This window comes from Arvicola amphibius, chromosome 17 (assembly GCF_903992535.2).
Source record: "Arvicola amphibius chromosome 17, mArvAmp1.2, whole genome shotgun sequence".
NCBI lineage: Eukaryota > Metazoa > Chordata > Mammalia > Rodentia > Cricetidae > Arvicola > Arvicola amphibius.
The window spans coordinates 28,992,372-29,459,143 of NC_052063.2; the positions used below are offsets into that span (position 1 = coordinate 28,992,372).

General features: G+C 42.0%; 4 protein-coding genes and 1 long non-coding RNA gene across 7 annotated transcripts; 2 read left to right on the plus strand and 3 right to left on the minus strand.

Moving 5' to 3' along the window:
• The first annotated feature begins 29,225 nt into the window (after window positions 1–29,225).
• Window positions 29,226–263,292, plus strand: Ptprr (protein tyrosine phosphatase receptor type R). The gene is made up of 14 exons (XM_038314810.1): window positions 29,226–29,283; window positions 45,051–45,346; window positions 157,127–157,240; window positions 160,656–160,811; window positions 167,728–167,838; window positions 178,217–178,485; window positions 218,756–218,942; window positions 221,769–221,853; window positions 228,053–228,132; window positions 228,929–229,066; window positions 240,246–240,356; window positions 241,841–241,998; window positions 245,228–245,341; window positions 263,056–263,292. The coding sequence occupies exons 1-14, from the start codon at window positions 29,226–29,228 to the stop codon at window positions 263,147–263,149; spliced, it is 1,971 nt and encodes a 656-aa protein (XP_038170738.1). The 3' UTR covers window positions 263,150–263,292.
• On the minus strand, window positions 113,994–115,091 carry LOC119803464 (transcription initiation factor TFIID subunit 7-like). The gene has a single exon (XM_038314811.1). The coding sequence runs from the start codon at window positions 115,089–115,091 to the stop codon at window positions 113,994–113,996; it is 1,098 nt and encodes a 365-aa protein (XP_038170739.1).
• A 1,606-nt stretch (window positions 263,293–264,898) lies between the features above and the next one.
• On the plus strand, window positions 264,899–383,679 carry Ptprb (protein tyrosine phosphatase receptor type B). 2 transcript variants are annotated; one of them, XM_038314945.1, is made up of 34 exons: window positions 264,899–265,004; window positions 266,431–266,826; window positions 274,494–274,747; window positions 293,401–293,674; window positions 306,796–307,074; window positions 307,992–308,249; window positions 308,984–309,247; window positions 310,981–311,250; window positions 314,281–314,541; window positions 326,340–326,606; window positions 329,859–330,122; window positions 334,621–334,884; window positions 335,997–336,260; window positions 337,111–337,374; window positions 337,792–338,061; window positions 340,319–340,582; window positions 342,256–342,519; window positions 343,947–344,228; window positions 345,522–345,800; window positions 346,328–346,477; window positions 349,243–349,486; window positions 353,888–353,994; window positions 357,051–357,150; window positions 358,153–358,236; window positions 358,361–358,378; window positions 358,491–358,572; window positions 359,112–359,202; window positions 359,970–360,046; window positions 361,948–362,082; window positions 363,870–363,992; window positions 364,414–364,577; window positions 368,957–369,092; window positions 375,068–375,188; window positions 378,124–383,679. In XM_038314945.1, the coding sequence occupies exons 1-34, from the start codon at window positions 264,950–264,952 to the stop codon at window positions 378,144–378,146; spliced, it is 6,648 nt and encodes a 2,215-aa protein (XP_038170873.1). In that variant the 5' UTR covers window positions 264,899–264,949; the 3' UTR covers window positions 378,147–383,679. The 2 variants fall into 2 exon arrangements, with proteins under 2 accessions (XP_038170873.1, XP_038170874.1); XM_038314946.1 differs by lacking the exons at window positions 264,899–265,004; window positions 266,431–266,826; window positions 274,494–274,747 and adding an exon at window positions 292,777–293,004.
• LOC119803560 lies at window positions 356,607–365,429 on the minus strand. Of its 2 annotated transcripts, XR_005283672.1 has the most exons (4): window positions 364,275–365,429; window positions 363,070–363,250; window positions 357,046–357,132; window positions 356,607–356,746 (listed from the first exon to the last, which is right to left on the minus strand). It is a non-coding gene; the product is annotated as an uncharacterized LOC119803560 (long non-coding RNA). The 2 variants fall into 2 exon arrangements; XR_005283673.1 differs by lacking the exons at window positions 363,070–363,250; window positions 364,275–365,429 and adding an exon at window positions 358,607–359,286.
• A 25,161-nt stretch (window positions 383,680–408,840) lies between the features above and the next one.
• Window positions 408,841–462,110, minus strand: Kcnmb4 (potassium calcium-activated channel subfamily M regulatory beta subunit 4). Its single transcript, XM_038315144.1, has 3 exons — window positions 461,775–462,110; window positions 437,063–437,190; window positions 408,841–409,009 (listed from the first exon to the last, which is right to left on the minus strand). The coding sequence occupies exons 1-3, from the start codon at window positions 462,108–462,110 to the stop codon at window positions 408,841–408,843; spliced, it is 633 nt and encodes a 210-aa protein (XP_038171072.1).
• Window positions 462,111–466,772: the final 4,662 nt, after the last annotated feature.

The following is a 466,772-nucleotide window of genomic DNA, read 5'->3' on the forward strand; positions in this document are numbered from 1 at the left end:
CAGGGCACTCTGGGACAGCAGTCTTCTCTGTTTAGGCTATGATCTCTCTTCAACTAATAAAAACTAAACCTCTCCTGGTGTTTCCTGACCCCCAAACTTATCTGCATAGCAGGCTATGTGTGACAATTCAACATCCTGCAAGATCATAATTTTCGCATGAAATCAGAACTCAAATCCCAGGCTGGAGTCATCAAGACAACCCCCTCAGAGGCACTGTTTATGCCATAAGTAAGATTTTAAGATCACCCAAAGTATGCTCACGCAGAGTACACTTTCTTTTCTGTTTATTTTTTTAAACTCAACCTGAATGACCTTTCTGTTTTGCAGGACGGTGTTTAAGGTGTTTTGGTAAGAGGACACGGTTGTCGAGGCCACTCCCTGATAGCTCTCTTCCGCTAGTGCTTGCACTGTGCATGTTGGCATGGCCGTCCTGCAGAAGTTGTTTTTCTTTGTCGCATGCAGCCTTGGTGGCACTTTAAGCTTTCTGCCTAGTGACCCCCATATGACATTCCTTTCCCGTACTCCAAAATTATCCCTGAAGTTTTCAAGAGCTCACATTCTCCAAATAGAAAGCTAGCGGGCTTCATCATTTTTGTTTGTTCAGGTATTTTCGACGACTGACAAAAGCGGACATTATGTAACTAGTTTCTTCCTATAGATGCTACTATTAAACAGTAAGATGTTTTCCCATTTGAAAACTCCATACATTCAAAGGATATTGAAGTGGTGAATAGCAGCTATAAACTATATAATTAAAAGTATAGGTACAACAATTTAAAATATAACGTGTGTATATATACACACATGTACATCTATCTATTTATCTATCCATCTATCTATCTATTATCTATCTATCTATCATCTATCTATCTATCTATCTATCTATCTATCTATCATCTATCTACCTATCTATCTATTATCTATCTATCATCTATCTATCTATCTATCTATCTATCATTTATCTATCTATCATCTATTTTTATACAAGGCCTCATTATGTCACCCTAGGTGACCCAGAATTCAATATGTAGATGAGGTTGGCCTCAAACTCACAGAGATCTACTCTACTTGCTTCTGCTTCCCCAGTGTCAGGATTCTCTCTCTCTCTCTCTCTCTCTCTCTCTCTCTCTCTCTCTCTCTCTCTCTCTCTCTCTCTCTCTCTCTCTCTCTCTCTCTCTCTCTCTCCTCTCCCTGTGTGTGTGTGTGTGTGTGTGTGTGTGTGTTTGCTAGGGATCAAATCAAATCCAGGGCCTTGCACATGACTGAAAATGTAACACCTAAAACATGGTTGAAGGAACTGAAGAGATTGTTCAGTAAAGGGTAGAGCCTTTACTGCACCATCGTGAGGACCTGAGTTCAGAACCCAGGACCCACCTAAAAACCTGGGTGTGGCCGGCACAATGAGAGGTAGAAACTAGAGAATAACTGGGAATTGTTGGTTGTCAGCCTAATTCCAAATTCAGTGCGAGACATACTGTGGTATCTGTACAAGTGCGCGCACGCACGTGCACACACACACACACACACACACTGACACACACATACACTGACAAACACAGTATCTTAGGGCTTCTTTTGCTATTATAAAACACTGATAAAAGAAAGTTAGAGAAGAAAGGGTTTACTCCGTTTCACAACTCCCATGTTACACTCCATATGAGAGAAGTCAGGGCAGAGACTCAAGGCAGGAACCTGGGGACAAAGCCTCGGAATCCAAAGCCATGGAAGAATATTACATACTGGTTTGCTCCTCATGACTTGTTCAGTTTTCTTATACAACCTAGGACCACCTGCCAAGGGTGGCATTGACCACAGTGTCTGAACCCTAACACATCTATTGTTAATCAAGAAAATGCCACATAGAGTTGCCAACAAGATAATATGGTGTGGACATTGTCTCAGTTTAAGTTCCTTTTGCCATTTAACCGTAGCTTGTGCCAAACTGACAAATATCAAAACAACAAAATTCCATTCAGTAAAGTGGGTATATACCACATATCTATATACACATACATATTTACACACACACACACATACACAAAGAGAGAGAGAGAGAGACAGAGAGAATGGTCAAAGATAAATATTCTCTTCTCTATTGCTTGCAAAGCACAAATCATCCCAGAAAAGATACAATATCTGTAATTTAGAGCAATATGCTTCCCATTTTACTAGGTGGTGTTCAATGGAAGTAATTGTAGTAAGCCAAGGCATATTCCTGTTGTCTCTAAGTCTCTTTCTGTTCTGAAGCACACAACACTTTAATTATCACTTAGTTTTATGCCATGGGGGTCTTCACTTCACTAAGTTAAACAGTGGCTCAATCTGTTGTGGTCAAACTTACAATTAGAATCCACAGCAGCAAAAGACCTTTGAATAATCTTTTAAATAAGTATAAATGGATGAATAAAGATCCATTGCACAGTGAAGCAAGTCATAAGGTGGGAGTTTGTCTTGTTGTGTGACTTGTAACGCCACTGTCAACACCCTGTGCTTCTGATCTCAGAGAGCAAATGAAACTGGAGGACAGGTGGAGTCATTTATTTGTAAGAATGATATTTGTGAGCTGGGCGGTGGTGGCGCACACCTTTAATCCCAGCACTCGGGAGGCGAAGGCAGACGGATCTCTGTGAGTTCGAGGCCAGCCTGGTAGACAAGAACTAGTTCCAGGACAGGCTCCAAAACCACAGAAAAACTCTGTCTCGAAAAACCAAAAAAAAAAAAAAAAAAAAAGAATTATATTTATGTCATGTGTTGTAACAGAAGTTCTCAACGTCAACTAAAAATCCTCAATATTTTCTGTGCTCTCAGTTGTTGATATTTATGTGAAAATGTAATCCATGTGCTTTATATAACATCTATATAGTGGAGGCTGTAATCCTAGATGATTTTTCATTTGGATAAGGTAGATTGTTCCATTCAAATGGAGATTTTTGGCAAAAGCTCATAGCCCAATAAAGAAAATAAACAACTCAACCAACATCTCTTTCTTCTTAACAGCATTTTCAATATCTTCAACCAGAGAAATTCTATATACAACGATCATAATTACAATCATGGACTTTGACGATGTGTTATTAATCTCAGTTTCTCTGTTCTTGAAAGACAGTTATTAAGAAGGATCAAAAATAAAGTAAGATTCAGATAAGTAGGCAAGGTCATAAAGGTTATATTTTGATCAACTGATCTGGATAATTTATTGGGAGTGATTAGAATTTCAGCTAATCTGGATTTTGAATTCGGAGAACCATTCTCATGATACTGAACCAGTTGGTCATTTTTCTTTAAAACCAGACTTCCTGAGGGGACTCTGATGTTAGCACAGTTAACTGCACACTAGTTGAAAGGTTTTCCTCCATACTATAATCAAGATGGCCGTGAATGTTTCTTACACTTGTTAGCCCCTTATATATTTTATGAATTCCAAGTCAAATAAAATTTACTATTAAATTTTGTTTAAAGAAAATTTATTAAATCTTAAGGAGACTGAGAAAAGCTATCAAAGTTCATGCAAGTCGAGTTAAATATTTGCATGAAAATGAATACATTCGCAAGAAGAGAGAAAAATAAGTCATAAGATTTCTGGAATGGAAACTATACCCGGCTTCAAACAGAAAAGTGTTAAACCCCTGGAGGTTAGCCCTGTAACCATAAAACAGCTAAGGGAGTATTTAGTAAATAACGAGAAGGCCTATAACAGTAATACAGTACAATAGGGCTTTCTAGATTAACCATTCACAAAATAATAAAAGTGTGGAGACAAGAAAGAAAATGGTAACAATCTATGTAATAGAAGCAGAAGGGGTGTTTGGAGGGAGGAACAGATCAGCATGAGTGGGTTGCTGGATGGGGAGGAGAGTGAGAGAGGAAGAAGCTACAAAGGATGTATGAGAATGTTATAATAACTCTTATCATTTTGTATGCCCATTTAAAAGGCTGATGCCACTACTAATATTAATAATAAAGTTGCTATTCAGTGAAGGAACATACATGTGATAAAATAATGAATATCAAGCAGTCGCTGCTGTTTTAACACTCAAACAAAAATGAGAGACAGTGAAGAACGCTTTCAGAAAAAGAATCAATGAATGTCAAATACATTACTCTGTATGGCTTATCCATTTTGATTTTTTTATTAATGCCTATGAAGAACAACATTGACAACATTGCTGATTAACTGGCTCATATGAAGATTGGGGACTGAAAACTGCTCCAGTCATGTGTCCAAAACACTGAAAAAGAATCCGCTGGGCTGCAGTGGATGGTGTGAGGGATGCTGAGATTTCACTGCAATCTCCAAGAGAAGTCAGCAAGGTGTATCGTTAAAAGACATGTCAACTTCTTTCTTTTTTATTTTTAATATTTTTATTTAATGTTTTCAACTTGTAGTATAATTATTTATTTTCTTCCAAGTGCTCTCTTTTAACAATAACTGTAATGTAAGAGAAGGATAATAAAAAAAAATCCTTCTCTGATACTTTCTTCTGCTTTCTGGGAAGTTGCTTCAGAACTAGGCAGCAAACTTACCTGATGTTTGTTGTACAAATTATACAAAGAGCTTGAATGAATCCTCATCTAACCAATGGACAAGTTGAGAGTACTCCATTTCTGCTGCTCTGTCAGAGAACAGGGCATGCCGTGGCTGGCTCACAAGTCCTCAGCAATGAGCAATAGAGGAATATAAGACACTGCACAAACACTGTGGGGCCCTACACACTGCAATGACTACTCTAACAACAACACATCCTAGGGCAGTTATGGAATTTAACTGAAATATTGTAGTAGGAGGCAGTTTGTTCATTTCCCGGCCACCCCGACTCAAAATAATCACTCAGAAACTATATTATTTACAATATTGTTTGGCCAATAGCTTAAGTGTATTTCTGGCTAACTCTTATATCTAAGTTTTTTTATTTACCTAGAGTATTATGTAAAAAAAAATAAAGAAAAAAACAGGCAGACATTTTCTGTAATTGCCTAGCAAAATGAATAATCATTTGGAACAGAAATTTGTTTCAATGAAATTCAAATTTTGAGTAAGTATTCATTGTTCCTGAATACACTGAATATAAGAGCAAACCATGGCAGTGTTGAAAAGGGTTGCTATTGTAGCTTACATCTGTAGAGAGGATTCTCAGAATACACTATTTGTCCAACAGCACTGCCAAAGGATTGGAGTGGGCTCTACAGAATGGATGGCAATGACTTGCTGCCCCATGGTCGAGCAACTCCAGTGTCTTTGCATCAGCTGCTGCTTTCTTACCAAGCAAGAGGACTCCCTAAAGCCGTGATCCCACAGGGATCGCAGTCCCCATAATGCTGGACTCAGGCAGATAATGAAATGAGGTGGGTAAAAGGGTCATGAATCCTTAGAGACCTAAATCCAGTAATGAACAAAACCAGGTGCTGGTATCCTTTATACAGTAGAGCTCTACGAGTGAGTCCCATTGTGCACCTCAATGGACTGTATTGCCAGAAGCACAAGGGAAAGCTAACCTTTAAATAGTAGCTCTGGGGCTCCGGGACAAAATGCTGTATTAAGGCAGACTTACGAGAGGCTCAGTAATTTCACAATGGAAAATACAATCCCTTGGATAAAAAGCAGATTCCCAATATAACAGATGATCAAATAATGAAAACTTGATAGGGGAGAAGGAAATTCTCCAGATAACTAAACAATAATATTTCAATGAATGTTTCAGGAACCTCGGAAGTTCAGTTCACCTTTGATGAAACTCGTGTCACTAGCGAGAAATATGAGTGTGACGGTGGGCAGGTCCAAGGGGAAAGTAGTCACCTGAATATTAGAAGGCATGTAGTCAGGACCCATAAAAGATAATTGTACCTAGACAACAAAGAGGACCCTAAGAGAGACATACATGGATCTAATCTATATGGGAAGTAGAAAAAGACAAGATGTCCTGAGTACGTTGGGAGCATGACTTAGCTGTGATATAGTTAAAAGCTTTCAGAATGTTTCCCTAAGCTGCACAGCTTGTTTCTTCTGTCGTTCACATTCTCCCTAACAAATGTACGGCAGCTCTGAGAAGAAAGGTGTTCTAGGATTAAATCTAGAATAAAAGTGAGGAGAAGAGATTCTCATTAATGGAGACACAAACTCTACATAAAATTTATTTACTTTGCCTCCATCTGGGAAGACATTTATACATGGTTAACATATTTACTCGTTTTTATTATTGCACTCAACAAGTATTAATGGACTTCTTGTCATATGCCTGGATATACTATATAATACTCATACAAGAAGTTTCGTCTTTGCACAGTACTTAAAGCTGAGGACGTATATCTAACGACGATAGAAACTCTGATATACCATATAATAGCACATCATCCTTTTCGCAGGAAAAGGGTGTGGCATGGTCTCATATAGAACCTTTGGATTCAGTCATTTTGTTGGTTTCTCCCCACAGCAGGAAGAGGGCTGAACCAGATGATCCATCTCTATCTTTTCTTTCAGCCCTCAATGTTCCACACTTATGGTTAGACATCTACAACCGATCTTTACATTTTCCTGAAAGGCCATTCTAAACTGTAGAAGAGATTTGTTCTAGTGGTTGAATCACCAAACCCCTCTCTCTTTCCCCGTGTTTTTAAAGGTGTGGTTTTATTCTAAATTTGATGCTTGTGTCATGATTATTTTTAAGTTACCTGTCAGTTGTGAAATTAAAGATAAGAAAGGTATGAAATTGTGGGTCTAACACAGCTTATGTGGCTTTCAAGGTGAGGGCTAGGGGAGTTGGACTAGAAAGGTTTCATTTCGTGTTACTTCAGAATGAACCTAAGTCTGGGTTCTACAATGGCTTTGTTATGTAGCAACATACAAAAACATGAGATTAAATTTTTGACTGTTTATTTTATGTGTTTTAGAGCTTGATTTTGTATAAGTATTTTCACCACATGTATATAATGCCTGTAGAAGCAAGAAGAGGGCATTGGATCCCTGGAACTTGAGTTACAGATGTCTGTGAACCATCATAGGGCGCTAGGAACCAAACCCACATCCTATGCAAGAGCAACGCATACTTTTAACCACTGAAACATCTCTCCAGCACCAAGATAGGTTTTTTTAAGTTTATGGTTTTGTTATACTTATTGCATGATAAGGATCCTAAAAGATTATCTGCAATAGAGAGATTAATGGCTATTAGGTGACTCATACCACTTAGGCACACACGTAAAGAGATGAACAGCAAATGGCTGCACGCCTTGTTGAGAACCTACTGCATGCCAGATAAATGTCCTACCAATCACTTTGACCAATCACTTGCTGTTAAGGATTGCCAGTGTGCTTAAGCTTTCCATTATGGTTTTCCTGCTGTCCACACAGCTTGTTCAGATCTATACCCTTGTGCCCTGCTGCATTCCGCACTTCTCTGTCAAGTTCTCATGTTCCCCCTTTGGCTGTCTATCTTGGCTTCTAACGCTTGGCTCAAGAATCGATAGTTAGTTGTAGATGAAAATTCCTGGCTCAAAATTCCCCGGTTGTTTTCCTTGAGAGATAATTCTGGAGTTTAATCTGATGACACAAAGCATAGATAAAGGACACTGCTGACACCTGCTACTGCCCTGCAATACACAGTAGATGGCTAAACTAATTCACAGGTGGTGAATGAACGTTAATACAGTCCCCCCCCTCCATAATCATCCAAAGCAAGCTAGGCGTCAGGCATACCTGAATGACTTTGATTCCAGTGTAGCCATGTTTCCTGGGTACCTTTATCCCTTCCTGCCTGCTACAATGTGGTATGCAGGGAGGCATCCCTTGCCATCTCCCAAATACCCCGGGCATTCTTCTATTTCTGGACCTTTGTGTATTGGAGTGTATTGGACCTTCTTCTGATTCCGTAGAATTCCCATGTGACCTTCAAGGTCAGCTCCGTGGTTTCTTTCTCCCAAAACTCAGACGTTCAAGCATATGGCACCTGTTGAATCCTGCCTGTGGCCCCATGTTTGTCAATTCACCCTCCAATAATCACTTTACAGCCTTCATCTGTTTCTCGGGTGTTTGTGGTATTCCAGTGGGTTCTCAGGCAGCATCTCATCTGTCTCTTAGTCTTTTGTTCTAAGGACAGAGCCTGGAATAAAGTGCACGTCGCATTAGGTGCAGCCTGAGTGTGCAATTACATTTGTAATGAGGACTATCTAACAGTTAACGTTCACATTCTTACAACTGTTCTAGGGTAGGAGTCGGGTCTGAAATTATTTCACCTTTTCCACTTACAGTATTAATTTTTTCAGCTACTACTTGCTTTTCATGGGCTTTTGTTAAATTAAATTCTTTAAATTTTTCCCTTATGGTGCTTCAGAATTTTCCTTTGTCATGAGTATTTGTCTGTCCTAGTAGGATAAAAGGATTAATTTTTAAATTCATGCTTAAATATGGGTAATAATGTGCAAAGGACCCCAGCACTGCATCTTAACACAATTTTAATTATTCACAATTATGTGTATGCCTAGTGTATGGTTTTGGGCATTTGCCCGTGGAAGTCAAAAGAGGTCATCAGATCTACTGTACCTGGAGTTACAGGCTGTGCTCAGTACAGGAGCCAAAGTCAAGCTCTCCACAAGAATACTGCATTTTCCTAACTGCTGAAATCTCTCTCCAGCCTCTTGAATATCTCTTCATGTTTTTATTGGAATTCTTTAAATTCAGCAAAATCCATTGCAGCTAGGGATTTATAACCTACTCCTGAAATAAGCCATTTTTATACTTATTTGCAGTTTCTCCAGTTTGTTCATGTGGCAAAATTTGGGAAGATGATATATATGGATGTACTGCACATTCTTCCTTAAAGGAGGAGAGGGAGCCAAAGAAAAGTGATGGCTCCCCAACTAGAAATGCTTCTGGCTTTTGCAGAGGATCAGAGTTCATCTCCCAGAACTAATGTCCATCCTCAGAGAATCCTGCACTCTGTTCTGGCCTCCATAGGCTCCAGATGAACACAAGTGTGCACACACACATAGGCACACCACACACACACGCATGCGCAACCACACAATCACACACAAACACACACGAATCTTTAACAACCTTTTATAAAGAAGAAGCAGGCATCTGGGTGGTGGTGGCACATGCCTTTAATCCCAGCACTTGGGAGGCAGAGTTAGGAGGATCTCTGTGGGTTCGAGGCCAACCTGGTCTACAAGAGTGAGTTCTAGGAGAAGGAGAAGGAGGAGAATGAGAAGAAGAAGAAGAGGAAGAGGAAGAGGAAGAGGAAGAGGAGGAGGAGGAGAGGAGGAAGAGGAAGAGGAAGAAGAAGAAGAAGAAGAAGAAGAAGAAGAAGAAGAAGAAGAAGAAGAACAAGAAGAAGAACAAGAAGAAGAAGAAGAAGAAGAACAAGAAGAACAAGAAGAAGAACAAGAAGAAGAACAAGAAGAAGAAGGTGGCTTACTAGACAAACAGCCTGCTAGTGACAGTTTAGGCAGCTATAACACTGAATATGAAACTTCTTTCTTGGGAAAGAAGTTCATAATAACTGAAATTGCTGTTTATACCTCTGTATTTGTTGTGAAAAACTGGACTGGAATCATAATTTTCACAGCAATCTGGAGTACCATTCTGTGAACCACAGTTTCTCACCTGGTAATAGGTAGCTTGCATATTTCAGAGTTTGTGATTATGTTAAATATTGAAAATTGTTTTTTAAATTATTTTATAGATTTTATGTATTTATCCACAAACCAAATAGCAACAGTAATTTTTTATTTATAAATAAAGTTAATGAATATCTTCTAGCGGGTCTTGCGGTTTTTCAATAACGACTTTTTCTCACCAATGATTTCTGTGATACCTGTGGGTAGAGGGCAAACCTAATTCAAAAGTGGTGAGTGAATGTTAATCTAATTCCCTAAAAATAATTGCAGCCCAAATACAGCAAGAACGGTTCAGAGAATTTATATCTTACACATTTCCCTCAATAACACTAGCTATTTCCACTTTACAGGAAGAAAAGTAAGGCTATAGAGGAAAAATATCTTACTTCATTCCTCTTAACGTGTCTGTTTTCCCTCCATTAATCTCTTGATTGGCTTTCAATTCTCCAACGAGAGTACTGCAGTAGACAGAGTATGCCGTTCCTATGAAAACTCTTTATAATGCTAGTGTGATTGTCAGAAAGCTTTCACCGTGCTCCTGTCTTTGGTGGGGAGTGAGTGTTTAGCATTTGCAGTATAAAAATGAAACAGAAGGAGATGGGGAAATGGCTAGTAGTTAAGAGCACTGGCTGTTCTTGCATAGGACCAGAGTTAAGTTCCCAACACCCATGCTGTGATTCACAGCAGTCTGCAATGCCGGTTGCAGGGGATTCCATGCCCACTTATGATCTGCATGGGCATCACGCATACCCATGGTACACATACTACGTGCATGCGTGCTAATAAAAACATTTATATACAAAAAATAAAAATAAATTTCTTCATGAAAATTAAACTGGAATATCTCTAGCAATGGCTTGTTATGACAAGGATTCTTCAGTGAAAGAATGGTCTTCCCAGTTCCCGGTTCCGCGTGGTCACATTTCGTGTTCTAGATTCATCACTAATGGGATACTGACAGGAGTGGTTTTGTTCTAACTTGAGGCTTGAGAGAAAAACTGGTTTATAGGAGATATTGATTGAAACCCAATTCATGAAATATTATATTGTGTTCCTTAGAGAGAGAAATGGAGTTCTCTGAATTTACAGTCACTAGAGAGAGCTTTATTGATGACTGGGATTCTGAATATCATTTAGATAAATCATCAAGTTCTATACAGATCCGTCACATAATTTGAGATGCTGTTCAGCACAATGAGGCCTAGCAATCAATGAATGGATTGTGCCTATCAACATAGGCTGTTCTTCATCTATGACAGACAGAATATGCGAGGTAGATTCACATTAATTTTTAATAAGATCCGCAAATAACATCCCTTTGGGGCACAGGAAAAAAAAAACAAAGCAAGGCGGAGCATTTACACTAAAATACATTAAAAACCAACATCAAATATACATCAAAATGCATATCAAAGTACTCACAAGTCTTGTCCAAATGGCCATACCCAAGAGCATCGATTTGCTTAAAGTGTGTCTCTAGGAGAGTGCACCTGCCACGGACCGCTCACCATCTGTGGCTTTCCATTAGCACTCAGCCAGCATGGCCCCTTTCACAAGTGTACCTCCACACGCCTGTCCTCTGCTTCCCCAGCGTGAGCGGAAAAATCACCGTTGTGAACAAACGCTCCTATCCCTTCTCTGTCCTACAGTGAATTATTATTAATAGCATTCCTTGTTGTTTAAGAACTGGCTTACACAAAGTCTTACCAGGTCTGTGTGAGAAGTGGGTTCTAGATGAAGGCAAGGGAGACTACGTAAGAGCAGTAAGGAGCAAAGTGGTGTTTGGGTAATGGCGCTAGACATTTTCCACCTCTCTCGCGTTTTGTTAGAGTGAGGGCTTGATGTTGTCTTATGAGAGGTGGTCTCTCTATCATTTCTCCTTTGTGTGGTGGGAAGGCATGTGTGTGTACAGAACACACCCTGTATTTTACATGGGTTGCTGGGGATCCAAAGTTAGGTACTCATGATTGCACAAGCATTTTACCCACTGAGCCATCTTCCCACTCCTTCTCTTATCTTTTAAAATATTGGTATTCAACCTCGACAGTCCAAATCATTTCTATTTATTCTTCAAACATTGCTAATGGGCTGTCAGATTCATTTGGATGTCTTATCTTCCATCTTTACATACTGACTTACATTTTACCTTTTGTTTTGTGATTCATACATAAACCTATGTACTGAATAACTTCACTGAACAGTATCTCTATCTCTATCTCTATCTCTATATCTATATCTATCTATCTATATATATTTTAATGGGTCCACACCTTCTGTTCTCTTTCTCTTAATTGAAAGTCTACATAGCTGGAACATGGAAATTCTTGTTGACTTACTTAGCTAGTACACATTCCTCATCAAACCCATCACCAAATCTTGCCAACTTTATCTTCTAGTTGTTTCTAGAATGTGTTCTCTCCTATTTTCTGACATCTTTACCTATAGTGAGCCTACTTATACTGTACAATTCCCATAGCCCTCTAACTCTTTTCTCTTACTCTAGTATTATTCCAATGACCCAACAAATTCTTCAGTGAGATGGTCTCCTACAACATATATAAGATAATGTCTGTAGTCCTTAAAACACTTGGACATTCGCCATTAAATTAAGCTCCTTATGGTGGCATATAGATGCATTTATGTCCCAGCAATCCACCTCTAATCTCTCAGTCTTTTATTTCTATGACCTGGTAGCAGGGACCTCTACCCACCAAGCCATCTCAGTAGTTCCAATCTTAATATGTTGTCAAGAGCAGCTCCTCTCTGTTCACAAAATACTAAGTAATATGTCTATATTATCCTTATTATTTACACATTGTACCATCTTATTCACCAATGTAAGCTCATTTGATTCTTTTTTAAAAAGATTTATTTATTTATTATGTATACAACATTCTGCCTCGATGTATGCCCGTACGCCAGAGGAGGGCACCAGATCTCAGTACAGATGGTTGTCAGCCACTATTTGGTTTCTGGGAATTGAACTCAGGACCTCCGGAAGAGCAGCCAGTGCTCTTAACCTCTGAGCCATCTCTCCAGCCCCTCATTTGATTCTTTTATTCCCCTCTTCTGTTCACTGTTTCACTAGCCCTTGTAACATGAGGGGGCCTGCTTGTTGAGGTTTCTGTCTCACCTGGTACCCCACAGCTGGCAAGCCCCAAAGAAAATCACACAGAGATGTCTATAAGTAATAAAGCTGATTGGCCCATTAGCTCTAGCCTCTCACTGGCTAACTCTCACATCTTGATTAACCCATTTTTCTGACCTATGTTAGCCATGTGGCTCAGTACCTTTTTCAGTGGGGCAGATCACATCCTGCTGCTTTGGTGGTCTGGGCAGGAGTGGGGGGAATCAACTTCCTCCTTCCCAGAATTCTCCTGTTCTCCTTGCATCATTTCTACTTTCTGTTTGGTTTTCCTGACTTTACTTCCTGCCTGGCCAATCAGTGTTTATTTAAAACATAATTGACAGAATACTGACAATTCTCCTGCACCACTTCCCCCTCTTAAAAAAAAAGGAAAATACCCATAGGTATAGTATTCCAGGCTACTTCCATATGGTTGGGGGTGCTGATAATCTTATGGGGACCTAAAGAAAATTTAGAGTTATGATCAAGTTCTGACTGAAGTATCCTGTGAGTCCTGATCATCTCAGACAGCAGTCTTGAACCAGTTCTGGATGAAGAACTCAGACATCTGGGCCATCTATTCCAGCCAGAGATTTCTCAGGTGGTCTTCTTTGATCAAAGCTGATTTTTCTTAACTCTGAATAAATCCACAGCCTCTCATTTTCTGTGGAAACAAAAGCAAAATCTCTTCTCCAAAGTAATATACTTTTTGACTTTAATTTTGAAGCCAAGGTATTTTCAAAATACCTATCTTGTATTAATTCTGCAGCATTTATAAGCAAGTATCTTTTAGCAGCTGTTGCTCCTTCCTCAGCATTCAAACAATTCAAAGAGAGCATAATAACATACAGTATCAAGGTTTTCTATGTATTTTCCATCTTTACATGGCTTTATTTTAACCTCTATTTCTTTTATTTTTACTTTTGCTTTTTGAGACAGGTTCTCTGTATATCTTTGTCCTGGAATAACTCTGTAGATCAGGCTGTCCTTGAACTCACAGAGATCTGTCTGTCTCTGCCTCCCAGGCAAATCCTATCAGTGCGCACCACCACAACCGGCTACTTTCTCCCTTTCTCTCTCTCTCTCTCTCTCTCTCTCTCTCTCTCTCTCTATTTCTTTCTCTTTCTTTCTTTCTTTCTTTCTTTCTTTCTTTTTTCTCTGAGAACTTTAACCTTTAACCTGTATATATTTTTAACACACTGTAAATCATTTAGAGGTTTTCTTCCTCTTTGAATCTCTCTTTACTGTATATCTCTCTTTTTCTGAACACATGGGTCTTTAATTTGCTAAGGAATATGGAGAAGTTTTTTGCCATAACTCTATGGCATTTTAAGGTCCTTGCCAGGAAGCAAGCTGCAGCAGTGTATCCATTGGGATCACCTGCTTGAAAGAGCCAGAGTTTTCCCTGACAGGACAGCCCAGAAAGCCTGAATTTTAAAACAGCTCAGCTTTTTTCCTGCTATGACTGAAAACTGAAATGCTTTACTGTAGTCTTTCCCAAGCTTTTTCAGGCTTTGTGTGGATGCAATTATCCTCATGGGCACCATTTAGTAACATGATCAGGGTCTGTTTGTTGGGGTTTCTGTCCTGCCCCATACCCCACAACTGTTTAGCCCCAAAGAAAATCACACAGAGATGTCTATAAGTAATAAAGCTGATTGGCCCATTAGCTCTAGCCTCTCACTGGCTAACTCTCCCATCTTGATTAACCCATTTTTCTGACCTATGTTAGCCATGTGGCTCAGTACCTTTTTCAGTGGGGCAGATCACATCCTGCTGCTTTGGTGGTCTAGGCAGGAATGGGGGGGGGGATCAACTTCCTCCTTCCCAGAATTCTCCTGTTCTCCTTGCATCATTTCTACTTCCTGTTTGGTTTTCCTGCCTATACTTCCTGCCTGGCCAATCAGCGTTTATTTAAAACATGATTGACAGAATACAGACAATTCTCCTGCACCAAGCCCTCAATATTTAGCAAATGCTTAATAAATGTTTCTGCATCTGTAATGGGAGCTCATTAGTGTCACAATGGATACATAAGATATGACATGCAATTGAGGCTTCTAATAATTATATTAATACTTTATTATCAAATTTAAAAGGTGATTAGAGGATTCATTTCTGATGCTTACTGAGTTAAGACACAAAAGAAGGGTAAAAACTGATTCCCATCTCTAAGTAGTTATTATTGCCATCAGGCATGTGAGGTTTGATTTCATGTGTTATTGTTTTTGTGTTATTGTTTTGTAAGATATACATATACTACATTTCAAGCATTGGTACTACATGTATAATTGGAAGGCATTTATCAGTGTCTATGGTATAACAGACATTAGGATTAGTTGTTGAATATTTTGATAGGCAACAAGACATAATCCTTTCTCCAAGGAGTTTATAGACAAGTATGGGAGGAAGCAGAGAAGGAGTCAGTACTTACACGAGAGATCAAAGAGTGTTTTGTGTGCTGGGTACTGTGCAAGGCACCATGATGAACATGGATGAATGGCTGGAGCTTCCTTTCAAGAACTCATACAGTAATAATTATGATGAATGGCACATTCACTGTGCATGAAAACAGTGGGAAAGAAGAGAATATGCGTGTGAGTTGAGAAGTTAAAAATATTTCATCCAAGATACGGAAACTATGTTTGATATTGAAAACTGATTCACCAGATAAAATCAATAATTGATCTGATTAGGTAGCATGCAATTGTAATTGCATTGCAGTGGATTTTCTATCTCTTCCCTTTTATCCTGAAGGACAAACAATTTTGTTACACCCTAGTTATGACAACAGTTGTTTCATTTTGCTGGGAGTCAGGTTTCATAAATCTGGCACCCTGGTGCCAGCCTCCTGACATAGGTGCTAGTGTATCAACTGCATCACCTTTCTCCTGATACTAGGCTGTTCCTGGGGTGTGACTTTCTAGAACGTGGTAAAGCCTGACACCAGAAAAATCTCTAAGAACCAAACATGTCAGGTCATTTTGGATACTTTCTTTCTATCAGTAACAATAACATTTGAATCTGCTTGCAACCAACAAAGCCAAAAGCCTTTCCAGGCCTAGATTAGACAGCCCTAAAGATTTACTTGGGCAATAGGGAGGTCCTGAATTCGATCCCAGCAGCCCATAAATGGAGTAAAATCGTAGCATTCACGAGGGAGGAATAGGGATCAAAAGTTCAAGGTCTTGGTTAATTCTCTGTCTCCTCCCTCTGCTGTCCCCGTCTCTTCTTTCACAACCCTGCTAAAATTTGCATCCTTAGAACACCCATTCTCTGTTTTCATGCCATCTACCCTCTGCTAGCTCCCTTCCCTTACAGCACCCCCGCAAAGGTGCCATTTTCTAGTCTCCTTACTTCTACATGCCCTCAAAATTAAAAATACATGTCTAAAGATTTGCCGCTAAGATCCACATAGGAGAAAGAACATGTGACAGTTATCTTTCTGGGTTTAGGTTACCTTGTTTTATCCATTTAACTGCAAGTTTCAAGATTTCGTTTTTCTTTATAGCTTAATCAAAATGAAGAATATATAAAGAGCATAAACTTATTCCTTTGTAAGCTGACCAAAATATGTGATGGGGGAGGGAGAAGGAGAGGGACAGGAACAGGGAGAGCAACAGAGAATGGGAGAGGGTGGGAGAGAAGGAGAGGGAAAGAGAGATCAAAGCAGAGGCGGGCGTGTCTATGTAATGCTGATCCTGAAAGCTAAGGGTTATTAAACAGAAACTCCAGTACCAGGTGTGAAATGTTCCCTTACGGTTATTGGTTTCAAAGGCCTGAAAACAATAGAGGTTCTTGCCATTCCTCTTGGTTGCATACTAGAGCTAACTGATACTGCAAGGTATAGAGCAATCATGCTGGAAACCTGTTCCTGATGGCTACCTTTCAGAGTACCAGAAGATGCTTAAACCCAAGACAGATACTATGTCAGCCTTGATCAGAGAAGCCTCTTGGCAATGAATGGTGCTGAATGTAGAGATGAAAGGCTGCTCAGTGTGCTGGGAGTAAGTGCCAGGTGGGAACATAGCCCATTTATGAAACTGCTGGAAGGTTAAGAAATAATTACATAATGGGGGTGATTGGTGAGAGTGGTGTAGTGGTTTGAATAGGAATGGCTTCCGTAGGTTCATATATTTGAATTAGTCAGCGCTACTTGATAGGGATTAGGAAGTGTGGCCTTGGTGGAGTAGGTGTAGCCTTGTTGGAGGAAGTGCATCACTGGGGTGAGCTTCAGGGTTTCGGAAGCTCAAGGCCCAGTGTCACTCTCTTCCTGATCCCTGTGGATCTGGAGGTAGAACTCTCAGCTCTCTCTCCGGCACCATGTCTTCCTGCTTTTCGCTATAATGATAATGGACTGAATCTCTGAAACTGTAAGCAAGCCCCCAACTAAATGATTTCCTTCATAATAGTTGCTGTGGCCAATGTGTCTCTTCACAACAATACAACAGTGGCTAAGACGGGGGTCTGGTGATAGAAAGACGGTAAGAGCTGGGAGATTGGAAGAGGAGTTATGCAATGCTGTCTTCTGGCATGCCACACCCCCAAAACGCATAACCTCACAGCAGCTGTGGCTTCTGCAACTGGCCCATACGAGACTGGGCCTATCAATAGTCAATGATGAATTGGGAAGAGGTTCATGGGGTTCTAACCATCCCTGTTGAACTATTGGCTACTGGTGAATTCTGGGAGAGAGGCAGTCATTGACTTCAATTATGTATCCACCTAGTTCCAATGGATGAGTGTAAAAAAAAAAGACATGGAAGGTACTTGTAAGGGAGGGGAAATAGTAGGGATAGGAGAGAGATTAGAGAAGGTGGGATTATAGAATTTAAAATGCACTTTCTTTGTATAAAACTTTCAAAGAGTTTCAGTAAAAGTTGTGTAAAAAAGAATTCTGAGGTCATAGTTGACTTCACAGGTATTCTAAGCTTAGCCTGGGCTGCATGAGACCTTGTCTCAAAGCAAACAAACAAAAAGAAATATCACAGTTGCTTTTTACTGAAAGCTTTTTTAAAATAATTTCAGTGTTAGTCGACTGAATTATTCAGGGATAATAGAAACAGAGAACAAGGACTCCTTGTCCACCTACTGAATTTAGCCACCATTCTTTAAAGTAGGCAGGGGCTTATTGAAACATATACTTTCAGGTAACTTTTGATTTGATAGCAGTCGGGGAAGACCCAGACTCTCTGATGTCTTGTCTGTCTGGTTTGTCACTTTAGTGTGTTTCCTTTTCATAAAAGGAAGATTCCACTAGCACTAAGACTGCTACATTGGAAATACTTTAGTTTCTGTCTTCTGTACACATCTTCAAGTGTTTTAAAGGTTTGAGTGGACAGTACTTCCAAGCATTTCCTTGTTTTCTTAAAGCAGACCATTTTAATCGAGGAGTAACTCTACAGAATAAGAATCATCTCTAGAAAACTTGGTTGGCTAACACTATGATACATACGCTGTGCTAGGCAACAATTTAAAATAGGTCTATGAGCAATCTGAAATGACATGAAAATATGTTCCTACAGAACTATTGGGTGAAAACATTGCTTTCAAATTTATAATATGATGCCAGTAATTTAAAAATAATGCTAAGTATATGCACATGCATGCAAAGATAAATATACTGCAAGAGTCTGAATCTTGGAAAAAGAAGTGTACCAAAATGTGAACTGTGTTTATCACCAGTGGATAGAATCCATAAGCACATTCTATTTTGTTTCCCTATTGTCTTTTCAAATAATGAAGACATAAATTTCCTTTGAAATTTAGAACGGGCAACTTCAGAGTGAAGAGGATAATTTAGATGAATAAATTTCAGAACAGCATGCCAGTCTTACTTCCTAGAAACAGAGAGGTAAAGTTTGACTTCTATATACTTTATTTTTGGCTGATTCAAAAATAGTTAAATGTGATTTTATGTCTAATTTTGTAACAGAATTTGGTTTTGAAAGAAGCTCATTTTCCCATCTCTGTGATCACTGCTTTTGTCACAGACCTAATATAAAATGTGACTTTAATTTAAATTGTGAAGCCAAATAGAGACTAGATTTCTTGCTTTCTTTTCTAAAACAGTGTACTTCTAAGATTAGAGGTTCCAGATGACTCTCTTGCAAGAGAGATGGTTTATATTTTCTCTCCATTTGTACTAACAGCAAAGGAGTAGTTTGGTTGGTACCTACCACATGGAATTAAATGCAGAAAGACTTGACTGAAAAATAAAATGAAAGTACCGTCTCTCATTTCCCTAAATGAGAATCAAAGTTATGTTTGAATTATGTTAAAACAACAACAAAAGCAGCTAGGAACCTTGCAAACTCATCACTCTCCAGTGTTGGGACAATACCTAAATACTGTGATGTGGTTTGTCAAGGAGGCGCGCACACACACACACACACACACACACACACACACACACACAGAGAGAGAGAGAGAGAGTCTCTTACACACACAGAGAGACTTTCTCTTTCTCTCTCTCTCTCTCTCTCTCTCTCTCACACACACACACACACACACACACACACAAGCTTTCTAGGCAATTTTGCTTTCATATCCTGATTAGATTTCTCATTCGCAATACATTGGGTTGACTTGTTTTTATGGAGGTAGCTCATATAACTTTTTCTTTCTTTTTCCCTAACTCCCAATACTGGGGATTGACTCTACAGCCTTACATATGCTTGCCAAACTCTCTGCCACTGATCTGCATCACCAGCCCCCCTCCAAGTTTCTTCTCATTAAAAAATGTGTATGTGTCTGGGAGCTTGTGTACCTTTGGGCATGCATGTGGACATTTCTTGGGAATGCTAATCATCTTTGGGAGAGGGTTTCTCATTGCCCTGAAGCTTGCCTATATCTGCTTGTTCTCTGGCTTTCTAGCACTGGGATTACAAGCATGCATGCTGCCATGCCTGGATTCTTCCAGGGTTCTGAGGACCAATGATGATCTTTACATTTGCACAACATAACCAACAGGGGCGTCGCCTACATCCCCTGCCCCACCTCTAGGTTTCTTGAGAGGAACAAAGTATCACAGTGTGTCCCCACATTTGAAAATTAAAAATATTTTATATCCAAAACATTAGTGAGGAGTAAAATCTTGAGTTAGTGTATTAGTTGGTCAGAAGTAGCTCTCATCTCTTCTTAACTTGTTTTTTATTCTTACACTTATGTTATAATTTGAAATCAGTGGAGCTTGAATTAATGGAATTTTTAATGGGGAAAATGTCCATTTGGTTTGACTTGGCATTTTAGCATCTGTATTTCTTTATATTTTAGACAGACAGATAGATAGATGATAGATAGATGGATAGATAGATGATAGATGATAGATAGATGGATAGATAGATGATAGATAGATGATAGATGATAGATAGATAGATAGATAGATGATAGATAGATAGATAGATAGATAGATAGATAGATAGATAGATAGATGATAGATAGATAGATGATAGATAGATAGATAGATAGATAGATGATAGATAGATAGATGATAGATAGATAGATAGATAGATAGATAGATAGATAGATAGACAGACAGACAGATAGAGATGGACAGATGGACTCCCAGATGTACAATGTGGTTCTTTCTGGATTGAATAAGAAATCCATGGAACAGCAGTGGCCTGTATTGCAGCTGTCTCATCTTTGGAGAAGTTCAAGCACCCACTGGTTCCTTCACCATCTACTTCTAGTATCTGTTTAGTTTGCACTTTCCCTGTGTCTCCAGGTAAAATATCTACTTAATTCTGCCAACTCTTCATATTTATAGGATTTCTCTCATCCAAACCCTGACCCCCAGGTCCTTCCAATTTAACCTCTATTTTAACCTTTTCTCACAAAGGATACTAATAATCAACACACTAAAGAAATTCATATATTTTCTATATTTTCTGTTAAACAGCTATTTATTTTACTTAGAATACAAGCTCCTCGAAGAGTAGTATTTTTGTGCATTTTGTTGATAAATATTCCACAGTGACTAAAAGACTTTCTGGCTTATAATAAGTACTCAATATAGATTATTATTCTTATTCTTTAAAATGAAATGGTGTACAAATGGAATGGCAGCAGACTATTCTGCTGTTTTAAAATATAAGTGATGCATCATATCCTACTGCAGCTGAAAACCATATTTCCTGGTCTATTTGCTGAATACTAAGAGCATCCCAGAACACAGTTGTTTCTTTTACCCCTAGTATATTTTTCCTTTGGAGACTAAACTACTGCCTCAGGCTTTCAAGTGCTAGGGTGGCAGGCATGAGTTGCATGCCAGATAGAACTCTTGGTTTTTAATCAATAAATAAAAAATTATGCCCACACAGAGAATAGTAGTTAATTGTTTGAGTGTGTTAGAGGCCATGTAACATTCAATGGGCATTTTTAGTAGAATTTTTTTTCTAACTCACCATTCCATGTCATAGAAATATACATGTTCTAATGTTTATCTTGAAAATGTCTCTACTCAGTCCTATAGACTAACAAACTGCATCACTCACTACTGTATCTATCTGTAAGACTCAAGGAAAGGAAAAATATGAGAAAGAAAAGGGAATAGACCTGCAGCTTAGTAGCAAAACATACGCAGTTAGTAAGAGCGGCACAGAGTCTGCCATCCAGGGGCCATCTTTCAGATCATCTGGTCGTTGTGTAGAGAAACAAAGCAATTGAATGGGGCTTGATTGATGGGTCGACTGCTCATAACCTGTATCCCACTGTACTACTTAAATATTCTTAAATTCCCAGTAGCTCCAAAGTGGCCTAATGGAAGGAGGTTTAAAAGAATAGTGTAGAGTATGTGTTTAGATCTTCCAAAGTAGCTAGTCTAAGCACTATTGGAAGGCTCTGTGCTGGTCAGAATGATGGATGGCGTAAGTGCAGTTTGATTAATGTCTTGGGATGGACAGAGAGCTAATACAGGAGAGTCAGTGGTTCGTAAATAAATCTTTTACTGACATCTTGGATGAATCTGGCCTTTCCAGTGACAGGACAATGTGTTGGCACTAAGGGACAGGTCTATGGGAAGCTTTGAAGTAAAATTTAATGATGAAATAATAATGAAATCAACACTATATCCTGTAATAGTTTGTATCTTATTAAGCAGAATTATTCATATATACATTTATAGTAAAAAAAATATTGGTCTTATTTTAAGAACTTCGTTTCTTAGAATACATACTTTTGTGTATATCAAATGCCTCAAGTACATAAATCTCAACAAAACAAGAGCCAAGTTACATTATAAGCTAACATTGTGTTTTTCTGTATTGAAGTCTATTTCTTCGAAGAGCGAAAAAAAACATACTTTTAACCTAAGTATTTTCTATCTTATACTGTGGAGATTCTTGTGATCCGTTTTAGTTAACTATTATTTTATGAATTGAAGATGATCCCAGCAATTTTTAGCTTTTAGTTTTGATTGGCATTTATTGTCAATATTAATGAGCTCTGTGCAGTGTTCCAGCACATTCATAGTGTGCACTGGTCAAATGCAGACTCCCTTCTTCCCATTTAATCCCCTTCCCTATGTCATTCTCAGTCCCCCGTAATCTGTATTCATGAGTCAGGTTCAATTTTTTTAAGCCTCCACATTATGAGAATGAACACGGGGGAACCGAGTTTCCATGTCTGGCTTATTTAACTTAATGTCTTCTAGTTCCACGTATTTGCTGTGAATGATAGATTTCATTCTTTTTGGCTGAAGAATAGTAGCAAGCTCTGTCATTAAACAGAGAATCAATAAAGCACAGCCAGTACCAGCACGGAAGCAGAGTTCCAAGACTTGAGCTCAAAAGCCAATTTGCCTTTTGTTAGACAAATAAATGGTACCAGCAAACCCACTAACCTAGATGGGCCTAAGTTGTTACCTCCATTCCAAAACTAAACACTCACAGAGCTCTTGTAAGAGGTCAATGTAGTAATTTATATTTGCTGAATTTTAGTGGGCTTCTTCACCTATTCTCTAGGCAGAGGGTAGATGGCTCTTCCTTGCTACAGTTGGAGAGATAATTTTAAATTAGCAGCAAATTGATAAATTTAAACATATACTCTTCTGTTGTGAATTTCCAGGTCATGCCTTTTCATCCTGAGCTGTTCTACTCTGAACCTATGTTGTTCGGTTCTTTACCTGGAAAACTACTTCCTTTGCCTCTCATGAAAGGTGTCTCTCAAACAAAAGAAGATGAACTTTGAAATTGATAGAGAAGTTCTATGAAGGACAGGGGTAGGCACACCCAGCATAAGTTTCAGTGAGGAACTGGTCACTGTTAGCTATAGATTCCATACTTGGTAGCAAGTCCCTTGCATCTCTTTAGCTATTTCATGTCCCTTCCCCTGGTACCCACAATCCCTTAGTGTTTCTCTTCATGTGGAATAGCGGTATAGCTGATGAGCTTCCTAAACCCAGTTAGTTTCCTGTTCTCTGCTGACGCTTTTCTATCTGCTTCACATCTTCACCTCTGTCCGCATCCTCTACAGATGAGATCGGGTGCATTCAGGGTGGTATGGCTGTAGACCCCCATCCTCTACAGAAGAAATCACTTATTCCATTCGACTATAAGCAAGTGCTGACAGTTTCTTCGGAGCATTATTTTATTTGCAATCAGTCTTTAGGGCATTGCTAGGGCAAGTGTTGGCTACCACAAGCGGTGGTTCATTCTCCTGGAGACAATTTCCCATGGAACATTCTAAAAGCAGAGTATTACTGATGGTTAAGGACAGCATCTCCTGCCCTGTCATTGATCACCTACCTAATTCTAGTGAACACCAACCTCTGAACACGTAAGTGTGAATATGAACATGTATGTACATGTGTATTCTGTGAGATAGTTTATCAGAATAGTCTGGTATTACAATTTTTTAATGTGATCCATGTAAAGGCACATATTGCCAAAGCAGGGATTCAGAAACACACCAGGTTCCATGGCAGCACATGACCACAAACAATGCCTCAATTGGCAATAAATAATAAAATAAATAAATATCTGGATTTTTGCTAGTGTAACATTTTACTTTTGAGCTGATTATTATGAAAGTTCAAATTGGCGATACATTAGTTAGCACAGAGCTTGCCATGTAGAAAACCTTTAATAAATGTTGGCCATAATCATATTCAAATAATAGAAGACTAAACAATAGAAAACCTAGTTAATAAATAGGACTCAGTCATTTCAAGCTTCCTAAAGAGGTGACTTCAGAGGATGATTTCAACCACATACAGGCTGGTTAATGTGGAAGCTCATCATGTCAAATTTTTTAAAATTTATTTTATACATATGAGTACTCTGTCCCTGCATGTATATCTTTATGTCAGAAGGCAGCATCAAATCCCACTTTTCAACGGTTGTGAGCCACCATGTGGGTGTTGGGAACTGAACTCAGGACCTCTCTGGGAGAGCCGCAAGTGCTCTTAACCGCTGAATTATAGCTACCTTTTAAAAACATGAAGTAGTTTTTCCAGACTTCTTCTTTAAAGGATGAAAGCAACTCAGTGGTACCAGAACAGAGATAAAGAAATGCAGCCCCCGTGGACACACAGAATATTTCTAAAAGACTTCATACGTGGACTTTTTTATTTACCAGAGGCCCATGTAAGATTTGAAATTAGTCATTTCAAAGGAAAAAAAATATCAAGGTAAATCATATCTGTTGTAAATAGACTGAGGTCACTTCCTCCAAGCCCCATTCCTATTAACTATTTAATTCATTTTTGGCTGTTTACTTCATATCCATGTGATCAGTTCACTGGAAGCATATTATTAATAGATCAATTCATCTACTCATATAAAATCATTGATGCTTTTGTAATAAGAAAGATATTTTTACTTTATAGGTTGTAGGAAGTCTTACAGCCAGTGATTACCCGCCCACAAGGGCGTGGCCTCTTCTACTATTTATGCCAATGTTAAGCATGAGTCAGGCCTCTTTTCTGGCTGCAGGATTCTGTTTCTGATCTCCATTCAAGCAGAGGATTCTGATTTGTGAGTCTACCCCTAAATAAATGTCTATTTCTCAATTCTTTTAAGTGTCCTTCTTCATTACTGATTTACTAAAGGAATACAGCAATAAAATGCTTCCTGGCAATATTCTACTGTACCCATAGATCGTAGTCTCGCTCGGCCATCATCAGAGAAGCTTCCTCTTACAGTAGAGTGGATCAGATGCAGAGACCCACAGTTGTCAATGTGCAAACAGTGAGAGACTTTGGAGCACTCAGTTCTAAATGGGATGTCTCCATTAAATCCCTTCCATCAGGGCTTGCATGTAGAAGAGCAGGCAGAAAGATTGTAAGACCCAGAAGGGATGGATGCCACCAAGGAAACAGTGTCTTCTAGACACCACAGGATTGCCACACATACGAACTCACATAGATTGTGGCAGCATGAACAGGGCCTGTGGAGATTCAAACCAAACCTGCCCCACCACTGAGAGGGGAAAGCAGGCAAGAGCTCTCCTCCCTAACCAAGAAACTTCTCTGACTCATAACTGGTGGCAAAACAAAAATTATTTTTTTTCTCAGTGGCATCTCATTGGATGCACACTTAAGCGTAGCCCATATCCAAAAGAAGATGACTGGCATTTCTATAACTTTTATTCATATTGTTTTGTTTGTGCTTTTTTTGTTTTTTTTTTGTTATCTTACTGACCTTTTGCTTGTATATTTTGTTTCCTGACTTTGTGTTATTATGGGTGTGTGTGTGTGTGTGCGTGTGTGTGTGAATGTATGTGTGTGACTTTTGTACTTTCTCTTTTCTTTTTCGCTTGTTTCTTTTTTTATTTTCCTGTTAGATTTCTAAAGAGAGACAGAGAGAAGATGTGGAGTTGAATAGGTGGGGAGATAGGGAGGAGATGAGGAAGGGAAAGCACAATCAGGATGTATTTTAGGGAAGAATTATTTTAAATTAGAAGTTTGGCTTACTTTAGTCATATAGATGCCTGACAGAAGAGGACATTAGACTGCCTGGAGTGAAAATTACCGGTGGTTGTGAGCTACCCAAAGTGGATTCTGGGACACTCTCAACTGATGGGCCATCTTCTTGTACTTTTTCTTTCTTTTTTTGAGTAAAGTAACGTGAATAGCCAGGTATCAGAATAACAGCTCCGTCAAGGCTATTTTTACCCTGCTGAACTACTCTAGTCAAATTGGACATTTTTTCACATTAAAGAGATTTTCATGTGATTTTTCATTCAGCTACCTGTAGCCCTGGGCAAAGTACATAGCCAGCAGGCTGCTTGCTGGCAAAGTCATAACCAATTACATTGATTGAAAATTTAAATTACTCCAAAATAAAGGTTGGAATTGTCTATGGAAAAGCAAAATATTCTGGGCATTGCTGCAGCATTGTCTCATTACCGTAGCAATGCCATCTTTCTAGAGACTTAGGTAAGTCTGAAAATTATTTTAGAGGGGGAAAATATTAGGGCAGCCCACGTTCTGCAAGTACCACGAAGTTATTTCCCTTCTGAGACTATCCAAGCAACAGCTCTCATACCAGAAGTTATAGCTAAGAAAGATTCTATTCCTCGTACCTCCAAGCTCAGGTACATAGTGTATCTGGGAGGTAGATAAGTCAGCAAGAATTACAGCCAGGCTACTCCCAGTTTGGGAGCTTCTCATCTGGATGACTTTCACTGTTTTTGAACATGGATGCTGTGTGAGGCGTTATTCTGGGCAGCTGGGATACACAAAGTGAGTAAATCTGTCAAAAGTCCCTGTCACTGTAAAGGTTACACCCTAGGGCCCAAGAAGGAGTGTGGGTGAGAGAATACAAGCACGTCTCTGGGTATATCAGCAAGTTCTACGGTAAAGGGATACATAGAAAAAGTGACTCTGGGGTAAAGGGGAAAGACAGTTTGAGTAGAACTCTAGTCAGCAGAAATGGAGACCACCATACCCCCAGGAGTAAGTGGATCAGTTGCAAGCGCAATGCTTCCCATCTCTCTATTTTTAGGAGAGAAAGCCTGGTAAGGTATAAAAACTACATGTCATCATCTCGCTCTGCCTATTGGAGTGCAATCCCTGGCCTCATCTCTCAGAGCTGGGGCTAAAATAAATTATAAAAGAAATAGATGGTATCCCCTGAGCACTCAGATCCCATGAGGTCCTGCCTAATTTAGGCTCTGTTAGTTCTGTTGGCTATCTTCTTTCCCAATAGCTGTCTTCATCTTCAGGGGATGGAGGAAGAGAGCCCTGAATGAGACACACAGTTCAGTTCAATGAGCACTTTTTACTACCTCTTATTTGGCTAGCACGATTTTATACAATTTACGTTAAAGCAAAATTCAGAGGTTCTCAGTTGATGAAATGTGTGCCACAGATAAAGGAACTATCTGAAAGAAAAATACATGACAGTGCTCATTAATCAGGGGAGAGGAAAAACACTGAAACATTGTAATCTCAGGTTAGCCCAGAGCTTGCTGACAATAACAACAACAACAATGTAGTGTGAAGCGGCGGGGCTGTGTCCCGCCACCCGGCCCCCGGCTAGCTTTACACCCGAAATAATTACACGGAAACTGTATTCATTTAAACACTGCCTGGCCCATAGTTTCAGCCTCTTATTGGTTAATTCTCACATCTTCCTTTAACCCATATTTAGTAATCTGGGTAGCACCACGAGGTGTGGCTTACCAGGAGAGATCTTAACCTGCGTCCATCTCGGAGAGGAGCAGCATGGAGACTCACTATGGCGACTGCCTGAAGCGTCTCCCCCTCTTTCCCAGAATTCTGTTCTGTCTACTCCACCTACCTAATTTTCTGTTCTCTTAAAGGGCCAAGGCAGTTTTCTTTATTAATTAACCAATGAAAGTAATATAGACAGATAACTCTCCTCCATCACAACAACAACAAAAGAACAAGTTAGACCTCTGTAAGCTCTGCTGATGCAGTGGTCCAAAGTGGGGTCCATTAACTAAAAGGCAGAATCCAGACCCATGAACAGAAGCACACAGTCCTGAAATCACATAGGGAAGGGAGCCAGGCTGAGGGATATTTTGGCTTAGAGTAGTAACCACTTGATTAATAAGAATCTCCACCCTACCGATACAGATAAAGAAATTAAAAGCACACACATTCTGCAGCTTGCGGTGGCCTCGCTAAAGACACAGTTGGATCAGATATGGCTAATAGATGAAAAGATAAAAAGGCTGGACTGGCTTGCTCAGCCAGAGGACCCAGGTCCTATTCCCAGCTCACAACCATTGATAATTCCAATTCTAGGCTTCTGGCAAACCTCTTCTTACCTCCAAGAGTATGAGGCACAGGTGTGGTGAACAGACATGCATACATTCAAAGTACCCATATACATACATATGTGTGTGTGTGTTATGTATGTGTGTATAGTAATTAACTTAGGTTCCATCACATTACGTATATTATATATCACACATGAAATATATCATATATGATAATTTTATGAAAATAATTAACTTAGGTTCATCATAGTGTATAGATTACATTTATATGTAACATATAATAAATATGTGTATATTTGTATATAACATGTATACAATTGTATATATTACATTATTTCCATAATCAACAAAGACCATCTCTTTCCTTCAATTTTCATGGACATACTTCCCAACCGGGTAAGTATGACCGCCCTGCTTCCAGCCACTACAATCACAGACTTGAAGCTTGAATCTCCTGGAAGTACAAGGGTTGAGGGAAAGAAGCATCAGGAAAGCTAATGGACAAGAAGGGGGCGCTCTCAGAATACCCATACACTGCAGGCTTGCCCAAGCAGGCCAGAACTCGCTGCTGGTCTTTGCTCCTGTGGGGTAGAGGCAAACTGCGAAGCTGGTCAGCCTGCAAAGAGTCCCAACAGTGATCTAAGTCCACGGGTAAATCTAGCGCCAGGAAAGGACCCAGATGGGTGGCTCCCTCCATCTCCCTCTTTGGTTTCTGTAATCACGGCCCCGCCTCTCCCCGCCCCAGTTCACTCCTCCCCACGCCCAGATTTTGGAGGGACCCAGGTCGCTAAAGCTCGCCTCGAGCCCAACCCTCCTCCCGGTGGAGCTTGCACCCCCTCCAGCCTCAGCTAAGACCCGGAGAGGTGGAATTTCGATTTGAAACTCCTGAGCCAGGGCTGGAGCTGGGCATGCTCAGTACCGCTGCGCGTCGGGCTGCTGCTAGCTGCACTGGCAGCAGAGGTGCTGCCTGGCTCCGAGACTGGCTGTGGAGTCCACCCCACTGTCACAGCCGGCTGCGGGCTTCCAGAAGGCCAAGCTCTCGTCTCCTTTGAGTGCCTTGCCCCCGCCCGCCTCGAGTCCCCATCACCCGCAGCATCCTGCCCACCCCTTAGGGAGGTGAAGCCAGTGCTGGGCTCTGTCGGCGGAGCCACACACGGTTCTGCAAACCCCAGCCGAGGACCCTTTCGTCGGATGCCTGGGATCAGAGGACTCTTGGCAGTGGTCCTCTCAAATAGCACTTTGCTTGGAGTGGGGTCGCGGTGGAGTTTCTCCTCCGCCCCTTAATGCACACACTATGAGGAGAGCAGTCGGTTTCCCGGCGCTGTGCCTGCTTCTTAATCTTCACGCTGCAGGTAAGGGCTTGCGGAGCTCAGAGCTGGAGCTGAGGATAAGATGAGAAGCATGCTTAAGGACTCCCGGGGAAGCTTGCTTAGCAGAGGAAGGTTTGGGATAGCATCTGAGGGGTGAGAGAGTGCACCTGTTGGAAGGCTGGCAGGACCTGAAAACTTATGCTAAAATCAGCACTTCAGTTTTACCTTGCATGACTAAGAGTGAACATCTTTAAAATTTGAATATAGGTTTGTTTTCCCCCTCCATCCAGCTCCCCTGCTTGTGCTTCTAGGCTTTGCACTTGGTTGCACAGTTTGCCGGAGAGAGAAGAGGCATCCTACTGGATGGAGCCTTCTCTACTGCAGCAGCTACATCTGTAAGGTTCCACGGTTTAGTGAACGAACACTCACAGGGATGCCCTGGCTGTAACCTGATGGACCACATCTCTGCCCCTAACAGCCAAATACATGGTTTATTAACAGCGCTGCTCCAGTCTGTTTTGGCTCCTGCTCTTGTCACTCGAATTTTCTGAACCAATAAGAGTCAAGAAAGGTTCCAAACGGGAGCCTCTTCTCTCTTTCAGCACCATGGTCAGTATCCGCAGTCAGTAAAGATAAACCCAGCCACACTCAGAAACCAAGCTAGGGCTTATCACTGTCTCCATAGAATGAGACAGGGAGAGAATGCAACCAAATAAAAATAGATTCGATACGAGAAACGATATCAGGTCTAGGGAGGCAAGCCAGATAAAGTGCCTCGGGATTTTATATTCAGTGTCACCTGGCACCTCTAATACAGTGAACAGGCACGCTGGACTGCACTCTGTATGATTTTCACACACACACACACACACACACACACACGCACGCACGCACGCACGCACGCACACACACACACACACACACACACCAAAATAAAACAAGCCAGAGATATTTTAGGGACCCTGCTATGACAGCAGTTGCCCATGCAATATCCCTGTAGCTTTTCTTGGAGATTGGTTCTCATCCGTTCATACACATTTATTTCTCTAAGTACATTGAGTGGGAGTGTATTATATTACTGTGTCCATAGGCACAAAACATGGCCGTGAGACAGTAATCCTTATGATAGTTCTTTAAAAGAGTGGGTGCTGTTTTTCCATATTTGCAATAGCGGGAATAAAACATAGTACTTTCTTATCCTAGCTATTGCTTAAATGCACAGTGAATTTAGAAGCAAACGATGTATAGGAATAATAAGACTATAATTAAGTATGCATGTTAATTATTATAATTACAACATTACATTGTAGAGTTTTAGGTGGTTCTCCAGTGTCTTGAAAATCAGTGGGAGAAAAAGCTATAACTTGGTTATTAAATTATTTGGAAACAACTATAATGAATCACTTCATTGCCATATACAATTACTTAATGTTAAAATATAGGCTGAAAAGCATACATGCTGTTCTTGTTTTCCATCCCACAGTATTTAATGGCACCACTGACAGAAATAATCACTGCCAAAAAAGTTTTCATTGCTATCAAGTTAAGTCATTAATTATCTGATAAAAACATCAGTGTAGTTATTTTTGATAATTATATATAAAGAAATGTTGAGGATTGTAATGTATGCATCTTAGGTAGTTATAAACATAAAGTTATAAATAGACTTGATGTTAAGTGTGCAGAAAATATTACTAATTTGTTATAGATGAATCCTAAGGATAAGGAAAATAGAGGACTTTTTTTTTGTCAGAGGGGAGACCTAGAAATCTGCATTCCCTGGTGATACCTGCCGCTTTGCCTAGGGGGTGTTGCCAAAGTCAAAGCAAAACACTCTGGCTTTTGTTTTCTTAATTTGCAGAAAGACTAAAATAAGATCAGACAATTTTAGCTTCCTAACGCAACAAGTGAACTGCTATAGATTTCAGTTGCAGTACGCTACATATAAATTAATTGTTTAACACGGTGCTTTGGAATGGTGTTTTGTCAAGACAGATTGCAAGTCTGATATGGTAGTTGTCTTGCTGGTTTCATTTTGGATTCAATTTAATTTCAAACAGCAATTTGTGGGTCACAAGCTGTCATCAGATTAAAATGCATCACGGTTACCTAATAATACTATTTGGGCTTTTTCATTAGAACTCAGATAAACACAGATTCCTTGATCTATGCTCCCATCGAATTAAGTAATAAGAAAATAAGTGGCTAGGAGAACAAAGATCAAGGAGCCTCTAAGCCTTTTACTTGTTGAATGTCCGAGTTTATCTCTTATGAAGAGCCACACTCCCAGGTCTGAGGCTGGCTTTACAAAGGAAGGCAGTAACATTTGTACATTTTAGCCTCCAGACTGAAAAGCTAATTGATCCTTATCACTTATGCCCAGGCCACCAGCAACCACTTAATGGTGGCACAAATGATGGTGTCTAAGAATGCTCTAGAAATGGGGTAAATTAAATAATGGGATGGGGTGTAAGTATTCTCAACTGTACTGGGAATTGTTGCCTGGGGCATGGCCATGTCTTTAATGATAAGGCTGCAACTCACTTTCAACATGAGTGTTATCTCCAATTACTTGGCATGGCTGCCTATGGTGTGGTGACCCTGAGACCTGTCAGTATCAATAGGGGGTAAAAATCATGATCTGTTTGTAATGTCTGTATGAAGGGAGTACAGTGTGCAATGCAGTTGTCATTCCTGGGTAAGATAAGCCAAAGGAGCTGCAAAGCTCATAGCTCGATAGAGAAGTTGAATGTCATATGGCAGCTAATTGCCACAGATCTTAGAAAACAACTTTACTTATGGTCCATCCAGTTGCTCATCCTACAGGCAAGAATAACAAGATACAGTAGTGTCAACTGACAACATAGTCTAGAACAAGGGAAAAAAAAAAAACAGGTTTCCAGATCTATTACTGCATAGACCATGGAAATCAAGTTCCTAATACAGCTAAGAAGACTTCCATCCTATCCCATCAGCCAGTTTCTACCATTCATGAAGCACACAAAGATGCCATCATTTCTGTCATCATAAAATAAGGGCTGGAAACTCAGGCGAAAGCAGATCTAATAGAACAGGACACTAGCAAGTCAGTGGTGACAAATCCTTTTTCCTTGCCTGCCCTTATTCTTCACACCTTCTGGGATCCAGTGTCACAAATATATTCCAGTTGAGAAGCCCACATTATATACATGCTAGAGGCAACGAAAAGCCATGCCAATGATGAAATTGCTTAGAGAAGAATTGTGTGGAAGATCCACCGACAGCTTGTTTACTTCATTACTCCCTCTCATCCTTGGCCCCATGAGTCATATTCCAATTGAGGAGATTATGTTAATGTGGTAGTATTTTCAAAGCCAAGGAGTAACTTTCTCTCTCCAGATAGCCTTAAAGTTATCATCTAAAAGCTTTCCCAGCTGAACGCTGTGATAAGGAAAAGGTGACTTCAACCCATGACACTGCCCTCGACATTGGAAAAAGTGACCTCAGATTTCCCCCTTGTGCTTCCCGAATTACACACACTTCTTCAGTCTCAAATGTACCCTTTGACTTCCAGAGAACTACTTAGCAAATTTATCTAGTCTTCCAAAAGGTCAGAGTTCCTGTCATGGAGTCATAAGGATCTAGGAAGTCATTTGCGAAGTCGCATGCTCAAGAACAACAGCAGACTACCAAGAAAATAATGTAAGATACTTTCTGATTTTATAGTGCCCCTTGGTAGTTGAAAATCAAAGATTTCCCAAACCCAACACAGTCCTTACAATTCCCCGGACCTGCTGGATTTTCTTCTTCCATTGTCTTTCACATATACCCCCCCCCCATTAATTTCTTCTTTTTTACCAATCTCTGGTCACATTGGTCTTCTTCTTTCTAGAAAATTTCAGGCATGTATGTATCTTGCATTTTTTTTTTTACTTTGTCAAAGAAAGTAGTTTCATGGCTTACCCTATCAATGATTTTAGATTTTGGTCTTTACCAAAATGTTACCTTTGTAGTGGCAATCTCTCTTCTGAGGGTCCTTCATATTCCCCTCTCTTAGACTGATATCATCCCTTCCTCAATTTTCTTCCCAGAGCTCATACCATCTAACATAAATATACTTTTCTTGTTGGTTTTGTTTATTGTGTTCCCCTTCCCCACATGAAAATGTAAGTCCTTGAGGGTTATTTGTCTATTTTGTTTTGGCTGTATCTATCAGAGATCATGTAATGTCTAGTACCTAGAGTGTTGTGTGGCAAGACTTTTCCTGGGGAGATGAAACACACACATATCTACTCATCTCAGATAGGGATCCAATGACAGACCAAAGCCCAATTTGGTGAACCAATGAGGTTTTTTTGGGGGGGGTTACTTACAGTAATATGGGTGAGGATTTACTTACAGGAGAAGAAATGACTCAAAGACAGTTGTATGCATCACCAAAGACCACCCTGGCATAGATGACAACTGAAAACATCTGGGAACCTGGAGCATACTGCACTGTAGTGTGAAGCGGCAGGGCTGCGTCCCGCCACCCGCCGCCGGCTAGCTTTACCCAAAATAATTACACAGAAACTGTATTCTTTTAAACACTGCCTGGCCCATTATCTGTAGCCTCTTATTGGCTAATTCTCACATCTTGCTTTAACCCATATTTAGTAATCTGGGTAGCACCACGAGTTGTGGCTTACCAGGAGAGATCTTAACCTGCGTCCATCTCGGAGAGCAGCAGCATGGAGACTCCCTATGGAGACTGCCTGAAGCGTCTCCCCAACTCTACTTCCTTGTTCCCACAATTCTGTTCTGTCTACTCCACCTACCTAATTTTCTGTTCTTAAAGGGCCAAGGCAGTTTTCTTTATTAATAATGAAAGTAACACATAGACACTCCTCCATCACTTCCCCTTTTTCTGTTTAAACAAAAAAGAAAGGCTTCAACTTTAACATAGCAAAATTACATATAACAGTTATCAAGCAAGTATTACAGTTACAATATTTAAATCTATTTTATCTTTTATCATAACTAAGGAAATCTATAACTATCTATTTATTCTTCAACTCCATCAAAGACTCCAGAAGGATATAATATTACCTAAGTAAACAAGTCATATGCAACTTTCAAACTCTAGAAATGACAGAGACAACTGGCTGCCTGGACAGTCACCCAAAGTTCTTCTGTACCGTTGGGGCATCCATCTTCGGCCTTCAGGCCCATAGTGTCCAGCAGACATTTCCATGAAGCAGGAAATTTCAAAGACAGTTCAGTCACTTTCTGCTGTGTCCTGCAGAATGTCTCGAAAACTCTTTCATGAATCAGGAACCCCGAAAGACCATCTCACCTTTAGGCAAGTTCAGCAGTCCTCTCTCTGCGGGTTCTTTGTGTCCAGTTTATGCAACAGTCCAGGCAAGAGCAGTTTCTTGCCCAAATGGCTAACAAACTCCATAAGTAGCCTCTTCGATGCCCATCTTCCTCTCGAAGTAGATTGGTGCTGCCAGGAGCAGACGTGTCTCATTGTCATGAAAAACCCTAAGTTATTAAAACATTAAATGCCATATTCTGCAGTCTTTGAAAGATATGAAGAATGCCTATCTGAAATATATCTATGCACATCTAGAAAATGACTAACATGACTACAAGCTTGACTATTAATCGATGATTATCCATTAACAACCTATATTTCCTAATTATACATTACATTCTTTAAAATGAACTACAATCACAATAGCTTAATCAAAATCAGAAATACATATACATATATTTTGTGAATTATGAAATGGTCACTTAAAAAGATCATAAGATCACACATCAAAATTCCATTCATATCACTGTTACTATCCATTATCCATTTTATATCCATGGATGATATAGTTTCAGATAAGTTTATTGTTACATCTGCTGAAATATATTTTGTGAAGTCAAATTCAAAAGAGAGAGAGAAAACCCAATTTCCTCTCAAAAGGAGATTTTGAAAGATCCAAGTGCTTGCAAATGTTGGCACACTCAGAATGTCATTGATGTTTCCCAGTAGTTTTGCAAAAGAAAAAATTACAATAAGCTATTTTAAAATCAAAGTTTCAAATGCTTATACCCCATACAATGTTACTGGAAGTGCCTATTACAGTAATGATATTTGCCACAGAAAGACAATTAGCTAATTCGTAGTATGAACATCATCTAAATAATTTTTGCTCATAATGACTGTTTAGACTTTCTTCACAATCAAATCTCATTTCATTTTGATATACGAAGATCGTGATAGTCATTAAAAATGCAGCTGCACAGGCCAGCAGCAAAGCAAAACTAATCATTTATACCAAACAACCCTAGATCAATATGTCTGGTTGCACTGAGGCGAATGTCCAGTTCAACTGGATGTAAATTATGTTTTTCTCAGTATAACTCCACAACAATGTCCATTTCCTGACTTAAGTAAGAGAAAATGGTTTGAGACAATTTTAAAGCACTGGACATTCCTTGGAAAGAAGTGCTTATCAAACAGGAAGAACAACCCAGAATCATTCACTGGCCCAACATCGATATATACAAAAAGAACAAGAGCCAGTGGCTAATTTGCCATGTTAATGATCCAGTTCTTGATGAGGACAGAACAGAGCATGATCCCGTGTGTATAAGTGGTCAGTTTCCATCATTGGGTAACTTTATCTGATAAAGTTGTGTTGTGGGGTGGGCCAAATACAATAAAATGGTTTGAAAGGTTTTTATTTATTGACTAATTGATTGACTTCAAAATTCATCAAAGAGCACTACCTTAGCTTATTGGCATTCATTTCAGGTGACCAAGTGCATAGGATATGGTGGACTAGAAGTGTTAGCCTGGTGTTTTACCAAACATTCCTCCAATTTCCAGTTGTGAGAAAAAAAAGAGTGGGCAGGGATCTCTGAGAGCTCAACTAGGCCCTCCCTCCTCTCTTAGTGGGTGTTTATATCTGTATTTTTATTAAGAAAAGATTTTAATTTCTATGTTTTCTGGTTCTTTCATTATTGATTGGTGTGTGTGTGTGTGTGTGTGTGTGTGTGTGTATGTGTGTTGCAGTGTGGGTATGAACATCAGAGAACAACTTGTGAGACTTGGATCCCTCCTAGCACGTAGGTCTGATGGAAGGAACTCAGGTCTTCAGGCTTGGTAGCAAGAGTTCCTACCCACTAAACCATCACTCCATCCCTGTTTAAAAATAACTCTTCACCTGCTATGAACACTATTCTTAAAACAGATACTATGTTTTAAAATTGGATCCCAGCATCCTAGGCAACCAGAGGATTCTGCTATAGAAACAATGAGTTACTCTGTATGCTATTCTAAAGAAAATATTTTTTAAAGCCAACAAGACAGTTCTTAATCACTATAACTATCTACAAATAGTGGCATTTAATTATTTCTGTAACAATGAGCATATATACAATTTAGATTTATTATTTCATCACTCAGTGTATACCCATGGAACTTAATCAGGAATTTCTTTCAGAAATGGGAAAAGGTTCCCATTTCTCACGCTAGCCATATGGAAAGTTTTCTGTCTTCTGGCTTCCTCAGAGAGGGCAGATTTTGGTCTTCGTGTAACACCTTTTTAGAATTTAACACATTCCTGTCAGCCTCCCCTTCAAGCAATGAACTCAGTTTCTTCAATGGCTGGGAGACAGCCGACTCTGTCTGAGCTGATAGAAATTGTTCCTCTTCCAAAAAAGTCTGAGGTTTCTCAGTCTTCCTGACTTATTCCAGTTGTCATTGCCCCAAATGGTTCTGCTATTGTATTGTGTTCCCCTCTGTAACAGACATGTATTCAGTGAAAAATAACTCTATTTGAAACTGAGCAATACTCAAGAAACATGAGGGGAACCTTCTGTAATGATTTTGCCACCAACACAGCACACAGTGATTTTCCTGCAATGGATGTCAGAGTTTCTCACTTCACTCCTTCACTTTCAATGGATGAGAACGTTAGGAAGAAGCAGGGGTCGCTCAGTGTTTTTATACTGGTATGGAAGCAGGGACAGGAATTGCTTTCTTTCTCCACCCTAATTGAATGCTTAGAAAATGTGGGAGTGATTGTATCAGAGGATGCATAGGAAGAGTCTACAGTTGCTTTAACTGAAGTCATCCCTTAAGGTAGGGCTCTGGTCCTTATCGAAACAGAGAATAGATCCAGTTCTACCCAAATAGACATTGCTCGGCTGCTGTTGTTTTAAATGTTAATGTAGATGAATGGGATACATCACTAGTTAGACCCATGGAACGTTTAGCAGCCCATCACCTCCCGAGACTGTGTTTTCACATCGTGGGAGTAAGTACCTATACATTAGAGTGCTGGGAAACTAGTCCTCAATGAGCATTTCTTTCTATTTTAAACCTGTTGGGTCCTGTGTGAATTTGCAACTTTAATAAATGTGATTTTATCATCTTCCAGAAATACTGGTTTTATTTTTACTTTTGTAGCAATAGAGTTGGTCTTTAAGGACAAATATTGTCATCAAATTGTCTGGTGTCAAGATATAGAATAAATGTGTATACACATGGAATTATATCCATGTGCATAGATACGTCACTAGAGCATAAAAAGATGCACAAACAGAATTCAACAAAACTAGTTTGACGTGCATGCACAGTCATTATGGACTCTTTCAACGTGTCTGCATAATCTCTCATTATGATAAACTGGAGTGAGCATGACTTGGGCTTTGAGATGTCATTCTAACTGACCTTGACCATCATGTCTTGGGAAGTTATAACATGTAAGTTTCAGTGCTAATAATATGCCTATTTTTAACAGAAGATTGACATTGTAGCGATGTTTGGGGCAATCATTCCCAATATAATTACAAACGACTGAAGATTTTTTTCTAATATTTTTCTTTTTGCATTCCAGGCTTTAACTTCTTGAACTGGTTGCTTCCAAAAGTGCCAAGAAGTCATTTTTTTATATGCATGGAAAAGCATTTTCAGAGAAAAATCAAGAGCAAACTAAATCTGTCTAAATGAATTCCAATTTTTATTTAAATCCATTTATAGTTTGCTTATGGATACATGTTTTTATGTAGACATTTACAAGAAAAGCTCCTGGTAGCTATTCATTTCTCTCTCCTCTTTAGAGAAGAAAGGGCTAGTAATGTTTAAAACACAATTGTCGGATAGCCCAGTGACCTCTATTGAGTGTTCCTTTTAGGGAAGGGTGTTTCAAGAATGTTGCTTCATACTTTTTTCCTGTCGTAAGTCAGCCTCATAAAATTTGCAGTGCAAAGATTCATTCTGAGGGGTGTTCAAAAGGCGGCTCTACCTTCCATGTCTAGGAACAGCCTACTTTGAATTTGAAATAACACATGGCAATGTCCTCAGGCTTACCCATGTAATTGTGTGCATCTCTCTCTTTCATTTGTGAAAGATCTCTTCACATGTTATTAGGGTCATATCCAGAAGGTAATTTCAATCCTGTAATTTTATGACTAGCAAAGTTCATTGGTTATTCTCATGCAAATGTTGCTTTTTATAACAAAAGTACTCTTATTTTAAATGCAGATGTGTGGCTTTAAAAAGCCATTTCCTAACCGGTTATTCTATGAGAAACACTGCATCGCTCACAGGTAGCAAAAACTGTCACTGAGCCATCAACATAGAAAACATGCTTGCACATATCTGGGGTGAAATTTCCCATTCTTTGTTCTGTTAAACCTCCAGCATTTTTCCTATGTTCACTCATTTGTGAAGTGGCTTCTTCCCGCTTTGCAAACAGAAAACAGAAGCATCAACAGCTAATTCCTCAGCCTCCACCACAAAACTAAAGGGTCTGTGAACTTGTCTATCTCTTGAACACCTTATAGTAATGCTTTACTCTGAGCAAATGCTCACCCCATGCCTATTGCAGGAAGGCCACTTGTTTGTCCCTGCTGCCCAGAATCAAAATAACCACACAGAAAGTGTATTAATTAAATCGCTGCTTGACACATTAGCTCTAACTTCTTATTGGCTAGCTCTTACATCTTAATTTAACCCATCTCCATTAATCTGTGCATCACCATGAGTTTATGGCCTACCAGCAAAGTTCCAGCATCTCTACCTCCTGCCCTGAATCCATGGCGTCTCCTGACACTGCCCTTCTTCCTCCCAGCATTCAGTTCCATCCTCCCCACCTACCTAAGTTCTGTTATATCAACAGACCAAGGCAGTTTCTTTATTCATTAATGCAAATCACAGCACACAGAGGGGAATCCCACATCACACGCCATAATTAGATCATATCTCCTCCTACCTCCCAGTAGAGCACCCCATGCCTGTACATTGGGTCATATCTCCTCCTATCTTCCTTCGGAACACAGCTTCTCATTCTTTCTTCCCTTACCCAGATCCCACACGCTAATAATCATAGATTTATTCTTCATCACTACAGAGTCTTTTCTCTTGAGAATGTCAATTAAATGGAAGACACAATGATGTTTTGACACTTTCAGTGTAAAGCCTTTCATATTTATTCATGCCATGCAGATCAATGATTCATTCATTTTTATGAATGAGTGAGACTTCTTTGTACAGATCACCATAGTTTATTTATTAACCACTTGGAGGCTGTTTGAGTTATTTCCATTAAGAGTAATCATAAACAGAGTTGAGACAAAAATTCAAAAATATTTTGTGTGACTATAAGGGTGATTTATCCAGGATTTCTTTAGGGTGAGTATGCAGAGACAGGAACTTGCTGTTTCATATGTAAGTACATGTTGAATTTTATAAAATCTGCCAAAATCCTTCCCAGAGTGCCTCTGTCTGTTTTCTTTCCCACCATTAAGGTCTGAAGCTTCCTTTTATTCTTGATTCTTTCCAGTACTGAATGTTGCTAGCAATTTTCACTTTAGAATTTCTAAAATTTAGTTCACATCATAGCTTTAAATATGCATTCATTAATGACTACTAAGTTTGAACATACTTTCATTCACTTATTAACAATTTATGCATCTCTTTCATGTATGTCAGGTCTTTAATCCCATTTTGACATTAGCTTTTCTGCCAACTGATGAATTTTGAGATGACTAGTTCACTGTCAGCTGTGTGGCTCAAAATCACTTCCTCCCAATCTGTAGATAGTTTTTTCCAGCTTTCTAGCAGTGTCTTTCTCATAGCAAAAAATTTAATGTCAAATTTGTCAATTTTAATTTGTATTTTATTTTAAATTATGTGCATGTCTATGTGGGTATTTTTGTATGTGGGTGCAGCTTTCCCTGAAACTCAGAGGCAACAGATTTCCCTGGGAGGTGAAATTACAGGTGGTTGTAAGTCGCCCTAAATGAATGTTATCAACTGAACAACTGAATTTCTCTGCAAAAAGAGGCCATTCTTTCAACTGTTGAGCCCACTCTGCTGCCTCATCATTGTATTATATTAATATTTATTGTATTATTATATTATTTATTTTTTAGTCTCCTCTCCCCCCCTCTCTCTTTCTCTCTGAGGATGTAAATGTGTAGGTCAAAGAATAACTAATTAGCTTGTGGAAATCGGTGCTCTCTTTCCTCCATGTGGGTTCCAGGAATTGAACTCAGGTCAAAAGCTTGGCAGCAGGTACTTGACCCAGTGAGATGTCTCACCAACTCCATACAGAGTTTTCATTTATTGTACGTGAATTCAGTATTATCTTCCCAAATTCTTGGTCTAAACTTATATACAGTTCTTTTTTTGTTTTCTTCTAAAACTTGGGTGATCACATATCTTTAGGCTTGTGAAATTTATGAATTACATTTTGTATAAAATGTGAAGTTTAGGTAAAAGTATATGGTGTATAGGTGTAGCCTAACCCCAGCCTCTGGCAACCATTACTCTACTTTCTATGTCTATGAGCTTAGCTATTTATATTCCAGAAATGATATCTTGAAGCACACACGCCCTGATTATTTTACTACATCATATAATGTCCTCCAGCCTCCACCATGTTGCTACAAATAACCAGATCTCCTTTTTATTAAAAAAGATTTATTTATTTATTAAGTTACAGAGTTCTGCCTGCATTTATGCCTGCATGCCAAAAGAGGGCACCAGATCTCATTACAGATGGTTATGAGATACCACGTGGCTGCTGGGAATTGAACTCATGACCACTAGAAAAGCAGTCAATGCTCTTAACCTCTGAACCATCTCTCCTGACCCAGGTTTCCTTCTAAATGCCGGACAAATAGTGTTATATTATGTAAATGCTGTAGTTTTTCTTCATCTCACTTATTGGTAGACACTTGGGCTGATTCTATATTTTGGATGTAGAGCTTAACCCTACAATGGTTGTAACAATGCCAATATCTCTTCAGTAGCTCATTTCAATTGTTCAGTTGTCTTCTCCAAAGTGGCATTGGTGATAGAGAAGTTCTTGCTTAAATGCTGAAAGGAAACCATGTCACTGCTTAGCTGGACATTTCTATCTGTAATGTTTGATGGCTTCCTTTTCTCCATCCTCTCCACACGGATAAAAGCAATCCTAAGCAGGGATAGAGTGATACATCATTTCAGTTTGCTTTTCCTGATGATTGCTGATGCCAAAACTGTCTTCATCTTCCTGCCACTCATCTGGATGTCTCCTTTAGAGAAATAGTTGTTGAGGTTCATGGCTTTTCTTGGGGGCAGGGCAACTGTTTTCTTGCCTTCAAGTTTTCCAAGTTTCTTATTTGTTTTGGATGCTAACTCTTCCTAGGGTCCAGTGTGCTCCCAAAGGTCCTTAGTTAGAAACTTAAATCCATTGCAACAGTGTTGAGGGGTGAGACCTTTAGGAGCTGATTATATCATGACAGCTCTCCCACAATGAATGCATGAATGCCGTTATCTCAGGGGTGAATTCCATCCAGTGAGCCCTCTCTGTCCTTCTCACCCCTCACCATGGGATAATGCAGAAGGTAGAGTCTTTCTCAAGACAGGGCAAATGGGAGAGAGGAGGAAGATGAAAGGTACCGCAGTGCTATTCTGTAGATGGAGCGGTGGGGCTAGCTTTACACCTGAAATAATTACACACGGAAACTGTATTCTTTTAAACACTGCCTGGCCCATTAGTTTCAGCCTCTTATTGGTTAATTCTCACATCTTGCTTTAACCCATATTTAGTAATCTGTGTAGCACCACGAGGTGGTCGCTTACCAGGAGAGATCTTAACCTGTGTCTGTCTTGGAGAGAAGAAGCATGGCAACTGCCTATGGCGACTGCCTGAAGCAGTCTGCCTTACTCTCCCAGAATTCTGTTCTGTCTACTCTGCCTACCTAATTTTCTGTCCTATTAAAGGGCCAAGGCAGTTTCTTTATTAACCAATGAAATTAACACATAGACACTCCTCCATCACTATTCTAGACTTGTAAGATGTTTCTATGTACAGCTAATACTTGGAGCTAGTGTCTCTTTCTTCTGTGTCCTGGTATCCTCTGTGTACTGGCTGGTGATGAATAAAAGTAGACGTGAGTTGTACACAGAGGATCTACGTTATAATGTGCCCGACAGTTTTGTTCCTCTTGCTCCCTTGTTCCCGTTCACTTTTCATATCCCTCAGACTGTTTTGCGCATTGTCCCCAAGTCTTCCAGTTCTGTGAAGTATAAAAAGGATACACTCAGACTTCCAACCTGCCATGCCCTTTTAAGTTCTCTGAGATAATTTGATGTTTGATCTTTTATATGGTCTAGTTGTAACACACTTGGATGTAGACCCAGGAGTAGGTACACAGTAGTGCTAACCTGTATAGCCATAATGGACATAATGAAGGTATGGAATCTGCCTTGATATGGATTAAATATAAATGAATATAAATGAGTGAATAAGGGAACATGGCACACAAAGGCAATAGAGCTTTATTCAGCCACACACACAAAAATAGGCAAAGTCATGTCGTTTGCAGGAGTTCAGATAGAAACCAGTGTCATCATGCTAGGTGAAAAAAAGCCAAATTCATCCACGACTAATCTAGCTACACTTAAGTCCAGGTTCCATGACCAGTAGATGGCCAACACAATTGAACTCAGAGATATTTTCAATTTTTTTGTTTCATAATTTGTCTGTGCTTTTTTTTCTCTTACAGGTCTTTACTTATATATTATGTTTTCCAGTTTTGTGTTTTGTAGGAGTTTTTTTGGCAAATGTTTGTGTGTGTGTCTACATTTATTTGTGTTTCTTATGCTTTTTCTTTGGCTCTTCTTTTTTTTCTGTTTGGTTGTTTTGTCCTATTCTGGTTTGTTCTTATTTTTCTTATTATTTTTTTAGATATCTATTTGCTTTCTAATGAGAGCAAACAGAAAAAGAATATATCTGGTCATGGTTCTTATAGCAGCAATATAAAGCAAAACAAGAGTCTAGGCAATGCCCTCACTTTGTAAGTTATTGTTTTGCCTTGCTCGCCTTTTCAGACAAGCTATACCTCACTATGTAGCTCAGAATAAACTGACACTTGGACATCCTCACATGTTCTGGCCCTGGTCATCATTAGTTTTCCCAAAGCATGCTTAGGCTGTGTGTTCATTAACCAGCTAACACTTTTTACTTTGGTATACGATATCTATATATTACTATGGTCATTGACTGACAGGATCAGTGGTTATTAAATTAAAAGAATATTTGTCTAATAGGAGAAATAGTTAATGTACTTGCTAGCATTTAGGCTCGATTGCTATAACTAAAACATTTAAAATAAAAACGAGGCAGGCGGATCTCTGTGAGTTCGAGACCAGCCTGGTCTACAAGAGCTAGCTCCAGGACAGGCTCTAAAGCTGCAGAGAAACCCTGTCTCGAAAAACCAAAAAAAAAAAAAAAAAAAAAAAAAAACCAGCTATAATAAGATAGAAAATTGTTTCTCTACTACATGGAGTCTGAGTAGAAATTAAGAGGTAGCCATTTCGTTCTCCTTTTACCAGACAGCTGAATTCTTCTTTGCCATTGCTCCTTAACACATGGTTTCTAGATCATGATCCCACTTCATCAACAATATATAGATAAGTCATTACCAAAGCTGAAAGCAAAGTTGTATATATTTCTCTTCACATTAATATTTAATCATCTACAAATGGAAATATATTTTCAAGTAGTATTTAGTGAAGAGAAAGGCAGAGCAATGTATATAATTTAACAGTATGGTGAGTAATGGTGCTATCAGACAATTAAAAATTATTGCCATGAGCATACTCAGATTTCTGCCTGAACCTATTCTGCTAAAAAAAAACATGGGATAAAAATTTTGTGCATTAATAATTTATATAAAAATAATATATAACATAATTATGTATATATGGTTATTGGAAAAATAAGAGAAAGCTCAAAAACAATATAGATGCTTAGCATTTGAGGAGCAGACAGGTCATCCAGATAGACAAATCTACACAATGTTGTAGGAGAACATAAAAGAAGGAAGGGACACTGTGGAGTTGCCTCGGTTAGTAAAATACTTGCTGCTCAAGAATAAGGAGCTGAATTTAGATTCCTGACACACCCCTAAGGAGTCAGGAGTGGATGGCATGCCTATAATCATAACTCTAGAGGGACAGAGGCAGGAAGACCCCTGATGTTTGCTGGTCTACCAGTCTCACTGAATTGGTCAGTTTAGGTTCAGTGAGAGATTCTGTCTCAAAAGATGTGGTGAGGAGCTATAGAGGAAGGTACCCAATGTTAACCTTTGACATCCACAGGTACATGCACTTACGTGAATACACACACACACACACACACACACGCACATGCACACGCACATGTGCGCACACGCGCGCACGCGCGCGCGCACACACACACATACACATACATGCATACCCCCAAAACATAGCTAGTCTACATGTTTTTCTGGATAAGATCTTTTATTTTCTTTCTGACTCTTATATCTTGTAGGATGTTCTTCAGGAAATAATGATCACTTCTTGGCTATTCGTCAAAAGAAGAGTTGGAAGCCGGTGTTCATTTATCGCCATTCACAAGATATTGAGAAGAGCCTGGATATAGCTCAAGAGGCATATAAACATAGCTACCATTCCCCTTCTGAAGTTCAAATAAGCAAACGTCACCAAATTGTCAACTCAGCATTTCCTAGACCTGCATATGACCCGTCTCTTAATCTGTTGGCTGCGTCTGGTCAAGATCTTGAAATAGAAAATCTCCCAATTCCGGCAGCAAATGTAATTGTGATGGTAAGTACCAAATTAGCCAGTGTCGCATTGATGCTGATCTTGATGTTGAAAATAATGTTGAGATTGGTGTTAACACTGGAACTCTTGTTCCTTTCTGTGGCTGACATTAAAAGAAAAGACTCACTGTGAATATTTAGCATGGGTCTTAATAATTATTTACCATAGCATTTCTCATTTTCTCTCATTTCTTCTTTGCTGCTTATTATTTCCTTCCCCCCATGAAATTAGAAAATTTCTCTCTGCCCTATGCTCACAGCCTAATGTATAGTGCATAACAAATGTTAGCTGAGAACTAAAGATCATTTTAGGAAGCTACAGTTACAGTAGACCGTATCCTCTACAGAGCCTTCTGCCCTCTATAAGATAATCTTAAAAGATAGCCCTATTACCAGCTCATGAAAATAAATAGCACTCACCAAAGATTCTCTTGACCCTTGACTCAAGTTGTAACAAAAGAACAAACAACTAAAGAGCAAGTGCTTGTAGGGAGATTAATGAGTAGTGTTCTGTTGCTAAAGTAAATAATAATGATTGGAAGGCAGTGATCTATAATAATATTCCTAATATCACTGGACGAACATCAACATTTACATGATACAATAATCCTAGTAGACTAGATAACCTAGCCAGAGTTTTTCAATTTGTGGAAGTATTATATGAAAATTTATTCTGAGGTTAAATCTCTTTTTATACTGTATACTCTCTCATACTAGTGTTATCTATGTTAAAACTGTAACACTTAGAAGTTGAAGTAGGAGGATTACAATGAGCTCAAAGTCAGCCTGGGTTACATAGCCAAAAACTCTCAAAATAGTTGATGGCTATACACAATGGACATGAATTGACATACCGTATTATATTTGGAATTGACTTAAATCCTAATTTTAAAACTCTGACAGAAGCAAAACTCCTTCAAATCTGCAACTAAACGTTATTAAATTTCTGTTAAATTTCACGTAATTTGACTCTGGGAGCCGACATAAGCCTATGAAATTGTCTACACTGTGACAACTCCCACTCACAACATTATTAAATTTAACATGATCTTATTTCTTTTCTTTACTTTTACATAATATATATAGTAACCTTTTTTCAGCGTTAGTCGTCAAAGATCCATGCATTGGTGTTTTCAAAGTGTACTGAGTTTTTATGTGACCCAACTCTCACTTATAATATCTAGAAAAAGAGATAAATGAGACAGGCTTTGATCTGGCTTGAGAAATATCTGGGGGAAAGATGCCAGTAATAAAAATGACTAATAACAGAAATCACAAAAATGAGAACATAAAGAAGAAGTTTTAATGCAGGTTGCTTGGGATCCTGTAAGACTTGCATGACTATCAGATGTGTAGAGGGTGAGAGTCACGTACCCTGTATGCTGAGAATGAGCGATGTTAATGGTTCTGTACCTGGAAATGCCCATCTAATGCTCTTGATTACTATAACCCAATATTTATCAATGCTTAAGTTACTATGAAGAACAGTTAAAGAAGCTTGATCTGTTTTTTAATGTTATGTACTGTCTAGCTAATTTTATATTATAGACAACAAAAAACACAAATTATGAATTCTGCCAGGTCAGTTCTCTTAGAGAGATTTAAGAAGCCAGGCTTTGTCTCATGATGATACAGATTGAGTCCTAGCAACATTGATTGCCAGAACCATTTGTGTAAAACTCTTACACTATTTATGCACATGGTAATTTCCAAGGAAACTGCAGAGTTGAGGTTATTTTCATATAAATCAATAATATTCAGCTTCTTCAAAAGCAGAGCATGACATACACGTAAAAATGAGCAAGTCTGAGGGACATTCTTTACAGAAAAACATTTCAAGAATAAAGCATAAATAATGCAAAAAATATTTAGCAGTTTAATGATCTTGGTGAGACAGTTTTGTGTTGTGTGTATAAGATTTACATCTATGTATGTATGTTTAAAACACATCTAAATTGACATAGATACACTGTATGCATATACTGATCTGAACTTTCTTGCTTAGGGAGCATTTCAGTATCACTGATGAATTATTGTGGGGTTTGATATGTGTAATTGAGCAGTACTAATAAGTAGCAGTCCCTTTAACTGAGTGAATAATTGAAATATTTTTATTGAAATGTTAAAAGCTGTATACTAAACCTCTAAAATTTATATATAACTTCTAAGAATTGCCAGTCAGATGACAAGAATTCTTATCCTCCAATATTTATTGAGTGTTCGTCTTTCTTTTTCGAGACAGAGTTTTTCTACATTATACTATCTTTGTAGACCAGGCTAGCCTTGGACTCACAGAGCTCCACCTGCCTCTGCCTCCTGAGTGCTGGGATTAAAGCCGTGAGTCATCACTGCCAGGCTTTATTGTGTGCCCTTATTTCTGATGGCACTGATAATCAGGCTTAGACTGAGAAGTTTAAGCATGGGCCCCCCTTTAGATTTCTAATTAGTACCACAAAGAATTTCTTAAGATATTTGTCCACAAATATTTTTTTTTCCTATTTTATCTTTCTTCTGTAATTGAGAAAATCTATAGTTTGTTTGTTCTGTGGAAAAGATAACACAATGGATGTGTTTATCCTAAAAATGCTAATTATGTTCCAGAAACTCAGAGAAGATGCTGTTTTTTGCACAAATACAATATAGAGGGAAGATGAATGGCCCCAAGTCACTGCTGATGTACGACGTAGTCTTTCGCAAAATGTGCATTAGAAGTTCCATGACTCTTATCACTGGATCCTCAGGATGCTTGTCAGTCCACTGGGCTGCATATCAGGAAGAAGGGACCCCAGAAGCATGAGTGCAGGTAGTGGGATGGAGTTAGGTTTAGGCTTTTCCAGCTAGGTGTATGTTATTGAATGGAAAGTAGTTTGACCTGGCCAAAAGCCTGAGAAAATTGGGAGCGAGTCCCTCTTTGGAACGCACGGATGTGGGCTATTATGGCACCAGTGTAAAGAGTTACGGGTAGGGAGACTGCAGCCTATTTCACAGGGTAGGCATGATGTAAGGGAAAAGAAAGAAGGTAGGGAAGCAATGGAGGAAGAGGAGGTAGAAAAAGGAGGAAGAAAGGTATGTGGGGAGAATTTCCATAATACACAAGACGGTAGTAAATCTCTGGAAGCCAAAATGGTCTCTGAGATTTCTAGAATGCTGTAATTTCTTTCTCAGACAACACTTCCCAAGACCAGCACTCAGCAAGACTTTCTACTCTTTTCTTAAATATATCTTGATTGTTCTTTGGAAATTTCACACACACACACACACACACACACAAACACATATACTGTATGTGTGTGTATGTATACATATATGTATGTATGTATACATATATATGTATGTATGTATGTATGTATGTATATCTTGACTTTGTCTACTCATACTTTCTTTTCAATTTCCCTATGGATACCTCCCCCAAAACATTCTCCTGACAATTCTTGTCTGTGTTTTCTATTTTCATTTTCAATTTTTAGCCCACTGAGTCCAATTAGGGGTGCCCATGTTCACATGGCTGTGAAGGCATCCACTAGGGCATGGGTTACCTACAGTGGCCATTCCCCAAAGACACGTGGCTCTCCCTCCCTCTAGAAACCATCAGCTCTTGAAGTGAGGTCCTCAGTGCTGTCACCACCATCACTATGTGTGACTTTTTAACTGGCCTGCTGCGTAGTGTGGGTCCTGTGTGTAAAGTAACTCCAGCTGCTGTGGGTTCATTGTGCAACAACCAAGACAAATCCAAAAGATGAAATTCCTCAATACTCCTTTTGATATCCCTGGATCCTTTGTGGAGGGTGACAGGTTGATATCTGTGACTAAACACTATCAGTCACTTATCCTCAGCACTTTGAAAAGTTAAAAAATTTTATTGTTTTAGTTTTTGGATTTTTTTTTTTTCTGCTAAGGAGATTTCCCCCATTTAGTGTAATCTTGATTACAGGCATGCCATTTGAAACCTTTGTTATGCTGAGATATGTTTCTTATATTCCAAGTTTTTTTAGGTCTTTTAATATGAAAGGACGCTGCATTTTGTCAAAGGCCTTTTGTTTCTGTTGAGACTACTAAGTGATTTCTGTCCTTGAGTCCAGTTACATAATTTATAACAATTACTGATTAACATATATTGAACCATCCCACATCTCTGGAATGCACTTAGCTTGATCATGGTAAGTGGCATTTTTAATGTGTTCCTGAATTTGGTTTGCAAGTATTTTGTTGAAAAAAAATTGCTTTTAAATGCATCAAGGAAATTGTGGCTTTCTTTTTTGTCGTGTCTTTATGTGCTGTACGACCATTGTTACAAATACTCTTTTAAGAAATTTAAGTTACAGAATTTCTGAGAAGTTTGGATAACTGGCTTTCATGGACATCTGGACCCTGTGATTTGAGCCCCACCTCTGCTCATTCTTATTCAGACCCACTTGCAAAGCTTATCTTGTAAAGAAATCCTTGGGTGTGATTTATAGGCTTTGAAACTATCATTATGGCTTTACTACAAGGAATAAATTTTGTAATGTTTACCATGTTGTATGACATGGAAAATAATTCTATATTTTTCAATGGACAAATTGACTTAATCACAATTTTATACCTGTACAGTGAACATTCCAGAAGATAGGTTTGATGTCTGTACTGGCTGAAATTCTTCTATGTCAAGAAAGATGTATTACTTATAAATATTTTCTTCCAATTGACAAATAATCCAACACAAACTAATATTATGTAATGGTTCAAGTACAAATATTTTTGTAGGACATCACACTTTATGTATGGTTGAATCCAGGGCTGAAGGGATGGGATGAATGCCCAGCCCACTCTTCCCTGGAGTAGCCTATGCACAGAATGATTATCTTCTTTCTTTTAAATAGCTTAAGCTGTATCCCTGCAGACTCATACTTAGGCAAGTGAAATGTCTCACAGCTTTCAATAGTACCTTGGGTTTCTTCTGATCTTGAAGAATTTGACACCAGATGATGATAATGAACTCATCACATCACCTCAACCCATAGATAGACTCTACTCCCAGGGCTTTCCCTAAAAGCCTAGAAGCCACATATGGGAGGGGATGGTGCTTGTGATAAAATGTGAACATACACCACAAATAGTTCAGTGTGTGGTAACATAGATAATATGGATTTCTATTTTCATTGTTTCTCTCATTTTTGATATTATAATGTAGTTACATCATTCCCCTTCCTTTTTTTTGTCCATCCTTAAATCCTTCCATGTACCCCTCCTTGCTCTCTTTCAAATTCATGGCCACACTTTTGTTAATGAAATTTGTGTGTGTGTGTGTGTGTGTGTGTGTGTGTGTGTGTGTTCCTAAACACATAAATGCAACCTTCTCAGTCTATATACTGTCCTTGTATGCATGTATGTGTTTTTAGGGCGGACCATATGGTGTTTGATAACGGGTTGCTCTGCTCCTCCCCAGGGAAGACTATTTCCCCTCCCATAATTCCTTCATTTTCTGTAGTTGTTTGTGTAGGGTTTGCTCTGCTCCTCCCCAGGGAAGACTATTTCCCCTCCCATAATTCCTTCATTTCCTGTAGTTGTTTGTGTAGGGTTTGTTGTAAGAGGAGCGGCAGGCTGCGTCCCGCCACCTGGCTAGCTTAACCCCCCTAAATAACCACACGGAAACTGTATTAATCAAAACACTGCCTGGCCTATTATTTCTAGCCTCATATTGGCTAACTCTCTAATCTTAATTAACCCATTTCTAATAATCTGTATGTCACCACAAGTTCGTGGCTTACCAGGAAAGATTAAGCATGTCTGACCTGGCAGCTTCATGGTGGGCAGCTCTCCCTGCCTTCTTTCTGTTCTGTCTACTCTACCTATCTAAGCTGCTGCCCTATAAAAAGGCCAAGGCAATTTTCTTTATTCAACCAATGAAAGCAGCACATAGAAAGAAGACCCTCCTACACCAAGGACTGATGCCTCAGGGACTTTCTTCTGTCCACATTGACATGTTAGTATGTCAATTATTGTTGCCTTTGTTCAGCTCATATACAAGTAGTCACGTTGGTGGGACATTATGGATGGAGCTTTTGACACTCCTAGAAGACACAATTCTACAACAAATTCCCCAGTACTCTGGCTCTGACAATCTTTGTCAATGTTCCCTAAGCCTTAAGTGCAGGATTTTTATGAACTCACAGAGTACCCTGAAGAAACACTGAAAGCAGACAGACTCAGAACTTTAGTCCCAGGGAAGATTTCTACACAAGACTGCTGCTGACAAAGGTCACCCTGAAAGCTCGGGAACAATTCTCATAGAGAGAATAAATCCACTCTGATGTAGGAATAAGGTAAGGGGTTGAGAATGTGTGCCAACGTCAGGTCTATTTGCTAATGAAAAGGGCTGTGTTTTAGCTTAACCTGTTAAGACTGTTACATTATATACCACCAACGGTGCACTTTTGTGAAACTTCCTCTAGCCTATATATTTCATGATGTCAAATAAATTTAGGGTTGGTAGCAACAGGGCTCAGGGAGTAGGGGAAACAAAGATTAGGACTTGTTCCTGAGCTGAGGGTAGGGAAATCTGTGAAAAAGTTTGATCCAAATACAGGACCTACATGTATCTGGGACAAATGGGATCCTAGAACTGAAAGCAGTGAGCATGTGCCTCCACCCCTCACCCAGAAGCTATCTCCAATTGAAAACCTGGCAAATGAAAACTGGGTTTTCTCCAAAGGAGTCTTACTTGGGAAACAAACTAAACTTAAGGATAGGCCTCATGTCCAGCAGCAGATGACCAGCAGAAATCAAACCCAGCTGCATTTTTGGTGGCTCCTTGCCTTGTAATATTAGGTATTCAGGACTGTTCCTTTTTTAAAAAAATCTTATTTTTATTAGTATTTTTCTTTTATTTGTTTCTTCTCTCTTCTTGCCATATTATGCACACACACACACACACACACACACACACACACACTTGTATATATACAAGTTTAGTGTTTTTATGGGATTCCTGAGTGTGGAAATAAGTGAATGAAATGAGTGGATCCTGTGCCTTCTTTTGGGCTCTTTTCCTTCTGTTTGTTTTCTTCTATTCCAATGTGTTTGTTAGTTTTTGCCTTATCTTATTATTTTTTTTATCATCCCTTAAAAGCCTGTTTGTTTTCTAATGAGACAGAAAGGGGGTGGATCAGGATTAGAGATGGATGGCGTGGGGAAGAATTGGCAGGAATAGAGGAAGGGAGGAAACATAATCAGGATAAAAATTTGTCTTTCATGAGACAAAAACCTATTTCCAATAGAAAGAAAGAATGATGTAATTATTACCTAATTGAGACAGCAAAACTGTAGCAATAATAAAAGTATTGTCATTGTCCTCCAGTTTAGCCCTTTTCCTCTTTCCCTTATGCTGCTGTAACATCCTGGTGATAGTAGTCACTAAACATTCACCCTTCAGTCATTAGATTGTGCCACATTCACACACATACATGCACCACCCTCATACACACACACACACACACACACACACACACACACCTGCCAATGAGTTCTATCACTAGTGAAATAAAGTTCAAGCATATTGCCATGACTGGTCTCATATGACCTGGGGTCCTTGATTTCCTAAGCTCAGCCCACCAAGTCTGTAGTTTGGGGAAGGATCCCAGGAATCTGTGAATTCAAGCATTTTGGGGATTCCGGTAACTTGGGGTAGCTGGGAAGTATCACATGCCATGACACTCATGCCTGGGTCTCTGTGTTCCTCTCTCCCTCTGTACAAACTGCTCTGGTATTCTTTCTGCCCTTTTGCAAACCTGCTTCTAGGTCAGGAGCTCGGTCTTTGGTAGTCTCCCTGCTAGAAAGCATTTTCTGAAAATATTGGTCTAGGATAAAGTAGAAAATCAATAAAAGCGTTCAATTTCATGCATGACAAATATCAGCATGCAGTTCTTATGGGCAGTGAGGTTAAGGGTGACTTTTAAAGTCACATCTTTTATCTTTGTCATAAATTTCTGCTAATTTATCTTATTATGTAAATTTTTAACAGACATCTTGGATCATTTTTAGGTACAAGAAAGGTATGAAAGAAGTTAAAAACTCAGACCATATCTCATTATTAAGAAGAGAAACTATCATATCTTTGTGAGAATGTTGCAAATTATTTTATTTAAAATAAAAGCTTCCAATGATACCCTTCTCTACTTTCCTGCATAACTTTTATTTTATAGTATCTCCTGACCATCTAGGTAATACTTTTTATGTCACTTAATTCTGCAACCAAAACGTGTCTTCTAAAATGTTGGATTTTTCTATCTCATTCCTTCCATATCTCCAGCGTCTATTCAAGTAACTGGCCCATAGTAGGGGCTTAAACATTGACTAGTGGATGAAAAGTGAACTGGTAACAAAAGGTGAACAATTCGAAAGGTTGTAAGTAAATCATTTTATAAAGAAAATAAGATCATTTTAGTACTTAAACACCAGCCACCACAGGCTTTTTAAATGTATTTTATTACACATATGTGCACATGTCAGGGGCAAGCATGCCGCAGCAGGCCTCTGGAGGACAAAGGATAACCTTGTGGCTCTGGTCCTTTCCTTCCACCTTTATATGGCTTCAGGGAAGAAGATCAGGAGCCCAGAGATGCAGGGCAATAGCTTTCTCTACTGAGTTACTTCAATGGCTCCTTCAACATGTGGTCCTCTTTTGGTTTTTCTCCCCACTTCAAGTAGAAGCTAAGACCATCAACCCTCCCCTTTTTAATATCTGTAACAGCTGAAAAGATGAATGCAAAATAAGTGTTTGAGGGACTGCTTAGCTCATTTCCAGAATTCATGGCTACTGGACTAGATCCACAGAGGACGAAAAACAAAACACTGTCAGATTTTAGTTTTGAAAAGGTCTAGAAATAGAAATTCGCTTCAGAAATGTGGTTCAACATTTGCTCTTAGTCTAATGTCAAGGCTTTCTTAATTAAATTTAATTTTAATTTCTTAATTAAATTAAATTTTAAGCTCTTACATAACCATCTCCATCTTGATCCCAAATCTTTGCATTTTGTAAAGCTGTCTGCTCACATATCCACAGATATTACTATATCCTTCCAGAACAGTCTCAAAGGAGAGAGCTCCATCCTCAGGCTTGACATCCTGATAGTCACACTGTCACCGTCTGTTGCTTTTTTCCATTTCTGACTACTAAAGCGGCAAGGAGGATCTGGAACAATTTTTGAAAATGTTCGATGCTAAGCTCCGGCAATGATGTGAGCACACTGGACTCCTCACTGCATCTGCTTGCTTTGGATCATACAAACTCAATATTAGGATGACTGACGTCTTGGGAGAGTTGCTGTAATCGTTTATCACACAAAAGAGAAAGCTCGCTCTCTAACTGTTCTGACTTATGGACTGAGAATAAATTCACAATATGTTGTCCCAGTTACAAAAAGTGAATGTGTGTGTGTGTGTGTGTGTGTGTGTGTGTGTGTGTCTGTGTGTATGTGTATTGTGTTCATGAAGGTATGGAATATTTAGAAAACAAAGAAAGATGATTAAAAAATTTCTAAAGATTTAAAAATTATTCTCACACAGATAGAGATGAATATACATATTTTCATACATATAAATTATTTTAATACATTTATGACATCTGATATATAAAATTTGGGAATTTTGCTTAATATCATAGGTGCTTTTCTAAGTCATCGTTTCTGACAGCTGATGAAAAAGTCCATGATTGCATTACTTTCTCATTTCTTATGACAAAACACATGGCAAAAACTAGTAAGGAAAGATTTAACTTTATGTCAAATAAAGGCTGGAGAGTTAATTACGGTGGGGGAGTCCTCGGGATGGAATATGAAGCAACCACCCCATTACACACACTAGCAGGAGGCAGAGAGGGAGGAATGCCCTTTGCTCCGCATTTTTTCTTCTTTGGATTCCCTCCAGAACCCCAACCCATGGAATGATGCCACTCACCTTCATGGAGAGTCTTTCCTTTTCAGTTACCCCTTTTTGGAAGTGTGTTTCCATGGTGATTTTAAATCCAGCCAAATTGGCAGTGAAGGTTAAACATCAGAGTTGTATAGTAGCATTTAATGCACCGACATTCCCAACATATTCTGACTTAAATCAGATACCCCCCAAAAGGAATAATAGAAATGAAATGTATGATTAATATAGAGCTCTCTCCATATAAACTGTTAAGTCCTTATTGTGCATATCTGATGAGCTTATGTGAGGGAAGGGTACAAGGTGGTAAAAACACAATAAATAGTAACAACATAACTACGTACCTACACTCTCACATGCAAAACAGATTGAAATACTAGATACTGGGTAATGCAACTGAGATTCAAACTAACAGCAAACTAATCTAGGACCTTGAGCTCCTAGACCTTGGGGGATATAAAGCATCCTTGGCCCAGGAGTTCAGGAGAAGATTTTAGAAAATTATGACGGACATTTTCCAACCGTCTTCCTAGTCGCTATAGAAAAGTAGGGTGTTGTCAAGAGGCAAGCTCTCTTACAAAGGCAAGACTGACTTCTCGACCTTTTTATGCATTGCTTCCCTCCAACGTGCCTAACATAATCAGGGCGGATCTTCTGGTTATGTTTTACCCTGTAGTGTTGTTGATGCTCTAGGGACTATGAGACGCTAGATGATGGAAGATCAGCAGGCACAGAGGGATTTAAGGCGTGGGTTCTAATCACATTACCTCGTGTATTTATTATTATTTTGTTATAACAACTGATGCAGTTTAGTGAGTCTGGAGCCCAGCAATAATAGAGAAAGGCACTTGTCCTAAAGGAAATACCTGCCAGGAGGAGCAGACCGATGTGGAAATTGAATAGAAAAGCTTTTAGATGGGCTCTCTTCACTTTCTCCTATGATGGGAAACAATCAGATTTTAATTTAATTATTAAATTTTGTAAAGAAAGATGTTGATGTCAGTGGTCAAATGACAGAGCAAAGCCATCAAGCCAAGGTGAGGAATATTGGTGACAGAATTATCTTTATAAACCAGACACCATAACCAGCCCCCTACTCAAAGCTGTCACAAAGCCATGACAATTGCCGGGTACTTCAGAAAAGAGGGTGGGCATGGGCACATACTTGACAATCCCATATCTAGAAAGACAGAGGCAAAGAAGGAAAAAGAAATAATGAAAGGAAATAAGAAACCAGAAGAGGGAAAAAAAAGAAAATAATAGAGAAAGGTTGAATATGTTTACTTACCAATTTCCTATGAACTAAGAAGAAAAATTATTTCTTGGATTATTTATATAAATTACTTTCAAATCATTTGGTTCTTTTCGCTGCTGAATCTACCTATTGGGTCAGAATGGCTTCAGACATAAAAATAAAATATGTCCTTTGTCATTTATGATTGCCTTTTCATACAAGCGATTAGCAGTAATCTTAAAATTGAGATATTTTCCACATGTTTGTTTTTTGAAAGATGAAAGTCTAATTCAGTCAGCGTTCCTATCCCATGTTGTTTCTTTCTTTATTCAACTGCCACAATTTGACTTTTTAAAATCAGAAAAAGGAGAGGAGAGGCCAAGTCCATGCTTTCAATCTAGCCTACATTTCACAAGTCCATTTGAACTGCTACAATGGGACACAAAAGAAGAACTTCAAATAGAGAAAGGACGGAACAAAGCGTTCTCCTGCGCAGAATAGGTCAAATGTTCACGGGCAGAGTTCATGATTACAAAAATCCACTCTGCAAAAAGAATTCCAGAGTCAACTGATAAGAATTCCAGATCTCTGAGCTTATATATCAGCACTGTATGGCTGTGGGTGTCCTGGACCATGTGCGTTAGACATAATCAAGCAATTATGCAGAACAGATTAGGGATTTGAGTATATTGGGGTATCTCTAGTCCACAGAATTCTCTAACTCTTCAGTGCCCAATTTCCAACCTAGAGAAGATGCACTATTCAGGGTTTTTTTTTTTCTTTCCTTCATGAAAACATGAACTGGTATTGGTGTGTTCACTCCAGAAGTTCAGGGTGTTTCTTTGCATTTTAAACCATTTACTTGATCTCTTTCTCTTTTTAAAGATGCTCCGTGTTTTAAAAACTGAGTGCTAGATAGTGAATAGCACAATCTAAACTTGCATGAGCTGCTAGGCAAGGCTTTGGATTTAAGTTTTCAAAAACAGCAATCATTTGTTACAGGCAAATGAATAAAGAATTTTTCATGTGTTACCAGGATTGATATCATCTATATCTTAAGAATAGTATTTATGAAATAAAACCTGTAGCTACCTAAGTGATGAAAACAGACAAGTAAAAGATGATATATGTCTGGTAAGAAACATAAAATAAGTCATGGGGACTGGAGACTCATAAGTTGTATCTGCAACAGAATTGCAAAAGTTTGAGCCAGGCAGTGGGAGGGAGGCCGAGGCAGTAGAACCTCTGAGTTTGAGTCCAGCCTGGTGTACAGATTGAGTTTAGGACAGCCAGCACTACACAGAGAAATCCTGTCCTGAAGAACAAATGAAAGAAAAAAAGAAAAAAAAATTACAAAGGTTTGAATGGAGACCCAAACCAGGCTCCTTGAAAGATTCATTAAAAATAATACCAAATGCCTCGCCAAATGCACTTCAGAGATACAGTAGCAAACCATGTAAACAAGAGTGTTGAAGCTCTGTTCCCTGAGGGCGATGGGGAAACAGACAATCAAATGCAAGCAAATGAGATGAAAAATCTCTGCTGGTGCTATGGAGAAAACAAGACAAAGCAATAGGCCGGGAGAGAGTGGTGGGGATTGTGTTATGTCGGGTAATGAGAGTTTCTGTTGAATATTCAAGGATGTTTAGGGATTGAATCCAGGTGCAACTGCTCAACAGAAGCATGTGGTAGGCTAGCTTTGGAGTCAGCAGAACTGTTTGTATCCGGCCTCACTAATTATTCCTTTCAGTGACTTGCTTAACATCTTGATTTTAGTTTCTCTATTTGTGAACAGAAAAAAAAAAAAAGGTACTAACAAAAGTCAGCTCTTTCTCTCAACTGCTGAGGAGCAAAGCATGACCTGCAACATTTTTAAGACATAATTATAAGGTAACGGGTGGTTCAAGAGAAATACAAATGTTGAGATAGAAAAAACCTATTTTTCCACTGTGGCGTATAATGCTGGTCAACCACTAACAAATGTAGGAAACTTTACGGGTGCCTGATTTATTCTGTGAACCAACCTTATCCTTGGCTGGATGTTTTCTTTTCTTCAATCATTGACTTCTAATTCAATTTCTTCATTTCCTGGCTTTTTAGTCAATTTCATTTTGTATTACATATGCCTATGAATCACTTGTAACATGTTCTGTCTAAACAAAAAAAAAATCATCACAACAAAACAGCAATCAGGATGGAAAGTTGAGTGTGAATTTCACCCGACACAAAAACTTTCACAAGGCCGGGCGGTGGTGGCACACGCCTTTAATCCCAGCACTCGGGAGGCAGAGGCAGACGGATCTCTGTGAGTTCGAGACCAGCCTGGTCTACAAGAGCTAGTTCCAGGACAGGCTCCAAAGCCACAGAGAAACTCTGTCATGAAAAACCAAAAAAAAAAAAAAACAACTTTCACAAGGAGAACCTGTTACTCACTGGAGACAAAAAAAAATAAAAAATAGAAAATAAAAAAATATCAGAGAAAACTCACATAGATAATAATATGTTCAGCTTATGGCTCAGCAAGCTTCAGCTTCAACCCAGTTCCAAAGTCAGGATGGATCTTCATGGCCAATGTAAGCAACTTGAAACAGTCGAAACAGACCAAGTTAAAAACAGATTCTGAGTAAAGGTGCATATTCTGCTATGTTTTACCTTTGGGAGGAAGGGCAATCAATGAACTATGCCCAACCTCTGATCCTTCCTTTTTACCTGGGAATTATAGTGTCTGCCCTAGGTGCCTAATTTGAGTCTTCCTGGGATCAGTGTAATCTCCAAAGCATAAAAGACCGTGATAATGGTGACTGTCACAGTTGTGATGGTGGTGATGGTGAAGGCACTCACAGTGGTGATGATAATAATCCAGTGGTCCTCGGCCTTCCTGATGCTGCAACCCCAAAGGGGTCACAACCCACAGGCTGACGACGGATTGACAGCCAATCGGTAGAACTCTTGAAAGACATGTAGGTGAAAATTCAGTTCTGCAATGGGAACAAATGGTTGAGAACACATTGTTGTTCATGTCCGTGAGATGTCCTTTACACTATAGTTTAAGTAATTCACAGACCCATACATGGTGGTGGCCTGATCAAAACCTGGCTCGTAGTCATGTCTCATTGCTCCATCTCCCATGGTCATGCTCCTGTCTGCTCACCACAGTTCCTCTGAAGCTGGACACCTCTCTTTATAGTAGTTTTGTGAAGACGGACGCTAAAGGAAATTCCATACTAGCTGAGAACTGAGTATAGTAAGGGGCAAACTGAAGTAGTTATCTCTTTCACCAAAAGTCTACAAAGACGCTGGAGTTATTGTCTCTTTTAAAAAAAAAATTGCTGATCATGGAAATAAAAATTCTGCCTGTTGCTTATATCTGCTCTCCTCTGGCTGTGGGAAAAGAAAAAAAAACCAAGCCCATTCAAGTGCATCAGCCACTCAGCTATCCATCTTCTCTTCATGAAAAGTGCTTATTTTCATCTTGTCTACTGAGCTGATTATATTTTTCTTGACGCTTTAGAGAAGTTCTCTGTTTATTAAAGCATAATTCCCACAATTCCTTTCATCTGCCATGTAGATTGCAGGTGCTTCTTCCTAGGCTATTATTTCTTTGTTTATGTTTTCTTTTGCCAGGCAGAATTTTAATATTTTTATGCTTAGATTTTTTTATTTGTCTTCTTTTGAAAATTGTTCCTTCTGTGTCCTTTTGCCATTGCCTTCTTATAAGGCCAAATTAACTGTTCCACTTCTTTATTGTTAGCTTCTTTACACATGCATAAATTTATGCACACATGGTCCTACCTCAGTGAAAAATTATTTCACTTTGTTGCAGTCTTGTTTTGTTTTTTTTTTTTGTTTGTTTGTTTGCTTTGCTTTGAGACAGATCGCAGTATGTCATCTTGGCTGGCCTGGAACTCTCTATGTAGACCAGGTTGGCCTTCAGTTCATGAATATGCACCTAAGTGCTGAAATTAAAGGAATGTGCTATTGTTCAGATTTGTTTATCTGTTTCCATTCCTTCTCCCTGGTGTCTTCACCATTTCATCCTTTTCTGTTGAGCATCATATTTCCTGGACACTAAGAAATTAATATGCATTATATGCTTTATAATTTTTTCAGATGAACTAATCATACAACTATGTACATACATCACAATAAAAAATAAAATATAGTACACGTCCTTATAAAGAGATTTTTTTGTCCGTTGGTATGCCACAAAAATGCCAAAATATTATGTACTATTCTCTGTACCTTTTTCCTTTCTGTCTCAATAATTTCTTCAGGAAAACCTTTCCTAACTAATGATTATGATTCTATGTGATTGTTTTTGTGTAAAAGGTGCTAGGAATTGTGCCTAAGACCTTGAGTGTGCTAAGCCAGCATTCTGTCTCCAGCCACCTCTTCAGCCATATAATTGATATTTTAAATGATACATGCCTTCTATAGTATGATTATAACATTACTTATTTAAACATTCATCTTTAATTCGTAATTCAAATCATTGCTACCTTAGTTTTGAGTCCTATGAAGAATGCTTTAAACATCTTTGATCCTATATTGCTGTACTGGGGTGTTTTCATTTCTATGTAAAAGATTCTCAGAAATGAGGTTTCTGAGTTGAAGTAACATATAACTTTACTTTTTTTTTTCCAAAAGTTAACAGTAATTTGCATTTCTACCAATAAGTACTAGCCAGCAGTAGCATTTTTCAGTGTATGTGTGTATGTGTGCTTGTGCATGTGTGTTTGTGTGTGTGTGTGTGTGTGTGTGTGTGTGTGTGTGTGTACGACTGATAGGTCTACATTCATACAATATTTCCTAGTTTCTTGAAGAAGCTTCTAAGAACAACTTACCCCTTCTAGAAGATTCTAGATCATTGTGATATGTCTATTAACTTTGTATGTTTCCTGACCCCTTTCTAAATATCTCAATGTCATTGTTTGTGTTTCAGACTCCAATTACCTATTCCTTTCTGCTTTACATTACTTAGTTACATATAACATGTATGTGAAGTTGGGACTTAAAATCTAAAGGATGATATCTGTATAAAAGATTTAAATGTTAGTCAATATGATTTTTAATGAAAAGTCAAAAGAGTACAATTTATGATAGTTTCAGTTTTGAAGGGAGATTTGCTTTCCGAGGGTATTCCTAACTAATAAGGGTCGGTTAAAAGAGTTCGATTCTAAACACTATTGCCAAACCACCCCGAGCATTAATAGCCTTAGAAACCATTTATCACACAGGAGGGAAACCTTTTAACCTAATTAGAAAAGGGAGTGGCGATCTTCATTATGACATACTGATGGACTCTCAGTGTTTGTTCCATGCCACATTCTCTCTGCCTACATCTTGCTACTCTGTCCTGACAATTAGAGTGTCATAAACACTGGTACCTGGGAGCATCGACTTTCTGTCTTCTTTCCTTTTACCTGCACCCCTGAGATGTTCACATGATAAAATCTGTAGATAGACAAATGGCCCCGGAAGATGATAGTGGATTGGCCTACAGAAAGATAGTTAATGTGATGCTGGTACTCCTAAACCCAGCTCTCCTGGAACTACAAAGCCAATCCCCATATTGAGAAAAACCCTCCGGTCTTTAGTAATTTTTTCTTTATTGATTTTTGACTACTTTTATTTTTCTTTTTAATTATACAAAGATGGATTTCGGATGGATCTTGATCTTGTTGCCAGCTCCACTAGAGATGAAAATATTCTAATGAAAATAGATTTAAGAATTCTGATCCCTGTTCATGTCTTTCTCGTTCCAAGTTACACCACTGATACCTCAATTTCCCAGGCATTTTGATTGGCATAAAGGATTTAACAGCAACTGCCATTGTGGTTTCAGAATGAAAGGTTGCCCACAGCTGCACGCATTTGCCACAGTTGGTTGGTCCCTAGCAGGTGACATTGTTTTTGAAGGCTATGGAGTCTTTGTTTATGGGCCCTCATTGACAAGAGTGGACCACTTAGCATCAGATTTTGAGCAGTTCCGGTTCTGACCTGATTTCCCTGCTTCCTGTCTGCAAATGAGATGTGAGGAGCCCCACGGTGTGCTCCTTCCCTCCACGAACTCCTCCATGCTTTCTGTGCTGTGAGGAGTTTTCGTTTAGTCAAAACTTCAGAAACCACAAGCTGACATAAACCTTTTTACCATTAATTTATTCCTCAAGTACTTTGCTATAGTGGCAATAAAAGTCACTCACCCAGTGAGGAACGGTAAGAAGAAAGGAGTCTCAAAGCTCTATTCTACATCATTTAAAACTGGCAATCAGTTATTTTGCCACAATGGAATTTTCACAATTCCTAGATATCGAACTAGTGGTCATGGAAGGTGGCCACTTTTCTAGATTATGAAAAGGCCGTTTGCTTTGGCAACATGCCCTTTTGATACTGGGTTAGGGTGCACATTGCTACACTGGAGGAAGCAGAGATTCTGAACCTTATTCTACAAGAACAAATGTGGTTTTGTCTACTTTTTCCTATGGCAATAAAGAGTGCTAAACTAGATAAAGTAGGCCTGGAGAATTATCTAAGCAGCCTAAATTAGGTCAGGGGCCAATGAGACTCTAGAATCTGTAATAGGCATGGAGGACACCAATGGACAAGCTAAAGTGAACAGGAACAAAAAAAAAAAAAACAAGTCCTCAACCCTACACGGAGAATAGGCAATTAAAGAGAGCTGGGAGCTAGAGAGCTAGTCCTCCCCAGGAAAGAGCACATCAATTGATTGCACTATGATAGATGCTCAGCCCTGAAAATATGCATAGAAGCAACATTATATAGCGTGACCGTGTTATATTTAGTAATGTATATGTATATATTTCTATACACACAATAACAATGACAAAAGAAGTCATGAATTTAAAGGGGAGTGGGGATGAGTACATTGGAAGGTTTTGAGGGAGCAAAGAAATGGGATAAATATTTTAATTATAATCCCAACAATAAGAAATAAGACATGGACTCTTCAGAGATGAGACTGGGAGCAACAGCAGGTTGTTGCACTGAAACTTAGGAAGATGAACTTCTTCAACTTCCACCCTGAGGGGCAGTTTGCTGCTGGTGGGTTTCTTACCATTCTTCTGAAGGAGTTACACCCCCAGTTACTGAGCTGAAGACAGATGTGGATGACCATGGTGGTTTGTTTGCCCTCAAGGCACAACCTTGCAGTGTGCTGCAGGCCCGGTCACTAGCAGTTCTTTCTTGGTTCACTGAGTATCTTGTCTGGATTCTGAAATCATTTATTGTTGTATCAGCTTAGCAGATTCCATATTCTACTAAACAACTGTATCCCATGTTTGGTTCATTCCAAATATGTTTATGTCAATTGTTGTTGTTGTTTTTTAAAGGATGAATTCTCTGAATTCATGCTGCTTTAGAAATTCTTGGTTCAAGTGATATAATTCTGCTGCGAATACCCAGGTGGAAATAGTCACTGATGGTCTTTGTACAAAGCCCCCACTCCGTGCTGCTGCGTGACAGGCATACAGTGAGCAACCTTCCTTAACAAACACTCACAACAGCGAGCATGTTGGTTGTCAGGGTGGCTTCAGGATGTCAGGGCTTTCTAGCAACTGCTCATCTTTCTGACATTCAGGCACAGAAGGCTGTACTATAAGCCTGGCATTGCCACGGTGTCAGCAACAGCTGCCCTGCTCTCTCACTGACTTTGAGGAAATAGAGCGCAGAGTGAAGGCTTGAAGATTTTTGTTGTTTGTTCCCTGCTAATTTGTAAAGCTTTGTAGGGAATGGTTTTGTGATAACTACGGAGCTATAAAATCTATCAAATAAAGGGTAACAGTAAAGGAATGAGAAAAACAATTTTATTTATTGGAACTCTGCTTCTCATCACTTACTATATGAAAGTTCTAAGCCCTCATCTTTAAGCTCTGCCTGGTACTATTACACTGTTCCCCTCCTTTTCTGCAAAGGGTTCGTTTCAGAAATCCTAATAGACACCCTAAACTCAGGTGCTACTGGCCCTTAAATATACTGTTTTATCTTATACACGCCTACCTATGAAAAACTAAATTAAGAACAATAAGGGATTGGTATTCATCGCTAATAAAATAGAAGAATTAGAACAATATACTTCCATGAAATTCTGTATTGCTCTCTATCTATCTACCTATCTGTCTTTCTATCATCTATCTATCTATCCATCATCTATCTTTTTGTATTGTGATGATACAATGCCTACACGGTCAGGTGAAGTGAGATGAATGACATTCGCATCACGACGCAACACCAGAGTACATGTATATACAGGTTGCTTAGTGACAAGCACCATGAGTCTGTGAGAATGTAATGATGAATTAAGAAGCAGTGTGTAGATCACAGACTTGGGTGAAAATGGATGATTCAGGTCTGAGACAGAATGGGAAAGAACGGCATGATGGTTGACCATACTGTGAAGAACAGCACACAGTTTAAAACCCTGAAACTGTTTATTTCTTAAACTTTCCATTTAGTATTTTTTAATAATTTTTCTTATTTCTTAGAGAATGCCATGCAATGAATTTTGAACATATTTATGCCCCATCACTCTCTCAACCCTCCCATCCTTTCTTACTCAATTTTGTGATTACTTTTTTCTTTGAGGTTATTCTTATTTTAATTTTGAGATTATAATATCATTACAACATTCCACCCTTCCCTCTCCTCCCCTCCAACCTTCCCAGACGCCTCTCCTTGCTCTCTTTACCTTAATGGCTCCTTTTTCATTAATTGTTATCTCATGCACACATGTATATACATATATATTCATAAATAGAACCTGCTCAGTCTGTATAATGATACTCATACTTTGTTCTTTTTTCCCCCTTTTCCTATAAAGTCTAGTTTGTGGTGCCTACATAGTCTCAGGATTAGTGGCTGCTCTGATATGAAGTCAGCCTGCCAGAGTCCACATTATTAATAGCAAAAAACTTGAGTCTCTGAATCCCAGCAGCCAGCAAATGCTAATATTGCCTTGGCTAGTGGTGGTATTAAATATGTACCCTCCTGCCGGGTGGTGGTGGCGCACACCTTTAATCCCAGCACTCGGGAGGCAGAGGCAGGCGGATCTCTGTGAGTTCGAGGCCAGCCTAGTCTACAAGAGCTAGTTCCAGGACAGGCTCTAAAAAAGCTGCAGAGAAACCCTGTCTCGAAAAACCAAAAAAAAAAAAAAAAAAAAAAAAGAAATATGTACCCTCCTGTCATATATGCTGAGATTTTTTTTCTTTTTTTTTAAATTTAGTTTTCATTTTACACACCAACTTCAGTAGCCCCTCCCTTCCCTTCCCCCCTTCCCCCCATCTTCTTCCCTTCCCATCCCCCCATCCATTCCTCAGAGGATTAAGGTCATTCTTGGGGAGTCAACAAGGTCTGACACACCAACTTGAGGCAAGACCAAGCCCCTCCCTTCATATCAGTGCTGAGCAAGGTATCCCACCATAGGGAATGAGCTCCCAAAAGCCAGTTCATGCACCTGGGATAAGGTCTGGTGCCACTGCCAACCCCTGCCCCCACAGATCAAGATACATAACTGTCACCCACATGTCTAGTTTAGTCCCACGCAGGTTCCCCAGCTGTCAGTCTATAGTCTGTGAGCTCCCATTATCTCGGGTCAGCTGTCTCTGTGGTTTTGCCCATCATGATCTTGACACAGCCCTCCCCACCCCCCGCCACGCTTGTTCATATGATCCCTCCTCCCTCTCTTCAGCTGAACTCCAGGAGCTCAGACCAGCCGTGTTGGGGTTTTGTCTGCCTGGCATTTGTGCAGATCTTGTACATTCCTTACAACTGCTGTGAGTTCCTCTGCTGTATTGTGTCCGAGAAACACTATTTTCCTGAAGTCATCCACCACCTCTGCCTCTTACAATCTTTCCACCCCGCCTTCCACAAACACCCCTGAGCCTTGGGATGAGATTCGCCATGGGGAAGTGAAGTTGGAAAGCAAAACCACAGATTAAACGGGGCTCTGTAGATGGTGGTATCCAACCTCAGGTGACTTGTCGTGCAGAAAGCATTTTCATTGATTTTGAAGTTGCTGTTCTTTCTGCCGTGTTGCCCAGCATCTCCTATCACAAGTAGATATAATATTATATCTGGTCAAGGACAGACGTGAACAAAAGTGAGAGATTGTTTTCCTTATGAGGTCACATTAGAAGGACCTTCTAATGCACAGTAGTTTCCCTTGGTGGTGAGGAGTTCTTAAATGCATGTCCTGCGCCTGATGGTAAAGCCCCTTCACTGATTCTTCCTGCAGCCTTCTCCCTGGATCAAAAGAGGATGCCCAAGTCTTACTATATTGGTTATAAGAAAAGAAAAAACCAGAGATATGGTAGCTTAAAACCAACAAAAGGCATAATCTCATCCTTTTAGAAGGCAGATGTACAAAAGCCACAGATCTAAGTTAGGATTTCTATGGAGCTTTTTTTTTTCCTGGATGTTCTAGGGAGGAAACTGTTTTCTTTCTCAACTGGATATGTAATGATCCTCTTCATTGGCTACCAAATCTTTTGCATCTGAAATTGACCTCATTTTGTGATTTCATTCAACCCACACAGGCAATTTGGGATAATGGCCATTTCAAGAGACTTCACTTATGCTCGTTGACTAAGTATATTTAAGGGTTCCAAGGTTTAAGATGCAGATATCTTTTGGTTGAGTCTCTTTCTCAGCCTATATGACTGCGAACCCTATTGATAATGGTCCCCTTCTTTGGACATCTTACCACTTCCCCATCATCTCTCAGAACAAAGGAACTGGAGCCCTCCTGTGAGTCTCCTCCACGAGAGGGTGCACCAAAACCACTCTACACTTTTTGCCCTCAGAGACAGTTGGCAACCCAACAGATTCCAACCTGAGTAGACGCGTGCAGCCGAGAGATATTTTGACAAAACTTACGTTTACATGTGTTGAAATTTTCTTTTTAATTTTTCAAGTGTATTGTTTGATGGTGAGAGCTGGCATCGCTGTGCCTGCTACTCGCCTGGCTTCACAGCTGCAGCTCCCTCCCGAGCATGTGTGCCCTCCCATGCACTCACACCAGTTGCTGCCCCTCTCCACAAATGAGTATACCTGACCTTGTTTACCTCGTTGTACTTTAAATGGCTGCAGGGGTTACAAAAAAACTACTCAAAGTTGCATCATGAACATGTATAACAGAGACTACTTGCTCAGGTAATTTCATTGGGAATAATAATGGATTATTATTATTGGATGTCAGAAAACTTTGTGTTGATCCTCAGACATCCTTTCAAAGCAGAAAATGCAGTATAGCACTCAGCAACATCCTAACACTTAGAGGTTAGCTAAAGCTTCCTGGTGGGTATTTTCTTTCCAGCCCAACTCCCAGCTTTTGATTCACCAATATGTTGGTCAGATACCCCTAATTATTGTTTCTTTATTCTTTCTGCTTTCTTTCAGGACATATTTCCTACCCCAAGGGAGAAAGAGATTCTCTCCTCAGAACTGTCTCACATCCATCGCTTAAAGTTCAGGATCTGTTTTATTCCAAATAAAGACCCCTTTTTTTATCCTTATGTCTGCAGTCAGACACCAGCTGTCACAGTCAGAGATTGATAAATATTCCATGGATGAATAAGTGATAGTAATGACGGTTGCATTTATAATGACATCCGACATTTATAAGAACCCAGCTATAAATGAACCCTGCATCTTTAATGCACTTAGTAAGAGTAATCTTAATAAAAACAATTTTAGCATAGATGTCTGTCTTTCCAGAGACACTAGAGAAACAACCATGTTGATTATGTGGTGTGGTTGGTTGTGATTAGGATCCTCTGTTCTATTCAGGAAAAAAAAAAGCCTGAGTCAAATACACCTTAGACTTTGCTGATTAGGACCTTAGAGTATGGCCTGTTACAAAGAGCATTCCCAGGAAACAAGCTCAGCCTCCTTGGGGCTCTTCCCTCTGAGACCTAAGCCAAGAGGAATGGTACCTATCAAGATGGTAGTGGACGCTTAGACAGACTGGTTATGTCAGACATTAGGAACCAGCTGCCATTCTGGCCACATACTAGAAGAAAGGCAAAGAAAAATAGAGCTCAGGAGTTGGGGGGAGAACTAACATTTCCAAGCTGCAACTGACACAAGGTATGGCCATTATTGATGCCAATGAAACCACCTTTCCTGTGTATGCACAAGATCTTTTCTCATCTGCCTTGGACTAAGAGAGGCTCTTAGGTGCATATATATATATATATATATATATATATATATATATATGTAAAATATTTGCTTGGAACATGGCTTTAACTCAAGATTGTAGTGTGACTGTGAAATTCAATGAAGGGAGGCTATGGGGCAGCAGTGCTATAAGAGATCATCAAAGGGAGCCGAGGGCTGAGCATCAGCATTGCAGATCCCAGCAAGTTACTCTGAACAGAATCTGGACTCAAACATTTTCAACTTTGGACAATTTTCATGTGAAAGTCCCTGAGTCCTTAGCTTCTAAACAGCAAAAAACACTATAAAAATACCTGAAAATAGCTTATTCAGTTATGCATTAAGGCAAAGCGATAGATCTTGGTTCACTGAAATGCCTGGGCTGCAATGGATGCCATTAAACAAAAATAAACTATTAAAGTTTAATTGAGCATTTTAGGAATCAGTTTCCTAAATTTGAATGAAGGAAGGTTTAGTTTCAGAATATGTTTCCCAGAATAGCTACCTTTGAAGTGGCTATAATCTTTATAAAATAACTTCAACATTAATTTTTCACAAATTAAAAAGCATGCTAGAGAATTAAAGCAGAATAATAGATGGAACATTACATAAAAGTAGGGCAGTCATAAATGATTTATGACTTCCTTGTTCATTGGGACTTGGCTTTTTGAATCTTAATTGAAAACTGCTATGGTTAGATTGTTGAAAAAAAGTAAATTGGTTATTCTGACAGCAGACAACTTTCATTAGGGAGTTAATTAATTTTAGGAGGCTGAGAGCCTCATACTAAACATACTTAGTCATGTTTAGACGTGGGACTTTATTTAATTACGGTCTTCTGGTCAATGCATATTGCTTTATTGCTTTTTTTCATCTTGATCAACATTATTTAGACATGGTGTAGCTGTTGTTGACTACTATAAAGGCAAAAGTTAAGCCTCTAGTAGGGTACAGGACAATTGGAATAAGAAGCCATACACTACCCCATCTTCAACATCATCTTCAACATCAGTTCAGTTCTTATGTCTGATGTATGCTTTGTTGTGTGTTTACTGATGCATCAGTGCCCTGAGAAGTGCGGAAATTTTGTACATCATATATGAGCAGCTTGTACAACATACAAATTAATTGATCTTTACCTTGTATTGATAAATTAAGCAATAGCTGTAATGGCTGCTACATTTTTGTTATTCCTTATTTCTTTAAAATTTTGTCCTTTGAGCTCACTAAACACCTTAGTTCTTTACTTCAGTAAAAATGAGCAAACCTACAGTCTTGACTTCAATGGACAACCATGTAAAAGAAGCATTATCACTGTCATTTTGCACAGTTAGAAGTTATATTGGCTTAGGAAAATAGTAGGGTCCCCTTTCAGGTCTATGATCTCTTTAGCCATGAGTGGGTGATTATGCTAATAGTACCAAGCATGAATTCTCTCCTATTGAATGGACCATAAGTGCAATTAGACCACCGGCATACCACTCTTGCATCATTGGGGAAATTTAGCAGGTCTGGTCATTGTGTGGTTCATGAGTTTTACAGAAGGGTAGGACTACCAATTGACCCTCTCCCTTGGAAGCTCACATAACATCTTCTGTACATACGTGTGTGGTGTGTGTGTGTGTGTGTGTGTGTGTGTGTACATATATATTACTGGATACAAACACATACATAAAAACAATAAAGAGACCAAGAATTTGGGAGAGAGGAGCATGGGAGGAGGTTGTAACTTTTTCCAGATGCTGTGAGAGATTTAGAGAGATGACTGTCAGTGAAGTACTTGCCTCACAATCAGGAAAACCAAGTTCATATCGCAAACACAAAAAAGCCAGGCATAGGAACAAGTGCCTAAAACCTTAGCACTGGGGAGGTGGATTCCTGAGGGTTGATGACCGGGTTCCCTTGCTGGTTAGACTTAGCAAACTCAAAGTTCAGTGGAAGACTTTACCAAAAGTAAGGTGTAAAGTCATGAAGGAAGACAACTAACGTCAGCTTTTAACCTTCATGCATGTGTGTGCACACACACATGCACACATGAGCACATATACACACACATACACTAGCACATAAAAATGCATAAACCATACACACAGCTACACACATACACACATGCACACACATACATGAGCACATAAAAATATACCAAGCACACACACATACACACATGAGCACATACATGCACACAAGCACACACACACACACACACACGAGCATTCAGGGAGAATTCGCCTAACCCCGTGCCTGTTTTTGCATGTTGGTTCACCTTGCTCCGGACACCATGAAGAGTTGTTTTACTCTGTCACTAATCATAGATTTTTTTTTTTTGTCAAGCCATATGTGGTTTTGTGTGGGAAAAGAGAGGTCTGGTTATGAGCAGCTCTGACATATTTGCTTAGTCCCCTCCCCTCTTGCCCGATGTCATTCTGTTGATAATTCCTTCTTAAATGAGCATGACCGTCTGAGGTTCACTCCACCCTGGGGTTAAGCTGTGGTTTGATTTTGAAATCCAAATTCTGTTCCCTAAGAACTAGATTAGAGGAGTAGTAGCCAATTATGGCCACCTGTTTGTGTCCACGGTGCTATTGTTGGAAATGGCACAGAAAAATAGCAACAAAAAGATTGATGGCCCTTTAACAAACTCGTGATTCCCATAGGCAGGTAGCTATAATTTGTAAAGTAAGAAAATGTGCATTTGCTTACCTAAACCCAGTACTATTCAAAGGTTCCCGTGTGTTCCTGTTGCCCTCATTGAAACCAAAAACACAGCCCCATGACTGAGATCAACCCCAGTCGTTCCAGAAGGCTTTGGGAAATTTGCATGGATGCCACTGGAATTAAATATCCATAAGGGGACTTGGAACCGTAAAGCTCAACCTTCTCGGGGCTTTATAGATTTCACAATACGACTAGTGACCTCTGCACAGGCATATTCTACTTTACTCATGTCAGGGAGTTTCTCAAGCTCAGCTTCATGGCCACCATATCATGAACACTTGGGAATGTGAGCATCAGATGCATATCAATTCTAGGGATGGAAACAGCCACATGTGAAACGAATTTTAATAGATAACCATGGCAAAGAAATGGTTCATGCATAACATTAACAAATGCTTTTGAGACTGTGAGAGTACTGTGTCTGTGAGTCTTCTTCTTCTTCTTCTTCTTCTTCTTCTTCTTCTTCTTCTTCTTCTTCTTCTTCTCCTTCTCCTTCTCCTTCTCCTTCTCCTCCTCCTCCCCCTCCCCCTCCTCTCCCCCTCCCCTCCCCCTCCTCTCCCCCTTCCCCTCCTCTCCCCCTCCTCTCCCCCTTCCCTTCCTCTCCCTCTCCCCTTCCCCTCCCCTCCCCTCCCCCTCCTCTCCCCTCCCCGTCCTCCTCCTCCCCCTCCCCCTCCTCTCCCCCTCCCCTCCCCCTCCTCTCCCCCTTCCTCTCCTCTCCCCCTCCCCTCCCCCTCCTCTCCCCCTTCCCTTCCTCTCCCTCTCCCCTCCCCCTCCCCTCCCCTCCCCTCCCCCTCCTCTCCCCTCCTCCTCCTCCTCCTCCTCCTCTTCCTCCTCCTCCTTCTTTTCTCCTTCTCATTTTCCTTCTCCTTCTCCTTCTCCTTCTCCAGCATTTCTTGCCGTGTAGGTGACTCACATCTCATCCTGCCAGACCAAGGGAAGTGGCTTCTATACAGGTTCTTCCCTACCACTGGTTTACATTAGCCTTGCCTTGATGTAAGTCTGATACACAAGCACCCCTTCGCTTATGCAACAAGTATTTATTCAGCATTTTGCTTGCCCGTCACTGCCTTAATTCTAGAGACTCCAAACAAGATGTCCTTGGTCTCTTTCATCAAGTGGAGAAAGCTGGCCCGTAAACAAATACATAAATCCTACTTTAAGCACACAGTTCTAGAAAGCAATTAAAGTGGCAAGAATAAAATTATAACAAAGCAAAGGGATGGAGGAATTCGTGTAGACCTCTCCTACACAAACTGACAGGGGAGAGGGTTCTGCTGATCATGCTTATGCAGAACACCAAGTAGGGACACAACGTCCACCACACTGCCACCATAATATTTAGCTACTTTGTCCCATGTGTTTTATTTTTGTTGGCTGGCCTGTATTATATATTCTATATGAAAACACTGAATCTTTTATTTATTTATGTGATTCTTTGAAATGTTCCATAGAACGAGTCTTACAGTCTCTGACCGATAGATCAAACGTGGTTGTAAGTTTTGCCTATGTAACTGTGAGCACACATAGATAAGGAAGCTGCATACAGAGGTGGCACAGGTCACGGAGTATCCACTTAAAGTGCAACTCCTAGTGTCACTTTCGTCACTTGACTGGCCATCTGTAAGTAGACATCTATTCATTAAGGCTGACCTTCTGTGACACGCTCACCTTTTGAAGTCCTCAGCACCCTTCGGCTTATCCTCTCTTGACAGGGTCTCTGAACTCTCAACTTGGTCTGTACCAAATAATCAAGCGCTGCAGAATTTCACTTTGAGAACTATCTCTGAGTCGATCTATTCATGCACGATTGTCATTACCATCAAATCTTCAAAATGTGCTCAGGGAGCATGTTCACTACTTAGGAATTCATTTCTTAAATCTGATTGATATGTTTCTCTCAGTAATAAAAGTATACTCGCATTTCCACACTAACAGCAAAACCTCTCCTTTAGGTGTATATCAGTGATTATCAACCCTGACTGTATACTAACATCTCCCTGGGGTCCTCGAAGAGAATATCAATTCTCAGGCAAAATTCAGGTCAAAAGAGGTACTGGTGATTTCTTAAAACCCCTCTGCTGATTACTGCCCACAAGTAGAGTTAACGGACATTGGCTTGTGCAATCCTCTATCTCATTCTTACGATTTCCCATGCAGCCAGTTACTTCCATTAAATCTCAAAGACTTTATAAACATCCAGTGAAGAGTTGAGACTTTTAGATGAGTAAAAAAAGTAAAGATTAAATACCCCAGCACAAAGACTGCTGCCTCCACCAGACTATACCATTTATTGACATAATGATGCTACAAGTGCTACAAGGAGATATGGAATACTACAAGGAAAAGCTCAAAAGTGAAGCATAGGCAGGCTGATTTCAAAAGTCTATAAAGTATGTATCTAGAAAGGTAGGTGATTAGCAGTACTCAGCTGTGTATATAGATGATGTCTCCAAGACATGACTAAATGTTAAGAGATGTATTGGAGGAAAGTTCAGCTAAAGAAAAGGAAGAGGAGAAGCCGGGGTATGTGGGAATAATCACTGGATGTTGGTGCTTATTGGACACTTACAAAGGGGAGAGGAAAAGAAGAAAAAGTCATAAGGGAGAGCCCCACCCTGCACAGCAGCCAGGTGGGTGGGGACGCAAAGAGCAAAGATCATCCCTGTGTGGAGGCCACACTGGGCAGGGATTCTCAGCTCTATGGCCCCTGCTATGCTATTTATTAGTTACTTCACTTAGAGCAATAGCCTAAAAACTGACGTCCCTCTCAGCGGGATTTCTTCTTCTTTTTTTTTTTTTTTTTTTTTTTTTGAGACAGGGTTTCTCTGCAGCTTTAGAGCCTGTCCTGGAGCTAGCTCTTGTAGACCAGGCTGGTCTCGAACTCACAGAGATCTGCCTGCCTCTGCCTCCCGAGTGCTGAGATTAAAGGCGTGCGCCACCACCGCCCGGCTCTCAGCGGGATTTCTGGTCATTCATTCACTCATTGCTGTGCTAGTCCTTGGGGGGCCTAGCAAGGAGTGACCACAAACCCCGAGAAATGCCCCACACCTTGAGAAATGCACCTTGAGAAATGCCCCCAGCTTCTAGCTTTTGCATGTTCCTCTTCTTCGCTCCTTTCCATTTTGAAATCTATTATCTCCTTGGAGTAAATCTTCCTAGGCTTATCACACTTTCCCAGACAATCTCACAAGTATCACACTTTCCAGACAGTCTAGCAACTATCCAGTCATAGTCATTGAATACTAGTTTCAAAAGTTTCAATGTCTTACCTATTTTATGGTAATTTTATTGTTAACCAACACTGACTCTATTTGGTCATCAAATAGACTAAGATGGTGCTGTTTCTGACTCCAGGATTATTTACATGACTTTATAAATTCTCTCATTGGCCTTTAAAGTCAGATATCTTGAAATGAGAGTCTGTGCTCATGTTATTCTTTCTCAGTCCCCATTGACCCACTGTGAATGGACCCACTTCTGCCTGGCCAAACAAGAAGTCTTATAAAGGCCACAAAAGCCTAAATGACAACCCAGTAAGTGTTTATCTCTTGTGTAACCTTTGTGACTCTAGTTGCCACCCCATCCCTCTGTCCGTCTTCTTCCCTTTCCTTTGACCTTCCTCCCTCCTTCCTGCTCTCTCCTTATTTTCTGAGTCTGATCAAGTGCCACCCTAATCCTAATCATTGTCCCCTTAGCCACAACAACTGCAAGAGCACTGATAAGGGACAATGATTAGTGATTTCCTGCTTTGCTTGAAGCAATAACCTTCGAAGTTACCACAATAGCTCTCAATGTGATCTGTTTGCTGACCGTGTTTGTGTGTGTGTTTGTGTGTGTAAGAGATTTGAATCCAGGAACTTATATATGCAAAACAGTCACTCTACCACTGAGCCACATCCCCAGTCATTTTGTTATCACTGAAGTTTTATTCTTGCAGGCAAACTATTCACACCACTGGCACCTCTTTCGTCATTCCTCATCAAATACTACTTACCAGGCCACTCTGAAAATGTCTCACCCCTGAGAACATGATCAACCTTACCCTCACCCAGTCTTGGTTTTGGCCCCTGTATTCATTTTTATCTGAATGGTTTCCTCGAGAGAATATACTGTGTTTATTATAATCTGCTCTTGGTCTATACTGCTGCATTGATAACATGCCTGTTTATTCCTCATATGCCAGGTATGCCCCCTCAGTTTTTATAGTTTCCATATGCCTTCGTCACTCTCATTAGCCATTAGTGGTGCCCTGCTGTTGTTGGCATCCTGTCTGTCACCGCCAATGACACTAATTAGAAGAGGTGGATGTTAGATCTTTTAATTAGTTTGTTTCCAGAACCTGGTACAATAACTGACACTTAAGGGCCTGATAATATTTGAACGCCAATGGCCATGAATGACTTCAAAGATCTGAGTCTTGAAGAATTTAAAAAAAAAAAAAGTGTATGCCATCTGATATCACCATTGTTCTGTGACCAATTCTAGGAAAGACTGCTTGACAGTGGACACCCTGTATTCTGACTCTTCCAGTCTTTCTTCCCTTCCTTAGCAACGTTCCCTGAGCCAGGGAAGCTGTGATGGAGATGTAACTATTGTGGCTGGGCTTCCACAATCTCCTGATCTCTGCCCTGCGTTCAGTTGTGGTTTTCTGGGAAGGTCTCCATTTCCTGTAAGGAGAAGTGGACCTGATGAGGGGGCAGTAGTTATACTTATCTGTGGACATAAAGGATAAAATTTAGAATATAGTAAAGACTTATGTTGGTCTACTGTAAGGAGGTTGCTAGTTAGTCCAGGCTGGTCAGCAGCTCAGACCTGAAATAATCACACAGAAACCATAATATTTAAATCACTGGTAGGCCCATTAGCTTTAGATTCTTATTTGCTAACTCTTACATCTTAGTTTAACCCATATCCATTAATCTGTGCATCACCATGAGGTTGTGGCTTACCAGCAAAGTTTTGGCATGTCTGTCTCCGCTGGCAGCTCCATGGCTTGTCCCTGACTCCACCTCCTTTCTCCCAGCATTCAGTTTAGTTTTCCCTGCCTACCTCTATTCCCTGCACAGGCCCAAGAGAGTTTCTTTATCAACCAATGGAATTCACAGCATACAGAGGGGAATCTCACATCAGTCTATCAAAATGGTAGTGGTAAATTCTAAGGTCCATAACCTCAGTAGCCCTTGGAAGCTGGTTAAGTAATATGAAGGGGGAACTTTTCATGGGGTCCTACCCCTAGACGAAGAACTATAGGCTACTAATGACTACTTGGAGAAGAAGAATTACCCTCTCCTTGGGGTGAGCCCTTATTGTCTGTCCAGTGCAGAGTGGTCAGCCTTGAAGCCACATACCCACAAATAACAAAAATGAACTCAGTGGGTTGTATTTATATATTTTTGTGTATACACATACATACACACACATATATACACATATATAAAAGTAATAATAAAACAGGTTATCAACCTATAGGAGGGATTCGAGGCAAAGCAGTTGGGAGGTGCCAGTGGGTAGAAAGGGAGGGGGAAAGATACAATTCTATTTCAATAAAATCATATTTGAACATTTTTTTACTTAAAAATGTTTGGACTCCATTGTAAAGTGTTGCTTGAAAGGAGAAAAAAAAATTAGGCAGTAAAATGTGCTGCTGCCTATGAGTAAAATCTTTCCTGTTTACCAAACTGCATGAATTTCACTCTATTATAAGCAACTTCAGGAGACTGTCTACAACTACCTGTAATGATACCAGCTGCACGAAAGAGAAAAGAAGCCAGCAGCTCCGCTGTAAGCAGAGTTTGGAAGACGCACAAGTATGTTGTGCTGAGACTCAAAACACCGTGTGGGAGTGTGTGTCTCAAACTGTCAACAAGCTTTGTTGTTCCTTAACTCGGAATTGGTCTGAAAACACTGAAAATGAGACCTGTAGTCATTCAGGACCTCGAAGTTTCTAAGGAGCTTCACGTTGTGTTTTATTCAGGACTCAAATCATGAGAACAAGGTAGCCCAGACAAAAATGAGTCTGTTTATATGAACAGCTTATTCTCTGAGATGCTATGAGGCTTGCCAGAGTCTGGCGGTTGCCACGTGCTATGGAGAAAGCTGGGATGTAGGAAGATGTCTGCTAATTCATATTTGCTATCTCCCTCTTCTCTCCCCGCATAACGTGAGAACTATGGGACGCTCGTCACTCCCAAAGGCCAGTTTGCACGGTCACTCCTTGTGATTCCAAAGTCTCCAGTGAGCATGAGCTCATGGATGCTGGAGGAGTTGTCCACTTTCCAAATGCTTTCCACATCAGCTCTCCTGAAGTCTCCAACCGGGTTAGAGCTGTCAGTTCTAGCCACTGGTGCCAGTAACCCTTTGGCTTAAGTAATGATTATTAATCTGTGAGTATCTGAGCTCCATGCGGGCAGGTCGGTGATCTTATGGTTCTACCTTTCAAGAGTTGAAACAAAGCCGGGCGGTGGTGGCTCACGCCTTTAATCCCAGCACTCGGGAGGCAGAGGCAGGCGGATCTCTGTGAGTTCGAGGCCAGCCTGGTCTACAAGAGCTAGTTCCAGGACAGGCTCTAAAAAAGCTGCAGAGAAACCCTGTCTCAAAAAACCAAAAAAAAAAAAAAAAAAAGAGTTCAAACAAAAAAACTTACTTATTATTTTTTAATTTTTCAAAGGTAGCTAGAGTATTTACGGCACAATTCATAGAAGAATCCTCTCAGGCCTTGTTTCCCTACCCGACGGTCAATTCAAGAGCAGCTGTGTGTTGCTTGGATTTCAAAGAGTTCTTAAATGACAGGAGAAATTGAAATTTTTCAGGCAGGATGTGCACTGTTTAGTTTGAGGGCAGCCTCAGCATGTCTTCTGTTTTCTGTTAGTAGTTTGGGGAAGGTATTCCAGTTTGCAACCACTGTAAACTCGAAGGAAGCGCGCTGTCTATGTAACCAACTCTAGGTTTAAAATGTTACAAATGGAGACTCATCTAATACTTACCATGGAGCACGTGGATAACTCATAAGGGCACCATCTCCTCATCGTCCTTTTAGAAATGAGGAAATTGGGGGGGGGGGGGCTAAGTGTTCAGTGATGTGACCCCTCGGACACAATGAGTGCAGAGGTAAACCGGGAGTCCAGATGCAGACACAATGGATCCGGAGCCACGTTCTAGTCTCTGGTTCCTAAAAGACAATGTCGGCTTTATGTGACCTGTACAAGAAAACCAAAAATAAGCCAGTGGCCAATAGGTATCAGCGTCAGTCAAAGAATTAAATCTAAATAAAAAAGAGAGATGGAGAAACTTTGAATAGAATGCAACGTCTGCATCGAACCTGCATCTCTGGGCACGCTAACCACTGTGAGAACCTAATGAAGATGTGCCTGGTTCCAGGTAGGAAGCTGAAAAAGGACCATGCCATGGGGTGACTACGTTATACATACTAAATGTACTCATGTATCTCCGTGGTAGTTGAATGTTGTCAAAATATAGACGAGTGTGTGATGTTGACAGGACTTTGCTCTACAGCGCTCCTATCAGCAATACAGCTCCTTTATGTTGTCCTTAATATCACCCAGCGTCACACAGGAATTGAATGTAAACTCCTCCAGAGAACACTAAATGTTAACCTGTGTACTTCCATGTGATCATAGGACTGGAAGAGATGGAAGAGTAATTCTGTTCCTGGGAGCTATGGAATGAAGCTACTTGGAACATATACAACTGTAGAAAGAAACAGAAAAGATTCAGATGGCCAGAGCTTCATAGAACACTGTTCTAACCATGATAACAGCAATGTGATGTTTTAGCTACTGGATTCCTAGAGATCTACTGAGGTGTGTTAATGAACTTGTCATACATAGTCATACAGATTACACAGAATCATCCGTTTGTGCTCATGATTTCTGCACTCATGGTTTCAGAAAAACAACCATTGAATGAAAAGATCCAGAAAATGGAGTTTATGCCTATACTGCACATGTGCAGACTTTTTCCTTGTCTTTATCCCCTAAGTAATGAAACTTTGCAACTATTTATAAGACGTTTTTATTTTATCAATTATTTTAAAATATCCATGATTTAAAGGAGATGGCAGGAGCTGTAATTGTCACAAGAAAACATTGCTCACTTTTTAAAAAATTGTTTTTATTGAGCTATATATTTTTCTCTGCTCCCCTCTGTTTTTCTCCCCTCCCCTTCTACCCTCTCTCATAGTGCCCATGCTCCCAATTTACTCAGGAGAGCTTGTCTTTTCTACTTCTCATGTAGATTAGATCCATGTATGTCTCTCTTAGGGTCCTCATTGATATCATTGTTCTTTGGGACTTTGAATTGTAGGCTGTTTTTTTTTCTTTGATTTATGTCTAAAAGCCACTTATGAGTGAGTACATATTATATTTGTCTTTCTGAGTCTGAATTACCTCACTCAATATGATGTTTTCTAGCTCTGTCCATTTTCCTTCAAATTTCAAGATATCATTATTTTTTTCCTACTGTGTAGTACTCCATTGTGTAAATGTACCACATTTTCCTTATCCATTCTTCAGTTGAGGGGCATTTAGGTTGTTTCCAGGTACTGGCTATGACAAACAATGCTGCTATGAATATAGTTGATCACATGTCCTTGTGGCACGATTGAGCATCCTTTGGGTATATCCCCAAAGGCAGTATTGTTAGGTCTCGAGATAGGATGCTTCCTAATTTTCTGTGAAATAGTTACTTTGGTTTCGAAAGTAACTGTACTAGTTTGCATGTCCACCAGCAATGGAGGAGTGTTTCTTTTACCCCACATCCTCTCCAGCATAAGCTATCATCAGTGTTTTTGATCTTGGCAATTCTAACAGGTGTAACATGGAATCTCAGAGTTGTTTTGATTTGCATTTCTCTGATGGCTAAGGATGTTGAGCATTTCCTTAAGTGTCTTTCAACCATTTTATATTCATCTATTGAGAGTTCTCTGTTTAGATCTGTACCCCATTTTTTGGTATTATTTGGTTTTTTATGATCAATTTCTTGAGTTCTTTGTTATATTTTGGAGATCAGTCATTTGCCCGATGTGGGGTTGGTGGAGATATTTTCCCATTATGTAGGCTGCCATTTTGTCTTGTTGACTATGTACTTTGTTTTACATAAGCTTCTCAGTTTCAGGAGGTCCCAGTTATTAATTGTTTCTCTCAGTGTCTGAGGTTATACTTAGGAACTGGTCTCCTGTGCCAACGTGTTCAAATGTACTTCCCACTTTCTCTTCTATGGGATTCAGTCTTATGTTGAGGTCTTTGATCCATTTGGACTTGACTTTTGTACATGGGGATAGATATGGATCTATTTTCATTCTTCTATATATTGACCAGCAGTTATACTAGCATCATTTGTTGAATATGCTTTCTTTTTCCATTTTTTTGCTTCTTTGTCAAAAATTGGGTGTTCATGGGTGTGTGGTTTAATACACAGGTCTTTGATTTGGTTCCATTGTCCTGATTTTTTTTTATTTGCCAATACCAGGCTGTTTTCAGTACTGTAGCTCTGTAATAGAGTTTGAAGTTAGGGATTGTGATGTCTCCAGAAGTTCCTTTATTGTCTTCAATAATGTAGCAGGATATAAGAATAACTCGAAAAAAAAAAAAAACAGTAGCCCTCCTTTACACAGATGATTAATGGGCTGAGAAAAAAAATCAGAAAAATGTCACCCTTCACGATAGCCACCAATAACATAAAATATCTTGGAGAAACTCTAACCAAGCAAGTGGAAGACCTGTATGACAAGAACTTTAAAACTTTGAAGAAGGAAAATGAAGAAGGCACCAGAAAATGGAAAGATCTCCCATGCTCTTGGGTGGGTAGAAATAGTAAAAATGGCAATCTTACCAAAAGCAAACTACAGATTCAATGAAATACCCATCAAAATCCCAGCAAAATTCTTCACAGACCTCAAAAGACCAATAACCAACTTCATATGGAAAAGCAAAAACCCAGGATAGCCATTACTTACTTTTGTGTGGACAATTTGAGCATTTCAAATATTGATGTTCATAGAAGATCCTGGAAACAACCCCATGGGTACCAAAGAATAATAGCAGATCTAAAATAAAATATGTGGTTTATGATATTTAGGGAGTAAAGGATAGAAATATCCCTACCACTTGAATTTATGTCTTTTATCTTTCCCACATGTTAAGGTATAGAAAATACTTTTATAAATGCATTTGAACAGCTTTCCCATTTCTTATTGTGGCATGGCTAGCTAAGATGGATCTGTTAGCTAGCCTAGGTCTAAACTGTCCATGAAAATTTAGAATCGAAGAGGACAAGTACAAAGCATGAGCAGAAAAGACTAGAGTTCAGTACATTGTCTCATGTCTATAGTACTCACTCATGGAAGCTGAGGCAAGAGCATTGTCATGAGTTTGGGAACTATACAGCGGTTTTTCAGAGTAGGCCAGGTTGCAGTATGAGACCTTGTCTCAGAGAGACAAAGCAAAACTGAGTTAAATTCAGGATGCTGTTTCATATCGGGCCACAGATGAAGGCTGAGTAAAAACAGCAGGACAGACAGAGCCACAGGCCATCCAGGGCATATGGCCAGGCAAGCAGCCAAGGCACTCTCAACTCATGCCTGAATGTCAGAGCTTTGGAGTCAAGTCCGTAGTCTTATTTGCCTTCTGTTTAGATGCATGCCCTTGTTTGTATGTTTAGCCAGAATATCCAGTGGCTAAGAGCTAGATTCTATGGTTGCCTTGCTTACCTTTGAGCTTCGATTTTCCACTCCCACCATGTGACGACAAGGGCATTTAATCACTGAATGTCTCAGCTGTGAGTTTGGCAATTATAGCAGAACCTTCTCATAGGGAGTGTGTGAGGGTCGCGGGAGTTAATACATGAAAAACATTAGCATAGTAATTGTGGCAAGCGCACAGACACTTATTACTCTCATTATTAATCGTCTCTGCTGTGCTCCTGTTCCCTCTCTATAAAATGAGGAGTCACAACACTCACCTCAGAGGGTTGTGGAAAGAAATAAATAAGAAAATCTCTTAGCACCCGAGTGGTAGTCATGAGTATTATTGGGTACATTCAGAGAAAACTAAGAATTTATCATGATGACAGACTTCTTTGGGATGCACTAAGATGCCGTCTATTTATCACAGAGTATATATACAGAGGCCGGCATCCGATGGGAGCACCGCTCTGAATCTGTTAGGTTGCACAAAAATGTCAGAAAATTTAAGAGCATGCAGAAGGAGGAAATATAAAGTTCTAGTTCCATCTGTGCTTTGTGTGGAAACAGCCCAGTGGCCCAGAGAGCCAAGGCCATTTCCATGACGTTACAGACCCAGCGTGTTCCATGGTGCATCCTTGAAGTCCATCCCTTGTCTTCCCAGTCTTCTATGTATGCTAAAGCTGCCGCTTCTATATTCTCATGCGCTCCTGCTTCCTAAGGGACTGGTTTACACTTCAAAAAGTATCCTGAGCCTTAACTTCAGTGCAGAACCATTCTGTCTTGAGAGGCAGCCCTTTTGCAATTTGCTGAGTACCCAGTACTTAATGACACGAGGCTAGCAATGAAGAATTTTGCCAGGTAATGATGCCACTTTTTAATATACTTTTAATAGTGCTGGGATTGAGGCCAAAGCCTTGCGCATGCTCAGTAAGCACTCTATCAACAGAACTTTTAATGTCTGCTTTCTCTCATGTAGGTTTACTTTTGTAATCCTTCTTCACGATTCTTTCCTTATTATTCACGCTCTTCATATATCATTTATAAAACATTGAATTCATATTGGCTCTTAATTTAACTTTTGCTGAATGAAGAGTTTGGGTGACTGATTTGTCCTAATTCTGGCAACTCATTTTGATGCCTGATTCATTTTTCAAGTCCCTTACTGGGTCCTACCCTTCCCTTTTTCCAGTGGCTTAGGACTTGGACTTGAATTTGTAAGGCATCTAGTCAAATTAGGTGAATTCCATTTCCAGCGAACTTTGCCTCTCCCTTTCCCCTCATCAGACCCCACACGTACACTGCTGGTCTACCCTTGAATACATTCTCTTTTTCTATCACCGGACTTTATTAGAACAACAGATTTTTAAGCCTTCTCAGTACAATGATACTGAATGTTAGCAATCAGAAGCAAAATATTTGAGAAACCGATGCAGATAAAGTGAAAAGTAAAATTGAAAAATCAAAGCATTAATATTCTGATTTAATTTCCTCAGTTGCCTTTCTTGTCCTCTATTCTGCACGTAATAATTAAATTGTTTTTATTCCTAGATGTGCTTTCTAAAATGTTTTTATTTATTCTTTGAGAAATTCAGAGAAGTCTACAATAGATACAAAATATATACAATCATTCCCATCCTCATTCCCCCCTCCAATGCCTCTCAGACATTCTCCCTTTTCTCCTGCCAACTCGTATATGTGTATGTATATGTATGTGTATGTATATGTATGTGTATGTATATGTGTGTGTATGTGTGTATGTATATGTATGTGTATGTATATGTATGTGTATGTATATGTATGTGTATGTATATGTGTGTATGTGTGTATGTATATGTATGTGTATGTGTATGTGTATGTATATGTATGTATATTCCTCTGATATGTATTCATCTGTTTCCAGCTGGCACTACTGTTATCCAATGGTCATGGGGCCCCCACTAGAACATAATCAACCTACCAGTGGCCACAATCCCATCCCAAAATGAATGTTCCCCCCGCCCCCGCCACCATTAATTACCAACAGCTCCCTGGTTAGAGGAATGGCTTCCTGAGCTCTCCCTGATTCATGCTGAAATTCTGGCAGATTTGATTTTGTGCAGGTCATATGCAAGCAGCCACGGCTGCTGTGAGGTCATGGGTGCAACAACCATTCCATGCCCCAGAGACAAACATTTCAAGAGAGTCTTCCTGTTCCTCCCGCTCTTATGATCTTTCTTCCCCATCTTCAGCTTCTTCCACACACAGGATGGATTTGTGCCTGGTACTGTTCGCTTAATCAAAAGCCCTTGACTTGGGAGATCATAGGCCAGTTGGGGGGGATCAACAATAGCTATCTTGCTCAACTGCCATGTTGTCAGATTGCTTTCTGCATATTTATGTTTTTGCCTGTAGATTGGAACTGCTCTCAACCTTGGTCAGAGGACCTTCGCTTTTTGTAATGAGCAATGATTAATGCCGAGACTCACAATTTGTCAGGGTATTGAAAAGGTATGGCTGTGAGTGAACATTCCCCAGTGGACATTGATGTTAACACTGCCTGCTAGAGTAAATGAACATGATAGATGGACATTTATGCAGTTCAACCAAAAATTAAAATTAATGTTCTTTGCAATCATCATAGGCATATTTTGGCCTTTCAAGGAAACAAAAAAATCCTTTTATGATTAGAGTATCTTGAATACAATTAAATATCAATATTAAACAGTAACATTAGGGAGTATTGTGGACTAGTTTTTTTCCCAAAATAACTTATACATATTAATGCTTCAAATCTTCACAAACTCAAAAAGGAGGTTCACATAGTCTCTCTCTCTCTGTGTCTCTCTGTCTCTCTGTCTCTCTGTCTCTCTCTCTCTCTCTCTCTCTCTCTCTCTCTCTCTCTTTCTCTCTTTTTCTTCAAATTTAGGATGTAAAGGAACTGAACTGGGGAGATACCTCAGTCTATACAATGCCTGCTACACAAGCATACAGATCTAAGTTTGTGCCCCCAAAACAAAGCCAGATATGGCAGTGTGCACCCAAAGTCCCAGTGCAGAGGGAGAGAGTCATATAGAGACCTGGAAGCTGGCAGACCAGTCAGTCCAACTCCGAGAACTCCAGGTTCAGAGTGTGCTGCCTCAAAAAAATAAAGTGGAGATCAATCTCTGACTCTCCATGTTTGTGCACACATGTCCATAAAGCCCTCACACAAGTGCCTGTGCACACATGTGTACACGCAGAGAACGAAGAAGTGCCAACGGGTTAACATAACAGTTAAACATATTGTCTGAAGCTATCTAGTAACGAGGTGGGGGAAAGACTGGCTGCTTCCAAGGCTCTACTCTACCTTCTACTAATGCAGCTCGTGTTTCTGTATGTGACGTTAGACCCTTTCCTGGTAGGCTCCTCCTGGTTTCCTCATCTTCTCCTAAGTCACCAGGATATCCATGTTCATCCTCACTATTACTTGTGTATCTGAATGTCTTATCAGAGGTTCTTTATTAGAATCAAGATAAATGAGGAAGTTAGGAAGAAATCTCTGGAACCAGATACCAACTGAGTTCAAATACTGTCTTAGCCTTTAACCAGCCCTGTTCTGTTGCATGAATTACTGAACTGACTTCCCTTCTTTTAAACCATAGGTTATTTTCCCCTCAAAATCTCACTTCACAGGATGGTCGTGAGAATAATCCAAATGACTTATTTATAAAGTATTTAGAGTAATATTTTAAATTAGGATTCCCACCTGTATTACTCAGACTTCTCCAGAGGAACAGGGCCAATAGAATGAATATCTAATAAGAGAGGATTCATCAGATTGGCTTATATCCCATGGTCAGGGGAGTCTTGCAATGACTGACTTCACAGTGGAGAATCTGAGGACTGAGTAGTTGCTCAGTCCATAAGACAGGACGCCCCAGAAGTCCTAATCTGATGCTGGAGCCCTGGAGCGTTTATGGAGAGCCACTGGCATTACTGAAAGATGAAGAACGCTGGGCGCTGATATCAGTGAAGGGTAACAGCAGTGAGCAAAAGTAGTGGATGCACTCACCAGCAAGGGGCAAAGGAAAGCAGTCAAAAGGCAAGAGCTTTACCTGTGGCCCTCCTCACGATGGCCAACCACTGGAAGGTACCACCCACCTGGGGAGAACCATTGCTTCTCAGTTAATCTTTCTAAAGAACACCCGTACAGATCAACCCAGAGGTGATTCTAGAACCAGTCAAGAATCTGTCTTATTATTTATGAAGCTACAAATTTCATAAATTGTATGAAAACATAAATTTCATAAATTATATAAAAATATAAATCGAATGGATTATATGAAAATACAAATTGAATGGATTATATGAAATAAGCTTCATAAGGCATATGAAATTTATAAATTATAAATTTCACAAATATATTATTCACTATAAATAAGATACAAATAAGAGGGATTGGAATGAAGTAAAAATGTGAAAGACAGTAATCAAAAAGCTGGTCAATTTTTAGCTTATTCATGCATCAATAGAGTTTGTGGTAAAGTTGCATTTTGTGATAGAGAAACAGCATCTGAGTTGTTAGTGTCTAGTGGAGAGAAGGAAGGGCCTTACAGACGACCTTTGCATGACAGCAGCCTGGCACTGAGCCATCACATGGTAGAGGGGCATATATTAACTTTGTTTCTAAAAAAAAAAAAAAAAAAAAATTAGAGGAGCACAGAACATCTCTCAGTTAACAAAGAAGAAGGAAATTACTCCCAGCTAAGACGGGTTTGAAGGGCTTCATTTGCCAAGTCTTTAAATGCCTACAAGATGCTGTGTGCAGGAGACAAAGAATGAAATCCTAGCCATGCTCTCACGCTGCTGCCTCGAGCATCCACCTGTGGTTTAGATATGGATATTGATTCTGTGAAAGCATCACTTTGAGTTAGGCTGTTATCTTGGTAAAGCCGAATTCAATTTACTCCAGGCAAGCTGAACGGAAAGCGGTTGCTACATTGTTCGTTCTGGAAATAAATACAAAATTGCTTCTTTTCCGTGTTGCTATTTTTAAATACGTGAGTGTGAATTAGATTCAACTAGAACAGGGGGGAAGAATGAGTATTTGGGTAAAGACTCAAATAAAACCATTGTAGTTACTGTTCAGGTGGCTGACTGCTGTGTCCTCTACAGGATGGTTTAATGGAAGAGAACACATACTAGCTGGTAACAGAGAAAGGCATATGCCTATGCTCTACAAGAAAGAGCAGATTTATCTTCAGAGGTTAAAGCACTCATTAATTATGTGAGAAGGGGCCAGATGGAACAATTATCCTATCAGATCCCATGATCATGAATAATACTTTCTCATTTTCAGCTACACAGCTTCATATGTTCAAAGATTTTTCCCTCTCTTAGGAAAACCATTGGGGATGCTAAACATATCTAAAATTAGAATATGGAGTTAAAGCCCCATTTCCTTTTTCTTCTTTTGTCCACCAGGTGTCTCTCTTCTCAAACTTTGTGTTAACTACACAAACAAGTGCCACGCTGTGTGTTAGAATGGGACAGGGTGTAGGGGCAATTAAGCAAAGGAACCTGGTAGATGAGTTGAAAAAAATTCCAGGCAATCCCAACTTGTATTTTGGCAACAGAAAGTGACAAAACCCAACAGCTCCGTCTAAATGCCCTCCAGGCTTGGGTCAGGCAACCTTGCTCACTCCGTGGCTGCTTGGCTTGTTAATAACTCCCACCACTGGGCAAGAGAGTTTCTGCCAAGGCAATAAATCTATTTCTAATCAGTTTGAATACTGGAAAACTGTCACTTCACGCAAACGTGTCCCTTATACTTGTTACACACCGTCTGAAATGTCTACTTCTGAAGAGTATGTAACTCAGACCCAACACATTGGTTTCAAATGACGGCCATCTATGTAATTCAACAACTGCTAACTCCATCTGTGTATGGTGGTATTTAAATCTAAGCAGGATGCATTTCCAAAGTCCTATAAATTGAATTACTTAGAGTCAAAAGTATATTTTCATATAAACACAAATTTTTAAATGGTGATTTGCGTTGTGAGCGAAATCAAATAATTCTTTAAATTTTATTTTCATTTTCTTTTCCAAGACAGGGTTTGCTCTGTGTAGCAGTCCTGACTGCCCCAGAACTCACTTTGTAGAGCAGGCTGTCCTTGAACTCACAGAGACCCGCCTGCCTCTGTCTCCCAAGTGCTGGGATTAAAGGCTGTGCCACCACTGCCTGCCCAGCTCAAACAATTCTTTAAATCATACTTTAAATGATTCCTTCAAGGTTTCAAACATTTACACTATGTGTCTTAGTCTTATCCATTCTCCCCTATCTTACCTCCCTCCAGCTCTGTCTTGTGACCCTCTTACCCCCTCTCCCTCCCAATTCCATGCCTCTTTTGTTGTTGCTATTATAATTAATAACTCCCCAAGTCCCATTAGTGTTCTCTGTACATCTAATGGGATAGATTCATGACCATCCGCTGGGTATGGCAACCTAACAGCGGCCATGCCCCCAGATTTTTAACGTAACGTATATCAGAATAGATTGCTCAGAAATTATCTATATTAAATAAGTATTTCTGAAAGAACTAATACTTCCCGATAAATTTTATTTAATTTTATTGGCTGCACGTGGCTGAGAAGACATGACACAGGATCTTTAGACAGTTATCTGCCAAGCTTCAAATCAGAATGCAAGTCTCCATCGTATTCTCTGCCTTGCTGTTCGGGAGCAGCAGTAAATAATGTGAATTATACATACTTTCCTCTACTCAAATCCTTTTGGAGTAACCAAAGAGCACTCAAAGTGCATTTCTATCTTTACATCACCACCTAATCCTCTAATCTTACCATTAACAGCTTCATGTCCATTCATCGGAATGAACACAGGTAAGTATATAAATATTCAGAGGGAGGAATACTAAGTGAATGAAATTTTGTCACCGAACTGGGTAATTTTTGCAAATGGTGATTACTTAGAATCAGTACCGTTGTCTACATACAAACTTATTATGTTTTATTTGTAGAGTTGGTGTTTGGTTTTGGCCTTAGTGAATGCACATCTGAGCTTTAAGTTACTTTTAAAGGCATTCATTCAATTCCATAGACTGTAAGAGTATGGGTACTTTTAAGTGTAATAGGCGATGATTCTGTCCATATGGAACAGCATTTTCTTTAGAACCTTGGGGAAGGGAGATAGAGATGGATGAGAGAATGCAAGGAGAGACAGCTGGAATTCAGCATATCTGAGAGATGGTATGGAAACCAAGTGCAGTGGAAACCTTTTAAAATATATGAAGGCATTGTTAATGAAGCCTCCAAATCATATGGGGGAGGGGAGCTGGGTCAAGGCCCATTGCTTGAAACTGATACCTGACACTGCTCAGGTGATCAAGACCCAGAGACCCAGGGTAAAATCAAATGCTACTGATCTTAAAAAAAAAATCAAAAGTAGTTTTAAAATGTCTTCTAATGATATTCTGTTATAGTCATATATCAAGCATCATCAGATAAGCTTCTGTTGGCTTTTAGAGAGAACAAGGGTTGAGGATTAGACCAAACGTCTTGATTATGGTTGTAATTTGAAGGTAGCTTTAACGTAATGGCAATGTATAATGATGAGCAAACAGTGGATGATCAGGAGCTCCCACCTAGACAGAGGGCTAAGTACGTCATTTGAATTATACTTAGGTTCACAGTGTTCCCGCGATGTAGACACTCTTAGTATGCTACACTGAGGTCTCTTGCCAAAACTTTTATACTTAGCATCCAAGTTCCTGCGTCAAATATGGATTTCCAACCTCCCTCAAAGCAGGGAAGGAAACTCATGCATCCGGTACACAGGCTTCCAACAGTTCGAGGAAAATAATATATCTCTAAGAATTAGCCTTAATAGGTTACTTGTAGAGTTTTAGTTACAGGGTTTTACAATATACTCACAGCCGCTGTGAGTGAGGTGTCTGAATAATTTAGCAAAGATTCTATGCCAAAAATTCACAAGGTAAGATAGGATGGCATATGAGAAAAGACACAAGGGCAGGGAAACGAGCTAGGAGAAGCAGAGGGAATTGTGGAGAACTGAAGAAGAGGCAGATGCCAATCTCAGTTCATTCGAGCTGCAATAACAAAATACACACACACACACACGCACGCACACACACACACACACACACACACACACACAAGCTACTGGATCCATTTAGTGTTGCTTATCTGTACATATGCCCAGTGTTGACCACTGGACACCCCTTCATCAAAGAAGTTTCTTTTTGATGGATGGAGACTATCAGAGAGAACCACAGCTGACCAAAATTCGTAATCAGTGACTATGGGGTGCTTAACCCCAACTGTTACATATGGAACCCAAGCCCTATACCTAAAGCTCGAGGGAAATTTCAGAAGGGTGAAAAAATAGGAAGAGCCAGAGGCCCAGATCACCGGCAGCTAGAAATTCCCCCCTTGAAATCTCAACAATATGGCTGCCAGAGTAGGACTCGCTCGCTTAACAGCAGCAGCAGGGGACAGGCCACTGTGGACAGGGGAGGTCCGCGTGGTGGCACCTACAGGTAAAGTGCCACAACAAAGGGAAAAGAGTTTCCTCCAGGGACAAGTTCTCTCTCTCTCTCTCTCTCTCTCTCTCTCTCTCTCTCTCTCTCTCTCTCTCTCTCTCTCTCTTTCTCTTTTGGCTGAGTCATCTCTTTTTATTTTTTTATTTTCTTAAAAAACCATCTTCTTCTCTTTTCTCATTTTACATGCCAATCCCAGTTTCCACTCACTCCCCTCCTCCTGTTCCCTCCACCTTGCCCCCTCCCATCTCCCATCCACTCTGCAGAGAGGGTTAGGCACATTGCTTTGAGGCAGGACCAAGGCCCTCCCCACTATATCTAGGCTGAGATAGCTAACCCTCTGAAGAGAACAGGTTCCAAAAAGCCAGTACAATCAGTAGCAATAAATCCTGGTCTCACTGCCAGTGACCCTCAGTCTGCCTTAGCCAGACAATTGTCACCTACATTCAGAGGGCCTAGGTTGGTCCTATGCTGGTTCCACTGTCAGGCCAGATTTGGTGGGCTTCCATTAGGCCAGGTAAACTGTTTCAGTGGGTATCCCCATCATGGTCTTGACCTTTGCTCATAGTCTCACTCCTCCCTCTCTTCAACTAACTTTGTGAGCTCAGTCCAGTGCTCCACTGATGGTATCTGCCTCTGCTTCCATCAGTTGCTGGATGAAGATTCTATGATGACATTTAAGATAGTCATCAATCTGATTACAGGGCAAGGCCAGTTCAGGTACCTTCTCCACAAATGCTTAGGGCTTTAGTTGGAGTCATCTTTGTGGATTCCTGGGGATTTTTCTAGTGCCAGGTTTCTTGCTAGCCCCATAATGGCTCCCTCAATCAAGATATCTCTTTTCCTTGCTCTCATCTCTGTCCTCCCTCCATCTTGACCATCCCATTCTCTCAAGTTCTCATCCCTCTCCCTCTCCTTCTCCCCTTTTGCCCTCCCTTCTCTCCTTAGCCCTATGCTCCTAATTTTCACATCTTTTAATATAATACTTTAATTAATTCTTTGAGAATCTCCTACAATGTATTTTTATTATATTGCACCCCGTGCTCCCTAATTCCTCCCAGGCTCTAACAGGCCAATTATACTCCTTTTATATTTTTTCTACTCATAAAATGTAGTCTATGTACTTTATTTGATAATTTGTATTTTCATGACACATCTAGTTCAGTACTGGGCCTTTACTACATATAGACAGCCTATTGACCTTTTATTTTCTATAAACATTTGCTTGCTGGTAACTCTTTCTACCACAATCAATTAAAATATATTGTAATTTCTTAAGGATGAAACAGAAAAATCAACCCAAACTATCATAAAAGTGAAATCCAAATAACATTATAAACTTATGTGGATGCCCTAAAATGCAATCATCAGTTGGCCAGTGGAATTCAGTTATAGCAAGGTAAACTAGGAAAGACATACTTTAGCACTTGACTTACACACATAACTGTAACTACATTCTGTGTACAGATGCACTTGGCTAGAGTTCGCTGGGGGTTGTGTGTATGCATATAAACCACACTCAAAATTCACCACCTTTAATCTTCATCTTTCATTCCTTTAAAATGGAATGAGAACAAAAAGGCCCAATATGAGTACAGAATGCTTCCACAATTTCATATTTTTTTCTAGTCTATTACAATAATTTGGCAAGATTCAGGAGGCAGAATTTAAGTCTCAAACACTTTCAAGTATGTAATTGACTTAACGACCTAGTTTTGAAAGTTCCCATTAGTCATCCTACATAAAAGTTCTTAAATTACATCAATTATAGTAATAAACATATTCAGCATAAACAGGTTTGGAAATCTATCCCACTAACTTTTAGTAATGAGACAAGGCATTGCAGGATCACACAAACCAACATGAATTCACTGAACAAGCTCCAAGTTTTCCTGCATGTGTGTTACACAACTATGATGTTCAATAAAGAGAAAATAATTATAGAGTTGTATTAAGAGCTGTGTTCCTACTATGTTCTCATTATTTTATTAGGTCTTCACATTCATCATGAGTAGAGTTTAGTTTTAAAAACCAATTGAGCCATAACCACAGATCCCAGGATCAATGTACCTAATCTAAACATGACTGTCTATGATAAGGATAATGATGCACCTCTGGAGATAGCTATGTTTTAATTCTTTGGAATCTGGGACAGTGTCACCTGGAATTGAAAGGAAGAAATAAGGCTACAGATAAGGCACACATTCCTCATCAGCTGGCCCTGCACTGAATATATCTTGCTGGGCCTCTGGACTTGGTGTATTTATAGCAGACTCTAAAAGTGGGAAAGGGAGAATGCAGAGGAAGTCAGAGTGATACAAAGGAGGAATGAGACCACAAAATAAGGAACACAGAAGCTTCTAGAAGCTGGAGTAGCTCAAGAAGTAGATTTTCCCTCAAAATCTATAGAAAGGAGCATAGAGTAGATGACACCATGGTTTTAGAAGTGAGACCCACTTCAAAATGCTGACACAGAACTATGAGGCAATTTGTGTTTATTAAGCATATAAGTTGTATAATTTGTTAAAACAGTAATAAAATACAAAACTCTTGGGGAAAGAGTATATATGGATTCATCGTTTGGGGATCTCTGTTTGATTCATTAAAATTAACTTAGTGTTTTAAATGTCTGTACCATAGTCACGTATATGAGGAATAGTCAAGTCAACCAGACTATACTAATACTTTGACAAAGCATAGGTGTGGGTGTTTTATTTCAACTGACTACAGCAATACAGTCTGTAATTCCAACTTTTCGACACCACAACATGACATTGCCATCTACATATGTGTTGGGCTGCATTCATAACTACCCTGGGACACATGCAGTCCATAAGCCAAAAGTTGAATGCACTTGACTTAAATTTATCGATGGTGTGTTGGAAACCTCTATGACTTGTATACAGAAAGACATAGGGAATAAAGAGGAAAAATGGGACCTCGTTGGAATATTAATTCCGTGGCTTTACTTCCTTTTCCTACGAAAAGATGGCCTGGTAGGCGTACTACATAGGCAGGGTAGTTCTGACCCACTAGTTCATTCAGAGCCTTATACTCACTTTCTGATATCCCATAATGCTTCTGAATATAACTCACATGGGCATGAATGCATGGTGAATCTACAGACCATGGGTGAGGTGATAATTAATCTTGTGAACTTCATAAAAATTAGAATCGTTGTGGAAACGTTGTCTCTTAGAGATTATTAGCTTTAGGGAACGTGGTGAGGCTGGATGTGGGGAATACTTAGCTTTATATACATAAAGAACTAGAACAATCTCACTAGCCAGGTCAGACTTATCCCTGGCCTTTGTGTTTGTGTTGTCTCTGATTCCATTCCATCCTCTTGTGTCTGTGGTGTATATCTGCGCTGTGTCGGGGCAATGCCATGCTTACACCAGTTGGTTTCTAGCTGTCTACCTCTGCCATATTCTGCTTTAAGTGGTCATCTTCCTACCCAGTGATGTGATCTGGATTTTCACATGCTCCTCCAGGATTTTTCTCTTCTACTCTCAAGTAATATCAGCTAATGATTTGTGACAAGAATTATCTTCATGCTAACAGCTGCCAAGCTTTTATTTCTTGACAAAGCACAGTAGGGAAGAGTGGTGTCCGTGGTTTTGTGTTTCTGGATTACTCCCTTTTAGAGTAGATCAAGAATGTGGTAAGTAGCTAGTGGTGTACTTAAACAAATTAGATTACTTTTGGAGCAAACCCATGTTAGTCCATATGCACTTTCGTGAAAACATCAGTTAATGTGGTGATACGGGTTGGTCTTGCAGGATGTCAGCTTCACTGATTGCTATCCTTGACGATGTTAAAAGACATTATTGGCTCTTGGAAATTTTTGTTTTATACGTGAATCCCAAAAATGTGAGATTGAGACAAGAAGCATTACAAAGGCGATAACTTTCTCTGAAATGACAAAAAGTGTTGAATTTGTGACAGGAAAATCGTTATGCCAACACGAGGGGTATCTATTTCCTGTCATACTAACTGTTCAGAGCTTATGAAGGCAGCTAAGTGGCTTTAGCAGCAAAAACTATAAAAAAAAAAGCCCAGAAATGTCTAGAGATTATACAGTCTAGCATTCACTTTCAGACTGAGAGCCATATCCAGAAGAGTGAGAGAACTGTCAGCTGGGAAGCCAAATCTGGAAGCAAACATGAGTGTCCACTATGGTACACAGTATCATCATTTCCTCCTGGGCCTCCACCTATAGCCACATTTCACTTCATTCCCCCCTCCTTTTTAAGTATCCTCCTTATAGGTGTGTCCTGGCACATCATCCTCCCATCAACTGGTGTTCAGAATACTATGTTCTATTTGCTTTAGACATTTCGGATTAAATATTTTAAAAGCAGGTCTTTATTTCTTTAGAGGAGAGTCTATTGAGAGTATGTAGCAGGTATCATATGTGTGTGTCTATGTATATATACTCAGTTAGATAAATGTTTAAGAAAACATTCATTCTTCATGCAACTTAAAACTTATATGATTGAGCCGGGTGGCGGTGGCGCACGCCTTTAATCCCAGCACTCGGGAGGCAGAGGCAGGCGGATCTCTGTGAGTTCGAGGCCAGCCTGGTCTACAAGAGCTAGTTCTAGGACAGGCTCCAAAGCTACAGAGAAACCCTGTCTCGAAAAACCAAAAAAACAAAAAAAAAACAAAAAAAAAACTTATATGATTGAGATTGGAATTGTAAAAAAGTAGGCTCATTGAAAATGTTTGCATTGTAGGTATACGACTGAGAAACACAAACTGGCCTAAGAGATCAAGATAAATCCACCTGATGAAGGAACTGATGATTTAGGATCTGAAAAACGAGTAAGAATTAGCACGGTAGATAGTGGAAATGGGAGAGGGCTCAAGGTGGAACGACAGCGTTGTGATGGCCGATCTTGACTATTTAGGAAGACTGCATTGCGGTGGCTAATCTTACATCAACCAACTTGATACATCTGGGAAGAGGGGATCTCAGCTGAGGGATTGTCTCCATTAGATCAGCATTTGGTCTGTCTGTGGAGCATTATACAGGAGAGCCCAGCCTGTGGGTAGTAAGTATATCATGAGGCAGGTGGACCTGGGCTATATCTATAAAGCTAGCTGAGCAAATCAGAAGAAGTAATCCAGTAAGCAGCCTTCTTCCCAGGTTTCTGCCTCAAGTCCCTGCCTTGTCTTCTCTCTACATGTAAATGTACCCTGTAAAATAAAATGACACCCCTCTCAAGTTGGCTTTCATCATGGTGTGTATCATAGCAACAGAAAACAAATGAGAACAAGCATGTACTAAGGTTCTGAGGCATAGGGAAGCATGTGTCTTCAAAGTGTGGGCTGAAGATATTAAAGGTGATTGAAGAGAGCCAAGAGAAGGAGCCCACAGATCCGGAAGGCTGAGCTGCATGGGGTGTTGCTGATCATGGCTGAGTTTTTGACTTTATTCTAAGCCATTTTCACTGTGACCCAGCAGAGGCTGGCTCAGGACAACCAGTGTAGTTCAAAAAGCATTTAAATAGGAGAGAAAAGACACTCACCTCAACTTTAAGAGCACAAATAGAAAGAAGAGAAGGGAATAGATGTGGGGAGAACTTTGTAAACAGAGATGGGACTTTATTAACCAGAATGCCTCTTGCAAAAAGTACTAGCTGAGATTACTGGACAGCTGATTTAATTAAATGAGTGTGTCAGAGAGAGAAAAAGGAAACTATCCGGGCTCACTTGACCCATTTATATTTATGAATAAACATCAATTTAATTAAATTACATATTCACTATGCCATTCATATGAGGAAATTTAAAGGAAAATGAAAATTAGGGCTTTACTTTTCTAACACGGAGGCCAAACATTAGAAGTTTCATTTCTGGTTGGCTTCCAGAGAAATGTCGTCAGAGAGGTAACCACATACTCACTGAATTACTCAGTCTCCAATCAGTGTTTTCTGCATAAATTGGGGAGCTTGGCAAATAGTTTATCAGTGAGTCCCCAAATCACTCCTTTCTCCCGGCTTAGCGGGTATTTGGGCAGCCTCTTGTTCTGCTTGAATGCTTTCGGTTACCAGCTAAACAGCAGGCCCAGCCATGAGCGATGACACTATCACACCATAGGTGAGCATCTAGCAGTCATTGTCCATTAGTTCCAAGTTACTCCATTTTAATTATGAATAACCGGTGGCTTATTGTCTCAAGTAGCACTTTGTAATTGTCAATTGTCATTTATGTCGCTCCCTTTTGATCACAAAAACTGTGATCTCTGAAAGAAAGAATGATCAGAAATCAAAGACTCTTAACTCCTCTTGAGTCTTTTTCCCCCTCACATCACCGTTCAGTCTGGTAAATTATAAGACATGCTTTCTCAGGGTAGAAGGGAGCAAGGATCATCGTCTTATGGATTATCAAATCCATTTTGGAGCGGTGAAATACCCTCCTTAAGTGAAACAGCAGAACAAGAGCAGGTAGGCACAACCATGCCTGCCAATGAAAATCCATAATCCCAAATATTCAGGAGACCGAGACAAGAGAACCACAAGTTCAAGGCCTGCCTCAGAAGCTGAGTGGGACCCTGACTCACAGTAAAGGCCAAAGGGCGGGAGGTGGAAGCAGAGTTCTTGGCCAGCCCTGCATCAGAATCTAGGACCAGTCCTCAGGACTAAAAACAAGAAATGAAAAAGTATAATATTAAACCCATTTCTGATGGAGAGTTAATAGTCTCCTCATCAAGTTGCCTCTGCAATGAATCATAGGCATGTTGTTTGACCGTACTGCTGCTCTGAGTGCCAATGACTTGCAGTAAGAGACACTAGAAAGATACTTTCTAGGTAGAATTGCAACGGATCGACATGCTCGGTAAACAGCATGTGAAATATTTAAGAGTAACAGTGAGATTTTCCTCCTCCAAGATTTAGTAGTGAAATAATTAACACTAGGGTTACATAAGCAAAATGTGAATGAATTTCTCTTTATGTTTCAAAAACACTTGTGATCACCATGTTCTAAGGCCCATCGAGGGACTCTGGTAGCAAACGTAGCAAGTAACTGCAATGTTAAAGCGACATTTCTTAGTGAAATTTTGAAGCCCCAGAGAGCCATTATCGGAGTCAAGAGGCTGGTCTCTGTTCCCTACACTGTGTCCTGCTGACTCGGCCATTAACAACTGCCTGACTCTGGAAAGCCCGCTGATGGAGTCCAAGCCAGAATTATTGTGTGCCCTTTTCCAAGTAGGAGAAATGCCTAACTGCTGTTGCTCTTTGACAAAAAATAAATTGCATAGGAAGAAATGAGTTGGCCTAGAAAAAATGGCAAAGTTCTATACTATAGTCAATGCACACACCTAGGGTACTCCAGGAACCATTATAGAGGCACACGTAGTTCTTGCAGGGGTCTTTCGTCAATTGCCACATGCAGGTGATCCTGCCACCTACCAGCTTAGCTATTCAAATAGTGCACAGCATGGATGAGGACTGCTTAGTTTTGTTCCATGTATGGAGGCTGCTGGTGGGGTTGAAAGTCCCTTGGGGTGTGCAGTGACATGGAGATTAAACACTATGCCTTTAGCAGTCCAATAAGCCATCTCTTCTCTCCCTTAGAAATGGTCCATCTCCAGCACCTGTTCTGAGCTGCTTCTCCTCTCTGCACCCTTCCCAAGACTGCATCATCTTTACACATATATGTCCCGAGATGTTGTCTCTAGCTAACTACCAGAATGCTTCTCAAAAAAGTAAAAGGCAGGACTCCACCTTCCTCCACCTGTCAGCCCAGCCTGTACGGCTAGAGTCAATAAGCCGCTGGAGTCACAGGCCACACAGTTTTCCAGCTTAGGGACCTTAGAGACCGGGATGACAACTTCCTGCTCTTCCTTCTCCTCACTATCACACGGGCTCCACCCCTACATCCTGTCTACTGCCCTTCCACCTTGCCTTTACGTTTCCATCTCTCCTACACCTCCACCTGTGCTGTCCTTGCGTGTCCCGAAGACGGTGGTGGCACACTCCTGCCCCAACCCACCTTCTTCCCCCACCTTCTTATCAATCGAATGTAAGCGGGACTCTGACCCTACCATATCAGCGTGGAGCCTTAAATGAAGTCACACCACATGCTGGTAATAACCAGGGGACTCTCCAGTCCCGTGTCTTGTTTTTCCCCGTGTTCACACCCCACTCTGACAGAGTCAGTGATTTGTATGTCTCCAAAGGAATCTTATTTTCTCAAGTTCCTTCTGCCTGGAATCTCTTTTCTCCAAAATACCTTAAACTTTGATGTAATTTTTTAAATCTGAATTTTGTACAATTAAAAAAAAAACGACTTTTGAACCATCAGTGCAAAACACAGCACTTCTTCCCAAAGAAATGATAGGTCTTTATTCTGACCCAAATGTTAATGACTGTGATCCTGGAACCTAGAATCAGGTAATCCTGAATTACCTGCACCACTGTAGAAATGGCGACACGTACTCTACCACAGGATAAAGAGAGGATATAAGTTAGTACATGTGCTGAATACGCTACCAGGGACACCAGGAAGGCAGTTTACAGTGACGACTCCCTTCTTTAAGTCTAGATGCTCTCTGCTGGCTTTTGTTCTGGTTTACAGAAGCCAGTGATAAGATAAGCCTATCTATTACCAAGGTTGTAAGTCCGAAGGATGTTAGGTCAAATAAAGAGACGGGTGATAACTGGATATTGGTGCAGGGGGTAGGGGTGAGGGGAAATAAAGATAGCCCGAGACAATCCAGCTGGGAACTAAGCACATTCTTTCCTATTGGGTTACATTCTAAGCTCTCTTTTTCCTTCTTAAATCTGGGCACAAAACCCACTAAGTTGCCAGATTGTCCTTTAACTCCATAGCCCAGGCATTCCTTAAACTTGCCACCCTCCTACCTCAGCCTCCCTCCCAGATAGTTTTGGCTCTTGATTTGGGACATTCGAACTCCATACAGTAACAGTGTTCTAGTCTATTGATCTGCGGAGTCGTCAAGGCAGTCAGACATTCCTGGGGGAACCTCAGCTTGTAGAACTCCCCTTGGAAAGCCAGGTCTTAGTAGCTTCCTGGCTGCGTTTTCTCAAAGAAGCATGCGGCTGCAGCTTCAGGGCAGCAAACCCCTGCAGGCAAGATGCTGACCCTCCATTTGCCAACATCACTTGGGTGTTAATGTTGACATTTGAACTTGCAGCCTCTGATGCACAGAAGTGCTATGTAAGAAAACCCCCTGCTGATGAATTGCAGAATGCCCGGCATGTATGCGGGAGCCTGAATTAGTGATGATACCTCAGTGAACGAGGAATCTTGCTCCATTCTTCTGAACTATTCCAGGTATTCGGAGCAACAGATCTGGCAGGATGCAGTTCTATTTATATAGGTCTTAGAGGAGAACTCTTAAAGGCAGGAGGGATTTTGTTCCAGGAGGCGAACATTAAAACTGAATACAGTGTTAAGCAGTCAGCTCCCAGCTTTCACATAATTAGGGTGCTCCAAGAAGAAGCCCCGGTTTAAGTGGCAAGCTCTGCACTGGCAGATTTCCTGACCTTAAGACTATAAGCTATCTAGGAGCGACGAGGGTGAGTCAGTGGCTAGAAATATGACTGGAGACTTTCTTCCGAAATGAGGAAGCTGCCTGCGGCAACATGCAGGTAAGCCAAAGGGCAAGCCTGAAATGACAGCTTGCCTTCTGTCCTCCTGGGCTGGCTCTTCCAGAACACCAGCCAGAGGGGAAATGGCAGCCGGGTGTGCAGGCTGCTCTGTTTTGTAGCATGTGTCATAACAGAACACTTCAGGCCGAAGGAAGCCAGGAGCTGCACAGCTGGCGAGAGAGCCTGGTGCCTTGATTGCCTCTGATTATGTCTTCTTCTCCACCTGCAGGCTCAGCACATCCCCCCCCCCCCTCCGCACTTTCCTTGGCTGCCCTGGTTCTTGTTTACTGAGAATCACAAAATGGCTATCTGAAGAGCTTAATTGGGTCTTTGATGACTGTGACTATCAGTAAACTGAGAGTACTGGGTTCAAAAGAGCGAGGCAACATGTTCGGATGAATAGGCAATAAAACGCTTTTAACCTTGCTCCTACCACCACATTCCCAAACGAAAATGAGCACTTAATACAGTCACTAGTCATTGCTTAGAACCCGGTGTGGCGAGTTTCAAAGTGTGGGTTTCTTGGTACAGGCCTCCGCTCACGGAAGTCATGCATGAACTCAAACAAGTCACGTGCCCTCTCTAGTTCAGTTGTTTAGTAACAGGGACTTCTTTTTCATTTTGGATTGCTGTGGCTATATAAAGAACGAACATAAGAAGTTCTCAAGAGTGACTAGCAGTAGGCTATCTATCTCAACATTAGATAAGTCAGTGTACGAAACCCTGCTGGGCCCCCTCCATCCAATGGTGAACAACATGGATAAGGTCCTTACCATCATGGAACATGAACTGGTGTCTGGCTAGAGGTATTCCATAGCTACTTTTGCTTCCGGCTACGTCATTGAAATGCACAAAGCAAACCAATGATCCCCGTGGGTAACCTCCACACTATCTTAGACCCTGTGTCCGTGGCATCATTCTTGGTATAGAGAACATAGGGGTTTTTGATAAATTTCAAGTGAAAAAAAAAATACCAGAGAAGCAGAGAAGCTAGCTTCCATGTTCAGTTCCTAAGCTACCATGGATGTACCTACGCCTTGGTTACAGACAGAGCATCATCTAGAGTTTGAATAAATGCAGAAGGCTAATCACATTCTTCCAAGGAAAAATTGCATGAAGGACTTTGTTCATAGCATGTGTGAAGATGATACATAGTGAGAAACAAGCCTGACTCGGGCAAAAGTAAGTCTTGGAAGCTGGCACGGGTAACATGCTTTCTGCCATCACTTAGCCTCACCGTTGTAGAAATGTACAAAGATTTTTATATGTATATGTATACATATACAGTATATATATATATATTGTCATCCAGTACATATACATAATCCAGTAGATATATGATCCAGTATATATATATAATCCAGTGTGTATATATATGTATATATACATAATCCAGCATATATATGTGTGTGCATACAGTCAGTGTGTAATTCTTTCCATTTGAGAATACGGTATTTATGTTCTTATCCTATTCTAAGTAAGTGAATAAATTTTTTTTATAAATAAGTGGAAAGAAAAGAAAAAAAGCTACTTATCCATAATCTTTGAATTATATGAGCTCATATAAAAACCACCTAAGAATAGAGACGTGTTGTTCAGATAAAGTAATACTAATCAGTTGAAGTTCGAAAGATTAGAATTATAAATTAAAAAATGGAGGTTCTCAGAGATGAAAGGGGCCAATGAACGGGGAGCAAAGATGAGGCAGTAAGAGGGCTTAGTAATGCCTTTCCCGTGCTGAGAGCCAGTTGCCTCTTGACTCATAGTCTTATTGTGTACCTGTGCAGTGTGTGGTTACCACAGGAGATAAGACTCACCTTTGTTCAGTTAATGTCATAACCACACCCATTCATAAGTTCAAACCCGGTCCTCACTGTGATGGTATGCAGATGGGGGACTTCTGTAGCCATTGAGGCTGTGAAATCAGAGTCACTATGAATGGAATTGGTGTCCTTGTCAGGAAGGTTCTGCGGGGTTCCCTTGCACTTTCTGCTACATGGAGGTTACAGCCCACTCTCTATGAACCAGGAGGTGGTATGATAATTTGTTGTATTAACCCCAGCAGCAAAGACAGGCGCCTTCTCTTTATTAGGTCCCCATGTATGTTACATCAAACTATATTTTGAGGTCTAGATAGACATGGACCTTGCCCTTCTGCAACTTGCATTCTGGGGCAGGAAATTTAAAATCTACAACTAAACACTTGAATGAGATAATGACGTTATTATAAGTATCTTAAAGGTGGCATTAGAGGGACTACATCTGGACAATGCTAGTTTAGGAAGAAGAAGGGGACAAGGGAAGGCATACTAAGAAGCTTGAATGGAAGTCAGAGCCATGAGAAGCTTATCATGGAGAGGTTCAAGCAGAGAATTTTATATTGGGGGCTGAGGGAGTGGCAAAGACCCTAAGGTGTAACAGGAAGGCCACTCATTCGTTCAGGCCACCCAGAACGAAAATAATCACACAGAAACTGTATTAATTAAATCACTGCTTGACCCACTGCTAGCTTCTTATTGGCTAACTCTTATATATTAATTTAATCCATTTCTATTAATGTGTATATCACCACATGACTGTGACTTACCCACTTCTCTCTGACTCTGCTGTCTTTCTCCTAGCATAGAGCCTAGCTTTTCCCGCCTAGTTCTGTTCTGCCCTTGCTATAGGCTCAAAGCAGTTTTTTATGCATTAACCAATAAAAGCAACACATAGACAACACATAGACAGAAGGACCTCCCACACCACTAAGGCAGGAATAAGTCTGGAGTACCTGAAAGAGAAGGGAGGATTGTATTGTTGTAAGGCAGGATTCCGGTGTAGAGAATGTAGGTTTCAGAGCCCGCAGGGCCTTGTGGATGCTAGCAAGATTTGGAGGTTTCCTCCTGCAGCAGACAAGTCAGTGAAGAGCATTAGGCAAGAGATCAGTGTGAGCTACCACAAAGGACTAAAGGATTCAGGAGCTGTAATCACTCCTATTCCTATTTACGACATCAATTTGCATTTTCCAACCAAAATCAAGGCATATGACTGACAAGTCTGAGTGCCCTTAGACATTGCAAAATGGAACTATTGCAAGGGAAATGTGGGGTGAATGTTCCTTCTGCTTCTAATTGCATCCGGCTTAGCTGGATATATATGGTTTGCAGAAAGCATCTTCTAAGAGTTATTAGAAATCTAAAGGAGCTTGGAGCAGAGGTGCTGGAAGCAGGAGGCGGAATAGGGCTCATTAGCACAAGTTGTGCTACACCAGCTTCTGCTCTGGAGTGTGAGCTGAGTGTGAATGCCCTGTCTTCCCACCTTCTTCTCACCTCTCCCATTAACACGGTCCATTTGCACCTCACTCCTCTCTCTCGCCTTATTAGCACGGTTCCATTTCCAGATCAATTGAGGGAAAGGTGTTATGAACAATCTCTCAAATGGCTACAATTTCCCTTCTTTCTCTTCCCTCTCTCCCCCTCCCCCACCCCTTCTCTCTCCTCATTTTCTAGCAAAGCTTCACCCACGATTTCATAAAGTTGCTGATAAAAACATATTTAAAATCCTTAATGATAGTTTCCATAAAAGAAGAAAGTTAATGTATTTAGATAAAGTAATATGTTCTTTTCTTTTTAAATTACTTTATAAATAATTCCATTCAGAATTTCCACTTCTTCCCCTCCTCCCACTTCCCTCCCACTTCCCCACTCACCCTCCTCCTTCCCCCTCCAGTCCTAAGAGAGGGCAGGATATCCTGCCCTGTGGGAAGTCCAAGGCCCCCCCATATTCTTTTCTTTCTTCCTTTTTTCACAAGATTTTTTTTGACATAACATCTCCCTATGTAAATAAAACCAAACTATCCTGGAATTCAGAGATCTGCCTGCCTCTGCTTCTCTAGCGCAGGGTTCAGAAGTATGCAGTTCCATAGATCCAGGAGGTCAATGCCAGACCAAGAGATACAGTCTTAAAAAAACTTTAAAATATTAAAATAAGGAATATTCAAATGTTTCCAACTCCAAAAACAATAAGCATGATAAATACCGATTGCGACGCAGCAGCCACTGTTCTGAGTGGTTATTTTATATCCAGTTTCTTCCACTAGTTGCGTAAGGATTTTTTTCTGTACTGGGCACAGTGTTAAGATGTCAAGGGATGCAAGGACTGTTAAGGACAGGATCCTACCCTCTAGAAGAGAGCATCCAATGGGAGCATAGAACCAGAGAAACTGTGCATGAGGGGGTCTTTGCAGAGGGAATGCATTTCTTCAGTAGGACACAAAAATGAGTGGGGTGTAACACCAACACAGCTTTGGGAAGGCATAATGAGATTTAAGGACAGACTAGCCAACACTATACCTAAACGCTGTATGGTCAACTTCTGCCTCTTTTCTCCCTTAGCACTAACCCCACATTGGGGAAGATCCATGGTTGTTTGTACTGTGTAGTTTCCTGGTGGTCATTTAATGGGTGCAATTCATATTGCAGCAAGGCAGTCGTGGGAACTGATTAGTGCCCAAGCTCTCTGGATTGCAATTCTATCTCCGTCACTGTCTAGGAGAATTTGAGCAATCACCTCACATTTTTACTAAGTTTATTTGATTCATTGTAAACTAGAGTAAAAATTCTGCCCACCTACTGGAGCTATGAAGAGGGATATAGACAAAAGGGTTGAATAGTCCAGGAGAACCTCCGAAAACCAAATGATGTCAGCAATCACTGATTCCCTAAATTCATGGTCACATTGGTTCTAATAGAATAGTGTGTTTTCTTTTTGGTCTCACACATATGCTCCCTGGTCAAGTCCCTGCCTAATATTTGCAAACAAACCCTTGCTCTCCGGCACGGGGTTAGGAAACTAGACAGACCCTGCACCTAACATCACCAGCCACATTGTGTTTCCCCAAGGACCAGCTGACTGCTGAGGCCAGGGCTGCTCAAGAGAACCTCAACCCATTTGTAAACCAAGTATTGTCTAGCCCTTGCACAAACACACATGGATAGTGTTTTCACAGGAATGGGTGTTCTAAGATAACAGATAACTATGTTTCAAAACCTTCATAGTACATTTGGGGCTACCCTTTTAAAAGAAAAATGGAGTTTCTAAAATTTAATGTTTAATGAACCTTTCTGAAGCTCTTACAGGCATTATGGTAGAAATCACTGGTTACTCCAGTTCAACCAAATACTTGTTGAAAAACTACTATATTTTAAGCCCTGGGGCACAAAGAGTTAATAAGACACAGAAGCTGCAGGAAAGGCTTCTCATTAATTACATCAATAATTACAATCCTGTGAGGAATGCTTACAAAGGAAAGGACACCATGAGGCCTCCAAAATGCATCCAGAGGCTCTTCCCTGTGCGAACTTCCAGTCTGCAGCAGAGAATCAACCCAGGCATTTCATGACCGCCAGCTGAGGAAAGAGTGTTTCACCTACCTCCTTCCCCTCGCCTCCTCTGCTGCTTTCCTCTCCACAGAGCCCTGCCAGCTACCAATGTGACCACTTCATAGCAAACTCACACATGGAGGACCTCAGGGGGCTCATGACCTTAAGAGTATTGAACCGGGCTGGAGAGATGGCTCAGTGGTTAAGAGCATTGCCTGCTCTTCCAAAGGTTCTGAGTTCAGTTCCCGGCAACCACATGGTGGCTCACAACCATCTGTAATGAGGTCTGGTGCCCTCTTCTGGCCTGCAGACATACACACAGAAAGAATATTGTATACATAATAAATAAAATTAACATTTAAAAAAAAGAGTATTGAACCCCACACTATGTAGGGAAGAAACTGGAGTTCTAAACAGAGAGAATTCTAAGTGAGACATGCTAAGCAGCAAGAAGCCTAATTGGTGCAAGCTGGAAAACCTGTGGTAATATTAAGCGTGAGGCAAGATAGAAATATAGAGGAAGAGCTGATCATTTAACCTCTGGTTCTGAGTTTGATGCCAAATAGTTTTCCCTGCTAGCCGCTGCTCTCTGTGGGGCACAGGATCAGAAGGGCTGCTGGCTGGCTTGACTGAAGTCGATTGATACGGACAGTGGGATCCAGGTATCCAGACCACTGACCTTGACTGTTCTGTCCTGCCGTGGGCAAAATGTCCTCCAGCGTATCCTACATTGTTTCTTTCATTGTTACAGTTGTATTTAGGGAAATAAAATCATGTATGATAACAATACTAGATTATAGCAGTAGTTCTATGTTCCATTCTGTCTCAAGCTTAACTAAAAGATGATCCAAAAGTTCCCAAGAGTCAGGTATGATGGATACCTGTAATCCCAGCACTTGGGAGGCAGAAGCAAAGTCATCAGAGTCTGAGGTCATTCTCTGCTATGCAGTGAGTTTGAGGCCAGTTTGTAAGCTATATGAGACCTTGTTCTAAAGGTAAAGGGAGTGTGAGGGACTTCTAAGGAATTACATCATATTTTCTATGATTTAACAGAAGGAAAGAAATTGTATGTGTGTGCGCATGCTCACGCAGGCTTTTTGTTGCTAGAGGGGAACACAAAGGGAGTTTAAGAGAAAAGAATGTCCGCAAATGTTTGGTTTTACTTGTTTTCTGAACTGAGCTTTAGGGAAATATCCAAAGATTAAACACATGCACACATACACACACACACACACACACACACACACACGCACGCTTAATGCTAAAATATCAAATTTACAGTCTTTATCAGCCTTCCCAGTGCTTAGATTCCAGACATAGGCTTCCACACCAGGCAGACCCAGGGCAGTACGTGTATTAACACGAAACTCCCCAGGACTGGTGGATTAGAAGATGAGAGGTCACTTCAGTCAGAGGCACAAAAAGCCTCTGCCTTTTGAAACTGGTCAAAAGAGCAAGAGCATTTGAAAATGCTTTCTTTGGGGGAACATTTATTGGAAATCCTGCCTTCCCAGCCACAGATGGGTCCAATTAGTTTCCTTCCTCTATATTCATCCAGTTCCTGTCTGGAAGGTGGGAGGGGCTATTTATATCTGTGTGAACTGGGAGGAAGGAGGCCTCCACAGCTTGCCATCTAACTGCGTGTAGAATTTTGGCACCTTTTACTTGGCCATTGGCAGCTTCACAACATGGTGTCTGGTACAAGAGACATAAAATTATGAATAAACCAATAATTGTCCCAGCTTCTACAGAGCAGGACACGTGTTTTTCATGAACATTAAAATCCAGTTTTTTGAATTTGAGAGAGAATTAAGCTGGGGTTCTGACATTAATTTCCACTTGTCTTCCTCTTGGCAGAATATGTTGTTTTTTTCTGTCATAGGGAAACATTAACTCCTTTCTGCATGTTTTGCAAACATAACTCGTTTTTTTAAAAATAGAAACCTTTGCTGTCGTTACCATACATTTGTATGGATTCCAGTTGATAATTCCAGTAGGCTTATGTTTTCAGTAATTTTCTGTGTTCTCTATTTGAGGGTTATGCTAAAAGATTCAGATGTTAAATACAACCTTGGCTTGTTTATCTTGTAGTTCTTGGACACCACAGTCTTACATACATTGGTGCTCAATAACACTTATTTTAAAAAGCAACTTCCCTAGAACTCTAGGGTTGATTCCTGCTATTAGAGTTTGAAATCCTGCACATTATTCACAGAAGACAGACATGTCAATATCTACTTGCCTCCCCCCTTACTCTCCCTCTTGGCATAGGCTCCAGGCATACTGCCTTTGCAGCTGGCTTTCAGTATGTCAAACTTACTGTTTCACATCAAGTTATTAGAAGTAATGACCATTTTAAACATATTTTGCATTTATTTGAGCAATTTAGACAAGTGTATCTCTTAATATACTTTTTCCTTAAAGGACACAATCCTGTATGGAGAACGGCCTGGTAGTTTCCCTATCCACTGACATTTATTTACTTCGGAAAGTTAAGTAGAGAACCTTGTGACGCCTGTAGAAACTGTGAGGATTTCATTTAGGACAACTGATAGATCAACGTCAACCCTAAGAACAACAAAATTTATAGACAATAAGTAGAATGATAGGATAGAAAATGGCAAAGACAGGACATCAAGATGGGGTGTCTGTTGCAGTATCACGACACCGACTTGCCAGGATCCTTGTTGAAGGCAGACTGTATGTAGTGGTTTGAATGAAAACAGTCCCCATTGGTTCATAGCAAGTGTCACTCACTACTAGGAGGTGGAAGTGTGTCACTGGGGGTGGGATGCTAGTTTTCAGAAGCTTAAGCCAGGCCCAGTCACTCATTCACTCTTTTCTGCTGCCTGCCAATCCAGATGTAGAACTCTCAGCTCTTTCTTCAGTACCACATCTGCCTGCATGCCACCATGCTTCCCACCATGACAGAATGGACTAAATCTCTGAATTGTAAGCTAGCCCCAATTAAATGTTTGGTCATGGTGTCTCTTCACACAATAGAAACTCTAACTAAAATACAGACTAAATATGTAGATAGCAGGGTAGAAGAACTTGATCAATACAGAAGGTGACTAGATACCCAAGGAGGAGGATCTTATCAAATTAACATTACAGAGTTCATGTTAAACTTTGGCTTTCCAGGATGAAAACAACACCCAAACAGGAAATCTAGCTGAAAGAGCGCTCAGAAGAACCTAACCAGTTTGGTCAAGAAAAAAATCAAGCTGATATTGACCAGGAAGCTTCCTCCATGATGGTTAGCCTTTATGGCACCAAGAGGTACGATGCAGGCTAATGGTAGAAAAAGGCCAGTAAGTCTTACCTAGCTGTAAACCCTGTGAGCTACAATAATGACTGAAAGGTTACTCTAATTATTCTTTATCAAAAAAGTACAGGAGTCAGATATTGGGGTAAAAACCTGAAAGATCAGAGAAGCAGAGAAGCCACCAGCCTTCCTTACCTGCTCCATTCCTTCCTTCAAACAGAGCACATGATCCCATTTTCCCCAACTTACTACTTCCTCTCCTATCTGTCCTCAGTCTTGCAAAACCTTTGTGGTTAATTTTGGTTGAATAGTAGCTAACTCTGCCCTCTGACTCTAAGCAAGTTTTATTTGTCAAAACATGACCAAAATATCACAAATTTCCTCCCTTTTGTCTTAAAAAAAAGAAAGAAAAAGAAAAGGTGCTGTGGGACAATGGTCTTGTACCCTGTCACTTATATTGTATTGTTTTAATAAAATGCTGATTGGCCAGTAGCCAGGTAGGAAGTAGAGGTGGGGCAACCAGCAGGAAGTAGAGGCAGGGAGATGAGAACAGGAGAATTCTTCAAAGTGGAAGGAGTCAGTCTACAGTTGACATAGAGGAAGCCAGACACAGAGGAACAAAATGAGAACACCTCACTGATAAAAGGTACCAAGCCACATGGCTAACATAGACCAGAACAATGGGCTAATTTAAGATGTAAGAAAGAATTAATAAGAGGCCTTAGCTACTAGTCCAACCAGTTTATAATTAATGTAGATCTCTGTGTGTTTCTTTGGGATGGAATGGCTGCAGGACTGGGTGGGACAGAAATATCTGTCAACAACTGTTGGCATGACAAGACATGTTCATGGGTAGAACAATGTCACAAGTGTTATAGGGGTAACCAACTACTTTCTGATTGGATTGAAGACCTGTTCCACAAGGAAACACCTAATACTGTGAATCTGGCCAGTATCTGTGATAGGGGAGTTCACAGGCCCCATAGATTAACCTATTACTACTATTACTTTGATAAAGGGACAAATCAATATTTCTATACCCATAGAGTCTCACAGCTCTTAAACCTCATCAGAGAAATTTCTCACAACTGGCCAAAGCACACAGAATAAGTGTCTGTGGATTCCTCACCACAAATCTTACCTATCAGTTATCTATTACAACCTCTCTCCAAAAGGCTCAGGAACCATCAAAGAAGAGGTTCAGAAAGAATGTAAGAACCAGACATTGAGGGGAATCAATGTGAAACCATGAGAGAACCACTGGTCCTCATGAACTCAGATGTAGTTTCCTACATAAGACTTGTACAAGATCAGGCCAGTCAAAATTTTAGCTTAGAAGTGTGTGTGTGGCAGGTGGGGAGGGCATTTACAAGCCCCTAACACTAGCTGAGGAGCCATTGACAATTGATGTATTCTGGAGGAGGGAATGACAGTTTTCTTTAAGGGTGTGGTCCCTGGTAGGTCAACTATGCTCCTGTGGAAGGCTCCACACCCAGGGGCATGTGGACAGTACACATTAGATGCAGTGAGCTATAAAACACATACACACATGGAGTTGAGAGAGAATGCATATGGAAGAAGTGGGAGGTGAATATGATCAAAATAGGGATAAAATTCTCAAAAAAATTAAAAAACATTTTTAAAAGAATATTCCTTCTCAGTGTTCAGTTTCCTAAGTTTAATGAGCGCTGCTGTGTCCCACAATAACAAAATGAACTGGTTTCTAGTGGTGACTAAAAGCAGGTCATCAATCTGGTTTAAATTCTTAGTGTCAACCAGTGTTGTTGAAACATATTAAAAAATTCCTCTATAAAGTCATAAATACAGCCAGCTTGACTCTCTTAAAAGATTTAAATGGTATGGAGTAAATTTTTAATATTATTAACCCCAGACACAAGTATCTATTTAAAATTGTTAGTTAAATAATTAAAAAGTAATCAGGGCTTATAGTTCATACTTGCAATCCCAGCACTTGGGAGGCTGAGATTTTTATGAGTTCAACAATGTCAGCTTGAGCTGCATACCAAATCTAAGCCCTCCTGGGTAAAAGAACACACACACACACACACACACACACACACACACACACACACACACACACCAAAACCAAAAGAAAATCAAAAAATTCATAAAAAACAAAAACAGACACTTTAACAAAATAGAAGTTTGTTTATATTCCACAAACTTAGATTACCCTAACCCTAATTAGGGGATTTCTCTTCATAGATACATTTTATGCTTAATTAAAAAAATATCTTTAACTAGTCCCGCAATGCAGGCAGTGTACATGCTTTTATTTGACTATTAGCATCACTATACTAACATGAATGACCGACAGTAAACCAGAAAGAGCTAATGAGTGCTCTGGAAAATCTCTATATTTTGTTTATTCCAGGGCTCCACAGTTTTCCATACCATCTCTTAACTGTGCCTCTCCTCCAAGTGCCTTTTAGGAATTCTCTCCTAGAGATCATATACAGAACCAAATAAATATGTTCTCCCCACAAAATAAGGACAATATTTGCATCTTACAAGATGCTCAGATTCTGTAACAGTAATCTCGGGCAAGGTAAAACAAATATAAGATTGAAATGACACTTTTTGAACAATTGAAATTTCCCAGCAACCCCCCAATCTTAGCTCACTGGCATGGCTAAGCTAATGTGACTCAACTTGGTATCCTAAACATACTTTAAAAAATAAATAAGAGGAGATGGAAGAGCTCGGTTGTTTAAAGTATGCACTGTTGTTGAAGAGGAGCCTAGTTCTCTTCCCTACATCTGTCAGGCAGCTCACAATCACCTGTAGCTCCAGCTCCCGGTGGATCTGATGCCTTTGGCTTCTCAGGCACTTGTACTTGTGTGCTTATAGCCACACATAGACATGTAATTAAAATTAAAAATATAAGAAAACTGTATATACATAATTTGACTAGTACGATCAATGACATTACCTGCAAACTTCTTGAAATTAGGATTCGTATTTCTTCACTGTATGTGTCCAATACAAACATACCTCACTAAGTATCTATTTGTAGAATCAAATCAAGTATAAGATTAAATAAATATCTTTTCTCATTAAAAAGTAGAGAAAAGACAACCTAAAACTCATGCTTCAGGCATAATCCCAGCACTAAGAAGGCTGAACTTGTGAGTTTGAGGTCAGACTAGAGATTGATACTGTCTTTTTAAAGTTTTTTTTTAAGTTGTCTTTGACCTACCATAGTTTATAACACTGACTGTTGAGGCAGTTTTAATTTCCTTTACCTTTTCTGAAAAGAAATTTATGTGTGCTGGATGTATGTGATGCCGGCTCTCACGTGTGTGAGATGTGTGTCTATGTGCAGGATTGGAAGCCAGAGAAGAATGACTAGTGTCCTGCTCTCTCAACCTTATCCTTGAGGCAAGAGTTCAAGCAGGTTTTCAGCTAAGCCCCTGAGTGCTCGAGTAACCGATCCACCTCCTTGATTTGAATTTGCGTCTTCATGCTTGTTCAGGAAGGGCTTTTATATGCACTGTGCCATCTCTCCAGCCCCCAGTAATTATTTTAATATGAATTCCTTTTATGTTATTCACCATCTGTTACTTCTGAGGTGATTTCATATAGAATCTTGATAAAATATTTCATAAGATGAAATGAAAGCTGCGAACCAACTATAACTTAAAATCACTTTAAAATAGTAATTCCTTGCCAGGTAATAGTGGCGTATGCCTTTAATCCCAGAACCTGCACCCAGAAGGCAGAGGCAGGCGGATCTCAGGGAGTTCAAGGCCAGCTTATTCTACAAGAGCTAGTTCCAGGACAGTCCGTGTTGTTATACAGAGAAACCCTGTCTCGAAAACCAAATAAACAAACAAATAAAAAAATATAAATTTCTAAATCTTAACCCCCATTTTCCACCTTTCCAGATTATCAATTTTTTCTATAATTTTTTTCAAATACCCTCCAAATTTCTTAAAAGTATGAGAGTAAATAGTTTGCCTTTTATTGGTATTCTGCAATGTCCCTTTTTCTCCCTCCCTCCTCACACCTTTTTCCTCCCTCTCCTACTTCTCTCTCACCTATTTCTTGATGAACTGGTGTGTATGTGTCTATGTGTGTGTGTTTCCAATATATGTCAATGTCCCAACACAAATTTACATTCTAGGAGAGGGAAAAGTGAGTACATCATTAAGTCCAGAGAACTATAAATAGAGTGACACAGTAACACTTGTGTGTAATAAATACTGCTGACAAATGAAATGTACCCATCCCGTTTCTTAGAGGATATACTGTATGAAGCACTGGTGTTTCCTAAAATTGGCATTTTGAACTGGCATTTTCTGTGGAGTCACTGTGTTTTCTCAGCCTTCTGAGCATTACTATGTAGAAAAATAATACAACAGTCTAGTGATTCTTTTATTTCCATTAGAAAGAATTTATTTTTTGCTTAAAGAATACATACTAAGTTCTAAAACAACACTGGCAAACAGCCCAGAATTGGTAAGGAAGTCTTCACAGACATTACAGGTATCTGGCTTTTCCTAATCTTTTCTAGTAAGGTTAGGATGGAGAAACTTAGAATAAGGCTAACACCTATGTTGCAACTGCACATTAATCAGTTGCACACAAACACACACACATTCCCTGAGCAGGAAAGTAGTCTTTACTTCAACAGAATCTAGTGTTCTTTAAGACAGATCTATATAAACCAGTGTATCCTGGAAGCTGCTATGTAGCCCAGGTTGGCCTTGAATTTATGAATCAACTTCTCATGTGCTGAGATTACAGGTGTGGGCTACCAGACCTATAAATTTCTTTCTATGTTGTAGCAAACATTTGAACAGTTTAAACATATACAAACTAGCTATAGGGCCTAACGAGCTAGACTTTATTAAACATGGCTAAATGATCTGAGAGAATCATAACAGAGAAAACATTGAGTTCTCAAATTAACCGAGAAGTAAAGCCCCATAATCAATTGGGGCCCTTTATCAAATTTTTATACTGCCCTTTTCTATATGAGTGTGTTCTCGAATCACTTCAATTAGCAAAACGTTCAAAGGGAAAAAAAACCTGTTAATTCAAGATAAAGTAACTGGAGGGAAATACAGTTTCACCAAGTCTTCGGTCTAGATGATAGAGTCTTCTTACTTCTTCAAAAAATATTTCAGTTGTTCCTGCAGAAAAACGATCTGCTCAAGCTTCTGCTTCTCCTGCAACTTGAGCTGTCCTAGCACAGACTGGAAATGACTCTTGAGGGTCAGGTTTTCCAATTTTCTGAGAAGATATTTCTGTCTTTGTGCTTTGCCCTGAATCTCTTGGAGCTTCTTCTCCTTGTGATGAATCAGCTTCTGAATTCCCAAAATTATTGAACTATGGTCTTCCTTAGCTTTGCACAAGCTAAACTCAATAAACTTGGCTTGTAGCTCCCTTTCCAGATCCTCTTCATAATTATCTTCTTCCTCCTCTTCATCCTCCTCCTCGTCTTCTTCCTCCTCTTCTTCCTCATCATGCCCTTCTTGATCATCATCGTGATGGCTAGAATCAAGGAATGTGTGCTGAGGTACAGCACATTCTGATGAGACAGGACCACTTATTGCAGTGGGGTCAGGAAGCCCTGGGACACAAGTTTGACTTTGGACTGCTGTGATTTCATCATCAACGATTTCCCATCGGCTGCTGATGGCTTCAGCATCTGAACAGAGCAGTCTCTTTACTTCCTTTTCCACGTCTTTAGAATCAATGGCGCCACTACCACCTTCTTCACTCTGCTTCATATCGGGGAGCTTCCTTGCTGGCTTCCGAAACCGTTTCTTTCTGACATTCTTGAGTGGTGGGGTGATGCCATGCTTCCAAATACATTTTTTCTCGGTTTCCCCTTCGTTTCCCATTGCTCGGGCACCGGCAGAAGGGACGGGCTCTTGGGGAGAAGAGCGGGGATCGCTGTCGGCACTGCACAGAAGCATCTGGGAAATATCCGCTGTCTGATAGAAGGTCTTCCGATCGTGAGTTTTCAGGCTACCGATAACACAAGGCAAATCAACAACTCTGGCCGAGAGCGACACGTTATCCACCTGAACGACGGCACGCCGGCAATCAGGAGATAAGTCGATCTTCAGTTTCTCTCTCGTGGCAGCACTGCCAGAACGGATGATTTCCCGGAGAGCTGACGCGTGTTCCGGGGGCAGGCGCAGGATGAACTGGCTCTCGAGCTCGTGAGGATGTTCGTCCTGGTGTTCACTCATCTCGGCTCTCGGGCCTGGGCGAGGCTGGGAGTCCTGGGAGGGATGAGAGAGGCTTCTGCTAGGGTCTGTTTCTACAGCGAGGACAAGGCCTCAGGGCCTCTGTCCTAGGTAGGGAGTCTGTCCCTGTCCTAGGCAGGGAGTCTCTCCCAGGCAGGGAGTCTGTCCCAGGCTGGGAGTCTGTCCTAGGCAAGGAGTCTGTCCCAGGCAGGGAGTCTGTCCCAGGCAGGGCGTCTGTCCCCAGCAGGGAGGCTCCCCCAGACCCCAGCTCACAGGCCGCTGGCCTCCAATGGCTGCCTCGCGCCTCTGCAGGCCTCGGAGGCCCTACTGGTGCCTACTGGATTCTGCCCGCTCCCACCGTCTCAAGGTCCTCCCTGGGCCTCAGGACGCCCCCCAAACCTCTCTGTGCCTCCCCGGTCCTCCTAGGTCCTCTGCGATGGCCACGGTCGCCCCAGGCCTCCACGGGCCTCTGGCTGCTGCTCACCCGACAGCCTCGAAGCCGCTCCCGCTTCTGCACCTGAACGCAACTGACTTCGAAAAAAAAACGGTCCCTCGGGCCTGGCAGAAGGGCATGCGCGATAGGCACTTCCGGTCAGGAGCCCAACGACCCTCCTCGAGGAAAGCAGGAAGTGGTTGAAGGATTTCGGTCTTCTGGTTGCTCAGGGTGTTTGCATGTATGGCTGTCTCGGGTTTTGTTGTTTTTCACTGCCTACGATTAAAGTTCCGTGAGGACGGAGCATGTGCTACTGGAATCTTCGCCATTGCAACAGAAGTCCTCCCCCCCCCACACACACACTCAGCCCATCTTTTATTTCTAGTCATTTGTTTATTCATTTATTTTTATTTATTTATTGGTTTTTAGAGGCAGGGTTTCTCTGTGTAGCCCTAGCTGCCCTGGAACTACCTCAAATAGACCACGCTGGCCTCACACTCACAGAGATCCACCTGCCTCTGCCTCCCGAGTTCTGGATTAAAGGTGCCAGCGCCTGGCAAATGTTTAGTCTTTTAGAGAGGGCAGGAGGATCTGGCCTCAACACTACACATGTCCCAGTCTAAACAGCAACCGGTTATTCCAAAAGCCAGAAACATGGGATGGGGGTGGGGACCGTTCTTAAACAAATACCTCACTGAGGTATGAGTTATAAATGCCAACCTGAAAATTGTATTTAAAACTTGGAACCATTTGCTAGTAACTGTCGACACAGCACAATGACTTTTTACCCCTAAACAACCTAGTGTTGGATCACAAAAACGAGAATACAGAATTCCCTTTTCATCGTCAAAAAAAAAAAAAAAAAAAAAAAAAAACCAACCAACCAAACAAAAAAAAACCCACTAAACTCTGGAAAATCACACTGGTGTGATATGATTATCCAATCTATAATCTTTATATAGTTTTTTCTAGACAGGCCTTTAGAACAAAAAAGAAAATGAGAGGGCTAGCATGAATCTATAATCCAACAAAGTTTATTATTACCGCTGTTGTTTTCCTTGGAAAATGAGGACAATCTACAAATACGTGACTTTTCACTTTTCATATACCTTGAGCCTTTAAATAAAATTTTAATTTAAGGATAAATACATATTATAAATGCTGACAAGTTGCACAAATACATTATTATGTGCTGCCACTGAATGGAATTTTGAATAGCCCCAGATTCTCCCTCTGCTAGCTTTGACGTAAAAAGCAGTACAGCAGTCTGAATATTCATTATTTTTCACTTACCCACATAGCAGGGCAAATAATTTTGAAGGCCTACTATAGCCCTGTTCTTGGTAAAATAAGACTTGAATAGACTATGATCATTAATGGCTCCTTATCTATGAGTACTATAAAGCACAAGAATAAATCAAGAAATTATCTATAACCCTTAATTTTAAAAAATCTGCATCAATTTTATTATTGAGTTTGGAAAACTCAAACCACAGCTGAGGAGATGGAAAGGAGAGGATCTCATGTAGCCCAGGCTAGCCTCAAAAAAAATCAAGTAGTAGCTGAGGATAACCTCCCAAGTGCTGAGATTACAAGAGTACATTACTACGTATGATTTCATCAGTTGCTAAGCATTATTGGAAATAGAAACAATTACTCTTATAATTTTAAAGTTTTTGTCATACAGTCAGATTTTCATAAGTAATATATATGCATATCTGTGTGTGTTACATGGAGTGAAGCAACACAAATACAGAAGGACTGCCTACACCACGTGTGACTATATATATAAATATATATATATATATACTGTGTAACTATTATCTATATATCTATAGACATATCTATAGATATATGTGTGTGTGTGTGTGTCTGTGTGTGTGTGTGTGTGTGTATGTGTGTATGTATATGTCAAGGCCCAGTCCCATCCAGCATCAGAATTTGACAACTTTGGTCACTTGGTTAAGTCTTTAGAGTCAAGGATATAAGAAAGGGGTTGTGAAATCTCCCTCCATGACTAAGAAAAGTTGCTGAGGTCAGGTGTTTCAGGGGTGTCCCTGCATGGAGGTCTAGAGAGGCCATTGTGTGAAGCTGTGAAGGTGAAGCCTGGATTGTACCGGAGGCCCCAAGATTTTGGAGATGCCAGAGTCATTTGGAGAGCTGTAGACAGGGTGTGAAACCAGCCCAAGCGAAAAAAGTGTGTTCCAGTTGACAAAGCTGGGAGGAGTTGGAGTTCTGAAGACTGCTTTAGCATCAAACATGGAGATGCAGAATTTGCCATGCTCTTTTTCAGCCTGACATTGGTAGATCCTCATTATGGTCCTTTTCCTCCTTTCTGGAAAGTAATGCATATTCTATACTACTGTGTGCTGGAAGTTTGTGATCTGTGCTCTGATTCTGCCCCGGGGCTGCTTTCTTGCCACCATGCCTCTCGCCATGAAGATGCCAGACTAAACTCCTGAAACTGTAAGCGAGCCTCCAATTAAATGCTTTCTTTCATAGCAGTTGCCTTGGTCGTGGTATCTCTTCACAGCAACAGAACAGTGACTAACGAATAATATGTTGGTATCTTAATCAGATATAAAATTTACTCAAAAAGAAAATTCTAGAGAACAAAATGAGAATAGGCATAATTAACTTTTCTAATGATCTCTTTCTTCACCTCAGTGGATCCTATCATATGCTCATTGTACTGTTCTGTCCTCAGGCCAGTACTTACTTGCCTTCAAGACTGAACTATTTCATGCTTTATTATCTATACTAGCCTACTGGGTTTTTTTGGTGCTGTTTATACTATCATAATAGACTTACTTAAAGTTTGTTTTTCTCCAGGAATGCTCCTTCATTTTTCTATTTGCATGCACACCTCAGTAAAGGTCATTTTCTTGGCTTGCATTATTCGCTTCATATTTGTTTGTAAATACTTGACTGCCACTGCACAGCAGTGAGCTTTATCATTTGTGATGAAATTCTAGATAAGACGCTTCAGGAAAGATTTGTGCTACGGCTAAAGAGTGGTGAGTTACAGAAGTGACTAAGTGGGAAACTATTTTTACCACAGGCAATACCACCCACCCAGTCCTCCTGGAGAAGAGGAATTCACACGCTAAAAAAAAAAATAGAGATAATTCAGGAAAGAGCATCCTTCTAAATGAGTCGCAATTTCACGTTCAATGCAATGTGATAAAAAACAGGGAAGAACCATCTAAAACTCTCTGTGTGCATCTGTCAAGTGGTTATAAAGTTGCTTCAGTGATAACACAGAGAAGACAACCACATCATTCACTGCTTGAAGGCAGAGCTTGTGAACTTTTCCTGATACTTCAAACAAATGTTGCTAGTTTAATTTATGGGTGAGATTTTTTTCTTTTTTGAGTGAGTGAGTGAGTGTGTGTGTGTGTGTGTGTGTGTGTGTTGTATGCATGCTCAAGTGTGTACATGCAGATGCTAGAGAAGGAAATCGGGTATCTTCCTCTATTACTCACTGCCTTATTTCTTTACTTTTGTGTATTTATTGTGAGTGTATGTGCACATGCCTGAGTATACTATACATGCATATAGAAGTCAGAAGACACCTTATGGAAGTTGGTCCCTCCTTCCACTATGTGGGTCCCAGAGATCATGTCCTGAGATCAGCAGGCTTGGTGGTAAGCGTGTTTACCAGATGAACCATCTCACCCACCTACCACCTTTGTAAAAAATATTTTCAAAATATTTTTGTGATTATATTTGCATTACTTCCATTTCCCTGTTCCCTATCCTCCGTCCAGACCCTCCCATGTGCCACCTTGCTTGTTTTGTTTCAAATTCATGGTCTATCTCTTTTTTTTAAATTTGTTTTGTGTGGTGTGTGTGTGTGTGTGTGCATGTATTCCTAAACTTATAAATACAATCGGTTTATTTAATATTGCTTATATGTATATTTTTCACTACTGACAATTTAGTATTGGATGGCCAACTAATGTACTCTTCCTGGTGAAGAATACTGTCCCATGCTCAGCATTCCTTAATTGCCTGTAGTTTGTTGTTGTTGCTGTTGTTGTTGTTGTTGTTGTTGGTGGTGGTGGTGGTGGTGGTGGTGGTGGTCAGGCTTAAAGCTTTGTAAAATTTCATCCTTCCACAGTGGCATGTCAATGGGTATCATCCTTATTCGGGTCATGCTTAGGAAACTATGTTGGTGAGACTCTATGGGTATAGTTTCTGACCTTTCTAGGAGACACGACCTCACACAATAACCCTAAGGGTGCAGAAGGGGCACACATAACTTGACGGTAACCAACAACTCACTAATTGGACTTAAGGCCTGCTCAAGAAGAAAGAAACCATGCCTGATACCAGAAACTTATCCAAGTACCCAGAGCTGGTGGAGCCATAGAACTGAAGGAGAACCTACCACTGCCACTTAACTAAGCCAACAAAATGCCTAACTACAAAGTATTTATCCTTATTCCCATAGATGAATGTAATTCTCAAGGATATTTTTCTCTGAAACAAAAAGGTCATTACAGAAAACTACAACCAATGAAAATGCAGAATTGTGGAGTTCAGTCCCAATTGGTCCATCCACAACACAACTCCTGTACCTAAAGATCAGGGATCATTGTAGAAGAAGGGACAGAAAGAGTACCAAAGCCAGAGGAAGAGCTTTCCCTGAGATTGTGTTGCCCTATTTTTTGAGACAGACTCTTCCATAACTTGGAAGTTCTGTGTTCCTGTTGAGGCTGAGTCTCCAGGGTCTGCATGACTTTGCCTCTCCCCCAGTGCTAGGGAATTCAGTCATGCTTAGATTTTGACATAGATGCTGGGGATTTTAACTCAGATCTTTGTGCTTACACAGCAAGTGCTGTTATCCACTGAGCCATTTCTCCAGTGGATAAGTTTTTTTATAAGTTTTTACTATTTTAATCTTTGATAAGTACATACAAACAATATATTTTTATTATTTTTACACCACCCACCCCAAGACCTCCTGGTCTGCACTTCCCCATGTATCCCTTCTAGCTTCAATGTGTGTGTGTGTGTGTGTGTGTGTGTGTGTGTGTGTGTAATATGTATGTATGTATGTATGTATGTATGTATATGTGTGTGCATGTGTATATTTGATTCTTCCTATCCTAGCAGCCATCAGCAGTCAATAGATCCTCCTTGACGGGCAGAGACTGCTGTGCCCCTCCCCCATCCATGCTCTAATGTTGACTAGCTGGATTTTGTGCAGAAAACTACATCTGTCCTAAAGAACCAAGTGCCCATTGTCCCAGATTCCATGTAAATAATTTCAATCTCCGCTGTGTGTTTCATTTTGGATCATTTCTGTCCCTTATTAAATCCCATTCCTCCACTGTTCCGCAGCTTTAAATCTATCATTAACTGCACCAACTACTTTTTATCCAAGGGATTGTTCTCCTTACCCGAAGAAACACTACTCGAGGGTTGGAGAGATGGCTCAGAGGTTAAGAGCATTGCCTGCTCTTCCAAAGGTCCTGAGTTCAATTCCCAGCAACCACATGGTGGCTCACAACCATCTGTAATGGGGTCTGGTGCCCTCTTCTGGCCTGCAGGCAGACACACAGACAGAACATTGTATACATAATAAATATTTAAAAAATAAAAAAATGAAAAAAAAACAAAAAACAAAAAAAGAAACACTACTCGAGTTATTTTGAATATCTTCTATCTCTCTTTACAATGTTCTTGTTTTCATTTCCTTTTTCCTGGACATAGCAAATATAAGTGTGATGATTGTTTCAACACCCTTGTTTATTAATTTAGTATCATTTCTGAGGCTTTTTCTTTTTACCAACTCCCCCCACTTATATAATAGATAACAGTTCTCTGATTCTTTGCAGATCTTACAGATTTTATTAGATTTCAAACATGGAGAATTTTACCATGTTTGGTTTTGGTTAATTTTTGTTCTCTCACATAACTGGGTTATTTGAAACCAATTTAGTTCTTTCAGACTTTAATTATGCTTTGTTGGGTGGAACAATATTCAAACTATAAGCAAGGGGCTGTCAAACTAGAACCAAGGGCTAAGACCAGCTCTTTGGCTTCTGGATGCTTTGAGGCTTCCATTCAAACCCTGTGAGTCAGAGATAAATCTGGGCCATTCCATTCTGCCAGTGATCACGTTAGCATACAGTATAGACGTAATGTGGGGTGAGCCAGTCCAGTTGCCTTAGTGAGGAAGGTTGGGTTTTTTTTGTCATTATACCTATAAACATATTCAACTTTGTTTCTTGGCTTATAAGTTCTAAGATATTTGCTTGAAGATCCATTATAGAAAAAAAAAACACAGACTTCTCTCTAGAGGTAATTTTGCCCTGCTACTGAAAAACATGCTGTTCTGAGCGACACACTCAGTGTCCTGGGTACACAGGTTCTTACCTGATAGTAGGAATTAATTCCTATTCCCAGAGTGATCAGCGCTCTGAAAATTGTTCTGCTTCCCTCAGAAGTTCTGAAAGGTGCCTTTCCCTTTAGAAGTTCTCACCTGCTTCAGGGACATCCCTCTCATTATTATACTACTCTGAACTTCTCTCTCTTTCTCTTTTTGCCTCTCTCACACGTGTGTGTCTGTCTCCCTCCCCCTCTCTCTCTATCTCTCATGTATGTTTGTATATATCTCTGTATCTCTCTGTCTCATGTATGTGTGTCTATCTCTCTGTGTCTTTCTGTCTCTGTCTCTGTGACTCTGTCTCCATCTCTCTCTGCCTCTGTCTCTCTCTCATGTATGTTTGTATATATCTCTGTGTCTCTCTTATGTATGTGTGTCTATCTCTGTGTGTGTCTCTCTGTGTCTTTCTGTCTCTGTCTTTGTGACTCTGTCTCCATCTGTGTGTGTGTGTGTGTGTGTGTGTGTGTGTGTGTGTATCTGTGTATCCCCCCTTCCACTCTTAACTTTTTGTTGCCTCCCTATCTCCTTGCTCTTCCTGCCCTGAGAATTCTCACCTCATAACTTCCCTGACTTCTGACTGTAGGAGGTTGCCAGAGATTTGGGGAGTCCTTCTCCTCTTTAGCCAGAGCTGAGGAAGGTACTGGAGGAACCCACCCCATTTTGTTCTTCTTTTCAAGAGTCAGCTGTCTTATGAGGCCTGCTGTGCAACGTGTGAAAACCATTGTTTGGTGTATTTTTTTGGATTTGCTGTTTCTTTAAGCAAGAAAATCATTTGATTTCTGTTGCTCTATGATGCCTGAAAGTAGAAATCTTAACCTCACATTAGAGAAAACACAATACCAATGAGTATTTTTTTAATTTGGTGGATTATTCAAAAAGAGGTAAAAAAGTATTTTATAGACAGGTTTATTTTATTTAATTGTGTGTGTGTGTGTGTGTGTGTGTGTCTGCATGAGCTTGTATGCACCATGTGAGTGAAGGTGCCCTCAGAGGCCAGAGTTACAGACAGTTATATTCCTCCTGCTGTTGGTGCTGAGATTTGAACCTGAGTTCTATGCAAGAGCAATAAGCACCCTTAACCACTGAACCATCTTTCTAGTTCTCCCAAAAAGTATTTTGATAGAGAAATTTTAAACAGATTTCCATCTATTTTGAAACAAACAGAGATGTCCTCTCTCCCAGAGTTCCAATAGGGCCTCATTGAAATCCTCTTTTCTAGATCCCACATATTCTGTTTCACATAAAGGTTCTAGCTTTGAATCTTAATTTTCTGTGCTTAATCTGGAGTACCTGTAGAAGCTAGGGACTTAGACAGAAGTCAGGTCAGGGGACTTAACTGCATATAAATAGTATGGCACAGGGGATGAGGGAGCTTAATAGGGTATAGATAGCCAGGCCCGGTAAATTAAAGTAGAAAGGGGCTATATTGATGGCTCAAAGGGTTAAACAAGGAGTGGGCTAGGAAGATGATGGAGTGAGGAAAGGAGGGTTAAACTCACAAGCAGAAAATGAAAAGTCCTTATGGAAACCTACTATTTTATAACAATAAAAAATACATTAGAGTTTGAAGGGAGAGTCCCTGCATGGCTGGATAATACTGTCTCTAGTAGCAATGGGATACTAAACAAAAAATCCCAGTATTGTATATTGGATACCTCCACAGAAGTTGTTTGTCAGGGAGGTACCAGAGCCCACTCCCTCTCCCCTCCAAATAATGCAGACACTTGCCTTTCGACTTGGTTGCTATCAGAACCGGAGGATTAGACACTGTTGCTAAAGATACCACTCATTTGGTTGCTCTCTACTGAGAAATCCATATGGAAGGGAGCTGGAAGCCTCCTCTTTGCTGAGTCGGTTCAGCTTGTGTGTAGTTGCAGGTGCTCTGTAGAGTACTGAAGAAGAAGAGATGTCAATGGACTTAACCAACTGTGCACTTTGTGACCCACAACACCAGCCTTCCAGGGAAGATGTTCCCGCATGTACAGCAGTGGCATAACGGTTTGGGGTGCTAAACTAACCTCTCTCAGATTAGATGTGAAGCCCACTCTGCATGAGGTAACAGATCTGGGTACTGTAAACCCAGTCAAAAAACCCACGCCAAGGGGGGTGGGAAAAAAACCCACGCCTAGGGTCTTAGGAAAGAAGATAATGTTGATGCTTAGCTAAGTAAACACATTGTCAGGCTGCTCTCTACATACCTATGTTTGGATATCTACACAACTACTACTCTCAGCTCTAATCAGATAAGACCCACTTTGCAATGAACAGCAGTGAATGCAGGGACTGGTAGCAGCCTAAGATACTAAGAATAAGTGACCACTGAGCATTTAGCCATAAGTAAGACATTTATATCACCCCTCTAAGGATCAGAGAACATTTCAGAAGAGGAGGGGAAAGAATATAAAGTCTGGAAGATAGGGAAAATATATGAAATGCCCTCTAGACACAGTGTAATAGTTGCAATCATGAAATTGCTGCAGCTTCGGTTACGCACTGTGCTTCCCTCAAGGTAGACCTCATCAACATTTACTCATGGATAATGGAATGATTCAGGGGGCTCTATCCTTACTGCTGAACTGCTAATTACTGGTAGTCTCTGGGAGACAGACAGCGGCAGTCTTCCGTTGTGTACCCACTACTGATCCCACCCAGCTCCAGTGAATAGTTCCAATCTCGTGGTCACACAGATGGCCCTGGTCAAAGACAGTGGGTCACAAGCAAACAAAAACCAGAATTTTAGAAATATTTTAGTAGAAGAGAAGGGGTGAACAAGGGAGGGAAGCTGGTAGGAGGTGGAAGGAGAAAGATCAAAATGCAAAATATACATGTATGTCATTGTGATGGTGAATTTATCCGCTTTGAGAAAAATAAAGATTTAGTTGAATAGGCATCAGTTTTAAAAGTTAAGACATAGTAAGTGGCAAATGAAATATTGGAGGCTGCCATGGTTTCCAACTTTTGAGTTTGATACATCCAAACTATAGCACATTGTATCAAATAATGTCCTAAAATTCTTTCTAAAACTTACCATTAATTTTAAATCCATATACTGATTTAGGTAAGAGAAAAGAATAGCTAATTTAAGAGGTTGGAAAGATGTCTTAAAGATAACCAACACCCACGAGAAAGCCAGGCACTGCAGTGTATATCTTTACTTTTAGCACAGGGTCTGGGGGAGGACAGAAACCGACAGATCTAAGCCAGCCTAGCCAAATGGATAAGCCTTTGATTTGATGAAGGACACTGTCTTAAAAACTAAGGTGGATACCCAAGGTCAACCTCTGCCATTCACACACATGGGCATCTACATAGACAAATGTACACACCCCTATTAACACAGGCAAACAACATATACATACACATACATACACACACATACACACACACACACATGCAGGCACACACAAACACACACACATGCAGGCACACACACAGACACATACACACAAATACACCTGTAGGCACACACACACATGCCAGCACACACACGCAGGGACACTCACCCACACACATACAGGCACACACACACACATGCAAGCATACACACACACAGGCACACTCTCACACACACATGCAGGCACACACACACATGCAAGCACATGCATTCAGGCACACACATGCAGGCACACTCACTCACAAACTAGCAGCTCAGTTACCACGCAATTAAACTCAGGGTTGATTTCACAGTTCCAGAAAGTAGAAGGTACAATCTTCTCATTGTTGACTCTATCCCATGAAGATTTTAATAAGTCTGTGGCTTGTAAAAGTGAAAACGTATCTGCGACAACAATGCAAAAATAATAAATTAATTTTATTCCGTGCTTAGAACACTTTCCTGAAGAACAGGTTTTTCTTAAGCACCAAATGGTATCTATCATCTTGACAGGTCCACATATTGATCTCCTTCTCAAGCTACCAGCTGAGTTCTTGTCATTAATAGTTAATTGTTATTGCAGTCTCTCAGATGGGAGATGTGGGGCAGGGAAATTATATCCATCCTTTGTAAAAGTGCTGCAATATTATTAGAGGTGATCACATGGCAGAAAATAAACGTATTCCTTGGGGGAATAAAGGGAGTAGGCATGTAGACTTTTCCTTTTCCCCCTCTCTAAAGCTCTCTTGTAAGTGGTCCATGTGGGATAGTATATCGGCACTAATGCTTCACGAAAGCTCCCGTGTGCTGGAGCATTGCGCACTTGGGTGTCCCAGAAGCGGGTCTTCTGGAGTGTCACACGGGTGCCCATTACCATTTCACACATCATTAGATTATGTCTTTCCCCCACTCTGCTATTGGTGTCTCTTGTGCCATTATACAGGGTTTAGAACATTACTTAACATTACTGTGTACTGACTTCTAATCTAATGCCTCTGAGATTTTGTGGCTTCTCTAAGTGGGGAGAAGAACAGAAGAAAATTGACCAGTAAAGGTTAGCTGGTGGAGAGAAAATCAAAACTTAGAACTCAGTAGAAAGATACAGGTCGCATTGACAATACCCATTGAACAATACAACTGCTAAGGGGTTTCTGACTGGAATGTAGAATGCTGGAAACTGAGGCAGCATCATAAATGAATACAATCTTATAAGGTATCAGTCATGTTAATAAACCATTGACATTTGGGGTTATTTAGAGTCATGAGGTCTGTACATGGCATCAGAAATGTTCTAGCTCTAAGGCTATCTGTGTGTTCACATTTGTGACCTTGAACGTGTCACCAAAGAGAGAACATGGAAGGAGAATAATTCAAGTGACCTAGTACATGGAAAAGCTTAGAAAATTCTAATATTGTCATTAATATAAATTTCCACTCTGACCTAAATTTGCTTTGAGTGTCTGAAAAATATGATGAAAGCAGCTTATAAAGAGAATGCCCAATTCACCTGCTGTTGTGGTATAACACATGGAAGACAATCTGTACTTGAGGATGGTATTCTTTAAAAACATTTAAAAAATCATTTTAAAAAAGTCATGCTATAGCGATGACTTTTGAGAACTCCAGAAAGCTCAACAAACAAAACTATATTATAAATGCATACTTTGACTTATTTGTTCAACAGACTATATATTACCCATCTTAGTTTTTATTTTCAAACCTGTCTGGGGAGTTTCAGAGTTGGGAACATGTTTATTGAACTTCTCACACAAAACAGCACAAAGTAGAATTGAAAAGTGTCATATTTGGTAGACGTCTGTCAGTTGATGATAATGTCCCATGAAATGATTATTTCAGAACCGCATCTTTCCTTGTCAATTGGTTGAAAAACTACAGCAAGGCCATCCGATATGATTATCTCATGCTGCTGCTGCTGCTGAAGATGCTCTTTTGTCTGGCATTTTTATGGATGGGAGGTTTTAGTACGGTGGATCTACATCCCATTGTCTTCCTTATCACTGAGAAACCACTATGATGCCTGGGTGCACACTGACTTTGCTAGATGCCTCCCTGATCCTTTGTTAATATGTGTTAACCTTTGGCATTATTATCAGTCAAATCAAATCCTGGCAAAATACTGACAAAGTGTGCAGTTGTGGGGTTGCCACGATACATTCAGTTAGGTTTGATTTTTCTTACCCGTGATATCTTAGAAATAACTGGTTGAGATCCTTTGTCTTCTGTGATAGACAGAGACATAATTATGCTATTTTCCAAAGAGACAAGAAACGTCCATGGCACTAAGATTCCCATTATCCTTTAGACGCTAGGCATCACAGTGTTCTCATTCCTCTTTCAAAGCTATCTGTGTTCTTCGTGCATTTATCAGAAAAATATTTTATCAGTGGGTGTTTCTAGGCAACCTAAGTTTTTGGTATAAATTTCCTATTTATTATACATAAAAACAACATTGCTCATTCATTCAATGTTTGGGAAAATGGCATTTTAGAACTGACTCTAAAGTATTTGATTAAAAGTTAAATGGTTAGTCTGTAAAAAGTGAATGTAATCTTTTACCATTCATTTTGGCATATGCATAGAAAAGGGAAAAGATTTCTCTGAAAGTAAGAAGGCTTAATGTTTTAATTTTTTAAGATGTATTTTATTTGTGTAAATGTTTTGCCTGCATGCACATGGACACCGTGTGCCTCAGATTCCCTGAATCTGGAGTTATAGATGGTTATGAGCCACCATGTGGGTGCTGGGAATCCCAAAAGGCATCTCTGCAAGAACAACAAATGCTTGTAACCTCTGAACCATCTCTCTAGTCCCCAATGTTTCCATTCTGAAAGATTAAATGGTATTGTCAGTACACTTAATGTTAGACATTGGGCAGGCCTACCAGAGTAGACATGTAATCAATGCCTGCTGTAGCCCAAATTCTAAGAACTGAAGGTAGTCTGAGTCCTCTCCTTCATCTACCACAATTGCTAGCTAACTTTCAAGGAGGCTTTTATTGGGGTGCAGCTACTAAAAATAACTTCAGGGTGGACCTTCATTGTAGACAAGCTTTACCTATATAAATTTATAGGGGAAAATCAAATTTATGAAGATACATAGTGCAACACAATCTATCACTGGAAAAGCACAGCTGTATCTGACTGTCCCACTGGTTGTTTGTGTCTTTTCTCTGTGTACTGTCCTTACAGGAACAGATCACAAATGTGCCCCCCATGTCCCAAAGTTCATCTACATAAGGTTGAAAATTAACCCAGTTGCATTCAGAGTTCAGTGTTGGCCAAGATTAGGGAAACATCAACAATGAAAATGTTAAAAATTATTTAGATGATTTTATTGAATGCCTTCAGAGAAAATGGAATGTTAAGTAGTTCACTTAGCTGTTGTGTTCACCTTTTCCCTATCACTGTTAGCGTAATTTGTTATAATAATAGATGAAATTACGTCCCGTCCATTTGGTGTTTACTGTTGATTTATATGAAGATACCTGAAACTTTCCATAAAGGAATCAAAAACATATGAATAAAAATTATTATCATAGCTTTAAACATGTGTAAGTTTATTCCATGAGAGGGAAGGGAAATGTTGGTTTGAGAATACAGTTCTTCAACAAAAGAAATAGTTTGAGAGCTCTATTATACAACACGGTGACTATATTAAGAATAATGTGTAAAATTGGCAGGGAGATCATATCCATTAGAAAAATACTCCACAAGAAAGGCACAGAAAATTAAAGACAGAGGCCATGCAGTAAAGTTTAATTTCACAGGTACTAGCAGTCCCCAGAGGGAGTAAGATACCTGGCATTACGGAAAGCCACAAGGTACGTGGCCATACACAGATTATTAGAAATTAGTTCATTTATATGTAGAGGTAGCCACGTAAGAAGCCTGAGCCATCAGTGCAAACAATATAATTAATTCTGAATGGTCTATTTTATTTTATTTTTTTTTGTCTTTTGTATTTTCGAGACAGGGTTTCTCTGTGGCTTTTGGAGCCTGTCCTGGAAACTAGCTCTTGTAGACCAGGCTGGTCTCGAACTCACAGAGATCCGCCTGCCTCTGCCTCCCCAGTGCTGGGATTAAAGGCGTGCGCCACCACCGCCCGGCCCTGAATGGTTATTTTATAAGCAGTTGTGTGGACCAGTGGGTGAGAGAGGAAACCAGTCTGTGTGGACCAGGCAGGACAGACAAAGTCTCCAGCTATGGACAAACCCATCTGATAACTTGGCCACATCTTGTCACTCGGTATTGTACTGCTAACAGAGTTTATTGGACTTGCTATAGTCCCTGTTGGAATGGATGAGGTAGGACCGATCCAAACTCCAACTCTGGATTCATATGTCAGCCAATAATGAACTCAGCCCAGTTCAAGGATGGTTCATTCAATAATCCCAGATAAGCAGATGGTCTGAACTGCACTAAGATTCAAATGACTGAATGTAGCTCCCCAGCTTCTTCCTGGGTCCCTCTAAAATACCTCTGTAGTCGGTTATTTACCTCAAACCTATGGGAATATGGCACCTACAAGTCTAAGAGGGCCCACAACTGTAGCTCCAATGATTGTTCCACCTCTTGACCATGGAAGGGACCACATTAGCACTTCAGAATCTCTCCGTTACCAAATAACGATATTTACTTTGACACAATTTTATATTCCTTATACACCAACTTAATCATATTATTAAAACTATTTGTGTATATTTTTAAAATGGTAGCCTGGTGGTTAAGTGTGTAGTACCTAAAATCAAAACTGTAACACTTCAATTTCAGTCTACAAGGTGTATAATCCAAACAATGCACCTCAATTTTCTCATCCATAGCAATGAAGCACAACAGTAGTGACACTGTATCATGAGGATTAAAATGAAACAGTCCACGTAAATGCTTTAAGCCAGTGTCTCAGATTGACTGACCCGACTCATCAAATTGGGACAGTATCTTAGGGGAAGAAAGCCCTCATTCATATTTGTAATTTCCAGAATTCCTTATTTACTGTTTGGAAACGAATGCATGTCTAAATTAATTGATTTTAGTAGTTCATGGCTTCAGAAAGGAAAGCAACCACTGGCAAAGGATGTGTAGAGCCAGGCTTTTTCTCACGCACAGGATGTCATTGACGCCACTGAGATGCAGCCAGAGTCAGGAGTAACTCAATGGCAGGCCCTGTGCTGACTCTCAGGACCAAAGAGGGAAAGCTAGAGGAAAGAAGAAATGAGGGTAGAAAGCACCATAAACTGCTGGGATGTGAATGCAAACTGACAACAGTTTTTCAAAAATCACAGGCTTTTGACTCGGTGATTGTGATTTGATGGTTTCTTAACAAAATTAAGAGATGAATGTTGCAGAAACAAGGTGTCTGTCAAAAAGGGTTAATTAAATAAATTTTGGAATAGTGACACAATACTATAAACCCATAGTTCAAAATTTAGAAAATGTCAGTATCTATTAAGTGAAATCTAAAAGATGACATTATAGAGCATAAGGCCATTTCTATAAAAATAAATACATACTCTTATTTACATATGATAGACTAAGCCCAGGGAGAGATACATAAAATATTAATTACCAACTTGAGATGAAAATGAGTATGAATTTTATTTTTTCATTGTATCATGCTTTTCAAATATTGACAGTGGAGAATCTGAAAAAAATGGGGTTTTTCGTGACATTGACCATGCAACTTGAGTTTTTACAAATGCCACCACTGCAACTTGTGGTTTGCAGTCTGTTCTTGCTTTTGCTCGGGCTTCCAGCAGATTGTCTTTGGATGTGAAGACATTAGGTGGTGTTGTGGATGCAAAAAACCCAGAAAACAGACTGATTCTAACCTCATTTCTATCATTAACTTTTGTCTGACCTTGAACTAACTTCCTTAAATTTCACTGAAATATATGGGCCCTTGTACAGTGTTGCTCTGGAGGGGCTGGCAAGTTTATTTCTTAATTAGCTAGCACTGGGGGCCTTCGGATGCTGAAACTATACAACCAACTAAGCAGCTTTATGTAAAGAAAATACAGAGCTTAATTAGGTTTGTGTTACACAGACACACATGTACACACATACACATACACACACACACACACACACACACACACACACACCAGGACCAGGACCAGGAAAAACATGACATCCACAAATTCAAAACACAAATGTTAAGGAAAGCACACAGTCAGAGTCACACAACAGATTGATCTAAGTTAAATCTCTCTCCCCTTCCTTTACCTCCCTTCCCCTTATCTCTTCCTTTATTCTTACTTTTTGTTGTCGTTGTGTTAATGCTCACACTGTTGGTATATGGAACTCGGGGCCTTGCACGTGCTATCACGAAGCTGTCCCCCTAGCCATGTACTGATTCTCCCCAAATGCCAGATCTTGAAAGCGTGTGCTTCCTGAACATTTTACCCTAACTCTGCACGTATACAAATACATTAATGCTTGTGTGTGAGAATGCACACACACACACACACACACACACACACACTTTAGTAACTGTCAGGAAGGTAGATGGCATGTGGTTCCTCGGAATGAAAACCAATTCTGTGTCCTCATCAAATATGCAGAAATGACCTAACTGTACTCAGAACGAAGGAACCACACTGACTTCTAATGGATGATGAAGTACAGTGTAGAATTTCTTTCTGGGTTTTACTTTTCTACTTCTGTATGACCTCATTCTGTTTCAGTGAACATTTGTTACTGTCTTTTGCTTCATGTCATCCTGTAAGAGAGCCAAAGGTACCGTATAAAAGCCTACACATATACCTATCCAGTGATAAATCTTCCACTCTTCTTACTGTAAGACTCGAGACTCCATGCTCCAAATGCTTTAGATTAATTGCTCTTTGTTTATCTAATAATCATCAAACAGATTATTTTTAAAAAAAATACGGCGGGTATGGGACGATGTCTCAGTGGGTCCAGATGCTGGTCATCAGACCTGATGACTTGAATTCAATCTTCAGAACCACAGGCTAAAGGAGAAAGCCAACTTCTACAAATGTCTGCTGACCTCCTCAGATACATGCATGCCCCCACATAAATAAATAATAGGTGTAAATGTTTTAATATAATTTTAAAAATAGAACTGTGTCAGAATTACACAAGAAATTCATTGCCTTGTTATTACCAGTAATATTCAAAACCACTTTAGCTGCCTTATATTATATAGCTAATTTTCCTTTTTTGGAAAAATTGGACTTCCACACCGCTCTTCTCAATATACTCGTCACTGTGTAGTAGAGTAATCAATAGTAATTTGAGAATCATGAAAGGACACCTCGTGAAAGCCCCTTAATACAACTGTTCTAACTTAAAATGTTATGTTTCCACAGACAGCTGCCTTTAGTCGGTGCCGCTGTGCCTCGTGTAATGAGATAACTCTTTCAGAGCTGTCATTTCTTTCGCTTGAGTGTGGACTCTATGTAATCTAATATTCTCTCCTTGCTAGTAGGGGTTAAAGTCGTGGGTGATGATGTTTGGGGCTGCACAAGCACTCTCTTCTCCAGCAGTGTGGACCAAAGACAAACTGACACCGGCTCCCATGAAGTACTCTCCTCAGTAGCCACAGCCTACTCTGCTGCACCTCCACACCATCCGCTCCCCCCCTCGGAGCTCAGGGAATGGAAGCCAACATTTTCCACAAGAACGCAGAAAGGAGGTGTAAAGAGAAAGGACCACAATCATGTTTTCGGTGATCGGTTATCATAAATAGATGGGTTCACCTGGGTTCTCTAGAGAAACAGAACCAACAGATGATGGGAATGGTCATAAATAATGAGTCTGAGTCTAAGAATTTTGCTCATGGCTATGGAGTGAGAATCCTAAGATCTTCAGTCTTCAAGGTAGAGGAGATGCAGGAGACTGAACAGAACATTTCTAGTATGACTCCAAAGGTCTGAGAACAAAAAGAGGTAATGGTGTACATTGTAGCTTGAGTTCAGCTGAAGGACTGACTCAAAGACAGCCAGGCAGAGACAGTGAACTCTCTTACTTTCATAGTTTAGTGGAGGCCCATTTCCTCTAAACAATACTTTGCCAAAGTCCCTGTTCCAACAGTCAGTCTCATCCAGAAATATCCCCCACATAGACACACACATTAAGAACAATGTTTAACTAAATATATGGGTAGCCTGTGGTCTAGGTGTGTTGACACATCACAGTGAGTTTCAGTACTGTAGAATCCATCTTCAGTCCTCAGAGCTAAGAGAATTGATTTCAGAGGTACCTAGCTTTTGCAATTTGTAGTCTAAAAACTATTGCCTCTTATTATGTGGTTGTTATTATTATATTTTCATCTAAAGCACATTCTAATACTTCACAGTTCTTTCTAAAAATTATTATTAATATGAATTTAAGTATATCTTCATGTATTAATAAATCTCATTTGGGTGTCAAGGGAGAGAAAAATGTATCTGGTAAGTAGACACGTGGCCGTAGGGAAGTTGTTAGTACTCTTGAGATGGTTTGCTCATTAGTAAATGATAATAACTGTACCAACTTCACAGGCTGGTGTTGTGTTTATTTTGGTTTGATATAGGATCTCCCCATGTAGCTAAGAATCCCTTAATAAGATTGCCGTGCCTCTGCCCCCTGAGTGCCATAGTTATAAGAGTATACACCACCACACCCAGCATGATGGCTTTAAAATAAGATAGTCAGAGTTTTTTCTTGGGGGGAGGGGGTGGGTATTTTTTATTCTGGGACTTTTTAAAAAATTTATAATGCCTGCAGTTTTCTGCCTGCATGTATGCCTGCAGGCCAGAAGAGGGCACCAGAATCTCATTACTGATGGTTTGTGAGGCCCTCCATGTGGTTGCTGGGAATTGTGCTCAGGACTTCTGGAGGAGCAGCCAGTGCTCTTAACCTCTGAGCCGTCTCTCCACTCCCCCAATATCCAAGATTTTAAACATAGGCACTTAGAGTGACCAGGCTATAACAGATGCAATCGAAATATTTGTTCATCATCTATCATCATGGAAAGCCTTGTGTATCCAAGTCTCTCCTTAGCTCCTTTTTCCTCCTGTTCTAATCACTGGCCCAGTGTGGCTACTGGCTCTGATCTCTCTCTCTCTTTCTCTGATGCTGTTTCTTACTCTATAAGCACTTGGGAAATTCCCTATCAAACTCTTCAAGCACAACACAGAAAAGAGAACCATGTTTCTCCACTCCAGAAGGGAAAGAGAAGATAGTTCAGACAAGGGATTCATGATTGGCTCATGAGCCTTGTGTGTTTAATTGTTGCTCTTCTTCGTATTGGTACTGAAATTGGTGTAAATGCCCACATTTACGGTACTTCAATCCCACACTCAACATGGGCATTGTGTTTCCAGATGCTTGCTGCTCCTCCAGGTAGACTGACAGACTAGACATCAGAGAGAACAGAATCCTGTGAGCCATCTTGCATTTTAATTACGTTTCTGTGACTGTCTGTTGCTTTCGTGTTACCCGTCATGATATGATTAAAAGAGCTGGCTGAGCTCTTTGTTACTGGTTTTTTCATTGCTGTTTCTTAAGGTTTTGCCCTAAGACCTTCCCTGCTGTGTGACAAATCACTGTGACTTGGATTATTTAGGGTTCCACACATTTAAAAAGTGTGGTTCAGACTGCGCTTAAACAAAGTCCACCTTCTCTTTGAGACAAACGATGCATCAAACATCTGGGATGTTCATTTTCTCATCATCAAGAATATTTTCTGATATTATTTCCCAGAAGGAGTGGAATTCCTGTGACTTGATGAAATTCTTATAATACATCATATACATATTATGTGAACAGTGCTATAGCCCTTTAACATATTAAGTGATGTTTATAGGGGTACATATCAGCTTCTGTTATAGTTATCAACTTCTTTGAGATATTATCCTGATAAGCTGAATCTGAAGATAAAACTGTATTTAAGAGGAAACAAATATGTGTTTCTTAGACCTCATTTGAAATCCTCCACTCTCAGGGAATTGAGACCAACATGTGTACATAACTATAGAATAACACACAGTCTACCATGTGTCAGGAATTAGGTGTGTTTTATTTAATTTAAGTATTGTAGCATTCCTATGACACATGTATACATGTTTCTAACACAGAGCTATATTTTCCTTGTGACTAAATGCTTTGTTTGATCTATTAAGTACATTGGACTTTACTTTGAAGATAAAGGCTGATGTGTATGGGTACAGTCATGAAGGCAGGTGGACCTTAGACTTCATTTCCTCTTACCAAGTGATAGATTGTTCGTGGAACCCCTGTATTCCTCAGCTGGAACCCCAAGACTGATCTTTCTTATTTCTTTCATTTTGCTTTTTCATTTTGTGCTTTTTCCATCTATTTACATTCTTTGTTACTCTGTTCTCTTCTACCCATTTGTTCGCCGAAATGATTATAACCAAAAAGAAAGATAAAAGAAAAGAAAAAAGAAAGAAATTTTAAAAATGACTGAAGATACAGCACAGCGGTATAGTGCTTACCTACTTGGTGTGTCCTGAGGCCACGCTTCTCAGATAAAGACTTTTAAAATCACAGAGAATGTAGAGGCAAGTTTTAGTGCGACAAAACAGGAGTAAAGATTCTGCATGGCTTGTCTATGATGAACTTCTCGTGTGGATTAACAAAATGATAACAACTTCTAAAAAATTTGACTTCCTCTGCAACAGGGTAGTTACAGTAGGCGCAAGAATAAGCAAAGCAATGTTGACTCTGCTCTCATGAAACACGTACATAAAAACATTACTAGGCAGTGAGGTAAGGGATTGTAGCAGGTGGGTATCAAATCCTAAGACAGTGAGGTGAGAAAGGGCCTTTTTCTGATTATGTGATGAGAGTAACTTATAGGGAATGGATATTTAACCTGAAGTTGGAGAAGAGTAGGATCATGCATCACAGGAGAGATAAGAGAACAGTTTCTAGGAGAAAGGAACAACCCATTGGTGTCAAACCACTGCCTGAGAAAGACAAGGGGATACTGACATCTAACACATGTGGCCCTGTGAGGCCACCAGTGATCTTAGCAGGACTGGCTCCTTTTCATGCTTGGGGCACTGTCACACAAGTGAAGAATGGAATACAGATAAACGTTAAGGTACAGGTTATGGCTGATCTGCTCGATAATATCTGTGTGGATCCTTCTCAGGAATAAGTAATTATTTCTCAGATAGAAAAGGAGCAGCAGCTAAAAAGAAGAGCCATAGACTGTATGTTCTATTTTCTAGGAAGCTTACAGATGTTATATACACAGCAGGAACGGTCCATTAGTGATGGGGGGACAGTGATGAAGAAGACAAGTGAAAGAAAGTTCTTGAGAACAGACCATGGAATGGGCACCTAAGTGAAGGGGTTTGTTTGTGATAAGAACAATAATTATGTCTTCCACAGGACTGGGGAGCCATCATAACTTTGTATTCCCAGAGAATACATTGGAAACTCATGAAATCTTTGCTGAGTAAATCTAGTAGGTGTCCAATCCAAACCAAGGAAACTGTGAACCAAAGACACAGAAAGCATGGAGGGGTGCAGAGTGGGCAAGAAAAATTTGGGAGTGCTGTGACTTACTCATGCCCCTTGGTTAGCTGTTGCTTGTTCTGTAATATGATCTGTATGATCCTAATCAGACACCATTGGTTTTTTTTTTTTTTTTACTCAAAACTGTAGCTTTTATATGAATGCACAGCCTACAAGACATATAGTTAATTTGGCTTTAAATTTATTTGCTATCCATTGTGTTCCCTTAATAAGGTAAGGCTCAAATGGAAAAAAAATGTTTCCTACCTTATTAATTCATTTTAAGTTGTATGAAAGGCATCTAATTCATTTACCTATGCCTGCAATTTTCCTTAGTTTCAGGATTCCTTTGAGCACTGATAAAATTACTGATTGTATTGCTGTCTGCTACAAACTTGGGGTTCGAATAGCTCCTTTGTAAGCCAAGAGCTTTTGGGGGCTTGCAAATGAGCTCCCTAAGGGCCCCCCTTCCCTCTCCCAGCAAGGGCAGCTGTATAGGGGTGGGGTGAGGAGGGAGACGAAAGAAGGTGACCCTGAGCCATCTCTACAAGCCAAGGCCTGCAGGTCCCTTAAAGAGCGTCTCCCCCGCCACACACACACAGACTTTATAGCCATCTCTCTCCAACATAGGCACCCCCCAGCCTAACACTGGAGAATTCAAATGGTGTGCAATACATTTTTTTACATTTCCCCCTTTTCCCCATGAAAATAAAAGAAAAAAGTATTTTGTTGTAAATAAAAGACAACAGAAGAAATCATCTTTCAAAAGAATTAAGAGGCCCAAGCCTCAGAAAACCCTTCAGCCTGATACATTTTGTGGCTTTTTAATGGAAACCAAGCCAGTGTGTTCTACTCCTTGGGACTGATTTGTGGAGAGGAGAGGGGAGGAGGAATCGCCGGAGAGCACCCGGAGGGCTTATTGACTCTCTCGGTTGTTAAACAGATGATTTTCACGAGTGGTCTCTAGCACTTGGCAAGACAAACTTTTTGTCTCCAGCCAGGGAGGGCGATGCCTGCCTCTGTATATCTGTAATATATGATATTTTTCATGCTCCACTATTTTATTAAAAATAAAAGACATTCTTTAGTTTGATGCTAAAAATAATTACTGATTGTATTAAAACAAAAGGCAGATTTCCAGACCACACATCTACTTCACCTTAAAGCAACGATGCTAGTGGACAACTGGTAGAATCCAGTCATGGTTATATAGCCAAATGCTTACAAGGCTGCAAAATTATAAATTAACCAAAAAATATTGTCTACTTTTATGAGGTTTGTATACACTCATTTCTATTATACTGGGGGGGGGGGTCAAGAGGAATAGAAGACAGATTGTTTGTTATTAAACATGTGTAAAATACATTTGAACATATAGAAATCACAAGATGCTTTATAAAAACCTGTTACTTAGTACTTACGCTCCAGAATCTCAGACACCCAGAAGTATTAAAAAAAAAAAACTCCAATTCTGTACAGAATACACATCAAATAAGATGTTTTTGAAAACTAAGCATGTTTTGGAGTGGGACGGTTTGCCCGATGGCAATGAATCCTGAAGCTTTGCCTCTGACTTTGGAATAAACTGGATGATAAATTTTAAAGTTCTCATATGTATTCCTAGTTCCAATGCGGTGCAAACAGAAATGGTGTTTATACACTTCCTAATGGAGTGTATGAATAATGAACGATGAAGCTATATTTTATCACACAGTAATAAAAGTTGAAAATAATGCACTCAGAGGAATTTTGATGAGTTAATAACAAACATATAAATTTACCCTCACATATTCACGGGATGAGAAGTGATCTCATTTATTCTAATGTTCATGTGAAATTTTCATTCATGTCTTGTTAGAAAGTCATCTTTGGCTGACCTCATTTCTTCTTATGTTCTGAAGCTATTTCAATATCCTAACGATCCAAGTGAACTTTCTTTAGACTTCAAAATATATTTGATCATATTTCTAGTTTAAAGGGTTTTTTTCTGGACCAGGGAGAAGGCTCGGTGAATAAAGCATTTGTCATTCAAGCATGAGAAGTGGAATTCAAATCCACAAGAGGCAGAGACAGGGGACCACTGGGGCAAGCTGGCTAGCTGAGCTAACTGCAGTAAGGTGGAGAAAGATTTAAAAGAATGTCCAGATCAACTTTAGAGCTTCTACTTGCACATGCACAAGCACACACCTGCACCTACAAAGACATGTACACACACACTGCATGTACGAAGGCATGTACACACACTACATGCAAAAAGAAAGAAAATTAGAAACAAAGAACAAAGAGAGAAGAAAGGAAGGGAAGAAAGAAGGAATGGAGGGATGATTTTTGGCTAAGGAATAGAAGTCTTAATTTAAGCACAAAGCAAAGGGGGCTCTGAACGGATGTGATATATACTGCAAGGCTAATGATGAGAAACAGCTAATCAGTTGAAAAGTGACTAAGAAAATAGCATTCTAGAGTCGGTAATATCCCTAAAAACAAAGAAACTATTATTGTACTTCCCATTACGGCATGGCCATGAGACTTGTTTCTCTGCTACCTGCCTCACTCCCACAGTGCCCCTGTGCACTCACTCCCACGGTGTTCTGTGCACCCACTCCCACAGCGCCCCTGTGCACCCACTTCCACAGTGCCCCATGCACATACTCCCACATTGCCCCGCCCACCCACTCCCAGAGTGCCCCTGTGCACCCACTCCCACTGAGCCCCTGAGCACCCATTCCCACAGTGTTCTGTGAACCCACTCCCACAGTGCCCCTGTGCACCCACTCCCACAGTGCCCCGTGCACCCACTCCCACAGTGCCCCGTGCACCCACTCCCACAGTGCCCCTGTGCACCCACTCCCACAGTGCCCCTGTGCACCTACTCCCACAGTGCTCCGTGCACCCACTCCCACAGTGCCCCGTGCACCCACTCCCACAATGCCCTGTGCACCCACTTCACAGTGTCCCTGCTTCCTTAATTTTTCCTATTTCCTTCCCCTTGGGCAGGCTCTTTCATGAGAAACTCCTTAACCATTCATGGACATAGGGCTGTTTTTTTCTAGCTCACAAGTTCTTTTGGTTCTGAATCTGCATATGGACAAACCATTGTCTCAAGGAATGCACATGATCACATCAGGCCTATATGCTGGAAACACAAAGTTGGGGAAATGTCTCAATGGTTAAATGCACCTGCTGCTCTTGCAGAGGACCTGAGTTCCGTTCCCAGCATCCCACCAGGTGCAAGCTCACAACCTTCGAGCAGGCACAGTAGATAATCCATCCTGGATAAGAAGCACTAAGGAAAAACATACAAGAAGGAGGACAGCGACAGACAAGACAATAATTTAAAACAATCTAGTTATGCAGACTTCTGCAAAGATAGTGTTTTAGTGGAAACCTGAATTGAGTGAGACCCACTCCGCTGGGACCCACAGTATCTTAGGGTAAGTTTCTCATGGTGAGGGCACCCATGCAAGAGCCTGTAGCTAGAAGGGACAGGACGGAGTGGAAGAAGGGGTTGAGGGATGGTTCCTCAGTTAACACCCTTGCTATGCAATCAGGAGAACCTGAGTTCAGATCCCTAGAATCCGTGTAAATTCGGGGTGGCTGTGGCAGCCTACTTAGAACCCAAGTTTTGGAAGGCAGATCCCTAGAATAAATTCGCTAGCTAGGCTAAGCTTCTCAGGTTGCTCTAGGTTTGACTAATATACTGCCTCTCAGAAAATATGGTGGAAGATGCATTGGAGAAGATTTCTAACAGCAGCCTCTGACCTCCACACACATACACACAAACATGTACTCAACACATGTGTACCTATACATGTAGAAATACATACACACATGTACACAGACACATGCTCTCATACCACACAAATATGAAAAGAAAAAAGATACTGGAAATAAAGGGAAATGGCAGAGACAGAGGCAGGAGCTTCTAAGGCAGGGCTCAAATAGGGCCATGTCAGATTCTAATTTTATTCTGAATAAGTTGAGTTGCCCCCAGAGAGTTTCAAGATAGTACTGACATGATCTAATTTGTAATTTTTTTTTAAAAAAAAAGTCTCTATGGTTTTGTGCAGAGGCCAAAGGAAGCTGGAAGCAGAAAAACCACTTAGAAGCCTGCCGCTATGATCCATATATTGGACCTGGGGTAGCAGTGGTGCAGGTTGCTGGGGGTGATTTTGATGTGAGTGTTTTTTATAGGCAGGACAGATGTCGGCTACCAATAGCATGACTTAAGAAAAAGAAAGAATGATACTGTGTTTTTGTTTTATCTGAGTTTTTTTTTTTTTAATACTTGAATACTGGAAGACTCAAGGTGCCAGTTAGAATGAAGAAGAGAAAAGAGGAAGGAGCCAATCCTGTGTGAAAGTGGGGAGCGCAGGAGTCAGAAGAGTAAGGCTGACATCTGAATGGGTGTGCTGGTCCCCCGTTGGACGGGCAAACCTTGAGCTCTAAGGGAGGAGTTCTGATTAGTTTGAGATGGTGGTTTGGAGACTGGGGAGGTGAAGAGGGGAAATAAAAGAAGATTGAAAAGGACTGTTGAAAGAAGCAACGCAAAGAGAGTGTAAGGTCTTGGAGCCTAGGAAAGACCATCAGGAGAAGGGAGGTGGCATGCGGATGCAGATGCAGATGCTGATGCTGATGTGGATGCTGATGCTAATGTCAATGTCAGTCAATGCTGATGCTGGGTCAACAGGATGAAAACTGAGGACCAAATAGTGGAGTTAGCAACTCACATTTGATTTCCCGGCAGCCAGTGCCACAACTGGTACTTAGAAACTGGTCCAAATCAGAGTCCTTGGTTGAGCCTCACCAATTCCTCACTTGCAGGGACACGGTGAAAAGTAAAACAAAGACAAAAAAAAAAAAAAAAAAAAAACAAAAAAAAAAAAAAAACCTCATGATAAACTCCTGCATCTCTCCCCTTAGTTTGTGCCTGTCACCTTTCCTGTGGAGTAGTAGCCTGCTCAGTTCTGCAGATGGCATGCAATCAATCAGAGAGAGATCTAAGTAGAGATGACATCCAACAGACTGTCTCACCTCACTCAATCCCAAAGGCACAAAGATTCAAGTATATGAGAGATCTCAGTATCAGCTTTTATAACGTCATGTTCCAGGCTCAGAAAAGGGTTTCTGGAAGTCTGTAGTCATTGCCCTGAGCCTGCAGTCACTTTGGATTCCAGGAACAGCAGATGCTGAGAAACAGGTCACCCCATGAGACTATCTCCCCGGCAGGTACAATCACATCAATAAAACTGCATTGGCCCACAGGCTAGCTCGCAGAACCGGAACTGAGAATATGAACAACCAGACCACTAATCAAGGCTGCCTGCTATTGTGATACCCCATCCCCACTGCCCCAATTCTTCTGTTTGCACCTAAAGCTTATGTCAGTCCTCACAGGTAGACTGGAATGCCTAATTTGGGTCTTCACAAAGTGGCCATTTGGATTAAAATCCTTTCCTGCTGTTTTCATATCACTTTTTCTGGATTTCTTTGGGGCAAATGGCTGGGCCTGACATGATTAGACATGGTTAGAGCCCCCAGAATCAGCCCTCTGACTTAGGACTCTAGCAGAGAAAAAGAAATGGAAAATAATAAGGTTATAGACAGGCAGACAGGAAAAGGAATTAAAAACAATAAATGCTACAATGGTTTCCCTTATAAAGGGTAACATGAGGAATAGTAGCTGACTGAGAAAGCCTCTTGATTTGTGTAGCTTTAGATGGGTCTTTGCTTGTTTTAGTTTTTTTAAAATCAGTCTCCACACTGTAGCCCAGGTTCACTATGCTTCTCCTCCTGCCTCTGCCTCCCACATGCTGAGGTTATGCATGGATGCCACTGAACCCCAATGGCTTTGTTCTAGTATGGAAACTATCTCAGGACTTTTGAGGTATACCAGAAAGATCTAGTAGACAGGTGCCAATCAATAATAGAAGAGAGAGTTAAGCCGACAGTTGTCTCCCACTGACATACCAAAATTTATTTACACTTTGGCTATTGATGTTCTTTAAAGTTTCCTCCGGTTATTTAAAAATAAAATTTAACCGATAAAATCGTATTTTATTCCCTGACCTCATTTCACTAAAGATACATTTCTCTCAGGTGGAGAATTATTCGGTCAAAGATCATGAACATTTTAAGACTATCAGGGGTGTTCTGGTCTCTTAAAATTGATTTACCTTACTAGCAGTAATGTATAAATAATTAAGCTTTATTGAAGTCTTACTCATGTTATGCCATGAATCTTTATATCTTAGTGGGATTCTCAAAGTGTTTAGATACTCATACCCTAGGAGAATGATCTTAGCACTTACAGACAAAGAAAATGTTTTCCTTTCCTTTGTTCTCTCTTGTTTTCAAACTAGATACTTCGCTAATAGAAATAATTATAATAATCATAATATTATTAAACACAAATGGTATGTATGGTAGGGAAAAATAGGTTTTCAGTCACACCAGCATATATTTGAGTCTCCAACTCATTACTTGGCCATGTGATCCGTCACTTTAATTTCCTCTTCAATACACATGCGAATATTAATCTCCGTTTCCTAAGTAATAAAGAGAGTTAAAATCAGATCTATGTGAGACCCCTGTTACCCAGTAAGAAAATTATTCAAGAACATGGTGTCACTTTGAAAAGAAGGTCTTTTTCTGAAGAGATCTTATAAATATACTATTTTCTTTTAAAGGAAAAAAAGGAAACATTGTTCTCATGCAACATATCTTGTCCACAGTTCATAAAATTCTCACTTTACAGTTTTGTGAGCTACCATGGGGGAAACAAATCCATGAATTTCTAGGCTGGTAAACTGTTGAAACGGTGAGCACCTGGAGGGTCTCCTGGGAACGAGCCGGCTGTGGCTGCAGACCAGGGCTCAGCAGCGTCTCTAGAAATAGCAGCCAGCAAGCGCCAGGTGACTAAAGGAGGCTTCAGCTCAGCTCCCAGGCTTTGTGATTAGGCCAGCTTGCAATGGGGAGGGAATAACAAGAAGAATACAAATGGAAGTCGGATACATCACAACATTCGCTCAGTTTCCAATCCGGTAAGAGAATCCATCGGGATGGGTCATGCCGTGAGGTCGGGAGCACAAACATTGGGATTTCTGTCAATGAAATGGCTGTTTAAGTGAGTCAGCAGAGAGAGACCCTTTTTGATTATCAGAGAAACAGATTTAGCCTCTAAGTCTAAGATGAACAAAAAAAAAAAAAAACCCACGCAGTTATTCAGTGTGTCTTTACAGCATCGACTCACCATCCTCTGGAGTCTCGTGCAAAACCAACAATCACCTCCAAAGGACGGGATGACAAATGCACCCATTTGAACATAACCGGAGATTTTGATAGAGTAAACGAAACAGACGTTTTCTCCGTTTTGTTCAGTGTATTTACCACACTGACATTTGGGGAAAGATGACCGCATTTATGATAATTAGAAAATGAAGAAGGGGTTACAGTGAGCTGAGCTAGGAAATCTAGACATGTTTACATGCAGACTTCACTAAAATGCCAGTCAGTATCTTCTGTTGTGATCCGGTCAGGGGACTGATGAATGAATGTTTTTTATATGAAATGTCCTGGCCTAGCTCTCAGCTGGGAGCGGAAGCTCCCCTGTTTTCCTTCAGCGAACCAAGAAACTTGGCTTTCAATTTTCGTAGCATTCACAATAATTTTGGCTCTAATTAAAATTTATCTATGATTTCATTAGTTAATCTGCATAGAAGGCAATATTCTCAGATAAAAAGACTCTCACAAAATGTTTACACAGATTTGTCTCAAAATATATTTATTAAATTCCCACTGTGTTCTAGGGTCTGGGCATACAGAGATGAAAAATGAGAATCTAGTTTGAATGTTCAAAATAGTATTAGTGTCTCTTGTATTGATACAAAGTTATGGACAATTTTGATTTTATCTGTGGTCCTTAAGAATAAATAACAATGTCAAAAATAATGTAGTTGGTATTTCCATCCATCGTTATAATAAAATTGAATTAACTTCCTGTTTGATCCAATATTGCAGAGAATAATCACCCAGGATAGCCCAGATAAATCATTTGACTCAAGAAATCAAGCTCCATTTCCTTTAAAATGCAGGGATGCCAGATCTTTTTTTCTTTTGAGTGGATCTCTACTAGGAAATATGAGCAGATAATAAAATCAAATGAGGGCCAAAATTTCAAAGTAGCATTTGAGATTCAGCAGCCAGATTTTAGAGAAAGGAAAAAGAAGGGAGTTTTCAATGATTTTCTTTTAATGTCTATCATACACACATACACACACACACACACATTTTATATATAGGCTAAATGTATTATATATTATATTAAATATATGTTAATATGTTTAATACAAAGATGGTTAGGTTTAGCAGCCAGATTATAGACTAAGAATAAAGAAGAGAGTTTTCAATGATTTTCTTTTAGTGTCTACCAATATACACAATCACACACAAATTTATGTATGTGTATATATATATTTAATATGCAGAGGGTTTATTACCTATTTAAACTTTTACTTACTAGATAGTAAAGCTCCAAAGGCTTTTTAATTTCCGATATGAAAATACCTTCCCCTACAGATTCTACAATCTTCAACTTGTTTTTTAAATAATCACCATGAATCACTCAGTTAATAATTAATGTTAACTTGTACAGTATAAGATTAGCCATTTCTATATTTAGTTGTAATAAGGAAGAACATGTTATGTATAGCCCCTTTGTTCTTTTGATCAATTCATTTCCTTCTCTGGGACCATTTAATAATTAGGTCACAGATAGAGCAATCCTAAGAAACATCACAGCCTCAGTCCTACTAAAAGGGAAAAAAAAAGAGTTCCACTGTAAGGATTAAGATGTACTAAGATGAAACTGGCACAGTCATGCTGTGGATCAAAGCTTTGCTGCAGACAACAACACTCAGAATCTTGCTTTTCTAGAAATGAGATGTCTCTGCAAGTGCTAATCACAGGAATAACACAGTGTGGGAAAATTACGTGATTATTACTATGTCTGCCGTCCCCTTCTACAGATAAAAGAACCATGGGCGTACCAAAACTTATCTCACCCTCTATCTTTCTTCACTTTAAGTTACGCAGAAAATTGTTAGTGCCCACTGTGACAGAAAAAATAATCAGGATTACCGAGGACGGTCAACCATAGCATTTTTAGTTGCATCGCAAAAACACATGCCAATAGCGCACACTTCATCTTTATCGTGTTTCTTGGAGAATCGTGTAGCTCACCAGATGAAGGAAAGCAAAGCCCTCTGACCCTGGCTGAACTGAAACACGAACTCCTCCGTGGTGGGAGTCGAGAGAAAAGAAATGGGTGACATCCACCCCTACAGGGTTAGACTCCGAGCCACTCAGATGTGGTTTCACAGATTGTGTGTGGTCTCTTGCCCTTCTGTGGCTCAACTTTTATATGTGATCACTTTCAAGTCTGGAAATAATAACCCCCTGTTGCCCGAGTACCAGAGCACTAAAAAGAAAAAAAGGAGAGATAGGCGTCTGACTCTTTTACTAATGTCAAAAGCCAATGGTTAGTGTAAATTAATAATTTCTTCATTTTAATAAGAAGATATCTATATATTTTGCGGCTTAAAACAACTTCAGTTTCTGACTAGAAAGCAAGTTCTCTGGAATATTTAAGGCTTATACCTCCCCGTCACTCGTGTTTGGAGGTCGAGGTGGGTAGTCTCATTAGTCCTTGTAGATGCGCTCTGTAAGTGAGGCAGTCAGAGCAGGGATAATCAGAGATTTGTTATCTTTTTTATCGTTCAGCTGTTTGCAGTTGGTTTGTTGTTTTGTCTTTTTGTTATTGTCAGAGTTTTGGTGGTTGGTTGGTTGGTTGGTTGGTTGGTTGGTTGGTTGGTTGGAACTGAGTCTCACTATGTGGCCCTAGCTGGTATGGAATTTGCTATGTAGATCAGGTTAGCCTGGAACTCACAGAGATTCTTCTTTGCTGGGATTAAAACGGGGCATCACCACACCTGTCAAGGTTTATTATCATTAGGAGGCTCATCCTAGAAACCTAAATGTGTCTGCCCTTGTTTTCTCAACAAGATTTGTCTGCACACTGTTCTTCTGCCTGGAGCCACTTTCAGCTCACACTTTGACTGCTATCTTCTGCCCCCAGAGTGAGAAATGCTGAAGGAACAGCAGAAGTAGAAACAACCCAAGGGAGACTGAAAGAGAACACAAGAAATAACAATAGGCAAAAATAACAATACTGAAGAGGAAACATAATCAGGGAGATGAAAGCAGAAACTTCTGTTGACTGGAACATACAATAATGAGACTTGCAAAGTCCGTTGAAGCAAGTAACTTGCTCTTCCATTCACTGGCTGTACGCAGGATAAATTTAATCAAGGTTAAATCACAGCTTTTCTTCCATCTTGAGTTTTGTATTAAGGCTCTATTTCGTGCACGCTCGCTCTCGCCGTGTGTGTGTGTGTGTGTGTGTGTGTGTGTGTGTGTGTAACTTTCTACAAGTTTAGATAAATACAAAACCACAAAGCACAAAGACGGACATATCATAAGAATATGTGGTATAAATTCTGTAATTTATACAAGCTCTTTCTCCCCGCCGGGAACATGTCCTGAAGAAGGTCAAGGTTCTCATCACTTCATGATTTTTTTAAAAAATAATTTATAATTATGATAAAGCCTACTATAATTATATAAATTTAGATTTCAGGGAAATGTGTACAAAAGGTCTAACTAGTAGACTGAAGAAATCTTTGGAGGCAAAAGAGAAAGGCTTATCACAGGGCAAGATGAGTGAAAGACGGCACTAATTAAGAGGTAAATTGAAGCAGAGGAGAGAAATTAATGAAATAAAGAGAAAACTAGGTTATACAGGGCTTTCCAGATGAATCAGCTAAGGGATTCTAACCTAAGTTGCTAAATTTGGATGCTTTTTTATTGGCATTTAATTTGCAGTGGGAGAAAAAGAAGCAAGACAAATACAAATTTAAACCAACAACTCTAAAGGCCCTTCCGTACCCTACTGAACTGTGTAAAGTGTGAAGAGACGTGGAGAGGCCAAAGTCAGCAGATCTTCTTAAAACCTGATATACTGACTTATACAAAACAAAATACATAATTTTGTGGCAATGGAATAATTTGAGTGTTGTGTTTTCCTCTTTTCTGATTGCCTGATTGACTTTCAGCTAAAACTCCTTGATAAATGTGAAAATCAATCAGAATAAAGTGGCCCAATGCAATCAGGCCACTTCCTGCCCTGATGTTATTAATTGTTCTGGTCAATAAGCTTTGGGCCTCCATTTGAGCAATGAAGTCACTACTCCATTTCTCTTTGTTCTGAATATCCAGAGAAGAAGCTCACTGAAAGAATTGTTTTCAGTGTTAATATACAATAAATTCATATTGGTAAAAGCTAAGTCTACCGAGGATCTGTCATCTGCCAGTTCTAGCTGTTTTCCATTTTTCTCCCTAAATTTTTATGTGTTTCCCAGAGTTTTAAAAGTTATTCTCATTTAAAAAAAAAAAGAGTGCATGTATCATCCCCATTTGATATATAAACTCCTGGAGAGTTCGGGTTCAACAGAAATTACCCATTCCAGTTTGACCCCAAATCTTTCTCATCCTCCTGTGTTCCTAACTATAATTTATTGATGCAGAAAACTTATTTGGTATTTGCTTACCTACCTGTAGCTTCTAAACATGCAAGCATAATTATTTGTTAGATTATCCTGTCATTATAGCAATTTCCAAAGCAGATGGGACAAAAGCTTCTAAATGTGTAAGCACAAAAGTCAAGAGAATCCTGCCCCATGTTTTACCTTTAACAAACAAGAAATTTATGTCTGTCTTCTCACTCACTACTTCTCATTAGCTGCATCATAATTTGTGTTAACTAAATAGCCAAGATTTACTTTCTTTTACATATATATATGTGTGTGTGTGTGTTGTGGTGTGTGTGTGGTGGGTGTCTGCCTATGTGGGGGGGGGGGGTGTGTGAATACACATGCTGACAAAAGCCAGGGGATGGTGGATTTTCTGTAGCTGTCATCACGAGCGATGGCGAGCCACTGGGTGGGGTGCTGGGAACTGAACTCCAGTCTGCCGAAAGGGCAGTACATACTCATAACCACTGGGCCACCTCCCTAGCCTCCAAATACATGAATTCTGTGACCCATAACTACAATAGAATGTTTATGTTCCAAACCAAAGCAACAGGAATATGGAAATACCATTACCTTTGAATAGAAATTATTTTCAAACCACTGTGGACTGGGGTGAGAAGAGAGGTGGAGATGACGTAGGAGGAGTTGAGAGAGGGGAAGTAATCAGAATATAGTGTATGAAAAATCCATTTTCAATTGAAAAATAGAAAAAACATTATCTTTGGGTCTTTTTCTGCTTCCCTTGAGTATATAATGATCAAGGCATCAGAACTGTGTTATATATAAAATGTGAAATATTCAAAATCAATTCTGCATATTTCTAAAGTACACATTTCTCAACTGAGCAGAACCCGCCTAGAGCAGAGACCTGTTTTCCATCACCTTCCTAAGCCTACCACGTAAGCTACCCTCTTTCACTCAGCAACAGCACAGTGTTGATTATGATGGTTCTTATCTTTTTGGCTGCACAAAGATTTATTCACTACCCACACTGTGCCTGGTAATGGGGGAGATGTCAGAGAACCAGATAGGCAAGTTTCCATATAATAGAGTTTTATTGAGAGAATAAAAACTAGGAAATACAGCATGTTGCTTAATGATAAATACCATCCAGAAACAGAATAATGTGGCAGAGACCAGCCACACTGGAAGGCTTCTCTATGGAAGTGAAATTTAAATAGAGAGCTGAAAGATCAGAAAGAGTTGCCACACCCTAGTGTTGAAAAATCTTATAAGCAGCAGGCAAATTAAGATCAAAGCCATTCAGTCGAAATGCTCATAGTTTGCTGAGGCCCTGTGAGAACCGAACGACCTGCATGGGGAAGAATTAGAATCAACAGGGGCCTGAAGACCCACATAGTGAATATAATTCTAAATATGATAGAAAGTCACCAGAGGATTGAAAGGGAGACAGAGACAGAAAGACAGAGACAGGCAGACTAAACTCATGAGTAAAATAAAGTATTTTAAGGCATATGCAAAAGACAAACTTTCAAGAGAAGTTTTACATGTATCATACCCTGTTTAGACAATGGAGAGAATCCTGGTCCTGTGTAGAAGCCAAGATTCCACTCTTGATGGTGGTGTTCAATTGAGCAGGTTCACCTACCTAGAAAATCATAAAGACCAAGATGGCAGAAAACAAAAGATAAACCAAGCTCATCCCTAAATAGGGCACCCATCACAAGGCTAAGGGAACACAGAGGCAGAAAGAATATAAGAGCCAGAAGATATGGGGGAAGGCTGTGAAATTCTGTCTTCTGGACATGATTTAGCTGTGACCCTCGTGAACTCATAGATGTAGTCACCCACACAAGACAACAAAAATTCCAGGACATATGAGGTAGGCGATGCTCAAGCCCCACCCATTCTGTGGAGCCCCTAGCCTGGAGAGTTTCTGAGGAGAGAAAATCATTCTTTTCTGAGAATGTGGTCACAGACGGGATTCCTACTCTCCAGTGGGTGGCCCCACATCCAAGCACATAGGGGCAGCAGTACTGGATCTAGTGAGTCACTGACTTGAGAGAGGTCATGTTGCAGGTATATGGCAGGGGTTAGGGGTGAGATATTGGGAATGCATATGACTATATTTCATTATATACCCACCATGTGAAGTTCTCATCATACACCATGGAAAAGTTTAAAAGTTAATAAAAACACATTAGAGAAATTGAAACTACATTAGAAACTAAAGAAAGGGAAAGGACAGCGAGAGCAGGATAGAAAAAAATGTCACCTGAATAGAAGTATGTAAACAACTAGCAAGGAGAATATATAAAATACTGTGGCTAGAAAGAAATACAGCATATAATGGCTCAGCTGTATTTGAATGTGAGACTAAAATATTTAGAAACAAATCATCCACATGCAGCGCAAGAAAGAATATTTCTGCAACTAAGTCTAGAATCTATAGATTTCAAAGGCATTCTGCATTATAGGAATATAAATCAAGGAAATAGTGTGAGAAAGTTGTGTCTGTGTGTGTGTGCTTAACTTTAGAGATAAAGGATCTTATGAGATTACAGGCAGAAAAAGTAAGTTATCTACCAGAAGGCTAGCCTCAACTCGGGATATATTTTACAGTAACTTTCATTGCCAGAAGGCACTGGAATAATAGCAGCAGGTTTCAAAGGCAAAAAATAAAAATAGCAATTGAATTAAAAATCCAATATCCAGGCAAAATGTCATTTGTTACTAAAAGCATCATAAACATAATTTCAAAGATAAAATGCCTTCAAAACTATAGCACTCCTGAGCCTCACTTGAAAGTAACAGATACTTAAATCCAGCTATATAAAAGATACATTCAAATGAAGAGCATAGGAATTGTAGCATCCTTCTAAGAATGGAACCGAGACTCCAAAGAGAGGGACCAGCCCTTTGCCAGCTAGGCATATGTGAATTGACGGGGTGGGAGAGAGAATAACATGTCCACAAGCTTCAAGGTGTGACTACAATGTATAGAACGTAATGTATGTAATAGATAGGTGGGTGGGGTTAAGACAGGAAGAGCACTCAAGCTTGGTTAACCAGAGACCATTTAAAAACTGAGAGTGCTTTTAAGTATTTTGACCATACTTGCATTGACTGGACTAGCATTTTGGACATGTCATTATGGTGTTCATAATGAAAAAATTAATTAGATGGGTCAATAAGAAAGTTCACTGAGTAAAGGCACTTGCTACCAAGCCTGGTGACTTGAGTTGAATTTCCTGGAACAACAACGAATTGTAGGAGCCAACTGAGGCTGAGTGTTCTTCTGACTCTCCTCTACCCTCTAACAACGCTTCCATGGCATGATTGGGCATGCACAGGCGCACGCGTGCGCGCGCGCACACACACACCACCACACAGCGCTATGGAGATAGATATAGACGCAGAGTCAGGGATAGAGAGAGAGAGACAGAGAGAGAGAGAGAGAGGACTGATATGACTGACTGATGCCACTGAGTGATGATTGACAGATCTGACGAAGATGATTAAAATATAGATAAGATAAAAATGGTTGGGTCATTCACAGAAAGACTGAGAAGGAAATGAACAGTAGAGATGAGATTATTATCTGACAACAGACAGTGGAATAGACACTGCCAATTCGCTATCAAAATAGTGAAGGATCAGAAAGAAGTCAGCCAAAGTGATTACCAAATATGAAATTTCACCATGTAAAACATGAAAAGAGAAGACAGTTTAGTTGTGGGTAGAGAGAGGAAGAAGTGACTGAGTTTCTTAACGTTGGGTTAGAAGCCCAGGTGGAATATCTGTGTAGCAAGGCACACAACAGAGAAGAATAGGAATGTGGAATGCATATTTAAAACAGAAGCAAGTGGCAAACACAGAGCGATAAGACAGGACTGAGTATCCCTACAAACGCTTCAAAGGAATTGAAGTTCTCTGCTCAGAGAACTTCAAAGACACAACAGAAAAAAAAAATGTTCTGGAAATCACTTGCCAATATAATTCTAACCAAATACAGGGGTTCAATGACTGAGAATGAAGTCAGGAATAGAGACTCACTGAGACCAAGAAGGGGGTGCTTAACAAAGTAGACTCCTTTGCGACTATGGGGAGACAGAATTTCTCTCAAGAATTTTAGGGATTTAGTACCCAATTTCCCCTTATGTAATATGTTAGTTTCTGTTACTATAACACATATTAAAGAAAATCAATTTTTGCGGTTTCAGCCAATGGTCAGTTGGCCTGTTGCTTTGGGGCCTTTGGCATAGTAGTATAGTATAAATTACTCAAAACCTGGAGACAATAAGTAAGCAAAGAAAGAGAAGGGGATAGAGCTTGGGACTTCCTCCAAGGACATCTCAGCTTGCTTTAACTTCCTCCCACTAGGCTCCACTTATTAAGGCTCAGGACCAGGTCACTAAATCATTAGCATGTGGCCTCTGAGGGACATTTTAGATCCAAACTCATGAACATAGCAACTGTGTGAGTGACTGACTGCTATAAAATACCTTAACGTTCCCATTTAGAATTTCCATTTCTCCCTGAAACGGAAATCTTTAATCATAGAAACAATCAAGTGGGGCTTAGAATTCAGACTAAAATATATCGTAAGCTATTTTATGGTAACTTTAAAAGGAAGCTATAGCCTTATTATATGCCTTGGAAATTTCTGCTTTATCTCATTCAAACCTGTATGCAACAGTACAGAAGGAGCTAAATGTTTCCAATACCTATTCACAAAGATGTAGGTGGCATATACCCATTAACTACAGGAAGCCACGCTCCTCTTCTGTTGTAAATAAAATTGTCAATTGGTTAAGAATTCTTTCTTCTTTCCAAATTTGTACTCACATTCTGTCTGGCATGTATGAGGACCCCAAATACACATATATCTATTTAATCTATACTTTAGTATCACTTAGTTTATGGGTAATAGTCGGAGGTCCGTGCATGCTCTGTGGAATCAATCAAAGTCTTCCAGACAAGCAGAGATCAGAGGCAAATTATTCAAATGTTTGCTGCAGCAAGCCAGAGGGTTCTAATTTCAGCTGATTACCTCTGTGCATTTAGCTGGGTCATTCAAATCTCTGGTTCAAAGGCACAGCTTTTACCATCTTACAAAGTTGTTTTGTTGAGTGATTTTAATCTTGAGTTCCTATTTTACTTCCCATTTGAGACTTTAATACCGTTTCCACAGTGACAAGCCTCTGTTAATCATGGCCCTGGGAATTGAGTACTCAAGGGTTTACACAACCCCCTTGTCTCTCAGTTCCCAGGGTTGATTGCAACTCCAAATCCTGCCCTTGGGGACCAGAGACAGTGCCTGCCTACTCAGCCTGCCTGAAAAACACAGTGGGCAAGCCAGAACTCAGTGGCTCCTTGCCAGTGTTTCAGGGATGTTAGCTGAGACTTCTACCTTCAGTCACGTAGATAGCTGTCATACAGTCTCTGAGACCTAGCAACAGCTTCCATTTGCCATCAGTTTATACGGCAGGCTTTAGGAGGAAAGGAGGTCTCTGTTATTGGGAGCTATCAGGTAAACTGGGTTTTAGTAGGTAGCAAAAGGAATTAAGCTTGAAACTATAGGCTAACTATAAACTGAAAACCACCACTGGTATCTAAATCCTGCTGGTCCTTGAAGGCTTAACTCAAGTTTTACTTTCTATATTAAATTGTTGTTGACTTACAGGAAGCAGCATTAAGCGGTTAAAAAAACACAGTAAATGATATATAAACCACAATACAGATCACTTTAAAGATGAGCTTTAAGTGTTTTCTTTTTAAATTAAGTATATATGCATGTATCTGTGTCAGAGTATATACAAACATGAGTGAAGTGCACAGCAAGGCCAGAAAGAAGCTCGAGTCACAGGTGATTTGACTTGGATGCTGGGAACCAAACTTGGGTCCCTTGCAAAAGCAGTACACGCCTTTAACTATTGAGCCATCTCTGCAGCTGCCATTACATGATTTCCGTGTCATAAAGAATCACTCTCTGAAGAAAGAGGGTCACATCTTATCAAGACAGAAGACACAAACCCCAAGTTCAGTAGAAACTGTAGTGTATGCTCAAGGGAACAATGCTGGTCGGATTAATGCTTTGTACCCTGTAAAGATTTGTCACTCTCATTGATTTAATAAACAACTGATTGGCCAGTAGCTAGGCAGGAAGTCTAGGCAGGGCAACCAGACTAAGATAATTCTGTAAAGAGGAAAGGCAGAGAGTCAGTCACCAGACAGATGCAGGGGAAGGAAGATGGGAATGCCTTACTGAGAAAAGGTACCAAGCCATGTATCTAAACATAGAGAAGAACTATGGGTGAATTTAAGTTGTAAGAGCTAGTTAATAATAAACCTGAGCTAATAGGCCAAACAGTTTATGATTAATATAAGCCTGGATGTGTTTGGGGGGAGGGCAGGGCGAGACAGACTTTTGTCTATAGAAAAATCCTTTTTAACTGTGGCTGTGTTCTTCAACCTCTCCCTTCAGCCTACCCAGGTACTGACAGTACCTTTACCTAGACTGAGATCAAGATTTTAAGTTAAAGTGTTTCACTAATGGCTCTGTCTAAACATCCAATCAGTTCTCCAAGAGCAGCTCTTCTCAGGGGTGAACACCCAGGACTCAGCTGAACCTGCAGTTTGCATAGACTTACAGCCAGAGAAACCAGCAAAAACATTGAGATCCTTAGTTAATTCCCTGGCTAAAACCTGGCAATTTCTTTTCTAAGAATTCTGACTTAGTCCTTATGTGTAGTTTAATTTTATACCCTCAAAATCCTTATGTTGGAGTTCTAACTCCCTAAAACCAAGAAGATGAGTTTTTTAGAAGTAGGGTCATTGCAAATATAATTTGTTAAAGTCATACTAGAGTAGGGAGAGTTCCTTATTTGATATGATCAGCTCTGATAGAAGGAGAAAACTGGACACAGCTACTTATAGAGGGGAGAGACTCAGAACAACCATGTGATGCTTCAGGCAAAAGCTAGCACTGCAGGGCAAGCAATACCAAAAATTGCCCCCAAACAATGGAAACTAGAAGACATGGAAGACTCTCCCTTGGAGACAAGTGAGGGAACAAGGCGGCTACTCTACTTTGATTCCGAACTCTTATCTCTGTAACCCCAATACAACATATTTCTGTTCTTTTAGAATAGATGGCATAAACACAAATGTATGAATGTTTTGAAAGTGCTGCTGCTGATGTTGATGAAGCTTTTCAGACTGTTTCTGATGAAATTCTCCTTTTGCCTTCCCCAGAAGTGAGCAGTTGCCTGTTACCAGGCAGAATCTTTTGAAGCCTCTGCTCTGCTTCAAACCTCAATGTGCTCATCTCTGTAACAAGATAGAGGGCCCCCACCCCTATGCAGGCATTAAAATACCCTAAGGTAGAAATGCAGTCCAGAAAGTAGGTGAGCCTACCACTTTGCCTGGGACCCGTCACACCTGTTTATATTCCCACACTGTTAATACCCGTTCCTGTCACATTAAGCATTTGGCCATTTCCAATCATTTAGCCTCACAAGGTTTGTATGTAGGGAATATATAATTTCCTAGCAGACCTACAAATTCTCAAAGCAATCCAACACTTAGTTATACATAACCTACTCCTCTCAAAGCAATGAACTCAACAGTAAGAGAATACAGGAAATGCGTAAGATTCAGTTTCCCTTTCTTAGAAGTACTTATCTTCAAACACTGTGAGGCAGGTTTTTAAGATGACTGTCTGTCTGTCTGTCTGTCTGTCTGCCTGTTTCTCTCCCTCCCTCTCTCTATCTCTATCTCTCTGTCTCTCTCCCTCCCTCCCTCTATCTCTCTCTTTCTCTCTCTATCTCTCCTTCTCTCTCTGTCTCTGTCTCTGTCTCTCTCTCTCTCTCTGTGTGTGTGTGTGTTGTGTGTGTGTGTGCATGTCACTTTTGGTGTAGGGTGCCTATAGAAGGCCAGAGAGGGTGTGGGGATTCCCTTGGAGCTGGAGTTCTAGGTGTTTGTGAGCTGCTGATACCGATGCTGGGAACTGAAGTTGGATCCTCTGGATAAGCCTGAAAGTGCTTTCCTTTTCCTCTGCTGAACCAATTCTTCGAGCCTCATGGTCCAGTTTGGAGGAACACTGCTGTCTTAGGCTGTATTACTACTATCACAAGGTGGTTTGTAACTCTGGAACGTTTTACTGTTTAGACTGTTAGGAGTGTTTTTCCCAAGCGATGAATGAGCACAGTCTACCTTAGATCACATCATTCGTCTCACCCGGCTTCTCCACCAGAGTAAATACACACTGCACCTCAATTTGTTTGCCTGGCACTGGCAGCAGATTGCTATATAGAGAAACTGCCAGCTCAAGCCTTATGGAACTTACATAGCATCTTTCTCGGAGACTTCAGCTTGGAAGCAGGCTTGGCCACAGACTTCATTCTGTCATCTAAAAGAAGAGCGAAGTAGATTAAGCCATATTGCAATGGAAATCTTTTTAAATGACCATTTTACTTATGTTTTTAAATAACTAGATGAATTGTTTTATTGCATTATGTGCCATGTTTTAACTAATACCATGTAAAATTTCACATAAAGTATGTCCTATGATTTTTATTTGTATCAATATTAGTACCCAAAATGTGAATTTACAAATGCTCCCAAACTGTTGTAGCCAGTTATGAGTGACGAACTGGCTGTCCAAAATGCAATGTTCACTTGAGCTTGTACATTTCCTGTCTTTGTTTTCCAGACGCTGCAAATGGATATAACCAAGCTGAACATAACCTTGCTTCGGATCTTCCGCCAAGGAGTAGCGGCAGCGTTTGGGCTCTTACCCCAGCAAGTGCACATCAACCGTCTCATTGTAAGAAGCAAACTTTCACACTCTCAGAATTCAAACTGGCTTTTTACCATCAAAGTCTCCATGACTGATGAGTCTACAGTTGCCTATTTTTGTAGATCCTGTTTATTGAAGCATGCCACGTCCACTGGTTCACATGTTGTGTGTTTGCTGCTTTCACGCTAACAGTGGCAGAGCTAAGCTGTTGCAGCCAACGGGTTGACCCATAAAGCCCAACCAATTGACCATCTGGCCCTTTACAGAAAGTAGTTTATCAGCATTGTCATAGTTCAGTAGTAGCTCCCCTGATAGGTGTGAAGAAAGGACCAGATTACTTGTTCCAGTAACCCAACCCAACTTCCAAAATACTGCCCAGGAGAATGGGACATTGTGAATCAGGAGTCCAGACGCTGTTTACTAAAGCCCCGTCAAGCTTATCAATGGGATGGATGCTAAAGGCACACAACAAAGCATTGTGTATGGGAAAAAAAAAATGAGCTGATCCTTACCCCAGTAGCTCAGATGGAAAGGCAAGAAAAAAAATCCTAGATTAGCATCTGAAGTGGGGGTGAGGAAATCTAAGAGATCAGGGGACCCACTGTATAGGGATGAGTGTAGAGCTGTTGCCGAGCACCGCGCCCCCGTGTCTGCGTTTGGTGCGCTATTACCCAGTTCGCGAGCTTCGGGCAAGGGGGCTGGAGGTTAAAATACACAGACACACACAGACAGAGAGACAGTGACATGAGTCATCCTTGAATTCCCCAAGAATGCCCCCTTTATTGTGTTCAGGGGCAGATTATATAGAGATAGCCACGCCCCAGCCAAACCCACCAGAAACCACTCTCCTGCCATCAGGAACTCCTGAAGGTCTCGTGCTCAGAGCAGCTGTAGGCACTCAGATCAGGGGATTACAAGAAATTCAAGATCTGGGGTCTCACTGCTCCCAACAGAGCTGTCTGTCACCCACATTCATTCTTTACCCCATTTTCTCCCTGTCCGGAAACCCGGATGTCATGAGCTGCATGTTCTAACTGCATTTGAAGACTGGTGTAAGCCAAGTGAATAAAATAGGCCATTTTAAATCAGATGTTTTTATATTTCCCTTCTCCTTTGTAAAATACTAGCTATCTAAGGCCCCCATGACAGAAACTTTGGCCTACTGCTATAAGATAGTTCCCCATTTAGAGCACTTACTACTCTGTAGAAGACCTGGGTTTGGTTCCCATCACCCCATGTGGCAGTTCACAACTGCCTGGCACTCCAGTTTTAGGAGTTCAGTGTTGTCTTCTGACTTCCACGGCTCCCACACACATATACACACACACACACACACACACACACACAAACACACACACACACACTTTTTTATATAGCTTTAAAAATCCTTCTTCATTCTTATCTTATTGGGAACCCAACCAAGAACTAAATAAATGCTTCCAATGCATTAAACTGTCTACCTTGTTCAAATTCAGCTTTCCACTCTACCTACCTACTCTTTCAACTCCGTCTGTATTCTCAGGTATGGACAGAATTTGTTCTGAGGGTGTTTTATATTTCTTTTTATTTTTCTGTAGGTAAAAGCTGAGTTGTTTCATTTCCCGTAAAAACATTTATTCTAAGTCAGCAATTTTCTGAGTCTGAACTGAGTGTTGTAAAAGTTTAACCACAGAAGAGAAAACACAACATTTTAAAATTTCCTTTAAGAGTAAATGTTGCCAGTTGTGAGAAAATGGGAGACATTGAAGGCCTCTGTGACAGACCCTATCCCCAAATGAGAAATAATCTAAACAGGAAGCCATTGAAGAGAGTCCCTAAAAATTAGGGATGCTGAAGCTTCTGGTGGTGCAGGTGTGGGGCGGGGCAGGGGGGCGGGGGGGGCGGGGAGGGGAGGGGAGGGGGCGGGGTAGGACGGGGAGGGGGCTGGGGCAGGGCGGGGCTGGGGGAGCCTCAGCTATCTTTAAGAGGCCGGCCTTTGGAGTTTGACCCACATTCCAATGTACTCATTGTGGAGGACGCAACATGGACTTGGTTTCTTTTTTCTTCTCTGTTTTTGGAGGGGAGGGCACAAGGATGGAGAGCAGACCTGGGAGGAATGAGAAGCAGGTGTGGTCGGAGCACATGAGTAAAATTCCCAAATAATCAATAAAATATTATGTTGGGGAGAAAAAGGGTGAAGATTGTGCTGGGCGCAATGATGCCCGCCTGTGACTCTGGTAGCTGAGAGGTAGAGGCAGGAGATAACAGGCTTGGGTACATAAAGGTGTTCCAAGCTAGTCTTAGATACCTAGGGAGGAAAACTGGTCTCAAGAAAATTTAAAAATGAACTCAATTATTATGTCCAAGTCATCTAGCTCAGGTGAATAGATATTAGAGACGTCTTGGCTTTGGATCTAGATTTATTAAATGCATTACAAAAGGGCAGAATTTAAAAGTTTGTCAATTTTAAGGTAAAGATTGAGGAAAGGAACATCAAAGCTCATCTGGCCCCTGTTCCTTGGCCAGTTCAGTCTTCACATCCATGCAGTTGATGAAGAAAAACCAAGTACGATGGTGCCTAATGGTCGCTTGCGTTGACTTTTGTTTGTTTGTTTTGTTTATGTTTTTTGAGACAGGGTTTCTCTGTAACTTTGGAGCCTGTCCTGAAACTCGCTCTGTAAACCAGGCTGGTCTCAGACTCACAGAGACCTGCCTGCCTCTGCCTCCCAAAGGTTGGGATAAAAAACGTGGGCCACCACCGTCCACCACTCGGCTTTTTTTTTAAAGGAAGATTTATTTATTCTGTATACTATGTTCTGCCTGCATGTATGCCTCCCTGCCAGAAGAGGGCGCCAGATCTCATTACAGAGGGTTGTGAGTTGCCATGTGATTGCTAGGAACTGAACTCCAGATCTCTGGAAGAACAGCCAGTGCTCTTAACCACGGAACCATCTCTCCAGTCCAGGATTTATCTAACCCATTTGCCTTTAAAATGTGTCTTTAAGCATAAGTGTTCAGGAAGCATCTGAGAAATATATGTTAAGTTTGTACACACCTGTAATTCTAGCACTGAGGAGGCTGAGGCAGGAGGGTGCAGACCTCAGGGTCAACCTGTGTTAGCCAATGTAATCATCAGGATACCTTCTGAAGTTAAGAACAGCAAAAAAAAAAAAAATGATAATAATAATTATTTAATTAATTAAAATTTGAGACGAACAATAAGTTATTATCTAGTGAAATATGAAATTTCACATTCTGGAATGCTAACTAACCAAAGTCGGGCCATTTGAAAATTTTGTACTTCACACTGGCGACAGTAATTCTGTGAGTGACTAGTCAATTCACATCGTTCTCTGGCATGACTTAATTCTCGAAACCTGACTTTAGTGTTTGTAAGGAACAGGTGAACATTTCCCCCACCATTTTCCGATTGTCTTTAACATACCCCAACGGTGTTCACCAGGAAAAGAAGCGCCAAATCGAGTTGTTTGTATCTCCTGTGAACCGGAAACCGGGAGAGCCGCAAGCTCTGCAGGCTGAGGAAGTGCTGCGTTCTCTTAACGTCGATGTTTTGCAGCAGAGTTTACGGCAGTTTGGAATTACAGACATCTCCCCTGAGGTATGGCATTGTACGGAGAAGTTCATTTTAAAAGAAAAATCTGCAGTTAGAAGGATTTGCTAATCCAACCCGTGAGGCTTTGAGACGAAAATCCTTAGTTGCCTGTGGATTTTTATGTTTGTTTTTTTCGAACCTGTAGATTTCATACCAGCAATTTTCCTAAAGGTCAGAATCCGGTACACCTCAGTTTCTGTGTTTTCCTTAAGCAAATTCACCTTTCATGGTAAAGTTTCATTATCTGACGCTGATTCTTGAAATCTGTGACCTTGTAATTATTTATTTTATTCAGCAGTAAACTGTCTACAAGAAATATCAATTAGATGGGCTTGTCACCTAATTGCTCACCTGTGAAACTGATTTGCAAAACAAAACAAAACAAAATCTTCACTCTGGACTTTCTTCCTCAACAGGTGAACCCTTCATCATCATGTTAACTGTCAAAAGAGTCACAAAATACGCATTCCCACACCCACACACACCATGATTTGAAATTATGTGAAATATGTTTATATGCTTTTTCCTATGTGTAAAAACTCTGAATATTTTCTTCAGAAATACGGTATTTTCCAAATTTAACACTTAAAAATGGTTTCCTTACCAACTCTTCTATTTTCCCTCCAGAGTGAATAATTCCTCTATCTCTCCTATCAAAATCAAATTCATTGGAATGACCAATATCCTAAATAGATGCAAATTTGGTTCATAAATTCACAGAATTTGGCTTTGAGGGAAAACGTGTACACACAGAAAGTGGGGTACATAGAAATTAAGCGACTGCCTCAAAGTAATTCAAGAGTACAGTATAAACCTACACCCAATTGTGTTAGGTCCTGGGTTCAAACCCTGGTACAGGAAGAAAAAGAAAAGGGGGGAAAGAAGAGGGAGAGTGACAGAGGGAGGGACGGGAAAGGGGGAAGGGGAAAGGGAGGGAGGGAGGGAGGGAAGGAGACACAAGGACGCAGAGAAAGAGAGAATATGAACATCCAGACGAGGCATGGAAGTACCCCTGAGATGCCAGATACCAGCACTGGGAAAGGCAGAAGCAGGAGAATCTTGAGTTCACAGTCAGATTGACCTACATAGAGAGTCTCTGACCAGCCTGAGCTACAGAGCGAAACACTGTCTCTAAACAAATCAAAAGCAATCCTTATCCTAGGCTTATTTTATTCCTCTTTCCAGCAAGCCCCACTGCCTCTCATTGCAGCTGATACATAGGTACTACATTAAAAACCTTATTCCTCTTTCCAGCAAGCCCCACTGCCTCTCATTGCAGCTGATACATAGGTACTACATTAAAAACCTTAGTACTCAACTATTCGAATGTTGGTGGGACAATTTGGCTCTGTGAGAATTTTTGCTTTTGGTAGTGTCAACTGCCTGAAGCCTCAGTTTCTCCATATTCCGAATGGATACAGTCCTTATCTGATGGGCTGGACATATGGATTACATTTTTTAAGCACGTGTGAAAATCCTCAGATTTTGTTTGTGCCAAACAAAGTGATTTGAATACAGATGACATAATATTGATAATATGCCATCCTTTGGTGTGCTCAGGAGATTGGATCCAGGACACCAACGTATACCAAAATCTTTGGATGCTCAATTTCCTAAGTAAAGTTATATTCGCATGTACCCTATGAACACACTTCCATATGCATCAAATCTTCACCAAATTATTTATAATACATAATATAATGTAACTGAAATGTACAGAGATGCTTAAGTGATTATCTAAGGAAGAATGGCAAGAAAGTATAAGAGGGAACTGAAGATGAATTTTCCTTACTAATATTATCTTTTCACAGTTGGCTGAATTTGCAGGTGCAGAAACCGTAGATAGGTTTCTACTATGTCACTACTGACATGTCACTACTGAACCAAGACAGCCACCCTTCTACTCACACTCCTTCCCGTTGCTTTTGGTTTTGTTCCCTCTCCCTCCTGCACAAAACTTGCTTCCTTTTTTTGCCACCAGAGTAATCTTCTTTTTGTAAACATGGCTCGCTCTCCAAATTTCATAATTCTTTGGTTTCAAAATACAATAGCATGCAGTCAGTCCATCTTAGTAAGATGCACGGTCCTCCGTGTGCTGGGCTTCATAACTACTGAGTGGGTCCTTAGATTATGTTAGAGCAAGTCTAATTTTCTTAGTTATCGTGACCTCCAACCCCATTCCTCCACGCTTGCAATCTGGTCTTTCTACACACCTTTCTGAATCACCAGCCTGTTTAAGGGCATAGCCTTCCATCGGTCCTTCAAAAGCACGGGTGCTTGTTACATCATGTCCCCATGGAGCCTAGAGCAAAAAGCCCCTCCTGCTCTGTGGGTCTTCTGTGTGTCTGTCCTGTAGGTTCCTCCATGGGACACAGGCTATGTCATTTTGTGTTATTTTGCCAATGCTTTAATTTCATTCTGTGGCCAGAATCTGAAAAGCTGCATAAACAAGTAGCCCAAAGTTTGGAAGACAAATAAACAGGTCAAGAAATATGGAGCTCGATTCTTACGTTAATTGAATTGTGCTCATAGAGAGCAAATAGGTACAACCTGGTGACTTTAGAACAGAAAGATCACAGCCAGAGTGTGAAGGCCACTCTTCAAACAGAACTCATTAAAAAGTGTACTTTAATTTAAAAAGTAGGAAGTTCACAACATCACTTTTATATGGCAATGAGATAAACATTAAAATAAGCACGTGATAAGAATATGGTTTTTAAAAAAATCGAGTACTTGGGGGGTCTCCTGACAATGTAACTACAGTGAAGGAGCGGCCTACCCGGACCACCCATCAGAAAGCTGTTGGGCAAAACCTGCCTTGAACTTAAATAGCAAGTGTATTTAGTGACCAAAATATGAAATTTTCTCATAAATTTGTTCGAATCAAAAAAATCTAAGAATTGTCTAAGCTGTGAAATACTCAGTATCAGAGCCCATCGAGTGTTTAAATTGGCTGGAAGGAGCTTTCGTCAAGGCCTGATGGCCTGTTTGAACCTTTTGCTCAGTGGCTCTAAAAGGCACAGTCCTGAAACTGAACGTAACCAGGAAAAAAAGCCAAGGAAGACAGCGTCTGCAGTACGCAGGTCACGTTCAGCAGGAGGGGCGTTGCAGGGCGGAAATGATGAGGAGCAGAGCTGTGAGCCTACCAGGGCTCTTCTCTGGGTTTCCCCGTGTCTTTATTCTTCTCCCTCAGCCAAGGCTTTTCAACAGTTTGTGTCTCAACCCTGCCTTACCTAGCAATCCTTAAAATGTATCTTATTAAGGCAGCGTAACCATTCACAGGGGAAAAGAATACTGCCATGCATCCGTTTGCAGTATTTCACACCGATGTTTCAAAACATCTGTTCCTAAACTTATGTTAGTTACCTTCATGAAACAATATGTTTTTGCTACTTTTTCTTTATGTTCCTGGGTTTTTTTTTTAATTGACTCAGAAACCAAAGAAAAATACCAAATAGAGAACAAAGTTCATTAATCATCTGTTTCCAATCTGAGTTTCTTGAGGGAAAGAGTTCTTTTCTTTCTTTGCTAAAGTAAAGAGTCTTAAGACAGGGTGTCACTCTGTAGCTAGCTGTCCAGGAACTTAAGATATCCTAGGTCTCTTGATAATCCTCCTGCCTCAGGCTTCCCAGTGCTGGGGCTACAGAAGGGAGCGATCACATCATATACAACATATATTTACATATATGTTCTAGGTATGTGGTAAGCACATAGTTTTATTATAAGACACCTGTAAGCACATAGTTTTATTATAAGACACCTGTAAAAATTAAAAAAAAGGTCCTCTTTCACCGTAAGTTCCAGAGAAATAAAATTATATTCACCTTTTTAGTTTTTATCTTATTTACAAATTTCCCAAAATTGATAGCTATTTATTAAAGCATTAAGTTCCACATTAATACTGAACAAATTATTGAGGTTTTTATTTTCATTTATTTGCAAATTACTCCAGCTCCTCACAGCTGTATTTCAAAGGAGGAAGTTGCCTTCTTTAAATGACAGCCTGAAGAACTGATGGAATATTTACAAAGAGAAAAAAAATCATATTCTGTAAAATAGGAACCATAGTTAGTGAGTTGGGTGATGGTTCCTTCAAACTCGGAACATTAGGCAGCAGGCAAGCGTAAAGAGTTCCGGATTTGGCACACAATTCTGAAGGCATGTAGCGTTGGCGTTGTAATACTGGATCAGGTGCAGATCAAGTGCTTGCATTGTGCCAAATACACTTCACATCTAGTGGTAATCCAACCAAACCATACCTTTGTGAGGTGCATCTCCTCGATCTGCCCTCGTCAAATGAGCCAGACCGTTTAGAACAGTTCCATTTCATTCTTTGGGCTTCATCTCCCCCAACAAGCTGTGCCTCCTGTCATCCCTGCCTCTGGACCATCTTCCCTGATATGAGGAACTGGAAAGAAAATAGAAATGGCGAAGAGAAATAAAGAGCGAAAGGGGTTGGGGGGGGAGGTGAAGCAGAGGCCAGAACCAACTACATGATATCGAGTTACAGAGCAGCTAAGGAGGTCATCGTCTTAGATAAAGGAAATGTCTCCATTTTTAAACACTAAAACACAACAGCTAATTTCACTGCCCCCAAAGGGCGGGGCCATACGGCTACGACATCAGTCATAAAGATGTTGGAGTGGCATTAACTTGACCCGGCCTGGGAGTCTGTGAATTATTGAACCCATAGCCCTGACAGAATCTAAAGGCCATTGGGTTCACCCTATGCAAAGGCTAGATGGGAGGATACTGGGGATCGCAATCTTTTGATGTGTGGGTTCTCGACTATAAACTTTTCCTTTATTACCAGCTCTTATCGAGCTGTTTAGATCTCGGAATAGATATCGCAGCACTCAACAGGGACAGCGTGACTCAGAAGAAAATCTATTTACCAAGAATGTGCAGTGACTAAGTTCCAGTTCAAAACAAGAGTCTTATTTTTTTAGCCGAGGGTGGGGCACGGGAGGGGGCAGGATAATTCTTCCATTATCGGTGCTTCACTTTTAAAAAGAAAAGAATCAAAACAGATCTGTCATCCGCAGAAAGGAACATGTTTGTGCTTTGAGAACTGTAGAGCCTACGCGAGGAAAATGGACCCAACCACATTTGGAGCACAGCACTTGCTGCACCCTTCCCACCCTTTTTCAAATTTCACATGAGTTTAAACTAAAATCCTTTGTACTTAAATTTGACAAATGCATGCTGCCTTAGTGAAGACTTAACTAGTTTGCCTTTATAGCAAACAATGGATGCCATTTAGTTGCCTGAGAAAAACTTCAATTCTATTCTTGATTCCTACAATAGTTTTCTTTTCTATTAGCTTCTAGCTGTGTTTAAAGAGAAACTGGAGCAAAAAATAAAAATAAATAAATAAATCAAAAAGCCTAGCTGGGACACAGTATTTCCAGCAGAGTCCTGAGCTACTAATCACCTCACTGAACCAAGTATCAACAGATTTTCTACTAATATATATATTATATATAATATATTATATATATATATTCCCTTAACTATCCATCTAACTAGGAAAAGTGAAAGGTTGTATCGTGAGTACGTAAATACGTCTCTCCCCAAGTGGTTTGCATCATTGTAAGTGAATTCAAAGTTTTCTTGCTCATCTTTTCCACGAAAATTTGATTGTATGCAGCGATTAAAATTTCAATAAAGTCATTTTTAAGGTAAATATTTTTAATCTAATTTGAAAGGGCTAGATGTGCTTTTTTTAACCTTAAAAATAACTAGAAATTATCTCAAAATTTAGGCACCTAGAATATAGGTTTAATTTGAGACTTTCTTCGTCTTTGGAGTTAATACTCAAGGATAGGCACGTGCCCTGCCTGAGGATTGTAAAACGGTCTTAAAAGTGAGTGGGAGTATTTTGCTTCATACAGATTTAATGTTTTTCCTACTCAGATACCACCTAAGTTTTTCAAGACTTCTTTGCATATAATTTTACAATAGCACTAACTTACAGAACATTTTCATATATAGGCATGGTGTTCTATGACTGTGATCCCAGAGCCTAGGCAGTTGAGGCAAGATGATTGCTTTGAGTTCAAGGTCATCCTGAGCCACAAAAAGAGAGAATTTCTACGACAGAAAAGAAAAATTCAGAGCATTCGTCAATGTACTGTTCTGTTTTGAAGAATGATTACATGAGCCAAGAGACAGTCACGTCTAATTTATGTTTCTTCTCTAGCCCCACTACCAAAGCAAGGAGCAAAAGCAATAAAAATTAAAATAATTCTATTTATTTATCATTCATTACTAAATAATTCTGACCTTGTGGGCGTTCACTGTTCCTTTAAACAAAACATAATACCCAGGCAATTTCTATGTGGGCTGGTCCCTGAGTCAGGTTTTGACAAAGTAAGTTCCATTTAAAGAGGAAAAGGATACGATTAAAGAAAGAAGCAAACAAAACAGAGATGGTCCCAACATCGTGGCTTGTTTACTAAACTATCACGAGCTTTTTGCTTGCACCTATTTCACGTTTGTTTGAACGAGCAGAGCTGTAAGGCAGCGTGGACGTGGGAGGGGACTCGGAGTACAGAGAGCTTCAGAAACAGTGCCTCGGCACAGAAAAGCACAAAGCTTGCTCACCTGTGAACCAGGGAGTTTCCAGGAGAGGCAGTGCAGAACGTGGAGCGAGCACCCAGGAGTCTGTCCCCTATGCCCATCCCCTCCCTTACAGGATCTCCTGATACAGAGGATGTCTGTCCGATGCCTGAGCAGCTGTGGCCGATGGGGGTAGAGGTGTGTTTTACTACACTGAATGGAATCGAGCTAAGGATATGTTGACAGTCTGATAAGAGCGCCAGTTCCCTCAAGCTCTCCTTTTAACACCGGGCTTTCTGTTTTTTTTTTTTTTTTTTTTTTTTTTTTTTTTTTTTTTTTTTTTTTTTTTTGCTTTTTAAAGAAAAATGTTTTACAAGGGCAGCACGAAGCGGACAAAATCTGGAGCAAGGAAGGATTTTACGCTGTTATCATTTTTCTCAGCATCTTTGTTATTATAGTAACCTGTCTGATGGTAAGTTTGCTTCTCTGTATGTCTTCTTTACGGATCCCACTGCGTAATAATTGTAGATATTTTGCCTCTTGAATGAATGTTGAAAAGACGAGGGGCAGAAGCCAGCCCATAATCCTGTTAGTATGAGACTGTTTTGTGGCAGCGGACAATAGATTACTAAGACCGTGTGTGGAAGTGTGGACGCCGACCTCTGTAGTGAAACTCGACTGTACTGAAGTGCTCAGAATCTAGAGCAGGCCCATGTGAAGAGTTAGAAGGTTATTTACTGAAGTCACTGTAGCCCTTAACGTCACTGAGGTCTCATGTGCACACTTTGGGCTGGCTTTATTTCTCCTCTTATGTCAGTTTTATGGAGGATAGAAAAAAATTTGTCTTTGGGGCAAAGTTTTCTCCCAAGGGAAGCATTTACTTCCTTATTTTAAATGGCCTTGAAGGTATTCTAAGAAACAGCAGGCATTAATGGAAGTGATTATAGCCCTGAAGGTAACCTACTCACTGTTACCTCATTTCCAGTTGAATGAATAATATATAAGAATGAAAATATGCCCTCCAATTGTTCTACAAGTCACGCTATATAACCGACAAAGCATAATCCTGATTTTAAAAAGTAAAACCCCAAATAAACCCAACCCACTAAATTAGACCAGGTTTTGGTATTGAATTTGGTATGGAATGAGTTAATGGTTATCTTTCAAATTGAATGAGGTGGAGTTTTTTTTATTTGAAATTTTGTGACAGAGCATAGTGTTTGAAGTTTACAAATGGGTTTAATATCTTTTCCTATGTGTTATGTTCTTTTTATTTTGCATATTTTGAGAAATGCTTCCTCTTTTGCTTTGCACATCCCCTCAAAAGGCATAATGCTAATGACTCTAGCTACAGTCAACAGTGTTGCCAAGCACCGTGTTTTATTCATTTGTACTCTTGCTTCTGGAAACGAATTTATGTCAGAAAGATTGAGACTCAGTCTAAAAGGAAAGAGAGGATCAGCGGATCTGAACTCAGGGGATACAAATAAGGTCATAGAGTGAAAACAGGCACATTTCTAAGATCTCAAAATACAGAAATAGCAGGAACATCCTAAAACTCCCGCCGTAAATGATTCAAAGAGATGTCCTTTGGGATCAGAAATTGAACTTCAAAAATTGATCCAATAATCAAAGCAATGATTTAAGAAGTAAATTTGGGAGCGATTTCATATCTTAAGTGGTGGATATTAAGGAAAAGGATTTTGATGAAAAAGATTGAAAGTTTTACAGAAACCATAGGAGAAACTTCTGACTGGCTTAAAGGGTGTAGTTCCTTCTCATGGATATATAACATGTATGATTCTTCTTTCCTCATCACAGGGAATCTCCAGCTCTGTTCTCTATCTTGTCAGTCACAATTAGAGTTACTCTGTTTCACAGATTCAAGGGAATGAAGGAGCTGGACTAAGCTCAGGAGAACACTTGCTGAGCACTTACCAGCCCCTGTGTTCAATCCCCCTCACTGCCGTGAGGAAACAGAGGAACTGAGGAAGAGTGAGGAAGAGTAAATAGTGATAAACCCTGAAGGTTTTCTGATGATTTGTGCATAGGATTCGGGATAAAGACAAGAGTGAGGGGAGTCCTGGGGGAAGCCAGGCCATGGGCAGGGAAGTAAAGAGCGGAAGAAGAACAGAGTTTATGTTGACATGTAAGATACGTTTCAGATTCAGTGGCTGTGACAAAGGGGTGTCCAGATAGCCCACATGACTGGGTACAACCATGCACTGGTCTCGAACTAAAGGACCTATTATGACTACACCCTTAACTTCTTGGGTCCAAGGCCAACTCTCCCTTTCCAAATATTGCCAAAACATCAATGTCTCAAACCTGAATAAGCCTGTTCCAATGTTACTAGAACAAATCAAGAAAGGAATGTTTCAAAAGTATGGATGACAGCTGTTGGTTCATCCACTCATTCAAGCAACGTATCCATAGACAACATATTCATGCAGAGGGTCTACAGTGGGAAAGGAGAGGATAAGACACATAAAGTCACTGTTCTCTGAAGTTTTTATTATGGAAAGAAATACAAAGATTAACATTTTTTAAAATATCAAATAATAAACATACTACATGATTTCATCTGTATGACATCCTAAGAAACACAAAACTATGAAGATATTGAAAAGATCCCTGGATGTCAAGACATGGCAGATGAAGATGTTGTATGGAGGATATATATTTTATGGCAATGAACTTCTGTGTTCTAATGATTGCGTGGCATTATGAATTCATCAAATGTGTAAAATGCATACCACTAAGAGTGACCTCATCTATACTTGGCCAATAGTAATAATAAATCAATACTAGTTCACCCATTATTGCAAATATAAAAAATAAAATAAATAAAAATAAAAAGTGTTTTAGTCAGGCATTGTGGCACATGCTTTTAATCCCAGCACTCAAGAGACAGAGGCAAGTGGATTTTTATGTATTCAAGGCTAGCTTGGTCTACAAAGGGAGTTCTAGGACATTTTTTAATTAAAATTTAAAAATTAAAAATAAGTGTAACAAATGTACTACACAAACTCAAGATATTTATAAAACAGTCATATATAGGAACTCTGTACTTTCTACCCTACTTTTCCATAAACATAAAAAGTCTTATCAATTCTTTGTTAAATATTAAATTGTAGAAAGGAGCACAAAGAAGGTAGCATGGTAATGACCGATGAGGCAGAACAGCCACACATTTGGGAGATACAAAAATGGGTGTGAACATGTCCAGAAGAGAGGACAGCACCAAAACGGTCTTTGGGTGTCTACACTGTCATATTTAAGGGGAAAATAGAACAAGCATTCATGAAGATTGTGGGAGTGTATTTAAAAGATTGGTCTCCGCTTAGGAAAGTTAGTTGTTGGGGTAGAAGGGAGTGTGAAGGACAGGGTTTTTATGACGACGACGACGAGGACGACGATGATGATGATGATGATGAGCTAGAATGGGGAGAATGGATGAGGAAGGTGAGCTGGGATAGGGAGGATGGGGATGAGGATGGTGAGCTGAGATGGGGAGGATGGAGATAAGGATGGTGAGCTGGGATAGGGAGGATGGAGGTGAGGATGGTGAGCTGGGATGGGGAGGATGGAGGTGAGGATGGTGACCTGGAATGGGGAGGAAGGAGATGAGGAGGTATAGAAGATGAAGAGCTATGTGTTGATCGAAGGAACAGGACTGGCAGGGTCCTGATGAGCAGGAGGAAAGAAAATACTAAGAAACCCCCCATGTGACTTGGATTTTTTTACTAAGTAATGGTGTTCCTTCCCTAGGGAAGAGACAAGTTAAGTGGTGGGAACAAAGACAGCTAAAAAGAACACTTGACTTGTATGCAGGCAATTATAAGATAAGAGAAATGGCAGAAATGATTGATTGATGATTGATTGATTTCAAACACTATATTAAATTTTATTGTGAAAGGGTCACTTATAAGGAACAGAGGAACCAACAATGGTTAGGAAGGGATTGATTATTCATGGAAAAATAATACTCTCTAATAGGATTAAGGCGAAGCAAAATTATCTGATACGATTTGCCACAGTTCTCCATTTAGAGATGTATCAAATATGCTTCTCTAAAATCAACTCATCTTCCTGAGTTCAAATGCTTCTGATAATTATCTTAAATTAATTTTTGACAGACTCTCAGCTACATAATATACATTTGTCTTGAAATGTACTATGAAAATCTTTTTGACTCTCAAATGCACAGTTCAACCCTTTCTTACACTTTTGATGAATCTATGGCAAAGGAAAAGGTATAATTAAGAATTTTCTTAGCCGGGCAGTGGTGGCGCACGCCTTTAATCCCAGCACTCGGGAGGCAGAGGCAGGCGGATCTCTGTGAGTTCGAGACCAGCCTGGTCTACAAGAGCTAGTTCCAGGACAGGCTCCAAAGCCACAGAGAAACCCTGTCTCGAAAAAACCAAAAAAAAAAAAAAAGAATTTTCTTATGCCATTAATTATATTTATGAAAAATCAAGTGTTGTTATTTGTGTTCAGCCTCCTTACGTGGCATTCAATGAGAACATAATGATTTTTATTATTTTATTATTATGACATTGTGTAGGTAAATAGCTGTAATAGAAGGTTACATGTGCTCTAAAACAATAACATACAACTTGCCAAGTTTCTGAAATGTGCCATATTATTTACTTTCCTTAAAATACAAAAAAGAAGTATATATTTATATCTATAAAATTAGACAAGCATGACATTTTCAAATGTGTGACTTATTTAGCTCTTCTCAAATGTGAATGCCAAGTGGGTGGAATGGTGGCAAATAGACAAATAGAATTTTCCAAGAAAAAAAGAATGTGTGGGCAACCTTGACTCCATTCAGTCTGTTTTTGATGGAGGAAATTTATTACTGAGAAGAATTCGTTCTTAAACTTGAGTACACAATAGAAAGAACACCACTTAGCATCTAAATTAGACCTCCAGATATACTTACAGGCTTATTAAAAAGCATAAGCGTGTTGATGAAACATACATAGAAATATCTCGAGGCCAGATGTTAGAAATCACAAACAACTGTATCAGTCAAAGTGCAGGCATGGTGGACCCACAGACGAGTCATCCAGGTGTGAAGTCAAAGGATTCTCTAGTCATGGTCTGGTAATGGAAGCAAGAAATAGCGTGTTGGATAGTCAAACTCTGAGTATCACACATTCATGTCAAAAGTGGACATAAGCAGTAATTTTCTTCTAACCTGTTATGTATAGAATCTCTAGGGATGGGGAAGATATAACTGGACAAGCAGTTGATATGATTGACTCTGACATCATCTCCAAAGCAGACCTGTAGCTCAAATCATTCTTTTTATGAATGAAGTAGCCTACAACCCTCCCTTATTCACAGTGGTGGAATCTTGGTACTAATCAGCAATAGTAATTCATTTCTTCCACATATCACATACTTACTGGTCCTGAATCCACCACAGGACACAAAGTAATGTTTTAAGCCCCTAATGTCACTGATGAGCAAACCAGGATTCAAAAAAGATAAAGTGACTTGATTCACAGCCAACAATGGGTGGGTATGCGTGGGAGGATGGGAAGGATAGGAAGGATTGGAATTCGGAGTCAAGTCCATCTGGGTTAAAAGTCTAAGTCCACTACTGTGGCTCTGCTTGATTCTATAAAGGAGTCAACTGTGGTTTCCTTTATACCTATCACTCATGCTGTGACTTCCATTTCTAGCCACACATAGATCCAGGAGCGCACGAGTATGTCTGTATTTATCAGACGGACTCCACCCAGGCAAGACTGATAAGTGTTTACTACTCCATAACCGCGTGCTAAGGACACACCCATTCGCACTTAGTACCTTGTACTGGACATGATTTTACACATGTCCTGAAAACCTCCGAGCTCCTAGGAACATAGGCAGTTGTGTGTCATGTCGACAGCTACACAGACTCATTTCCAGGATGCGTTAGGAATGTTAACACCTTTAAAAGAAGAAATGGAAACGCTTTCGTAACTTACTATAAAATACCATACAGAACACTGTCTACGGGGGCCATCATTTTAAAATTAGAACACACCCTAGTCCAAACACAATGTTTTCTGTTACTTGTGAGATTTTAAAAATGAAAATTATAACTGCAGAATGTTCCAAACGGCTTTGTTTAGCTTCCTCTCGCTTCTGTGTTCCTTGGGTCTCACTGCTGCCATTTTATATTCCCCATACTATATAATTCAGCTTTTATAGCTCCGCTTATTCAATATTCCTTTCTCTTTTCCTTCCTCAAATCATCAAATTATTTTAATGCATCCCACAGCCCCCACACAAGCTCTAAAGAAAAAAAAAATGAAGGCAAAGTCTTAACTTGGCATTGCTCTGCTAGGCTTTAATAAGGATCAGGGGTTTTTAAACAAAATGAATTCTCATAGAAAATATGCAAATATTGTATTTGAGGATTTCATCTGGGCAGAGACACTTCTGACATACTTCCAGAAGTTTGGGGAAAGAGGTCAGGAAGGAGGATAGGTGGATTTGAAAGAAACCACTGCTGAAGGCTCACTCGCCTGGGATTGAGGGGACCTGGGTTCTGGACTTTATAGCTGGGCCCTATAAGCGCTTTGGCTGCTTTCAGTTTCACTGTGAAACCAAGAAGTTAAACCAAATAAGCCTTAGAGTCCTTACTCTAGGGCTGCTCAACAGCATCACTACTAGAATAGAGGGCTGTCTGTTCCATCGCGGGTGGGGAGGGCCTCCTTCTCCGTGCGCTGCAGAGTGTTTACCCACAACCTAGCCTAGAACCACTCCATACTCCTGGCCCTGGCCCCATTACCCCCTTCAAAGTTTCTCCAGACAGTGTCAAATATCCTCTGAGGGACAAAACCCCTACTTGGCAGCTGAAAAACAGTGCTTTCTAGCTAAAATCCATGAGGAGAGCCTTATTTGATCTTTTCCCATACTTTCTATCAGTCAGCTTGATATCTGGAGTATTTTAAGTGTCATATTTCCATTAGGTGGTTTCCAGATTCTGATTTTTCTGAATTAACGTTGTAGGAATCAGCTTACATGGAAACCACAGAGAAACAGGCTAAAAGCCGGAGGTGAAAGAGATTACTGATTATAAAATATGTGGCAATGGTTCCTCACGGAACCGTGCAACAGAGAAGGACTTTAGACCAGACCTTGTTTACACTAATGTACTCATAAAGTGACCTGTCAAGAACAAGTGAGGGCAACCATGTCCTGGCTCCTGTTTTCATGGTAGACTGTCTCCAAAATGAAAATATAAGCAATATGTACAGAGAGAGAGAGAAAAAGGCATATTACATTCCTATGAGAAGAGCTTAAACTATAAAATGTGTGCATCATCCCTTCTAGTAAGTGGATCCTAAAGATATAAATGTATTTGTTTCTTCATTCAGAAAAACGCCTTGTCCGCAACTGAAGAAATGCTATCCCATTTTAAACTATATTAACTCATGTTTTAGTAGTTCTGGGTTTAGCTTACCACAATACGCTTACCATAGTGCGCCATCTGCCTGTGTTGCCCTACTGTGTGCTTGTTTCTGCAGAATGGTGACCAAAAACAAAATCTATGGAAGCTGCAAATAAACCGAAAGTTAAGGATATTAGATTGCTACACACAGGATAAAGACAGCAGCCCCTCTCCCATAGCTCCAGAAAAGCACAGGACAGTTATCGTATCGTAAACATTGTAAATGGAGGAAGCTCAATACTAATAATTGGCATCTGTTTTCCCCATGTGCAGGAATGTTTGTCATAGAAATGTTCTCGATCTGTTGAAGTGAGTGTGCTTGCTTGCTTGTTTGGATTTGAGACAGGTTCTTGATGCTGCTACCTCAGCCTTCTGAGTACTGAGATCACAAGCACATATCACTGTTTTGAAAAAAAAAAAATCTAAGATTTCATTTGCTCCTTGTGGGAGATGATGAATTCCTCCACATTATCACTCTCAGGTTATGAGAAAATGAGCATACAAAGCAGGAAGGTTTGCCTTAATTTCCCAGTAGTTCAGTGTATGATGTGCACGCCTAGTTACTCCTGATACGTATATTATTTTTCCTTAAGGAGATCATCTTTCAGTCCATAAAAGCATATCCTTAACACTGATGGTTTTGAAACCTTCCTCTTTTTCCTTTGTGTTTAATTCTTTTTTCCTTTTTTATTAAGAATTTTTTAATACAATCTTTTCTCATTTTACATAGCTATCCCCATTCATACTCCCTCCTGCCCTCCTGCCCTTCTCCCTACCCCCTCATCCACTCCTCAGAAAGGTTAACGCCTCCCATGGGGAGTCACATCATTTCCAGGCAGAACTAAGGCCCTTCCTCCTATATCTAGGCTGAGCAAGGTATCCCTCCAAAGAGAACGTGTTCCTTGACTCCTGTTCAAGCAGTAGGGATAAATCGTAGCCCCACTGCCAGTGGCCCCACAGTCGGCCAAAGCTTCACAACTGTCCCCCACATTCAGAAGGCCTAGTTGGGTCCTATGCAGGTTCCCCCACTATCAGTCCAGAGTCCGTGAATTCCCACTAGCTCAGGTCAGCTGTTTCTGTGGGTATCACCATCACGGTCTTGACCCCTTTGCTGATGTTATCGCTCCTCCCTCTCTTGGACTGGAGACTTAGCTATTACTTTTATATATGTGTGCCATCGTTGAGCTTATGTGCACCATATGCATGCGGGAGCCTGCTGAGACCAGAAGAGATTGACAGATCCCATGGAACTAGAGTTATAGGCAGTTGTTAGCTGCCATATGTGCTGGGAATAAAACACAGGTCTTTTGCAAGAGCACCAAATATTCTTAACCACTGAGCTACCTCTCCTGTCACTTTGTCTAAATATTTTACTCAACATCCCAAGCAGCCTTTAATTGTATCATATGTACCCCTAATGATACCTCCGCATTGTCAATTCTATTCTTAATTGCTTGCAAAGAAGATTTACAGCTTGCCAATAAGTACTCAGTTTATTAACTGGGAGGTCATATTATTTCTCTTTTTAAATATAAAGTTTTATATATACATATAAAAATATATACAATGAAGTATGATTTTATTCAGGGAGATTAATCTCACTCTGATAGTTTATTTTAGATTGGTGTATTTTAATTTAATTCTGATCCACTTTTATAAACATATTTTGTCAAACAGGCTCTTCCTTGATATTATTCAGGGAATACCTGAAAAATATTTTTAATGTTCTAAAATAAATTTTCAAAGTTATTGACTTCATAATTTTAGATGAATTAATATATATGTATACATATATGTGCACATATAGAGAGAGCTTAAATTATCAAGGACATTTAAAGTATAGAAATGGCTAGAATTTTAAATAACTATGAAAAGGCAAGGCAGACATTTCATGACTAGCTAGAGGGAATCAGATTAGAAAGGGCCAGGAAATCTTTTTTCCTCCTAAACTCATGTCTGCTCAGTTGATGGTCCTCCAAATGAAACCAGGGAGTTCAGCATCTTGAGGTGTCCTGCATGCAGACACTCCAGGTGCTGTTCACCTCCATAATTGCAGATAATGGCTTGTCACCTCTCCTTCCACACAAATTAGCTCATCAAGTCACACCCTGAGAACGCCTGACAAAACACTAGACTTCTAGTTGTAGGGATCAGTGAGCTAGCGCCAAGTAAATGTGGGTAACAATAAGGAAACAAGAAAGAGATACTTGTGATTGTGGACAGGGTAGCTTTAGAACTAAGTCAAAGGGGGAATACTGGGGGCCCAAGGGCACAGCAGGGAAAGATGGAAGTGGTTCATCAATATGTAGATACTGTATAGAAACATGATGCTCTGTAAGCTCATTGGTGCCCCACCATTCCATCTCACTCTTTCAAAAGCAATGTCTCGTGTTGGAGAGATGGCTCAGTGGTTAAAAGCACTAGCTGCTCTTCCAGAAGACCTGTGTTTAATTCTCAGCATCCACGTGTTGGTTCACAACCACCTGCAACTCCAGTTCCAGAAGATCCAGCACATTTTCTGGCCTCTTTAGGTGCCAGCCATGCATGTGGTACACAGACACACATTAAGACAAAACACCTGCATACACAAAACACAGAAAGATACTTTGATTTTTGTCTATATACATATTAAAATTTTAAAGAGGAAAGCAAGAAAATTCTAACTGTTCAAATTGTCCCTTACTGGATGTACTATATGTTGTGTGATCAAGTATTTAACAGATCCTCAAACTCGTGTGTGACTAATGACATTTTTACCAAGAAAAGAATTGATTGCTTAGAGAATAACTATCCTTTTATGAATATTTTATGAGCCTTGCTTCCCTGTGATAAATAGATACAGTTCTCCGTCTCTGTAAAGATCATCGGCCCATGTTTCATAGCTCTTTCTTCCAAATGCCTTCCATTTCAAGAAACTCCTATGCATTTCAAACTGTCATCCTGCATCTTTGTAGACTCATTGACAAATTTGGAATACATTCTTGAGGAGCATAGTCATGTACACAAACACTCATGTATGGCCTAACTGGAAATACCAGTCAGAGGCAGTTAGTCTCTATACCTCCACCCTACCCCATACTCCCACCTCCACCGGCCTCCACTCCATCCATTCCCCATACCCCTTACCTCTGCCCCACTCCTAGTTAGTGCTTCCTGCTAGGTCAACGATCAATCTTGTTGGCTTGACCTTATACAGATATTATTTTATGTAACAAGCATACTCTTTAAAGAAAAAAATCTCAATACCACAAAAACAAGAAATTATATCAGAGGCCAGGCTTACTTTACCACTAATGTTTATTTTGATGTCTTCTAAGGCTGGGGAGATGGTTTTCTGTTCATTATCCAGGACACGAATATCTCACAGAAGCCCTTATGTCTCTTTTTGTAGATTATTTATAGGTTAAAAGAAAGGTTTCAGCTTTCCTTAAGACAAGACAAAGAGAAAAACCAGGAGATCCACCTATCACCAATTGTGTTACAGCCAGCACAGTCGGAGGCCAAGACAGCCCACAGCATGGTCCAGCCCGAGCAGGCGCCAAAGGTGCTGAATGTTGTCGTGGACCCTCAAGGTCAATGCACTCCTGAGATTAGAACCGCCACCTCCACCTCTGTCTGCCCTTCTCCCTTCAAAATGAAACCCATAGGACTTCAGGAGAGGTAAGATCTTTGTCTGAGAGTCCACCTACAGGCTGGTTTTTGTTTTTCTTTGTTCTGAAAGAGTCTCCTTCAGCTACAAAGGGTGAAACTGGAAATGACTGGCCATGGGATAGAATCATTCATCACCAAATGGGCACCAGGAAGTAGATTTCTAGTCACCCAATGGAGTCTCTGTGCTTGGGAAAACCTTGCAGGTACATATGGTTCTTTGCAGTTTGTGCAGACCCCAAAAAAGTCCATCTTCAACAATGGGATGGTTCCTAGTACCATTTACTATGGACTTATCAAGGGCCATTAGCCAAACAGAGGCATCTCACTTAATTATCATCAAACATGGTATACAGCCGTTGATAATAAGTGCAAGACTATTTCTTACAGATGCCCATGTTGTTTGGAGTAATGTAGAAGTCGGTGCCACAAATGAATTTGTCTAAAGTTTCCTTTCTGTAATTTTACTATGTTAAAGTTAAACCCTTCCTTTTTATTTAAACAGAAAAGGGGAGGTGATGTGGGAGTACCCTCTATGTGCTGTGATTACCATTAATGAATAAAGAAACTGCCTTGGCCTGTTTATAGGGCAGAACTTAGGTAGGTGGGGAGGACTGGACTGAATGCTGGGAGAAAGAGGGCAGAATCAGGGGATGCCATGTATCTGCCGCAGGAGATAGATGTGTTGAAACTTTGCTGGTAGGCCACGACCTCGTGGTGATATACAGATTAATAGAAATGGGTTAAATTAAGATATAAGAGTTAGCCAATAAGAAGCTAGAGCTAATGGGCCAAGCAGTGATTTAATAGATACAGTTTCTGTGTGATTATTTTGGTTCTGGGTGACCAGCATGAACAAACGGCCCTCTCTCCTACATAACCACAACAAGAATTATTTTTTAATTTATTTATTTTTAATTAAAAATTTCCACCTCCCATTTCCCTCCCCCTCTACCTATTCCCCTACCCCTCCCTCTCCAGTCCAAAGAGCAGTCAAGGTTCCCTGCCCTGTGGAAGTTCAAGGTCCTCTCCCCTCCATCCAGGTCCAGGAAGGTGAGCATCCAAACAGACTAGGCTCCCACAAAGCCAGTACATGCAGTAGGATCAAAACCCGGTGCCATTGTCCTTGGCTTCTCAGTCAGCCCTCCTTGTCAGCCACGTTCAGAGAGTCTGGTTTGATCGCATGCTATATCAGTCAGAGTTTAGCTGGCCTTGGTGAGCTCCCAGTAGATCAGTCCCACCGTCTCAGTGGGTGGGCGCACCCCTCATGGTCCTGACTTCCTTGTTCATATTCTCCCTCCTTCTGCTCCTCATTTGGATCTTGGGATATCAGTCCAGTGCTTCAATGTGGGTCTCTGTCTCTAGCTTCATCCATCGCCAGATAAAGGTTCTATGGTGATATGCAAGATATTGATCAGTATGGCTATAGGATAGGGCCATTTCAGGCTCCCTCTCCTCAGCTACCCAAGGATCTAGCTGGGGACATCTCCATGGACACCTGGGAACACCTCTAGAGTCAAGACTCTTGCCAACCCTAAAATGGCTCCCTGAATTAAGATATATACTTCCCTGCTCCCATATCCACCCTTCCTCCATCCCAACCATCCCATTCCCATTCCTCCAAGCTCTCCCCATCCTCCCTTTCTCACTTTTTCTCCCCATCCCCCCTTACCCCCACCCCAACCCCACCCCCCAGTTTCCAACACAACAAGAATTATTTATCAAGATCTGTATTTTGGTTACCCTTATCTGTCTTTGGGATGTATTTATTCATTTGATATGCTTCCATGTAAAGTAAGTCCCATAAAAGAAAACTTGAATATGCAATGTATATAATGAAGGTAAATTTTTGTCTTCCTCCAAATATTATTAAACTCTTTTCACAGTGTTCTTAAATAATTCTCTTATTTTTTCCAGTGGTTGTGAAATTGGACATAGAGACTGAGGCAGGGGGATTATCATAAGTTTTAGGCCACCCTGAGATATATAGTCAGTTCCAGGTCAGCTTGACTTACAGTATGAGAGTCTGCCTCAAAAAGAAAAGAAAATCTAAAAATTATTTTAATGTATTGCTCGTGAATTATCTGACAAGAGAGAAATTTGTTGTGGTGAGCTATAAAGGCCCTTAGCCAACAAACAGCTGATTACACTTTAGAGAAGAGAGGGCAATCAAATCATTCCTCCTGTCTCCTCCCACAAAGTGCTATTGCCTTCCTGACAGCTCTGCCCCAGCCCCCAAGCCACAGCCTTGCACTTGGGTATAGCTAAATGACATTCTCAGATTTGGTCTGGAAATCACAGTGAGAGAGACCTTTCCTCTCAAGGGTAACTAGGAGTCGGGAGAACTGGGCTGTCATTCATTTATCCTTCACTTCCTTCTAAAAGAGGAAGGGATGGGCTAGGATTCTCAGCTTCTTTCTTTCCAGGCTCAGGCACTTACTGTGGCTTCAAAGGGAAGCCTTGAGGCAGGGATCCAAATGCCAAGGGCAGAGCAGCAGGAAGGGTCATCCTGGCTATAGACAATGTAGGGAAGGTACACTAAAGAAGATTTCAAGACAGTAATAAACAGTTTTTAAAAAAATCAGGCTAATTTTAATTGCTGGCATGCACTACTAATTCTAAGCAAGGTCACCGTGACACTTTCCATGAGAGGAGCTATGACCGCAGCAATCCTGCCCTTGTTTGAATCTCAAGCAGCATACGGTTAAAGATTCACTTGTTAGTTTAATGAAATACATGTTTGAGAAAGGCGGCTACTCAAGTGATATCTTATTCATCTTTGTGATCCACATGAAATGCTATTTAAAAACAAACAAACAAACAAAAAACTAGGGCCTACTGTGTATTAAATGGATCCCATGTCCCCTGGTCTCTAATGACAAGTGCCCCTGCATCCCTAACTCCCAGTGCCTTCCGCTCCCAAAGCAAAAGAAATCTGTTCTCACCAAGAGTCTCCAAGTCCTTCCTGACTTAATAACTGACTTCATCATTTTGTACAAACTTCCTTCCCTAATATTAACGTCATTTACCTTAAAAGTCAATTTCCTTTTATATCAGATCTTCTCTTCCCTTGGGTCATTGCTTCTCTGACACTTGTCTGTCCTTCCTTCTCCTAAAGGAACAAAGTGTGTCCCCTGTCTTGTCAGTTTTCAACCTCTCTCCTCTTCGTTACATTCTTCTGATCAGTTGATGCTCAATGGTCTAACGTCCCAATATAAAACACTTGCTTCACTTTTCTTCCTATCCAGCACTATGGACTGTACATTTCTTGGCATCTCTCCTCTGGTCTACTAGACACTATTTGAACTGACTCTCTGTGCTCACATTTGCCTTCCATTCATGCCTTTATCCAAAACCGCCTAGGAGTTTCATTCTGTGTCTACCACTCTGCTTCCTGTGTTATGTAACTACAGCCATTTCCCACGCTGCCTTTTAGACACATACACTTTGTCTGGGGTACTACTTAAGCGTAAAAGAAGATGCTCAGAAGCTGAACTCAAAACCTTCATCAAGTCATGTCTCTTTGTGTAGTCTGAATCCTAGGAATCTGATAATATCCCCAACCGTCTTACTTCCTCCCCTTTTATGATGTGCCCAAGCCCTGTGAGGATCTGTCATCTTCCCCTAGGACTCCATTCTTTTCAACTTCATTACTACTGAGGACTTGAGATTTCCCATTTCTCTTAATCAATGTCATGCTGACCCTCCTGCCTCAGGTTCTGTCCTTCTCCAATCCATCCCCAGATGTCTCAAACAGTAGTGTTCTAAAATACATTTGAATGTCTTTCCTTTTAAATTCCTCAGTATTTCCACTTTTTATTTGGGAGAAATTGATTTGATCGTTACACCCTCTCTGGCCTAACTTTTGCCAGCCTCTGTCGGACTTTATTTCCTGCTAAGCACCCACACGCATCCATTCTGCTACTGTGTACTGTTTCTCCAGGCACTGTACCAAACTCTTTAAAGTCCATGAAATAGTACTTGCCTGGGCTCTGTCCTTCATTTCCCTACTTGCTATTAGAAAGTACCACCATTGTAGTAAGAATGAATCTGCGTCTACAAATCAAGGAAATGAGAAATGCATTTTATTTCTCTGTAACGCATACTAAACTTTTGTTCTAACTCCCATCCTGCCATTTATGGCAGAAACTTGATCTCAGCCCCTTTCTCGTTGACTCAACCTCAGGTCTCCCTTGCTTGGGAATTTAACTAGATTTTAAAGGGACCTTTTTAATATAAAATATGAGAGTCCCACCTGCCTTGAACTATCCATCCAAACTGCCACTTGCTACACTGTCCGTTGCATCCTGTATCCTCAGAGGTTTGCTTATGAGTGTTACTCCAGCTCATATCTTCTGTCTGTTCATACAAACCCCTCTGTTTCTATGGTGACTACCTCTCATTCCCTCCCTCCTCCTGCCTAAACTTTTGCCAACACAATTCTCACTGCTGACTTCTACACCTCAAGTGGAGCTATAGGAAACTCTATGCCAAGACCCCATCCCTATAGCACCAGCCACTTTTTCTCTTGGTACTACCAAGGGTCAAGATCTCCCACTTCTCCAGGGCTCAACCATAAAAGACAGTGTCTTGCCAGGACTCCTGCTCCCAAGTCATCCTGACTAGCGCTTCTCCCTCCCCTAAGTCCGTGGCCTCTTTCTCTGGCTTTGTGAATAAGATTCTCTACTCGTGTTTATTTCCAAAATCCCTTTACCCGGCAGCCAGACATTCAGAGGAGCTCTTCCCCTGAGCACCTGACCTTTAGAACTCACAAGACAGAACCCCTAGTGCTTTGCCTTCTGCTTGCACATTTCTTCCTACAAGCAATAAAACACCAAACAGCTTGACGACGTGAAGACAAGGAAGGTTCAAAGGTGAGGGGAGGACTGGAAAAGGGGGGAAGAGACTTCACCCACCGCTTCCTCTTGAATGACTCAGGATTGTTCCTCACAGACTCAAAGCCTCACCCAGGCAGCCCAACACTAACCTAGGAACTTCTCTCCTGCTACCTTCTGCATTAATCCCAAAACTTACGTGCCTAGACTGCTTATAGAACTCATATGTGTATTGTCAATTTTAGTTTAGAGGCCTGTCACGGCCAATAGACCCAGAACTTCTGGAGGACATATATAATTTTTGATGGTTGTTTTATCTCTTATATATAGAACGTAACCTCTAGAGAACAGGAGCTCCTAGAAACGAATGAATTTCATGAGTAATTCTCAGGTCAACTCCCAACGGGGAAACACTTTGCTTATCCTGCCAGTCCTTCCTCTTCTCTTCTCGCTCCCATCTTTCTGCCATAAATCTCTGCCAGCATAGTGGATTACGTTAAGAGTGACAAAAAATACAATGCCTAGATTGTGTGTTACACAGTCAAAAAAAAGTTTTCTGAAATTTCGTCCTTAATCCTTAAAGTTTTGTGCTTATGTATTCTAATGGTACCTTTCTAAAAGCCTCATGTTTTATTTCCAGAGCTTGATCCTGATGCAAAGTAATTATAGTTATTCATTGCATAAACATCTAGCTAGAAAGTCATGAGATCATAAAGGATGTTTTATTAATTAACAGTCCCAAAAGGCTCTTGGGTCATGCTGTATAAATCGCTCATCCTTGGTATCAATAATATAATTTTAGTTAAAATTGTAAGTAAAATAAGATTAAAAACTAAATGTACATGCTTATATAAATAGGAAAATATGTAGTAAAATTATAAAGATTAAAAAAATCTATACAATGTAGAGGTTATAGTAGATATTTTTTCTCTATTCCCAACTACCCACCCCTAAATCCTATTGATCCTTGCTTCTCCAGCTTTCTCATTATTGATACACTCCTCACTCCCCATGGACCTGGCATACATCACTTCATCTTTGAATCTTCTGATTATAAAAATCCCATTCCAATTATTATAGTTTATATATCACATATGAAATAGTTTATTTTATCCCTGCTGTCTAGATCTCATTCTTTCCATTCTTAAATGCATATTGTGGGGCTGGAGAGATGGCTCAGAGGTTAAGAGCCTTGCCTGCTCCTCCAGAGGTCCTGAGTTCAATTCCCAGCAACCACATGGTGGCTCACAACCATCTGTAATAGGGTCCGGTGCCTTCCTCTGGCCTGCAGGCAGACACAGAGGCAGAACATTGTATGCATAATAAATAAATAAATAAATAAATAATTTTTTAAAAAAAATCATATTGTATTCTCTTCAGACTTGCCTTCCTAAAACAATATTTGTACTACTTATTATCTTATTATGAGAAAATCTCCCAATCACCTACAGAAAAAGGCATCCTTGCTGGATCCAAGAGATCCTAGACCTTTTCATTCAGATTTTTCTCTCCAAATCTGTTTGCTACTGGCCCCAAAACAACACCCTATCCTACCCAGTCTCCTCCCTTTCCTGTCTTCTTTCCGGGCCCGTGTTTCTGCTGACATTTCAGTCTTTGCTTATTTCGTCTCCTTTTCTTGCTGTCATCTCCAGTCTCCACAGCGCAACATAAGAGTTGCTTTCTCCCAGGGACCATGCAGCCCGTCCATACCCATGAGGCTTTGTGACAACCCATGGGGCTTTGTGACAACAGTGAACTCACAAACAAACCACTGCCTAGGAGTGATTTTTCCTGAAGGAATCATTCAGAAGAGGGCTAAGCTCTGTTCTGGAGTAATGGACCCTGTCCCTCACCAGACTGTAAGGATTGTAACTACTTACTGTAGATCTAGGTTCTGTGTCCTCTCCACCCTCCATGGTTCCTGCCATCCCAGTACAGAGTAGACACTCGGAAAAATTATAGGGTTAATTAGTTTCCCTTTGCATCGGGACACCTCAGATTTCTAAGGAAATTTCCCCAATAGCAGGTAGACGAATGATATAGTGCACAGCCAAGTCTCTGTCGTTTATGACTTAAGTAACTCAACAGATTAAGTCTTCTGTGATATAGCACGCCCTCGCCACAAAACAATGTCTGTTCCACCTTATTTCAAAGGGTATTGTAAAATTAACCACTCAGATGAAATGGCACGGTGACTTTGAGAAGGAAAAGGGAATCTAAAATTACTTTGTGTTTATCGTCTGGTTCTACTCCACAACTCCGCATGTACTGGTTGCTTATATTTTTGAATTTAGGAAGTTGAGTTTTTTCACAATACTGGCACATATCTCCTGCAGGATAATATCATACAATTTTGTTAGCTGTTAATGAAATTTTAGGTTTTTTTCTTACCCTACTTACAATATATTTATGTCTACATAATGTCTAAACGTGTATTTAAAAGTTGGCCATTAAATATCAAATTATCAAACTATGAGTCAATAGTTGTCAAACAGAAGAACTCACTTGTCACGGTGAGTCAGGGATTAGATGTTTTGAGTGCTTCCTAAGTTCTACACAGTTAACTTTAGAGAGTTCGTCTGTAATGGGCAGATGAGCCTGGGCCTTGCTCCTATGACAGTTAACCAATAGAACAATAACCACATAGCTGTGCAGCAAGAGGCCCCATTGGTTTTATTTTTCCCTCCTCTTTCTTCCCATGCCTGTCCTCCCCTAATCCTCCCTTTAAGCCTCTCAAGGAAATTGCATGCAGGTTCAATTCCAAGTTTCCAGAAAACAAGGGACCCTATACAGAGTCTAGAGAGCACATTTTCCTCGCAGTGGGAAGATGAGAATCACACCTCTGAAGGTCCTGGAGGTGTGATTCTCATCCTTTGGGTTGCTACATAACTAAAGGTCAGGTCTTAGTGCAGGAAATCAACAGACAAATTGGTGTGTTCGCGTTATGCCTCCATTTTTACCTCATGGTTTTCTGTTAGGGTAAAACCTGAGCAAGGAAAGTTAGACAACTAGAGAAGAAGTGCTCTCACTTGTAACTTAGCCTGTCTATGATCAGTTAGTAGACCAGCAAGCAAACCTATGTCATTCTTCTCTCAAGCTAAAGCTGCCACAGGGTAGAGGTACTTTGTAGCTTTTTGTGAGCATACTATAACATGGTTTATTTGCCTTGCATAAGTGATGGGCCGTCTTAGAATCATATTGTCTTTAGAATTTCAACCAAGCTAATCCTTGAAGAGTCCTATCAAAGCCATAATTATGTCTGCAATAACAGAAACAGTGAAGAAATGGCCAATCTTACCAATAAAATGTTCTGTGTTCTCCCCAAACTCAAGCCCAGCACTTTTGTTCTAGTATGATTTCCTCCTGGGAAGGACAAATGCCCTGGCTTCTGTCCCTTTCTCCCTCTGGTGGAGAATGTTTTGGTGCTTGACGCGTTTTAACTTTGAAAGAATGTAATCCTTCTTCCATTGAACTTCCTCCGGGAGATATGAATAAAGATCATGACTGAATAAATGTCGGGGCATAAATTATATTAAAATCTCCAGAAATTAAACCCTACATTCTCTACATAAACTCCCTTATGACAGCATAATCCACTCCTGTGTTTCCTATCCAATGGCAGTGGGATCCCAGGTCGGCTCTGATGTTGTAGGTGAGGCTTTATGAAGCTTAACTCGAGGCACAGATTCTTGTCCATTTGATTTCTGGACAGGATGCTCTAAGGAGAAGCCCTGGAGGAAAGAGGAGAAATAGAACAGGGACAAGCGAAAGAGAACTGGCTCATACCCTCACTCTCACTCCACAGGGAGCGCAGGATCACCCATGGTAGCTCATGAACCTTTAGGGAAATGAGCGAGGCACCCATTCCCTCAGTCCCACTGTCCACTGAAGGATACCTGAGGATATAACTTCCTAGTCACCCGCTGTCATCTGAGGGTGGTTCTCCAGAAAGTGGCACCGGATGTCATTAACCGTCAGTGTCCCTGGGGTGATGGGGGAGATAAGGGGACGCCAGCAGCATCACCGTGTTTGCCAATGGCTGCCCCGCTCTTGACAGCACAGTCAAGTTCCTACTCCAGGTTTCTTTGATCTTTCCAGGTCGTTACACATGTTCTGCATGGTCTCCTTCAAATAAACAGCCTTTGTCCTCTCCGAGTGTATGCGCCATTGAACACAAGCTGCCAGCCTGACTCATTTGCTCCACCTGGCAATATAGGAGATCCTAGCACAACACAGAGCAAAACACACAGAGAACAAAAGACCACAGGAAGACTCCCAGGTTCTTTATATGCAGTATTTCAGTTCATCCTCAAAGAAGAAACTAGTGCTTCAGGTGTTTAAGTTATTGGCAAATTAGTACGTTTCTGGGCTATGAGGGGGCAAGTATAATGAAGAGCAAGCATCATGACCCCAGACAAGCACATTTTGGGAAAAGAAGCCAGATTTAACCCTATACTCATTGGAAATAAATTGGAAACACTGTAGTGGGTAAACAGGTATATTACATATCGTCACACTGTTGTTTCTCTTATCAAAATTTCCACTAAGTTTTCAGAGCCTTTTTCAGATTTTTTTTAACTAGGAAAATGTAATTTTGTGAAGCAGACTCAAACCGCACATGGTAGCTAGCCACTGTTTGCCTGGAAGCTTGCCGTCGGTGCCAGCTTTCCTGTCTTATCTGGTCTTTCTCACTCTGGAGTCCAGATGCACATCTGGCATAAAGGACAGATGGTGGGAATATAAGCACAGGAGATAGGCTGCAGTGAGAGGCGATTTGAGGCAATGATAAAGAAAACTCATGTCCAAGACTACGCTCAAAACATGTTGGGTAAGCAAGGCAGGGCGTGTCTCTACTTTGTCCAGATGGTCTGGGTTTGTGTGCTGTGAACAGAGGAGCGGAAAGGACATCAGAGAAAGTGTGTTGGTGCCCCTCCCTAGCAGCTGTCGTTGCTGTTGGAAGAGGCAAATACTGGCAGCTGACCTAGGCTTAGGACATTGACCCGCCCCAGGTCAGCCACTCTTAATGTAGTATCTCATAGGATCTTCCCAGAATCCCTTGAGGCATAGTAGCGAGGGCATCCCTTGTCCTTTCTTGCAAGTGAGATGACCTGGAGAGGCTGGATAGCATGCCTAGCGTCACAGAGAAATAAAAACAGACCAGAAGTTCACACCTAGAGATGCGGACTACAAATTTGCCACTTGGCCATCTATCCCATGCCCTCCTAGATGACAAAGGTGATGGTACTTGAACTTTTGGTAGCTTTTCATATCATCATCTTCTGAAAGTTATTTTAAGGGGATAGCCAGAAATGTGAGGAGCACTGGGAACACATGTAAGTTCTCGCTAACAATAAATCGCAAACTATTTTCCTATTTATTCGTCTGATAGACATAATGCATGATTGTGAGGGAGAGAGTCAGGGCTCTGAAAGTTTAGAATCGATTTTTAAAAACATTCCTCTGTTCCCTGTTAACATACTTTAAAAAACTATAGGGACTAACTAAGAGAATGGTGAGAAAAGATGTTGAGCTTTTGGGTCAAGGCAAATCATGAAAAAGGTGTAACAGTATTCAACCCAAGATATGACCGTGGCAGCATATCCAAACCCAGGAGAATAGAGAAGAAGCCGAGGTTATGGGTACACGTGGGATAGAAAAGTAGAGGTAGATTAAGGGACCGGGTTGGTGAGCAAACCCAGGGTCTCATACATGTTCAGCAAATGCTCTACTACTTAGCTACAAACCCAGCCCAAACTCATATTTTATAAAAATTAAAAAATAAGTTTTGCTAAAGCCACCCCCATCCTTTACTGGCAAGCGTGGTCCTCTCTTAAGGCAAAGTCTGAAGTGCATGAGCCTTTGTGGCCTGGTGACCCACAGGTTTGGGACTGGACTCTGCCAGACATCACTATGACTGCTTCCTTTCTCCTGTCTCCTTCCCTTTCCCACTGCTGGTACCCTGAAACCTCGCCAGAGTAGGTCCCAGTGAGTGCAGTTCCTGCTTGGGTTTGCTACCAGTCCACCCAGCTCACAGGCTTGCCTTGTGAAACTGATTAGAAAGGACTCTCAGCCCTTCCCCCACACCTGACCTCCATGTCCTGTCCGAGAACATGCTGGGATCCATTTCCACACCCGCCATGAAGGGGCCAAATCCCATTACCCTGGGACCTCCCTGGCCATTCGGAGTACGACCTATTTTCTTTCTTCTTTCTTCCTTTCTTCCTTTCTTCCTTCCTTTCTTTCTTTCTTTCTTTCTTTCTCTTTCTCTCCTTCCTTCCTTCCTTCCTTTCTTCCTTCCTTCCTTCCTTCCTTTCTTTCTTTCTTTCTTTCTTTCTTTCTTTCTTTCTTTCTTTCTTTTTTTTTAGAAAGAGAATTCAATGTGCTTCCTATATACTGCATAAAGCTGAAGTTTCCTTAAGAGTTTCTTTTAATTATGTATGTGCATGGGAGGTGGCACATTTGGATGCCTGTGTTCATGCCCTAGGAGGCCAGAGGTACTGGGTCCCCTAAAGGGGGAGTTACAGGCAACAGAAGGCGACACTCTGGTCCCCTGAAATAACAACAAAGAACAACGCGTGTTCTTAACGACTGAGCCATGTCTCCAGCCCAAGGCAGCCATTCTAGAATGTTCTTGTCATCCCGACTCTGAAGAGCAAATACAACGGTATTTTTAATTCTCCTGTTCACCGGTTGCTTTACTCAACTACCCACCAAGGGCTTTGCTTTGGAGAGTGTTCTAGAAAAGGAGCGGCCCTTCTTTGCTAGGGGACCATACTCCAGATCTCCGTATACAGGTTGACAGAATTAGGCGAAGCAGCCTGTTTTGTAAGATCCGTTTGAATCAGGGCAGGCCCAGGCTATTCCCAGGGAAAGCCTGCCTTCCTATTTTGAGAGACCAGCTCTGAGTCTTAGATACTGTGTCAGGTTTTGCCTTGCAGGCTCTCGCCCACGGTGCTGTCTGAAATGCGTCGCACCGCTGAGAATACAGTTGTGCATCTCACAGACGCCCTGAATATTGTGTTTCTTTGGAGGGAGGCACCATCATGCTCTCCTTATATTTCCCACGACCTCTGCTTAACAGAACTCTGAAAAATGGCAGATCACCAATAACAAGTTACTTGAGCAAAATTTAGTTTAAAAATGATTTTTTTCTTTTATGAGTATACTTCAAATGAAAGTGCTGTTCCCAGTTAGCAAGGTCTTATAATCCTGGGTAGGGAAAGGTGGGGGCGGAGCCTCGTAACCATTTGGGGGGCAGGGACGACTGTGTTCTCAGATCATTTTGTGTTGGCTAGGGCCAAACTCATCTGACTACAGAATAGAGAAACAGTGCCATCTAGTGGAAGATAGCATATTGACTCATCTGTCACCTAATCGTGCAGAAAATTAAATTTTACTTTATTTATTTCTATTATTGAAAATAGTTTTTCCCCATACAATATATCATGATTATGGTTTCCTTTCCCTCTTCTCTTCCAAGTTTCTCTTCACCTCCCCTTCCATCCGGGTCCACTCCCTTTCCGTGTCTTGCAAAGGACCTGTAGGATAAAACTTAATTCACTAATTAATTATGAGAGGGAACCACCAAAGATGCCATTAAGTCCCATTACGTGCTGGTCATCTTCTGTTTGGCATGAGGCCTACCCTTAAAAGTGGCATATTTCCCCAGTGGGATGCCATTGGAGAAAGCTAATTTTTTTAATTTAAGTGATTATCAATTAGACATAGCTTCTGGGCTAGAGATGGGAGGGAGTGTGTCTGCCTCTCCTTTAAGCTCTAGGAAGGACCCCATATGGTAATGACCCCTGTAAGCCCTGTGCCTGCTGCCACAGCCTCTGTGGATTTCTATGTCTGTTGGTCATGCTGTATTTACCAGGCTTCATTTTGTTGGTGCCATCCATCCTCTCTGGCTCTTATACTCTTTCTGCCTCCTCTTCCATGGGGATCCCTGAGCCCAGAGGGGAGGCATTGGGTAGAGGCATGCCACTTAGGGCTGAGTGTTCCAAGGTCTCTCACTCTCTGCATTTGTCTGGCTGTGTTCAACCAATTCTTTTTTTTTAATTTTTTAAATGATTTATTTAACTTTATGTACATTGGTGAAGGTGTCAGATCTCGTGGAACTGCATTTTCAGACAGTTGTGAGCTGCCATGTGGGTGCTGGGAATTGAACCCTGGTCCTCTGGAAGAGCAGTCAGTGCTCTTAACCGCTGAGCCATCTCTCCAGCCCTCAACCAATTCTTAAGCAAGAGATCTTTATCGTCTTGGTATGGTGATGGTGGCTTTTTCTACTATCAGGGTCCTATAGAAGAGTCTAAATTGACTCCTTAAAACCATATTTTAGAGTGCATCTCTTCACCTCTAGATATATGCTCCATATATCAATATCCACTCCCATCTCAGCAAGGTACTGGGGGGCATAGTGTTAGACCTAGTTCCTAGCCCTGCCAAAACTTAAAGAAAAGAGGTTTCTGTGCCAAACCACTTGTGGTAAAGTGAATTTGGTTTGGGGTAAATTAGTAAGAGTTTAAAAGTGTATGAGCTTATACGAAGGGAGGGAGACAGAGCTGAGGTTTTTAATTTGGGTTTTCTTGGGGGGTTGGGATGTTTGGGGTTTTAACTATTATTGTTTCATTGGTTTTTCTGTTTGTTTGTTTTTTTGATTTGGACAAACTCAACTTAGAAGTTTGTTTAATAGATATTTTGGGATTATATACACAGAGATATACTCATATATATATATATATAGATAGATAGATAGATAGATATAGATATACACAGAGAGAGAGAGAGAAAGAGAGAGAGAGAGAGAGAGAGAGAGAGAGAGAGAGAGAGAGAGAATATTACTTCCCCTGTCGTGCACATAAAATCTTTGAGAGCAGTGAAGGAGTGAGAGATATCTTTGCTAAATATTATTTAAGAATTGTTGATCTTAGGGTTTTCCCAGTGGCTTAGGGAAACTTACATTTTCTAAATTTGAATTTAAGCTTGTTCTTCTGTATGTGACCTGTAGGTGGCACACTGAAGCAACTGTATTCCTAGAAGTGGCCATCAAGGCCCCTTTGTGACAGCTGTCCCAAGACTGGTTTCACACAGCATCTACAACAGTTGTTCTCCCCCTTCCAAATGCTGTGACCCTTTAATACAGTTAGTTCCTCGTGTTGTGGTGACCTCAATCATAACGTTATTTTTGTTATCATTTCACAACTATAATTTTGCGACTGGTATAAATTGTAAGGCATTTTTTTTTTTTGAGGTAGGGGTTTGCCACAGGGTTGAGAGCCAAAGGATGAGAATCTCTGGTTCTAGTGTTCATATTCGTGAAACATGGGAAGGACGGCCTCAAGAAACCCTTCGCACGCTGTAATTCCAGTCCTCCCTGCAATTACCATGTTTTATTTGTGGTGCCTCAAGGTGGCTGTTTATACACGAAATCAAATTGTCTCGTCTTGTGAAGAACTTCAAGATCCTAAGAAGGAATCCAATAATGACGACACAGCTTCCATGTGCTTATACTTTTCGTCTGTTTCTCTGAAGTCGTTACTCCTCATAGAACACCGAATTGCATAATTTATTAAGCGAGTTGGTAAGCTTCGTTGGACTGGAAGCCACCTGCCCACTGTTTAGCTATGCCCACACTCTTTCCGAATCTTGCACTGCCCGATACACACTGGCCTTCCCGAAATGCACTGCCCCTTCCCTGCCCTCACTCGCTGCTGCCATAGCTCAGTGTGCCGGGTGTAGTGGTGGTATGGAAGCAGGTGGCTCTATTTTGGAACTCAGAACTTTGCCAGGTGTATGTCATATACCTGTAACCTCGGTATGTAGAAGGTGAAGGCAGCAGGATCAGGAGTTCAAGGCCAGTCTTGGCCTCCATGGTGAGTTACAGGCCAGCTAGGCTACCATGGATCTTGCCTCAGACAAAGCAAAACAACAAAAGCCTTGTTATTTCTTGAATATGCATCGTTATAGGATTGAGATGTATAGTGCAGCCGTTCCCAAGCCTATCCTAATACAGCGGCTGAGGGAAACTTTGTATGCTCTCTGTGTAGACAGAATCTTAAAGCCTAGATGGAGTTTATAGAAAGATATTATAGACTCTGACCCAGGAATTTACCCTCAGTAGGTCTGGGGGACTATCTGGGAAGAACAAGGGGAATCTGATCCGTGGAGACATCCCTACACAGTCTGCCCTCAGTGCTCAGGGGTTCCACACGTGTGGATTCAATCAAATGCAGGTAAACATGTGTGGAAGAAGAAAGAACTGCATCTGTGCCAAACATGCACAGATGTTTTTATTGCCCCCCAACTAAACACTGCAACAATTTCCATGGCGTTCACATTGTACTGGTGTCATAAACAAATGAACGCTGCTGACTTGACCCATACAGAAGGAGGCCTGTGGATCTAAACTCTCACTAAACGCACTGGTCTCCTGACAGTTTAGGTAGCTATTTGGATCCTGGAACCAATCCCTTGTAGAGACTAAGGGATGATTATGCACATGGATAGATACACACACACGGTGTATTTAAACACATCCATCAAAACCTATATGTACATATACACATGTTTCAATGCCTGTGTGTATACATTTGGATTGCTATACATTTATATTTCTCAGGCGTTCTGTATTTAAATGATTCTCTTTGGCTACTGTGGTCTCAGTGATCCTGGTCCAAGCCACTGAAAGGGTCCTCTGACTACACGGTGATGACAGAGCCCTGGCATGAAGGCTGTAGTGGAGATCCTGCCAGAAGCCCAGCTCTGGAATTCCGTTAACTCAGACATTGTCAATCTGAAGAGCTTTACGTGACTTTTACAAACCCGACTGATTTATGCCCCACAGTGCCTCAGTGGTCCTTATCTATACTGTTGTTCTGGGTTCCTGGAGCTGACTTTATTACTAAAATTACTAGGAGTTCAGGATGCTGAATGTTTAGAGACAAGGAGCTGAGAGGAAGATGTTAACTGGCTTGTCTACAAAGACCCCCTAAGGAGATGGTGGGAGCCGGCTGTTGGGTGTTATTCAGCATCAGGGAGACACATTCACTGCGGATCACATCTTGCTCTAATCCAGTACCTTGCAGCTCTGTGTCCAGGGGCCATCGGGGAAAGTGGGTGCAGACTCCTCTGGATCCTGCACCCTTACTGTGAGCTCAACTCTGAAAACACTTGCTCTCCTAATTAGCATATCAGATTTTCTTTTCTTTCTGAACTGAGAAGTCCCAGTTTTAGAAAGCACTTAGAAACCCACGCGTCCTCAGCTGGGGTGATCCAGATGCACTCCAGCAAGAACGAACACCATTTTTGCTACAGTAGGAACAGTTGACAGTACATACAAAGTCATTAGTATTTTGTCTTCACAGTGTTCAGCTCCAATCAGTAACTCGGCAATCTGATTTTTTTTCCACAGTCTAAAGTATTTGACAACAAAAGTCTAAGATCTTAATTCATCGGGAAAAGGTTAGGTTTCCTGACTGAAATATCACTCCTGTTCCTAGATTGGAAGGGTAATTTTATTCCATTGTGCCTCGTTTATTCTTAGTACAACTTGTGTGGATTGTTTTTAGGATAATGTCAGGGTAATTGTTCAGAACTGAGCTACGGGCCAGCCCAAGAACCCTCTCCTGGGAATAGCTTGGCTCAAACATACAAAAAGAGTTCTCGTCTTTTCAAAAGTATTTCTTCTTAAACATAAAGATTTTACACAATATGAAAATAGCAATAAGAAGTCAGTGGCAGTCTTGTGTGCTTTTCGTGTCCAGTGAGATGGCAAAGGGTCATGCCCTTTGGCTCTGTCTCCCTGGGTTATTTTATGATGGGATGGCACAGAATATAAGGTGTCCTACTTATTCTGGGAGGGTGCATTCTTATCATGGCCCGTTCTTATCTTGGGCATGACACAGTATAAAATACTAGTAAACAGGGCCATCAATGTTTTCACCAGCCTTTAATCACAAAAAAAAAAAAAAAAAACTCTTTAAGTAATATATTCTTGCCGGGCGGTGGTGGTGCACGCCTTTAATCCCAGCACTCGGGAGGCAGAGGCAGGCGGATCCCTGAGTTCGAGGCCAGCCTGGTCTACAAGAGCTAGTTCCAGGACAGGCTTTAGAAACTACAGGGAAACCCTGTCTCGAAAAACCAAAAAAAAAGTAATATATTCTTATTGCAGAAACCTTAAAAGTATATTTATACACCACTCAAAACAGAGCCAGGCACAGATCCTCACGTGTGTAGTCTTAGCTACTCTGGAGGCTGAGGCAGGAGGAGCTCACAACCCAAGTTCACAGCCAACCGGAAGAGTGCAGTGAGACCTGTCTCAGATGTTAGGAAGGAAATTATTTCATAGCCAGCCTCACCGTGGGACTCACACCTCCCCTCACCCACTACCGGTTATACACACTCTCCAGACTTCTGCGTAGATATCCACCCATCATGTCCGCAGTCGTGGCTGGCCACTTGTGCTGTGGCACTGGCGGCAGGAACATCGGGATTCAGGCAACAGCGGGAGCAGAGTTAAATACCTGGCGTCACCCCGACGGTGCCTTGGTAACAGAATGAGAAGGAGTGTAAATAAGAAACCAGCCAACAGTTAGTTGTAAAAAGCACCTGTTCTCCGTGCTGGCGGCTGATCTCAGTGCTCTACATTGATTATGTCTATCAACCCTAGGACAATCTAAAGAACCTCCGCTGTCGCTCCGCGCTATCCGTCTTCACCTGTGTCTTCAGGTTCCAACAATGCAGATGTAAACTGTTTTAACTGCATCTTTACAGAGCACTCGTGGGTTATTTGGTTGTGCTTTAGTGATACAGCCTGACAACTATGCCCAGAAAGCTTACGTCACATTAGGTGTGACGGGCAATCCCCGAGGGATTTAAAGACAGAGAAGGTTCCATGACACTCTCACGCCATTTGAAGTAGGGCCCCGGGCAGGTGCAGATTTTTATGTCTGTGGGAGATATTGGGACCAGTCCCTTGTAGATTCTGGGGGACAGCTATAGCTCTAAAGAGCTGTCTCCCCACTCTGTAGAGGAGAAATCTAATTTCTAATCAGAGTTTGCGGCTCTAAGCAGGAGTTCAATTTGAACCTCAGGCGGTCACACCCAGAGTCTGCCTTTATGCTGTTGCCAAGCTTTGTATGTTCTGAAATACAATGTGGAGAACGTTCTGAAATTTATGCATACTTATAAATGAAGTATGAAAATCATTTAGAACTGGGAAGAGCAGGAAATCATACGATGTAACTTTCAAAAAACACCTCTCACAAAAACATAAGACATCTTCAACTAGTCTCAAACTTTCCAAGAAAGTTTATTTTGCAAACCGTTTTGCTTTCCTGTTTAACGGTTCCACAACCGTCTGAGTAGTCTCTTCGTCCAGGTGCCTAATTTTAAGGTGTCCCTCTGTGTGAATCACAAAAACAAAAATAAGGTACAAATCAATTAAACTACTTCATACACTATAATTCTGTTTGTAGATGTGACCATCTGTGCAATGAATATTTTTAGATGAATGAATAAGGCAACAGGGAATAAAATTTCAGAATCCAATCCACCCTGAAAGCAAACAGAAGTGGATTAGGCCAGCATATACCGCTCTAGGAATACCAACTTTTTAATCACAAGTTTTCTCACCTACACACAGTTTAGTTTCACCCTTACAACCAGAAAGATGCAGAAGGGAGAACTATTGAGGCCATGAAGGATGAACACAAATACGGCATAATGACATGTATGTAGAAAATGTCATAATGAGGTGCGTTGTTTTGTTCGTTAACTAAAAAATAATAATTTTAAGAATATTTTAAAACATGGTTATAGCAGCTAAATAGATAAGAAAAATTATAAATAAACAAAAGGCAAATTTGATACTTTTGTTCTTTTATCTCAGATAATCACATATATTCCAAAGTTAATTTTCCAACTCGTAGTAGCAATATTTACTGTATATTTTAATTTACTGTATAATCCATTTTTCAGAGCAAAGAACAAAAGCAAAAACTAAAAATCACTGAAGTACATCAGTAAAGTTTGGGGGGTTTTTGTTGTCATTTTTAAGACAAGGAAATGATGAGTCTTTAAAATTGAATGACACTCACATATATTAGTTTATGCTTTTTTTTTTTTATAGTTTTCCAACTGCCAAAAATAGGAGAGACTGGAAGAAAATTGATCTACTTTACATGTAAAGGAGGTTTTTGAAAAATTGCTCTCAAAAGTTATCTGACGAGTTTTCTGCTCAGGCCTTGGAACTGAGGTCTTGGTGACAGGGCTTGATTAAATTTCCACATCTCTTATCTGTAGTTTATTCATGTTACCACCGTTGCTGCTGGTTTTCAACTTGGACACAGGAAGCCAGTGCCAATCAATTTTGTTCCCAAGGTGACAGGAAGCCTTGGTTGGTCAGATGTTGCTCTGGTTTGCTGTTCCCGCCCCACCCGTCATGCCTTCTTCCCTTTTGGCTGAACTTAAGACAAATTAATCAGTGGTTGACATCTGGCAGACAGCTTCAGTGTCGTCTCGGTGGTGGTTTGTTGACCTGGAGGGCTAAAGCGTGAAGAAATCAGTGCAGAAAACTTGCAGACACTGACCTAAATGTGGCTAAGGACCCTTCCCCGGTGCTGCACGGGAGGCTCCTCGTCCGGCGTTTTGATTGACAGTGTGGATCTTCCTGATCAATGACACATTTATGAGATCAACATTTCACCTTCTTTAGGATGGTGAGTGACTTACCTCACCCTACTGTAAATTCCAGATTTGAAATGGGAAACGGAGGCCAGGAAAGCACTCAAAGAATGCTAAGCTTTTAAACAGGTCTCTGGTGTTTATGAACTTAGCCGCCTGAGAAGTCTCTTCCTGTGCATCTCAGTCCCCAGAAAAATACCGCTTACCACCAAACGCTCGCGCAGAACATGTTGGTATCCAGAACATAACAAATAAAAGCAGCTCACAATGTTAAGGGTGAATAAAATCAAACGAGCTGACCTTTCCAACCCTGGAACCAAATGTTTCTAGAGTCTCCCTTTTGGACTCTACCAAATCTGAAGCTACAAACTCTCAGCAACCTCGCAGCCACGTGTGTCAGGAATTACAGGTTTTAAAGATTATCAATGCTGAAAGGCAGGTCTAATCTTATGATGGAGATTATGAGAAATGTCTAAGATGAAGGAAGGTGAGATTAAGATAAACCTAAAAAGGGCAGGTATGTTGGACCGGATGAGCCTTTCCTGTCCCTAAAATGCCTTGTGCTCTTAAACAGGAAATGTATTCTTATTCACCCGAGGCCGGTGTCAAGCCTCGGCGCAAGATTGCAAAGGATTCTGGGTAGCGGCAGTGAATAGGCAGGAACGTGAGCAGGGAGGGAAATGTCCTTGGTGGTTGCTACACAGGGCAAATTTTCCAAAGGCAACAGAAAGCTCATTGCTTATTCATCCACATCTCCCATATTTGGGGGACAGACTCTCAGTTCGCTCCGATTTCCCAGTACTTTCCACACCCGAATTTGGAGGCATTTAACCCTAGCGCTGATTCAGGCTATGGGGTCCCTGGGGATTGGGTATACAATGGGGTCACTGAAGGGTTCTATCCTGAGGACCCTGCCAGGGGCAGCAGTCGTCTGAAGGCTCTCCACAGGTTCTCTCCCTAGATGTGTTGATCCAGAGGATGCTGAGCTGTCCTTCTGTTTCCATTGCCTCGTTATATGGGAATAAACTCCCCAGATAAGTGAAATAAATGCTAGCGTACCTGGGAAAACCTCGAGACGTACTGAACTCTGAAAAGCCGTAACCCAGGTTTTCCAGCAGCCAAACAGAAGGTAGCCCGGGGCATGAAATAAGTGCCTATAAGTAGCCATTTGCTGGCAGGTTGTTTCCAGGTTCTAGCTGATGGAGCAGATGCAGAGATCCACAGCCAAGCACCAGGCCAGTTGAAGAGAGGGAGGAGGGAATACATGAGCAAGGGAAGCGGGTCAAGATCATGATGGAGGAAACCCGCAGAGACAGCTGACCCTCGTTCGTGGGAACTCATGGACTCTAGACCCACAGCTAGGGAGCCCGCATGGGACCAAACTAGGCCCTCTGCATGTGGGCAACAGTTGGGTAGCTTGGTCTGTTTGAGGGGCCCCTGGCAGTGGGGCCAGGATTCATCCCTGGGGCAAGAACTGGCTTTTTGGAGCCCATTCCCTATGGTGGGATGCCTTGCTTAGCCTTGATGCAAGGGGGAGGGCCTTGACCCTACCTCAACTTAATGTACCGGAGTTTACCCTTTCAGAGGACTAGAATGAGGGGGGGGGGGTTAGGTTGGAGAGTGAGATGGGAGGGAGCGGGAGGAGGGTAGGAAGAACTGTGGTTGATATGTAAAATGAATAAAAAAAATAAAAAAGGAAAAGAAAACCCAGAAGACTGCTAGAAATCTAAAGTGTGTTCCACACTCATGTTAAGTTCCTCTTCTGGTTTGCATGAGAATCTATTTGAATAAGAGTGAGCTGCCAGCTGGGCAGTGGTGGCGCACGCCTTTAATCCCAGCACTCGGGAGGCAGAGGCAGGTGGATCTCTGAGTTCGAGGCCAGCCTGGTCTACAAGAGCTAGTTCTAGGACAGGCTCTAGGAACTACAGGGAAACCCTGTCTCGAAAAACCAAAAAAAAAAAAAAAAAAAAAGAGTGAGCTGCCTTGTACCTGCTCTTCTGAACTCACTCTTCCAACCACCACAGAGGGGAGCATGCTCAAGAGAGTGGTATACCAGTTAGCCATTCACAACGGCAGTGCCCCAAGTGAGATGCCACACCCCACGGGTGTTAGGTCTTCTTGGCCAGCAATTTCTTACTGTACGACATTTCCCAATTGGCAGACCAAAGCTGTCCCATTGATCAATCCCCTTTCAAACCCCTAAAGGTGAGACTCTTAGGAGGCTTGACAGAGGTTACCAAACATAAGTAGAAGATTGTGTATGATAGCCAAACTATAGAGACAATAGAGACAATATGTGTGATTGATTTCTTTCAGGAAATGTGTTATAGCTGGTGATTTTTTTAAAAAATGTTTATGTAAAATATACTCTTTTTAAAAAATTGAATTTCTCTTGGTGTGCTTAGAATAGAAAGCATTACTGTTTGGCAGAATCACTATAATACAAATGTTGTCCAGTGACTTCCCAAATCTGACCTTTGACCTTCAAATTGTCAAGTTGTTTGGGGTCGACAAGAGTACAAGGATGTAGAGTCGTTTATTGAGCATATTCAAATGTAGACTAGCACCTCAAGGCCTAGCCTTAGCCCAATGCGGAGAATATGCCCAGAACTACAAAAAAAAAAAAAAAGCTACTGCTCTGGGTGCAGAGGGAAAAGCTAGAAAACCTTGCATGCTCGTCTTATGCACCTACAGCAGATAGATTTTTCTTCTCACCTTCCCAGCGAGGAAACAGACACAAGCATCTGAGACAAGGTCCACGGGCCTGGAGGCGTCAGGGCAGAGATGCCAGTTGAGTGACACCAGAACTCACAACTTTTCCCTATTTTCCGCCTCCCCTGATGCCCAAAGTCCCGCATAATCCTGATCTCTCCTCGTCGCTATTCTTTCAGTGGCGAAACAGAAGCAGGCTGAAATAAAATAATACTGCTTTTAGCCAAAGACACGGAGGAGCTTGACAGGAGCGGTGGGTTTGTGCTGCCTTCCACCTACAGGTGGCGCGAGCGAGCCACACAGCCTGCAGGAGACCTGGGTCAGCTCTTCCACCTTTTGTTTTAAAGAACAGAGAAGCAGCTGTTTTTCTGTCCTGAAAAATTCTGCCTATGACATTTGTAGTCCCTCTAAGATTTAAAGCCAAATCAAATAAATAAGGATCAAGGGCCCTGTAAGGATCCCAAGTCTGGAAAAGAGCCATCGAAAAACCTCTCCTCCTGTATGTCCCTAATTGTCACCCAGAAGGGGCTCTGCACGGATTTAGACCCAAATGCACAGAGCAGGGTTTCCTACTAAAGCCTGCAGCCCCAAGACTGGCGTTTGACATCCCTGGTGGGGATTCTATTTGTTCCTTAGCGCTGGTCACGAAGTGTGTTCAAAGCGGTGTTTGCACTCCTTGGAGTTTTTCCCTCTTCTCAGGACAGAACGATATGCAGTTTAGCCGCGGGTGGGGAGGAGCTGTAGATTCCATTAGAACTCAAACCGAGAACTTCCTCCACGAATACAATTGCATTGGAGAAAGGAGGTCCAGGAAAAAGATGCAGCCCCGCACCCCAGGACTTTACATGGGTGAACCCTGGATTCCAGTAATGCGGTGGCCTTATCGAGGACAGCCTGGGGCAAATTGGCAGTACATTAGAAAGCCTGATTGGGGAGGGGGGGGGAGGCGACCTGGGCCTCACGTCAGCTGTTTTCCTCCACAGGATACTGGGTGATTCCTGTCCTGGCCAGATACTGAATACTAAAAGCTCAGCCCAAGAGTTCTTGTCAAAAATGGTTTCCGTAGCATATTTTGACTTGCTTAGGTCTGAAGAGCTTTTGGAATTTGTTAGGTGTGGGCCTGAACTCCAGGAACTGGCCTGTGGCATTCGCTTAATGAGCCCTGTCCCCTCGGACAGATTGTCCTAAGTACCGCATTTTGTTTTGGTTTGTTTTATCGAGTTCACACTTCTCTGGATGTCCTCATCTGACACGGGAATTATTGGTAGAACATGTATGTGTTGATAATTCAGACACACAGAGGCAAAAAAAAAGTTCAGACGTCGAATTTTCTGCCACGTTTCACATATATGCAAACTGCTATGAATATGTTCAACCTACAGATATATTCCTCATATTATTATTATGACGAAACTTTTGGGATTTGCCAGCAGTTCATCTCATATACAATATAGAAAAACCATAAGACCATTGTTAAAGCGTATACATCATTTACTTCACATAAAACAATAGATTAATAACACCCAACTTCTTAAAACATTTGATAAAATAGTCAGCACAATAATAAGGCCCCAAAGGTGCCTTTATATAAAGCAGTGGGTGGTAAAGAATCTTTAAGTCTTAATTGTGTGTGTGTGTGTGTGTGTGTGTGTGTGTGTGTGTGTGTGTGATCGTGTGATCCCATCCCAGAAATTGACCTTTCAGGCAGCTGTGAGCCTGGGCCACCTGATACCCACACTGGGAACTGGACTTGGGTCCTCTACAAGAACAGTGTGTGCTTTTAACTACTGAGCCCTTTCTCTAATTCCAAGGAGGTTGTTTTTTTTTTTAAATCTTTCTTCAATGTATTAATTTCATTACTAAGATTTTAAACTACTTCGTGGTTTTGGATGTCCAATAGTCAAGAACGAATTCTTCTCTTGTTCGCTGCTGGTGGGATTGTAACCTAGTACAGCTAGTATGGAAAGAGTGTGGAAGCTTCTCAAAAGATTGAAAATAGAAATTACCATTTGACCGAGTTATACTACTCCTGGGTGTATTTCCAAAGGTCTCCATATGGTGACTACACAGCCCACTGTGCATATTTGCATATCATGCTTCCTGATGCCCTAGCTGTCATGACACAGAAATGGACGCAGTGTGGATGTCCATCAACAGGTGACTGGGTATCAAAAATGGGGCCCATGCGTACAGTGGAGTTTACTCAGCCGTAAAGAAACTGAAGTTTTCAGGGAAGAAGAAGGCCTGGAAAGCGGCACAGTAACCTCGGTGACTGAGACACTCAGAAGGAAGCTGTTTGGTGTCCCACACCTCTAATCCCAGCCCTCAGGAGGCAGAGGCAAGTGGAGCTCTGTTGGTTCGAGTCCAGCCTGGTCTACATTGCGAGTTTCAGGACAGCCAGACCTACATAGTGAGAGGCTGTCTCAAAAAAAGCAAAAGAAGATATAAGGAAAGAAACTCAGAAAGACAAAACTTCATGATTGCCAGGTGCATGTCCAGAGGGCAGAAAATGATATGTCTTTCGTGTTAGACATGAATGTTATTTTAAAAGATCTCTCAGGACCAGGATTGTGGTCCGACTCTGCCTCAGCATCCCAGGGGCTTACTGTCATGAACATCCAAGGCGATTGTAAGACACCTCTATTTCCCTTTCCCTGCAGCTCCGGATAATCAAGGCCATCACTCAGTGGGACATTTGGATCCCACAGGTTATGCAGAACAAATAGTTGGTAAAGGAAGAAAACTTATTTCTATTTCTTTTTCTTTTCTTATTTCAAATTTTGTAAGAACTGTCATGATTTTTATAATATTTAAGTAAAACAGTCCATGTTATAATTTATATGTAAATGAAGCTCAGTGGAAATATACTTAATTTTTTTCTCAATTTTACTTATAAGGCAGGTAATACAAAAGGTGAAAATTATTAAAAAATTTTACCTGAAACTTGAAGATAAATTTAGAATACAGATATTATTTAGATATCTTTATTATTTAGATATCAGGTTATTTATATTTAGATATCAGATATATTTAGAATACAAGGTTACACATACTCTTTTCTGCCATGTCTCTGATGCTAGTATTTTAAAAGCTGTTCTCTATCATAATGATTTAGCACTGATAAAGAGGGGATAAAAAGGGGAAAAAGTTACATTTTATATGTCTTAAATAATAAAGAAAATTAATTTTGCCATAGTGGATAAATAGGAAAAACTAGGTATATATCTATATATATATATATATATATATATATATATATATATATATATATATATATATGGCTAAGCAAACCTATACAGTACAAGAAAGCCAACTATAGCATTGTAATCATGAAAGGAACTGGAAATAAATAACTGAGTAGACATTTATCACTAGATAAATAATTATAAAATCTATATTTTGCTTTAATAAGGAGTTTTTAAATATATAATGCAAGGTAGGGAAAGAACACAAAACTAAAATCTGGGATACATTATCTCTGTATTATATTATATTATATTGTATTGTATTATATTATATTGTTGTATTATATAATATTATATTATATCATATCTTCAGTGATGTGCATCACTGAAGTGAAAGCACTTAAGGCCTCAGGACAACCTGCTGCAAGGACCAGAGTTAGAAGAGAGGAAATTTTACAAAAGAGCCAAGGACATAGTCCAATAGCAGGGCACCTGCTTAGCATGTGTGGGCTCCTGGGTTTGACCCCAGCTCTGGAAAACAAATATTTTCAGATTTTATTGTAAGAGTGTGTTCATTTTGTACTGAATTTATTTTAATATTTGCTAGATGAAAACCTAGAAATAGAGCGTTGTTTCCTTTGATTTAAAGACTTTATGTCACAGATGTCTTTGTAAAGGACAGTGGAGAGATGGGTCATCAGCTGTGTTATATGGATGATAACATAGGAAGATGCAGTTTTCAGACCACGGAGAGATCTTTGGCCCCAGTTTCACACTGACTAAACGGCTGCAATAGTCCCTCGTGCCTGTGATCAACTATGGTTCAGAAATATTCAACTGAAAATCCAGAAATCAGCCAGGCCTGGTGACTCATGCCTGTAACCCAGCACTTGGGAGTGTGTTAGCAAGAGTTTTGCCACAAGTGCAAAGCCAGCCTGAACTACACTTGAGATCTTGTCTCAGAGAATTCTAGGCCAGCTGGATAGCTCATCAGGTAAAGGTACTTGCTACCAAGCCTGCCAAACTGAGATCAATTCCCAGATCGTCATAGAAGGAAAGAACCAATCCTGTAGTCTACGAAGTTCAGACTTGGGAATCGTGAGAATATAATGTCATCTACCAACCAAGTTCAGACTTGAGAATCGTGACCATATGATGCTGTTGTCTACAAAGTCCATACTTGAGAACTACACAGTTGAGTTACCAAAACAAACTGTCAAACAAGGCCTCCTCATGTCTTTATGAATTGTGATTGCACGTTGGGCTGCATTCAAAGATAGTCTTCATCACATAAAGTCAGGAGACCAGCGTTTGGACACCCTGGAGGCTTTGTGACAAAACCACACAGCGATTTCTCAGGCGAGACACCAGACCTTACACTAGAGGTCTCCAACAAAACCAAACAAACCATAAAGACGCATTAAAAGGAACTGTTCACATCACAGAGGAGGCTGGAAGTCCCCGTGTCTTCAGGGTGACTCAGCAACCTGGCTACGAAAGGAAGTCAATGGTGTGGTTCTAGTCTGAAGGCCAGCAGGCCTGGAATACAGGAAAAGCTGAGTTTGAATCTCCATACAGGTAAAAGACAGTGTCTCGTTCCAAAGACTAGCAAACCTGAATTACCCACTTTGACTTAAGGAAAGATGGGGTAAGCCCTTTTCTTTGGTCCAGTCTGATGAACGAGGCCTACCACATTATAAAGGACAATTTGCTTTGTTAAATGTACTAATTTAGCATTGATTTCGTCCAAACACTCTCTTCAAAATATTCCCTATGCCTAACAAAATGACTGAACATCCCGTGTCTCATCAGCATGACACATAAAATTATTAGCCATCACAGAAAACTAAAATAACAATTGAGATAGAGGAAAATAACTATAAATTATATGTGTGATAAAGCTCTATCATCCATCATATGTAAAGATCTTTACAACCGAAAAGGAAGGCAAACAAGTTAAAATTAAGCAAAAATCGGAACAGGCATTTCTTTACAGAAGAAAAACAAATGACTGATAAATGCAAAAAAAAATCAGTATCATTAATTTTAGGGAAATGCAGTTGAAGTCCAATGAAATTCCACTGCTTCACTAGGATTTCTGTAATTTAAAAAAAGTATATATTGTAAAGTGGCAAGAATGTGGAGAAATTAGAAGCTTAATATGTTGCCGCTGGGAATGGGAAATGGTCTGCCCACTTGGGAAAAACATTTGATAGTGCTTCAGAAAGTGAAATTGGAATGGTGGTATAGCTCGGCGGTAGAGGACTCACCTAGCTTGCCCAAAGTGCTGGGTTCTGTCTCCAGAACCAAAAAGGAAGAGCCATAGAGTTACTGGAGGCTACAGCATTTCCGCTGCTGACGTATATTCAGAAGAAATAAAATGTATGTCGTGAAAATTTATATCCAAATACAGTAGAAAATTTTTTAAGTTTTAAAAAAAGGAAACAACCCAAATGTCCATTAACTAAAACCCAGATAAGCAAAATTTGTATATTCATTTAATGGAATCGATTGTTTTGTGGGAAGGAACGGAGAACTTCCAAGGGTTGCATGGTGGAGGAACGTGAGTGGCATTAGGCCCAGTAAAAAAAGTCTGACGAACTGCCGGGCCTATAAGTCCATGGACATGAAAGAAGTGAACACAGGGGATGTAGCTTACGGGCAGAGTGTTTGCCTGGCGTGTACAAGGTCCTAGGTTCAAGCCCCATTACTACAAAATGAGTGAATCTGTCAGTGGTGTCTAAGGCCTCTGTAGAGGGAGCCATGGGATGGAGAGGCAGTTTCCTTTGAGGGTGAGGAAAATGTTTTAAAATTTGCTTTTTTTTCTGTTTGTTTTTGGCTCTTCTGGAACTCACTGCGTAGACCTCGCTGACCTCAAACTTATAGTGCTTGGATTAAAGGTGATTGCCACCACACCTGGACTCGAATACACCTTATCCGACTCAGAGATGATTCTAAATATGCTGAATTCTAGTCTTTAGAAATACAAACTTGCCGGGCAGTGGTGGTGCACTTCTTTAATCCCAGCACTCAGGAGGCCGAGGCAGGCGGATCTCTGTGAGTTTGAGGCTAGCGTGGTCTACCAAGTGAGTTCCAGGACAGCCTCCAAAGCTACTCAGAGAAACCCTGTCTCAACCATCCCTCCAAAACAGAAAGAAAGAAATGTGAACTTAGTGGGATATAAATCACACACCTCAACAAAAAGGGATGTATGCATGATTTTAATTTTATGCTGAAAAAAGTTAGCTCCTTTTAAATCATTAGTCAGAATTTGTTTCCAGGTGATTTTTTTCATTCTATTGTAGTTGAAGTATGTATTTTTATTTCTAGACAAGAAAGGGCTGTGTCTCCTATCTCACAAGTGTCAAAGTGTGTAGTTTACATGACAAATACCAGTGCAGTCCTTAAAATGTGTAGATTTTGAACTCAGAAGATTTCATTTGCTTTCCAGTCCCTCTGCCTCTTGGATACAATATAGTCAAGAAGCATGGCAAAGGCTTAGCATCTATACCTTGCCCACCCCATGTGTCCCCCACACTGCAGGGAAAGGCCCCTTGAACCTCAGGGCTATCTCTCAATCATCCCACTTGTCAATGGAAGAGAGAAAACCTAGAGATAACAATGAGTTATTACAAATGGCATCTAGGTGACAAGTCTCATTCCCTTGAGGCGAAAAAGCCTATTTTAACTATTGGCAATTGCAGTCAATAATTTATATTTAAACTTCTGTCCTTATCTCAGACCCTACTGATAACATGATTATGTATTTACCCTGGCAGGAAGGCAATCATGGTGGCCAAACCATGAATTTTATCAGGGGCACAACTCTTCCAGGTAGTTGGCCCCTTCCTTCCTTCCACCTGAGGAAGGAGAGAGCATTAAATACAGTCATTGACTCTTCGCTGGCCAAAAGGAAGTGACTCCCTACTCCGCAATTCCCCGGGTGAAAGGCCAGCGACTCCCAGAGGGCAATGGCCACCCTGGTTTATTTGCAATGTGTCTCGCTGACCAAAGCCCACAACAGTGTTTGTGGGTGGTACACTTTTAAATGAACACCGAACAAATGCAGGAATGGGCATTTAAATAAAGTATTGTTCTTGGCTGAACATTTAGGGGGAAGCTTTGCAAACAGTAGATTTTCGCAATTCTTACTGAGAGGTCATTTTAGGTAAGGGTGGATTTTGAGATGCCTTGGTTAATGACATAAGCTATCAGCTTCTTTTTTAATTTTAGTTTTATCCTGTGCGTATGGATAATTTGGCTGCATGTGTGTCCATGTACCACATGTACCTGGTGCCCCTGGAGGCAGGGAAAGGGAGTAGGATCCCCTGGAATGGGAGGTACAGGCAGTTGTTAGCTGTCAAGTGGATAGGGGAAGCAAACCTAAATGCTCTAGCAGAGCATCCGAAGTTCTTAACTAATGAGCCATCCTTTCAGCCCAGATATCTGCTTCTTATATGGAATAACTGAGATCTCTGAGACACTTGTAATCAATGTTAGACAAGATGGGCATTAGAAGCAATCACTTTTTAAAAAATCAGAGTCTAAAAAAACCCAGGCTGGTCTCAAACTCCCAGAGTAGCAAGGCAGACCTTGAATTAATGATCCTCCTGCTTTTCCCTTCTGAATGCTGGGATCCCAGGCCTGTGCCACCATGCCACGTTAGCTGTAAGGCAGGCTGAGACTGAGCCTGCAGCTCAGTTGGTAGGATGTATGCCTGACGCGCACGGTGCTCTAGGCTCTATCCCCAACACTGCATGAGTCAAGTGTTGTGGCACATACCTAGAGTCCCAGCACTCAGAAGTAGAGGAGGAGAGGACAGATGGTCAAGATTTCCTCAACTGCATGGGGAGTTTAAGATCGGCCTGGGCTCAAAATTAAATCAGTCAGTCAATCAATTAATCAATCAATCAATCCATAGATAAGGTTTATCTACATACCTCATCCTGACCATGAACTCAAGATCGTCCTGCTGGCCTCTGTCTCCCAAGAAGTGGGTTTACAAATGTGGACCACTACACATGGTTCAAATATACTACTTTTCTTAAACACAAATAATTCTACCATCCTTTTTCCTTTGTAAAAACTAACTTTATAAATGTTTCTCTCCAACAACTAAAACCAAGTTTAGGAATCTGGTACAAAGATTTGGAAAAAAGGCATGCTGCAGCCTGCCTGATGGTATAGGTTTATAATCTCAGGAGTCCTGGATGCTGCAACAGAATGATCTCAAATACAAGTCCTGTGTGGGCTAGAGAGTTTAAGCCAGCTTGCCCAACTTAGTGAGAACCTGTCTCCAGATAAAAAATAAAATGAGCCTTAGGGGTATAGTTCAACAGCAGAACATTCGCCATAGCCTCTATTCAGAGGACCTAGCAAGAGTCCTCTTAGCTTTGGGAAGCACGATTTTATTTCCCCATTGGCTACACCGTTGTTCTACACATTAGTGATAGTGAGAGTCGCTGCTTCCACAAATGCTCACCAGCTCCCCCTTCCACCTTCATTCCAGTTTCCCATGGCATTTGGAGCAGCTTCACCTTGTGGTTTTGCTTAGAATATCTCTTCTGGTCAACTATGGATTTCCAATTCTCTTCCATTGATCTGATATCTATCTTTATGCTGCTGCTGCTGCTGCTGTTGTTATTGTTAGTGTAATGGTAGAAATTTTCAACTCAGAAAATGTGAGAATGTGAGTCCTCTGCCTTTGTTCTTTTTTTTTTTTTGGTTTTTCAAGACAGGGTTTCCCTGTAGTTTCTAGAGCCTGTCCTGGAGCTAGCTCTTGTAGACCAGGCTGGCCTCGAACTCACAGAGATCCGCCTGCCTCTGCCTCCCAAGTGCTGGGATTAAAGGCGTGTGCCACCACCGCCCGGCGCCTTTGTTCTTTTTCAAGATCATTTTGCCTGGGAAGTTCTGAATTTTGCATTGTTAAGCAAATATTAGCTTTGGGGCTTTTGGTGCTTGACTTTCATCAGGTTGAGAAATTTCTCTGCCATCCCCAGTTTGTCCACAGCTGTTACAGAATGTGTGTTTTCTGATGATGCCTGAGTTAGCCGAGGTCAGTGGATGGTTATAACTGTGTGTTTCATTGCTCTTAGAAGTAGCCACATTTACTGCCTTGCGATGGTCAGTACGGAGAGCGTTCCTCGGTAGCTGTGTGAAGGGGTGGGTGGTGAATTAACTATATGTGCTACTAACAAAATGTTGGCATAAGTGAATGTAGATCAAGCTTCCATACAAATCAACTGAAATTCGGATTTCTCTTTTCGGAAAGATTGGTTTCTTCACTGTGGTCTAATATTTCTTCATTATCACTGAAGGAAATGAGGAAAAATTAAAGCCAGGAACTAAAATTAGAGCCACCAACATTTCGTTCTTTCTTTTTAAGGGAAACAGCCTCCTCATCATGAGTGGCAGCCAAAACAATACCAAGTGCCAGAAAAAGATAAAAATGAATCATTCTTGGCTTGGAAACAGCACCCTGCAGTTGAAAATTCTTTTGTATCCATAAAATCTTCACAGGTCTTTAGTAATGTTAAGGCTGAACCTTCATGGTTTTTTACACAAGTTTTATATCAAATCTTAAAAATTGCATTTCTTGTGCCTGCACAGTCTAAATTTTATTATTTTTGCTAATTTTATCTTATGTATTCATTTTTCACCTAGGTTCATGATATCTGCCCTATGTGGCCAAGTATTCACAATGTCTCCTAAATTAGGCTCCTGCCTCAGTTTCCCACGTGCTGGGATTATGGGTGGGCGTCACCGCATCTGGTTTTCTCATCTTAAGTGATTCTTTAGTTTACATACTTGGTACAAGCCATCAGACTGCATTACCCTCTCCAATTTGCGTGTAACCGTCTCTCCCCATAGACAACAAAAGGGTGGTTCTTCACTGAATAGTGGCTATGGAAGGAGAATCGAAGTTCCTATCTTTCTTTGTTCACACTGCAGAGACAATCATTTCTGGTGACTATGTATGTGTATTATGAGTACATTAGAAAAAAATTACTCTGGGAAAGAGCGCCTACATCTTGGAGGGTGGATCTAAAAGAAATTAGGATTTCTCTTTTCGGAAAGATTGGTTTCTTCACTGCAGTCTAATATTTAGATCTAATTTAGGTCTAATAATAATGCAGACATGAATTGAATTGTAGTTCACTGCCTGCCCAGGCACAGACAGGGCGTGGTCATGCCAGGTGAGGCTGGAGAAATGCAGAGGGATCAGAGTGGGAAGCATTTATTGTTGTATTTTCAGTGTTATTTTCCAGTGAAAAATTATTATAGTGCAATAGAAAAGAAACCACTCTGAGCTAGGAGAGTTTAGAGGGAAGAAGGCTTCCTAGAGAGCCACTGGAGGGGTTGGAAGGCTTAGAAGGGAGAACTGGAAGGCTTACCAGGGAGCTGGTATTAGCGTTTGCATCAAACACAGAAGGTCTGTTTTGTGTCTTCAGGTTTCTTCCAGACCCTGTGTTTTTGGTGATCTATTGACTTAGATTTCCAAACAACTCACTGACCAGGAAGACACACTCTTGCTAGCATGGAGGGAGGGAATCTTACAGGGCCTCAACCCTAGGCAAAGAACTTCAGGCAACTTGAGGAATGCTGAGAGTGGGAGAGATAGCCTCCCCCAGGGAAGGGGCTCCCGTTAGAGACACCAAGGGCTCAGCTCTGGAGTCATCCATACAAAGATTTCTCACAAAGATTTGAAGAACAGTGGATGTAATGTTAGAGGTCACTCCATTTATTATTGGAGATGTTTTCTTCATTTTAAATGTATTTTTTGTTTCAGTCTCTGTCCAGTGGACAGATCTTGTTTTCAAAACAGAAAAAAAACATAAGCCCGTTCATTGTAAGAATATGAAGTGTACATCTTAAATATATGAGGTACAAAAAAAAAAAAAAACAGTCCCAACTTACACACTGAATTGTTGCAAACTGACTCACTAGTCAATTCTCCAGGTCGGCTTTATCGACTGCCCCAGTTCAAGTCCCCAAAGCTCTCATAACTGCATCAACATGGAGAGGTGAGAAATTACCATGTAGTTATTGCTACAGTGACTCACACCAGTGTGTCATGAACGTGACACCAAGCTGGAGGAAAAATGACATTTTTATGTTTCTTTACCTCTTATTGTGTGAATTAACCCTGAAGTTGTCATTATCTTTGGTTGCCAACTAGAAAGTATGAGATCAAGTGTGTTTAATTCTAACTCACGTGGCAAAGCATTGATTTAATCAGTTTCTAAGGTCCGAGCCCAGAAAACAATGTAACAAAGTTTACTTTATATATTCCACGTATATACGTATGCGTGTACAGGTTTTCATTGTGTGGGTGGGAATTGTTGTTGGGACTGTTTGTTGTTTCCAGCCTTTGAGCTGGAGTCTTAACTATACAGGCCTGCAGGAATAAAACTTGTTATGTGGACCAAGCTGGTCTTGAACACACAGAAAACAGCCAGTTTCTGCTTCCTGGGTGTTCTAATGATGATTTTAACTTTAATTTTTAAGTTATAAATTTACCTTGTCTTGTATGAAATGTGAGGCAGGCTGGGTGTGGTAGGCATGCCTTTGTCTCAGCCCTCAGGAGCCAGAGGTAGGAGGGCGGGAGGATTGGGTATCATTGGGTATCATCCCAAGAACTTGAAGACGTTTTATGTGGCCACTCAACAGGGAACCAGCATCTTCCCAGGGCAGTGGAAGGTAAAAGAATGCATCATCTCCTACACCAAAGATGTTCTCCACATTATAACATTATAAAATTTTCTTCTCAGTGTAAAGTGAAGTACCTTTCTCATCTTCCTGGGCCCATGCCTGTATCCTTTATGCTTATTTTCCTTCATGTCTTCCCTGAGGAATTTCCTTTGGAAAATTTTAGTATGAGTCGTCGCATTAGCTACTCCTCTTATTTCAGCTTCTCTATACTTAGTCATGTCACAATTTAACTTTCTTAGAATTGTCTCCTTTTCTGTTTTAAAATTTTCACCCTCTCATCTGTCACTTGATTCAGAGAGCTGGAACTATCCAGAATTTACTTGAAAGTAAAGGGATGGGGGGGGGGGGGAGGCATATTGTTAATTACATATTCTTAAAACTTAACACCTGAAGGAACAAAAGAGTTGCAGGATGTGGAGTTGTGAACAGATGCAGAGGCCAGCCAATGCCACAGGGGCTGCTTTATAATTGCTATCCAAATAAATAAGGATTTCTCTTTCTTATTTTTCTCTCTTTATTAGTTTCTCCTGGAAAACGAAGAAAGTGGGCAATCTGAATCATAAGAATTAAAATGCTGAATTGGGTATAGAAGAGTTGAAGCTCATCCTTAATGACCAAATCCAGATTTAATGCGGTCATAAGTCATAGAATGTGGAGTTCAGACTGAAGGGTTGAGGACCTTAGATTCCTGCTCTCCCGTAGGGAGGGAGGACCTGTTAGGTTCTCGCTTCTCATGTTGTGTGATCAGATGTGGGTGCTACGGAGCCCTATGCAAATCCCTGTGTCTCTCCCTCTTTGAGCTGTGTACTTTTCCATTCTTGCTCCGAGGCCTGGCACAAGCCAGCTGCCAGCATTTCTCACCGGACCGTCATTTCCTCCTCTAAGAATCGAGAACCATATCTGCCTGGAGCACAGGCAAAATGCTTGTGCATGTTTCATTTTCTTCTGCCCTCGTTTCACTTCTCCGAGGACACCGAGTGAGAAGGCGCTAGAAATCTCAGCTCTTCTTGGCCAAGTCTCCCGTGCAAAGGGAGCAGCCTGCCTGGAAACTACCCCTTCTGCCAAAACCCAGCTCCTAAGGCCAAGTGTGACATCCCTCGCCTTCCAGGGAAGTAGATGTGTGGTCTCTGAGCTTCTCCAGCATGCAGTTGAAGAGCTCGTGTATTTTTAGCAGTGTTTTCTTCCCGCCTCATGGCTATTAAGAACAGTAGTGCAGAAATGGACATTCCAACAGAGTTGTTTATATTCCCTCGCTGAGTTCAGTGTGGCCCTGGCTCATAATATTTATGTGTGTTTTCCTTTTGGCTTAATTGTAATTAGCCTGCTGTTCGCTGCATTTCTCTTACCTTGCCTTGAGAATTTGCTTTTTCCTTCAATTGTTTGCATTGGTATCTTTTGAATTTCCTCCCTCCTATTTACTTTTTGGCATAAATAATAATTGGTGCCACAGGGGAACTTGATAAAGCTTTTTTTTATTGTGTTTGCTTTTCTGCACCAGCAATCAAGAGACATAAAAATGTCTAAACCATTTTTCACGCTTGCGCAGCAAAATAGAGGCAACGTTTTCAAGAAGAATTTGAGTTCTTACTTTTCCACATTCTGTTGTTTAAAATCCAGATCTCTCGCTATTTTGATGGCTGTTATTTTTCTCTAAACCGATCTTTATTTTAATTTTTCTAAGCATAAAGTTTGCTCTGTTTCAGAACTGTCGAATGCTAGCCTATTTCTACTCTCTTTGGTGTGTGGTGTTTACGAGGATAAGCCCATATTTTCTTGGTTTAATTAAGTCCTATTTTGCTCTTCAGATTATAGTCAATGGCTGGTAGTCAACAAAGACATATTTACTAAAGCATATCCTTTTTCTAAATTTTTCTGTAAGTTGTGTTAAAACATGGTGATTAACTCTCTAGGAGAAACAATAACAACAACAAAAAGAACTTGGGAATTCACTTTTGACCAGAGCCCCAGATAAATGACAAACAGAGTGAACGGCTACGCTTTTACAGAACGCATTTCCAGGCTAGTGAGATGGCTCGTAAAGCAAAGACCTTGACACCAGGTCTGAGGCCGTGAGCTTTCTCCACAGAGCTCAACAGGAGAGAAACAACCCTGGAGTTGCTCTCTGACCTTGACACGCATGCGCGCGCGTGCGCACGCACGCACGCACGCACGCACGCACGCACACACAGACACACACACACAAGTAAATGTAAAATAAAGTAAATTAGTGCATAATCAGAAAAATCCGTTTGCTTAACTGAGCATACACATAAATTTTCAGCAAGTTTAGTGTTTTAAGGCAACAGCAATTTGTGGTATTTGCCACAAATATGTCTGAAAAACAGTGTCACACCACAGACATCATAGTGATATGTAAATGACACAAATTAAAATTAGGAAAGATAGGGCTAAGCAATTCTCAAAGGTAAGGACCTAGAAATAAACAATGAAAATTAATTAATTCAACCATTTTTTTCAAACCAGAGAAATCAAAACAGTAGCCATTTGCCACTGCCATTGATCCCTTTAAATGAGAAAGATTTCAGAGTCAATTTAAATAACTGCAGAAAGCAAGAATATGAGTTACTTTTGGTTCCATTTTCAAATATCTAAATTTTATAAATTCCCACAGTAAACACGTTTTGCCAGGAAAAATTAAAATATGGGTACATGTTTAAGCTCTTCGTCCCAAGCAGGTGCCTATGCCTCCAAACGTGGTCCTTCTGTAAGCTGATCCTTCTGATTCAATTTCCTGATGGCATCATATTTCAATTAATCCAAATACTGTTTGTCCTTTGAAAATAAGCATTAACAAGAGCGGAGATTTTCCCCAAGTTAACGACATCCTACCGTCGTATTTTATGACAAGCACAGGAGAGTTGCTTCCCCGATAAGACTGTTCTGTGGAAAACGCTCTTTGTGAGGTCAACGGCCGCTGTAAGTTTAATTCTATAGTTGAGCTTTGGGACATTATCTGAGGTGGTGAGGTGAGGTGCTGGCTGCGGGGTTGTCTGGGGTTCAGGGCAAATGGCGTCACTGTAGTAAAGGGAAATCCTAAAGGAGTAGGCTATCAAGCTGTATCCTTCGTCAGTGGCAAATGTGTGGCTTATAGTCATCGATTTCAAAGCATTAAAGATAATCTCAATAAAGACAATTGGCAGCTTTTTGGAAGTGCCCTAAAATAGATCCCTTAGAGAAATGCAAACAGTGAGAATTAGAAAGGATTTTGTTCATTGCCAGCCAAATTTAATAACACCCATGCATGGCATGTTATAAGCCGCCGACATCATTCTTTGTATGTTGCAGGATAGTAACTCTCTAAGTACATTTACTTGATTACTTACCGGCTTAAAAGAGACAGAAAACACCTGCGCTGCAGAGAAGCTAAGCAACCCTGAGAAAGGCACAGCAAGAATATCGGCGGGCAAGATTTGAGGCTTCACAAAAATGCTTTGAAGTCAAAACTCTGGCTTTGCCTACTGTTCTTGACGTCACACACAGTCTACATAATCTGCCCACACACTCACTTCGGGAGGCAAAGGAAAAAAAGAGCTTGTGTTTTATATTGTAACTTGAACTGAGTCTTTGACTGACAACTGTGTTTCAAAAATGGGTATTTTTTTCAGCTGGAAAATAAAGGAAACCAGTTCTCCCAAAGGCTAAAGCATCATATAACAGTGGTTGGCAAAATAACAGAAACTGGATATATTGGGTTCCTTTCTTACTTCCCTTGCTAAGCTGGTCAGTCTTCCTTACTGAGTGGGTTCCACAGCTCTCAGCGGACCACAGACCCCTCAGAAAACTCGCTCATCAAAGACTTAAACGAGGTCTCTGAGAGGTTCTGGGTCTCCAGGTGTGGGTAGGGTGTGTGAGAGAAGCCAAACAAAAGTTGGTATTCATTGATGTTGATGTCGTGGCCCCGTCTGTGGGACTTAGGCAGCTTCTGATAGCCACGTAGTTTCTGCAGCTCTCAACTCGCGCTCAACTCCCTGCAAAACCCGGCTCCTGACTCCAAAATGCGTTTTGCACAACTGAGCTCCAGCCCAGACTGCTCTGCTCTCTCTTAGAGTCCTCATATGTGTTCTTCTCCCACACCATTGTCTCTGAGATGGCCAGGTCCACTTCAAATGACCCCCTCCTCCACACAGCTGCCCTGCCACCTAAGTGGAAGGGACTTCACCATCCGCTAAACCTCTGACAGATTATAGGCCCTTCGTCTATTGCGAATGAAAATTGAATGGAGTTGTGCTTTAAAGTGGCCTTGAGCTAGCAGCCCTGAAACAACGTCTCCAGACTCCTTTCTGAGAGAGAGAGGGAGAGGAAGGAAGAGAGAGAGAGAGAGAGAGAGAGGGGGGGGGGGAGGGAGGGAGGGAGGGAAGGAGGGAGAGAGAGAGAGCCAAATTCTCACAAATACACTAAACTAAAATAACAAACCAGAACCAGAACCAGGGTCCCCTACAAAATTAAAGGCAAGTACCACTGGATTGAAAAAGTTTAAAAACCAGTTTCTCACTAAAAATAGATTTAAATTCTTGGTCTAAAAACAGAGGCATTCTTTGATGCTCCTCCACTGTACATTTCCCACCCAGAAACACAAGAAACTGTATATTTCAGCCAACAGAGCCCCAAACGATAAAGCCCACGGGCACATACACCTCCCTACCAAATAGGTAATACATCACAGGACATTCAGGATGTTGTCCATCTCTTCTACCTCAGCAACCTCAGAGAGCTAACAATAATGATAGACTGAGAGGATGTGTTGCAGGGTTCTCCGAAGAAGAATAAGATGTCAATATTAATTGTGTATATGTGTGCATGCGTGCATGCAGAGGCAGGAGGATGATGCCAAGTGGCTTCTTCACCCACTGTTCCCTTTGATTTTTGAGTCAGGGTCTCTCACCGACCCTGAAGATTATGGGTTGACTATGCTGGCTAGCCAATGAACTCTAGGAATCTGTCCATCCCTGACTGTCTCCCACTCCCTGCTAATACCTGGATTACAGACACATGCTTCCATACCTGGCATTTTTTTTTATCATGATTTCTGGGGACCTGAACTCCTTTTCCTCACATGCCGTCTTAGGAACAGCCCTGCAACCATTGGTTGTCACGTGTTCTTTCATAGCTGTCCCTCACACAGCTACCGTAACTGCTAAGTGGGACTTTCATCTTCTACACCAGGGTCCATGTAAAAGGGAGGATTTCAGTCATTACTTCCCAAAAGAAGCAACGGAAATTATAAAGAAAAGATAAACTGTATATTTAGCCTTTAGATCTGTGATCTCTATGACCTCTTACAAGTTTCACAAAATTAAATTAATAACATATATATGTACATATATACATGCATATATAATACAGTTATTTTCTATTTGTTTATTTAGATTCATGATGGTTTGTTTCTGGGCTAGCCTTGTGTAGCTCAGGTTGGCCTCAAACTCATTATATAATTGAGAATGACCTTGAACTCCTGATCCTCTTGCCTCAAATCTCCCAACCTGTAGAATTTCAGGTATTCCACCACCACCATGCTTGCTGTAAAGGGTTTATCCAGAAGCTACAGTACATACATTCATGTGTGCTCATATACTTTCAAACATTTACATTCTGTATTAATACAATAAGTTGAAATATAGTAGATTGCTATTTTAACTTTATTATGTTTTAATTGACCAACCAAAGGTATGTGTGTTTATGGAATAGTGCATGCTGTTTTGAAGTATGCCTACATTGTGAAATGGCTAAAGCATTTAATGACTATGATATATATTTCGAATTCCCAGACATACATATAAATATATGTTCTTTTGTATCATCTATGATTTCTCAATTTAAATGTGTTTACTTTTTCTGACATTTTATTTAAAATTATTAACCATCTTATTCTTTCTGCAATAAGTATGCTTACTAATGACTTACAGTACATGTTCTCAATTCAGAATTGTTTGCAACTATAAAATTGCCCATTTCCTATAAGGAACATGGAGACTTCTATAGTTAGTCATGATACCAAATATATACGTTTATGATCTTTGTTTCTGGAACGATATCATTGAACTTTGTCCTTGTGCAAACAAAGAAAAGACAATCTGTGTGATCAAAATAATACATGTAATATTTAAGTATAATAACATTCTTTCCCCTTTGTAGACGAGGGTCCAATGTATCCCTTACCTTGGACATGAGTAGCCTGGGGAACGTGGAACCCTTTGTGGCTGTGCCAACCCCCCGGGAGAAGATAGCCATGGAGTACCTGCAGTCAGCAAGCCGTGTTCTCACCAGGCCACAGCTGAGGGACGTTGTGGCCACTTCCCACTTACTTCAGAGTGAGTTCATGGTGAGTGAGTCGCTGGTTCTTACTCAGCTTTAATATGCTCAGCTCTGCAGCTGGAAGTGGCGCTGCCGCCCTCTCTCAAGCAGCTCACTGTGGGCACAAGGTCACAAGGCGAAAGGAAAAGTGCGGTAGCTTTAGAATTACCTTCTCTTTCATCACCTGTTGAGTGATTGTTCAGGCTGCGACCCAATGCTTAACTGACTCAGAGCCTGTAAGCGTCCATCGCTGGTGCCGGAGCACCAGGGAGCTGGGCCGAGAAAGGCGTCTCAGGATTAGGGAACTGTCTTTCTGTGACTGTGGAGGGATTGAATTGTTCAGATTTACCGGGGCACTGAAATCAAAACGGGAAGTGGCAAAAGTTGAGCCTTGGAAACATAAAAAAGGGGGGAAAACCCCACAGATTTGAATACGTGTTTAGGAATGGGACTTAACCTTACTTTAGAAAAGCCACGGCATCCGCAGGCACTGAAGGGAACAGAGGGGAGGCTCTAGAGGTAAATCCGTGGAAACCAGAACTCAGGTGTCAGCACCAAAAAATGCACTCAGATGAATTGAGAGAATTTGTAACACGGAGCAAAATGTTGGTTCTATTCAACGAGGTAGCCAAAAGAAATGGAGAAGTTCGGGGCAGTACTCGAGGTTTTTGTTTTGTTTGGCCTATTGTTTTTTAACTTGGGCAATGGAATTCAAGAAAGACCAAGCATGGGCTTAAAATGAGGGTGAGTGCTGTATGACATTCAGTTTTAGAAAATCGGTATTGCATCAGGTAACTTGATGCTTGGTAAGATGCTGCACAGGGAGAGAATGGAACATCCTAGGTTTTGCATGAGGGAATGCTCTCTGCTTCAATGACTTTACATCATAAAGCAGTCCCACAACTTAAGCTATAGTGATCAAATATAACAAACAGATGGTTCTATAGTCCGTTCAGATATTTGGAACCAGACTAGTAGAGAAATATCAGTAACCTGCTAGACTCCCTATCAGTGACATCAGCTAGTGTCAGCTTCCAAAGTAAACACCAATGTGGAGTTTTCAAAATGAGATGCTGTGATGTGTCATGTTTTTAGATGTGAAGCAAATGAAGGCCAAAGATGAAAGAGCCAATCAATGGTCACACTGCATAGTGAAGGCATCTAGTGCCTGTTCTGGGGCTGTCAATGGGTCTTTGTATGAAAACACCTTTAACATAGCCACCTTCCCTGGAAGGAAGATGAGGCCAACAAAGGAGAGACAGTGTGAGAACCTGACAGACTGTCAACGTGTGTCAGGAAACAGGGTAATGTGAAAGGCAAAGGAGGCAATAAAGATGTCACCTTCTCTCTGTGACGTTGTCAAAGCAGACTGACTCGTATAAATTATCAAAAATTGGTTGGGGAGCTAGGTTAGTTGGCAGAGTGCTTGCCTAGCATACATGAAGCCCTGAATTTGATCCCCAGCACCATCTAAACCTGAAATCGTGGTCCATGCCACTCAAAATACAGGGAGGTGGATTAGAACTTCAGGGTCACCCTTAGCTCCACAGCCAGTCAAGGTAAGCCAAGGCTATATGAGATCTTGGCTAATAAAATAAAATAAAATAAGTAGATAAATAAAACATAAAAAGCTTTTCCTTGAATAGTCAACAACTTTATTTTGATGTCTCAGAGCTAAGGAACGCAAATGTTTCAATGGAGTAGAGACTATCATAAGTGTCTAAGATAACACAAATTAATGAAGTGGCTCTTTGAAAGGGAAGTTGTTCCCTGCAATCAAGTTTTCAGTTCAAGATGTAGCCTGGCTCTTCCCGAGTTTTCAGACTGGCAGAAAATGCAGACAGTTTGAAGTGAGGTCCTGGATGAGTTTTCCCGTTCCGTTGTCATTATTTTGTTTCCAATGAAAACTGTCTCAAAGAAAACTGGTAAGAACAGGAGGCAGCCAGTGTGGTCTAAGTTATGTGCATGCCTGAAAATAACACGGTAAATTTGTTGTTTAATTAGAGGAAGGCATTTTATAAGATAGAAGGGTTCAACAGTCATTTTATTTCGTACCACCCTGAATCGTTCAGTTCATTTAAGAACTTTACGTTAATAAATACTGTATTTTTAGAAGCAAATCTTAAAACACTTGCCTGCGTCCTTTTGAAAGTTCCTGTTCATTACTTGAGCTCGGTCATATGAGGGTGCTCTCGGTCTTAGTCTTATGGGGGGGGGGGGCACAGAGCCGCTTCTGTGCTTACTCGTCCCTCTTTGATTGGTTGAGCCATCTGATGTATAGCTTTCCTAGATAAGAATATTCTGTTCTTCTTAAGTAGGAGAAAAACAAACCCCTTTTCTCAGAAGTGTTCCGTTCGTAACCACAAATGAAGTAGTGCAATGATAGAAGAGCTCTTGACTAAAAACATCTCAGCAACAACAGCAACAAATTCTTCCACACTTATCGCTTTCAGAGGAAACTTTTAATGACTCTAAAAGAATCACAACTGATATGGAAAGAACTGTGACTTTGCTGATCTTATAGAAACTTTTTGAAGAAATTTAATATATTGTATTTTTTAAAGTAATTTCCTAAGTGATTTCACAGTAATGCTTACTATCCAAGTAGGGTGTTTTCTGTCTCTTTAGTATCTACATACAAAATAATACTTCCAAACACACAGGGATGCTACTTACAAGTCAGCTCACAGGCTGCATCTTACCTGTTTATGAGAGAAAAGATGTTGGTCAGCCAGTGGAGTAGTCTGCAGTTTTATAACTTGGGAATCCAGTAGATTACAGAGCCAACATCCCCTGGGAAGATTTTCTTTATGTCAGCATTAGATACACAATTTGATATCATTTGTTTTCGCAGGAAATACCAATGAACTTTGTGGATCCCAAAGAAATTGATATTCCACGTCATGGAACAAAAAATCGCTATAAGACCATTTTGCCAAGTAAGTTTCTAGAGCTGATAGCTTGCCCAGTAAAGCCATGTTGCCCAACTCCCTTGGGTCTCACCCTTTTCAACCTTCATAACACCTATTAGACAGCACACTTAGAGTGGAAATATGGAAGTCAAGACTAGTCACCACTAGAGTTATCTGAAAAGAAGTAGCTTTAGTTCATGCTACATTCATCATTATGACTGGCTCACAATTCCAGAAGATCCATGGTTCTAAAGGACTATTGCAGCACATATCATGGCTAAACTGATTTCCATTATACATGGATTTACACAGGAAGGAGAAAAAGACAAGTTCCGCTGAGTAAACGGGGAGCGTTGGGATCATGGGAGATGATAGAAGGGGAGAGGGGAGGAAGGGAAGAAAGCAGAGAAAATAAAATCAACAAAAATAGAATGTAATAAAACATGGCTATCCAATCAATAAATAAATTAATGAATAAATAAAGAAATAAAAAAAATCCATGCATGAAGGAAAGAGAAAAGAAGTTGAGTCCTGCCTTGGACCATATCTGAAAATTAATTCAAAATGGATTGGATACTTGCATGTAGATAGGAACTAAAACAGAAAAAGTCCAAATTATCATATGCTTAGTCAGTGGTTTCATAGACGACAGCGAATGTATGAGCCACCAAAGGACAAATGGAATGTGCTTTATCGAAATACTGAAGTTTTGTTTCAAATGTCATCATGAAAACATAACACATTATAGAGGAGAAGGAGCATTTCCCATCAGTAAACAAGTAAATACAGTTCAGGTTTTGGCAAAAATTCCTAGATATCTTGTAGCAATAACTCCAGCAATATGAAACACAGACATTTCTTTTGATGGGTTGATGTAAGTAAGCAATGAATTTGACAGTTCCTAAGAGTACACGTGGTCAATAATACATGAAAATTTTCAATATTCTTAGCCATTGAGGAAATGCAAATCAGAACGACGCAGAGCTAGGCTAACCCTAACCCTGACCAATATACCTGCCGGTAATTCCAACACTGGGGAGGTTGAGTCAAGAGGAGTACCACAAGTTTGGAGCTAGCCTGAGCTACATAGTGAGACATACAGACATACACACAAACACACATAAACACACATGTGTACACACAAATACACACACACACACACACACACACAAAGCCAAATGCAAAACAAGCAAGTGAAGACTACTTTAAGATTCCAGTTCACCCCAGTTAGATTGGAAATCCTAGTAATAATACATGCTAGCTGGTGAATGGCAGGGTAAAAGAGGTCCCTTTTATATGACCGGTGAAAAATGAGCCAGTTCCTTCCACTATGAAAATGAGTAGGGGGAATATTTTTAAAATTGACAATAGAATTAGCTTATGGTTCACCTATACGCTTCTGGTTATATCCGCAAGAGAATCTAAGTAGGCATACAATACTTAAAATGTTAAAAAAAAAAAAGCAGTTGTTTTTATGCTTCGTAATAGACAAGTTATAGCATAGGTGTCCAAACACACGGGTAGCCAGAGAAAGTGTGGTGTGCACATACTGTGGCATACTAGTCAGGCTTGAAGAACGAAAGTGTCATTTACCGGAGAATGGATGAAACTAAGCCAGACTAGGGGACAGATATCACATATTTTTCATATGCAGAATCAAAATATATTTTGAAAGACATGAAAGTAGTAGAGAAACATATTTAAGAGGAGAAGGAAGCACAGCAGGAGATGGGAGACAAGAGAGGTTGATGGGGGACCAATATGGTCAAATACATCATGTAAACATATGAAAATGTCATGATAAAACACATTTTTATAACTAAGTCATCTATTTTATTTTATTTTATTTTATTTTATTTTATTTTATTTTATTTTGGTTTTTCAAGACAGGGTTTCTCTGTGTAGCTTTGGAGCCTATCCTGGAACTTGCTCTGTAGACCAGGCGGGCCTCAAATTTTTAAAAAGGAAAAGGCACTAACATTTAAATAGTATTTTATTAGTTTTCTCAAAGAAACTACAAAAAAGATAAAATATGCTTTTATATTTGTGGTATTAAAAATACACTAATGTCAAACAAAGAATTGCTATCAATGCTGTGTATGGGATTCCTGTTCTGGCAGAAAATCTCTCCACTGTAATGTACTTTTAGTCAGTCAAAATAGTTGTCTATTTCTTAAGATACAGCTAATTATTATGACTATAAAAGAAGAGGGTGAAAAAGATTTCCTCTCCCCACCTCTCTCTCTCTCTCTCTCTCTCTCTCTCTCTCTCTCTCTCTCTCTCTCTCTCCCCTCTCTCTCTCTCCCTCTCTAATTTTTCAAGACATGGTTTCTCTGTGTAGCCATGGCTATGCTGGATCTCCCTCTCCCTCTGTAGATCAGGCTGGCCTCAAACTTAGAGATCCTCCTGCCTCTGCCTCCTGAGTGATGGGATTAAAGACGTCCCTCTCTCCCTCTTTCTTAAAACTTTCTCTAAAATACACCAAGCATTAAGTCATCCGAACTAATGTCCCCACTGCAATGATTATATGTCCTGTGATTTCAAAAGAATTTTCAGTTTGTTTGGGTTACTTCAGAGTTCCACCTTCTCTATATCCTGTCCTGGGCGATATCAGCCAGCAGCTCCACCGTCTGTGTCAGCTTTTCCATTTCTAGTACTGGATGGACACTTGGTCCAGGGTGCCCCTGCTGACAAATGATGCTGCAAACAATGGATTCTCAGTGGAAAGTTTCCGTAGCCTGAAAATGTCTCCCACCCTCATTCTACAAACTATAGCTCAGAATAGATAGTTTAGCCATGCCACGCCTTTGGCTCCAAGTGTCAGAAAAGACTGTAATGACAGACATGGCTGTTCTTTGTGGCTTGTTGTAGACTTTAACATGACACAGAATTGAAATGTCACATGAGTTGATAATTAGGAGATGATCAGGACTTTAAATATCATAATTGCCTTTACTGCTATAGCCCATAATAAACCCTTAGGTTTGAAGCTTTTCCATGTGTGTATGTATTACTAAGGCTATCTGGCTTTGTGGGTATATGGCCTACTGACAGTCGATTGAATTGTTGCTGCTTCTTTGAGGACAATGTCTAGCTCAGAACAGACTAAGTATTAGATTAAGGTCCTAAGGCCAAGTTTCGATCAAATTGTCTTGCAGTATAAACAAACATTAGAGGTAAAATGCTTATATCCCAAATCACATAAGCAACAATGCAACAACTAATAACTATCAGTAGTGTGGAGTCACGACACAATCAACATGTATAATAACACATCATATATGTTTACTTATTTATGTAACTATAAAGCGACATACACGCAAAACTGCAAATCCCTTATTTACTCTGGCCATTATTTCCTGCTTCAAACAGTGCTATTTGGTAAGAACTCTCAATAGTGTTTTCCATTCGGATTAGATTTATATGACATGCTTATTACAGGTAGATATGCAGACAGTTGACCCACTCCCTGAGGCACAAACTAAAGCAAGACACTAGAGTGAGGGTCTTTCCCAGTCACACAGAAATATGACCATGTTTACGGGCTACTTGAATCTTTTTTTCCCATCCTTTCTTTATTCCCCCACCCCCCAAAAAAACAGGGGCAATAATACTACCCTCTACATCTATTGAAGGTGTCCAATGTACAAACTCACTAGCAGAGTCCTGACTAATAGATTTATAGATCAATAACAAGTATTGGATGCTATTTTCCTTCCTACCTAAATAACAGTGGGTCTGCCATTAATTTATCTAGAATAAATTCCAGAAAATAAGGAAACACTGTATGTCTTGAAGAATCTTGTCTGGAAAGTAGACTATCAAGAGCCCCATTGCCCTTCTTATTTTGTCATGGTCCTTACACGTGAGTGCAAATGTCATCACCATTCTGCCTTGCAGGGGTCAGCTCTCCACCACCTGGGAATGTCCTGTATTTCTCATGTAAAAGCCAATAAGTGGCGATTGAGCACAAGCAGTATCACTAATTCAGCTTAGGACTATGCTCAACATGTTACCTTATTCTAGTTAATTATATTTAGGTAGCGTTGGGTGGCTGGTGGCCACTGTATTGGACAGTATGGTCCTGGAGTCCTCTCTCTCTTGTGCAGTGAAGTCAAAGATGGATCATGAACACCTGAACTATGCAACTGAATCCTGTTCTTTCCTCCAACTCCCACCTCTCTTGAATTCGACTATAAAAACCATATTATTCCCACGCCCTTGATTTGCCCAGGACTCCGGAATACAATTTCCCCCACCTTACCATTTCTTGTTCCCTCGAGCCTCAATTGTATTTCTGCCAGGAGGAAAATCTTAAGCATACAATCACCTTTGACAATGTCTGTTCTTATGTCAGTTGAAATACCTCCCAATCAGGTTTCATTTTGTCTGGTAAACAGAAAGGTCAAGATTGCAATGGGTATGTTAGTGAGATTGGGGTAGGAGATTTTCAGAGACTTCATGCAACAGATCTATAATTATGTCTGAGAATGTTGAGGAGAAAAAGAAAAGGGAAGGGAAGGCAGGAATTGAGAAAAATGGGAAGGAGGAGAAATTGAGAAAAATGAGGAAGGAGGTTGGGAAGGAACAAGAAAGAAAAAGGATTTGGCTGAATAACTGCCTTCCCCTGCGTAATTGTATATTGTATCTCACTTTAAAAACAGCAAGTACTTGAACCTCTAAATACATGGAAATTATTATAAATTTCTCATTTTTTCATAAATTTAATTTATTTTGACAGAGAATCATTTCTGAGCAGTTTACAGAGTAAATTCTCTGGAACTCATGTGTTCCATGGGTACAAATCCTGACAAAAGCGGAGCTCCTTCTCAAGCTGGATGGCTCAGGGCATCTGTGCAAACATCTAGCAATCGGCAGACACTAAGTCACGTACACTCTAGGAAATCAAAAGCAGCATCTGAACTAGTTGATGGAAATTAATTCTAGAACTAAACTCTTTAGGAACCACGTCTCAAATGGAAATTATAAAGGACGTAGACATGAGCCAAGCTTGGTCCCTTCCCTCAAGGGTCTTGCAGAAATGTAAGCACTTAGGATATAAAATGAAGCATGAAAAAAAGTCAAGGGAGCCAGGCCAGAAGTGGACGCTTCAGAACAATTTGTCCATCATCACCCTTCAGAGAAATTCCCACAAGTGCTGGAGGTCTACATCCCAAAAGAGATCCATGTTGTCGAAGCCAAGTTCCTTATCCTCTCTCAGATCACACTTGACTCCACTGAACATCTTCCCACTCATTCTGCTTCTTTTGGGTTATCTACAAACACGTTGGTGGAAGTTTTGTAGTGTTTTCGGTACAACTGAGTGAAGGACCGCGCCGTGAACCAAGACTCTTTTTCAATTTGGAAAATGCTGAACGAATAGTAGCCACCACCTGAGGGAACTTTCCTTGGACTTCCTGGTTAGTTCATATAAGAAGTCCTGAAGTCCTGACAGCAGAGTAACATTGAATAGTGACTGATAATGTTTGGTTTTTTTGTTGTTGTTGTTTTTCGAGACAGGGTTTCCCTGTAGTTTCTAGAGCCTGTCCTGGAACTAGCTCTTGTGGACCAGGCTGGCCTCGAACTCAGAGATCCACCTGCCTCTGCCTCCCGAGTGCTGGGATTAAAGTCGTGCGCCACCACCGCCCGGTTTATTATTTTTTTTAATGTTTGTTATTTTATAAACAGACTGAGAACTTGGTAAATGGAGCTGTGTTTTTTAACCTCCGTTCCCCCCCCCACCTTGTTTGCCCCATCCTCACACCCATCAAGGTACCAGCTATGTTTCAGTCTCACGAAATCAAGGAATACTTCTGAGACACACGCTGGCGAGGCCAGGCAGGGTTAGGTCCTGAAGGGCTGGCTTGGATAATGTAATGAAATACAAAGAATTGGGTGAGGGTAGCCTGGTTCTTTCTGGAGGAATGGCAGAAAAATAAGGCTGTAAATACAAAAACTAAAGAAAAAGAGAAGGGTCCAAACGAGAGAAGAGTTGAGAATCAGAACTCTATTGAAACATGCCATGACCTGTGTCAGAATCAAAAGTCAGTGGGAGGAACCAAATGCCACAGATATATCAATAGATGGACACACATGTGCACCAGAGAAAAACGCTGATGCTGAGTTAATGGCTTTGAACTTGCACACTTCTCTTTGCTGCTTATGGTTGGTCTAGGGATTTTTTTTTATTTGGAAAGTAAATCTATTCACTGTGTTCTCTCTGCAGATCCCCTCAGCAGAGTGTGTTTAAGACCAAAAAATGTAACCGATGCGTTGAGTACTTACATTAATGCTAATTATATTCGGGTAAGTAAGTAACTTTGCATTTCTTTCTGGTGGACATGTTGACTTACTATTTTATCTTTTTTACCCCAGAAATATGCCCCCTCCCAGCTTTGCTTCTTTCTTCTTTACCCAGAATAAAGTTCTCCTTAAATTGGACGCTAGTGTTTTGTGTGTGTATGTTATAGCCACGTCAGCTGCGGTGGTAGGTATCTTACAGTGAGTCCTCCTTGGCTCTGAATCCCCAGAGTGGACTCTCTGTAAAACTGAACTTTGCAACCTTCACTGCCAGATGGTGCAAAAGGAAACTGCTCTTGTGTTTCTCGGCTACCTAGACCCAAATAATCACACAGAAACTATATTAACTACAATACTGTTTGGCTGTTGGCTCAGGCATATTTCTAGCTAGCTCTTATCTTTTAAATTAACTTATTTCTATTAATCTGTGTATCACTATGAGGTTGTGGCCTACCAGTAAGTTTCCAGCATCTTTCTTCTTTGGCAGCTACATGGTGTCTCCCTGGCTTTCAGTTTAGTTTTCCCACCTAGCTCTATTCTGCCCTGCCATAGACAAAAGCGGTGTCTTTATTAACCAATGGTAATAAAACATATTCACAGCATACAGGGGGAATCCCACATCAAAACGGCAAGCTGGATTTTCTGGGAAGTACCATACATGTGCCTGGTGGTTCTAGTATCAGGGCAGCCACTTTGACCTACCACAACTCCGTTATTCTGAAGCTCACCCCCGCCATCACACCAAATGTCCACTGCAATCCATACATAAAAACTAAAGTGTTTGTCTCTTTACTCCAAACAGGGCTACAGTGGCAAGGAGAAAGCCTTCATTGCCACGCAGGGCCCCATGATCAACACTGTGAACGACTTCTGGCAGATGGTTTGGCAGGAAGACAGCCCTGTGATTGTTATGATCACAAAACTCAAGGAGAAAAATGAGGTATGATGTTTATCCCAGTTCTGAATGTTATACATGCTATTCCTACTATAAGAGCGATTTGGAATAAATGAGATCACATGTACTCAGAAAATATTCATATAAAATAGAACATAGACATTAAATGACAAGGTCACTTTATGCCTCCAGCAAATGACAGTGGATGTTGTTCTGTGAGTAACAACCTTCCTTCAGGCAACTTAACACATGTGGCATAAATGTATCTCATTTGCATACATGTATCTCAGTAAAGACAAAAGGGTGAAGAAAAAATTATTCCAAAAGCAAGTAATCCTATATTTATTAACAGATGCCATTCTGGGTGTTGGCAACCATATGTATTTAAAATGTACAGAAATAAATATAAGGAAATAAAATATAACAATATTCCTTCCACTGGTAACTTTAACTCTCTAGTAGGGGAGACACAACAAATCTGTCAATAACAGCAAAGTAGAAGGGATAGATGCTGTTGGATACAAACCAGACCAGGACAAGGGAGTAGCTGAGCAGTGTGATGGGGTGAAGGGACAAGGAGGGGCTGCTTAGGAAAATGAGACTGATGGCTTTATAGTAAGAAATCTGCCCCATAAAAAAACAGTCAAATGTAAGTTTATTTCCACAGTGGCAATCTTTTCTAAGGGCTTGGCTTGCAGAATGACTTATTCTATATTTTGCACCATAAGAACAAAGTTGAGCATTCTTGGGGGCTGCCATTCCAGGTGCTGCTTGTGTGCCAGGCATCTTGTTGAAATAATTGATGGCTGACTTTAGTTGATATTTGTTTTTGTTGTTTTCTTGTCAAAATCATTACACCATTCAGGGCAACTCGGATTTCTCTTTTTTTTTTCTTTCGGTAAGCTAAAAGTTCACCTGTATACTTCTGCTACTAGTTGAGAGGATCCAAACCCACAAAACTTAAAATCTTTTCAAAAAATTGCTGTTTTCTTTTATCTTTTTTTCTATAATAAATGAAATGTGTCCAGAAAGATAGCATGTTTCTTTCCAGTAGATGAAGTTATACATGCAGCTCTCTATCTGTCTATGTATCTGCTATGTAATAATCCCAGGGCTGTACAGTAGAAATGATCCTTCATGCTCTCAGCCTTGTAGCATACAGTGTCAACCTGTTGATGGATTAACTCTCTGGCAATCCCTGCACGGCTGTTCACAACGCACGCTTCATCTCTGTGATGGGACAGATTCTGCACGTTTCAGTGTGTACCTCTTTGTGTGCACATCTGTGTATGCGTGTAGACGATTTATGTAATATGGTGGCTGGTTCACCCTAGCACCAAAGCTAGCAGCCAAGCCTTGCACACCTTTGTGGGGAAGGCATTTATGATACAACTGTGATGACAGAAATTACAAATGTCTAAATAAATTTTCATGACGTAATCAGTGCCTTAGAACCTATTTATATCCTTATAAATTCTATTTCTTCTATTAAAAACAAAATCAGCTAGGCGTGGTGTCTCACACCTGGAATTTTAGCACCAAGGATGTTGAGGCAGTAAGACAATTGTGAATTGAAAGTCGTCCTGGGCTACAGAGTGAGATTCTGCTTCAAAATAATTAATTAATTAATTAATTAATTAAGATAAAATCAAGGCTGTGAGGGGGCTGGAGAGATGACTCAGTGGTTAAAGTGCCCACTAACCTTTCAGAGGAGAGGGGTTGGAGTCCAGCACCCACAGTCGGGTAGCTCACAACTGCATGCTGCTTTAGCTCCTGGGGGCCTGGCACTCTTTCTGGCCTTGGGCACTCACGAACACATAAATAAAAATAAGTGTTTAAAAAAACAAATATAGGAAAGAAACATGAGTATGTTATTATTTGTAATATGCATAAGTACATGTTTTTGGAATACATATATTTTGAAGAGAAAACATTGCTTATTATAAGTTGTGCAGAACCACTAAGGATTAATGTTAGGAGAGCTTATGTGGAAGAGCGTCTCGTGAAGATTGTCTAACAGGTTGCAGTGACTTTGTGTTAAATTATGATTTTGCTCACTTGATACTCTTAAATCTCAGCTTCTGTGATTCATTTTCGTTCACTCGTAAAAAAGATGGGACATGCGCTGTAAGTGCTTTAATTTGTTCTTTTTGATATTTTTATCCTCTGAATATTTTATAAATTTGTACAATGTATACTGATCATATCTCTCCAGCCACTACCTTCCTCCAAGGCTTCCCATTCCTACCTAAGTGGAGCTTTTCAGGGCAGGATAAGGTTGACAGAGAACATCCCTTAAGCATTGTATTTACGTAACACATTTTAAAGAAACCCACTATGAGCGATTGGGGCTATGTCAGAGCACCAGTGAATGGTCACCCTTCTTTAACCCCTGGACCAAGGCTATACTCCTACCAGAACTGCTCAGGGTCAGAGCTGTATGTTAAAGTGCTGCAGGGTACATCCCCTGGAGGTACGCAACTCTCTCTCCACCCTGTATCCACAAGGGAGAAGGGAGAAAAGGGGGTTCATCCCCTGGGGGTATGCAAGCTCTCTCCACCCTGCATCCACAAGGGAGAAAAGGGGGTTCATGCCCTGGGGGTACACAAGCTCTCTCTCCACCCTGCATCCACAAGGGAGAAAAGGAGTTCATCCCCTAGGGGTATGCAAGCTCTCTCTCCACCCTGTACCCACAAGGGAGAAGAGGGGTGCATCCCCTGGGGGTACACAAACTCTTTCTCCACCCTGTACCCAGAAGGGAGAAGAGGGGGTGCATCCCTTGGGGGTACATAAGCTCTCTCTCCACCCTGCACCCACAAGGGAGAAAAGTTCCTTTTCTTAATTTTTTGCTTTTATTCTGTTTTCCTGCACCCACAACAGAGCTGTGTGGATCTGGTGAAAGCTGGAATACCTTTTTTTAAAAAAAATAACTCTCACTTTAAAATGTTGTTGAGGAGTTTGTTTTTCTCTTTGGCTGCATAACTCAGAACTTGGAGGCGTACTTTATTGGTTTGTTTTTCAATTTTACCATTTGGCCTCTTATCTTTGCTAAGGTTTGAGATACACTCCCAGGGATGTGAGAGTCAATCATGTTATGTATTTGCTGTGATATCTGCCGCTTGTTTATTTCCTGTAGCCAGGCATAATCCAAAACAGTGCAAGACAATGCTTTTAACCATTCCTTCGCCTTTAAATTAAAATGAAAATCTTTATGCCCAGGCATATTATACATGTAATATCATACATGCAACTCTAATGTTCTGCCGATCAAAATGATTCTGAGAAGTCTAGTTTAAAAAAATACAGCATAGGTTCACACCACCGGGAAAATGCTGGCTACTGAACACTGGCCAGCTCTCAATTGTGCTCAGTGTCATTGTTTAAAATAGACAAAAAATCATTTCCTCCAAACAATACGGAGGTGGAGATATCTTTAGAAGTTCCCACGCTTTATATGTTTATGAACTGTTTACTTTCTAATAAATAAAGAAATGAATAATCACCACCTTCCTTTTAATAATTCCAATCATCTCAGGTACATTTTACAAAATGAGAATAAACAAAAAATTTTAAAAAACTAGGACTGAAAAATGAGTTTCTAGAGTAAAAGAGTTGCAGGAGATTTTGAGTTTTTTTCATTTGTTAAATGAGTCTCAACATGAAAAAGAATTCCTTATGAAGGATCTGGGCTTTGGATTTGGAAAACCCAAGGAAAAAGAAGTTAGAAAGTCGTAGCAATGTTCCAGGTAAGAAATGCTGAGGGACTGAGTTAAGGCAGAGGCTGGATCCTCAGAACAAGGAATTGAGTTGAGGAGTGTTCCAGAGCGGAGAGTCGCAGGGCTTTGTTGTGATTGAAGCTAAGGCAGGTGAAGGAGCACCGGACCCTGGTTTAGACAGCTGAGTGGATGGGGTGCCATGAACCCAAATTGGGAGAAAAAGGGGATTTTGAGGGAAGAGAATGAGCTTTGCATTTCAAGTACGAAGTTTGGGGAGTCCTGGTAGACTTTGGGGTGGTACTTAGAATTAAAGGTCCAGAGGTGTGTATAGACCAGAGATGAAAATGGGGGGGGGGGGCCATGCTAATAGAAGACATAGGAAGGCTTAGAACTGATATAAAGAAAAAGATGGGGCATTTATACCCCATTGTATATTATACTTTCAACATTGTGAATAATCTCTTTGCCATAGTTCATTAAAATATTACTCTTAATAACTGCTGGATCCCATTGTGTGCATATATCAAAACCATGCAGTCATTTGCTTATTAATAGATATTTAAATTGCTTTAACTTTTTTTGTCCACACCTCTAACGAGCTGATGTTTATTAAGATATATTCATGCATTATCAGACCAAATGATGTAGGTTCTTGAAAAACCACATTCCAGCAAAGGATGCTACAGAACACATCATAAGTGTAAAGGACCTTCCCCTCTGCACTCTGAAGTTTCAGAAATTAAGTCTGCTGGAGTAAGCTAACATAGAGTCACAAGGAGAGAGCAATGCAAAGATTGTAGATACACAGGAATATCACAAGAATGGAAAGTGAACATCCAATAAGATTAAAATCCTTACATGCAGTTTTCCTTCAGGAAAATGAAGGGGCCGTGTAAGCTGTGTTTAGAAATTCACTGCGGGGGAAGGGAAGAGCTTCTTGTTTGGTCTCAGTCTTCTGTATTGTTTTGTTTGGTTTTATTCATGCATGTGTATTAGATTTTTAGTCAGGATACTCCTAGGTAGTCCAGGCTAACCTCAAACTCACCACCCACTTCCTTTGGCCTTCTAAATACTGGGCTTACCAGAATGAGCAGCCATAACCATCCTGGGGAATTGTTTTTAGGGGAAGTAAATGGGCCAGAAGAACTTATCAGAGTCTTGAACAAAGTTCATCTGGGCTCGCTGGGTGTGGTGCCAATGCTTGTTCTTTCCACTGGTGAATCTTGCTTTGGAGATTCTAGGGAAGGCCTGGAAGAACTTCCCTCATTCAGATAAGGGTACTTCAGAGGGAGCAGCTTCCTGGGGCTCTGAGGGTTGAGCTGCAGGGGCAGGAAGTTCTGAAACAGTGGCTGTGGCTCAAGGCACTTTAACATCACAGCAGGCACACTCCGGTCGTTTGCTGGGCCCCAGCACAACCACACAAAATCCCTAGCTTCTCTCTCAGAGTGACAGCACACTGCACACTCGCTTGTCCTCCGCTTTGCACCCACATGTACACACACATCCATGCCTAGACACACAAACAAATACACACGCGCGCAATATCCACTTTTTAATAATGGGGCTGAGGTATACTTGGTTTTGCTTTTGTTTCGTTTTGAGTGCCATTCTGAAACTAGGGCTCCAGGTTATAAAATGTATATTCACATTATCGAAGTTCCCCATTATGTTTTTTTTAAGTGGGAAAGCATGCAGGAAAAGCCTGTAAAACAGTATTGGTGGTGAATCCTATCGAGGTTTTCAAGCTTCACAGAAACCTTGTTGCTGTCTGATTGTGATTTGACTATAGTTTTCTTTATTCGTAACAAATCACCAGGCTCTTGGTGTCCTGGCCCATAAAATGACTTTAAATTAAGTGATACCTGTTGCTTTCCTACTGTCTTAGTCAGTGTTCTGTTGCTGTGAAGAGACACCATGATCAAGGCAATTGTCATAAAAGAAAGCATTAAATTGAGGACTTGCTTAGGGTTTGGAGGGTTAATCCATGATAATTGTGGCGGGAAGCAGACAAGCATGATGCTGTGATGCTGTGGCTGAGAGCTTTACATCCTGAGCTACAGGCATGAGAGAGAGAGAGAGAGAGAGAGAGAGAGAGAGAGAGAGAGAGAGAGAGAGAGAGAGAGAGAGAGGTACACCTGCACAGCCTGGATACTGAGACTGGCAGGGGGTGCCTGGATTAAGACACAGAGGCTTCTTTTCAGGTGGAAGAACAACAACCTTTATTTTGTCCTGACCTAAAGCTTTTTATACCTCTATTGCTTCTGTGGAAAACCACCAGCCAGAAAGAACACAAACATCCTTATCAATTACCTACCACAAGGAAGTTCCGCTTTTGGTCAGGGGGATTGAGGGCAGCTGGATCACAACAGAGAGAGAGATCTGGGCGGTGGTGGCGCACGCCTTTAATCTCAGCACTCGGGAGGCAGAGGCAGGCAGATCTCTGTGAGTTCGAGACCAGCCTGGTCTACAAGAGCTAGCTCCAGGACAGGCTCTAAAGCTGCAGAGAAACCCTGTCTCAAAAAACCAAAAAAAAAAAAAACAGAGAGAGAGAGAGAGAGAGAGAGAGAGAGAGAGAAAGAGACTCAGCCTGGTGTGCAATTTTGAAACCTCAAAGCCCACCCCCAGTGACACACCTTCTCCAGCAAGGCCACACCTCCTAATCCTTCTCAAACAGTTCCACTGACTGGGGACCAACCATTCAAACATAGGAGCCAATGGGGGCCCTTTCCATCAAACCACCACACCTCCCAACCTCAGGAGATTATGCGAAGTATCAAATGATACATTGGTGATGAGAGTATGTTTAATGGTGAAACTGTGCATATGTTAATAATATATAGCTGATGCACCAGGGATAACAGAATCTGTAATAGTAATTGTAGACAATATGCTGCCATTCTATACCTCTCATATGCTGACAGAGCCTTAAACTGAATCTTTAATTCAGAGCCATTTTTCATGTGATGATACATAGCTTTAACTCATACAGCAAACATCTCTTTGATTATACACACACACACACACACACACACACACATAACCTTGGAACAGGCATGTTGTTTGGTAATCAAATTCCTAACTATGCCTCCCCCTGTGTTCTACTCTTCCTATAAATGCCTCACTTTGAGGAATTGTTCAACAAATTAATGTGCTCTACGCTTTCAGTCAGCCTGATAATTACTTGTTTACATGCACACACAAACCACAAACCTTTTTCCTCCTCCAAACTATGGATTCTTGGGGCTAATAGTTAGTCTTACTAAAAGGCCGAGCCCAGTTACCAGAATGGTAGTGGTGATTTGAGACTGTATTCACCTAGATAGTGGGATACTTTCAATTGCTTTCTTAGTGAGGCTCCCCAAAATTATCTGTAAGACAACATTTTCTGCCTCTCTCATGTCATTGCTCTCACTACAAATGAATAAGCCCTATGATGCAGTTCAGGACAATAATTTTTTACATGAACTTGGGCTCCTTGAACAGCCACATTTTTAGCCGCATCCCATTCCCAGGAGAATACTCAAAAGCATCCACACTGATCTGATCTCTTTCTATTTTCCTCCATTGCAAGAGGATGGGGGTTCTGTGTATAAAAATAGCTATTGTAACTTAGAAAGGAGTCGGGATGCTACTTAAAGGTTGTTTGTTGGATGAGCAAGTCATACTGTATCATCTGCTGGGAGTTGCCTGCCAGCTTCTTTTTTGGTAAGGAATTGAGGAAAACACAAGAAAACCAAGTAAGCTTAAGGGAACTGGGGACCAGGCTTCCACGTTTCAAGTTTTATTGTATACCTCTCCAATCAGGGTACAGGCACCAAGCTCCCACCTGGCCCATTTCCTCCTTGGTTCTGAGAGTCACTTTCCTTCAAAAGAGCCCTGCTGCTCAGGCCTGCTCATGGACAATGGAGCTCCTGTCAGACTGCTGAGCCACAACAGACCTTTCTCTTTGGTCAATTCTCGCCAAGATGCTGTCAGTCTCCCTGGGCTCATCTGGGAGATGTGAGTACTAGGATGAACGATAAGTTAAATCACTGAGTTTTCACCAAAAGAAACTAGTCGAACAGGTTAGTCTAACTGGGTGAGATCCAGGGCTGTACAAGAGATCTTGCTGGTCAAACACAAGGACTTGAGTTTGAATACCAAGTGACCACATAAAAACTCTGGCACCGCTGTGTGCTCCTGTAACCCCAGGGCTGTAAACAGGAGGGTTGGTGGGGCTCCCTGGAGGCCAGGCTACCTGGAGTGATGTGGGAGGGTCTTCTGTTTTGTGTTGATTTCATTGGTTAATAAAGAAACTGCTTTGGCCATTTGATAGGCCAGCCCTTAGGTGGGTGGAGTAGACAGAACAGAATGCTGGGAGGAAGAGGGAAGTGAGGCAATCGCCATGCCTCTCCTCTCTGGGACAGACGCCATGAAGCCAGCCGCCAGGTCAGACATGCTGAATCTTTCTCGGTAAGCCACCACGTCGTGGTGCTACACACATTATTAGAAATGGGTTAATCAAGATGTGAGAATTAGCCAGTAAGAGGCTGGAACTAATGGGCCAAGCAGTGTTTAAATGAATACAATTTGTGTGTTGTTATTTCGGGTGTAAAGCTAGCCATGTGGGAGCCGAACGGGACAAAAAGCAGGCCTACTCGCCTCATCACTACAAATGGCGTTGGGTAAAGCTAGCCGGTGGCCGGGAGCTGGGCCACAGGAAGAGGTCTGCCATTCCATCTACACTGGAGCTTCAGTGATTCAAGAACACAAGGCAAAGAATAATAGTACAGGACACCTGATGTCCTCTTCTGGTGTCTACATGTGGGTGAACAGGCTTGTATACATACAGAGAGAGAGAGAGAGAGAGAGAGAGAGAGAGAGAGAGAGAGAGAGAGAGAGAGAGAGAGAGAGAGAGATAAACACATGGGAGGTCTTATAATTTTTTTAATTTTATTCATTATTTGCCAGGATGGAAAGAACAGGGGCGGGGGTGGGGACATGCCAAGGTACCATGATAACTTTGTAGAATTGGCTTGCTGCTGCCACCTATGGGATCGAGGAACCAAACTCAGATCATCAGTTGAGCAAGCTAAGCCCTCTTGGTGGGCACTGGCTTTTAACAGTAGTGTGAAGTTATTCAGTCTGGGCAGCATATAAATAAAGCCGGGGTGATTTCAACTGTACTGGAAAGGGCAAATATGTGAAGACGTATGAGTTTATAGCAACGGATGGAAGAAACCGCTCCACCAGATGGTACGGTTTTCTTCCTGCAGCTGGATGTTGAAGTGATGTCATGATAAAACCTTAAAGGTGTGCTTCCGGCATAGCGTATGCCTTCCCTTTAATTCTGTGGCTCTATGAATGTTTTGCTGGAGTTTTGAATTTATATGTATTTAGCTTTTATTTCAAGTGTTCATATACCTTTACCATACATGTGGAGAATCAAGTATCCTAGATATATAAGACCCTAATTGATGATAACATGTGAAAGAATTTCTATATAAATGTGTATATTGTTGAGAATTATTACCCAAGAGTCTAAAATATAGCAGCAAGGTGGAGGGAAAGATGGCTCAATGGTTAAAAGTCCTTGCTGCTCTCCCAGAGGTCCGGAGCTCAGTTTCTAGCACCCACCATAGATGACACTCTAGCTCCAGATAATCAGATGTCCTCACCAGGCCTCCACTAGCACCCACACTTCTGAGAGTAAATGTGAGTGAGTGCACACGCACTCAAACACACACATAAGTGAAAAATCTGCTTTACAAAATTTGCTACAAGTGCTGCCAAAAAGACCGAGTTGATAAAGAGCTTACCACCCAGCCTGATGACCTGAGTTAAATCCCTGACATTCACACAGTGGCAGGAAAGAACGGATTTTAGCAAGATGTCCTCTGACATCACACATGACCCATGTCATGTGCATACCCACGCATACATACACATATACATTCAAAATAAATAAATAGATTGCAGTAAGGAACCAAAGCATAATTAACAATGACATGTTTTAAGCACTTACTTTATGCATGGCTTTGTCCTAAGCACGTGGCATGTAAGAAGATATGAGGAAACTGAGCCCAGAGAAGCCAATGTTCTACTCAAGGGCTAAAATCTGAAACCCAGTCCTCTGAATTCGAAGTCTGCCCTTTAGCCCCCATGGTATATCCCCTCATTTGCAAATTACAATATCATTATTATTGCTCCTATCAAGTCCGTCACGGAGGATCCATTATAAAAACATGTTAAGCATAATTCTGTTCCACGGTTATGTCAGTAGGTCTCATAGTGAATCAAAGCACATCACTGGACGTGGAAAGCATGATGCTTTGATATACTAACTGTCACTATGCCTGCCTTGCATGCCAGGTGACCTTTGTTCTGTGGGCATCTAACACATTACAAGTATTCCTTTTAGGTACATTGGTATGAGGAAGCAGGGGCTAGAGCCTGGCCTCAGCCGCCATGGTTATGACATGGCTATAAGCCAGCATTTCCTATATTTGTTGGTTATTAAGAGATTCTTAAATCCTCCTTGGAGTTTGGGGAAATTTTACCTTGTCATTATGACTGGTGTGGGGTTAATAGTAAAGTGGGACAAACACTTTTCAGACACAAACTTTATTGAGCTCCATTCTACACATCATACAGTTCTTCTCTACATCATACAGTTCATCTCTACATCATACAGTTCTTCTCTACATCATACAGCTCATCTCTACATCATACAGTTCATCTCTACATCACACAGTTCATCTCTACATCATACAGTTCATCTCTACATCATACAGTTCATCTCTACATCATACAGTTCATCTCTATATCATACAGTTCATCTCTACATCATACAGTTCATCTCTACATCATACAGTTCATCTCTACATCATACAGTTCTTCTCTACATCATACAGTTCATCTCTACATCATACAGTTCTTCTCTACATCATACAGCTCATCTCTACATCATACAGTTCATCTCTACATCACACAGTTCATCTCTACATCATACAGTTCATCTCTATATCATACAGTTCATCTCTATATCACACAGTTATCTCTACATCATACAGTTCATCTCTATATCATACAGTTCATCTCTACATCATACAGTTCATCTCTACATCATACAGTTCATCTCTACATCATACAGTTCATCTCTATATCATACAGTTCATCTCTCTAATCATACAGTTCATCTCTATATCATACAGTTCATCTCTACATCGTAAGTTTATCTCTCTACACACCATACAGTTCATCTTGTCCTAGTATCTTTACAGAATAATAAAACTGACTTTTGAATTTTTTAGTCCTCTCTCTTATATTACATCCCGACCACTGTTTCCCCTCCCTCTGCTTCCCCAGCCTCCCCCCTCCCCCCAGATGCACCCTACTCTGCCACCCATCAGAAAAGGGCAGGCTTCCCAGGGACTTCTGAATTTTTTAATTCAATGAGAAAAACTGAGACCTTTGAAGGAAGGGTACTACAAAGACTTGCTGTGTTCTTTCTCCCCCCCCCCCCACAGAAATGTGTGCTCTACTGGCCAGAAAAGAGGGGGATTTATGGCAAGGTTGAGGTTCTGGTCATCAGTGTGAATGAATGCGACAGTTACACCATCCGAAACCTCGTCTTAAAGGTAAGGCTATGCAGCCGGTGCTGTCTCCAAAGTCGGTGATGATAAGGGTTACATTTCTTTTTTGAAATGACTTATTCTAAGTACTGACTGATTCAACAGACACAAGCGAGATAATACTGAGACCACAGACATCTTATCATCATCCCTTATTTGTTGTTTGATACTGTTAAGATATGGAATAATTAAATTCATGTAAATAGGCATTAAGACAGTTTGTTTTGTAGATGTTGGTATCATCTAATTTTCATTTATGGAACCTCTCTGGATTGACGTTTGGAAATCCCTTAACTAAGGCTTGTTCAAGCCACCTTGCCAGGACTTTGATGATAATGTCATTGTGGTCAAAGTAGCATTGAATGCGGCCTTTGAACTGTGGAAGAGAAGAGAAAATCTACACTGCTGCATGGCTGTAGAAGGCAACAAGAGCCTGCCATGCTGATGAGAACTTCAAAAGCTTGTAGTTGACAGTCATTCACAGGGACTTCCCTAGACCAGCTTCCACCATAGAGATATGCTCTTCCTTAACAGGTGCTAGCCAGCATTGCCATGGTGTTAGTTTTGCTTTTAAAGAATGATCAACCTAAAGACCTCAGTCCATCTCTCAACAGCCTGCTGCTGGGATAGAAGCACCACAGAGAAGATGGCCATGAAGGGAGAGCTACAGGGATGTTTGCTCTTCAAAGGTGTAGCAGAGGGAGGCTTGGCCGGAAACCTGCTTAAAAAATGCCTGATCAGAAATGGGCCTCCCACCTGTGCTCTGGGTTGGGCAATGGTGTGTGTGAGCCTTAACTCTTAGTGCTCCACTGTAGGGATGCGACAGAGCTCCTTTACTGCAAAGCTTCCCCACTGCTGTCAAATACCAGCATCCCAGATGAGGAGAGAACAATTCTTATTGAATATCAAACAAGTGTTCTTATATTGGCTAATATGTTTATCTATGATCTATCAAGATTTAGAGAACAGGAAACACAACATATCCCTTTCTTTCTGTTAGATTTTTCCCCTCTTAAGCAGGCCATGGTGGCACAAACTTTTAATCCCATCACAGAGGCAAGTGGATCTCTGTGAGTTCGAAGCCACCCCGGCTGACAAAGCCGATTCCAGGACAGTCAGGGCTATAGAGTGAGACCCTGTCACAAATAATAGCAACATTTTCACCTACTAAAGCATGTTATAAATATATATATATATATATATATATATATTTAGTCTATAATACACATGTGATCTATATGAAGAATTCATATGCAGACCTCACTTTTTAGAGGGTGAACACTCAACCTTCCCTGTCAAGCCAGGTCACGCACAGTAAAACTTTCTTGAGGTGAGAGGGTAATTTTGAAACACTTCTAGATTTTTTTTTTCCTTACCTAGAAGTTAGCTGGCAGTAAGACAGGAGCCAGGGAAGTCGCTCAGCATTGTGGGGTGGGTGCCTTTTAGTTTCACGAGTGAATAACTAATTCGATGGCCTGTGCTATTTCCAGCAAGGAAGTCACACCCAGCATGTGAAGCATTACTGGTACACTTCATGGCCTGATCACAAAACCCCAGACAGTGCCCAGCCCCTTCTCCAGCTCATGCTGGACGTAGAAGAAGACAGACTTGCCTCTGAGGGTCGAGGGCCTGTCGTTGTGCACTGCAGGTAAGGCACGAACCGATCCTCCCGCCAGAACAGCTATTTCCTCTCTAATCGCAGAACGTGGAGAAGGAGGGCTTAGCTTCCTGGGTGTAAATTTGTAGTCAATTGAGTATTTATTAAAAGTGGAGGGACATCCTAATACTGGAGCCTTTATCAAAATGGTGCTTACAGAAATTAATTAGACCTTTTGGGGCACTTTTTAGCATGCAACAAAGTCCGAAAGTTTCAAGTATTAAATAGACGTCTGAGTAAGCAAGAGGCCTTCCTCCATATCCGACCTGGAACTCCTTTGGTTCATTTCTGTCCCGTTAGTCACTTCCACACTGAGAATTGCAGATACCTTTAATTATTGATGGAGCTTTGCTGTTTTAAGACACCGTATGTCTTGATGGTGCTTATTATTATGACAGATTTGGTGGAATCATTAATGATTTTCAATGCTATCTCATGATAACCAGATGGAAAATGATTTATGAGGTGGGAAATGGGCAAGTGGTCGTTTGTTTTAAGGAAAACAAGTGCACACACAGGTCACAGAGGCCACGCAGATGGCAACAACAGTGTTCCGTGGGGTTCTCCTCCTCACGTCTAGTTTGATGTTCACCCCCTAAAACTGACATTCCCCCCTTATTTCATGTGAGCAACACAAGTAATTCATATTCATTTATATGATGCCATGTATTCTATATTTTTTAAAATAATTGATGTTGATTTATTTAACCTTCTAAATATCCTAAGAAAAAGTTTAATAAGACACATGATTTTAGATTTATCTTACTCTCCTGTTTTGAAGCTTTGTGGATTAATTAAACGTTCTTATGTATGTGTGTCTATTTACCAAAGTGGCATTACTCCATTCCTAACATTAGATTTTATCCTAAACCCTCGGAGTCAACAGGGAAAAGCTGGTTGGGCATAGTTTACGACTGGAGGCCTCCACCCAAAATCATTAAGCACTTAGGATTTCTAAGCTGAAAGAGGCCCCTCCGCTATAAAATTAAGGCCCCCTTCTGATGATTACTTCTAAGAATGAGGCCTTCTTTGTTCCTTTCACACTGCATCCAGGGCTGACAGTTATCTTTGTGCCTCTTTTCAACTCCCAGCTCAGGATCTAATCAGTTACCAGATTGGCTTTCTCTTCAAAGCATCTCCCACAATCACACTTCCTGTCCACCCATCCTAGTCTGGGGCCCTTATGACCTCATCCTTGTAGTTTAGAGCTCGTTGGCTAATTGCACACACAGACCCTTCTCCCTCGGGCTACTCTGGCCGTGTGCTTCTCTGAGATGATGTTCCTGCAAATGTCTGCATGGCTTGCAGTCCTTGTTCAAAGCTGGTGGATGGGTTCACAACACCTGAAGCAAGAGACCTTAGCCTTGGCTCTGCAGATACCCTAGAGATGAGCAAATTCCTTGACATTATTTGAACAAGTTTGAATGCATGCATGAGCTTCTTTCTGGAGAGTTCCCATCAAATTCTTTTAAACGTTCTCAAGAGGATGTGGCTCACTTTGTGGCCTCTCATGGAGCATCTTAGTTTCCACGCCTGGTTTGTTTCCTGCTTGTCTATCCATCGAAGCTAATCTACTGCCTGTCACAAGCCACATATTTTATTTTGCATCAAATTCTTTCTTCATAATATTGTTGCACCTGGGATATATGTTCTCGCTCGTGATAGAGAACCTGCCAATTCTAGGATATGGCAGAAATCCTATTTCTTCAAAGAAACAAAGTCTTTATGGATATCTCAATTAAAGGAGATCCATTCCTTGTACATTTTGTTTTAGTCATATTCAGCTGAAAAAAATCACATTAAATATGAGAAATATGATTCATGAGAATAAACATAGTAGGACATATAGTAGAAAAAAGACAAAAAATACAGACTGAACTGGGCAGTGGTGGCACAAGCCTTTAATCTCAGAACTTGGGAGGCAGAGGCAGGCAGATCTCTGTGAGTTCGAGGCCAGCCTGGTCCACAGAGTGAGTTCTATGACAAGCTCCAAAGCTACACAGAGAAACCTTGTCTCTAAAAACCAAAAAAAAAAATTGCAAATTGAAATGTTTGTTAGGTTAAGATTTTTCCAAGTCACGTGTACCAGGATGAGTAAGTTAAATGCTGTGTTGTCATCAATGGGAGCCAGCAACAGTGAGTAAAGCGTGATCATGTTCTTAGCTTGTGACAGCGAGGCTAGCAGCTGCACCATGAACCAATCCAAGAAAAGACTTGAGAACTAGGAAACATGATGACACAGGCTGATCATGAAATGAGGACACACTGAGCATGCATATGTGTTACAAACAGGAAAGCACGGATCCCAAAGGCTCAGCTGAGCTAGAAAATAGAAGGCATGATGACAGATGAGATAGGGGGGCTGAGAGAGGTGCAGATGGGGAAGATGGAGCCAAGATCCCTAGGCTAGTAAACCTTGTAGCTGGTGGGTAATGCCATTGCGGGAGAGATAAAGAGATGCATATATTTAAGTATATCGAACTTGTGAAAAACAGTAACATTAAGAGTTCCACCTAGGAGAAGTTTGGGGACTTGAGATACAGAGTTGAGAGAAATTTACATAAAAATGGTAATCAAAAGGGGTGGGGGCTAAAGTTGATCCCATAGACCTGCTATGTAAGGCAGGTAAATACATAAACTCACATAAATAAAACACATTGTATTTCTATTAAGTTACCATCTCAATGTAAGTGACTTGGAAAATATGTGCTTCCAATCCCATCCACTCTTGTAAATAGAAGCGAATCTTTGTTTATTCACTAGACTCCAGCATCTAACCACATCTCCTGATCAGTCCTCATCCCAGAATCCCCCCCCCCCCCCGTCTCTGTCGTAATACAATCTTTCTTGTCCTCCAGGCTTGGTTCTCTTTGACATTTTGTTTTCCACTGTTCACATTTAAACATTGTAGTGTGTCTAAATATTTCATTTTTTTGACTGCCTATTCCTTGCCTTAATTATTCTTTCTAGGAGAGTTGCAAAGTCTGCACATTCTCGAACCCCTCACCTCCTTCCACCACTCATTCTACTGCTTGACGTAAACCAAAGAGCCTGTTTTAAGCACAGCACAGGATAGATGTATGATTGTTAACCCATGGCAGCTTTATCATTGTTATTATTAGTTCTCATAGTTTCAAAGTTCAAAAGTATACTTTAAAAAAAATGTAGCTTAGCTTTGTTGCTTTTCCTTATCTTCTCCTTCCTTTTGTTTCCCATTCAGTGCAGGGATTGGGAGGACGGGATGTTTCATCGCCACATCCATTGGCTGTCAGCAGCTGAAAGAAGAGGGAGTCGTGGATGCCCTGAGTATTGTCTGCCAGCTTCGCGTAGACAGGTACGTAAATGGGGTGGCGTGATAGAGAGCTCAGGACTGTCTCCCACAGACTCATCTAATCCACCTCACTTCATAGACATGACAGTTCTAAGGTCCTGGGTCTCCATACTAAAGAACATGTGTTATAGGTAGAGCATTTTGAAAGCATTTTGCCATCACAAACATAAAGACCAGAGTTCGGATCCCCAGGAACCACAAAAATCATCAGTGAGCATGACAACCAACTCCTAATCCCAGAGAGCAGGAAGTGGAGGCAGGAGATTCCCAGAACAAGTTGGCTAGCTACTAGCCAGAAAATGAAATCCAGGTTCAATGAGAGAATGCAAGGGGAAGAGTGACTGAGGAAGACACCTAACATTAATCGTGTACTGCCACATGTGCGCGCCCCACGTTGGGCGCCATTCTGTAGTGATGGGGCTGCGGGCTTCATTCCCGCCACCCTGCTCCCAGCTGCCGGCTAGCTTATGACCTGAAATAACAACACACAAATTGTATTCTTTTAAACACTGCCTAACCCATTAGTTTCAGCCTCTTACTCACATCTTGACTAACCCATATTTAATAATCTGTGTAACACCATGAGTGGTGTCTTACCGGGAAAGATTCAGCATGTCTGACCTGGTGGCTGGCTTCATGGCGACTGTCTCACTGAAGAGAGGCATGACGATTGTCTAACTTCCCAGCATTCTGTTCTGTCTACTCCGCCTACCTAAGGGCTGGCCAATCAAATGGGCCAGGCAGTTTCTTTATCAACAAATGAAATCAACTCAAACAGAAGATTCTCCCACATCACACACTGGATGCACGTGTGTGCACGCACATGTGGCAGTACAACTTTGAAGGCTGAGGCAAGAAGAACGTGCTAGCTGAGAATGTACTATCCTGAACTAAATTAGTGAGTACAAGCTGCATTTCAAGACCCTATCTAAAATTTAAAACACACACACACACACACAGAGAGAGAGAGAGAGAGAGAGAGAGAGAGAGAGAGAGAGAGAGAGAGAGAGAGTTGTCCAATAAATATTTTTGAATGCCTACTGAGTTCTGAGATTTCAATAAAGGAAACAAGGGTATTCTGGAAATGCAATAAGGGTGTGTGTCGTGTGTATGTGAGTGGGTGTGTGGGTGTGTGGGGGTGTGTTGTGTGGGTGTGTGTGTGCCATATATATGGACCTTGGAAAGTATGTGGCACAGAGAAGCCTCTAGTAAATGTCACTTGGTTATTAGTATCTGAATTATTCTACATGTCTGTCCTTCCTTTTGTGTCTTGGTTTAGCAGAGCCTGGCCATCATCGCAGTCAGACTCTGGCTCTAATCCTGTGTCTCCATCTTCTCTTTCCCTGCTTCCAGTTGTGTGGCCTTAGTCAGCTTCCTTGACTTTTCCAGTTCTTCACTGTCTCATCTGAAAAACGAAATTAATAACAGTATATACTTCCCATTGTGATGGCAAAAACTATAAATGGGAAGTTCCCCACATAATGAGCATGCAACCAAATTTAACTCCAGTGACGGTCAGTGTAGGTAGTCTATGCATTAAATATGCACCTACCAGTGATACAGTCGTGGATATACCACACAGGTTCGCAAGCTGCATTCCAGTGGGATGGAACCTGTAACGTGGTTAAGCCCTCAGCCTACATTTCTTAGCCCAACTTTACCCTCTCTATCTGATTTGCATATTTCAAATGCTACATCCTTTCCTATCTTCATTCTGTACATACTAAAATCAATCACAACATTCCCACTCTTCATTCCTAATTGCCATCTTAGACTTGAAAGATCCTTTGGCCTGCACCCGGTACAATACATAGTCTCAATGGGTTAAGGTGCTTGGGACCAAACTCAAGGATCTGAGTTCAATCCCCAGGACCCACATCGAAGAATGAGAGGACTGGCTTCTACAAGTTGTCCTCAGCTCTCCCCACATGTGCCTTAGTGAGCTCCCTAAAACACACACGCACGCGCGCGCACACACACACACACACACACACACACACACACAGTAACTAAATAAATGTGATTTGAAACCAAACATTTTTAAGAAGATCTGACTGTTTCTCCCGATTTGGAGACCTCTTTGCACCCTTTGGGTCCTAACGTGGAGGAGCCCGAGGAGCCCAGAACTCCTGCTGTGTTGCTTGCCCCAGCATGGGACCCCCAAGTCCCCGAGGCTCTCTGACCCACAGCTCCAAGTCGGATGCTGTTCTCCCTCTCCAGTCCCAGAATTCCATGGACGCCAGCCGATGGGCATAGAGGGCAACTCTGAGCCAAGGTAGTAGCCAGCAACACCTGCCCTGATGTCATTTCAGACTGCACACTGAGTAAGGCGCTAGGTCTGCACATGGTTTGCTCCAGTGGCTGTTGAGCTTACCCCCCATCTTCCCCCTCCCCTACTCACTTTTGTAGCCTGACCTCTGCCTTGGTCTCCACTTCCCAATCCATTGCCCTGCCCACCCCACTGAATTGTTCTCTACTTTTGAAAGGAATCACAACACTTTTTAAAAAAATCAAATATCAAAATGCCTCCTACTCTATCTACTCCTTCCTTCCTACAGCAAATGGCCAGAAATTTTGGCCTTGGCCTTCTATCAGTACCAAGGTCTTCCCACGGGGCTGGACGTTTTTATTCTTGATAAATGCTTTAAAACATATCCAAATTCCCTGCTGATCTATCTGGTTTGCCCTTGGACTCGAGTTGCTGCCAATGCGTGTGTCAAATATATTTAACTGATTTCCTAAGACCTCGGTAAGTAAGTTCGTTCTTGGAGCTGCTTGTTTGAAAAGAGACACTCTCTCTCCAATGAGGTTCCTTGAGAGGTTTTCCCCCAGCCTGCCTCCCTCTGTGTGTTTCTTCCTTTAGTTGCCCGGCTCCCTAAGAGTGATGAAAAGCAAAAGAGAAATCCTTCCTCCTCTTTTCCCCTCATCTTCCTTCTCTTTCTTCCCCATCTTTCAACTCTTGCTCTACTGAGTCAGTGTTCTCCTGATAGAGTTTACCATTAAAATTCCACTTGCGGGCTGGCTGCCGCTAACAGCCATGCCTTTGACTCTGGCCAGTAAAAGGAAAGCAAACCAGGTCTGTTGGCACAACAGTTAAGAGGCTGAGGCAGGGGGATTTTGAGTTTGAGGTTAGCCTTGATTTTTCAGTGAGACCATGAAAGTGGAGGATGGAAAGAGAAAGAGAAAGAGAAAGAGAAAGAGAAAAAAAGAAAGGAAGAAGAAAGGGGAAAAAGAGGAAGGAACAGAGGAAGAGAGGTAGAAAGAACAAAGAAGGATAAAGAAAGGGAGGAAGGGAGGGAAGGAGAGAGGGAAGGAGGGAGGGAAGGAGGGAAGGAGGGAGGGAGGGACGGAGGGAGGGAGGGAAGAAAATACAGTCTTAGAAAGCCCAGTTGTCACCCCCACTCTCTTGCACTGTATCTTTCTTTAATCCCTCCTCAGCCTCCACCCTTCCTCTGTGATCTTCCTGGCCAACCTAGCCTGCTACTTAGGACCTCTCAGACATTCCAGAATGTGCGAGTCAGCAGACAGAAATGTGTTTCCTTAGGAAAACTCCACCATGGTCGGCTAAGCACATAATTCCTCTAACTCACAAAGCAAACTCAAAAGTGTGACGCAGGGAGCCCACTCCTTAGGTTCCCTCCCCCCCAGATAAAGCAGTGACATTAGGCCAGGCATAGTGGCACCTGCCTCTGATCCCAGCACTAGGAAGGTAGAGTCAGGGGGATCTGGTGTTCAAAGGCACCCTCACCTGTGTCCTGAGTTTGAGGACAAACTGGACCACATAAGAAAGACCTTGTCCCGAAAAATGAAACAAAACAAACAAGCCACGAACATGAAAAACAAATAAAAGACAGACAGACAGTAACTTGTTCAAAATCATATGGCTTAGGAAGTGACAAGGTGGATTCAAGAGGAATCCAGGACTAATGATTTCTAACTCAAACGTTTTGAATAACAAATGGAAGTCAAGAGAAATTGGCGATGTTTGCTGTAAAACTGCCTGTCTGTGTCGCACCACATGGGTGGTGTGTTGCTAATTAAAAGCATGCAGTAGCAATAGTGCACTATGGGGCTTAAACCGTTTTAGTGTGAATGACAGCTGTTTCCTAATCACCTGGGGTGAGGTGAGCGCCATCTGAGAAGCACAGGAAAGCTTCCGGCCACCAGGCGATCTCTCTGTGGAGGGTGTCTCTGCTGTGTAGGGTGGATGTCTAAAATACTGCTTTTAGCCGGACGTGGTGGCACACACCTCCAAATCCCACCCCTTGCCGGCGAAAACAGAAGAAAACAGAACGTTTGACATCAATCTCAGCCACACGCTGAATTTAGATGCCAGCCCGAGCTACAATGAGACCCTGTCTCTCATAAATAAAATACAATATAAAACTGCTATTAGCAAGCCAGGCTTGGCCTAACAGAAGCATGAGCACAGGCTTGCAAGGGAAGGGTTAAGAATTTATATCCCCTTCCACTATTAACGCTAGAGGCGGTGTACTTTCCCAGGCTAGGAATACATAGAGAACTTGCATTTTGACTAAGAGACACAGAGAAAGGGAATCAAGATGCCAAGCACACCTTGGAATGGCCTTGCAGACCAGGTACTGGTCATGTTCTATGCGGTGGAAAAGACCTGGGGACATTGTCAGGAAGCAGAAAAACTCCAGCTTGAGATGCCTGTAATGGGAAAAATCAGGTCCTATGGATCCATAGTGTACAAGGGGAGGGAAAGGTCAGGAGAAAATGGGAGTCTCCTGGTAGGAAAACTTAAGGTGTTTCTAGGTGGTGAGAGCAGAGCATTAGCCCAAATAGAAGCTCTCTCTCACCACAGAGGTGGGATCTATACCAACTCATACATTGAAATTGCTTGAAATGAATGAGCATTACCTTGGAGTGACTGCAAGATGGGTGTTTGTAACAGGCTGTGGACCAGGCTCTAGAGATGTCTGCTCAGAGTGGTTTTCCATCCATTCGTTCATTCAACAAATGTCACTGAACGTGTCATAGGGTACCTGGTGGTGAATAGAGGAGCGCCCTAGTGTATCTCATTACCGTGTGTCCCTCTACGAATGATTGTAATGTATGGATGATTATTTATTGACCGCCTGCTAAGTGTCAGAGCCTTTAGTTACTATTCAGGCAAAAAAAAAGGAAGAAAGGGAGAGAGGGAAGGAGGGAGGGAGGGAAGGAGGGAAGGAGGGAGGGAAGGAGGAAGTAAGAAAGGAAGGAAGGGGAAGAAAGGAAGGAAGGGAGAGACAGAGAGAAAGAAAGGAAGGAAGGAAGGAAGGAAGGAAGGAAGGAAGGAAGAAAGAAAGAAAGAAAGAAAGAAAGAAAGAAAGAAAGAAAAGAAACAAGTCTTCTCAAGAAGCTTTAAAGGTCTGAAAAGTTCCCAAAGTTCCCCAGCAGACGCTGATTTCCAATTGTTGCCATATTCTTCCCCTTTCATTGAACCACACAAAAATCCTCTCAAAGAACACCAGGGTGGGAAAGAAAGAAGTACAAGAAATACACGTTATTCTTCTAAAGTCTGGTGGTGGCAAAGGACTTGAGATGGAACAACAATCTGAACATAATGGGGACCATGACAAGGATGAGGCTGTCCTTGGATTAATAAATACTGTCTGTAGTAAGAGATAAGACTCTACACCCACAGTCCTGGCTTGAACTCTCTCACCCTCTGTGTGTGTGTGTGTGTGTGTGTGTGTGTGTTACTGGAAGCTGAACCCAACGCCTCCCATTTGCTAGGCAAACATTCATTCCACCACTGAACTATATCCCCAATGCATTTTTTTGGTTTCTTATTGTTGAGAAAGAGTTTAATTTAGCTGCCCAAACTGACTTGAAACTCTCTGTAGCCCAGTCAGGCCTTGAAACTCCTGATTAGCTGGGATTCCAGGCATGCACTACCAGGCCCAGGTTAAACTTTGTATTGATTTTAGCAGTGGCCTCTGCCCACAAGTCTTCCAGCCTGTGCACAGGGCATCCTCTAGTCTACCCTTCACTTTGGGCATGGTAGCTCACAGCTGTAATCCCAACACTTGTGGTACCACAACAAAAGAATCGCAGTGAGCTGGGGACCATTCTGAACTACAGAGAGAGTTTGAGGCCATCACAGGCTCTAGAGTGAAAGCTGTCTTTGAATAGAAGACAAGTAATCTACCCATCTCCACAGCTGTTTCCTCAGATAAGCCAAAGATGGCTAAGAGCCGAGAAAAAACAAGACACTGACTTGGATGTGGGGACTTATCTCACAATCGATAAGTCAAGAGTTTGAGTGCTGGTCAGAATAAAAACTCTTGACTGGGAAAAAATATATCACAATACATGCTGGTTGTTATGAAACCAGACAAGAGAAGGTCATTTGTACTCAAATCACAAAGTTACATGTTAGCAACAAACTTAAGTGGTCCGGTTTTGGGCCCAGCACGTAGGCTGAATGGATGTTTCCAGTTCAAAATTGTCACACAGCCTTCCAGTGGGCTCCTCATTTTCTGGCAAAGCACTATCATTCCTGGCTTTCAGGCAGTTTCCATAAATAGATGCCACAGTTCTTGTGGCAGATTCATAAGTCTGTGGTTCTACTTTATTAATACTTTTGAACATATTTGCAGCTAAAATGGGGTCTCTTTTTTTCTCTAAGTAGTTCAAATTCAGTGCAAAGCACCCACGCGTGTTTTATTTAGAAGAGTATTAATGGTTCATCCCCTCTTCCCTATGGTTTTCATTTTTGATCAAAAGACAAAAAGGTGCTGTAGCAACTGGGACTGAGGATTGTTTGGTGGGAGAGGGTACAGGAACCAGGCACTGTGTGTAGTCGGGCATCACCAGACCCTATGCCAAGATGTTTGAAGCAGATCCTACCTCTCCTCCAGCTTTCTGTGACCATTAGTCCACTCTCGGCCTCTCTGCCTATTAGCATAAAGAAAGGTGGAGCCTAACCCCTTCTGAACAAAGACCCCATTTGGGGAGTAAACGATTTCATGCCTTACATTTTGAATCTCGTTTGTAAATTAGCTTTAATTCCATGGCTCACAATAATACCTCCGTGCATTTGAAAGTCAGTGACAAATATATTGGGTTCAGTTGGTGTCCCGATACTGTTGGGAACCCACATGAACTTGAGGACCCCTCTAATAAGATGCCTTTTCAACCCCAAGGTGCAGCGATTGAGGAATGAGCCTTTGTGTTCTCAGATCCCTCCGTTGCTTCGTTGGGATCTCTGAGCCTTGGTTACATGAAGAACAATGCCATGGTAATAATAGCCATAACATTTGCTTGCTACCTACTAGGAAAAGGATGCTGTAAAAATATCTGGCCTCAGAAATAGTAACTACAGGGTTCTTAAAGGGGACTCTGAGACAAAAAAGGATGTCGCATTTCCCAGCTCAATTCACATATTAAATATTCCTGTATGTGTGTGTATTAGTACTGGGGACTGAATGTACAGTTTCATAAGTTATATCCCCATCTCTCCTTTTGCTTTTTGTTTTGAAGCACAGCCTTACTAAGTTGCCCAGGATGGCTTTGAACTCACTGTGACTGTAACAGGTCCGCAGCTTGAGATTCTCCTGCATCGACCACTCAAGTAACTAACAATAGAGGTTTATGCTAATAGACATGCTTGATTTCTTTTTAACACTCTAAATGGAATTTCTAATTTTGCTCAAATTTTTAAATGCTTAGATTTGGGATTTTTGTTATTTGTTTAGCAAAGGCTGTAGTGAAAGACTTCACTAGGTTACGCACAAAGCTGTAAATTCATGTACTAACATTTTCACAATGATGCTGAACTTCTTGCTATATAAACCAGGGGGAAATGATGCCTATTTCTGATTATTTTAGTTTAGATTACTTATTACAAACTCCAGATCTGATAAGAACGAGGGACTCTGTGTTGGCTGGTGTAGAAAGAGAAGCTTGAGGCAGTCACATTTTCCTGTTGAGATGGTTACTGTACACACGTAGATTAGCAATTAAAAAATAAAATTAGATGCAAGAGAGGACCCATAACATTAATTTCAAAGAGAAAACAGGGTAATCATTTTGTGTTACTTAGAAAGCCCTTTTATACTTTATTTAATCTTCTGTCCTCCAATTCTAATAATTGAGAATTCAGTTGCTATGGAGATATATCAACCCTTCACCATGTCACTGCCTCTGTAATAGGCTCACAAAAGTGCCAAAGCGTGCAGTGGGAGGTAGTGACATAAGGTCATTTATGCACTGAATATAATATATGCTCCCATCTCTTTTTTAAAATAAGTAAAGCCTTATAACGATGAAGGCTGAGAAGGTGGCTCCATGGGTAAAGTGTTTGCCATAAAAGTGGGCCCCGAAATACATTAAAACCACAGTAGAAGGCATCTGCAATCTACGTCCTCCTACAGTGAGAAGGAGGGCACAGATAGGAGAATTAGAAGAAGCTACTGGGCCAGCTAGACTTGCATCTACAAAGGCAAACAATAAAGGTGTCCTGACTCAAATGAGATGGGAAGGCAAGAACTAAAACACGTATGCACACATGCATCATACACACGCAATGATAATCCTAATGGATAATAATGATCCACAGTAATAATACGGCCTAGGAACACTGAGAACATGCCTTATAGACGTTACAAGAGTCAAAGGCAGCCTGCTAAGGTTCAAAGACATCCAGTAGCGAGGACAGGAATACACGCTAGTGTAGACTGATTGCAGACGTTTGCCCCCATTTTAATCCCCCCCCCCCCCCACCAAGCCCGCTGGAACCTCTGGATGCTGGCAGAATTTGAAAACAGAATCTGAGAAGTGAAATTTACATTGGAATCTCTGGCTTGAAGGCTTTCAGCACATTTCTTGACACCCCACCCCCCACCCCCTTCACAGAACAGGAAGCAATCTGTCTCATTCTGGTTTCTTTGAGAGTTAGCAGTCTGTAGCTCTCTCGTGTGCTCTTACATTGGGGGGCCTTCAAAGTGGAACGACATCCAATGACTTCCCTTGTAGCCTTCCCAGATGCTTCCAGTGGGCGTCACGTTATTGTTTAAATTTTCATAACCCACTTCAGTTTGGTAGATAGATTCTTTTTCTTAACATACCCATCTGAGAGAAGGAACATACATGCCATCAAACCCTATTCTAATGTATGTCCTTAAATATTCTTTACCTTCAAAGTATAGCTAAAATAATTTCAGATATGAAGTTTCTGTTCCTTATTGTAATTTTATCAAACACAGCCTAACATTGCATTTTTTGTATTCCATACTAACCACAATGCTTGCTACACCTCGTGAGTTCCAAAGACCTCATTGGAAGATCAGGAATTTTGAATTTGGGGCTTACTTATTCTCAGGACATCTAGAGATTAAGTCCTGGAAACTGATATGTGTTTTCCTGACATTCTTGTTTTTGAGATCCTAATAAGAGACCCTCTTTGTAAAATAGGTTTCACAATGGGACCTTCTAAGAACTGCCAGGACAATGTTTATCTTCATTCCTGCGAGGACTTAATTGGATATATTTACAATAGCCCACTTATTCAGTGTGGGTGCTGGGGGAAGGTGGATAGCTGTCAAGGAAAAACTAATCTTGAAAACAAAATGCTAAAGCTAGTTCCGGGGATGTAGCTTAACTATTAGTGAGCTCACCCAGCATGTTCAAAGCCATGGGTTCAATCTTCAGCACTCCATAAACGAGGAATGTTAATATATGCTTAGAATCCCAGCCCTTGGGGGGTGGGTAGAGTCAGATCAGATCAGAAGTTCAAGGTCATTCTCAGCTGCACAGAGTTCAAAGCCAAACTGGTATGTGTGAGATACACACACACACACACACACACACACACACACACACACACACACTAGAGTTATAATCAAATTATCACTTGATCTGCACTGACTTTTATGCCCGAAAAATATTTTAGGCCTGGAGCCTTCTACTTTAGAGAAAGTATCAGTGTTCACAATACCCAGTCCAGGGGAACCGGGCTCAGTTGGTAACGTACCTTTTGTTTTGTTTGATTTGATTTTGTTACTGTTTTATAAACATGAGGACCTGAGTTCAATCCTCAGAACCTATGTTTAGAAAATGCTGCATGTGTTCTCCTGGGCTTGTAATCCGGGTACTGGAGAGTCAGAGACCTACAGCTTTCTGAGGGTCACTGGTCAGCACCCCTAGCCTACTTTGAAAGTACAGACCACTGAGAGGCCCTGTTTAAAAAAGAAAAAAAAAAGTGGCTAGTGTCTAAGGAATTACATTTGAAGTTGTTCTCTGTCTTCCATATGCGCGTGCACACACACACACACACACACACACACACACCCCATAAAATATCTGTTCAGTATCAGTCATGGTTATACTTTATTTAGTTCTCCTCTGCTTTCTGTTGGTTTTGTTTTGCTTTGCTTTCGAGACAGGGTCTCTCTGTTACATAGCTCTGTCTTTCCTGGAACTCCCTGTGCAGTCCAGGCGGGCCTTGAACTCACGGAGGTCTGCTGGCCTCCGTCTCTGGAGTGCTGAGATTAAAAACTGGAGCCACCACCCCTGGCTTTGCTTTGTTTTCTTTAAACAGGGTGTCACGTGGCCCAGTCCTAATCCTCCGGCCTCCACCTTTAAGTGTCCTGAGGTCACAGACTTGCACTACCCCACCCATCTAAATTCTCCTTTCTTGATAGGACATCTGCTAAAGATCTGGGGAAACTTTTGGTGGAGGGTCTGGCACACCTCGCAGCTGGGCCTCGCACCGGGACAACAGGCTCGGCCTGGCTTGACTCACGCCAAAGCCGTCGGAGCTTTACCCATGAGGCACATTAATGTCTACACCTTTTGTTCTAAATTTACTGTACCAAACCTTACCAAAAGAATTCCAGATTTGAAAATAATAAAAAGAAAAGGATCGAGAGTTCCATTGTTAGCCCAGAAGTGAGTCACCCCTGCAGAATTCCTTCTGTCTACTGATTAGACCGGATACTGGCTGGGTGGTGCAGCAGGAAAGGCTAGAGCTCTGTGTGTGTGTGTGTGTGTGTGTGTGTGTGTGTGTGTGTGTGTGTGTGAACAGTCACAAAAGGTCACAACTTTAACATGGTAAAAGCTGAAACTCTCTCCCTGGACATCTGGGAGGCTCTGAGAGTTTTTGTCTTGTTTTGGTTTTTTTCCAAAATACCATTTCGCTTACAAAGCGTGGGCAGGGGAGTCCTACATTTTCCCCTCTTCTAACTTGAGTCGGCCCCCAGATGGCACAGTTACGTGCTTCCCTGCACGGGAAGGAGCTGACACTGGATTCTGGGTTTGGCAGTACTAATGAGATGAGATATCTGGCTGGCATGTCTAGAAAAGGTAGCGTCTCTGCAGCCTTTGTGATCTGGTTAACTGTCTTCCTATTCTACGGCCACAAGGAAAATAGAACGGACAGCACCTTTACAATAAAGGGGGTGGCTTTGTTTCCAGAGCATAGGGTAGGACGTACACAGGATAAACTAATAATCTAGACTACAAACCCAGACCTTCCAAGAGGGAATCACCAGAAACTCTCCATGGCTTGGGAGAGAACCATGACAGTGCCAAGCAACCACGTATAGAGATCAACCCAGGTAAAGTGTTGCCAGAACACTGATTCAAAGAAGAAAGTTATTCAGCATTTATTTGGTACTTATGCATCAGCAGCCTCTATGTTAAGCATTTGTGAATTATCTATTAAGCCCTGCGTAACCTTGCCAGTCCAGTGTCTTGCAAGCTCTTCTGTGGGTATGAACAGTGGAAAATTTCTTACAGACAAAACCTCCCACAGAGCACCAATATGAAGAGCCACTAAAAACATGGCTACCCTAGTGACAGCTTGGAACTGACAGGGACTCTTGATCAGCTCACCTCCTCCTTCCCCGATGCCACTGGGAACCAGGGACTTTCTGTGACTGCCCTGCAGCAGGACAGTCATGTGCTCTGATGTGTTTAATGCTCACAGTGAGATGACAGCTGTCAATCACATGATCTTATAGATGGGAAAAGCCAGGTTGTGGGGGAGGAGATAAGAGACCTGTATAAAAACCTCAGAGCTCTCTGGAGTGGTGATGTTCTCCTGTGAAATCTCAGCACTTGGGAGGCTGTAGTCGGAGGATTGCAGGAGTTAGAGCCAAACCTGGGGTGATTTAGCGAGATGCTGACTTAAAATGATAACAATGAATTTTAATTAATTAAATCACAAAGCCAGTAGGTTTAAAAGTGAGAACACCTGATGTCTGCCAGGCTCCTAGCCCACCCTTTCCCATTGTACCAACTGCCTCTTCTATAGCTGCCTCGTTGTATGGAAACACATTTGGGTTATTTCCATCCTGACTTGCCCAACTTGCACCACTTCATCCTTGGCCAGGCTTGCTCTTAGTCCTGCAAGGCAGACAGAAAATTCACCCCAGAGCTTTGTCACTAGCCCTGTCTGAGCAGAGGACACTATGTCTATAGTATCCACAGCAGTTTAGCTTGACCGGAAGCGTTTGAAATGGATTGTCCCATCTGCTCCTCACAGAGGCGCTTAGGAGGTACAACTGCCATGCTGCTTCCTCACTGATTTTGGATATGGAAAAAAAAAAAAAAAACCACAACTGATCACTGCAGAGATGATGTGATAAGATCAATCATCCAGTTGGTAATGGAGACCGAATTTATCTTGACAACAGTGTGTGCTACTTGGCTTTTGCTTTATTCTGACCTCTTAGCATACTTAGATTCCCATTGGCAATGAACTTGACACCTTGGCATTCCAAACCTTTTAAACTCACAACCACTGTCAAGCTAAGGCTCCCTTGCCATTTTCCATTTTACTCCCCGCCACCCCACACCGGTATGTCTTTTGAGACAGTCCAAAGCCAGGTGTCGTGGGGGACCTTGAACTCCTGATCTCCCCACCACCACCACCACCTACCTTGTGCTAAGATCATAGGCCTATAGGTCTAGATAATTTTTTTTTGGTTAATACCTACTTAGTAGTAGACATAAATTGTAACTTACTAGACAGTGGTTTGTAAAACCCGAATTTGCACCGAAAGAGAATTCTTCAGTTCTATGATAGCTAAGCAACGGTGCTAATTTCTAGCCTTCTTATAAATTAGCCAGACAGTGATTCTCTGACACTTTGGGACCCTGTGCAGCCTAATCTCCTAAGACCTGGGACCATTGTGGAACTCTTTTAAAATTTTGTACTATGTTTGAACTATGACCTGCTGGAGGTGCTCTTTGAATGGTGGTTGGATGATGCCTTCGGAGTTCTGTTTGATTCTGTTTGATGACAGCTGTTTTCCAAGTAATAGATCAGAGAATCCCCGAGTCTGGCTTTCTAGAACCGGTTCACATGAAGAACTGCTTGTTTCTGTAGTGTAGATTTAGATTTCTGAAAATCCATAGACCCCATCTTACTGAATCAATTAGCTAGGATCAATTATTGCTAAACTGAGGTGGGGGGGCAAATCACTATGAAATCTCTTCTAGATCCCATAATCTACATAGCTGTATTCATTTGTTCCAGAAAATAATTTTTTTTGGTTTTTAAAGCCAGTTCACAAAAAATATTTTGTATGTTGTACTAGCTTCCTGGGTCTGTTTGTGTTTAGTTTCCTATTACCAGTTTACAAAAGAAAAATCTTTTATTTTCCTAGAACAGAAGACAACCTGAAGGCTGTATTAATTAATTAATCAATCAATCCTAGGTTTTAAGTTCTTATAAAGGTCAATAGAATATTTTATTTACTAATATATACTGTGAAATATTTATTAAATATTTCCCAAGATGATTGTGACGAGTTCTCAGATTTTAACCGTTACCCAATTAATGTAACCTGGGAAACTTTTGCTTTGTTTTAGCCCACGGTTTGCCTATTTTCACATAACAAAAATATCAAGGCCCAGGTTATTTGTGTGATCCATTACCTATTTGCCTCAGGACTCGTTAAGTGCCTCTCTGATGCAAAAGCTGCTATGTGTTTTTCACTGTTGCAAATATGAAAAGCATGACATCCTTGACCTTAAAAAACTTAAAAACTGGAAACAATGTTAAGATGAGACTAAAAAGTGCATATCATATCAAATTGCTCGATATAAAGACGCCATGTTTCTTTGAACCGTCATTTCTATTAGCTGTTGCCGTTTCGTTTTGTTTTAAACAAATGACTTAGATGAGGCGCAAGGCATGTTTGTTGAGTGCCTGGAAGGTGCAATACTGGAAGTGAGAAATGCAGGAGTCGTATACTGCATGCTAGTAATAATGATTCAGTACACGAGAACACTGCGCTCAGAAGAATTAACAAATGGAAATGAACAGGAACAAGTGTAAGATCCTATGTTTAATTTCAAATTTTCAATAGCTTCAATACAGGATGGAGGAAAAAAAAACTGTAATTTTCACACTCAAGATAGTCCTGCTGACTTTTAATTAGCCTAACTGTTCGTAAGAGGCTTGCTGAGTAGCAAGCACCTGCAGGCCCAGTGGCCTCACCTGCTGATGTCCCCGCAATGCCTGCAATGTGTAGCTAAGGGAGAAAAGGTGCTTGCTGAAGAGATACCATTGGGTATAGATCCAGCACTGTAGGAAGGTCCTAGTTCATAAAATCGCCTGTAGAGGTGGGAGATGCCGCCTGTGGGTGACAGGGAAACCGGGCTACACAGAAATGTTGAGTAACCCACAGGATGTTTAGTCTAGAGAAGAAAGATTACAGGACTTTGATGGTTGTTTTCATCACTTAGAGAACTATTGTGTGGCTACAAGAGGAATCTTGAGACCTACTGGGGTTATTTCAGTTGGCCAATAGGGTGAGAGCATTAGAGAGAGAGAAATTCATTTTGATGTCTTCGGAAGCCTGCGTCTAAATCTTTCTCTGTCCGTGAACATTCCAGAAGCTGGCTGACAGCCCGGCCTATAGAGAAACAAGCTCTTGCCAGTAATTCTGATGACTGATCTTTGAGGGCCCTCTGATGCTGCTTCTTTTGTTCTTATTTTCTGAAAGAAATGGAAAATACCAACACGTTTCCCGTGTCTTCCTGGAGCTCTTAGATCCACAAGACTTTTGCCAGTGAGCACTGTGTGTTCCCGTCTTCCCCACCTTCACTGGCAGCAGCAACCATGACCTAGTTAACCCAATCCATTACCCTTGATAGAACCCAATCGCAGCGAATCTGTTCCAACCGTGATGGCATACCGCTGAGCCCCTCCACAGTGAGACAGTGACTAAGACCCAAACAGTGACGCCACTGGTCCACCAGTCGGCCACGCAACTGCCATTGCTAAACAAAACATCTGAGAAAGGGGAGATCTTGCCTCAAGACGAGGTAAATAGTAACAGGAGGTTGGCAGGCCAGAGCCCAAGAGAGGCAGTGCACACAGAGGTTCCTCTTGCAGCCCACGGCGGCTTGACGTAGGAGTGTCGATCCTCTGAGAAAATGTCAAAGGAAGGGAGGTGCCTCTCAGTGCCCTACAGCTGCCCTCATGTTTGCTGTGGCTACCTCTCCCAAGCTATGCAGGCCAGAGCAGCATCTCCTGAACACCTGCTATGTTTTTCAAATGTTCCCAGATGTCATCCTACAACTAGGAAAAGAACGTGACGTCTCTCTCTCAGCTGCTGTTTCTGTTGCCACCTTCTGACCAGTCCTTGCTCGGTCAATAGAATGTGCAGTTCTACTGGAAAAGACTGTGGTACTGTTCCTACAAGGAAGTGGCTAACACTGGGAACTGAAGTCACCTCTTCACTTCTTGCCCAATGCATGGGCACCGTGTCAAGGCTGCCTGAGGAACCACTGCCTAGCTCAGAGGGTGTGGCGTGCTTTAGTAGTTTGAAGGACGTGCATACAAGGCCAGTTTCAGGTGTCATTCACCAAAGTCATGTGACAGTGAGAACAACCCATCATGTCTTCAAGCTGGGGTGGCCTACGTGATCGAAAAATTGTTTTGAGTAGTACCAAACACCACTAGAAAAAAAAAAAAAAAAAGAACTCCTTAAAATCAAGACTAAAACTAAAATAGGGTTTGCTGTGTGGCTAAAGAGTTACAGAGAGATTACAAAAGTTCGGATAATTACTCTAGTGATAACTCTTACTCAGTGAAATGAAGAATAGGTAACTTTTGTGTTAATGTTTGACAATTTATCAAGCTAAAGAACCTAGGAGAAAATGTGGAAAAAGTATTGTGTATATCAAAATATGATGAGAACTAAGGACTTTTCTCCCAAAGAAGCTGCCTTCTTCCAATCTGTGACGTTGGGAAGGCTGAACAGCTGGTGGTGACAATGGCCCTGGCAAAGAGGAAAAGCAAGAGTCAATTCCCAGTTTCCAGTCAGCTGAAGGATCCACCCACTATTGTGTTTAGATGCCTCGCACACCCAAAGGCTGATTGGTGCCCTCACAGCCTTAAATAAAGCACTTCCCAGTAGGTCTTTCATTTGTAGGAAGAGCAATAGATCCCTGTGGGTGGCTGTGCTTTGTTAACCCACTGCCGTCACTTTTAGCCCAAATGCATACATAATGCATTTTAACAGAAGAGGGATGGTAGGGGTTCAGCAAACTAAAACCTCGCTCCTGCTGCTGTGAGTTTAACACTCAGAGTGACTTTGTCGCCTAGCCACTGCCTGGCTTTAACAGACCAGGGGACTGAGGCCAAAGGCTTTTAAGGAAGTTGTATGCGTCACACAGGTAAAAATTAGCACAGGAAGTGTTGGAGCTAGATGGCCTGACTCATTCCAGAGTCCGAGAATTCAACTGTAAGGTCCTGACACTGCTCTGATAACAGTACGGTAGGTAACAGCACTTCCAGAAGGCAGGAGGATCGAGTTCAAGGTCATCCTCTACCACAGAGTGAGTTCAATACCAGCCTCAGTCATAGGAGATCCTGTGTCAAAACACTAAAATAAATAATCAGATGCCTGGAGTGCATGGCATTATATTGGGCCATATTTATGTGTGTGTATATATATATACATATATGTATGTATGTATATATATATATATATATATATATATATATATAGCGAGAGAGAGAGAGAGCCCACACACATATGTACACATATGTAGAGGTGGGGGGAGAGAGAGAAAGCATGATCCATGCATTGCTAAATGATGGAGAGATGTTCTAGAGAATGTATCATCAAACAACTTTGTTGTTGTATAAACACTATATAGTACATGTGTACAAACCCAGACAGCACAGCCTACCACACACCTAGATGATACAATATATGTACAGCATTTCCTGCTTCTCCCAAAACCATCAGGAACCAATGAATACCCAAGAGAAGGCAGTGCAGTCGAGAGGTACAGTAATACGGTACGGTGCCGTGGCTGCCAGCCTAACGTGACATACAGTTTTCCAGCCAACTTTTAAAATTGAAGTAGGTGTATAAGCTAAGTAACACCAAGAAGAATGGTAAATAGCAATGCTAACAGCAAAGTCATTTGTCATCATTCTGCATTATTAGGGAATGTACAGAGTAATTACAGCTGTACATGTACAGAGGGTGGGCTGGTTCATACCAGCGTCGTCATTATCACCAACCTATGAGTAATGTTTCATGATATAGCATTATTCCACAGCATATGACTGCATTGACATGATGTTGAGAAACAGGTAAGAAGGGTCGCAAAAAAAAAATTGTAAGATCATCTATTTCGCATGTTTGGCATAACACTCTAGTTCTGGTGTCATGTCTAGGTTACGGTATGATAAGATGCCAGCCATACTGAGTTATTTCATGATCTCTTCCGTGCAGGGGTGGCATGGTCCAAACCAGTGAGCAGTATGAATTTGTGCACCACGCCCTATGCCTCTACGAGAGCAGACTTCCACCAGAAACTGTCCAGTGATTCCGTGAAGATTCACCAAAGTGTCAATCTCTCACGGGTGATTAATGAAATCACCTGCTTAAGGCTCCTTGAAGGAGCCCCCTGCAGCGGGCGAGGAGACTCTAAAACCAACCTGAGGCGTGGACTGTGGAAGACCTGGCAACATAAGCATTTGCCAACCCTTTGTGTATAGGAATGCATCTGTAAGCATCCCCCCAAATTATTTCGAAGGTCCTGTGCTGATGGTGGTATGTTAATTTCTCACACAGCCTAAGGTGGACTTTGTTTTGTCTGTGCTGATTATCTGCCACACGGAATCCACGCGTGTAATATTCAGTGACTGTCATTGTGACGACAGGAGGAGCTGCGGAAGACGTCATTCTCACGTATCTAGATGCTTTTGTGTTCACCGAGTCTGGCTTGTGAGTGGACGGCCAGCTCTTCACCTGTCCCGGTTTAAGTGCTATTACCTATCTCAGTTACCAGAATCTTGCTGCTAAAGTTGCAAGTGATCAATAACAGATTTTTAAGAAATAGGTTTTTGTTTTTGAAGAAAAAAATTCAAATGCAGTAACTATTTTATATGGAAATGTGTCTTGATAATATCTATTAAATGTGTATTTATAGTACCTCCTATGAATCAATTACAGAGCACAATGACTGTCATTGGATACATATATACATATATATGTATGTATGTCTCTCTCTCTATATATATATATATATATATTCTATTATTAGGCACAGAGTTGGCTCTTGTTCTACAACTCCAGCCACTATATTTCTACATTGTGACTTGTTTTGCTTTCAAAAAGGGATCAACAAATTTATAGTAACTCTAAAAAAATACCAATAATTTTAAATACTCCTTTCTTTTCTTCTAAGGAGGGATTTTTGAATATGCTGTCTACCTGGAATCTCTCTCCCAATACGAGATGCTCCAACCTGCCTCATTCCCAGAAGTTCTTCTAAGGATGCTGTAATGCACATCCTTATATTTCTAAAAGTTTTCATTTCTCAAGAGACAAAAGGAAAGCGAGATGACTACCCCCAGCAAACATGAGATGTTGGGCTCGCCTATGAATGTTCAATGCAGCGAAGTTGACATTGTTTTCATACTACCAATAAATGGCTCTTAACACGACGTATTGAGCGGCATGTATTCTTTTCTTACCCCCATTTGGAAAACAGCCATCGTGTGGGTAAACTGAAGTAGGTACTAGGATGGATTTAATTTCAGTCCTTTCCTTCTCCCGGGCAGAGAGTTGCCTCTCTCCAAAGGCGTTCTTATAATCACTGGAGAGATAATGATCTGGAAGTGCCATCATTATGTGGTTTCCCTCATAGACGCCAGCGTCTCATTATGCAAACAGTACGTGTTTATATCTTTCTAGCACTTGTCACAGACCCCCATAAACTGCACGGCTTACGTATATCGGACAGAATCATATCACCTGGAAAGAAGGCAGTGGCGTAGGAAGACTCAATTATCTGACATTATGATTCTTTTCCTCCGTCTTGAGGTTAAGAAGTACTCATGTGCCAAAGAGACAGCAGGGGAAGACGCTCTGGGGTGTATTCTGGCTCCTGGGGGCTGGGTCTACATTTTAAAAAGAGATGATCATTATACCTTCTTTCTAAGGAAACAGACAGAAGGACACTGGTGTAAAACTTCCCCCAAACAATTCAATTGGAGGAAGTGTGTCACTGACTTTTCCCCTCTCCGTGAAGCACATTTCCTTCCTCCCTCTTTGCCTCTCTTATCTGGGAGGATTTTTTTTTTGCCCCCAAGCGAAGCATGAACCGTTGTTTAAGGGGAAAATGGAGGCTGAATTTTACATGGCGATTCTAACCTGCCTGATCCTCGGGAGCTTGGGTGAGTGGGTCTGCCTCAGTTTCCTGAGGCAATCGTCTCTCTCAATGTTAGCCAAAGAGGCTGGTAGCCTTTTGAGAAGCGTCTGAAATAAGCCAGAATCGGAGCCAGGTCTCTATGGCAGTGTAGCCAGAGACGATGGGGAGGGAGGATTAAAGGAGACAGCTCTGGCCATGCTGCTGAGATTTCTCTCCAGAAGAAAATAAGTATTTACCAAGCGCCTGGGACAGCTCAGTTCCTGAAAGAATGGGCCTCAGAGTGAAAAGCCCTGAGCAAACAGCTTTCATTATTTATATGTAACAATCTATAGAATTCTCTGTAACTTTTTCCAATCAAGTTATACTTCTACTTTCTTTTCTGTTAAAGAAAAATGCATAGGTAAGGAATATGATTCAAGAGAGTGAGGAGATGTGGTTTATTTGGAAGTTGTCATTCGGAAGGGTTGAATATTTCCATGGAAAAGCTAGGTGGTTTAGGTTAAAAAAAAAAAAAAAAAAAAACTCCTGGAAAATGGTTTATGAGCCTCAGTGTTTTACTGTGAATGTTTTAAAAGTGGACATTTAGTCTTCAGGAAATGCTGAGGTTTTTTAAATATGTTGGTATTTGGTGGGAAACTATACACATTGTCACCAAATCGATACTTATCTGCAGGGCTGCAGGGACATAGCCTCTGGTAATCAATACTACCAGCCACAACTTATGCTTCGAAAGATGGGAAATTCCACTGTATTTTTATCTTTTAATAAATGTACCCAATTTTTAAAGCGTTTATTCAGACTATACAACTCGTAAACAAGTATTTGTTTATTTTGGGAGCATAGGGACTGAGAAGGAAGCATCTCTCTCTTATATATAATGGAACAGGGCTATGATGTGAAGAGAACCAAATGGTTAAAGGGGACCAAGCTCTGTAACTGACTTTCATAATGCACACATTATTCTCTGTGTTTGTCTTTCCTCTTCCAATGAAAAGCCATATTCCTTGGATGACTTTGTTTCTTTTCCAACATTCCTTTCATTTTTCCAGTGGTGATATATGCTCACTAAATCATACAAAAGTTTAATAGGGAGTGCTATGTGTAATGTTTCGATACTCTTCTGTTGGTTCTGGTTTTTTGCTTTTTTTTTTTTTGGTGGGTTTTTTGGTTGGTTTGAGAGGGTGTTTTTGGTTGCTTAGTTGCTTGGTTGAGTTTGGAGGATGTTCTTGGTTGGTTTGTTTGTTGATTGGGTTTGTGGGGAAAGAGGGTTGTTGTTTGTTTGCCTTAGGATTTTTAAGTCACGTGAGCTAAGTCTGAGACGATGTATTTGCAATGCTAGAGAGATCGAAATATAAGTAAACCCGTTATTTTTAATTCAGTTAGTATGTGGGCAGGTGGTTTCGCTACTTAATGGCCTGTCCATGGTACTTCATAAGTCTCTCGTCTTCCAGAGGGGTTCCAGATAGTCCATGTCCGTAAACAACAGTGTCTGTCCATAAATCAGAAAGTGGTTATGAGCTCATGCAATGGCACCAGCCAGAACCAGCAGTGGCTGTCTACTGAGGATGGGAAGCTCCTTCACATTAAATCTGGATCATGTCTGGGCATCTCCAACTCCTCAAGGGGTCCTTTTCGACCAGCAGTCTCCACTCCCTGTGCCCAGGCACCCCGATGGACCTGCCATGACCAGGATGGCTTCCTTGAGGTGGAAAATACCTCTCTCTTTCTCAAGAAACAAAACCGTAAGGTGGTGGTCAAGAAGATTAGTAAATACCTCGATAGCTGGATGAAATTAGACACCAACAAGGAAGGGAAGCTGGTCAGCGAAAACCTCTGTGCAAAGCAAGGTGAGTGATACCTAATGAGTCCTGAAAGTCATTCTGGTTTTTGCAAAGCCCAGGGAGAGCCATGTGCTCCAATCTATCTCCTCTGAAGGACACATACATTTACAAACGGAAGTATACTAAGTGGTACCCAACAATGGAAAACTTCATTAAAGTCAACAACTTCTCTGCCTCTGTTGTTTCCTTTCCCTTCTTTTCTTGTACTCGAACTTTAAAATGTGTGTGCACACGCACGTGTGTGTGAGATCTTGTGTGAGTGCCACTTCTTGAATATAGAAAGGTCAGAGGACAATCATGGGTCTTAGGCCTTGACGTCCATCTTATCTGAAACAATGTTTCTTGCTCACCCCTGCATACAACACACTAGATAGCCTACACATCTCTGCACATTCTCCTGTCTCCATCTCTCATCTCACTGTAGGAGAGACTTGTGATAATGAACCTACATCCTTCAAAGGCTCCTGGGGATCTGAACTCAGTTTTCATACCCACTATGCCATCTTCTCAGGTCCAAAACTGCTTCTTGAGTCTCCCTTTTGTGTCAGACACTATGATGAAACCCTACTAAGTGTTAGAATATACGTCTAGGCATATGTACACATGTAATAACTAAAGTCAATGGTCAGGAAATTAGATTCAACCGATCTAGAAACTTCTATTCTCTAATCCGGAGGAGTTTTAGGACACATGAAGGAGCATCAAAAAGCCATGCTTCGAAACTCTCTCATGTTGGTGCTCACATCCTTCAATGGGAACATACTTTTGTTGATACAGTCAAAGTCAATGAGTCATCAGTTTTTTCTAATATGTTGATAATTAGTGTCCCCAGATAATAGATGTGCATAAAAATTGTATATGCATACACAAATTCCTGGTTCAGGACATAATTGTCCTAAGTAGGAATATTTGTGGAATATATATGCATTTTCATCATCCCTTAAGGTTGGCTGTATTCATGGTGGCTCTGCTCTTCCATCGGAGGTTGGCTCAGGGAGTCATGAAAGATAAAAACTCGCAGAACTGCAATACACTGGGCATGAAAGACCCTTAAAGAACACTGGGAGAATCACTTAGAAATGAATCTCCACAGTAAATCGACTGAAGTTCATCAGGATATAAGAAGTTGTCCTAAATCCAAGTTAACTTCGTGTCTAGTGTACATCCCTTATAAGTGAGCTGCTAGTGCTTCCCATTACTTCCCTGTGCTGACCCAATGGTTCCCAATACTCCCCGGTTTTTCCCAGTGTTGATCCAGTGCCTCCCAGGGCAGAGCCCATTCAACCCAGTGTTTCCCAGTCCTTCCCAGAGCTGACCCAATACTCCCTGTGCTGACCCAGTGCTTCCCAGTACTCCCTGTGCTGACCCAACGATCCCCAGTCCTTCCCAGTGCCTCGCAGTACTGATCCATCTAGCTGGCTGCTTGACAAAGCCATGAGGAAATGGCAGAGCTTACTGAAAACACAGATTCCCAAGATCCCTTCCCACCTTCCTTTATCCACAATGGCCTCAAGATCTGGAGTCAGGAGCTATGGACCTGTATTAACACTATCATGGGTCCACAGTCCTTCTTGGGGATCAGCATCCACTGTACCTAAACTTTTCCTAGTTACCGACCTCCGAGGCTGATTGGAGATTTTCTACCATGGTAATCTTTAAGCAGTGCTCTGTCTCTCAGGCAAATGCTAAGCAAGTACGTAATTAGATACTAGCTGAGGGCTCTTCTGCAACAGACATTGAGGTTTATGGTCTCAATCAATTCTGACTGTGCAAAGAGAGTAAAAATACAGTAGTCTACTAGAAAAATTCAACTTTATCGGAACACACAGAGCAATCTATAGTTTCGTCACTGTGGTTGATTTGTCCAGGTCTGTCCTGAATGACACAGAACCATGCTAAATATAACAAATTGTACTCTTTTTTTATCCCTTATTTTCTGAGACAGGGTTTCTCTATGTAGCTCTGGCTGTCTTGGAACTCTCTCTGTAGACCAGACTGGCCTCAAACTCACAGAGATCCTCCTGCCTCTGCCTCCCAAGAGCTGGGATTATAGGTGTGCGCCACCACCGCCCGGCAACATTTTTACTCTTACCCACAGGTGGGGAGACCCATCTCTAACCTCAAATCAGGCAGGACAGGTGTTTACCTCCATGCTGCCTGCAAGGCCTTGGTGTTTTTGAGACGAGGTCTTACTGTGTAAGCCCAGACTGAGCTGAAACTCACAAACTGTGGGTCCCACAGAGGGTCCTGCTTCCCAAGTGCAGAGATTACAGGTGTGGAACACCCAGCTTGAGCCACTATGAAAATAATTATTTTTCAAATCACTGTTTTAAAGCTTTAAAAAAAAAAGTCAAAAAACAAAAAGCAGGGCTCTAAAGCTATCATTCTGAGTCATCAAGATGGCAACAAGACCATGATGTCCCAAACATCAACCTGTCTCGATAAAAATAGAAGAACAAGGCTCATAGTGCAATCCATAACCCTACCCAGAACTTGTCAATATCTGGCTACTGAAAAGTGTCCCTTTGAGTCCATTCCTATTTCTTTTTCCATTTCATATTAATTGCTCTGTTCTGCTTTGGTATTTAACTCTGCTGTGTGTTGGTATGGGTTTTCATTTATTAATTTTAGTCTATTTCCACTTGGGTATTTATAAAGTAATTTACTCATTTTTTTAAAAGTGTATCCTTTATTTCATTGACTACCCTTTCTGATATGCTAGTCATTTTGGTCATTTCTTACTAATCTACTCTACTTCCCCTCTTTGCTCTGTTCACCCTCATGGAGCCCAGTCTGGAGTCACTCCAGTCACGAGTCTCTGGAGTGTGGATGTATGTGCATCGCCTTTCCCTTTCCTTCAGCTTCATTGTTAGCTCTCCCACATAATTGACTCACTTTTAATAGATGTGTTATATTTTATTACATTTGACATTTTTCTCCAGAGTAAAAAACTAATACAATTAAAATTTCTTGCCACAAGAATTATGTTGAGAAACTAATTTGTTTATTGTTCTTAACATTATACAAAAATCTTTTTTTTGAAGGGGGGGGTTGAGACAGGGCTTCTCAGTAACTATGGAGTCAGTCCTGGAACTCACTCTGTAGACCAGTTTGGTCTCGAACTCACAGTGATCTGTCTGTCTCTGCCTCCTGAGTGTTGAGAATAAAGGTGTGCACCACCACCACCCAGCTATCCAAAAATCTTATATCTCAGTTAACGATGATTTTTGAGTCTGATTATTAGTTTCTTGCCCTTTAAAAATGTGCTCAAAGATGGTCTTGACCTGGTGAAGTCAACACATGTCTTATCATCTTACAGATGACCTTGGTCTCACTGAACGCTAGTAACAATTTCAGTGTGAAAATGTTTTGGATTGAATACAGGATGCCCCGCTGGCCTTGAATTATGTCCTAGGAAGAATTTTGCTATAATGTGGAAACAATGCAGTAGCAATGGCACAATAAAAACACTAAAGCTAGCTTTACCATATTGTTCCATTGTGCAAGAAGTTTTCCTTGCCACCGTCAAAACATCTTCCTCTTCAGTGAATTGTGAAATGTCTGCGCACTTCCAAAACGATTAGAAGATACAGACACCAAAACACCAAAAGATTTGTTTTTAGAATAATTCCGTGTCTATTCCAATAGAGTTCAGCAATAGAAAAATGACCTTAACTTTGAAAGTCTTGTATATCTATGACAAGGACTGTCTTTCTTCCCGTCTATTTTATAAACTTCCAGTACCCACATGAGAAATGATCACAATTGCTGGTTTGTAATGCCTTTAATCTTGGGATGTGGAAGAACGGAATGGGGGTCCACAGCAGCCTCAGCTACATGAGACCCTGTCAGAGAAAGGAGGGGGGGAGGGAGGAACAGAGGAAGAAGAGGGGAAGGTATCAGGACTGCATTTTGGTTCATAGTGTGTATATGGCTGACACTGTAAACTAGAGTCACCCAGGGAACCGTAGAGTGGAGAGTCTGGGATCCACACCAATTCCCCCAAATTGCAGTTTCTAAGGTGAAGCTGCAACCAACAAACCTCAAAGGTGGCTTTGGTACCAACTATCTTGGCAAGCCACTGCTTTAAAGTCTGCAAAACATAGAAATTGGGTGTTCGGGCTAAAATTTCTCTAAATTTTAAAGAGAAAAAGTCAAAAACACAGACATGAAATACAGAGGTACCAGATTTGTTTCTTTGGCAAAAAGGGGGATGGGGAGAAGGTGGCCTCAAATGGAAAAGGGGTTTGGTCTGTGTTATCTTAAAAACATATGAGGATAATTAAAGATGATTGTAGCAGAAGACTGAGAATTTTTTCCAGATAAAAGCCAAAAGCTCCATGCAATGGTAACATCTGCAATGCGATTTGCAGCCCAAATCTCCAGAAGGGCTGGTCATTTCTCTGGAGAGTCTAATTTCAGCCAATGATATGCACGTTGGTTTTCCTTTTTTAAGGTCTTACAATAAAAACTCACCGGCCATTTTTTAGTGAAGGAAGCACAGCTTGGCACACAAGAATGTGATTGCATACTAGGTATTCGAAAGCTTGATTTGGGCCCTAACCCCATCATTACTCTCTAAAGAGGGCCTAGGAACTAAAACTGTATTACGTGGTCCCTAACTGAGAGAATCAGCATTGGGCGAAGCTGAAAGCAACAGAGAAACTGACCTCCATCCACTTTGCTTCCCCACACTGGCAGGCGTTATTGAGGGAGACTTCTAAACTCTAGACTCTGAACTCAAAAGACCGAGAAATTAAGGAAGCTTCTTAAGACGGTTGTGTAAAAGTCTCAGGGATAATCATGGTCGAGTTTGGCATGAGAAAACACCTTGACTATAATCGCTCACCTGTGTGCAAAGTGTGTAACCGTGATGCACAGGTGGGGACCGTGCTAAATGATGTGGGAGAAAAAGAGTGAAATATACAGAGAGAAGCATCTAGAAAGCTATCAAAGTGTAGGTTGAGTAGACATAGGAAAGTTGCAGACAATACACATGAATGTTCACCTACATTTGGATTTCAGATAAATTTTAAGTGTATTAATATAAATATTAAGCATGTGGTATAGAATATAATTCTTGAGTTGTTTCCTAGCCACCATGTAAACAAACTCAATTATACTGAAATATTATTTCCTGAACTTTGAATCTAACTGGTGTCCAACACTTCTGTTTGCTGAATCTGTCCACACCTATCTACACACAAAATCCTTGGCACTGCCCTTTGCATCTCAAAGAAAGAATGCTTATTCACCACGTTTCATTATTAACTTTTTTCTTGTTTTTTTTATTGATATTTATTGAGCTCTACATTTTTCTCTGCTCCCCTCCCTGCCTCTCCCCTACCCCATTCAATCCTCCCCCAAGGTCCCCATGCTCCCAATTTACTCAGGAGATCTTGTCTTTTCCTACTTTCTACTTCCCATGTAGATTAGATCTATGTGAGTCTCTCTTAGTGTCCGTATTGTTGTCTAAATTTTCTGGGATTGTGGTTTGTAGGCTGGCTTTCTTTGTTTTATGTTTAAAAACCACCTATGAATGAGTACATGTGATAATTGTCTTTCTGTGTCTGGGTTACCTCACTCAAAATAATGTTTTCTAGCTCCATCCATTTTCCTGCAAAATTCAAGCTGTCGTTAAGAAACTCCCAGAGATTCCACTGAAATCAGGAAGAAGACAAGGTTGTCCACTCTCTCCATATCTATTAAATATAGTTCTGGAGGTCCTAGCTAGAGCAATAAGACACCAAAGGGAGATCAAGGGGATACAAATTGGAAAAGAAGAAGTCAAACTCTCACTGTTTGCTGATGATATGATAGTTTACATAAGTAATCCCAAAAATTCTACCAAGGAACTTCTACAACTCATAAACACTTTCAGCAATGTAGCAGGATACAAGATTAACTCATTATTAACTTTTTTAAGAATGTCTCTTTAGGCCGGTTGGTGGTGGTGCACGCCTTTAATCCCAGCACTCAGGAGACAGATGCACACGGATCTCTCTGAGTTCAAGGCCAGGCTGATCTTCAAGAGCTAATTCCAGGATAGGCTCCAAAGCTACAGAGAAACCTTGTCTCGAAAAAAAAAAAAATGCAAGAAGAGCCAGGTGGTGGTAGCGCATACCTTTAATCTCAGCACTTGGGAGGCAGAGGCATGTGGTTGGTTATCTCTGAGTTTGAAGCCAGCCTGTTCTAGTTCCAGGACAGGCCCCAAAATTACAAAGAAATACTGTCATAAAAACAAACAAACAAACAAAAAATGTAAGATGAGCACAATTTATGATCACAGTGAGGTGAACCGATATTTGCTTGTTTTTAAATATTGAAAATTTATCCCACCTGTTCATATATCCTAAATCACTAGCTGTTCTTTTAAAAGAGATCTAACTTAGAAAACACAACAGCCTTGCTTGGCAGTGCACACCTTTAATCCCAGCACTCGGTAAGCAGAGGCAGGTTTGAGGCTACACAGCCTTGGCTACACAGAGAAACCCTGTCTCAAAAAAAAAGGAAAAGAAAAGAGGAAGAAAAGAAAGAAAAGGAAATTCAACAGTCTCATGATTGAAGCCTCACAGGATTAAAAACACCCCATCCGCAGAGAGTATGTTATGGTTAGACAGGAGCGAGACATTCGGCTGTGCTCTTTGACAGTCAGTGGTAAACAGGAATGTACTACAAATCTCAAAAATCTAGAAGAAGATTCTAAATAATTACACCATGAAATTTAAAAAGATGTTTGAGGAGATAAATGTGTATGATCTGATTTAAACATTATATATTGTATGCAGAAATTTAAACATCACTAACACTCCATTAATATATAATTTTATGTTGTTATATATTAGTAAAATAAATTAACACCACAAGTGTTCCTATCATAAATGTTTGCATTATGGCTAAAGAAATAAATATCATTAACCCCTCCCCAAACAAAGAGCCACACTCTTCACGATGTAATTAGGCAAATCATTAACAGTGATTCTCAAAGCTGTTAGATCAGCTCTTTGGGGAAGCTGGTGAAAGCTATAACTATTCCCTAGCACTGCTGTAAGATGAATTTCCTGTGGTCAGAAGTGTAGGTAGACCTTTGGAAACTCATGGACTGCTCCTGAGACCTATCCGGTCATCTAGACATCCGTAGCATGAATTGAACTCTGTCTTCTATGCAGAACTGGCCTTTCCATATACAGCAGATTTTCATAATTCTGCCTCCACCGTGTAAAACTGGCAGATGGACCAAGGATGGGTATACTGTACAGGGCAAATGGAGATTTTCCTATACAGAGGAGATCTTGGCTTTTCTATACAGCTAATTTTATCCACATGCTCCTTCTTGAAGGGACCTTCTTTTACTATGTAAAAGTTGTTTTTAGATAGGAAGATGGCTTAATTAGTAAAGTCCTTGCCTAGCCTAGCCTACACAAAGCCCTGGGTTCGACCCCTAGCACTGTAATACCAGGCATGGTGGTCCACACAGGTAATATCAACCCTTAGGAAGTGGAGGCAAGATGATTAGGAGTTCAATGTCCTCAGGCTACCTAGCAAGCTCACCATCATCCTGAACCACGTGATGGCCTATCTTAAAGCAAAATCGTTTTATGTGAAGATAAAAATTCACATAAAATTAATAAAATCTGAGAATGATGTTCGCCCCTGTCCGTTCTTCCCCTCAGCTGGCCTGGGGACAGAAGTCTCGGTGCGGATTGCTAGGAACTCCGTTGCCCCGCAGATCCTCACTACTTTCCACACAGTTCCCTACAGCCCGGAACACATTAGGAACACCACTGAGACATTCCTCGGGAGTACTGCAGAGCCCTACAGGCCAAGCAGCAGCAAGAGAGCTCTCCCCAGCCTGCACCCGACGGGGACTACAGTCACAGCCTGGGGTCCATCAACGACTCCGCCTTCCTTCAGCACCACCACAGAGGTAAAAGGAGGCGGGTGGTACGGTTGCGAGGGGTCCCAGAAAACTCTTTCCTTGAAAAGACTCTCTGTGTCCAAAATGCCACAGTGCGCTAAGAAATCGGCCATTTTGTGTCTAAACTGCAAATTGTACACAAACGGATTTGGCAGAATGAGAAAAAGTTTGAAATCGCTGCATCTTGATGAGATGGAGCTAGTTGGGCTTGGTCTTGCTGTCCCGGTCCTCCGTACTCTGGCACATTAGCGTTTTGTGGACCAAAGTCATGGCACCTCCGCATCACCATCCCCTGTGCATCACCTACCTGTGATCTTGGTAGTTGCCACAGTGACAGATGGGTCAAGAGAATGGATAGCAGGACTGGCAGCTCGTAGGTGATACCCAAACACTCTCTCTGGTTTGAGCGTTCATTGCTTTGCTTTGCTTTCCGCTCAGAGATTCGAACTATAATGTAGACAATGATGGTGTAATTAGAAGAGACGAGAAGAGTTCAAGTTTGCAGAACACAGGTATATCTTGATGACTTGAGAGTGTAGCTCTTTGCCAATAGGCAACCCAAATAATTTAAAGACTGAAGACATCCAATATCATCCAAATGACATCCACCCAATTGGATCTCTTATTACTTTTTGTATTGAGCCTAATATTGCATATGGTCTTCCACTACTGAGCACGTATATCATTATGGATCACAAAACAAATACAGTGAGAAAGTTGAACAGCTCCTGGGACTTTATTTTTGGTTCGACTTTTCCGTTACCATAAATCTTCCCTCTGACCCAGTTCTTCCCTTGCCTATGAAAAGGAGTTAGGAAGGCCCGGTTGCTTTTTTGGAAACTCTTTACATCCCTTTCAAGCAATACCCCCAATCTCTGTCCATTAATAGAAATATCTACCCTGAGAACACGCACTCTGAATCTGCCTTTGAAGGTCAGCTGTGCCTCTCCCATCCCTCCACTCGGTTGGGGTTTAAGACAGAAAAAGAGGGGCACAGTTAAAGCTCCTTACCTCTACCTTGACTTCTGCCCATCTCCTGGCTCATTGTGGTCTCAGACTGTTAGCTTTGCAAAGTGGGAAAAGAGGACATGAGATGGGGGAGCTGTGACTTCAGGAGCCCCCCACGATTGGGGCACTCCCTAGTTCTTCAGCTCCTTAGCCATTTCATCCACTAAAGTGAATGAGATATTTGCACTTTTGAAAATGAATTCTCATATCCTTATTTTGCCTGTGTATGCCTCCACAAAACTCACATTCTACCATTAACTTAGTACAGCATTTCATTTACACTGGAACTTAAGTATTTATAACAGGACAGAAAAGAAGTATATCAAACAAAGCACATGAAATAAAGACTATCACAGACACCTAACTACCTGAATGCCAAGATAGTCTATCATCCTTCCAAAAGCATAGAACCCTTCCCACGTCTGACATTATGAAGCCTAGAAATAGGTTCAAGAGTTGGCCAGGCTCTGCAAAACTATATTCAGAATAATCAGCTGTTGCAGACACACCATTGGTTGGATCAATCTAACCCTGCATGACAGAGTTTACAGGATCATCCGCCAGTAGTATTTGTAGCCTTAGATCATAGCGGCACAATGGTGAGGGTTTTATTGTCGTTGCTTCTTTGTTTTCTCAGGATTTCGGGAGGGTGTTTTTGTTTGTTTGTTTGGTTGGTTGGTTAGTATGTTGGTTCATCGGTTGCTTGGTTAGTTGTTTGGTTGGCTCATTGGTTTGTTGGTTGGTTGGTTGGTTTGTTGGTTGGTTCATTGTGGGTATCATTTCAAGAAGAAATCAACTACAGTGTTTATATGTGCCCCCAGATGGGGCACCCAACATTACCAGTTTCTCACTTCTGGCTTTCTTGAATTTCAAACAAAATATTCACTCTGTTCTGGGAAGTGAGAGAGAAAAAAAAAAATGCTGTCTCCAAAGGCAGTTTCCCCCAGTGCAAAATTCTGAACTCTAATCTAGCCACCCTTCCCACCAAACAACTTAAAGGAGCACTACTTCACTGTTCATTATTAATCGCTGGAGTCTGAGACTTTGAAAAGTAACACAAGTCACTGACAGTTCAAAATTTGTGTTCTCTGAGAGTAATTGTGACAAAGAGCATCAGAAGAATGTGAGTAAAGTAGTTCAGCTCAATTGTTGGAAATTGTATCTAAATGTCTCTGTCATTTTCTTTATCACACAAACATCTGGTTTGTGAAGATGTTTTACTGGGCTGGGTTGGGGGCGTTGTTTTTGAGTGAAGACAAGGTTTCGTGACTGTATGTGTTGGACAAATGCTTCTGAACAAAATGCTTAAAGTTTGAGGGGGGGAGGAGGAAAGGTTTGGGCTAGCCTGGAACAAAATAGAATGGAGGTGAGCGTAATGACACAGAATGAAACGGGAAGGAGTGGACTGGGGTGGACTGGTCTGGAATGGACTGCAGTGGGGCTGCTCGGGTAGGTGGTTCCTCTGCTGCTTCATCAGGGCTCACTGTTGCAGCTGCATTCAGCACGGGAGGTCAGCAGGGCTCCGAGATCAACACTCAGCTCATTTGCATGACTAGCCCTGGGCATTGGCTATGAGCCGGCCATCTAGGCTCACCTCATGACCCCTCATCCTCTAGTAAACAATACCAGCTTCCCTTTCATGATGGGAAGTTAGTCCAGCTTCATAAAAGGCCAAAGGTAAAGGCTGCAGGATTCTAGAAGTAGAGACTCTGGAGTCACACAATGCTCCTTCGGCCACATTTGGAGGTTAAAACAAGCTAAAAAAAAAAACCAGCTGAGATTCAAAGGATAGGGCAATAGACTCTGCTCCTTTATGAGAACATCAGCAAAATCATGTTGCAAATACACACACACATACATACATACATACATACATACATACATACATATATATATATATTGCACACACATATAGTTGGGGTGAATCCATAACCATTAAACAGGACACCGTATATTATTGTCATCACCACTGCCCCATTGCCATCGTCACCATCCCTATTTTATAGATGTCTAAATAAAATATGCAGAGGTTAAAACTCAAAGACCTCAAATGATTAAGAAGAAAGATAACAAGAGTGTACACACATGTACACACACCCCCTCAGTCACCATATTCTCTAATATACAGTACCTGTTCATCAAGGCAAATGCCAAGGAAGGCATATTTGCACTGCATTATCCCTCTTCACTAAGCACACACAACAGCCCTAAACTTGCTCTTTGAAGATGCAGGGTGTTTCTTTTCTTTCACTTTCTTCTTTTGTCCCACATCCTCCCTGCCTATATGATGCATTTGTCTGTGGAAGGTTGTATCCTTGGACCAGGACTTGGTCTCAGAGCTCTGTGGCTATTACCCCCACCCCCTCCTCTCCCAACCTCCAACTCAAGACCTTAAGGGAATTAACAGGTCAGATGCAGAAATCAAAAACTAGTGTTTCAGTATCAAAGAAACTGAGCCTAGGTCCTAGCAGTTTCTACTCAAGTTGTGCTTCCTTCTTTGTACCGGAGATCACGCTGGGCATTCATCTGCCTCACAAGATTGAGAATAAAGATCTGACTAAAGGAATCACTTTGGGAGGTACTCTAGCCGAAAGTAAGTGAGGATTTACTAATGTTGGCTTCTTTTAGTCTTTGTTTTATCATCCCTACCCCAGCTGACTCCAGGCTTGAGGAACCCACTTGAGCTAGCGGATTCTGCAAACCTGCTCTAGAAGAGATAAAGTTGCTGACTGTGCAGAAAAGCAAGGTTTCTGGCTGGTTCTGCTACCACTATCTACACATCTTGCCTAGAGGCTCGCTGCCTGCTTCCTCTCCCACCCCACCCTTGTGCTGGCCCTGGGAGGAGCAGCATTTCCTCAGTTTGTGAATAGCCATTGTGGTTCTGGGCTGAGCTTTCGCAGTTCTGCGTTTCCTTCCATTTGGCCTTCAAAGAGATCACAGCCCAGTGTGAGTCTCCAAATAAAAGAGGTTAGTGCAGAAAGTACCTCAAAACCAAGCCCAGGCAGCCTCCCTTGCCTGGGCCACTTAGAGTGTGCAGGGAGATACACGGCTGTCACCATTGTTATATAGGCAGACTAAAGACAAACAGCACCCCCACTGCCAAGAACAGCGGTGCTCAGCCTTCCTAATGCTGCAACCCTTTAATGCAATTCCTCATGGTGTGGTGACCCCAACCATAAAATTATTTTTGTTGCTACTTTATAACTGTAATTTTGTTACTATTTTGAATTGTAATGTTAATATCTGTGTTTTCTGATGGCTTTAGATAACCTCTGTGAAAGGGTTATTTAATTCCCAAAGGGTCATGACCCACAGGTTGAGAACCTCCGGTCTAGAGGAAACCACGCAGACCACCCTCAAAGCACCCACATGGTGCTTGGACTGTCCATTGCAAGTAGAATCAAGTAGTACAGACCATGAAACTGATACAATTATTTTTAATTCTTATTTTTATTATTTTTAATTATGTAGAGGGAGGTGGGATGTGTGGGTACAGCTGCCCTCAAATGCCTCTGGTCTGCAGCTGGAGTGGTGGGCAGCTCTGAGTCACTCTACACAAGAACCAAACTCCAGTCCTCTGGAAGACCAGAAGGTGTTCTGAACAGCTGGACCATCTTTCCAGTCCCCACATAACATCATTGTTGGAATAATTCAGGGCAGGAGAGGGACCTTGGAGGGCCAAACACTTCCTCCCCTCCCCCCCACAGCCCAGCAGGTGAGAGTCAGACAGGCCACACAGACTGAGCTTAAGTGGGGACTTTTATTGAGATAAAGAGAGTGTGGGGAGGGAAGGAAGAGCTAAAAAGACAGAGAGAAAAAGAGAAAGAAGAGAGAGTAGTAGGCAGAGTTTTACCTTTTTTGGTTTTTTTGTTGTTTGTTTTGTTTTGTTTTTCAAGATGTGGTTTCTCAATAGTTGTGGAGCCATTCCTGAAACTCCCTCTGTACCCCAGACTGGCCTTGAACTCACAAAGATCCACTTGCCTCTGCCTCCTGAGTGCTGGGATTAAAAGCATGCACCACCACCACCACCCAGCTAGAGTTTTGCCTTTTAAAGGGACAAGGTACTGTCTGTCATGCATGCAGGGCTGATGCACTCTGCCAGGTCCCCAAGGGGCAGAGCTGAGGTGTGCCTGGATGCTAGCAATTGTGTTATGACCATGTTTTGCTAAAGCCCCTACCTCATAGCCAGCATTGTCCAATCTTAATTTTGAAGTGCAGTCTCTTGGTTCTTCAGTTAAAATGGATGACCGTCTGCTAATAGCACAACCTAGCTTAAAATTCGCCTGACCCCTCCAGCCTTAAAATTTCAAGGATTCCTTTTTATTTTCATTTTTCTTTTAGTGACACGTAATTGGATTGCCTTCCATTTTGTTCATGAGGAGGCTGGGCTGATAATGTGCCACAATATAAGCCACACACATACCTAAGATGAGACCACAGAACAGGCCATAAGTGTTGAGATGCCTGGCTGACGTAACACCTTCCCTCTGGCACACTGGCGTCTCTGGAGAGATGAGGTTTGCTCAAAGCAAGGGCTGATGCAGTAAGAAGAGAGAATGAGGAAAGGAAGCCAATATCAATAGAGAAGCCAGACTGTGCCAAGTGTCAGGGAAAGTCTACACCGTCAGCTCTGGCCATGGCCCTGGCTGTCCTGGAACTCGCTCTGTAGATCAAGCTAAGCTCACCTGCCCCTGCCTCCCTAGCTGGGATTAAAGTGCGCACCACCGGTCACCTGCACCACTTAAAGCTACAGTTGTGGAATTCAGGTTCAGACTGTCATTGCTCAGAATTGCCTGAAGTGGAAACTCAGAGCCTGCAGCGTGAAACTCTCCCAGCAATTCTATTAGGAAGCTGGGTTTGTGGTCAGATGAGAGATAACCGAGTGATCAGCTTGTTGGGAGAAAAAAAAAATGAAAGCGAGAAAAGAGAGGAAGCCCAATGGGGCTGTAGAACCTGAGTACAGTCACAGGAAGCATCCCACAGCCCACGTCCACAAAACTCAAGGGTGTCCCAGACTTAAGGCCATGAAGGGACTCGGCAATTCAGTGCAATCATGGTGACTACTAAAAGTGACATGACTAGCATCATGAGCAAAACTGAAACATAAAATGTGGCTGTAAGTTTTATATCAGCTTTGAAATTCCTTAATTTAGAGACTTTATTAAGATTGTAAACTTAATTCAGGATGCCAGCCTCCTATTCTGAAATAGTTTGGGTAGATTTATTATATTTTGCAGAAAGAGAAGAGGCAGACACACACACACACACACACAGAGAGAGAGAGAAAGAGAGAGAGAGAGAGAGAGAGAGAGAGAGAGAGAGAGAGAGAGGGAGGGAGGGAGGGAGGGAGGGAGGGAGGGAGGGAGGGAGGGAGAATTGGGAAGTTCAGGGAAGGGTTGTACAAACTCTATGTACACATTGCAGTTGACCTGTTAACGTGCAATTACTTCAAAATAATTATTTTTAAAATAAAAAGAAACCAAGGAGAAGTTTTTGCTGGGCGGGCTTTCGAAGGGTGGCATTCACAGGAAGCTGCTGTTTTAGAGCTAAGCCAGCGGCTCAGACAGCCCAAGATGTGTCTTCGAGAACTGGGGTGAGAGCAAGTGGGGCTTGAGGCTGCTGGGTAGAAGACGGGGAGGAGAGATTAACACACACAACAGGGGAAAATGAGATGAATTTTCAAAAAAAAAAAAAAAAAAGAAAAAAAGAAAGTCAGTGAAGCGAAAACTCAGAACTGGCTCCCAGCCTCGCGATAAGTCTGAAGATAAGGTAGCCTGGGAGGAACTGCTAAATCCTTTAAATCTCTGCAGTTTACCGCAGCCAACGGCTGTACCCTCAGATCACACACACACACACAGAGACTCACAGGTTTGAAACCCAGTCACTGTAGAATACAGAACTGCCAGGAGAAACACTGTGAATTCCAGGAGCCGTTACTGAAGTCAGTACCGTTTCCATATTTCCTGCACTTGCAGGCAGCTGGGAACAAAACGCAGCACCACCATCATAGGTCCAGATGAGAGCTCCCTACTGCAGAAATTTCTGTTAGGGAGCCAGGGGTATCTGTGTTGCTACCGCGTCTCTTGTTTCAGATCCCTTATAGATTTGGGCCAATGAGATGCCTGCTGTGGGGGCTTCCTGTGTGGCCTTCCCTCTATGAGATTGCTGGTATGAGGGGCGGGGGAGGGGGGAGCAGAGCTATGGGCAGAACTCAGCAAGTGCGTACTTTGTGGTGGTGGGGAGGCTCTGATCTTGGTGGCACAAGTAGCAGTTTCAGGAATGTCTCTCCTGAGAAGCACTCGCCCTCACACGGAGTTTAGGAGGGGCCATCTACCAGTGCAGAACAACAGCTTTATGGATGTCAATTACTTCTAAGGCTTGGGCTTCTAATTCTGCACTGAGATGTGTGAGAATGCACTTGTCAAAATTCTGAGGCAAGCCCTTGTTTGGGGGAAGACTGTAAAGGTTTATTCTGTCCGTACAAAACAGAGATCCAGTCACCGTGACCTGGGGATGTGGAGGAGATGACAAAGAACAGGGCTCCTTCCTTCAAGGCCTCTATAATCTGACTCATAGTTTTAACATGAGTCAGATTATGTTTGGGGGAAACATGATAAGGTCCTTTGATCTTCTGCTTTGATCACTGTCAGCCCAGTGCTCAGGGGTCTCAGAGATTCCCTAAATCGGCCTCACCCAGTAGAGAAGGGTGGAGTGGGAAGGAATGCTGACTTAGAGATAACCAAGAAACAGCCAGAATGTAGGACCATTGTGGTTCCATCTTTTAATTTTTTTTGAGCCAAAAAAAATCAAGATTTTTTTAAAAAGAAAAAGACTTGATTTTTTTCTTATTGCTTTCTAATTTTGATTTTTAAAGTGATATTAAAATCTTGTTATAAATGCCAGTCACCTGGGTTTAACCAGGTGGTTACTGAATTATAAGCCTCTCCTTTAGGAGGAGTGGATGGGGAGGAAGTAGATGGAAAGGAAAGGGAGGGAACGGGAGGAGAGGAAGGAGGGAAAACTGTGGTCGGTATTGTAAAAAATCAATGAAAAGAAATTCAATTAAAAAAAATAAGCCTCTCCTTTGTAACATCTACAGAACTCATAGGGAGACAATTTGATCCACAGAATGTTAAAACTATGTCTTCGGTTTCCAATCTTAAGCCTCTAAAGAAGCTAAAAGCTTTGCTTGTTTAGCTTTTCTTTTTTATTTTTAATTGTTTTTACATTTATTCATTTTATACGTGTGAGTGTGTGCGTGTGCCTGGTACCCTGAGGACAGAAAAGGGCATCATTATCTCCAGAAACTGTGATGGCTGTGAACCATCATATGGGTGAGAGGAACAGAACCACCAAGTTTCCTGCAAGAGCAACGTGCACTCTAATTGAGGAGCCATCCCTCCAGCCCCATTTTACTTTTTCTTTTAAAGCCAATCTTTTCTTTCTTTCTTTCTTTTTTTTTTTTTTTTTTTTTTTTTTGGTTTTTCGAGACAGGGTTTCTCTGCAGCTTTTTTTTTTTTTTAGAGCCTGTCCTGGAACTAGCTCTTGTAGACCAGGCTGGCCTCGAACTCACAGAGACCTGCCTGCCTCTGCCTCCCGAGTGCTGGGATTAAAGGCGTGCGCCACCACCACCCGGCTTTAAAGCCAATCTTATGTCACGTTTTAATTATCTGCTGTCAAAGATTGGGGGAATAGATTTTTGTGAGTATCACAGCCTAGCTCGTTCTACCCAGAAGCCATGCACATCCTGACTGCCTGTGGGAAGTATTGCTGCCCCTGGCTTGCCCTACCTGTGAGCAGATTCATCTCTTTGGTTGGGTGGTGGCAGCTGTGGTGGTGAAGACGCAGCAGAAGCCTGGAGTTTGAGGGGGTGAGTCTCTTAAAGTCTCTCCTGCTTGGAAATCATATGGCTACCTATGGCTACATGCTGGGATGAAAACTACCCAAAGTCAAAGTCTATTTCCTCCCAGATTTAAAAAAAAAAAAGAGGAATAAAAATGGGTAAGAAATTAGTGTGGAAAATAAATACCAAGGGTACTGGCTGATTTTGTGTGTCAACTTGACATAAGCTAGAGTCATCAGAGAGGAAGGAGCTTCAGTTGAGGAAATGCCTCCATGAAATCCAGCTGTATGACATTTTGTCAATTAATGGTCAATGGGGGAAGGCCCAGCCCATTGTGGGTGGTGTCATCCATGAGCTGGTGATCCTGGGTTCTGTAAGAAAGAAGACTGAGCAAGCCAGAAAGCAGCTCCCTTCCATGGCCTCTGCATCAGCTCCTGCCTCCAGGTTCCTGCCCTGTTTGAGTTCCTATCCTGACTTTCTTCAGTGATGAACAGCACTGTGGATGTAAAAGCCAAATAAACCCTTTCCTCCCCAGCTTGCTTTTTGGCCATGGTGTTTGGTCGCGGAAATAGAAATCCTAACTAAGACACCAAGAAACCTTAAAAATGTGCCAAAGGGCCGGGCGGTGGTGGCGCACGCCTTTAATCCCAGCACTCGGGAGGCAGAGGCAGGCGGATCTCTGTGAGTTCGAGACCAGCCTGGTCTACAAGAGCTAGTTCCAGGACAGGCTCCAAAGCCACAGAGAAACCCTGTCTCGAAAAACCAAAAAAAAAAAAAAAAAAATGTGCCAAAGGGTCGTCGTGGAGCCTACTGATAGCAATTCTCTTCCCCCCTCCTCCCTTCCAGTATTTAGAAAACCATGGCATGGCCCCCATTCTGAGTAGCTGTTAAATGCTCGTGATCTCTACTGAACAGCTCTGTATGGATACAAGAGAAAATGCAGTATGAATGTATTGTCATTTGGATGTTCTCAGAAAGATATTCCCACCTATGGGCTCTGTTATCCTTTTGTATGACTAAATACTCAATTCCCATGGTTTATTTTAATGTTCTTTGTAGAACATTATTTCACTATTAACAGTTATAGGTCCTAACATGTCTGGCCCTGAGCTGGGAATTGCCCTGTGCATGTAGTACATGACTTCTCTTTCAATCCCTAAAACTGCCCTCCAAATATTTTTGTTATTTCCTGGAGGCTCGTGATCTAGGAAGTTTATCTAGAAAGATTTCTCTAAGTACTCCGAACTATATCTCTAAACACAGAACAGGATGGTCATGAGGTTTTTAAAAATAACTGCTCGTCAAAATTATGCTTTCTTCTATTTTAGTGTTTCTCTTCTGAAATGCATGACACTCACTGCAGGTTAAAATTGTGTTGCTTTTAACCACAATTTTCTCTTCAGGCAATACAAAGAAAAACAGAAAAATACTTGGTACCTTGTGATTGGTTTTAGTTGACACGTCTGCCTGCTTATTATGCCTTCTTTTAAAAATTATTGCCGTGTGTTTGCTTAGCCTGAGAAAGGCTCTGGCTTATGTTTTAAGAACCACATTAACGGCCGGGCACTCGGGAGGCAGAGGCAGGCGGATCTCTGTGAGTTCGAGGCCAGCCTGGTCTACAAGATCTAGTTCCAGGACAGGCTCCAAAGCCACAGAGAAACTCTGTCTCGAAAAACCAAAAAAAAAAAAAAAAAAAAAAGAACCACATTAACTTGGTGTGGTTGTGCATGCTTGTAACACATGCACTCAGAAGGTACAAGCAGGAGGATCAAGAATTTGCAGTCATCCTCAGCTACATGAACAGATCAAGGCCAGCCTAGCTTATATGATATCCTGTCTCTAAATAAATAAAATATTTTGGAGCCATAGTGGTTACCTGCAAAAGACCAGCACAAGATGAAGGCAATCAAAATCCCAGCATGATAAACATGATGGTTTCATAGCTAGCAATTTTGGGGGGACCCCTGACAGCAGGAGTTGGGAATGTCTCTGACTCTATGGCCTGTACTTGGGACCCTTTTCCTCCTGACAGGTCATCTCAACCAGCCTTGATATGAGGATTTGTTCCTAGTCTTATTATAATTTATTTATGCATGTTCAGTTTATCTCCCTAGGAGGGCTGCTTTTTTATTTTGAAGGGAAACAGAGGCAGAGTGGATCTAGGGGGCAGGGACTGGGAGAAGGGGAAATAAGGGAAACAGTGGTGGGGATGTAATGTATGTAAAGAATTAAATGTTTAAAAAAAATCTCAGCATGGGTCAGGAAAGGACTGACCCACATCTAGTTGAGGAGTTGTTGGCAACTGATGGCTGTTGGTAGAAAAGAGGGTCATTTTTCTCTGGGGAATGGTCACACTGATAGGCTGTATATGCCGCTTTTGTAGATGACTCCATGACCGTGCACACATGGGTAGCACTAATTGGATTTGATATTTTAAGATAGAGGGCATTAAGTTAGGAGGGGGTGTGTTAGAGAGGATCTAGGGAAAAATGAAAGGTAACATGATCAAAATATATTGTATACATATATGAAATTCTTAAAGACTAAATACACACACACATACACACACATACACACACACACACACACTACTTGTACAGTTTGGTGAGCGGGCCTATATGCCCATCTACTCCAATCAGAAGCCAGAGCAAAGGAGTGTGAATTCAAAGCCTTTCTGAGGTATGGAAGTAAGATCACGGCTAGCAAAGGCCATTTAGCAAACCTCTGATGCAAAATAATAATAATAATAATAATAATAATAATAATAATAATAATAATTGGAGGTGAGTAAATAAAGGGTTAGAATAAAAATCCAAAGCAGAGCGTTTGTCAAGCATGTGCAAGCTCCTGGTTTAATACCCAATACTCAGGAAAAGATTCTTCCTAGAAGGAATGGCATCAGGCTGATCTTGTGTCTAGCATTTGATGGTACATGGAGTTCTTTTTCCAAGTCTTTTTCAAGTATCATTCACACTGAATTTTTCATGAAGCTTTACAAATATCAAGACATACATGATATTTATTATAAAGATAACTAATTTATGAATTCTAAAATTGTTCCAGACCCTCTAAATAGTCTGCGTCACATCTTGGAAACAGAGCAATCAGTGAAATTTGAGAGGAATCACGGACGAGTTAAAATTAACTCGCCTAATAATAAAATTTTGGTTGGAGGTTTATGGGTAAGCACGCTGAACTGCCATTGGAGTTTAAATAGCTCCTCTTTACCGACAGCACAGATGATTTGTTAAAACACAAAATGCTTCCTTCACCCCCTGCCTTACTGATTCCTTGGGTCCTTATAGCTAGGGCCCTATACTATGACTTTCTAGTGAGTTCTCAGCTAATTGCTGATGCTGCACTGTCCTGTAAGAGCATGGCTCCTCATCCTCTTCCTCCCCCTCTTCCTTCTTCTCTTCAATTCCCTTTCCTCTTCCTCCTCGTTGTCCCATTCCTTCTCTTCCTTCCTTTACTTTCATTTTTTGCTCCCACTCCTATCTCTTCCCACTTTCCCTTCTTTCCTTCAAAATCAATCTCTTCCTGCTTTATTCTTTCTCCCTCCACAATTCTTCCTCCCCTACATGCTCGCTCGCTCTCTCTCTCTCTCTCTCTCTCTCTCTCTCTCTCTCTCTCTCTCTTCCTCTCCTCTCTGACTCCCTCTCTCCCTCTCTTTCTCTTCTCTCCATCTCCCTCCCTCTCTCTCTCTCTCCTCTCTGACCTCCTCTCTCCCTCTCTTTCTCTTTTCTCTATCTCCTTCTTCTCTCTCTCTCCCTCTCCTTCTCCCCCTTCTTCTCCTCTCTCCCTCTCCCTCCCTCTCATCCTCTCCCTTTCTTTCCCCCTCTCCCTCTCCTCCTTTCTCACTCAGGACAGCATTTAAAGCATGCCTCAAGACAATACTTGCAAGCGCTTGCTAGAGAATTTATTAACTTAACATTTACTGCGCAGCTACGAAGACCCAATCATTCTCTCAGAAAACATTTAGTGAGATTCTATTGTATTCTGAACCCTGGGCAGAAAGAGAAAGCAAAGCTCTACCCTACAAGAATGTCTCAAAGGACCAAAGATGCAGACAACACTCAAACACATAAATAATTAGGTTATCATCACACGTTATTACTCTGAGCTAAACCAATGGGCTGTGAGGGCGAGAGGATGAAATAAACCTCCTCCTTATGATCTCTGATATGGAGGAGGAGTCTTCAAAACATACTCCAGCCCTGACACCGAACCGGTGCTCAGCACATTTTCTGAATGGAAGCATGTACCTGAAGAAGGGAATCAAGCCAGAGATAGACAACAAACAGAGCCAGGTAAGGAAGGTCCTGGCTGGGGTCTGTGGTCTTTTAGTCCCTCGTGGGAGGTTTGTTTGCATTAATTGCTTCCAATCCACTTCACTTCCCCTCCAACGCAGAGCTCTCTCTCTCGGACCCTGGCCATCCCTGGTCTACCGTAGCTCTCCTTCCTAGTGAGACATCAAATGGTGCCATATGCTCCATCCAGCAGTCACATTCCTGCGTGAGTGCAAGCCCCAGTGGTGGAAAGCTTAGAAAAAGTTTCTAGTTATAGGAGACAAAACATAACGGCAGTGTGTTCAGTGTGCTGTGCACAGACTCACGACAGCCTTGTTTTGTGCCTGGAAACCTAGTGAGCAGAAAAGGGAAAGCCATGTGTTCAGATGGAATTGAAGCACTGGGAATCACTTGCTGGATCTGAACTTCCCCGGGGAATAGCCTCACCCTGGGATCAGGAAGGATGTGGGGACCTTGTGCCATACTCAAACCAAATTATGTGTAGGTGGAGCCACCACACAGCTAACTCCATTATGGGGCAACTAAGATTTTGGGGGTGCAAAACATACATCCCAACTCTATCTCAGTCATACCAACCAGTGGTGAGAACAGGCATAGAAGTGTGAACACTGACCACAGATGAATTTACTGGGACTTACAAGTCCAGAAGAACATTCTGCACATTGGGTTTTTTTTAATCTATGGCTCATGGCTCCTATAATCTTTGTAACTTTTTAGGTCTCTAGAGTAATAAAAAATAAATTTTGTTAAAATATTTTACTTAGGTCCCTGAAACAGCTCTGAGTGAATAAGGTAAAGCGATATTTTTCAACTATACCTGCGCTTTTATGGGTGTGATTTTTAGAGGTGTCACTGATAAATACTTAATAAGAGTGAGGGGCAAGGGGCAGGGATTGATGGTTGCTTGGAGGGGAAAGTTCATTACCAGCGGCCAATGGTTCAACCAGCCCTACTTCATAAAATATCTACAAAAGGCAAGTGTCCGAGGTGGAGGGTTTCCAGGAAGATGAGAAGGAACATATCCCTGTGTTTCCACATGCTCCCGACCCCATGGGGGTGGGCCTTCTACACCTTGCCCTGTATCCCTCTTATAGAGTTGTTTGCTAACGTCTTTAAATTGCTCTTTGCAATAAGCAAATAAGCATAAAAATATATAACAAAATAAAGTTGCCATTCCCAAGCAGTGGTTCTTGCCCCTGGTGAGCGGTGAGTTCAGCATCTGTGTTCACAATGTAACAAGATTCATACCTTAGCGGTGAGCTTGTAAGGACTGTGTGAACGCAAACACGTTTATGACCGTGAATTTTTTCACCATTTTTAGAAGACAACTGTCTAGTCAGAAGCAGCCACACCCTTCCTGTGGAGTCTGGGAAAGGCTTCCTGATGACAAAAGGCAAAGGTTATGCCGCTGTAATGGGGCAGAATGACTGACCCCCATTCCTGGAATGCAATGACTTCTAAAAGTAAATATAAGGTCATATTATAGGACAAATGGACTCAAAAGCAGTTGAGGAATTCCAAACAAAGAGAACAAATAAGAAATGAGTCAATGTGTTTATACTATGTACAGAATTTCATACACTCCCTATCCAAAAGATGACCTCAGGGACGTGTTCTGTGCTCCTGCAACATGTAGCCACGCTTGCAGATTTGCATATTAATACTGTAGCTGTGATTCCAATTTTTAAAACTTCTGTTTATTTTATATATGTGAGAGTGTTTGGTCTGCAGTTATGTTGTGTGTACCACACACATGTCTGCCTGGTGCCCATGAGGTCAGAAGAGCATCAGACCTTTTAGAACTGTGATCAAGGATAGTTGCGAATCATTGTGTGGGTTCTGAAAAATGAAGCCAGGTCCTTGCAAAGGAAACAGTGCTCTTAGCTGCTTAGCTCCCTCCACAGTTCCTGCATTTATTATTTCAGAAGGAAAAAATATAGTCACTAAAAGTCCAAGTTTAAGTCAGACCTGTTGTCTCTCATTGTATATTAATTTTTATGGGCTATACTGAACCCATAACGTATTGGAAGCTCTGTTGTCAGCCTTGAGATGATAATGATAAAATAATGATAAATTAAAATTCCAAAGTTATATAACTTTGGAAAAGAAATATTTATAACTACTGGCCCTTTCCATCATGTTCTGATATGATTCTTCATCTATGCTGAGGATATTAAAAAATTATTCAACCTCAATTATTATGAGCATACATGTTCAACTTTGATAGATCAAAATTTAAAAATGGATTTTTAAACGTGAATTCTTATTTTCCAAACTCCTGGTCCTAGAAACACTCTTGGCAGGTGCCTGGGAGCACTCTTGACCAGGTTCATGGGAGCACTCTTGGCAGGCGCCTGGGAGCACTCTGACCAGGTTCATGGGAGTACTCTTGGCCAGGTTCCTGTTAATTTGGAAGCATTTAAGCAGTAATATTGGGAAAGTGTTTCCTACAGCCTCTGTTTCTTCCTTTTCAAATGTCTTCAGGTATACTCTTATAAGTCATAAGAAAGGATTATTAGTTATGTTATATATTATGTTAGATGTTAGAAAGTTTGGTCTAAAAGGGTGCAGCATGCTAGAATACGTGTGTGCGCAAGGCTGTTTGTGTTTGTGTGTGTTAGCTTGGGAAAGATGGAATTGTTTAAAATTTTTCACAGGACAGTGAATATTTAGTATATTTAAGTGGGAAGACTATAAATCAGAAAATCAATTGGAAAAATTTTAAATCCCAGAGAAGATGACAACGAAAAGCCTAAACATCAGGAATTAGTAAGTGGGGCCTATGCAATGAATGAATTTAAAAGAGACCCAAAAATAAAATAATGAGATAAATTGATGTGGATGCTGCACCTGTTGCCGGACTTTTCAAATGAGGTTCGCCAAGTTGCTTTCACGTTTGTGATGGCATCATAGCTCTCTCTGTGACACCTTTAGAACATCGTTCTTAGTCTTCCACCAAGGTAGCCTTTTCTGAATACAGAAAGGTACGAAAAGGGTAGCAAGGAATGAGCTAAAAAGAAACTTGACTCAAGACTCAAGGCAGTTGGTGCTTGTATTGAAACACACAGTAGATGGAGGGAAGAAGCAGGGTACCAGTGATGAGAGAAAGGTGTGCCAGACTTTGAAGAGTTCTGGGTGAAGGTACAGAGAATGAAAATGGTTTGTCTGGGTGAAGAACAGGATGTGCTGCAGTCTCCCAGAGGACACACAGGTTTGGTGTTTGGTGAGCTTGCTGACTTGCCAGGGAGATTACAGACCTATGTGTATCTACTTCTAAAGCCCAGAAGTCTCTGAAAGGCAACAAACTCGGTTTTTCATTAAGAAATATTGGCAAGCATATTTTCCAAAAGAACTGAAGTGATTTTCACTTTCTTCAAGTGTTCTACTGTCCCTCAAAGTGTATAGTAGACATAAGTAGCCGAGCCTTAAGAGTATCCGCTCTGTAATGTATGTGCAGGAGAGTGGGTGCCTTATGCCCCCCGCAGTGATTTGAAAGGTGGTGTAATGATCCATGTGAGACAGTTATTGACAACCATGCTGATGGAGCCAATTAAGACCTTTGAGTCTTTTATTAATGGCCAGACCAAGAGCGGGCTCACAACTCTGGAAGTCTCTTGGTGTCCTAGCTCAGGGATACAGTATAAAGGCAAAACCCACAAAGATTCATCAAAGTTAGATGAGGGTCAGAGAGTCTTCAAACGCTCATTCCTGCCAGAGCATAGTAGCCATTTTAAACAAAACCTGCCAGTTATTTTGCCTAATACATCTGGAACCATAATCAAGGCATGAAAATCTCAAATGTGTTGCCAAGGCAGACCTGACAGTTGTAGGGAGGGGGTGTGGGGAGCTAAGACCCGTCTTAAACACAAGATGGAATCAGAACAGGATTTGGCCCCTACCTTAGTCATATCAATAAGGTCATATCTTTTGTTAAACAGCTCAAAAATCTCGAAGCTATAAAAGTGGTTGCAAAGCTTCATTATTATCATCACACTAAGTGCTTTCGCTTTTTTGGGTTGAGTTTCTTCTCGGACCTGCTTTGACATACACATTTCTTCAGGTTATATGGCAGTCGTCCCGGATCTTACAGATGATGCGGGGAAACACCGCAGCCTTCTTCTTTGGAAGGAGTGGGACGCTGAGTTATGGGAGTGTACGTTGGTGATGTGATTATTTGGTTGTCAGTTCACAGTATTTTCCTAAGATTTGGTGGAGCCCACAGGCCTATGCAAGCGAATTGGGCAAGTGGATGGAGAAAGGAGGGTCCTGTTGATAATGGGCGGGCTCTTTGAGGGTCTTTTCCCCTGCTGATGTCAAAAGGACGCCGACAGTGACAAATGGGTGTTTTGAGGTGAGAAGGGCTAAAGCCCTCTAATAAAAGGCTTCAGGAAAGAGTGTGGGCGACCCAGGGAAATGCGCTCCGGTCAAGTTTAAGCCTGGGAAAGGAGGCCCTGGAGAAAGCAGATGAGAAGATAGGAAGGAAGGTAGGGAGGGGGACGCTGGGTGTGGAGAGGAGAGGGGGGCTGAAAAGTGAGAGCACTCAAGCACTTTTTAAAGCTATGACAACAGGGTTGAGGACCACTGGGAGGGAAAAAGTGAAAGTTCAGGAGTGGGGAGGGGGGAGAAGGCAGAGCCCCGCGGCCCCGGAAGGGACCCTTGGCTAGGGAGGCTGCAGCAGAGGCAGGGGGGGGGGCAGCTTGGCTGGCCCGAGGCCCCCTTGGCAGCCTCAGGCGTTGGCTCCTCGGGACTCCCTCCCTCTCCGGAGCATTGTTCCTTTGCCGGGAGACAAGGAAATTGCCTTTTGATTGCGGAAGTCCCGGACGGGGCTTGGGGGCGAGGCAGCGCGGGTCAGAATGGCAGCGTGGGAAGGGCCGCGCGCCGCGGGTCCCCGCCGCCTGTCGTGTCCGCAGCCCGCCCAGGGCGGCAGCAGAAGCAGCTGCTGCCGCGGCCCTAGCGCGTCCCCAGCTTCGAGGGAAGCGCGCTGCGCCCGCGGGGCGCGCTGAGCGCGCAACAAGTGGTACTCGAGGTGCCCTGGCTGTCCTCCCAGCGAGATGCTGAACCATGGAGCCACACTGGCCTTGGGGATTGCGCTGAGCCTCCTGCAGGTGAGCTGGCAGAGCAAGGGATGGGGACGATGCTCATTCCCCGCTAAGAACCAAGTCTATCCTGGCCCCAGCCTCCGGGGCTGCGCGAGGGGGGAAAGGAACAAAATCTTATACTCCTTTGTGGGAGAGTCATCCTTTCCCGAAATCCTGCCGTCTACCAAACTGACAGCTCACCCTCCTGTCAAGACAACCTTCGGTCTCCAGCTGCTCCTAGGAGAGATGGAGCAAATGGGGCGAAAGTTGCCGGCCATCTACTTCCCCTGAGAGCTCTTTCCTGGGTTGGAGGCTGACGGGACCACTGCAGCTGGGCTCCAGGGGTGAGGACAGGTGACTCAGGGAGTGCCTCTATGCACTGCAGACTGGGGACTAAATCCGTGCTCTCTGATTCTTTTGCAGGCTGGACTGGCAGAGCTATTGAGATGTAACTTCACACTGTTGGAGTCCAAGATCTCTAGCTTCTCAGCGTCTATCCAGTGGAGGACTTTGGGGTCACCCTGCAACTTTAGCCTCATCTACAGCAGTGATACCTCAGGGCCCGCGCTGTGCCATCCCATTCGGATAGACAACATTACCTATGGATGTAACCCCAAGGATTTACAAGCAGGGACCCTCTATAACTTCAGGATTGTTTCTCTGGATGGAGAAGAGAGAACTTTGGTCTTACAGACAGGTAAAGAATGACAAGTGTCATGGGATGGCCAAGTCACTCTAAGTTGAGCCTTGCCTTTTCAGATTGGGGCTTTCATTTGATCTTTGGGCATTTAACAAGTACGTGTGGTGTGTGTGTGTGTGTGTGTGTGTGTGTGTGTGTGTGTATGTATGTATGTATGTATGTATGTATGTATGTATGTAGATATTGGACCAGGATTTCTAGTTGTCTAAGGCCTGGTCAGAGCAGCTTGCTTGACTCTTGAAGGCTTCTTTAGTGCTGAAATCAGCAGCTGACTAAGCAGCCCCTGGAAGGAAGGGGGTAGAGGGAGATTTTTTTTAACTGATGGGGTTTGAGCTTCCAACATATTAAATTGTCACACATCAGAATCATTTTAAGTAAATATTTTAAAAATAATGGAGTTGTGATGGTTGAGGATATGCTTGGTTGTGTTTATGGAACGTGAACTAGAATATAAAATCTTCAGGAATAAAATAGCCCTTTTCATAGGGACCGTTGGAAAAGTCTCTTGAAATGAGAATGCCAAGATGATTTGGGGTTTCTTGAGGTACATAACAGTAGAGAACATTCTTTGGCCACTCTGATCTTCGCATCCGTGTTTTCCCAGGATCTCCTTCCATGTGTGGATGGTATGTCTGTCTCTCTCCTCCCTGTCTGTGAAATGGAAGGCTGGATGGCGCTTCAGGTGCAAGCTCTTCCCACCTGCAGGGGCTGCCACAGGCATTTACCTCACTGGAGCCTCAGCCCTTGAGGGTGCTGCAGATTCCCCAGTTCCGTAGTCTTTGCCATCTCTGTTCCACACAACAGTGAAGGCTTCCTTCAACCAGAAGTAAATCAAAGAGAAAAATTCTGAAAGTTGGATAGAAAAATGAGCTATCTTTATAATTCTTTCTTGTTTCTACCAGAACAAAGATGATTTCTTTGGCCGTGCTCTTTGCAGGCCACCAGTCTGACTGAAAGTACAAGCAGGGTTGGGAAATCTCACTGAACCCCTGAACTATTAATAAACTATTAATCCTTTCATAGATTTTTGAGTCCATGATGCCCACTTGCATCATTTGACTTGTTACAGATGAAACATAAAGGTGATTCTTGAGGGCTGAAGGAACCTCAGTTTGAAAAGACAAATCACTTCTTAAGAATATGCTTGTATTTATATGGAACCAGAGAGAGAGAGAGAGAGAGAGAGGGGAGGGAGGGGAGGGAGGGGAGGGAGAGGAGGGAGAGGAGAGAGAGAGAGAGAGAGAGAGAGAGAGAGAGAGAGAGAGAGAGAGAGAGAGAGAGAGAGAGATCAACTATAGGAGCAGAAATAGCTGGATATTCAGTCATTATGCTGTCAATTTCTTGGAAGCTGAAGCCGGTTCTGTAGCAGCTCACACCACTACAGCTGTCGAATGCTGGACAGTCTACGTCCAGATGTGCCAGGTACACCAGAAAGGGCCCCACCAACAGTGTGTGTGTTCAGTGCAGCCGAGCAGTTTTTAAAGTAGCTGCATTTTCAGAAACGTTCAGGAAAACATAAGCCTTAAGGAGTCTGGAGACAGTTATTTAGCCCAAGGATTTACTTTGTGCAAACCAAAATGATCATGAGAAAACCGTTCATTGTGGGTGTTAGTAACATAAATCAAGCTTCGAGTTGTGACGCAGGGAGATGCTTCAAGTCCAGAGGCATTTGGTAAACATGAGAAATAGTCACCTTGCATGGATGCTATTGAAGAAACGGCTTCTATGTGTCTAGAGACAGAAGCCAGCCAGGGCTTACTCCATACGAGGCAAGCCCTGGACCACTGAGCTACTACACCCCAGGCTCGTTAATTTTCCTAAGGATGTAGTTTTCACCATACATTTCCTGAGCCTCAGGGTAAATATGGATGATGGAAACTACAGATGGTGTGTACGTAACGGCGCGTGCGTGTCCCACCCATGCATGTATGCGCGTGTCCCACCCATGCATGTATGACGGTATCGTCCTTCTCAGAACTCTCCATGCCTTCAAAATAAAGATTTCACTTAAATACAAAAATTTAAATTACTATTTTTAAATATTGTTTTAGGGAGGGTTTTTAAAAGTTGCTTATTTATACACTCATTTATATGCAGTGCTTTCTAAATTTTAAAGGCGTATGGAAATTTAGATTTTGTTAGGAGAAAAGAACTATTATTCCTCAGTATTGATTACTAAGCCTTAGTGATTGGGTCCATAAATCATAGTTTACTATTACTAAAGCAATGCCAACTAATATAATATCAACTCAGACAAAGCTTTAAACAAGCAAAGGATGCCATTCAAACTGTGAGTTCTTTTTTTTGCTGCCTTTTACCAATCTTATTAATCTCGGATGAATTTGAACAAAAGTAAGACTCACTCATGAATGGAGATCAGACTGTTGCTTCTATGATTGGGTATGATATTTTGGTGATGGGTTTTACTGATCGCGCAAAATAATTGGATTATTTTGTTTTATGTAGACCTGGACTCTGAAAATCTTAAACAAGTAGTATTTCATCAATAGAAAGCATTCAGTCTAGATTTCAAATCAGATTTGGAAAACGTGGATTTAAATGTAGTTTAGCAAGAATTCGCTGTGTGGGATGGCAAAGGGAAAGCACCAGAGAGATGGATAGGTTTATAAAATCATAGTACAAGCCGAGCGGTGGTGGCGCACGCCTTTAATCCCAGCACTCAGGAGGCAGAGGCAGGCGGATCTCTGTGAGTTTGAGGCCAGCCTGGTCTACAAGAGCAAGTTCCAGGACAGGCTCCAAAGCCACAGAGAAACCCTGTCTCGAAAAACCAAAAAAAAAAAAAAAAAAAAAAATCACAGTACACAAAAAAAAAAAATGGTCCTTGCTCTTGTAGCTTAGAGCAGTCGTGAGAGGTTATATTGACAATGGCCACACAGCCTTACACGTCTTTCCTGAATGAGGCCTTTGTCCTGCCTCGTGAGTACCAGGCTGTTATACTCACAGAGAGGACACAGGGCTATTCTCAAGTTTATCTGGTGATTAACTGGAATGCAGCAAGAATGCCGTGAAGTGTCAGGTTGTGCAGTTGCGACTTTGCCAGGAAATAATACAATAGTCGTACCAAATATCGAATAAGTAGGCATATTTCTGAGACTGTAACCTTGGAGTCACAAACAGGGTTTGCAAGGGCTCTGGGATGCCTAGGTGTTTAAATGATAACTGGACCCTGCTTGGCATCTGTAGTATTTGTGAAAATGCTAGCTCATTTCAGCAGTGTTAAGAGCTCAAAAGTCACTGGGCACATCTCTAATCCCAGTACTTAGGAAGCAGAGGCCTCTGGATCTCTGTGAGTTTGAGGCCAGCCTGGTCTACATATTGAGTTCCAAGCTAGCCGAGCAAAAAACAACAAACAAACAAACAAACAAAAACAACAACAACAAACTGTATTTTCAGATTTACAGAAAAGTTATGACTTAGCACACAGATACCTCAGATTTCCCCGTTCTTGAGGTGTTTGTTGCAGCAAATGAGCCAGTGTTAGCATGATTAACCCATAATGAACTTACATGTCCTTACTTTGTCCCAGGATATTATTTGGTGTCCCACATGACATTCCTTGTTGCTGATAATCCAGATGGTATTTAATACCACACTCAGAAAGAGAGAGGAGAGAGTGGGGGAGGGGGAGGCTGAGACTCCTAGGTTTTGCTCTATAGCCCAAGGCTGATGCTTTTCTTAGGTTTAACCCGGGGCTCCAGATCTTAGGTTTTTGGCAGGAACAGCATGTACAGAGGTCAAGTTCTCACCGGGTCACACTGAGGCTCTTCCTGTGAACATGATCTGTCACTTTTGGTGCTGAAAAGTTGTCTGAGGTAGAGTTCAGTTTCTGACCCATTGTCTCATCTCCTGGAGCCGAGTGAACTGGAGGTGGGAATTTTACTTGGGGAATGACCATCCACAGGCATTTGACGTCCTGCTAATCTCAGCTACTTATTAATTTCCCTAGGAAAAAAAAATGTTCAAACATCCCCAACCTCAAATAATTTTGATTATATTAACAGGATGAATTTTTTTCTGCCTGCCTGCCTCTCCCTCCCTCCCTCCCTCCCTCCCTCCCTCCCTCCCTCCCTCCCTCCCTCTCTCCCTCCCTTCCTCCCCCCTCTCATTTATTTATATGTTCATTGGTGTTTTGCCTGCATGTATGTCTGTGTGGGGATGTTGGATCCCCTGGAACTGAACTTAAAGACAGTCGTGAGCCACACGTGGGTGCTGGGATTGAAACAGGTCCTCTGGAAGAGCAGTCAGTGCTCTTAACTGCTGAGACATCTCTCCAGCCACAAATTTCTTAATCTATATGAAAGCCATTTAAGAACTTTAATTATCAAATTACTCCATCAGCTATTATTTTCATTACAGAACGGTATGGATTGCACTGGATTGACTAAGGCTGCCCTAGCAAACTTGGGTCATCTAAAACCAAAATTGATTTTCCCTTAATCCTTGAGGTTGAAATTCCAAAGTCAAACATCTGCAGCTTTTCTGTCTTCATAGGCTTCCCTCCTTGTCTTATACATGGCCGCTTTCTCAATGTGACAGATCTGTCCATCCAAACAAGGCTGTGTCCTTCTCTGCTTTTCTTGAAAGGACATTAGTCATATTAGATCATTGCCCAACCTCATGGCCCCAGTTCAACTTACTCTTCTAAAGCCCCCCCCCCCCCACTCTCTCAAATGCAGCCTCGTTCTGGACTTATTGGGACCTGCAGCTTCAATACACGTTGGCTATAATTTTAAATATAAGCCATCATTTCTGAAAACTCTCTGTAACTTTCTCTCATCCACAGATTTTACAGAGAATGATAGGGAAGTGTTTCTGGTTTCTATGCTATGTGAAATGAACCTGAACTTGGAAATAAGAGAGCTGGGGATCAAAGTGCATTAAAGCACACTGCAGCTTGGGAGGCACTGGCATTTCTTTTATTTGGGCACCATGCCTTCTTATGTGTGCTTGAATCTATAATCCTGGGACTACTTATTGTAATTTCCAGGGAGAAAGTTTTTTGTTGTTGTTGTTGGTGGTGGTTTTTTGAGACAGGGTTTCTCTGCAGCTTTAGAGCCTGTCCTGGAGCTAGCTTTTGTAGACCAGGCTGGTCTCGAACTCACAGAGATCGGCCTGCCTCTGCCTCCCGAGTGCTGGGATTAAAGGCGTGTGCCACCACCGCCCGGCTCAGGGAGAAAGTTTTTTGTGTGTTTTTATGCTACAAAACCTTCCATATTTAGTACATGAAAACATAAATATCTCTATATAGATAGATAGTCAGCAATATGTATTCAACATAATAGATACTTATATTTTTATATATTTATATCAACATAATATGCGTTTATTATATATATTTATTATATTTGCATATATACATATATATGTTTTAGATTTGGCTTTTGTTTGTTTTGTGTTTTGGAGCAGGGTCTCCCTGTGTTCTCCCCATTGCTACACTCAAACTCATGACAATTCTCCCTTCTCAGCCTCTCAGGTTTCTACTGTTTGACTCTCTCTCATGGAGCCTCTGTGGAGTAGGCGTTTGAAAGTTCCCATGACACTTCAGAGATGAATTCTGGAGGCAGGGCGCCTCCACTCTTCACTGGCAGGATGTTTGGAGAGAGATGTCTTTTGCCTCGGGGCCACTTATTAATCTATATGGGGGCACGGGAAAATAATAATGCCTAATCATAGGGTTGTTAGGAGGTTTTAGTTGTCAGATTGGAATAATTTGTCAACCAAAAATTAGGAAAAGAATCATATTCTTCATGCAGTAAATCTATATTTATTTCCAGCTTGGATATGGTCTTCAGCTTGCTAGAAACTAACATAATTTTCACAAATCCACCTTGCTAGGAACTAACATAATTTTTACAAATCCACCTTGCTAGGAACTAACACAGTTTTCATGAATCCACCTAAATCATTCATGACAGAGCGGGACCTTGACCTCTGCTTTATCTGTCTCAATACTCTGACCTTTGTTCTACAGAATGAATATTATTTTTAAGGTGTTATTAGTTCCTTCACATCTCTATGCGATGTCCTAGTACCTTTGAAGTCAACTTTTAAGGAAAAAAATATGGAAAAGAACAGAATGAATTGTGCTGCCTTCCTTTTTCATATGGGAATTTGCTAGATTTCCTACAGAAAAGAAAAGATGGAGATGGTATTGGCTGCTTTCTTATCCTGTAGGAGAAACCAAGCCCATTGGGTATGTGACTGTATGGAAATTAAGGTGCAGATCTGCCCCTAAATATGTAATGTGCAACTAAAAGGAGCACAACAGGTGTTCAGGGATTTTTGTGCTGTTCCTTCAATATGGAGGAAAACACTGAACATAGCAAACACATAAGAAAGTTAAAAAAAAAAAAAGGCGATAACTCAGCAATTAAGAGCACTTGTGGTTCTTTCAGAGGCCTGAGTTCAATTCCCAGAACCCATATGGTGACTCACAACCTCCAGGTCCAGGGGATCCAGCGCCCTCTTCTGACCTCTACAGCAGTTAAGCACACACACAGCGCACAGACATGTGTGTGAGCGAAACACACATACACGTAAAATAAATGCATTTCCTTTTTTAAAAGAAGAAAGTCAAGATAGTAATATAATGAGATAGCATGTGCTTATTGCCTGCCTTTGATAAGTTACCAGTTTATGGCCAACCTTGTTCCACGTATATCGTTGTCCACTGCTTACCATTTTGAACAATACAATCATGGTGATCTCATTTGATTTATAAATATTCCAATCTGCATTTTTATAGGTTTGGTTAAAAAAGAACCATATAACAACAATATAGTTATCTTACCCAACACTAGCAAAAAAAAAAAAAAAGTGTCCTTACTGTTTAGCTGCCCGGGTATGAATGCATGCCTCACATGGTAGCTCAATCATTTCTACTTAGGAAGCTTTAGAGCAGCAGCCCTGAAACTGTGGCTGAAGAACTTCTCTGTATAGTGCACCCATGCAGCACTTTAGATAATACTGAGGAGACCGTGGTGCTGGTGACAATGAACTGGGGACAGGAGGCTCCAAAGGACACTCTTGGGAAGAGAATGCGGTCCCTACAGGCTGTCGGAAGGCTCTCAGTGCTGGTAGGCTTCTGAAGCCCAGTAGATGCGAACTCTTCAGGGATTTTGATTAAACTTCTTTCTCTCTTTGCTGTCTTTATTCTGGTTTTCAAGTCCTATGCACCTTCCAAATTTGCCGGGGTTTATCTTCTTCATGAGGCGCACATCTGAAGTCCATGGTCCTTGGATACTATTCTCTTCTTTTCAATTTTAACATTGAAATGTCCTTTATAACTGTATAGGTCAAGCATCCTACCCAAAAAAAAAAAAATCTGAAATCCTCCAAAATCTGAAACTTTTTGAGGACTGACATGATGTCACAAAAAGAAAATGCCACACCATTAAACTCGGCTTCCTGCATGAATTTTTAAAGTATATATAATTACCTTTATGCTATCCCTTCATGGGCTATCAGGAAATATTCAAATACTGTGTTTAGACTTGGGTTCAACCCTCACAATACTTATTAGGTGTGTGTAAAAATATTTTTTAAAAAAAAAAAACTCCAAATATGAGACATGTTTGTTTCAAGCATTTCAAGTAAGGGTAAAATCACGCTGTATGGAGCACAGTATTTGCATGCAGCAAGACCCACACCAACCACATTCTACATAGTCCCGCCCCTGTGCCAGAGCTGCCCTTGACTCATCATCTGCATCGCTTCATACCACAACTCTGAAAAATTCATACTACTAGTTCCGGTTAAGATGAGGAGTTGAGGAACAAGGAGGCAAAGTACCTTGCCTATAGCCATCCTTGTGACCAACGCCAGTGCTGGGATGTAGCCGTCTAAGTGTGATGCCAACGTTAGCCACCTTGATAATTCACCTTGATTCTGCTTATTCCTCTCATGTATGTCTCAGATTCACAGATTTCAGGCCTTGACCAGCTCTTAATGAATATTTAGTGTTTGGTATGTTTTTCTGCTAAATAATATGGCAGTTGGCACTGTTGTTGACAATATGGCAAATGATTGTCAAAGCGGCTCTAACTTCCGTCAAGGTTGTTAGAGGTGTATAGAAGTACCTTGTGGCTGAAGTTTACTCTTAATGTAAATCTCATGACCAGTAACCTGATGTAATGACTAAATAGTATACATTCCACATTAACATAATATATTGTATCGTCCTTAAGGTAAGGAAGAAAACCGATTATAGCATTGGTTCTCAACCTTTCTAATGCTGTGACCCTTTAATATGGTTCCTCATGTTGTGGTGACCCCTCAACCACAAAATTATTTTCATTGCTACTTCATAACTGTAATTTTGCTACTGTTATGAAATGTGATGTTTTTCGATGGTCTTAGGTGACCCCTGTTAAAGGGTCATTCAACACCTCCTCAAAGGGGGTGTGACCCACAGGTTGAGACCGGCTGGACTGTAGTCAACCAGCAATAACAACAAAAGAAATTCTTTCCACAAGAAATGGATTGAATGTGCTAGAGACTGTGGGAAATTCCCTTCCTGTGCTATTTTTCTTCTCCTTTTCAAGAGCAGGTACCAGGAATTATTTGAGATTATTACTCCAGCCCCCATGAATTTCCATGAAAAAGAAAGCCCTCTGATTAGTTGAATTTAATCACTGATGTCCATTCCAGTTTATATGAAATGCCAAGTAGATGTAGTTCACAATCAATTAAGCTAGCTACCCACCTGCTTTTAAATAAAAAGGCTAGATACCCCGGTTTCTGTAAAGCTCTCAGAACTTGACTCTGGGTACACAAAGGTCCCCTGGGCTTGAGTGAGACAGTAAAGAAAGAAATAATTAGAGAGAAAGGTGTCAACTAGAGCCAGGAAACCCTTGAATGCCTGTGAAGAAACTTGAGCTCTGCTTTGAAGCGGAAGCTGATGGAGTTCTTGCTGCTTCAGCGGCAGTGAGGATAGAAGCGAGGAGAGGCCCACAGAAAGTGAATTGGCAATAGTGGAGGAAAGAAACGGCGTAAGGAAAACACCTGAATATCTCTTGCAGCAATCTAGCACAAAGTGATAGGACCTCGGGTAAATGCATTAAATCTACTAGGGATAGGAGCAGATAAGGAAAATGTTTTAAAACGCAATGGGAAGACTCCCTTGAGAAGCCAACTTCCACTCCAGGGCATGACTCTGGCTGCTGTTCTGTGTCTCTCTTTCCCACACTCTCAAGGCGTATGCTTAGCTCTATCTACAGCCACTTCTTAATAAACTCCCACTCCGCTTCCTAAAACGATAAACAAATCAGAAGTGCAAGGGAGCTTTCATGTGCCTAGAAGTGCACATAGGTGTCACCGTTGCCGTCACCCACGTTGAGGACACTCTCAACTGAGGAGCTGTAGAAGCATGCCTGGCATTCCCACAAACACTTCGTTGGTTATGGTTACACTGGATATGCGGTTCAGGGCAACGTTTCCCGCGCTGGGAAGACCACGCGGCTTGAACCCAGGTGTGGGATATTTGGCTGTACTTCCTGGTGCCTCAGCTTCCCTTCCAGGAGAGGAGGCTCACTGTGAATCCTGACGTCCTATGCAGATATAACCTCGGTCCCAGATCGCTGTTGACACCAGCGCAGCAGCTGGCTGCACTCTTCTGGATTTAACTTCATTTCTAAAATAAACCCAACCATTTCACATGATAGGCCTAGAAATCTGTGTATCAATAAACACTAATGCTTTTAGTAACCTCACTGATAGGAATTATGTGGGTTAAATATTGTTTGCATTAGAAATATAATTTTCTCCTTTCCAAGCGACTTTTTTTTTTTTAAAGGAAAACATAATTCATTTTGGCTTAGGAATTTTGCCAAGCTCTGTTTTTTCTTTTGAGAACAGAAAAATCGGGCTGGCAATTATATAATTAAATTGTCAAACAGTGTTAAAATTCCCCCACAATATACAAACATACATACATTCGTACATACATACATATAAAATTTGGGGTGGGAGATGGCTCAGTGGGTTAAATGCTTCCCATGCAACTGTGAGGACCTGAGCTGGAATCCCCAGAATCCCCACAAACACAAGCATGGCAATGCACGTCTATAATCCCAATTTTTCCAAGGCAAGATGGGTAATAGAGAAAGGGTAATCCCAGGAAACTCATGGGCCAGTCAGCCTGGTGGATGCAGTGACGACCACAAAGAAACCCAGCCTCCAACAAGGTGGAATACAAGGGCACCCAAGCTTGTGATCTAACCTCCACATACATGCCATGGCACACCTGTGTACCAGTGCTCACACACACGAACACACACACACACACACACATACAAACACATCACACACACACACTGATACACACCAAAGAACCATGCACCCCAAATAGAAGCGTATGACTTACGTCTACTGTGAACTCGGAATGTTTTTAAGACAGTGAAGTTTTCATTGGGCTTAGATGAAAAAGAATTCTACCAACTCTTTAGCTTCTGCAGCATGCAGAGCGGCCATGGACCACTGCCAGCGCTGGGCTTTATCACAGTCTAAATGGGGTTTTAAGTGTTGTTTCCAGGGCAGGTTCTCCCAGTCCAGACACTTCCCAGCTTTATTGTTTCTTTGTTCTGCCGGATGTACGAAGGATTGACTGTTTGGTTTTCTGGCTTGGAGAGATTAGATGAAGTCTGCATTTCTGAAGCTCAACCTCTAGGCACGCAACCTTAAAATTCATTTTTCGCAGCTCATGTTTTGTAGATTATGTATATTTAGATTATAGTGATCATAACATTTCATTTAACCTTTATCTGGCTTGGTGGTAGGCATAGATGGCAAGATTTAGCTCTTTGGAACGGGCACCGAGTGCAATTATCTCTTTCACCCTTGTCCTTAAAATGTTACTTCAGCAAAAATGCTTATGCTTGGTCCCACAGTGTTGTTCTCAAGGCTTGCTGGATCTCATGATGTTGGGTATCTTATTCTTGTCAGGCAACTATAAACCTTGTGTGAGAGGGAAATTACCTTCTTTCCTTTCAATACGGCATGTCCTGTGTAGGACAGAAAATGTAAATAACATTACCCCCATCACTCCCCCCTCAAAAAAAAACTGTAGTTTTCAATGAAAAAAAAAACTATGAGCTAAAAATCATCTTGGAAAGTTATTTTAGCTTGAATTAGAAAATTAGTTCCAAAATCTTACCAAGACTTTAAAAAGAAAAAGTAACAGAAGCAATTGAAGACATTGTCAGTTTAGTTTGCGATTTTTTTGTTTTACTTTTGCCTCTTTGTTATCAGAGATTCAGAAGAAAACATTTATTTCTTTGATAAAGGGAACCAAAATAAGATTTTGTACTGAGTGCCCACTGCATGCTGGGTAAAATCTCCTCTATATTTGATTTGCTCTCAAAACTCCTTGGAACTCTGGTATTTATCATATCATCATCATCATCATCATCATCATCACACTCCAGACAAGTAGGGAGATAGAAGTTTTGATGGAGTACCACTCACTCACAGGGTCATATAAATGGAATATAAAGGAGCCAAGATTTGAACACAGCTCTGTCTGACTCCAAAGTCCGTGCTCTCTAGGACTCTATGCCACTGGTTCCATGGCAGATTAGCAGTGTGTAATAGGAACCATAATGACAGCTGACTTCGAACATTACAAACTGTCTAAGTATAGAACAACCAAGCCATAGAGCCAGATTCAAAACCTCTGAGTGTGAAAACACAGTCCCTTTGGGTGAACACAGGGGTTGAAAACACAGGCTGAAGGGTGTTTGTCTTCAAAGCTCACCTGCGCTCTGGGCCCTCTCTCTGAGATACTGCCTTAATTTGCTTGTCAGCTATTCTTTGTATTTCTAACAATTATTGATATATTAGTGTCATATTTAATTTTTACTGAATGATGAATTCATACAAATAATAGCATAAAATGTGAAAGCACAGGATTTCATAAGCTGTATTACACATACGATATCTTGTTCACCCATAGGTAGTCTTTATGAACCGTCTGCCCACAAAGGCCACTTGAATATAAAGTGAGGTCAGCTTACTTGTTGGAGTTGTGTTAATAGCAAATGAACATCTTCTGCAAACGGCACTCTTCTTCTAAGGTCCGTAATTCTTGCCGCCATGAAGAAAATGCAGCCAGTCAGCAGGTGGATAGAGCTGAGGTCTATATAGCTATGCCACTCAAACAAATGGCCTGACTCATACATTGCTCTTCAATACCTTATTCTGACTTTTGAAGCCAAGAACTATTCGGGATTGCTAATTTTTTCTCATGTGGATGTTTCTCCATGGTTCTGGTTTCTGCGTGCAAAGTCGGGACAGCCTAATTTCCTATGGTCGACTGTCACTATGCCTGATGAATAACTGCTTGTGAAAGGCTGTTGACCTAGCTCCCAATCTGGTCCTGATTGAACTTCAACAGTGGAGATTCCGCAAAGGCAGAGCCGTGTTCCCCAAATGGACCTTGCCTCTGAGAACTGAAATGATGTGAACGGTTAGGGGCAAAACACTATCAATCCTACCAGCTCTAGGGTCCCTGGCAACTCCAGCATGCTCCAGACCTAAGATCTTAAAAATCTAGGGATATTGATAATTCCAGCGATTGGGAACGTTGATTTTGGTAAGCAAGTCTATTTCAGAATCAATATCTAATCTGTGTCTTTTGTGATTATCTAATAGCTGAAAGCTACTCAAACTTACACGTGTAAATGACACCAAGAATCCACAACCTAGGAAGAGACAGAGTGCAAATTTCAAATGCCTATTGTCTCTTAATAGTTTGTATTTTCTGGTCGGATCGTCGATATTTAATCAAGCACAGGCTGGATGCTTGTCACTGTCTTTAAAAACATGCTGAATTTGCAAGTCAAACAAAACACTGATTGAGCTACCAAGGTCAGATCTACCTTAATGAAAGTCTTATCCAATAGTCACTAATAAGTAAGGGAGCCCTGTCTTTGAAAAAAAACCAAACAGTGGGTTTGCAGGTGTAACCACATGCCGGATTTTCCCCACCAGGTAGCGGATTCTTTAAATTTTTAAGGAAAATGACCCTTGGCTGCAGCAGAATAAACAGTTAGTTTCAAAGCCCTCACGCTGCCTTCTCTTTGATGGTGTTTGCCTTGCAGACCCTTCGCCTCCTGCTAGCTTTGAAGTCAGCCCGGAGAAGACAACTTCAACCACCCTGCAGGTGAGGTGGACCCCTTCTTCTGGAAAAGTTATGTGGTATGAGGTGCAACTATTTGATGATAACAATCAAAAGATACAAGAGGTCCAAGTTCAAGAGAGTACCGCATGGAGCCAATGCACTTTTTCGAACCTCACTGCTGGTAGTAATTACAAAATTGCCATCATGGCTGTTTCCGGAGAAAAGCGTTCCTTTCCCGTGTATACCAATGGGTCAACAGGTAAGATCTGTGTTGTCTGTGGTTAATAGCATGCAATATGTTTTCTTTTCTTCTTATTGATGGTGCTAGGGATGAAACCCCAGAGACCCCTGCGTGCTACATAAACACTGTCCAGCCCTATGTGGCACCTTGAAAATGATATGTTATCAAAGGAAACAGGACTATGCCACCCATCATACATGAAAAAAATTAAATAACCTTTCAAAAGGCGGTTATAAGGGAGAGGAGACTGGACTGAGTCGGGTGTGTGAATGTACTACTTCTTGGCTAGGTGATTTTGAACAAGTCACCAGATTTCTCAGAAAACAGAATTTTCTCTTATTTAAAATAGATGCTCCCTACACATCCAATTCAAACCCATGACAATGAGTTTTTCTGCCTCATTTTCCAAATTTGCATCACAAAGCATATTTTTCCTCTTTTTGTATATTCTCATAATATCAAGTTATGATGTCTTTCTGAGTACTCCTGTGTTTAAAGTAAGTGTTTGCTTCCTGAATACGGCGGAAAATAATCCATCGAGTGTCCATAGGCCTTAAAGCCTATGGACTTTATAAAGGTGGTTAATGAAGGTTCCAGTGAACTCTCAAGAGGGTCATTACTAATTATTGCTATGATACAAATTAAGATACAGGCCGGGCGGTGGTGGCGCACGCCTTTAATCCCAGCACTCAGGAGGCAGAGGCAGGCGGATCTCTGAGTTCGAGGCCAGCCTGGTCTACAAGAGCTAGTTCCAGGACAGGCTCTAGAAACTACAGGGAAACCCTGTCTCGAAAAACCAAAAAAAAAAAAAAAAAAAAAAAAAAATTAAGATACTAAGGGAAGTATAAATAACTATGTAAATTAAAGAATTATGTCTATGTTTTCTACAAGGGGATTATGAATGACCCTTGTAATTTGTGTTTTTATTCCACTAGTGCCGTCTCCGGTGAAAGATATTGACGTCTCCCCCAATCCTAATTCTCTCCTCATTTCCTGGTCTCATGGGTCTGGGAATGTGGAACAATACAGGCTGGTGCTCATGGATAAAGGGACCTTAGTCCAAGAGAGGAATGCCAACAGGCATGATACTTCCTATACTTTCTATGGACTGACCCCTGGACACCTGTACAACCTCACTATCATCACCATGGCTTCGGGACTACAAAACTACAGATGGAAACTAGTGAGAACAGGTAAGTTCCTCTTCTTTAGCTAAACGAGAGCAAAGCTCACGCCCAGTTTACATCAGGTTTACTGTCTGGATAACAGACAAATTAAAATTCATGTGAGTTATAGAGCGACTTGAACAGATATCCCCTTGATTAAGGAAAAAGAGTTCCCTTTCCGTCTAAACTTGAAGGTAGCCCTGGGTGGTAGTTTGAAGTAGACAAAGTTATAACGTGGTTCAAATTTCTCCATTTAATACATGCTCAAGGCTCCCTACTTCTGACTCATAAATAGGCATCTACTATTATCTTTGTGATCACCCACAGTGAGTTGGGGGCGCTTTTCTTCGTGTTGTATAGAGATACGTTCTTGTATGACAGTCATTTCCAAAACCCTCTACCCAAGAAAATATGTGTCAGACAGCCTAACCTACACTGAAAAAGCTAATTGGTGCTACTTATTAATGTGATTCATTTAATTAGTATTTACTGTGTGTTAGGCAGATGCCTAGCATTGCAAATTCATATACTTCAAGTTAGACAATGCCTGAGTTCTCATGGAACTCACATTTGAGTTATGCTGATTAGTGTAAAGTGTTGATAAAGTTTTTCTCTTTGTAGTTATCTCATTTTAAAATAATCTGTAAAATAGATAGTACCATTGACAGTGTTCTAGTAGGAAGAGTATCTGGGACTATGTGGTCATAGGGAGGGCAAGATCCGAGGAGTAATACCTCTGTTTCATCCCTGTTGCTAATTAGCTCCTATGGAAGTCTCAAATCTGAAGGTGACCAATGATGCCAGTTCGACCTCTCTGAAAGTCAAGTGGCAGAAACCCCTTGGAGATGTAGATTCCTACAACATCACCCTGTCTCACCAAGGGACCATCAAGGAATCCAAAACATTAGCGCCTCGTGTTACTGAAACTCTATTTAAAGACTTAGTTCCTGGGCGGCTTTACCAAGTTACCATCAGCAGCATCTCTGGGGAACTATTGGCTCGGAAGATGGCGATGGGCAGAACAGGTAAGTCAGCCTCCAAAATAGTCTTTGGTTCCCTCAGTCATTTTCACGTCTATCTCAGATGACGACAAAATCATGTAGAAGGGAGCTTCTTTTCCTCCCTTGAGTCTTTATGACCCAGAACGCCTATAGAATAGAACCCAAGAGCAGAGGAACATAGAGGGCTAATTGCCTACAATTTGTCAATTAAACAAATGTGCTTGGGTTCCTGTGTGGCCTGCGTGTGGCCTTGCTCTCTGCTCTCTCATGCCACATCACCTAAGTCACACAAATGCATGAGCATCAGTGTCCATAGAGAGAGCATTTCTGGCTCATCCTTACAACAAGGCGATGTTAGCACTTAACTGTGTGTCGTATAAATAATTTTATTAATTTATGTTACTGAGCAGTTATCTTGTTCTTTATTTGAATAAATTGCTGGATTACGAACCTTGGACACTTTTAAAGTGGTTATGATGTGCTATTGATTCCGGGCAAGGTTCTGAAAAGTACATCCTGTGGGCAAACCCACTTGGTGGCTTGTTTTGTTTTTGTATTTACCCAAATGAAAGCAGGATCTTTCCGGGGTCATTTATGTAGTTCAATACAAGTTGGTTTTTGTTATTGTTTTAACCGACCTTTGCTTAATAGATCTTACATTTTGACCAAAGACTAACACACATACACCAAGAATAGAACCCTTTAGAAATGCTAATGGCGTTATTTAATTTCACATGTCAGGCCCCATATAAACACTTTACACCTATTTCATTTATTTATTGCAAAAAAACTGTAAGCTAATAGCAATACCATTAGTGTAGACATTGTACACATAACCAGAAATGATTAAATAACTTGTTCATGGTCATCTGGCCAGAACATTCTGGAGCTTGACTTTAAACCAGGTGGTTCAATCTGAGCCCAATCTCAGTGCCATTAGAGGTCTCAAGAAAAAGCTATATAGCCCAAAGGGACCAAGAGAAAGATTCCCCTTCAGATCAGTAGATGCTTAGAGGCAATGGCCTTGCAGCAGAACCCAGAAAGCATAAACTTCCTGAAAAATAAAAGGGGGAAGAAGGGATGTTTGTGAGAGAATAAATGATAGGAACAAGAGCTCAGAAGTCAGAGCTCAGGAGACACAGCTCTGCAGCACACAGTCCTGAACACACAAAAAGGAAGAGGGAAGGAGGGATGGCTGCAGGGAGAAGCCAACGGTTAGTCTAGGAGGAGAACAAGTCTAATCTTGTAGCGACGCAGATGTAAATGAGGGACCTGGGGTTTCATTTGGTCATTTTTTAAAAGTGACTCAGCGTGTTCGCATTCAAAACATGCCTAAAGCCATGATGCAAAATGTTTGTTCTGTGCAGTTGGAATACAAAAAAGTAAGATTGTTTCGTGACCACAACATCCAGCATCTTTTTCCAAAGGTTTTCCACCATGAGATGCAATGTCAGTGTGATCTCCAGGGATGGCAGACAAGCAAAGAAAAACAGCAATCGCGTCACTAGGCTAGGAACAGTGTTGCAAGAGAGTGCATAACTGTTGTGTAATGAAATGATTTTCACATGTGTTTCTTGAATGTCAAATATCTTCAAAATGAAAAAAAAAAATACTCACCTGAGGCACACAGATCTCTGGAAGGGATACAAATGTGTACAAAAGCAGACAATGTGTACTTTATATATTGCTTCCTGTGAAAAGAAAATGGATATTCTTAAATTTCGTTTTTAACGCCTCCTTGGCGTATCCTTGTTTAGTTCCAGAAAAAGTGAGGAATCTGGTTTCCTATAACGAGATTTGGATGAAGTCCTTCGCAGTGAACTGGACGCCCCCTGCTGGAGACTGGGAGCACTACCGCATCTTGCTCTTCAATGAATCGGTGGCGCTGCTCAATGCCACCGTGGGAAAGGAGGAAACGCACTATGTCATGGATGCTGTGGAGCTCGTAGCAGGAAGACAGTATGAGGTAGAAGTCATTGTTGAGAGCGGCAACCTGAGGAATTCTGAGCGCTGCCAAGGCAGGACAGGTAAACTACCGCGAAGGGGTTCGTGATTGGCAGAACTTAATTCATTCCCTGTACTCCCTCGAGATGAAGTATTAAGAGATTAACAGAGTTTCTAACATTTAATTTTATCAAATGTTAACATTGGGCTTCCTTTCTACTGGTCACTCCATTATTTCATGAAAGAAAAAGCATTTTAAAGATGTATTTTTTATAATCTTTAAACTATGTGTTGGTTCGAGGGGGGCAGTATGTGCGCCTAAGTCCAGTAGAGGGCAGAGGATCCCAAAGAACCTGAGTCAAAAGAACTTGTGAGGTGTCCAGCCTGAGGGCTGGGAACTGAAGCCGGGTCCTGTGCAAGAACAGCAAGTACTCTCACCCACTGAGCTATCTCTCCAGCCCCAAGAAAAGCCATTTTAAATGCCAAAACAACAGGCAAGACGCAATCTGAGACTAAAGACCGATCTTCCAAAATGTGTCTGTAACCCATTTACCATTGCCTTGTCCTAATATTGGCTACTCTGAGGAGTTCAGGTAGCAGGGTTGAATGACTGACGTGGAGAGGGATATGTTAGGATGACAGGAAAGGCAGGGTTAGGACACATGGAGCTTGATCACTTCCTTGTCAGCTTCATATTGCCTTTCTTTAGCAGATATTAACCACCCCCCCACCATAAAATCTGTCTTCTCATCTTTCAAGTGTGATGGTTATCCTTCCAAGTTCAACATTTCTATGAAGATCGTTGGGGTGTAGAATAGCCCATACTTACAGTGAAACTCATCTCTCTTAGTCTTGCTTGCTAAAGAAATAACTACACTGATCCAGTGTTCTCATGAGAAGAATGCCAAACAGGATGATTGTGATAGCCACTTAACTGTATCTTTCAGGGACCTTTTCCTTTTCCAAATATTAATGTCTGACGGATAATGATCAAAGGCATGACCACCATAAGCAAGACACTCCGACCACTCACAGCACCGGGTGTCTTTGTCATCCCCCCCCCATATTTTGCCAATCACTTTAAGCAATCCAGAAATGTAAGGTGAATAAACAGTAGAGACCAGCATCATTGGCGCAATTCTAAGGAGAACCCTCCTCCAACTTTGATTTTTAATTTATTTCCTGCTCAATTTGTTTTCAGACTGTATCATTTCTTCCGTTTCTTCTGTGGAACCTCGTCTCCTAGTTTAGAAACTATCTGTTCTCTCCCAATAAGGTTCATGTCCATGTGGCTGGAGGATTCAGAAATCTGGCTCGGAGCAGTGTGCTTCTTTAAGGCTTGCCAGAATCCACACAAAACCCTTAACTGTCTCTCTCTGCACTTCTAAACACAAGTTGCAAAGCAATTCAACACTCTCTTGGGGCTACGGACCCAGTGTTCTGCCCTGTTGTTTGGCCTGGACCCCACATACTAGTATGGCTGCAATGTTCACACTGTTTCTTTAAAATTATGTCTTTCAGATACTTGATGATTTTCCCCAGAAACACATGCCCTTGATGGCCTAGGTGTTTTTGCAAACATCCTTAGAGTGAATGCAAAAAATTGAACCCCTTGTTTTGCACTTTTTTTTTCCAGGATTTTCTGGTTCCTTAAAGTAGCAAACAGGTAAAACATTTATCTAATTATTCTTTACCAGTAAAAATCAAGAGTCAGATATTGGGGTAAGAATTTTAATGATCAGAGAAGCTGTGGAGAAGCCACCAGTGACCTCTTATCTCTCCTCTTCCTCCATCCAAACGGCTGAGATCCTTTCAGTCCCACCTTACTACTTCCTGTTTCCTCTCTGTACTCAGTCCTCCAAAACCTCTATGGTTAATTTTGGTCAGCTAATGGCTAACTCCACCCTCTGACTCAAAGCAAACTTTACTGTCAGAATGTGATGGAAATATCACACAACAGCAAACCGATCTCATACCTTGGGCCAAAAAAAAAAAGGAAGAACAAAGGTATCTTTTTAAAAGCTACGCTTCCAGATGATGAATAAGGTAGCTTGAGGTAGGCCTTGACACAAACCAACACTGACTTGTTTACTAAAAATGAAGAAAGATGTGGTAATCCATTACCATGGAACTATAGAAAATTTCAAATCAAACTGTAGTTTCATACAATTGACTCTTTTTAAGATTTGGCTTCCGTCTTGTTTTGTGGAATCAATATTTTGCTGTTAGCAATACCTTCTAGAAATTATAGTGATAACGTCTTTTAAAGAAGTGGAAGAAATTAAGATCCTTTTAAGATAAGGGCTGCCCTTACTGAGATCTTTATTATAACTTTCCAGTTGCCTTCCCCTTCATGGCACAGCAGGGTTCCCTCAGAAACAAAGGGAGGGGCAGTTGGTCTTTTAAAGCTTTGAGAGTAGTAAAACATCCCCACTCCACTTAAATAAGCAATCATAGTCTATATGAACGCCCAGATCACGGAGTGCCCCAAAGTCAACGAGGAGACCAAATCCTGTATGTAAAAGCAAAGTGCCTTTATTTTTATTCAAGTTTGAACTCAGACTCTCCATGTGTCCAATGTATTGAAGAGATCATAGAAACCCGAGCTCAGTAGGGGTGGTATTTTTATAATAGCAAAGGTTGAGGTGAGGGATTTCTAAGGTTCAGGACCTCTGATTGGCTGACATTTGTCTAGGGATGTCCTGGTGAAAAGCGATGTGTGTGTGCTGGCAGGTGATCCTATCCACAATGGTTGGGACATTAGAAATTTCCTTTGGAGGGTCTGTTCCTGCGTGGCGTCTGGGTGGTATCCGTTTGTGGTCTTTCTTGGAACCAGGAATTGCTTTAGGGTGAACTGCTGAGACTCAGGCCTCTGTTGAGCTTGTCATGACTGGTCCAACAGTCTATTCCTTATAGTTTTGTGGTCATGGGATTTCTCTTAATGATTTTCAAAATAAGGATCTACAAGAATAGAGAAGTGTTGGGGCTGGAGAGATGGCTGAGCAGTTAAGAGCTCACCCTACTTCTGCAGAGCCCAGAACAAACGGTCTCTAAAATTTTCTAATGGCTGTGACTGGATCAATGACCTCAAGTCTCAATTGATTTTTCCTCAGTCCCCCTGGCTGTCCTCCAGCTTCGTGTCAAACATGCTAACGAGACATCACTGGGCATCATGTGGCAGGCCCCCGGAGGGGAATGGGAGAAATACATCATTTCCCTGACTGACAGAGACCTCTTAGTCATCCACAAATCCCTCTGCAAAGACACCAGAGAATTCACCTTTACGGACCTGGTCCCCGGAAGAAACTACAAGGCTACCATCACTACTATGAGTGGAGATTTAAAACAGTCATCTTCAACAAAAGGAAGAACGGGTAATAATATTCTCAGTTTTTACATTTTACAATGGTATCCTCTAAACTTGCACATATCTATGCTTATTAGGTACTTGGCATGCCATTAAGATCCTTTCTTTTGTATTCTCTATTTTACCAAATTTCTTCTTTTCCTTAGGAGTATTTTACTAATTAGAATGCAGTAGAGAATAACCTTCCCATGAAGTTGGACTGAAAAAGAGAACAGAAAAATGGGACCCTCCAGAGAATAGGAAGTATGGGCAAAAGTATTCTTTCTAATTATGAAAAGAGCAGGATATTTTATGTTGATTCTAACAGCTAAAGGAAAGGGGGATGTTGATATTGTCAGGGGAGGGGAAGGTGTTGTCATTCAGTGAGGGATACGGGATTGATAGCGCTATGAGAGAACTGGCTTTAAGAAGGAGAATGGATGATTGAACTTCAGTGTCCGCAGGGAAAGAAAGGACTTGAGTACCCATGCCAGCAGGTGCACATGCAATGTTGACCCCGGCTCCTAGAATCCCCATCGTTTTCTCGGTGATGTAGGAAACAGTATCCCTACCAAGACTGGTGTTAGCAGTGTCGATGCCCTGGGTTGTCTTTCCCTCTTTCTGCAGTTTTTTTTTTTTTGGTTTTTCGAGACAGAGTTTCTCTGTGGCTTTGGAGCCTGTCCTGGAACTAGCTCTTGTAGACCAGGCTGGTCTCGAACTCACAGAGATCCACCTGCCTCTGCCTCCCGAGTGCTGGGATTAAAGGCGTGCGCCACCACCGCCCGGCTCTCTTTCTGCAGTTTTGTTGAAATTGTTTGAGTGTTTGCCTGCATGTTTGTATGTGCGCTGCTATGTGTGTGTGAGCTCCGGAGGAGGCTGGAAGAGAATGTCCTGTCCCCAGGAACTGGAGGAACAGGGAGTTGTGAGCCAGTCTGTGATCGCTAGGAAACAAACCCAGGTCCTCTCCAAGAGCAAGTGTTCTCAGCTGCTGAGCCCCCTCCGTTCCCTGTATTTCTCTTTGTAAATTGTACCTCCCCAAAACATGGCTTTGTGAAGTCATGCTCTGTTCAGCCTTTCTTTCAACTTAACCACCTGTTTGTCTTTCTTTCCTGTGTTTCAGAAGTTCCAAGAAAGAGGGTTTGTCCTTTGTTCTGAAGGACATTTTTTAAATTCCTTATTGAAAAGTCCTATGGACAAACTCTCTCTGCTTTTACTTTTTTTTTTCTTTTCTGGGTGTGTCTTGATGTAGATCTCAGTCTTGCAAAGCAGTTTTCCTATGTTTTTGTCTTGAAAGGTATTTTCTATCAGGACCCTGGAAGGATTTTTCTAGTTTCTCTGGTACTTATTGTCTGTTAAGAAGAAGGCTTCCGGTCTAATCCTTCCTTTCCCATGAGAAGTCCATTTAATATGGCCATTATAACAACCACCCCCTTTACCTCTGCCGTCCTGCTGTTCCAGAGGAACAATCTAGGTACAGAAATCCTTTCGCTCCTTTACCCGAGATTGTTTGGGATGTCTGTTCTTTCAGATCACCGTCTTTCCTCAATTAACTCTCTAGCACTGTCTCTTGCCTCCTTTCCATTCCCCATTTGTAACAAGCTTTACAGTTGACGTATTCACTTCCTGGTCTGCAGTCTGCATGATTGCTTCAGCTGTTTGTTTCAGCTCATGAATTCTTCTTTCCAGCTCTCTCAGCTCTCTCTCACCTATTAAATTCCGTTATAGTTTTGACTTTTATATATTCTCTTTGGTTTTCTTCTCTCTATATATGTTATTTTGCCTTCTAGTTAAATAAATACTACACTCACACACACACACAGACCCACAGTGTCTCTCTCTTTCTGTCTCTCTCCCTTCCTACCTCTCTCTCTCTCTCTCTCTCTCTCTCTCTCTCTCTCTCATACACACACGTACAATGAACAAGAGTTTTATGACTGAGCTATCTCCCAAGTAAGTCCTTTAGACATGTTTTAGCTGTACTCTTTTATAACTATATGTAAATTTAAATATAGCAATATTTACATATAATTATATGTAAATAAAAATGTTAGCTTTGCATTCTGTCAGTCATTATACTGCAATCTGAACTTCAGCAGTCAAGGGCTACTGTTTGTTGATTTTGGAGGCTATTTGCTCATACTGCTTTATTTCTTTAAATGTTTCTCTCTTTTTTTCTATAAGCTTATATTCCTTGGAATCTTAGTCTATGAGTATTCTCTAGGGCTTTGTTTGAAGGTGCATTTCAGAAAGAACTTTCATCTGATTCTTCCCTAAGCCCAGGACTGCTGTCAATTCAGTACTAGTTTAACATAATTAGTTCATCTGAGGATTTTTGAACACGTGCATTTGGGGATTCCAGCTGTGAAATTACCTGGCACGAGTGAGAAGGAAACACAGAACACGCAACAAACCCGCTTAGGAGTTTATAGAGGGAGTGTGTACAGGCCTGGGGAAGTCAGTGTGCAGAGAGAGAGATGGCGCGTCCAGCTTTTAAAAGCTGCCTAACGCATGTGCACGGGGGTTGACATGATAATGTCATACACAGATGACAGGGCTCACGCATACACGCAAGGGCTTAGCTGAGTCATACGTGGATGATGCAACCACACCGCACATGGGTCACACAGGGCCCTTTAACATCCGTGGGGCCATTAGGCACTTCTGCCTGAGGGCACATGCATGGCCCAAAAAGTGTCAGCCTTATTGTGGCTGAAATCGTAACATTCCACCCTTTTGTTTATTATAAAAATTTGGGGGAGTTTGGGGGTCTTTAATGGGTGGGAATGGGGTGTCGTAAGGTCTCTCATGACTACTTCCTGCTGATTTTGTGGGCGTCAGAGAGTTGAGATGCTTGACCACGTCCTGGGATGGCTGATTACTTTTGTGGTTTTTTTCTGGGCTCTGTAGAACTGCCTGGCTGGCAGCTTGGACCTTGCAAAATGCTGGAAAGGCAGAAAAATATGTCAGGAAAAAAATTTTAGATCCCGGTGATTAAGGGAGGAGAGTCCCAAGATGGTAGGTAGAAAAGGCTTTTGGGGGGAGGTGGAGGAGGGAATTTTCCAGGAGTTCCCAAGACCAGGAATGATAAGGGAAGAATTAAATAATAGGGTGAGTCTGGTTCATTTAGATAGGTCCAATTGGCTCCCTGGAGCTTATGAAAAAAACTGTTTGAAAAGAAATAAATTTTAGACATATTAAAAACTTATGATTACAATGATATAGTGTTAGAATGGAAGATGGTGGAGAGGGGGAAGGAAAAGAAGGGGAAATTATTAGAAAGGATAATTATTAGACCCCTCAGTGTTTTACCCGAAGCAAATGTTAAGGCAGTTGTTCTCTTTAGCATCATAGTATCACCTTACCCTCCAGGAGACACTGCTGCAGTCAGTGATAAACCTGTTATGCTAAAGTCTGTTTTGTGAGTTTTTGGAGTCTGGGGCTGTGAATGTCCCCAAACTCATTATTGTTTCTTACCACCTGGGCTTTTGACAGTCCTTATACCTCCAGCTCTATGTTTAATGGTGGTCCCTGTAATAACAGCTGAGTGGTTAACTGGAAATTTAAGTATGACACTTAAGAAGTTGGTAAAGCAGATAAAGGAGAAAGAGGAAGATGGAGAACATATGGAGTTTTGGGCACAGGGGAGTCGAGTACAGTGATGAGACTTTTATTTTTCTGGAACTGGAGAAAAAGTGGCTGATCTTGGTGTTTTCTGGAACTTAAGGGAACAGGGCCTTTTTGAGTTGCCATATATGAGGGAGTATCTTGAGCTGAAAGAGTAAAAGGTTTAAGATGGGACAGGTGAATCCAATTAGGAAGTCCCTCAAGCTTGGCAGCTGTGGGAGTTACAAGAATTACTTTAAAGGGGCCCTGCCATTTAGGGGAAAAGGGTGGGGGGAGTTTATCTAGGGGAGAAAATAGTACCTGATCTCCTATTTTAATCAGCAGTGGGCATGAACTGGCACATGGTTGAGGTAATGAGTAGTTGGTAAAATCTCATAATAGGGAGCAATGATGGGTTAACAGCAGAGTAAGCAGGTGATCAGGAAGGGGAGAGGTTTGAGGTGAGAGGCCAGGGCTTAAAACTAGCCACCCATACATGAGTTCAAAGGGCAAGATGAAAAGGTAGCTTTTGGGAAGAGCCCTAAGCCTAAAAAGGGCCAGAGGCAAAAGTTTTGCCCAGTTACATGAAGCTCCTGTGACATCTTAACAAGAACATCTTTTAAGGAATGGTTAGTTTGTTCTACCTTCCCTGAAGACTGAGGGTGGTGTGGGATATGAAAATGCCAGGGAATGTTAAAAGCCTTGGACAAAGTTCGAGAAATCTGGGAGGTAAACTCTGGCCATTATCTGACTGAAGAGAACTTGGGATTCTAAACCAGGTGATAATTTCTCAGAGAAAAACATCAGAAATTGTCTGGGTGCTCTTATTAGTGGTGGGAAACGCTTCAATCCATCTAGACATGGTGTCCACCAAAACCAGGAGATATTTAACTCATCTGACTATGGGCATATGAGTAAAACCAAGCTGCCAATCAGTTCATGGAAGGGAGACCCTGGCCTGGTGGGTGAGGAAAGGGAAACTACAATCTTTGGTCTTGGGATCTGACTTTTGACAGATTTTCCAAGAGGCAGTGATAGCTTTTAAGAACTCTTAAGTCCTGAGGGGTAGGCTGGAGGTAAGCCTTGACAAAATGAAACAGAGCTTTGCTATTAGGATGAAAGAGCTGATGTAGGTAGGACAGAATTTGCTGTGTATCAGGGGGTGTCTGCGAGAATGTGGGCTGCACTATATGAACTCCCTGAGGTGATTGAGGTAGGTTTAGGCTCTGGAATGCTGCTGTCCTAGCTGCTTGGTCAGCCCAGTAAAGGCAAAGATATTTTGAGATTGAGAGCTGAGAGGAATAGAGAAAAAAAACATTCTTAAGATCCAGAACTGAGAAGTGGGAGGTTCCTGGGGGTACAGTGGAAAGAAGTGTGTAAAGGTTAGGCACTACAGGATGAAGAGGGACCACTGCGGAGTTAGTGAGCTGGAGGTCTTGAACCAAGCGATAGGTTCCATTGGGATTTTTAACAACAAGTATAGGGGTATTAAAGGGAGAACAGGTGGGGCGAAGTAGTTTTTTTCTTAGAAGGTCAGAGATAATAGGCTTAAGTCCCCTAAGGCTCTGGAGAGAGAGGGGGTACTGAGCTTAAGTAATATTAGGGTCTTGTAATTGGATAATGATGGGGGAATGGTGTTTATCATCAGAGAAGTTTGGGGTGTCCCAGACTTGGGGGGCTACCTGGGAGGCTGGTAGAGGAAAAGATACAATGGAGCTAGGAGGTTGGGAGGCTAGAAGGAGGAGGAGGGGAGCTGTTGGTAAGTCTGAGGTAAGGTATATAGAAGGACCAAACAAAATGGAAGCTCCTACTTTTGCTAAAAAAAAAAAATCTCTTCCCATAAGAGGTACTGGGTAGGTTGGCATGAGTAAAAATGAATGAGTGAGATAAATATCCCTAAAAACACAGTTAAGTGGTGGGGTCTGCTGAGGTAGATAAGGTTGTCCCCCGACCCTGACAATAGGGAAACTAGAAGGAGAGGTAGGCCCCCAGAATTCCCTCAGTACCAAGTATTTGGCTCTGCTGTTCAAGAGAAAGGAGATGGGCTGTCCTGATACCATGGTGTTTACCCATGGCTTCCTGTTACAGATGATGGTTGTAGGTCAAAGGTGCCAAGGCAGCCTCATTCATCCATGGCCAGACCTAGAAGATCGACTTGGGAATTTTCTAGATTTGATGTCTCTATGCCACTATGTGCATGAGGACAATCGGCTGCCCAATGTCCTTCCCTATGGCATCTTGGACAAGGTCTTGTGGGATCAAGATGAGGATTAGGGCATGCTTGGGGCCAGTGACCAGCTCTACCACATTTGAAACATGGGCCTGGTGGTTCTCAAGCCACAGGGGCAAGGGAGCAGCACAGACAGCACAGATCAGGCAGTCTGTCACCTTGGCTGATCAGAGAGCCATGGCTAGCAGGTGACAGTGATGACTGTGGGCTTTGTCATTCTTCGCATGGTACACCTTAAAAGCCAACTCTAAGACTTCTGCCTGCAGGGCCAAGGGGCCTTTCTCCAAACATCTAAGTTTAGCCCTAATGTCAGGATAGCACTGAGAAAAAAAAAATGAGTCATGAGTAACTGTCAGCCTTCCATGGTTTCTGGATCTAAGTTAGTATATTGTAACAGGGCTTTAGTGAGGAGTGCAAAAACTGCAGAAGAATTTTCCTTCATATCTTGAATGACCTCTGAGAGCTTATTATAGTTTGCTGACTTGAAGGCAGCCTTATGGAGACCTGCCAGGAGGCAAGTCAAAAACCGATCCCTAGCTAAAATTCTACCTGGAGTGTTATAGTACCAGTGTGGTTCCTGCTCAGGGACCACCTCTGCACCTGGAGGGTGTGTTCATGTGTTTGGTGAATCTAATCTGCATGTAGTTTTCACTGTTCCGAAACTCACCTGCACTCTTCGGGAAGTAGGCTATTAGATAGGATCATATAGATATCATGAAAGGTAAGATTGTAAGACTGGGTAATATATTGGAATTGCTTTATGAAAGAGGTAGAATTAGACATATAGGACCCCAGTTTTTGTTCTATGTGGGAGAGTTCTGAGAGGGAGAAAGGAACGTGTACCCTAACCAATCCATCTATGCCGGCCACTTCTATCAATGAGAGAACTGCAGCTGGCTTGGCTTGGTCAGTGTTGGGTTCCATAGCAGCAAGTGAATGTGTGAGAGGAGGGGTAAATGTGGGTGCTAATGCTGGGCGACTGTTGTGGCCAGACACTGGAAAGGAGGAATGTCCAGCGGGGATAGTCGAGTAGTTAGTCGGGGTGGGGGGAGAGAACTGAAGAGGACAGTGGAGCCTGAGTAGTGTGGGTGCAAGTGAAGGGAGGTGGTGAGGCAGGAGGGAGTAAAGGAGCAGAAGTATCTGTCTGTTGAATCGGGAAGGTGTGGATTCCTTAGCTGGGTCCAGATCAGGAGCTGAAGGAACAGGGGTAGCTGCCTGCTGAGGTCAAAAATGCAGGGGTTTGTTAGCTGGATCCAGAGTGGAAGTAGAGTGTTCTTCTGACTCAGATGGCACAGCCAGGAACATGTGAGCAGGCAAACAACTTGCAAAGACAGAGGGATTAGGCTTAGAGCTTAGATAGTAAACATCTTGGATGTAAGGAGACTCCTTCCATTTGCCGGTGTGCTGACAGTAGTTAGAAAGTTCCCATAGAATATCAGGATCAAAGGTGCCATTAGGCAGCCACTTTAAATTGTTATCTAAATTGTAACGAGGCCATTTTTTGAACAAAGACAGACAAGTGTGGGAATCTGTAAGTAGGGCATTAAGGCTTGGGTTTTTAGGGCCTCTAAAAGGCATCCCAGGGTGTAGGCTTGATTGATGGGTCTTGGATGGCTTGCTACCCATAGCTGAAACCATGAAAACCCATGAAAACAGTGACACCACAAGCCTTATAGGGGGCCATCTCCCCTCTATAGGTGGGGTGTGATGGTGGCAAGCACCGCAGGGCTTGAAGGAGAGCATCCTCTACCTACACGTGGGGTGTCAAAGCCTGACTGGCTCCTTGTGGGGGGAAGCCAGAGAGGCCATGGCAGGGACCACTGAGGAGTGGTCCAAAAGAAAAGAAAAGAAAAAAGGAGAAAGAAAAAAATATGAGAGTCTCTTGACTCCCCAGTCACGGGAAGACTGACCCCAGGTCATCCAAACATGAATTTAGTTTAGCTAAGGGAGGCAATCTAGAGATGAATGTCAGCAAAGGGCTCAACTGTAGCTGTGAAGGCTGTGGGTGGGGGCTGTCCCCCTGTTTCTAGGAACACCAGAAGATTTCCAGGAGCTCAACAGTCAATTCCTCAGGTTCAGAGAAACGGTTAAGCTGACCAGAATGGGGGAAACTCACCAATTGAAACCAGTGGTGTGCATAGAAATCGCGCTCAGGCAGATGGAACACATGGTTGTTGTGAAAAAAAAAATACCCAGTTCAGGATCCCAACCCCAGGAGAAGGGCTTGGGGCCAGAGAGCCTCCCAAGTCTCATGGAACCAATGAAATTACCTGACACAAGTGAGAAAGAAACACGGAACACACAACAAACACGCTTAGGAGTTTATTAGAGTGGGCATGTACAGGCCTGGGGAAGTCAGTGTGCAGAGAGAGAGAGATGGCGTGTCCAGCTTTTAAAAGCTGCCTAGTACATGCACACAGAGGGTTGACGTGGGCACGTCATATGCAGATGACAGGGCTCACGCATGTGTGCAAGGGCTTAGCCGAGTCATACGTGGATGATGCAACCACACCACATGTGGGTCACGCAGGGTCCTTTAACATCCCCGGGGCCATTAGGCACTTCTGCCTGAGGGCTTGTCTGCACATACATAGCCCTAGAACCTAGAAGTGTCAGCCTTATTGTGGCTGAAATCATAACAAGCTACATGCACACAGAAAGTACTTCAAGGTTAGGAATTTTCAAGAAGGCTTGGGTGTTAGATCCACGGCAGAGACATTTCCCAGCACATATAAAATCATAAAGTCTACAAAAAAAATCTTGAAGGAAATGGTTTTCTCCTGCAGATGCTATGAAGGCTGCCGTGGTATGGGAAACAGAGAAGGAATAGACTTTGAGGATACAGTTCTATGTGGGCTCAGCCATCACCCTACCAAGCCCAAGAGTCCTCCACTTTACCTCCCATCTGCAGCAGTCCACAGCGCTGTAAAAGCAAAGTGTGGATTCATGTCTGAAACATATGCCGAAGGCAACAGCTTGCTTCAGTACTTCAGTGACCAGTTACTTACCAGCCTCTGAGAATGCCTTGTGTTCTTGACAATGTATTGTTCCATTTGTTTTTATTTTTTATCCAATAGGTAGGATACAGTTATTGGAGTGATTCTTCATGGTATTAGTCAAGCATATGGCTGGAAATGAAAGCCCAAGGCATTGCTTTGTCCCCTAATAATTTCATCACCCCTACCACTCATATTGTTCAGTGATATAGTAAGCATAATATCGTATTTGTTTAACTTTTCAAGGAAGTGCTGGTCTCTCTTCTACAGCAATAGAAACGTTTCTTTTCTTATGTTTAGAGATGGGGGTCTCACTATGGTGCCCAGGATAGTCTCAAACTCCTGGGCTCAAGAAATCCTTCTGTTTCAGCCACTCTATTAGTTAGCTGGGATTGTAGACATTTGCCACCATGCCCAGCTAGATTATAAAACTTTACATTTCTATAAACAATGTATGAGTGTTCCAGGCAGTACTTGGTGTCTCTTTTTTTATCTTAAAATTAAACCTTTCCAGTAGGTGTGTTAGTGGGTTCTCACGTCCACTGACTTGAGAACCCTTCCCTGTGCCTTTTTACTATCTTTTATCTCCTTTGGGAAAGGTTATGTCAGATATTTTGCTAATTGTTCAATACCATTGTTTTCTTAACAAACAGATTTGTGTGTGTGTGTGTGTGTGTGTGTGTGTGTGTGTGTGGTGTACACATGTGTGAGCTCATGTATAAGCAGGTACACTCACACACCTGAGTGACTGTGGCACCCAGAGGTTAATGTCAAGATGTCTCCTTTCATCTATATTTTTAAAGTACGTTTGTTCGTTTTTCTCGGTGAGTCTGTGGGCATGCACATACTATAGCACCCATGAGGGGATCGGAAGAAAACTTGTGGGAGTCAGTGCTCTCTCCTTCTACCGCGTGAGTCCCAGGAATGGACACAAGTGGTCAGGCACGGAAGCCAGTGGCTTACCCTGCTGAGACACCTCACCAGCCCAACAAACAAAAGTTTGGAGACTTCTTATTCTTATACACAAGTTAGAAACATGTGTTGCAAATGTTTTCTTGTGGTGTGTTGCTCGTTTTCTTATTGTTGAATTTAATGTGTTTTGGTGAGTAGCCGTGCTTAATTTGACATCTGACTGTTAAGGCCATTCATAGACAATGCTTTTGGTAGCATACTTGAAAGCTCAGCCTAACAAAGGGCCACAGAAATCTTCCCTGGAATACTTATAGGTTTAGACTTACACCATGGGCCTATAAACCATTCTTGTATTAAATTTTAATTGCCCTATATTGCTATTAAATATTATTATGTTAATATATAAATGTTAAATATGAATCAAAGTTTCCTTTTTCATATGCACATCTAATAATTCCAGAGATATTTGTTGAAAATGCTACCCTTCTTCAAAAAATTGTCTTATGATTCTTTCTAGAAATAGTCTCTATATATAGGTATACACACATATATAAACACATATGTTTTATATGCATAGATATATGTACACACATGTACATATATGTGTGGTTATGTGTATATTACATACATGTACGTGTATAGGCATTTGTGCACATGCATATGTAGCATATAGATACATATACGCACATACATGTGTATATACATATAAATATGTGTGTGTATTTGTATGTATAGTATACATGTGTGTATGTACATTAACATACATATAGGAAGTATAGGAACTATAATTATCAAAACACCTAAAACAAAATATAATATATATATATAGAGAGAGAGAGGGGGGACAGACTCTATATGTATGTATACATTAATCTTTTTCTGGGACATCTCATTTTTCCATTCCTTTCTGTCTGTCTTTTGCCAGTTTTATTTACACGGTCCTGATTACTATAACTTTCTAGTAAAATTGGCTGACATTTGTCCTTAAGCTGTGTTTTTGTGATTAGTGGGGTTTGAAGGTTTGTTTTCTTTTGTTTTAACTGTTTTGATAATTATAGTTCCTTTATTTCACATATACATTTTAAAACCAGAAGGTTTTAAAACCAGCCTGTGTTTTGTAACACTTTTGGTCAATATATTTGCATCTTAATACAAAAGTTATTGAACTTTGGGAAGGGAGTCTATTAAAGCTCTGGTTGTTATAATTTAAGAAAGGTGTGCAAAGAGAAGCAAGTGTATCTGTGAACATCAACTAATGGATGTTTTGGAAGCGACAGTAGTTGATAATTTAGAAAAAGGTCACAAGCTCAGGGGTGAGAGAGCTCTAGCTTGGATAGCTGATTGATTAGTTATCAAGCTGTGGTGTAAGATTAAAAAGTTCCTATTCTATGAGCTTCGGTTTCCTCCTTAGTAAAAGAAATATGAAATCAACTTTATAGGTGCTTGTGTATATTAGATAATATACCCTCTAAAATGCCTTCTGCTCTAACTGAAAGGTAGTAGGTGTTCACTATTTACTATAATAGTCATTGCTGTCATTGTATATATTATATAGCATTTTCATGAACAATAGCAATAGAGAATATTGCAATAGCAATGGAGAATATACTTACAAGGAAGTGACCAACTTTCTAGGCCATAACCTAACCACCAGCTTGAAGGAATTTCCCATTGCTACCCTGTAACATTGGCTCTGGTAGATTGCGTGGTTTTGTCTTCTTGTATAATAAAAATGGATAAAATTATACTAAATAAGAAGGTTCTTTAAAGCAACAGTTTCTGTTACATAAAAGTTATAGCCCAGTAATAAGCATCGTAGTCTCATTATTAGACTTAACTGACTTTGATTAATGGGAAACTGTTATATAAACAGCTGGCTAAAGTGATTGAACCCTGTAGAGGAATAAGCGTCCATATGTCACAAGAAACAGAGTGAAACACCCATGGCAAAAACAAACAAAACATGTTTATACCTGCAGCTCTTTAGTCTGTCTCCACTGTGACTTTCTGACTCCTCGTTCTTATTATACTTGCCTTGGGGTGACTAAGCGTCATGGGTTTTCATCTTCTACCACTGCTTTTTAGTGCCTGCCCACGTGACTGACTTGCATGTTAGCAACCAAGGGATGACCAGCAGTCTGTTCACGAACTGGACCAAGGCCTTGGGAGATGTGGAGTTCTACCAAGTCTTACTGATCCATGAGAATGTGGTCATCAAAAACGAGACCGTCCCCAGTGAGACCAGCAGATACAGCTTCCACGCTCTGAAACCCGGCAGCCTCTACTCGGTGGTGGTGACCACAGTGAGCGGAGGGATTTCTTCCCGGCAGGTGGTGGCGGAAGGCCGAACAGGTAAGAAGTGCCGATTTGTGTCTGCAGCTTCCAGATACGTCAGTACGTGGAGCCGCCTTCCGTTTTGAACATCCTAAAATGAAATGTAATTTTCCAGTGGCTTATGCAGAGTCTTGCTATGGTGCCCAGGCTGACTCTGAACTTTCTGGCTCTTATCTCAGCCTCCTGCCTCAGCTTCTCCAATAGCTGGGACAACAGGAATATACTGCTGTACTCCTGTAGAAGTCACATATATGTTTTGTAAGCAATATCATCAACTGCTTAGTGCTGAATGCCACCTAAACGGTGCCCCTGGCCTTCATTGTTCTTGTCAGTTGGAACTGCGAGCTAAGAAGATAAATAAGTATCAATGTGGCTACTGTGTCAGAGAAGCTCAGCACCACAAAAAGGTGGAATTTTTCTACATCATACATTGGAAGCCCATAAAAGTAATATATTATTTCATATAATATATGAAATTTATGTTCCAGTTTCTTAGGGAAAAATATACAAACCCAACTGAAGCTTTGATAACTATGGTTAAGCTCAGAATCAGGTCAATAACTTTGACCTTTTAATTTTACAAGATTATTATAAGTTGGATTCAGGCGTCTTTACCTATAAACCCAGTGCTCAGATAGCAATTAAGAGTTGTGATGTCATGTATAAGTCTGCCAAAACCACCAGTGTCCCATACTTCGCTGTCTTAATGAACTGCTTCCAATAACTTGCAGAGGAGCAGCTATGAAATTGAGCCCATGTCTCTTGGTCTTAGTAGAAATTCACTGACGCGTGCCAGTGCTCTCTTTCTGTGGCACTAGATATAAGAAGATACCGGTGTCTTTCCTGAGACCTGACACCCTCTCCCTTCTCTTGTAAGAGTTACTGGCACCATGATTCAGTGTAGCATGGTCGGGGTGGAGGGCTGAAAATTTGAGAAGGCCCGTGTGCCCATCTTCCTGTGAGTTACAGCCCGTATTGGTCAGGTTAGAGGGACTTGTTTCCTGTCGCACTACTGGGCAATGTGGTCGCTCCTGACCAGACAACTCTACTGACTGTTTCTTCTCCAAGTACAAATCAAGATCCAGGCTCCTACCACCTGACAGTTTCCTTCCTCTGGATTCCCACAACTCTTTCCACTCCTGCAAAGAACAGAGGTAGAGATCAGACATGGTCTGGAAGAGATTAGTAGGCCTGAAAGCAGGGGTAGCTTTTCTAGCCTCATTGCGCTGGACGGAGCTGATGTTTGGCTGTAGTTAGTGTCATCTGACTGCAGGGGAAGCTGAGAAATATGGTCTAGATGCGTTTTAAGAGGAAAGGGAGTCAGTTGGTGAGCTAGTCATACTCTGTCCGGGGTTCATTTCTATTTTAAACACCACAAAGGATTGGGAATGTATTTGTTTCACAGACACAAAACCTTGAATTTAATCCAAGTATCACCGAAAGAAAAAACTATCACAATACTAATAGACATACCACAAAGGCTATCCTACTCGTTATAATGTACTAAAGTAGTATGGTCTCTGATATCACTTGAAATCAGTGAATATTTGGAATAAATGGGACTTTATTTTATAAATCATTTCTATTCCTGTACTTTAAGCATAATCAGAAATATCAGTATTGTATTTGGTTCATGTTATACAAACGAAGCATTCACTAAGTTGATGAGAAAGTCTATGAAGAATAATTATAAAATTTTGAGAACAAAAGTTCTGAACAAATATGTGTGTTATCCAACCGTTGTCCTGAGAGAGGAAAAATGTGCCACTATTGTAGATACTTAATGACTAAGGCTTTCGGAAACTCTCTAAATTAGTACAGGTTTTACATAGCACACTATAAAATAGTTCAGTGGCTAAGACCATAATGATAATCATTAGCGTTTCTTCAATTATCTCATATATTTCTCAACATTCAAATAATTTTGGAAAGTCTTCTTCTAGCTCACACAAGCTTCCTCAGAGTTGAAGCAGGCACACGAAAACCTTCCCAGCCTAGATAGAATGAATGGTAGGAACTGAAGTTTGGCGTTTCAGATATTTGATCAATCTAATCCCAAGCTAAGGAAATTCTAGAGAAGTACCCAATAACTTGTATATCTATTTCATCTTAAGTGAGTTTCACTTTTGGAAAAACTCCTGATGATTCTGTCTTTTCTAATAGCATGTGCACAGCTCATCAGTGGTATGTGAGATGGACTTTGGGCTTAATTCATAAAAGTCAGGCCATAGCGAGCATAAGGACTCTCAGGTGTCACTGAGCCGAATCCTGTCCTTCGTGTGCCGTGCAGCAGCCCTGACGATTACATGAAAACAGACAACAGAGAGTTAGACAGCCCATGATGAGACAGCAGTACAGTCTGTGTACTGTAAGAGTTCCATATGCCATCACCAAAGGCAGTAGTACTGTGTGCTAGATACTCACCTCCAACACCTAAGGAACCTCTTACTCACTACCACACTTAACTAATATCTCAGTCTGAACTTGTAACTTAAGGCACCTGTGTCTGTTCCATGTTTATGCACCTGGGAAATACAAGTCTCTGGGTAAATGTTTGTGGCATCAACCTCAAGATGGCTTTCCCAGTCCTGGTCATGGTTTTCTCTGCCCAGTCTCCGGACAGACAGGCTTCCAGGATGTGCTTTGAGGCTTCCAGCCACTAGAGGGCAGAAAACGCTTTGCAAAGGGATAAGCAGCGCCTCCAGATGTGTTTCCTATTAAACATCCCAGGAAAAAAAAAAAAAAAAAAAAAAAAAAAACTGGTCACATGAAAGTCAAAGGCGACCCAGAGTCTAAGTTCAAGTATCTTTGCTTTTGTTTTTCTGTTTGGTTGCGTTCATTTTTCTTTTTCTTTTTTGGTTTGGGTTTGTTTTTTTTTTGTTTTTTTGTTTTTTTTTTGAGTTAGATTCAATGTGATTCATTTGGACTTTGGACTTTTAAGTCTGTGTTCCTTTTTCTACCAAAACCCTCCCGGCATATTCCCATAAAATATCCCCTAAAACACTCCCTACACAGAAACCCCATAAAGTCACAGAGGTGGCACACTTGGGTTATGAGGCATCCAAATGGCCTCCTAGTGATGTTTTTCTTCAGCCTTTTGCTGAAAGATAGTTTGTCTTCCCAAAGCCTCTACAGATCTTAATACCTCCTTAACTTCATGTGTGACCAGCTCAGGTCTCCCAATCCACAGTTTTTATTGAGCACAATAGTGAATTCAAACTTGTAATTCTGTTTTCGTTGACGGTTCTTCCTCCTTGTGTGAACTCACAGTCCCTTCCAGCGTGAGTGGAGTCACGGTCAACAATTCTGGCCGCAATGATTACCTCAGTGTTTCCTGGCTGCCAGCTCTTGGAGACGTGGATAACTACGTGGTGACCCTCTCCCACGACGGCAAGGTGGTTCAGTCCCTCATCATTGCCAAGTCTGTCAGCGAGTGTTCATTCAGCTCCCTCACCCCAGGCCGCCTCTACAATGTGACCATAACCACCAGGAGTGGCAGTTACGCCAGTCACTCCTTCAGCGAAGAACGGACAGGTAAGGATTACGAGGGCACAGGGCTCTGAGAAACAGGTCAGCTGTGTGACTCTGAGCATCTCGGACCTGCAGTAGTCCTGGATAAAAGGCCGTTAACATCACAAAAATTGCTCTGTAGTCTTGCTATTTTAGCTGAAAATATATATATATATATATATATATATATATGAGCAGATGTTACATTTTCAGGAACACTGTCCTAGCTTTCATAACTAGAATTTATAGTGTATTTAAATAGAACAACAATTATTTATGTTTAGGGAGTGTTCTTTGCTTACTAGAACATGGGTGCGTATACACTAACTAATTAATCCTTACACAGTCCTTTCTCAGAAAGTCATTATTATTCCCATTTTACAGATAAGAAAACCAAGCATCAAGGTTAAGTAATTTATTTGCCCAACTGTTATTGTTGTTGAGTTGCCAGAAAATTTTAGACCTTGGGCTTAAACTTAGGTCTGATTAACCCCAGAACCTACCAGGCTCTTGACTCCATAGTCTTACCTGAAATACGTGACAGCCAAGCCTACTGTGCCTCCTCTGCACACAAAGTAAAAATGGTACCCTTTATAGTTCCTAGACCAGGGAGCAAAATTCTTAGCAGATGAATGCCAGGTCTTTGACATGCTGGAAAGAACGAAATATAGACAACCACCATTTTTCCTGATGCATTCATACTCTCTGGGGTTTACATCTGAATTCTGCTTAAGGTTGACATCAATATTCTGTCAAGTCTTCTCCACGGGACTCTGAAATTGTTGTTTTCCAATGATCATCTGGGATGGTGACATCATCCTGGTAGTGAGCCTAGATGCTGGGGCTAAGTAGGAACTTACTACCTTCCAGGTAGAGGAATAATCAGAGTCAAGGGTTTCCACCGGATTACCCATAAGGAAACTCTAGAAACACGCTAACCCATGAAGTTGTAAGGAGTAAGAACGGGTCGGCAATTCCCTTTTACACTTCCTTTCAGTATCTTTTAATTATGTGTGCCTTTGCGTGGCTATATGCATGTGAGCACAGGTGCTCACTGAAGTCTAGAAGGGGGTGTCCCGTCCCCTAGAGCTGGAGTTTGGGGTGGTTCCGAGCCAGCTGCTGTGGGTACTGGGGACCAAGCTCAGGTCCTCTGTGAGAACACTAAACACTCTTGACCTCTTAGCTGTCACTGTAGCCCCTGGGTCTTTGAGGAGGAAGTATCTGGCTTTCTAGTTCACAGGCCTTATGCCCCCTGTCCCCAACTAAGAGCCACCTCTTCGCCTTGTTACAGAATGCTAGCTAGCATCGAAGTGGTCCTTCTGCCTTCTCATTTGGAAACCATGAAAATCCCAGAAACAAAGTGTGGCTTTTCCAAGGTCACGTGTCTGAACTGTGGCGAAGTTCAGCCATTACATCCGACCAAATTTGGAAGCACTAATCAGGAACAGAAACTTTTCTCTACTATCAAATAATCTAAAGTATAATTATACTGATAATTACAGTTGTGACGTAGACCTGAAAAGCCGATTATCAGTCCCGGAGTAATCTTACATCAGGGCAACATTATCAATCAACTCAGGGCTTAAAACTGACTGGGAATGAAAGCTATTGTAGTAATCTGCGACTAACAGTTCACCCACATCACTGGCAGTCTCTCTGCAAATGACTCTGCTAAGATCTTCCCAAATGTGAGAAATATGCTATCTTCTCCTCAGCGCAGACTCTTTACTTTCTCAACAGCGTGAACTTGGATCTGGTGCGTGACTGACAGAGGCCAATGACTCTAACAGGAGACTTGTATCTGAGTTGCTGTCAGACTGGTTTAGGCTGGCTGTCTTAATGCTCTTTAACTTTCCCAAAGCTCTCCTCCATTTGGGCAAACAGAGCAATGTTTCTAATCCCATGTCACATCATCCTCTTGCCGGGCACTGAAGCCGTCCTCACAAACAGCTCCGAGTTCCACCTGGAGAGCCCTTTATTGACTTAGCACCACGCTCAGCTACTTCTTCTTCCTGTAGTAATTGCTTTGCCTTGAGTAAATTGCCAAGATCACCGGCCATCCTTAGTCCGTGCGTACAGTATCATTTCAGAACGTCTCATCCCTGCAGTGGCTGAATGCTAACAGAACTGTAACTGGTTTCAGGTGAAGCCCTGTCATTGTTACAGACCTTTGGTGTGCTATGTTCTAAAATAAAATTGATCAGTAAATATAATCCAGCCAAAGATATTAATACAACCTGTGTAAAAGCAGCATGAAAAAAAATGAAGTATAAAGTGCCAAAATGATGGAATTTCTGGCTCTTGTATGATTTGGGAGAAAGTAAAAGAAAAGGACATGGGTTTGGCATATGCCAGAGCAGACTTCCTGTGACGTAAACCAAACTCCCACAGTCCTAGAGGTGTTCAAAAGAGCTAAAAAAGACCGAAAATTGGAAGGGAGACTCGATGCTCCAGATCAAGCATGGGCCTCTTGTCCATGCCCCTTCCTGTGAATATCCAGGCCTGGTTCTAATCAAATAAAAACAGATACGGAGCTAGGAGATGGCTCAGTCAGCAAAATGACTGCCACACAAACATGGAAACCTGAGTTTGGGTCTCCAGCACCCACATTAAAGCCTGGCGTGGTGCTGTGGCAAGGAAGGCGGCTTGTTCATCCCAGCCACCCGGCTAACTTAGCCCCGAAATAACCACATAGAAACTGTATTAATTAAAACACTGCTTGGCCCATTAGCTCTAACTTCTTATTGGCTAAGTATTATATCTCAGTTTAACCCATTTCTATTAATCTGTGCATCGCCACATGGCAGTGACTTACCGGGAAAAACTCGGCATGTCTGTCTCTGGTGGCTCCATGGCAGCTCTCTCCTTGACTCTGCTTTTTTCCTCCCAGAAGCAAGTTCTGTCTTTCCTGCCTACCTAAGTTCTGCCCTATCAACTAGGCCAAGGCAGTTTCTTTATTCATTAACCAATGAAAGCCACATACATACAGAAGGACCTCCCACACCATGGTGCCACACATCTGCCACAGTAGAACGTTGGGCCTGGCCTAGGAAGACAGAGATAGGCAGATAGGAGCCAATTGGTCGGCCTACCCAGTCAGACTGACAAGTTCTAGGTCCAGTGAGTGACCCTCTCTCAATAAATAAGGTGGGAAACAATCAAGGAAGATGTCAATATCTGACCCCTATTTTTGTTTGAGCACACACATGCACACACGCTCGCTCACGCACACACACACACATACATACACACACACACACACACACACACACACACACATGTACATACACCATGTATATACATCCCACAAACAGGCGAGAGAGAGAACTTATTTATTTTTGAATCAAAATTCAGACCTAAATTGAAAGCTAGACCATCCTTTAATATCAGAATTGCTTTATTTTGCAATGTTTCTAGTAAAAGGCAATTTCCTATTCATGAAGAAGGAAAACATGAGCCCATGGAATCATTTGTTTATATATCTATTGGAAAGAGGCTCAGGTTTGCAAAATAGCATTAGTCATAATTCTTGCTTCAAAAAAAAGCACACATCAGTTGACACTTTGATTTTTCTAGGCATCTAGCTAGTGATTTTTATGAATTTAAAATGGCATGAGAAACTGCTGCCTAAAATAAAAGCTAGCTAGGATTTTGACGGTAATCTGTGTCCAATCAGGTCTGACTAATCCATCCTACGATAGCCAATGTCCTGACTCATCGTGCTCACCTCTTCCTTGCATAGCTTTACTTATGTACGGTCCTAGCTTAATGTCTTTCATTTCTTAGTTGTTTTGACATAAGAAGGCATTTGATGTATGTAAGAAGTATGTCATCTTTCAGGGACTTGAATTTCCGAAGTTATCATTATGTTGCTTAGATTTGCTCACAGTTCACATTTTGATAATAAAAGCAAGATATCCAAATGTCTGTGTTTCAAGTGAATAAGAAATTAATTATGAGAACTGTGTGATAGTTCACTGTGTACACACAGAAGTTCATTGTGTGACCTCTGTGGAAGAACATGAAAGACGTCTTCTCCCATAGCTGGCTGGGTCAGGTTTTCAGTTTTGCTGAAGGAATACAGAATTGGGGTCTGGGTTTGATTTCTTTCATCACTAGTGACTCAGAACATCTCTTTATATATGTACTCATATGTGTTTCCTCTTCTATTTTTCTTTTGAGTTTTTTTATACTTTCTTGTAAACGTGAGTCACCAATATATGCTGTGGTCATTAATATGTGCTCTATCCTTCATATTAGGCTCTAGTTATCATTTTAATGTTCCATCTTATAAGAGACATTCTGTTTGTCATTTATTAGATTAGAATGCATTCATTAGGTTTTGCTAAAAGGTCACTTTAAGTAACACAACTATATTTCCCCTTTATGATGTATAGGTCTGAGATTTTTCTTTTCAATGCACAGGATAAAAACTAGCTTCTTTGTTTTATTGTCTCAGGGTGTTATCTGTGATCAACTGCTCTCCCAGAACCACTAAAGCTTTCATTGTTCTCTTTTCCAGTACCTGACAAGGTCCAGGGAATCAGTGTTAGCAACTCTGCCAGGAGTGACTACTTAAAGGTGTCCTGGGTACATGCCACTGGAGACTTCGATCACTATGAAGTCACCATCAAAAACAAAAACAGCTTCACTCAAACCAAAAGCATTCCGAAGTCGGAAAACGAGTGTGTATTTGTTCAACTCATCCCTGGACGCCTGTACAGTGTCACCGTCAGTACCAAAAGTGGACAGTATGAAGCTAGTGAACAAGGGAATGGGAGAACGAGTAAGTGGAGGGGTACCAGAAGTGCGGGTGACCAGACTAGGAGGTCACTGAATAAGTTCATGGAAACCCTGAGTTCTCTCTACTTCCTGACCACTCAGCTATAGTCCCGATAGCTCTCACCTTGGGCTCACATCACTCAGTCAATCAATGAACTATCATTACATCACTCAGCCAGGCAATGGCCTACCATTACATCACTCAGGCAACCAATGGTCTACCATTACATCACTCAGCCAACCAATGATCTACCATTACATCACTCAGCCAAGCAATGGCCTACCATTACATCACTCAGGCAACCAATGGTCTACCATTACATCACTCAGGCAACCAATGGTCTGCCATTACATCACTCAGGCAACCAATGGTCTGCCATTACATCACTCAGGCAACCAATGGTCTGCCATTACATCACTCAGGCAACCAATGGTCTGCCATTACATCACTCAGGCAACCAATGGTCTGCCATTACATCACTCAGGCAACCAATGGTCTGCCATTACATCACTCAGGCAACCAATGGTCTGCCATTATATCACTCAGGCAACCAATGGTCTGCCATTATATCACTCAGGCAACCAATGGTCTGCCATTACATCACTCAGGCAACCAATGGTCTACCATTACATCACTCAGGCAACCAATGGTCTACCATTACATCACTCAGCCAAGCAATGGCCTACCATTACATCACTCAGGCAACCAATGGCCTACCATTACATCACTCAGCCAGGCAATGGCCTGCTGTTACAGGATATTGGTAGATCAAAAGCAAGCACAGTGAGGGAGGGATCAAAATGTGTCTCATTTTTCTTTCCTGTCTTCTTGCATTAAGGCATAAAATTATAGACATCTTGTTTTATCGTCTGAGATCATAACTCATTTTATAATTATATTCTACCAACATGTAGCATATGAGATTTATGTCAGGGGGAAAAAAATCACAACCTAAGTAGTTGCTTTCAATTTTTCTTGTTTAATTATGCATGAAGTAACTCAAGGTTTTTCAGGGGGTGAGAGATGTTTGGCAGTTCCTTGAGCGTGAGTCATAGATTGTGTAGGTAAACTTGATCAACCACGTTCCTGAAATATCTTCCCATTTTTCTCCCCAGTCCCAGAGCCTGTGAAGAACCTCACACTTCGCAACAGGAGCACCGAGGACCTCCATGTGACCTGGTCACTGGCCCATGGGGACGTTGACCAGTATGAGGTCCAGCTGCTCTTCAACGACATGAAGGTCTTTCCTCCTATTCACCTTGTGAACACCGCAACTGAGTATCAGTTCACGGCGCTCACACCAGGGCGCCATTACAAAATCCTTGTCCTGACCATCAGTGGCGACGTTCAGCAGTCGGCCTTCATTGAGGGCCTCACGGGTAATTGGAAGTACTGTTCTTCAGCCTGAGTGGACACAGTGATGTATGTAAGGGGTTAGATAACGCAGGTATTTAGACTTGGAGACATGAGGGACTGGAAGAAGCATGAAGTTGTCCTGGTTGACAAGGACATCGTCAAGGCAGGATTAACAAAAGTGCCTTATGGTGTGGAGGTGACAAGGACTCTTTTAGAGAAATCAACACTGAAAGGGTGTGCCTAGCTGGGTCTTCCGGAATTCACAGATTATATTATATATTTCATAAATAACTCTCTGGCTGGGGTGTCCGTTTTTTGGAGCTACCTAATAAGCTACCACACTTATTTAATAATATAAATTGACAGCTTAGTGGGGGACAGTACCACAGCAAAATATATTCTCTGTCCAGTCTTCGTTACTATTATCAACATTGATAGGTTTTTCTTATGAAGAAAGATACAGAGGTTAAATAATTTGCCACTTATCACATAGCTAGTAAAGAAGAAAACCAAGTCTTGGACAGAGACGATGAACTACCCCTCAATATACGGCTAGTGTTTTTATTTCTCTCATTGGCCTGATCTCCCTCTGAACTTTCTCCCCTTAACTTCTGTTCTGGCAGAAGAGGCAGGGGAAAAGGAAAGAAACAAAATTTGTATTTATTTCTCCACATGCATTCTTTCAGTAAATGATAAACGATTTAAAAAGCCTGGCCTGGGGAGGCGCTAGGGAGAGAGCTCAAGGCTTTGCACAATAGGCAAGCACAGTAGCCGGGAGCCACATCCCCAGCCCAGCCTGGAAACTTTAGTTGAATATCCCCATGGTTCATTTATTTCTTAAGCGAGGGTTTTAAAGCTTATTTTCTTTTTCAGTTCCCAGTACTGTCAAAAATATTCACATTTCTGCCAACGGAGCCACAGATCGATTGACAGTAACCTGGACGCCTGGTGGTGGGGATGTTGACTCCTATGTGGTGTCAGCGTTCAGGCAGAATGAGAAGGTTCAGTCCCAGAGCATCCCGAAGCAAGTCGCAGAGCACACTTTCCACGGGCTGGAGCCCGGTGCCAAGTACAGGATCGCCGTCGCTTCTGTTAGTGGGTCCCTGAGCAACCAGATAGACGCACATGGGCAGACGGGTGAGCTCTAGCTGGTGAAGGCCCCGATGGGAGAGGGCTCTCTGGTTCTCGGAAATGGACCAGTGAATGGATAGACTTAGCAAACTGGTGAAAATCTAATTTAAAACTAAGTGTGTACATTTTCTGACAGTTTTATGAGCATTTCTCATCTTTATTTTTTTTGTTTTAATAGAGTTTTTTTTTTATTAAATGTGATGGGGGAAATGTACACTTGCTAAAAATTTATTTCACTTTTTATTTATAGACAGAAGTCTTCAGAACTATGTACTTTTCAAAATTTGATTTTTTTTTCAAATTATTTTTAAGGAACAATAGCATAGTTTTGTGCCCTTTGGTTTTCCAAATTTTTCCTCGATTGACTATTTTACCCTAAATGGTGGAGCCTGAGTTTTCTAGCTTCTCCTGTTCAATTTGCAGTTCCCGCACCTGTCCAGGGAGTCGTTGCCGATAATGCCTACAGCAGTAACTCCTTAACCGTAAGCTGGCAGAAAGCTGCTGGCATGGCTGAGAGATACGCTATCCTGCTTCTCAGCGAGAACGGGCTTCTCCTGAGCAACACGTCAGAGCCGGCTACCGCTAAGCAGCACAAATTTGAAGATCTAACGCCAGGCAAGAAATACAAGATGCACATCCTAACTGTCAGCGGAGGCCTCTTTAGCAAGGAAGCCCAGGCTGAAGGCCGAACAGGTAATTAACACGATGTCGTGTCTTGGGCCAGCTGGTTTCCTTGTCTACCATAGTGTAGACGCTGTAAGGTGAGAGACGGGCGATGCTGGAAAAAGCTCTTGACGCTGTAGTCACGCCCATTCTGACGTCACACTCCCACACCAGTCAGTCAGTCCCCATAACCTCAGTATACCACGCTCCCATTTCTGATTTATCGTTAAAAACTGCACTGCTAGTTTACCGTTGCCGAAGCCGACCCTGCTATGGACTCGGTTGTTTGGAGCAGTGCAAATGTGTTAGCATATAGTCCTCAAAAAGTCAGAAGCTGGGATTAAAATAAGATGTCAGGTGATGACAAAACACTTCCTAGGTTCCTGTTTCTCTCCCCTTCTGCTTCCCCGCCCCCAACTTTTTGAGGAATCTCCTTCCGGGACTTCAAGTGGGCACCACAGAGCAGTTACCATGGTTCCCTACCACTGTCTTGTCTCTCAGCCAGCTCCGTGGGGACCCAGTGCTGAAGTTTTCTGTGTCTGTGGTTCTCTGCTGCTTCCTCATCTGTGGCCGGTCGCTTGGGAGCTCCTCCAACCAGCCAGAAGTAAAATCAACTCTTCTCAAACCAGTCCAAAAATCAGAAGCAGAGAGAATTCTTCCAAAAGCATTTTACAAAAGTAACGCTATGTTGATACCAAACCCAGACAAGGAGAAAACAACAACAACAACAAAAAAGACTGTAGACTAATATCGCTAATGAACACAGAAGAGCTCTAGCAAGTCTCGCCCAACAAGAACCAACAAACCGTTCATCATGATCAGAGGGCTTGCCTTGTGGATGCTAGGATAGTTCAATACATGCAAATCTGCATCTAAGATCTCCACAGTACAGAAAAGGCATCCAATGTCAACCAACCTCTGCTCATGATTTTTAAAAGTAGGCAAATTGGATCTAGGAGCATAATGAAAGCCATACATAAGGAACACTTGGCCAACATCATACTGAATGAGAAGAAAGCTGAACTTTCCCCTAAGATCTAGAACCGTGGTTCTCACCCTTCCTAATGCCGCGACCCTTTAATAAAGTTCCTCATATTACAATGACCCCCCTAGTCATACAGTAATTTTTGTTGCTACTTCATAACTGTAATTTTGCTACTGTTATGAATTGTAATGTAAATGTCTGTGGTTTCTGATGTCTTAGTTGACCCCATGAAAGGGTCATTCAGCCCACAAAAGGGGTCGAGATCTACAACAAGACAGATATCTAGTCCCATTACTTCATATGGCATAATACCAGAAGTCTTACTTAGACCTACTTAGCAAGAGAAAGAAAGGAAAAGCAAAACCACGCAAGCAGGATGAAAGTTGTTAAATTATCACTATTTGTGAATATATGATTTTATCTATTAACAAAGCCCTGTAGAGTCCACAGAAGACAGAACTGATAAACTATTCGGTAAAATTGCAGGATGCAAAGTCAGCATACAAAAACAAAAATCAAAACGTTTTAGTGTATCATAGCAAAACTCCTAGGAAGGAAATAAAGAACAGAATGCTATTCATAATAGTTACAAAGAAAACAAAGTACTTAGAATTTGCCTAAGAGAGTGAACGGCCTCTACAATGACAATTACAAATCTCTGGTAAAAGAAATGGAAAAGGAAACAGGAACACAAAATTGGAAAGAGCTCCCACACTAGTGGATTATAAGGAAGAACATGACTGAAATATCCATCCACGTAACATGACTTACAGCTTCAGTTCAGCGCCCATCAAAATACCAATGATATGTATGTCTCATAGAACTAGAAAAACATTCTAAAATTACTACAGAACCACAACAGACAGGAAACTAGCTTAAAAAAATTCTTGAGTGGAAAAAACAAAGCTAAAAGTATAATACTATCTGATTTTAAAATACACTATAAAGCTATAGTGAGTATAGCCTGTTGTCCTGTGTCGCAGAGACCCTGCTGCAAGACCAGCCCCCTCACTCTCTCTAGCAGTTCTTAGATGGGGTAAATGTTTGGGTAGGCCAACTCAGAGCTTGTCTGGAGCACAAACCTATCAAAATCAGAAACAGAAATGTCAGCTGGAAAGGGCTGTCAACAAGACCTCTCAGGGAAGCCCATACTGGGAGGCTGCTGTTTGCATCTGTTGGAAGTCAGCATCTTAACTCAGAGCTGATGTGTTTGGGTTGAATGTGTCCACCAAGGGGTTGATCCCGGACTGGGTCAGAGACATGCCAAAATGCTGACTCATTCTTGTCCCTTGGCTCTTGCAGTCCCAGCAGCTGTCACCAATCTGAAGATCACGGAGAACTCCACTAGACACCTGTCCTTCAGCTGGACGGCCTCGGAGGGTGAGCTCAGCTGGTACAACATCTTTCTGTACAACCCAGACAAAACTCTTCAGGAAAGAGCTCAGGTTGACCCGCTGGTCCAGAGCTTCTCTTTCCAGAACTTGTTGCAAGGCCGAATGTACAAATTGGTGATTGTTACTCACAGTGGGGAGCTGTCCAATGAGTCCTTCATATTTGGCAGAACAGGTAAGATCCGAGCAGTAATAGATTGGAGGGAGGTGTCACGGTATTTCATGGTATCCACTGGCTCAGCCTTGATTTGTTCTTCCTTCCCTATTCTGTCCTGAGTGGAACTTTATCTGAATATATGACCTTGAACCTTTTGACCCTCACTCAGACTAGGCACGAGTTGTGTCTACTTAGTCTACTGGCTTCTGTTGCTTTGCCTTTGTTTATTTATCGCATGGAGTTTGGGGAAAATGAACCGACTTCCTCTACTTGCCAGTAAACCATTGAGAAGAGGGTTGTAATTCCTCCTGCTTCTAGTCAAGCTATGCCCTGCAAGTCTCTGCAAGGAATAGATGGAAGGCAGAGTAGGTCCACAGAAGGTCAGCTACAAGTCACACACACACACACACACACACACACACACACACACAGTGACCACAGTGTATTGGAAATATAGCCCTAGCTAAAATGAACAAGACAAGGAAAATGGGAGACAAAAATCTCTCTGGGCTAGAAATAAGTTAAATCTCATTCAACATCAACGTCTTTCTAATTTGACACCTCTTCTTCAGGGTCACTTCTTTGAGGTGCCAGACACATGACTGACTCCTAGAAAATGGCAATGATCAAGAAAGATTGGCTTCTGGCCTTAGATAGCCCCATGTTAGAGGAGAGAAAAGGGTCAGGACAGCAGATTTTAAAGGGAGATGACATTGAAAAATTCCGTGCAGTGAGCATGTGCAGACCCTGGCTTAGTAGGACAGGACACTACTTGAAACAGAGGGACTTCAGCTGAGATCTGAAGGTGACAGAAGAAGTGTGAAGGTGGTCCCCTAAGGACAGTCAACAGAAATGTCCTCTTTGTCCACCAATAGGACTAAAAGAGAGCTGTGATCAGCTCAGACCACAAATAGGGTTGCCTAGATGTTAGCATTGTTATCAGTATGCTTGGTAGGGGTGGGGAGGGGACCTGAACCATTAATACACAGATAACAGAAGATGTACATATGCATAGTAGTGCCTGACTCAATCCCAACACTCGGGAGGCACAGAGGGAGCATTGTAGGTGTGAGCGTTTGAGCTACATAATAAAATTCCACATTAGAGGGGGAAAGGGACTCTCCAACGAATCATCTTTATCCAAAGAATTAAAAAAAAAATCTATGGAGTAGGTAGCATTGAAACTTCTTTATATATTTGTAGAAAAGACTCTGACGACTTCTTTTCCTAAACTGAGGTTGTACCCATACAGATTTTGACAAGGAATAGAATGACAGACTGAGAACCTGAAGGCAAATGGAACAGTATAGAAACACAGAGGGTGGTTATGGGTAGTAGATGCCAGAGAGGTGGGTCAGACTAGGAGAACCTGACACCATTATTCTGGGTCATGTGGAAGGTAACTGGCACATTGCTGCCTGATATTAATCAGGTCCTCAATATTTCCTTGGACCTGTTTATTGGGGTGCACGTAGACAGCATGAAGAGTTGCCAATTGCTTTGATTTGTTTTAACTGTACCCATAGCTACCCCACATGAGCCTTGCTGTGAGCAGGCTGACCCATCGGCAAGAGCTGAGTCCACAGTGCATTCGAGTGAACCGTGGGCCCAGCCCAGATTCTCACCTGTGGATCAGCACGGTTTCACACCACGGTCTCATTCTCGGGGTGACTTTTTTTTTCTCCTTTCAGTCCCAGCTGCCGTGAACCATCTCAAAGCATCCAATCGGAACATGACAGATAGCCTTTGGTTCAGCTGGAGTCCAGCCTCGGGGGACTTTGACTTCTACGAGTTGATTCTCTACAATCCCAATGGCACAAAGAAAGAGAACTGGAAAGACAAGGGCCTGACAGAGTGGCGCTTTCAAGGTCTCGTGCCTGGAAGGAAATACACCCTGTATGTGGTGACCCACAGTGGGGACCTCAGCAATAAAGTCACAGGGGAGGGCAGGACAGGTAAGAAGCCCAGTCAAGTACTGGTGAGGAGTGACTTCTAGAGATGTATTTCAACTATGATTTTAATGATAAGATGGCTGGGGGTGGGGGGGAGTCGAGTACTTGATGCTTAAGGAAGAGTAGTAAGTTTAAACTCGAGAACCCAAGTACAGTAGAGTAAATGGAAGCATATCTGTAATACTGTGCCCTCCTAAGGCAAGGTGGGGGTGAGGACATGGGAAGCTTGCGAGCCAGACACGGGGCAGACAACAAATACACCCTCCCTCAGCCGAGTACAAGGACTAACGCTCAATGTTGACCATCACACATGAACTATGGGGTGTATGCATGCTTTCTCTCTCTCTCTCTCTCTCTCTCTCTCTCTCTCTCTCTCTCTCTCACACACACACACACACACACTCTTTCTCTGTCTCTCTCTCTTTCTCCCTCACGGGCATACATGTATGTCTGTACGTAATGGATGCACACACACACACACACACACACACACACAATGATAAAATAAAACCCATCCATCTCTGCTTTGTGTGAAAAGTACTAGCCTCAGCTTCCATATCTGAAAAACAAGGATAATGATAGAGATCACCACTGTGTCACTGTTATCTAGTCTCTCCTTCATGCTGCTGTGCCTTGGGCATATACAGATAATATCTGTGTCCCACCTAGGAGTCTGTCTTAGCTAGGGTTTCTGTTGATGTGAAGAGAGACCATGACCATGGCAACACTTATAAAAAAAATATATTTAAATGGGGTAGCATGCTTACAGTTCAGAAGTTCAGCCCATTATCGTCATGGTGTAACATGGCAGCGTGCAGGCAGACATGGTGCTGGAGAAGTAGCTAAGAGTTGTACATCTTGCCGGCAACAGGAAGGGGTCTCAGTGTAACACCAAGGGAAGCTTGAGCAAAAGAGACCTCAAAACGCATCCCCCCCCCCCCCCCCCCCGTGACATACTTCCTCCAGCAAGGCCACACCTACCCCAACAAAGCCACACCTCCTAATAGTGCCACTTCCTTTGGGGGCTATTTCCTTGCAAACCACCACATAATCAGTCTACATGATATCTAAAATCAGACACAATTGTCTCTGAATTTCAGCCCTTTGCTTTCAAATCTGATGGAATACTTTCCCGCACACCTAACCCATTTGGGATACATTCACGTTCTGTGACATCCTGGTAAGGAAACTATGGTTATGAATATTTAAAAAAAAAGACATATGTAATACTATATATATATATATATAGAGAGAGAGAGAGAGAGAGAGTACCTTATACAAGGTAGCTACTATAAAGTTTCTACATCTATTATTATCATGTTATCTCTTTATATGTTAAAGTAGATCTGATGTCACTCAATGCTCTGAATCTATATGCTACGTCATGAATTTGATTATGTGATTTTTTTTTCATTTTATTTTATGTATAGCCCCAAGTCCCCCCAGCCTTTTGTCATTTGCTGATGTTACAAACACTTCCTTGGCCATCACCTGGACGGGGCCCCCAGACTGGACAGACTACAATGACTTTGAGCTGCAGTGGCTCCCCAGAGATGCACTCACTGTCCTCAACCCCTACAGCAACAGGAAATCAGAAGGACGCATTGTGTATGGGCTTCACCCAGGGAGATCCTATCAATTCAGTGTCAAGACGGTCAGTGGGGATTCCTGGAAAACATACAGCAAACCAATTTCTGGATCTGTGAGGACAAGTATGGCTTGTTTTGCTTCTCTTGGCTTTCAGATGGGGGGAGAGGATCATCTTACTCCAGTGGGGTTTGGGCTGAATCCATAGTCTCGTTTGAGATGGTTGGACTTGGATTCAGAGCGTGAGCATGCGTATTATCTCCTGTTCAGGAGAAAATAGAATGATAGAGTCCTTCTAGGTTTCTGTAGGCAAGACTGGAGGAAGGCGACAGAAGTCAGTACATGGAGGATCGTGTCTCCCTACAGTTATTTCCTAGCCTCCTTTAGCAGAGGCCACATTTATTAAGGACTCTGCCAGCCAGTATGCTAGGTGACTGTACATGTTTCCACCATGAAATCATTATAATAACTCTATGAAGTAGAGATCCTTATTTTCCTCATGGACAGGTGGGCGGTAGAGGTGGAAAAGTCACTTGTTCAAAAGTGTTGATAAGTAGACTTTGCATTCAGACTTGGAGCTTCCCTTTTAACCCCTAAACTACCCTGCCCCACCTTCTGTTCGACCAGTTTCGGAGTGCTCACATGCGTTTGTTTTCTCCAACCATAGCAACGATTTTCTAAAGAGACAGTTCCATTCCTTTTCCTGGGGTTTTTATTGTTGTACTGTTTTTGTTTGGGTTTGCAGTATGCAAGAGAGAACCCTTGGCCTTACTTGGGCCAGGCAAGTGCTACATCCCAACTGGCATTTCTAGCTATTTCTTTTGCCTTTGTATTTATTTGTCTATTTTTGTGTGTGTTTTCATGAGTATGCATGTGTGTGCATGCCACAGCACACACAGATGTGGAGGTCAGAGGATAACTTGTGGAAGTCAGTTGTCTTCTTATAACATGTAGGTTCCAGGGATTGAACACACGCCATCAGGTTTTGCGGCAAGTACCTTTACCCACTGAGCATCTCACTGGCCCCATTTTGACTTTAAATTTTTTCTGTTTGTTTGTTCATTAGTTTGTTTGTTTTGTTGTTTTTCAATACAGGGTTCCTCTGTGTAGCTCTGGCTGTCCTGGAACTCACTCTGTAATCTAGGCTAGCCTCAAACTCAGAAATTCATCTTCCTCTGCCTCCCGATTGCTGGGATTAAAAGCGTATGACACCATCGCCTGGCTTAAACATTTTTTTCAAAGTGCAATCCAGTAGCCAGAAATTTTCCTTGATCCTTAAAAATATTTTCCCCCAAAAGCAATTCAATAAATTATGGGAACTATTTGTGTACATCTCAGAGACAGTTCCTTCCAAAGGTGCTCGAGGAAGTGATTCTCCCACACTCCTGAATTGTGTCTTTCCCCCTTTGCCCCTACAGAGCCAGACAAGATACAAAACCTGCATTGTCGTCCCCAGAACTCGACGGCCATCGCCTGTTCTTGGGTACCACCTGACTCCGACTTCGATGGTTATAACGTTGAGTGCCGAAAGATGGATACCCAAGAGATTGAGTTTTCCCGGAAACTGGAGAAAGAAAAATCTCTGCTCAACATCATGATGCTAGTGCCTCACAAGAGGTACTTAGTTTCCATCAAGGTCCAGTCAGCCGGTGTGACCAGTGAGGTGGTGGAAGACAGCACCATCACGATGATAGACCGTAAGTGTCCCCCAAAGGTCTGCGTGGGACCTCCTGTCACCCAGGGTAGAGGGCTATGCCCCTCTCTTGGTCATTTCCATCCCTCTCATTCTACTGCATGCTGTCCCCGTATGCACAAGCTAGGAGAAGGGAAGCAAATGGCTCCAGGAAAACAGAGACCTTTCTCTGAGTAAAGTTATCCACTAGCAAACAAGTCAACAGTAAAGCACCCGAATGAGTTGGAATTGAAGTGCATCACCTTGCCCGGTCTAGTTAGTCTATAACTAGTGGGGCTTTTAAACGATTTCCACCGGAGGAAACCCTGCCGAAGAGCCGCCTCTTTCATTATACTTAATGTGGCGCTGCTAATTGTTTCCTCTGCCTGCTTCTGTTCAGCAGAGGAGGAGTGTCTGCTCATGGAGGGCTGTAATCACACACCCTCTAGCGCACAAAGGCTGGGGTGACTGAGACCTTCACCCCCTGACCTATTCAGAGGGAGAAAGCAGCCTCATGACCCTGCTTGGCTCCTTCCCCACCTCTTGTTCCAGGCCCTCCTCCGCCACCCCCGCATATTCGTGTGAATGAGAAGGAAGTGCTGATCAGCAAAACCTCCATCAACTTCACTGTCAACTGCAGCTGGTTCAGCGACACCAACGGAGCCGTGAAATACTTCGCAGTGGTGGTGAGAGAGGCTGACGGTAAGTCGTGATGAATTAATGAACCGAAGACACAGAATTGCCTCCTTAGAGGTCACGCGAGGGCTCCTTCAGTGACAAAGTTCGGAGAGTGTAGAGAATTAAAATTTTAATACTCATTTCTCTCTCTGCTGGATCCAGGGAAAGACAAGTAAAGCTGATAGGAGGTCCTTTGGCAACAAATCCTGTTACCTTTAGGCATACTGATTAAACGAGAGGAGAATAAGAAAAATAACAATAACAATAAACAATTGGCTTGAAAAGAGTTGCCCACACTTACAAGCTAGGCACTCAAGAAGCTGAGACAGGAGGACTACTATGACTTCAAAAGCATCCTATACTATGTAGCAAGAGCTATCTCAAAAAAAAAGTAAAGATCATTTTCAGAGCCATTATTATTTCCCAAGCACTGTTGCAAACACATGAACAAACCCTGGGCTACCTATCAATCTTGTTGGCTCCAATTTTTTTAAAATTCTGCCATTATGTAGCAGTATATCTCAACTCTTTATCTCTCTCTGTCTCAAATACCTCTGACAGCCACCTACTCCCAAACTGTGCATCAACTCACAAAGATGCCCAAAAGCTTGCAAGAGAGAAAAGATGTTCATTTGAATTATCACCTCCTTTACTGAATTTTGTTTGCTTGATCTTACTGTTGCCTGTTTCCAGTGACCGGACTTTTTCTTCTTCTTTTTAATGTAGCCCACTCCTGTCTTTCCTTTGCTTCATAGTCCAAGTTAACTTTAGACTCATGAGTCACCTGCCTCAGTTTCCCCACTGCTTGGATCACAGACATATATCACCACACCCAACTTTTATTTTTTTACCAGTATTTCATTATCTTAGTTTTGTAGGACATGCAGGGACTGCCAGGTTTCCACAGGCAGGACACATGCTATACAGTAGCTGTCACACCATTATACACAACTGAGTTGTCACCTTTAGAGTTCACTGTGTCACGCTCTGTCACATTGCCTGTGGGGGAGCTGTATTGGGGGAGGGGTGCCTGTGTCCAAGTATTCATTTGCTGCTCAGGGCCTAAGGGTCAACTCTTTCAAATAGATCCCCGTGTGCACAGTGACTTCAGGCTATTTCACTTTCCTTAGCTTTCTCGAAATTATTTAAGGTGCTAGCCATGAATTTTCTTAATCATCTCTGACAACTTTTGAGCCGAGTGTGGGTAAAGAGGCATTTTTAAACAGCACAGATACCAGAACGATTTCTAGACTAAATGGTATTTTCGTGTCACTAGGTATTTGACAGTCTGTATGGTTTTGCATTCTATTTAGTTGTATGAAATTGGTTATGCATAATTAATTAGATAATTTCAAGGGTCACTGGTCCATGCCCAGTTTTCTCACACCCTGTAGTTGGAGACAAATGTGTGAGCCGTGAATAGTTTTTAATTAGGCAGCCATGAAGATAACGTGTTTCCACATCACGTGCATCTAGGGCAGTGACACAAAACTCACAACCATCAGGGAAGTCAGCCTTCGGCTCCACAGACAGGTAGGTTTCCAATACTGATGTCCACAGACTTGCACGATGGTCCCTTAGTACCCAAAGAGAAACAATCCATCTATAGACACTCATCCTAGAGCCAATATTTTTGTCATTTCAAATATTGCGATCAAAATAATATCCCCATTTCAGAAGCGGTAAATTAATGACAAAATAAGAAGCAAGGAGTCATCTGTCATCTGGGACTTAAGTACACTGGGGGCAGGGTTTCTCCTGGCTAAGGGGCTTGGCAGAAGGGATGTATAAAAGCAGAAACCCAGGGAGCCTTTAGAAAGCTAGCTTCAGGGTTTCAGCTGTGTCCTTGGGAAGAAGAAGAGAGAAGTAAAGGACCCCCAAGTCTCTGTCTGGCGCCTTTCTAGAATGTGTCCTGAGAATATATTACCAGGAGGACCTCAGTTCTTGGAATTAATCTCTCCTGGTCAATTCCTTCTCTACCCACAAATCTGAATCCCCAGGCACAGCATAAGTAAAATTCCAATAAGTCAGGGGAAAAAATTCTAAGATATTCTCCTGGTGAGTGGATCTTATTAAACAAAGTCCTAGGTGCTGTGATAAACCCACTTCTGGAAAGACATCAAAGACAGAATCCCATCTTCATAATATTTACCTTATTAAATATGCTTTTTCTTTTTTTCAAGCAACATCAAAACTAATTCACAGCATACAAACAGGCTGGGTTGGACAGCAGGCTGGGTAGACAAGAAGGGTATTCTGGGAAGTACTCAGAGTGAGCAGACAAATTTGAGCCAGGACCAAATTGTATTCAAGATTAGAGAGCAGTAAGACAACTCTAGATGTGCAGGTTGCCCTGGGGGACGTCTGCTCTGCCTTGGGACATGATTTCCTTATCTCTTCTTTGTCTCCCAGGTCATCGGAGTTTCAGCAACTACAGTGAGTTTGGCAAGGCAGAGAGATTACGGAGTGGCTTCACTCTCTTGAGTTGCCAGGCATTCTGAACTGTGGGACACGTTATTATTTGATGTAATTGACTGACTCGATGGCCTAGAAAATCGATTGTGTATTGCATAACTATAAAAATTATTTTTATGTATGTTAGAAACAATAGTTTCATAGCATCTTCTGAAACTGCCGAATCCTTATTATGGTATAACCGAAGATAGTGGATAAATATGTAGCTTTAGAAACAGCGCTCAGTGCATGCACGTGCGCGCGCGCGCACACACACACACACACACACACACACACACACACACTAGTTTTTAACTGTGGGTTTTCTCCTGCAGGCATGGATGAGCTGAAGCCAGAACAACAGCACCCTCTCCCTTCCTACCTGGAATACAGGCACAACGCCTCCATTAGAGTCTACCAGACCAATTACTTCGCCAGCAAGTGCGCCGAAAGCCCCGACAGCAGTTCCAAGAGCTTTACCATTAAGCTTGGAGCCGAGATGGACAGCCTTGGTGGTAAATGTGATCCCAGTCAGCAAAAGTTCTGTGATGGACCACTGAAACCACACACCGCCTACAGGTTAGATGCATTGCCATCATTTGCCTGGGAGACGTTTTACATTATGAGGTGCTCAGGCCTATGAACTCCTGTAGACGAATAGCCTACACTGCCAGAGTATTCTATATTATATTAGAGAGAGTTATTTATAAAAGCTGAGCTCCTGCATCTACTCTCGGGTAATGTGCAAAGAGGGCTTTTTTTTCAGCATTGTACAAAAGCTCCAGTGCATTGTGTGAAGGACTGGGGGGTTTTAATAGATCATTCTTTCTGCCGCAATTGCTTTAGCCTTTAATAATATAAGTAATATACGATGCTCGCCGTTGTGAAAATCTTCAGCGAGACTGAGTTTGGGGAGACCCAAACAATACGAAGCTCCATCAGACACTTGTAATGAGGCTGAAGCTATGCTTACTCTCTAAGGTGTGCAAACGTGAACGTGCTCTATGGTCCAGACAGGGCTCTTGGAGACAGTTCTGCCTAAATGAAAGCACCTGTTCCTCGCTCTGATGTGGTGCATGAGTAGAGCAACTGTTTGCTTTTGGTCCCCCAGAAAGCACAGCTGCAGCCAACAGAGCAAGCCTTCCTGCCCTAGGAATTTGTGGCATTCTTTTTCTTAATTGTGTTTCAAAAGCAAATAGAGTCACCCAGTCAGCATCCTCAAGGGAAAGGAAACCTAAGCTCCTGTCTTGGATGATAAGGCTACAGACATCCAAATTTATTATTTCCTCAGGGGATGGACCTTCTCTGTTGGGTGTTGTGGCAAGCCTGATAATCCAGGCAACGCCGGCAGCCAGTCAGGTTCCCTGTGAGCCAGTGTTTATTCTGGTTGGTCAGTGCCAAGCAAAGTCTTACTGACTCTTACATATTTTGAGTCTTGCTTCTGAGACCAAGTAGAATTTTTTTCTGTCCATTCCCAAAGACAATCATAGTGTATCATCACACCTAAGAGTATTCTTTGCTTCCCGCACCCCCGTCAACAAAGGCAAGAGGATGGTTTTCCTAAAACAAAGGCCCACTTTGGGCAAGAGCATCAGGTAAGCACCAGAATCTCACATAAGTTTGCTATTACCTCTCATGCAAGATAAGACCTCCAGAGTAAACAGGAACAAGTCCAGGGATCTATACTTCAAAAAACACATGGGTTTACATAAAGGAAATCAGTTATTAGACAGAGGAAGCAAGAAGCATAAATGGGATCAGAAACTGGGACCCTTCAGTCTCGGGAGGTGTCAGAGTCCTCAATTCCTTCGTTATCTGGGTTCAAAGAACCTGAGCAAAATTATCCTGGGAAACATTCCCCCATAGAAATGAAAGCCTTTCACTTAGGTGTGCTTGTTCATTGGCTTAGAGAGAAAGAGAGATGATGGGGTATAGAACCCCTCTCTGCCCAAAGACCTACAGTGTCTGCTTGGGTTCACAGACAGTACTAAACCTTATGATTTCAACCCTTTCCCATTTTAACTAATCATTTACAATGTTCTGGTGTGGCCCTTAACAATTACGGGACATGATACATCTCAGGTTCGTACTCATCAAAGATCTCTAACCTCAGCATAAGATCCTTTCCCTAATTAAATCAGCAACATTCACATTTCAAACTAGAGGACGTTTCTTTTTATTCTGTGTGAACTGCCAGCACTATTACTCTGCATTTGGGGAGTGTTATAAAGTAAAAGCTAAGGTTTTGTTAGCATAAGCACTGAGGTATTGTGACAATCTATCTGATAATAAGATGGCTCAAAAAGCTAGGCTTGGTGGAATAAGCCTTTAGCACTAGCATTTGTGACGTAGAGGCAGGAGGATCAAAAATTCAAGGATACCCTGGTGTCCTAGAGTTTTATTGCCCTGACCAAGGCAACTCTTAGAAAGGAAAACATTTAATTGGAGCTGTCTTATAGTTCAGAGGTTCAGTCCATTATCATCAAGGCAGGAAGCACGCATGCAGGCAGACATGATGCTGAGAGCTCTACATCTGGATCCTCAGGCAGCAGGAAGAGAGACTGACACTGGGCCTGGCTCGAGCATTTGAAACTTTAAGCCCATCCCCAGTGACACACTTCCTCCAACAAGACCACGCCTCCTAATAATGCTGCTTCCTATGAGCTCATGGGGGCTATTTTCATTCAAATCACCACACATGGGCTATACAACAAATCTGAACCCAAACTAGGTACATAAAACCCCGTCTCTAAAAAGACAAAAACAAAACTAAGCAAACAGATGGCTACCGAGTAACACTGCAGGGGTGGCGAGGCGCTAGGGAGATGGCTGTTGGTAAAGGCTTGTCAGGCAAGCAGGAGGATCTAAGGTTGATCCCCAGAACTGATATACAAAAGCTGGGTGAAATGGTTGTATGCTTGTGATCCCAGAACTGAAAATACGTCAATAAGAAATCTTTTCTAGCGTTCACTAGTAGACAGCCTAGCTGAATCTGCAAGCCTCAGACTAAAGATAAGCCCTATCTCAAGAACAACAAAAACTCACAAGGTAAATAGCTCCTGGGGTGGTCCTCTGGCCTCCACACAGGCCTGCACACATGGGCACGCACACCTGCACACACGTGGACCTGTACACACACATGTAGAAATGCTGAACGAAAGAGTGTTTCATTCTCTGGATGGAACAGAATGGAACAAAGTGAGATCTCACGGTGCCATTCAGAATGGCATACACTTTAAACCTTAGGAAAATGTTTACTTCTGCAACGTTCCATGTGACAGTTTTGGGCCACAATTGACTAGGTAACTGAAATGGCACCAGGGTGTAAGGGTAAGAGAGGAGAACAGTACAGCCTTTCACAGGAAGAGCAAATAAGAAACTATGCACGATCACGTCTGGACCAGGAGCACCCATCTCTCAGAACATGCTTGTCCTATCCACAGTGGTTACCAAGGCCCAGGGGAAGCCCCAGCATCCGTGCTCCAGCTCTATTGCTTTCTAGCTGTGTCACATTGTAGTAACAGCATCCTTGCCTTCCCCATCTGCACATTGCAGAGTTGTCCTGGAGAGTCACGGATGTGACAGATCAAAGCCCACCATGCCTCATTGGTGATTCCCATTCATTTACAGTCGCTTGTGACCTACCATTTGCCCCCTAACTTCTCACTCCATCAAGTTCCCTGTGGCTGGCTCCCCTATATCTCTGAATCTTTGAAATTTGTTTTTATGATCCTTCAGAATACTTTCCATTCTTCTCTGGCTCGCTTATAAAGCCCGTTCAATCTTCAGACAGTTTTATGCCATACCCAACAACCACAGATGGGTAGTAACATTCTCCCCTGGCTTCACTTAAAACCACCAAGTCCCATATACTTCTAATCCTGCAGTTCCCTGTGGCTTTTACCTCTCTTTGCTAGGCTTCAATCAAGGATTCAGTGTCACTGAGGAGTCAGACAGGCCATTGGTTAAAGAACGGTGCACCAAGTACTTGGCAAAAAAAAAAAAAAGTGCCCATCGAGTGTTTATGAACAGAGAAGATCTACCACATTCTTTTTTTAATATTTATTTATTTATTATGTATACAATATTCTGTCTGTGTGCATGTCTGCAGGCCAGAAGAGGGCACCAGACCTCTTTACAGATGGTTGTGAGCCACCATGTGGTTGCTGGGAATTGAACTCAGGACCTTTGGAAGAGCAGGCAATGCTCTTAACCACTGAGCCATCTCTCCAGCCCTACCACATTCTTACAGCTTCATCAATTTACAGCGTATATGTGTGCTTTCCAGAACAGCATATACATCTGTTTTCTAGAACTCAGCATGCTTGTCTGCACCTGCCCCCACATTTGGTCGATTCAGTCCTGTGGAGGGCAAGCTAGGCAAAGAATACTTGGTAATACTTGAAGGTATAGCTTCTCAAAGCACATGGAAGAATCATATATTAAATAGCCTCATGTAGTCAGAACTCTGCCTGTCTTAATGATAATAACCATAGTCGGTTCTTCTTCCTCCTCCTCCTCCTCCTCCTCCTCCTCCTCCTCCTCCTCCTCCTCCTCCTCCTCCTCCTCCTCCTCTTCCTTCTCTTCCTCCTCTTCTTCTCCTTCCGTTTCTGCTTCTTTTCTTAAGAATTCCATGTTCTTTGCTTATCAATGGTATTCATTATCATCAGACACATTGTATCTATAAACATGCTGTCTGACTTTCTCCATGGGATTGAAGCTTTCAGGGTGGTAAGAGTTTTGCTTTAATCCTCTTATGATCCCTGGCTCCTAGAAAATGACCTACACACCACAGGGGCTCAATAAGTATTTGATGACCAAATCAGTGAATGATTTCATGAATCCACGTCTGTCTGGCTCCATAGTTCATCTCACCCGCACACAGAGCAACCACCTATGGACCCTGTTTCCTCTTGAACTCAGTTTTCAGCCCATCCTGCTCCACTCAGTCACTGGTTAAATAAATTTGTTTTCTTTCAGAATCAGCATCCGGGCCTTTACACAGCTATTTGATGAGGACTTGAAAGAATTCACCAAGCCCCTCTATTCAGATACATTTTTCTCGTTGCCTATCACCACCGAGTCAGGTAAGGCTCCTCTCTGCAGTTTCCACGCTTGCCTTCCCCGGTTACCAAGTCATCTATAAGAGCCTTTAGTGGGGAGGATGGTGACTTGCCTGATGGTGGCTGGGTATTTATTTTCCCTTGGATTTTAATCTCCACGTGACCATGGATTGACGTGGATCAGAGGGATCACACCAGACTGGAGGGAGATAAATCTTTTTTAAAAAAATATTTTTTATGATTTATTTAGCTTTATTTTATGTGCATTGGTTTGAAGATGTCAGATCCTTTGCAACTGGATCTTCAGACAGTTGTGAGCTGCCATGTGGGTGCTGGGAATTGAACCCAGATCCTCTGGAAGAGCAGTCAGTACTCTTGCTCAGTCAGTATGCTCTTGCTGACTGCATACATGACTGGCGGTCTTCTGTGGGACTTCTTGCGGACCTTAACACAAATATGCATATGGAACTGGTTCTCTGTAGCCACAGGTTCAATACTGTTGTATCCCAGGAAAAAAAAATCAAAAAACAAATATGTTTGTGCTAATTAGAAAGAAACTTTCTTTTCATGCCATTGTTCTTTAATATAGTCTACCACCAGCTGACACTGCATGCACATTGTATGGGTATTGTCAGTTAATCCAGAGGTGTCCTACATCAAACAGAGGGTATGAGGGTTTATATGCAAATAATACACCACCATTTAGGCATGGGCCATGGACGCAATTGCCTGTAAACACCGGGGGCAAGTGTGCATGTAAAAAAAGTGGGGAAGAAAAACACTAAGTATTAATTATTAATTATGATATCCAAAAATAGAGGTTAAAGGTGATTTTTGTTTTCCTTCTGTTTGTTGTTTTCTTATACATTAGTTAAAGTCTGTGTAGCACAATTAATAAAAATTGTCCCAGAGATTGAAATTGGGGTTCAACCTGAAGGTCAGTAAAGCAAAACAGCCAGCCACTGACTCTTACCTCTACCTCAGTCCAAAATAACGATCCTGCCTCCAGGAATCGCAGAACGAGACTGTGTATGTGTGAGCTGTCTCCTCCAGTTTCATAATCCTCTCTAGTTCTGGGATTAAGGGTGTGTACCACTACCGCCAGGTTTCTATTGCAAACTAGTATGGCTGCTGGGATTAAAGGTGTGTGTCACCACTGCCTGGTCTGTAAGGCTGGTGGATGTTGCTGTTTTACTCTCTGAACTTCAAGGCAAGCTTTATTTATTAAAATACAAATGAAATATTACTGCACTCTTGGGCCGGTGAAATGGCTCAGTAGGTAAAGTCACTTGCCTCCAAGCCCGACTGCCTGAGTTTGATCGCCCAGAACCCACATAGTATGGAAAGGAGAGAACCAACTCTTGCAAGTTGTCCTCTGACCTCCACATTCACACCATGACACACGCATGCACACACACATAAATAAATAAATGTAATTACAATTGTTTATTTCAAAAAAATTTAAAAAGAATGTTAACTTACAGGTCAGTGTGTCATTGCTCACCTGTAGTTCAGAGGTACAGTTCTTGCCTAGTGTATGGGAGGACCCCCCAAGTCCAATCCCCAGCAAAATAACAATAATAACTTTATAAATTAAAATGTAAATTTGAAAGGCTTCGCATAAATGTTTGGAGGAAACCTGTGTAGCAAGTTTGGGGGACAACATGGGTGGCCATGGTGAGTGACACTTGCCAGTCACCCCTTTGGAGCTGGTTTTGCATTCTACAGAGTACATACAGCTTCTGCAGTTATTGTCACCTGCATTTTAAATGTGCGACCCTGAGGTACCAAGAGGTTAAGTAACTTGCTCAGCCAGTTTCAGCTGGTATTCAGGCATATCCCATCTAAGCCTGCGGTCTCAGCGCTGCCCTGTCTCTGATTTTCTCCACTGTCGTGAAAATTGCATGACTCCCGCGGTCTTGTTCTTTGACTCCTTCACCTCCCATGTCTGTTGTGCTGCAGGCTCAGACTGTTGGTCTGGGCACGCTGTGTTGGTCTCTCCCGCTGTGCGATAAAGGATGGTCCAACCTCACAGACCTTCCTCTCTGTTTCTGGCAAATATGAGGATAACCTCCTTCATCCTGGGCCAAAAAAGGATCAGAAGCCAGCTAAGAGGATTTGGATGTGCCTGGCTGAAATTTACTGTTGAGTAGAGACTTTGCCAACACGATTCTTTCCGATTTGAACTATTATGATGCAACAGAAAATTTATGTAGTCCAATAAAAGAAAACGCTCAGCAAACATTCAAAGCAGAACCATAAATGCATTAAGAGGAAAATGTCTGTGTTGGTTAGATGAGTAATGTAAGTCAATAGAGAACAAACAGATCTAATGTTGAAGAGTGGAGCTCCCCAAATGGGCTCCTCCACAAAACTAAACAGGAAAAGCAAAATAGGAAGACTTTCCAAAGGAAAAACAAACCAATGATTCATAGCAATGAACACTTTCAAGTAAAGATGTATGAACTAAAGGGTCTACTGTGTGACTCACTGGGCCACATGACAGCTTCCACAAGAAAATCATCATCTTCATCTTCCTCCTCCTCTTCCTTTTCTTCTTCTTCTTCCTTTTCCTCCTTCTCTTCCTCCTCCTCCTCTTCTTCTTTCTTCTCTTCTTCCTCTTTCTCCTCCTCCTCCTCCTCCTCCTCCTCTTCTTCTTCTTGTTTGGTTGGTTGGTTTGGTTTTTGATGGTCTTTTTTTAGGCTTTGTTTTATCTTAAGAGGGGAGGTTGCAAGGGCAGAGGGAGGAGGCAAGGGGATGGGGAGATAAGTGGGATCTGGATGCAAGATGAGAAATCCACAAAGAATTAATTAATGCAAAAAAGTTAAAGAGAATATATACATCATCCGCTCCCAGGGTTGATGAACTTTTACTCTGGAACCAACCTGCCTATAGCAGGATGTAGGCAGCAGCTCTTTCACCTCAGCCTACTCATGGCTTTGGGGTCGTCAATACCTCACTGTGGGCCTCTTGAATGGCACGAATGGCAATGTTACTTGGGAAGACAGCTTTCATAGCTGCCAGATTGGTGCCTTTCCACTAATCCTCTCTCCTTTTATTTGTCGTTTCCCTTACCGCAGAGCCCTTGTTTGGAGTTATTGAAGGTGTGAGCGCTGGCCTGTTTCTAATTGGCATGCTGGTGGCCCTCGTCGCCTTCTTCATCTGCAGACAGAAAACTAAGTAAGTGTGAAGAAGCCCTTAGTGATCAGGCTCGCAAACATAGAGAGACTGCTAAAAGAAAAATGCCCTTTAGTCTGAAAGGGCAAACTAGTTTCATTTCTTCAGGTTAAATCTCCGTAGTTTCCTTAGTAAGAACAAGAGTCAAACTGAATCCGAGACTCATGCCTCTCCGGGTTTCCTATAAACCATTGATACACCAGGCCCTCATCAATGATGAGACGCCATCAGTGGATCTATTTAAATATGGAACAGAATTTTTTTGCACAGGCAAAACAGTTGGGGTACATAACCTCATGAAGACAGACTTTTCCAAACTGCCTGCATGCTTTTCTGAAATGCCCTAGAAAGTACGGCTGGCATGAACATCGTGGGATTTACCAGCTATCCTACTTTCAGGAAGACCTAAGATGAATACTTTCCCGAACGGGGTCCTTTTCTGTCACTGATTTTTTTTGTTTTTTAAACCTGTGTTCTCCCTTACAACCATATCTGGCATCTGAAGTTTTCTGGCTTAGTGGACTTTCTTTTTTTTTAATATTTATTTATTTATTATGTATACAATATTCTGTCTGTGTGTATGCCTGCAGGCCAGAAGAGGGCACCAGACCCCATTCCAGATGGTTGTGAGGCACCATGTGGTTACTGGGAATTGAACTCAGGACCTTTGGAAGAGCAGGCAATGCTCTTAACCTCTGAGCCATCTCTCCAGCCCTTAGTGGACTTTCTTAAGGAAAGTTTTAGTGAGTGCGGCAAATGCTTATGACCAAACATCAGGAGACATCTTTCCATTATTCTGGAGATGTGTTTCTGAGTGGGCAAGGTGATGTTATATTGTTCCCATCTCCTCTTCCTCCCCCAAAAAGATGTCAGCTGAGTGCAGACTTCCATGGAATCTGAAAGTTTCACATTTGCACAAGTGTGCACAGCCTTACCATAAACGGGGGACATTATACGAGCCAAGTAACGTAATTAGAATAAAGAAATCTGTGTCCTATGTTTCAGCCATGGCGGAGAAAGACCATCTGCCCGCCTGAGCATACACAGGGATGGGCCTTTGTCTGTCCACTTGAACCTGGGCCAGAAAGGGTAAGTGCCAAAGCTTCCTTTGCCAGGTTTACTGGAAAAAAAAAAAAAAAAAAAAAAAAAAAAAAAAAAAGGTATTCTGTGAGATTAGCTAACAAGGCCCCTCTTTCTTTTTTGTCTCTCACAGCAACCGGAAAACCTCTTGGTAAGAGAAAACGTATTCATTAATTCACTTTGAAACACAACTCAACCTGGTGAGAGCATTTTCCCGTTCCTTCAGTAACTTTCTTCTCCTCTTGTTTTGTTTTGAATTACAGCCCCATAAAGATAAATCAGTTCGAAGGGCATTTCATGAAACTGCAGGCTGACTCCAACTACCTTCTGTCCAAGGAATATGAGGTACCGTGCAGACCCGGGGAACCTCTGCACCCACCTGTAGCATTCCCTCTTCAGTGTGACTGAAGTCACAGCTGGGATGCCTCCGGTCTCAGGAGAGCACTCCAGTGTCTGAGCCGGGCCCCTTGGACAGAGTTCCTCCGGTTCTCGGAGACCGGTTTGAGTCGGAAACGCACCGCAGACTCAGTGCTTTCTGATCAATGGGAAAGAGCGAACACATTTCAATGTGATGCTGTCCATTACTCAGCGTGTCTGGGGGGGAAAAGGTAGTTTGGAAAAGAGTACTGGGGCTTTAGATATCAGTTTTGCTACATGCGTGTCCTGGAGCGTGGTATTTATCGCTTCTAAGCCGCATCTGTAAGATAGTATTAAGCGCACCTCTCGTGTAGGGTTGTGAAAAGGACCGGATCCCATGCATCCGGAATGCCAGTGTTCCGTAAACTGTAACTCGGGTACACTTCTTTATGTGTCTTAGGGGTCATATGAGTTGCCTTATTTTATTTTATAATCTCCACTTGCAAACTTTTTTCTAAACCTAACAGGACTTAAAAGACGTGGGTCGAAACCAGTCATGTGACATTGCTCTCTTGCCTGAGAATAGAGGGAAAAATCGATACAACAACATATTGCCCTGTAAGTTTTGTGTTGGAACTTAGTGGTGCTATTACATAAAAACCATGTGCGTGTGTGCTCATGCGTGCGTACGTGCGTGCGTGCGTGCGTGCGTGTGTATGTGTGTGTGTGTGTGTGTGCGCGCGTGCGCGCAGATTAGCTAGATATGCATACTCTCAGGCTCTAAAGACTTTAATAACGAATGTTCCCAGTGTTCAGGTGCTTCTCTCACAAGGGTAATGGCCATTTTAAACTCTGGTTCTGAGTGGCCCAGTTGGCATTTCTCTTTGCTGTTCTTACTCTTTCTCCTTGGAGGCTCAGAACATGACCAAAGTTAAGAGCAGGGCTCTGACTGACACACTTGGGTTCACCTCACAATCTTTAGTCAGCTATTCATTCATTTATTTATTTATTTATTAAAAATTAGCCAACGATTTTTAAGAAGAGCAGCCTACCCTATCAGGTAGAGCCATCAAAGGCGGTTTTCCTGCTAGTGTTCATTCCAGAAGTGAAAGAGAGCTGGCCGCTGCATGGAGCAAGGGTGGTAATGTTGAAAAGGAAACCGTAGATGGGGCTTCCCGTTGTTTCCTGCATCCTTTGTTTATGTGTTACCTACGTCACATGCCCCGAGTCAGTTACCATGTCAGAGCCCCAACTGTTAAGCAGAGATAGCAACACTTCTCTTCGGGCTGCTGTGGGGAACAGAGGTCAGGCAGTCTAATACCACATTGCCCACCTGGGAATATCATCCGAGGTAGCAGCAAATCATTCAATCAATCTCCTTGCAGATGATACCTCAAGGGTGAAGTTGTCCAACGTAGACGATGACCCGTGCTCCGACTACATCAATGCCAGTTATATCCCCGTAAGTGAACTCCCAGCTCATCGTGCCCAGGATGAAGCCGATAATGGCTACGCAGGACATGCCACGCCTTCTAAGACGCCCTACTGTTCTCCCTAGAAACCAGTTGCGAGATTTAAAAGACCATGTCCACTTGCCATAAAAGACAGGTCGCGATCTCTGTTTTTCACAACGGCCAACCAAGGTCAGGTGCAGTTCTCACAGACCCAGGATGCAGGTTCAAAGATTCTCTCCTTTCTGTGGCCCTGAGATAAGGAAGATTAGAGTTGCTCGAGAAAGATGGCCCCCATGGGTAAGGCAACCATGCCGAAAGGGACAATCTCTTGCTACTTGGACTTTTGCAAGACACACATAATACACACTTCAAAGTTGTGCTAACTTCTGGGATCTGATACCGACTTACCTCTTGCCTACCTCCCACATACACCCCCCCCCCCAGATAAATGGCTTTAAAGGAAAAAAAAATACACCTAGATCTGATCTGAATTCCACATCTGTCCCTGGCTGGCTCCGTGACACAGCTAGTTCTGTCACCTCACTGAGCCCCTAATTCCTTTTCCAAAAAAGTGGGAAAAATACCTCGTTATTGTCTATACATTCAGTAAGTGCTAACCAATTGGGTGATAACTATAATCCAAACACTGAGATATATAAAGGGATTACGTCTCCAAGAGAACTGTCAGATAGTTGAGACCTTGAAGAATCACAGGGCAGTGTCATGCTTACCACGCCAGAGCAGCGCCTCCTACATGAACGACCATCAACACCACTCATACTCCAACACCATCCATTCTATCTGGTGGAGAGAGGTAGAGCTGCTACTTTGCACTTCTAACGACCCCTGTGTGATCCCATCCCCACTAGCCTGAGGACCGCACTGAGTAGCAAGAGATTAGGAGGTACCACAGAACATGGGGGAGGAGAATGCCAGCCGATAGAGAGGAAGATGAAAGATGACTTCAGTCAGACAGGCAAGGTGCTAAGGATAAATAAAGATTAGCCAGGCTGAGAAGCAGTGTGTGGGTGGCTGGGTTGTGGATGGCAGAGCCAATATAATATAGAGAGCTTGAGCAAAGGCGACGAGCTTCCACTAAGACTTAGAACTAATTCTGGAGTGCTAAAGGGAAGAAGGAATTAGTGGAAATATCCATGTCACTATGGAGAATTAAGTCAGAGCCGTGAACATCCAGACCCACTGCGCATCATCTGGGAGAAGCTCAGGGCTCATTTTCCATCAAGTATTCTTTCCAAACTATTGTAATGTCAATTATCCAAAAAGAGTAAAACCAGTTCTTTGAACAGTTCACACACACATGCACACACACACACAAAAAAAACCCCACTAAATACACACACAAAGGCACACACACACACACACATAGGTACATATAGACACAGAAACATTAACCACATACACAGACACACATAAAGGCACACACAGACACATACACACAGGTACACACACACAAAGGCATACATGGACATACACATGGGTATGCTTAGACACACACACAGGCACACATAAAGGCACACACAGATACATACACGCAGGTACACACACACAAAGGCATACATGGACATACACATGGGTATGCTTAGACACACACACACAGGCACACAGGGACGCACAAACAAAAGTAAAATAGTGTTCTCTATTGGGGCTGGAATTCTCCATTCACCTTGACAGCAGACCCAGCCGATTAAGGAGACCGTGGCTGTAAACAATGGCCCAATGCTCTCTCCTTTGTCCTTCCCACTCCTAGGCCTTGACACTTGTACTGATATACGGTATTCTCCAGGGCCTGGCAGAGCTCTCCAAACCTTCTGATCTGCAAGCTCGCTCTTTGTTTACAGTTCTGAAGAGCCCATTGTTTCTGACTCTCCTCATTGTAAACTCATCGCAGGGTAACAACTTCAGAAGGGAATATATCGCCACTCAGGGACCGCTTCCTGGCACCAAGGATGACTTCTGGAAAATGGCGTGGGAGCAAAACGTTCACAATATCGTCATGGTGACCCAGTGTGTTGAGAAAGGCCGAGTGAGTAGACCGTTTTCCCTCTGTTTTTGTTTTGCTTTGCCCTCTGCTGTTGTTCTGATGGAATTCTATCCTCCTTCCCCATCCAAAGTTCCACTCACAAACCCAAGAAGACACCCTGGGAGAACGCTGTTAGGGAATTAAGCCACTTGATGATAAAACAATCTGGATCCTTTTTTAAACTCTTGGTCAGACATTTCATTCAAACTCTGAAGCCTGCGAGAGTCAGAAGTAAACATGAGTGGGAAGAATGCCTGACCCCATGTTTGCTCTGTCCTTCAGAGTATGGGTAGGGGAGCAACCCTACCAAAGACGAGGAGCCTCCCAGGAGAGAAATATTTTAGGCTTTACTGGCAGACATGAAGTAAATTATCTATCTGAACTATTATTAAAATCTTTTATATTTATAATCCCCATTTATAATCTTTTATATTATATGGCTACTTTTAGGATTAAAAGACTAAATGTAAAGAGCTTAATATGTGTATGCCAGATTTCCAGACTGTCTTCCATCATCCTGTCTAGACTGGGACCTATGTCTTTCTCCACAAGACTAACCTTACTAGAAGATATTTATATAAATATTGATGAAATGGCTAGAATACTTATTCATGTAAACATATTACATATCCATGTAAACAGAAATTCAATATACATATGTAGCTATATCTGCCTAACTCACCATAAAATAAAATAAGTTATGTTCATTGTTTTGATACCCAAGTCTATATACAGAAATACAAATATATACTGATAGCCAATGAATATGTATCTTATAAAATATATCAATTTTGATTAATCTGTTCTGTTGTACAAAGGGCTGCTTGTTAGTTTTCAGCTGCCTGGCTATCCTAGACCCAAAATAATCACACAGAAACTGTATTAATTAAATCACTGTTTGGCCCATTAGCTCTAGTTTTATTGGCTAACTCTTATATTAATTTAACCCATTTCTATTAATCTGTATATCGCCATGTGGCTGTGGCTTACCTGGTAAAGTTTCCAGCATCTGTCCCCAGCAGCTCCATGGCTTCTCTCTTGACTCTGCCTTTTTTCTCCCAGCATTCAGTTTAGTTTTCTCTCCTACCTAAATTCTGGCCTATCAACAGGCCTAGGCAGTTTCTTTATTCACCAATGGTATTCACAGCATATAGGGGGAAATCCCACATCACTGTTCCACAAAACAGAATATAAAAACAAGTCCTCAGATTCTTCTTTTTCGTCTCATTGTGCACATAAATACAAGTTCAGCTGCAAGTTCTAACTTCTCAAAGATCTCTGGCATGGAACCCAGGTAAGGAAAGTGATAAAAATTTGAACAGCACAGGACCATAAAACAATTCCTTCCTAGCCTTGGTTAGGTCTTTCTTCTGACAGAACATTTTTTCCCTTCTATTTGAAGTTCTTGGGGAAGGAATCCCGGGCCTTGTGAGTTAGGGCCCCAAGTGCAAAAAGAAGAGATTTTACGTTGTTTATATTGGTCGGTGGGACCCGGACACTGAGGAAACAATTGAGAAAAGAAACAAAAATAAACCCTTAAGCTGTCCCAAAGGTGAATGAATCTAAAGGTGGGGATGGTTCGTGCTTTGCGGGTGGGGAGGCAGTTTCTTGCGAACCCTTGGAAGAACATCCCGACTTCATCACTGGTCATGAGCAGATTAATAGAAAGTAAACGATCAAGTTGTTTTAGCAGCTGGCCCTGGATCCCTAACTCAGGGATTTGAGGGAGAGTGCAGATGGCCTCGCTATCATGCTTTCAGACTTATTTTTCCCTGTCTGTTCTCTTCTAGGTGAAGTGTGACCATTACTGGCCAGCAGACCAGGACTCTCTCTACTATGGGGATCTCATCTTGCAGATGGTCTCAGAATCCGTGCTACCTGAGTGGACCATCAGGGAATTTAAGATTTGCAGTGTATGTTAGTTTGCTTGACTTCATTTTAAAACCCAACTTAGAAGGCAGGTACTGTGGTTATTATATATTTGGAATCCCAGCATTTGGGAGGTGGAGGCAAGAAGAAGTTCAAGGTTATCGTCAAATACATGGATAGCTTGGAGCAAGCCTGGGCTACAAGAGACCCTATCTCAGGAAAAAAGAATAGGAGGAAAGGAGAAAGGAAGGAAGGGAAGGAGAGAAGGAGGGAGGAGGGAGGCAGGAAGGGAAAAGGGGTGGAATAAAAGAAACAACCCAACTTACATAGCAGAGACTCTGAATCCTGCTTTTCCTGACTCGTAGACTGTAGTTTCAGACCAGGGAAACTCACGTGGGCACAGTTGTCAGAGTCTTTGTGTTCCCCTCAGCCGTCCCTCTCATCGTCTGCTCTCCACTCCTGCAGGAGGAACAGCTGGATGCACACAGACTCATCCGTCACTTTCACTACACAGTATGGCCAGACCATGGAGTCCCAGAGACCACCCAGTCCCTGATTCAGTTTGTGAGAACGGTCAGAGACTACATCAACAGAAGCCCAGGGGCAGGGCCCACAGTAGTGCACTGCAGGTAGGAGTAATGGGAGAGGTGGCGGCCGGGGGGGGGATGTCAGTAAGAGTCCACAGCAATGTGAAGGGCGCATGACCATGGGGGATCTCCAAGCCAGCCAGGCTGCCTCCCCCCAGCGAGTGCTTCATGTTCTCCTCCTCTTCTAACCTCATTCTTCTTCACAGCTTCTCCCTTTCCATTTTCCTCACCTCCCACTTTGTTCTCCCCCTCGCTCTCTTCTCGTTCTTTTTCCTACTGCATGAGCTATAGGATCCTTAAGTGACTTCCACACCCTCCGTCATGGTCCTGGCTCACCTTCAGCCCAACGTCTGGCTCATTTCCTCTCTCGTTCTAGCCCGGAAGTCAACTCGACAAGCTTATTCTTTTGCTTTGCTTGCTTCCAATTTTTTAAATTAATTTTTTAGATTATCGTGCATACCAATAGGTTTCATGATCCTATTTTCATACATATATGTCCTTATACTTTATTTTTGTATGTTCTCTTTCCCCACAGTCTTCCCCATATATCCTGCTTTCCTCTGATGGGTTCCCCTCTTACCTGTCTGCTTTCATGTCATTGCCTTCTCCCTTCTGGAGATGACTGTCTCCCCTCTCATGGCCCTCATTCTAGTTTCATACACACACACACACACACACACACACACACACTGTATTAGTTACTTTCCCATTGCTTTGATGAAAACACCATGAACAAGGCACCTTACTGGAGAAAGAGTTTCTTTGGGATTATAGTTGCAGAGGTTTCACGTCCATTCTGGCAGAAACAATATGGCAGCCAGCAGTAGCATGGCGATTGGAGGGCCCAGCTGAGAGCTTACATGTTGAACTGGAAGCAATAAGCAGAGAGCAAACAGGAAGTGGGCATGACTATAGATACTCAAAGCCTGCCCACAGTGACATACTTTTGCCAGTAAAGCCACACCTTCTAAACCTACCCAAAGGGCACCACTAACTGAGACCCAATGTTCAAATGCCCGAAAACTGTGGGAGTATTTCTCATTCAAAGCACCTCATGTAATTTTTCATCTAGGTCCTGAATAGAGGAGGAAACACACTATTTTTCTTTCTGGTCTAATGCACAGACTTGCTTTCTGCTATTTTGTTTTGTTTTGGAGACGGTGTTTTCTGTGGTTTCCTGGTGTTTTTACCTCCTTGAGTTAGCGTTCTTGCTCCTCCCCTTGAAGAATCCTTATCCACCTATTGAGCTCACTCCCCTAGACTCCCCTCCGGGTCTAGTAGCATGTTCTCATCCACTGGTGATGCTAGAACAAAATACTTCAGACTGGGTGAAAGAACTCAGTATTGTGGGGTGCTCCCCTCTGGAGCCTGGATTAGGCACAGGTCACACCCAAACCCCAATTTCCTACACAAAAAGATCCTTTAGTAAGCAAGGTAGAGAGACAAGATGGCTGAATCTGAATCGGACAGAAAGGGCAGCAAACGGCTTTACAGGGTGTTAATTTTAAGGGGAATAAAGGGTAGGTCTGTGTTAGAATGAGCTAGGACGTATTGGTAAGTTCTGGTGGCTATTTTAATGAGGGTAGGCAAAAGAATGAATTTTGATTCCTGGACCTTAGGGTTTTGATAATTGGGACTTGGTCAGCCTCAGGAATGAGTCAATGGCCAAATAAGAGACTAGACCTTGGTGGCCAGCTTTAGGAATGTAATCTAAAGGGTTAGCAAGGGGGAGGAGGGTAAAAGGCAAAGCCTATCGGTGCCATGTTTGCCAAGTTAGGACCTGTGTTTGTCATTCTCGGGCCTGTGTTTGCCATTCTCGGGCCTGTGTTTGCCATGCCCTGGGCCCTTCATTGGCAATTTATAAACAACAGAAACTTATCTTTTACAATTATAGAAGCTTCAAGACCAAACCACAGATGGCTTGGTCTTATAGCGACCTTGTCTCTGAAGCCACATATACTCTCCAACAGAAAGCTATGTCCTTACGAGGAGGAAGGAAGACAAGGGACAGGCAAAAGGACCTAGCTAACACACTCCAGCTGTCCAGAATCAATTTTTGCTCTTAAATTTCTTTTTCTCTCTTGACTTTTTTTTTTTTTTTTTTTTTGCTTCAGTTCATATGCCCTTAAAATCAACTTAACGAGCCAGCTTTCTCTCTCTGGGCAGCCTGGTGTTTCACTAATTAATGTTTGCAGCACACTTTGATAGCCCTAACTGAATGGCACTCATAAAGAAAGAGCAGAGAATTGCTACAGGAAAAGAAATGTCAAGTGTGTTGATTTCTCCCCAGCAACCCCACACCCTAGGAACCCTGCTTTTAGATGGCTTTGAACCTCAATGCTTTAATGGGTATTGGAAACACTTGGGGGTCTCCTGCCTTCTGAACAATGGCAAGCATTTCCTTCCAGAAACATTGGAGAATTGTTCTCTGTCTTATAAATGTGTTCATTGCCAGCCAAAATAACCAGAGGGGGTGTCTACAAAGAACACTGAGCCAGGCAGTAGTGGCACACGTCTTTAGTCCCAGCACTTAGAAAGCAGAGACAGGCGGATCTCTGTGAGTTCGAGGACAGCCTAATCTACAGAGCAAATTCCAGGATAGCCAAGGCCACACAGAGAAACCCTGTCTCAAAGAACTAAAAGAAAAAGAGGAAGGAAGGAAGGAAGGAAGGAAGGAAGGAAGGAAGGAAGGAAAGAAAGAAAGAAAAGAAAAGAATATTGGTACTTATTTAGGAATAGCAGAACAGTGTATTGGGAATGGGTGCCATAGTCAATGATGGATATACTCAAAGTTGAGTTTTTACGACGAAACTGAGGAAATTTACATATGTTACTCTGTCACAAGTCTCACTGGTCTTAATAACCAGTTGGCATTCACTTACTGGTGGAGGTGCCATCGCTGGCCTTTGCTTGGCAAATATTATGTGGAAGCATTTTACATCCATTGCTATAGCTTTAAAGATAAAGGTAATTTTGGTACAGAAACATTAGCATGTGAATAGCGTACGTAAAGCATGGTGTGAATGGAGAATGAAAAGGGATTTCTGGTGGGCCCTAGAAAGCCCTTATGAAGGTGTGTGTGTATATGTATATGTATATATATGTGTGTGTGTCTGTGTGTGTGTGTGTATGTAAGTGGGAGACAGGCATGAGAACTCTCCCTTTGCTATATACCTGGCTCTACTTCTGTCTGGGTTGAATAAGACCAAATTTGTCTTGGTATCATCAAATTGCACAGCATCAAGAGTCCCATGTTAAGAAGCAATTTAGCAACGTCCAGCAAGTTATCATACCCTATAACCAAGTCACCAGTGGCCATTTTAGCTGCCAACTGCTGAGCAATTGCCATGTAGATGTTCACTGTGACATGGTTTTTAACAGATAACTAAAAATTATCTCTTACTCTACAGTATGGAGTGGACTGGCAGTGGCGTGTGACTTCTTCAGAATAGTTAAAAGAAGTTGGAATTAAGCCAAGCATAGTTGCATGTGCCTGTGAGCCCAACACTTGGAAGACTAAGTCAGGAAGACCATGATTATATAGCAAGGCTCTTCCTCAAAAAATAAAAACAAAAGCAAGTGAACAATGAGTAAAAAAAGAAGAGCAAATGAGAGAGAGATGAAATTAGTTCTGCATCATCAATGGATAAATCTCAAAACAATACTCACAGTATTGAGTAGAGAACTTGGCAAAAGAATATGTAGTATCTTAAGCATTTTAGTAATCATTCAAAACATAGAAAATATATTTGCATGTATAGAGGAAAATTCTAAAAATTAGCATGGGCTTGATATATACCAACATGAGGTTAGGTGGGGGTTAGGAGGAAGTGGGAAGAGGTAGACCATGGAGGCTTTAGATAGACATGGGGGCTATAGGTAGACATGGGGCTCTAGGTAGACCATGGGTGCTCTAGGTAGACGTTATGGGTTCTAGGTAAACATGGACGTTCTGGGCAGACATGAGGGTTCTAGGTAGACATAAGGGTTCTAGATAGACCATGGGGCTCTAGATAGACATGTTGGCTCTAAGTAGTCATGGGGGCTCTAGGTAGACATGAGAGTTCTAGGTAGATCATGGGAGCTCTAGGTAGACATGGGGGGCTCTAGGTAGACATGTGGGCTCTAGGTAGACATGGGGGTGCTAGGTAGACATGGGGGCTCTAGGTAGACCATGAGGGTTCTAGGTAGACATAGGAGCACTAGATAGACATGGGGGCTCTAGATTATCTTTGAGAGAGAACATGTCTGTGGAAAGAAAGATTCTTGTATCTTCCTATAATCTGAGAGAGAGAGAGAGAGAGAGAGAGAGAGAGAGAGAGAGAGAGAGAGAGAGAGAAGAGAGATGGCCAAAGTTTTGTGATCTAGTCATGGAAGGTGAACTAAATCAGAGGCCCCATCTTCCTTTTGCTTCTCTCCAGTGCTGGTGTGGGCAGAACCGGGACGTTCGTTGCCTTGGACCGGATCCTCCAGCAGTTGGATTCCAAGGACTCTGTGGACATTTATGGAGCAGTGCATGACCTAAGACTTCACAGAGTTCACATGGTCCAGACCGAGGTAAGAACTCTAAGCTGAAGGACACCAGTGCCCTTCCCCACACCTTACCATCACCCCTACCCCCAAAACTGTCTGGAACACCTTAGCAAGAAGGAAAACTGGATATATGTCATTTTTAGGACCTCATATTTTGAAGCAAATCTCAGTTACCTTCAGCACAAGGTATGTTCTTTACTGAGCATCTCAGAGAAGAACTCATTTGGATATCAGGAAGAAAGATGGAGTACTTTAGAAAAGCATTATATGTGGGGGACTGGCTAGACCAGCCCACTTAGAAACTCATTTTAAGGCACAGGTACTTTCTTAGGGAAGTTTCTAATCTCTTCTCTCCCCTAGATCTGCCCCCCTCCACCCACATCCTCAATCTCTGGATACATCAAGGGTTGTATATCTATTGGGAAGGTTACATCTGGATACATCAAGGGTTGTTTATCTATCAGGAAGGTCATAGGTTTCCCTTTGAGCTGTGCTTTGAATTTGCAGATATTAAGCTAAGAAGCTGAGGCCCACAGACTAAAAATATTTGCAGAAAATCCATAGCCATGAAATGGACAAGCTTGGACCATATTCTGGAAAATCCTAGCCTTTGACTACCAAGCCTTACAGCCCACAGCCCACAGTGAAGTCTATCAACACACCTCATGTATATTAAGCGTGTCTCACTCCCTCAATAACACCTTCCAAAGCTCAGGTTCTCTTCTCATTAGATTTCCTAAGTTTTTGTTTAACTAACCCAGGAGGTGAATGGCAAGATCTTAAAAGCTTTCTGTGGATGAAAAATTCTATGTACTACCACAGTAGCCATGGAAACCACACAAGCAGCTATGTTCCACCACCAGCATCTTGCAGCAAGGTTCCCTTTGAGCTCCGTTGAGCCCACAATTCTAAAATCACTCCCCAACCCCTAAATTATTTCTGGTGCAGTGTATATTAATATCCTGTGGATCTCACCTTCTGTGTCAGCTTTGGCAAAAGCCTGGTGTCCTTGCCTCTCCTGCAGGCAGAACCTACTTGCCAGATCTGCAACCGCCATTGTATTACAGTGTGTGTATCTTTTAAAAAAACAAAAAACAAAAAATTCCTTTCTGTCTGTCTCTCTCTCTCTCTCTCTCTCTCTCTCTCTCTCTCTCTCTCTCTCTTGTGTATGTGTATGTGTATGAGGGTACCTGAAGAGGCCAGAATATGACAGTAGTGACTCCCCTGGAATTGAGGCTGGTTGCAGGGGGTTGTGTACCAACCATCGTGGGTGCTGGAAACCACACGCTGATCCTCCTCAAGAGCAGGAAGTGTTCTTAAGCACGGAGCCATTTCTCAGGACCAGTTGTTTTGTTGGCATGGGACCTCACTACGTAGCCCAGGTTAGCCCAGAACTTGCCATCCTTAATCCCCAGAGCAATTAAGTTAGAAGCACATACCACCATGTTGGCTGATACGTTCATTCTAGGAAATTATCTACCATCCTCTCAATGTTTCGTTATGAGCTTGGTTAGGGGCGTACAAAACTTGGGCTAGGTGTGGTTTAGTGGTAGAGTGCTTTCCTACTATTCACAGGGCCCTCGGTTTGCTCACCAGTACCATGGGGTGAGGGCAGGGGTGTAACTAGGGGAAATCAGATAAAGAATCTGCATCAACTCCAAACCCCAGCTCCCACAAACAACAGCATCATGTTATTTCTCCATCTGGTATTTCATACCAATTCTCACTTTATAAAGCAAATCTGTTATACTATTTCATCCACAAACAAATCATTATATATATATGTGTGTGTGTGTATATGTATATATATATATATATGTATGTATATATATGTATGTGTGTGTGCCTGTGCCTTTCTGCATGTCTGCCTCTCTTGTCTCTGCCTGTCTCTCTCTCTCTCTCCACACACACACATATTTACATATATGTAGATATATGCAAATAGATAGATAACTCTTCAACATCATGACCGCCAGGCCATTTATGACACTTAACAATTTTCATTGTAATCCCTAGCGAGTATTTAAATAGCCCCACCAATCATTTTAATTAGTTCATTTATTTTATTTTTTTTAATTTTTTTCAAGAATAGGTTTCTCTGTGTAGCCCTGGCTGTCCTGAAACTTTTTTAGGTAGAGTAGGCTGGCCTCAAACTCAGAGATCCTCCTGCCTCTACCTCCCGAGTGCTGGGATTAAAGGTGTGCACCACTACACCTGGCTCCTACCTATCTTTTAAAAATCATTACTTTGGTGATATTTAAGATAATCATCAATCTGACTATAGGGCAAGGCCAGTTCAGGCACCCTCTCCTCTATTGCTTAGGGTATTAGCTGGTGTCATCCTTGTGGATTCCTGAGAATTTTTTTAGAGCCAGGTTTCTTGCTAACCTCATAATAGCTCCCTCAATCAAGATATCTTTTTTCCGAGGAGGGGAGGGAGTGGAGATTTGGATTGGAATTTTTTTAAGTAATAAAATAGTAATAATAAAAAAAATCATTACATTTTGTTTGAAAGAAAGAAAGAAAGAAAGAAAGAAAGAAAGAAAAAAGAGAGAGAGAGAAAGAAAGGAAGGAAGGAAGGAAGGAAGGAAGGAAGGAAGGAAGGAAGAAAGAAAGAAAATCTGGCTTTCCTTAAAGCCCCAGATTGACTTCTTTCATTTACTTGGAGTATCTTTATGCCTATGTTATGTCCATAATAATCCTTCCCACTTGTTTTTAATGCCATTTACTTGTCAGAGAGCCCAGCTCACCTGTTCTGTAGGTTTTCATAGTGGAAGTGTGTTCCTCTGGTCCTTATGGTTTGAGTCAAACGGCCATTACATCCAGAGGCTTGCTAGGCTGTGGTCCTACAGCCACAGGGCTCCCCCCAGGCTGCTGCTAGACACCTCACATCCACGCCACTTGGTGAATTCAGACAAAAGTAATGGTGGCCTCACTGGGAGGACCCCAACCACTCATCCTCAGGGCTCCCAGTTAACTATGCACTTCACAATGATTACGATCTAGATATCATTTCATTTAGGGGATAGAATTACATAACATATCTTAACTGTCATCCTTCCCCACCCCGGGGAGCACAAGGTCTTAGCAGTAGAAACTTCTCTGTCTCTGTGTCAATTTTTAAAATCTCTTTATACAAATGAGCAAATACCCTGCTATTATGTTGCTCAAAAGTCACAGCGGTGTTTCATTTCAGTAGGCATTTCTACAAACTCAGACTATAATTACTCTGTAAGAGGGAAGAAGTAGCTAACACACTATAATCTTAAATATGCACGCACATGCGTGTGTTTAGTCTCCTCATTAGTTTCAGAGACAACTTGGATTACGCCTCGCTTCTATGAACTGGTCCAAAGTCTTGGGCTGCACATTGGCCCTAAGCAGGATCTCTAGAGGTTAGAACCCGAGGCAGCATCCATGGCCCGAAGCTCCTCCTGCTCCATGAACATTCCTCTCCTTTCCCCTTTTGTCTTCTCTTCCCACTGCTCTGAAGGCTTGGTGACCTTGTTTCTCTGCTTGTATTTCCAGCGTCTGAGCTCCAGACGATGGGAAGCTTTCTATTTCTTTCAATCTTTGTCATTGGCTACATTATTCCTCCACTTCCAGGAACACACTGCTGTTCCTCTACCCTTATTCTCCTTCCCTGTTTCCTTAACTTTTATCTAAGTACCTGCTTGCTGTGCACTTCCACATACACGTTACACTTATCTCCAACTCAACGTGCTTAACACTAAACTCATTGTTTTGGGGGAGGTATCTGTGTACATTTTGTGTGTGTGTGTGTGTGTGTGTGTACATGTTCCTTTCTCTGTGCATATGCACGTGTGTTGGGGGAGTGTTGTGTGCATATGGAAGCCAGAAGTGAGCACTGGATGTCTTTCTCTGTTGCTGTCCCCCTATTTTTTTGAGACAAGGTCTCTCGCCGATCCCTCACTCATTCATCTAGATGGCTGGCCAGTAAACCCCGCGGATACAACCCTCCCTACCTCCCCAGTGCTAGGACTAGAGGGCTGCTTTGGCACACTTGGCTCTCTATTCAAGTGCTGGAGTTCCAAGTTCAAGTCCTCCTGTTTATACAGCTGTACTGAGCTGGTGCCACAGAGTCCACGCATTGGCCCAGACCAGAGGACTGGTTCTTTGCCTCAGATCTGACTCATAAAAGCCAAAGGCCTGCCTGACTTGCTTGGCTAGTGAGTGGGCATGGGTACAGAAGGGACTAGCTCGCCATCCAATGCTGTGGGTGATGGCTGCAGAAAAAAGAAAGGAATTTCTGAGCCCTTGCTTAATTTGTCTGAGTCCATAGTGACAGGTGATCCTAGCTTTCTTATACCTTGAGATCTTGGGATACAAAGGGACATGGGGCAATGTAATTTTTGGCGACTATATCAAACCGTGAGGTGATCATTATAATTTTTGGTGAATATATCAAACCAGGAGGCTTTCTAAATGAAGAGGCAATAGAGGACTTGCAAATGTCTTCCCCTGTTTATCTTTCTGCCTTGGGGCAGATTTGCAGCCTAACTCAGGCTGACTCTTTGATACAGCAAAACCTTGTTGAGAGAGACTAATCGGACATTCTGACCGCTAGCATGAGAAGAAACACTGGGGGCGTTATGAGGTCACATGTCTTAGGTCCCATTTAAGAGACTATCGTGAGGGTCTCCTGTACCACCTGTATGTTAGCCACACTGGACACCCCACTTACTTCATGGTGTCTTTGTCTTTCAAGGTCACTTTTTCTTTCTAGTTTGATATTAGCCACACTGGACACCCCACTTACTTCATGGTGTCTTTGTCTTTCAAGGTCACTTTTTCTTTCTAGTTTGATATTTTCTTCCTCCAAATGCTATCAAGAGCTTCCTGCTGCGTGAACCTCTATAAACAACTCTAGTTCATCATCTTCTAGGTATTGGATATATGTCATGTCTGCCCTTCGGCTAAGCATTGCTCTCAAGAATCATGAACCAAGGGGCTATGCATATAATATCATAAATCCTATATAACACTACAAAGATAGATGGAATTAAATGAAATGGAATATGTCGATGCTCAGCCAGGGCTTCCCCAATTAGAAAAAAAAATCTTGTGTGACTTGAGGCTTGTATTTTTTCTTCTATTTTTTCATTAAGAATTAAGTGGGGGTACAGTAACAACTTGATGATTTTTGAAGTAATCAGTTTTCGAAGGGACATCCTATTGGGAAAAGAGAAGTTGATATTTAAGACAAGGCAAATTAATACAGAGTAATTAGTTTCAAAGCCCATGGTGGATCACTGTTGAAAAATTTATTGCTAAGTTATGGTCCGGGTATAACAGAGTTCCTTCACGGCTTACCTCTTTTACACACAAGCAATTTAATTAAAAATCGGAGTTCTGGGGAGCTCGAGAGATGGCCCAGCAGTCAGGAGTGCCAATTACTCCTTCAGAAGATCCGGGTTTGGTTCCCAGCACCTACCTACATGGATGTTAACACCCTGTAACTACAGTTCCAGGGAACCAATATTGTCTTCTGGCCCCCGAGGGCTCCTGCACACATACATGGTGCACATAAACTCAAGCAGGCATGCACAAGCATAAAGATAATCAGCCAGTTTTCAAAAGGTCAAGGTGGCTTAAGACCAGGTAGGATCTGTGAGAAGGAAAGCAAAGGGTAGTTCCTGATACTGGAGCAAGCCTTGCTGATGGTTGGTTTCTGTGATGTCCTCGGTGAGCTGGTACTACAGCTCGGTGGTAGAGCTCTTACCTCGTATGTGTATGGCCCTGAGTTCAATTCCTAGCACCACAAAAGACCAAAAGCAGAGGAGGGCAGAGGCTGTAGCTCAGTTGGAGAGTGATTGCCCAGCTTGCAGAAAGCCCTGAGTTCATTCTTCAGCTTGGGGTCGAACTGGGTGTGAAGAGCCAGGCCTGTGTTCCCAGCACAAGAGAGACAAGATGGGAAGTTTGAGGGTTCGAGGTCAACCCTGACTACTTCCTCTTATGTGTTCTCTGACTTTCCACAGTGCCAGTACATCTATCTGCATCAGTGTGTGAGAGACGTCCTCAGAGCAAGGAAACTGCGGAACGAGCAAGAAAACCCCCTGTTTCCGATCTACGAAAATGTGAACCCAGAATACCATAGAGGTAAGAGTTAACCTCGCTGGCTTTTAGATCAGCTGTCCTGAAGATCATTTTTCAAAATGCACTCAGTCTGGAAACTCATACTAGCTTAGTGCTCCTCCAGCTCGAACCTCCCATTTCTTCTTCTATCCAAAAGACGCCCCCAAAGTAGCAACAGAGAGGAAGGGCAGAACAGAGAGGGCTACCACACTAAAGCAGAAACAGTGTTTTCATTGCTGCCATGATACCCGGGGCTCACACATGGCAGGTGAATGCTGTCAATGAGTCTCAGCCTCTGCCTGCCTACAGAGTGCTCTCTGCGAAAGAGCCCCTTTTGTAAGAGATAAGACTGACCATGGAGGAAGAATGCACTGAAACTGTAACTGGAATCGATAACAAAATTGCTGTGGTGAAGAATGTGGCATCTGGGTTTTCCGTGTCTCTCACACATTCCCATCTGTGACTGAGTATTTTTCCTACCTTCTTAAGTAGGCAGAATACACTTTGTGCACAAAGCCTTTCCAGTTTCAGGTCGGAGGGAAAACCAGTACTGCAACAGAGGATTACACTAGTCGGCTTGGCGTTATCGTAGCAAAACACGCGAGGTGTATGGCATCACCCAGCAGAAAGTTCATTTAGCTCACATGTTTGGAGATTCAAGGGTATGACTTGTATGTCAGCTCAGCTCTGGTGAGGACCTCATACTGAACGGTGGGCAGCAATGGCAGAAGTGCCAGCTGGAGCAAATGGTCAAATCTCAAGCCAAGAGACAGCTGGGAGAGGCAAGACTAAGTCATTCCCTAAGAGCTTCCTTCCAGAGACTTAGCATCTTCCAAAGGTTTCTAACACTGCCACCCTGCAGACCAAGCATTTGACTATAATGGACCCTTGACACAGACGTCGTGTTCAAGTCATAGCAGGGACTAGCTACACCAAAGCACTTTGACTTATAATAGCACAGCGCCGTCATTAAGAACAGGTTCTTTTGTTTTGCTGTGCAAGATGAAGGCTATGCTGCCTAGATTGGCTTTGGAGTCCTATGCCCAAGCATTCTTTCTACCCCAGCCTTGCCATTAGCAGGATTAGGGGGTACATGCCATCACACCTGGCTTTGGTAGTATCACAAGGTGAATATCCTTACAAGAAGCTTCTCGTGGTTGCTGTAATGAAATACTTGAGACTAGATACTTTATAAAGATTAGAGGCTTGTGATAGGATGTAGCTCAGTGGTAGAGCTTATGCTTAATAGGCATAATCACAAAGATAAAAAAAATAAGAGAAAGAAATGGAGCCCATGAGAAGACTGACCTCATGCATTTGGCCTTTGATGGGGTCCAACAGTTAGTCATATTACATTAGATGATAATGATGATGATGATGGTGATGATGATGATAATTGTGTGTGTGTGTGAGAGAGAGAGATAGAAAGAGAGAGAGAGAGAATATCATGAGGTGACAGAGAAAGTGGGGAACTGGGAAGGAACATGCTTGATCTTTGATAACAACTGTGAAACCTAACCCACCAACAATAATGTCTCTATGATCTCGGTGACCCTGTCTCCTCTCACTTGGCGCACTTCCTGCAGGTCCTCTCCCTTTCCAGGATCATCACACTAGAGACTAAAGGGAGTGACAAATCATAGCTTAACCATGTCATAAGTTATGAAATGCAGAATATAAAACAACCAGGAGCACCGTCTATAGGGACAAAAACTAAACGGGCAGAAGTCTGACAGTCAAATTAGTAACTCTGAACAATAGACAATCAGTTGATGTTGTTCTATTATTTTATAGATCATCTAGGATGAGAATGAAATATCTTTCAAATAAAAAATTCAAGAGTAAAAAAAAATACAAACTTCATTAGGCACACTTTCATCGAGGCATAATTAACAGGCAAGGAGAGACTTCCTGCCCTCTGGCCCACTGTTAAGGCCAAAGGTACCGTACAGTGTGGTTCTAGATGGGAAGGGGTCTTATAGACCTAGGTTCCTTGCCAAGGGTCTGAGATCCACTCACACGGTTCTCTTGGCAGACATGCCTTCTGCCCTGCCTTCTCTGTTTGAGCTGACAGTGTTAATTCGCTTGAGAACATTTTCGAAGGCTTACTCGGTTCTCAGCATTCTCCATTCCTGCTCACCTCCCTACCCGCCCCCCACCGTGGGCAGCCATCAGGTTATTTAATGAGCTGTAAAGCACCAAACAGAGTTATTTAGGGGAGTGCTTTGTAAATCAGATAATCTTTTGTGTTGTAAATAATAACCCCCTAATTTATCCGGTGAAGTAAATTAAGGCTTTTGCATGTCAGTTTCTTTAAGAAACTCGGGGATGGTGGGGTAAGATCTTAGGGGTTCCTTGGTCTTGTGTTAACTTGTCTGAGAATCCTTTCAAAACTAATCTTGGGTGTGCCTAAAAGAAGCTAACTGTGGGTGCTGAGAACAGATAACCACCACCCTAAAGGCTGGGATTCTGAACGCAGCTCTGGAACTGTCTAGTGCTGAGAAGCTATAGAACCCGGGCACGTTACTCTGCCTCCGGGCCTGTGGCTCCCTCTGTACCTCAGAGGCAGGAGGAGGCCTTAGGAGTCATTTCTAAGTCCAGGAATCTGCGTTTCTAAATGGGGTGGGCTGGCCCCCAGGCGAGGCTCTATCCTGAACCACATGGAACTTTAGCGATGTCCACCAGGGTCTTCGGGTATAAATGTCATTTGCAGGGTAGCAGGGACAGTCCTGCTAGGTCCCTCTACAGCAGTGGTTCCCAACCTTCCCATGCTGCGACCCTTTCAGGTGTTGTGGTGACCCCCAACCATAAAATTATTTTTTTGTCGCTGCTGCATAGCTGTGATTTTGCAACTGTTATGAAGGGCAATATTTTTGGAGACAGGTTTGTCAAACAGCCGTGACCCAGATGTTGAAAACCACAGTTTTACAATCTCTGACCACACTATTTTCGCTTCCAGATGCAATCTATTCGAGACATTAAGGATGGACCGAAGATGCCCTGGATAAAAGTTTTTCAGTGTGTGACTTTTCAACGCCAGACCTTTGCTTCATGGCCTGCAGAGGTGCCAGCTATTTCTGTTGATACTATGTATAATTTATTAATCGGGAGAATGTTAAAGAATTTATGTAATTTAAAGGTAACAGATATTATTGTACATACTTGTATTTTGTAGTTTCTCCTGTAAATATGTATTTTTCATAATGTTTAATATGAAGCTTTATATAATACTATTTTTCCACACTGAAGTGTTCATGACTTGTTCTGCATAAGCTGATTCACCCCTGTATGACAGGACCACTGGCCAAATGCGTGCAGAGAAGGCTGCAAGAACAATCCCTGGGGCTGTGTTGTTTGCCTGCCGTGATGCCCACTGGGTGAGCAAAGGGCCGAGCTGAAAAGAGCGTAGCATAAGGCTGGCTTTGCCAGGCTGCTGCCTTATTAACAAAGCCTGGGGTCTAAAGACTCTGAGGAGTAGGGCTGTGGCAACACCTTGGTGGTAGAGCATATGCCAAGAAATTCAAAATAAATTTAAAAACTGAAGGCTAGGCAGCTCCAAAGCGGAGCTAGGTGTGTGATATTAACTGGAAGCTGCTGATATGAATCTGTCCAGGGTTACAAGCCATGGTCGGCTCAAGGACTGTGAAACTTGCAGTGGCTGCAGGGCTGGGGACTCTGGTAGAGAAGGACACTAACAGATGAGACGAATACCTAGTGATAGCAATGCCAGCTGTCCCTCTGACTGGAGCCACCTGCACAAAGCAGGGCGCGTCCCTGCAGCATTCAGACTTGGCTTTCCTTTGGAAAGAGCTATGGTGGTAGGTCATGCCCCTGACCCAAGAAAACACGATATACCAACATCTTCTTAAGTCTGCTGAAGCAGTGAAATTTTACCACACACCCTACCAACTTTATCTTTAAATCTGCGCCATATGTTGACTGTAAAAATTCCAGTAACTTAGAAAGTGGACATCGAGCAAATCAATACCCAGTTCCTAGATCTTTTCTGAGAAAAACCCAGAAAGAATTCTCGTGGTTGCCTGAGTGAAAAGCCACATTTGTTGATTTCAGGGCTTCACTTGTGGAAACATCACGTTTCTCTTGAGCATGTGTGGCTTTGCTACAAATCATAAACTCCCATAACAAAAATAGATATAATTGGCCTAACAATTGAAGATAGCTAACTATACCAAAAAATCATTGCAAATTTAGCTTGTAAATATACTAGGATATTCCTAATTACATAACTCCACACCCATCCTGGAGATGTCTTTTGGGGTACTTGAAGTGTATAGAAATAGAGGAACGGTTCCTAAGGGTCCCTGTGAGCAGCAGTGAGAATTATTCAGTCTTCACAGTGTCTCTGTGCGCTGTGCCCTTGTGAAAATAACACCGCTAGGCTCTGATCCTGTATCCTGGGACTCATCAAACCTGGACAGAAAAAAGAGGAGCAGAGATGTAAGCTTGGAGATGTGTAACTAAGGAGAAAATGGAGGTCAGACATGGTTTTGGTGTGGCGTCTGTTAAGGATCATTTTTCTTAGGAGAAAAAGGAAGGCTGGGCTGAAGGGGCTGCTGGGAGGTAGCATGCTTGTGCAACCATCCAGAGCTCCCGCCCACCCCCTCAAGCAAGGAAAATAAAACAGGGCTGTAAACTGATGTTGCTTGATGCAAAGCAGGCTGGTAGCCGGGAAAGAGACGTTCGCTTCAGCTCTTCGGTCATTGAGAAAAGTCCCAGCAAACTGCCTGGAACCTATGAGGTGCTGTTCCAAAACCCGTTTCCTTGTCAGCAAAGGGAACGTCTGACAGTGGGATGAGCATTGTGCCTGTGTTGACTGGAACTTACAAGAGGGCCCAGGCGAGGAGACGAGGGCACAGTGGTCACCTTCCGCAAGGTGCCCGCTAGCAAGGGCTGAAGCTGTTTCAATCGCAAGCCACTAGACGCGGAAGAGAAAGTAATTAAAATTGCACGAACCAAGCATTATAACCACAAAACACCTGCACATCTGTGACCATAAATGACACTCCTACCCTCAAAGCATTTGGGGGAGAATCAGGATACAGAAATGAATCCAGCCACCCAACTAGGGGCAATCATACATTCTTGTCACCTATTCCGGGAAGCACTGATTCCTCCTTCTCAAGACTAGTTTAACATTCCCCCCCCCCCCCCCCACACACACACACACATCTAGCAACAAACATTTTGCTATGCTGTCTCTCTCTCCGGAAGATGAAATACAAATCCAATTGATCCGTTCATCGACTGTAGCAGACAGCCAGAACGGAAATGTAGCTACTGGTAGATTAGTATTTTGCCTGGTGTGTGAGAGGCCCTGGGTTTAATCTCAGGTACCACAAAATAAGCAAGGAGAGAAAAGAAAAGGTTTCTTTGCCGTTCGCTCCATCGGATGCATCTCCCCTTAATTGCATCATGTGGCTGTGTCTCCGAAAACACTCCACTTCCTGCCTTGGCGGGCATCCTGTCTGCACCTGAGAGCTGCTCTTTAATCAGCGAGGCTTCAAAGCCCTTCAAGGCTATCAAATCTTGAGAGAGTTCTGTTTTGCATCCTAATAATTATTTACCCAGGTTCCTTATAATTAACTCCTTTAATCTCCTCACATTAAATCAATTTTACATCATCAATCTGCTCTTCTCTGGAAAGCTGCCAACTTTCAGATTTTAGAGCTGCATCTCCCTCTCTGGGCTTACAAACGTTCATCCTGAGGAAGTTCCCACCCGTCAGTGCCCAAGTTCCACATCCCCGACGCTTGCCCCTTCTTCCTATCGAACAGCACCTGTGCCAGGGGGATGTGATTTTATTGTCTGTTCATCTCATCATCTTTCATTCATTGCTAACATTTCACAAGCTCAGCATTATAGAAGAGTGATTAAGACTTAATTTTTCAACATTAAAACGGCAACAATACAGCGATTTGGGGTCGGTTATATTTAGGAGGCTCTGTAATTAATTTTGTTATTACCTCTTGGAAGAAGGCCCAAAATTGATAGGAGAAAAATAATATGAAATGATTTAACAGATGTCCAGCAACACAAAAATAGGGCTCGCATGTTATACTTCACACTGTTTCTCTTATCTTGGTGTTAAGAATCTAACTTCTAGTATTTAACACTTTCTGCTCCCTTTGCAAAAAAAAATCCAGAAAGATCTGCCATGTACTAAATTCTTGCTCCGTTAATTAATGGGCATTTTGGAAGGTTGAATCCTTGAAGCTAATAGATCTGTATATTTGCCTTCAAGTCCCAGTCATGGAACACGCTAGAATTTTTGTTCATACAAAGCTGCCCAGACCAAACCTGACCATACAACAATAACAAGTAATTAGCTGCTTGGTTATAGAAACAGTTCAGAGGTTTTCCAAGTTCTGTTTAACTAAAAAAAAAAAAAATGGCTATAATCGACCAGACAAGAGCGTTAAGAAGGCACCAACAGTCCCAGCTCACCAGCTCTCGCGCCCGAGGAGTCGACAGAGAAATAGCATGCCTGCTTGAGTGAGTGCCCCGTTACCATTCCAAAGATGTTTAATCCAAGCTTCAAAAACACGTCCAGTGTTGAAAGAATGTTTTACAGAAAAGGAAACTTTAAACCACGACTGCAGAGAGGAAGTAAAATGGCACAAGGAAGGAAAACTATTGAAGAGGAGGTGAGCGAAGCTGACATCAGAAAGACAGAATGACGTGTCTGCCTTCTTGGGGTGGTTCTTTGAAAGTATCATCATGTATTTATCTCTATTAAAGCAGATAGATTGGCCATCCCTAAGCCCCCTATCTAACACTCAAGATGCCCCAAAGTCCAAGGCTTTTTTGAGCTCTGACATGACGCAGTAGGACGTTCTACAACTGACCTTGCGTGATGCTTCAGTCAGAACACGGGTACATTAAAACAACCGTGTGAGTTTACCGTCAGCTACGTATCCAGGGCATATGAGGGGCAGAAATGAGTATCCTGATTAGGCATGGGATCCATCCTCAATATTCAAATCACAGTTATTCAAATATTCCAAACTTATTTTTAAAATCAAGCAGATTCCGATCACCAGCATTTCGGGTAAGGGATCTTTGACCTGTCTTATTACTGTTGGGATTCTGTGGGATCATGTCGGTCAGGCTATTCAGCAGATTTGGCAATTGAATCGGTTCATTTGGTGTTTTAACTAACCAGGTGTGTGACTCAGTTTCGAGCATCTGTCACTGCAGACACACAGACACAGCACCCTAGTGTCTTATAGTGCAGGGTAACTTTGAGAGTGTTTGGCCATTTCAGTGGAGATTCAGGGTGACAGTCAATGCAGCTGTGATAACAACAACAACAACAACAAAAAACCTGTTCAAATGTGTTTAACAGTGAAAACATTTCTGGCTGAAAGAATACTTGACTTGTATAGAGGCTTCCTTGGAATAAATGTATGCGTTTTATTTTTGTATAGATTGTCTATATAGATAACATTGATTAAATAAGGAAATTATTGGTGGATGCTCCCAAAGTAGAGGTTTATGTCATGGAAATAAACGATATATTAAAAGATTTACCAAAGATTATTTTTAACCTATATGCCAATGCACTTGATCTTATATAAGACACCAAAGTAAGTCTTTCAAAACTGTGAATTATGTCAGACAAATGTAATGTGTCCCTTCTTAGAACAGTCACAGAAGGATTAGTTTGGGCTGTTTTCTGCCTCAAGCAATTTCTTTTAAGGAATGCCATCCTTGCACCAACCGCAAGCTTTTCCATTACATCTGAGATGTATTTTGATAGCTATGTGTGTAACTAAGCTAGAGAAAGGAGCACCTGCACTTGTGGCTTTGGAAATCTAGCAGAGACGACCAGTCTCCATCAGCCGGTTAGTGGGAAGGTCTAGACCAGAGCACAGCGTCTTTCTGGTCTCTACCATTCTGACAAGAGAAGGCACCAATGCCCCCACTTAAAGAGCACTTCATCCTGCCCAGTATTTGTGAGGCTTAAAAATTCTCGGGCTTGTAAATTCTCCAGGAACAAAGAGCATGTTTGTCTCCTTAACTTCCGCTGTGTAGAGAATAGTTCACAGCTCATACGTACCCTGCATGCACGGTTCAGAGTGCTCCTGGCTGTACGCTTTGGATGTTAGGTCGTGCCTGGTAATCCTAGAGTCCACAGAAGTGGAGCTAGCTGCTTCTTCATCTGTGTGAAGCATAATATATAATGTAAATATATCCAGCAGCTGAACTTATTATGTTCTATAATAGAGCACTTTCATGGTTTCAAAAATCATTTACATGTTCTCTGCAAATCTAGTTAAGATGGCAATAAATCTATTTTTTCATACCATAGCATCTACCCACGCTATTGCGTTTGTAACCAACGTTGTTTGAAGAAAGAACCTCACTGGCCTTTCTATTTAAATGATGTATGTGCTTAATATATTTTCAGATTTGTAATTGTGGTTAAAAGAACCTATATGGAATCTTGCACACACCCTCACCGATGTAGGAATAAACCTGTTGCTTGTTGGAAGGGAGTGTCCTGTCTTCTAATTGACTGCTTCCTGCTTCTCACTTTGTATCCTCCCCTGCTCCAGAAAAAGACCAGAAGTGGCTGTTTCTAAATCGGAAAACCCTTCCAGGCCATAACCATGATGTCTGTGACTGCCTCAACCCGTGTTCCTGGAGCTGTAGTGGGACCTGGTTTCCCTGGGGCACTGTGAACACATTTAATGGGCTGTCTCTGCTTGGATGTTTATTTTCACTTCTGTAGTTCATTAGTAGCCACAAATGTCATCCATGACCAACAACACTGGTGCCAGCCTCGGGGGCTGTGACTGGGAGCCCTCGGGAGACTCCACACATCAGTGGTCAGTGTGGCATTAACTAAAGAATCGCTGTGCTGACTTCTGGAATCCTGAGATTGCCCTTGCGCCTCTTTCACATTTCAGCAGAAAGATCAGTTTCCTTCATGGCTCCTGAATTTAGTTGGTTTTTTGTTTTGTTTTGTTTCATTGTATTTTGTAACATCTCACTCTAAAAGCATTCATTTTTTAAAAAGTATAATAACAGATTCACATTTAAGACTATTAAAGCAATCCTTCTAAGAAGTTTCTAGGCTCAGATGATTACTGTAGGAAAGCACATTCTTTTATGAAGTAAGACTATTTGGTGTTTTTCACTAAAGGGTCTGCTTGGCAGAATTTGTTCCTAAAAAGAACAACATGGCAAAAGAGACAGCTCAGCAAAGGAATACTGATGACCTGCATTTGACCCCAGAACCCATGTGGTAGAAGGAGAGAGCCAATTCCTAAAAGTTGTTATCTGACCTCCAAGAGTGCACCATGACACTCCTGTATCTCCCAAATATAAAAACAAATATAAAAACAAATATATATATATATATACATATATATATAATAGACACACACAACACACAAACACATACACACAACACACATAAGTACACACATGCATACATGCACACACACAATATGTTATAAACCTTATCAAAGCTAAGTACATCAAGCCATCCTGATTCCAGAAGAAGGGTTTGATGTTGCCCTATAAAAGGAGACATTTGTGTTTGCAACAGATAGATGAAAATTAGCAGGTGGGATTTTAGCCCAAACAAGAGAGCCATGGAGTGGCTGTGCAATGGAGAATTAATAAACACCTACTTCCTCAGCATAGAAGACAGCAAACCCCAAAGTCAGGCTCGATACAATATCACCTCAATCTGCTCCTTCCCAAGGAGCTGCATAGAGCAAGGATTCTAAGAAGAAACATCTATTATCTCATTTAGGGAATAATTATTCCTCCCATGGATATAAAGGAGAAAAATGTTTTTTAAAAAAATTTATTTTTTAATAAACAATCTTTTCTCATTTTATATACCAACCCCAATTCCCACTCCCTCCTCTCCTCCTACTCCCTCCACCTTCCCCACCCACCCCACTCCCCATCCACTCCTCAGACAAGGTAAGGCCTTCCGTGAGAAGTTAACAGAGCCTAGTATATCACTTTGAGACAGGAGCAAGGTCCTCCCCATTGTTATATAGCCTGAGCAAGGTATCCCTCCAAAGAGAATTGACTCCAAAAAGCCAGTTTAAGCAGTAGGGTTATGGTCCCACTGCCAGTGGCCCCACAAACTGCCCTAACCATGCAACTGTCGCCCACATCCAGAGGGCCTAGTTTGGTCATATGTTAGTTCCCTTGCTGTCAGTCCTGAGTCAGTGAGCTCCCGTTAGGGCAGGTAAGCTGTTTCACTGGGTATCTGTGTCATGGTCTTGACTCCTTTAAGAGCAAATTGTTAGTTAGTGATGTATCTGGTGACAGAATGGAACCTGGAAAGGAATCCTAGACAGAGAGATGGACGTACATGTGTCGACAGAAGTTTCTGTCCTGCCCATTCCCACAGTCATTTGATAAAAAAAAAAACCCACAGAGGCTTATATTAATTATAAATTGTTTGTCCTATTATCTCAGGCTTATTATTAACTTACTCTTACAACTTAAATTAGTTCTTGTCCATGTTTAGCCACATGGCTTGGTACCTCTTCTCAGTGAGGCATTCTCATCTTGCTTCTTCTGTGTCTGGCTAGTGACTGCATCTCTGCCTTTCCTCTTCCCAGAATTCTCCTAGTCTGGTTGCCCCACCTATACTTTCTGCCTGGCTACTGGCCAGTCAGCATTTTAATAAACCAATACAAGTGACAAATCTTTACAGTGTGCAACATTTCCTCTTTTTCCTTTCCAAAACAAGAACTCTGAATCTAATCTCCTTTGTTAGTTTTTTCCCTGACCATTATTCATAACAACGTGTAATCAACACTCTAAAAAAAGACAAACATCCATAACCCATTTTTGAGGAATGGGGGAGTAGTTTTCTAGGATACTTTCTGATGATTGGAGGTGCTGCTAATCTTATGCAGACTCAAAGAAAATTTAGATTTATGGTCAAGTCCTGACTGGAGTAGTCTGTGAGGCTGGATCATCTCAGTCAACAGCCTTGAAGCTGATCTGGATGCAGAACTCAGAAGAAACTACTGCAGAGGTGATCTGAAACACTGGATCATCTAGGCCATCCATTCCCATTGGAGATTTTTCAGGGGATCTTCCTTGATCAAACCTTATTGTGAGTGTACATAAGGCTGTGTGTGTACATAAAGCTGTGTGTGTACATAAAGCTGTGTGTGTACTTAAGGCTGTACATGTATTTAAGTATGTGCATGTATTTAGGGCTGTACATGTACTTAAGGTTGCGCATGTACTTAGGGCTGTGCATACATGTACTTTGCTGGTCAGTATGACACACCAAAAAAGCACATGATGCTCTAATACTGCTCTAATATTTTTAATTCTCTAGGACTAGTTTCTTTTTCTACCCATCTTGACATAAGGAGGAAGCCATTCTCAGTAATTTTAACTGAGATTTGTGTCCTTCAGCCTTACAGAAAGCTAACCCTTCTCCATTTCAAGCTCTTTTTCTGGATTTTGGCTAGATTTGGCTGTGACTCTCTCACCAAATCCAGGAGTCCTTCTGGGTCTGTCTCTCTGTCTAGTATTCCTTCCCAGGTTCCATTCTCTCACCAGACACATCACTGACTATTAATTTGCTCCTCTATATCCGTTTTCTCCCCTATAATAGCCCTAACCCTGGGACAGGGTAGATGGTTCAGCATGTGAGAGCATTTGTTGTGCAAGTGTAAGAACCTACATTTGGATCTCAGCACCATGTAGAAAGCTGGGTAAGGCTGTTTGAGTGCCTATTACCCAAACCCCATGGAGGATGGAGACAGGAGGATAGCTTGTGCTTGCTGGCTGCCAGCCAAGGTTCAGGTTCAGTGAGAGACCCTGTCTCAGAGAAATGAAGGCAGACAGTGACAGAGCAGGATATGCAATGTCACCCTCTGACCTCCACATACATATGCACAGACACCACACCTACCACATGCACAGACATGTCACACACACACACACACACACACACACACTAGTCCTTACCTCTTCCCTGGTAAGCAGAACCTTGAACCTCAGCAGGTGGTACATACCTAAAGGCAGGAATGTCATTGACCCAGACTTTGCCTTCCCAATAGATATAGCCCTTTGACTTATCAGCAAATAAAGTTAGATACAGGCTCACAGAGACACAGCAGGAATGAGAGCTGAAAACATACTCCGTGTATCTTTACATTCAGATACATAACTGGCTTAGTCTATAATCATGTGTGATGTAGGTGTGTCTTCTATCTATCTGTTGATTTCATTGGTTAATTAATAAAGAAAACTGCTTGGCCTAATAGGTTAGAACATAGGTGGGTGGAGTAGACAGAACAGGAAGAAGGAAGTGAGGTAGGTGGCTCAGACAATTGCCCTGCCTATCCTCTCTGGGACAGACTGCCATGCCTCTGCTCAGATGAGAGATGCAACGAAGCTCCAGCCCAAGATGGACGTATGCTAGAATCTTTCCCGGTAAGACACCACTTTGTGGTGCTACACAGATTATTAGATATGAGTTAGAGAAGATGTGAGAAAGAGGCTGAAAATAATGGGCCAGGCAGTGTTTTAAAGAATACAGTTTCCGTGTAATTATTTTGGGTGTAAAGCTAGCCGGTGGCCGGGAGCCGGGCGGCAGGAAGCCGGCCCACTGATCCTCACTACACATGTGTTGTAACTGGAGGTTTCTCTCCTACCTCCAGTTTCCAAATAACCACTCTGAGGCTTAATATTAATTACAAACTTTTTGGCCTCTTAGCTCAGGCTTATTATTAACTGACTCTTACAACTTCAATTAACCCATTTCTATTATTCTATATTTTCTCACGAGGCTCCTGACTTGTTACCTTACATCTCGCTTCTCCAGCAGCTGCTGGCGTTTCTCTGAGTCTGCCTTCTTCTTCCCTGGATCTTTGTTTGGATCACTGCCTGGCTCTATTCTGCCTAACTATTAGCCAACTCAGATTCTTATTAACCAATGGTAATAAAACATATTCACAGCATACAAAGGGGAGTCCCACATCAATGTGTCACTCAAGGATAGGGATCCATTCCAACAAATGCCTCCATAGCTGATCTCATTTTTGTGAAATCTCAGTGTGTCATACAAACTGAGGCAATGTCACTTCTATATGACCACCATTGCACAGGTGATGGAGGATTCTTATTGGCTAATAAACAAACTGCCTTGGCCAGCCCTTAGGTGGGTGGAGTAGACAGAACAGGAAGAAGGAAGTGAGGTAGATGGCTCAGTCAGATGCAACACATCTCCTAAGTTAATAAATCGCCATGCCTCTGCTCTGTGGAGCAGACTGCCGTGCCTCTCCTCAGGGAGAGATGCCATGAAGCCAACCAGCAAGTCAGATGTCTTGAATCTTTCCCCGTAAGTCACCACTTCGTGGTGCTACACAGATTATTAGAAATGGGTTAAAGCAAGATGTGAGAATTAGACAATAAGAGGCTAGAAATAATGGGCTAGGCAGTATTTAAAAGAATACAGTTTGTGTGTTGTTATTTCGGGTTTTAAGCTAGCCGGTGGCCGAGAGCAGGGCGGCGGGAAGCCGGCCCACAGCTAATCACTACACACAGGAAGTCACCATTAAACATAGTAGGCACCATTTGCACAGCAGTGCTGTAACTCCTATAAAGATAATTGTAAAATTAATCTTTTCATTATTTTATGAATTATTCTCTGTACTGGGGACTGAACTCAGGGCTTTGAACAAACTCGGCAAGCATTCTAACACTCAGCTACACATTCACCTATGGGCAATTCTTAAATTTCTGTTACATATTTATCTATTCTACCTGAGTGTACTTACAAATGACATGGCACACGTGGGGAAGTCAGAGGTCAACCTGTAGGAGTCAGTTTTCTCTCTCCACTGCACGAGTTCCATGGATAAACTCATGTATCCTGGCTTGGCACTAGGCTCCTTCTATTCATTGACCTGCCTTGCTGCCCACCTCCAATGCAGTGTTTTGTAACCACATGATGCTAATTTATTTGCCATTTCTAAGGGCAACATAGTGGGAGGCCAAGGACAGCTAAGCAGAAAACAATAAGAAGGATAAAACTCTGCCAACAACCTTTCACCTCTGGAAGGATTTGTGGTTTTACTACCCTTCCGGATAGTTTCTGGAAGTTATCTCAGGTTTAATATTACACTATACATAAAATAGTGTGAACTTCCTGTATGCATTCAAACTGTTTGGCTAAAAGAATCAGCTAGCTGGAATGTCTGTTCACAGGTTTCAGGCAAGGCCTCAGTAAATATCTGCTCTATGGTGCCCAAACTGAGGAGAATACAGACAAGGATGCAGGACATTTCTACCTCTGAGAAATTGTGTAGCTCCCTGGCATTTATTATATTTTAAAACATTGTCTTTTATGTTGTATAATATTAATTAATTAATATTAATTAATTGAAATATATTGTATGTCTTTATGGAGCACACTATGATAATTTGACATTTGTACACAATAAGTGATTAAATCATGGTAGTAAGTGTGCCTGCTTCTTCAAATATTAGTCATTTTTATGTGTTGGAAATATCTAGCTATTTTGAAATTTATCAATCTCTGTTATACTCAGTAAGTTCCCTAGTGTACTATAGAGTACCGAATTAATTTTCCCTGCTTAATTGTGTTTTAGTTTCCTTCTTCCAGCTTCTTTGCTCCCCCACTCCCTCTCAAATTCCCTTTTCATCTCTAATAACCACTGTTTTGTTAGATTGCTCTATAAGATCAACTTCACAGTTCCTACAAATGAATGTGAGCATATGGCATTGTCTTTGAATGAATGACTTATTTCATTCAGCATAGTGACCTCTGGTTTCATGTGTTGCTGCAGCAACAGGATCTTGTTCTGTTGAAGCTATTCTATATATGCACTGATGGACATCTAGCTTGATTCAAAATCTTAACTACCATAAATAGCGCTTCAATAAATATGGAAATGTCAGTATCTCTTTGGTATAACAATTTCAGCTCCTTTAGATGTATATGATAGTTCTGGGTTGGCAGAGGCTGCTTGTTCATTTTCCAGCCACCCAGATCCGAAATATTCACACTGAAACTACAGTAATTGCAACACTGCTTGGCCAATGACTCTAGCATATTACTAGCTAGCTCTTATATCTTAAATTAACTCATTTCTATTAATCTGTGTATCGCCTCGTGGGTTGCCGCCTATGGGTAAGGTTCCATGTGACATCTAGCATCTGTCTCCTGCTGCAGCTACATGACTTCTTACTGACTCCACCTACTTTCTCCCAGCATTCAGTTTAGCTTTCCCACCTAGCTCTATTATTCCCTATCGCAGGCCAAAGCAGCTTCTTTATTCATTACCCAATAAAAGCAACACATATACAGAAGGGCTTCCCACACCAGTTCTGTTTTTAGTTTTTTGAGAATTTTAAGGCAGTGTTTTAAGATTATGTGTTACCCAGTTTTTTATGGCAAATACTTAAAAGATTTGTTTTGGATTGCAAGTTAGAGATCCCAGTCTTTTGTTGGCTGGTACCTTTAGTTCCATGGTAAGGCAGCAACATCATGGAAGAGATAGTAGGACAAGCCTGCCTGTCTAATGTCATGTTGGCAACAAAGAGAGAGAGCAACAGAGAGACCAGAGCAATGCGCCCTTCAAAGATATATCCCAGGTATCTGCTTCCTTCAGTTCAGTGCCATTTCCCAAAGTTTCTGCCACCTCCACAAGTACCAGTTCTTGCCCCTGGAGGCCAAGTTGCACATGTGAGTCTGTGGCTGGCATTCCATATTCTGCTGTGGCCCCAAGGGCACAGGAACAACTCCTAATACAAAAAAGGCTTTCGGTTCATGTCCCAGACCCTCCAAGTATCAACATTTTCAGCATCATTCTGAGGTCTAACTTGAAAGCCTCGGAGGCTCAAGGCAAATTTAGCATGAGTCCTTAAAAAATTCGAAGCAGATGGTAAATTTGCAACATATAATGAGGCATAGTAAATATTCCTATTCCAAAAGGGAGGAATGAGAGCAGAGAAAGGACTGGTGAGACCAAAGCACAACCAAAACTCAGCCGGACAAACACTGAATCCTGTAGTTCTGTGTCTGGCATCCAGACACATGGCAGGATGTGAGCCCCATGGGGCTTGGGGAGTTCTGTACCTGTAACTTTGCCATTCTGAGCCACATGGTCCCTCTCATAAACTGGCTCTTCTCATTGTCCATAGCTTTCCTTGGCAACTGCCCCATACTCCCAGCACCTCTAACTTCATAAAGAGCTCCTTATATCTTCAATGTCATGCTCATGGCTTCACACATTGCCCTCAGAGAGGTTCTCAAAGAAGCTGACCTGCTGCACACTGATGGCTTTCTATGCTTTCCTCTGAGATCTAAGTGGAAGCTGCCATGTCTTCATAACTCTTGCCTTTTGCATATCTGAACAATCACCATTGCATGACATCACCAAGGTCTTCCGACACCTGGAGCAGTATTGGGACTCCCTTTGGTTATCCCTACAGTGGCCCCTGCACATATGGAAAGAGGGAGAATACTCTCCTAGGAAACACTGTGCAAGCAAAAATCTTTGAGTAGCTCTTCTCAAGGGTTGTGCCTCTCAAACTTACTCTTTCATTGTGCTGACTGGTTTTGTGTAACAACTCAAGGTAGAGTCTCCAGAGAAAGGAGCTTCAGTTGAGGAAATGCCTCCATAAGATCCAGCTGTAAGGCATTTTCTCATTTAGTGATCAATAGGGGAGGGCCCAGCCCATGGTGGGTGGTGCTATCCCTGGGCTGACGGTTCTATTGTATAAAGGTTGTATAAACAAGCAGGCTGAGCAAGCCATGAGGAGCAAGCCAGTAAGCTGCATCCCTCCATGGCCTCTGCATCAGCTCTTGTCCCAGGATCCTGCCCTGTTTGTGTTTCTACCTGACTTCTTTCTGTGATAAACAGCAATGCTGAAGTGTAAGCCAAATAAACCCTTTCCTCCCCAACTCGCCTTTTGGTCATGGTGTTTTGCTACAGCAATAGAAACCCTAACTAAGACACCTCCTTTGAGCCTGTAATGAGTGGTGTCTAATCTCTGGATTGCCCTTACTGTATCTTTCCTATTGTTTCAATGCTCAGTACTTTTTTCTTAATTAAAAACTATTTTATCTATCTATCTATCTATCTATCTATCTATCTATCATCTATCTATCTATCTATCTCTGTCTCTCTCTGTCTCTCTCTCTCTCTCTCTCTCTCTCTCTCTCTCTCTCTCTCTCTCTCTCTCTCTGTGTGTGTGTGTGTGTGTGTGTGTGTGTTCTGCCTATCTGTGCACCACACTTTTGCCTGGTGTCCAAAGACCACATTCATGCCTGGTGCCTGAAAAGGCCAGATGAGGGCAGTTTGAGTCTCCATGGGGATGCTGGGAATTAATTCTGAACCTGTCTTCCTGTCTTCTCCTTCTTCTCCTTCTTCTCCTTCTTCTCCTTCTTCTCCTTCTTCTCCTTCTTCTCCTTCTTCTCCTTCTTCTCCTTCTTCTTCTTCTCCTCCTCCTCCTCCTCCTCCTCCTCCTCCTCCTCCTCCTTTTTCTTGTTTGTTTTTGTAACAGCCTTAACTGTCCTGGAACTCACTCTGTAGACTAGGCTGGCCTCAAACTCACAGAAATCTACCTACCTCTGCCTCCTGATTGCTGGGATTAAAGGCATGCACCACCACCTCAGGCTGGATCCATGCTTTTAACAAAGCCATCTCCTCAGCCCTTGGCTTATGTTTAAAGGTGGTAACCTCTTCAAGAACCAAGCTTTCTGCTTGATTTTCTCATCAAAACTCAAGTTTCCCAGGTCTTTGTGCTCTGTGGTTTGCTGAAAACTTGACTAAAAGCAACTAGGAAAAATCCGATAATGGGAACCTAACTAGACATTGCCTTCACCTGGTTAGTTCCTATTACCTTCTTTAATCTCCACCTCCTGAAGAGTCTCAGATGTAGCACAATTAATAAAAACCCAGAGACAGATATTAGGGTTCAACCTGGAGGTCAGAAGAGTCAGCCATTGGCTCTTACCTCTACCTCAGTCTGAAATGGCAATCCTGCCTCCAGAAATCTTCAGAATGAGACTGTGTCGGAGAGCTGTCTTCTCTGTCTTAGATTCCTCTTTAGGACTGGAATTAAAGGCATGTACCATTACCACCCAGTTTCTATGGCAAACTAGTATGGCTACTGAGATTAAAGGTGTGTGTCACCACTGACTGGTCTGTAAGGCTGATCAGTGGGACTGTTTTACTCTCTGATCTTCAGGTGAGCTTTATTTATTAAAATAAAAATGAAATATCACATCAGGACATGACAGAAAGTAAACAAGGTCTTGCCAGATTTTGACACAAATGACCTCTAGTTGGAATCCTAATGAACTCCATATCTCTATGACACCTCATGGGCACACTCTTTACTATCCAGATTCCTGCCAGGATTCCTTTCTTCCGAACTCCCTCTACAACCAGCCACTGATCTCTGCTTGTATTATACCAGTGCTCCTGTAGCCCTTGTTCCCAAGCTTTTGCAAAGTCCTCTGACAAACCAGCCCCACAGACTTCTGAACTAGTTCATCAAGAACCCACGACAATAATGATCCCACCTCTCAAAGTCAATCTTCTCCATTACTCAGTATTTTTGTTTTGTCATTGTATCAAATATCAGAGAAAACACTATTCCTCAAAATGGGGTGGAAGATGTTGGCTCAGAGTTTAACAGGTGTCAGCCTATTGTCTGCGGGCTTCCATGGGTGCACAGACACATCATGGAGGAAAGGCAGTGTGGAATAAGATTGTTGACCCTGTATTAGGAAGCAAAGCAGGCCAGGGAGGGATGTCTTTCAAAGACACAGCCTCAGTGACCCACCTCCTTGAGCTAAGTACTACTTACTCAGTCTGCCACCTTCCAAAATTAGTGCCACCAACTAGGGATTAAGCCTTCAGTGTGTAATCAAGCCTGCAGGGAACATTTTATACTCATTTGTCTCTTGAAGAAGTTTAGTCTACTCTACCGTTCACTCCTCCTCATTGGCCAGCAATTGGAAACTCAATAGCCCTTCCATAATTAGACATCTTACAGAAGCATATCCTTTTAGTCCGGAGAGTATTCTCTGCTCACACTTCCAACCTTCGACTGAGCCTTATCTCTGAAGTCTATTAAGGTTAGAGTTATATCTCACACATTAAAACCCGGTCCCCTAGCACCTTACAATGTGACCTTATTTGGCAACAGAACTATTGTAGATGTAATTGGTTAAGGTGAAGTCACACTTGCATAGGGTAGGGCCTTGATGCAGCATGTTTTATTTATTTATTTATTTATTTATTTATTTATTTATTTATCTATTTATCTATTTATTTATCTATTTAGTTATTTATTTAGGTTTTCGAGACAGGGTTTCTCTGTAGTTTTGAAGCCTGTCCTATAACTAGCTCTTGTAGACCAGGCTGGCCTTGAACTCACCAAGATCCGCCTGCCTCTGCCTCCCGAGTGCTGGGATTAAAGGTGTGAGCCACCACCCAGCTATGTCTGTTATCTTCATAGAAAGGAAAAAAATGTACATAACCATGAATCCTAGAAATGTGGAAATATGAATGAAATGATTGACTGATAAATCCACAAGTCAACAAGCTACCAGGAACTTGAGGAAATGTCTAAAATAGATCCTTCCCTCAGAGTCCTCCGAAGAAGTCATTCTTGGCATGTCTTGACCTCCAAGGTCTCATACTTAGCTCTCCTGAGACAATATACTATTGTTGCATAGATCACCTATTTTGTGGTACTTCATTGAAGTAACCCTACGAAACTCACACAGGTGATTAAAGATAACAGTGACAGGGACTCATACTTCCTAAGTTCTTACGCTGTACTGAATAATGCACACTTCGTGAGTATGGCGTGATACTGATTTTATACTCATATTCTATCCATGTAGTAGGAAGATTAATGGGCCTACATAGATGTTCTGATCTTTGCAATTTGTGGATGCGTGAGACTAGAAGAAAGGGGGACTCAAGTTTGCGGTTGGGATTTAGGTTGCCAATTAGCTTGAAACATAGCAACCGTCCAGGATATTCTATCTCAAGAGAATGGAAATGCTGGCCATAGGCATACAAGACAGTGAGCCTTGGCCCAGTTTTGATAGCTTTAAAGCTAGGGAATGGGGTGATCAGCCAAAAAAAAAAATACAATCTGCCTAAGGAAGGCAGAGAAGACAAGGAAATGGATTCTTTCTAGAGCCCCCAGAAACTTCTTCTTGATTGATCCCAGTGAGACCTATTTTAGAGTTTAGCCTTTGGAACCGAAAGATAACAGATTTGTGCTGTTTTTAGTCATGAAATGTATGTAATGTATGGAAATGTGATACATTAATAATAGTAAATGAATACACCCCCATTTTGTAGATAAGAGGTCTGAGATTTAGAGAACTTATAAAACTTGTCCAATTAGTAAATAACAAAACCAAAATTGGAAGTCAGGTCCCTAAAACACAGTCCACCCCCATTTCTATCGACCACGATCATTTGCTAAAACATATTCTAATCCTTCCCACATGACAGCAGTTCAATCACACATCACGTCTGCCTTTAGAGTTCTCAAAAAAGTAATTTCTTAAACTAGTCCTCAGACGACAGTTTCCAGTCTTCCAGCTTCCTGCAAAATATGGCACCCAAGCTGAACGCAGTGCCAGTATGGCTCTGATATCATTCTGGGGGCCTTTCATCGGTCTTTTGCCAAATTAAGAATTATAACTCAAAATTTAAGCATCACTTTTGAGTTAAAAAATGAAGTGCTAGTTTTCTTCTATTGACAAATTGGCTGTGAACTTAATGTTCGAACAAAATGAGTCATTCGAGTTGGAACATGGACTTATTTGAGCAGCCTGGTCGACGTCACTATGAGAAAAGTGTCATTGCTCCGTCCCTACACAGATACTCTCTAGAAGGTCTCAGTGCTTGGCTGTCGTTCTGATGGCTCCGGGGCCTTCTTGCCTCAACTCCTTGCCTCCCAGACCTGAAGGAGGTGTGGAATGATGAAGGACTTAATTGGCTCCTCTTGTCCAAACTGAGACAGAAGGAGTTATTTGAGACAACTTCTACAGGGATGAATACCTTGAATGGGAGGCAAGATTAGTGTAATGAAAATTGGATGGAAGTTTTGATTTCAGGTGTCAAATAAGCCCCATGGACAGGAGAAATGGCTGGTACTCAGAACACAAGAGTCAAATGTTACACTTGGTGAACTAGTCATCAAATACAACCATTATTAAAAAGTGAACCTCATAAGCCTGCAGCTTAAATTAAATTGAAGATGGGGGTAAATCAAAATTCTAACTCATCACTTCTTAATAAATTTGTTATTACCCCTGCTCTTGAGGTTATGTTTACTGTGTATCCCATAATACATCAGCGGGCCATTATTGTACATCTCTTTCCAATTCCAAGCCCAGGGTCATCATGCTGATAGATTTCAGGCCGCAAGAGATCAGCAAACGCTCTAAATGAGGTCACCCTTCCTATTCCTTGACTGGTTATCAAGCCATACTCAGCACACCACTTCCCAGCAGAAAGCCTTCCCACCTTCACCCCCGAATACACACACTCAGCACCTCACTTGCCCTGGTGAGAAATGATGTCACAGCGTCTTCATTTTATCCACTAAGCCTCAAGCTTCAAGCAAACATTTCTGGAGATCTTTCAACATTCTCTCTTGGGGCTTGGAAGCCTGTGTTCGCACATTTATAGCTCATCTGTTCTCTCTTCATTCCAGAGTCGATTTGAATTCTACAATAACATGGAGTTAGCATTTGGGATATGCTATCTCAGAAAGCAGAATTTTAGGAACTAATGGGAATACAGAAATGCTTTGTGGAGTGTCTTGGCCTCTGATGTGTGGGAATATGACAAACCTCCTGGGATAGCCCTCTTCCTAAATTATCTTCTTGTATTCATGATACTCAAATCTCTTAATTAAAGATAAAGTGGGGTTTCCCTTAGACTCCCAATTTCATTAACTTCATAACTGAATCAAGACTCTCAGGATTAACGGCAACCCCCTTCAAGGTATTTTTGAGAATTTGTAGGTTTGTTCCTTTTTTGGGGGTGAAATAGTAGAAGGAGAAATTTGTTTAATTATTAGTAATTATGCAAGTCTCATTTTCTACCATTAGAATCAGTTGTCAGGGGTACTAGGTTGTCAGTAGTAGAGCGTATGCCAAAGATAGGAGACAGGGAGTTCAATCCTTCAAACGAAGGAAAGCTCAGATGGTACTGACCAATGAGTCTCCAGAGTTCATCAGCTCAAGAAAGAGTCCAAGGCTGATGAAGAGGGCCAGCAGAAAGAGCTTGATGTCAGGAATGGACACGGAAAGCTAAAGGAGAAGCTGAGTGTAAAAACCTGTGTTCAGATCCCATGTGGAAAAGCTAAGCACTGTGAAGCACTTCTATAATCCCAACACTGGGGTGGGGAGCGGGCATGTACCGACTCCTGGAACTCATCAGCCAGATAGCCTAGACAAATTGATGATCTCCAGACTTAATGAGAGACTCCGCCTCGGAAAAGACGGTGGAAAGCAACTGAGGAAGATACATCAGGGCAAGCTCTGGTCTCTTCATGTACAACCACACATGCACACACACACACACACACACACACACATACTACATACATACATACACACACCACATACACACACACACAGACTGGGGGAAAGGGAGAAAGAACAGAGGGTTCCTGTGAAACACGGAGCTAAGAAGCCTATGAATCTGAACTTGAAATTCGGGTTTGTAGGAAGACAAGCATTTATTACTGCTAACATTCCCTGCAGTCTGTACTGCAGCCAGGAGCTATGTTAAGCGCTAAGTGTTTTGCATACATTATCTTTTCCTGCATTATCTCACCAGTTATCCCAGCTAAATGGGCCAGATGAGTGATTCGTATTCTCAATGTATTCTACATACTTCCAAGAAAGAGATTTAGACAATCTGGTAAATAATCACATAAGATCTTTTTTTAAAAAAAAAAATCCAGTTTCGCTTTCTGACTTCTACAGACTTCTTTTGGGGAGGGGGACAGTCTCACCCTGTCACACAGGCTGCCTCCAGCCCTCAGTCTTCCTGCCTCAGCCTCCAAGTCTTAGGATAATAGACTGTGCCCACCATATCCAGCCTTGACTAACTCATCTTGCTGAAGATTAGAGGAAAAGCCACCAATCAAAATAGAGTTTTGTGGCATGGAAGAAGACATCCTAGACCAAGTCTTCTTGCAACTTCAAAAAGGAAGTTAGGTAAGGGTATTCATGGGAACTGAAATGTTGTAGCACATGTGTTTTAAGGCAAAAGATTTGTAGGATTTGGAGTGAAACTCATGATATAATAGTATAAGAACTGATAAAGTTATGAGGGGAGAGTCATGAGGTCTTTTTTTGAGAAAACCAAAATGAAACCAAGCATGGCACAGATTTACAAGTAGACAATGCAACCCCATGATGACATATTGTTGAGGCTCACTATCATAGGGAATTAAATGATGGCCAGTTTTCTTATGGCACTGTTTCTCTGTCCATTGGGTTTCTTGGCTCAGAAGTGGAAGTCCCACAATGACAGGCATATGTGATTATGAGGCTTTTGATTTGCAATTGGGCTTTTAACTACTTATTTGTGTTCTTGACCTACCATCATTTAGAAGTCATTGCAAAAACTGAATAGGGATTATGACAACATGAACCCAGAAGGATTAAACTATGACCCTTCTATTCAAGGAGACCAGCATATACCACCCCAAAAGATGCCAGTTGGGCATAAGAATTATTTTGTGCTCAATACCACTGAAGAACACAGACAGACCACCTCTCTACTCTCTTGCAAACCAAAGAAGTCCATAACCCACCACTCCTAAGAGCTTAACCCTTTGTCTTCCCCTTCTCATTTCTTGGCAGTGCCAGTGATTAAGATGGGATCTAAGCTCTGATGTCCAGTGGCTCCTTTGCATCTTTCATTTTTCTTACATAGCTTCTTTATCATGTGTATGCATATATGCTACTTCTCTTGTTAGTATTACTCTGGTCAGTTTATTATACAGGGCTCAGCTAATGGACTGGGGCGGGTCCAGAATCATTTCTCTTCCCCTACACCAAGTGTACACATTAGTCCGCACAAAGTGTAATGCGTCATGGAAATCTTCAATTAAGGTTTGACCAAAGCACACGTGCTTTGAAAACTAACCGTAGACTGAGTGTGAGTGGAGGAGTCCTCACAGAGTTCTCAGGAAAACGCATTCAGAGTAATACTGAAGCTAATGCATTTGTCCGCCCAGTTGATCTTTCCCAACCCAGTCAGCAGAAAGAATCCGGAAGGATGGAGGAATGTTTCTTGGTTATGAGGCAAATGTGAGAGATGTGGGTTGGCATAGGGGAGCGCCTCAGGGTTACCAGGGCTGTCCATCACCTGAGTAGCTTGTTGCCCTGGAGGAAGAGGTGACAGAACAGCACAACTCTCACACTCAACAGCAAAGACATTCACAAGAATGCCCTGCAGTATTTTTTTTTTTTTTTAAAAAAATATCTTACCCTGGGTCTCAAACCGAGGACAAATGGCTCAGGTGCTTATTTAACATGTCACATCAGATCTGGCTGCCAGATTCTCCCATCATCCCTCAGTCCCTACCTTCCCTATCTGTTACAAGGTATGGCTGTTATAAGGTACCCTGCACCTACCCTAAATTTCTCCAGCCAAGGAGCTGGACTGTCCTTCCCTATATAATCCAGCCACTTTGCTATGCTGGTCTTTTTCCACCTTCTGGTCTACCTTTTACTCTCTTGGCCCGTGTCTTGTCCCAGGCCACTCCTCTTGATTGGTGGCTTTTTTCTTGCTCTGTCTCCCCATCTCTTCTCACACGGCCCAGTTCAGTCCCAGCCTCTGCTCTCCCTTTTGGTTAAAATAAACTTTCTCCTCCACCATACCTGCCTTTTTCTTTTTTATTTATTTATTTTTCATTCAAAGGGTCAAATGGATGCTAGGTCCATGGGTACCTCTGTTCCTTAGTCTCGTTGTATACTCATTTTTCTTTTCTATTCAGTTTGTAACTAGCATGACTCTTTCCCCAGTGCCTCTCATGGCTGCATTCTTCCCAGGCTCCTTTATCAAGGTTTCTTTACTTGGAGACTTCTGGCAGCTCAGTCTGTAAAAGCGTTAGTTTATTCTGAGGGCTCTTTCAGAAATTTCAGTGAGGTGTTAAAAGTTCCAGCAACAGGGCTATTTCCAACCCTAATTTCAATCTCTGCCTATATGTTAGATTTCTTATTTCTGGCTGCAGGCTGTTCGCAGAAAGCGAGGAGAGAGCAGAGGTCGCACATGCTCCAGTTCTGTGCTCAGAAGTTCTCGAGAGGTACAGAAGCCCTTTCTTCAAGTTTCCAGCGACATCTCCTACAAATCTCGTTATGCTGTCAAGAGGACAATTTGCCTGCCTTTTGTTCTAAGATGCTTGTTAAATGGATGGAGGTGTCCTTATCGAGTCCCCCACTGGCACTCTTGTGCACCACCTGTTCCTTATGTTTATTCCACTGTAATCCAACACACTGACTGGATAATTTAGGGTAATTTAGAATTATAGCTGAACTCCTTCCTGATTCTGAAGTTGAAAAAGATGAGAAACTTTTGGTATTATTCTAAATTGCCAAATTCTGGGGTAATTTGATGGTGAACACAGTGACAGCTTTTTGTTTGTTTTTGCTGTTCCTCGTTTTAAGAGTGCTCTATATTAAATTAAATTATTTATTTTTTATACAATTTTACTTTCCTCCTCCTCCTCTTCTCCCTCTTATTCTTCTTGTTTTGTTTTAGAAAATGAGGTTTCTCTGTGTAGCCCTGGCTGTCCTGGAACTAGCTCTATAGATCAGACTGGCCTCGAACTCAAAGAGATCCACCTGCCTCTGCCTCCTGAGTGCTAGGATTAAGAGCATTCACCACCACAGCCAGCTACAACTTTTCGCTTATAGGCTAACATCCGTATCTATTTGTGATTCTCTAATTTACATGTCTAGGGTTAGCTCTGTCCCAGACTTTGTGCTAAAACACTAACTCTCTAAGTTCTGAAGAATGGAGAGTAGTGCTTGACAAAGAACTCTCAGATAAACAAAAAACATATTGACAATTATTTGGGAGTTATTTCTCATTATTTTAATTATGGGCCAGAAGATCAGTGAGACACATTTCTTGCCTCGAAAGAAAAGGCAACGTGGTACGGAGGAATAATTGAGTTAACAGTCATATAGCATATGATAAATTCTTAAAATTATAGAGGTTTGTATAAATTCGTATGGCATCTAGGAGGAGCAAGTGGTTAATTCTTAATAGCAAGAATAATGGAAGAGGCATGGCTTGGAGGTAGGATTAAATTTCTCAGGTTGGAGAAGAACATAGGAAGCAACATGTATGAGGTGAGTCTGGACTTGTCATTCATCCATCCATTCATAAGTATAGAATGAATGAAAAGAAAATCTGCCAACAATGCCCTACTTTCATGAATCAACTGACCGAGGTAAAACTAAACCGACTAGTAAGTAAGTAAAAATAAGTATCAATAGATACGAGAAGGGAAGAATGCACAACAAAAGATAGTTAGACGGTAAGTCTACTTGCAGGGATCGTTACAAAATGCTTCTGAGAGGAGTCAATATTTTAGTTGGAACTGATAGATGAGAAGAATCAGATAAGCAAATACAATGAGATATCAGGTCCAGATCATGGGACAGGACCATAGGCTCCAAGAAAAACACAATCCACTTCTACTCCAGGGCATATGGTACAAATGTTAGGACATCAGGAAAAGGTAGTAGTAACATGTTCTGATGTATTTCAGGACAAATTGTCCAAGGCAGATAATTGCCTGACAATAATTGTCGCACTTTTTTTTTTTTTGTTAATGTCTGTTTGTTTGAAAACTAGAAACAGAGACTTAGGCATGAATCAGCGATTTTGCCGTATAGGAAAGTCTTGAAGTTAGTAAAGGCTAGACAATACACAGCAGCAAGAGGTAAAAGCAAAAAATAGTAGCCTGGAAATCACAGATAAGATCGTAACTAAAGCCAGAGAATGGATAAGACCAGAGGAAGACTACAGAGACAATATGCATCTAAAAGTCAATTGGCTGATAGTCTATGCATATATTGCTATGGACCCTGCAGCAGGTCAACAAATGTTTGGTTGCACTCTACAGCCCACTATGACAAGGACATGTTAGTTTGTCTGGAAAGACTTCCTCAAGAACATACCAACATCATCCTGATCATAGGCTTGATTCGCAATTTCTCCGACTTCCTCCCACTCTACTACCATGGCCACTCAAGTATTATTTCAGCCACACATCTTATAAATGGAGTGATAATATGTGTGTATCTTACTTTTCTCACTTCTGTGGCAAAAAAAATACCACTCAGCAAAAGCAACTTGAGGAAGGGTGGGTTTACTTTGGCTCACAGTTCTAGGGAACACAGTCCACTGTGGTGGAGAAGGCATAAAGACAGGCACTTGGGACAGCTGGTCACATTGCAGCAACAGTCAGGAAGTAGGAAATGAATACTGGCGCTTAGCTCATTTAATCCTTTTTATTCAGACTAAGGCCCTGGCCCCTGGAATGGTGCTGCCCACATTTAAGATCAATGTTCCCGCCTCAGTCAACCCAATCTAGAAATTCTTTCACAGATACGCTTGGAGATTTGTCTCCTAGGTGATTGTAGCCTGTAAAGTTGACAGTTAACATTAACCACCACAATGTGTGATTGCTACAGGAACTCTGCTCGGTTGTTTTAGGCTATAAGATGGCAGGTAAGCTCAGCTCCCCTTGCCAGTCTCAGAAGCCATAGCCCATAGGTGACTCATGTCCTGCGCTGTGACTCACAGACTGTAGAACCGGGCAAAATGGAAACGATGCTTGACTTCAGATGTGGAGAACTGTGTGTCGTGCCCTTGGCAGTGACTTTGAAGCACTGGATACCTTTTCCTTGAGCAGGAACTGGCGTTTAATCAGGCACATTCTGTGACGTCAACATGTATCTTCCTTGCTTTGACTCTCTCTCATTAACTCTCACTGCCTCTCAATGACCATGCACACTAGAGCTCTTGGAGGTTGTTATATTTCTGACCTTTAATTATCACTGGCTTCTCCAAGGAGAAAAACATTTCTCTCAAACTTCAAACACTTCCTGTTCCCCCATTGACTCAGGGTGGTCTTGTTTGAATTTATCATCACGTCTAAATGTGGTTTGGAAGTTTAGATCCTAATTGGCTCTTTTCTAACTATCTTGTGGTGCTTGGAGAATGGCATTCATCAAACACATTAGCAGTGGTTTACAAGACAGAAGAAAAACCCTCTGTACGCATTATCCTGGGTCAGCGACTTGCTAATGAGACACAGATATGTCTTATATATTCCAAACATTTTGGACTTACGTAAAATTGTTGCTTCTTTTAGAGGATACATTAATCATGCAAAAGTACCTCAGTCATTTGCAATGTTCTGTGAAGAATGGACAGTGCTCTCTGAATTTCATGTCTAAGAAAAGAAAGAATCCCAGTAATTGCTCTTCATCAAAGCGATAACTTACCTCTTAATAATTCTGGAAATTGCTAAGTGCAATGAGACAGAACTTTTCAATAACATCAATGTATTAATACTGAGCGAAGTAGGGAAATCAGGAGTATCTGTTCCTTTAAAAATAGATATCAGAGGTGATTTTTTTTTTTAAAGGTTGAGTTCTAGAAATAAAACTAGCTAATGATAGAACTTCAGAAAAGGACACAACTCAGTACTGGTCTTTTACATTGGTAGGGCCTAAGGGAAAAAAAAAATCAAAAGACCAAAGCACAGGATTTTATGACCAAAAAAAAAAAAAATCCATTTTGAAATCATTTTTTCACTTTTATTGACATCACCCTGTACCACCACCCACCACGAACAGCAAGCATGATCACCCTCATGGTTAGTATTTACCCACAAGGCTGTGCACTACGTCTTGCACTTTCATCCTCACTAATGACTCAGCACCAGCACCACTTCTAATGACTCAGTATCAGTACCTCAGCACCAGCACCACTTCATACCTGAGATGTCTGTAGAAACAGGCTAGCTTGCCCAAGACCACAGACCAACACCAGGGAGAAACCAGATGCCACGTCCAGCACTGCTCTTCTGTTTCACCTCTTAGAGAGTGACCCCTCCCCACCAAGAGGTGATAGATGTTCTAATAAGCAAGTGTACCCTTGGTTTTTTTTTTTTTTCTGAAATAGCACCCTTCTGAGTTCCTTCGTATTTCCTGCAATATAAACCGCCACGTCCTAAAGTTGGGTGTGGCAGTAGATGCCTGCAATCCGAGCACCGGGGAGGTGGAGGCAGGGGCATCACAAGTTTGAAGCCAGCCTCAGCTACATAGCAATTAGCCTGAGATACGCAAGATACACAAGGCCGAGACAAAATTTAAAAACAACACTAAATATACAAACCAAGACCAATGCATTTCCCCACATTCTAGAATGCATGCGTTATTTTCTTATAACTAGAATGTATTCGGATGACATTGTTTTTATGTTTGAGCTTTATTTTTCAGTAAATCTAATGAGAATACAAGATACTAGATATCATTATGACATTTCTAATCAAAGCACATGTGGTTTAGTTGAGCCTCTTCCCCTCTCATCTCACCACTGCTCTCCCCTCTCCTTTCCTCCTTCTTCTTCTTGTGTCTTTGGACCACTACCCCATTGTTCCTTCACATTTAATTTTTACCCTCGGTCTCCTTCCTAGGTTTCTAGGCTTTCCCTACCTTTGCCCACTACTTACATATAACGTAAACCTCACAGGTCAGCATCTGCCTATGAAAGAACACACATGAGTTTGTCTTTTTGAGTTTCTGTCACGCCACTAAATATTATGCTTTTTCCAGACCCATCCATTTTCCTGAACGTTTCATGATTTCCATATTTTCTCTTCAGATGAATGAAATTCCACTGTGTAAATGCACTATATTTTAATTATGCACTCATATGTTGATGGTCATCTAGGCTAGTTCCAATTTCGTGTTCATGAAAACAGCTGTAAGTGGCAGGTTATGGAGGACTATGGTTATAGACATTCTTTTTTTAAAATGCCCAACAGATCACATCATATATATCCTTCACATATCCCCCAACCCTGCTGGCTGTCCCTATCACCACCCTGCCTGAGGAAACTCCATCCCTTACCCTTGTACGTATCTTACTCAGGCAGAAAAATAAAGTTTCTCTTTTTTTCCCTATCCATCCTCTTGCTTTTTTTAATCAAAAAAATACTGATTAAATCAATTTTAATCATTAAATTAACTCAGGCAAAGTAGTTTAATTAATTTTAGTTTTAGGAAAATGAGATAATGGAAAGAACCTCTGACGACCAAATCATATCCAAACCCCAGAAGGCACTATGAAAACCCGCACGTGAGAGGAAATAAAATAAACATAAAGACAGCTGCAGGCACGGCTACTGTGTGACTCAAGTTTAAGGGCTTCTGTATTCCAATAGCCCAAGATGTGGTTATTATTCGGTCTTCCTCAAACTCCTCATTCATATCATTGATCAGACAGTGGGAGTCAGAGGAAGAGTGTCGCATTCCTACTTAAATTCGTTTTTCAAAGTGGCTGTCACTAAATGGAAGTACAGAGACACCGGCCACATCCAGTAACTGTCGGCTGAAGAAGAATAATAATTAAGAGCACTATTAGTTATTTTCAAAGCAACGAATGAAAGGATAGGTACTTATGATCTATTCTTTTTTAAAAGATTTATTACATTTATTTGTTTAGTAGAGGGACATGCATGTGCTATGTGTGTGTGGAGGAGGATAGGCAACCTATGGTAGCAGGGTCTCTTGTTTCACCATGTGGCCCTAAGGAGCAAACACAGATTGTCAGGATTGCCACCAAGTGCCTTCGCTTGCTGTGCTGTCTCCAGCTCTCTACTATGATTTAATGAAACTATATCTTTAATGCTGTAATGCTGTAATCACCTTAAGATGCCAGTACCGCTACACAAAATGCAATAAGGTGTTGTGAATTTAGTTCAGGTGCTGATACTAACACACACATATACACCAAGAGTATGAAAGTTTTTATTACACACACACACACACACACACACACACACACACACACGAACCTGCAGAAAACAGGTTCAAGCATTCCTGAAAGCTGTGCAGTAAATACTGAGAGACTGCACCATGAGGACAAGTGATGGGCAAAATGCCTGTCAGGGCAGCAGCTTTATCCCAACGTCCTTTCTCCTCCAGGCTGGAAGGCTTAGACAGCATCGACCATAAGAGAAGCACAGGTAGACAAATCTCAGACAGCTTGCCTACACATCCCCTACTTACCAAGTACCACTTCCAGATTGCTACGGAAGAAATAAACTTTCATCTTAAATAAACTATTCTATTCGGGGGTCATATTATAGCAGCTGATCCTTTTTCTAACTTCTGTAAAAATAGCGAATGAAAATATTAAGAACTCGAGCTCATCTTTTATGACCCCCCTCTCCATGCTCAACCTTTGGGTTTTACTTTTAACAAGTATAAATAAAAAGCCTCAAATGGAACTGGCTGTAAACAAGACCTAAAAGCTACATGTGACTTTCCTCTATCCCAGAATCAACCTTCAGCATGCAGTTGCCTGTATATTCTTTGGGCCTAAATGGATGTAAGTAGTTAATCTAAATCATGAATATCAAATCGACAAATGAAAACTCAGGTTGATTTAACATGTATATTTCCTTTTATTCCAACACAGACGTATGTCCATGGGCTCTTAAGGTTTGCGTGTTCTCTATCATCAGTTAATCATAGATAATTGGATGAGGGTAAAACAGACTTCGTCTCCCTCCGTGTGATGCCAAGATGATGATTTTCTCTGATTCCTGGTTTCGCGTTACCCGGTGCTTTAGAATAGTTCTGTGTTGCTAAGACAACAGGGGCAGCGCAACAGAAAACTGGGACTGAAGTCAAGGCACGGAAGCAGCCTCAAAGGATGTCATAAATAGTGTATCTCAGGCCCTATTCACAGTGAAACCTGTAACACCTGAATTAGGAAAAAAAAAGATTGTGTTCTTCCCACCTTCTTCCAGAGCATCGGGTACCCTTGACAGCTCCCACTCAGAAGGTCAGAGGTCAATGAGGAGTGCACTGCCGTCAGGTCCACTCGCTGGATAAAACCCTGTGGAAAGAACTGAGGTGAGCCTGTCCTTAAATTCCAACCTGATCCTGAGGGCAGCGCGTCTGCAGGGTGAGACCTGACGCTAAGCTGGAAGTGCGCATCATTGCATCTGAAGGGAGGCTGGATTCTGGGCTGTAAACAGGGCGGATCTGACATCGGCTGAGACTCATGGTTGGTGTTTGGAATTTGAGTGCATGAGCAGATGCAAAGGTGATGGGTTTTCCGGTGCACTTTTTTTTTTTTTTTTTTTTTTTAAATAAATGAGACAGAGTGTCACCATGTACCTCTGGCTGTCCTGGAACTCACTATGTAGACCTTGCACACAGAGAAATCCATCTGTGCCCCCATGCCTGGCTTTGATGTACTTTTAAAGGTACCGAAAGCCCAGCGGCAGTGGGGGGAGCCAGGCTGCATCCCCAGCTCTGTCTGAGCAAACTGAACAACTGCAAGCAGTCACCCCGCTTTGGCATCAGAACATCAGGGCAAGGGAAATGAAATGCTTGAATGGACTTTGTTTAAAGTCCTAAAAGAAAAAAAGAAAAAGGAAAACAGCACTTAACTCTAAACTGAAGAGTGTTCTTCATGTCATGTATATTCTACTGCAGAGATAAAAATCTGCCAAAAAGAAATAAAAATGAACAGGCAGGCTAGGGATATGGCTCAATGGTCCAGAGATTGTCTAACATGTGCAACGCCCTTGTTTGGATTCCTAACACTTCAAATGAATGAATAAAGAGATGAATGAGAACTCTGTGTCCCCGGAGCTTGGAAAAGCCTTCTTCAGAATCAGGTCCCTCTCTCGCAAAGTCATCTGGCTGGAAATAACAGCCACGCAAAGGCAGGCAGTGGAGGATGCTTCCTCAGTCCTCAAAGGAAAAGAAACAGAGTGGCCAGAGGCCGAGTTACCACCATAGAATTCCTTTTTCAAGTAGAAGTCAAGGTGCTATTTATTCAAGGAAACTGGTAGTCATGGAGTAAGGTCAATGGTTCTTCAGATTTGAGTGGTAAATTTCATCTAGCAGAGTCAAGTGAAAACCATTATTAGACCCTTATTTTATCACCCTGGTGATCTAAGTGTAAAAAAAAAAGAAAATAGAAAAAAACCACAGAGCACTGCATTTTAATATTTGTAAGAAGCATAAATCATAATGGTTTGTATGCTACACTATACAAATAAGATACTGTACTTTCCAAAGAAAACCAACTTCTTAGAGGGTTTTCCAAACAGTCACTCCATATAGCTAAGAGCTTGACCCTTTAGCCACTGCTACAGCACGGGGGATACAGGTGATAAGTTCCCGACTCTTCCAGCTGTGCCTGCTTCTGCCACCACTGAAGAAGGGGCCTCCCGGAGGCCTGCTGCGGCCCCCTCCATCTCCTGCGCCACCAAATGTGGGCTCTGCGGGGCAGGCGAGCGCTGACCTGATGGGACAGCCTCTGGGCATGGCTTCCCACAATCCTCCTCCCCATTAGGAGAACTTGCGCTTCTTCATGGCTTCTGCCTTGACCGCCAGGCTCTTGGCACAAATGGTCAGGACCACAATGAGCACGCCCACCACAAATGTCACCACTGGCCAGAGGAAGCAGTGCAGGAGGACGATGTCATCATGCGTGCGGCGTAGGAGGACGTCCTCTGGTCTGGAAGAGTGGAGGACAAGGAAAGAAGAGCAGTCAGACTCGCATTACAGCATCGGAAACTCTACAACCCGCATACGAACTGGATTTCCAGCCCAAGGGGATAATCACACTTGAAAGTCAAGACTCTGATTGGAAAGACACCGTACTTTCTGCTTCAAACCCATTTCCAAAAGCTGTGAGCTCTTGAATCAAGCAATTGGTGCAAATCTGCATATCATTTATTATATCATTTGCATGCTGCAAAATGTCAAAGGTATAGCATTATTTTGCTGCCATTTTTTTCCCACCCAAAATGGCTCCCTTTTTCTTCCTTTCTTTTAACCTCACTGGCCAACGGGCATAGAGGCAGATGAATGTGACTGACGGGTGGGCATTCTCAGCAAACCTACACTCAGTCTTGGCATTGGGCTAGAGCCCAAGTGATTTTAATCTGAAGGGAAAAGATTAACACCATTGTTCAGGTGAGGGCGATAGAAGGTATGGAGCCGTTAGGTGTGTCTAACCTGTACGGTTGCTTAACCATGAATGCAGACCAACACACTGAAATACTGCCACATCATATCATAGCATCCAAAGGCTGGCACCCTTGGTATTTCTTAAGATAACTCAGCTGTTCCATATGAACCAAAGGGTTCACTAGCAAAACCTTTATTATTAAAATAAAACAATGGACTGAATGCATCATCTATGTTTCTACGTGAAACTTATCATCCATTTGAGCCACTGCCCACTGTCTTTCCACTGATCCTGCAAAGTGGCAGTTGTCAATTTCTGTCTTGTCCGTGTGAACATTGTTTCAATTCCTACGTTTGTCTCTGATAGAAAGCAAAGACGAGACAGGCTCCACAAACCACGCTCTCCCACCTTTCGTGATTAGACAGATGTCTGGGAGTTCAATTTTCATACAAGAGGCTTGGATTTTATGAAATATTTACATTCCACCCAAAGGAAAGTTGGCTCTGTTATTCTACTACTGTAGGCTATGTACCTATTCTGCCTTCAGAAAAATGCTGCAAAATAATGTATCCCACTATCCCCAAGAACAATCAAAGGCTTCAGAGCCCAACAGCAGTGCCTTTAACGGAGAAATATACCCCTGGGAGTTTTCACTGGTACTAGCTCTTATTTCCCAGAAGGCTGATAAAGAACACTGGGTATTTCTCTTTTCTGTATAGGGAAGTTGCCACACAGCATCAGCAGAGACAGCTGTGCAGGCTGGATACGAAATGTGCTTTTCTTCTTTGGTGCATAATTTCAATTTTTGTGCATGAAGTGAGATTCTAGTTGGCATTTCAATGACAAGTTGTATTAAATGAACGCAGGATAACTCTGGCAGCAAGGTCCAGATTACCCTCAGCTTGCAGCAATCCCTCCAGCTACTCCTATTGCAGCCCATCGTCTTCAAGACTTGGGCTACCATTCATTTAAGTTCTGATCCTTTTTGTTTTCTTATTGCTGTAAGATGCAACAGGGCTGTGGCCTGGGTTGCAGCCTTATTATCCATGTACGCATTAAAGAAACTTCATGCCTGAGTCCGAAGGAGTAGAGATCAAGGCCCCAGAAGAGCCGAGGCTCAAGGCGGTCGAAGTCACTTTTAGAGTCTTTACTGCCAGCACCGCCTCGGCTCTCTTTCCAGCTACACAGCTGGAAGATGACCCTACCTCAGTGTGCAAGAGACGGTCCAACCTGTCTCCCAGGATGCTCTTTGTGGAACACACTATTCTATGCCTTTAAAACTATCGATACAAAGAGGAGTTCTAGATTCTTCATCAAAAAGGTCAGATACACAGCAACATGAATACACTTGGTACCAAGGAAAAACAAAAAGGAGAAGGAAAGGGGATTTAGATTTTCATATCTATAGTAACTGCATGTGTAATTTGCATAAGTAATGTGTTTTGTAACTAATTTTCCAGTAAAATGTTTCTGTGTAGATCTACTTTGGTATGTTTTCTCCAATCACTGTTTAGAATATTGCCGAATGCCTTTATCACAATATCAAACAAATGAGCCGGGAAAACAGCTCCATGAGGGCTGCCGGAACTGCCATACAGGCCGTACAGACTATCTGAAATATAGTTTGAAGAGCAAGTGTTGGAAAGATGTGAAGGAAACGGACAGGAGAGAAGGAAGCCACCGGAAACTGTTGAATCCGGAAGCCTGTCTTCCTCAGAAACTCTCTAGAATTCTATCTCCTTGTTCCTGGGCAACACTTCTGTTTCAAAGCTTTATGTGACAAAGTAAAATGACTCATGTGAGCTGCATTTGAACTGCTTCAACAAATCCTTCTTTAGAGCTAGAAAAAAATTATCATACACATTTCCTTCAAAACCATGCATGTCTGTCTCTACTTCAGACAGCTCTAGCTCTAAGGTGCCCCACAATCTCCTTGGATAGGAAAACCTCATTTCTCAGGTCAATAGTCCCGTGGTTATATGATTCACGAGATCACCTTTAAATTGCTTCTTCTGGCCTAAGTTTTTCCATTTTGACTGGGTTTATCATACTGTAATTGAAGGTACTCTCCTGCCTCAGTTATCTATATCCTCTGGGTTGGTTGGCCAAAAACTATTTGACTTAGAATTCACTTTTTTTCCCATGGTTATATGGTCAAAATGAAGAGAAACTTCATTAAATGTAGACAAAGGCCAGACACGGTTACTCTCTACCCGAGGGTCCTTCTGCAGGGCGTGGGAATTGTAATGGAAACCGAGTGAGGAAGGCGTGAGCATCCTGAAAGCAGAGCAAGTATAGCTGGGAACTGTGGGAAATGCCTGCGTGCAGCTTCGAATGGACCTTGTGGTAATGATCACGACACTTCTGTTGGCTTGCTGCTCACTTCCATTCAGTATTTACTAAGCACGTGCTCCCTGGCAAACACTACGGCAGGACATTTCATTATGTATTTGTTTGTTTGTTTATGTTTTAAGTTTTATGTTCCTTGGTGTTTCGCCTGCATGTATGTCTGTGTGAGGGTGTCAGATCCTCCTGGAACTGGAGTTACAGACGTTATGAACTGCCATGTGGTTGCTGGGAAGTGAACGAGGGTCCTCCGGAAGAGCAGACAGAGCTCTTAACAGCTGAGCCATCTCTCCAGCCCTAGGACATTACATCTTGTCTCGTCCTCAAAATCACTGTGTTCGAAATTCCTTCAAGGGAGCAATGGAAGGGATTAGGTTGCTTAAGTTCACACAGTTTAAAGTGAGAGCATAATAATTTGAAACCACATCTGTGTGACTTTTTTTTTTTAGCTGTGTTATTTATTTACCTGTAAGCCAGCTTTTCTCAAACTAGATTCAAGTTGTTTCAACCCTTCATTCAACTCCCTCAGAATCTGAAGTTGTGGGGCCCAGAAGTCTTGTAGGAATTCTGGGGTGACTCTACCTATACTTGTGCAAGCAGCATTATGTAGGGTTCTATAAGGAAAGAAGGCAGCATGTACCCTAGTTAGCCATTTCTCCGACTATCCAATGCTAGTTGATACCTAGGCCCCGATGCTTGTGACTGCTTTACTGTGTACCCTCATAGGAGCAGAGAGAGGTATAGGTCAGGGCAGATATGTACGGGGCAGGGCCAGAGACTAAGAGTTGGACGTTCAGACCACAGTGTGGAGTTGGTCATAGGAGGCCTTCAGTGTTCCTATGAGAACCAAAAAGGATGCCTCCCAGGGCAGCCTCCACTCCAACAATTGAGATAAAACCAGAGATTTGGGATACATCATCTTAAAAACAGAAAATCGATCCCCTCTGACTTTGTCTAATCAACTAGGAGAAGTCACAGTCCATGGTACTTGTTCTGTTGACCAGTGGGGAAAGAAAACGGCGATTAAAAAATAAAATAAAATGAGGGATTTCTTTAATCTGTTCTTATCTCAAAAGGGAGTGGGGAGATGTCTCAGCTGGGAAGTGCGTGCTGGGTGATAATGAGGGTCTGAGTTCATGCCCCCAGCAACCTGAACTTAGTAAAACCTGAACTTAATTGTGCACGGCCAGAATCCTATAACTAGAGGGGGTAGAGACAAGTTAATCCCTGGACCTCACTGGGCAGCCAATCTAGCCAATCAGTGAGCTTTGGGTTCAGTAAGAGATGCTGTCTCAAAAGACAACATAGCCTAGCATGACACACAACTTTAATCCCAGCATTCCGGAGGCAGAGTAGGGGTCAACTCAGTAACTTTGAGGCCAGCCACGACATAATGAGTTTCAGAGGAAGAACTAAGACAAGCTAACTAAGCAATACTGAAAGATACCTGACATGAGCCTCTAGCCTCCACACATGTATCTTATGCAGCTACACACATCTGCACATGCACCCACATGCACAAATGCGTACACTTTACACATGCACACACGTACTACACACATCCCATAACTTGGATTGCATAATTTATAAATATGATACTACGGAAACTATACCAACCATGAGCCAAGAGGACCCACTTAAAAGCGCTGTCCCCATGAGATCTTACAGGGAACAGAGGCCTTTCTAGAGCATCAGAATCCATTTCAATTGCCTTAGCACAGGGTTTTTTTCCCATCATGAAAACTGCTACAATGTTAACATTTTGGCCCATTTTAAGCAAGACAATGAGACATCCTCCTGCCAGCTCCAGCCCTCTTGCCTTGTCTTTTTGTTGTTGTTGTTGTTGTTTTGTTTTGTTTTTTGTTTTTCGAGACAGGGTTTCTCTGCAGCTTTTTTAGAGCCTGGCCTGGAACTAGCTCTTGTAGACCAGGCTGGCCTCGAACTCACAGAGATCCGTCTGCCTCTGCCTCCCGAGTGCTGGGATTAAAGGCATATGCCACCACCGCCCGGCCTGGCTTGTCTTTTCAATCTTGTATATTTGTTATTGACCTTGATAACCCCCCCCAGCACACATACCCCCTTTTGGTACTCGGTACTGAACCTGTGGTCTTGCACTATTGTGTGCACACTCGACTCCTGAACTGTGCGCATTGCCAACTCCGGTCCTCCCAAGCGATGGAAGGATGTACAACGTTTACATATTACATTTATTGTTATAAACTGCCAAGCCTGACTTGTAACATACTGTATCATTAGAAACATTTTCTCACTTGGGGCGGATTTTAAATTCTAAAATATTTCATAATTACTTTAATCAAGATAATTCCCCCAAGCATGGCCTAAGCCCCACATGCCAGGGCTCTGACATGGTTGCATTGCCAAAGGACACCAAAAACTATGAAGGTTTCATCATTCAAGCCTTCTGAACAGGTGCCATTTAGGCCTGCTTTAAACCTTATTTGTTATTTATAATATGACCTAGTTTCAAGAAGAACCTGAAAAGAACAATACAAACAGAAGATTTGAATACAACAAAGTCCTTAATCTGACAGCTGAGAAAAGGAGCAATGTAATTAGAATGGGGAAAAGGAAAAACGTCACTGAGAAGAGCCACCATTCTTAATTTAAATAAAACTTATCTATGAACCTCCTGGTACTCAAAGGTGGTGGGGAAGGAAATACTAGCTACCCAACTGCTATGACATAAGAAAAGGAACAAGAGAATTTGGAATTTTGTTAGGAATAACCTAGAAAAAAATATTCTGCGTGTACATTTGTTTACCCAAATGAATGAACGTGTTGCATGTTGAAGGACCAGGACGGCAGTTCCTCAACGTTAATGAAAATCGCTTTAGGGCTTCTCAGCACACTGAGTCCAAAGCCTCCGATCTGCAGGACTGACTGAACAGTGTTGCAGAGCTTGGTATGCCTATCACCCTTGAGAACAAACTCAGCTCAACGATGTTTTCTCAACACTGGGCAGCATCAGCTTGGCTTTTGACATTGACTGCGCCAGATCGAAACCCTAAGGCTGGAGCATGGGCGCTCTGTGCTCTTGCCCTGGAAGTAAGGGAATGAAAAGCCACCAGGAGAGCTAGTGATGTGTTCCCTGACAGCTTAACTCAGTCCGTGTGGGCATAGGTTTTTCAGTCGGCCTTATAAAGTTTTCTACGTAAGTCTAAACAAGTGAACAAATATTTAAATGACATAACCACCAGTGGCCCAAGGACCTGAGTGTGACCCCTAGAATCCAGGTGGAAAATGCTGGCCACAGTGGCCTGCACTTGGAATCCCAGCATTGGGGGACCAAAACAGGCAGATCCCTGGGGCTCGCTGGTCAGCCAGCCCAGTCGATTGGTAAGCTCCAAGCTAATGAGCTGTCTCAAGGAAAAAAGAAAGAGACTGAAGGCTACTGAAGGATGAAACCTGAGGTTGTCCTTTGGCCTCTGCACATAACACACATGAGCATATGCATACAGACACATGAACACACACATGAGCACATGCACACACACATGAGCACATGCACAAACACACACGAACACATGCGCACATGTGAACACATGCACACACGAGCACAAACACGCACACATACGAGCACATGCACAAACACACATGAACACATGCACACACGAGCACATGTGTACACATAAGAATATGCACAAGCACACATGAGCACATGCATACACGAATACATGCATACACACATGAACACATGTACACACATGAACACATGTACACACATCAACGCACACATGAGCACATGTGCACACATATAAGAGCACGTGCACACACGTGAACACATGGCACACACATGCATGCATGAGCACATGTAAGCACACATGAGCACATGCACACACACGAGCACGTGTGCACACATACAAGATCACATGCACACACATGAACACATGGTATACACACACAAAGCTTTACTGTGGTTAGGTGTGATAAATGTGGGATCCTGGAGGTGGTAGAAAGTTAGCTTAAGTTGAAGACATTTGAGATTAAACAGACAAGGCAAATTCCTTCTAGAAATTTCCTCCTCTGCATAACCATGCAACTTCTGAGATCTGAGGCTACCATGCATTTTTTCTCTGAGGGGTCCAGTTTTCATAGACCACTCATGCTTGCAGAGGCAAACACTGTCACAAACTTCCCCTCCTAAAGGCCAGTCTGGCCATCACTGGAACCTTTTCTTTGCCACCCTTGTATGCATGCCCCAAATCTAACCACTTCTTCTCTTAGTTGAGATCCTTTGCGTAAAACTACAACAAAGTCCTTGGGAAAATTCATTAATGGAGAAGAAAGATGTGTTCGGGCCTATAGCAAGGCACTGTATCATGCTGGCGGCACATGGCAGAGCAACCACTCTCTTCATTCACAAGGAATAAAGGGAAACAGACGAGTGTTCTGCGATTCTCTTCTACACCATGGCCCCAGTAACCTAAAGACTGTCTAATGGTTTCCATCCTTCAAAAGTAACAACGCTTTCTGATACAAGAGCCAAGTCGGTCAACTCAGAACACAAACGCTAGCAGAGTATTAGTCAGTGTTTTGGTTTTTAGCAATACCTTATTCTGTAGCCCTTCTGGAAGGAGACGGGACTAAAGCGCACTCCATAAGATACCAAATGTGATCTATTGATTAATAATTAAAAAACTAATCTTTGAAGTTTCTTTTCTATTTGAAGATATTAAAGATTGTGAATAGAAATGCTGGGAACCAGAGGTACGCCGCTTAGTTGTAAAGAGTTTACTGAAGATGCACAAGGCCCTGGGTTTGACCTCTAGCAAATAAGAAAGTTGAACTTGATTTTGATATAACTGAACCATCTACTTTAGAGTAATTAGCTGGTACATCTAGTTGCTGGGGAAGCAATCATATGACCTTGCCAATAATGTAGAAAAAGCACACTTGTCTTCCTTGTGGCTGCAGGAGGGGACTTGCACAGCTCACTGATAGTGGTGGAGAGAGGGACAAGTCACACAGGTCCTTCACAGTGAGTGTTCTTACATTGCGCTTCTCTCCTGTGGGGACACACTTGGAACCCTGGCGTAGTATAAAGTTAGCTTAAGCTGAAGGCATTTGAGACTAAACAGACAAGACAAACTCCTTCTAGAGATTTCCTCCTCTGCCTAACCACGCAACTTCTGGGATCTGAGGCTACCATGCACTTCTTCTCTGAGAGTTCCAGTATTCACAGAAGACCACTCATGCTTGCACAGGCAAACATTGTCACAAACTTCCCCTCCCAAAAGCCCATTTGTCTGTCACTAGGGCCTTTCCTTTGTCGTATGCATGACCAAATCGAATTACTTCTTTTGAGGCCCTATACAAAAAACATATTTACTAACACTGATCAAGTTTGTTTGCGTTTTCTCCTGCTAATGTATTATTTGTCAATTTCATTCCGGTGCCCAGACATTAAATCTGAAGGAGTAGAGGGGTTTTCCTCCCCTACACCGTTCTGAGCTCATTTTGACTCTCACAGGCTTAGCGAGGATGCTATGGTCAGGGCTTTAAGAAGCCCGGATGGCCGCTATCTCGGGAGCGTGGTGTTGCTCCAGAGGATTCCTATCTATGGAGAGTATGCTCGCCACACATCTACAGATGTTAGTCATACTCTCCAGTTGTCCTCTGCCGTCTTTCCCAGGCTGACTCAGAGCGGCTGCACAGGGGTCACCTCCCTTTTGTGGAAGAAGTTAAGTCAAATCCAAATCTTGGGGTGTGCAGAGAAACATATGCACCTGATGGCGGCAGGAGAAGGAGTCAAGTGGCAGGTGCGTTATTTTGGAGAAACAAAGCTTTGAATTAATTATAAAGTAGAGAGCGTATAACTAGGTACACGCTGAAGGAAGGACCCGATAATCTACCAGCGGAGGACTGCATTTGAGAATATGCGCTTGACTGAGACAAACCTAACCCGGAGGTAAACGTTTAATCCATTCTTCACGCCTTAGTTTTCTCATCTGTAAGATGTGCGCGTTCATTACTTTGCTCCTTGTTGTGAAAAATTTCTGATAAAAATCAGTATAAAGAAGGTTGGAAGGATCTGGTTTGCCTCATAGTTTAAGAGACATAGTTCGTCACGGTGGGGAAGACGCAGGTGGCAGCTGATCATATTGGGTCCTACTCAGGAAACACAGTGCAGACAGGAAGTAGAGGCTATAAAACCCTTCTTCTATTGAGACTCCATCTCCTCAACCTTCTACAACCTTCCAAATCAGTGACATCAGCTGGAACGAGTGTTCAAACACATGAGTGGAGGGGGGAAGGACCAAACATATGAGTGTGTGTGAGGGGCTCAAACACATGAGTGTGGGGAGTGATCAAACACATGAGTGTAGGGGGGAATCAAACACATGAGTGTGGGGGGAATCAAACACATGAGTGTGGGGGGAGGATCAAACACATGAGTGGGGGGGTGGAGGCATGTCCTATTCAAACCACAAGAGTGGTATGGCAAAAAAGCTGCCTTACTCCCGAGAACTAAATGAGATATGGAAGTGAGGTGCTTCAGTAGTTTCTGATGGGGAGCCCATAAGAGACAGCACTGAGAATAATTTTGTCAGTACTCAGTAAAACCCCATTCTGGAATGCTGACCATACTGGGTCTTCTCCGGGTACCTTCTTCACCTGCACATTGTAAGGAGGTAGTCACGGGCAGTCCCTCTGATCTCATTAAAATCCTGGCAGAGAGGACTCTGTTGCTCCTTGATCCCCTGTGGAATGAACAGCGAGCATCCATCCTGCATGGCCGGCTTACAGGGGGCAAAGGCGACCAACAGGACAGGTTCAACAAGCAAATGACGTCTTCCAATTCTACCACACACGTCAGACAGAGGCAAGAAAACAGCCCCTAACAACATCAGAGCCTTCATTAGGAACATAAACAGAAGTTATGCGCTAAAACACATTCTACAAACATCCTTTCACAGAGTAGATGACGCCGAGGGCAGTCCCCAGCTACAGCTGGGGCCCGTGTCAGTGACTGTCTCAACTGAGACAATTTCTAAGAACCCTGAGGGAGCTGCTGCGGCTCTGCACTTACACAGTGACATGCAGCTTTTGGTTCTAATCATGCTAAGTGCTCACTGCTTTTTTTTTTTTTTTTAAAGCGTCTGTCTTCTCAACCTGACTCTTGAAGTGCTGGCATCAAACCCTTGTTATGTGTAACCCGTGTCTACGAAAGCTCCTAATTTCTAAGGGAAAAAAAAAAAATGCAGGCATCACTGTCAAGATTTGCAAGCAGAAAGTATGAACTTTTGACTTAGAAAAAATAATACTAGTTTTCATCTCTTTGCTTTGTAACTGCAGAAGCAATGTGGCCAGCTGCCTCTGGCTCTGGTCACACAGCCACAACGGCCTTCAACACTGAGACTTCTCTGCCATAGTGGCATGGGCTCTCAAACTGTGAGCCGCAATAAAGCCGTCCTCCTTGAAGTTGCTTTTGTCAGGTGTTTTTTTCCCACAGCAACAAGAAAGTAACAATACCTCCCAGGTCCCTCCAACATGGGGATGCTAGCAGCTTAGTGTTCAAATCCGCTTGTTTCCAGGGACAGGGGCTCACACCAGCAGAGCGACTGCACACGTAAAAAGAGACCATTTTTTGAAGCTCACTCTAACAGCCACATTTTCTGTCATTTCCCTAAGCTGAATCATGTTCTCAGCCCTCGCTGCAGGCACAGAGGACACAGAATAATCGCAGATTGCACACTTGCAACGTGGGTGTGAGAAACCGTTTCCCGGGAGAAGAAGACAAACACACCGATGAACCCAAAATAAGCACACGAGCCGGGATTCCATTGGGTGCTTGGAAGGCTGGCAAGAGCTTCAGCATTTTGGTTCTCAAGGAAATGAGCAGGGTAAGGAATCCCCTCAAATGTCACTGTATCTCCTTCCTGTCTGAACACGATTGGGCACAATGCGTGCACCAGTGGCATCTTAAAGGAGGTCAAGAAACACTTTCGTCCCCATGATTCCTGGGAGAAAAGTCAAGATGGCAAGGGTGTCACAAGTCAGGGGTAAAAGACAGCAGACTCAGAAGACAGCAGACTCAGCCACACCCAGGGGGTTCCTCACAAAAGGATGGACCAAGCATCTGCTCAGCTCCACTTAGATGATCTCCCTGGGGTTCCCGGACCCAGAAGAGCTCTGCATTCTGCTAAGCTCAAAATGTGAGCTCAACAAATGTGGGCAGCATGGCAAAAGGCTTCAGAGGATGAAGTAAAAATCTATGCCACCGAACTGCAGCCAAGCAAATCCGGAGGGGGAAACGCGATCAAAGGCCGCATCTATTTGTTGGAAACTGCAAATGCCAGAGCTGTATTCGCCCAAACAGTCATGCGTATTTACTTGTGTTTCTACAGATTGTGCCAACTATTTTCAGATAATTTCAAAAACAAGTGATCATATTTACTCCTCTGCTTGCCTCTCTGCCTTTTTGGTTTTTATGAGTGGGTATGCCTATGTATGTTTATGTGTGTGAGGGTGTGTGTACACGTGCGTGTGTGGTGTGTGTGTGTGTGTGTGTGTGTGTGTGTGTGCATGCGCATGTGTGCGTGTAAGCCAGAAGTCAACCTCGGAACATTCCTCGGGCACTACCCACATTCTCTGAGACAGGCTGTGCTGGGTAGGTTTATGTCAACTCGACACAGCTGACGTCATCGGAGAGGAGGGAAACCTCAATTAAGAAAATGCCTCTGTAAGATCAGGCTGTGGGCAGGCCTGTATGGAGTTTTCTTAGTTAGTGACTCATGAGGCAGGGCATAGCCCACTGTGGGTAGCACCCATCCCACCTGCCTGAGTTTCCTGTCCTGACTTCCTTCAGTGATGGGCAGTGGTGTGGAAGTAGAAGCCAAATAAACCCTTTCCTCCCCATGGTGCTTTGGCCAAGGTGTTTCAACACAGCAGCAGTAACTAAGACATAGGCTCTCTCGCTGACGTAGGACTTACCACGAAGCTGAGGAGGGTTGGCTAGAGATGCCCAGGGAGCTGCCTGTCTTCTATGCCTCCCCAGTGCTGGGACTAAAACCATCTGTCACCACCCCCGGTGCCTCCTGGGAATCAATCTCAGGTATTGACTGAGCCATCTGCCCAGACCCCTCTCTGTTTGTTTACAAAATCCACGTCTAGCCCAACCTCTCCCACTGTGGGATAGTTTCTGTTTTTCCAACTCATCCTGCTGAAGGGTTCTCCCTGCACTGGGACACCTCCTCACGGGTACATCCCTAATCTGGCCTCACGTGCTATGCAATGCTGCTGGCATGGGAACGGCCACATGAAAAGATACCAGGTAGGCACATGGCTATCCAGACGCACCCCACAGCAATTCGCTCCATAATTTTCTCAGCTAACCACCAGTACCGTCCGACTAGGTTAAGTTCAGTTCTCTATCATTATTATCTATTATCTCTATCTATTAGATCCTCCATGAAGAAAAGCCACTCACATGTCCATTCCTTCACGTTTATACCCCTTGTGTATCAGTAACACACTATCATTCTGGCAGCTATGGAAAAAAAAAGATTTTAAAATGTGCCTTGGGTTGGAAAAGGACAGCTGAGTATCTCCTATATTGCAAGTGTGAAGGAAGGGCTACCTCCTACTCTAACGCTGTACGCTGTCACTCTACAGGGTTCCCAATTGTTAGAAGCCCTGTTCCACTACAATGTATCGTACACCAGGCAGCTATTTTTAAATTAAATAATTAGAAGAATACACACACACACACGCACACACACACACACGCGCGCGCTTTGGTACTGCACACAAAAAAGACAAGCAGAAGCAGGCCTAGCATTTCCATCCAGGCAACCGATGACTCACACGTCTGGACCCCTAGATTGCATCCTACAGGATCCACAAATCATAGCTTTTACACTCAGTTTTGTTGTTGTCTGTTGTGCAACTGTGTCTCTTCGCTGCAATGCATTAAGCAGATATTAAGATGCTTCTGAATTATAAAATTAGCTGACTTAGTTTTGAGGCTCTATTCCTACAGGATAAGTCTCTCCTTAACAAGCTCCTACAAAGAACATACGACTGAGACACAGGCATGACAACTGAAGCAGTGACCAATGACTAAATACCAATACCTGTGTGTGCCAGCAGCTTAAGGTTATCCCTGGAGCATATGACAGCCAATGTTCAATAAGACAATATGCAAATAATCAACAGCAGAGTGGCCATCTGAACATGTTTTTTTTAATTTTGTTAAAGAGTTTGAAGTTCATAGAAAACTTCTATGCATCGAGCAGTATGGATTCCTAGGGATATCATTTTCTTTTCTTTTGCCATCTGACCACCACTAATATTCCAGATGGGGACTACACCTTAAAGCTGTACAAGACCCAAGACAGATGTGCATACTCCCCTTGTTGTAGACTTCCAAATCTAAAGGGCACAGCTTCCAGACACATACTTGGGCATTTAAGAAGGCTTTCTTGAGATTTGGTTCTCCGACATTTGCTCAACACCTACGGCTGGCAGGCATCAGGGCCATGCTACTCGCCGGCTTGCCCATGAGCAGTAAACGTGAGGGTGAGAACACTCTCTTCTGCCTACACTCCCACCGCCCAGCCTGACACTGGCACATGCTTGTTTGGGGTGTTCTACGGATGCTTGCTCTCCCTTATGGCGACGATCCATTTCAAGATGCAGTAGACACTTGCTCACAGTGCAGAGATAATAGAAAAGAAGGAGTGCTTAAGTGTGCCCAGGGATGGGGGCGGGGAGGAAAGACCTTGTGAGCAGATATATGAAAGGACAGCAATATAGGTTTTGGGGAATAAATGCACAAAGAATTTATTGGGCGAGAATGCACCATGAAAAGATGCACATTCAGCAGGCTGGCATTTCTGATGCCTTTGCCATCAGTAGTAACTACAACAAAAAATGTTTACAGTAATGAGTCACTGGTCAGAATTAACAGAAGCTATTGTGTTATCATATCCCAACACAGGCTAGCACCCTGGTCCCTGTTAGTAACTCTTCATCAGGGAGGTTAAGAACACAGACTCCGGAAACAGAACACAGAAGTTGGAAGTTGATCTCAAAGACGAGCAGAGCAGAACAGTGGGTTCGAGAGGCTGATAAGAAATAGAAATGGAGGCAGAAAACAGTTACCACAATAAAGTAGACAGGAGGAATGGACTGATGGACTGTAGGATTCTAATTATTATTAGAATCTAATTATTATTAGAATTAATTCTAATTATTTATTATTATTATTATTATTATTCAATAGGATACGTATAGCTTACAATAGCCTACTACATATTTTATGAAGAACTTGATGGGAGAAGTTCCCAGGCTTTAAGGAAACAATAAATATCTGAGGAAGTGGGATTAGTATTGCTTGATTTGATCGGCATCCACTGGATGAATGCATTGTATCGCCTCACTGTCCTCTAGATACGGACCCTTATTATTCACCGATCCTGGCTACTCTTACCCAAGCACGTGGTTCAGATAGGCTGCTCAACCTCTCAAGGCTTCAGCTCTGCCATGTGCAGAATGAGGCTAATGGACAGAACACCCTGCACAACTGCACAGAATCGGGAATTAACGTCTACGAAGCACTTGAGCAACTTTTGACACAGAGTTAGCAGGATGGATAGAAGTTCGCTCATGCTGGCTGGGACAGTACGAAATAGGTCTCTTAAGTCCCAGTGGGTTTTAGCATCTTTATCAACAGAAGTTCTCTTGACTTACGACTACCATGGTATCTAAGGGTTCGGTCAGTAAAACGCTTCACAAGTGCAAACCCAAGCTCATGAGTTTGATCCCCGGAAGCACACTTACAAAGACAGGCATGGTGGCACACACTTGTAATCTCAGTGCTGGGGAGATGGAGACAGAGAGATCCCTGGGGCTCCCTAGCCAGTAAGAAATGCTTCAAATGAAATGGTGGATGGTACCTGAGGAACAACACCCAAGACTGTCCTCTGGCCTCCTTGTGAATGAACACACATGTACATGCACGCAAGTGTACCAACAGAGACATGCATGTACACACACACACACACACACACACGTTAGAATAGAAGAAGTAACCAGTTCAACAGGTACTAGAATCAAGATTCAAAACAATCACAAGATACTAAAATGATCCATTACAATCAATAATATATATTTATAGAAAAATAAATTACAGTTCCTGTACTTATGCCCAGAAAACATGTTTCCCAAGTTTAGGAACTGGGGGAAAGTTGCTTTCAGAGAAGTATATAGGGCTAGGATGAGCTCAAGAGTGTGGCTCGTGCCTAGTGTGTCAAGTCCCTGCTTTTATCACTAGTGCTGAAAAGGAGAGTGAAGATGGGAGGCGGGGTGTGAGGCATATATAATACAGACAGGAGTGGAAGAAGCCTTATTGCCAGCTGTGTGTGCACTGACAGTTGTCACACCTACTCAGAGCTAATGACCTACAAGGTGCCCTGTCCTGGACTCTGTTTTAGTGTCTAGACTCAACACTGGTGATGGAAAGTTTCTGATTTGTGATGAACAGGCTAGCTCAGGTCACGGAAAGAAGCATGGTGCATCCTTGCTATCCCAATACTTTGGAGGCAGAGACAGGAGAACTGCCACAGTTTAAAACCAGCCAGGTCTATAGAGCATGGCTATATTTCAGAAAACAGACCAAGAATGAAAGAAAGGAGGCAGGGGAGAAGGGAGGGAGGGAGGGCAGAAGAGAGGGAGGGTAGAGGAGAAACAAAGGGGCAGGAGCAGCAGGAAGAGGAAGAGGAGCAGGAAGAAGAGGGTCAGAGAAGGCGGAAGAGGAACAAGAGAAGCAGCAGGAGGAGGAGCAGGGGAGCAACAAGAGGAGAAGCAGCAGGAGGAGAAAGAGCCGAGGGAGGAGCAGGAGGAGGAGCAAAGGGAGGTGGCTCAGCAGCAGCACAAGGAGGAGGTGTTGGCTCCAGCCTGCTGCTCCCTGGCCTAGAACCTGAAAGGTGTTATGTCTGCCACAAGACTCAGACAGCACAGTCTGACTCCAGAGTGAGACACAGCACTAGCCAGGACTGTGGTAAAGCTGGCCAGTCTAAGCGCATGCTCTCAAGACGGCAAAGCGAGTGTCAACGCTGTGCTAACATCTGTTTGTGACTCCCCAGGGCCCCCTCCCCAGTCACCAATGAGTCACTCCCTTTCTGCCTCTACTGTTTGCTTAGTGGAGATCCGGAAACTCAAAGAACTAATTAAAAACAAACAAAAACAAACAACAAAACAAAAGAAAAGTTCTTATTAACTGAAAATGTTTGAAGGTGGATCGGCAGGCTGAGGGGAAAGAAGAGGAGATATCTATGTCTATCAGAGCTGGTCCAATACAGAAAACGATGTGGTAGAAATATGTTTATCTGGGATTTGTCTTGCCTTGAATATGAAATATCCCCCATGGGCTAAAGCATTTGAGAAACTGGTGCCCAGCAGGCGATGCCTGTTTTCCTTTTGGGGCAGACAAAACATCACTTTGTAGAGTAGGATGGCCTCAAACTCTGAGATCCCCCTGTCTTTGCATCTGCCTCCCAAGCGCTGGAAATAAAGGCACGCCCCACTGTACCCACCCTTCTGTTTGTTTTGGTGGTGCTATTTGGAAGGCTACAGAAGTTTGGGGGGTTGGGAACATCCCTTGAGAGAGAGGGTCACTAAGGGAGGGCCTTGAGGTCTCACAGTCCGGTCCCACTTCCTGTCTGCTCTCTGCTCCCTCACTTCTGGAAGAATCCACCAGCCACCCAGCAGCTGATTCATGATTGACAGGCCAGCCTACGATGCCTTCCCCGGTGTGATGGATTGCATCCCCTCAAACGGTAAACCAGAATAAACCCTGATGATGCTCGCTTCTTGAAACTAATTGACAGCCAATTAGTTTCAGCACGCATTTTATTTAACCAGGGATTGGAGTAAAGGACCGAACAGATGTCAGCCTGTGAGTCTGCGGGTTCCACATACACTTGCCGTGTGCCACAAGCGCCTTCTGGCCCCATTGTATCTAATATGAAACCGAGGCAAGAGCGTTGCGGTAAGTGGTCCAAGGTCATTCACTGAGTCAAGAACAGGAGCTATGCATAGAACTGAAGTCTCCTGACGCACAGCCCTGCCCTGCATTCCACCAGCCGGTGATGCTGCACTCTGTGACCTACTTGTCCTGTGCCTCTTGTAGTTTTCCTCCCCAATTTCCCCAGGGCTCTCTTTGAAAGCTGCACAAAGCACCTTAAATGAAAAGTGATTTGATAACATCCCATTTGTGATTTTATTGCCATGACGATAAAAGCCCTTAGAAGATGAACTTGCCGGCGCGAAGGCATTCTGATTAGCCGTCAGAAAAGAGACTCTCAATTTCACATTTTAAATAATGCATGGTGTTTAGATGTCAGGCGAAGAAGGAACGCTGGAATGAATTCCATACATATCCTGCAGCTTGCTGGAGACAGCAAACACTACTTTTATAAAAGTACAGATTTGGAGACTAAACAGAGCCTTCAGTTCTGATGTAATCTCTCAATATGGAACTAGACACGAATGTACATGGGAAAGACTAAGATTTCAGATTCACTGTTTTGTTCTCGAAGACTCATGCTATGTCACTGAACTCAAAGTATAAAGAGAAAGCCAATATGTTTATTTTTAAAAAAAGAACTATGGTGGGGGGCTGGAGAGATAGCTCGGTGGTTGAGAGCACTGGCTGCTCTTTCAAGGACCCAAGTTCAAATCCCAGCACCCACATGGCAGCTCCCAGCTGTCTGTAGCTCTAGTTTCCAGGAGACTTGACATTGTCATACAGATGTACATGCAGGCAAAACACCAATGTACATGAGATAAAAAGAATTAAAAAATTCAAGTTATGGAAATAATTCGAACTATGGAATCAGACCCTTCTTTAATCAAAGATTAAGAGGTACCTCTCACAGAAACTAGAAAATAAAACTAGCGATGAAAATTTTAACATAAAACACCAATTCAACGGTTTATTTAAAATTCAGATCTGAGCCAGAGAGGTGGCTCAGCAGGTAGAGGTGCCAGCTCCGCAAGCCTGAGGACCCGAGTTTGATCCCCAGAACCTACCTAAGAAAGCTGGATCTGTAACGCCAGGACTCCGGGGTTGAGACAGGGGGTGAAACTCATAGGCCAGCTAGTGGGGTACACAGTGCAGCAGCAGAAACAGGGCAGCCTTGTCCCCACAAGGAGGAAGAAGAACACTTCCCTGAGAGTTGTCCTCTGACCTTGACATGTGGGCCACGGCATAAACCACCTCCACCCTCTTGCCAAGGAAAATAACTAAATAAATTAAAAACCCGGGTCCCATTTTTGTATGCAAATTAATCCTAAGAAGCACACAAGTGAGAAATCTTTTTCTTTAGAAATTCGTCCTAGAAAACATGGAAAGAAAAAAGAAAATATCTTCATAGCCAACGACGTACTTAAATTCCATCTATAAATACATTAAAATAAAGATATTTATTAGAGCAAATCCGTTTCTGGAATGCAAAGACCTGGTTAAAAAAAAAAAACAATCACAAAGGACCAAGCACTTTTCACTGTGTTGGTTATAAATGCATTCAGAAGCACATATCTACATATGGCGTCATTCCCTACAAAACCAAATTACTGTGAGAAGGTGACACTACCTGCTCCTCCACGGACCGTGGACCATTTGGCTCTTTCCTGACTTTCTCTCTCTTGCACCATTAGGGTTTTATAAAGCATCTTCAGTTCTTCTGAATGTACAAGACTCAGAATTAAGAGTCGTTAAAACCACACAGCTTGGGAACGCAAAGGAGTTGTGGAGACCGGAAAGTCGCCAGTCCATCAAAGTTTATAGGTGAGAAAGCCAAGCTCCATGTAAGCGAGCAGTACTTTTCTGACCAATTGCCTTTAATTCTCTATTTTAATGGCTTTCAAACTGTGTTCTACAGAGCTCTCTACTCATTTGAACTCAGGCTGTTATGTTCATCTGTCTTTAAAATGCTAAGGGTAAAAATACACACTACAGAATTAGAATACATCCATTCAGTGGCATAAGTATAGCATGTTTCCTCTTTTTTGAGCAATAGACTCTCTCTCTCTCTCTCTCTTGTGTGTGTGTATGTGTATGTTATATTGCTTTATCCATTAATAAAACCCCATTTATTTAATCTGTCAATGCCCAAGCCTCCAATGAGAGAAGAGCCAGGCTACTTGTTACTGTTCCTTACGTGCTATAAATGGATCAAATGGAAGGAGACAAACATATATTATTACTCAGGATGCACTGCTGTGCATATGCACTCTTTATCATAACCCAAATAAAAGCAAGACTCCTCAAGGTTGATGACGTCACTCTCGATTCACAGGTTAGGAAACCAAGCCGGAGAAAGTGAGCCATTCACTCAAGTTATACAGTGAATCCAAGGTAGAGAAGTATAAATTCAGAGACACGGGGTCACGTGGCTGCTGCCTTTAAGCAATTCTCAATCTGTAAGGAGTGAATGCGAAGACTCATTTAACTCGGGGAAGTATGAGGAAAGCAACTGTGGGGACGTGAGAATAGAGAACGGAAGTGATTAGCGACAGACACAAGGGAAACTGGAGCACAGACAAAGTCACCCCCAGAGTCACAGGGTGAGGAAATGGCTGGGTCCATCCTAGAGCCACGGGGCTGTGCCAATATCTCGTGGTGAAAACAACGAAAATGCGCCCATATGAAGGGATGGGGTGAGAGGAGCAAAGGCATTATGGGAAACGGAGTAATGAGAGGACCAGAGCAGGCAGCGGGAAAACTGAAACACTCCCCACTTCTCTCCAGGGTCAACAACACACACACTCTCACACGCTGCTCTCCAGCCTCACTGGCTCGACAGTTACCGAGCCTCACAAAGCTTCCTTGCCTCAGAAACCACGCACGCCACGGTGCCTCACTGCAGAGTAGCCTTCCTCTGTCTTACTTTTACCTACCTAGTTAGGAGTTCCTGAGCCATCTCTGCTTCTCCCAGCGTGATTCATTCGGGTCTGCAAGGCCCCATCACGCCATAATATCTCAAAGCAGGGCCTGTAAGTCCTCTTCGTTGCATTACCTGACTTTGCAATTATACAATATATAGAGACCCTGCCTATTTTGTTGCTTTCATCTGTCTGTCTGTCTGTCTGTCTGTCTGCCTATATATCTATTTTTTGATCTCATGCTGACACATAGCTCAGTAACAGAATTTGGAGCTGAACTGGAGGTAGAAAAAATTAATCAAAGATATGATGATGCTAAGATCAAACGGAGTCTTAAAATCAAGACACAACCCCAGCAAGGGGAGACAGCAGACAGAAAGAACAAAGCGAAGAAAACCAGTTTGGGTTATTGCAACCACGTAGACATCTGAACCGAAGTAGTGGCGGAAGTGGAATTCAAAGGATGATACAAGGGCTGGGGCCGGATTCATTCATTTGATGAGGGTTTGTGAGCATAAGATGGGAGCTGTGAACATCCATCTGTTCAGATGCACAGAGGAAACAAAAACTCTCTCCAAGGAAATCCCTACCTGTTCAGGTGCTAACCAGTTAAGGCAAACATGAGGACCCCTATGCACCTGTTTAAAGCAGTGTTCAGGCAGGAGAACCTCCATTCTACTGCTAGAACATGCTTGGGAAGGGGGCCTACGGTGGGTTTTACAGCAAAAGGATAAGCCCAAGGAACAAAAAAGGAAAATGTATAGTAATCCTGACTGAACAAAAATTGTAGATACAAAATGGACACATTAGAAAGACTGTGGGCACCAGGGGTGAGGGAAGCAAACAGCTCGGAAGCAGTAAGAGACTGTGTGAATGGATGCACTCCTAGGGAAAAGTCGCCCAAAGGACACGCAGGCTGACCTTCCATCACTGGTGGCTGTCCGGTCCTGCAGATTCTCCTGAACACAGTTCACCTCAGTTAAGACTCCACGAATCTCTACCTTAGATTTTTAAAATGGAAGTTTCTGGTAACGATGCCTCTTAATTTCCTGCGACGGTGAGAAATCTAAAGGTTGCTTTAAATATAAAGTTCACCTTCTCAAGAGCATCTGGGAGTGGATGCCATGCATCTATTTTAACTTCATGTGTGGCAGTAGTAAGAAACAGGAAGCTGCCATCTCACGCCTCAACGGCGCTCCTATTTCCTCTCACGTATGTCAGACGGAAGAGCCAGCCTGGAACCCCTGCATTCCCAGAGTCACTCAAGAATTGCATCTTGTCGCCAGGCTGTGGTGAACACCCTCCCTTGTCTCTGCACTTGACAGTTTGCAGACAGGTTGCTGACAGGAAGGGTAGAGGTGTGTATCCCTGCTGATGGAGGGGTGATGGGCTTAGAGGGCTGGATTAAGACTAACACAAGATCTCCTCGGAGATACTTCTTTGGTCTTGGCCCTGGATTCAGGGCAGAGCTCCTATTGTACAGGTGGTAGGGCCACCTCTAGCCCCTTCCTAACCCCCTGAAGTTCATGCTGACACTAATGAGGTGGCCCTGAGAGGTGGGGGGCATTGCTTACCGAGGAACCAGCTTGTGCTCAAAGAGCTTGAGAATTCAGGAGCTGGAAAGTTCAGCACTGCCCCTCGACCTCCAGAAAGGGACGGGAGCTGCAAGCTGACTTAGCCACTGGTTATGCCTACAAAATGGGGGTTGGTTCTGGTGAGCACAACTATGTGCCCGAAGGGTGGCATGCAGAACAGGCTGTGTAATTGTCCTGTCTACATCCCATCTGGCAGTTTCTGAGCCGGGTCTCTTGTGATCACCTGGCATAGTGGGTGAGTGTTCCCTGAGTTCTGTGAGGCGTGCCTTCTAGCATGTAACTGAGCTCATGCAGGTGGGCCATGGGGACCCCGACTTTGTGCACATTGGTCAAATGTGCAGTGGAGTCTTGGGACGGCGGGTTGGTGTCAGCATCGAGGGAGTGTGGTGAGCTTGAGAGCGCACTCTAACTTGTGGGACTTGATGTTAAAAGTCCAGGGATGCAGTCGCCAAATTGGATCGAACTGCAGGGCATTATGGTCCTGGAAGTGAACTAAAAGACTGCTTAGGCGGCAAACCCTGCACACTTGGTACCAGAAGTATAGTTGAGAGCAGTGTTTTCTGTTGAGGATATGGTACAGGGCTTGTTCCTATTTGACAGCTGTCACTACTGTGGAGGGACAGTCCTTCCAGACTGGTGCTGGGGAGATTCAGGACTCAAGCCTTCATGAGAAAAACCCTTTTAAAACAGAACAGAGTGGGGGATGGGGGAGGCGTTATCGGAATCGTCATCAGCTAGGTGGGGCAGCAAGCAGGTTTGTCTTCACCTGTGTTCTGAAATCAGTGCCCAGCCCAGGGCAAGGGCTTCAGGAGAAAGGGCTCTGTACAAAAGTGTGCTGACCCCCGGGGCCTGGTCCCATCCTGGCTCCCACTCTACAAGAGAAGAGTTCCCTGCTTATTAAATTCTTCCTTTCTTCCTGGCTCCTGCTCCTCGGGCAGTGTTCCAGTTTCACCGGCTTCACTTAACACATTTAATTTCTTTTCTTTCTCTGGCCAGTTTAACTCTGCAGCCGGCTCATTTCTCTCCGTGCGTTCTTGCTGCCCTTCCAGGTATTCGGTTCTTTCCCAGACTTTTAGTTCATTGTGGTAAGAATTTTAACATGGGATCCAACTGCTTGCTCAACAAACATTTTACTGGCTTTAAATTTTTTTCATATGATATATTTAGATCATATTCTTTCTCCTCCCCCAACTTCTATAGTCTGCCCACTTCCCTACCCACCCAAGCTCATGTTCTTTGTCTCTCCCCCCCAAAAAAAGCAACCCCCAAATCGAAACAAGCAAAAACTTCCCCAAAAAACAACATAAACATTTGAAGTCTGAAGTCTGCTCTGTGTTGGCCAACTACTACTAAGCATGGACCCTACGCTGAGTGTGTCTTATATAGCCAGTGTGACTCCATGGAAGAAAACTGATTTGTCCTTCCCCAGGAGGTATCTTCTTGGTTAGGGGTGGGACTGGGCGTCCACTTCCCCTTCTCAGTGCTGGGATTCTGTCTGGCTTGGACGTGTGTGGGTCTCACGCACACCGCACACCGTCACAGTCACTGTGCGCTCACAGGTACATCAGCCCTACTGGGGCTTGACAAACTCTGAAGCATAAACCACCCTGGAGCTTGGCTAGAGGTACAATGTCGTACACAGCTCCTTAGGGGTCTCATCCTTCATGAGGGAAACGTACACCTGTGGATTCCTAACCCCCATTTCTTTCCTCTCAGTCACTAGTAAGTACCGCCATTTCGCTCTTTTGTCTGTGAATTTGACTGTTTCAGGCACCTAATATCACAGAGTATCTGCTTTTCTGTGCCTGGCGCATTTCAAAGAGCACAGTATCCCCAAAGTCCATCCATGTCGCCACATTACAGGACGTCCTCCATTCAAAATTGTAGCAGTTACCTATTTATTGTGTGTGTGCACACATGCATGTGTGTGGGTATGCTTATCATGGCATGCAAGTGGAGGTCAAAGGGCAATTTGCAGGAGTCTGTTCTCTCCTTCTACCATGGAACTTCCAGATATTGAACTCAAGTCATCAGGCCAGGGAGCACACACATGTACCTGCTAAGTCATCTCCCCATCCCATCAGGCCGGGTAGCACACACATGTACCTGCTAAGTCATCTCTCCATCCCATCAGGCCGGGTAGCACACACATGTACCTGCTAAGTCATCTCACCATCCCATCAGGCCGGGTAGCACACACATGTACCTGCTAAGTCATCTCCCCATCCCATCAGGCAGGGTAGCACATACATTTACGTGTTAAGTCATCTCCCTATCCCATCAGGCCGGGTACCACGCACATGTACCCACTAAGCCATCTCTCCATCCCATCCTTTTTAAAGGCAGTCCACTGCATGTATATACCATGTTTTCTTTAGTGTTTTGTTTTGTATTTCTTGTTGTTTTAAGATGACATGGCATGAACAGTCTTACTGAGTAGCACAGGCTGGTCTTAGTTTCTCGGGCTCCACCCATCCTCCTGTTTTAGGTCCCCAAGGAGCTGACATTCCTGGCATGTGCCCGAGTACTTGCCACATACCGTGTTTTCTTCATTCATCTGTGCATGGACATTCGGAGTGTTTCTATATCTTGGCTACTGTGAATGTCTCAGCAACAAACACAGAAGTACTCTGAACCTTTCGATACCCTGACTTCAAATATTAGTTCTGAAATTAATATTCAGAGGTGGAATTCCTCGGTGGTATGGCGCTTTTAATGTTTTGGAGGGATCGCCACACTGCCTTCCACCATGGCGGCAACAGTGTGTACACCTACTGGTAGTGCTGAGCCTCCTGTTGCCCACACTGTCACCAACAGGTGTCTCTTGAAATCTTAGTCCTTAAATTACAACAGCTACCCTGGAAGGGTAGAGTGATAACTCAGTGTGGTTTAGAATTGCATTTCTCGGGAGATAAATAATATAAATAGAGGTTCACAGACCTACGGCCTTTCTGTGTCTATTGGGGAGATGTTTCAAGTCCTTAGCTCATTTTTAAATCGTTCTCCTGTTGTTATTGCTCTCGAGCTGTGGAACTCTTCCCACACTTTGCAGATGACCCCTTACCAGATATGTGATTAGCAAATATTTTCTCTTTACTACTCCATCAGCCTGAGACTTCTCCGACACAGAGATTTACAGTTGGGTGCCCTCCCTAATTGCTCTCACAGTGTCCGCCTGGCCTAATATAAAATGAGTCCCATCTCTGTCCTCTGAGGCAGGGCCTGCTGCTGCCAAAGCCTTCTGAGAACAGTTCTGGATGGCCTCCTTCTCTTCTGAGAGGCCTTTCAGGGCAGCATTTCCTGTCAAAGGGCTGCTCTTTTGACTTTGCTCTCAACCTCTGGCTACTCCGCCTCCCTCTCCTTGCCGAGGACGGAAATGTAGCCCATCGACATTTCTCTTCTCGTTCTGTTCCCAGCACACAGTCTTTCTCTTGGCCTCAGCGACAGCTTGCGTGGCCAGGAGTTCCAGGTCTGTCTAACACTGCTCCCCACGTCTTGTTCCTAGACTTTTAGTTTAAGTTCCTAACTCTTTTGGAGCCCTCTAGGCATGTCTTAGGAGTGAGCGCCTCTAGCTCAGCAGCACCATCACCGTTGGACTCTACTTATCTCTCATGCAGTCAGATTTGACACCTTCCCTTCCCTCAAACATACATTGCCATGAAGGTCGGCTGGTCCCCACTCTAAAATGCCTTTTGCATACAGAATCCCTGTTTTGCTACATCGCCACCGCTGCCGCTGCCGCCACCACCACTGCCGCCGCCGCCGCCGCCGCCACTACCACCACCCCACCACCACCTACTACCACTACATCCTGATGTGGGATTCCCCTTTGTGTGCTGTGAGTATGATTGGTTGATTAATAAAGAAAACTGGCTTGGCCTGATAGGGCAAAAGAATAGTGAATGCTAAACTAAAGTGAATGCTGGGAAAAAGAAGGGCGGAGTCAGAGAGAAGCCATGTAGCTCCACCGGAGACAGACACCAGAACTTTAGCCAATAAGCCACAGCCTTGTGGCAATACACAGATTAATATAAATGGGTTAAATTAATATACAAGAGTTAATATAAATGGGTTAAATAATATACAAGAGTTAATATAAATGGGTTAAATTAATATACAAGAGTTAATATAAATGGGTTAAATTAATATACAAGAGTTAATATAAATGGGTTAAATTAATATATAAGAGTTAATATAAATGGGTTAAATTAATATACAAGAGTTAGTCAATAAGGAGCTAGAGATAAGGGGCCAAGTAGTGATTTAAATAATATAGTTTCTGTGTGATTATTTTGGTTCTGGGCAGTCGGGAACCAACAAGTGGCCCTCCTCCCAACAACAACCACCACCACCATCATTTAGGCCCCCAAAGACCTTCATCAGAACCAGCAAATGGCAAGAGAAGGAGTTCTTGGGGTCAGACTAACTGGAATTCTTTTTACTTACTGTCTGGCTACACGCCCTGACTATTAGCTCCATAATTCTTTAAGACTCAGGTTCCTCCCTGTGAGATAAATGGGAACTACTGTAAAAAAAAATTTAGGTGACATTAATAAAATGTCAAACACTTGGCACATAACAGTCATTCAAAAATACAAAGACCGTGCCGTCTCCTTCCTGCCTGCCTTTAACCCATCTTCCAAACCCAACATGCACTCAGCTCTCACACAGTAACTCCACCCTGGAAAACTCAGCTAACTTCTCAAGTAAGAAACTCTATTTATGTCAGTCTTTGGGTAAAAATAAAATTTACAAAGCTTTGCCTATTTATTGCTTGTATCTTCAGTACAATGTTATTGACATTTTAGAAATCCAGCCCCGGCTACCTTTCAGGTTACAACCAACACTCACTGTGATGACCTACGCGCCTAAGGAACCTTGTTTCCAAGCCTTGGGTGCTGCAGGGCAGCCACCCCATTTCAAGGTCTTTCCCTTTTCATCCCTAGATGATGCCATCATACATGTATCAGCTCAGCTTCTATGTTCATCAATGAATACCTATTCCTTAAATCTTCTGATTAAGTCAGTACACTGCATTAATTCACTCATTCACCAAATACCACTAAGACACAGTCACTGGGCTAGACACCAGGGAGACAAAGACGAAGAGTAACAAGTACACGGTGAGCTATGGAGATGGGCATATGCAGTGTAACAGGAGAATTTCAGCAGAGGATTATAGGTATGTGCAGCCAGAAGTGGTTTTAGTTCTCAGTTAGATCAGATTTCCTAAGGCTGATGTTTGTCAAAATGCTGATGCTTAAGCTGACTGTAGGGGATTCTCACATAGTTAGATAATGAAGTTTTTTTGTTCTATTTTCTATTTGTCACTTTATGTGCATGGGTATTTTGCTCACATGTGCCTATGCACCACCTGGGTGCCTGGTATCCCAGAGGTGGAAGGGAGTGTCAGATCCCATGGAACTAGAATTATGGATGATGCCATCTGGGTGCTGGGTTTCAAATCCCTGTCCTCTGAAAAAGCAGCCAGTGTTCTTAACCGCTGAGCTATCGCTCCTACTCCAGTGATATTTTATAAAACTCCTTAGCATGTTAGGTGAAGCAAGGGTTCCAAATCTCTGGGACAAAATTGTACACGGTTATCTATGGGACATGGGACACAAACATGGCCATGCAAAGGAAGATACTGTAGCTTTCTGGACACTGACGTAAAGAATAACAGATGATCTTTCTAAGTAACTAATACCCACCATGAACCACACACCTATCTTAGCCTGCACCTAGCCACACATGAGCCCTGCCAACCCATGGCTGAAGTAAGCAAGAGACTGAAGGTGCATTGCTGTGCAGCAACAGGTGCCTGACATAGAGACAATGCCAAGACGTGCAAGACTATTCTGAGAACTATCTGTGACCTGATTAGACTCCTGCGCTCGAGAGCTGGCCTGGCAGCAGCATGGAGAATGGCTTCGTGTGGCACAAAGTAGAGGTGACAGGACATAACCAGACGACCACAGCAATAGAGATGAGAACAAAATCCAAATATGAACTAAGCATCACCACACAGGGAATCCACAGGATGCTGAAAACAGGGTTAAGGGTAAAGGAGGAAACTAAGGACCATTTGGATGGTTCTGGGCCAGGTGAACAAGTGAATGACAGTGTCGTTCACCAACAGAGAGATTACGAGAGGAAGAGAAGGAGTGCCATAACTGTGAGACATCCAACAATAGATGTTGGAAATTAACTTAGTGTGACCACTCTAGGTGGGCAGCCAAGTGTTCTGATTGAAGGGGTCATCTTGATACAGTGCATATGGTACAGCGAGAGCTTCCCAGGCAGGTAGAGTTTGAGCACTGTGGACACTTTCTGCTACTTCATCGGAACCGAAAGAAGGGTTAAGGACGGATGTAGCTCAAATGCTGCATAATGCTTAGGTTGCGTGCAATAGCCTGTGAGTCTTACAGCACACCGGCAGTGCACAGTGTTTCCTAGCAACGTCACTGCCTCTTAGTAGTGTATCCACAGGGTGTATCCAGGGTACAGGTTCTCCTCCTTCCCCCCCACCCCGCGTCTCATTTTGTTCTGTATGTTCTTCATATGCCTCCCATCCTGCAGAGCAGGAAGTGGCTTAACACTTGGAAGAATAGAGATTACAGGCTACACAACAGTCGAGAGTATCTCCAAGCTACGCTTTCTCCAAGTGGGCCCAAACTACGATTCACCCACGTAACAAGTCACACAGGCAACCAACATTAATATTCACATACAAATACTGACGTACCTTTGATGTTGATTGAAATAGCAAGTAAATGGCTGGGAGCCGATCTCATCTTTCCAATACTGTTGCCAGTTCATGACACTTTCCAAATTCTTCTGGTTTTCTCTCTTACAGGGCGGGATATAGGAGCACTAACAGAACAGAACACAGAGAGCCAACCTATTAGTCTACAGAATGGTCAATGGGATCCTTCTGGTTCTCAAATATTTCATTTAATTGTAGTCCGTGGCTTGGGACTGGTGAGAAGGTGCAGGTTCAGGGGCCGCCATTGCCTGGGTCAGCATAGAATACCCGTCCCAGTGGCTGTGAAGGTGTCACTACCATGCATCATGGTTTTCCCTGTCACTCTTGAGCCACCATTTTGATCTCAAGACAGGAAAAGATTCTGAATATTACTGAAGACACCATGCTCATGCCCAAACAATCATCACAAAGCCATCTGAAAGTGGCTGAAGGCCCTTGGCTAGGACCATCCCAGGGACCCACAGTCATTATTTTTCTACAGAAACGGGAGTGTTAGAGGTAACAAATCTAATTTTGACACAGTCTTTAAATACAACCAAATTGACACTGCTTAGCTACATTTCAAATTTCCAATTTGGCACAATGGTTAAAAAAAAATCCAATAGCAAAATTACCTTCAGTCACTAAAAAAAAATGAGGAAAAATTTTTAAGCAATGAGTTACAATGGTATAGCAAATTAGAAGTGAAATACACTTTCTCCGTCTTTGCAAAGATCTGTCAACACAAGGAGGCGAGGGGACGGGTATTAATTAGTATTCCCAATCCGTATCTGTGAGTCTTTGCATTTTCTTCCTCTACTTTTAACTAACCAATAGTTCACAGCCACTCTCGAGGTGCCACTTTGCCTGCTTAAGTTTCATTTCCCACATTCTCCGGGACGATGGAACCAGCAGAGATTCCTCTGAAGTGTACAATGTCCTTTGCTAACCGATGGCTTTCCTAGCCGTTCCCGTGAAGAGAGACTCGAGGAAGCGGTACAGATTCAGCAACACCGAGAAGCCGCTCTTAGCTGCGGATGTGAAAGCCAGCCCTGAGCATCCTAAGCCACTTCGCCCACTTCGGTCGTTTTTGATGGTGAAGATGGCAGCTTCTACCCAGTGGTAATAACAGGCAAAGATCCAATGGGCCTGGACCTGCGTGCTTCTTATGATCTCCATTTTACAGACGAGAACATTAAGATTCCTCTCAACCCTGCCACTAGACTCAGCGATCCCATTATTCTCTTCTGAGGTGTTCACCAATGATGAGGAACGGAAGACAAGAACTCGAACTTTTCGGTCTGATTTGGTTCACACTGACCTATTCATTCATTCTCTTATTCATTTATTGTTATGGGTTCTGTTCATATGTGTGCTTGTGTGTGCAGCCACACGCATGTACATGTGTGTGAAAGTGTCCTTCGTTGGGTACCATCCACATTGTATTTGAGTGAGTTTCTCTCTGGTTTGCAATTTGGCCAAACAGCCTAGGGCAGCTGGCCCAGATCCAGCTCTCTCCACCTTCGATCTCACTACCACTGGGATTATAACAGTGTACCTACCACCAGGCCCAGCTTTTTACATAGGCTTTAGAGACCCAAATTTCTGTCCTCATACTTTCCTGATCGAACCATCTTTCCTGACTCCCCCACCCTTTGTCTTTTACGAGACAGGATCTTGCTCTGTAGCTCCGATGGGCAGGGAACTCACTCGAGGGCTAGGATGACGGGTATGTGCCACCAAACCTGGCTCACCTGTTTCATTTGCAGCATGTTAAATTCACAAGAAAAAGATTTTCTCCCCATCGCTTTCTGTTAAAATGCAAAACCGTGTTCATGATGTGCGCAGCTCTTCAGTCTCTTCCTGCCTGCCCATCCTTGCGGAATCCTGGGAGGCGGCCAAGTCGAAGCGCTTGGTCCTCAGATCCGCCACATGCTGTCACAGTATCTACGCAGCACAGACTGTTACCTCCTGCTAGTGCTCTCTGTCCTTAGTCGCCTCTTTTTGAGAGTCAGCTCTAGTGTTACCCATCTGTAGGAATCTTCTTGTTCTTGTTCCAAACCGAATGTGTTGACCCAGGAATCAAACCAACAGACTCACAGCTAAAATCACAGAGCAGCACACTTGTCTGCCAGTGTCAGGGCTCTCTCTCTGGCTGCTGAGTTGAGAGCAAGAGCTGTTTTTTTTTTCTCTCTCTCTCCTGTATGTTCACCCTGGTCCTGGTGATGATTTCAAAACAAGTCTAGAACATACGAAGACACGTTTTCCTCAAGATAATGAAGTTTATCTTGAGTAAACTTTCCTGAGGAAGCTGCTTTCCTAAGTTAGACATTTTAAACTATAAATGCACATGTATTTTAAATTGTAGTAAATTTCATTATTTTCCATCCTACATAACAAACTCGTGTTACATAAATAGGTTTTTAACCACCGAAGAGCTGAATATGAACCCCATGGACACACAGTTTCCCTCTATTTCCAAGGGAACAGCGCAGTTTTGTGGGAGAGTCTGGATTATGGGTTTTTCTAAAGCTTCAGTTGAGCTTCAAAGCCACAGGAACAGTATGTGGCTTCCGTCTTATGATTTATTTGGTGTTTGGTCTTGGGTAAATTACCTTTTTCTGGGCTCCTGTTTTGTTTTGTTTTGTTTTTTCTTTTCTCTAGTCTGTACAACCTCCAAAATAATTTTTAGCTCTGCTTCTGCCTCTCCTCTTGGAGGCACATCAAGAAACGACCCAGCCAGAAGCAGACTACAAATACTGTCATAGCATTTTCCCCAGAAGTGATCCCACCTCTGGGGAGATGGCAGGGAGACACAGCTGAGCCACTGTTGCTGCGGGCAAAGAGGACCAAAGACGACCAGAGCGGTGGGTGGGTCCAGCTCTGGGAACGGTACTTTCTTTACGTTAACAAGACCATGAGCTGCCCACCAATTACTCCACACAGTGTGTTGGGTATTTCCTCTCCTTCCATTAACACATCTTTCTACCCAAGGTCAAAGTGAGACCAGGTGCCAGTTTATTGTGCTCTTTCAAGGAAGGAGAAAGTTCCAGTCCTGGAGGCAGATCTGTGAGGTACAAACATCTCAGAAGTCATCAGGACCCTTCTAGGATTGGGTGTCGTTGGCACAGGGCCACACTAAACATGTCAGGGGACAACCAAATGCAGTCAGAACATGCTAAAGCTATTTATAACTTAGCTCGAATTCTTTACTATTCAGTTTTTAGAGCAAAATAGGTTTAAAAGACATATCTCTCTACCAGATGGCAACTGCGGGATTTGATCAGGGGAATCACACCCGTGTTTCTGGAAACATCAGAGGAAAACGTTCATCAAGGTCCCTAATAGGCAAGCTGTGATTTCACATGATGCGAGAGAAGTGCCTGGCTGTAGGGAGCTTTCGGCGGCTTCTGAAAGCAAACTATATTTCTGTATCAGGAAAAATAAGCATGAGATTCTTTCCCCATGGACTCCATTCTTTCCACTGGTTAAATAAAGAGTCTTTAGCATTGTAGCAATTTGGTAAAGTCAATATCGTTATGAAAGGAAGGAAAACGTTTAAAAGACTAAACTTGGGTTCTTAATAATCATTATTTTTCATTTTCTCAAATCTTGACTGCCTAGGTTATTTATCTCTAAATGTCTTGTGAATTATCTTGGATCCTTCTAGAGCCTTTTTCAGTCTTATACACAAGATCATTACAGATGGATAGAATTTTAAAGTCCATTAAAAACAAAGTCTTAAAGCAGTGTTTTCAAAGAGGATTCTAGAAAAGCTGTCATACAAAAATCCCTTCTCTCTCAATCATGCCAACTGGATGGTTTTTCTAAAACTTCAGAGCTCTGACCTGACTATTTCTTTGGAGAGGAACCTAAATGCACAAACCCACTGCTTAGCATTCCCATCCTCGCAGACAACGCCACTGGCAAGTGTCAGCATTAGAATCTCATCTCCAGTATACAGAAGGGAAACTTAAGGGTAGTGAAATGGATCAGCAGATAAAAGGGGCTTGCTGTGAAGCCTGATGACCCGAGTTCGATTCCCCAAAACCCACATGAAGGAGGGATGAAAGAACCAGCTCCCAATGCTGTCCTCTGACCACAAGCAGGCCAAAGCATATGCATTCCTGTGCCTACTCCACCCCACCCCTGACACAAACAGTGTTTTACAAATTAAAAAGAACAGGAATGTTATATTGACAGCTCTAAAATAGTTTGTTCAAGGCCACAGTGGAAAATGGGGCATTTTGTGTACAAAGTACAGTTAATTTTTGTTGTTTTTGTTCCACTTTGGGGTTGTTGTTTATTTTGATTTTGAGACCAGGTCTCCCTCTGAACTGGAACACCCTAAGTGGCAATGAGTAGCCTCAAACTTACTATATGGGTTGAAGATAGCCTTGACCTTCTTGTCCTCCTGCCCCTGCCTCCCAAATGCTGGAAGGGCAGGAGTATGCCATCATACCTGGCATATAGAGTGTGACCCCCCCCCCCACACACACACACGTCCTCCTTTTTCTACCCGCCTAGCTTCCCAGACTTCCTTCTTTGCAGCTTTTGACTTTGGGACTAAGGAGATGCCCCATTTGAGCACCGTATCATAGAAAACCAATGTCACCTCTCTGGAATTAGTGTGCTCCTCCCCAGGACTAGCTGATGAGATAGTCTGCTGCAAAGATCTGTTACCCTGGTCAGAGAAAGCCAATTCTAAGTCTTCCTCCCACCTCGTTTGGCTCAGGATCAGTTTCTAGAGGCAGTTATAATTGTCTGCAGGTGAACCGTTAGATACAATGCCTTTGGTGGCGGAAGACAATAAGGATTCCCTTAGAGAAACTTCTTCCCTGTGATCCCGAACTATTTGGTTTCTGGTTCTGCAAAGGCAGCATTTCCCACCTCCTCACGCCATTACCACCCAAGGAACCCGCCCGTATTCGGATCCTCATTCCTGGCACCTGAAATGGGAGGGGATCCCTTTCTTTAGAAAGGTAGAAAAGAGGGGGAAGAGAGGGAGGCGTCAGATGTTCCCAAAGGCAGTGATGATGGCACATCTATAATGTGTGAGAAAAAAATCCAAACGGTGACACCAGGGAAAGAGGCCAAGATGAACTGAACACAGCTCATCCCAGAGTTCTCCAGTATATGGTGACAGGGTAGAGGTGCAAGCCTTGGGTTTCCTCCAGTAGCTGAGTCAGCAGGAAAGGGGAATCCTCTTTTGTCACTCTGTGTGACTTGGACGGCAACGAGTGGCCTGCCAACGTTAAAAGAGAACCCGTTTGCTTAAAATTTAGCTACTTTGGGGCTTTAAGACTAGTAACCAATCACAAGAAGGGAGCCTGAATTGGCTTTGTTATAGCTCCACAAGGAAAGACAGCACTAAGAGGCAACTATGGAAAAGGGAGACCCATGGGGGGAGGGGACAGATCAAGCTGGCTTGGCTCCTACAGTAAAGTGCTCAGGGACCAGCAGCTCCGACTCCGGAGTGTGACAGCTCAGGGGCAGATCACCTTCTGGAGCTGCCCATCTACTGTCTGCTAAAGAGCCTGGAATAAATGACACTCCGTCATCATCTACTCAACACCGCTGCTTCCATCCTCCCACCACGAGATCAACACTGACAGAACCTTCAAAGCACAGGGCTGGGTCAGGGACCTTTACAGCTCTCAGAGCTGTGTGTGCTTCTCGTATGACCAACACAATTGGGAGGCATTCACCCACTAGGACATTAACCACTCCAGGGGGAACAGTCAGGGGAGTCCCCGAGAACCTGCCTCAAAGCTAAGCATGGCGAGGAGAGGCCCCTGGCATGCAGAGAAGGAAAACTATTACAGCAAACTCAGACATGGCAGACAGAGGACAACGCAGGCTCAACACCAACAAACCATAGGAACCACATGAGTTCACAAAAGCATCTGACCGCACCTCTGAGAGTGTGGCTAGCAGTCTCCAGAGCATGAGGATAGAGAAAAGCTGTTCCAATACTTCATTTTGTTTTTTTATTGCCTTCTTACTTTGCTACACCCCCGTTTTTTTACTATAGTTTCATGAGCATTTTTACTTCATCATATTAAAGTTACATGTTTTTATATTCCCCTTCAAACATTTAAACTTTTGCATACCTTTCATTATAATGAAATGCCTTATAAGGTATTCTCCTTTTTGCTCCACACCCATTCCTTCATACTTTAAGTAATTTTTGTTACTTTGTAAAAAAAAAATACCGTGTTTTAATACATTTAGAATTTTAAAAATTGTTGTCTGAAGATTTCATACTTAAATCTTCAATTTAATCTTTCCAATTTTTCTGCCTCCCCCAACACTTCCCCTTTCAAGCTTCAGGTCCTCTTCTTTTTTTCAATTTAATTTTGTTTTAATTGTGTGTAAGAGTGTGTGTCTGTATGTGGGTATATGCACGTGTGTGCATATGCACACGGAAGCCAGAAGAGGGCACTAGACCTGCCAGAGCTGGAACTACAGGTGGTTGTGACCTGCCCAATATGTGTATTGGGAGGCAAACTCTAGCCCTCTGCAGGAACAATAACCTCCTCCCCCTCCTTTTCCTCCTCTTTCTCAAAATAACAATGGAGTCCAATTAGTGCTGTTTGACTACACATGGATATGTAGACATCCACAAGACTGTGGACAACCCACCAGTAGCCACACTCCCAAAGGACAACAATATTGTTCCCCCAGAAGACATCAATGACCAATAGCTCTTCAGTTAGGGGTGGAGCGCCATGAGCCCCTCCCCCAGCCATGCTAGAATGATGACCGGCTTGATCTTGTGCCTGTCTTATACAGATAACCATAACACTGTTGAGTGTAGTGTCCTCGTCAAGTACAGAAGACAGCATTTCAGGGCACCCTTCCTCATCTTATAACTTTTATATTATTTCTGTCTCCTCATCCACAATGTACTCTGAGCCGCTGAGGAGCTGAGCCATCTATCTGGTCAACTGAGATAGATGTCGCCTTTAAGACCGAGAGCTTGACAGTCACTTATTCTCAACACTTTTGCCAGTTGTGTGCCTTGATTTCTGCCCATGGAAAGGAGGACCTTCTATGACCAAGATTGGAAATAGCACAAAATCTCTGGTTGTAAATATAAACACTCAGGGGGTGGTTTAACAACATGTACATTGAGGAAGACAGCAGCCAATTCCTTCCTAGGGCATATGACCTTCCCCGATATTGGCTTTTGACATGGTTTACAGTCTCATTCCCTCTTTGTGGCTCGGGCTTCAAATCTACACTTAAAAAAAGCAATTGGTTGCCCAATAAACAGTCAACCACTACCACACCAACAGGCACAACTTGTCTGACATCTCTGTACTGTGCAGTGCCCACTGCTGGCAAAGTCCACTGCTGACTTCTCTCACCCAGTGGCCTGCACTGTGCCTTCCATCACTAGGAAAGTAGCCAGCAGGGAAGATGCTTCCTGCTCAGCTCCAGCTTGACTGCTCCATGTCCTGCAACACAAAGTGTGTCTCCATCACTCCCGCTCAGCACAGTGCTTGAAGCAGAGCAACGAGATAAAGAATAAAAAGCAGACAGATAAGAAAGGAAGAAGTGAAAGTGTCCCCATCGGCAGATTATATGATCCTATACGTCAGAGAACCCTAAAGCCTCCACCAGAAAACTCTTCCGGCCGCTGAGTACCTTCAGCAAGACAGCTGAGTGCTGGCTGTGCACCTGGAGGAGATTGAGCCTAGATCCTCATCTCTCACCCTGCACCCAAGGAAAGAAGGAGGCGGAGGGAGGGAATGAGGGAGGGAGGAAGGAAGAAAGAGGGATGGATGGAGGGAGGAAAGAAGAAATAAATGAAAAATTTTATGACCACTCCAAATATAACCACTATATGATGCAGCTATACAACTCCTGAGTACGTATCGAAGTTGCCATACCTCTGAGATATGATACTTGTTTATTAATATTGCACTATTCATGGTACACGTGCCAACAAGCATGTCCATCAAAAATGGATGATTGCTGTGCATATAAATAGCAGAACTGTATTCATCGTTATGCGGGAAAATGGCTAGAACTGGAGATCATTATGTTACGTGAAATACATCAGACTGAGAAAGATGAATACCAAACATTTTTCCTTATATGTGGATTCATAGGTGTGTGTGTGTGTGTGTGTGTGTGTGTGTACGTGTGTTGAGTGAGAGGGGAAGTAGAGGTCTTAAGGGCTGAAGAGGGGAAAAGAGGGAGTAACAGAACATACAATGTGAAATTCAAACCATGGGACTGCTTGGGGTGGGGACCAGGAAGAGGGCTGTGAGGGAGATGGGAACGGCAGTGCAGAGGTGACAAACACATATGAAAACGCCCTAATGAAACCCCTCACTCTGCATGCTAACTTGAAAAGCAGACTTTCTACAAGATGCAAAACAAAAGCCTGGGGAGAAATGAAGCATATAGTAAGTGCATTTGCTTCGTGTCCACCTTTATTTTTGCTTTTTGGTTTTCTGCAGCTGAGGCTGGCCTCAAACTCTCTATGTAGCTGAGCACGACCTTGAACTTTGGATCCTCAGCGTCTACCTTTCTAGTGCTGGGATTATAAGCATGCACCGCGTACCAGACCCTAATGCCTGTGGCTTGGAAAAATGGGTTTGACTTTTACATTCATGAGCGAAGCTGATGGACTGAATGAGCTATTATAAGAAATACAACATAAAGGCTTCCAGTGAATTTATTACGAAAAGACATAATCATCACCTTTGACACAGAATGTTTGATTTCGTACTTATTTCTTATTTTCCATTGTCCCATTTTAGGGCTTACCAAGGCTTATAATAGCATCCTTTTCAGCATACCACAAAGAATCAGCACTTTAATAGAACCTTTTTCGAGTAGGCTCTTTGTTATAATCTTGAAGAGTGCATTTCAATCATACAGGTAAGGTAGGCAGAATTCAGTTTCATTCTTCACTGAGTCATTTAAAAAATTATTGCATAAAACATGAAGTCTATTTAACCAAATACAGGGGTCGCATTCTATGTGAAGCATTATATATAATTTAAATATATATACGTTTATACATACATACACACACATATATTTCAAAAAAGAAGTGGAGAAAAAAATTTTCCTCTGCTTTTCTTTATGATTTCACTTGATTAACCCTGAAATACAATACTAGGATTAAGTATTTTCCAAATAATTTGGCTAGAAAACAAGTTATTAATACATTATCTTAATTTTTGAAGTTGTTGGTTGCCTTAATTACTTTTTTTTTTCTTTTTTTTTTTTTTGGTTTTTCGAGACAGGGTTTCTCTGCAGCTTTTTTAGAGCCTGTCCTGGAACTAGCTCTTGTAGACCAGGCTGGCCTCGAACTCACAGAGATCCGCCTGCCTCTGCCTCCCGAGTGCTGGGATTAAAGGCGTGCGCCACCACCGCCCGGCTTGCCTTAATTACTTTTATCTTGCTGTGAAGAGATGCCATGACAAAAGCAGCTTATAAGACAGAACATTTAATGGGGACTTGCTTAGTTTCAGAGGCTTAACCCATGACCATCATGGGGGAGCAAGGCAGCAGCCAGGCAAGCACAGTACTGGAGCAGCAGCTGAGAGCTTACACCTAGCTGATCAACAAACAGGAGGCGGAGAAATCTCAAAGCCCACGCCCCAGAGGCACACCTCCTCCAATAAGGCCACACCCCAAATCCTTCCTACACAGTTCCACCCCCTGGGGACCAAGCATTCAAACAGGTGACCTATAAGAGCCATTCATCTAAACCACCAGACATGTCTACTCAGATTTGCAGCTTTTAAAAATTAGTTTTAAAAATACAGTTGTGTATGTGTGTGTGTGTGTGGTGTGTGTGTGTGTTTGAATAAAGGTGTGCAATTGCCAAGGTACATACATGAACACTAGAGGACAGCCCGCTAGTGTTGGTTCTCTCTCCAACAGTGGGTCCTGAGGATCACACTCATGTCAAAAGATCTGAAAATCCTTTACCATTGAGCCATCCTACTGGCTTTCTGATTCGCAAGTTTATTGGTCATTCTGATGACATAATCCGAAAACATCTGTTGGCTATAGAACAAAGTCGAGTCAATTGCGAACTCCACAACTGGAATTACCTATCAAAAAGCCTCACTTCTCCTGTTGTACCTGCCTCACAAAGGCGAGGACTTTGCAGCTTTAACAGTCCTTCTATGTTGGAATGACAGAGGGGTTTTGTTGTTGTTATTTGTTTTTTCCTTCTGGAGACAGGATTTGTCTGGGTAACATGCTGTCTTGGAACTTGCTTTGAACACTAGACTGGCCTCAAACTCAAACTCCGCCTGCCTCTGCCTCCCGAGTGCTGGGATTAAAAACATGCACTGCTACCCGGAATGGAATGACGGGGTTGTAAAACGGGTAACTTGCAAAACTGACACTCAGTGATTTCCCTAATCACTGAGTAGGACACAGAGACCCTCCCCTCTCCTTCTCCCAGGAGCAGGCAGCACAGAGTGATTGGAGCATATCCACCCAAACATTTAAGATTTCAAAAAAGGATGAGAGTATTTGAGCCATGATGGGGCATAGGAGAGGGCTTCCCAGGAGAGGTGACTCCAGATGTGTATGACCAAGATTGCACGGGAATTTGCTTGTTAGAAAATGGGTTGGGAAGGTGACCTTCCAAGAAGAGACGTCATGTGCCAAGACTGCGTATGGATATTCCAGGAAGAATGAGTCAGCTCGTGTACTGGATGGAGAGGGGCATGGGAGATGGCACTGAAAAATGCCCACATTTTCCTGGTGTCCACCATAGAGCTGCTGCGGAGGACTCACTCCTGTCCAGGGAAGATTTCCACTTGCCCACCAAGGATGCTTCTAGATTGGCGCGAACTGCTAATGCTGGCGGTTATTAAAATTCAAGAAAGTTCAAAATGACATTCCACCTTCAAGAGAAAAAAAGTTCATCTAGCCTACGTGTTAGAAAATAAAAACACCCTGTCTTTGCTAAAAATAGATGCTAAATTGAAGTGGTAGCCAGACCAAAACAGGAGACTTCAATCTGGATGATGTTCAATAGGTTTTAGTAATAACAATCGTAAAAATTGTAAAAAAAAAAAATGTTCAGAAGTTTATGGTGATGAGTACAAGTCCTTGAGGAAGGTCTCAGGTGTGGCTCAGTGGCAGGGTATGAGTTCAGCATGCACGAGGCCCTGGGTTCAAGCCCTAGAATAAGTTCCTCTGGGAGACAGCCAACTGTCTTATGGCCATATTGAACAGCAAAAAGAAATACAACCTTCTTAATGCTCGTGCCCGCATTCAGACAGCCTTGCCGAGAGCACAGTGAATTATGAATACAGCAAGGTACATAATTCAATGCATGCATAGGTGGATGCATATTCCATTAAACATTGAACCCCAACTTCTGCATGAAGGAGGCTAGCAAGTCCTAGTCCCCTTGATCAGTCCCCTAGTATGAGGATAGATGTTGATGGTGAAATCTTGTGCTCCTATTTGTGGCAGAACGCATGTTCCCTATATATCATCCCCTCTCGTCCACACGTTTGCAGTGTGCAGCTGGCATTCCCCTACTGCAAGACGAAGGGGTGGAGCCTGTCTCGTCTTCCTAGGCTGTGAACGAGACAGTGGCTACGACAGAAATGGTAAGGTGCGACTTTTCTCTGCTGGCGTCTCTTCAGAACCCTTGTCCTTGGTATCAAAATGCGGCTCCGTATAGAAACTCCAATTAACACAGCAGAGGGACCACTGCCAGGTCTGTTTGTGGAGGGAGGGACTGAGGTCTCCAGGCAACACTGAGCAGCACTTGACTGGCAGGTGAGACTTCAGAGGGCCTCCACGTCCAGGCATGAGTCTCTCCACTGAGACCCCAGATACCAAGGAGCACGCGTTACCCATTTCCTTGTGCTCGGCCTCACTTCCTGACCCACAGATTTTTGTGAACACAGTTGGGTCAATTTGATTTTCAGGGATATTTGACAATAACTAACGAATTACAGGACTGAATAAAGGCAAAATAGATACCCAGACTTCAGGAATAGTGATGTTGGGTTTTGTTTTGTTTTGTCCTAATCTATATCCCTGAAGTTTTCATAAACTGAAGCCTTATGTACCAGTGCAATGAAAGGTACACCCCCTCATATTATCCTAGACTGGAAAGTGCTTGAATGCATGGCAGTGGGATGCTTATCTTTGAGGAAAGACCCTGTGTCCAAACTTCAAGTAGCACTAGCTGAACATATCCCGACTTTCCCCAATGGACTATGCAGACATTGACCAGAATACCAGCACAGCAGGGAACAGCAGGTGCTTACAGTACTGCTGGACACAGGTTCGGGGCTGACCTCAACCCTTTCACTATGACTGCATTCAGCGTGAGAGAGCGAAGGAATGAAGTACAGCATGGGGTTGTGCCATGCTGAGCCCTGGAATCCATGAACTTTCCTATGATGCTTCTTTACATCTGAAAATTCGGCTGCTACCACATTTTCTGTACGGATACAGAATGTCCTGAACCAAGAGTCACAGCCCACAGCTGCCCTATTCCAAGCTTTGATCTCCTTATCCGTAGATGTGAAGACATTATGGTGGCTGTCTCTCTAAGAAGACAGCTCTCACCCAAACAGGAAAAGGAGAAACTACTTCTGCATCTCTTAGGCAATCACAGAAGCTAAAGGGGAGGACAGATATTCCCATAGCCTCTGTATTCAACTTGTTTGTTTGGTTCTTGAAGAAGGCAAAGTTTGGAGAGTCACTTCATGGCTAATCCATCCTGTGATGAGTCTGCTTTCGCACACAGTCTACTAGATCAAGTCAGCTTACCTTGGACCATCCTATGGCTGCTGCTTATCAGTCCAATATGCCTTTCTCCATCTTTGTGGATTGAGAGCCCACAGAGATGGAGATTTTACCGTCTTGCTCAGAAGCACATCAGCTCCGCTGTGCTCTAGTCTACAGGAACCTGAACCTCCTCCACCGCACACAACCTCACACTGCCTGTGCAGGCGTGGTGCTGTGCTGACTGGGCCTGGAAAGCAGGAAGCACCAAGTGTCCTAGATTCCTGAGGAAAGTGGAAATGTGTCAAGAGGGTAGAAATCCAGGACCTGTCACGTCAGCGATGGAGCCCACTCTATTGGTCTAAACGGTTTCTGGGTATTCCTCCCAAATCAGAGCTGATTGCTATGCTGTTCACACAAAGGCATAAGTGCAAAGCTTGCTGGGCTCCTTTATATAAATGATGAAACCTGTATCAACATTTTGGATGGCGACTCTGACCCATTTACTGAGGAAGCCATACCCTTGCCAGCGTTAGTGGCAGCAGAGCAGAAAAACCTGTTCCAGGCCACAGGGCAGGAAGCGACCTCCACTTTCCTGTAAGGTCCTAAGCCTCCAAGAGCGAAGAAGAGGTTGGCACCAGAAGCATATGCAGCCTCCACAGAGTCCTGGTGGTGTACAGCAAACCATTCTTTCTTTGGCAAATGACCATTCTCCTTTTGAGAAACCACTGGTTTCTTACTGGTCTCAGTAAGGCTTCCAGGCTCCCATTAATGGGCCATTAAGATACCACGTTATCCACTGGTTACTAATAGATAAAATAGAGATTTATAAGATCAAATCTCAGGCGGGCAAGTTTCAAAACCAAATGGTTCTTTTTCTTAGTGCACATTCTCCTTGCACTCCTGTCTCTCTCAGCTCATCTTAATGTGCAATTGTTCACTGAAGCTCGTTTTTCTTGTATCGGGACAGACAGCCTATGGTGGGTTACATGAAGTCTATAGCCAGTTTTGATGAATGAAAAGATTCTTTTTCCATCTAAAAACTTACATTTACGTGAATATCCTTTCAGCTGAAATTACACCCCTGCTATTTATCGACAAATAATGTACATTCGTAGCTAAAAGAAACAGGTAAAATGGAAATCACATATAATGGAAGGAGTTTTAAATAGATAAAAAATTAGTGGTGCGAGTACAAATATACAAAACCACAAGCATGTATGTTATATTTTACAAATATGAAACATGCTTGTTTTGTAACCTACTTTTGATAATAATATATCCTAAACATTACTTTATGGAAACATATTTTTAGTAAACTTAATGTATAATATTTTACCATATAAGTGTGAATCTGTTAAAGTGTATATGTATATATACATACATATGTAAATATGCTATATATATTTATACACGTATATAAATATATAATCTATGTGTATATAAATATATACTTTATATATAGTATATGTACATATGTGTCCATATTTTATATATATAATTATTTTATGTGTATGTGGGTATTTTGCGTGCATGCATGCACTATATGTGTGTGTGCCTGGTATCAGATCCCCTGGAATTGGAGTTTCCATGTAGGTGCTGGGACTCGAACCCAAGACCTGTAGAAGACCAGTCAGTGCTCTTCACTGCTGACCCGTCTCTCTAGGCTCAGGGTGACAGATCATCTTGGTTGCCAACGTAACTGCATCTGGAATCCACTAAAACCAAATCTGCTTGGCAGAGCCGCAAGGGGTTTTCTTAAGCAGAGCATTCGAGGCTGGCTAACACCTTCTGATGACCGCCCACATAAAAGGACATGGGGGAAGGGAGGCTTTGCTTTCTTCCTGCTTGCCCTCATTCTCGCTGGCAAGTTTATGGCCCCTGTTTATGCTGCTGGATTCCAGTGTAGCCTAAAGCCCAGCAGCTCTCCAAGAATCCTCCCAGATTCCAGCACCAGATTGGGATGGTGGAGACATCCAGTCTTGTGGATCGAACTGGACCCTTGGCCCTTCTGTTAGGAGACAGCCATTGTTGGACCTCAGCCTGTAAGACACACTAATAAACCACCTTTTAATATGCATTCATTCTACCAGTTCTGTTTCTTTAGAGAACGTGGAGTCTTTGAGTGACTCTCAAAATTCCCTTAGAGACTTCACAAGCTGGCTTCCGTTGCCTCCACGTATAGAATTCTTATCTTCGATGCTCCAATGGAACAGTCCATTCAGCTTTGAGCACTCATGGCTTTCCCAGCCCAGAGCTCCAAATACTTCCATGATCCTCACATATGGATCAGGATTTCTGGACAATTCTGAGATCATGCAGAATTTTCACTTGTCTGGTTACCAGTAATCCTCATCAAATTATCTATGCACACTCTCACATCTTGTTTCTATTGAAAAGACAGTCTTTTATTGCCAAGAGTGCTCATTGACTTTTGAATCATTTTCCTACAATAGCACAAATATTCTCTAAAATTTGTCATTTTTGTTTAAACTTCAACATATTTTTTAAAGCGTAGGTCTTTCCCTATTATGTATTCAAAACCAACAGCGTTTTATGATTTCTGTCTTTGATGTTGTGTGTAGAAAGGTTTTCGCTCACCCTGAGAAGTTATCAAAATATTTATACTTTACCTAATGATTTCATACTTTGTTCTGTAACTCTAAAACTATATCCCACTAAAATCATAATTTAAGTTAAATGTTTGGGTTTACTCATACAAAACATTTCAAAGTCAATTATGCATTTTAATATATTGTCATTGTGTGTATACATGCTGTGTGGGGACTCGACATGCTACAAGGGCAACACAGAAAGGTCAGAGGACAACTTCCAGGAGCCAGCTCTCGCCTTGACTGAGGGACGCGAGGACTGAACCCGGATCCTCAGGCTGTGCAGCAAACACTTTTATCCGCTGGGCCACCAGCCCCCAGTCATTTTTACTTAGAAAGTTGTTGTTCTCATTTTTTTTGCCAAAATAATAGGGCAATTTTAGAATCATCTACTGAATAAAATACCCTCAAAAATTATGCGAAATGCTTAAATTTGCAAAACAAAATAGTAATTCCTTTGTGTGTAATGAACGGCTTCATTAAAATGCAAACCACCTACCCTTCAATTCCCCCATTCAATGTGTTCAGTTCAATGATTGTTGGTAGATTCAGAGAGGCAACTATCATTATAATCAATTTAAGAACATTTTTATTATACTATAAAGACACCTGTATCCATTAACTATCACAGTCAAATCTCTTATGTCTCCGCTAACTTGTTTTAGTCTTTAGAGTATAGAATTCAATATTGGCAACAGTAATACGCTGACTTTAGTGGTTGGGTAGTTGGCTGGGGTTTTGTTGTTGTTTATTTGTTTATTTGTTTGTCTGTTGGTTTTCTTTTTGTTTGTTTTAGCTATCGGACTTATTTTTGAAAGAAATGATACAAATTCAAGAATTTCAGTGGCTGTACCAATACAATTTACAGAGAGGGTAAAGATAGATAATTCCAATATGCATACGTGGCCATGGAGACCAGAGAGGGCACCTATATCCCGAAGTTACCGTCTCCCACTGTGAGCTGGTCAAAGAGACATTTAATCCATGCCAGATTCAGAGGCTCACATGTCCACGAGCTGCTTCCTTGAAGGACACCACTTCTCACTAGGCACTGAGTCTTAATAAAGTCTTAGAAGTGCTGTTTGTTTGTTTGTTTTGTTTGTTTTTAATGTGTTACTCCTAAAACCAGAACATATTTGATTTTGGCATTTCTGGATTAACAATCCCTGTCTTTTAATTGGGGCAAATGGCCCATTTACATTTAATATATGTTTTTTTTTTTTTTTTGGTTTTTCGAGACAGGGTTTCTCTGCAGCTTTTTTTTTTAGAGCCTGTCCTGGAACTAGCTCTTGTAGACCAGGCTGGCCTCGAACTCACAGAGATCCGCCTGCCTCTGCCTCCCGAGTGCTGGGATTAAAGGCGTGCGCCACCACCGCCCGGCTAATATATGTTCTTTTACACACACATACACACACACACATATGCACGCACACTCGCACGAGCACGCGCGCGTTAAATAACCATTTAGAAATTTTGTTCTACAGACTTACATTTCTTTTTCTGTCATTTCAATTATCTGTTATATATTAACTCTCTCTCTCTCTCTCTCTCTCTCTCTCTCTCTGTGTGTGTGTGTGTGTGTGTGTGTGTGTGTGTATGTGTGTGTGTGATGGTACATTGACTCTTGGGATTTGTTCATGTTAAGCAGGCAGCAAGCATTGAGTTACATAGCAGCCCATAAATCTTTTTTCTATACAAACTTGAACACTTGGGTGGAATCTAGGCTGAGACAGAGAAGGAACATTTCTATCAAGTTCACAGATGGTGCTGATGCTGCTAGAGCGTTGACCACACTTTGGAAAACAGCAGTTTAGAAGATGAAACAGACTGTCCATGAGGAGACCGGTGAAGAGGTATTTCAAAACTGAAGTAAAAGAGAACCATGTCTGGGGCTGGCGAGACAACTCAGCACTTAAGAGAGCCTCCTGTTTCCCCAGGGGACGCTGGGTAAAAAGTTTCACAGTCCAGGTGCCCCATTGCACTGATGAGAAGAATTCAGACACATTTTACATGTCATTTGGTAACAGATACCTTTGTAGCAACCTAATGTGGGCTGGAATCTGCAAACATATAAACTAATTGGAATTCATTTACTGACAAAATAGTAATAAAGCAACAAATGTAATGATTTGCAATTATAACACAGGTTTTTTTAAAAAAAATTGAAGAGGGTACTACTACAAATCAAAATTACAGTCTTTTGCACACTGGTTTATGTCCTAGAGAACAGCTAACGCACAGCAGGAGAAGAGGGTAGAAACATATGTGATAAGAAACACCATTCTGTTCAGTGTTTTCCTGTGAGTAATTATGTTAATTGTAATATAAATGTACTGTTGATCTAGGAACTCAGCCGATTATGCAAGTCTACTAAAGGCTGGAAAATTTAAAACCCAGGGGAAACAAAACTTGACATCTTCATTCATGAATGAGAGCAAGAAACATTTTAAATAAATCAAATGTGTCAAGATCTCACCGAAAGTTTTACAGCTCTGAAGCGTTTGTGACAAAAAAAAAAAAGGTCATTTTCCTCAAATTGCAAATAAAATTTAATATCACAAATCTCCTGGATTTTAGTTTCTGGTTATGTTTTTTAATATATGATTTTTGGGAGAACCATATAAATGGAGATTTTTTTCATAAATGGTATCCACAAGTGGAGACTAGAGATCGAGCGTGAAAAACAATTTCCAACACATAGATTAGGTTGCTTTCAAAGTGTGTGGCGGTGCATGACTTTAATTCTAATGTAATTTATGTGGAAGGCGGAGGCTGGAGGAGCTCTGATTTGAAACCAGTTTGGTCTCCACAGCAAGTTCTGGGTCAGCCAGAGTTACATGGTGAAACTTTGTCTCAAAATAAGAAGACAGCAATTAATATATTCTTTCATTTGAGACAATGTCTTATCATGGTGGCCCTGCTGGCCTCAAACCTGTCATCCCCCTGCCTCAGCTTCGGGCCCCTCAGTGCTCGAATCACAGTGGCTCACCATCATGTCTATTGTATTCTGGAGTACACAACTGTATTAGTCACCTGCTCAAAAACATCCCTTGGCTGCTGAGACACAAGCTTTGCGACAAAACAAACAAACACAACAACAACAACAACAAATCAATACATACATTTACCATTATTAAGAGTCTCGATTTGGGGTGGAGAAATGTCTCAGTTAAGAGCATTGGCTGCTGTTCCAGAGGACCTGGGTTCAGTTCCCAGAACACACACAGTGGCTCACAACTGACTGTAACTCCAGTTCCAGGGGATCTGTTGCCCTCTTCTGGCTCCAGAGGAACCAGGCATGCAGACAGGTACTCAGACAGACTTACAGGAAAAGCACCTATACACAGAAAATGATATTTTTTTTGAAAATGATTCTGGACAGTGGAAGGTCTACACTCTAGCCAAGCTTTATTCCTTTCTGGAGTTGGGGGAGGATCCATTCTCTGCCTTTTCCTTTGTCTTGGAAGTCACCTACATTCAAAAGCTCATGGCACAGTTAGAGTCAAAGCTACCAGCCAGTGCCAGTTGTGTGTTTCTCAAATCACATTATTCTGACTTCTCTCCTATGTTCCACTCTGAAAGACCCTAGCAATTACACCAGGACTACATACAGACTTCAAGATAATCTCCCACAAAAAGAAAAAAACTAAAGTATGATTATTTTATGTATATGGGTATCTTGCCTGTATTTATGTCTGGTGTACAGACAGACCAGAAGAGGGTGTCAAATCCCCTAGAATAGAGTTGAGATCATTGTGAGCTGCCATGTGGGTGCTAGGAATCGAACCCCGGTCCTCCGGAAGAGCAGTCAACACTCTCAACTAATGGATCATTTTTCCAGCCCCTTAATCTCCCGGTTTTAACACGAACCAATTCCCTCTATTAATTCCCCCCGATGGCTAACCAAGAGACACACAGATCATTAAGGCTGAGGAGGTGAGCCTCCATGGGACTCACCCATAGCTTCCCAGTGACCACCAAGCCCTTCCTGAAGTCAAGGCCACCACGCTATTGGTCACAAGTTCCCTTTCCACCTTCCCCATAGCAGTCAACTGCAGACCCCAGCGCACACATCACAACCAGAGCCTGAAGCTTTGCTTGTGGCCTTTTTCTCTCCTATGATCATCTTTTCATTCCTCTTTCCCTCACCAAGATGAAAGCTCTCTTCTCAAGGCAAGTGTCTCCTTCTCCATGAAGCTTTCTACATAGCGTCCCCTCCAAAGGTCCCTAACATCTACCTGTGCCTCCCTATAGAACTTGGCATTTGGCCTTTTTTTGATGGCTACCTATGTTCTATATGGCTTTCTACTAGGCCAGTGGTTCTCAACCTGTGGGTCACGACCCCTCTGGGGTCAAATAGTGGCTATTTACACTATGATTTAAATAACATATTTACATAATGTGGCAAAAGTATGGCTAGGAGTCACCACAACATGAGGAATTGTTCTAAAGAGTTGCAGCGTTAGGAAGATTGGGAACCACTGTGTTAGGCCACAGTCCTGGGGGCAGCACTAGGAAGATTGAGAACCACTGTGTTAGGCCATAGTCCTGGGGCAGCACTAGGAAGATTGGGAACCACTGTGTTAGGCCATAGTCCTGGGGCAGCACTAGGAAGATTGAGAACCACTGTGTTAGGCCATAGTCCTGGGGCAGCACTAGAAAGATTGAGAACCACTGTGTTAGGCCATAGTCCTGGGGCAGCACTAGGAAGATTGAGAACCACTGTGTTAGGCCACAGTCCTGGGGCAGCACTAGGAAGATTGAGAACCACTGTGTTAGGCCACAGTCCTGGGGCAGCACTAGGAAGATTGAGAACCACTGTGTTAGGCCACAGTCCTGGGGGCAGCGTTAGGAAGATTGAGAACCACTGTGTTAGGCCATAGTCCTGGGGCAGCACTAGGAAGATTGAGAACCACTGTGTTAGGCCATAGTCCTGGGGCAGCACTAGGAAGATTGAGAACCACTGTGTTAGGCCATAGTCCTGGGGCAGCACTAGGAAGATTGGGAACCACTGTGTTAGGCCATAGTCCTGGGGGCAGCACTAGGAAGATTGGGAACCACTGTGTTAGGCCACAGTCCTGGGGCAGCACTAGGAAGATTGGGAACCACTGTGTTAGGCCATAGTCCTGGGGGCAGAAGCTCACAGCTTCACTTTCATTTGTGGGCCTGTTAGGCACATGAGAAATGGAACCCTTGATTCTCACCCATATCCACCTATTTAAATCGTCCTTTGGCCACAATAGATTTTGAGAAACCAGAAAATCAATTCAATCTATCTATCTATCTATCTATCTATCTATCTATCTATCTATCTATCTATCTATCTATCATCTATCTATCTATCTCTCCCTCTCTATCTCTCGATGTATCTATCATCTATCTATATTTAATTACATATAATTAATATATTATTTAACAATAACATCAAAGAAAATAACATCCAAAGAAAGCTACTTCTTTGTGAACAGATAAAGACTGGAGATGTAAAGTGACATTTTGTTTATGATCTAACAAATACTACGAAATCTTCAGACTGAAAAGAGAGCGCGCTCCTGTCTCATCCCGCCTTCTATTCCTCTCCAGTGCTGGGATTCAAGGCGTGCGCCACCACCACCCGGCCTCTCTGGCTAACTAGTGTGGCTGCTGGGACTAAAGGTGTGTGCCACCACTGCCTGGCCTGGCTGGCTGACTAGTGTGGCTAGCTTTGCACTCTGATCTTCAGGCAAGCTTTATCTGCTAGATCATACACAAAATACGGCTATAGAGATGTTGGCACAACCCCACTTCTCTTGTCTTATGGTCTGACGGATTTCCCCTTGGAGTACACCAATCTGAACATACAGGTCAAAGCTCAGGGATTTCCTCAGGTGTCACTGTGTCCCTCTCCATGTGCGGGAACAGGGCACGTGAGTGTGGGTCTGAAGGTCCTTTGCTAAGGTGACAAGCAGCCATCGTGCCTTGATCTCTCTTCTACCTTCCTCGATGTTCTTCAAAACAAATCCTGTCTCCATCCCTGTTAAGGTTTTCTACCCTCTTTGATTTCAAAATATTGGTTTCTTAGGAACAAACTTTGTCTTTGCTTTGGGTTTTTTTTTTTTTATTATCAAAGGGGCGGGACCTTCAAGACAAAAACTTAAGCACAGAGTCGGCCTCTAATCACCCCCTCATACCACACAGCAGACGGCAGTCCCTAAATTCATCTTTCCTTTGCTGTCCAAAGCAGGTAACTGCAAAACCAAGTGTTTGCAACTGTGCACATTGATTTCTCTTAACTAATCAATTTAAAATGCGCTTTGTACACTAATTTTAAATTATTCCCTTCCTTCCCTTCTACATTTCTCTAGTCTATTTTAACACCACTTTTTATATTCAGTGGCATCCGCGTCTTTTATCTTCAAAACACGAACATTAATCACAGTGAATTCGTTTTGAAGTGCAATGCTTTGCTTGCTGAGCAGATGAGTACATTTCTCAAGGTTTTCAACTCTTGGCTAATAGAATTACTTGCACAACTTTGAAAACTACAATACTCTGGCCCCAACCAAGTTCAAATCAATGTGCCAGAAAACCGAACCTAAGCACAAGAATTTATTTTTCAAGTTCCCAAGCAGTCAGACCCACAGCGCAGCCATTGTTGAGGACCAGAGAGCATGGTGCACACCTGTGAGTCACCAAGAGCCAGCGTAATGTTGGGAGCAGCAGCAAGAAGCAGCTAACTCTGAAACTCAAGACCATGCTATGGTTAATCCAGACAATGGGTCACATCCCTAATCAAATCCTTAGCTGACTTAGACACTACGTGACTAGACACAGCGATTCCCTCGCAAAGTAAGGATTTGATGAAAACACAAATAAATGGATCAGGACTTAGGGATACTTAAAAAAAAAACGTTAATGGAAGGGCAGCATTCTCCCCAGAGGTCCGCAGCTCAACGAGATATGTATTTGTAACACCTGTCCCCTCCCCATCCTTTGCTGTAATGCTTTGAGGAAACTCCAGGAAAGAGTAGTTGCTCTATTATCTGAGGAGGGATTTCCTAACAGTTTCCTATGATGGCTGGATTTGGAGAGACCGTGAGAAGTCGGTGAGACCTGAAAGGAATAGATTAGAACATTAAAAGTAAGGTAGGTAGGGATAAAGCTCTGGGTAGCCAATGGGACCAGGCAACGAGGACTGTCTACTCGCAAGGACACCATAGAAACTAACTCTTATTATTCACCTGACTCTACCATGATATTTTGCGTACATTGAATTTTTCCATTACCCAATGCTTACAGAAATTTCCAAATTGAACACTTAATTGACAAAAAAGTGATGTTTGTTCTATAAATACTACAATACATCATAATTTGGACAACGATGCATACTTGGCAGAGGAAACCTTGCCCAAATTGATGGAGAGGTCATTCATCACTTTCTGGACCGCAACATATTGTTATTTTCCCAATTCTGACAATTTTATGGACAGTCTAGCTTAAGATTTTGTTTGGTACCTCTTCAAAGCAACTACTGCCAAGTTCTTAACTGGCACTGAGAGGGGAAATGAGATTATTTACAAGTGGAGAGACAGAGAACTTTAGTATTACATAAAACTTCGTGGTTGCTTCCAAGTGATTTAAGAATCAATGTCCTAATGATTCCAATTTATTTCTGTTGCCAGATCCTGCCTGGAAATTGTGGACTTGTTTTTTTTTTTTTTTTTTGTGGTCAATTCTAATTTGTCTATTCCCAAATTAGATATTAACCATCTACTAGTATGTATATGCCCATGTATAACTCCTTATTGATTACAGCACTATCTCAAGAATAATTAGCAGTGTTTCAACAACTATGCCCACTCCTGCATGACAAACTAGAGTATCTTCTAAATCAGTAAATGACTACTTGACACCTTTCTTAGATTTTTTTTATTTAATTCTGATTTTTGAAAAACCTTCCAAATCCATGAGAGTTCTTTTTCGAATACTAAGCACTAAGCGGATTAAGTCACATCTGTCTTTGAGACCCTACCACTTGTTCAAGGGCTTGGACATTAGATTCCGTGTTAGAAATGTCTATTTCTATATTTACTGTGCCTGCATTATGGTCATTTTTTTTTAAAGCAAACGAATCTTCATGCATTACCAGAAGACTTCCAATGAGGAGTCAATCATATTTTTTAAGAGTAATTACTTCTAACTTTCCAAATTAATGAGTTACTCTGGAGGTTCTCTGCACAGCGATGGTGAGCTCGTTTAAAACCCTAATTCAGATTAATTTATCTTGTCACGTTCAACAGAACACGCTCGTTTGTGTACAGGATTCCTTCCCTTTGGAATGGTTTCCTGCTCGGTCTTCAAGCATAGCCCTCACAAAAGTAAAAAGGGACAGCAACTTAAAAAAACAGACGCACCTTTAGTTGGTGGTAGAAAGGACCGAAGGCATCAAAGAACCCCCTTGCAGAAGCAGGCGCGCTGCAAAGCTCAATTAGTTCACGGACTGAGGACAGTGCTTTTTATAAGTGCTTTTTTCCCCCCTGGGAACTTTTCTGAGTCTCCCTCTCTGCTCTCCAGAAGCTCACAAGTCCTAACCAGGTTTTATCTATTTTTTCCTTTTTTTTTTTTTTTTTTTTTTTTTTTTTGCTTGTGATAACAAAAGAAGTTGTCAGGAAAGGGCTGTGCTTGGTATATTTCACCGAGACGTTTTCTATTTTCAGTATATTTCAGTTTTACTGTTCTCCAACAGCTCCTGATTATCTCTACTTGGAGGTGGTTGGGACCCACCCCCACCAAACAAACAAACTGGACCTAATCAGAATTCCTCACTGGATTCCTGTTGATCCCCTTCTCTCCCTTTCCCTCCCCCAAATAACCCATCTTTAGACCTCAAGTTAAAAACCTCTGTTTAGAACTAAAAGGCAAAAGCCTAAGAATATTCTAGGAGCGAAGGACCCCTCCCTTCAAGCTCTCAAAGGTCACGTCTTTTGGAGTGCCTGAGGCCAGTAGGAAGCTCAGGCGCCCGTTGACCTTACACTGGAGTAGCTGAGTCCCTGCTAACCCGTGGCTATGTTAAAGGAAAAGTTAACTTTCTTTACCCCTTGAGTTTGGGTAAACCCGTCCAGCGGGCGCTGCACCTGGGCTTGGAGGGAGCTCAAAAACCTAAGAACAGCTAATGTTTGCAGAGAGACTCTGGGTACCACCGCCCCGCGGGCAAACACACCCCGAGGACTGGAGCCCTGCAGCTCCACAGATGTGTGCACGCACCTAGTGCCTCATATGTTCTTCTAGCAAGGACAGTACACTACGAATCTTCCCCTGAAGTCTATCCCCAGCGCTGGCCTCGAACCTGCACCGTTAGGCGGGAGCTCCCGCATCCTTACCTTGGGGTTGGTCAGGAGCTGGTGCTGGTCGCTGTGTAGCAGCGCCCTGGAGTTGGACTCGGAGTTGTTCACGTATACCTGGACGCAGGGGTACTGCGAGGTGCCCCTGCAGTCGGTGCCACAGGTGAAGGTGCACTCGAACACCTCTCCGATCTGCTGCACCGACAGCACCGTGCAGTTGGCCGCCGTGGCTTGCAGATCCTGCAAGGCGGGACTGAGCCAGCAGAAGCCGAAGATGAAGAGCGACACGACGCCGGAGATGATGAGGAACAAGCCGAGCCGGATGCTCTTGTCTTCGGCTTCCGTGTACTCGTAAGCCACCCTGAGCTTCGCCATCGCCCCCCACTCTCCACGACTGGCGCGCTCCCCGCCCCCTCCCGCCCCCGGCGCGGAGCTCGACTGCCTCGGGCGGGAGGAGCCGCCGCCGCCGCCGCCGCCGCGCGACAGCAGGGGAGTGGGCGGCGAGGGGGCGCGCGCGAGAACAAAGGGGCCGAGGCCGGCGACGCCCCCGGCGGCGGCGCTGCCCGGGGCCCGGCTCCCGGGTGCCACGGTCGCCTTAGATCGTCCGGCACCCCGGGGCTCCCCGAGCCGGCCCCCGCCCCCGCGCGCTCCGCGCCCCGCGCCCGTTCCCCGGCGCTCGCCGCCCGCTTGCCATCGCCTCGGCCGCTCGCCCGCCGCCCCGACGCTGGGAGCGGCTGGGCTGCCGAGCCCGGGCTCCGCCGTGCGGGAGGCTGCTCCTCCCCGCCCTGGGCGCCGCCGCCCCGCCCCGCCCCGCGCCGCGCCCCGCAGCTCTCCCGTGGGCGAGCACCCCCGGGCCGCCGCGAGCTGCTCTCGGAGATCCTCGCCAGATGCAACCTGGTGAGATGGCAGAGAGGGCCGCGGCGAACGCTTAGCATCAACAGAGCGCAGCCGGGGAGAAAGTTAAAAGAGGAAAGAAAAAAAAATTTTTTTTTAAAGTGGGGGTAGGGTGGCGTGAGCATGCAAGGCGGGAACCCGGGTTGTGCAGCCGCAGAGAGCTGCTAGGAGGCAGGCGCACCGGGAAAGCGAGCTTAGGTGACAGCGAGGGACAGAGGACACCGGCGCGGAAGCAAGGAGATGCCCACCGGCGAGCGGCGGGAGCTGGGGGTCCCTGCCGATGCCACGCTGCCCCCGGGCCTGTCCAGGCGGAGTTCGCAAGACTACTCAGGCGGGCTGGATCGGAGGCTCAAACCTCTGTAGACTTCGCTGGGAAACTAGGTCTCAGGCAGCGGGAAGGACCCCTAGGGGTCAGACGCAAACAGGTGGTAGAGACTTGCAACCTGGGACGGTGATGCCTCTTCCCCTGGCTTTCCAGATGTAGACAGCAGAGTCTGTTGGCCTCTTTAGGAATCTTGCCACTGTTAGCCCGCACAGGGATTTGCAGGTGAGCTTTTTCTGAAGCGCAGTGCAAGGCGACTTTAGGTCCAGCTTCTCGAGTTCTACTTACTTCGTCTTTGCTGCTTCCATATCCACCCTGTGGATGTAAACCTTCAACCTCTATTCTAACTTTACTTTGTAAGTTAAAACTACTTTTTATCTAAAATGTTTTTTATTATAAAATCAAACTTGAGAACCGTTTCAAGCTACGTTTGGAAGAATAAATAAAAAAAAATACATAAATCTCTTCGTCTTGATTTGCCAAGTCCGCATGAATGAGCTCATGTTTCTGGTGAATACCAAATGCAGAAACATGGAAATATTAAGCCCACTCTCCCAGATGTCAAATTCTTTGCTGGTTTTGTCTGAGTATCTTCCCATAGGGTTCTGACAGGTTGTGGCGACATGTATTTCCAGACAGTGGGAAGGGAGACCTTCAGTATCTGTTTTTCTTAATGAATTAAAAAGGCTGCCGGATTTGGAAAACTTTAGAAACTACAAAGATATTATGACGCCATAACTTCTAAGTCCTGGGCCAGACAGTTCATTTTATTTTATATTTCTGCCTGGGATTTTTTTTCCCTTTCTGTTGATGTAAAGATATTTGTTAGAGACACATTGCCTATAAAGAAAAATGAGCTAGGGGCTTTGATACAGGAGGAGGAGCTTGGTCCTGCCTCAACTTGAGGTACCCTGCTTTGTTGACTCCAATGGGAGGCCTGCCCTTTCGGAAGGGAAACTGAGGAAGAGTGGATGCAGGGTGGAGGTGAGGTGGGGAGGAAGGTAAATGGGAAGGGGGGGACTGTGGTTAGTATGTAAAATAAATGAAAACAATTAATAAAAAGTTGAAAAAACAAAAGTGAGCTCAATAGTTGAAGTGTCTTAACCTTAAATCGCAAATCTTCGCTGAGTGTTTTCCTATGACTGGTTCCTATCCGTATTTCAAGAAGGCAGCCTCTCCTAGGATCGGAGATGGGGATGGATGAACAGGTAACAAAATCACTTAGTCTGAGGGACTGAATCCCAAGGCAAAATAATTCATACACAGTCCAGAAAGCCCTGGACAGAGCTTAATGAACTAAAACACAGTTCAATACCTCTACAGCGCAAGTGTTGTGAATAAAACCTCTCCCTCACAACTGTGTAAGACCCAGGAAACCAGGTCAGGGAGTTCTGTCTTGACAGAAATGTTCATTTAGTTTCTTTATGGTTATTATTCTCAAGGTGATGGAAGAAGCCGTTTCTCTCTGCCTTTGTGTTAGTCAAGCATTTAGTTTTCTCTTCTTTCCTATTTCTAAGTTGGCTTGTCTTCTGTCTTAAGTGAAGACACATATCTAAAGACTTTGCAAATTAAATCAACTCTTCGATCCTGAAGGATGCACCGGAAATACATATTTGTTTCTTTTACTTGCGGTAGGTCCACCTTGTAGCATTCCCAAGAAAGGCCGGAGAGACTTGTTTCAGAAAACGGGTCATCACTGGCTTCAAGTCAGAAGGGCAGCAAGACCCTCAGGAACCTCAGGAGGGTAAATTTCCCTGCTCCCAGGGAAAGTGAGGGGCATCACAGAAAAGGGGCTAGTCCTTCCTCTGAACAGACTCTGAAAGGTACCATGTTCAGAACCAGACTCGCTCATAGAATACTGTTGTCTCCACAGCTCTCGCGATAGCCAGGGCAAGTCGCAATGAACTTTCATTTAGAAGAAAAGCAAGACTTTCCAAAAGACGAACATTAAAGCTTTGCTACCATCAGTTTGTTTTGGGATCAACAGTCTACAAAAAGTTCTGTGGCTTATGTTCAAATTGCAAGATCCAATCTGGTGTGCATGCAAGGAGGACTTGAATATCATAAGCATGGAGCATGCTGGGAAACGTTTGTTATTTCCAGAATCATCACACTGTGGTCTTTCTATAACAAACTTAGTAAACACTTGTATAGCTAAACTTCACGGATGAAAAAAGTCATGATTTATCACTGTTCTTATTAAAATTCACATACTGGATGAGTTTTAAACCTTAGCAACTAACTGTAATTAGATAAGAGACTAGTGATCCAATAAGGAAAGCATATAGAAATCTTATTTTCTCGATTCAGACATAACTAGAAAACTAAGTCATCTTTTATTTAATCTTACAATATTTAGTTTGGGAGCTGGAGAGATGGCTCCGCAGTTAAGAGCAGGGACTTGAGTTCTATTCCCAGCACCCATGTCAGCACGGCCCAATCACCTCCAACTCCAGTGGACCGGACTCCTCTGGCCTCGCAGGTACCAGCTCTCACATGCTTATAAACAGACCTACACAGACAGATTATTAAAATAATACATTTTTAAAATAAACGTTTGCATGCGACCAGAGAAATGATTCAGTGGTTAAGAGCACCGGCTGCTCTTCCAGAGGACCAGGGCTTGGTTCCCAGAACACAACAGAAGCTCACAACCATCTGTAACTCTAGTTCCAGGGGATCCAGTGCCCTCCTCTGGCCTCTGCAGTCACTGTCTGATTGTGATGCACAGACATACGTGCAAACACCCATACACTTAAAATACAAATAAAGATCAATTAAAAAGATGTTTTCAGGCTTACTAAATGATTTCTAGCTTGCTATGGCCAAGAAATAAACTTTATCATGATCTATGACTCTTAAATGCTTATCTTCTTAGTCTTTAAATTTTCAGCCATAAATGCTACCTATTTTACTAAACATACTATTACTGAGAACACTACTACTTCTAGATACTTAGGACATATTAGTTTAAGATTAACCAAGAAGCTCAATAAGACTTTGCATTTCATTGAAATAGCAAATACTTTAAAAGTAGTTTATTTTTAAAAGTTCAAATTTGTTTGTACAAGGCTTTTGTTTACATAAAGCACAGATAAGCAAAATGCCAAAAGCAAAAAATGTAATCATTTTACAAAGTAAAAAATGTATTAATTTTAAAATTAAAGAGAATTTTATACATGCACACTATAAGAAACCCATCCCTCCCTCCAACTTCTCCCATACCCCCAACCCCTCCCTCCTCCTAGCTTCATGTACTTTTTTTAAGATTTATTTATTTATTATGTATACAACATTCTGCCTCCATGTATGCCCGCACGCCAGAGGAGGGTGCCAGATCTCAGTACAGATGGTTGTGAGCCACCATGTGGTTGCTGCGAATTGAACTCAGGACCTCCAGAAGAGCAGCCAGTGCTCTTAACCTCTGAGCCATCTCTCCAGCCTCTCATGTACTCTTTTTAATAGCACTGAGTTCAGCTAATGTTGCTCTGTGTGCACAGACCAACCACTGGAGTACAAACAGCCAATGCAGTCCTGAAGCCAACTGGAAAGCTCCGTTATCCAACAGTCATCAATTGGCCAGAGCTCTTCAGCTAAGGCGGGACTTCATAAGCCTTCCGCTCATCCTTGTGTAGATATTAAGATTTTAAGTTTTATGAAATGTTCTAATTAAGTAGTGGTAGAGTTCCTAAATTCTTACCACTTTTTACATTCATTGACCATTTACAGGAGACACTTACTTATGTAGAAAAGGGAGAATCAGCTGTGGAATGGGAAGTTAGAACCCACGTGACTTTGACCCCAGATCTAGCAGTAATACA

Coding starts and splice junctions, on each gene's coding strand:
- Ptprr (XM_038314810.1), top strand. CDS start 29,226: ATGAGGAGAGCAGTCGGTTTCCCGGCGCTGTGCCTGCTTCTTAATCTT. Junction 29,284..45,050: donor TCTTAATCTTCACGCTGCAG/GTAAGGGCTTGC, acceptor TATATCTTGTAG/GATGTTCTTCAGGAAATAAT. Junction 218,943..221,768: donor TACTTCAGAGTGAGTTCATG/GTGAGTGAGTCG, acceptor TTGTTTTCGCAG/GAAATACCAATGAACTTTGT.
- LOC119803464 (XM_038314811.1), bottom strand. CDS start 115,091: ATGAGTGAACACCAGGACGAACATCCTCACGAGCTCGAGAGCCAGTTC.
- Ptprb (XM_038314945.1), top strand. CDS start 264,950: ATGGAGGCTGAATTTTACATGGCGATTCTAACCTGCCTGATCCTCGGG. Junction 330,123..334,620: donor CTTCAGCGAAGAACGGACAG/GTAAGGATTACG, acceptor TCTCTTTTCCAG/TACCTGACAAGGTCCAGGGA. Junction 334,885..335,996: donor ACAAGGGAATGGGAGAACGA/GTAAGTGGAGGG, acceptor TTTTCTCCCCAG/TCCCAGAGCCTGTGAAGAAC.
- Kcnmb4 (XM_038315144.1), bottom strand. CDS start 462,110: ATGGCGAAGCTCAGGGTGGCTTACGAGTACACGGAAGCCGAAGACAAG. Junction 437,191..461,774: donor AGCTCCTGACCAACCCCAAG/GTAAGGATGCGG, acceptor CTGTTCTGTTAG/TGCTCCTATATCCCGCCCTG. Junction 409,010..437,062: donor TATTTCAATCAACATCAAAG/GTACGTCAGTAT, acceptor CCACTCTTCCAG/ACCAGAGGACGTCCTCCTAC.